The sequence below is a fragment of the Lutra lutra genome, chromosome 10, assembly GCF_902655055.1.
Source record: "Lutra lutra chromosome 10, mLutLut1.2, whole genome shotgun sequence".
NCBI classification, from domain to species: domain Eukaryota; kingdom Metazoa; phylum Chordata; class Mammalia; order Carnivora; family Mustelidae; genus Lutra; species Lutra lutra.
In genome coordinates this window covers 18,683,409-19,237,814 of record NC_062287.1, presented here as the reverse complement: position 1 = coordinate 19,237,814, position 554,406 = coordinate 18,683,409, and the positions used below count along the sequence as shown (strand labels likewise).

The window sequence follows — 554,406 nt, the reverse complement described above, 5'->3', positions numbered from 1 at the left end:
TTAGGCTGAGGCAATCAGTGAATGACTGATATGATGAGTTACCAGAAACTGTCAAAGGTAAGGACATCAAGAACATGAGGAAAAGGATAGTTACTGGCAAAAGTTTGTGTTGCATGCTGACAAATAAGAATGGATGCAGAATGGAACTTATAGCAACCAGGTGAGAAATGTCACAGTCCTTTTTGATGGATGGCCCAAAGTGAACATGAAGAAGAGACTAAGCACCTAACTTCAGGTAGAAAAATGGCCAAAGAAAAAGTATAATTTTTAATAATGTGTGCAGAATACAGCAAATGAACCAGGTCCATCAGTAAGTAATATAATGTGTAATTATATTTCCAAGGAAATTACTCATTCTTCCATTTGCCAAGTATTGTATGGTGCCTATAATGTACCAATAAGCATAAGAGACAAAACTTCTGCCCCACTGGATATAAATTACAATAGGGGGAGACATACAGTAAGAAACTGATCCAGAAAAATTATAGAAAATTTACATGGTGACAAAAATTATGGAGAAAAATAAGGCAGGGAAGGGGAATAAAAGGTTTTGGGATAGAGTTTTGATTTTAAACAAGGTGGTTAAGAAAGCCTTTTCTGAGAAGATGACCTTCGAATAGATGGAAAGGATCTGAGAGTATGAGCCATGAGGGTATCTGGAAAAACAGGATGACATTATATTAGATCAAAGACCTTAAACCATGGTAAGAGAGAGAGAAGCAAGCCCTCGTGTTCTAGCAAGTGGCCACTGAGCATGGAGACCATCTGACAACCTCTGCGGCCAAGGACCAGTGTGGGCACCAAGATGGGAACTCCAGGGGCACCTGGGTGGCTCAGTGGGTTAAGCCTCTGCCTTTGGCTCAGGTCATGATCTCAGGGTTCTAGGATCGAGCCCCACATCAGGCTCTCTGCTCGGCAGGGATCCTGCTTCCTCCTCTCTCTCTGCCTGCCTGTCTGCCTACTTGTGATCTCTATCTGTCAAATGAATAAATAAATAAATAAATAAATAAATAAATAAATCTTTAAAAAAAAAAAAAAAAAAGAAAGATGGGAACTCCATTCATCAGCCCACTGCACTGGAACTAAAAACCAAAGCAGCAGAAAGGCTATACTAATCCCATATTGCCAAGAAACTGGTACCTTAAAGCAATAAATATTGACAATATGTAAGAAAATTTATTCTTCAGGAGCACCTGGGTGGCTCAGTCGGTCAAACATCTGCCTTCAGATCAGGTCATGATCCTGGAGTCTTGCAATCGAGCCCCACATTGGGCTCCCTGCTCAGCAGGGACTCTGCTTTTCTCTCTGCCTGCTGCTCCCCCTGCTCATGCCGTCTCTCTCTCTCTCTCTCTCTCTCAAATAAATAAAATCTTTAAAAAAAAAAAAGAAAGAAAATTTATTCTTCAGCACAACCATACCTGATTTACCCATAGTGTTGTTCTGATTTCTTTTTTTTTTTAAGATTTTTATTTATTTATTTGACAGAGAGAGATCACAAGTAGACAGAGAGGCAGGCAGAGAGAGAGAGAGAGAGGGAAGCAGGCTCCCTGCTGAGCAGAGAGCCCAATGCGGGCCTTGATCCCAGGACCCTGAGATCATGACCTGAGCCGAAGGCAGTGGCTTAACCCACTGAGCCACCCTGGTGCCCGTTGTTCTGATTTCTTTTGATGGATTCCCTTCATTACAAGTTTGAAGTTAAAGACTTTTTTTTAAGATTTTATGTATTTATTTGAGAGAGAGAGCCTGAAGAGAGGGAAGGGGGGGTGGTTAAAAATTTCAAGCACCGGGGCGCCTGGGTAGCTCAGTGGGTTAAGTCTCTGCCTTCGGCTCAGGTCATGATCCCAGAGTCCTGGGATCGAGCCCCGCATCGGGATCTCTGCTCAGCAGCGAGCCTGCTTCCTCCTCTCTCCCTGCCTGTCTCTCTGCCTACTTGTGATCTCTGTCTGTCAAATAAATAAATAAAATCTTTAAAAAAAAATTTTTCAAGCACACTCTGTGCTGGACACAGAGCCCAACGCAGGGCTCCATCTCAGGACCCTGAGATCATGACCTGAGCCAAAAACCAAGAGTCCAGTCCTTAACTGACTGAGTCACCTAGGCACCCCCTAGCCTTTTTTTTTTCTTTTTTTTAAGAAACATCTTCAATAAGGACCAAATGGTTTTGTTGTTTAGGACACTGATTCTAAAAATCTGGTTCCCAAACCAGTAGCATAAGCCTCATCAGGGAACATGATAGACATGAAAATCCTCAGGCACCACCCCAGACCCACTGTATCTGAAACACTGGAGGTAAGCCCAGTGTTCTAACAAGCTTTCCAGGTGATATTGAAGTCAGCCAACATTTGCGAACCATGGGCTAAGGGAGGGCCAGGCAGGTGATCAGTTACCCAGACTCTTATTATCATTGCTATTGCTCATGAAGAGCCTTGATTAAATATTGCCAGGAAATTTGGCTTAAAATTTACTTGGTATCTAAATTTTTTCAAAAAATCATATACCACAGTAATTTTGTTTACAAATTTTTATTTAAATTCTAGTTAGTTAACATATAGTGTAATATTGGCTTCAGGAGTAGAATTTAGTGATTCAACACAGTATTACGAATATAATTACCAATATTCTCATGATAGGTAGGTACTTAATCGTATCTGCTAATTTATTGGGATTGAATGAATGACAAAAATTAAGTTTGTTTCTGTTGTGGAGAAGTATTTTCCTGGAGTACTAGAGATAACTACATAAGTACTTAGCTTTTTTTTTTTTTTTTAAGTACTTTGCTTTTAAGTCCTGGGCACCTGGCAATGAAATAAGAAGGTCTCTCTCTCTCTCTCTCTCTCAAGATTTTATTTATTTTTGCAAGACAGAGCAGGTAGCACAAGTGGGGAGAGAGGCAGAGGGAGAAGGAGAAGCAGTCTCCCTGCTGAGCAGCAAGCCAGATGCAGGACTTGATCCCAGGACCCAGGATCATGACCTGAGCCAAAAGCAGATGCTTAACTGACTGAGCCACTCAGGTGCCCCAGGGAGGACGTTCAAAACAAAGTTCCCAGCAGTTGTATCAAAGGCCAGATTTACAGGTCCTTTTCTACAGTCATTTAAATTGTCTGTGATCTCAATATCTCTGGTTTTCTCTGCCTCTAAAAAAGAAAAGAAAAGCTTTAGTTTGCTCGTAGGTTTCATTGCTGTTGTGTACATGATGATCATTTTTCCTCAGAGCTCATTCCTCAGTCAGGTGTTCATTCATACAAGATCTGTTGAGGACACATTCTGAATCAGTATAGAGCCCAGTGTCTGGATGTAGGTCTTCATTCTGACATCTGGTTCCAGTATGATTTGGGGCCAATCCCTTCATCTCTCTGTACCTCAGTTTCCATTATCTATAAAATGAATTTCATAATAGTTTTCATGCTGTAGTATTATTGTAAATAAACTTGAAAACACTTGTATCACTGAATCAATATTAGCTATCCTCTTTGGGACCCTGTATAAAATTCTATGTGAGGTGATAAAGAGAAAAAGAAACAGAACATGAGTTCTACTCCTAAGTAATTCATATTTTAATTTGACAGAAAATTACATAAAGGAAAATATTATGAATGATCCAGTCTGAAAATAAAAGAATTAATACTTCCGATTTGGGACAGGGTGGAGTAACAGAGATTTTTAACCTTTTGACTTAAACAACTAGAAAATGCAAAAGTGTGTAGAGCAATGATTTTCACACATTGAAGAAAAAACAGTGGAGGATTGTGATCACTGCAAGGTGGGGAAAAAAGTGCAGCCTGAGCGTGGTTTCTAGGCTGCAGCGTGGGGCCAGAACTCTCAGCCAGAGGCTGGCAGGGTTCCTGAATTGAGCAGACAGAGACCAGAGTTTGGGGAGATGGATGACTTGTGTTTGTAGAGAAGACAACCAGAGATAAGGGACAGACACAGAAAGACAACTCTGGAGACAGGCAGAAGGATGCCCTGGAGATTTTGGTTGAATACAAATTTAAGCATCCATCCAAAAAAAAAAAAAAAACACTTACTTGAAGGTGTGAAAGGATCCATGAGAAATAAATAAGCCAAATAAATTTTTGTGACCACCTAGGGATGGACACAGTTGTGTTCCCAGCAGCCAGAGTGAAAATTGAAAACACGTGAGACATAAGATAAAGTAATAGGGATAAATTAACCCAAAAGCAAAAGCAAACATAGCTTTTTCTTGAAAAAGGTTTAAAACAAGATTTGAAAGCATTAACCTCGACCACATGTGCCTAGGAGGACAATGTTAAAAGAATTCAACCTTAAAAGAATTCAGCCAATTCCATGACTTAACAAAGTAAAATACACAGCACCCAAAGAAAAATGTGTAGGCAAAGAAGTAGGATATTGTGATGTATAACTAGAAGGAGAATCATCAACGGAAACAGACCCAGAAATTGCAGGAATTACCAAGCAAATATTTAAGCAGCAACTGTAACTACATTCCATGTGCCTGAGAATGTAGAATGTAAAATGATTTAATGATGAAATCATTAAATGATTAAAATCAAAAATGATTAAAAACATTTATCATCTCAAATGGTGGTCACCATCATAACCATCCCCTCTCTCCTGCACTTTCCAAAATCTTTGTATCATTTTGTCATATTAACAACCATTATTCTTAGACAGAGTTGGCCATGATGATACCATGTTCTCAAGGTATTCAACGAAGAGCTTTGTAGGAAATGTTCTTTTTCCTGAAATGGAATATGCATGGCCTATAGACAAAATGCCCATAAAAAGGGTTTCCACTAGTTCTTGTAGCCTTTCTCTTGCATGCAGGATTACAGGTAGGAGTTGGGACCCAATTTCCTCTTGACCTCACCAGTCTGTGAACACAAAGCAGGTCATAATAAAATTCCGAACATCACTGGCGCTTGCCCTTCTCACCCAGACACGTGCCACAGGCTCTCACTCTCCTATGTGATGACTACCATGTGTTGCTTGGAATCCCCAAGTGATATTTCATGTGTAGTTATGAACTGTCACTTAATATGATCAGGCCCTGACTGCCCTTTGCTGATTTATACCATCTTTGAAGCGACTTGAAAGCACAACTTTCTCGTGGTCATTACAGACTACTTACTCCCTCTGAAAAAAAGTGGATCTAAGGGACAAAAAAACTTTCAATGTCTTTCAGTGATCCTAAAGTAGCAGACCACGGAGGTGTTAGATATGCTGCTCTGTGCTCTGATGTAATCTGCTATAGTTCAGGACACTAAGCCATATTCCCAACCTAAGTAAGGAGAATCCCCGTTATCCTACTTTACCACCTGGGCGCAGAGGTAAGATGGCATGTGCCCTCCCTGTACCTCAAAGAGCCCTTCACTTTCTTCCTTCAGCCCCTCTGTTTATAAGGTTTAAAAAAGAATCCACATGGCTTGGGCAGATAATCAATATCTGAATAGATGGCATGTCCGCTTCCCCACCCTGGTGCTGCCCATATGTGTCCACCATCTCTAGCGAAACCCTCATAGAAATTGACTCAGAATTTCTTTACCCACCAGTGTGTCACAAATTCTTAGCCTCCATCTGGGACCCCTGAGGCACGTAAGTCAGACAGAATTCAAACACAGTGTATTTGAGTATCAGAGATGACTTTGGGGGGTTTTTCTGGGGTTTTTGTTTTGTTTTGTTTTGTTTTTCAGTGTTCCAAAATTCATTGTTTATGTACCACACCCAGTGCTCCATGCAATACGTGCCCTCCGTAATACCCACCACCAGGCTCACCCAACCCCCCATCCTCCTCCCCTCCGAAACCCTCAGTTTGTTTCTCAGAGTCCACAGTCTCTCATGATTTGTCTTCCCCTCTGATTTCCTCCAGCTCACTTCTACTCTCCATTTCCCCAATGTCCTATGTGTTATTCCTTATGCTCCACAAGTAAGTGAAACCATATGATAATTGACTCTCTCTGCTTGACTTTATTTCACTCAGCATAATCTCTTCCAGTCCTGCCCATGTTGATACAAAAGTTGGGTATTCATCCTTTCTGATGGAGGCATAATACTCCATTGTATATATGGACCATATCTTCTTTATCCATTCGTCTGTTGAAAGGCATCTTGGTTCTTTCCACAGTTGGGCGATTGTGGCCATTGCTGCTATGAACATTGGGGTATGGATGGCCCTTCTTTTCACTATGTCTGTATCTTTGAGGTAAATACCCAGTAGTGCAATTGCAGGGTCATAGAGAAGCTCTATTTTTAATTTCTTAAGGAATTTCCACACTGTTTTTCCAAAGCGGCTGCACCAACTTGCATTCCCACCAACAGTGTAAGAGGGTTCCCCTTTCTCCACATCCTCTCCAACACTTGTTGTCTACTGTCTTGTTAATTTTGGCCATTCTAACTGGTGTAAGGTGGTATCTCTATTTGGTCTTGATTTGAATCTCCCAGATGGCTAATGATGATGAACATTTTTTCATGTGTCTATTAGCCATTTGTATGTCTTCTTTGGAGAAGTGTCTGTTCATGACTTCTGCCCATTTTTTGACATGATTATCTGTTTTGTTGACTTTGTAAGAATGCTCACATCCCTTCCAATTCATGCAACGGTCCTTTGACCAAACTGAAGAAACAACTAGAACAGTGTTGTGTGTGCATGGTATTACCCTACATGAAACAGAGACAGAGAAGAGAAAGATACTAATTCCCGGAGATGGAGTGTTCAAGAATGCCTTAGAAGTTTGAAAGTGATTAACATATATTAGAAAAACTCTCTAGATACTGTTACATTTATAAACTTAACCCCCAGTTTTTAATACAATCAAACAGAAAAAGAAAGATTCAATAATAATCTTAGTGACAACCAATAATCCATGAAAATCCATTCTCTTAACTGACTAGAATTTAAATACAGCCAAAAAAAAAAAAAGAAGAAAAAGGAAATCCATCCTCTTAATTTAGTAATTTACCAGGTATAGACCTAACTGATGGAAATTTTATGCTCTGCCTTTTAAATACCTAATCACATTTTTGTTTGTTTTTATAGTTAAATACCATAAGGAAGTTCTTGATCTTGGGGTTAAATTTGAAAATTAAGTTTCATTAGTAACACACTCCAACCACAAGGGGGAGTGCAAGTCACACATGACACCTGTCACACACAGACACACACAGACACACACACACACACACACACACACACACACACGAAACCCCCAGGCAATTTACCTTCTGTGGAAGGAGGAGTAATTAACAAGTTCACTGAATTGCACTATTCCAGGGGATCACTGCTTACATTGTACACTATGACATATTTCCAAATTCAGGATTTATTACAGCCTGAGTGTTTTGGTGCTTTAGATGTGATCAGTGAATCAGTTAAAATGTTTAAGAATCCTGGGAATCCTTTTTCGCGTATACATGGCTGAGGTATATATGTGCACGTATATATGGTGAAGTAAGACAGACCTGGGGTCTCCTACTGCTGAAGACAGGCTGCCCTTCCCCATTATAATTCCCACATTAAGCTATTATTGGTAAAGGGCAGAAGGGCATGATCTCTTCCTTAACTGAAGGCCTGTGGCTCTAGGTCTTACAGACAAATCCTTCTTTTTTCCCCTTGGTGTACTGTCCCTTGGATCCTTTCCTTGCTTCGTCTTTTCGTTCTTTAATCTTTCAATGTTTTGGAATATTTATTTTTTTAAAAGATTTTATTTATGTATTTGACAGACTGATCACAACTAGGCAGAGAGGCAGGCAGAGAGAGAGGGGGAAGCAAGCTCCCTGCCAAGCAGAGAGCCCAACATGGGGCTCAATCCCAGGACCCTGAGACCATGACCCAAGCTGAAGGCAGAGGCTTTCACCCACTGAGCCACTCAGGCGCCCCTTGGAATATTTATTTTTTGTAAACAAAGTATTTCTCTCTGAAAACTCATATCCAAAAAATAATCTAATAAAAACGTAAAATTTTATTTATTTATTTGACAGAGAGAGACACAGTAAGAGAGAGAATACAAGCAGGGGAAGTGGGAGAGGGAGAAGCAGGGTCCTCACAGAGCAAGGATCCTGATATGGGGCTAGATCCCAGGACCCTGGGATCATGACCTGACCTGAAGGCAGACACTTAACGACGGAGCCACCCAGGTGCCCCTGAAAAACCTTTAGATTTTGGTTGTGTTTTGTTCAAAATAAACCAGCAATATTCAACCAAACTTTTTTAACAAATGTAGTGCCAAACAGTTTCATGTTTTAAGGTGTTAGGAAATAGCAATTATTGAAAATGGAGCTTTCAAACATTAAGACATTGAAATGTTTACGTACTCAAGCAAGGGAAGAATTGAACAAACTATAAAATTAAAACTCCAATGGTGTACAATACTTAATTTTGAAATTCTTTTAATAGTTTAAGATAATATTAGTTTGTTTGGGGGAAACAAATGTCTATAATTAAATCTATGTAGTCTTGGAAAATAGGAACACTTTTAAAATTTAAATTGCCCTCCACAAATTTTATATTAATTTTTACTGCCAAGTACTGTTTACAGAAGCTACTTCTGACTTAAAAAGTACTCCAGAAAGAGTATACTAGGCCCTTCAAGATATAATCTCAGAAAACAAAGACAGACTGACAGATGATATTAAGTATGTTGTGATAGATTGCATTACTTTAAGAGCAATTTTATTATTATTATTATTATTATTATTATTGCAGCAAGAATAGTTCACATGAGATCTACCCTCTTAGCAAAATTTTAAATGTTCAACTCAGGATTATAATCTATAAGCACAATTTTGTACAGTGGATCTCTAACACTTATATATCTTACATAACTCAAACTTGATCTTGGAATAGCAACTACACCCAGCCCTGGAAACCACCATTCCACTCTGTTTCTATCTATTTGACTGTTTTAGATTTCTCATATAACTGAAATCATGCAGTATTTGTCCTTCTGTAAGTGGCTTATTTCAAAATGGACTTCAAGTCCACCCATGTTGTCATATATGGCGGGACTTCCTTTGTTTTCAAGGCTGACTAACATTTCATTGAAGGTATATAGCACCTTTTTTGTTATCCATTCATCGACCAATGGACTTGCAGGTTGTTTCCATGTCTTGGCTATTGTGAATGGAGCCGCAATGAAGAGGAGAGTTTAGGGGAGGAAAATGTTCTCTTCTTCTATTCCAAGTTCTTTGCCTGGTCTAATAATTAAATTGGTGTAAGACAGATTGACAGAAAAAAAAATTAACTCCAAATATACTGAAGCCACACAAAGACAGGCTCTCTGATAATCAGGCAGATGAGGTTTGTAGGCTACCCTGAGTTAGAGACGGAGTTTAGGGGTCTGCGACTTCAAAGGGAAGACAATTCACAGGAAAATGGCAAGAGCAAGTGTTTGGTAAACACACGTTTGTCGTGCCAGGGGGAGAAGTTTTCTTATGTAAAAAAAAAAAAAAAATAGAAAGTGATAGCTCTGTGTGGGCTCCCTAACACTAAATTCTTGTAGGCAATTAAAGAGAAGGTAAAAAGCTCTTCTTGGTCTATTGGACCTTGATTGTCCTCAGCTAAAACTACTCGGCATGCCAAAGTGGAACATTCTGGGGTGCTTGCTCTAAACTCCATCAGAGTGCAGCAATCCTGACTCAAGATTCTGGCTTCAAATATTTTGGATATATACCCGGAAGTGGGATCTCTGGATCATACAGTAGCTCTACTTTTAATTTTTTGAGGGACCTCCAAATTCTTTTCCAGATGGTTGCACAATTTTATATCTCATCCATGGTGTCCCCACGTCCCAGCTTCTTCACCTTCTCGCCAACACTTGCTGTCTTTTGTTTTCTTATAATACCCATTCAAACAGGGGTGAGGTTATATCTCGTTAGGGTTTTGATCTGCATTTCCCCGATGGTTAGTAATGTGAGCATCTTTTCATATACCTATTGGCCATTTTCATGCCATCTGTGGAGAAATGTTTATTCAGTTCTCTTGCCCACTTTAATCTGTTACTTGGGGAGCTTTTTTGCTACTGAAATGTAGGAGTTCCTTATATATTTTCGGATATATTCTCTTATTAGATATAGGGTTTGCAAATTTTTCTGCCATTCTGTTTACTGCCTTTTCACTCTGTTGATTTTTTTCTTCTGCTGTGCAGAAGCTTCTTGGTTTGATGTAGTTCCACTTGTTTATTTTTGTCTTTATCATCTATGCTTTTGGCGTCACGTCCAAGAAACCATTGCCAGCCCCACATCATGAGGTTTAACTCCTAGGTTTTCTACTAGCAGCTTGACAGTTTCAGGTCTTATGTTGAAATCTTTAATCCATTTTGAGCTGATTTTTGTGTGTGGCGTGAATCCAATTTCGTTCTTTTGCATGTAGATATCCAATTTTCCCAACATCGTTTGCTAAAAAGACTGTCCCTTTTTCCCCATTGTGCATTCTTGTGCTCTTTTATCAATTTTCAGTTGAGTATATATGTAGGGTCTATTTATGGGCTTCCTATTTTGTTTGTTAAAAAGAAAGACAACAGGCCCAAAATGGAGCCACTTAGGCCAAGTCACCAAAGTGGGGCTTAATATCTAACCTAGCTGGCAGTTTCAACCTCCCCCAGATACGTAGTTTTAACTGATCAGTCAGGAATTTTCTGGTCAGCACCAAAGAGGCAATCAGTGACTTGGGCCTCTCCATCCCCCAAAGGCAGATGGGGTAATCAGCATGATAAGATCTACTATTACTTCCCTTAAAGGAAAATGGTCTTGCCTAAAATAGCCCTTTCTATTCCCTCTGCTAATTATCCCACCCTGTTTCTGTCTTTAAAATCCTCCTATTTTGTACAGCTCCTTGGAATTTTTCCTGATTGCTAGATGTGATGCTGCCTGATTCATGAATCACTTGATAAAGCCAATTAAATATTCAACTTACCAGAAGTTTGTTTTTTAACATGTTCCGTGGGACTCTATGCCTGTTTTTATGCCAGTGCCATATTTGCCAGATTTGATTACTGTGGCTTTGTAGTATAGTTTAAAATCAAGAAATGTGAAGGTTCCAGATTGGTTCTTTCTGAAGATTTCTTTAGCTATCCTGGGGTCTTTTGCGGTTCCATATAAATTTTAGGATTTTTTTTCTATTTCCTTAAAAAAAAATACCATTAAGACTTTGATAGGGATTACATTGAATCTGTAGATCACTTTGGGTAGGATGGACACCAACAATAGTAAGTCTTCCAATCCATGAACATAAATGTCTTTCCATTTACTTGCGCCTTCTTTAATTTCTTTCATCAGTGATTTACTGTTTTCAGTGTACAAGTCTCTCATCTCCTGGGTTAAGTTTATCCCTGAGTATTCTATTCTTTTTCATACTATTTTAAGTGGGATTATGTATTTAATTTTCTTGATAGTTTATTGTTAATGAATAGAAATACAACTGGTTTTTGTATGTTGGCTCCTGTTTATGCTTCTTTATGCCATCAAAGTGGGATGATATCAAGGACCGATATCAGAATGTGACCCTGAGGTATGAACTGAAGCTCCTTTCAGTCATGGATCCACCTCTTCAAACAGACAGAAGTCTTGGCATAACTCACATCAAGGAAATACATTGAGATTGGGCTCCAAGGCTAGTAACAAAGAACATAGTCCTTTTCTTGGCCTTATCCTCTAGGCACGCATAGGAGAAGCTATGGCTGCTCTACACAGCTTGTCACAAAATTGAGAATATGGTATCATGGGTCCCAGCCATTTCTCTTTCTATTAATTTCTACCATAGACACAAATCTTATTTGAGAGAAATGTATTGAGCAAACATGAGAATTAAAGTTTTTATTACTTACAGATTGTATTTTGGATAACAGAAATCAACAATGAAGACTTTAGGGATACAGTTTATAGTAGTTGGCTTTTGAAAAATTTAATAACTTACGCAGCAATTTACTTCCAACTTACAGCCTAGAAGGGTCCTGGTGTTAGAGCGGAGGCAGGTTCACAGAACAGAGGACTCCAATTTAATTTAACAAAGAATAACTTCTTTTAAGATTTTATTTATTTATTTGTCAGAGAGAGAGTATGAGCCAGTTGGGGGGAGGGGCAAGGACAGAGGGAGAGAGAGAAACAGACTCCCCACTAAGCAGGGAGCATGACGTGGCACTCCATCCCAGGATCCCAGGATCATGATCTGAGCAGAAAGAAGATGCTTACTCTACTGAGCCATCCAGGTGCCCCAACAAAGAATAATTTTTTTAAGAAAGCAAGGAACAGAAGTCTCCTATATCAGGTGTGACAAGGAGGTCATGAATGAGCCAGTTCCACAAACTCATAAAAATATTCTCAGTTCCACAAATATTATTAAGGCATTAGAGACATAAACTTGCAACTGGGGCCTGGGTCACATGGCATATTGATAGAAAGCCCAAGTGCACTCTCTGTTCTTCATGCATGAGAACATACTGCAAACACACTATGCCAGAAGGCCACTGGCAGGAGGAACACACAGCTGTCTCCTACATATGGACCAACACTGGCCTGAGAAAAAAGAGCAGCTGACAGGAACAGCTGAGGCTTACGACAAACTGGCACAGATTAGAGAAGTGAAAACCTGACCAGGGGTGAACTCTGTGAAACCTGGAAATGACAGACTCCACAGTGGTTTAGAAATTACCCTTGGATGAGAATCAGATATTCTGGGTTTCAGTCGGGGTCCAGCCACAAACTAGATCAGTAGCTTCATGGAAGTCACTGAATTTCTGAGTTGCTTCAATGACAAAAGGTGTGGTTGTGGTTTGTAGGATATCAGGCCTTCGCCCAAATCTGTAACAGCGCTTCTCAAACTTTAATATGCGTACACATTACCTGAAGAACTTGTGAAAAACATAGATTCTAACTGACTAGATCTGAAGTGAGCTCAATCTTTTGCATATCCAATAAGCTCCCATGATACGCAATGCTATTTCTTTGCAAGCATGCTCTGTGTAGGAAGGCACTAGAATTTACTGGTTCAATATTCCTAGGCAGGATCAATCAATAAGGGAACACTAAGTGTCTAATTGCCCCTTTCAAATGAAGAGATGAAGAAGGAGAGTAAGTGGAAGAGAGATTAGGCCAGGAAATTTGACAAGGACCAAAGCACAATCCCAAACCATTAAGAACTGAAACCAGGGCTTACCATGCAAGTAGGTGTTCAATAGTTGTGTCAAATATCAAAAGATAGGAGGGTTGCTCAGATCTTTTGTGTCAGCATGAAACAGTGGCCCTCGGGGAATTTCATTTGTTGTGTGGGTTATGCCACTGGTGGTTAAAAAATAGTTGTAAAAGTATTCCCCCAATTGGTCGTGTGTATATTAAATTTTCCATATACACAGTGGAATATTACTCAGCCGTCAGAAAGGATGAATACCCGACTTTTGCATCAACATGGACGGGACTGGAGGAGATTATGCTGAGTGAAATAAGTCAAACAGAGAAAGTCAATATCATATGGTTTCACTTATTTGTGAAACATAAGGAATAGCGGGATGCCTGGGTGGCTCAGTTGGTTAAGCAGCTGCCTTCGGCTCAGGTCATGATTCCAGCGTCCTGGGATCGAGTCCCACATCGGGCTCCTTGCTCAGCAGGAGCCTGCTTCTCCCTCTGCCTCTGCCTGCCATTCTGTCTGCCTGTGCTTGCTCTCTCTCCCTCTCTCTCTGACAAATAAATAAAATCTTAAAAAAAAAAAAAAACAACATAAGGAATAGCATGGAGAACATTAGGAGAAGGAAGGGAAAAATGAAGGGGGAGAAATCGGAGTGGGAGATGAACCATGAGAGACTATGGACTCCAGGAAACAAACTGAGGATTTTAGAAGGAAGGGGATGGAGGATGGGTGAGCCTGGTGATGGGTATTAAGGATGGCATGGATTGCATGGAGCACTGGGTGTTCTACACAAACAATGAATCATGGAACACTACATCAAAAACTAATGATGTACTGTATGGTGACTAACATAACATAATTTTTTTTAAAAGAATGAAAAAATAAACTTCCCATTAAAAAAAAATCTTAGTTTTAAGATAACTCAAATGTATAAATTCTTTGAGTTATAATTCATGACTTTGAACTTTGAGCAAAACCAAAGCACCCACCCCAGATGACAAAGTCATTGTCCTACATCTTCTTCTTTGCAGTTTTGTTTTGTTTTATTTTAGAGAGCACAGGCAAGAGCAGGGGTGGTGGGGGAGGAGCAGAAGGAAAGGGAGAGAGAATCTTAAGCTCCACACCCAGCACAGAACCTGACTCTGGGCTCTATCTCACCACCCTGAGATCGTGACCTAAGCCAAAATGAAGAGTCAGACGCCCAACCAACTGAGCCACCCAGGCACCCCTCTTCTTTATACTTTGTTTGTTTTATTTTTTTCACATTGAGAACTTTAATCTGTCTGGAATCTTCCTTTTCATGAGATGTTTTATACAGAACAGTTTTCATTTTCTCTTTTGTTTTTTTACCTTATAAGCTTTCTCTACTAGAGATCCCCTGCCTGTCAATTCTGGGAAATGTCTCTAATTTCCCCAAATATGACCTTTCTATTTATTTGTCTTTCCTGCTGAAACTCTTCTGTATCTCTTAGCTTAAAAAAAAAGTTTTATTTTGTCCTTCTTTCCTGTTACCCTCTAGAGAGTCCTCCAATGTAAGCTTCCAACTCAGTAGTGGTTCTTCAGTTTTATCCCTGCCACAATTTATCATGTTTATTAATTATTACATTTTATGTAATAACATTTCCTATTTGGCTCTTGTTTGTGACTTCCTGTTCCTTTTTTCTTTCTCTAGTATATTCCCTTATCTCCTTGAATGTTCTTATTTTGCATATTTAAATTCCATTCTACCAGGAATGCTACTTCAGATGGTAGGTGATGTTTGTTTTGTCTTTTTTTTTGGGGGGGGGGTCCTATTGTTTGCCTGTCAACCCATGTACCTTGGGAGACGCCAACTGCTCTTTGTGGTAATGCATGTTGGTAAGGAGCCAAAGGCCATGTACTTGTCTGCATCAATCTGATTAATATAAGACAGTAATCTGCAAACTATGGCCCATGGGCCAAGTTGGACCCATTGCCCATTTTTATAAATACAGTTTATTGGAGCACAGAAACTGCCATTTGTTTACACAGCCTACGGCTGTGTGAGCACCACAGGGACAAAGTTGGGTAGTTGCAGAGAAACCATACAGCTCACAAAGCCTAAAATATATAATTTGGCACCTGACAGAAAAAGTTAGTCGACCCCTGATTTAAGAAGTGGAGAGAGTTGAGACCTACAGTGGAGAGTGACAATTACCACCAACCCCTGTCATCCGGTCCAAGGGCTGCCCTTCCCTGCGGCAACACCTCTGGTCAGGATTTCACCTGGCGGTGGCTCCTTTAGAAGGTAACACCTGGGCCTTGATGGTTTACAGGGGAGTCGTGAGGGCATGAAGGCTCATGTGTGGCTGGTCAGCTCATTTCCATCACTTCCTCACTCAGTCCAATGCTTGGTGCTGCCCTGACATTTCAAGGTTGGACTGTTGCTACTTACTTCTGTCATGACAGTGCAAGCAAGGATAGTCTAAAGGCATTGCACATGAAAAGCAATCTAGTCTCCCAATGCTTCCTCTTCCCTGCTGGGGTCTAAGTGGCCACTATCCACCCAGGGGAAAAATGATGACCTTCTGCTCCTTGGAGTTTTCTTATGCTTTGTTGTCATTTCATAGTAATTATCATTAGATTCTGGAAACCATGCTTCCCTCTTGTTTCTTCGGTTTCTCCCAGATTGGTTTGGTTTTTTTTGTTGTTTTTTTTTTTTTGGTCAGGAGGCCAACAACACATGTTGCTTCACCCTTTGACAGAAACCAGAAGTCTCTGATGTTTATATAGATTAAGACCATCTCCATGGCAACAACTTTTCCAAGCCCTTCTTCACTCATTCCTAATCCCTTCCAACACAAAACTCATACAGACATGCCTCCTGTTTCACTGTGCTTCGCTTTACTGCACCTTGCAGATACTGCATTTTTTATAAATTGAAGGTCTGTGGCCATTCTGAATCAAACAAGTCTACTGGCGCCATTTTTCCACAGCATTTGCTCCCTTCACGCCTGTGTCACATTTCAGTAATTCACAAACTATTTCAAACTATTTCATTGTTATTTATATTTGTTATGGTGATCTGTGATCAGTGATTATGACTCGCTGGTTAATTTTTTTTTAATATTTTATTTATTTGACAGACAGAGATTACAAGTAGGCAGAGAGGCAGGCAGAGGGGAGGGGGGGAAGCAGACTCTCTGCTGAGCAGAGAGCCCGACACGGGCTCGATCCCAGGACCCTGGGATCATGACCTGAGCCAAAGGCACAGGTTTTAACCCACTGAACCACCCAGGTGCCCCTCGCTGGTTAATATTTTTAATTAAGCTATGTAAGTTGTTTTTTAGACATAATGCTATTGCACACTTAACAGACTACCATGTAAACAACTTTTATATGCACTAGGAAACCAAGAAATTTATTTGACTTACTATACTGCAATATTTGTTTTACTGGGGTGACCTGGAACCAGACCTACATCTCCAAGGTACAACTGAAACCCAGAGGAAACTGGGAGCCAAGAGCTGAGGAGAAGTAAGACTTCCAGTGATTTTTCTCAAGGATTCTGATTCAGTGGTCCTTCGTTCTCATGAGTTCCACACAGCTTGTAACATACAAGTTGCTATTATGGACCCAAAATTCGTAAGTCAAAGCACTAATCCTCAGTGTGGCAATATTTAGAGATAAGACCTTTCAGGAGATAAATGAGGTTAAATGAGGTCATCAGGGAGAGACCTAATCCAGAATGACTGGTGTCCTTAGAAGAAGAGACACCAGTGATTATGCTTACAGAGAAAAGGCCCTGTAGGAAAATTATAGCAAGAAGATGCGTCTCTACAAACAGAAAGAAAGGGCCTCACCAAAGACCAAGCACCTTGACCTTGGTCTTCCAGCCTCCAGAACTATAAGAAAGTGTATTTTTGTTGTTTAAGACACATATTCTGTGGTATACCACTATGGCAACCTGAGAAGACCAACACACTTGCCAGTTAGCCCTAAAGAGTGCCCAGAAGACTCTGCGCACTTATATCCTAATAGCAAGGTTGCTGCTTATAAAATATGCCTTCTCCAATATCCAACATATATATCCAATATCATATATATATATATATATATATCGCACCCAATTTCATACATCCTACATCGCAAATGCAGAGAAGGAAATGAACCCCAGTTGTAACCATCCAACTATATCCTAAATGGATACCATAAAAATATCCTAGATGAAGAAAAATACTTTTCTTGTAGAGAAAGCTCCTACATACCATGATCCCACCTTGCCAGATAAGCAATGTCTTAAACATGGATGAAGAAATCCTGTAAATAGAAAAAGAATGATCCATCATCCAAGCACAATCTGGGAGTATCATAGAACCTCTGAGGCATTTGGGAGATATCTCCTATGCTAATCACAGACAAAGAAAGGCCAATCATTTAAAAGCCTGGAAAGAACATATAGTACCCAGAGCAATCTAGAGATTCAGAGCAATCGCTATCAAAATACCAACAGTATTTTTCACAGAACTAGAACAACAATCCTAGAATTTGTCTGGAACCACAGAAAACTCAGAATAGCCAAAGCAACCTTGAAAAAGAAGAACTAAGCTGGAGATGTCACAATTCTAGACTTCAAGCTTTAGTAATCAAAACAGGATGGTACTATCAAAAAAAAAAAAAAAAAAAAGCCAAAATCTTGCCATTTGCAATGATGTGGATGGAACTAGAGTGTATTATGCTGTGCGAAATAAGTCAGTCAGAGAAAGACAATTATCATATGATCTCTCTGATATGAGGAATTTGAGAGGCAGGGCCAGAAAGGGGGGCTTGGGGGGGTAGGGAGGGAAAAAATGATACCAAATGGGACTGGGGAAGGAGATAAACCATAAGAGACTTTTAATCTCAGGAAACAAACTAAGGGTTGCTGGGGGGTGGGAGGGGAAGGACAGGGTGGCTGGGTGATGGACATTGGGGAGGGTAGTGTTCTATGGTGAGTGCTGTGAATTGTGTGAGACTGATGAGTCACAAACCTGTACCATTGAAGCAAATAATATATGTTAATTTTTTTAAACTACAAAAAAAAAAAAAAAAAAAAAAACCAGGATGGTACTGACACAAAAATAGACACATAGATGAATGGAACAGAAAAGAAAGCCGAGAGGTAAGCCCACAATTATATGGTTAATTAATCTTCCATCAGGGAGGCAAGAATATACAATTTGAAAAAGACACTGTCTTCAGCAAACGGGTGTTGGGAAAACTGGACGCTACATGCAAAAGAATGAGACTGGCCCGTTTTCTTACACCATGCACAAAAGTAAACTCAAAATGGATTAGGGACCTGAAATTATAAAAATCCTAAAAAAAACACAGGTAGTAATTTCTCTGCATCAACTGTAACAATATTTTTCTAGATATGTCTCCTGAGGTCAGGGAAACCACAAAAATAAACTATTGGGACTACATCAAATATGTGCAGCAAAGGAAGCAATTAACAAAACTGAAAGACAACCTACTATGGGAGAAGATATTTGCAAATGACATATCTAATAAAGGGTTAGTATCCAAAATATATAAAGAATTTACACATCTCAATACCAAAAACAAAACAAACAAACAAACCAATTTTAAAATGGGCAGAAAACATGAACAGACATTTCTCCAAAGAAGACATACAGCTAGTCAACAGACACATGAAAAGATGCTCAACATCACTCATCATCAGGGAAATGGAAATTGAAATCACAATGAGATGTCACCTCACACCTCTCAGAACGGCTAAAATCAAAAACACAAGGGAGCCTAGGCGGCCCAGTCATGCAAGCATCTGCCTTTGGCTCAGGTCATGATCCCAGGACCCTTGGAGCGAGCCCCGCATCTGTCTCCTTGCTCAGGGGGGAGCCTGCTTCTCTCTCTGCCCCTTCTACCTTCGTCCTCATGCTCTCTCTTGCTCTCTCCCTCTCTCACAAAAAAAAATTAAATTAAAATACTTTTTTTAAAAAACACAAAATTTAAAAACATATATACTAAAAAAAAAAAAAAAAAACCCACAAGAAACAGCAAGTGTTGATGAGGGTATGGAGAAAAAGGGACCCTCGTGCACTGTTAGTGGAAATAGAAACTGGGGCAGTCACTCTCTTAAACAGTATGGAGGTTTTTCAGAAAATTAAAAAATAGGATTACCATATGATCCAGTAATCACACTACTGGGTATTTACCCAAAAAATATGAAAACGCTAATTCAAAGGGATATATGCACCCCTGTGTTTATTACAACATTATTTACAGGAGTCAAATCATGGAAGCAGCCCAAGTGTCCAACAACAGATGAACAGATAAAGAAGATGTGATATACATGACGGGATATTACTGGCCATAGCAAAGAAGGAGATCTTGCCACTCGCAACAACATGGATGGATCTAGGGAGCACCATGCTGAGCAAAGTCAGTCAGAGAAAGATAAATACCATATGATTTCACTCACTTGTGGAATTTCAGAAACAAAACAAATGAACAGAGGGAAAAAGAGAGAGACAAACCAAAAAAACAGACCCTTAGCTCTAGACAACAAACAGATACTTGCAGAGGGGAGGTGAGTGGGGGATGGGTGGAATAGATGAAGGGGATGAAAAGTACGCTTAACCTTGATGAGCACTGAGTAATGTATAGAATTGTTGGGTCAGGGATGCCTGGGTGGCTCAGTTGGTTAAGCTGCTGCCTTTAGCTCGGGTCATGATCCCAGGGTTCTGGGACCGAGTCCCGCATCAGGCTCCTTGCTTAGCAGGGAGCCTGCTTCTCTCTCTGCCTCTGCCTGCTTATGTGCTCTCTCTCTCTCTGACAAATAAATAAATAAATAAATAAAATCTTAAAAAAAAGAAAAAAAAGAATTGTTGAATCACCGTATGGTTCCCCTGAAGTTAATATAACACTATTATGCTAGCTATACTGAAATTAAAATTTTTAAAAAAATTTAAAAACCTTAAATACATAAATACATAAATAAAAGCCTGGAAAGATTAAAAAGATAAAGATAAAAAGATAAAGACAGGTTTACATCTTCCATTTACCTGTAGCTATCCCCTTTCCAGTCCTCTCAACATATTGCATACAGGGGAATTGCGGGGTGCTCCAGTCAGACAGGGGTGTCCCAACTGGGTGGGGGCTGCAGCACAGCGGGTAAAAGAGGTCACCAAGGCAGAACGAAAGAGGAAAAAGTTTACTGAGCACAGCGCTGGCAGCTGGCAGAACAGCAGAGACTGTGTGCGATGAGATGGTGGTGAGGGGCCACATTTACAAGGACAGAGGGAAGAAGGATGGGAACATATACAACTTTCTCTCTTTTGGTAACTGTGCCTTGTTATAAGTAGCCCATTGGTTAGACAGGGCCTACAGCTATTTCATTTAACGAGCCTGTCCACATTCGGTCCAGGAGTCACTATGAGACCTTTTGCCTTGCTCGCATTTCCATGGCTCAAGCGTGTTGCCTAAAAGTGGCCCCTATGGGGATGATCTCAAGAATCATCTTGAATTTTCTAAAATCCTTTAAATGGAGTGGATATTAGTTATTATGGGCCCCCCTAAATATAAAAGATTTAACTGCAACATAAAGAAAAAAAAATTTTTTTAATTTTATTTATTTATTTATTTATTTATCTAATTCCTGGGACTTGATACCAGGACCCTAGGATCATGACCTGAGCCAAAGGCAGATGCTTTAAAAAAAAAAAAAAAAAAAAAGGCAGATGCTTAACCACTGAACCAGCCCAGCACCCTATGACACAGAGAAAAAACTTAAAAAATATGTTTAAGCCAGACAAAATTTCCTTGTTTGGAAAATAAAAGTGGGCACACAAATTCACAACACTGTATCACACTGTACCCATTCCGCTTACAGCTTTCTGTTTACGGGACTGCTGAAATCAGAAATCCTCCTCTGACAGAGAAGTGAGATGTTAAATGGCTAGTTCCACCCGCCATGAGCTCACACTTCAGGCTAAGGCTAAAACAACAGTGCAATGCCATTGTCATGGGAAGGAGTCTCCCTTGCTTACATGTGCTCCCCATCACATCTAAAACAATTCCCTGCACATAATCTGCGCATCATAAACACTGAACAAATGAAAAAAGTAAAGACTAATTATAGCAGAAGACACAACAGCCTGACGCATATGGAAATGTCGCCATTATTACTGATAGAATTGATAGAGGAACCTGTCTTTGGTTCACCTCGACTTCATCCAAGAATCCGAGGCCACACACTCTGGTCTCGAGCTGTGCTGTGGACAGACAGGGGCCCCTCATCAGAGGAAGTACTCGTTCAAATAGGCCTACATGTGGTCAGAGAACAGACTGAAACACAGCGCACCCTCTCAGGGGAAGGCCAGGTCTGAAAAGCAGAGCTCCAAAAAGCTAAAGCAAAGTTGTTCTACTCTTTGTCCCAAACTTGCCAACGAGATGAATCAGTCCTCCTCCTTTGAATGAGTGTGGGTGTGGGTGTTCAAGGATCTTCACAAAACAACATGTTTCCAAGCATTTTTGTTCCTCATTTTCCCACACTTTTTTTTTTAAGATTTTATTTGAGAGAGACCTCTAACAGGGAAGTGGGAGGCACAGAAGGTGGTGGGAACAGAAGGAGAGGGGAAAGCAGACACCCTCCTGAGCAAGGAGCCAGACATGGGGCTCAATCCCAGGACTCTGAGATCATGACCTGAGCCTCAGGCAGCTGCTTAATCGACCAAACCATCCAGGTGATGTCAACTTCTTTTTTTTTTTTTAAGATTTTATTCATTTATTTGACAGAGAGATCATAAGTAAGAAGGCCAGTGGGGGGGGGGGAGCAGAGCAGAAAGCCCAATGTGGGGCTTGATCCCAGCCAGGACCCTGAGATCATGACCTGAGCCGAAGACAGAGGCTCAACCCACTGAGCTACCCAGGTGCCCCGATGTCAACTTCTCAAGTTGGATGTTTGCCATGATTATTTTCCGTCTTTCTCCTTTTCTTAGAAACCTTTCTAAGCATTTAAAACTATAAAATGCTTTTTATATACCGCTTTAGCTATATTGCATATATTTTGATATTTAGTATTTTCATTATCATGCAGTTTTAAGCATTTTCTAACATACATTATGATTGCTTTTTCAGTCAAGTGTTTTTAGAAGTGTGATTTTCAAATTACTAAGATAGGAGATGTCTGGTTATCTTTTTTTTTTAATTATCTGCTATATTCATCTAATTTAATTTCATCATAGTCTGAGGTGTGATCAATTATGATCATGATTTTTGAAATACTTTTTAGGACTTGATTTATGATCTATGTAAGTGTCCCATGAGTGTCTGAAAATAATATATATTCTCTAATAGGGGGGTGAAGAGTTTTACCCCCCTACTGGAGAATATATGTTCTTGAGAAAGATTATTATATTGTTTCATTCATATGCAGAATATAAGAAGCAGCCCAGAGGATCATAGGGGAACAGAGGGAAAACTGAATGGGACATAATCAGAGAGAGAGACAAACCATGAGACACTCTTAACTGTAGGAAACAAACTGAGGGTTGCTGGAGGAGAGAGGGATGGGGGAATGGAGTAACAGTGATGGTCATTAAGGAGGGCCCGTGATGTGATGAGCACTGGGTGTTATACGTAACTGATGAATTATTGAACGCTGCATCTGAAACTAACATGTACTATGTGTTGGCTAGTTGAATTTAAATAAATTTTTGAAAAAGAATATATATTCTTTTATCTATGTTCATAGCTATTCATTAGGTCAAGCACATTGTTATATAATTCCAATGTTCCATTATCTTATAATTTCTGTCTTCTTGATCTATAAATTATTTAGAGAGATGTGTTAACATTTCCCACCAAAACGATCAATTTATCAACATCTCTTTGCACTTTCTCAAGTTTTACTTATATTATTTGGAGCTATTTCATTGGGTGCATAAAAGTTTAGATTCCTGTTGTGTCTATCTTCTGATGAGTTAAATGTTTTATCACTAAAACTAATGGTGTTATTCTTTATCTACAAAAACACATTTTGTCTTAAATTTTACTTAATTTCATATAAATAAGGTTAAATGGGGTGCCTGGGTGACCCAGATGTTGAGCATCTGCCTTTAGCTCAGGTCATGATCTCCAGGTCCTGGGATCGAGCCCCGTGTGGGGCTCCCAGCCCAGTGAAGAGTCTGCTTCTGCCTCTCCTCCTGCTTGTGCTCTCTCTGTCTCTCTCTCTCTCTCTCTCTCAAATGAATGAATGAATGAATGAACGAAGGAATGAATAAGGATACATCTGATTTCCTTTGTTTTGTGTTTCCCTAGTGTATCCTTTTTGATGCTTTTGCCTTTGACTGTTTTTGTCCTTTATATTTTTGGTATGTTTCTTGGAAAAGGCCTGTAGTATGCTCCTTTTATCAAATCTGAACTGATATTCTCTTACCTGATGTGTTTAATTCATTTACATTTATTTTTGACATAGTTGGATTTATTTTTTCTTATATCTTTTTTTAAAATCTTTTCCATTTCAGTGCTTCTTTTTATTTTTCCTTCACTTTGTTGTTGTTGTTGTTAGGTAAACCACGACACCCAACAGGGGGCTCAAACTCTTGACCTCAGGATCAAGAGTCACATGCTCTGCTGACTGAACCAGTCAGGTGCCCCTATTTTTCATTCCTTACTATTTGTTCTAAATTTGTTCTAAATTAAGGTTTTAGTTTGGTTTGGTTTTTCTCCCCCATTTACTGATTTGAGAGTTATTGTACTTGTTTTATACTCTCTCAATGGGAATTCCTGAGATTTTTTTTATTATTTATTTATTTATTTATTTGATAGAGATTGCAAGTAGTCAGAGAGGCAGGCAGAGAGAGAGAGAGAGAGGGGAGGAAGCAGGCTCCCAGCTGAGCAGAGACCCCTCCCCCCTCCATGCAGGACTTGATCCCAGGACCCTGAGACCATGACCTGAGCTGAAGGCAGTGGCTTTAACCCACTGAGCCACCCAGGCACCCCGCTGAGATCTTTTTTAAAGATTTTATTTATTTATTTGAGGAGAGAGAGCACAGGGGGAGTGGCAGGCAGAGCAGGCAGAGCAGGCAGAGGTCATAATCCCAGTGTTTTGGGATTGAGCCTGGCATCAGGCTCCCTGCTCAGCAGGGAGCCTGCTTCTCCCTCTCCCACTTCCCCTGCTTGTGTTCCCTCTCTCACTGTCTTTCTGTCAAATAAATAAATTTTAAAATCTGTAAAAAAAATTTTTGTTCATCTGAAATGTTTCTTTTTTTTTTTTTTTAAGTTTGCTGCATGTGAAATTCTAGGATGGAGGGAATTTCTTCTCGTACTTGGCTACCCTTGTACTATACCATAGTCAAGAGTCTATTTCATGTTCTTTCATGGATAATGTCTTCCCTGGCTCGTTATATGGCCTCTTCTCTTTGGTGTTCTGCAATTTCACTCTGATATGTCTGTGTTTGTTGATTTCCTTTCATTTAATCCACTTGGGATCCCCTGGGATTCCTGAATCTGAGAATTGGTATCTTCATGTTTCAGTGATTAAGTGATTCATTTTCTTATTCTTGCCTTTCCTCATTATCTTGATGCTTTCATTTTTTTCCTGCAATTAACTACTTGTTAGAGCACTGGTCCAAGGGTCAGTGAACACTTGTGTCCAATGAAAGTCATATGGTTTTATAAAAATTACAACTGGAACACAGACACACCAATTTATGATTTGTCTATGGATCCTTCCAGGCTCCAACAGTGAACCTGAGTAGTTGTGACAGAAATAAGAGGCCCACGGTGCCTAAAATATTTATCATCTGAGCCTTTAAGGAGGAGAGACCCGATCCCTGCTTCCAGCCTTTGTGTCTTTTTTTCACTTTCACTTTTTAAATTTGCCAAATTTAATTGCTTTTCTATAAGCCTCGTCTATGTCTTTTTCACTTCTTGATTGTTTTTTCATTGTCTGTAGTTCTTACTCATTTTTTATTCCCTCTTTTTTTTAAACACATTAAACAAACTTTTTTCTGGATCAAATAAATAATTGTGATGTTTTAATACCAAAGTCTTTACGGGCCTCATCCTGATGGTTATTGTTTCTGCCCGTTCTTGTTAACAGTGCCTTAGACCCTCATGAGTTTTGTACTTTTTTTTTTACAATGAGGTTATATTTCTAATACCTCTATGGGGGCGCCTGGGTGGCTCAGTGGGTTAAAGCCTCTGCCTTCGGCTCAGGTCATGATCCCAGGGTCCTGGGATCGGGCTCTCTGCTCAGCAGGGAGCCTGCCTCTCCCTCTCTCTGTGCCTGCCTCTCTGCCTACTTGTGATCTCTGTCTGTCAAATAAATAAATAAAATATTTAAAAAAAAAGAAATCTAATACCTCTATGGGGAATTTTTCAGGCCTGCTTTAGGGATGCCTTCCTCTCCTGAAGATTTGCATTCCTTCCATTCTATCCACCCAGGTCTACTTTAAATTACATTTACTGTTTATAGTTTCAAAGAAGAATAATGATGTAAGGGCCATTAATTCATAAAATGACTATTTTCCCTCAATTCATATAGCCAAGGTCAAAATAGAAAAGTAGGATGGGTTTATTTTCTAGTTCACTCTATTTCTGAGAGCGTAACTCTTCCTTGGTCTGTTTTGTATTGGGAGGATGTTAATCCTGCCTCTGTCCTCTTCACAGGTGCAAGGCTTTGTTTCCCACACCTGACGGTATTTCCATCAGACTGAAGTTCAAGGCCACCTGGTGTCAGAAGGTACCACATACAATTGGCTTGGTGCCCCCCCCCACCTTGGCTTAAGATGATGCCCCCACTGTCTGGCAGGTTCACTTTTGCAATTGAAAGACTGAGGCTTTATTTTAATATTTTCAAAGGTTGGGTAGCAGGAGACTTTTAAAATATATAGTCTATAATATTGCCAGGAGTAGGTCAAGGTTAATTCCATTTAATTATTTTAAAATTAAAACTTCTGTATGACAGAAAGCTCCCATGAATTGTGACATGGGGGTGATGCTTAGACAGGGAAATAATATTTGCAACACAAGAAATAATTTGTGTACAGATTATACAAAGTATTTTCTTCAATGGTTGAACAATCTCAGAAAAAATAAGTAAATCTTACAGAACAAAAGAGGCAAAAAAATGCATGAAAAGATATTAAATTCAATAGTAATAAGGAAGGAAAAAGTGAGTATCTATGTCTTCATCCATTTGGGCTGCTGTAGGAGAATACCACAGACTTAAAAAAAAAAAATTCTTTCCGATAGTTCTGAAGGATATAAAGTCTAAGATCAAGGTGCTTTCAGATTCAGTGTCTCATGAGAGCCTACTTCCTGGTTCCTAAACAGCAGTCTTCTTGCTGTGTCCTCACAGGGCACAAGGGGTAAGGAAACTCTCTGGGGTTTCCTTTACAAGGGCACTAATCCCATCAGTGAGGACTCCACCCTTGTGACCTAATCACCTTCTAAAGGTCTCATCTCCTAATACCATCACATTGGGGGTTAGAATTTCAACATATGGATGGAGGGGCAGGAACAAACATTCAGTCTATAGCTACCTAAGATCAGACAAATTCACTCGAGAGATATATTACCTACAGAAGCACTCTGCATGGGCACCTGGGTGGCTCAGATGGTTGAGCATCTGCCTTTGGCTCAGGTCATGATCCCAGGGCTGGGATTGAGCCCCACATAGGGCTCCCTGGCAGGGAGGCTGCTTCTCCCTTTCCCTCTGCTGCTCCTGTTGGGTCCCCCCAAAAATGGGTACCCCAATAATGGATCCGTGATTAAAGGAGCGAGACCAGTACAAAGCAAAAGTCAAGCAAAGCTTTATTTCGCGTCAAGCATCAGGAATCAAACCGACCATCAAACAGAACAGTCAGGGTCACCCCTTACAGGGAGGACCACCCCTCCCTGCTTTCCAGACTAACTTTTATAGAGCAAAGGCCATGTGGTTGGGCCTGGCCACGCACAGGTGGCCAATGAAATTGTAACACACAGAGAAAGCTGCACAGTCTTTCTAGGTGACCAATTGACTTACAATTTACCCTAGTAGACATTTGAACCAGCCTATCACCTTGTTCAGAATTGGCGCCCAAAAGGTGCCCAAAGGGTGAGCCCATACTCCTTGGTAGCTAGGAGACAGTATGTGCCCCCATTGATTGAATACCTCCACCTGGCCTGACCCACCCTTGTACTTGGACTTTGTTACCTGGGACTGGTTTCTGGGACTTGTTTTTAAGTAAGTTGGGGGGGGGGGGTAGGATCAATTTAAGTTTTGCAACAAAATGGCAGTTGGACCAGGGTGGGGCTCTCTGGCTGAATAGGCCCTTACATTCCCCCCTTTTCTTTGGAGATTAGTCAAATCTTTGACTTTTCAGCCAGTTCTATGTCCCTTTTTATGGCTTCTGGACTATTATAATGACTCCAGTGTGATTTACCCAGAAACAGCATTTCTCTCTTAGGGCTATGCAGAGCCCCCACTTATTCTAGAAATAGTATGTCAAGCCTTTCTCTATTTTTCCCACCTATATTTTAACACTAGGAGCAACAATGAACTCAACAAACTCATTGTTTTTTGAGTCTTAGTTTCAGTCCACGATTGGCGGGGTCCACTGGTAGCAGCATCCATCTCTGGGGGGCGTCCTCGTCCTCAGCTCATTTGACGTGACTCACGTAAATCCAGGCCCTGATGCCATCTACTTTTATTGCCATGGGAGTGGTCAGGATGACAGTAAATGGTCCCTTCCAGCGAGGTTCCAAGTTTCCCACTTGGTGGTGGTGTATCCAAACCAAGTCCCCGGGTTGGTAAGATGTGGCTGGATTTAGCACTGCCTGAGCTGGAAGGTCACTTTTGGTTTGTTGAGGAGGAGGGCCTGATACCCTTTTCCTGCAGAGTCTGTAAGAGAGCTCTCGAACCCCGCAAGCATGACCCATAGTCCTCAGCGGCTATTTCCATTATTCCCACTAACTCAGTCAGATTCTTCCTTTCAGATCCTTCAATTTTCTGAAGTTTCCTCCTTATATCTGGGGCTGACTGACTGGCAAAAGCAAGATCATCTACACGAGTTACCGTGCAACGTCTCCGAAGTTTACCTCAAGCTGCCTAGCTTAGGTAAACAAACATTTAAAGACAACCAAATCTAGAATTTAACACCCATAAAGGTGTGTTATTAAAACTAATTTTTCTCTCTAAAATAACCCTCATTTCCAGAGATAGCCTAATCAGGACTAATTCATTTGAAAAACAAGTCCAGTTTTAACAAACTTGGCCTAATTATTTACATAAGCTCAGCAAGAACAGTGAGTGTGATCATATAGATCTTATAGAATCTGCTTTGCTGGGGCGCCTGGGTGGCTCAGTGGGTTAAGCCGCTGCCTTCGGCTCAGGTCATGATCTCAGGGTCCTGGGATCGAGTCCCGCATCGGGCTCTCTGCTCAGCGGGGAGCCTGCTTCCCTTCCTCTCTCTCTGCCTGCCTCTCTGCCTACTTGTGATCTCTGTCTGTCAAATAAATAAATAAAATCTTTAAAAAAAAAAGAGAGAAAAAAAAAGAGAAAAAAAAAGAATCTGCTTTGCTGGAACTTCTTATAAGGAATCTCTAGGTTGAACTTTTAGTAGCCTCTCCGGGCCAGAAGCCAAGCCACGTAGTTGCCATCAGACATGCCTGCAATACCTGTCAGTCTGGGTGAATTACTCTTCCTGAGGCCCTGCCCCTGCCAGGGAGTGACATCCTTTACTCACCTGGTGAGGCTGCTGGGAACTCTGTAAGCAAGGTATCAGGCCAACAGTTCCAAAGGGCTTTAAGGCTCCAGGTTTCATAAAGTCAACCTTAGTTCCTTTAAACTGTCTAGTCATGTCTGAGTCTTTTCAAATATGACATCCCAGTCAAGGCCTTGGTAAAATAACCAGTGTTTCCAATAGTGTCCTGCTACAAGAAGAACAGATTCTTATTGAACTTATGCAAATGACTGATTGCCATGAAAGAAAGAATACTTACTAAGACCTTTTGGTTTCAGAGGGTTCAGATAGAAAAGTTGAATGCCTTGATTCGTTTACAAATGAGCACTTTTACATCTCTATAAGTTACAGAAAACTTAAAAAGTTTCCCTAGTCTGGAAGAGCAAACATTACAGAACCAGTCATGTTTAATAAGACAACATATTAAGAGACACAACATTACAACTTCCTTCAGTTCATCTAGTCCCATGTTACTAATTCTGGTTTAGTCCGAATGCAGCTTTTACTTCTGGAAATTCTTACCCATTTCAGTTCCAGGATTTTATCTTTTCTTTTTTTTTTTAAAATATTTTATTTATTTGACAGAGAGAGATCACAAGTAGGCAGAGAGGGAGAGAGGGGGAGGAGGAAGCAGGCTCCCTGCCCAGCAGAGAGCCCAAAGCGGGACTCGATCCCAGAACCCTGAGATCATGACCTGAGCCGAAGGCAGAGGCTTAACCCACTGAGCCACCCAGGCAGCCCCCAGTTCCAGGATTTTAACATATCAAAGACCTGTATTTGTCCTGAAAGTCTCCCATATGAATTTCCTTTAAGGCGGAATTCATCTTACAAGAGAATTAAACAATTCTCTTAATTAATTAATTAAACAATTAATTAAACAATTAAACATTAAATAAATGACAAAAACTCAGAATAGATATGTTTAAATATCAAGTGATGACACTTATCAAAACATTAAAACTTTAGGAAATGTAGAACCTCTAGAGAAGTTACAGCATTTAACCAAATGTAACCCAAAGTTTATCATTGGTTTAGCAGTACTCCCTGAGTAACTTAGCATATCAAGGAAAAGCCTTATGAGTCAAAGGGATCTCATTTACAACTTTGGGCAGGCAAAGAGAAAACCATTTATACTTTTTTTTTTTTTTAACCAGATCAATTAACCTAAGAAAACTTTGCCCTTTTAAACAGAGAGAAAGGGGCGCCTGGGTGGCTCAGTGGGTTAAGCCGCTGCCTTCGGTTCAGGTCATGATCCCAGGTCCTGGGTTCGAGCCCCACATCGGGCTTTCTGCTCAGCAGGGAGCCTGCTTCCTCCTCTCTCTCTGCCTGCCTCTCTGCTTACTTGTGATTTCTCTCTGTCAAATAAATAAATAAAATCTTTAAAAAAAAATAAAAAAAAATAAACAGAGAGAAAACCAGCTTTTTTTATACCAGTGTATTTCCTTTTTTTTTTCAGTCTTAGTTACACTTAGCAGAATTTTGTACTCTTAGAAATACCTTAACCTCTACTCAAGACTAAATATTAACCAATTGTGAGCTGTTAAAACAGAATTCAGTTAAGCACAAAAGATGTTTACCGACAGATTTCAAAAGCACAAACCTAGTTCCAGCAACCAGCGCTCTAGCATTTTATCCCATTTGGTTTAAAGTTTCAGGTTAGAATAGACTTTGAAAGCTACTTTAACAATTACCCATTAAAACCTTGAGACAGACAATTAACCATCACTTTAGTCATCTCTTTGCTAACAGATTTCAACAGATTTTAACAGATTTTAACAAATAACACGAGTTTATTTGACTTTAAGTAAAAACTCTGAAGTCTTACATTTACTACTGATAACTCAAGACATGTTCATCCTAATTAACCCAACAAACTTAGTTAACTTAGTTCAAATACTGATTTATGTTCCACCTGGGCCCACTCCGTTTGGAATGTTTACCTGAGACACGGTGGGAAGATCCGGAGTGGGGGGTGTTAGGTCCAGGGGGCGCTCTTCTTGTTTCCTGACAGCGAAGAACAGAACAAAGGGCCACCAGAAGGCAGAGAAAGGGTTCCCAGTTCCAGGGCTCATCAGCTCCAAGAGAGGAGCAGATGCCATGCTTTCCCACCAGCAAGGGGGAGGGGCTAGGCAGTCTACATTGGGCCCGAGAAGGCATGGAATGTCCCCAAAACAAAGGTAGTTTTGGCAGCTGCTTGGGAATATTCCTTAAAGTCTCTGTCTTGAGTTAGACTAACCCCAGTTGGCTCCAGTTATAGCCCTTAACACACGAAATGAGTGAGGGAGAAGCCCCACATCTATTAGGAGGAACGGAGAGACGAAAGTCAGAGTCCCCTTACTCTCTGCTTGCCCCATTCCTTCAAACACAACAAACACCACAACAGACTACAAAGAGACAAGACAAAGACAACTGCAAACCCAGCGGCCCTTACCCAGAGCCCTCCATGGGTGGGGTTTTCTTGGCCCCCTACAGACACTCGCCAGTGGGGATTTCTCGGTCCCCTAGAGACACTCACTGAGATGAGCCACAGAACAGAACCAGACCCAGATGACCGCCTAGGGGGGACTCGGACCCCTAGACGATCTAACAGAAGAGGGATGGGGCATCCCCGCATCCACTCCAGCCCTGGGGAGCATGGCTGCATCTAGCTTCTCCCTGGTGGGCCATACCTGGACCTCCGCAACCAGACAGAGATTCAGACCCAGAAATTCTGATGCTGGCTCAGTTCTCATCGTTTAATCCCGGACGAGCCCCCATATGTTGGGTCCCCCCCAAAAATGGGTACCCCAATAATGGGTCCGTGATTAAAGGAGCGAGACCAATACAAAGCAAAAGTCAAGCAAAGCTTTATTTCATGCCAAGCATCAAGAATCAAACCGATCATCAAACAGAAGGGTCAGGGTCACCACTTACAGGGAGGACCACCCCTCCCTGCTTTCCAGACTAACTTTTATAGAGCAAAGGCCATGTGGTTGGGCCTGGCCACGCACAGGTGGCCAATGAAATTGTAACACACAGAGAAAGCTGCACAGTCATGCTAGGTGACCAATTGACTTACAATTTACCCTAGTAGACATTTGAACCAGCCTATCACCTTGTTCAGAATTGGCGCCCAAAAGGTACCCGAAGGGTGGGGCCCATACTCCTTGGTAGCTAGGAGACAGTATGCTCCCTCATTGATTGGATAGCTCCACCTGGCCTGACCCACCCTTGTACTTGGACTTTGTTACCTGGGACTGGTTTCTGGGACTTGTTTTTAAGTAAGTTCCCAGGGGTGGGGGGGGCAGGGTCAATTTAAGTTTTGCAACAAAATGGCAGTTCGACAGGGGTGGGGCTGCTCTGGCTGAATAGGCCCTCACACTCCCCCTGCTTCTGCTCTCTCACTGTCTCCGTCAAGTAAATAAATAAAATTTAAAAAAGAAACACTCTGCACAAGACATGGGCAAGAAAATGGATACAATAATTTTCATTTTAACATAAGCTATAATTCTGAAAATTGAAAACATTATCTGTTCAGCAGAAATCAAGTGAACCAACTCGTTTGTACCTACACGAAATAGTATGCAATAGTTAACAAGAATGAATTCAAAATTTTATGGGTCAACTTGGGCAAATCTAAAAAACAAATTACTGAGTAGAAAAAGGCAAGATATACAATAACAGTTATACTAAAATATCATTTATTTACATTTTAAACACACAAAAAAAGCACTGTATATTATTTATGGATACTTAAATATCTATAAAAATGTAAAATCCTGTACGGGATCATTATCCTCCAACTTTGGGGAAGTAGTTCTTCTAGCAAGAGAAGCGGGAAGAGGAAAGAGTGATGTTTTAGCATTACCTGAGATGTTCTTTTTAATACAAAAATATTGAAAGCAAATACTAAAATACTAACATCCCAAATTTGATGCTAATTATATAATACATATAATCAGCAGCATAAATATACATATATTTATTTTATGTATTATTTTTGTATTTGTGTATTATTTTCTGTGCACTTCTGAATGCCTAAACCACTTTATAATTAATTTTTTAAAGAAGAAGAAAAAAATTAAAGAGTATAAAAATTGCCAATTTTTTTTTGACAGGAACACTTACGAACAGACATTTGAAGATATAAATATATGTACTGCTATAAGAAAATAAAAGGTTAATCAGTGTTTCAGAATATAGTCTAAAAACCAGCCCAAGTATTGACAAGATTGTAAATTACATAAGAACCAAAATTTTAACTGTTTTCTTTTCCCTGATTTACCAGCACCTAAACAGAGACTAGCACATATTAACATCTTAAAAATGTAAAATTTCTGAATGCTAAAAGCAAATATAATCATAGTCAAAATACAAATGATAGAGTAGGAAAAATATTTGTAACATTCATAATAGGAAAAGGTTAATATTGCTAATATTTTGACGACATCTACAAATTAAATACATATAAAGGACAATCTAACAGGAAAAAAAATGTCCTAGATACATGAACCACCAAGTCACAAAAAGAGAAATTGAAAACTGCCAACAAACATATGAAAAGATAGGCACCTTAATTATTAATTAGGGAGATATCAATTGAAACAAAAACTTCTCTGCATATCTCATTGGCAAAAATTTCAAAAGACAGTTAACATACAGAATTAGCATTAGTACAGAGAAACTGACACATTTACAAACAGTGCATAAAAATGTAACTGCAAAGGGGGCCTGGGTGGCTTAGTAGGTTTAGCAGCTGCCTTCAGCTCAGGTCATGATCTGGGGGTCCTGGGATCCAGCCCCGAATTGGGTGGATTCCTTGCTCTGAAGGGAGCCTGCTTCTCTCTTTCCCTCTGTCTGCCTGCCTACCGCTCCCCCTGCTTGTGCTCTCTCTCTCTCTCTCACTATCTCTCTCTCTGTGTCAGATATATAAGTAAAATCTTTTTTAAAAAATGCAACTGCAATAGATAGTAAACCCATAAAATATGCATATATATTCCCCCCAAATCATTGTCTGGCTCCTAAAATGTTCAAGATGCCCAGAGAAAAGCAACACCTAGAAGGCTGAGACAAAAGAAAGGAAGCTTGGAGCTTGAATTCTATCAGTTTAGAAGAATTGGTAAACGGGGCACCTGGGTGGCTCAGTGGGTTAAGCCTCTGCCTTCAGCTTCAGTCATGATCCCAGGGTCCTGGGATTGGGCCCCACGTCGGATTCTCTGCTCAGCGGGGAGCCTGCTCCCCCCACCACCACCCTCTGCCTGCCTCTCGGCCTACTTGTGATCTCTGTCAAATAAATAAATAAAATCTTAAAAAAAAAAAAAGAAAGAAAGAAAAGGAAAAAGAAAAAGCCATGGGATGGGTTTAATGGTAGAATGGAATTATAAAATAAAGCATCAATGACCTCAAACACAGATCAGTAAAAATTATTCTGTTTCATAAGATAGAATTTTTCTAATAAAAAAAAGTACAGAATGTCAGTGACCTCTGGAATGGGTTAAGAATTATGCCAGTCCTATTTGAATTCCAATAGAAGTGGGTATTCATTATAAATATGCCAAACTATTTTGAGTTGTTAAAATTTGTCTAAATAACTGAGTTGCTAAATATGACATTTTTATTCCATAAGACCCGAAGGATCAAAAATATTTTCAAAGAGAATTTCAGTTACTCTGTAAATAATGAGAAAGTAAAAAAAGTGCATTAAAGAAATGAGACACTACCTGCAAGCCCCACTTCTTTTTCCCAGTCCCTCCTTTCTCTTAAATCCTTGGCCTTTAAATCATTCCATGACTTGCTTTGTGATTATAAAAATTAACATGAGATTTGTCTACTTCAGAATGGTAAAATGTTTTGGGCTGTGGTGGGTAGAGGATAGAGGAATTTAAGGTAATTACTCCTTAAAAGCTAATGAACATATTTGATGGCACCCTGCTATTGATGTCCTTTCCCTCCATTCCAGTCCCTCCCTCCAATTCTTTTTATTCTCCAATATATTTCCTTTGAACTTGCCTAAAATCAGTGCAAACACACAACTGCATATAAACATAAGGAACCCTTGATAAAACTATGTGTTCACTAAAATATTTATTCTGCCCATGGCCTCATATCCTATCTTCCATAGACTTCTTGGGTCCATCACCTTTCTCACAAGAGTGCTCTCAGTCTTTCCTAATAACTGCCTATTTTATCCATTGGAAGAAATGTTTATGTTTTTTTTTTTAAAGTTTTTTTTTTTTAATTTGACAGAGATCACAAGTAGACAGAGAGGCAGGCAGAGAGAGAGAGAGAGAGGGAAGCAGGCTCCCTGCTGAGCAGAGAGCCCGACGCGGGACTCGATCCCAGGACCCTGAGATCATGACCTGAGCTGAAGGCAGCGGCTTAACCCACTGAGCCACCCAGGCGCCCCGAAATGTTTATGTTTTAAGTAAAAAAATGTTCTTCCAAAATAATTGCTTGTTCAACTATATTTCCTGGGACATTCAACCTAGTCACATCTTGGATGATCTCTTAAAAGAAGACGTGAAGGGGTGCCTGGGTGGCTCAGTGGGTTAAGCCGCTGCCTTAGGCTCAGGTCATGATCTCAGGGTCCTGGGATTGAGCCCCGCATCGGGCTCTCTGCTCGGCAGGGAGCCTGCTTCCTCCTCTCTCTCTGCCTGCCTCTCTGCCTGCTTGTGATCTCTCTCTGTCAAATAAATAAATAAAATATTAAAAAAAAAAAAAAAAGAAGACGTGAAGATGTAGATTTGAAGAGATCAGGCCTCCAGAACCCCATTACTCAGAGTCTGCAATTGCAGGACAAGCTGGATAAGCTTAGCTAAGGCGGGTCTGCCTACAGCTGTTGAAGAACGATTCCTAGGAGTTTCTAGAGTTGAAGTGTCTTCCTGCCAAGTTCTCAAGATGGGACTCCTCTCCTGCCAGAACGCAAAGTCATCTCAAGTCTCTCCCACCAGTTTTCACGCCTCTCTACTTTCCCCAAACCAGCTACTCTGCCCCTCTGTGCAATTTTGTGACTCCTATCTTCCTCTTAATGGTTTTGCAAATTTTCAAAGTAAGGCTGACTCCTCCTCCCCGCGCCTTTTTTCAACTTTTTTCGAAGTGTAAATTAATGCATAGTAATCATAAACATAATTGTAAAATTCAAAAAGCACATAAAAGCAATTCACCTCTCTTACCTAAGACAACTGATTGTAATTTCTTTACTGAGTGATTCTTTTTGAGTTCAAATCCTTTGGAAAATACAATCTCAAGATGTGTGTGTGTGCGTGTGTGTGTGTGTGTGTGTGTGTGTGTGTGTGAGAATTAGACAACAACAACTTTGTATCCAGCCGTAGAGCCCTGTAGGGAGGCACTGCAGTGAAAGGTATGAGGGATAGTGTAGAGGGTATTCTAAAAAGTTCCAGAGAATCAGGGTCCTCTCCAGGTTCATCCACTAAATCACTGTGCAACAGTGTCTAAAATCACTTTATCTCCCTGAGGTCAGGTTTTTTATTTGTATAATAAAAAGGCTAGACTTGATCATTCTAGGTTTACTTCCATGTGGTGGTGTTGGTTATTTTTCTGTTGTCCCACCTCAATTTGCATTTGACTTTCCTGTGCATTTGTGTTTTGTGATTATTCGTATCTATGCTCCTCGGTTAAATTAGTAAATTAATCTCGACTGAGACAAGGTCACTCACCTTTGGCATATTACTTTGAGTTAAAGTTACCTAAGAAACAGCCAATGCAAAAAGGCCACTCTCATCGTCTTTTGTCTCCCTGAAAGCAGGAAATAAATCTCCCATGTGAACGGAACCCTCCCCGTACCAGCAGGAAGAGAGACATCCTTATCACCAAGGCAGAATTTAGGGCCAGGAAGGTTGTATAACAAACCTTGTTACTTTACTAAATTTACTCTGCCAAGATCAGACTACTTTGTCTTGTAAATTCTTCACAAATGTATTGTTTCTTTGCCTAAAATATATAAAAGCTACCTGCTTTGGACACTTATTAGTTTGGTCTCATATTTCTATGCACTTCCATACATGTGATTTAAATTTGTTTTTCTCCTGGGTTGCCTAGGTGGCTCAGTCGACTAAGTGTCCAAATCCTGATTTGGGCTCAGGTCATGATCTCAGGGTCCCAAGATTGAGCCCTGTGTTGGGCTCCAGGCTGGGCATGGAGCCTGCTTAAGATTCCCTTTGCCCCTTCCCACTCATGTACGTGCGCGCTCTCTCTCTCTCAAAAAAAAAAAAAAAAAAAATGTTTTTCTCCTGTTAATCTATTTCATGTCAATTTAATTATTAGACCAGCCAAAGAACCTAAAAAGGAAGAAAGAAAAATTTCCCACTCCCACAGTCTTCTTATCCTTTGCATCTACCCAAATACACTGGTGGAGGGGAAAAAAAAAAAAGCCCCCAAAATGAAGACTTTGCCTCAGGAGAGCAAACCAAGATTGAATTGCAGTTTTAACCTACCCCAGAAAGGTGACCCTTTCAAAGTCCTTCTGAACTTTCCTGATCAGCACTACTGAAGTAATCTGCATGATAAAAACCCTTGCTGTTTCCTTCCCCAGCAATAGAGGAGTCCTCTCCTGAAACAATCCTTTCTTTTCTTTTGCTAATAACTGTTTGCCCCACCCTCCTTCCTATAAAAAGCCTCCATTTTGTACAACTCCTCAAGGCTTCTCTCTACATTCTAGATGGGGTTCTCCTTGAATCATGAATTGCGTAATAAAGAGCTTTAAATTTCCTTGGCGGAATTTTGATTATTAACAATAGTGTATCGCATCTAATAGGTGCTCAATAAAGGTAGGAAGGATGGAAGTGAGGGTAATTTAAGACTAATGAAGATAGTTTTAGGTGAGGGAGTAGAAGGCTGGCTAAGGACAGGCAGAAGCTGACACCCCATAACCTACCCTCCGTGGGATATATGTGACATTCCTCAGGTACTCCTGGATGCCCTAAAGGAAAAACAATTCATAGAGATTACAATCCTGCAAGACAGGAGTTTCCCTCAGTTCACAAAAGTCTTAGCAATTTACAAGAACAAAGCATTTCTGTCAATGGCTTAGCTTCCAGAAGAGAGTGTGCTGCACTTAAATGTCCTTATAATCTGCAGCCCATTAACAGATAGTTGAAGTGGGCAAAGTGCAATGGTCCTCCAGGAAGCTCCCAACTATCTTTCTGTGAATGTCTCACTGGAAGGGAAAACAACCTTGACAATGGCAAGGTCTCTGTTATCTTGTAGGTCCTCTTTAGCACAGGAGAGTTCTTTTGAAACCTCCCTTTTCCCTTACCTCCCCCAATGCCCAAGTATGTAATCAGCCAGCCCTCACAGCCCTGGGGCAGCAGCCCATGGGTCCAGTCCCCGTGCTTTCATAAACCACCATTTTGCACCAAAGACATCTCAAGAATTCTTTCTTGGTTGTCAGCTTTGGACTCCACTGAACCTCACCTATAGTCTAAAACCCCATCATATGGTTCCCTGACAGGTTGAGACTTGGATTCTTGGTTTCAGCTCAGGTCATGAGCTCAGGGTCCTGGGATGGAGCCCAGCGTGGGCTCTGCTTTCAGAAGGAGGTCTGCTGGGTTCTCTCCCCCTCTGCCCTGCCATCAATCACTCTCTCTCAAATGAATGAATAAATCTTTTTTTTTTAAGATTGTATTTATTTACTTGACAGACAGAGATCACAAGCAGGCAGAGAGGCAGGCAGAGAGAGAGGGGGAAGCAGGCTCCCCGCTGAGCAGAGAGCCTGATGCGGGGCTCGATCCCAGGACCCTGGGATCATGACCTGAGCTGAAGGCAGAGGCTTTAACCCACTGAGCCACCCAGGCGCCCCTGAATAAATCTTTAAATGTGTGACTCCCCACCCCCCACTCCTGGATGGGACAGGTGTGACATTCTTCTAGAAATCTCCCAACTATCTTAATGTTAATACCTCACTGGGGAAACAACCTTAACTTGACAATGGCAAGTGTCCAGCATCTTGTAGGTATCTTGTAGGTATCATGTAACTCAGTCCTCTATAGCGTGTGAAAGTTCTTTTGAAACCTCCCTTTTCCTTATTGTCCCCAACTCCCACGTATATAATCAGCCACTGCTCCAGACCATGGTGTGTCTGCCCATGGGTCCTGTCCTGTGCTTTAATGAACCATCATTTTGCACCAAATCTGTCTCAAGATTTTTTTCTTGGCTGTCAACTCTGGACTCTACCCCACCGAACCTCACCTATGTTCCAAAATCACATCATGCCTGTGTATAAAGAATTGTTATATCCACAGAATGTCATTACATATCTTTACGGAACAGCATTGCCACCAAACCTTGCATAGGATCAAGATTATTTTTATTAGAGAGTCAGTAATTTGATTGCTCAAGGTTTCATTTGTTTTAGGAATTAGAGCCACACAGGATGACCTTGTTTGTCTTCTTGGGGGATTGGGGACTATTTATCAGCCCTGGTGGTGGTGCTAGTGGTGTCCTTCGTCTGGTAGCAGCTGCTGTCACTGACGTCGCTCTTAACCACAGAGGCACCGTACACAACCACCCCTGGGTTAACACGGAAGGCAGCGCTTTCATTCCCACAGCCCTCCGAAAGAATAAAGTAGAAAAGGCTTAAATGAGCCAGAACAAGGGTACCAGGCAGATTTTTCCTATAAAGATATAGCAAGGAAGGGTGCCTGGGCAGCTCAGTCAGTTAGGCATCTGCCTTCCCCTTAGGTCATGATCCCAGGATCCTGGGATCAAGTCCCACATGGGGCTCCCTGCTCACGGAGAACCTGCTTCTCCCTCTGCTTCTGCCTCTGTGCTCTCTCTCTCAAATAAATGAATAAAATATTTAAAAAATTTTTTTAAAAAAAGATATAGCAAGGAAGACTTTCAGGAGAGATACATTCCCCAGGTCCTTCTAACTTCTTTTTCCTTTGTTTGAAAAAAAGCTGAAAATAAGAGGCTGACAGGGAATTTTTCTATCATGTAAGTCATTTTGCTCCCAGATTCATTTGTTTAAAAATTACAGATTAAAGGGCGCCTGGGTGGCTCAGTGGGTTAAAGCCTCTGCCTTCGGCTCAGGTCACGGTCCCAGTGTCCTGGGATCGAGCCCCACATCGGGGTCTCTGCTCAGCAGGGAAACTGCTTCCTCCTCTCTCTCTCTGCCTGCCTCTCTGCCTACTTATGATCTCTATCTGTCAAATAAATAAAATCTTTTTTAAAAAATTACAGATTAAATGCCAAGATTATAATGTGAAGTATTTTTTTTTTTTTAGAAAAAGATTTTATTTATTTATTTGACACAGAGAGAGAGAGATCACAAGTAGGCAGAAGGCAGGCAGAGAGAGGGGGAAGCAGGTTCCCTGCCAAACAGAGAGCCCGATGTAGGGCTCAATCCCAGGACCCTGAGATCATGACCTGAACTGAAGGCAGAGGCTTTAACCCACTGAGCCACCCAGGCACCCCCCAATGTGAAGTAATCTGTGGAGTAATGCAAAGGGCTGTCCCTTTGGGGAGGGGAAGGACTTGGGGAGAGGAAGACTAGTCCCTGCTGTGGGAAGAATTCTCCCTCACACGTAGATACACTTCTACCTCGCCACATCCTCTGCATCCCCCCTGCATGGTCTGGCCTTTCTTTTTTTTTTTTAAAGATTTTATTTATTTATTTGACAGAGAGAGATCACAAGTAGATGGAGAGGCAGGCAGAGAGAGAGAGAGAGGGAAGCAGGCTTCCTGCTGAGCAGAGAGGCCGATGTGGGACTCGATCCCAGGACCCTGAGATCATGGCCTGAGCCGAAGGCAGCGGCTCAACCCACTGAGCCACCCAGGCGCCCCTGGCCTTTCTTTTTTTTATCTTATCTTAGTCTTTATTTATTTTCTTGGGACAACCCTGAAGGCTTAGCTTGCGCTAACTCTGCATGCCCTCTAGAAATCAAGCATGTTCTGTTATTTCTTGAGGTCTGAAAGGGGTAGTAGGGTCAGGGATTTATTTGCCTGAAAATATTTGGAAGGAATGTGAGGGGGGGCTTAAGAGGTTGTAGAGCAGATGTTTGCTGAACCAAAAAGTGGTTGTTTTTAGTGACCATTTGCATGGCCCTGGGTCTGTCCAGGATTGCAACCACACAAAACACTTGACTTAGAGGATCTTTATGCTTATTTAATAAGTCATGAGGATTAATGTACAAATGGTGTACTTGGGAAATTTGTGAGGAAAAGCGAATATTGAGTACAGCCTTTAGGTATGTAGACTTCACATCAGGATGAGGTATGGTTTGACAAAGAGGAAGGTGGACATTTCAAGCAAAGTTTATATACCGTGTACCAAAGCTAAATGATGAAGTAAAGAGAAATTTTATATGTATAGTAAAATTGATATCGACTGGGGTTAAACATTGGCTTCGAAGCTAGTAAAAGTAAAGAAATTTACCTGCTGGGCATTGGTTCTCTAGGAATTTAGGGCTGATGCCCAACATACTTGCTTTTCTAACCCCAATGTAGCATCAAACATAGTACACCACCTTTTGGATCCCTGATTCGCCTTGCACAGTCATCAACACCCCTTGCCTATTTTCCTTAGCTCACTAAACATGCTCATTGCTATATTTGCAAAGAATGACTTGAAGTATTACCCTACCCATTTGGATGTTTGAGTTTAAGGGAGACTGCAGAAGACGCAGAATAACCCAAGACCAAAATTAATTACTCGGCAATGGTGATTTTCAGTTAGATAATAGGGTAGATGATTTTGGACAGGTGAGACCACCTTTTTACTGCTAAACTTCCGTCCTGTAGTCTGACGTCCTATAAGGTAATCCCTGGGTATCTCTACAATGGAAAACAGTGGTATCCTCAACCATTATCGGTTTATGGATTCTAATTCCTACCATAAACACTGAGTCTGACCAAGACTACCTGTGCACAAGCTTATAACACATGCAAATTCAAACCACAAGAAATGATGATTCAATACAAAAGTTAAAAGATGGGTCGCCTGGGTGGCTCAGTCGGTCAAGTGTCTGCCTTCGGCTCAGGTCATGATCTCACAGTCCTGGGGTCGAGCCCCTGTCAGGCTCCCTGCTCAGCAGGGAGTCTGCCTCTCCTGCCCCTTATCCCACTCATGCTCTCTCTTACTCCCTGTCTCTCAAATAAATAAATAAAATCTTAAAAAAAAAAAGCAAAGAGATCATTTGTGCCTAATGCTTACATATCAATGAATCACAACAGATTTCTTTTATAAAAGTATTCACTTAGGGCCTTGTTTTCCTCACAAAGTTGTTATGAGATTAACTAGAATTATATAACATGGAAAAGGGGAAATTAAAAGCACAGTAAGGGGCCCCTGACTGGCTCATTTGGTGGACCATGTGACTCTTGATCTTGGGGTTGAGTTTGACCCCACACTGGGTGTGAAGGTGTGAAGATTGCTTAAAAATAATATCTTTATTATTGGGTTAAAGCCTCTGCCTTCGGCTCAGGTCATGATCCCAGGGTCCTGGGATCGAGCCCCACATCGGGCTCTCTGCTCGGTGGGGAGCCTGCTTCCTCCTCTCTCTCTGCCTGCCTGTCTGCCTACTTGTGATCTGTCGGTCAAATAAATAAATAAATATTTAAAAAAATAATAATAATATCTTTTTAAAAAAAACAAAGGCAGTGCATAAATGTTACGGATGTTTTGTCTGCTTTACATAGATCACTGTGATTCTAAGCTCTTTTACTACACATTTATCTTATTCACTTATTCTGTCAGACCCCAGGGAATATGACTGATTTGTGGTTATTTTCAGCAGAAAGGTTAGTCTGAGAAGAATGTGAAGTTCGCAATTAATGTATCTTTTGAAAGAATCACAGCTGGAATAAAATAAAATTTCAGAGGGTCCCAAGAGATGAAAATAGACCACAACACAGCGTGTGAGGCAGGTAGCGCTCAGAAGACAAGCAGGCAAGCTCACAGCAACCATGTAGATAATCAACCAGTAGGAAAGGTTCCAGCCACCAGGAAGGTGCTGAACAAGACTCCAACTCTGGGAAGGGGTCTAGGAAAAGCCCATTATTACAGATTTAACTTTGGGCTGGTGGAAGGTTGGAGAATGAAGAGAAAGTCTGGACTTCATGATCCGGGCAAAAGCTTAGTCTTCAGAGCTTACAAAGACTGAACTGAACCACTTGATCTTAGGAGCTCACCTTCTGCTGCAGGTGCGTTTTGGTCTTCGGTCATGGGAATGAAATGAAGAGGGTTATCAGGCTACAGCCAAGACACATGCAGAAGCTAGGAATCTATTTGGACCCAACATTTCCTTCTACGTCATAGCACCACTTTGTGGTTCCTTTTGTTCTTCTATAAATGCTTCCTCTTCTTCGGGAAATGCTATTGTCTCGAACTCAATCTCTAAAACCATATTTCCTGGGTTGAAACCTGTCATTTTCTACATGTGGCCATAGTCAAGTTACTTGATCATTCTGTGTCCCGGTTTCATCATCTTTAAATAGAAGTAATAATAGTCACGCTACCTCACGGGGTTGTTGTAAAGATGACAAAGACTCAAAACTGGTAAGAGCACTATGCAAATGTTTGCCTTGATTATTATTCTCTTTATTTTTTTTCTATAATTTAAAAAAATACTCATCTTTTTTTTTTTTTTTTAAAGTACACATGTGTGCACATAGGTGGGTAGGGGCAGAGGGAGAGAGAGAATCTTAAGCATGCTCTGCACCCAGCTTGGAGCCCAATGCAGGGCTCAGTCTCAGGACCCTGAGATAATGACCTGAGCCGAAATCAAGAAATGGACACTTAACTGACTGAGCCACCCAGAAGCCCCCTACATCTTTTTTACTTTGAAAATTCATATTTCCTTCTGATTTCAGTCAACCACAAATTTCGTACTTGAATTTGTAATCTCAGCTGATGCTTTCAAAAACAGAAAACTGACTCATCAGAATAATATTCTGAATCTGTAAACACGGTGATAGCCTCATATGACTTGTAAAATTTCCTAACACTCTTCTGAATTTATATACTGTTAGTCATTTTTGTACGTAGTAATTTTTTTCAAAACTCAGAAAATTCAACAGTCATTCTGAGGCACCTGAGTTTGGAAATAAAAGATGGCATTTCATGTGTTGAGAGCTAGGAAGAATCAAGGGTTTTTGTTGTTGTTGTTGTTGTTGTTTTCTGTATTGGTTTTTTTTGTTGTTGTTGTTTTGTTTTTCTTTTTAGTGATGGCTGCCCACTCAGAGAACACCCTAACATAAAGCCTTTCTCTAGTAGCTGATGGTTTAATTCTTTTAATGTTTGTGATAATAGATCCAGACTCATGGTATCTAAACATACACACTGGGGAGGCCATCTTTAAGAAAAAGAACACTAGGGGTGCCTGGGTGGCTCAGTGGGTTAAGCCTCTGCCTTCGGCTCAGGTCATGATCCCAGGAGCCTGGGATCGAGCCCCGCATCAGGCTCTCTGCTCAGTGGGGAGCTTGCTTCCTCCTCTCTCTCTGCCTGCCTCTCTGTCCACTTGTGATCTCTGTCTGTCAAATAAATACATTAAAAAAAAATCTTTAAAAAAAAAAGAACACTAAATTGAAAATACAGATTGGGTGCAAAAACTAATATATATTTTAAATGAGAGGGGAAAATAACACCAAATTGCAACAAAATACTCTAAAAATTACACAATCCAGAAAAATAACCCAGTTATTTATTTGCTAATGCAAATAAATGGAAGTTTCTGGTTTTTTAGTTTTTTAAAGTAAATATTAAACTATTTTTAGCATGTCTTTGATCATACAGTAATGATTTTATAATACCATTTTCTGTAGAGAAAATGGAAAGTTAATTTAGATGTTCTCTAACTGGATTAACTGAAGTGTTTTTAATTTATTTGTGTTAGGGAAGTCACTTTTAGCTTCACGATAATTAGGCAAATGTATACAGTTTTGTCAAATTTATAATAAACCTCGATAACGCATTTGTTCATGTATATGACAGGGTATACACCTGACAGTAGAGAATTTCAGCTTGAGTGGGTATTAATTAAACTGTCTGCTTACAGTTTCATATGACCAATAATAGGAAGAATCTTTCACAGACTCACTTCTTGTTCTGCTCACTTCTGGTTCTGAACATTTTAAATCTTGTTTCTCCTCCATTATCACTGTTGGGGATATATAATTGAAAACAAAATCTTCCAACCCAGGGGTGCCTGGGTGGCTCAGTGGGTTAAGCCTCTGCCTTCGGCTCAGGTCATGATCTCAGGGTCCTGGGATCAAGCCCCTCATTGGGCTCTCTGCTCAGCAGGGAGCCTGCTTCCCCCCTCTCTCTCTGCCTGCCTCTCTGCCTACTTGTGACCTCTCTCTCTCTAATAAAAATAAATTAAAAAAAAAATCTTCAACCCAGAAAACTTCTCCACAAAGATAGCAGAGAAAGCATACTTTTATTATTAAATAAGCATTCAACCAGAATGTGATGCATATCCCAGGCAATGCACTGAGATCTGGCAAAGACAAGAAGAAATTTCACCCTTTTACATAACCAAGCAACCACAATCCATTACATACATGCGCTCAAATAAACAATAACTAGGCCTCAAGTAAGAGGACTTGACAGCACAATTTTTAACACAGTTTATCTTAGACTCATCTGGTAATTGGAGTGGCCATCTGTGTTAGCTAATTGGCTTTATCAAGAGGAAGAATAATCTTCTTATATCTTTTTTTATTTTTATTTTTTTTTTAATTTTTTTATTTTTTTCAGCATAACAGTATTCATTATTTTTGCACCACACCCAGTGCTCCATGCAATCCGTGCCCTCTACAATACCCACCACTTGGTGCCCCCAACCTCCCACCCCCCACCCCTTCAAAATTCTCAGATCGTTTTTCAGAGTCCATAGTCTCTCATGGTTCACCTCCCCTTCCAATTTCCCTCAACTCCCTTCTCCTCTCCATCTCCCCTTGTCCTCCATGCTATTTGTTATGCTCCACAAAAAAGTGAAACCATATGATAATTGACTCTCTCTGCTTGACTTATTTCACTCAGCATAATCTCTTCCAGTCCCGTCCATGTTGCTACAAAACTTGGGGATTCATCCTTTCTTTCTTTTTTTTTTTTTTTTTTTTTTTTTTTACAGCTTTATAAACATATATTTTTATCCCCAGGGGTACAGGTCTGCGAATCGCCAGGTTTACACACTTCACAACACTCACCATAGCACATACCCTCCCCGATATCCATAACCCCACCCCCTCTCCCAACCCCCTCCCCCCATCAACCCTCAGTTTGTTTTGTGAGATTAAGAGTCACTTATGGTTTGTCTCCCTCCCAATCCCATCTTGTTTCATTTACTCTTCTCCTACCCCCTCGACCCCCCATGTTGCATCTCCTCTCCCTCATATCAGGGAGATCATATGATAGTTGTCTTTCTCCGATTGACTTATTTCGCTAAGCATGATACCCTCTAGTTCCATCCACGTCGTCGCAAATGGCAAGATTTCATTTCTTTTGATGGCTGCATAGTATTCCATTGTGTATATATACCACATCTTCTTTATCCATTCGTCTGTAGATGGACATCTAGGTTCTTTCCATAGTTTGGCTATTGTAGACATTGCTGCTATAAACATTCGGATGCACGTGCCCCTTCGGATCACTACGTTTGTATCTTTAGGGTAAATACCCAGCAGTGCAATTGCTGGGTCATAGGGTAGTTCTATTTTCAACATTTTGAGGAAACTCCATGCTGTTTTCCAGAGTGGTTGCACCAGCTTGCATTCCCACCAACAGTGTAGGAGGGTTCCCCTTTCTCCGCATCCTCGCCAGCATCTGTCATTTCCTGACTTGTTAATTTTAGCCATTCTGACTGGTGTGAGGTGATATCTCATGGTGGTTTTGATTTGTATTTCCCTGATGCCGAGTGACATGGAGCACTTTTTCATGTGTCTGTTGGCCATCTGGATGTCTTCTTGGCAGAAATGTCTGTTCATGTCCTCTGCCCATTTCTTGATTGGATTATTTGTTCTTTGGGTGTTGAGTTTGCTAAGTTCTTTATAGATTTTGGACACTAGCCCTTTATCTGATATGTCATTTGCAAATATCTTCTCCCATTCTGTCAGTTGTCTTTTGGTTTTGTTCACTGTTTCCTTTGCTGTGCAAAAGCTTTTGATCTTGATAAAATCCCAAAAGTTCATTTTTGCCCTTGCTTCCCTTGCCTTTGGTGATGTTCCTAGGAAGATGTTGCTGCGGCTGACGTCGAAGAGGTTGCTGCCTGTGTTTTCCTCGAGGATTTTGATGGATTCCTTTCTCACATTGAGATCCTTCATCCATTTTGAGTCTATTTTCGTGTGTGGTGTAAGGAAATGATCCAATTTCATTTTTCTGCATGTGGCTGTCCAATTTTCCCAACACCATTTATTGAAGAGGCTGTCTTTGTTCCATTGGACATTCTTTCCTGCTTTGTCGAAGATGAGTTGACCATAGAGTTGAGGGTCCATTTCTGGGCTCTCTATTCTGTTCCATTGATCTATGTGTCTGTTTTTGTGCCAGTACCATGCTGTCTTGATGATGACAGCTTTGTAATAGAGCTTGAAGTCCGGAATTGTGATGCCACCAACTTTGGCTTTCTTTTTCAATATTCCTTTGGCTATTCGAGGTCTTTTCTGGTTCCATATAAATTTGAGGATTATTTGTTCCATTTCTTTGAAAAAAATGGATGGTATTTTGATAGGAATTGCATTAAATGTGTAGATTGCTTTAGGTAGCATAGACATTTTCACAATATTTATTCTTCCAATCCAGGAGCATGGAACATTTTTCCATTTCTTTGTGTCTTCCTCAATTTCTTTCATGAGTACTTTATAGTTTTCTGAGTATAGATTCTTAGTCTCTTTGGTTAGGTTTATTCCTAGGTATCTTATAGTTTTGGGTGCAATTGTAAATGGGATGGACTCCTTAATTTCTCTTTCTTCTGTCTTGTTGTTGGTGTAGAGAAATGCAACTGATTTCTGTGCATTGATTTTATATCCTGACACTTTACTGAATTCCTGTACAAGTTCTAGCAGTTTTGGAGTGGAGTCTTTTGGGTTTTCCACATAGAGTATCATATCATCTGCGAAGAGTGATAGTTTGACTTCTTCTTTGCCGATTTGGATGCCTTTAATTTCCTTTTGTTGTCTGATTGCTGAGGCTAGGACTTCTAGTACTATGTTGAATAGCAGTGGTGATAACGGACATCCCTGCCGTGTTCCTGACCTTAGCGGAAAAGCTTTCAGTTTTTCTCCATTGAGAATGATATTTGCAGTGGGTTTTTCATAGATGGCTTTGATAATATTGAGGTATGTGCCGTCTATCCCTACACTTTGAAGAGTTTTGATCAGGAAGGGATGCTGTACTTTGTCAAATGCTTTTTCAGCATCTATGGAGAGTATCATATGGTTCTTGTTCTTTCTTTTATTAATGTGTTGTATCACATTGATTGATTTGCGGATGTTGAACCAGGCTTGCAGCCCTGGAATAAATCCCACTTGGTCGTGGTGAATAATCCTTTTAACGTACTGTTGAATCCTATTGGCTAGTATTTTGGCGAGAATTTTTGCATCTGTGTTCATCAAGGATATTGGTCTGTAGTTCTCTTTTTTGTTGGGATCCTTGTCTGGTTTTGGGATCAAGGTGATGCTGGCCTCATAAAATGAGTTTGGATGTTTTCCTTCTATTGCTATTTTTTGGAACAGTTTCAGGAGAATAGGAATTAGTTCTTCTTTAAATGTTTGGTAGAATTCCCCCGGGAAGCCGTCTGGCCCTGGGCTTTTGTTTGTTTGGAGATTTTTGATGACTGTTTCAATCTCCTTACTGGTTATGGGTCTGTTCAGGCTTTCTATTTCTTCCTGGTTCAGTTGTGGTAGTTTATATGTCTCTAGGAATGCATCCATTTCTTCCAGATTGTCAAATTTGTTGGCGTAGAGTTGCTCATAGTATGTTCTTATAATTGTCTGTATTTCTTTGGTGTTCGTTGTGATCTCTCCTCTTTCATTCATGATTTTATTTATTTGGGTCCTCTCTCTTTTCTTTTTGATAAGTCTGGCCAGGGGTTTATCAATCTTATTAATTCTTTCAAAGAACCAGCTCCTAGTTTCGTTGATTTGTTCTATTGTTTTTTTGGTTTCTATTTCATTGATTTCTGCTCTGATCTTTATGATTTCTCTTCTCCTGCTGGGTTTAGGGTTTCTTTCTTGTTCTTTCTCCAGCTCCTTTAGGTGTAGGGTTAGGTTGTGTACCTGAGACCTTTCTTGTTTCTTGAGAAAGGCTTGTACCGCTATATATTTTCCTCTCAGGACTGCCTTTGTTGTGTCCCACAGATTCTGAACTGTTGTGTTTTCATTATCATTTGTTTCCATAATTTTTTTCAATTCTTCTTTGATTTCCTGGTTGACCCATTCATTCTTTAGAAGGATGTTGTTTAGCTCCATGTATTTGGGTTCTTTCCAAATTTCCTCTTGTTATTGAGTTCTAGCTTTAGAGCATTGTGGTCTGAAAATATGCAGGGAATGATCCCAATCTTTTGATACCGGTTGAGACTTGATTTAGGACCAAGAATGTGATCTATTCTGGAGAACGTTCCATGTGCACTAGAGAAGAATGTGTATTCTGTTGCTTTGGGATGAAATGTTCTGAATATATCTGTGATGTCCATCTGGTCCAGTGTGTCATTTAAGGCCTTGATTTCCTTGTTGATCTTTTGCTTGGATGATCTGTCCATTTCAGTGAGGGGAGTGTTAAAATCCCCTACTATTATTGTATTCTTGTCCATGTGTTTCTTTGATTTTGTTATTAATTGGTTTATATAGTTGGCTGCTCCCACGTTAGGGGCATAGATATTTAAAATTGTTAGATCTTCTTGTTGGACAGTTCCTTTGAGTATGATATAGTGTCCTTCCTCATCTCTTATTATAATCTTTGGCTTAAAATCTAATTGATCTGATATAAGGATTGCCACTCCTGCTTTCTTCTGATGTCCATTAGCATGGTAAATTCTAATCTTCTTATATCTTTTTGACAGGAGATGGTTTTGTAACTTGGAGTCAGATATCCAAGGAAGTTAGGCTCCTACCCTCCCACAGAAACTGTGAGATAGAGTACTATTACCCTTGTTTACATTTTAAAGAGACGGTTCTCAGGTCCTTGAGAAAGACATTTCTGAGTCATAAAGCTGACAAGGGCCTTATTGAGCTTCCAAAAAAAAAAAAAATTACACACATTTCAAAGAGACAAAGAAAGAAATTATAATTTGACATTTTCTAAAGTAAATGCTGCATAAAAGGCAGAAGAGAGAAAGTCCCTTCCCTTATTTTTGACAGAGAGAATTAAGCCTCTTGTATTTTATTTTCTATTAATTCCTATACTACATATTCTGGTGCTTGCTAGAAAAATCTCTAGTCTTGTTCTTTCGGGTCATGACATCTAAGTGAGTCAGCTTGGTGGATGTTCCCAGAAACAATTCCTGTGGCCATTTATTTCTGTTGTAACAAAGTTCTTCATTTAACCCCGGTCTTCTCATTCCCAGACCAAACAAGCACCCTGGGATAGGAGAAAGATCACTGCAGACAAGCATGACTTGTCCTGTATTGGGAACATCACTGTCTCCTCTAAAATTGTCCCACTGATAAGCCAACCTGACCTAGCAGAGTTCTCACATACGATGACTCTTTTTTCCCCTCAGAGTTTATAGAGTGCTTTCTCTGTAATTACTTCATTAAGGGACCATCTCAACTTACAAATATATTTATAAATACTCCAATTTTGAACTGTTTCATATTTTAGTTTCCAAACATGAATCACATCAAGATATATGATCTAACAATCTGATTTAAATATCCAAGTATTGGGGGCGCCTGGGTGGCTCAGTGGGTTAAGCCGCTGCCTTCGGCTCAGGTCATGATCTCCGAGTCCTGCGATCGAGCCCCGCATCGGGCTCTCTGCTCAGCGGGGAGCCTGCTTCCTCCTCTCTCTGCCTGCCTCTCTGCCTGCTTGTGATCTCTCTGTCAAATAAATAAATAAAATCTTAAAAAAAAATAAAAATAAAAAAAAATAAATATCCAAGTATTGTAAGACAGATAAGAAGTTTGCTGACTCAGTGGCTTAAAACCTCTGCCTTTGGCTCATGTCATGATCTCAGGGTCCTAGAATCAAGCCCCACATCGGGCTCTCTGCTCAGCGGGGAACCTGCTTCCTCCTCTCTCTCTGCCTGCCTCTCTGCCTACTTGTGATCTCTGTCTGTCAAATAAATAAATAAATAAAATCTTTAAAAAAAAAAAAAAAAGTTTGCTGAATATTATATAACGAAAGGTTGGTGTAATCAAAACATGGATGAGTTTAGTAGGGTGTTATGTTGTTCCACACATGGACGTAAAGAATTCTCATTTAAATAAGATGTCTAGGGCGCCTGGGTGGCTCAGTGGGTTAAGCCTCTGCCTTTGGCTCAGGTCATGATCCCTGGGTCCTGGGATTGAGCCCTGAATCGGGCTTTCTGCTTGGCAGAGAGCCTGCCCGCCCCACCCCGACTGCTTCTCTGACTACTTGTGATCTCTCTGTCAAATAAATAAATAAAATCTTTAAAAAAAAAAGGAAAGAAATTTTGCAATAAAATAAGTCTAAGATAGCTAGGCAGTCAAAGTTTTGTTTTGTTTTAAAACAGAAAACTGTGCCTTCTTTTTTTTTTTTTAAGATTTTACTTATTTATTTGACACAGAGAGATCACAAGTGGTCAGAGGCAGGGAGAGAAAGAGAGGGAAGCAAGCTCCCCACTGAGCAGAAAGCCTGACACAGGGCTCAATCCCAGGACCCTGAGATCATGACCTGAGCCAAAGGCAGAGGTTTACCCCACTGAGCCACCCAGGCACCCCAAACTGTGCCTTCTTAAGGAAGAAAAAAAAAGTCTATTTGGTGAGGGGAAATAGCCAAACAAAGTAGAATTTTGGATGAAGGATACTCTGAAAGACAGCAAGAAAAGAATATCAATAATACTAACAATAAAACCAATACTACACACAAAAATAGAATATGTGATTCTTCTTTTAGCTTCTGCTAGAGAAAAATCTTCCTTCTCTAAGATCAGCATCTCTTCCCCTACTCATGCTGCCTTCCTTGTTTTCGAACTATCTCATATCTCTTCAATTATGAATAAATCATCTGTTGGGTACCACTGAACTTTCAGATTTCCATTCCATTACTTTGGAAGAATCTAATAAACAACCATGACAAAATAATCCTACTAGAACAATCTTCCAACCATAAACATAAGAAAAACTAGACAAAATATATGAAACAACTATTTTCAGGCACTGGATAAGGAGTCAAGGATGGATAACCATGAAAAAAGGGAAACAAATTAGTCAAACCCTAAAATAGCCAGGGCTCTCCACCTGGAGGTGTCTGTTAGACAACCCTAGAGGGCAAACCCAAGCTAGGCACAGCAGGTAGAGGGACAGAGTTCAGAGTTCAAGGAGACTAAAGCAACTGAGGGGCAAAATACAAAAAAGAAAAATCTCCAGAAATCTGCAAAGGAGTCTCTCATAGTTTATAGCTGAAAATAACAAGCTGTACCTGCATGCACAGCTTACTGGGGAGGTAAATGCTGAACTGCAGAACTTGCAGAGGGTTAGATATCAGAGATCCAAGCAACCAGAATGTAAGGACCTCATTGAACACACAGAACCTTAGAAATTATGTCTTAGCAGGAGAGAGAAATTAGCTCTAAAATGAAGTCTACTCCACTGTGACCCAACAAATCTTCAAAAGAAAATCTTGAAATTATCAAGTAAGTTTACAAATACATTGACAGCTTGTCAGTACCAACTACAATACTCTTTAAAGAAAGAAAAGAAGGGGCACCTGGGTGGCTTAGTGGGTTAAAACCTCTGTTTTTAGCTCAGGTCGTGATCCCATGGTCCTGGGATCAAGCCCCACATCCAGCTCTGTGCTCAGCAGGGAGCCTGCTTCCCCCCCGCCCCCCGCCTGCCTCTCTGTCTACTTGTGATCTCTGTCAAATAAATAAATAAAACCTTAAAAAAAAGAAAGAAAGAAAGAAAGAAAATAAGACCCAGAATTCAACATTTATAATATGCAACAACCAACCAAAACTTACTAGACAAAAATAAAAAGGAAATGTGATCCAAAATGAAAAGGAGTATCAATCAGTCAATAGCAACACACCCAGAAATAACAGAGATGCTAGAATTATCAGACAGATAATTTGAAATAGCTATGGTAAATATGCTGTAAGATTTTTTTTAATGTGAACATAATGAGGAAAAAATGGAAGATTAAAATACAAGTAAATGTAACTGAAGAGTATATACAGCTGAAGTGAAAATTTTCCTGGATGTATTCAATAGCTGTTTAGACTTCACAATAAAAGAATGTGAAGACAAAGTATAAAAGCTATCCAAACTACATGTCATGGGGGAATAAAACACTAAAAACAAAATATATGGAGCTTCAGTGGCATTTGGGAAACCACCCAGCAATCTAATGTATGTATAATTGGAGGACAAAAAAAGAGGGTGAGGGAAGAAAAAAATATTTGAAGAAAAAAATTCAAAGACATAATGACAAAAATTTTTGAAAATTGGATGGAAAATACAAATTTACATTTTCACAAAGTTTTACCGAGCAAGACAAACAAAACAAAACGACACCTACATATATCATAATTAAATGTCCAAAAATCAATGATAAAAATTGTTAGGACAATCAGAAATTAAAATACTCACCACACATACCCACATTACAACACATGTTATATAATATTGAAATATACATAATGCATTGCTTATGTCTCATGAGAACCATGCAAGTAAGAGGACAATAGAACATATCTTTAAACTGCTTGGGGTTGGGGGTAGAGTGTAAGAAACTCCCTAGAATTCTTTATGCAGTAAATATATCCCTCAAAATGAAGGGCATGTAAATAAATTTCACACAAACAAAAATAGAAAAAATTTTGCTACAAAACCTTCACTACAAGTAATGTTAAAAATTACCTCAAAATGGAGTATCTGGGTGGCTCAGTTGGTTAAGCATCTGCCTTCAGCTCAGGTCATGATCCCTGGGTTCTGGGATAGAGCCACAGTTCAGGCTCCCTGCTTAGCTGGGAGTCTGCTTCTCCCTCTCACTCTGCCACTCTCCCTGCTTGTGCTCTCTCTCACTCTCTCGCTCAAATAAATAAAATCTTTAAAAAAAATAATTAAAAATGGATCATACACTTTCAACATCTAAAAGAAAACAGAAAAGTTTTGCAATCTTTGTGTAGGCAAAGATTTCTTAGACAAGATGCAAAAAAATTAAATGAAATATAAGAAGGAAAAAAAATAGATTTCAAAAATTTAAAACTTTTCTATATTATCAATATATTATCAAAAAATTATTGGAGTCCCTCAGTGGTTCAGTCGGGTAAGTGTCCAACTTGATCTCAGCTCAGGTCTTGGTCTCGGAGTCATAAGTTTGAGCCCCATGTTGAGCTCCACACTGAGCATGGAGCCGACTAAAAAAAAAATTATTAGGGGGCCTGGGTGGCTAAGTCTGTTAAGTATCTGCTTTTAGCTCAGGTCATGATCCCAGGGTCCTGGAATCAAGCCCCACATCGGCCACTCTGCTCAGCAAGAGCCTGCTTCTTCTTCTTCCGCTCCCCTGCTTGTGCTCTCTCTCTCTCTGCCAAATAAATAAATAAAATCTTAAAAAAAAATCTTATTTATTAATTTGACAGACAGAGATCACAAGTAGGCAGAGAGAGAGGGGGAAGCAGGCTCCCCTCCCAAGACCCCGAGATCATGACCTGAATTGAAGGCAGAGGCTTAACCCACTGAGCCACCCAGGTGCCCCATAATCTAATTTTTAGTGAACAAAATATTTAAATTAATTCTTCACAAGAAATAAATGTATGAGGTCAATAAACATACAACAATTTGCTCAATATCACTAGTCATCACAGAAATGCAAATTAAATTAACAATGATAATATCTTACCCCTACAATAATGTCTTTTTTTTAATTGACAATAACAAATATTGGTATAATGTGGAGCAACTAGAACTCTCATATGTTGGTTGATGGGACAGCAAGATGGTGAGATCTCACCGGAGAAAAATTTGGCTCTTTCTTAAAAAATTAAATATACTTACCTTATGCTCAGAAAATTCATCAAACATTTATTCATCTAAAATAAATCAATGCATACACTCACAGAAAGATTCCTGCATGAGTGTTCACCACAGCTTGATTTGTATAATCAAAACTGAAACAACTCAAAATCCTATCAACCACTAAATGAATCAATAAGGTGTGGTATGGTCATGGAATATGGAATGTGTAGGGAAGGAAAATTTTCCCTCCTTCCCTAGTTTCTTTGGCTGGTCTAATAATTAAATTGACATAAGACAGATTAAGAGGAGAAAAATTTTTAATTTTGTATGTACAGGAGCTCGTAGGAATACAAGTCTCAAAATAGTGAAAAACAAGGCAGCTTTTATATCCTTTAGACAAAGAAACAATACATTTGTGAGGAATTGACAGGACAAGAGATGTTTGGGCTTGGGGAGGTAAATTGGCAAAGTAACAACGATTGCTTTTATAGCTTTCTTGGCCCTAAATTCTCCATCACTGGTAATAAGGATGTCTCTCTTCCTCCTGGTTCAGGCAGGGTATACCTCACATGGGAGATTTATTTCCTGCTTTCAGGGAGACAAAGTTCAGAGTGTCCTTGCACTGGTTGCTTTTTAAGAAACTTTAATTTTTTTTAAAAAGATTTTATTTATTTATTTGACAGAGAGAGAGAGGTCACAAGTAGGCAGAGAGGCAGACAGAGAGAGAGAGAGGGAAGCAGGCTCCCCACCGAGCAGAGAACCCCATGCGGGGCTCGATCCCAGGACCCCGAGACCATGATCTGAGCCGAAGGCAGAGGCTTTAATCCACTGAGCCACCCAGGCGCCCCAAGAAACTTGAATTTTAAATAACCAATATGCCAAAGGGTTATATTTGGGGGTAGCCTGCCCTGAACCTTATCAAATACTACTCAACAATCAGAAGGAATGAACTTTTTATATTTGACAATAGGGGTGAATCTCAAAAATCCTTTGCTAAGTGAAAGCATCCAGAAAAGAAAAGAGCATACAGATTATATGATTTCACTCATATGAAATCATACAGAAGTCAAGACTAATCTACAGGCATAGAAAGCAGATCAGCGGTTGTTGGGGTGAGAGGGAAGGTGTTGAGGTAGACTAACTGAAAGTGGGCACGAGGGAACTTTTAGAGTGCTGAGAACATTCAAAATCTTAACTGAGGTAGTGGTTCCATGGGTATACACACCTGTCAAAACCCACTGAACTGTATACCTAAGATGACAGCATTTTATTCTATGTAAACCATACCTCATTAAAGTTTTTTAAATTACAATTTCAACCCCATTTTCTCATTTTGCAGAGTGTCCCCCAATCAACTCTCTATTGACCCTCAAGAGTTCAAAACCCCATCTTTTCCCTTATCACCATGAGAAAGTTTACAAAAAAGTCATATAATTCTATGCCATTCACTCTTGCATTTCTGCAAAACTGGTCACTTGTCACATTCTTTTTTTTTTTTAAGATTTTATTTATTTATTAGACAGAGATCACAAGTAGGCAGACAGGCAGGCAGAGAGAGAGAGTGGAGGAAGCAGGCTCCCCACTGAGTAGAGAGCCCGATGGCTCGATCCCAGGACCCCGAGATCATGACCTGAGCCGAAGGCAGAGGCTTTAACCCACTGAGCCACCCAGGTGCTCCACTTGTCACATTCTTTTTTTTTTTTTTTAAGATTTTATTTATTCGACAGAGAGAGATCACAAGCGGGCAGAGAGGCGGGCAGAGAGGCAAGCAGAGAGAGAGAGAGAGGAGGAAGCAGGCTCCCCATAGAGCAGAGAGCCAGATGCGGGACTCGATCCCAGGACCCTGAGATCATGACCTGAGCCGAAGGCAGAGGCTTAACCACTGAGCCACCCAGGTGCCCCACTTGTCACATTCTTTTTTTTTTTTTAAAGATTATTTATTTATTTATTTATTTGACAGAGAGAAATCACAAGTAGGCAGAGAAGCAGGCAGAGAGAGAGAGGAGGAAGCAGGCTCCCTGCTGAGCAGAAAGCCCGATGTGGGGCTCGAACCCAGGACCTGGGATCATGACCTGAGCTGAAGGCAGGGGCTTAACCCACTGAGCCACCCAGGCGCCCCACTTGTCACATTCTTAAATCAAATTTCCTACACTTGATTTAACTCAGTTCAATAGAGGATCCCACTTAATTATTAAGAAACCACTGATTTTTCTTCTTGCGGAAACGGAGAAATTCAAGATTTAAAACCCATAAAATCATGGATTCTCTGATTTTGATTATCTCATGAGTGGAGGGATGATTGGTACCAATTAGAATTTAGGAAACTACCAATGCCACACCTTGACTTATGAATAAACTTTTAGCGAAACTTTGTTTTCTCCTGGGAGTCTCTGGAGCACATCCATGGAGACTGATGTCCCAGAGGAAGCTGGGAAAGTGCCCCACTAACAAACCATTATTTTGAGAGAAGAATTCTTGACCTAGTGTGAACTGATCTATTAATCACTTTCAGCACAATTGTCTTAAACGCTGAAGCAATCTTGCCATTTCTTGAAAGCTTCATGAATGGAATTCAGCAAAGCCTAACAGCACTTACCTTAAATTTTAGAAGGAGAGGTTCAAGTTCCTGGTGCAAAAAAGACGGAAATTTTCTGTTTCAATTCTGTGCCTTTATAAGAATCTCTCCTTTCCTTTCAGTCTGCTTGTGGATAAGGACACGCCTCAGGACCAGAAGTGTTTCCCTGGGAATCATTAGTGCTGTGAATATTGCTTTGCTACTGAGAAGCAAAGAGTACTATTCTGGGTAAAGTATTGCTCTTCTGTAGAATTAATAGATAGGTTTAACCTTGATGCCTTAAAGCCTTGAAATACGTTCCAATTAATGCATCTCAGTCTCATATAGAAACGTCATCATAACCATGACTGGCCTTGGACCAGCAAGCAGTCTTAATTCGCTGCGCTTTACCTGCAACCATCAATCCTTGGGATGAATTTCATACTGGCTATCTTTCTTTGCATCCCAGTTTTACGCAGCCCCCCAAGCAGTGATTCCTGATAAGCTTCCCTTTGTGGAACTCATAATAGAGTATAATCCAGGTACCTTTGCTCCTACTCCTACACCATCGGGCATCTTCAAATTTACTACATGATCCAAGTCTTGAAAAATTGAAACTGCCAGAGACAAGTTTAAAAAAAAAAAAATGGATAAGTAAATGAACAAAAGATGAGACTTGGGACATACTGCCCTTAGCCCAGATTCAGAAAAGATATATGTTAACACCTTTGTACTTTTTTTCTTCTTTTGAGACAATGAAAAGCTTAAGAAAAATGAAGGATGCTTCATCGCCACAATATAGCTCAGAAAAAAATGATTCCATTCTACCTCAAACCATTGAGTATCAAGCGGGTTGAGCAAGCTCTCTGTACTCAAGATCCGGGATAATAACCAGAACACAGTCAGAAACATGGGAAAGATGCAGCCGAAAGTTTTGCATGCAGCAAAATTTATATAAAAGCTGGAAGCAGCAGCAGACCTGGAGATAAATTATTTAGCAAACAGTCCCTGTTAGTCTCCAGCATTTGAAATATAACACTAGCGTTTTATAAACATATGCATGTATCAATCTACATAAACTCATAGGAAACTGGGGACACAGTGTCAACAAACTATCCATTTATATAATCCTTCAGAAAATCTCTCTTGAGGGCTTATTTTATGCCCCACAGATATTATTGCCTTAGATTCTGTGGAGGAATCCAAACAAACTGTAAATACAGTTTGGTAAGCAGTAGCATATGGAAATGGCGGGGAGGAGGGTGGGAGTCACACCAGAATGAGATGGGAAGTTAGACAAGGCTTCCCTGACATGGCTCCTGGGCCGGCGTCTAGAAGACAGACTGGATTTAGCCAAATCTGGGAGGGATTGGGAAAGGCATTCTAGGTCAAGGTAATAGCACGTGCACTGATGAGGGCGGGAGAGAGAGGATGGCCCCTTCAGGGAACCAAAGAAGGGGTCAGCATACTTTTGCTGTAAAGGGCAGACCTGATCATGAATATTTTAGGCTTTTCCACGTCCTATAATCTCTGCCTTAACTCCTCAACTCTGCTGCCTGTAGCACCAAAGCAGCCACAGGCAATATGTAAATGAATTATTGCGGTTCCGGGGAAATCTTATTTCCAGAGAGTGAATTTCCATATACAGATAGGAATGCTTTGCTTGGTATGGAAAGATACTCAGTCATAAAGGAAGGTGTTGGTAAGGATGTACTTTCCAGGATTCAGCCTGTTAGCGCTAGCATTTGCTAGCCTTTTAACTTTGTTAGTTTCATGTCTACGGATCTTTATTCGGTGTACAGTCATTAAGTACTTTTGTATATCAGGTCCTAATTCAGCTGGTCTTGGCATTTTGAATTAAAGCTTAGTACATTTTCCTACTTGCTTAGCAAGTGTATTCACTTCGTTTGAATGTGTTTTAGTCTCCTTTGTTAAGAGTCTGAATTAGAATTTGGAAATGGATTCTTGAGAGAAACATCTGTTCTATTATCTAAGTTGTATTTCACTGCTAATATATAACAGCAATGATTTTTAGTTGTATAAATAGACACAGAGAACCGTGGGGGGTTGTAAAATCAGCTTTCTTACACATATGTGTAATATAAATCAAGAATTTCTTTTAGAATGTAATAGGGGAGTGTGGGTCAATTTCTTAGGAGCCCCCAGCAGTGATCATTCTTATAGCCGTACGCGGTTGGGAAAGTACTTTTCCACTCACCAAGTGTACTTAATACTTTCAAAGTCCATTAAAAGCTGGTTTAGCTGGCAAAAGGACAAGCCCAATCCTGAGTAAGGAAGAAGTGCTGAAGGTGTGTATGTGCAGGGAAGTGTCCTGAAGGACCTTCAATGGAATCAGAATCCTCCTTTTTTCTTTTCTTTCTTTCTTTCTTTTTTTGGTCCAATCTGGATTTGAGCATGAGATTTGAAGGAGCTGCTTTCTTGCTTGTCTTTCTAGAGTATGAGAAATGGCACAACAATCATAGAATTCATCCTTCTAGGATTTCCTGACATCGAAGGACTGCAGGTCCCCCTTTTCATAGTCATCTTTTTCATCTACCTATTAACCCTTGCAGGCAATGGGCTCATAATTGCCATTGTCTGGGTGGAGCCCAGGCTACACATACCAATGTACTTCTTCCTCTGCAACTTGTCCTTCCTAGAGATCTGGTACACCACCACAGTCATCCCCAAACTGTTGGAAACTTTGGTGGCGGCAAGAAAGGCTATCTGCATGCCCTGCTGCCTGCTGCAGGCCTTTTTCCTGGGCACCGCCGAGTTCTTTATCCTCACTGCCATGTCTTTCGACCGTTACCTGGCCATCTGCAAGCCCCTTCGCTACCCCACCATTATGACCAGCAGCCTCTGCCTGCAACTTGCCCTCGGTTCCTGGGCGGTGGGCTTTACCATTGTCTTCTGTCAGATGCTGCTGCTTGTCCAGTTGCCCTTCTGTGGCAACAACGTCATCAATCATTTCTACTGTGATGTGGGTCCCATTTTGAAAGCAGCCTGCACAGACACAAGCATTCTGGAGCTCCTGGGTCTTTTGGCGACCGTCCTCGTGATCCCAGGGTCACTCCTCTTCACGGTGATTTCTTATATCTATATCCTGTCCACCATCCTACAGATCCCTTCAGCCACTGGCCGACGGAAGACTTTCTCTACCTGTGCCTCGCACTTGACAGTTGTGTCCCTGCTCTATGGTGCTGTTTTGTTCATGTACCTGAGACCCACAACACACTCTTCCTTTAAGATTAATAAGGTGGTGTCAGTGCTGAACACTATCCTCACACCTCTTCTGAATCCCTTCATTTACACAATTAGAAACAAGGAAGTGAAAGCAGCCCTAATGAAGGCAATGGCTTGTCCAAAGACTCCTCATCCACAGTAAAACATGCAACACATCAAAATGAACTTAAGGCAGATACAACAATTAAATGTGAAAGAGGACTGTGGAGAAGGTAAAGATGTAAAAGCAAACTATGATGGTTAAAGTATCCTATAAGAATTTGTTATGTATGGGGCACCTGGGTGGCTCAGTCGTTAAGCGTTTGCCTTCCGCTCGGGTCATGGTCCCAGGGGCCTGGGATCGAGCCCCGCATCGGGTTGCCTGCTCGGCGGGACGCCTGCTTCTCCCTCTTCCACTTACCCTGCTTGTGTTCCCTCTCTCTCTGTGTCAAGTAAATAGGTAAAATCTTTAAAAAAAAAAAAAAAAAGAGGGGCGCCTGGGTGGCTCAGTGGGTTAAGCCGCTGCCTTCGGCTCAGGTCATGATCTCGGAGTCCTGGGATCGAGCCCCGCATCGGGCTCTCTGCTCGGCGGGGAGCCTGCTTCCTCCTCTCTCTCTGCCTGCCTCTCTGCCTGCTTGTGATCTCTCTGTCAAATAAATAAATAAAATCTTTAAAAAAAAAAAGAATTTGTTATGTATGTTATGTTGTATGTATATTATGTATGTTCATGTTATATATATATTTATATATATAATGTATGTATGTATATTATGACCCAGGAGCCCTTCAAAAGAAATGAACTCATTCTCCAACAAGGAAATCCCACCTTCCGATGCATCCAGTAGAAACCACAAGACTCAAGGACAACTGTCAGTAACTTAAAAAAAAAAAATATGGGGCGCCTGGGGGGCTCAGTGGGTTAAGCCTCTGCCTTCGGCTCAGGTCATGATCTCAGGGTCCTGGGAGCAAGCCCCACATCAGTCTCTCTGCTCAGCAGGGAGCCTGCTTCCCCCTCTTTCTCTGCCTGCCTCTCTGCCTACTTGTGATTTCTGTCAAATAAATTTTAAAAAATCTTCAAAAAAATGTAAGGAATCCTATCTCCCTCTTTGTTTATAATAACTCTTCTTGCCTCATTTCCTTATCAAAGACATAAAACATCCTACATATTTTCTTAGTACTTAGTCCCTTCACAGTAGAAGTCCCTGGTAGGCTTCTAATCAATTCTAATGGGTCTTTCAGAAATGTTTTAAATAAACCAAGTTTTTGTTTGATAATGTGTTAAAAAGGGAACTTTCATTTTAATAGAATACAAATGTCTACATACACCGAAATGTGTTTATTCCCACTTAATACCAAAACTTGAGGACAGCACGTGAAAATTTCCAATTGGATTAGGCTGGTTCCTATGTTCCACTCTAAGTAGTCTAGGTGCCTATGAAACCAAAAAAAGTTTGAGAGCCAATAGAACTATGAAGGCTTTCTTGCTGGAAAACTCGGCCCAAGGTTACATTAATGACAGGGCTTGAATGTAAGGTTATCATGTAAGTTCCCTCAAGGAATGACAAACATATTCATTTAACCATGTTCTCAGGCAAGACATTTGACAGAAAAAGTTTTCTACAGAATGATGATGTAGGTGACTCACAGTTGTAATAACAAGTATTATATATGCCCCTCTCCCCACAGCAAAGAAAATCTATAATTAAAAGTCCACTAAACTGCGATTTTTTTTAAAAAAAAGGATTATTTATTGCACATCCCTTTTAATATGTTTTGCAAAAGCAAAACAAAGTGTAATGAGGTGAAAATGTTAATCTCGATTGTCCAATTGGATTTTATCTTACAGAGGAGCTGTCTTGGGGCCAGGCAGGTGGAATTGGTCATTTGAAGGCAGAGAGAGAGTCCCTAAGGTGAATATTATCAACAGCCCTTTCATCAAAAGAATGATTTAATTGCCCTGAATGAGAAAATCTGGGTAATATCTAAGTGGTCCCCAGAGAGGAAAATGGCACAGAAAGTAAAGAAAGGAGAAATGAGCAAAAAGATGACTGTAGCAGAAAAGTTTGTGAGAAGAAGTCAGTGGAAATTCTCTAAAGTTGGAGAGCCTATAGAGCATTTTTAAAATGGAGATGCCTATCTTCAGTTTGAGGTCACATTTCTACGCTGTTCAACTGTCTTCCTCTTGAACCTTCAGTAACGTTGCCTACATTACCAAATATATGTATGAACATCATGTGTATATCACATGTATTCACATATGTGTATGTTGTATGTGTAATTCAAGGAAGAACTAAGTTTCCTATCTGGAATGATGTGGTTTGAATTAAAGAAAGCCCACAGAAAAGCTTACAGCAATGGCCACAGAATATGCAGAAATTTTAGGAAGAACTTCAGACTTTTTTTGGCGTGGGCATGGTTCCAGGTTGCCTCTATCTAGGGGAATTGTGATACCTGAGTTATATTATTACTTTAAAACATTTTTAAAATCTGATTTCAAGTTTCGTAAGTATCAGTTTTCCTGGGTCTAGCTTATTGTCTTAAGAGTTACCTGTTTAATGGCAGACAGAGGTAACATAAAACACCTTGACAGATCTTATAAAGGAGAGAAGAGAGTACCACCACAGTACGACCAGACTCCAATTCATGAAAATCAAAATAGACACCATTTATTCATGCATTTTTCATATTTTATTGGTGTATTGGTATCATGTCGCAAGCAATGTGCCAGGTAACTGATTTCTGTTGAAAAAAAAACCATATTTTGGTAGTCTGCCAGAGAATGAGTTCTAGGAGTTGGAAATACCAGAGTTGGAGAGGTCTAGCCAACAAAGAAGCTCCAATACCTGAACATCAAGAATGAAATGGGTTACAGGACTTCTAGGCAGCCCTGCCTTAGATCTTCACCAACATGGTCCCTCCAAAGTCACCTCCAGGGCCTACAGAAGCCAGAGTGCTATTTTGAGGAGAAGGAGCCCTGGCCACAGAGACAACATGGCAAAGATTGACTCTCCATTGTCCTTTTTTTCCCTAGGGCTCTAGAACCCAAATATCTTCCTCAAATGTACATACCCAGCTTTCTCCAAGAGAATAAGAAATTACACAAGAACTCATCCAAACAATATCATAAACAACTTCTTCCTCAGATCCCTGGATATTAATTATTTTCCTACTACTGGAAACTCTAATGACAAAGTTGAACTCATGCATACAGCTGAGCCAAATCCTTGACAATGAGCTCTTGAGTTAATTTGTACCTGAAAGACGTACACACTTAAGTAAAGGGGTTGTTTCCGTGATAGGTTCCAAGAATACATCAGTTATTAAAAGCAGGGTTCAAAGATTCAGACTTGACATACAGAGTTAGACAAAATTAAACAGTTTTCTTCACTACTCAATTTCTCAGAATCTTTAAGACTATGTTAAAAATAAATTTCTAACTCCCAAGCTTATGCATATTAAACTGTCTGTTATATCATCTTGATTTTATTAAGAAACGTGCCCGCTATTAGTGATGTATGTAAACCAGAGCAATGACCATTTCAAAAGGTCCTCTCCTCAACCAATCAAATGGTGGCTTCATTTTCCTGCCTTATTTGGGCAAAACTTCCTTTCCTTCTCCAAGATCTAGTCCTTCCCTTGTAACTCAGAAAGATCAAAGTCACTTTTGAGAGGTACAGCTCTCCCTTACCTCTCAGGTAATAAATTCAGCTTGACTTTTCAATTCTATTAATCTTCACATACATTAGATACTTCCAAGAGGAAGATAAAGAATATGCCTTTCCCAAGCTTACCCAGCTACAGACCGCTTTTCTCAATGTGCCTTAGACTAAGACTTTCCTGCCATCTTCCTTGAGAGGCATCCAAAGTCATCTCTGTATTTATCAGGCTATTATAATTCCATGATATTTGTAAATGACCAACCAACTTAGAGATGAAATTTTTAAGCTCCCATACAAGAAAAGCTGAATGCACAAAGAACTGGACATGATTACATATCTACCAAAGCATCTAATGCCTGACCAAGTGGGTCCCCACCACTTTGAATTACATATTCTCCTTGCAAGTTTAAATGAGTCCAGTTATAAAAATGCCATTTACACATGACTCTTCCAAAACCATTCACTTTCTGTGTTCACCTGGTATTCAGCTAGTCTCAGACTGAACAACTAAAAGAGTAGAATGACATGCACTTTCAGATGAGCCCACTCCACTAATTACTCCTGCCATTTCTTTGATTTTTGGAAAATAGTCTCTCTCTTCCAAGTGCAGAAGCAACCATTTTCCTAATAATTAGGTCTTTGTTCTTCATCAAATACTGTTTAAAAAAAAATAACAACCTAAAGCCCCAATCTCCCCCCCCTACGGCTTTTGTCCAAGCACTTGACCTACAATAATAACTTTATAAATCACCTTTCCACATCCACTCTTGGACCCCTTCATTCTCCTCTGTGGCCAGAAGGAGCTTATAAAAATATATATCTAATCATGTCACTTAATTAAAATCCTTCAGTGGCTTCCCATTAGCTGTAGCAGATAATGCTTAATTTAGTCTATAAGACCTTTGGTCTATCAGATCTGATCCCTGTCCACAATACCAGGTCCATCTCATATATTTTTCTGTGGCTCTCTGGCCCTAGACACACTATCCCTTCGGTTTCTCTAATACTCTAAGCTCCTTTCCACCTCAGGACCCTTGCATATGCACTATTTCCCATTACTTCAAATATTCTTTTTTACCCCACTTCCCACTCCTACCCCCAATCTCAGCCTGCCCACTCATCCTTCAGAACTCTGTTCAAAGCTTACTACTCAAGAAAGTTTCCCATAACCATCTCTCTTTCAGCACCATCAACAGGATTAGGACCGCCAGTCATAAGCTCTCATAACATGCTGTACTTCTCCTTTGTAGAACCTACCACAGTCATAAACAATTTATACAAATATGTTTCTTTCCCCCCAAACATATATACCACAAGAAAGTTAGCTCCGGCGAGGACAGGTTGTTCTCCACTGTATTCCATATACTACCACAGTGTCCAGGAATAGTAGTTACTCGATAAATAAATCCCACTGATGAATGAAGGACCAAAAACTGGACTGACAGAAAACCAGTCACATCACAAACGGACTGTAATCTCTGTAGTTCTGTTTGTAAATATCCCATACTGTGGTTTGTGGTTATTTTTTAGATTTTATTTATTTATTTGACAGAGAGAGAAATCACAAGTAGGCAGAGAGACAGACAGAGAGCGGGGGGGGGGGGGGGGGCGGGGGAAGCAGGCTCCCTGCTGAGCAGAGAGCCCCATGCAGCACTCAATCCCAGGTCCCTGGGATCACAACCTGAGCTGAAGGCAGTGGTTTAACCCACTGAGCCACTCAGGCGCCCCCACATACTCTGTGTTTTAAAAGTATAAATGAATTACCATAAACAATATTAGATTAGAATCCCCAATTTATACCAATCACAAAAATAAATGCAAAATCTAACCATAAAAAGGAGAGCAAAAAATGTAGTAAAAAAAAATATAGGAGGAAGCCCTGATGATTTTGATGTGGAAAAAAATGTTCTGAAATAAGACATGAAAATCAAAGCCACTGAGAAAGAGAGTATCACATTTATCTGATTTGAGTTAATTAAAAAAAATTTTTATTTATCCAATTTAAACTTTATTCAATTTAAACTTCAAGACAATAAATTTATCCAATTTAAACTTTATCCAATTAAAACTTTATGCAATTTAAACTTTAAGACAATAAACAAAGTTAGAATGTAAGCTATAAAGCCGAAGAAAGTATTTGCAACATATATATTAAATGATTACTATCAAGAATATATAACATTTTTTTTTAAAGATTTTATTTATTTTTTTGACAGACAGAGATCACAAGTAGACAGAGAGGCAGGCAGAGAGAGAGAGGGAAGCAGGCTCCCTGCCGAGCAGAGAGCCCGATGCGGGACTCGATCCCAGGACCCTGAGATCATGACCTGAGCCGAAGGCAGCGGCCTAACCCACCGAGCCACCCAGGCGCCCAATAATATATAACATTTAACAATGAATAAGAAAAACATCCAACTGAGAAATGGGCAAACTCATGGGAGAACTACAAGTTACCAATAAACATATAAAGAATGTTCATTTTCATTCTTAATCCTGGAAAGGAAAGGTAAAATATGAGACACCACTTTCTTACCCATTTTACAAGTTTTTTTGAGAGAGAATGAGAGAATGAACTGGGTGGCGAGGCCTGGGGGGTGGGGCAGATGAAGAGGGAGATAGAGAATCTTAAGCAGGCTCCCTGCTCAGTGCTCAATCCCAGGACCCTGAGACCATGACCCAGGCCAAAACCAAAACTTGGATACTTAACCAGCTGAGCCACCCAGGTGCCCCTCACTTAGGAGGTTAGCAACATCAATAGTGGCATGAATATGGGGGAGGGCGCCTGGGTGGCTCAGTGGGTTAAAGCCTCTGCCTTCGTCGGCTCAGCTCATGATCTCAGGATCCTGGGATCGAGTCCTGAATCGGGCTCTCTGCTCAGCAGGGAGTCTGCTTCCTCCTCTCTCTCTGCCTGCCTCTCTGCCTACTTGTGATCTTTCTCTGTCAAATAACTAAATAAAATCTTAAAAAAAAAATTTGAATATGGGGGAGAATATTCTCATATGTGGCTTTTAAGATCATACACTGGTGCCGTCTCTGGGAGATAATTTGGTAGTATTGATTGAATGTATACAACCTATATGACCCAGCAATACTTTTTGTCCCAGAGTAACATTTGCATGTATGCATGAAAAAGATGTTTACTATAGCATTGTTTGTGTTAGTAACAATTATAAACAACACATATTATCTATAGGCAAATGGCTAGACACACTACAGAATGTTACGAATGCAAAAAGTAGGAGGAATAAGGCAGATCTGTATGTACTATGAGCAGGTCTCCAAGGCCCAGTACTAGGAGAAAATAGCGAATTGAGGAATCTAACACGAACCCACACATATATGCACATGCACACAAAATAATATTATATGATTTCTATGAATACACAAGTTTATTATATGTAAAAGTAGGGTAAAGGTCTGGAAGGTAAATACCTGAGAATGAACCTTTGGTGGGAGAGATGAGGAAGCCAGGATTAGTAAAAGATCACTAACTTTATCTGCAATGTTTGAAATGTTTAGAAAAACATTTATGTATCATTTATGAACTTACTATTTTAAAATATTGAATGAAATCTATAACCAGAACATCTGACACACAGTAGGCCTTCACGAACCGTATATTCCTGGCTCTCCATCAAAAGTGATGAATACCTCGGCTTCAAAAGCAGTAGACTGATCCCAGCAATGTGTCCCACGAAAATAAAACGTGTAAGAAAGACACAGATGGGGGGGGGGGGCGGGAGAGAAGGCCCTCCCATGGCATGTGGAAAGTGGTGACTTAGGGGGTTCAAGGGACAGGGAGAGTAAAGAGGAAAATAGCAGAGGTCACTGACCTAGACACAACTGAACAAATGAGATCAGGGAGGTCAGTCTTAACAAAACACAAAGACACGCTCCAAGGAAAACAGAAGAGAACAGGATACCCTAACTCTTCTCTTACTAAGCTTCTACTACGTTCCAAAGGGTTCACTTGCAATATATCCCTTAGCTCTCAGAGCAAGGCTTATAATTACACCCATTTTAGAAGATGAACACTGAACCTTAGAGGGGTAGAGGGGTTTGCCCGATGCCCCTCAACTGTTGGCGAATGCAAGAGCCAAACCCCAAACTACTCTCTTTGCTATCCTGATTCGCGAACAATTAAGAAAAACCAAGACTCCAAAATCAAAGCAGAGATCAAAAAACGGTGAAACGAGTCTGTGAGTAAACTGAAGGCCCGGGGCTGCAGGAGGGGCGTGCGGCCGGAAGCGGTCTGGCCCCAGGCTTTCCGCGCTGGGTCCCCGCGACCATCAGAGCTTCCAACCGCGCCGAGCAAACAGAGACCAAACCTCCCACCGCCTAGAAGGGCTCCAGCGCCGCGAGGAGGCGGGGCAAAGCCCAGTTTCCGGTTCCGGGCGCAAAGGCCCCACGTGTTCCGACCCGCCAGGCCCCGCGCGGCTCGGATCCGGCGGCGCTGCTACGGCCGGGAGTGGGTGGGGGAGAAGCCGGGGCAGGGGAGGAGCCGCCGGAGCTGTCGGAGCCGTGAGTGCTGAGGGGCTGGGCCGGGTCGGGCCGGGCCGGATCGCGTGGAGCCGGGCAGGGCAGGGCGGGGAAGAGGGGGAGAGGTCTGAGACCCCGCCCCCCCCCAGAGCCTGGGGAGATCGCACTGTGCTGGAAGAAGGGGCGGTGGCAGGGTAGTGAGGGGGCCGAGGCGTTGCGGTCCCCAGGGCTCCCGTGGCCGGAGCTCGAACCTCTGGGGACGCGGATGGCGCTCCGGGCTTCTTTCGGTGCAGCCACCGCCCTCCGCCCCCTCCTGAGGCCTGCAGAAACGCAGTTAGTTCGTACCTCCCTTTGCTTCCGCGCCAGCTGGCCCCCCCGGCACCGAGAGAGGAGTTGTCTAGGCCCCTCTATTTCCCCCAGCTTTTTCTCACCCCGTCTTGAAGATTGTTCAAGAACCATCCCCCCCACTCCATCCCCCGCAGTCTCCCGGCCCAGACCAGCCCCATCTCTTTCCACCACCAAACTCCCCCCTCGCCAACACACATACTGATACACTCACCCGTGATCTTATCACCCTTGGACACCGTCTGGCCTGTGGCTTTTCAGCTGCCACTGTGACCGACCCCGCGTTTCCCCTCAAGCTAGTAGCTTCTGTCTCCACTTGCAGCTTCCCTCCCCGCAAGCCCTCACAGCCACTTCTGAACCCCACCGTTAGCAGGAGTATACAGGCCTCTGCTTCTTGTCTGGTTTGACCAAAAGTTTGTTAGTTCGTATGCCTTGGATATTCTGTTTTCTCAGGGGTCAACCCAGTTTTTATTTTTCTGGGCATTGGAGATTCTTGTCTCCCAGGCCCTTTGATTACCCTGTCTGCCTCCGTCCCTGTACTGACCACCCCAAAGGTGACCTCCTAGGCCTAGCTGTTCTGTGACCACCTTGGTCCTAGAGAGCACTGTCACATCCAGGCTCTCACTCAGATGTTAGGGTGAGAAGTGTCGGTTATCCTCTATCCACACACTGCAGGTGACACCCAGGGCAGCCTGACTCAGGAGCCATAGAAAGCTAGTGGAGTCCCCCTTCCCTCTTCCCAGCTTCTCTTCTAAGTCACCCCACTGGGCCTTGACCCAGAAAGCCACTTTAGAAAGGTTGTGAGGAAGCCATGGGGAGAGAGGAATGTTGGTGGGAAGTATGTGACAACCAAGCAGTTAGGGTTTGTGGCCACTTGTCTTGGGTAACTTTCTGCTGATAGATTCTAGTATAAGAGGGCCGGCAGGGTTGGAGGGAGGAAGGGGATTTTTCCTCTTAGAATCAAATACCTGGGATTCATAATCTTTCCCCCTTTCTCCTCCAGCTGTACCCCTTTTGCACTCTTTTAAATACTATATTGCAGTAGACAGTCATTTCAAGGGCACAGCAAGGTTTACTACGATGTGAGGGACTCTTGGGCATTACAAACTATACAGATGAGGTAAGTTACAGGCTTAGATTTTTTTTGTGGTTAATTTGGCACAGGCATAAAACAGTCCTAGACTCTTGACTTTTGCAAATCTTCCTTTAAATTTGGGTAGCACCGGGGCACTTGGGTGGCTCAGTGGGTTAAAGCCTCTGCCTTCGGCTCAGGTCATGATCCCAGGGCCCTGGGATCGAGCCTCGCATCGGGCTCTCTGCTCAGCAGGGAGCATGCTTCCCTCCCTCTCTCTCTGCCTATTTATGATCTCTGTCTGTCAAATAAATAAATAAAATCTTAAAAAAAAAAATTGGGGCAGCACCGGAAAAGTTGGATGCTTTCTGCTGAACCTTAAGTTTACTTTCTTTAGGTACTGGCTCTCAAACTTACTGTGCATCTCAAGCACCTGAAGGGAAGGCTTGTCAAAGAGATTGCTGGGGCCGCCCCAGAGTTTCTGATAACAGGTCTGGGCCTGGGCTTGAAAATCTGCACATTTCTGACAAGTTTTTAGGTGCTTGTGCTGCTGGTTTGGGTTTCTCACACTGAGAACCACTGCCTTTGGCCAAGCTCCTTCACATAAACAGTGCAGTGGTTTGGGGAATCAAAAGACATATGTGTGTACTTCTGTTAGAAACCAGTAATATGATCTTGTGTGGATAATTTAACCACTTAGGTCTGAGTTCTTTCGTTTTTAAAACTAAGAAAGCTTACTTTAAAAAAAAAAAAAAAAAACCTCCATAATTGCTAGTGTTCTATGCCAAATAGAAGATGAAATATTGATGAGTTCTCCCCGTGATTTTTTCTTTTTTTTTTTTTTAAAGATTTTATTTATTTATTTGACAGACAGAGATCACAAGTAGGCAGAGAGGCAGGCAGAGAGAGAGAGAGAGAGAGGAGGAAGCAGGCTCCATGCTGAGCAGAGAGCCCGATGCGGGGCTCGATCCCAGGACCCTGGGATCATGACCCAAGCCGAAGGCAGAGGCTTTAACCCACTGAGCCACCCAGGCGCCGCCCCCCCCCCCCCCGTGATTTTTCTTAATTCTCTTGATAGGAGCTTCCATTTTGACCATATTACTTATATCCTTTTTTAGGTTTTTTGCTACAAATTGCTAGTATCCTAAAGTCCCTGCTGTTTCGTAACTACTTACTAAATTCTTTAAGGTTAGAGCCAGTGCTTTTTTCATCTTTCTCCGTCTGGCGGTTTGGATTGTGTGGGACACACAATTGATGGTCTGTAGGTATTTGTAGAATGAATAACCTTATCCCCATATCCCCTATCTTTTCCCTTTGAAGAAGTTTTTCTTCCCTAGTTCTGCATCGTAAAGCGGTATATGGCTATGCCACTTGATTCCCCCAGGCCATTGGGATAAATGCTGGTGCCAAATTCCTATAACTGTCCCTGTGAGTGATTTATTACCAAGGTCTTGGCACCCACTGATTCTAAATTTTAGTGCATCCGTATCCAAGTTGGAGTAGGATAGATAGCTTAATAAAATTCAACACGTTTTACTGAGCACCTTTTCTACCAAGCATTCAACAAAGCATTAGGCACTTGGAATATAAAAATGAATATAGAGGTCCTTGCCATCCTGGGATGCCTTCTACTCTTTGCACCATGATTTTATCTGCAGTGGAAGCCTGCTGCTCCTCTGATTCCTCTGGTCGGCAGGCATGGGTCCCATCTTTTATCATCTCCTCATAAGTGAGGGAGCCTCGGGCAATGCCGGAAGGAAGTCCTCTAGATACAAAGCAAAGAGTATTTTGACAATATCAGTTACAAAACTAAAACCATAATACATGACCCTTGAATTCACTGTTCCAAATTACCCATATTTACTTCTCGGGTCAGGGTCTAGTTATAAAATATATTACCCTGTTGTTTTTCATTAAATGATGTTTCCTGCATCCCTGTGATTGGCCTTGGCCATGTTTATTGTAGTAATGAATTGGGTACAGTTACTTTAACTCTGGCTGTCATATGAGCACTGCCTCCCTCATTAGGATGGGTGTTCGGTTTGGTGAGCGCCCTTTTCCCACTTCAGACCACTTTGTGACGTTCTACTTTAAACTGAGCCCTAAGGGGCGCCTGGGTGGCTCAGTGGGTTAAAGCCTCTACCTTCAGCTCAGGTCATGATCCCAGGGTCCTGGAATCGAGCCCCACATCGGGTTCTCTCCTCAGCAGGGAGCCTGCTTCTCTCCCCGTCTCTCTGCGTGCCTCTCTGCCTACTTGTGATCTCTGTCTGTCAAATAAATAAATAAAATCTTTTAAACTGAGCCCTATAATTGACCTGCTTTGTTTAAGCCATTGACCACCTCTAGGTAACCGTTAAGGTTAGGAAGCCTAGCTTCCCATTGGACATTAACCAGTATTGTCAGGACTGCCAGATACTCCGTTCTGGACTCTTAAAATCTGTTTTTGGCTTCTACCCATCTAAACTCTTTGAACTTCTTAGGCTAGTACACCATGGCCCAGGTATTTAGTAAAGAAGCCTTATATCCTTGTTCCACTCAAAGCCCTTCTGTTACCATTAAAAAGCAAGATGGTTTTTCAAAGGATGATCCAGCTTTCTGTCTTTACATGGAAAATCATTCCCATTTCCCAGATAACACATCTTGAGGAGGTAGAACCCAGATCCCCTACATGCAAGGGCAGAAGTACCAGCAGTCCTGCACGGCCTCCTGGGCCTGTGGTACACACCTAGAGAAAACATTTTAATTCAAAATAAAGTGAATTGGTATGTTTCTTATAGTTTATTTCACATTCTTTTTTTTTTTTTAAGATTTTATTTATTTATCTGACAGAGATCACAAGTAGGCAGAGGCAGGCAGAGAGAGAAGAAGAGAAGCAGGCTCCCTGCTGAGCAGAGAGCCTGATGTGGGACTTGATCCCAGGATCCTGAGATCATGACCTGAGCTGAAGGCAGAGGCTGTAACCCACTGAGCCACCTAGGCACCCCAACACTTTACTTTTGATATAACAGTAGACAGACCAAGATTTTTCCTGTGCATTTAAATTTTTTTTTGGAATGACAGTGAAATAAAGGGCCGTTTTCTTGTTCATTGTTTAAATCTTGTGTTCTTCCCAAAAGGATTTAAAGTAATTGGAAGGGAAGAGAACAAAATAAATTGAGCATCTGCTCTCTACCGGGCTCTATGCTGTAGTGATTCTGTATGTAACTTCATTTACTCCTTAAAGCAACCGTGGGAGTTAGGTAGGATAGCCACATTTTGAGAATGAGAGCCAAGACATAGTGTCACGTGGCCAGTAAATGAGGAGAGGGATCCAAACCCAAGGCTCCAAAGCCCCAAACCATTATGTGAAAAGCATGGATACACACTTGTATACAGGACAGTTACCCATAAAAGATAATCTTCGCAGTAGAGGGATCATACCAGATAATCTTTAGTTTTAAACAAGAATACAGCGGGGCCCCTGGGGGTGTCTCAGTTGGTTAAGTGTCCAGCTCTTGATTTTGTCTCAGATCATAGTCTCAGGGTCGTGAGCCCCTGCGTGGGGCTCTGTGCCAAGTACAGAGTCTGCTTGAGTCTTTCCCTCACCCTTTACCCCTTCCCATCCTTTCTCCCTCTCCTTCCCTCTCTAAGAAAGAAAACTATAGCGTTAGAACAGGGCAGTTAACAATTTAGTTGATTCCTATTCTAGAATGATGATAGGAGCAGGCGGAAGGTCTGGTTAGCCCCAGAGAATAGACATACCCAGATTTCCAGGTTATGGGCCAGCATTAGGGTAAAAAATAAAATTGGAGGCAGAAAGACTAAATACAGTCATTTGAACCCTGATGCCCACTGAAGATGATTTGCTACTGAATAGATCACTATCTCTCTATTGCTGTATGACCACAAACCTTGTCATTCAGGGTCCAGAAAGCCCTCCCGAAGCAGTCAGATTTGCAGGTAGGGAACCAGATATCCTTTTATTGCCTGCAGTTTTTGTTCTTGTCCATAGAATGCAGTTACGGCCTTCGCTGGAATGTGACACATTTTAGATAAGGGGCAGAGGTAGCTGGACCAAAGGCCGGAGAAAGCTCTTGCCTTTTCCACAACTCCCCAGTCCTGCTCCATACACCCTAGAAACACTCAAAAGATGAGGTCATGGAGCATGCCCAGCCCTAGGCTTGTGAAGCTTTTCTGTAGACATAGTTTCAGAGCCTTCTAGAACCAAGTCTTTTGCTCTTCCTGGCCTGGCTTCAGTCTCTATAGAGTCTTCAGTTTTTATCTGTCACTGTGGAACCCTTCCAAGGGCAGACACGGAGGGAAGGTATTAGAAGAGCATGGACAACAAGTACAGGGCTGGTTGCAGCGTAGCATATCCCAAGAACCTAGAATGAAACAATGTCCATTTTCGTTCATAAGCTCACAGAGCTCAGCTAATCCTGTGAGTTAGAGTAGTTATCTGCAGAGGACTCTTGTATCATCTCATGGTTCCCTTAGAGCTGCTCCAGTTACTTGAAGTGGGGCTGGGACGTGCTTAACCCAGTGTTCTTTCCACGCACTGCCTGCCTCCTGTTCCTTCCCATTTCTTGTCCCATCAGAGGCTCCTCTTCTGCCCATCATCCTGCCATTGCTGATCTGTTTGTCTTTGTCTCTTCCTAAGCTGCCAAAGTAAATCCAAAACAAACAGTGGAAACTTCAGTTCATAATTTCTGAGAGGATTTAGAAATGGCAGGTTTTAATGTCGACCTTGTACGTTCCTTTGTCTTTGGAGAGCAGAGCCCTCTGAGAGCAGGAATGCTTCTGTCAATGCAGACTTCATAGTCTCTGCAGTAGACGATCTCTAGTAGCCAGTGCTATGTGGAAACGAGGAGCACTTCTAGTCCGCCTCCCTGGGCACGGGTCCTCAGACTTCAAAGATGATTGCGATCCCTTCATTAAGCCAAAAGACTATCAATTCATTATTATCTCAGAACTCCCAAAGAAAACAGCCTCACTGAAGATGGGCATAAAATTTTAAAAGCTACAAACAGCATAATAAACAGACCACCATGGGGTAGAGACAGCAGATCTGGTAGGTAAGACAATGACCACATAAAGATCTAGAAATGAGGGAACTCTATAAAGCAGGGTATGAAAGTAAGTAATGTATGTTTGAGGCTACCAGAAGAGAAATAAGAGCATGAATGAATGAAAAGCCATTTGAGATAACAGATAATAAAAATAAACAACAGGGTCATTGAAATTAAACTCTGTTTTATGGGCAGCATGACATTAGACCCAACTCTTTTTTTTTTTTAAGATTTTATTTATTTATTTGACAGATCACAAGTAGGCAGAGAGGTAGGCAGAGAGAGAGAGAGGGAAGCAGGCTTCCTGCCGAGCAGAGAGCCCGATGCGGGACTAGATCCCAGGATGATCCCTGAGATCATGACCTGAGCCAAAGGCAGTGGCTTAACCCTCTGAGCCACCCAGGTGCCCTAGACCCAGCTCTTAAGAGCGGATTGTTAACCTTGAAGGTAGATCTGAGACTGAGGTAATGAAGCCCCCAAAGACTGAAAAATGAAGAATGCCTCACATTGCATGTGGAGAGGGGTCTGCAGGGGGCAGGACCGGGAAGACTAGGGGTGAAATTTAAACAAAGTCGTTCATTCAACATACAAGCATCTGTTACATGCCAGGGTGGTGTAGGAGATGGTCATGTTTTTAAAAGTTCCTCTTAATGCCTTTCAATGGCTCAACCAGGGGAATGGCAGTGGAGATGAGATGGATTTGAGAGACCCTTAGAAGGAAGGATTAACAAGATCGGTGAATTAAAAAGTATAGAAACAGTGGAGGGAAAGATGGGTTCTTCCTGATAAAAATGGGAAGAAAACTTTATTCATTTAAATTCACTTCATGTGCACTTTATCATACATGTTGGGAACGTCAAGGAGGTTCATAGGAAGCATAGCCGGGGACTGGGTGTGCTATCCCGGGATCCATACCACGGGCGTGGTGATGGCGTTGTGCCCAGGTTGCTGCATAGGCACAGTGATGTCCAGCCATTTTAAGGATGGGGGAGTGGGGTCAAGGAAGACATCTCAGAAGACATGGAATCGAAGCTGCCTTAGAAGTAAAGTTTCACCTAATGAAGGGTGAAGACTCGGAAGGAACGTGTTCTAAAGTCAGAGAGCATGGGGCTTGTGTGTGCTTCACATGCATACTGTGTGTGTGTGTGTGTGTGTGTGTGTGTGTGTGTGTGTGTGTTGGAAAGGATTGAAGAGGAGGATGAAAGGAAGGTCTGCCTAATTTAAAAAACTTAGGAGTTTGTTTTTCACTTACAAGACGGGGGAATGGTTGAGGATCTTATAGGGAAGGGACATGATCACATTTGCCAAGAGTGCTCATCACTCTTGTGATACTGTCCTTGGTAACTTGAAGGTAACAAACTTGCAGGCGGGGAGCTCCAGGTTGGAGGCAGTTGGGAGTAATCCAGACAAGAACTGATCAGGAGCTGCGGTGCAAATCGTAGGAATGCAGAAGAGGGAACATGCCAAGAAAGGGAACACACCATGCGGCATTGGAGCTGGGGGGTGGGGAGGTTGCATTTAGAAGGAACAGCCTTCCTATGAGCATGGTGTCCTGAAGAGACACCCGCTTTCCGTTGGAAGATCAGCAGTTCGCGATAGCTTAGTGATAACACAGCAAAGGGGAGGGTATGAGGCTTGACAAAGCAGTCGAGGGCTGATGGGGAAGAGCTTCGTGTGCCATTGCCGAGGACATTATAGCTGATCTTACTAACAGAAGTATTTTAAAAAAGTGTTGAGTGGTGCACTTGGGACTCTAATTTAGAAAGATAGTCAACATTGGGTTGCCATTGCCCTTCTAGGCACTTGACAGTGATATGTTTAATCCTCAAAGTCACCCTGGTCGATGGATACCATCCTTACCTCCACGCCATAAATGGGGAAACAGGCACAGGGAGCATAACTGTGGCCTCACACCTACCAAATGGTACAGCCCCAGTTTAACGCCTGGCAGTCTGACAGCAGGACTCTCGTCCTTCCCTTACACACCCTTGGTGTTTCTCCATCACCACACGCATCAGGACCACGTGTAGCATTTCTAAAGACACAGTTACCTCCATTGACTAAAGCCCAAGTGTCCAGAAGAGTGTTGAGCAGTACTTATTTTGCAAAAGCTCCACCATGATTATGCTGCCCTCTGTTCCTGGTCGGGTGCTGCCGATATCCCAGGTAGGCAGTCGGGTCAGTAGTCCAGGCGAGAACCGAGGGCCCAAGCTCAAGCGGTCTGTGGCAAAGAGGAGGAGGAAACGGATTGAGAGGCTTACAAGGTAGAACTGGTTTAAGGGGCTGTAAGCAGTGGGGAAGAATCAGAATTGAGTCTAAAGATGACAAAGTGGAGTGTTTACTTAGCTAGTGATCTCAGCCAAGATAGGATCTCAGGAAGTGGGGTGGATTTGAGAGTCAGCGTAACTGTCAGTCAGTCAGTTTTGAACACTTGGGTTTGAGGGTCTGGAGGTCTTCCCAGCAGAATATTGCTCTGGGGGTGCCTGTGTGCCCACCGCTGTGTAAGGGGCTTTCCTCACTGTTACCTCACACAGTTTGCCCCTCAGATCTCTGGGAGGCCCCCTTTTACGGAGGAGTTCCTATGGAGTGTGGTCGAGTTTGAAATGAGCCTTCCTAAAGGCTTCCCCGTCTGTTTCAGCCTGGCAGATGGGTCTCTCTTGGTGTGTATGTAAACGTGTGTGTGTGACACAGATGGTGGTCAGTACGATGGGTTCCAGCCGGCGATGAGCAGCGCCCTTTGTCCTCGCCATTTTCCTTGCAGTTTCAAAGGGTTCGTGAAGTAGAGATGCAGTGTTTTTCTGTTTTCTCTGTGGGGTGTGAACCTGGCGGAGGGTGAGGCGTAAGAGAACAAACTTGAGGCATAGATCATCCGATTTCAACCAAATCTATTTATAGCTGATGGTGGTGGAGATGAGCGGCAGGGTTTTAATAGTGTGAGAAAGTGTTAGGTGTGCCAGGTTTTGAGTGAACTCAGAACTGTTATCCCTGTGTATCAGCTCATGCTTACGCTGTTGTTTGTCTCTGCTTCTCTGCCCCAGGTCCCTTGGGAGAAACTCCTTGAGGTGCCCAGGCTGAGACTGGGGGGTAATGACGGTGTGAGCTCTAGATGGTATGAGACCCCTCCCCACAAGAGCCAAACAATGGCTACAGCCTTGGAACCAGAGGACCAGGATCTTTGGGAAGAAGAGGGAATTCTGATGGTGAAATTGGAAGATGATTTTACCTGTAGGCCAGAGTCTGTCTTACAGAGAGATGACCCTGTGCTTGAGACCTCACACCAGAACTTCCGGCGCTTTCGCTACCAGGAAGCTGCAAGCCCTCGAGAAGCTCTCATTCGACTGCGTGAACTTTGTCATCAGTGGCTGAGGCCAGAAAGGCGGACAAAGGAGCAGATCCTAGAGCTGCTTGTGCTGGAACAATTCCTTACTGTCCTACCTGGAGAACTGCAGAGCTGGGTGCGGGGCCAACGGCCAGAGAGTGGCGAGGAGGCGGTGACGCTGGTGGAGGGTTTGCAGAAACAACCCAGGAGACCAAGGCGGTGGGTGAGGAGGGGGAGTCCTGATCTGTGTGATGTGGAGGGGCCTATTTCCTGGAAGGATGGATTTGGGGCATAGGGCATACAGGGAGGGCCCTCATCATTTACCCTTTAAAACTAATTGACTCTGCTCTTGGGTTGTGCCTAGATCCATAAGGGGCAGGGGTGGGTGTGTGTGTGTGTGTGTGTGTGTGTGTGTGTGTGTGTTTGCGTGTTTGCGTGTGTTTGTGTGTGTGAGTGAGTGAGTGGGACTTCTCTGGTTTTTGAAATCCCTGCTTAGGAACCATCTTAGGGACCTCAGCACTCAAGGGTCAGATGGCTTTGATTTTCCTTACTTTGGCTGTCGAACCTCCGGTTCTTGAGGAAGCCAGTTTTGTGACTTTCTCAAAGGTCCTCTTAGACTCTCAGTCACAGATCCCCCTCCTGGGACCATAAGACAGGGAAGCAAACAACGAGGAGAGCCACAGGTGGGAGCAGTGGAGATGAAAAGAATGGGTATCTCAGAACCCCAAGTGACAAGGGCAGGGGTGGGGGAGTGAGGAAGCTGTGCGGCAGTGTCCGAATGTCCCCACCTTGTCCTGGGGAGGATAACCTTCAACAACTTTTGTGCCCCAGTGGCACCAGAGACTCCCCTCCTTATCTGGGACCCTCTGGGAGTGTTTCTTTTGGCAGCATCTCCTAAAATAAGCCCTGATGTCAACCGAGACTTTCCTCTTGACTCCATGCTGACTGGAAATTGGAATTATTCCCAGGTGACTGTCCATGTTCATGGCCAGGAGGTCCTATCAGAGGAGACGGTGCATCTGGGAGCAGAGCCCGAGTCACCTAGTGAGCTGCAGAACCCTGTGCAGATCTCAACTCCTGAGGCGTCCTGTGAGGAAACCGTACAGAGCCCGGATCTGGGGCCACTGGAAGAGCAGAGCCTGCTCCATGAATTGGAGTTCCAGCCCCTGCAGGAGAGCGGTGGGAAGCCTCAGCAGAAGGGGGGATTGTGGCGGGCAGAGTGTGGGAAGGGGGCTAGTTCCCCTCTATGGAGGAGGCTAGGTGTGGAGCATAGTGGGAATAAATCACAGAATCCAGGGTATTGAGAGAAGACATTCCTAGCTAGCGTCCCCCAGAAACCCGGCCGAGCTGAAATAGTCAACCCATCCTTGCTTGTCCTCTTGGCATGTCAGTAGTTTTCCACATGGTGGCAGTGGGGGGACTTGAGCTGCCCTTGGGCCGGTTTCTGGATTCCTGCCAAAGAGCAGGAGAGACGGTCAGCTGTTTGCCGTTTACAGGGCACGTTGCTCATCTTCGCCTTCTTTTCTTCATAGAGGTTCCGGTGTCCCAGGACCCATACCTTCCCGAAGAGAGGAACACTGGAAACCCAGAGATGGTTGCCCTTCTTACTGCCCTTTCACAGGTGTGCTCTGGTTTCCCCTCTGTGCCTCAGAGAATTTGAAGAACCACCAGGCATTAGCTGAACAGGTCGGACAGGGCACAAATGTCCACTCTCCTTTGCCAACTTAAGTTCTCAGTTCTAGACGTGTCTGCAGCAGGAGGAGTTGCATGGAATGGGATGAATGACCGTAGTCTCATTTGGATCTGCAGCCTCCCGAGCCTTATTTGCCACTGCCCAGAGAGAGGGACTAACAAAATGGGATTATTTCATAACTCTCTGGTACAACCTGGAAGTGGCTGAATGAGAGCTTATTTTTGGTTTTTAGAAGTCAGCTTGATAGTCATTTGTAAGAATGGCTGACTGCTGCAGAAATGCTTTCTGGAATTGTATGGTATCCTCTCGCAGGGGCTGCCCTCAGACCACAGCACATAGGAAGCCCTTCCCGTGGTCAGGGCCTCGAAACTAGGCTGTGATGCTGGAGAGGAAAGGAAAAGGCTGCATCTGTGGTTTCACATTGCAGTCCAGGTGCCATCGAAGGGCCTGTGTGTGCTGTGCTGACCCTGTAGGTGATAGGGGTACCTGGAGAAGGTCAGGGAAAGCTTTCCAGAAAAGGTGAATTTTTACAGAAATATAGGTGGCATTAAGGCATCAGATAGGGTGTTAATGAGGACCTTTAAGACTCTTCTTGTACGGGGACGCCTGGGTGGCTCAGTTGGTTAAGCAGCTGCCTTCGGCTCAGGTCATGATCCCAGCGTCCTGGGATCGAGTCCCACATCGGGCTCCTTGCTTGGCGGGGAGCCTGCTTCTCCCTCTGCCTCTGCCTGCCATTCTGTCTGCCTGTGCTCGCTCGCTCTCCTCTCTCTCTCTGACAAATAAATAAAATCTTTAAAAAAAAAAAAAAAAAGACTCTTCTTGTACGTTAACCAGTGTGCTCTGGAAGAAGAGCAGAGGCTGGCCCTGAGAGAAAGCAGTGGGACTGGGAGGCCCAGAGGAGGAAATAAGAAAGTGCAGAAGTAGGAAGTCGGGGAACAGCAGCCCAGAGTGCTGCAGATTTCCCGAAGGGAGCCCAGAGTCTTATGTGCATGCCTTTTGTCTCCGGCCATAATCTTCATCCCATGAACAAAATAGGCACCTCTGGGAGCATCCCGTTTTTTTGTTTTTTGTTTTTAATTTTAATTTTATTTATTTATTTTTAAATTTTTATTTATTTTTTATTTTTTTAATTTTGTTTTGTTTTTTTTTGTTTTTGTTTTTGTTTTTAGGTTTTTTGGTGGGGAGCATCCTGTTTTAACCAAAGCCTGTGTCTTTTCAGGGATTGGTAACTTTCAAGGACGTGGCTGTGTGCTTCTCCCAGGACCAGTGGAGCGACCTGGATCCAGCACAGAAAGAGTTCTATGGAGAATATGTCTTGGAAGAAGATTGTGGAATTGTGGTCTCTTTGTGTAAGAAATTTCAAGTGTTTCTAGGGTGTTCTGAGCACAGAGGTCTTTCTCCTCTTGGAAGTTGTGGGGGTCTTAGACCTTAGAACTGTATGCACCACGCTTCTCTTAGCCTACCCCACCGGCGAGACAAAGGACGAGCTAAAAGCAAGACAGTATCATTCCAAGCTAAAGGGAAGAGGAAATGCTTAGAAAGTGGTTGGAAACCTCTAATAAGAAAATAAAATTATAATATATAGCTTTAGTATATTTGAGGCGGTGTGTGAGTTTTGAAGCAAGCAATAGAAGTTGAAGCTGATCTGCTTACTTGAGTTTGGGGAAAGAGGGAGCGTTAACAGTCCTAGACTATCAAGTTGCAGACGAAGGGCATGAAATGTGTAGGGTTTGGTGAGAAGTGCTCAAGCTAAAAAGACCAGATTGGAGCCACTGACCGGGCCGTCCGTTTGTTCTTCAATCGACCCAACAGCAAAGATCTGCTCTTAACACAGGGAATTGCTGAACCAATCGTAATGTCCCACTTTCCCTCTCTTGAGCAGCATTTCCAATCCCCAGACTAGATGAGATCTCCCACGTTAGAGAGGAAGAGCCTTTGGTCCCAGATATCCCAGAGCCTCAAGAGCCTCAAGAGCCAGAAATCCTGAGTTTTACCTACACAGGTGAGGAACGACAAAAGGCATCTTCCCCCGCAGGGCTGGCACTTCCCCTCTCCCTCTGGGGTGCCCCTCTCATTGGTTCTTCTAACCTGTTGGCCATTACCCCTGTCTCTCTCTGAATGCCAAATTCTTCTGTCTTCATCCTCCTCTTTCCCCTCCCGTCATTCATGTGAGGGGTATGTAATGCAAGGTGGTGAAAGAAAAAAAAAATGGGAACTTGGGAACGCAGCTGTAGTCCTTTACTAAGCAGGTCACTTAAACTCTCCGTCCTCAGTGTCCACATTTGTGAAATGAGGATGATAATTTTTGTCTACACCAAGGCTTGTTGACAGTATGAGATAATGTATAAGAAAGTGCCTGGCACATGACAGAAATTAGTTGACTGGTTATTTCCTTCTCTCCCAGCCTCTGCAGTTATGAAATATGGGCTTCTCTCTGTGGTCTTGCCTTCCCAAGACTGTTTAAAAATCCCAGCGTTGTGTGGAAGGCATTGTCCCCTCTATAATTTCCCTTGTTCTCCTCTCACCCTCTCTACAGGAGATAGGAGTGAGGATGAAGAAGATTATCTCGAGCAAGAAGATCTGAGTTTGGAGGATCTACACAGATCGATTTTGGGAGATCCAGAAATCCACCAGACTCCAGACTGGGAAATAGTCTTTGAGGATGATCCAAATAGACTTAACGAAAGAAGATTTGGTACAAATATTTCTCAAGTTAATAGTTTATCGAATCTTCGGGAAACCGTGCCTCTCCACCCCTTGTTAGGGAGACACCATGACTGTCCTGTATGTGGGAAAAGTTTCACTTGTAACTCCCACCTTGTTAGACACCTAAGAACTCACACAGGAGAGAAGCCCTATAAATGTGTGGAATGTGGAAAAAGTTACACGCGGAGCTCGCATCTTGCCAGGCACCAGAAGGTCCACAAAATGGGCACGTCGTATAAATTTCCCCTAAACCGTAAGAATTTGGATGAGACCTCCCCTCTGGTCCAGGCTGAGAGAACTCCACATGTTGAGAAACCCTATAGATGTGACGATTGTGGAAAACACTTCCGCTGGACCTCAGACCTTGTCCGGCATCAGAGGACACACACAGGTGAAAAACCCTTCTTCTGTACTATTTGCGGCAAAAGCTTCAGCCAGAAGTCTGTGCTGACAACACACCAAAGAATCCACCTTGGAGGCAAACCCTACCTGTGTGGAGAGTGTGGAGAGGACTTCAGTGACCACAGGCGGTATCTGGCACACCGGAAGACACACGCAGCCGAGGAGCTGTATCTCTGCAGCGAGTGTGGGCGCTGCTTCAACCACAGCGCCGCGTTTGCCAAACACCTGCGAGGACACGCCTCAGTGAGGCCTTGCCGGTGCAACGAATGTGGGAAAAGCTTCAGTCGGAGGGACCACCTCGTCAGGCATCAAAGAACCCATACTGGCGAAAAGCCGTTCACGTGCCCTACCTGTGGGAAAAGCTTCAGCAGGGGCTATCACTTAATCAGGCATCAGAGGACCCACTCAGAAAAGACCTCCTAGCTAGGTTCCCATGTGAGGAGGTCTGGATTCAGCCCTCACCTGGGGATGGGCTAGGAGACACCCTCTTGTCAGCCTGAGAAGACCTTTTCTGGGGAGTCTCCCTGACGTGCCCAGATCTACATCACCTCTTCCCACAGCTAACTAAAGTCCCCCAGGCAGAACCTCTCAACCTTCTTCTACACCTTGAGGAGGTTTTTTGCCCAAAATACAACCTGGGTGGAGGCTTCTCCTTGACTGGAGTGTTCCTGCCTCTACCTCCTGGGTGTGAAGTAGGAGATGCAGAAGACTTAACAATATCATGGTTATTATACTTTCCCCTAAATAGGCTGTTACATATCCTAAAGACTGCTTCACAGCCTCAAGTCTAAAGTTGCCCAGGACAGCCCTTTAGGTTGGGTGAGGGACCGGCCTCTAGGATTCTGTCCTTACTGGGCTCAAATCTTAAAGCACACAACCCTGAACTCAAGGCAGGAGATTTGCATCCTCATGGCTCTGCCACACATTCACGTGATAACTACAGATCTCTCACTGGTTCACTTCTTCACCATGCACTTTCCTTTGATACCTGGGGAGAGATGGGAGAAGTGTCTGATGGGGGAAAACCTCGAGGCTGTTTCACATGGACCTTGTCAGGCTGCTCCCTTACCTGTTGCCAAAATACCAGGGGCCAGACCCTGCTAGAAAGGAGGGTCTAGTCAGAAACCTCTTTCACTGGGGGTGTTTTCCTGTTGGAATACTCATGCCCACCCTCCTTAGTGTTCTACCAGCCTCTTGGTTTTCCCCCTAGCACTTCTGCAAAAGGGAGATGCAACAGCTGGGTGCCAGGGGAGTCAGTAAAGCGTAATTACATCACAGTGAAATCATTTACATTCCCACATGCATACAGGCCCACCCACCCTGCCTTCTTTGCATGGGTTTGCAAAGGGATTTTGGAACCATGTCGGCTAACATAGGTACGATAATAATTACAGAATCACGATTGACTGGGTCACTTCATTTATATGAAGAACACAAGACCTGAGACCAAATTTTGAAGAAAATTTTGTAAAAGCTGTTGCTGCTGGCTAAGGCCATCAAGACTATACTGACACCCAGCCCCTATCCCTGCCTTGGTTCTCTGATATCAGGGAAAATTATGAACCCCAGCACCTGGGACCCTGAAGAATTTACCAGGAGTAAATGGCTTTCATGTATTTGCGTTGTTTGCTTCTTCTTATGTGATCTCATTTTTATGTAATTAAGAACTAAATAGTAGTATCTCATGGCTGATAGTAGGATCTCTGTTGCCTGATTAAGGATCCTTGGAGATGGGGAGGAATAATTACAAGTCTCCCCTGCTCTGCTTGTGGGAGCGGCAAGGACTGGATGAGTGTCCTCCATAAATGGAGCATAGGGTATGGGATTAAAGCATGAGAAGGGAGATTGTCTTCTGTGCCTGGTTTCTTCAGCTGTTTCTCAATCCATTATGTGCCACTGTGTACAGAGAGAATGGGTAGGATAACAAGGTTTCAGACCTAACAGCTCAACAAGATAATTCACATTTTGGCCGGTACTGATAACTCCAGTTGCCCAGTCTGGCTTTAATACCAGTCAGCCATTGTCCTGGAAATACACACGTATGGAATAAATAAAAGTAACACAGGCAGCCCCGTCCCCTGGTGTCTGGAACTTTCCATTGTATTAGCTTCCCAAGGCTTCAGGTTCCAGAGAGTTCGGGATGTCATACATCCAAAGACATCAAGGAGTACACAGTAGTTTTCAATGAGGCAGGTCATGGTTGGCAGAGCCGAAGTTGGATTAGATGGCATACTGAGGGAAGGTTCACGCCTGTGGTTTGCACAAGACACTCCTCATGGGCAAACATTTCTGAACCCTAGATCTAAGGTCTAAGCAAATTTGTGTTGGGTGAAATACAGCCTCAAGAGATCATTTTCCGTAGCTTACACCAGTTATGGGAGCTGATAAAATTCTGGAGGTAGCCGAACAAATTTGTTCTAACGGAACAGTGGTTTTGTTCACTGATTTACCTGCATTACTGCATAAGTGAGAAACTGTCAAGAGAATTCTACATGAGGAAAAGCGAGAGACTGGTCTAGTTCGTTGGCACATCAAATAGTTCTTTTATTCCCAACTCCCCCAGCGAAGTCACATATGCAGACACTAAGTCTCTGCTTGCTTGTGAAACACTATTTTCTGAGGCTCATGGAGGGGCGTGCCATCTCCTAAACCCGAGCATGAGCAGAGCTGCAGTTTGCAGCAGAAGGGCCTCTGCTAGAACCTGTGGGGAGCAAGAGACTACACCTGAACTGGGGAAGAGGCTGGGCCGTGGCTACCCTCAAAGGGGGGTCCCCACAGAATTTTGTAAACAGTTGAATACTGGTGTTCTTGAATACCGTACTAAATTGAAGTTTCTGGAGAATAAAGAGGATTTTAAAGATAATATTTGGAGGAAGCTATAAAGTACTCGAATCAACAACTCAAGAAAATCAGTAGATGGTTGGAAATGATGTCACATGCTAATAAAGTTATGAAATTAAAATGTTTGTGCTTTTGGCCATTAGTTTAGGATTAACCAAGGAATATTGAGCCTCTTCTCCATCCCACTTACTGAAGAGAAATAAATGGAAAGAGATCAAGGCAGAATATATTTTTATTATCTGGAACTTAGGCCTCAGAGTCTAGACCAGAATCTAGTGAACTCTCCGACGAACCCCATGGAGGACACTGAAGTGCTAGAACCAAAGCAAGCTAAAAAACAAAACAAAACAAAAAAAACTTTCTCTAGGGCCCAGCTCAACCAGAAGATCTAATAGAAAAAGCATTCTTTTCACTGAGCACTAAAGTGGTGAACACCCCACTGAGTTCTGCAAAGTTGGCAGAAACCATTCGCTCCAAGCCTCACAAGTCAGAGCAACAATCTCCAGATTGCCCCTTGCATGAGGAAAGTGGCAAGTTAGTGTGCACCCCCTCCTAGGCCATTTTGATTCACCAAGCTCCCAGGAAGGACAGCAACCCAAGTGAGAGTTAATCTGACCCTGTGGGGGTTTTGGAGAACAAAAGCTGTGCTGAGAAATAGTGAATTATTATATCCCACGCACCTGAATAATTTGCTAGTCTTCCACACAGATATTTTTTAATTTTACCTCTAACATCTCCTTCAGCTAACCAAAGTATTTCTTCGAGCCACAATAAATTTCTCTAAGAGAAATATACATAAATTTTTTTCTTCTGTCTCCTTAAATTTCTAGTGATATTGGCCAACTGACCCATTAATCTGATTTGGGGGTGAGTAACAGACTACAAGCCAAAAAATGGGTGCCCTCCCCATGTACTCACTAATCCTTGTTTTGGCAGATTCAATGTTCTCAAACTTGAGCACATCTCCTTGTAGGTGGCATAACTTGATTCCTCCTTGGAGAAGCCCCAAGAAGCAGGCAAGGACAGGTTTTGATCTCTCTTTAAAGATTTTATTTTATTTATTTGACAGAGATCACAAGCAGGCAGAGAGGAGGAAGCAGGCTCCCCGCTGACCAGATAGCCCAATGCAGGGCTCGATCCCAGGACCCTGGGATCATGACCCGAGCCGAAGGCAGAGGCTTTAACCCACTGAGCCACCCAGGCACCCCTTGATCTCACTTTAGATACCGGTCACTGTAAATTATCCTTAATAACAAGAAGAAACAACTCTTGTCAACGCGACAAAAGTAAGGATATCCTATAATGAACAGTTCTTGTTCTTACTGTATGTGTATGCTCATGGAAATTTCAGGTAAAAAGGGACAAGAGGGAATGCAATTTGATTTTTTAAAAGATTTTATTTATTTATTTGACAGAGAGAGAAAAAGAGAGAGATCACAAGTAGGCAGAGAGACAGGCAGAGAGAGAGGAGGAAGCAGGCTCCCTGCCGAGCAGAGAGCCCTATGCTGGGCTCGATCCCAGGACCCTGAGATCATGACCTGAGCTGAAGGCAGAGGCTTTAACCCACTGAGCCACCCAGGCGCCCCCAGTTTGATTTTTTTTTTTTTTAAAAGAGATTAGATTATTTGGTAATCTGGAAAGACAGGAGCTCTTCAGTGGAAACTGGGGACTTAAGAGCAGAACTTATATAAAGACTTCCAGAAGCAGAAGTAGTAGGTAGCTGGAGCAAAAAGACCCAGTCCTCTGCAAAGGTGCATGAAAAATAACAATCTTCACTTAAATAGAGTATAAATCTTAGTAATGATCCATGCAGAATATGACAAGGCTTCAAAAGGCCATTTGCACAGGAAGATAATTGAAACTGTAAATTCCCAGGATTTTCTGTAAGACTGCTGCTCTGGGCTCATTTCACTTCACCTGTAGTTCCTCCATTAGTTGTACATCTTACGATCTCTTAGAAGAGTCCAAGAGACTACTTATCAAGGGACACTCTCAGGAAGAGGACTACAGCAACCGTTTCGACCTTTGGTTCATTTACTGAATCTCTGCAAAAGCTCTATCAAGAAGCAGTTCAAGGTTGAAGAGCTGGGAGCGGTTGGAAGAAAGGACCCAAAGAGGGATGAGTTAACCACGAGCCAGGAAACATCAACACAAAAGCAGAAAACTGGATCCAGAGACAAAGATCTCTGCTCCCTCCTTTAACTCTGAGGAGCTATTCTGAAAGGCCCTCTTCTACAGCGAAACTCTATTTTGGATAAACTACTAGAGAACAGGGACACCTGGGTGGCTCAGTCAGTTAAATGTCTGCCTTCCGCTCAGGTCATGGTCCCAGGGTCCTGGGATCGAGCCCAGCATCGGGTTCTCTGCTCAGCCAGAAGTCAGCTTCCCCTTCTCTAACTCCCCCTGCTTGTATTTCCTCTCTTGCTGTCTCCCCCTCTGTCAAATAAATAAACAAAATCTTTTAAAAAAATTACTAGAGAGGGGCGCCTGGGTGGCTCAGTGGGTTAAAGCCTCTGCCTTCGGCTCAGGTCATGATCCCGGGGTCCTGGGATCGAGCCCCGTGTCGGGCTCTCTGCTTGGCGGGGAGCCTGCTTCCTCCTCTCTCTCTGCCTGCCTCTCTGCCTACTTGTGATCTCTGTCTGTCAAATAAATAAATAAACAAAATCTTTAAAAAAATAAAATAAAATAAAATAAAAAATTACTAGAGAACAGAAATAGCATGTAAATTGGGGGAGGGCGCTCAGAAATTGAGTGTGTTAGCATTCATGAATTGTTCAGGACAAAAGCTATAATATGTTGGTTAGCTCTGGATATTAAGTATGCACTATTAAATTATTACATTAAATTATTAAGTATGCACCATGCAATATCAGGGATACTCATTACAGGAAATAGAATAAATATTCTAAACAGTGGAGGGAAAATTAGAAATAATTTAAAAACAAAGGCAGGGAAGTAACTCATATTGTCCAAAGAAAGGCAAAAAATAAGCATCTAAAGATGGGACAAATAGAACTAAAGGTTGCAGAAAGCCCAAATATGTGAAGAAAACAGACAAAATATTGGTTAAGTAAAAGAGATTATTTAGGTGGGCTCAACAGTTGATTAGAGCAATAGGTTATATATCAGAGATACAGAAAAATATAGGAACAATGAACAATTCAAAGAATGAAAAGGATACACCAGGAGAATACTAACCTGAAGAAGCTAAGGGAATTATTTTAATTTTTTATTTTAATATTGACAGAATTTTTTTATACAAAAAGCATAATGAGAAATTAAAAGTTTAATCCACCAGGAAAGTATAACAGGTCTAAATTTCCATGTGCTTAACGAAGTCGCCTCAGATTATATGCCCCAAATTGGTAGAATTAAATAGGAGAATTGATAAAACCATCCCCTTAGTGATCCACTTAAATATACTTCCCTAGTTATTGATAGATTGAGCCAATGGAAAAATCAGTAAGGATACGTATTTGTACAACACAATTTAATAATTATGGGGAGTAAAAATCCATGCCTTACAATTATAGAATATCTGTTCTCAAACAGATATAAGACACTTAAAATAATTGCTACTGTAGAGTGCAGTAAAGTAATTCTCAACAATTAGCAAGTGAGTATTACATAGATGATGTTCTCTCACCACAATATATTTTATTTGAAAACCTGCAAAAACAAGAATTGTAAGTTACTATGTTTGGAGACTTCAAAATCCCCACATAAAAAACTCTTGCATTAAATAACTCTTGTATTAAGGAGGAGATCACATACAAATTTACTAATACTAAGAACTAAAATGAAATGTAAATAATGTTAATCAGTACATGTGGAATGCAGTGAAAATGGTATTTAGAGGGTTACAAGAGAGGAAAAGCTGGAAGATTAATGAACTAAATTATTAACTTAAGAATTAAAAAAGGTTTTGGAGCACCTGGGTGGCTCAGTGGGTTAAAGCCTCTGCCTTCGGCTCGGGTCGTGTCAGGCTCTCTGCTGGGCAGGGAGCCTGCTTCCCCCTCTCTCTCTGCTTGCCTCTCTGCCTCTCTCCCTTGTGATCTCTGTCTGTTAAATAAATAAATTTTTTTTAAAAAAGGTTTTAAAAATTATTTATTTAAAGTAGGCTCCACACTCAATGTGGGGCTTGAACTCATGACCCTGGTATCAACGGTCACACATGCCACCACAGAGCCAGTCAGGTGCTTCTCCACTTAAGAATTTTTTTTTTAAGATTTCATTTATTTATTTGACACAGAGAGGGAGAGAGAGGATGAGCAGACCTTGGAGCAGGATGCAGAGGGAGAGAAGCAAGCTCCCTGCTGAGCAGAGAGCCTGAGATCACGACCTGAGCCGAAGGCAGATGCGTAACCACGGAGCCATCCAGCTGCCCCATGGAAATTTTTTAAGTAAAAGAATAAAATAACCTAGAAAGGAGACAACTACAGAAAGTAATGACCAAAAAAGTACATTAGCAAAGTAAAGAAGCTGGTTCTATGAAAAGATGACTAAAACCTCTGGCAATATTGAGTAAGAGATGGAAATACAGAAATACAGATATAATAAACTACAGAAAGGTAAACATGTAGATAAATAGAAATCATACCGATATGAAAACAATGTCTTATGAGTATTAAAATACTTGTAATAATGCACAAGATGAAGAGAGTGAATGTAGTCAAAATGTTCTAAGGTTCTAGCATTATTGGGAAAATGGTGAAATACTATGTTTTTAATAATCTATGATCTCTGGGGTAAGCACTAAAAGAATAGTAAAGGAATGTGTAACTGACAAGTTAATAGAGGGAAAATAATGAACTTGCAAAAGATTAATGCAAATGAAGGCAACAAGAGAATATAAAAAGGTAGATCAAGGGGCACCTGGGTGGCTCAGTCAGTTGAGCATCTGCCTTCGGCTCAGGTCCTGATCCCGGAGTCCTGAGATCGAGCCCTGCATCAGGCTCTCTGCTCAGCGGGGAGCCTGCTTCTCCCTCTCCCACTCCCCCTGCTTGTGTTGCCTCTCTTGCTATGTCTCTCTCTGTCAAATAAATAAATAAAATCTCTCTTAAAAAAAAAAAAAGGTAGATCAAGAAGCTAAAAAGCTAGATATATAAATACTATATTCAATATAAATGGATTAAATGCCCCCACTGAAAGACCAGGTTAACATTATATACACACAAACACGACCTTAAAGATGATCGGAATGCTGAACATAAAAAAGCGCTCTTTACAATGACTTGTCCCTGGAGAGTGGGTATGGTCAGGAAGGGAATGAGAGTAACCATCTCAGTACTGAGTCGGAAAGAACACACACCACGAGTGGTCCATTTTGAGCCTAAGGAGAAGAGCGTGTTTGAGAGAGAAAGGAAGAGGATAGGAGAGGGAAGGGATGGGGAAAAGAATGAACAGTCACCTGTTCTCTCTGTAATCCCTTCCAGTCAGTTACCACTCATTTGCTGAGTATAACCTGATCGTTGTATGCTGGATGCTTAACACAAGTTACTCATGAAAACATGTTACAGGTATTTTTATTCTTATTTCACAGGTTTAAACCAAGTCTGAAAGGAGCCAAGTTGCTTATTCAGTTTATAGTCATTAGTGGGATGGGTTCAAAATCAGGACGGTGATCCCAAAGCCAGTCGTTTTTTTACATGAGCACGCTGTCTAGAACAGAGCAGAGGAGAAGGGAGGCACAATTCAAAAGAAGGAAGAAGAAAGCCACTAAAAATAGATGTTGGTATTTATATCAGGCAACTACTGCCCCATGATAATACAAAACTTGGGTGGCTTTCAACCATAAACACATATCTTCTGTATCCGCAGATAGTCTAGACTTCCAGAAGCAGATCTTCTCTGGGTTTGCGGGCGTGGCTTTGCTTCTGCCTGGTGATGTGTGGGGCAGCTGGGGCTCTGCGGGTTTCATTCTTCTCCTGGACCCCCGTGGTGCAAGCCTTGATATAGGACTCCTGTAGTGATTACCCAGGTGCGACAAGGGAAACCCAGCCTCCAGGTGCGTGCCAACGCCTATGTCTCAAGTCGGCTAACATACACTGGTGAAAGCAAATCACATGGCAGAGCCCAAAGTGAAAGGGAGGAGACTTTTACTATGTCTTCAGTGGGAGACTGCTTCCTTATATGGAAAAGGGTTTGGATATAAAAAGGGGAGATGAGAGTCAATAATGTACTCTACCATTTTCCAAGCAAGAATCACAGTGTAGTTTTTTACTTGACATCCATGCTGTTTTGGAAAATGCCTATTTTTATTTACGTCTTCCAAGACTAGCCCTTCTCTCGACACAAAAAAACTTGAAGTATTTTCACCTATCACTTTCCATGCAAGCTGATAATGGGGAATGGGATCAGACAGTTTTTATCAATCATCAACAAGGTGATCAAAATGCTTTATGTAACCTTTATAGAAAAATCAAGAGCAAACTTGGGGGGCAGGGGATTCAAAGATGAATAAAATACAACATGCACAGAAGAGCTGTGGGGATCTAGGTGACATCATCACGTTAGAAACACGGGAAAAGGCAAATGCACCAGAGAAGATACTCGGCTCAGTTTTTTATTGTGTTGAGTGTGAGACAACTCTAGGCTCTCCACAAAGCAGAAACAGATCTGTTGTGAGAGAAGAAGTCTGGAAAGGAGCTGGGGAGTGATCTGCAAACTGGGGAGTGATCTGCAAACAGGAATAAATTCAGGGCACGTGCTTGGATGAGAAAGAAAGAAGGTGTATACGGAAAAAAAGAAGAACTTGCTAAGGAGAAATCTGGGCTTCAGGAGCAATGGGTGAAGGCAGTAAGCTACCTACCAAAAAATAGTGGGAAAGAACAGCGGAAGGGGAGAATCAGAAGAGAAGTGTTGAAAAAAATCCCAAGAGAAGAAAATTATAAACAGAAGATGTGGTCTGTGCTCTCAGATGCCACAGAGGAGCCGAGCTGGATGAAAACTAAAGGAAAGCGTTTGATTTCATGATTGGGTCAATGTGAGCCAAGGGGTGAAAATTAGGTAAACCAATAGGGATGGAGGAAGAGACAAGCTATGGAACTTTGAAGGAAAATGCTTGAGGCGGAAAGAAACAGTGTGGCAGTTTGGGGAGACACAGTGTCAAGAAAAGATGTCAGTGTTTTCTGGGTGTAAGGGAGACCGGCAGCAGTGGAGGAAGGAAACTAACTCGCATCAACCACCTGCTGTTTGCCAGACCTGAGCTAGACGTGCTAATACATAGTGTCAAGTTGAACACGATGTGGGGAAGGAATAAGGGCAGCCAGAAATATTAAAAATACAAAAGGTGGGGGCGCCTAGGTGGCTCAATGGGTTGAGCCGCTGCCTTCGGCTCAGGTCATGATCTCAGGGTCCTGGGATCGAGTCCCGCATCGGGCTCTCTGCTCAGCGGGGAGCCTGCTTCCCTCTCTCTCTCTCTGCCTGCCTCTCTGTCTACTTGTGATCTCTCTCTGTCAAATAAATAAATAAAATCTTTAAAAAAAAAAAATACAAAAGGTGGGAGAAAGGAGGAAGCAAATCTTTAAGAGGCTAGGATCAAAAGTGCAGGTGGACAGACGGACGTTAGAAAATAGCACATTCTGAGATGAAAAGCACAATATGTTTCGGTGACGACTGAACCTGATAGGTTATATACAGGGGGGAAAAAATCCACAAGGAAGGTTTCTGTCTTCTGCAATCAGTGCTGTGTTCATGATCTGAGAATGGGGAGTGTACACGTAGAGAAATGGGCTCAGAAAGAGTAGGAAAGGGTGATGCTTCTGATGGAGAAGACTGTTGGATGAACAGAGAATATAACAGCACGTAAGTGTTCATTGTAGAAAGTTTTGTTACTAAGCTGACCAAGAGAAAGCTACTCTATGTAAATAATTCTTGACCTATATAAATAATTGTTATGATGAATTTTCTTAGTGGACATCGGCTTGTAGTTGAGTAGGAGGCGTGTCAATTAGAAAGCCACACAATCACGGGGATCACGGAGTGGGAAATGTGTACAGAGCACACCCACCCAATAGCTCAGAACATACACTTCCTGAACTACGCAGTGAGTTTCTTCACCTTTTCTTTCATACACCCAGAAATCATGTAATAAATACTTATCATGGGGGCACCTGGGTGGTTCAGTTGGATAAGCATACACTCTTGATTTTGGCTCAGGTCATGATCTCAGGGTCTTGAGATCAAGCCCTGTATTGGGCTCTGTGCTGAACATGGAACCTGATTAAGATTCTCTCTCTCCCACTCCCTCTGTCCCTACCCTTCTTACCCTCCCCTCCTGGTCACACACGCGCATTCTCTCTCTTTCTAAAAAAAGGAAAAAAAAGTTTATCATTTAACAGACTTTGTTCTAGATATTTGGGAAATGGCAGTGAACAAGAGACAAAGATCCCTATCTTCATGGAGCTTATATTGTGGTGAGGGAAGACAAAGAGTGAACAAAATAAATTATTGTTTTTTTTTAAAGATTTTATTTATTTGAGAGAGAGAGAGGGTGAGATCACAAGCAGGTGGGAACGGTAGAGAGAGAAGACTCCACACCTAGCAGGGAGCCGGATACGAGACTTGATCCTAGAACCCTGGGATCACCACCTGTGGCAAAGGCAGACACTTAACCGACTGAGCCACCCAGGTGCCCTAAATGACTGTTATATAGCATACCAGAACGTAACAAATGCCAAGAAGAAGAATTAGTCAGTCAAAGCGTAGTGCACACACTCCAGGCATAGCACAGGGAGTAAGCAAGGAAGGCTCGCAGAGGAGGAGATTGAATAAAGACTTCCAAGAGCTTAAGGGAGTGAATCATGCATATTAAAGAGAAGAGGCATTCTAGAGTGAATAGCGAGTGCAAAGACCCTGAGAAAGCTTGTGCTTGGCATACCTGAGAAGCAGCAAGTAGACCTATGAGCTGGGAGCATAGGGAACGAGGGAGAGGGCTATAGGAGATACGATTAGGGGGATGTTAGTAGGCAAAGCATGGAACTCCTTATAAGCCACTGGAATGATTTGAGCTTTTGTCCTGAATACAGTGGGGATCCACTAGAGTTTATCATTCAACAAACCGTACTATGATCTCACCACGATTATAGAAACACGCCGATAGTGAGAATGGATTGTAGGGGAAAAAAGATGGAAGGAGGGGAACCACTGGGCAGGTGGATACAGTTCTCCGCATGAAAGATGGGCATGGTTTGGATGAGAACAGTAGCAGCGGAACTGATGAGAAGGGGCAGGGCTCAAATCATATACTTAAAGTACAATTGCCAGGAATTACGGGTAGATGTGAGATTACAGAAATAGACTAGTCAAAGAACGCTCTAAGGGTTTGGCCTGAGTAAAGGGGAGAAAGACACCATTGACTAGGATGGGAATACTGTTAGGATGAAAAGCACATCTTGCCAGGAACATGAGGAGTACGGTTTGGACACGGTAAGTTTGAGGTATCTACTAGACAGACTAATGGAGGTGTTGCGTAAGTCGCCAGATGGAAGAACCTGGAGAATAGAACAATAATATCCACCCGTTCATTAGACATTCATTGGGTGTCTGCTCTGTGCCCAGCATTGTGTCAGGTGCAGTGATTAATTACTGAGAGCTTTGCATCCAAGGAACTCATGAACTGGTCGGAAAGACTGATCTCTAACCTGATATAAGAGGTGGGCTAAGTAGATAGATAGCATAGAAAGTGGGGGGTCAACTTTGCTGGGGGAGATGATTCAACTAAGACAGGAGCAGAACAGAGCAGTGGTTAAGAGCACAGACTCTGGATTAATGGACCTAGATAAGGACCTAGATTTGAGTCCCACTTGCATCATTTATTAGCTCTGTGACCTGGGCATGTAAGTTACTTAACAGCTCTAAGGTTTCTCCTGTGTTAGCTGGGGATATTAATAGGTCCCTTAGAAGCCAATATTTTCATTAGTTGTCATATTAACCCAAATTGCTTCATGAGTGGACCTGTGGCCAGCCAGGCTGCTACAGACCCTGTGTGAGACAACGTCTGTGTATCAGCAAAGCCCTGGCCATGTTTTCACAGTGACCTCACTGATTCTTTCCACCATTCCTAGAGTCAATGAGAAAAGCACTTTGGCTCCTCAAGACTGTTATGAATATCTATGTCTTTTACAATTCCAGGAGCCGCTGAGGGTGAAGATGTTGCTTCAAATCCATTTTCCCTATAGCACAAAATATACTGAGAAAAAAAATATATGTATATATGTCTTGACTCTGATTCCTTCAGTGTATCCATCCAAACCTGCCCAAAAGAGGGATATAATGGGAACCAAATGACAGCCCTATAACAACCAGTAGTATTACCTTAAAGTATCTTGAAATTTGAAGCCTTTCTATAAAATGTAATAATATGAACTCTTTCCGTTTTCAAGTAAACCCTCTTTTGCCGCAGGTAAATTGCATCCCCCCCCAAATAATCTTAATTTTATCTTTTTCCACAAGGAAAACCAAATATCCCAACTATGTGTTGAGTCTTTCCATTCTAGTTCCCTGCATGGTGCCCAGTTATCTTCTCCACCCATGGGTCAGAAGCTGCCTGCTGTTTAGGACCCAAAGTGACTCTGAACTATGTCACTCATTCGTCCGACTCTTCCAGGAACCCAGAGTTAAAAGGACATAAACGTTTGTCCTGGCCCCAGCACCACACCCAGAAAGTTTAGAAAACTCAAGGATATCTCGGAACCCATGTGAAATCTACAATACTGTCAATGCCATCATGCAACATGTCTCCCAACAAAAACTATGTTCTTAGATCCATATTGTCTTCTACATCCACATTGCTATTTCCAGCAATTTCCTAGCTATTTCTACTGCTGTGTCCAGATGCAAATAAGGGCAGATTGAAGTAATTAAAAGGAAGGAAAAAAAAAAGTGATAAAGAAAAAGACTATGGGTTCAGCTTCTATGGAGTACCAATCACCCTGAATCCATCATTTATACTGAGAGAGAAATCTTCCCTTAAGAAGCTTCCCATCTCCAGGGCACCTGGGTGGCTCAGTGGGTTAAGCCTCTGTCTTTGGCTCGGTGAAATCTCGGGGTCCTGGGATCGAGTCCCGAATCGGGCTCTCTGCTCAGCAGGGAGCCTGCTTCCCCACCCACTCTCTCACTTGCTTCTCTGCCTATTTGTGATCTCTCTCTGTCAAATAAATAAATAAAATCTTAAAACAAAAAAAAAAAAAGTTTCCTATCTCCTAAGGGAAAATCCATCTGTCATGCAAACCATTTCCTCTCTCATAGAATGCTTTTTGAAACCCTCTTCTCATGTGATTTGGAAATTTCTGGCCAGTTTGTGGGTTTTCTCTAAGTAATCCTTTCATTTTGACTCCACACTATGTTTTTCTAGTTTCTTAATTTCCCTTCCTAATTCCCATTTAATTCCTGCATATCTGGCTTCCCACTGGGGAATTCTTTGGAGTGAAAGGTAGTGAGGACCTCTACATTGATTGACAGCTTCCCCTTCCCTGTATTCCTGACACGCCAAGTTCATAGGCTTGTATCCTGCCCAACCAAATCCCAATCTCCTGCTCTTATCTCCGTATTTTTCCAATGTCAGCAAAATCCTAAATCCTTCCTAAATGCTGCTGGTGGTTCTTTCCAAAGAAAAACAATAGGTTGGAAACTTGCTTATCAGCTGATTGGGATCAGTAGCTTTTTTTGAAAGGGGATCAGTAACTTGTAAATTAATCTACAAAGCTGACAAATCATTTTAAAAAGATACATCCATGCTATACATTTCATTCTAATTTCAAACGTGTAAACCTGTGTTTATTCCCCATTTTTTAATTGCATAGTGATTAGTCCAAGTTTAAATCTAGACTCATTATTTGCCACTTATGTGACTCTGGACTAATGAGAGCAAATACTTACATAGCTCTTATTATATGCCAGTCAATTTCCTAAGTGCTTTACAATGTTCACTAATTTACTTATAAGAACCCTGTGGTGTTAGTTTTCTACAGATGCCTTAACAATTAACATAAACTGAGTGGTTTAGAATAACATAAATGTATTCTCCCATGTCCTAGGGGCTAGAAGTCCAAAATCAAGGTGTCAGCAGAACCAGGCTCCCTCTGAAGGGAAGAATTCTTTCCTGCTTCTCCCTAGATTTTGGTGGTTGCTGGCAATCCTAGGCATTTTTTGGCTTATAGCTGCATTGCTCCAATGTCTGCCTTCAGCTTCACATGGCCATCTTCCCTCTGTGTGTGTCTGCATGTCTGAGACACTCTCTCTCTTTATCGGGACACCAGTAATTGATTTAGGACCCACCCTATTCCAGTAGGAGCTCAACCTGACCACATCTGCAAAGGCCCTGTTTCCAAATAAGGTCACTTTCATAGGTACCAGGGAACAGGAAATCAACGAATTTGGGGGGGGGATTCGAATCATACACCTGAGAAGAAAGAATGCCTGATTATCTAATTTGACCAATAAGGAAGTTGAGGTACAAAGAAGTTCAATAACTTGCTTATGTGCACACAGCTAGAGATTAATAGAAGCGACATTTAAATCCAGGCTCTGGTTTGGCTCGCAATTCTTCTTCGCCAGTATGTAAGACCCCTTCTAGACAGAAGAAGGAACCTGAGGGTAATGCGTGCTGTGCTTGGCACTACCCAACCAAAGCCTGAACTCTGAGCTGCCCTGAGGCCAGCAACGGAATCCAAATCCGAGGATCTTCAAGGTCAGGCTCTGCTCCCTCCCAGAATGGCAGGTGCACTTGCAGTTCAATAAGTGACCACTAGAGGCTGACACCCAATGCTGGAGGCTTGCTTCCTCCATAGAGACTCCAGATCCGCAAAGCTTAGTGTTATTAGGTGGAAAGAAATAGGAATATGTCTGGGAGCTCAAATTTTTGAAAGCTCCCTACTGATGCCTGAAATTTTAAAGAGATATCTATACAAGAACTGGGGTGCCTGTGACCGTCTAGGTCTTTGTACCTCAAGCCCTCCTGTGCCGTCAAGCTAAGAGGCAATATGTTCATTTGCCTTCTGGCATTCTGACCTGAAAAATCTAAACAGGTGAGTGAAAGTGACCAGGGTGCCTAAGGAATTCAGTACAAAAGTACATCACGATGTTCACGGACCTTTTTCCTTATTATACCCAAAATGGTCAGTTCTCTCTAGAAACAAAAAGAAGGGGGGGCGGTAAGGAGTGGGGAGGTTTGTGAGTAAAGAATCTATTATTCTTCTTGAAAGGAACCGGCCACCATCTACCAGGCAGAAACCTGTGATTTGTCCCAGACTCTCTCCTCTCCCTCTCTGTATCCCATTAGTGACGCTAATTCTATTTTTTTAAATTTAAATTCAGTTAGCCAACATATAGTACATCATTAGTTTTTGGTATAATGTTCAATGATACATTATTTGTATCATTTGTGTATGACACCCACTACTCCTCACATCACGTGCCCTCCTTAACGCCCACCACCCAGTTACCCCAGGCCCCCCCACCCAGTGATGCTAATTCTAAATTATCTTTACCGACTGCATCTGTGCCTTCCTCTCATTTCCCCTCTCCCCTCTCCCCTGCGGCAATGGTCCTGGCCTCATCATGCGAGTTATCACGATGGCCTTCTAACAGACTCCCCTGCTCCCCACGTTTCCCCTCCTCAACCCATCCTCTGCGTAATTGCCAGCAAATTTCCTAAATATCAAATTGCATCCTATTACTTCTATCCTATCCTGTTGCCCAGTGGCTCCAAAGCACGATCAAAGTGCAACACAAACACCTTAGCTCTGCAGGCAGGTCATTTACTGCTGCGGCGTCTTCTGTGCATCCCCTTCCCCCCACTCTGTCCATGGCTCCCTTTTACCTACTCTTTCCTGCTAATTCCATTTGGGAAACTCGACTCATGGTTCACATCCTCCAAGAAGCGTGCTCTTATTTTCCCTTCAAATGCTTCTTACATGGCCCTTTGAACATTGCCGCGTGGTCCTCTGTTAAATTGTCTCTTGGTGTTGTCTGCCCAACACTGAGCCCAGTTCCTGATACGTAATAGCAGAACCGGGAATTTCACCACTTCCCCTCCACCTCAGTACCTTTCATGGAAAAGCATTTTTTTTTTTTAAACCTAGGACCACCTTGTTTGTGTGTAATCTTGTTAAAGACTGGAGTCTCAAATGGACCACTGTCTGTAGGGATTTACAATGGAAGGACACACATACGTAAATCCAGAATCCTTGAAAAATAATAGGACAATTTAACTATAAGTTTTCATACAGCAGTCGGTTTTTGGACCACACACTTTTGGGTGGTTTGTACCTAAACGGTGCCCAGTGCCTGGTAAGTGCTCAATAAATGTCTGCTAAAGAATGAATGAATGAATGAATGAACGAATAGACAAATACCTATTTTAGGCATTTATTACAGTACTTCACTCTGGTTTCTTATGTTTCTCCTTTACTTAACTATAAGCTCCCAGATCTCTCAAATATACTTCAGAGTTTGTGGTGGCACCAACCGCAGGGCTAGAATAGAGTAAACCCTGATCATTGTAGCTATAAATATCACACTCAGCTTTTGGAAATGTAATCACTCCAAGATAAAAGTTCCCCAAATCCAAACTCTAAATATTAGACTTGAAAAAATGCAAGTACATATGGCAAATCAAAAAGAACTAGTACGCAGAGGCAATGCAAAAAATAATTTTAAAAAATCATATATAAGGGAAAGTTCAAATAGCATGCCTCAAGAACGATCTGGGAGCTTTGCATCCCTCCCTGTCTCGTTCACGCCTTTTGACACCAGATGGCGACATTTTATCATGATTGACTGAATCTTGGCTGTTTGCTAATTTAGTCAGCAAATGTATGTATGCTTGGAGGCTTAGGTTAGGCACCAAGAATTCATAAATGAATATCATATAGACTTTGATATCAAAAAGTATACTGGGAGAGTGGATAGCTATACAGATCATTTAAAAGTTCAACAGTGGGGCTCCTGGTGGGCTCAGTCCCTGAAGCATTTCCCTCGATTTCCGCTCAGGCCATGATCTTGGCTGGAATCAAGTGCACATTGGACTCCGTGCTCTGTGCAGAGTCTGCTTGGGATTCTCTCTCTCTCCTTCCCTCTACCCCTTGCCTGCTGTGTGAGCTCTCTAAATAAATAAAATCTTTTTTAAAAGGACAATAGTGATGATACAAAATAATAACTAACGTACTTTAAGGGACATAAGAACTAAAAAGACACATCATAAGCAAGGATTTCCAAATGGACAAAAAGCACACAGAAGTGGTCAACATTATTAGTCATCAGGAAAAGGCCAGTTACAAAGCTCTGTGAGATGCTACTCTGTCCCACCCCCCCCCCCCCCTTACAATGACTAAAATGAAAAGGACTCAGAAAACCAAGGGATGATGAGGCTGTGGAACAGCTGGAAATCCTACACATTGCAGTGGGGAATGGAAACCGGCATTCAACAACTTGTGGAGAACTGCTGGGTATATCTACCAAGGCTAAGCTTACAGCCTAGCCATTCGGGTATATACCAACAGAAATGAGTGCTTCTGTACAACAGAGACATGAATATATATATTCATAGCAGATTACTGATAATAGCAAGAAATGGAAACACTCAATGTTGATCTATAGTACAGCATATAATTATGGTGTATGCATAATATAGTCAGTAAATGGAATATTATAGAGCAATGAAGAACAACATACTGCTTATGGCCACATGGCTGAATAACACTAAATATAATGTTAACTGAAAGAAGCCAGACCCTAAAGAACTATATGACTATATTTATGTGAAGTTCAAGAACAGGAAAAAAAATTTTTTAAAGATTTATTTATTTGAGAGAGAGAGAGAAGGGGAGGGGGGAAAGGTCAGAGAGAGAAGGAGAGAGAGAATCTCAAGTGGACTCCCACTGAGCACAGAAGCCTACATGGGGCTTGATCTCAAGACCCTGAGATCATGACTTGCGCTGAAATTAGGAGTCAGACGCTTAACTGATTGAGCCACTCAGGCCCAACCCCCTCTCTTTTTTAAATAGGTTCCATGCCCAGTGCAGAGCCCAGCATGGGGCCTGAACTTGCGACCCTGAGATCAAGACCTGACCTGAGATCAAGAGTCAGTTGATCAACGAACTGAGCCTCCCAGGCGCCTCCAAGAACAGGAAAAACTAATGTGTGATAATAAAGGTTAGACTGTGGGTTACTTGGGAGAGCAGGTTGTTATTGATGGGAAGGGGACAAAAGTGAACCTTCTATTGTACTATAAGTTTTCCATATCTTGATGTAGGGGCTGCCACACAGGGATAGACAGATGTAAAAATTTACAGAGCTATATAGGATTTGTGCACTTCACCATATGTAAGTCAGTTCTCAATAAACTGGTAAATAAAAAGGAAGCAACAGCTAACATCATTGAATGTTTATTAGGTGCAAGACATTTTGTTGATACATGTACAATCTCACTCAGTCATCATCCTAATTCTTTTCCACCCAGCTCTATTGAGATATAATCAACATACCACATTGTGTGATTTAAGGCATACAAGGTCATACTTTGATGCATGTATATGTTGCAAAATGATTACCGTAACATTAGTTAACTCATCCATCATCTCACAGTTACTGTGTGTGTCTGTGTGTGCACGCGTGCGTTTGTGATGACAGCATTTAGAGCTACTCTTTTGGCACTTTTTTTAAATGGTTTTATTTATTTGAGAGAGGGACAGCACAAGTGGAGGGCAGAGGGAAAGGGAGAAGCAGACCCCCCACTGAGCAGGCAGCCAGACATGGGACTAGATCCCAGGACCCCAAGAACACAACCTGAGCCAAAAGCAGACACTTAACCACCTGAGCCAGCCAGGTGCCCCGTATTTTTTTAATTTTAAAATTTTTTTTAGTTTTTAAAATATTTTATTTATTTATTTGAGAGGAAGAGAAAGAGAAGGAGTACAAGCAGGGGGAGTGGCAGAGGGAAAGGGAGAAGCAGATTCCCCACTGAGCAGGGAGCCTGATGTAGGGCTTGATCCCAAGACCCTGGGATCATGACCCGAGCCAAAGGCAGGCGCTTAACTGACTGAGCCACCCAGGCACCCCCAATCCTTTTTTTTTTTAAGATTGATTTTATTCATTATTTTAGAGAGGTGGGAGGGGCAGAAGGAGAGGGACAAAGAGAATCTCAAGCAAACTTCGCACTGAGCACGGAGCCTGATGCCGGGCTCAATCTCATGACCCTGAGATCATGACCTGAGCTGAAACGAAGTGTCAGCCACGCGGGCGTCCCTGGAAGTTTATACACTTTGACCACCTTCACCCATCTTCCCCATCTTCCCCCTTCATCCCTGCCCTAGGCAACCACCAATCTACTCCTGTCAGTGCAGTAGGAAGACTGGAGTGGGTGGTCAGTGGGAGGGGAGGAGGGGGGGCCGGTGGAGGGAGACCGGCATGCTTGCCTTGTCAAACTGGGCCAAATCCGAATGCAAACAAATGGGACAGGTAATGGAGACTTGCTGGCCAAACTCAGCTTCCAACAGAAAGAAAGCAGCATGGGGAAACCACCTGATCCAAACCAAGGGATCGTTTCAAGACTTTGAATTTAGACCAGGTGGAAGATTTAAAAAAAAAAAAAAAAGGAAGAAAAGCTCACTTTCAGAAAAGTTCAATTAAGGCATATAAAAAAAAAATCCAGTTTGGATCGAATTGGTGGGTCTGTCTCGGCCCAGGGTACGATGCTTATCTGACCAAGGCAGCTCAGCCCGGAGTCAACCATTTACCTGTCCCTCCCTCTCTCTCTGCTCTGTCTGTGTCCCCTCTTCCCCAGCTGGAGGTCCTCCAGTTTTTTCCTGGGACTTCCACCGTGCGCCCCGCATATCAGCGGTCTAGGAGCCGAGGGTCTTTGTCTTGGCACAACTGGTTTTGTTGAGCCTTTTCTGCATTATGTCCGAGGACTATGGGGGCTGTGACAAATACCACAGACTTGGGGGCTTAAGACAACAACAATTTATTCTGTCCTAGTTCTATAGACCCCAAAGTCCAACGCCAGTGTCACTGGGCCGAAATCACCCCGCTAGCGCAGTGGCACTCCATCTGGGGGCACTCGGGGAGAATCTGTAGCTGGCCTCTTCCTCCCACAGGTGAAACCCCCCCCCCCCCCCAGTGTGGCGTCCCCAGACTTGTGGCGGCTTCACTCCAGTGTCTGCCCCGGTTCACAAGACCTACCCTGCGTGCGTCATCCTCCTTGGCCCCTCTCTCACACAGACCCACCCGGAATAACCTCCTCGTTACGAGACCCTTCATTTAATCACATCTATGACCACAGAAAATTGTATTCACTCTTTTTCCAAAGAAGGGAATATTTGCACTTTCCGGGGGCTAGGACATCCTCTCCTTGGGGAGACCCTTATTCAGCCTAGAGTTTTCAAGCTGCAGAAGTACAGATAAATAGATTTTTACAAATAAAGAAAACTTCTCTAATGACCGACTAAAAATACTGCCATTAAGGACAAGTCCTCTCTTAATTCTGTTCAGTCTGGCTTTGTTTCCTCACCATCCTCTGGAAATACCTTTGACAAAGCTGCCAGATCCCACCGTCATTTCTCAGCTCTTATCCTGTTCTCATAGCACCTAACAGAGGAGAGCTCTTCCTCCTAGAAATGACCCTCTTCCCCTACCAGCTACCTCTTCTCAGTCTTCTCCCCTGGATCATCATCCTCATACAAGTTCTAAGCATCAGTATGCCTGTAGCTCAGCCCTTGGACTGCTTTCTGTCCTAACCTGTTCTTATCCCCTGATAAGATAAGCAGTATAACCCAGCCCCCCCACAATGAAGTCACAAAACACAGATGATCCCAAATTGGATCCCCATCCCAGTCTCTCCTGGAAGCACCCAACTATTTTTTTTTTTAGTTTCTTTCTTTCAGTATTCTCTACACCCAACGTGGGGCTCGAACTCACAACCCCGAGATCAAGAGTCACATGCTCTACCGACTGAGCCTGCCAGGCGCCCCCTTAACATCCGACTTTATTTTTTTAATTTTCATTTTTTTAAAGATTTTTATTTATTTATTTGACAGAGATCACAAGCAGGCAGAGAGGCAGGCAGAGAGAGAGGGGAAAGCAGGCTCCCCACCGAGCAGAGAGCCCGATGTGGGGCTCGATTCCAGGACCCTGAGATCATGACCCAAGACGAAGGCAGAAGCTCAACCCACTGAGCCACCCAGGCACCCCAACATCCAACTTTAATAAGAATAGTTTGTTTGAGGGGCGCCTGGGTGGCTCAGTGGGTTAAGCCGCTGCCTTCGGCTCAGGTCATAATCCCAGCTCCTGGGTTCAAGCCCCACATCGGGCTTTCTGCTCAGCAGGGAGCCTGCTTCCTCTTCTCTCTCTCTCTGCCTGCCTTTCTGCCTACTTGTGATTTCTCTCTGTCAAATAAATAAATAAAATCTTTAAAAAAAAAAAAAAGAATAGTTTGTTTGAAATCTCCTTCTGGATGTCCAACAGGGATCTTAATCCTGACACGTCCCAAACCGAACTCCTTATTCCATTCCCGTCCCCAAAACTGCTCTTTCCTGAGGGTCCCCCATCTCAGCAGAAGATTCTATTTGCCTCGTCACTCAGCCCCCAAATCCTGGGGTCCTCTTTGGTGTCTCTTTTTTACCTACGAGCCCCTCTAGCAGCAAGAGTTTTTAGTTCCATCTTGTAAAAATTTCCAACTCCTACTACAGCCTTCCACCTTGACCACTGCCTCCTTGTCTAAGCCACCATGACTTCGTGCCCAGATTGGGCACAACAGCCTCCTAACTGCTCTCCCCGCTCTCCCTCCCACCTCCTTACAATCTGTGGAACCAAGGAAAGTATTTTAAACACACACCCCATCATGTATTGCTCTTCTCAAAATGTTCCAGTAGCTTCCCATTATATTTAAGACACAATCCAAAGTCCTTCCCATGGTCCTTGAAGCTTCTCCACCTTCCTTCCTTATTGCTTCTTTACTTTGCCCCTTGTACTCCGGGCTCCTTGGTTCTTAATGTTCTTCAGACTGACCGTTCTCACTCCTACCTCAGGACCTTGCACTCTCTGTTCCCTCTCCTAGACCATTTTTCCTGGATATTTGCCCATCGTGCTCCTTGACTGCCTCCAAGCCTCTGCTCAGTTGTCATTCATTCCCTCAGGGAGACCTCTCCTGACCCCTCACCTAATAATAGCGTTTCCGTTACTTCCTAGCCCCGTACCATAACTGATTCTCTTTAAGACATCTGTCACTACCTCACATTATAGTATGTATTTATTTGGATAATTGATTAATTTCTACCTCCTCCACGAAAATATTGGTTTTCTGAGAACAGGCATTGTGTCTACTTTTGCTTTTCTCAAGATCTCTAGTGCCTAGAACAGTGCCTGACACAGAACAGGAACATGTTAGATATTTCTTGAACAGATGAATGAATGAATAAATGAATGAATAAGGATTTTAGAGGTTGGCTGGCTGGCTGGGACATAACAGGTAAACTCTTGGAAGGGACCTCCCTCCACTGCCTCCCAGCACTCCTGCAGACTCTGATCCCCGTAGCTATGATCCTACCCCACCCCCACAGCTTGAATAGCCTGCCAGCTCCTGCTGAACATCAGCTCTGCAAAGGGAGCCCAGGCCCTCTAGCCCCACCTCCGCTTCCCCACCAGCCTCCCAGGGGAAGTGGGCAGGCAGGTCACGAGGCAGAGAACCTTGCCTAGGAGAGCACAGCTAATAATGGACTTCTTGTGCTGTAGCAACTGCTATGACGTGCAAATGCTATGGGTCTCAAAAAAAACACCGCAAACCCCCCAAAAAAACAACAACAAAAAAAACAAGAGCAACCTGGTGGGATTCTTTGTAAGTTCTCAGCAGCAAAAGCTTCCTTTGATGTGCCAGTTGGGGCAGCAGTTAAAAAAGATGGCAACCACTTGTGAGTGTTGTCCCCATCCTGGGTGGGGTGGGGGCTGGCAGGCTCCGTGGGCCACAGGCCCAAACAGAATGCCACCTTCCACATCAGACGCTGCTCCCTCCTCCACCCCACCCCCAGGGAAAGTCGGCATTGGCCTGCTGGCCAGGAGAAACCCACATAAAGTGCAGAAGCCCTGTAACACAGTGAACAAGTGGAATTTTAGATGCAAGCCTCAGTTTGAATCCCCCGTGCATACTTTTAGCTCTGCATTCTTGGGTAAGTGACGTACTGAAAGCCTCAGTTCCCTCATCTGTAACATCAAAATCACTCCTGTCTCTAGGGGCCTTTGTGAGGGTGGAATGGTCTGGGCCAGCGCTAGGTCCCCATGACTGGCAGTCGGCGGGTAGGAAGGCATGGAAGGTAAGGGGGGTGGAATGGCTAGGACGCCGAGGTCCCCTGACACCATTGGCCCTGGGGTGTGGCCAGCCTGCTCTGTGGAAGCGGAGAATCACAGAAGGATGCGGTTACAGGAGATTTTGCAGTTATTAAAACAAATAAGCGACAAAACCTTGCATTTTACAAAAAGGGAAATGGGCCCACGGAGATGAATGGTTTTGCCCAGAGTCACACAGCCAGTTAGTTCATAACAAAGCCAGAGCAGGCACCCAGATCTCAGCCGTTGGTCTCAGGGTCTTACCAAAGCTTCTGGGTGTTCTCAACAGCTTGGATGATTCGTGAGCCTTCCTGCCCCCAACTCCCGGGCCTCAAACCCCACAGCAGGCCAGTGTTCTCTGCCCAGCCCACCAGGCCTGCAGCATTCTCTACCCCTTGTCCCTGCCCCCATTCTCTAATCTTTCTTCCTTCTGACACCTCCCTCCCAGCCAGGGGGCCCACTGGCCTGTTACAGAGGAGGACATTTCCTGGACATGAGGGGAGGAGAACCAGAACGTCACTCTGAGGATCCCTGGGCTTCTGTGGCAACTAAAGCCCTTCAGGGGACATGCGTCCCAGGCCAGGCCTTGGTAGAGCCTCTCACTCCTTTCCTCCTATCCCCGCAGCCCTTCTGTAGGCTCGTTGGTGATGCCATATTGCCAAAGTTTCCGTAAGTTAAAAATGAAGGCAAAATCCCCAGTTCTCTTAGATCAAAGGCCACATGGCTGTCTACCCCCTTCACTTCTCTTGGAAATATCATCTCTTCTGCCGAGCCCTTAAAGGGACGCATCATTCTGAGCCAGAGCTCAAGTCTTTAGCTGTCCCTCACGAGTTTCCTCATGACTCTGTGACTCAGTTTCCTTATTTATCAGGCAGAGCTAATAGGATTAGCTGTCTCCTAGGGTGATTGTGAGATTGTTAATTGATACCTGTAACGCACTTCTAGAAATGCCTGGAACAAAGTAAACCCTCAATAAATCTTGTCTGTGATTTTTTTTTAAAAGATTTTATTTACTTATTTGACAGACAGAGATCACAAGTAGGCAGAGACGCAGGCAGAGAGAGAGGGGGAAGCAGGCTCCACGCTGAGCAGAGAGCCCAATTTGGGGCTCCATCCCAAGACTCTGGGATCATGACCTGAGCCGAAGGCAGAGGCTTTAACCCACTGAGCCACTCAGGTGCACCTTGTCTGTGATTATTATTATTACAAGAAAGTCATCCTCTCCCATTTCAAACAGGAATTTACCTGGGACTCCAACGGCCCAATTATATGTATTTCTCCCTCTTTCTGTCCGTAACTGCGTATGTGTTGGTGCTGTTCCTGACACGATCCTCGTCCCTGTCAGTTGTCTTAAGTGACCAGTGTCTGATTAGGGAGAAGCTCCCATAGAGCTGGGAGCAGGACTGGTTAACCCTCTTCTGCCAAATGGATCGAACCCCAGGTGGCTTGTACTGCTGTTAACCGAAAAAGCGTCATCGAGTCAACAGTAGGTAACACCGTCACCCTTATTCCTGATGACCTGTCCGTCTAACCTGATTTATATACGTTTACTATAAGAAATCATCCAATTTTCTAAGTAAAAAACAGTTAAATATCAGCACTTTCGTATGGTTCAGTCTTGTAAGAGTACAACAATTATAACAAAAAATAGCACCCAATGTTTATTGCTACTATCTGCCAAGTACCATCCTTTTCATTTCATGTGGACCTTTGCCATGTCATATCCACGGCTCTGTGGGGTGTGCACCATCACCGTCACCAAACGTCAGAAGAGGAGACTGAGGCACCGAGGAGTTTAGTAAATGTCCTCAGCTAACACAGCTAGTGACGGGATGCAAACCTGGGGATTTATTTCTGAGCTCACACCCCCAGCAAATACTCTCGTGCTAGGCTTTCTGAATCCAGGACTCTGCCTTGTTCTTATAAATTCATCCTTCAAGGCTCAAGGATTGGGACTCTAACTTTGAACCCAGCTGGTGGATAGGCTCCTGTCCCCTGATGAGAAAACCCCCTGCTTATGCCTGGTGTCTGCTCGAGTCCCTGAATATGCCTTCCTCCTAGCTTTTCTACAACCATGTTCTGTTTGTCTGTCTGTCCAAGGAACCCTCACCCATTATTTGTGTTGGATCTTCCCAGTGAGAAGGGCTTTATTCAGTGGTTCTCATCACTTATGCCGTCCCGCTAGTCACGTGCTGGGCTCCACATACTGCTCAGCACCTGCTCCTTCGCCTCTAGCCGGTTCCTCCTCCTGAGTCCCTCCCCCATTCCTAGGAGTGGTCCAGTGTCATTCCCATGCCCACTCCGTCCGTCATTCCAGCAGTCTTGGGCATTCGTACCTCGCCCTGCTCAGGCCTATGACACTGCAGGGCAGAATCCCCAGGGAGCCCAGTGCATGAACCTGGTCTCTGCGTGCAAAGATCCTTGCAATCTCATTGGCAGACAGAATATAGGAAAAGAAATGCAGGGTAGTGCGTCCCGAGTGACGATTGAATGGCCCGAACATTTATTATGCACTCAAGGCCTCACATTAGGAAGAGAGTGAAGAACCAGGATCAGGATACAGTCCAAACAGTGCCTGCCCGAGATCTGCCCCAAGCCCAGTTCCCAGTTTCCCAGTGTTAAAAGGCACCCAGCAGGGGCCCCGAGGGAGCTTACCTAAAAGGCCAGGGTGGCAGAGCGACTCTGCGGAGTGTCCCTTCTCCTCCAGCCCTCTCCGTGTAATGGCAATAGTGGAATCTCATTTCTGCGCCTCGCTGGACATATCCTAAGCCTTTCATCCACAAATCAGAAGTCCAGTAACCATAATTTAAATTCTCCCCAGTGCCTCGCCTGGGCCACAGTAAATTGCAGCCTAAAAGCCGCATTTGTTTTTTGTCGAGACCCACACAAACCATGCACTTTCTGGCGATTTTTTTTTTTTCCCCAGCCTCCCTTCTGCTAGCAGAACAAGCCTCATTTATCTGCAGCCATTAAGTCTGTCCACAGGCAGGTATCAGGCATGACCAAGAAATCAATATGAGCCAGTGAGACAAGATATTTCCTCCCCGTTTTGCTCGTCTAAATGAGGAAAGCTTCCAGCAGTGATCAGGGAGCCGCCAGCCGGCCACGCAGTGCCCTTTTCGTTCTCCCCATGCCGGGCAGACACAGGAATTCTTTTCTGCTGGGAATATGGGCCATTGTGAAATTCAAGGACTTTCATAGTATGATGAAGCCAGTCTAAAATACCCTTCCCATCTTGGAAGGTATCACAGAATCTGTTCTGGCAAGGAGTAGGAAAGAGGGACCAGGGAGCCATCAGGTCTGGAGATGTATAAGGGGACCAGGCGCTCTGTTTCCAGACAGCAGCACTCACATCCACCTCCACAATTCTCAGAAACCTTTATTTCCAAACCCCATCCTAAAGACTGTATCTGTATACAGTAGGACTTGTTTACTCCATCCAGCTTTTATTCGTGTAAGATAATTTATTATTGATGACAACCTTTTTTTCGGAGCCTCTGTTGTTCAATAAGATTTTGGAACTCAGCGGCTTTGTTACTGAAGAGCAGGCTCCATTCTCCATCAACTGGTAGAGGTAGACGCTGGGGGAGTTTTAGGAGGAGAGCAGTAGATAAAGGACTCTTCTCAGTCTGTTCCAGTAGTCATAACCACATAACATGCACTGGGTGGCTTAAACCACAAACATCTATTTTCTCACAGTGCCGGAGCCTAGACATACAAGATCAAGATGCCAGGTTGATTTCTGGTGAGAGATCTTACCTGGGGTTACAGATGGCCACCTTCTCATGGCGTGCTTGCCTGACCTCTTCATTGCAAGGGAGAGAGAGCCTGTACGCAAGTTAAGCGCCTGTGTCTCTTTTATAAGGACACTAATCTCATCATGAGAGCCTCACCTTCCTGACTTCATCTAATCCTATTCCCTCCCAACAGGCTGCCATCCCTAAACCCCTCACCACAGGAGGGCCTCAACACTTTAGGACTTCAAATGCAGAATGGAGGGGCGGGGCGGGGCCACAATTCAGTGCGTAGTAACATTGTACCACAGATGCTCTCTGTTGCTGTATGATCTCTCTTGATGAGGAACTGAAGGGTTCATCAGATGCACACCCACAGGTTTCTGTGATGGCTTCTCCTGTGTTTTCTCAGGTAGCTGTGGTTGGTGTAATGTGATATATTATCTGTGTTGTGGTAGGAGCTGCACTGGACTTGTAGTTAAAAGACAAAGTTTCAATCGCCTCACTCCCATTTGGACAGCTATTATCAAAAATACAGAAGATAGGGACGCTGGAACGACTCACTCCGTTAAGTGGACAATTCTTGATTTCAGCTCAGGTCATGATCTCAGGGTTGTTGAGATTAAGCCCCACGGTGGGCTCCCCACTCAGTGCGGAGTCTGCTTGGGATTCTTTCTCTCTCTCTCTCCCTCTGCCCCTCCCTCTACTCTCTCTCTCTAAAATAAATAAATAAATCTTTTTTTTTTTTTAAAGATTTTACTTATTTATTTGACAGAGAGAGATCACAAGCAGGCAGAGAGGCAGGCAGAGAGAGAGGAGGAAGCAGGCTCCCTGCTGAGCAGAGAGCCCGATGCGGGACTCGATCCCAGGACTCCGAGACCACGACCCGAGCCGAAGGCAGCGGCTTAACCCACTGAGCCACCCAGGCGCCCAATAAATAAATCTTTTTGAAAATACTAAGTGTTGCTAAGGATGCAGAGGAATTGAAATAGTCATGCACTCTTAGTGGGATTGTTCAATGGTGCAACTACTATAAAAAACAATATGGCGGTTTCTCAAAGTATTAAAAATAGAACTACCAGCAATTCCACATCTGGGTATAAATACATACAAAAGAATTGAAAGCAGGATCTTGAAGAGACATTTGAAACACATGTTCATAGCAGCATTATTCAGAATAGTCTAGAGGTAGCAATGGATGAACGATGGAGTAACAAAATGTCTGTTTCTATACATACAATGAGGTATTATTCACCCTTAGAAGGAAATCTTGTCACATGCTGTAAAATGGATGAACCTGGAGGACACGGAGGACATTAGGATAAGTGAAACAAACCAGTCACAAAAAGTGAATGATTCCACTACCTGAAGGGTCAAATTCGTAGAAGCAGAAAGTAGAGTGGTGGTTGCCAGGAGATGTGGGGAGGAGAATATGGGGGGTTTCTGTTTAGTGGATACAGAGTGTAGAGTTCCTGTTTCGCAAGATGAAAAAGTTTTGGAGATGGTTGTACGACAGTGTGAATATTCTTTTTTTAAAAAAATATTTTATTTATTTATTTGACAGACAGAGATCACAAGTAGGCAGAGAGGCAGGCAGAGAGAGAGGAGGAAGCAGACTCTCTGGGGAGCAGAGAGCCCAATGCGGGGCTCGATACCAGTACCCTGGGACCATGACCTGAGCCAAAGGCAGAGGCTTTAACCCACTGAGCCACGCAGGCGCCCCAACAGTGTGAATTTTCTTAACACTATTGAACTGAACACTTATAAAATTAAGATAGTGAATTTTATATTACGTGTTTTTTTTACCACAATCACACACACATGTTGTAAGTCCAATCAAACAGGTGCTAGCAATGAGAGAGTCATTTAAACTTTCTAAGTTTCCGTTCTTTCATATGTAAAATGGGGATAAAGTGTCCATCTCTGAGTTATGGTGAAATCAAAGATATTAGGGCAAGCGCATTAGGATAAAGGTAGACGGGACGGTTGTGGACAACTACGTGCAATACTGAAGTTGTACACAGGTACTGATGTCGCTAGAAATTGCTCTGCCACAATTTAAATTATATTAAATGCATTAGTTGCCTAGAAGAGTTTTAATTCTGGCCATATGCATGGCCATGTTCTTAATTAAGAACCATATGCGGGTCGCCTGGGTGGCTCAGTGGGTTAAGCCTCTGCCTTCGGCTCAGGTCATGATCCCAGGGTCCTGGGATCGAGCCCCGCGTCGGGCTCTCTGCTCAGCGGGGAGCCTGCTTCCTCCTCTCTCTCTGCCTGCCTCTCTGCCTGCTTGTGATCTCAGTCTGTCAAATAAATAAATAAAATCTTAAAAAAAAAAAAAAGAACCATATGCAATGTAGGCAGAGGAACTGCCCACCCTATCAATTCCCAGGTTTGGAGAATAGTGTGAGTTTTAAATGAAATTTTAAGACTGGCAATATATTTCCCAGGCAGCAGAAAACACAATAAATTACTTAGGTCTAAAAGCGTTCAACTAGGACTTGTAAATGGTAACCTGGACTCATTAATGATTCCTATTTGTTGGAGGATGGTCAAGAGGACTGGTTCTGTGTGATTCATACTCCCACTGCTACTCAGGAAAGGGTAAGCCAGTAAAATCCATTTGTGGGCTGTGAAACACTTAATGTTCCTTTGTACTGATGTCTTATCATCCAGGAATAAAGAGATCGTTTATAAAGAGGACAGCAGGAATTAGGAAGTAGCACATAGTCATACTAACCTGCCTGTCCATCTTCAAGAAGCTCTGCTCCCAGGGTCCTGGGTTTGGGATCAAAGATGGGGACTGAGGGGCGCCTGGGTGGCTCAGTGGGTTAAGACTCTGCCTTCCGCTCGGGTCATGATCCCAGGGTCCTGGGATCAAATCCCACGTCGGGCTCTCTGCTCAGCAGGGAACCTGCTTCCCGCCCTGCTCCCCCCCACCGCCTGCCTCTCTGCCTACTTGTGATCTCTGTCTGTCAAATGAATAAATAAAAAATATCTTAAAAAAAAAGGTGGGGACCAAATATCAGCTCCCTGCTACCCTCACAGACTAGAGAGCCAAGGTCCTTTTTCCTTGATTCTCCTACTAGCAGAACTCAGTTCTCCTTTGGGCATCTTCAAAAGAGGCTAGAAAAATACTCTAAGAGAGACTTTTCGTGTTCCTTCATTCCCAGACTGTTCCCAGAGGGAGTTGTCACAACCCCAGAAGATGTCTGTTCAGACTATCCTGCTGACCACTGGGGTCTCTGAGGAGGACCAGCACTGGGGTGGGTTCTAGAGGGTCAGTGACAGGAGATAATTTGTCTGCAGTGCACTTAACTCTCACCGATCTTGACAACACAAGGGAGGCATGAACAGTGATGGGGCCGACCCCAATGAGCATGTAATATTTTTTAGAAGCTGACTGTGGTTTTTAAGTTGCTAGTTCTTCAAGAAAGTTGATTGGGTGGATGTAACTTAAGAGAGCTTTTCTCTCTTTGTTTAGGACTCTATGACTCGGTGTCCGAGAGGCCCAATCAAAAGTATTTTTGCTGTTTCCCCAAGAGAGTATTGTATTTCCATTCTAGTTCGTATCCTGGCACTCTGCCTGTTAGGTCAAGAATCCTAAAGCAGGGGAGCCTGGGTGTTTCAGTCAGTTAAGCCTCTGCCTTTGGCTCACGTCATGATCCCATGGTGGGATCGAGCCCTGCATCGGGCTCTCTGCTCAAGGGGGAACCTGCTTCCCCCCAGCCTCTGCCTGCCTCTCTGCCTACTTGTGATCCCTGCCTGTCAAATAAATAAATAAAATCTTAAAAAAAAAAAAAGAAAGAAAAATAGAAAAAGATTCCTGAAGCCAATGGACAAGTGAGGTGCCTCCGAAAATACCGTCATAAACACATACAAACCACACCCCCAGTCCTCAGGAGAAGGTAAGGTCAGTGAGGAAAGGGATTTTTTTTGTGTTTGGTTTGCTGCTTTATCCCCAGCACTTGGAAGAGTTCTGAGCATGGAGTGGTGCTCAATAACTATTTTTCAAATGAACAGGTGGTTACTTGCTGCTTACCCACTCACACACAAACTCACAGAATTGGTAGGAACAGAGCAACCAGCATTTCATGCCGGGGAAACATCAGCATGTCTTATATGACTGAAGATGGCCAGTTTCTCCAATATGATGGTGAGGTCTAACACATCTACATTGGAAGGAAAATATGTCATGACACTGGGCTTAAATCCAAACACCACGTCCAGAACAAGTAAGAATGTACTTAGTTCAGGGACTCTTAAAATTTGAGAAAACAGCATGTAAGTAATGGGAACTATAAAAGCAATGGATGTGGTCCTTTGAGCCGCCAAAGGATGTCAAAATCTTAAAAAATTAATCATCTCATGATTATGGACATCAGGTCTCAGGAGCTAATTACTGCTTTATTATTTTCTTTCTTTGACTTAATTTACAAAGATTTTTATCTGACTGGACTATTAATTTGTGTCCTTAATAGGAGTCCTTGCAAAATGACACACTTCAGATTTTCAAAACACAGTTTCTAGCACCTTCCACTTTTCAAAGAATCTTTACATGCATTATCTAATTTCAAACATCTATGCAGAGCATGAGGAAGACCAAATCTCTGGAGTCCAGAAAGCCTGAGAGAGCATCCAGTTTATAGTTTTCCTTTTCCTCTGCAACTTGCCTTTACCTAACTAATTCCGACTCTCCGTGGCTTCCCTTTAGCACAGACTAAGGTAAATGGAGGGGAGGTAGAATTCAGACTTACTAGCCCCTAGGTAATTGAAATTGGAGCTCTGGATGTGTGTGCCCCCATGTGCTCGTGCAGTCTGTGATGGTTCAGAACATACAAGAAAGTGAAAATCAAGGTAGGTAGCGACAGCTCCAAATACTTCATCCCCCTTTGCATGGAAGGCCAATGAGAAAGTGGGGGGGGGGGCTTGCACACATGCACGTGTATATCCATGTATATTTTGCAGTAGGCATCAGACTTTGGAGTCAAATGTTCAGAGCTCAAATATTGCCACCCCAGCACCAACATCTCCCCCCACATCTCCCTGCCACACTGCTGATTCTCAACCCTGGCTACACACAGAAAAATGTATTATTTATTGCATGTGCCCATTTCAGAGATTCTCATTAGTTTGATTTGGGCAGGGTCCAGGCATCAGCATTTTTCGGAGCTTCCCAGGATACAGCTGGAGTTGAAAACTACTGGGTCGTGCAGTGCAGCAGGTTAGACTGAAGTTGGAATTTGTCATTGAGGAAGTTGTTTGATCTTGAACCTGTGAAGTTTATAAATATCATTTTGGGGGCTTTAGAAAAGGAAAAAAAAAGGCTTTGAGTTCTATATAGTGAACTAAACATGAGTTTATCTACATTCCCTCCTGAGTTTTCGCTGAAATGAGAGTATGTGTTATAAACCCACAGGACATGTAGAACAGAGAGGAGAACGCCAGAGACAAGAGACATCAACAAAGTTTGGGGAAACGGAATGCAAATTGAAGAAGAGAAACTGACTTCATGGACCTAGAAAAAGCTAAAGCCTAAGTACTTACAGAGGGGAGGTTGAGGAGAGTTGAGTTGATTCGTGTTCAAGAATCCTTGAAAGGCTCAGAAATTGGAGGCCCCAGCTACAAAGATGGGAAGGTGGGGGTAAGACTGAAAACAGGAGGGCCAGGTCCCTTGAAAGTCTGTATAATGGGCAGCAATCCTCCCAGCTCTTCCCAACATGAGATGCCAGGTCCTCCATTGTAGAAGGAGCTAGGTTATTCGCTGGAAAAGCCAAGTCCAGAGTCTTCAGACAGGATAGGAAGGAGGCATGGTACTGGAAAGAGGAGAGCAAGGGAAGCTCCGTAATCACCTTCGGACATCCATCCCCTTCCAGCCTTGTGGTCTCAAGAATGCTGACTGCCAAACAAACACTCCCAGGCAAAGAACTGGAGAATCTTTCTTTGGAAAAAATGAAAAGCCCGGGGCACCTGGGTGGCTCAGTGGGTTAAAGCCTCTGCCTTTGGCTCAGGTCATGATCTCAGGGTCCTGGGATCGAGCCCCACTTTGGGCTCTCTGCTCAGCGGGGAGCCTGCTTCCTCCTCTCTCTCTCTCTGCCTGCCTCTCTGCCTACTTGTGATCTCTGACTGTCAAATAAATAAATAAAATCTTAAAAATAAATAAATAAAAAGAAAATGAAAAGCCCTGAGGAAGAAAACCTCTGAAAAATGATGTTTAAAATACCCACAGTAAGAATGACTTCATGTCTCTACAGAGTGAAGCCACAGGCCACACCCAAGTATTCCTGAGAGTCCAGTCAGCTCTCTGGAGCCTCATCTGAAGGGATGATGAGGGATCTCCAGATCCTTGAAGAAAGCTTCTGTCTGGTGGGGGGAGGGGTGGGGAAGAGAGAAGAAATGGAAGTCAATGCAAAGAGAGACAAAAAAGGTATTAAATTGATAGTTGATATTCTCAGAAAGAAGAGAGGATACTTCAGCCAGGAGACAAGAAGAGAAGGCTATTAAAACAAACAAACAAACAAACAAAAAAAACAAGACAAAAAACCCCACCAAAACCCCTCAAGAACAAAGAGTTCTCAAGAAATAAAAATCTGGTAGATTTGCTAGCTAGTCTCCAAAGATGGATCCCAAGGAGCCCTGCTTCCCAGTATTCCCAGCCTTGCATAATCCCCTCCCACATGGAATCCATTTGGCTTTGTGACACTCGAAGCAATAAAATGGGACAAAGGTGTTGTGCTTTTGGAAGTCCTGAGCCATCCTGTAAGAAGTCTGGGTACCCCACTGGAGAGACCCCAGGGAGAGCTCATGAGGAAAGAGAAAGTTCCTGAGACTACATGAAGAATGAGAGGCTCTGCCCTCCTGGGGTCTTGGCTGAGTCTCGTCCTATCATCCGGCCAAAGCAGGTGCAGGAATGAAGCTGTTGGAGATTCCAGCCCCAACAGCCACGTGAGAGGGAGACCACATGAGAGAGGCCAGCTACCACAGACGAGCCCCAGTCAACCCAGAGAATCATGAAAAATAATAAAATGGCTGTTGTTTTAAGTTACAGATGGTAGGTTATGCAACCAGTGATATCTAGAATAATTGCCAAAATACAATGATGACTCTGAATGGCATCAGACTTCTTCTTTTTTTAAATATTTTATTTATTTATTCGACAGACAGAGATCACAAGTAGGCAGAGAGAGAGGAGGAAGCAGGTTCCCCGCTGAGCAGAGAGCCCGATGTGGGGCTCGATCCCAAGACCCTGGGACCATGACCTGAGCCGAAGGCAGAGGCTTTAACCCGCTGAGCCACCCAGGCGCCCAGCATCAGACTTCTTAACAACAACCCCGAAAGCTGGAAGACAGTGGAGTAACAGCTTAATAAGCCAGGGGAGGGGGGAGGATGGGAGGGGAATGGGGGAGGGATGCCTTATTTAAATCTACAGTTCTACATTTAGTAAAATTAGCAATCAAACATAGGGTTGGATTAAAGAAGATTTTTTGCAAGGCCTCCAAAAATTTACAACTTATGCAACCCTTCTCAAGAAGCTATTGTCAGATGTGAGTCAGTAGAATGAAGGATTAAACCAGAAGTTCTGAACTGGGGCGGGGGGGGGGGGTGGTATTCGGGGCTCCAGGGACATTTAGCAGTGTCGGGAGACAGGTCATGGAAGGCATGGTGTTGCTGGCATCGAGGAGGTTGAGGTCAGGGATGTTGCTAAATAGGCTGTAATAGCAGGACAGCCCTCCACAACAAGGAATTATCTGTCCCCAAATGTCAGTAGTGTACAGGCTGAGAAACCCTGGATTAAACCAAGAGAGAAAACACGATATCAGGGAATAAGATTTTCAGCACAGAAGATCTGCAGAGGGAAGTGCCAAGACCATGGCTGTCTTACAGGCTTAGGCAACAGCCAGTCCCAACTGGAAAGGGATCATAGAGGATTCCAGTAGGAATACAGAGCTATATCCAGGAGCAAAAAAAGGGAAGGATGGACCTGGAATAATACCTGATTATTTGACTATCTGAGCAGAGTATTGGGTGGAGAATTTACAGTTCTTTTTTTTTTTTTTAAAGATTTTATTTATTTATTTGACAGAGAGAGATCACAAGCAGGCAGAGAGGCAGGCAGAGAGAGAGGAGGAAGCAGGCTCCCTGCCGAGCAGAGAGCCCGACGCGGGGCTCGATCCCAGGACCCTGAGATCATGACCTGAGCCTAAGGCAGCGGCTTAACCCACTGAGCCACCCAGGCGCCCCGAATTTACAGTTCTTTTGAAGAGTGGGAAGATTTAGTGATAGGGTCATGAAAAAATGAAAAATGTAAAAATGCGGCAATGACTAACTTTACAAGAAATGAAAAATTGTACAGGAAAGGAGATACAATTATATTCTCTCTGCTCAGCAAGTTGGTCATATGTGGCAGTAATAAGGTAATCATAAATTAATGATGATAGCAGGCACCTATATGGCCTATCATAGCACCGTTCTTTCTGCTTGACCTGTATTTACTCATTGAACCCTCACAAAACTTTTGCAAGGTGGCTGCTATGATATTCCCAGCAAAGGCATGAAATAAGCAATTTGCTTGAGACTGCACAGTTATACGTAGTAGAAGCAGGATTTTGAACCTAGGAAGTCTAGTTCCAGAATTTTAACATTTTTCTACTATCCTAGCTGTTTACTTATTTACAAAAGATTTTTAGGGGCACCTGGGTGGCTCAGTGGGTTAAAGCCTCTGCCTTCGGCTCAGGTCATGATCTCAGGGTCCTGGATCGAGCCCCGCATCGGGCTCTCTGCTCAGCGGGGAGCCTGCTTCCCCCTTTCTCTCTGCCTGCCTCTCTGCCTACTTGTGATCTCTGTCTGTCAAATGAATAAATAAAATCTTTAAAAAAAAAGATTTTTACCATTTTTTTAAAAGATTTTATTTATTTATTTGACAGAGAGAGATCACAAGTAGGCGGAGAGGCAGGCAGAGAGAGAGGAAGGGAAGCAGGCTCCCTGCTGAGCAGAAAGCCTGATGTGGAACTCGATCCCAGGACCCTGGGATCATGACCTGAGCCGAAGGCAGAGGCTTTAACCCACTGAGCCACCCAGGTGCCCCTAAAAAAGATTTTTAAAATGTGACATTCATCTTATAAGCACGAGTGTAATTGGCCAACAGGCAACTGTTCTATTCTCCAGCAGTTACTCAATATCTGGAATATTGCTCCTAGAGCCAGAGTAGAAGGACAGAGAGGGGCAATCAGAGTGTGAATGTGCTAAACCCTCATCCGCTGTAATAGGATTACTGAGATATATATATATACAGTCTAAAATTCAGAATTAAAGATACAGCAGCTCGAGCATGCTGTTTGATATATGGAAGAAAATGTCAGAAGAACAGCTGAGAGATTAAAGTGGTTGCCCTGAGGGGATGGGCCTTAGGAACAGAGAGGAAAAAGGAGGGGAGAGCTTTTATTATTATAAGCCTTGTAGTACTATTTGGCTTTAAAATTATGTATGTTTATTACTCTGATAAAAAATAAAATTCATTTAGAAATTAAACTGTCATTGGTTGAAGATTGTTGAGACTTATCCTGCCTGTAAACAGAGACATAATCCAATGATTCTTAAAATGGCCTTCTGGGCTCAGGACCATGGAAATAGGACTATGTCGTCTCAGGGAATGGCCTAAATTGCTTTTTCATAAATAGGACAGGAAGATCATTCAGCGTAGAGGCTCTTGTCTTGAGCCACATAAGACTCTCCATGATCCATGGGTGGCAGCTCTATGACAGTCTCCTTTCTGGAGAGGAACATGGGGCATCTCCGATGGGAAAGGGTTCTTGCTGGGGGAAGAGGATGGTTGATAACCTCCATCCGTGGGTACAAAAGATGAAGGTAAATTGTACCAAAGGAAGACTGTGTGAGAAAGTCACTTAACATTTTGAATGGAGGCTAAGGATAAACCTTAGGAGACTGAGATTTCTTGAAGCATACCCAACTATGACTTTTTTTTTTTTAACTATGACTTATTTTTAAACCCTTCTCTCTTGCTTTGCAATGGCCCCAGACTCCCCTTATGCTCTACTGAATAGTCTCACCGTCTCGGAGGCCTTGGACCACCTGGTCCAATCCTACTCGTTGTCACAACCAGTTGGCCTAGACTGAGCAACTCTGTGTGGGGACATTTCGACAGCATCTTGCCTCACACCTGAGCTGTGCCACTTTGCTCTTCTCCATGAGACTCCTGTCTACAGGGAGGTGAGAAACAGACCGGTTGGGCACTTGCATGTGAGCTACTCAGAAGCACAGGGGAAATTCATCCCAACTGGCCAATGATGATGGACACCAGTGGATAAGTCTCTCTTCCTGAAACTGTCCTGAAAAACAATCGTGTGTAACTTGGAAGATCCTGTGATATCAAGCATTCCTTCCTCCTTCATGTTAAATGGTGATGAACCCTTGTATTACTTCTCCCTGCCCCGCCCCCCACCCTTTCCCTCATTCCCAGTTCCTGGGATCTGACACTCTAACCAAGTAACAGCCCACATGCCATGTCTCAAGATCTGCTTTCTGGGAAGCCCAGATTTCAGACTTCAAAAAATGTTAAAAGTCTCACCTAATATAAAATAGATTGCCTGAACAGTCCTATAACTATTGAAGAGATTGAGTCTGTAATTTGAAAGCTTCCAAAGTGGAACTCTTCAGGCTCAGATGCCTTGCTGGAAAATTCTACCAAACATTTAAACAAAAGAATTAGCCATCAGTTCTATGCAATCTCTTCCAGAAACTAGAAGAGGGGAAAGTACTTCTCACCTCACTTTATGAGACTATTATTACTCTAATATCAGTATCAAACAAATAGAGTAAAAAACAAAAACAAAACTTCAGGCTTATATTTCTCATTAACTTAGATGCAAAAATACTTTTTAGAAATGCGAGCATACTGAACGCAGTAATATATAAAAAAAAATTATATACCACAACCAAATGGGGCAAGGGCTGGAATTATGAGCTAGACTGCCTCAGTATTTGAAAATCAGTCAACTGATGCAGAAAAGAAATTTGACAAAACTTAATTTGTGATAAAAACTTTTAGAAAATTAGGGATAGAGGGTAACTTCCTTAAATTAATAAAAGCACCTATAAAAATTAGCAGTTAACTTCATACTTAATAGTGATAACCTGAGGGGCCCCTGGGTGGACCAGTGGGTTAAGCCTCTGCCTTCAGCTCAGGTCATGATCTCAGCGTCCTGGGATCGAGCCCCGCATCGGGCTCTCTGCTCAGCAAGGAACCTGCTTCCCCCTCTCTCTCTGCCTGCTGCTCTGCCTACTTGTGATCTCTTTCCCTCTGTCAAATAAATAAATAAAATATTTTTTAAAATTAATGATAACCTGAATGCTTTCCTTCTAAGATTGAGAATAAAGCAAGGATGTCCACTCTCACCACTCCTATTCCACATAGTAGTAGAAATTCTAGCCAGAGCAATAAGCTAAGAAAAAGAAATAAAAGGCATACCAGTTGGAAAGGAAGGAAAAAAAGTGTCCAAATTTGCAGGTGACATGGTGAGAAAAATCCCAAGGAATCAACAAGAAAAATCGCAGAACTAATGAGTGAACTCAGCAAGTTTGCAGGATACGATAAATAGCAAAAACCATTATATTCCTATATATTAGCAACAAACATGTGGAAAATAAAACAGAAAAGCCAATACCATTTATAGTTACCCCTTAATTATCCCTCAAAATTAAATCCTTAGGTATAAATCTAATAAAACACATATACATCTATATGCAAAAAAAAAAAAAAAACAAACAAACAAAAAACAATAAAAACCCACAAAATGCTAGGGCACCTGCTTGGTTCAGTTGGAAGAGCGTGCCACTCTTGATCTCAGGGTTATGAGACAAGAGTAGACAAGAGTAGAGACTACTAAAAATTAAAATTAAAAACAAACAAACAACAACACAGAATGTTAATGAAAGAAATCAAAGAAGATGTAAATAAATGGAGAGGCATACCCTATTCAAAGATCAGAAGGCTCAATGCAGTGAAGATGTCAATTATTCCTAAATTGACCTATAGATTTAATGTAATTCCTATCAAAATCCAAGCAGGAGTTTTTGTAGATCTAGACAAGCTTGTTATAAAAATTTATATGAAAAGGCAAAGGAATAGAATAGTTTAAATAATTTTGGAAAAGAAAAAAAAAGTAGGAGGAAATACTGTCCTTGGTGCTAAGACATTCTGTAGTGACAATAATCAAGATAGGGTGGTATTGGTCGGGGAGTAGACGTGTAGATCAATAGACAGAATAGAGAACCTAGAAATAGGCCAACACAAAAATGCCCAATTGATTACTACAAGACGCAAAAGCAATTCAATGGAAGAAGGATAGTCTTTTCAACAAATGGTGATGGGACAATTATAATTAGACATCTGCAGGCAAAAATAAATCTTGACACAAACCTCCCACCATATACAAAAATTAATTCAAAACGCATCACAGATTTGAATGTAGTGTGGATCTATAAAACTTTTAGAAGAAAATACCAAAGAAAATATTCAGGCTAGGAAGAGGCTTACTAGACCTGACACCAACAGCACAATACACAAAAAGAAAATGTGATAACTTGGACCTCATCAGAATTAAAACTTTTGCCCCACGAATAACCTCATTAGAAGGATTAAAATAAAATCTACCACCAGGAGAAAATATTTGTAAACCATATATCTGACAAAAGCTCCTATCTACACTATAGAAAGAGCTCTTGAAAATCAATATTAAAACAAATAAAACAATTATAAAACATGCATAAGACAGAAGCAGACATTTCACCTAAAAGGAGCTAGGGATGGCAAATAAACACATGAAAAGTTGTTCCACACCCTAGCCATTAGCAAACAAAATCACAATGAGGTATCAGTACACATCTGCTAGAACAGCTAAAATGAAAACGAGCAGCAACACTACAGCTGGCAAGAGTGGAGAGAATCTGGATCACTCATAGCGTCGTGGTGGGAGTGAAAATGTTACAACCACTCCAGAAAACAGTTTGGCAGTTTCTTATAAAACCGAACATGCCATTACCATATGACCAAGCAATTTTCCTCTTGGCATTTATCCCAGAGAAATGAAAACTTCACACAAAAACCTATACATGAATGTTCATAGCAGCTTTCTTCCTAATATAAGAATACTGGTTACAACCTAAAAGTCTTCTTTGAGAGAATGGTTGAACCATCTCTGGTATATCCATATGACTGCATACCACTGGTCAATAAAAAGAAATGGACTGTTAATACATGCAAAAGCCTGGACAGACTTCAAGGGGATTAAGTTTACTGAAAAAAATCAAGCTCAAAAAATTATATGTATGATGCCCTCAGTAGAACAGAACATTCTAGAAACGGCAAAAACAACAACAACAAAAAATCTCAAAAATTGTATGTATGATGCCATTAGTAGAACAGAACATTCTAGAAATGGCAAACAAATAAACAAACAAAACAGAGCTAGCAAACAGATTAACAGTTGATAGGGGACAGGGTGGGATGGTGGGAGTAGAGTTGGGGGGGATAGGTCTTCGTACAAAGATGTAGCATAAGAATGGTATTTTGTGGTGATGGAATAGTTCTGAATCTTAATTGTAGGGATGGTTATACAAATCTATCCATGGAGCTAGCTGGCTTGGAACTACACACACACAACACATAAATGAATGCTAGTTTTATAAGTGGTGAAAACTGAGTAAGATTGATAGTCTAATAAACACTAATGGACCAATGTCAACTTTCTGGCTTTGATATTGTACTATAGCTACGTAAGAGGTCACCACAGGAAGCTGCCTGAAGGGAACACGGGACTATTTGTCCTGTTTCTGCAACTTCTTGGGGGTCTATAACTCTTTCAAAACAAAGTGTTAGAAAAAGGGGGGGGGACTTAAAAAAATGAAAAATAAAAATATATTTTTTAAAAATGTACTATCTTCTTAACATCTTATTTTATTTTATTTTATAGGTTTTATGTATTTATTTGACAGAGGGAGACAGCGAGAGAGGGAACACAAGCAGGGGAGGAGCTTCCCACGGTGAGCCCAATGCAGGGCTCTATCCCAGGACCCTGAGATCAGGACCTGAGCCTAAGACAGACGCCCAAGCCATCCAGATGCATTATAAAGGCTTTGTTGGTCTGTTAAAGCTGACTAAAATAACTATAGGAGAGCCTTTTCCTTCTGCTGAAGACAGATGTGGTCATGGAAAGAAAGCCCAACAGGGAAGCAATAAACAAAGCGAACAGAGGCAAATAGTCCCAATATCTAGAACCTACGGGAGAATAATAGTACGCCTTGAGCCAAGAAGTGAGCTACAGCGTTTAAATCAGAAGGATGCTGTGTGTTCGCTGACACCCAAGCATGAAGGCAATAGCAGTAACAGACGGGCTGAAGCAAATCTGGGTTTGAAGCGCTGGAGGGGGAGGAGAGCATCTCTGCGAGGGCGGATGGATGATTAACACGGAGTGTATGCTTTGGGTGCCGCAGGGATGAACGTCCAGCCTGGTGAGCGCCACTGTCTGAGACCCAACTCATTCCTTGTTGAGGCGACCTGCCGCCCCTGCCTGCCTGCACAGCGGGAGACCTGCCTGCCGCCTCCATTTTTCCCTAAACCTAAACCCAAGGCATATAAATAATAGTCCTCATCACAACCTACATTTGCATAGAACCTTTCCATTTTTGCAAAAACATTCCATATCTTTGACCTCATTTGAGCCTCACCATTCATTGGTAAGATAGCAGGGAAGGTGTTTAGGGTAAGGTAAGACAAGTAAGAGAAACAGAGGTTTCACGGACTCCTGTGGATATAGTACTATGTTTTGGGTCTCTGGGGTCTGACAATCAGCTCTGAAATCTAAATTGTGGCCACTCTTTTCCTGCCAGGCCAAGTCAACTCCTGGAACACGAACTCTTTGCCAGGATGCTGTGCAGGGAATGAGAAATTCAGACAGAAAAGCTACCAGCAAAATTCAGCCTCATAGAAAGACCTCTGCTTTTCAAGGAGACATAATAATAATAATAATTAAAAAAAACAACAAACCATCAGTTCATTAGTTCATGGGGCTTGTTTTTCTTAAGAAAAGAAAGGAAAGTATGCAAATTTCACCCTGACTGGTTTTATGTTTTCAGGTGATTCCTGAGTCTTAGTCATACATGGGTCTTGGATTAATCAGAATTTATTTTTATCTTCCAACCTTCCGGCTGAAGCTGAGTGCTGTTCTTTGCTTGCTGGGTGAGGTTGCCATAGAAACACTTTCAGGGGAAGCAGTGTCTCTCTTCACAATGTTGTGACTGCAAGTACCGACTAAAGCAGACCAGCCACTCCCCAGCGAAGGAGAGCACCCTGGGGCCCCCAAAGTGCTCCATCTCCTCTACTCCAAGATCCGTGTGCCCTGAGGTGAAGTTGTTTCCCCATCAGCATCCAACCCATAGAAATATCATTTGCACCATGAAGCCTCCTCTCCATTAGCCCCTCCTTGGAGAATGGCTGCCGATCCCCGATAAGAAGCAGGAGCCCTAGTTGGAAGGACTGTCACGCCGGAGCTAGCTCGCACTGGTTCACGAGACCGATCTGTGCATTCCTCCCTGGTTCTACGTTCTCGAATGTCCCATCAGCAGCTTGAAAATTAACCCCAGGTGGGAATATTTATGCCTCAGAACTTGGTCAGTCACACAGATCAGGGCTTTTTACTTTGTCATCAGCTCACTACTGAGAACCTTTCTCAGAAACCCTAAGAAGCTTTAATATCTGATTCTGAATACTTTGTCTTCCAAATGTTTGTCAGTTATAGGCACCTCTGAGTCCAAATGAGATAAAAGTAACTCAGATCTCCATAGGAGACAAGAACTCAAGTCTCTTGAACTTGTCCCACCCTTGTAACTTGCGTGTGCCTGTTATCACACTGTGAGGTTTTATTTCAAATATGTCAGCTTCATTCGACTATATCTCCTTAAGGGCAACAACTCTTTCTTATACATCTTTATATTCCCTAGTGCCTAGTATAGGGCTGGGTATGCAGCAAGGGCTAGATGGGGATTTGGTGCCTGAGTTATTGAATGAGTAAGCGAGTGTTAGAGCTGGAAGGGCCAAGAACTAATCAAACAGTCATTATACTGGTAAGAAATGCCTCCCAGGAAAGTAATAGTAAATTGCCCAAGGATACAATCCTGTTAATGGTAGAGGAGAGAGAGGAACTTAGCTGATAACATCTAAAATGGTGCCACGTTGTCCCTGGTTCCAAACATCCAGTCCTTGTGACAAATACCACATTTGATTCGTAGCCTCAACCTTTTCCTCTGAACATCGCTTCTTATAATCTTGTTACACGAGGAGCCCCTGCACTGGAATTTCTCCATCCTTCTCTGGATGCTTCCACCATCCCTAAGTAAGGCAGGATTGTTCCTGCTCCAGTAAGCTATGGCTATAAGGGAAGGAGCTCCAGGACATTTCCATCAGACCACAGTGCCCTACTCTCTTCCTCCCTTCCCTTCCTTTTCTCTCTCCTTTTCTCTCTCTCTCCTTTCCTTCCCACCCCTAGTCTTGGATAGGCTTCTTTACTTGAAGATTCATAAGTCATATTTTGAGTTCTTTCCCCACAAGTCCTTAATGTAAATTCTGAATCTCATCAATGCTCTGGACAGATAGGAAGACATCACATACAAGGAACAGTGAAAAAGAAAATCACATCAATAGATTTGGTTTTGTTGGTTTGTTTGTTTGTTTCAAAGATTTTTATTTATTTATTTGACAGACAGAAATCACAAGTAGGCAGAGAGGCAGGCAGAGAGGCAGGCACAGAGAGAGGGGGAAGCAGGCTCCCAATAGATTTGTTTTAATGTCATTTTTGCGAATGTCCATATTCCTAATATGGTGTCTCACAGGTGTTTCTCCTCTCCCCTTCTTCCTTCCCTATGACCTTGACTTAAAGCTCTTCTTTCTCTCTTCCTCCTCTTTCTTGCTCTCCTCTTCCTCCTCTTCCACCTCCTTCATCTTCTTCATAAAATAAAATGTAAATGTTTAAAGTATGAAATAATGTGCTGACTGCCCAATGGGGTATTAGTTTATCAAAATCCTAATATGTTTGGGGTAGTTTTTACTAACAGGTACTAAAAGGGGGGGGTTGGTGATCTATAGCTGCATACTAGGTCCTTAATGATATATTCATTTGCTCCGGTAAAGATACCACGATCAAAACAGCAGCTGCCTCTGGGGTCACCACCTGATGGAGTGTCCAGGAATCCACCATCAGTCTTCAAGATTCAGCTGTCTTGCATGCCCGTGACAAAGTCAGCCATCAAAGTAAGCTGTGGGAGTTATTCCCCATCATTCAAGCTAAAACACCGACTACAGAATCTCTGGTCAGTGGACCCATATCAATAAATCCACACTGATCCAGCCATTCTCAGACATACCCCCTCAGATTGTTTTTCAATGGAAATTGTCAAAATCTTGCAATTTAGATATGCATGGTATCTTCTCATTGGTCATGCTTGTACCCCGTGGTCTGACAGAATTTGTGTTTAGATCTCTAAACAGAGATGTAGAAGAACCAAGATTGGGAAAGATGAGTCTTGAGAAGGATCAGTGCTCCCAGTGCTCCTGGGGACTTCGAAAGAAACCATGTAGCATCACAGTACTCTACTTATACTTATTTTTTCTATGGCAACAACTTCTCAATCATTCAGAGCCTTTCCTTTTATAAACACTTCACTGTAGGAAACAGCAGGTGATAACCGACTAATTACTTTGCCATTGTAGGTCCTTGACTACTAGTTACCAGTGATGATGCAGTCATTGATGGCTTTAAATTAGTTTATATTTGGTTCCAATACGGTAAGTCAGAGAAAGAGAACTATGGTGAGTATTATGGATATATGAGAGATTTATTGTAAGAACTGGATCTCTTTTAGACCCTAGACTTTATTATAGGAATTAGATGCAAAAGTGAAGGAGTTAAGGAAGCAAAGTTCTGGAAGGAGGAGCAGGGGAACAACAACAAAAGGAGTCACTCAGCAGGTCTTCCTGAAGCACGGATACCGGTGGACAAGTTGGGGCTTGCAGGGAATTCTGGGAAGCAATTATATGGAGCTGCTCAAGTGGGACACAAAGGGCAGACTTCTGGAGAGGTCTCTGGGAAGCCATTTCCCTTAGCCCCTGCTTCAGGGGGTACATGGCTAAGCCTGGGGCTGCTGTCTGGAAGACAAGCTACATACAGAGCAGAGGAGAGAAAGAAGGCACCTCTGTGTCCCCAAGGTGCCTTTGTGTCCATCTGTGACGTACTTTGGAGAGTAATGGCTGTTGCTTCGCTTTGGCTTTCCAAATCTCATGCACGTTCTGTTTTTGGCCAACTCAAAACTAGAACCATCCATGGTAGGGGCTTCTGAGAAATATAGCTTCCAGTTTGACCAGGTTGACATAGCACAACCTAACACCACCTTCCAGGAGTGTGCAGGTGGCAGCAAGTGACAGTAAGTGTGAACCCAGAGCAGAGAGTACAAAACATAAACAGCCACCTATAGCCTGCTGAGACAAACAGTTGTGCAATGGCAACTGCACTGTGGTCAAGTTTATCTGCCAGGCTGACACTGAGAGGTGTTAAAAGCTGGGAATTGAAAAGAAGAGAATTACCATTTTGCTCCCTTTTTACCCTGACAGACTATTAAGTTAAATGTTTCCCTCCTCTATATTTTAAATATTTACTAATCCAAAAGCAAGGATGATGGAAAGTTACAACTCAGCTAATTCTCCAAAGAATCTACTCTCAGGGGACAGATTCACTAAACTTGTCATTCTCATCCTGTTGTCTATTAAAATCCATGGCTTTTTTCACTGAAAAAGAAAATTGAGTATTAAGAAATTTTCTTCATTTAATTTATTCAAGCCTCGTCCTAGAGCTTCATTTTGGGGTCGATTTTAGTAAATCTTCACAGAATCGAGATAGGTGGATAAACTAAATTATTTGTCATGGTCCCTTCTACTTCTTGTCGTATAATTTTGCTAATGACATGGAACTCCTTCATTGCTATTTCTTTTTTTTTTCCAGATTTTATTTATTTATCTGACAGAGAGACAGAGAGATCACAAGTTGGCAGAGAGGCAGGCAGAGAAAGAGGGGGAGAAGCAGGCTCCCTGCTGAGCAGAGGGCCCAATGCAAGGCTCGATCCCAGAACCCTGAGATCATGGCCTGAGCCGAAGACAGAGGCTTAAATCTCTGAGCCACCCAGGCACCCCCTTCATTGCTCTTTCTTAACATGCACAGGCAGAGTGATTTTAAGTGATACCTGGAAAAGTAGAACACAGTCCTAACAATTCGTGCCAATAAGGAATTTTGAAATTGACAAGGCACTTTAAAATGCTGTCACATTTGAGTCTCAAGACAATCCAGTGAAGTGAGCTAGGCAGACGTCCTATCACCGCAGTGATAGGGAAACTCGGTCTCTGTGTTTTTAAACCATTTGCTGTTGCTGGAGCTCTCCCAGTTCATCATGCGTGAGCCAACAGAACTTATGCAACTGATTACGGTTATTTTTCTTTTTCCCCGGGGAGTGATGATGGATCGCTCTGCTTCATCCAGACCTTATCACCTGGTCGTTTGTACGATCAACACTCACCGAAAAGAAAATGTGCTTTGGTAAGAGAAAAACCTGGATTTGAAAAAGGCTTCCATCCCTAGTTTTGTGGCTGTGGACAAGCTACTTAATCTCTCTGAGCTTCAGTTTTTCCATTTTAAAAATGGAAATCATTTTTTACAAGGTTGTGAAGATGACACACGCTGTCAGGAGGCCTGACACCACTCCAGGCACATCGCAGGGGCATGGCAAAGGCCATTTTTCATCTATAAATCCTTCTTCCTCAAGGCTGAGGACAGTTCCACACAAAGCCCTCCCCTAATTAACCTCTCTCTCATTTTCCCAATTTCACGGTACCCAAACCACTCAGAGCCCAACTTATTTGTTCTCAGATTGTTTCATAGTTGATCTGCTCTTTTTCATTCATTGGACAAATATGTAGTGAGTGCCAACTATTTTCGGACACTGCTATATAAATATATAAGAGTGGATATAAAATAGTGAAGAAGGGCGCCTGGGTGGCTCAGTTGGTTAGGCGACTGCTTTGGCTCGGGTTATGATGCTGGAGTCCCGGGATGGAGTCCCGCATTGGGCTCCCTGCTTGACAGGGAGTCTGCTGCTCCCTCTGACCCTCCCTCTTTTCATGTTCTCTCTCTCTCTCTTTCTCTCATTCTCCTTCTCTCTCTCAAATTAAAAAAAAAAAATCTAAAATAGTGAAGAAAACAGATGTGTTCCTGCTCTCAAGGAGCTCACAATCAAGCAGGAAGCAGAGCTCATACCAGTAAACACACCAGTAGATGTATCATAACAAAGGATGATAAATGTTGTAAATGGAAAGACCAAGCTGCAGTGTGGAAGACCAAGTTCAGCTTGGGTGACGACAGACGTTTTCCTTGGAGTGACATTTAAGCAGAAACATGAGGGGTTAGGAAAAAACCAAACACGTAAAGTTAAAAATCTAGCATTTCCTAGGCAGAGAAGAGCATATATGGACACCCTGAACGGGGGGAGGAAAACTAGAAAATCAGCATGGCTGGAGTACAGGGGATACAAGGGGTGTGGCCTGAAACCAGGTCAGGAAGCAGGAAGGGGCCAGACTGCATGGAGCCTTTGACCTCAGTTGGCCTCTCCTAGATTTTGAGTACCCACAGTTTATTTAGGAGGTTGGGGAACAGGAAGTGAGAGAGGGAGACAAGGAACGCAATAAAGATGCATTATTGAACAGATCACCACTGGGGGATCCTGGGTCTCCACCCTCTGAGAAACTCCAAGACCCAGTATATATATGGGATACCTACCCAGGATACCAGGAAGTTGGGCTCTTTATCCATCAGATTCCTATGCTCCTGATGGCATCCACTCTCTGGCACTCCCAGCTTGCCAAGTGCAGGCTTACTACACTCATGGCCAGGGAAATGCAGCCCAGGAACAGAAAGTTATAGATGTGTACTGAAGCAGCCTTCAGTGTGTATGCATGAGTGAGTAGTTGGGGTAGAAGATGAAGGAGGCCATCCTGGACACATCATTTTCATTATAATAGAGAACTATGGGAGGATTTTCATAGTTTAATACGATAGAGTTTAGGGTATTTGTTTTGTTTGTCTGGGTGCCTTGTAAGATCCTTGAGAACAAAGAACATTCTTCATATTCCTTCAGCACTAGCCACAGTGATGACACAATGCTGTTCACATAGCAAGTCCTAAATAAATATGTTTGATGGGAAAAAAAATATGTTTGATGGACTGTCCAGGGGTAAAAGTTTTGATGAATCCAAGGTAACTGGACCACAAAGGACCCGCTGAAAAGTTTTTCCATCACTATGTTTGGCATCAGGTTTTATTTTTTTTTTAAAGATTTTATTTATTTATTTGACAGAGAGAGATCACAAGCAGGCAGAGAGGCAGGCAGAGAGAGAGAGGAGGAAGCAGGCTCCCCGCTGAGCAGAGAGCCCGATGTGGGGCTCGATCCCAGGACCCTGGAATCATGACCTGAGCAGAAGGCAGAGGCTTTAACCCACTGAGCCACCCAGGCGCCCCTTGGCATCAGGTTTTATAAAGTCTTTTTTAAGTGACCAAATGGCACATGGGCCACCTCGGTATCCAGGAAGTCAACTCTAATTTGGGCTATTCATAGGAAAATTTTTCAGAGAGAATTCAACCCCGTTTTTAACCCTCAGAAGGGCAGAGTAGTGCAGTGGTTGAAAGTACTGATTTTGGAATTCCATCCAGATCGCACAGGGCTTGGACCATAACCCTTATCAGCTTTGGGCCCTTGAACAAATTACTTAACCTCATTGGCTCTCAGCCTCTTCATCCATAAAATGGACATAATATGAATTACGTTACCTCACAGGGTTAATGTAAAGGCAAGATAATATAATACTCTCTGCCCAGTATGTAAATAACATTCAATAAATGTTATCATGACTGATATTTTGACTTTCCTTAGAGTTATTCGGCTTCTCAAGTCCATGTCATGAAACCATGTCATGAACAAGGGTAAACTGTACTTTCGGGTGTAGGCCAGAGACAGGAGGAGCCTCTGGTCTGTTTGCACTTCAAGCCTATACTTTAGAGGGGGAAACATCCCCAAAAGCTGATTTCTAGTGGATACTTCTTCCCAGAAACAGACTCTCCCTCCAGGAATCAAGGGACGTATTTGTAGAATGAACTGAAGCACGTTGGAGGCTGAGTGTGGACTCACAGTCTCCCTGACCGACCCTTTCATCTGCCCGCCCCCTCTGTGCTGCCCCCTCCCTCCCCTTCCTGGAGAACTCAGACAGAGATGCATGGAACTGTGAAGTATCTTTATGTAAAAGATCCCCCTAGCAGGGACTGCACTGGCCTGCACCTTTGTATTCATCTTTTCGCATTTGCATTTTTTTCTGATTTCAAAGAGATCTATTCTCCTCCTAGAAATCCTGGAAAACGTATAAAACCATAAAACAGTAGGAAAATAAAGCTCTTTAAGCCTTCTCTAGGATGTGATTGTATTCACCCATGACATGCTAGCTGAGTTTTTGCTAACAACCTTAGAGTCACAGGCTTTAAATTGTGCCTGACCTGAAAGTCTTTTATAGCTACCTTCCCTTTCTTCTTGCTCTGGTCTCTATGAAAACAAACCCTTCTGAGTCACCGTTCTCTGTCTCTGAGTGTGGGCATTTGTCCACTTTGGGGCCTCCACTTCCTGGAAGAGCATGGGCTGCCAAGGCCAGATCTGGGTCCAAAGAACATTCGCGCAGGGGGCAGAATGCAGGGGACAAACCCAGAGCGGGGTAGCAACCACCAGCCAGGGGTGCTGAGCTCAGGTAAGGTGTCCTCACTCTGCTGGATCTTCTATCATGGTCTTCCCACCGCAGTCGCGAACCCAGCCCAAGAAAGCAGCTCCAGCTCTGGCCTCGTCTAGCTGGAACAGATACTCGTCCAAATGGAGAGCAGGAGGGGACTTTTTAAGGGAAGTCTAAATATGGCTCTCCGCTCAGAGAACTCGACAACTGTTCAGAGCACTTGTCTTACCTCAGGAGATGGGAATGACTTTTATGCCGCTGGCACTGGAACTTCAGGAAAGTGTTGCTCATTCCACTGGGGATGTCGGGTCAGCGGGGTCTGGCGGGTGAGGAGTGGAAGTTGGGGCTTCTCAAGTCCATGTCATGAAACCAAATAGGTTACCTCAGCTGGGAGCTGTTGTTCTGTCTCCGTCCTGCTAGCCAAGGAAGAGAAAGAAAAAGGAAAAGAAAAAGAGAGAAAGAGGAAAAAAAAAAGAATAAGGGGGAGGGGAAATACTTAAATTTCATCCAGGGAGATGCCTCCCTCCTTGATTCCCACAGTCTGTTAAGCACTCAGGAAGTTCTTCCTTAACTCAAACCCACGTTTGTCTTATTGCCACGCAACCTCATGTTGGGTATCCTTCCTCTGCGAGAGGAAGCTTCTTCGTACCAAGAAAGGTGGTATAGGTGGTACTGGGGGTCAGATAATCGTGAATCTGAGCGCCATGTTCTCCATCTGTGAGCTGTGTGACTTTGTGGACTTGCTGCATTTTGGTCTCCTTATGCGTAAAATGGGCAGAATTATAACACGTGCCTATTAAGGTTGTTGTAAGGATTACGTGAGATAACATATGTAATGCTCGCTCCACAATAACAAACTCAATAAACATCAGTTATAAATAGAATATTAACAGCAGACCCTCCCATGGCATTCGCAATGTCTTTGGTACCATGATCCAACTTTTACGCTGAGGATGAATTAGATCCTTTAGTTCTCTTTTTCTTCCTGTTTTTTTTTTTTAAACTATCTTTCGTTTTTTATATCACTCAGATTTTTTTTTTTAGCCACTTCCTGATAATTCAAAGTAGAATCACTTTAACATAGAATTCCTTTAATTTACTTTAAAGCTGAAAGCACCATCCTCTGCTTGGGAAGTCTCAGGAAAGTGCTGGAATTCTCCTCTCTCTTTTCTTTTTTTAAAGATTTATTTATTTATTTGACAGACAGAAATCACAAGGAGTCAGAGAGGCCAGCAGAGAGAGAGAGGAGGAAGCAGGCTCCCTGCTGAGCAAAGAGCCTGATTCGGGGCTCGATCCCAGGACCCTGGGATCATGACCTGAGCCAAAGGCAGAGGCTTTAACCCACTGAACCACCCAGGCGCCCCTCCTCTCTCTTTTCATTGTGGTCCTGAAGACGAAGAGACAGAAGCAGTAGACCCTTCCTGAGGAGACTTTAAAAAGAAGCAGCTTCTTTACCCCTAGTTCCTGCCTCAGCTGCATGAAGGAAGAAGTCAAGGTCATGTCTCCTTCCTGCTTCCTAAAAACAAGAGGCATCTTCTCTTCCCTCTGAGGACTTCAAGGCCCTCAGGGACTGCCAGCAACACACAGTTGCTTACTTATTGGGGTTATATTTATGCATCCTACATGCCAGGTGCAGAGGAACGATGGTGTTACAAAGAACTCAGCCTTATCCTTTTATGAACAAATATTCCCCAAATTCGACTTTCAGGTTCTTCACTTCTATTAACGGAGTCTTTTCTTTCCTCCTTCCCCAGCCATCAACAATACCGAGTCTCTTATAATTCTTTCAAAAGAGGCCCTATGCCCAATGCACTTCTACTCCCCGGCAAGAGACTCATTCATTATCTCTGCTTCCCATTGCCACATCCAGGTGGTTCAACTCTTCCTTCACGGAATTCACAGAAGTCACGCCGTCACTCTTGTACCCTCCTCAAAGGTCTCCGCCTACTTCCCTATACTTCACCCATCTTACTCACGGGTTTCTTCATCGAAAGAATGGTGGTTCGCTCTTTTCTTTTTCACCATCACCTTCAAGAATGCCAACAATCCATGCTGATAATGTTCCTTGTACTCTGGCCTCACATACTCTTTTATCTTTTCAATTCCAGAGACAGGCAAACATTCATCAATTTTTATTCCAGTCCAGCTGAACGGTTAGTGAATTCAGTAAAGAATTGTGGACTTACTGGCCTGGATCTGAGCCTGAAATTTCCTCCCCCTGCTTTAGTCCTTTGAATGCCATAAGTTTGTTTTGATTTTATTGTTTTAAAAAATTGTGGGAGCAAGATTTGCTTGTTGAAAAAAATAACTCCAATTTTTGCAGAAGCATATAAATTGTAAAACTATGTATTTCCTGATCTCCTCAACTCCAATGTCTTCCTTCTGCAATGTACTCGGTCACTTTGCAGGGACCTCCACAATACAGACTTGCTTATCGTTTAATGTGGCTCCACGCTGGAGAGGTCAATCCCCCCAAGTCCCCTCTGATAACGATCTCTTGCTCTTCCTTCTCTCTCAACTACTTGCAGTCCCAAAATTGCTTCTTAGGTACTCCCTGATTCCATTTATTTACTTATTTATTTATCTCTCTTCTTTACAGAGAGAGTGTGAGTACACATGCATGTGAGGGGAGGGGCAGATGGAGAGGGAGAGAGGGATTCTCAAGCAGACTCCCTGTTGAGTGCAGAGCTCAACTCAGGGCTCTATCTCATAACCCTGAATCATCACCTGAGTGAAATCAAGAGTCAGGTGCTTAATTGACTGAGCCACTCAGGCACTCTGCTCTCTGATTCTCTATTCTTTTCTTTCACCTCTTTTGGCATTCGGTTAACTATTTCATAAACATACTTTATTCCACTCCAGGATATCTAAATGCCTTGAACTTCTATTCCACCTCTCCAGCCTTCAGGAATGGTTGGCAATGTTACTGGAGAAAGCCTTGAAGCCATTTGGAATGGATCCATTGCAATCCATTCTTTGTTGGGTCTACTGATAAATCACATCTGCTTTCATTCATTTTTTATTAATTAATCATCCCACTTCCTAGAGACTTTTCGATCTCTCTCTCTCATTCTCCTCAAGTCCCCAGTTCTGTCCAGCTCCTACTTAGAGCAAATAATTTTATTGCCTGTTTTACTGACATATAATCTCTCTCATCTGAGCAACTTCGAAGTCTTTTCTTGCTGCCTCCACATGGCTGTGTAACCTCCCTCTTTCTCCTTGTCCCCCTCCCCTGAAGCTGAGGTTAACTCCAGCCAGTACTCTGGGTTCAAGCCTCTCCTCCTTGTTATGGAGCTTGTGCATCAATGATTGCCCTTTTCCTACAAATTTTGTCTCTCCCTCTGAGTTGACTTCTAAGCATTTGCCGATATGACTTTCCCAGAAAAATCCTTACCTATCCTAAAGTTTCTTATCAACACTTTCCTATCCCTACCAACACCTTTACTTCCACTATCAAATGTTTTGAAAATATAATAAAACAAATTGCATCCATTAGTTTTGCACCAACACTTCTTGCTCAACTTCTTCCATAGTATGGCCTCCTCTTGGCCCTCAGCTGAAACTTCTCATAAGGTCATCAGTGATTTCCTGATTACCAAGTCTCCCAAACAATTTTTATCCCACTTAAGTCTCCGTCACGGCACTCACTGTCAGTATGGAACATTCCCCTCCTTTTGTCCCTGACACAGCACTGTTTTGATCTCCTATCACTTTGATCACTCTGTTTCCATCTCTGTTACAGATCTCCTAGCACTTTATAGTCTCTCCTTCAAATACCAGCCATTTCCATTACTTCAGTTATTACTCTATAAGAATGACTCTCCTATCTTGATCACTAAATCCATGATCTCTTCTGAGGCCCAGATTTAAATTTCTGGGCAATCTATCAGAATCTGGAACACAAAATATAACAAACAAGATCCAAGATCCATCAGTTTTTCGCCTAAATCACCAATACTGCTATCTTTTCTATAACTTTGGAGGCATCAAAATCGTCTCCTCTTCCATGACTAGGGTGAACTTTCTTCCCTGTCCCACACTTGGTCATTTGCAAGATGCAATGTATTATACCTCCACATTTTCTTCTGAATCCGGTATCTCCCACTCACACTGCCTTACATGAGTTCCTTTTTCCTTCTTACTACAGCTGCAGCAATTATTTTTCCTATTTTTCCCATTTCATGAGTCTTATTCTACCAGATAAACTTTCCTAAACACCATTTTTAAATTAATTTATTTTTTAAGTAACATATATTATTTGCTTCAGGGGTACATGTCTGTGACTCATCAGTCTTACACAATTCACAGCACTCACCATGGCACATACCTATCCCAATGTCCATAACTCAGCCACCCTATCCCTTCCTCCTGCCCACCAGCCACTCTCAGTTTGTTTCCTGAGATTAAGAGTCTCTTATGGGGGAACCTGGGTAGCTCAGTGGGTTAGGCCTCTGCCTTTAGCTTGGGTCATGATCTCAGGGTCCTCAGATTGAGCCCCACATCGGGTTCTCTGCTCAGTTGGAAGCCTGCTGCCCCTTCTCTCTCTGCCTGCCTGTCTGCCTACTTGTGATCTCTCTCTCTCTGTCAAATAAATGGATGAAATCTTTAAAAAAAAGAGTCTTTTATGATTTGTCTCCCTCTCCAGTTTCATCTTGTTTCATTTTTCTCCCTCCCTACCCTCTATGACCCACCCACACTGCCTCTCAAATTCCTCATATGAGTGAGATCATATGATAATTGTCTTTCTCTGGTTGATTAATTTTGCTTAACATAATACCCTCTAGTTCCATCCACATCATTGCAAATGGCAAGATTTCATTTTTGATGGCTGCATAATATTCCATTGTATATATACACCACATCTTCTTTATCCATTCATCTGTTGATAGACAGCTAGGTTCTTTCCATAGTTTGGCTATTGTGGACATTGCTGCTACAAACATTCAGGTGCACATGCCCCTTCAGATCACTACATTTGTGTCTTTAGGGTAAATACCCAGTAGTGCGGTCACAGGGTCGTAATATTTTAAACTTTTTGAGGAACCTCTATACTGTTTTCCAGAGTGGCTGCACCAGCTTGCATTCCTACCAACAGTGTAAGAGGGTTGCCCTTTCTCTGCATCCTGGTCAGCATCTGTTGTTTCCTGACTTGTTAATTTTAGCCATTCTGACTGGTGTGAGGAGGTATCTCACTGTGGTTTTGATTTGTATTTCTCTAATGCTGAGGGATATTGAGCACTTTTTCATGTGTCTTTTGGCCATTTGGAAGTCTTCTTTGCAGAAATGCCTGTTCATGTCTTCTGCCCATTTCTTGATTGGATTATTTGTTCTTTGGGTGTTAAGTTTGATAAGTTCTTTATAGATTTTGGATACTAGCCCTTTATCTGATATGTCATTTGCAAATATCTTCTCCCATTCTTTCAGTTGTCTTTTGGTTTTGTTGACTGTTTCCTTTGCTGTGCAAAAGCTTTTGATCTTGATGAAGTCCCAATAGTTCATTTTTGCCTTTGCTTCCCTTGCTTTTGGCGCTATTTCTAGGAAGATGTTGCTGTGGCTGAGGTTGAAAAGATTGCTGCCTGTGTTCTTGTTAAGGATTTTGATGGATTCCTTTCTCACATTGAGGTCTTTCATCCATTTAGAGTCTATTTTTGTGTGTGGTGTAAGGAAATGGTCCAGTTTCATTTTTCTGCATGTGGCTGTCCAATTTTCCCAACACCATTTGTTGAAGAGGCTGTCTTTGTTCCATTGGAGATTCTTTCCTGCTTTGTCGAAGATGAGTTGACCATAGAGTTGAGGGTCTATTTCTGGGCTCTCTATTCTGTTCCATTAATCTATGTGTCTGTTTTTGTGCTAGTACCATACTGTCTTGATTATTACTGCTTTAAAATAGAGCTTGAAGTCTGGAATTGTGATGGTGCCAACTTTGGTTTTCTTTTTCAACATTCCTCTGGCTATTCAGGGTCTTTTCTGGTTCCATACAAGTTTTAGAATTATTTGTTCCATTTCTTTGAAAAAAGTTGATGGTATTTTGATAGGGGCTGCATTAAATGTGTAGATTGCTCTAGGCAGCATAGACATTTTCACAATATTTGTTCTTCCAATCTATAAGCATGGAACATTTTTCCATTTCTTTGTGTTTTCCTTAATTTCTTTCATGAGTACTTATAGTTTTCTGAGTATAGATTCTTTGCCTCTTTGGTTAGGTTTATTCCTAGGTATCCTATGGTTTTGGGTGCAATCATAAATGGGATCAACTCCTTAATTTCTCTTTCCTCCGTCTTGCTGTTCATGATTCCTGTGTATTGATTTTATATCCTGACACTTTATTGAATTCCTGTACAAGTTCTAGCAATTTTGGAGTGGAGTCTTTTGGGTTTTCCACATAAAGTATCATATCATCTGCAAATAGTGAGAGTTTGACTTCTTTGCTGATTTGGATGCCTTTTATTTCTTTTTGTTGTCTGATTGCTGAGGCTAGGACTTCTAGTACTATGTTGAATAACAGTGGTGATAGTGGACAGCCTGCCATGTCCCTGACCTTAGGGTAAAAGCTCTCAGTATTTCCCCATTGAGAATGATATTCCCTGTGGGTTTTTCATAGATGACTTTTATGATATTGAGGTATGTACCCTCTATCCCTACACTGTGAAGAGTTTTGATCAAGAATGGATGCTGTACTTTGTCAAATGATTTTTCAGCATCTATTGAGAATATCATATGGTTCTTGTTCTTTCTTTTATTAATGTATTGTATCACATTGATTGATTTGTGGATGTTGAACCAATCTTGCAGTCCAGAAATAAATCCCACTTGGTCATGATGAATAATCCTTTTAATGTACTATTGAATCCTGTTGACTAGTATTTTGGTGAGAATTTTTGCATCTGTGTTCATCAAGGATATTGGTCTGTAATTCTCCTTTTTGATGGGGTCTTTGTCTGGTTTTGGGATCAAGGTGATGCTGGTCTCATAAAATGAGTTGGGAAGTTTTCCTTCCATTTTTATTTTTTGGAACAGTTTCAGGAGAATAGGTATTAATTCTTCTTTAAATATTTGGTAGAATTCCCCTGGGAAGCTGTCTGGCCCTGGGCTCTTTTTTCTTGGGAGATTTTTGATGACTGCTTCAATCTCCTTACTGGTTATGGGTCTGTTCAGGTTTTCTATTTCTTCCTGGTTCAGTTGTGGTAGTTTATATGTCTCTAGGAATGTATCCATTTCTTCCAGATTGTCAAATTTGCTGGTGTATAGTTGCTCATAATATGTTCTTATAATTCTTTGTATTTCTTTGGTGTTGGTTGTGATCTCTCTTCTTTCATTCATGATTTTATTAATTTGGGTCCTTTCTCTTTTCTTTTTGATAAGTCTGGCCAGGGGCTTACCAATCTTAATTCTTTCAAAGAGCCAGCTCTTAGTTTCACTGATTGTTCTACTGTTCTTTTGGTTTTTATTTCATTGATTTTTGTTCTGATCTTTATTATTTCTCTTCTCCTGCTGGGTTTAGGCTTTCTTTGCTGTTCTTTCTGCAGCTCCTTTAGGTGTAGGGTTAAGTTGTGTATTTGAGACCTTCCCTATTTCTTGAGAAAGGCTTGTATTGCTATATGCTTTCTTTTCAGGACCACCTTCACTGTGTCCCAAAGATTTTGAACAGTTGTGTTTTCATTTTCATTTGTTTCCATGAACTTTCTTTAGAAGGATGCTCTTTAGCCTCCATGTATTTGAGTTCTTTCCAACTTTTCTCTTGTGGTTGAGTTCTAGTTTCAAAGCACTGGGGTCTGAAAATATGTAGGGAATGATCCCAGTTGCTTGGTACCGGTTGAAACCTGATTTGTGACCCAAAATGTGATCTATTCTGGGGAATGTTCCATGTGCAGTCGAGAAGAAGGTGTATTCAGTTGCTTTGAAATGGGACGCTCTGAATATATCTGTGATGTCCATCTGGACCAGTGTGTCATTTAAAGCCTTTATTTCCTTGTTGATCTTTTGCTTAGATGATCTGTCCATTTCAGTGAGGGGGGTGTTAAAAATCTCCTACTATTATGTATTATTATTGTAGATGTGTTTCTTTGATTTTGTTCTTAATTGCTTTATATAATTGGCTGCTCCCATGTTAGGGGCATAGATACTTAAAATTGTTAGATCTTCTTGCTGGATATACCCATTAAGTATGATATAGTGTCCTTCCTCGTTTCTTATTATAGTCTTTGGCTTAAAATCTAATTTATCTGATATAAGGATTGCCACTCCAGCTTTCTTTTGATGTCCTTAGCATGATAAATTGTTTTCCACCCCCTCACTTTAAATCTGGGGGTGTCTTTGAGTCTAAAATGAGTTTCTTGTGGACAGCATATTGATGGGTATTGGTTTTTTATCCATTCTGATACACTGTGTCTTTTGATTGGGGCATTTAGCCCATTTAAATTCACAGTAACCAAACTAAATAAATAAATAAATAAATAAATAAATTCACAGTAACTATTGAAAGATATGAATTTAGTGCCATTGTATTGCCTGTAAGATGACTATTACTGTATATTGTCTCTGTTCCTTTTTGGTCTGTTACTTTTAGGCTCTCTCTTTGCTTAGAAAACCCCTTTCAATATTTCCTGTAGGCTGGTTTGGTGTTTGCATATTCTTTTTTTAAGTTTCTATTTATTTATTTGACAGAGATCACAATAGGCAGAGAGGCAGGCAGAGAGAGAGGAGGGGAAGCAGACTGAGTGCTGAGCAGAGAGCCTGATGCGGGGCTTGATCCCAGGACCCTGGGATCATGACCTGAGCCAAAGGCAGAGGTTTTAACCCACTGAGCCACCCAGGCAGCCTGGCGTTTACATATTCTTTTCATTTTTGTTTGTCCTGGAAGATTTTTATCTCTCCTTCTATTTTCTTTTTTTTTTTTTAAAGATTTTATTTATTTATTTGACAGAGAGAGATCACAAGTAGACAGAGAGGCAGGCAGAGAGAGAGAGAGAGAGAGAGAGGGAAGCAGGCTCCCTGCTGAGCAGAGAGCCCGACGCGGGACTCGATCCCAGGACCCTGAGATCATGACTCGAGCCGAAGGCAGTGGCTTAACCCACTGAGCCACCCAGGTGCCCCATCTCCTTCTATTTTCAATGACAGTATAGCTGGATATAGTATTTTGGGGTGCATATTTTTCACATTTAGTGCTCTGAATATATCATGCCAATCCTTTCTGGCCTGCCAGGTCTCTGGGTATAGGTCTGTTGCCAATCTAATATTTCTACTGTGTATGTTACAGACCTCTTGTCCCAAGCTGCTTTTAGGATTTTCTCTTTGTCACTGAGACTTGTAAGTTTTACTATTAGATGACATAGAGTTGACTATTTTTATTGACTTCGAGGGGGGTTCTTTGTGCCTCCTAGATTTTGATGCTTGTTCCTTTTGCCAAATTTGGGAAATTCTCTGCTATTTATATTACTGTATTACTGGTATAATATGCTCCAATATACCTTCTGCCCCTCTCTTTCTTTCTTCTTCTTCTGGGATTCCAATTATTCTAGTATTGTTTTGTCTTATGGTATCACTTATCTCTCGAATTATCCCCTTGTGGTGCAGTAGTTGTTTATCTCTCTTTTTCTCAGCTTCTTTATTCTCCATCATTTGGGCTTCTGTATCACTGATTCTCTCTTCTGCCTCATTTATCCTAGCAGAAAGAGCCTCCATTTTTTTATTGCACCTCATTAATAGCTTTTATTATTTCAATGTCATTAAATTTTAGTTCTTTTATTTCTCCAGAAAGAGATCCTCTAGTATCTTCCATGCTTTTTCCAAGCCCACCTAGCACCTTGATAATCATCATTCTGAACTCTAGTTCTGACATATTACTAATGTCCATTATTGATTATGTCCCTAGCCATCAATACTGCCTCTTGGGGGTGCCTGGGTGGCTCAGGGGGTTAAAGCCTCTGCCTTTGGCTCAGGTCATGATCTCAGGGTCCTGGGATCGAGACCTGCAAATAAATGGCTCTCTGCTCAGCAAGGAGCCTGCTTCCCCCTCTCTCTTGCCTGCCTCTCTGCCTACTTGTGATCTCTGCCTGTCAAATAAATAAATAAAATCTTTTTAAAAAATACTGCCTCTTTTTTTTTTTTTTGAGATGAGTTTTTCTGCCTTGTAACTTTATCCAGATAAGAATAAATGAATGAGGGGCGCCTGGGTGGCTCAGTGGGTTAAGCCACTGCCTTCGGCTCAGGTCATGATCTCAGGGTCCTGGGATCGAGTCCCACATCGGGCTCTCTGCTCAGCAAGAAGCCTGCTTCCCTCTCTCTCTCTCTCTCTCTCTCTGCCTTCCTCTCCATCTAAAAAAAAAAAAAAAAAAAAAAAAAAAAGAATAAATGAATGAGATAACAAAATACTAAAAAGATAGCAATGACCCCAGAGAAATATACAGTAACTTAATTGGAAGACACCCTAAATGGGGAGAAGAAAGGAGGAAAAAATATATATATGTGTATTAGACTGGTGAATAGAAGAGAGCCACACACTTGATTTTGGGTGTATTTTGGTCTGTTAGAAGAAACTGCCTCCTAAAATTTTAAAGAAAGAAGAATACACACACACACACACACACACACACACATATATATATATGTAAATATGATGAAGGGATGGAATATTTTAAAAGATTCTAAAAAAGGAATTGATAAGGTAAGAAGTTGCTTAAAAAAAAAAGAAAAAAAAAGGGGAAAGAATGTGATCAGGCTGGAGACTAGAACAAAGACATGTGCTAGATTTGGGATGTATTTTGATCTGTTAGAAGAAACTGTATCCCAAAATTTTAAAGAAAGAAAAACCTATATGTATATAGAAAATAAGGTTAAATGCAATGAAGATATAGAATATGACTACAACAATGAAAATTTTATAAGATTTTTAAAAAGATATTGATAAGTTAAATTAGTTAAAAACATTAAAATAGGAAAGAGGAAAAATTTAAAAAATAGAATAAGAAAAAAATAAAATTAAAAAAAATTTAACTTTGAAAGACTAAAGAATCATGGGGAAAAAGCCACGAATTCTATGTGCTGTATTCCCGTAGCTCTGAAGTTTTGCAGTTCTCATTGATCAGTGAACTTGGTCTTGGCTGGATGTTCTTGTTGATCTTCTGGGAGAGGGGCCTGTTGCAGTGATTTTCAAATGTCTTTGCCAGAGGAAGAATTGCACTGCCCTTGCCAGGGGCCTGGCTAAGCAATCTACTTGGGTTTGGGTTCGCTCTCGGGAGCTTTAGTTCCCTGAACACTTTCCGTAGAGCTTTGGAGGAGGAGAATGAAAATGGCGGCCTCCCAGTCTCCCGCCCCAGAGGAGCCAAGAGCTTGGGCCCCATTCCTCAGTGCACCCTCAGAGAAAAGCAGTCAATTCTTCCCATCTCCCTGGTCTCCAGCTGCACTCCAAGCTAACTCAGCTTGTGACCGAATGTTTCTATCTCTGGGGCACAGCCCCATTTGGAGTCTCCAAACCCAGCAGATGCCTGCCCAGTGCTCCTGTGCCACTCCTCCTGGAAGAGGAAGGTGAGTCTCCTTAGATCTGCCACTTGTGGTGTCCCTGCTTGAAGAGCAGTGGCCCACCTGTGACTTGGATCATGGGTTAAGGTAACCCCGAGCTGAGAGCTCACTCCTCTGCTCCGTCTCTGCTGCCAGCTTCCCCACTCCGATACCTGGGAGCTCTGCCACACTCAGGCACCCCTGATCCTTCTGTGGCCCCATGGGACCTGAGGCCACACTGTCCCCATGAAAACTCCACTCCCGCTTAGCCCCTGGAGCAATGTCCCTAAGTGGAACCAACTTCTAAAATTCCCGATTTTGTGCTCTGCTGCTCCACCACTTTCTGGGCACCTGCCCTCCCACTGCGGTCTATCTTCCTGTTGCTTCCAATTCACTTCTCCACACGTCCTACCTTCCAGAAAGTGGTCACTTTTCTGCTCCTAGAATTGCTGCACTTCTTCTCTTTGATCTCCTGTTGAGATTGTAGGTGTTGGGAATGGTTTGATAACTAGCTAGCTCAACTCCTGGGACCTGATGACATTTAGGTTTCCTCCTCCAGCTGCTTCTATGCTTTGGTCATGTTGGTTTACCTATAAAGAATGCCATGCTTTTCAAACACATCCTGTTGAAATTGTACCTTTGCCTCAGGAATGTTTTCAATGTACCTTTTTTTTGTGGACCTTTTACAGTTTGAGGTGTAGCCAGCCTTTTTCTGGTCCTCTATATCTTACTCCTACTCTGTTTTATAACATAACCATTTGTAGACGTGCTATCTTCTCACCCCTGATGTCTGATCCTCACTATAGATTGTGTCTTTAATACTATTACCAAGAACTTTGCTAATTCCTGCAGGTTCAAAGATGAATTAAAATTTTTATCATTTCCCTGGGAAATTCAAAATTTCCTTACCCAAAGGAAGCTTGTATTTATGCGTCTTTTTAAAAAGATTTTTATTTATTTATTTGACAGACAAAGATCAAAAGTAGGCAGAGAGACAGGCAGAGAGAGAGGGGGAAGCAGGCTCCCCATCAAGCAGGGAGCCCAATGCGGGGCTTGATCCCAGGACACTGGGATCATGACCTGAGCCAAAGGCAGAGGCTTTAACCCACTGAACCACCCAGGCACCCCATGTTTTTCATCTTCATTCCCCAGTGAAGGTTTCTCATTTATGTGAAAAGTGACTGCGTTCCTATTTTCACTCCTTTAAGGGTGGAGAACATAGAGAAGGGGGCCCATCTTTACCACCATGACCGGGGAAAGTGTGTTCTCCAATCTCCACATTGGAATTCAGAAGGCAAATCGTTGCACTAGAGGGGAGAACACAGACTAGTGATAGAAAAAGACCCCAGTTGGGGCGCCTGGGTGGCTCAGTGGATTAAGCCGCTGCCTTCAGCTCAGGTCATGATCCCAGGGTCCTGGGATCGAGCCCCGCATCGGCTCTCTGCTCTGCGGGGAGCCTGCTTCCTCCTCTCTCTCTGCCTGCCTCTCGCTGACTTGTGATCTCTGTCTGTCAAATAATTAAATAAAATAAATCTTTAAAAAAAAGAAAAAGAAAAAGGCCCCAGTACACCCAGTTACAAGGTTGTTTGATAAACACTATGGGTGAAGTGTGTGCTGTGGGCATCATCTCCATCATGGTGTGGGAGAATGAAAGAAGAAATCTGAGGGCAGGATGAAAGACCTCAGCAGCCATTCAGCTCAATCAGGTTTTCTCATTGTGACTTCATTTATCATTCTGAAACACAAAATGCAGCACTGTGCCTTTTCTAAACACTCAGCATAGTCACATTCTCTTAAAAGTACTTACAGAAATGGCAATATTTTTTTAAATTATGTTATTGTTTCATATGGTCTGAATATGGAGGCTCTTCTCTCTCCTCCTCCAAGTCCTGGAGTTGTTATGTTGGTCTCCTCCAAGCAACACACAGCTGCTTGTGGAAATCTGAGTCCCACCATTAGTGGGAGTGGTACGTGAGGGACATCAAAGAGTAGAAAACAGAATTGTATGTCAGAGCACATACAAGTTGAATGGCCAAGTCACTGAACTTCATTTGAATTTAGTTTGCTAAAAAAAAGAAAAATAATAACAATAATGCTTACTCCTTATTTATGAATTTATGAAGAAGGTGGGAAATAGTACTCATTAAGTTTATGCTAAGAGGTGTCTGGCTGGCACAGTTGATAGAGTATGTGACTCTTGATCTCAGGGTTGTGAGTTCAAGCCCCAAACTGGGCATAGAGCTTACTTTAAAAAAAAAAAAAGAAAAGAAAAAAGTTTATGCTAAGGGCCAGATGTTGCTCCAGGTGATTTATATGTTTAATTCATTTAATCTTCATAAATAGATACAAGGTAGGTAGTATTATTATTGTTTTCATTTTCACAGAAGAAAATAAGGTTCAGAAGAATTAAGTAACTTGCCCAAGGTACAGAAGTACCAAGCAGAGTATCCAGGATAAACCTGTCCCAAATAAATAATTCTTTTTCATTGCTGCTTTCAGCCACTCCCAATCATGGCCTTACTTAAAAATGGTGGGGTTATTCAGTGATACATATCCCAAATTAAGAATCAGGAGTGTGTTACTTGCATCATTAAGGTGAGCTTCTCAGGACACTCTTTATCCCCCAAGCTCCCATTTCCTTTCTTTGGGAAATTTTACTCATCCACTCAAATATTAAACCTTTTTCAAAACTTTCCCAGCTCTCTCTCTGCTCCCCAGGCTCAAATTATAATAGGTGAGCCCATCTTCCAGGCTACCTATATGCAATAACCACACAATTTCATTTATTGTTTTAAAGCCACAGACTAATGTGATACCTAGCACAGAGTAAGTGCTCAGTAGAAGTTTTATAAGTGAATGAATAAGTGAAGTTTAACAGTATATAAGTAATTTAATATCTCCAGATATCAATTTTCTCCATCTTTAAAATAGATGGCTAGTCTCTCATATGCCACAGGCATATCATGAGAATTCAATGAAACATGTTGTGTTCATAAAAATAAAACTGTAAGATGAGGTCAAGCAGTTGTTCCCTTTGCAAAGAGAAAAAGACTCCCCCCACACAGAAAACAGACCAATAATGAGGAGTTTTTCATTCATATTAATCCATGGGAGCTCTCTAAGTGATGTGATTGCAAGATCACTCCACTCTGGAAGAAAGAAAGAGAAAAGAAGATGAAAGGGGGAGGGGAAGGAAGGAAAGGAAGGGAGAGAGAAAACACAAATTATACTGGTTTTTTTCTTATTTACTTACTTAGGGGTCATACCTACTTTTTCTTACATATAAACACACACACACACACAGGCACACACACACACACACACACAGAGAAACATTCATCTTAGGACTTCACATAAGGAGTCATTAACTTTCTGATTGATTTGCACATCAAAGTGTCTTTTGATGGTGAAGATCTTATAAGAAGAAATTAAGTCTTTAAGACTTTGAAGACAAAGAGCCTTGGGTTTGAGTCATAGTTCTGCCATATACAAGTTGAATGAGCAAGTCATTTAACTTTTCTTGTAGTTATTTCCTCAAAAACAAAAGAGAGAGAGAGAGAGAATAGTGTCTACTCCTTAAATTCTTTGTGAGGATTAGGGGCGCCTGGGTGGCTCAGTGGGTTAAAGCCTCTGCCTTCGGCTCTGGTTATGATCTCAAGGTCCTGGGATGGAGTCCCGCATCGGGCTTTCTGCTCAGCAGGGAGCCTGCTTCCTCCTCTCTCTCTCTGCCTGCCTCTCTTGCCTACTTGTGATCTGTCTGTCAAATAAATAAATAAATAAAAATCTTTATTAAAAAAATCTTTGTGAGGATTAAATGAGTTAATCCATACAAAGTGCATAGAATTGTTCTGGGGCCAAAGCATCTCAAATATTATGATCATGATAAAGACAATGATGTTGGTGATGAAAAGGATAACAAAGATGTTGACAAATCATGAAAAGTTGATTATCTCTCATCATGCTGAAGTCAACAGCTGGGTACAACTCTGTAAGGACTAAAGAAATAATCTAAACAGGAGCCTAATACGTTGATTTTATAAGACTTTACAAAATTCAAAACACATCCACGCATTAGTTCATTTGTGCTTCCAGTAACTCTGAGAGGCAGACAGAGAGAGAAAATTGGTTCAGAGTGGTCAAGTGAAAATGTCAGTACTATCTGCGAGCCTAAAGAGGCCTGAGACAGACATCCTGTCCCCAACCTGGGGGTCATTTTGTGGTTTCTTTTTCTCCTTCTTCAATATTATTTCTGACGAGCATCAAGTCATCAGGGCTTAGGTGCTGGTTCTGCACCAAACTTCAGAATAACCAGAGTATTAGTTTAGTAGCAAAGGCAATAATGACACTTATTTCTCCAAAAGTCTTTTTACTTTGGTCTAGCCTAAGAACACCAGCCAGAAATGCATAAGAAATTATGCCAGATGAACAGCAATACTTGAAATATAACATTTCTTCTGAGAAGCTTGAAGTACCTTATCACCAATTATATTTTCTTTTTCCCCATTCAAATGTCTGGATGATTATAACTACCTATTGACAGCTTTCTCATAGACGTGTACCATGGGTTTCCTGAAGATTGGTGAAGATCGGTGACACCGACTTCTCTTGCACACAGGTTATGTTATGAGGGCTTGTGGGTCTCTCCTGGATGTTAGGAGTGTTCTAGCTTCCCTGATCATTCAGACGAAATTCAGTTCAACTCAACAAACCTGCCAGGTTCTCTGTCATGTGCAGATCCAGGAAGGGATTGCATACTTTGGTCATAATGTCACCATTTCCTGTCCTAATCCCAAACTTCCCTTGGCTGGTAACAGTAACCACACAGCTGGCAGTCTGATGAGGGAGCAATTTGGGGGAGCCTGATATCTCCCAGTCCCACATGTGCTCCTCAGCCACAATTTAAAATAAACTTTTTTTTTTTTTACCCTCCTTGTCTCATGGGCTATGCACTATTTTTCAAAATCCATTTAGGATAGCAAAAGCAGGTCACTTGACTTGCTTACATTGGGCTCTGATTTCTACATCTTGACTCTTAGTTTGGGTATGTGTTGATCTTGAAATGCATCAAGAAGGGGCCCACAGCATCTCTCCCACCTGTAGCTCCCCAGTTCCTCTCCACCCTCTACTCTTCAGGAGACAATTTTGCCTCCTTCACTAAGATCCATACGTGTATCCTAAGGTCTCTCTCTTTACTCAGTGTCACTGCCTCTATGGCTGTTTCTAATTTCTCCCCATAATTGTAGTGAAATGGATTTCTTTCCTTAGGAAGAGTAACATTTCCATGAATATCTCAGATGCCATTCCTCTTTCCTTGTAAGAGTCATTCTTTCTGCTCTACTTCAAAATCTTTAAATACCTCAGGCCCCATACACTTCTCTCCTCTTTTGCAATCTCTGAGCACAATTGGCTGGAGTATTTGTGAGGAGGAGTGTCCTCCCATTTCTCTGATTATTTTTTAAAATATTTTATTTATTTATTTGATAGCGAGAGACACAGAGAGAGACGGAATACAAGCAGGGGGAGTGGGAGAGGGAGAAGCAGTCTCCCTGCTGAGGAGGGAGCCTGATGCAAGGCTTGATCCCAGGAATCTGGGATCATGCCCTGAGCTGAAAGCAGACACGTAATGACTGAGCCACCCAGGCTCCCCTCTCTGATTAATTTTTTTTCTGTTCCCTCTATTGATTATGGCCTGGGCTCCTCACCCTTTCCATACTATTCTCACTTGTTCATTCATCCATTTATTCATTCATTCAGGATTCATAGAGGATCTAATAATCTGCCTGGTACCAACCTGAGCATAGGAGTACAGCAGTAAGCAGAGCAAACACGGTTGCTTTCATGAAGCTTATATCCTGATAGGAGAAACCAGAAAATAAGCAAGTGCATTAAATTTCAAATAAAATAATTTTGGATAGTAAGAGAAGATATAAAGAACAAGAAGCAGGATAATGACATAGAGAGTAGCTTCAGGTGGGGAAACTGAACAGGAGCATGACCGGGAGTGCCACTCTAAGGAGAGGTCATCTGAGGCAAGACCCTAATGATAAGAAACCAGACAGAGGATAAAGAACGTTCTGGGAAGAGGGGACATCTGGCACAAAGGCTCTGTGATGGGAAAAAGCTTAATAACTTTGTGTAATGGAACATTGTGAACAAGACAGGGAATGGTAGACACAAGTGTGAAGATCTAGCCAGGCCTCCGGGCAGGTGAGGAGTCTAGATTTTATTAAGTGCAATGAAATGCCATTGAAGGGCTTTAAGCAAGGAAGGTACATGATCTTATAAAATACAAAATATAAAAAATCCTCTGGCTGCTGTTTGTAGACTAGAATGGATGGTTTCATCATCATCTGTAAGGGGAAGATGATCTTCAGATTGGGAAAGGTTAAACACAAAACAGTAAAAAAAGCATTGAAGCCAAAATGGCAGAAAGGAAGAAGGCATAACTTAAACAATTAAAATGAATTAAAAACTCTTAGAATAAAGCAGAAGTTACTTCAGGGAACTTAAGTTACTTGCCAAGTGACAGAAAGCCACTGCCAAAAAATCAAAGGAAATGTCAGAAAACTGAAAAGACCAAATGCTCCTATTTTCAATAGAAGAGAGAATTTCACATGCAGACTAGAGGCAAGCACACTGTTCCTAAAAATCTCATGTAAAATCCTCAAAGTGACTGAAATGGGACTGGTAAACATTTAGAAAAGAACATTGTGATTATTTTTTAATAGCACAAATGGATGTAAGAAAGATTATGTAAAATTAAACCAGTTCCCACAGCGGTAGTGGTGATGTATGTGGGGGTGGTGGTTGACAGATTTATCAGACTGAAAATATCTCAGTTACTCTATGTATTTGGATGGGACTTTCAATAAAATCATAGAATCTCAAAGGTTCTTGGAACTTCATCAGTAATTTATTCCAAATGTCTAACCTATAGAAGATTTTTTTCCCCCTGCACCATCCCAGTAATTTTTTAGAGAACAACTTCTTGAACATAACAAAAGATAATTCCTTCCACTTTGGAATTGTTTGAAATATATTGCTGAAAATCTATTTCCATGTAAATGTAAACCATCGATCCTACCTCTTTTCTCTGGACCATTATCAATGTAATTTTTCTCCCATGTGTCCTTTGTGTTAAGTTTTCAGGATGTGTCATGCTGTAAGTATGGAAAATAGAGAGAGATACCTTTAGTATTTATTTGTGATTGAACAACCATACCAAAAAGTCTAATTAGGAGCTCACTGTCACGCTAGAGTGAGGTCTCTAGAATCATGTTGAAGGACTCTTCTTTGTTTTTTTCCCCCCCATTAAAAAAAAAAAAACACCCTATATTTGGATCAGGTGATTGTCAAGCCTAGAGGTAAAACAAAGCTGAAGAAGAGAGATATGTTGGATGATTGAATTTGGATTCTATAAGAGTATTAACAGGAGGTGACAGTTAGTTGAAGCTGATAAATTTTAACAACAATAAAGTAGTTCCATAATCATTTTTCCAAAATTCCCCGTATAATTAAAAATGACTCTGCAACAATTCAAGTGAAAAATACTTAGGAATTTTAATTGGCGACAAGCTCATTTTGAGTGACATACGGCAGCAAATGTATTTGAATCGACATACCTTCTGAAGCAGGTGTGGCCATAATTCCCCTGGATTTATGCTGGCCAGACCACACGGGGAACATCATTTCCTATTCTAAATGTCACTTTGAGAATCATGCTGACAAACTAAAAATCCTCCTGAGAAAGTGACAAGAACAGTTTGAGGACCACTTCATGGAGTGTGGGGAGGGAAGAGGAATGTACAGAATTTGACTGAATGTAAAGAAAAACTTCTTTAAACAGTAGAAGGGACAGGTACCTGGGTAGGCTCACTTAGCTAAGCATCTGCCTTCAGCTCAGGTCTTGATCCCAGGGTGCTGGAATTCACTCCGACATAGTCCCTGCTCAGTGGGGAGTCTACCTCTCCCTCTGCCCCTTCCCCCTGCTCATGCTCTCTCTTGCTCTCTCCTTCAAATAAAAAAATAAAATCTTCTTTTTAAAAGATTTTTTTTTTTAATTTGACAGAGAGAGAGAGAGTGAGAGGGGCAGAGGGAGAAGCAGACTCCCCGGCCAAGCAGGGAGACTCTGGGATCATGACCTGAGCTGAAAGCAGATGCGTAACCAACTGAGCCACCCAAGCGCCCCCCAAAATAAAATCTTTTCTTAAAAATCAGAAGGGACTAACTTGGGAAGTAGTAAGCTCTTACCCCTAAAAAGGGTCGAGCCTATTCATCAGGAATGTTCTTGGGGAATTCATGAATTGAACAAGTTGAATTAAGTCAACTTTAATTTCTCTTCCAAGCTTAATACATTGTGCTTTAAGGGCTGGCCTTCAAAACAACATAGAGTTTATGGCCTGGTGGCTCCCTGCCCAGGAAGAAGATCCGATCTTGGCGACCTTCTGCTATTCTGTCATATGTTAGGAAAGAGAATTTCCTGCCTATGGTTCGTTTACAGTCAGCTGTTACTCTCCCGTTCTTTTTTGGAATATCGGTGTCAAGCTTCCCCTTTTGGAAAGGGAGCAGGAGGGAATAAGAGGGGGGAGGGGGAGATTTTTGTATTAATCTTTCATTTCCGTTCCAGGCATTCCTAATCGAGTGGTTATAACAAATCTGAGTTTGAATTTAAAATTTCAGGTTTCCCTTCCAGAGATGGGGCGGGGACGCTGAAACAGCTGTTAGGACTAGGGAGTGGCTAATAGTTGGAAGAAGCCAAACCACAGTCTGTCTCCTTTTAAACTAAAAAAAGAAAAGAAAAAAAGGGATTAGAGCAAGAGGGAGCTGCCCCCACCCACAGCACCACTCTTGGGCTAACCTTTGGGTCACCTCCCTGGACGAGGAGGTGAACATGGGAACAGGTGCACCTCACTCCTCTCCACTCCTCCTAAGCAGGGATTATCTTGCTGTGTTCATAGTGTCCGGAACTAACTAATCAAGGCTAGACAAAGAATAGATTGGAAGAACAGAAGGGGCTGGGGTCGGGGGAGAGAATCCCAGAGCTTCTCCTGTACAGTGTATATTACAGATGACATCATTGCCTGAAAAAGATTCGGCCCTCCCCTTCCCGGAGCTGGAGGCAAGCATGCGTGTGCGGGAGCAGGAGTGGGGTTGCCTGGAGGGTGTGAATTGGTGCGAGGGGGTGTGCCCGTGCTGGGAAGAGCTGCCGGGATGTGAAAGGGAGACCTGGAGACAGCCGGCTAGCAGAGAAACCGCGAGGTCTGGAGGTGTTTGCGCCGCTCTAAGCTCCGCCCCTCGCTCCGCCGCCGTGTTCTGCCCTGGGAGGGGCACGCCTGTTTGGGGGTGGGGAGTGTGTGCACGAGGGGTGGGTCCGGGTAGCGGTGGGGGTGGACAGCCGCCTGCGCATGTCAAGGTTGACTGAACATACGCGGTCAAAGGGGACCTGGAGAAGGGCAGTAGGTCACCCGCCTCCCAGGGTCTAGGACCGGGCACGATCCCGGGGCGAGCTCCGGAGAAGGGGCCCACCCTCCCTGTCCCCTCCCCCTGAGATCGGCAGCGCGACAGGAGCTTCCGCCTCCTTCCCCGCCCCTCCGGACCTTCCCGAGGAGCGGAGGGCGGGTGTGGACGGTACCGAGGTGGAACGAATTTTGGAGCTCAGACGGGTGGCCCGGGTGGCTTCGGGTGTCGGGGGGCACGCCCAGCTTGGAGAGCCGGTGCAGGCGGATGAAGCCGAAGCTCCTGGGTCTTGGCGGATCCTGGTCTGAGCATAGCTATTCCCAGGGGAGGTGAGAGGTGGATCAACATGGACCCCTTCGACAGCCCAGCCGCCTAGAGCCCTCCGTGCTGCTCTCTTCGGAGCTGAGCTGTCACCTAGGCGCAAACAGAAGCTTCTGAGCGCCTGGAATTTGTGAAGTTCCGGGGTGGGCGGGGAAGGCACTGTCCGTGGTGCTGAGCCGGATCCCAGCAACGGGCTCCGGGGAGAGCGCGCGAAGCTGCTCATCGGCTCCCTCGAATTGGGGCGGTGCGCTAGGGTAGCTTGGAGCTGAACCCACCCCCCCGGCTCGGAAAGCCCCCGGAAAGCCTCCCCAGTCGCCGGCGCTTGACCCTTATTTCAGTCAGAAAGTCGCCCCCTTGGGGTAGTTCGTCCCAAAGGGTTTCCTCGAAAGTATCTGAGAGGGCGAGTTGTTGACCAAGGGAATCTCTCTGTTTAGCCTCGGAAGCCACCCGCCGGAAAAAAGATGCCTGCCTTCAACAGATTGTTTTCCCTGGCTTCCCTCGTGCTCGTCTTGTGCGGTAAGTACCGGCACCCTGCTGTGCGAAATGCAGATAACAGTAATAATGCCAACAATAATAACACTTAATTCATGTCGTTTGTGACAGAAAGGAGCCCTGGCTGGCTTCCCTCTATGCTTGTCTGCCAGACACGGAGCTCCATAGGGGTTCCATGAGAGCTGGGATTTTGAGATTGGAAAAACACGTCCTCAATTCTGCTGCTTTATTCCTGAACCACCCTTGGTGGTTTTTCCACCCCTCTTCCTGTTTCCTGTTAATTCCAAAGTATTTTTCCCCCTTTCCTTTGCTGAAAGGGAATGCAGCTACGTTCATTATGAAAAATCTCAGTTGCATTTACATTTCATTTTTCAATGAGGAATCAGTCGGTCTTCAGATTAATTCCCATGTCTTTTTTTAAAAAGCTGGATGCACGCATTTTGAGAATGAAAACACTTTAGCTGTCGGCCCATTTTTAAAATTCTAACAAGGAAAATAGGCTTCAGCCATTTGCAGCTATGTCTTTGATAAATGGGCACCTGGGCATTGCATCTTTATTCTTTTTCATGAGCATCTGAAGCTAAGGTGCTTTGGTGTTTGGGGACCAATTTTTTTTTGCTTTCAGAAATAAATAGGTTCTTGTTTGTTGTGAGGAAATAAGGTGACCTTCTCCTTCCAAATACGGAAGACCTTCACTTGCAACAGTAGGGCTAAGCAGAGTAGTGTCCAGGTAGGGTGCCTGCATGTGTGTAGAGAGAGTTAAGGAGTCTATGTGATAACATCTGAATATGTGATTGAGAGAATGCTTTACTCAGTGTATGTATATGCTTGTGTTTAAATGTGTGAGCATGTTAGAATGGGCATCCGAATAGACTGGTGAAGATGTGTGCGCTTGTGTGTGTGTGTGTGTGTGTGTGTTGGTTGTGTAGTTCTGGGCATCTCTGTCTTGATGACTCTGATTAGATCCTCAGGTCAAATATAGGTGCTCTTCAGTTAACAGATTGCTTCACATAATCTTCTACATTCCCACTTTTTCCGTGTTTTTACCTTTCTGTATGCTAAAAATCAATAACCAGTATAATTAGAAGTGATTGTGCCCACCGGCTTTATTGGAACTGGGCATGTGGGATTATCCTCCTATGCTTGGTGTGAAACTCATTCTGTCTGTGCAGTGGCAAATATGCTGATGGGAATTGCCTCTTTGCCTTAGTATCACTTTATTAAGCCTCCAGGACTTACTGGCTGCCAGCATTATCTGGATTTTGCATGTGACCAAAAGCAAAGCCAAGCTTCCTGTTGAACAAAATGCCTGATGAGATAGTCCAGGAAGGACAAAAAGGAAGAGTAATGCCAGTCCTAAGGGCAGACTCACCGCCATCCATCCCCAATAGAGTAGACTAGACCTGAAGATGAAGCCGACATAATAGGTTGCCAATGATCTCACCTGCCTTGAAGATTTAAGGCTGGAATTTCCTCAGGGGAGGCTAAGACTAGGGACATGAGGCTTAAGAGAAGTTGGTCTGGCTGGGTAAGAAAGAGTGTGAGTAAAACAATGGGAGATGAAGTTGGTGAGAACCTTGTAAAGCCCTTGTAAAAGGCTCTACAGAATCTTTCTTCCCAAACCTTAATTTAAATTTTTAGCTCCCTGCCTGAATTCCAGCAAAGGGGGTGAGCATGCCTTCTCCCAAGCACCTCTTTGGACTTACAAAGCCTGGCTTGGAGTCTTAGCTCTGCCATTGGCTTGCTATGTAACAATCTTAGAGTATCTGGTTCCTCATATGTAAAGTTTGGAAGTTGGGGCAGATAATATTTAAGACTGAATAGTAAGGAAGTATTTACAGAATATTGCTAAACTTGGCAGTGTCCATGCCTCTCCTCACCCCACTCCCCACCCCAGCCCAACATAGAACCTTTGGGAGAAGTGTGCACATCACACCCATCCTTGGTAATTCTCAGCTTCTTCATAACTGGAACATTGTTTCACAAAACTTAAAAGCTGCAGAAGGAAAGAGGGATGGTTTGGGAAACTTGGCCATCAAATGTAAGAGAAAGGGCCTCGTTTCACAAATGCAATTTCATTTTATTTGAATGTAATTCTAGTATTGGAAACCACTCCTCCCCAAGCTGATTTTTCACATGATGCAAATAGGAATGGAAAGTATTTTTTTCCATTATATTATTGTCTGCATCTCTTGAAAAAACTTCCCTTATTTCCTTTAGTAAAGTATATAATGATAATTAAAAGAAAACTCTATACTTGCCTGGTGCTTTATAGTTTACAAAGCATTTTTCAATCCATTACCTCTTTTTGGTCACCGTATCGATCCTTGAGGGTAATCAGGGGAAAATAGTATTACTTCCAATTTAGAGGTGAAAGAATGAGCTCAGGGAAAGGGAAGGACTTGCTGGAGAACTCTTTTCTCCTGATTTCAGTCTCCTACTACTTGTTCTAGCACTTCTTATGGACACATGTCCTGCTCTGCAGGATTGCAAGATAGGTATCGTCCTCTCATCCCTTTTCTGAGCCATCACCTTTTCTCCCCTCTGCCAAACCATTGCCTTTCCTAAGGGCCTCCTGAGCCTCTAGGCCCAGGTCTATTCTTCCAGATGTCTGCTGTGTTGGGTGGGGAATATTTTCCTCTCTTCCCCCAGCAGCCCATCTTGCTGGATCCCATTCTTTCAAGGCTCTGCTAAGTGACTGGCTAATTTGATAGACAAGTCACTTCAAGGTGTTAATATCTACAGATAACTTCATTTATTACCCTCCTTCAGAAAGTATTTACATTCTAATCAAAGCCTTTATTATCTTAGCACAAGGAAAAGAATTCTAGAGCAAGGTCAGGAATGCCCAAAGAAGAAAAAGATTAGAGGAGTTGGTTTAATACACATTACTCTCTACCTTATAATAGATTGATATTATTCCTTAATTAAATATAATCATTAGTAATAACATCATATTCTACCTTCTTAGAAGTTTCTTCATTTTTTTAAAATTTTATTTATGTGTTTGAGAGAGAGAGAGCACAAGCAGGGGGAGCAGCAGAGGGAGAGGGAGAAGCAGGCTCCCTGCTGAGCAGAAAGCCTGATATGGGGCTCAATCCCAGCACCCTGAGATTATGAACTGAGCCGAAGTCAGATGCTTAATGAACTGAGCCACCCAGGTGCCCCAAGTTTCTTCATTATTACTATGGAAACTGAAGAAGAGACCAAAAGTGAAGTGATCTGGCCAAGACTATTGTAGTTTATTCTTTACAGTCAGCAATGTGGACTGAATACCTACCATGTGTACAACCATTCTTGGACAGCTAGAGGATTTCAGAGAGGGGCAGTCTCCATGGGCTGGAGAAACAGATTTCACCTCTTGATGGATGGAGCAGCAAGTCATATTGCAAAGGGCAAGCAAAGAGGGATGAGAGAATTTTGTGGCCATTTTGCAATGTACTATCCAGGACCTCACGAGCAGAATTCTATGAGAAGGGAATTAGTAGCATTCGTTCTCTGGTGCAGTTTTCCTGACTGCATATATTCTGTCCTCCCTCCTTTAACTGTAAATGAACTAACTGTACCCCTATTTAAGACCAGTTCATCTACATCACCTGTGACCTGTGGAAGGATGTGTGGTCCGGCAAATTATTCCTTTTCAAACCCCAGCAGCTCTACTACACCTTCATCCAAGCAAAACCATTGAGCCATCTCTCAGTCTCATCAGTGTGCCAGCCTCTTAACTACTCTCTTTGCTTCCGCACTTGCCTTTCCTCACCTCTTCCGTTTATTCGCAACAACATAGCAGTCAGGTCATGTAATTTTGTATAAATCATATCTTTCTTCCACTCAGAATACTCCAGTGTTCTCCAAGTCACTCTGAGCAAAAGTCAAGGGTAAGGTTCTAACGGTGGTCTGCAAGACCAGCCATGATCGGCCCTGGTTTCTGTCTCTTTCTCACTCTGTTCCCTGTGCTTTATTGGGCTTTTTGCTTTGGACAGACACTCCCCCCTCCCCAGGACCCCTGAAATGATATTTCCTCTATTTGGCATACTTCCACACTGATATTTGTATAACTCATTTCTTCTCATTTTTTTCCTTCCGAGCCTGCTCATTGTCACCCTCTCAATGAGGCTGTCTCCAATGTGTCTGTGCTCCTCTACTCTGTTTTACTTCTTCTCATAGCACTTATTATAATGTAATGTATCTTGTTTTTCTCACCCTCCCCTGGAATGTAGACTATATGAGAGCGGGGATGGTTTCTGTTTTGTTCCCTGTTGTATTGTCAGTGCCTAGAACAGTGCCTGGCACACAATAAGCACACAGCATATTTGTTGAGTAGGTGAACAAAGAGATGAAGGGTAAAATATCTTAACAAGGGATAGTGTACAAAGCACATTCATATAAATAATTCCATAGAATTTCCATGATGACTCCGTTAGAGAGATGTTATTTCCAACATTCTGTTGATGAATGAACCGAGTCTTTGGGGTTAAAGAGTAGATAAACCCAGGCCTTCCGTTGCCAAATACATCTTCATCTTGCCTCTGAATTTGTAACCGTGCATTCCTTGGTACATTTTTAACCATGCTGCTTTGGAGTCATCATCATTGAACTAACTTATTTTCACCATGTCTCATTAAATATGAATGTGCCCCAAGGCTCCCTCCTACACAGAGTTCTCAAGGCACATGCTCTGCATCTCTGTTCATTCCCAAGCTTTTGCAAAGACCACACCTTCTTCTCTTCAAACACATCACATTCTGAAAGTGTTTCTGGTCAGTTCTCTCCAGATAGGGACCCTTTCCCCAAAAAGGGATGGTCCATATGCAGAAGCAGGAGACCCTCTTTTTTTTTTTTTTTAAAGCAGGAGACCCTCTGGCAGATTGCCCAATAAGACGAGCCCCAACTTGTTTGAGAGTTTTAAAACCAATTAACTTTATTTTACATTGATGTTTTAAACTTCATCATAGTGCCACTTTGTTTGTTTGTTTGTTTGTTTGTTTGTTTGTTTGTTTGTTTTTAAAGAAAGGCAGACTATCCAGTGCCTCATTTGGAGGTGTCTGGAGTCTTGGAAGATAGACTCCCCTATGTTCTTTTCCAAATGGACCTTGAGAGCTTGTTTGGAGGTTCACAGCCACTCATATACCCTTGAGCAGAGAACAGTCCTCCTCTGTAAGGTCGTCCCCTCTCACTGAAGTGCACAGCTTTGGGAGGGATGCACGTGGAGCGGTGAGGGAGGAAGGCGACCTGCCTAAGCAGACAGATGAATCAGATCAACCCTGGTTATCAGTGGGGTGACAGATCCTAGGGCTACTTGCTTTTTAAATTCTGTGTTTAATAGTGACATTTTTTGCCTTTGAAGCCAGTCGAATGTAATTTATTTTTTGACTCAATTAGTTGGTCAATCTCATTTTAAGCTCTAAATAAAGCTTTCCTCTGTTTTTAGAATGAACGGCCTGCCAATACAGAGACAAACTCACCATTTATAGTGTACTAGCCTCTAAATAGCAATGTGTATTGTTTCATTTTTTAAGGGGTTCTGTTTTTGTTATTAATTCATCAGATGGGGCCTTATAAGTCCTGATGTAAGAATCCTTTGTGGTCATCCCACTTTTTAATCTTCTATACAATGAAGTGTAAACTCTTACCAAGTAGGTTTGGTTTTTTTTGTTTTTTGGTTTTTTGCATTTGTAAACAGCTTCAGCACCAGAAAATTATTTTTTTTTAATAAGTTAAACTTACTTTCTTGTAACTTTTGGAACTGGACAGAAGTTCCTTTCTCTTCTATAGGCCAGCCTTCAACTATTGGAAGACAGATAAGTTCTGTGTCCAAGCCAGGCACCCCTCATCCTTCCATCTGTTTCTCCCCAGATTTTGTCCCCAGACCCTGCTCCATATTGCTCCCCTCTGGGCATGCACTCATTGAACAACTTCCTTTTGCAAACTGTGACACCCTGAATGGATCATAATGGTCCAGATTTGTTCTGAACAGTACGGAGGCCCTGTTGCTCCCTCGTTCTGCACATTGTACATCTGTTAATGCAGCCCACATTTGCACTTGCTTTGCTGGCAGCCACATCCCACTTTTGACTCATTCTGAAAGTACAGTCTGATGTACTCACCCTTTTTTAATGGGTTATGAGTTTCTAGAGAACAGGGACTGGAGGTCCAGACCTCCATGTGGCATACAAGGTGTCCCCCTGATTCTGACCTCTCTCCAGATTTTTAACTTTGTTTCTCTCCACTCCTCTGCGAAAAGCATACTCTGGCCGAGGGTCTGTTCCCTTGTCTTCCTCACTGCTGCTCCATCCCCCACCAGGCATCAGAATTACCTACATTTTTTTTTTCATAAAGTTCAGATATAATTACATCTCTCCATGGCTTGCAGACATCTGACCCCTCATGTTGTGAAGACCATAGAAAGGTCTTCACAGTGTGGTCCTAGCTCCCCTTCTACACCCCAGCCTCATCTTCTTCTTCTTCCTCTCTCCCCAGTCCAACCAGGAATAATTGGCACTCCTCTGGGAACAGAGCCCATCGCTAGCACAGCACTCATCATGGCCCCATTTCATGATATTTCAGAGTATGCGTTCCCTGCTAGATCCTAGATGCCTTTAGGGTGTGGTTAGCGTTCCGTTCATCGTTGCATCTCGGCCTAGCATCAGGCCTGGCCTGGGGTAGATTTCAGTGAATGGTGGTTGAATGCAGGGGTGCATGGTGGTCAGTGGATGGGTGTGTGTGTGTGCCCTGTTTCCCACCTAGACTCTAAGTCTTTGAGGGCAGGAGTCAGGGCTGTGCCACACCCTAACTGCATCCTGGGAGGCTTGCAGTGACCTCCAGGTCATTCATGGCTCCTCTAGCCCACTCCCCGCCCGCTCCGCGCGTGCACCCTTGGGGAGCACAGGTGTCAATGTACGGACACATACATGCGATTTTCAAGTTTGTCTCATGACTCTTTCTTCTCTGTCTCTCCTCCCTCCCTCTTGTTCTCCAACGCCACTCTCCCGGTGCTGGCTTCCCCCACACCTCCTGTTCCTTCCCTGTCACTGGCCTCTCTGCAGTCAGCGTCTGCTTCCCTGTGTGTGTGGAAGTGCCCTCGGAGACGGAGGCCGTTCAGGGCAACCCCATGAAGCTGCGCTGCATCTCCTGCATGAAGAGGGAGGAGGTGGAGGCCACCACGGTGGTGGAGTGGTTCTACAGGCCCGAGGGCGGTAAAGATTTCCTTGTATGTCTGGCTGCGGATGCTGGCCTTTCTTTTGCTTGCCTCTGCTATTACAGGCCTGGATCCTGAGAGTCTGGGAATGCGAAGATCTGACAGACCCTGGCTCTTTCTTTTCAAAGCACTGACAGCTCCCCTGCAGATACCTGACAGCCCAGCCTCTGTGAAAGGAAGGGCGCCTGGCCAGCTGCAAGCATTCCTGCTTACAAGCAGGGGAAGGGGGAGAAGAGAGAAATAGCGTTTAGCGCCTACTGTTCGCTAGTCACCGGATAAGGCACCTCGTAGGTGTTTTTAATTTTCTGCACTGTCCTAGGGGATGGATTAAATTAGCAGGAGCACTGAAACGACACTCAGCATCATTATATGGAATAGTGTAGGCTAGCTCATTGAAATCTCACAGTCCCAGTGAAATAAGACTTGCAGGGATGACCAAGCTGCTTTTCTTCTCCTCCTCCTCTCTCTCCTCCCCCTCCTCCTCTTCGTCCTCCTCCTTCTTTTTATTTAAATTCAATTATCCAACTTAGAGTACATCATCTGTTTCAGATGTAGCATTCAATAATTTATCAGTTGGGTACAACACCCAGTGCTCCTCACACCACGTGCCCTCCTTAATGCCCACCACCCAGTGACCCCATCCCCCACCCACCTGCCCCAAGCCGCTTTTCAGCTGGTATACCCAGTACAGCCGCATCCGTGAGTAAAATATTTAACTAGTTCTGTGGTGGGTATTTAGCTATGCCTAACCTCCCAAGTGGCCTCACCACCACGGGTCCCACTAGGAACCTCCGGACGTCCCCATGTTCTAGAGACTGAGGGATCACCCTGACAGAGCAGGGAGCCTCCAAGCCCCGCCCCGTGCTGTGGCTAATTTCAGTTCTGATTGGTTGGCGCCACTGCCAATATGGTTGTTACACGCTTTGAATACCCACTCGGGGATGCCCATTACTCACACTTTCGCTGACCGCGGGACCTCGCTGCCTGCCTCGGTTTGAGTCTCGATTCCACAACTTCTGGGTTATGTGCCCTGGTACAATTTGCTTCGCCCCTCTGTGCCTCAGCATCCTCATCTCTAAAATGGGGGTGCGAACCACAGCTACCTCAGAGAATTGTTACCTTCCGAGTTGTTAGCTTTAACTTTTAAGGCTATTTAGAATAGCCCTGGGATATAGGAAGCACGATTTAAGTGTTTGCTAGAGAAGAGGTATACGTCCATAAGTGAGGCGCCTGGGGCCCGGAGAAGTTAAGTTAATAAGAGAGCTTAGATTCGAACCAGGGACACAAGGCACTTCTTACTGCCCTATCCCACCTTCCTGCAGACAAGTTTCTTTTCTACAAAGACTTCATGGCGACAATAATAGGGGGAAGTTGAGTGTTTGCTTCAATTGGGAGCCAACAACGGAACCAGTAGATGTCCCCCAAATCTTAGTTTTTCGCCCAGAGTTGACTGTGACTGACACTAGTCCCCAGGTTACAGGAACCTGGATGTCTGGCTGGATGCGAAGGCTCCCACTGACCTCAGGCCTGTTTCTATGCCAACCCCCAGTTCGGCCTCCATGGCTGCCCAAAATGAGTAGAAGTTGACTCAGAAGGAAGAAAAGAAACTTTAAAAAGTTGTAGTGGACATACAGAGCAACGCTGTCTCCTAGAAATGTTTGCGACAATGGGAATGCTCTATCTGTGCTGTCCAGTACAGTAGCCACTGGCTACAGGTGGTCACTGAGCACTTGAAATGTGTCTAGCGCAGTGGAGGGATTGAATTTTACATTTTATTTCATTTCTAGTTATTTAATTTTTATTGTAGAGAGCCACGCGTGCCAAGTGGAGACTAGAATGGACAGCACGCCTGTAGAGAATAAAGAGCTGGAGAGAGTGAGGAGGAGGGGGTGTCTGAGAAAACCAGTTTTGAGACCACATTTCACTTATAATTCAGCCTAAAATGAAAGACCTGAGGTGTGCATATCAGTTGGCAGCTCTGTTTATCTGTGACACCTTTTGCGTCCTCGGTCCCCTTCCTGTGACCTGACCCAGGCCGACCACATCCTCTCAGTGAGAACCAGATCAGAGAGGCAAGTTTTGAGGCCAAGACTTTCAGATGTCTTCGTGACGCAGGAAGCCGCCTTTCTAGGTCTCTCTGCTCTGTCTCCTCACCGGCTGCCCCCGTGACACATCTCACTCTCTCTTGCTCTCTGTCTCCTTCCAGTTCTTTCTTTCTCCCAACTTCCCCCCTCCCGGTCTCCTGTATGCTTCACTCACCTTTAAAAAAAAATTTTTTTTTAAATATTTTATTTATTTGAGAGAGAGAGAGTATGAACAGGGGGAGTGGAAGGGGCAGGGAGCCCAACGCAGGGCTCGATCCCGGAACCCTGGGATCATGATCTGAGCCAAAGGCAGACACCTAACTGACTGAGCCACCTAGGAATCCCCTTCACTCACCTTCTTTCGTGTTCTTCCTTTGCACCTCTTTTTTCCTGCCAGCCTTCTTCCTGCCTCCTCCTTTCTGCCTCTTGCTTTTCTTTGTCCAGATGCCCGGATACCTGTTTACCTTTGCTCATCTTTCCCTGCCTTTCTCTCCTCCCTGCCCTTCTCTGAGCCTCATCCCACTCCTATTCTTGGGATCTCCTTGTAACCATGTCCCCTTTCTTCCCTGTCCCTGCACCATTCTCCTTTGCCCTGCCCTGTCCCCATCCCAGCTCTCCGACCCAATTTTCTCTCCCGACCCTGCTCTCTTTTGCTTCTCTACCTGCAGATCTACGAGTATCGGAACGGCCAGCAGGAGGTGGAGAGTCCCTTCCAGGGACGTCTGCAATGGAATGGGAGCAAAGACTTACAGGACGTGTCCATCACTGTGCTTAACGTCACTCTGAATGACTCTGGCCTCTACACCTGCAACGTGTCCCGGGAGTTTGCTTTTGAGGCGCATCGGCCCTTTGTGAAAACTACACGGCTGATCCCCCTCCGAGTCACCGAGGAGGGTGAGGCTGGGGCGCAGGGTCTCCAGGGTGCCCTGCTCTTGGGGGAGGGAGGACAGTGGGCTTCCACCCAAATGACACCCTTGCAGAGTGCAAAACCCATATATCGAGAGTGGCGATACCTAAAACTGTCAGCATTGACTTGTCTTCCTGTAGCGCCCAGTTTCCTGCAAACTGCCTGATAGCTTGCCTCTCTGTGCCTTTCTTCAGAGCAGAAAGGCTCAGGGATGACAGGAGAATGACCTCTTCCTTCATCCCCTAACTCTCGTCCTTAGAGAAGGAGGACAGCCTCCATAAAGCCCAAAGCTGCCAAATCAGCTGCACCTGCTTCTCTGGCTTGTGTTGAATCCCTGACTCGCTGGGCACAGGGAATGCTCATGAGGTCATCTAGAGGTCCTCAAACCCTCCTGTATGTAAGCCATATACATCCCTGAACCAGCGGTGCTCAAACTTCAGCAAGCCTCAAAATCCCCTGCAGGACTTTTAAAAATGCAGACTTTCTGATTCTGTAGATAGAGCTTGGGAATTTGCACGTCTAACAAATTGCCAGGAGATGCCCCAGCTGCCGAGGACCGCACTTTGAGAACCACTCCTCTAACCAAAGTTGGACAGGCTTTTGTCTTCTGTTCCCCTCCCCCCAATTAATCACCCAAGCAATCTCCTCCTTCCCCATCCCCAGCATCTCTTATTACATAACCTCATTCTCAACTGGGAGAACAAACTTTCTAGTCTTTAGTTTAAAATCTTCAGATTTCCCACAGCTAGTTTCTTGTTGGGGTGGGAGGTGTGGGGAAGCCCTTTCATCAACCGAACTCAAAAGTTTCTCTTTTAATCCAGTCCAGAATCCAGGGCGAAGTTTGAGTGTTCTCATGCACAGTCCTTGTGCTTCCTTCCTTCCTTTTTTTTTTTTTTTTAAAGATTTTATTTATTTCTTTGGCAGAGATCACAAGTAGGCAGAGGCAGGCAGAGAGAGAGAGAGGGAGGAAGCAGGTTCCCTGCTAAGCAGAGAGCCCGACGTGGGCTCATCCAGGTTCAATGATGGTTCCATTTCTCTTAGCCTGTTCTCAGGCAGTCTGTTTCCAGCATCTTCTTAGCTTTATCGCTGCCTCAAGATGCCGGGTGGTGAGAAGGCAAAAGGTGTGGGACATGAAAGAAGAGGTCAAAGTCAAGATAGGGCATTCTTAGGATTTCCAAGAATCTCAACTTCCAAACCACAAGTGTATGTTTTTCTCATGTTATTGTGATAGAATTCATAATGCAAACTTGAGAGCGAATGGCAGGTCAAGAGGGGTCATGATTTTGTCCTGATGTGGGCACTATGACTCAAACGGAAGATAGGTCAGTTCTGAACGTGCAGAAGCACTCTCAGACCACTGGCGTTTAGACCTGATGAGCCATTTTCCCCCTCTGGGCCAGTCTCCTCTTGTGTACAATGAGTGTGTTGGCCTGGAAGCTCTCTAAGGTATTTTTCTGTTCAGAAGTTCCATTAGCCTCTCTGTTTACACACCTCTTCTCCCCGGGGAGCAGGGGCTGGCGCCCTCTGCTGCTCACCATGGGGAACTGCTGGCTGCTGACAGCCGGGCACTAGGAAGGTGCCTGTCTGCACCCACTGCGCTCCCAGGCTTTTGCCTCCAGAGACCCTCACGCAGCCAGTGGAAGGTGTGCCAAAGCTGAACCAGTCTGCCTGCTGGGCGCCAGAGCCAGGCTTGGGTAAGAATAGAAGGAAAACAAGTTTGTTGTTGGAACCACAGATCCTCTTGGGATGCTAGGACTGGAAGGACGTTTGGCTCTCATTTCATGCAGGGGTTCTGAGCAAAGAGCAGGTGTCGGAATTGCCCGGGGGGCTTGTCTTCCGTGTGGACATCTCAGTACCGCTCTTGTGGGTATGAGTTCGGAGGGTCAGAGGGAGGTCTGGCGTGTGTCAGTAGAAATGACTCCCTCGGTGATTGCCTGGAGGATGCAGCCCTGGTGTCCCTCATTTTGTGGTGGGGAGATCAGTGAGGGGGCTTGCCTAGAGATGTGAAGCAAATTAGCACCAGACGCAGGACTCCAAGCCAGATCTTTTGCCCACCAGGCTAGCTCTATGTCCATGGCATCTTCTCCTTCTACCACTGTCACACTCCCTGCTACTCTTTCTTCTCCTTTTCGTAACTTTTTCCCTCTTCCCATCCCCCACCCCTTCTCTTCCCCTCCCTTCCTTTTCCCTTCCCCTTCTCTTCCCTCTTCCTTTCCCCGTCCCTTCTCTTTTCCTTCCCCTTCCTCTCCCACTCCCCTTTCCCCATCCTTTCCCTTCCCTTCCCTTCCCTCCTCTTCCTCTCTTTCTCTTCCTCAGTGAGCCCCTGGCAGCCTCCGAGAATACCTCCCCCCCAGATACTACTGGTCTCATAAGGCTCAGAGTCACATGTCCCATCATGACATGCCCCACTGTATGTCCTCCATTCCTATAGTCTCCCAGAATCTCTCTGGTTTTCTTTGTTCAAGCTGAAATTATCCTACCCTAAGCTCTGGCCTCCTGGCTCTAAGACAAAAATCTGAAGTCTTTTTACCTAGAAGTGAGTAAAAATAGTGAGCCTAGATACCTTCTTGTGTTACTACTTCTGGGCTATTGCACTAATACAATGCGTGCTTTAAGATGAATATGTCCTAAATCAGGTAGTGTCAAGGCCACAAAAAGACATTTGATGTGTATGGTGTTCTGGGCTTCAGGCTGCATCTCTGACCTCCAGCTCCAGGAGGTCCGGCATCCAGGAAACCTGGATGATCGTGGAGCCTTTAGACTGCTTCTCTGAGCTGAGGGTCTTGGCAACGGCTATTCTGTGCTTTCAGTGAGCTAATGAGTGAGGCCTTATGGATGACTGGGGCTGTGAATAACCAGGGACCATGAATCTAATATATGGGTAGGAGCTAGCAATGGGAGATGTAGCTAAAACCTTCCTTCCCACTAGAAAGGAGGATCTGTCAGGACACTCGCCATGGAGCTTGTTTTAATTGTCATTTTGGTTGGCCGTGAAACAAAGATCAATATTTATTTATATTCATTCATTCAACAAATACGGAGTACTTCAACTATTCTGGCATTAGACAACAGGCTGATAATTCAGAAATAAGTAAAATATGTTCTTAATAAGCCCACCATCAGTAGGGAAGACAGAGAAACCCATGGCAGTACAACCTGAGGAGTGTCACGATGGATGAGGAGGACAAGTGCGCAGAGAAGGACACCCTCTGCATGAGAGGCTGAGGAAAGCTTCTCAGCCCGGGCCTTTGGTGGCATCTGGGAGAATGGTCGGGGGACTGAAAAGCAGGAGGGGATGTTGAGACAGAGGTAGCAGAGTGAGGGGCAGTCCCATCGAGGAAGAGGAAAGGGTTTGGATAGATGTCCGCGGATCCCAAAAGACCACAGTGTATATGGGAGCGGAAGTTTTGCCCGTGCGTCGGATGGCGATGAGGAGAACAGGGCCGGGAGATGAATGGTCTCACGTGCCACGTTCAGAGTTCAGTCTTTCTCCTGAGGGCGGCAGGGAGCACAAAAGGTTCTAAGCATAACAAAGGCAGGATCAGTTTTGTGTTTCAGAAAGCCCAGTTAGTACACGCAATGCTCCAATTCTCATTTCTGTTTGGGTTTGGGATGACGTGGAAGGAAGACAGTGGGAAGGACCCTGTTTCCAGTCTGGTCTTGTAGAGAACATGCCCAGCTCATGGGGCTGGCTGACAGCTCTGGCCCCCGCTCTCTCCCTCTGCCACTCTAATGTCAAAGGACAAGGTGGCTGAACTAGACACATTCCCCACCTCTGTGTAGACCATCACATCTCACCCAGACAGACGTTCTGGAACATAGTGTCACAGTGGGAACGGTTACCCTGGCCTTACCTTTTAGGGAGATGAATCTCCCCAATAAGGGAAATGACTCTTCACATAAAACCCAGTTCTTATCTCTCACTCGGTTCCCAGATTCTTTCCTTGGCTCTGTGATTTCTTCCACTCCCCATTCCTCTACATCCCCCACTCCAGAAGGAAGTCGGTGAGCGAGCGAGCAGAGAGGAGCGTTGGACGGTATTAAATCTCTCTGACATCTTCTCGAGTTCCTTAGCCCCAGGGCTTATTTAAGTGACACTTAAAAATAGGTCTCATATATCTTGGAGCCAGTGACAGCTCTGGCTTTGCTGGGCATGCATATTCTGAACGCTTTGTCCCCCTTGCAGCTGGAGAAGACTTCACCTCTGTGGTCTCGGAGATCATGATGTACATCCTCCTAGTCTTCCTCACCTTGTGGCTGCTCATCGAGATGATATATTGCTACAGGAAGGTCTCAAAGGCCGAAGAGGCAGCCCAAGAAAACGCGTAAGTTCAAAGATGCCAAAAATAAGGCTAGCGGGCACCTTCAGAGCGCTTGCCCTCACAGTCGAGGTGCTAAGCAATTGACATGGTCCTCCGCTCTCCTCACTATGATCTTCAAGGTAGGCAGCATCGATACACCCATTTAAGAGCTGAGAAAACTGAGCCTGGGAGAGTTTGCCCAAGATCATTATAAGAGGCAAAGCAAAGTTTTGATTCGTGCCTGCTAACTCTTGACAGGGACACTTAATCTTTGATGTAAAATGAGACCCATAAGCTACCATCTCAGTCCTACGAAATTCGCATTATTATGATCATCTTACAGAGGCTGAAGCGGGCTCATAGAGGTTAAGTGGCTTGCGGAGGCCACACAGATAATGAGAGGAGAGGCTGGGTTTTAGGCCTCTTGATTCCAAACATTTGTGCTCTTTCTGTCACACTCAGCCATTTGCTGTACACTTCGGAGCTCATCACGCCATCTGGGCACCACCTTTTCTTGGCTAAGGAGCTTGGGGCCACACGATCTTTGCCCTGGAGCTCAGCAGCAATTGAATACCCAGAGTAGGGCCTCTCATTCTCCAAGGTCCAGACCGTACCGTGGCCATGTTCATCAAGGCCCTAGTCACTCGGGAGTGAGCACATCTGAGAAATGATGGGGTCTGAGGGTCTAAGAGGCCGCTCTGGCCTGTTAATTTGGGGAGAGGAAAGCACAGAACAGTCATAGATTTACAACGCTAGCCACAATGCAGAGGTGATATCCTAAAAACTGGAGGCAGATAAGATCACCTAAAAATGTTTGGTAAAGAAAGTATATTAGAGGGGCGCCTGGGTGGCTCAGTGGGTTAAGCCGCTGCCTTCGGCTCAGGTCATGATCTCAGGGTCCTGGGATCGAGTCCCACATCGGGCTCTCTGCTCAGCAAGAAGCCTGCTTCCCTCTCTCTCTCTCTCTGCCTGCCTCTCCGTCTACTTGTGATCTCTCTCTGTCAAATAAATAAATAAATAATCTTAAAAAAAAAAAAACTTAAAAAAAAAAAGAAAGTATATTAGATGATGCTATGATCTCAGGAAAGTAAAAATTACAACTGATATAAGGATAGAAAGTAATGATATGCTGGGGAAGATTGTCATTCCTGGTGAAACCTAGGTTCTCAGGTTTTAATGCTTGGACAGAAAGGGCCTACAACTGGGCCCGCACAAAAAACAGTTGGAACCGAGGCCCCCAGCAGAGCCAGGATCCTCCAAAGGCTACAACACATGTCAAGGACAGATGAGAAAATCAGTCTGCCAGCCTGTGGAAAAACCCAAGGAAACTTACCTGTCTTGGCCTGACTCCCAAAGAGAAACAAAAGATTCTTGAGAATTAGTAACCACAAGCCTGCAGTCACCACGTTTGGGATTTAAATTTATACTACCTGCATGATCCAGGAACCTCTAAGCTGAGAAATTCAATTAAAAAATTAGTCCCCAGGGGCGCCTGGGTGGCTCAGTGGGTTAAGCCGCTGCCTTCGGCTCAGGTCATGATCTCAGGGTCCTGGGATCGAGCCCCGCATCGGGTTCTCTGCTCAGCAGGGAGCCTGCTTCCTCCTCTCTCTCTACCTGCCTCTCTGCCTGCTTGTGATCTCTCTCTGTCAAATAAATAAATAAAAATCTTTAATAAAAAAAAAATTAGTCCCCAGACAGTGATAACCATATAGGAGCAAATGGAAAACCATTCTGAAGGGACCCTCTCTCAGCTGAGGCTTACCAGGATTCCCCGCGTAAAGCACGGCTGGATCTGATTTCACAGTCTGATCCAAAGCTAAAAGCCAGCACAGGCAAGACAAAGAACAAATGGCAGGATTAAATCCCAGGAACTTCAGACACAGGACCTGGTAGAATTTTGAAAATAAGTTCATTTGAGAGAGTTAAGGCAATAAAATAAAAGCATAAGAATAGAGTCAGTTGCTAAGAAAAACAAACAGGCAGATTTCATTTTAATTTTTAAAGACTTTATTTATTTGACAGAGAGACATCACTAGTAGGCAGAGAGGCAGGCAGAGAGAGAGGGGGAAGTAGGCTCCCTGCTGAGCAGAGAGCCCGATGCGGGGCTCGGTCCCAGGATCCTGAGATCATGACGTGAACCAAAGGGAGATGTTTAACCGACTGAGCCACCCACGCACCCCACACACAGGCAGATTTTAAATAATTTAAGAAATCTGGAAATGAAAAGTAGAATCAATAAAATTTTAAAATGTGATGGAGGGGTTCACCAGAAGATTAGATACGGACGAGCAGGGCATCAACATAATTAAGCAGTACAGAGCGAAGCCCAGAGATCTAAAAAGATGGGCTATCACAATGAAACATGAAGGAAGAAAATGAGAATACCCATTAGAACAGAACAGGCAAAACGGAGGAGAAATGATATTCAGGGATACAGTGGCTGAGGAAAGATTCCTCAGATCCAGGAAGCACGACGTGTCCTGCGCAGCATAAATACTAAACCGAAACACCAGTCATCCCTAAACCAAAGAAGGGCGGCTACTCAGGTTACCTCCAGCAAATACCAGCGGGGTTAGAACTGCCTATGATATGAGAAACATGTCTGCTGGCTTCTGTTCAATATTAACTTGCAGATCCTAGGGAGTGTACTAAGTAAATACAGAGGAAAAAAAAGAGTAAAAATTGTAAGGGACGACACCATATCATGATTCATACCCAATATAATTATCTATTGTTGGCTGGCAACCCCCTCTGGAGCTTCCCCGGTGTGATGGGAGGGCAGGGAGAGATGGAAGGAAGAGGCAGGCCTATCCAGATGGAATTAAACCAGGGAAATTACTTACACGACTTTTCCTGGGCAGCCACAGGACAAGCCTGCCAGAATCTTAAAGGCTTTTGTAGACAGAGGCCTTAACTGGGTTCAGACGGGTATATACTGTCCAGATAGTCTCAACACCACATCACTGTCTTCAGACAGTGTCCCTGGGACAGCTTCTGGGAGTGGGGAAGGTAGGCAGAATGCACACTCCAAGAAAAGACGGCAGGGGGTGGGGGGGTTGGGGGGTGGGCAGCTTGAGTGCTGGAGTCCAGCTCACGGGTCACCCAACAGCCACGTCCTGCCCATAACTTCCCCCACCACCTACATAGAAAATCCAAGGGAAGCCTTGGACAAACCATTAGAGCCCGTGAGCACATTCCACAGGAGGGTAGATACAAATCAAAACACAAAAGTATAAAAACCACCTGTAGTCCAACCACAGACATTTAGAAAAACATTGAAATAGAACATTTGAAAAAAAAATTCCATCACAGTGGCAACAGACACTGTCCGGCACCTGGGAATACATTTGATGAAAATGTGTGAGAACTTTCAGAAAATTGCAAAACTTTACTGGAAGACTTCAGACCTAAGTAAATGGGAGAATCAGACCTCACTGATGCAAACATGGCAATTCTCTCTGAACTTAATCTGTAAATTCAATGACATTTCCACCAAAACCCCTGTTGGATTGTTCAAGGAACTCAGTTAGTGGATCTTAAAAGTCATATGGAAGACCGAAGGGCCAAAACTAGTCCAAACCAAGCGATGCCCAGATTGTGACTCTTTTCTCCACCCGATCTCTGTTGTGTATTATTCTTTGGTTTTGCTTCTTGGTGGGCAACCCTTCTGATCATTCTCAGCTCATGAGCCATCGTTTGCCTATTTCAAAGAAAGAGCACTATTTAGTGAAGGTGGCTGGTAGGACTTTCCCTATCTGACATGAAGATTTCTTATAGAGCTATTAGAGAGAAGAGTTTATCCGTACTGACCTAGGCATGCAGCACGAAGAGAGCAAAGCCGAGAGCCCCCCTCCAAATGGGTCACGATAAAAAGATTCCCCCTTCTGTTTACTAAACAGAAGTAAATTGTGAGTGGATTTAAAGACAAGGTAAAATATACAACTTAAAAAGCCTATCACGGGAAAATAGAAGACACTGTCTTCATTACCTTAGGAAAGAGGATTTCTTAAAATGCAAAAGGCACGGAGAGGAAAGAAGGGTAATTTTCATGACACTATCTATGAAAATCAGTTTAGAGACCACAGACCCAGAGAAGATATTTTCAAGACACAAAGCCAGCAAAGAAAAATCCAGGGGTGGGTGAGGGCTCAGTCAGTTAAGCAGCTGACTCTATTTTGGCTCCGGTCATGATCTCAGGGTCCTGGGACTGAGTTCCATGCTCAGTAGGGAGATTGCTTCAGGATTGATTCTCTCTCTCTCCTGGTGCCCCTCCCCCTAAAAGAAAGAAACAAAACCAAGAGAAAAAGAAAAGAAAAGAGAAAGGGAAAGGAAAAGGGAAAGAAAAGGAAAAATCCATGAGAAAAAGACAGGAAAACTGGGAAAGCACATGAATGAATTACAGAAGCAGAAACCCGAATCACTTAAAAACCTACAGCATTAGCAGTAATCAGAGAAATGGACATTAAAGCAACTATAAAATATAATTTCACACCCCACAGTGTGGTCAACATTTTAGCCTGAGACCCATGTGGATCAATGAGAAGATTCATGCATTGCTAGGGGAAGGGGAAAAAAATAGACAATGTCTAGTATTCTAGTCCCCGCTGAATGGGGCATTCTAGTTTTCTCTGGGAAACAGAGGCAGAAGGAAATGCGGAGCTGTTCTGGAGACATCCTTGTTCCTGTGCCCGGCTCCTTCCCCTTTCTTGGGTTCCCACCCCTGGGTAGGAAAGTACTGATTCTCTCCTCCCTTCTGCCCTCCTCCAGGTCTGACTACCTTGCCATCCCGTCCGAGAACAAAGAGAGTTCAGCTGTACCTGTGGAGGAATAGAGGCATGCGCCTGGGGTGACGTACAGGGAACGGCCAGGGACAGTGCATCCGGACGGCAGCTGGTGCAAGTGACTGTGTCCATCCACACCCAAGTGACTTTACATCTGACCCCTTAGATTTCTACCCTATCCAGAGTCCCCGCCCTCAGGGTACTACCTGAAGTCAATGATACCCAGGTCACAAAGCTCTACATCAAGCCCTTCAGAAGGTGAATTGCTTTGGCCTGAGTGTTGGAGCAACTTGAACGTCTTTCCCACCGTGACAAAAACTCCCCCACTCCCTCCTTTGTAAGGATTGTGGATTTGGTCAGAGTCTTCGGCTGGGCTGGACTGGGCCAGGCTGGAAATTCTCAGTGAGTTGTTTTATCGTTGGTAGGTGGCCTGGACCCCGAGGGACGGGATATTCCAGATTCAATGATATCAACGGCATCAGAAGGGTGCCCCAGGGGCCACATCGCTTGTCTCCTGCATCCATCCTTCTAGTCACTCATATCTGCTCACGTCTGAACTTTCACCTCTGACTTCCTAACTCCATCAGACCTCTGCACACCCTAAGACTTTGCCAGAACCGAGGAGCCAACATTTCTATGTGGACTCAAACTCACCCTGTTCTAGCTTTCAAGCGAGGAGCTCCCATGCCAACCAGACTTCCTCCCTGGGCTCCAAATGACTCTGTACAAATGCTGGAGATGGCACATCCCTCTGTCCCTAACTGGCTGGAACTGGCTCGTCCTTCATTGCTGCAAGTGAATGGATGTCTTCATGGAAGGAAGCAGGAATGATTAATTCGGGTTAAAGCAAGAGTGTCATGAAGTGGGATTCCTTGAAGCCAGTTTTTTTCAAGTCCCTGGCCCACCTGACTAGAGCATCAGAGCAAAGCATGCCTTTCTAGGTTCTTCAGTGATAGAAAGTTTACTAAGCCTGGACCAAAATGTGCTCAGAACTTGGTACTCTAGGGCTCGATCCCGATAGGTCTCTAAGGCCTAAGCGGGGCTCAGTCCTTCAAGAAGCCAAAGACAGAAGTGGCTCTTAAAAGTCATGCAACAGGTTCATAACCCTATTGGGGTAGCACGGGTGCACCCTCCAAGGGGAGCACCCACCTGAGATCGCTGGGAAGCACTATTTCCCTGTGGGCATTGGAACAGAAATTCCTAAATTCTTCCTCTCAAAATTCCTGTAGATCAGTATTATTCCTCATTTCACAGGAGACAACTGGGACTCCAGACTGGGCTCAAATGAGTAAGAGACTTCAGAGGCTAACCTGGGGCATAATAAGCCTTAGATGCTCTCCAGTCGGGACTTTCAGAGACGGGATGATTTTGTTTTTAAAAAGACCTTGGAACTGAGCTTGGCTGTGGCCATGCCTCATCCCCAAGCACGGGGGTGGGCTGGGGGGTGGGCTTGGATTGCCTGGCTAAGGTTAACTCTGATAGCATCAGGTAACTGGAATCCGGCTGAAAGGCCCAGAGTAGGACATGGGGTGGACTGGAAGAATTTCCTCAGTGAACATGAAGAATCTTCCAGAAGGACATTGCCTCTGGGAATACTTAAACTAAGAAATGTGCTTTTTAGTCTTAGATGGATGACACGTGAATGAGTGAAGAGACGGGCAGGGCTCATTGACTTCCAAATATTCCACCCACGAATCCATGATGTCTCTCGCTGTTGGGTATTTTTCTGGATTTTGGGATAGCAGAGGAACACTGAAAAAATTTGAGTCAGTGTCTCATTTCATTTCAACTGACTGGTCCAAGTGTGATGTCCTTCGGCATCTAGTGAGGAGGAAGGGGAAGGCTGCTTTATGGGATATGAAAGCATGGCGGCAGCAGGGCCCAGGCAGTGAGATGTCCCTCAGATCCGGGGGAAATGTGTGAGGGAAAGAGCACACTCCACTGGCTCTGGGGCTCACCCAACAAATCTTTCAACTCTTCCATCCTTGGGAGGATCTGCTTGAAACAAGTCCTTGTTCACATCTTCAAGAGTCCAATTTTATTGAAGAAAATACTTTCAGTAAACTCAAGCAAGACCTTTCTCATTGGTAAATTCCCACACAATTCCTCTGAAATAGGCGGCAGAATATAGACCATTTTTTGTACTTTGTAATGAGGAAGTTCCTCATTACAAAAAAAAAAAAATTCCTGTGAGTTCCAGTCCCGTGGCTGGTGGATGGCCAAGTTTACAGCAGAAGCAAGCTACTTCCGACCAGCCGACCCTCCTCTTGCTTCCAGGAGACCATGCATCTGACTCCTAATCAAGTAGTACACATGATGGCTGCCTTTGTCCTTTTTCAAAAGCCCAACTCAAGTATTTCCTGAGTGGTTTGTTCTTTTTTTTTAAGATTGTATTTATTTATTTGACAGACAGAGATCACAAGTAGGCAGAGAGGCAGGCAGAAGGGGGGTAGGGGGAAACAGGCTCCCTGCCAAGCAGAGAGCCCGATGCGGGGCTCCATCCCAGGACCCTGAGGTCATGACCCAAGACGAAGGCAGAGGCTCAACGCACTGAGCCACCCAGGCACCCCTCCTGAGTGGTTTTTAAGGAACTCAATGGCACCTATCATTTTCTCCTCTTCTTTATCTTTTACAAGGAAGCCTCTCAATTCTTTTCTCTTTTCTAACCTCTCCACCCCTCTCATCCTTAATTCTGCCGTGAGAGCAACATGGCTTACACAGCACTTTCATTTCCAATACTTTAGTTCTCTTCCACAGCTAGTCCTGTGAGGCGGGTATTACCGTGGGTATTACCATACCCAGGTATCTACCGAGCACACTGAGGCTGTCTGAGGCCAAGCAGCTTTACCACATCCTGCCTTCATACACCTGGGAAGTGCGGAGCTGCGGTCGGGTCTTCTCTGGACTCCTGGCCCCGCTCCTTTTCCACCCGGACCGCCGCTGCTTTCTTTCACGGCTGAATTTGGTCTCCTCTCCGCCTCTCTTGCAGGGGTTGGACAGCTCTCACCCTACCCTCGACTGCTCCTCTGCCGCTTTGCATCTTAGCAGTGCTCGCATGATGCTTTGAGAATCTGTCTTGATTCGGTTTTCCTTCTCTGGCTGGTTTGCACATCACTCTTTCTCCTGAATGGCAACTCAGCTCCTTCCCGGGAGGCTTGATCAGGACTACAAACCCCGTGATCCCCAGCCTGCTTCAGATCCTCCCCATATTCCTAGAGGAGCCAGAACCAGTGTGCATTGCTCTGGAAGCTTCGTCTGGCATGTTGTTCTTATTAAAGGGCTTAGAAATGTTCTCAAGGGCTATTACCACTTGAGGAACCCCACCTGTTGTCTTGGTGCTGCGTATTTCCCACGACAGATCCCTCAATAACACAATTCGCTGAAGGCCAGGCCAGGCTGGCTCTGGTTTTTCTTTTCCTACTGCTAGAACAGCCAAGAACTTGATTGCTCAACTCGGCTGGCGCTGTAGACACCCTGCCCTACTGACCTTTACTGCCAGCTCGGTCTTCTTGCACAGCCCCAGCTCCTGCGTGTTAATACTGTGACAGTCCCTCCCCCAGCCTTTACTTTCCATCTGTTTAAAAGCATTCTCCTTTACTTCCTCCATCCCCCAACATCCACACACCCAGATTGCCGATTCTCTGAGTTTTTCTCTTTTGATGCCCAACTAGACAGGTTAGTAGGAAGGGAATTTCTCAAAGCAGGAATGTGCTGGAGAAACGAGGATGGCAGTGGATGGCTGAGGGGCAGGAGGAGGTCCTTCCCCTCCCCCACAAAACTACTAGATCAAAAAGTAAAAGACCTCTAACCCCGGATCTGTGAACCTACCTGACGCCAGGGGGCAGAGGCTGTGTGACTGGCATCCCTGTGGGAAGATGCAAGCCCAGACCCATTTCAGAACAGACCTTGGTTCCCAAGTTCACACAGAAAGGGAAAAATAAAACACCAACAAAAAGCCTTCCCCTCCCCTCCTTTTGTAAATGAAAGGTCCCTACGCCAGTGAGTTCGCCTCGTCCCTGCGAGTGTATCTGAGTCGTACTGGTGTGTTCAGCCTCCGATCGCCCATCTCGCCTGCGTTTCCGCACGCACTGTCTCAAGCACCAGGCTTTTAAGCCTCTGGGTGCCCCGCCGCCTTAGGTCGGAAAAATACCATCAGCCAAGCTCTTCCTCATCTCTGAAAGTCCGGCATGGTAGATAACTCATGTTGAGCTCGCTTGCTTTGAGTTTAGAGTAGGACCCAGTAGATAAGCACATGAATCAAGTCTGAATTGTGGTAGATCAGACTCCACCCCTCTCCTAGGCCAGCTAAGCCTCAAAGCTGGTAACAGCCTTCTCCCCGCTGCATCCGCTGGGCAGGGGCGCTGCGGGAGCCCGAGCGCTCGTCCATTTGGGAACAGCATCGAACACAATCCACCAACTCCTGCAGTCCCACAACTGACGCATCTCTTTGCCACATCATCCTCTTCGTTATTGCTTTTTGATTTTCCACAGCCAAGCTTTTTCCAAACCCTAGAAACGTCGTTCCTGATCGCCCTGATCGCCCACGCTCTCCGCAGCCTAACGCCAGTAGGTAGTGTTTTTCAGGAAATACCCTGTTTGTGTCAATAAAGTGTCTCTAAACGCACTTGCTCTGGTTTGGCTGTGTGTATCCGCTGTCTGTACTATGGCTCCTACCTCCCTCCCCAGCCCGCGCCAACTCCATTAACTCCCCATCGGTGGTATCTTCCCGCAGAGCAAAAAATGCATTTAGCAGTCTAGAACTAAACGGTATAAATGTGTGATGCAGCCCTCCTTCCCTCTCCAAGCCAAAGGAATGCAAGAGTTGCCAGTCTTCCCTCCCGCCGGACACCCAGTAAGTTTCCCATCACGTGGTGAGGGTGTAACTCCCAGACAGACAGGCCTAATGAGGGGAGGGGCCAGACTCCTCAACCAGTCTAGGCTAACAAGGAAGGCAAAGCAGTCTCCCGATGTCCACCTTCCTGGAAGGGCCAAGGCACAAAAGGGAAAAGTTGAGTAAGATGTTGTCCCTGGGAGTCACAGCATGTGATAATAGGCTCCTACAGTAATGGTACTGCTGGGCGCTCCTGGGGTGGGGGGGCAGTCGGTTGAACATCCTACTCTTGGTTTTGGCTCAAGTTGTGATCTCAGGGTCATGAGACTGAACCCCACTTTGATTCTCTCCCTCTCCTTCTGCCTCTCCCACTAATAAATCTTTCAAAGAAAAGTACAGTTAATAAGGAAAAAAAGTTTTCTTAGTATAGTACTTGCCACTCTATGAAGAAACACACAGACACTGGGGCACCTGGGTGGCTCAGTGAGTTAAAGCCTCTGCCTTTGGCTCAGGTCATGATCGCAGGGTCCTGGGATAGAGCCCCTCATCGGGCTCTCTGCTCAGTGGGGAGCCTGCTTCCTCCTCTCTCTCTGCCTGCCTCTCTGCCTACTTGTGATCTCTTAAATAAAATCTTTAAAAAAATGAATAAAATAAATAAAGTAAATAAAATCTTAAAAAAAAAAGACACACACATATTTTATATTATCTCTAAAAAACTGAGGCTTAGAATAATGGATGGGGACCAAGGTCACACAGCTGGAAAGTAGTGTTGCTGCAATCCATACTCTGGTCTGATTCGAAGACTTCTTATCCATCTGACTTATCACGCTGCCTGCCTTCCCAGGAAAGGGCATCCTAGACGTTGAGCATGTGTATGAGCGCACGCACACACACGCGCACACACACCTCTACATGCATGCACGCCCTCATCACATCTGGGAGGACCAAAACCTTTTGGGGTGATGAGCACTAATGAATCGAGCAATAAACACACACACCATTTATTATTTGTAGTTCAATACTTTTTTCTTTTAATTCATACTGTACTTCCATGGCTCTAGCTACTTTACATGAAGATCTGGCTGGGAAGCCGTGTATGGTTCTAGGTAATAGCAGGTAAGTTTTCAGACCTTGCGCACAGCGCCAGGCAAAGTACAGTTCTAGATCCAAATACAGAGGCCAGACAACTCAACTGCAGTCGACCGGTGTTCTTTCCCATATATGGCCCCATGCAGGTGCTGGGGGCTGCTCCCTCTGCCTCACCCACTCCACCCATTGTCAGGATTATCCAGGGGCCCCTGGGGCCTCTGACTCATCTCTCCCCACCTTGGAGTCTAGGTTGAGTGGGGATCGGGGGAAAAGCACCATGGGTTTGGGAAAATGACCTGGTCCATGCAGAGAGTGGTCTGGCCCTAGAGTGCAGGACAAGGAAATGTGGGGAGCCACACTACTGTTGGCAAAAATGGTTGCTTTCATTATGCAATCTCAGCACGTGGCACCCGAGCCCAGGGCCAACTCCCCAGACAGAGCCAGTTGTCTCGCCTGGAGCGGAGGCCGCCATCTTGTTTCTGCAGCGTCTCACTGTGTTGTGAGAAGCAAGGAGGCCACGGGGCACAGATGACAGTATTCTTTACTCTTTCACATGCTGGGTACATCGTCTGGCATCGGCTCCTCTTGGCCGGCAAGGTGCTTCCCGCCAGTGGCCAAGGTTCCAGTCCAGGCTCCCAGGCCTGCTGAGGACCTCAAGTCACAACAGAGAACAATGCCCATGACCCCTGAGCTGTCGCACCCAACACCGAGCCAGGGAGCTGGCTGGGCCCGTCACAGCCATGGCTGGAGCAGGAGTGAGGTAACAAGGCTGGGCAGAGAGGTGGGAAGGGGTGCTCTCTACACCTTGTGCAAATTCCTGCTCCATATCAGGGAAGCAGGGGGTGTTAAGAGACGACCTTCCAGAAAAACGCTCCACTCGGACCCAAAAACGCATCTTCTGGAAGAAAACATAGAGGTGGAGGGAGGGGGGCCAGCCTGCTGGAGATTGGGGGATGAGGGTCAAGGATGTCAAGTGGTGGATGGGATGATTGTCCCACAGCCTAGAGACAAGGGGTGGGGGGAGGAGAGAGTCAGGAAGACAGGTTCTCAAGTTTCCTACTGGAGTGGGCAGGTGAGGTCCAGGGGGTGTGGGGAGGGAGATCACAGCCCTGCCACCTGGGGGCCCTAGGGAGGAAGGGGCTCGCTCTGGCTGTTCTGCAGAGCTAAAGCAGCAGCATAGTATGGCACAGAGAACAGCCTTCTGAGACCACAGTCCAGAAAGATTCTTCTCCCTGGTCCTTTCTCCAAGACTTCACCCTAGAGATGCTGCCCAGAAATGATTTTAGACATGGTCCAAGCTCGTGTCAGGACAGGGACAGGGAGAGAAGCCATTTCTAGCAAAGCATTCTTCTTGAGGTTTCTTGATCCCTCTCCCCCTTCCTGTAATCCCAGGTTCTTAGGGTCAGTGCTCTATGACAACCCCAGGATTTTAGCCAAAGCTTCACAATTAATCAAAACCCCAACAAGGTTTGAACTGAGTCAAAAGAGAAGTACTAGGACCAGGAATGACTTCTCTCCAGTGTTTCTTCTAGTGAGGAGGAGGAAGGATGGATAGATGAAAGGCTTCACAGCCTAGAGACAAAAGATGAGCTTATATTAATCCAAGATGGTGCCCTTCTTTCCATTATCCTCCTCCTCCTAGCTTAGAGAAAGTCCCTTCCCAAACTAAGACTAGGGCGACAAAGGAAGACACACCCTCCTAGATTAATACTGGGAAATACAACACACCTGATCTCCTTCTCCCTACCTCACTAGGCCTCCTTAGTCCTGCTGGCTCATAAAGAAGAAAGTTTAACTATCCTGGATTTCCCAGGAACCCTGACACTGCCCTACTACTCTACATACCAGGAAGCTCTAGCCCAGAAGGCTTGTTCTCTCCAAGTTTGAGAAAGCCCTACCTTGCCAGTCTCCAACACAGCCTAATAAAGACAATGCCCACACTAGAACCTATCTTAGAGATGGTCCAGCTCAACCCCCCTCCCGTTACAAAGGAGGATACAGCAACTCAGGTAAGGGAAGTGACTTGTCCATGAGCAGAGCCAGGACTTGGGCCCAGGTCTCCTAACTTAGCCCAGTGCTCTAACAGAGAGCTTCTAAAGCTGCCGATCCTGCTGCCCTTGTCCCAGGGAGGTGAAGGGGAGAAGCGAGGCGTTGCAGATGTAAGTGGGTTCTCCAAGGCCATAATTCCTTCAAGGGAGCTGGAATGGAAGGACAGACCCTGTAGCTCACTGCCACCTGGTCAGAGACGCTGCAGCATCTTTTGAATGCAAGCTCTCAAACGTGACCCCAGGAATCCTCGAGGAAAGATTCCCACATGACCAGGGTCCTTACGTAAACAAAAACAAAGCACAGGCTGGAAGAAATTACATAAAGGATGTGGTTCTCATGCTCCCAGGAACAGCTATGAGCCAAGCTGCTGGGCTCGAGCTGCCATGTTACTGATCAGTTTCACTCCCAGACTTAATCTGCAAAGGTGCGCTTCCTTGGACAGGTTACTGAGTGTGGGGAGAAGGTTTTGTTCAGGAGTGAATAAAGGTGTTGGGTCTTCTGCTTTGAAAGTTAAACACAGTATTAGAACAGAGTGCCCACAAGAGATCCATGATTCTTAGGAATGAGGTAGGCCGAGGGACCTTCCCCATGTGTACACAGTGTGTCCCGGGTTCAAACCCCCAGGGTTCCTCGGATATACTAAGCATCTCCCTTCCTGTCACCTCCTCCTCCCTGGGATGGCCGAAGAGGTAAAGCAAAAGCGAACAGCTCTGTGCAGCCAAGCCCCCTTACATCACTTTCCTCCCAGCAGAGAAACCACTGGAAGTCACCCCAAAGGTCCCACCACGGGACCATCAACAACTGGATGATTTAAATAAGTATTAAATTATGAATGGAATAAAGGAGAGAATTTATCACTTTTGCTTTCAAAAGTTTCTGAGAATAATGTTGGCCTCTGGATCCTGCGGCAGGAAAATTTCTAGCAGTCTGCACTGTTCCTCCTCCTTTGGCCCGGGGCCCACAAGCCCTGACCATCACTGGAGTGTCTCCTGATCCAAGTCCTGGACAAGGATGAGGAGTGACCCCCCCGTGACCTGTGGGCACATGCACCTTGCACAGGCATGATTCCAGCCCTGGAATCTCCTTTCCTAGAGAAGGGATATCCATTCTAGCTGATTCTCAGCCCACTCCCCTGAGGCAAGTATCCTTTGTCTTCCCATCCTGCCCTTAGGCAGGGTATTTCTCAGACTGAGAAGTCAAAAGCTGTCTTTGATTGTCAAAGGGGGATGCTCAGGCCATTCCAACAGAAGAATATGACTTGCTTTTCTTTGCGGCTAGATCAGCGATAAAATCCTCCTTTCCTTTGACCTCCTATGTCAAGAGACCCCTAGGAGAACAAGCAATCTGGAAGAGTCTTCCCGGCCAAACTAGTATGATCCTTTCCCAACCGAGGATCCGAGGGGCTGGCAGGATTCCTCTGATCATTACACAGAGGAATAGCAGTTAAATGAATGAAAAATGCTAATCGTGCACAGAAGGCCCCTGCAAGGTCAGATAAATGCCCGCGTCTGAGGGAGCCAACTCCCAACTGGCCCTGGGTGACTCACTCTCCTAACCAAAGGTCTTCTTTCTCCTCCTGAGTGGTCTTGTACCTCTCTGGGTCCAGAGGCTGGAGAAGGCTTTGCCTCCTCTGCCACAGCTCCCACTCCCAAGTCTGAGGAACGGGATTTGGAATGGCCTCCACGTGGCACAGAGGCTCACTCTGGCCTTTTCCTGCACAAATGTAATGCACTTTTGCCAAATGCATTCCTTCCAAAAGCCTAGGTCTCCTACCCTGTGCGGAGTATCTTCATTGTCTCCCTTAATCAAAGTCAGTCCTTCCCTTATAAGGAAAGGATGTTGGCAGCCAAGTGAGCGCTTGGAGATCGGTGCTCACTACTCCTACGGCGTTCTCTGTGAACCTATGATCTGATTGTACAGTGCTAGGGCACTCCCTCCCTCCAACCCCGGACGCCCCTAGGACACCCTGACTTGTCCCGGAAATCAAACTATCAGCTCAAAGTGAAGAAATTAGAGCCACAGGTCTGGCGGCTCATAACCACTCGGAAAGGGGTTTAACGAGATCCAAAATGCTCCATCCTGGCTAATAAACGATGTGCTCTTAGGGCACAGAGAAAAAATAGGGCTTTAGGCACTAAAAAGTGACACTTCACCCAGATCCAGCCTGGGAGAAGACCAGAGAGAAGGGGGAAGGGGGTGGGAAAGTAAGAAATTCCCAGCCCTTATTGGGTCCACACCCTACAGGGGTCAGGGGAAGGTGCAGGGGTGAGGGAGGAGGACACCATCCTGCACACGTGTCCTCGGGAGCCTGCAGCTCAAGGCCCAGTCCCACAGGGGCAGCCTTCCCAGCTTTCCAGCCCTCCGCCTCGCTGGGGGCGCGTGGTCCATAGACAGCGGGGTGGGAGGGAGGGGGCGGGGCTTGGGTGGCAGAGTTTAGACTGGGCTCTTGCCCTTGATGCTTCCTGTTCACAAGAGAACACCTGGGGAAGCCTGGGGTAGGGAAGAAAAGATTCTCTTTTATTTTGGAAACAAATCAAGAGGGGATTTGGGAATGAAGCACCTTAAGCCCCTTGAGACTTCGAGACCCCAGGGTCTTCACAGGCATGACTTTGGCTCAACAACATTTCCCTTCTCAGAGCCTGGAAGGGCCAGGAGGGGAAGGGCGGGGACAGGGGTGGGGGGAGGATCAGGGGAGGTCGGTGCTGAGAGGTGGTCCCTGCCCTCCTCGGCCCCTCCGCCGACCAGCACAGGAGGCGGGCCCGCTCCTTCTCCCTGGTACATAGGCATTATCTCTTTTTAAAATCTGTATATAATATATATATATTTATATTCTGTATATATATATTTATATATATCTATTTATACGGTCTATGTACACGTATTGCACGGGCCTCTCGCAGCCCCCCCTGCTCCTGCCTTGTCAGTGATAGCGGTTCCTCTTCTCTTCACTTTCTGACGTGTAGTCTCGGGACCTGATGCCGTTCTGGAGATTGATGAGCGAGTCCTTCATCTGGAAGACAGGGAAGCCCACCCAGCCCCGGGTTGGTGCCCTCAGTGGGCTTCTCCACCACGCCCACCAAGGGCAGGTCCCCTAGCGCAACATCGAGTTCCAGGAAGCTAGACCCCTAAGACAAGGGGGATTCTCCTAGGATGCTGCCTCCAGCAGAAAGGCGACAGCCGATCTAGCACTGGGAACCCTTGGGGTGAGGTTCCCTGTGTCTTAATGATTTGTGGCCCCTGTGTTGCTCAATTAAGAATTCTCTCTGTCTCTCTCAGGGCGCCTGGGTGGCTCAGTTGTTAAGCGTCTGCCTTTGGCTCAGGTCATGATCCCAAGGTCCTGGGATCCAGGACCCACATCCAGCTCCCTGCTGAGCGGGAAGCCTGCTCCCTCACCCTCTGCTGCTCCCCCTGCTTGTGTTCCTTGTCTCTCTCTCTGTTAAATAAATGAATAAAATTTTTAGGGAAAAAAAAAAAAGAATTCTCTCTCTCTCTCTCTCAGGGTGCCTGGGTGGCTCAGGGGGTTAAGAGTCTGCCTTCAGCTCAGGTCATGATCCCAGGGTCTTGGAATCGAGTCCCACATAGGGGTCCCTGCTCAGTGGGAAGTCTGCTTCTCCCTCTACCCTTCCCCCCTGCTTGTGATCTCTCTCTCTCACTCAATAAAATCTTGGGGAAAAAAAATTCTCTCTTTCAAAAAAGAAAAAATTTCTCAAAGCATTCCACTGCTATAAGGAGCCCCACGAGGCTGTCTTCTACTCATTCCAGGTGGTTTGCCCATCAAGCCTGAAGACCATATACTCCCATCTTGTGCATTTTGCCACCTTATTTTCCCAGCCCAGGGCTCTTGTCTTCTTGCCTATTCCAATCTCACCCATCGTAAGGCCCAGAACAAGTCCAAACGTTCTCTAGCTCACCATCCGCTTCCTTTTTCCTTGGCCGCTCGTAAACCACTTGTTGGGACTCCACACTAGGGTCATCTGTAATCATTTTGTTTCATGTGTGGTGGATAGCAACAGACACTTTGGGTGCCAAGCAGAGACCCGACAACTGAGCAGGCTTCTAGCTGTACCCACATCATGAATTAACCTTAACTGAATGTCTTAACCTCCACGAAGGAAGAGGCACACTAACACTGTCAGGTCATGGCCAGGAGTCTAAATGGGGCAGAGTCCCAGCAGCAGAATCCTAATGGGTCTGTCATACCACAACACGTTTACATACCACCTTGACCTAAGCTGCCCTGGGACAACTGGCTAACATTTCATGGGCACATGGCTATGGATTTTGAAATCCTCTGTCCCTCTGCCTAATCTAGTTTTCTTCTTTCTCTCTGGTTCTTCTATATACCCTTTGCTCTGTAGGGATGCTCCATAGGGGTCTGTTATTAATCTTCCTGAAGTTACTTTTAAAGGGAATGAAACGGGCACCTGGGGGGTGTCAGTCTGTTAAGCGTCAGCCTTCGGCTCAGGGCACGAGCTCAGGGTCCTGGGATCAAGTCCTACAGCGGGGATCGAGTCCCCGCTGAGCAGGGAGCCTGCTTCTCCCTCTCCTGCTCCCCCTCCTTGAGCTCACTCTATTGCTCTAATAAATAAATAAGAATCTTTAAAAAAGTAAAATAAAATAAATAAAGGGAATGAAACAAAACATCTATCCTAACGCTCTTAGAGTTGAGTCCTCCACCCTATACATCTGACCGCCCCATGCTCCAATGTAAGGGACCCCATCCTGACACCGGATTCTGGAGTTGTAAGAGAACCTGGTCGTTCAGTCCAACTGCCTCCTACTTCATTCATAAGTTTCTTATCTGATACCACCTGGTCAACCCTTGGGCACTTCCAGTGATAGAATCTCGAGCCTTCAAAATAGCCCATTCCACTCCTGACTAGCTTGTCAGTGGTCTGTTTTTATTTGATTACTTGAAGCTCCCTTTCCCTGTAACTTCTAGCCCCTGGGGCCCCACAAGCATTCAATCTATCCTTCTACCTGTTGGACCTTGAGGTCTGAAGCCTATCCTGTTTTCCTCGCCCCATCCTTCCTTCTCCTAAGCGTATCTTTAATTTGATCAACTTTTCTTGGTATCACAGAGCTCCTAAGCCCCCTGCAATGCCATTTACCCCTTTTGTTAAAAAAACAAAAAAAAAAATCCATGGCTCCAAAGCTAAACATGATATTCTAGAACACATTAAATTGGATCCTGATAGCTACATTAAAATGCTCTCTCCTCGATCTACAGCTAAGACCACACTATGAAGGGGAATAAGATTTAATATTAATGAGGGCCTCCCCCGTGCCCTCAAATCCTGACAGCAATTCCACAAAGTCACAATTGTAATTCCCATTTTATAAAGGAAGAAACTGTGAAGTCACTAATATTAAATCCCTTGCTCCAGGTCACAAAACCAGTCCGTGGCAAGGTTGGGATTCCCTCTCAAGTCTGGCCGACCACCAAACATAAAGAACTCCTTAGGAACAGAAATTTTAATGGACAAATTTTTCGTCTATGTTCTTAATTCTCTTGGAGGGCAAAGTTAGCCTCTTGCTGTCTTGGCAACTACAAAGGAGTTCTAAGATGTTAACTTCTTCTGGGGGAAGGAAGAGAAGCTCCCTCCTTTGATGAAATTAAACTTGTTGATTTTGCACTGGAAGGATTTTCTTAAAGGATGAACAAATGCAGTGTTTGGAAGGAACACAGGCACCTACACTAGAAGATGTCACAAAGAGATGACGCAGTACTAACACCATCTTCCCAGACTACCTGTGCACCTGACGGAGAGTGACGTGTTGGGGGTTGTGTGCTGGTGTGTGTGTGTTGAGGGTGGGGGGCGGGGGGGCATACAGCAAAAGGAACTAGAAACATCTGCCCTCTGGGAAGACAAATCTCTGTGAAAGGAGGTTCTCCCCTTTAAATGCCTGTCAGATGGCCACGAGTGACCAAGGGGGGAACAAATAAAGGAGTTCTTCAGTCTAACCTACCGCTTTCTTGCTGCAAATTTCATTGTTATCGCTTGGGGAGAACACCTGTGTTTCCAACAACCCATTCCAGGATGACTTTAAAATCAGAACAATGGATGGCCCAGGGGAAGAATGAACAGGAGGGTGAGGTCCAGTGGGTGGGGGTGAGGATGGGGACGGGACGGGGAGATCTCCCAGGGCACAGGGAAGCAGCTCATCTTCGGAAGATGAGGGCAAGGAGACAAAGTGGGGACATCTCACCTGGTCAAGAAGCATTACCGAGGATTTGATGATCTCTCTCCATTTTTGGAGCTCTGTATCGTGGTACTTTTGTTGGGACTCCAAGAGCTGGGCCCATTCTGTCTGAGACTGGGGTAACCTGTGGGGCAGAAGAAGGGGTACCCCGGCAGCTGGAGTTATGCTCAGTGGACTGTCCTGTGCTCCCAGACCCCTAAAGGACAGAGAGTCATATCAGACTGCTTTGTCCTCTGCTCAATGCCCCCGGCTCCCCTGTGCCCCAGGTCAGAAGCAGACTAAAGCTACATGGACAGTTTTCAGAGCATACTTATGGGCTCATCCCAAAGGGTTACCCACTGGATAAGGGCAGCGGAGCCATCCCACGGAGACTGGGTGGCAGGAGCGGGGGCACGGTACCAGGTGGGTGGAAGTGGTGGCCCAGGGAAGAGGCAAGGATTACCTTTCTTGGAGCCTCAGACCCTGCCAGGCGGTGAGGGTCTGGGTGGTGTATTCCAACATCCAGAGTTTGTAGAAGAGCATTATGTTAAGGACAACCAGCAGCACCAGACTGGGAAGGAGACAAAGGGGACAAAGGCGATAGGCATGAGAGGTCATCTGAGAATGCATGCAACCTTTAAAAGCCTGGGATCACCCCCCACCCCTCCAGAGGCAGCTGCTGTCCTTGACCATTGGTCACCTGAAGCATGGCAGTAAGGGAGGGAGGAGGAAGGATGCAGCGAAGGGGAGAGGGAGAGAGAGCAGTGCTCTCATCTGGAGGGGCCAGGACACAGCAGGAGCGCCATGGAGAGGCACGTGGGTGAAGGCATTGGGAAAGAGACACACATAGGAGCCCCCTAGACCCAGGGTGCCTGGGGGGAAGAGGTAAGATGGAGAGGAAAAGAGATGAAGGGTAAACGAAGCAATCAGAGAGCCAGTACCTGAAACAGATCCTAATGGGAGCAAGGAGGAAAAATGGGGAGGAGGCAGAGGTTAGAACAGGCCAGTGCTGAGATGGGGAGGGCTGCACTGTAACCAAGCCAGGGAGCAAGTGAGTCTGGGGGGAAGAAACACTGGAAGTGAGGACACGAGGACGAGGAGACCCAGCAAGCAAGGAGCAAGAGACAGCAACTGCAAACAGATCTTAGTAGGTCAAGGGTGACACGCAGAGGCAAGTCCTCCTACCCAGCGAACCGGACACACGACAGAAGGGCGAGGCTGTGGACTATCGGCCTGATCTGCCCAACAGGGGTTAGCACGATGTCCTACAGCACGTCTCGTCCTCATGCCTGCCCGGACCCGTGGGGGTCACGAGGTTGCCTGGGCTGGGCTAGCATTGCTGAGAGCCAGGAGATGTAAGGACGACCCTGGGGGCACAGAGGGCCACCAAGAGATGGGGGAGCCTCAGGGGCTGCCGAAAGATCATTTTAGGTTCATGGCAGAGAGATGATTTGCAGAGCAAGGGGATCTAGAGACACATAGAACTGGGTACAGTACTGGTACAATGTTTCAGGGTTCTGAAATTCCGATGAAGTTCCCTAGCTTCTCTGAACACCCTTAACTACCCCGCTGGGGCTGCACTGTGCATGGGCTGAAAAGCGTGGACGGAAAGCTCCCTGCACACAGGAGCCCCCCGTGACAGCCGGTTTTATCATGAAAGGGGTATGAGGACATTTAGGGACACACACAAGAAAAGGGAGACAGAATGATGGAAAAGGACCAACAAAGAACATCTTATGCTGTGCCTTCGACCTTTCGGGGATGTGTGTGTGTGTGTGTGTGTGTGTGAGAGAGAGAGAGAGAGAGAGAGAGAAAGAGAGAGAGAGAGAAAGAGAAGAGAGCAAGACTGCGCTCTTCTCTGTGCCTCCACCACTATACAGCGGATACTCCTGGAGCTGGCAGCTTCCAATCCCTGACCCCATCCAGGGCTCTGTGCCTTCTCCAGAACAATCTAAATTTCACGCTGACTTGCAATGACGCTGCCTCTAACTGTATCCACATGCACCAGAGGACCTGAACGCCCTCCTCTTTGGCGTGGGCTGCGTATATCCTACCTCCTGCATTTAGGTCTATGTGTACAATCCTGCCTGTGCTCCGTGGAGGTCCACGGACACCCCTGCAAGCGGTCTGAGGAAAGAGCCTGGTCCACACAGGGGAGGGCGGGCAGAGCCGCTTCGGGGCTCGCCGGACACAGGGCGGCCCCTTCCACCCACACTGTCCGCAAATTTGCAGCCCGGACCCCCTAAGTGTTGAATGATGAAGGCTATGATCTTAACCTAACAGAGTCCCACAGTCAGCTAACGCCATGCAATCGCACTGACTCAGGAGAGCAGGCCTCCTTCAGTAAGCGTGCATGCAAGAAAAGCTCAGACAGAATCCACCTGAGGTTCGAGTTTTCGATCTACCAGACCCAACAGGAGAGACTTGGCAGTACGAATCCCCTCAAATGGATGTTGTTGAACAGGAGTCTTACTGGTTTCACAGCTGTCTTTGTATGCATGTGTGTATATCTTTGTATTTGTATGCGACTTTGTAAGAGACCGTGGCTCCCCAGGCCATGGGCAGAAGAAATCTCCACCTACGTTTCTATTACACGCGCAGTCAGGTGAGAAGAGAGCCCGCCTCATGTTCCTCACGCGCCCGCCCCATGGTGCCCACGCCTTGTCTGTGGCCCCGATTTCTTCTCACACCCGGCGCTGTCCTCGGATGGTCTCATTCTCACCCAGGGCTCTCATGCTACTGCTAACTAAATCAGCATCCATGAGCCATATGCCTCTCCGCCTCGCCCAGGTCTACATCAGCAAGTGCTGTCCCCTCCCCGTGGATTCCCTACTGCAACGTGGGACACAGCTGGAGCCCAGAGCGTCTTCTCGGACAGATCTGCCACCCGACCCGGATTTCTGTGAACGACACAACCATCTCCAGGCGCCCACCGCAGTCCTCCCTCTTCTTCAGCTACCCAACCAGATGGCTAACGGGTCCTCCGTCCCCTCCTTGAGGGACAGTCACGCTCCCCTACGCCGCTGCCCCTTACTTGGACCAGCCTGCCTGCCTCCAGCCCTTTCTTCTCTAGGCCTCCCGCTACAGGCCGGCAGAGGGACTTAAAACAACACAACCACCTGATCTTAGCCAAAAGGCCCTGAAGCGATAAAACAGCAACACAGAAAGCCAATCCTGTCACATTCCAGGGCTTCCTGACGGGTTTGTCTGTGCCTCTGGTTCTGCCTCTCTGAAAACGAGTTATGGGGGCCTGACCGAGTCGGGAGAGGGTGTCATAGAAGAAAGACCCAGAGACAGGCCAATCCCCAGTGCAGAGCAGGCAGGACCCCCATCTGGGCATCTCCCATGTCACACCTGCCTGTGCCTCCCGCAAGCTCACAGCATACCCCCATCTCCAAGGGAAGGCGGTGGGGCGGGGGTGGCCCGGCAGCGGGCAGAACCAAGCAGAACAGCAATCTGCACTCAGCCGCCCGTGCCAAGAACTCGCTACTCCCAGAGGTTCAGGGACGACCCCAGCGTCCTGGGCTCCCCCGTGGACAGCTGGGCCCTCCCACGCTACCTGTGCATTTCTTCCCACTTCGTCTCTCCCTGCCCAGGGTCCTCCTGGGAACATTACTGCGTCTACTGTTCTATAACGTGATGGCAACCTTGTAAATTATTTACAATAATATAAGCATATATTTCGGGAAAGTCGTCATCGATTTTGTCTGGCTTTCCTGCCAAAGTGTGGGCCCAGGAGTGCCCGATCCTGGCCCCCGGACCAGAGCAGTCTCAGGACCTCCCTCACACGTGAACGAACGGGCTTCTCAGACGCTGTGCGGCGTCTCCGTGTTAGCGTTTCTCCAACAGTGTAGTAATTCTGAATTTCCTGTCTGTCTTACCCACTTGAAACTGAGTTGCCAAGGGCATGGATGCTGTATACAGTGTTCTGTTCCCCCTCCTGAGGGCCTAGCTTACAGCAGATGCTAAACTGAACAGAGAAAAAGAAACAAAGCAGCAAGGAGTGACGGACAGAGCTAGTGATCTGAAGAGAGGAGGCTAGAGGACAAAGAAAGGCCAGGGCCACGGGAAGGGGTGCCAGCGGGCAGGGAGGGAAGGTGCTGGGGCAGGGGCGGGGAGGAGATCCCTTACACACAGCTGATAACCAGCAGCAGCTTGGACACACTCTGCAGATGGAAACCGTTAGGGGTGTCCTCTGGGATATGCCGTGTCTGCGTGGAACCTGTGGGGAGAGTAAAGAGGCCATCACCACGGTGGCTCACGAGCCCTCTGGCTGCTGTGACAGGGGTCACGCACAAGCTTCGGCAAATGACGGAGAGTTGTCCATGATGTTTTCCCAACAATGAGAGAACAGATACGCCCAGCCCTCCAAAAGGGTAAGGGAAGCCCCCAAGGGCAAGGTCATGGGCTGGATCAGGCGAAGTGGACATTCAAGTCACCAAACAAACAAGAGACTCAATAGCCTTATGCAGCTAGGACATGCGGAGCGGGGACAAAGGAGCCGTGGCACAGATAACCGCACCGGGCTGGGACCAGAGCCGGCTTTCTGCTCAGGCTGTGTCTGTAGCTAGTGCCAGGACGCTGAACAAGTCTCAGCTCCCCTCGGAGAGTCAGTGCATTCACACGTGTCACATTAGAAATCCGCTACCTAATAGCATGGAGGACAAGGGGAGATGGAGAGGAGAAGGGAGTTGAGGGAAATTGGAAGGGGAGGTGAACCATGAGAGACTATGGACTCTGAAAAACGATCTGAGAATTTTGAAGGGGTGGGGGGTGGGAGGTTGGGGGCACCAGGTGGTGGGTATTGTAGAGGGCACGGATTGCATGGAGCACTGGGTGTGGTGCAAAAATAATGAATACTGTTATGCTGAAAAAATAAAAAATTAAAAAAAAAAAAAAAAAAAAAAAAAAGAAATCCGCTACCTAAGGGAGGGGGACACAGAAGGCGGGCACCGTCCTCCTTTCCTGCTCCCATCCTGAGGCACACCCCGGGGTGTGCAAAGCATGGTCTGAAAGACTCTGGACTGGTGGTATCTATGGCCACATGTCACCAGGCCACATGTCGCCATGAAGACATGAGGTTGTGCGTAGCTGGATGCAAAGAGGGAAACAGGTCAAGGCAGGGGGTGGGGCAGGTGCGGGGGCTGCCTCAGACATCTGTGTCAGGAGGGCACCTCTGGCCTGAGCTGCGGCTTCTCCCCAGTGCATTTGCCCAAAACCTGGAAGCTGCTCGTTTGAGTCCATCGAGGCAGACATGGGAGTTCAGGGAACTTCTGTTCAGCAGACCCCACGTGTGGGTTCAGCAGGGACCGTGGAACATAAAGGGCAAAGGGAAACAGGTAGTGGATCCAGAGGCTGAATGATGAGTCAGTGGCAAATTACATATGATCTGTACCCATGGACGCAAAAGGAGCACGTGTGTATAGGCCCCGGCACTCGGCACAGGCAAGCTGCTCAGGGCCCCAAGCCCCACCCCCACCGCCAGTGGGCGCGCACCTGCCACGTGTTTGATCCTGTGGCCCACGTCTTCATCGGTGGGTGTGGTGACGGGGCTCATCACCTCTTCCAGGTGAGGCACCCGCAGGTGGGCATGGGGACGCTTCCTCCTCCGAACGGCCGGGGCCTTGCTGGTCTTCTCTTTGGGAGACTGTCTGTGCATCTCAGCCAGGTACGTGCTCTCCGTCTTGGTCAGCTCACTCTCTGTCCGAGACAGAAGGCCGCCTGCCTCCACCTGCAGCTCGACCCACTGGCCTCCAGAGACAATGCTGCCTCCGCCCAGCCGAGCCCACTCTCCAAGAACCCTTTTCCCACGCTGCACGCAGGGACGCTGAGTGGCAGGGCAGGGGTCCCTTGGGGGCAGCGACGAGCCTCAGGAAGTTCCACTGGGACGTACCCCCAGCCAGATCCCCCACTCTGGGTTCTGCTCAACACTGTGCAGAAATGTAGGTTCCCGACATCCACGCCCCCATGCAGACAGCTGGGGGCACGTCCCAGGTCCTCACGGACGCATTCCCAGGCTCACCCTTCCTCTCAGTACCAAATTACCCCCGGTGTGATGAGAGGTGGTGGTCACATGCCGGGGGTGGGGAGGGCTGGCCACAGACCCCTCCGAAGTTACTGGCACAGCCTCTCGGAAACGCACATGTGCCCACGTGTGGCCCCCACCTCCGTGCTTCCCACGCCCAACCAGTGGCAGCTGTGTAGCGGAGTCCGTGTTGGCCCTGCTGCGCCAGTGCCGACGGCTGCAGCCCTGCTCACCAAGGTGGCGGAAGTAGTCCTCCAGCCCACTCCAGAAGTTCTTCTCGATGAACGTCTTCACCAAGCCCCAGGGCTGTTTGCGGTAGCGCAGCTCTGTGGAGACCCTGAGGAATAAGCCAGGAGCGAGATCAGCTGTTTCGCAGGATCCCTGCTCTACCCAGACAGGCCCTTCGCACCACACCCACGGTGTCATCTCAGCTCCCTGACCACTTCCGGAGGTCCGTGGAATGGGCAGATGGACCCTCCCTTTACAGGTGAGAAAATGGGAGTTCTAGAATAGTCCGGCAGACCAAAGGCTAACATAGCAGGGCTCCTGACAGTGGGCCCACAGGTCTTTCATGAGGCCACACCACCTCCTTCAGATGGGACCAGGCAGCCGGCCAGCCGCGGGGGTCCTTGTCTTCTTCTGTAGACACCTGCTAGTCCAGATTAGGCTCTGGGGTTCCGGCACTCCCACCACTAGGGGAGTCATCTGCCACCGGCCCTGGCTCCCGCCTCTCCACTCCCCAAGAGCATGCCACCTCTTGCATTTTTCCAAGTATTCTCTCTCCCAGTCACGGGTCTCTCTGCTGCCCAAGCTGTCTGCACACCAGCCCCTTCCCCTCCTCCCCTCCATGGCCGTGTCACCACAGCTCCCAGTTAACACTCCTGTTTTTTAAGGATGCCTGGCCCCCTTCCCTGCTGTCCTTGGGGACACTGCAGCCTAATGCGAGCCAACCGATGCTTGCAAGTCACCCCACCATCCCCTTCCGCCCTGCCACCCAGCACGGGGTTACAGGGGAGGGGCACGTTTCTGGCGGGGGGGGGGTACATCAGTAACAAGCTGCCTCTGGGTGGCCTGGACAGAAAGGACGTGTCATCAAGAGCCACTTCAAGAAAGCTGGAAGAGAGAAGCCTAGACATGGTGTGGGGCGGGATGGCAGGGGCAGGAGGGAGGAGAGACGATGGAGGCGCACAGGCACCAACAAAAAAGTATTTTCAAAGAAGAGGATGAGAATGATGCGGGCCCTTTCTGAGATGTGGGGCTCGGAACGTCTTGACTCCTGAGAGGGCTCCCTGGGGCCCTTCACCAAAGCCCCGTCTTACGGCGACTGCATGATCGAGGTCACGCATGCACGTGGGGCACCTCCCAGAACCCACGGGGCGCTCTAGCCGCCCACCTGAGCCGACTCTTGTTCCGAGCCACGCGGGTGAGTGTGTAGCGGTTGATGGTGTAGAAGTAGTCGTGGTAGGGCACGTCGTGCGTGAGGACCTCGGCGTCGATCACGTAACATTCGCTCTCCTGGCTCGCCTTGTACATGGTCTGTGGGGACGGGGGACGAAACTGAGGAGACGTGGTGGGAAGAGCGCCGCCCTCCCTTCTCTCCCTGCACCCACCCCTGACTTCTGGGCGGAGACGGGGCACCCCGAACCTGTGGAAATGGCAGCCCAGCATGTGTCCCCGCCTTGGGGCACAACGACACAGGCACCCAGATTCCTCTTCACACCGTCTACCCTCAATCCTTCAGACGGGGCAGAGGCTCTTCCCACTGCTCCTCTGCGCCCCCGCCCGCGGCTCACCTGCGTCTCCCTGACAGTGGCAGTTTTCGGAGCCAGAGGGTTGGTGAGGGTGATGGTGTACAGGATCACTCGGCTCTGGTTTCCATTCTCTTCCTTCTTCCACGGATGGAAGATGATATCTGAGGGTGGAGAAGAGCCCCAGAATGAGGGCGGGAGGGAGGCAGGCCCGCGCCATCTCTGAATTTCCCCTCCCAGCGAACCCTTGACTGTACTGGCGGCCGGCTGGCCCCCAATGGGAAGCCAATGGGAGCCCGAAGGCCCCGGGAGGAGGGTGGGAGGAGGGGAGTCAAAACAGAAAGAGGCCCATTGTAGCGCTGCCGAAACTCTACACAGGGCTCCAGAGTGCTAATTGTTCCTGGGGCCGGGACAGGCCGTCCGGGGGCCACCTGCGGGGGTGCTGGCAACACTGGAGTCACTGTGACGAGGGCCTGGGATCTTTGGGAACAAGTCCTCTCCTCTAAGGCATGGCCTCTGGGTGCCCTCCGTCTGCCCTCCCCTCCTGGCAGAGGGTGACGCTGATGCCCAGATGTTCCTTCATGGCCAGAGCCGCAGCCCCTGCGGTAGGGCAGAACAGGGGCAGGGGGACGAGATGGGAGCAAAGCAGGAAGGCGCAACGTCCTGGATGTGAATCCTGGCTCACGCCCGACTGGGTGACATGGCCCCTGGGCAACGTGAGGACAGCTGGAGCTCGGGGTTCCTCACCAGTAACCCCAGGGATCGCAATGCTCGCAACACGCAGCAGGCCCAAGGGTTACACGAGATGGTGTCACGTGCTTGGCATACCAGGGGGTGCCTGGCAGTAAGGGCTCGAGGCGGTTCTCTGCGAGACCATGAACCCTGAGCAGTCTTGCTCACTGGTGGGCCTTTGGGGCCTTGCACACGGTGGGCTGAGGCAAGGAGGAACACACAGGGCCCTGGGGTGGGAAGGCGGGGGCCCCGTGACCTCAGGGAGCCTGGGGAAGGAGGAAACTTGGGAAGAAGAGGGCGATGAGTGTCCTGAGAGGAACTGACCGGAGAAGCGCCGCTGCTCCATGAAGTCCCGCTGGAAGGGCGAGTCCGTGAACAGCAGGTCATAGAGCTTGTCCACGCTGAAGTTGAAGACCTCATTCACGTACTGCCGGCCACTCAGGTCCTCGTAGAAGGCCTGGACCTCCCCTGCACAGAAGAAGAGGAGAAGTAGGGAATGAGGGCTGAGGGGCAGCGGCCCCAGGGACAACCGCCAGGGTACTTCGGGGTCACGGGCCCCTGAGGAAGGGCAGCCCTCGTGGGTAGCGGCTCATGACCTCGCATCTGTCCACCTCCTCCTTCGCCAGCACGCACACAGCTCACTTGAACCAGTAGCCTTCCTTGACAAAGACGATGGGAATGTTCTTGTTTTTCCATTTTCGAGCCTTGCTAAGGAAGCTGATCTCAGATGAAGATTTAAATGAAGGAGGATTTCCTGAACCTAAAAGCTATCAGTTATCCAGAGTCTGTAAGTTAAGCATGACGGAGGACACACGGGCCTGCAACTATGGCACAGAGGCATTAAAGGGACATGGGTTCATCTGCAATGTCAGCTGGGCTGGACTGCAGGGCGACCCTCTCTAACTACATGGAGCTGGCTCCTCTTCCATAAGGCGGCCGGCCTCCCCCAGGATTTCGATGCCTGTCACTTTTCTCAGGTTTCTATCTGCTCCGGGAGAATGTGCCTGGGAGTAGAGGTGTGTTGCTAAAGTCCCGGCACCCCAAGCCCTCGGCACCCCAGAGTCCCTAATCACTGCACCTACAGAGGCTGCCGTGTGGTCTCAAGCAAGAAGCTGACATTCCTGGTACCGCTGCAGCTCAGAATCATACAGAGCCGGTGCCCATGACCGGACAGGATAAGCACAGTCGGCGGGGGGGAACGGTCACGTCTGAGTTGATGTGCGTGTTGTGCAGTACCCGACCTGTGCAATTACTGGCACTGGCCTTGCATCCTGGATGGGACTGGGGGAGCTGGCCGACAGTGAGGACACCACTCCAGGGGACCATGGGAGAGACCGTCCACAGGTGTTTAAATGAGCACTGTCTACGTACATGTGCTAGTCCTAGCCTACCCCCAAGTCCGTGGATCAACCCATTTCATCGATACTGACAATCAGGCCCCTGGGCCCCGGAATGCCAGAGGCAATGCACACCAGAACCAGGTCCTAGAACCTGACCCAATGCAGGCAGGAGTGACGTTAAGAAGTACTATCTAGAAATACTAGAGAGAAGGTCAGGTTCCAGAGTCTGAGTGACCCGGCAACACCTTTTCTCGCAGCCTGGTCTAAAAAGCCAATGCTGGTGTCACTAGAGCAAGCTTCTAGTGAGATCGCATTGTTCCAGGAAGCGGCTGACTGGCACTTTCCCGTGGCACGTAAACACTGCCTTGCCTTGCATCTCTATGAGAACAGAGGTGCCAGGCAATCTGGTCAACAAGGGGGACCTTAGTGGCAAGACCAGACTGCAGGACAACACATGACCCATTCAGTACGGACAGACAAATACGGAATGAGAAGGATCCTGCAATGGCTATCCAGAAAATGTCCGTATGCTAATGACACATGAACCCACCCTTCTACCAGAAACCCAGAGACCAACGGACTCCAGCCTCCACACAGGGACATCCTGTTAGCCTCCAAACAGAGAGAGAAAGGGCTGCTCTGCACACCCACTTTTGAACGCCCACCTTCATCGTGGGTGTCAGAAGAGTCACTGAGCTCAGTGGGGATGTCCTCGTTGTCATTGAAGTCCAGCGAAGGGGAGGTCACAGGCGCGATGATCTCAATCTTCTCCCCGATGATGTTGTCAATGGCAAGCTCCTTCTCTAGGGACCCCTCGCCCTCCAGCACCTCCTCCTCCAGGGGCAGGCCATCGAACTGGGGTGAAGACAGAGGAGTCACCCAAATAGGGCAAACTACTCCGGGTCTCCTCTCCAAAGGGAGATTAGGGACCTGGCCCAGGGAGCTCTCACGTTCACAACACAGCCCCTCAGGGGCTGGGCTGGAGTCCCGCTCTAGGGGTTTTCCCCAGCTCTGCCATGGAAGGCAGGAGAACCAAGTAGAAGGTTCTGACCTTGTATTACCATCACACAGTGCCCCAGCCCTAGAATCCAGCAGAGTCAGCTCCCGGAGCCACATCTCCCCCCTGCTACAACAGGTCGGCCTGCCTCTCACGAGCGCTCGTCTGCTAAGAGGCTCCAAATCTTCCTAAGCACTTTTTAATGTATTCTCCCCTTAGCCCTAGAAGGGAACAGAGCCAAACCTTTTTATTTTTAGGACAACCTTAGAGATAGAAAATGGAGATTAGGCACAGATGAATGACGTTTTCATTCTAAGGTCTGACCCCTGAGCCAATGGAGTATGCGTCTCCCTTCTCTGGGAATCCTTTCCAAGAATCCCCGCCCATTCTTCACCCGCCAGTGCACACCCAACACTTCCTCAGTCAAGCTCCCATCCCTTCTGGAGCCAAGTCTCAGAGAACAAAGGCCTTTCTTAATGTATTTTTATCTCTTTCGCAAAGTCTAGCACTGTGGAAAAATAAATCGGGAGCGTATACACCAGGAACTCAAAAACTAATTGTCGAATGACTGAACAGATAACAGATTACAGCCCTAGATTCACATGCAATTTTGACCTTGTATCAAGACAGTTAAAAAAAAAAAAAAAAAAAAAAGACCTGGGATAGTTCTCCATAGAGGGGCCGACCTGGAGCTGTCACACCATGAACTTGGAATGGTTTTCGTATGCTCAGAAGCCAAACAAAACCTTGTATCCAAGGCGCGGGACTACAGCATCAGAACAAGAGACCCATCGGCTCCTGGAGGCCTCCTGAATCACCTGCCACAGGGTAAGCAACCTCCCTTCTCCCCGTGTGCCCCAAGCCGGGGTGCTGGGGAGTACACTGGGCTGGGAAACACCGCCTACGGGAGGAGGGGCAGAAGAAAGGTCCTATTGCCCATACCGAGACAGGGGCCTCGCTGCTCCCTGTGGACGTCAGTGTGCTGTTGGTGATGGACTTCTTGGGGAGCTGAGGACTGGCATCCGGCTTGGTCTCGATGCTGCTTTTGGATGAGCTGTCGTTCACTTCATTCTCTTCCACGGGGATCTCCTCACAGTAGCTGAGAGAAGACAGCACAAATCCCTGTCACCTCGGCAGTCGAGACCGCTGACTATTCTAAGAACCTCACATCTGTCTACCCGTCCCCAACTATGGGCTTTCTTGCTTCTTTGCTTTAGCCAGGATCTTCCTCTAAACACCACCTCCCTGCTACACAACATTCCCGAAACCTCCTCCCCACCTTGCACTCCCCTCCCCATGTATGATTTCTGGCTCCAAAGTCACCTATTCTCTGCATACTCTCCTTAGATTTAACCCTATCCTATGACCCCAACCTATGACCATTACGTGTCTTAAACAATCTTTCTTCCATGGCATCCCATCCCATCCCAATCTCACCACTGACAGAAACACCTGGGACATTCTGAGAATACATTTTATTTCCCACACAGTGATGAGGACTGGACCCTCCACAAGTGTCCTTTGGTGATAACACCCAGATTCTGGATCCTAACTAGTGAGCTTCTTTGCCCTGGACACCGGAAGGGGAACCCTCCCTGAGAGAAGGGTGAGTGCCTATCTAGGGACACTTCAGCCTCTCCCAAGGGAGAAATCAGCCCTGTCATCAACTTCTGACTCACACTTTGCCTATCACCCCACCTGGATGCAAGACAACTCTGAGTAACCCATGACACGTCTGCTCAAGACAGGCAGATGTTCACCGAGATTAAGTGGTACCACTACTGAGGGTCACTACTCCACGCGCTTTCCCTGCTTTCCACGGCTCTGTGCTTCGCATGCCACCACCGAGCCTCCATCTACCTCCCCACCTCGAGCAAGGCTAGTACGGCTTCGAGGCCCCATCCTTCTCAACACATCAAGCATGGGATACAGCGATGCTCCCTTCTCTTAAAGCTTCCTTCCCTTGGCTCCGAGCATGCGAGCTCTCCTAGCGCTCCTCCTACCTGGCTAGATGTTCCTTCAGGATTTCTTTTGCTGCTGATTCCTCCTGCTGAGTGCTCCCAGGCCCAGTCCTCGAACTTCCTATGTTCATCCAACCATTTGTGGTTGCAGCTAATCTCCTAGCTAGCCGCTCCTAATTCCCAGTTTTAGGCACTTTGCCCACACTTCCCTGGTAAACTCCACACTCACATCCACAAATGTCTATGTGACATTTCCATTTGGCCGGCTGTCATCTCAAACCCAACTTGCCTGATCTTCCCCCAAAGTCTGGTCTGTAGCGCTGTCCATCTCGGTTTGGAACAGCCCTAGGCTTCCGGCTGATAAATCCAAGGAAACCTTAAAGCCATCTTTGGTTCCTTTCTAATCTGTCAGCAAATCCTTCAAAACAGACCTGATTCCACTTTCAAAATATATTCAGCAACGAACCACTGCCTGCCATTTCTATTGCTGTCCTCCCGGCCCAAACAACCTTCACCTCTCCTCTCAATTATTCAACAGCCTCTCAGCCTCTCAGCCCATCGCCCTTGTTCCTCCCTGGTCTATTTCCAATGCAGGAGCCAGAGCGCTCCTGTTAAAACGTTAACTCAGATCTTATCAATTACCAACTCAAAGCCTTCCTATGGCTTCCCAGCCCATTTGGAGTAAAATCCAATCGTTGCACTGGCCAAAAGGCCTTCAGGATCTGGCCCCGGCCTCTCCTCCTCCTGCTGGCCCTTTGTTCATTCTGTCCAGTCACCCACTGGCTACTCCCACTCACTCAGGCATCGCTCCCTAGGGAGGCTGCCACCACCATCCCAGGCCCTCTTGGAGGAGCTCCCTGGGCAGCTGCCCTCTGCCTTGCTCACCCCATCGTGTTGAAGTCGTCATCAGGGGGCACGTAGTCCTCATCGTCACTGGTAAGGCCCAGTTCATTCCCATAGCACTGGTGAACGAAGTGCCAGAGCTCCTTGGGGCAGAGGGGCTGCAGGGACAACAGAGGGACTCTGACCTTTCCTTCCTCGGGACCCCACGCTACACAGAGGCACTGAGCTGGACTCCCCTGGGGGTAGGAGAAGTGGACCTCCATTCTGGACTAAGTGGAGAGCAACGCCTCTTCTACTTCCCTGTACCTCCTCCCAGGGTCACATCAAGACACCAATCTTTTGCCTAAAGATACAGCTTCCAGCCAAGCCAGGAACCTGGCCCTGTTCCCACAACTCAGGTTTGCATAATGGGATCAACTGCCCCCTTAAGGATGGTAACTACCCATTTTTTGCTTCTATGGACGAGGTCAAGCACTAAGCGTGATAAATCAATGTGAATCCTGGAGCCAAAGGGATCACAGAGCTTCTGATGTGGACCTGGTCCCTGGAGGCAGTCTCCCCAAGACACAGAAACCTCCTCATACTAACGGTGACCACGCAAGCAGGCCCCACTGCTTCACAGAACGAGGTGTGACCTCGAAGGTGGCCATTCCGTCGTCGGACAGTTCCCGTGGTAGAAAGAAGCCTATGTTCTCATAATTTAAGGGGCCTCAGATGGGATGGGAGCACATCCAACCCTCTCCTGGCTACCTCAACACCTCCTTCTTTCTTCTCCACCAGAATGAGTCCGCCTACAGTTCTGGGTGCTGCTAGGCCCACGTCCTCATTTCACCACGGGCCTACGTGCCCTCCTCAAAAGCTCTGTCCTGAGAAAAGTGAGCTCCCATGGGGTTCGGATTTGTGGGAAAAGAGGCAACAGAATGTGGAAAAAACAACGACTGGATGGACATGGAGGAGTCCTCAGTTGGAAGCGAGGCAGAAGGTGGCAGGGTCAGGATGTGAGAAAGAGGGCCAGAGACTTAAGGAAAAACAGAAGGAGTCAAAACACAAAGAAATGTTATATCAAACTTAAAAAGCGGTTCCCATCAACAGATCTGATTAAGAACCTGAGAATTCTCGGAGATCAGCCTTTCCTGGTGTGGTTTAGGAAGCAGGCCGTGCTTCTGGCCTCCCAGCTGAGGAGAACTGTTCAGAATGGCACAGCCCAGGGCTCCCTCTGAGCCGAGAGGTGCTGGCCCTCACCAAGCCAGAGGGAGGCATCTCCTCCTCCTTTCTCTGGGCCCCCGCCTCCTATCTCTGGCCCTGACATAGATCATTCACCCCACTTGAGACACATTTGCCTCGCTGCCTAACCATGTCCTCCCCTTTGTCACAACTCCCCTTCTCCGTGCACTCCTCTCTGATCCATCCACCAGGCTCGGCCTGCCGGACCACAAGCAGGACGAGGACAGTCGGCGGACATCTGCTGTGTCAGAGCTTCTGTCTTATTCACAAAGGACAGTGTCTGTGAACTGAATGAAAAATCCCAACCTGCCAGTGGAGGTTCAAATACACAGTCATTTTACTATTACTGATGGCTACTAAAGGCAGAAGATCGCAGCACAGATAAGCTACCTGGATTCGGGCCAGGGCTACAGGCCTTCAGGTCAGAAGAAATTCTAAATAATAAATCTGCCCAGTTTACTTTAGATTGCTTAAGAGTCAAGGTGGATAAATATGTGTCATGTATACAATTATAACCATGTAACTTCTCTACTGTGTCTCTTGCCCTGGCTTGGGATTTCTTTCCCAACACCCACCCCGACTGGCCCAGGCATCTGAGTGGGAGTTCTTGAAGGAATGTGGCCATATCATCGCCAATATCCGTGTCCCCTCAGAGTCCCTCAGACACTCGAGTCAAATGTGGCCATATCATCAATATCCGTGTCCCCTCAGAGTCCCTCAGACACTCGAGTCAAATGTGGCCATATCATCGCCAATATCCGTGTCCCCTCAGAGTCCCTCAGACACTCGAGTTGTCAGATTAGGGGGCTTATTAACTCTATTTTTCCGTTTTCTGGATTTCTGATGCTCTGGCATCCAAGGCCTAGCTGACTGGTAAGGGAATGTCCATCCCAGGGTTAGCTAATCCCTGTTGACAGAAAACAACTCTCCGAGAAGTTCACCTTTTGTATGTCACTGGCCAATCCAAAGCCTAGACCCTCAACCCCCTTCTTTCCTAGCTCATTACAGTTGGGGCCCATGTTACCTGGCCTTAGGTACCCCAGTGACAGGCAACTAGAGACAGTCTCCATGTCCCAAGGCCTGATGGAATTATTCAAACTAGCCAATTCTAAACCTGGTTGGCCCTTACCCGGCCTCACCCAGTCCTTCCTGCAAAAGCCACAACGAAAGTTCTTATCCATGCTTTTCCCTTATGCTCTCTACCTCCTAATGGACCGTGGTCTCCTTCCCTTCCCCATGGGATCTGCAAGGTGTGACAGGCCTCTGCCTCTAGGAACCTGTGAGTATAGAAACCGATTCCTCCCTGATAGTCCTTTCCACCTCTGCAGGTCTCACAAACCCCGGCACGTTTCAGACGGTGGAACGGAAGTGCCTGAAGTCAGTGAGGGCCTCGCTCCAGGCAGCAACCAGGCGGCTCACAGAACACCACCAGGAGGAGAAGAGAGAACTCACCCAAGTCTGGGGGACTTCCAGAACCTTGATGACACACGGGCTGCTCTGGAGCCAGCCCACGTCACAGAAGCCCACTCTTGCCACGGAGCCCTCACCCCAGGGGAATGAACATTCCAGGTGGATGCGCATCCTGAGGCCGAAGGACGGAAGCAGCTGGGCAGTACTCACCTTTTCCAGGAGTGCATTCTGCCAGAGCCGGAACATCATCATGTATGTCCTGTCCCGGGCCCCAAATGACGTGAAAAAGTGCTAGATGGGAACAGAAGACAGCAAGAAGAATCCTTTAAGACTCACAATATAATGGAGGGAGACAGGGTGCTTCATCCTTTTAAGGAAAGCTGCTGACTTCCTCCCCAAATACTACAGACTCAGTTATCCACGACCATGACACCAACGTACTCTAGTGAGAGGGACCAGCCCATGGGGCCCAGGCACTTGGGACCTTCAAGTCCACGGTGGCCCTAAGTCCTTCGGTATTCACCCCTGCTTTCCAAGGCGCTTCTCCCTCTGCTGGAGGTTGTCATCTCCATAAAACAACTTTCCTCACCCACCGACTGGACCCGGGTTAAGTGGTGAGCCGTGAGCCAGACTTTGGGAAGGAGAAGACAAACCCTCTGACCCTCTCATTCGCTAATTCAACAAATATTTGAATACAGTACGTGCTGGGTATGATTTTACCTATTCGGGGTACAGTGACAATCAAAACAGAAAGGCCGGCTCTTACTGTGCTTACATGTTAGTGGGGACCCCACAGAACACGTGGGAAGGAAATGGTGGGGAACCAGATGTCCTGAACATGATCTAAATGCTGCTTCACCTCAACCACACAAAAGCTTGGAAGAGAAACTAACCGCCAATGCCTAATAAAGAGAAAGAAGCTGGTGGGATTAGGGGTCTTATGTCATCACAAGGCTGATTCATGTCGGAAACAGAATTCAAACCAAAGACCACCTGACCCAAAATCTCAAGGTTGCTGCCACTGAACTCCCCAAGTCCAAGGGCTCTGCAGTCCTGTGTTTGGCTCAGGCCTAGTCCACCCCCAGCCCTGAAGCTCTCAGTCTCCAGGTGCTGGTTAAAGGTCAAAGATCCCAATGTTTCCTCAGCCCCATATGTTACCTCCCCCATGCTGACAATCCACTTCCCACTGGACTCTGCCGATGTATAATAACAACTCATATTTGCAAAGAGCTTTACAATTCAGTGTTTTCAAATCCGTGACGTCATTTCAAGCCTTTGTCATGGGAACGACTGGCACGACGTTACGCATGAGAAAACTTAAGTGGAGAGAGGTTACATGCCACTCCCACGGTTACGGGACTCAAATTCAAGTGGTCTGGCTCTAAGTCCAGTGGACTGACCTTCCGTCCTCACCCCTGCTCAGACTCCAAACACCCCAATCCAATGGAGGTGGTCCCCACCATCTCTGTCACCTTCCCATCCCCCACCCCCATCCTCCTGGCCTCCATATTCATGCAGTTGAAGGACAGAAATACAGAAGCGGGGTGGGGGGGCTGGGGACTGGGGTGCCAGGGAGTAGAAGGTCCAAGATTAGTCTCACTTACCTTTTCAGAGTCAGTGCAAACTTGAATGGCATTGGGAATGAGGCGAGCTGTTTTCTCTTTAGTCATGGAGCAGATGTCTTTCAAACGGACCGTCAGCTGGCACCCCACAGGGACGGAGAACAGATAATAAGCAAGAAGAGACATTCACTGAGTCGGCCACGCGTGTTTACATGGCGCCCAATCAGAGGGAGGAAATCACATCTCAGTTTACTTATCTCTAAACCTGGAAGGGACCCCGTTAGACATCACCTGGTTTAGCTCCCCATTTCCCAGAAGCCATGCAGCAAGGTGGTGGCTGAGCCTTGCCTTGAGCCCAGTGTTGTCTCAGCTACTGGTCCAGGTAGCCTGCCTTCTCCCGTCTACACAGTCTGATCAATGTGCACAGCCCTATTGCTGCTTGGCACTTACATAGACAATGACGCTGGATGGAACCATAAGTCACCAGCTTATCTCTTCCTGCTTTATTTTATAAGATGAGGAGGCAGAGGAAGAATAAAGGACTAGCCTCCTGAGAAACAGCTCACTAGGTGGAAAACCTAGACAACGTTCAACCCGGCCCTGAGTGCCAAGGCCAACGCTCCTTGGACTCAACTACTCTACCTCCTGCGATGGCTTTTGCCAAATGCTTACCCCCACTTGCCAAAAGCAAATGCTTTCATGCTCTCTTCCGCACCCAAGAGGGAGGGAGGGGAAGACATGGCAGAGGAGATGTTGCCCTGAAGACTCAGGCATGTCCTTTTATGCAAAGGCGTGGGTAGAGCAGGAAGTCAACCAAAGGGGGAGGGTGGGGGCAACTTGCTCAATGCTAGCCAAGGGGACAGCCCAGGGAGAAAGCCCCAGGTCTTTACCAGAGTTTCCCAGCGGAAGATGTTGCTGTAGAAGCAGATCCAATTTTCAGAGAGGTAGAGTCGGCCCTGAAGAAGAATGTCTCTTTGGAGTGCACATGAGTAATCTGCGGTAGGATGGGGGACAGAGGAAGCATCTTCAGCGAAACACTACCAATGAGGCCCGCCATCCCTCCCACCAGCACTGCGGGAGCTCCGCTGCCTACCACTCACTAGGTGGGTGAGACACTTGAACTAGTGGCCAAGAGGGTCCCTAGCAGCTGACGTGACATTAAACACGCCATTGCTGCCTGGAGGCAGAGGGATGGAGGAGGCGGCAGAGAGGACGAGAAAATCAGAGGGAGTAGAAGCCGATAAAAGTCAACTGACACCCCTCCCCCATCCACGTTACCCCAACCCTTTACTGCTGGGCCACCTGCAGAGGGAAGAGTGGCAGTGACTCATCCTGGGCTGGGCTCTCTGCCGGGGCCATCACACACACGGTGCGCAGCCCAGATTTCCTTCCCGCTCCCACCCCCTGCTCTCGGGGTCCCCTGGCTCACCAACAATGAGACGCTCCGTGTCTGGAAGTTGCTTAAAGAGCTTTCGGAAGTCTTCATTTCTCTGCTTGTAAGTTGGGCTTAACACCTGCGCGACAATGACTGAGGTTAGCAGGTCGTCCCCAGGTTCTGTGGGGATGGGGAGGAAGACACAGCAAGAGCACCCGCTTGCAGGTTTAAAGGGCGAAGATGAGGCTCGTTATTCCACAGACCCTACGTGGCCCGGTGAGACCTAGGGGGCTTCAGCATGTATGGATAAACACCCCAGGGAGAATCAGACACTCCGAAAGGGTTTGTATCCAGTGTCCATCAATGAGAAAATATCAAACATGCTAAGCAGGGCCCTACTGGATACCAAGAAGAGAAAGGAAGGAGGGACCCCTCCAGGGAGCTCTTCCCGGGAACCCACCACGAGAGCTACTGCTGCCCTGCCTTCTGCCAGCAGGAAGTCCCACCTTGACAGCAAAACGGGGGCCTGAAAGGGCTCCCCCAGCCCCCTAGCAGGACCCACAATACGACGGTACTCAGTGCATCTCTTAGAAGCAGTGGTTATCGTCACTGACCCAGTAAGTACCTGGCTGGGTACGACATTCGCAACTGGAAAAGAAAAATCTTACAATGGAAGACTATTACGATGGGACTTGTCGATTATATCTCAGTGAAACGGGGTGGGGGAGAACTGTACTTTACCAAGACTAGATTAAACAACAACAACAACAACAACAACATCATAAAACCAGTACTAGAATAAGCACAGGAGCAGAGAATTTAAAAGCGTGTCTGGCAAGTTGGAGGCACCCCACCTTGAGGCCCTCCCCACCTTTTACAAGCCCATCTAACCCAATCCTTCCATTAGCGATGAGGAAACGAAGGCCTGAGAAGAGACCCCTGCCCAGGAGCCCCTGGGCTGGTCAGTGACAGATTTCTGCATCCCAGGTCCTCGGCTCCCCCTGAGCCACCACCAGAGCCTGTGCCCACTCAGCTTTTTGGGTGCAGACCTATCCCCACAAACTGTCTTAGCAAATCCTCCTTGGAAATTCCCTCAGTCAGCTGAACAGACAGGAAACCTGATCTAAGCTTACAATCTTAAAAAAAAAAAAAAAAAAAAAAAAAAGGGCAGCATATCCTGTGGCTGAAAGGCACCCAAGGATGACACATGAAGACGAGGGCACAACCCAGGAAGAGCCACGCATCACGACAGAGAGACACCTGTCCTCCAGCCAGGCGAGTCACTGACCGGCCTATTCATGCCAGGAGCATCCCAGACTGTCCTGATGGTGGGGACAGGTAGGTCTTGGCCATTTACACTTTGCACCCACTTCCTTGGCAATGCACCGGTATACAGCTGTGGCAGCAACACGACGTGCTTTAGTCGGTGACTTCTGGCTTCCTGCAAAGCTGAGTGGCCCGGGAGCAAGCTCGGGCTGTGGTCTGACCGCGTTCAGGGCACCCACTTGGCTAGCTGAGCTCAAAGTGGCCTGTTGGCTTTTGTGCTAGAGGCAAGGGGAATATTTCAGGAAGCTGGAGGAGAAAGGAATGGCAGGACTTCAGTTTGGGGGAGGATTTCCAGGACAGAGAGAGAAGACAGTGCTTTCAGCTATGCTGTCTATAGTTAATTTGGCTTTGAAACTTCTGTCTTGGCTGGTTTATAAAATGAGCCATCCTGGTAGTAGTCAATGCACAGCTACCTTCCCCGAAGGCACGCTGTGCTGTAGAACCCCAAAGTCACCTGCTGTATGTCTGAGCCAAGCATCAGGGCCACTGGGAGTGAATATCTAGAAGTCAACCTATCCTCTGACTTTTATGGCTATTAAAAAAAAAACCTCCAAATACCACACTTCTCTGGCCCATAGGTTGATTCCAAACTGATACCAAGATAGCCAATCCAGCCAGCACCCTGGCCTTGCAGAACACAGCCCACACAATGAAAACCCTTGCTCACCCACCTGATCGTCGCTAAGTTCCTAATTATGCCTAATCGACCCTGTACAGCTACAGCTGAGCGAACGTGAAATGAGTCATTACCACGCACCCTGCGTTACCATTAGCCCTTCACATGCATCATTTAACCGGACCACAGGCTGTTTCCCTTATCCCATTTTATACACTAGGAAGTTGAGGCACAGAAAGGTTAAGCAACTTGTCTAAAGTATGTGATTCCGAAGTGGGAGAGGAGAGCACAAACTGAAGCAGCCTGCCCCAGGGTCCCTGGTCTGAGCCACTGTTCTGTGATGGTGCCTCATGGTCTCGGTCCCAAGAGGGCAACAAGGATGCCCCAGCAGAGCACACCCTCCGAGGCGATGAGATACTCACATCCTTGGGGGCACCCACTCGTCTCTCATGCCCACGAGTGGTCTCCTCCCCGCCCCAGGGGGTGGTAATAAAGCTTCAGTGTTTCTAGATGAAAAAATTTTGGAAACGGTGCAGAACAATGTGAATGCACTTAACGCTACAGAACTGAGAAATCCTTACAAATACTTCAGATGGTTAAGTTTTAGGTTCTTTACAATTAAATTTCTTTAAAAAATAAAAAAAAAATTCTCCAGCAGGCGAGTCTTCCTATTTTTACCACGTTCCGCCATCAGTCCGAGGAGCAGCCTAGCAGATAGCCCCAGGCCCCCTCAGGTGTTAACCAGGCATCAGGCAACCAATTATCCAAGACTGGAAGTCCTCCTGTTCTCACGTGCTCTCCACATAGCTGCCTAGCCCCTGCCTCTCTCTCGCCTCCACAGAGAACTCAGGCATTGACAGAGGTGGAGGTAGGTGCCTGGCGTCTGGCCATCATCTCCCAACCAGACTGGTGGCAAACGGAGGGAGCCGCTCCTCTCCTCTCCTCCCCTCCGAACAAAGCTGTGGCCGAGGGAGAGGGAGGGCAATGCCAGCTAATCTCTCAACTCAGCCAGTTCTATCAAAACTGGCTTGGGTGCAGGAACTCCTTAACGCAGCCTTGGAGATCAGTGCCCTGATTCTCCCAGGCTGCCAGTATGGATGGCAGGCAGGCCTCTGCCTCCCAGACTCTAGAGACACGTCAGGTCGACCCCCCCCCCACCCCCATATATCCTTTTGACGCAAAAGACCTCGACCCTCTATCTCCCACCCCTGTGGTCCTAGAGCAATTTCCTCGGAAAGTGAGGCGTGGCTCACCTACTTTAATTTAAAATGGTCAGAGGATTTTGGTTCAAGGATGGTCAGGTGGGGGGGCCCTCAGGCAGCAGGAGTGAGTAGGGAATTACAGGGGTGCGGCAGAATGGTCACACGGGCCCAGAGAAGTTGGGATGCACACTCACGGCTGGGATCTCCTCAGATTCATGCCAGCAGCAGAGTTCTGCACCAACAGGTGGATCCGGAAACTTCTTCAGGTACCACTGCAAAGGCTGGCTGTCCTGCTCCAGCAGGAGGCTCAAGAGGACCCCCGACTCAGTCAAAGATTCCATCGCTACCCACGGCTCCTCCTCCCCAGGGACCCCAGCTCCTGGAGCTCTGGTTCCTGACTGTGCCCTCAGGATGAAAACAATCAGCCTCGTAACGCAGATAGGCAAACCGCTGGCTTCTCGGCAGAGGGTCTGTGTGACACTGATTGGCCTCCTTCTGTCTCCCAGAGCTCCGTTCCTAGCACGAAACCTCACAAGTGGGAGGGTGTGGTCAGCATGGCTCTTGGGACAGGCTGGCCGGCCAGTGTCCCATGGCCAGGTTCTGCTGCTTCACCCCACTTTGGCTCCCACAAGGTGGCTGGTCTTTGGGCTGAGGGTGACCCAGAGAGGATGCGGTGGGACCCCTCCTCCTGGTCAGTGTGGACAGCCACTGCGAGAGGCCAGCTGAGGCCAGAAGAGGCAGACGACACGGCAGGTGCGCAGGGCCAGCAGGAGGGCTCCGGACAGCAGGCCCCTGACGGACACGCCGCACAGGAAGAGGATGACCCCACAGCCTGGTCCAGGGGTGCACCCCGCCAATTCCTCACACCCCACTCACAGTTGGTCAGAAACTCCAGGGAGAGAATGAACTCCCGGCTTCCCAGCGCTGTCTGGCCCGTCCCAATAAGGCAATCTCTCCGCTGGGCGGGCACTGGTCCCTATGACTCATAGCCCTCTCCCAGGCAGAGCGGCCACCACTGGCTGTGGCAACAAGGCCTGTTCTCACCCCCACCCCTACACACACACCCCTTTCCTTCCCCACAACGTGCTCTCCTGAGCTGACCAGCAAACAACTTCTTTGTTAGAGCGGCCCATGGCAGTGGGGAGGCAGGGTGGGTGGGTGGGCAGGGCCAGAGTCCTACACATGCCTCAAGTTACAGGATCTGGGTGATGGTACTGGCCAACGTCCTCCAGTAACCCCTCGGCCTAGTCTGGCCTCCCCAGCAGATGTTTCCTGCAATGGAAAGTAACTGGCCAGGGCTCTGGGGGGAGGGGAGGAGGGGAAGGGAGGGGGAGGTGCCGGGGGCACGGCTGCTATGATGAAATCTGAAATTGGAGACGCTAATAGCCAGGGACTTCTCGAGCACACTCCTGTCACTGCCTCACTGGTCCACGGACCTCCCTGTGCATCGCACCAGCAGGGGGACTGGAGTTTGACTCCTCTCTCCCCAGATATACTGGTGGGGAGAAGTTGGGCAGATCACCTGGAGAAGTTGAGGTCATCAGTTCCGGGGACCCTCCCCTGCCTCCAGCACTAGCAGGAGGGGGAATCCAGGCCAAGAGGATTCCTAGGCTGCTCCTCAGACCCTGAGGGCCAACTAGCAATGCTAAGACCAGAAACTTTGGCCCCAGCGGGGGTTAAAAGGAAACAGCGCGAACTTAGGGAAGCAGAGGAATGAGAGTCAGGCCAGTGGGGCCAGGAAGGGATCTAGACAGAGAAACCGGGGCAGCAAATGCATAGCATTGGGACTGGGAAGACATGGGTCCCCAGGAAAAGTTAGACCTTTGAAACAAATGGGGCACCTGCCTCGCCCTCCACAGCGATGCTCTCCGTGTAGCGAGGGTCCCAAGCCCGAGCGTGATGAGGACTGGTGCCTCTTAGGAGACTCTGAGGTCTGAGCCAGCAGGACTCCAACATGAGCGGACTCTAAACAGAGCTAACAAATGCACTGAAAATGGAAATCCTGGGGGTGCCTGAGTGGCTCGGGGGCGAAGCATCTGACTCTTGGTTTCAGCTCAGGTCGTGATCTTGGGGTCACAAGACGGAGCCCATGTCAGGCTCTGCACTCCACAGGGAGTCTGCTTGAGATTCGCCCTCCTTCTCCCTCTGCCCCTCCCCTTCTCTCTCTCTCTAAAAATAAAGCTTAAAAAAATGGAGATTCTTGACTCCCCGAAGATTCTGACTCTGAAGAACCCAGAGTCTCCTGGTTAAATGGTGTTAGGAAGTAGACAAGGAGTCTGAATCCTTCCCCAAACTTCTCTCTCAACATCTGCACCCTGGACCCAGCCTCTCGGCCTCCACTGTTACCCATGCACAGGGTTCCTCCATCAGGTTATCATCCTCGCCAGGAGGGATCTACGCCTCAAACAGCTCTGTCTTCTACAGCAGAGCATGACCTGATGCTCAGAAACCCTTTACCAAATGTACACGTTCCTTATATCCCGCTGCTGTTCCTCTGTATACCGCGTCTGACGTGTGCACAGCCACCCAGATCCCAAGTATGCACTTCTTGGTGCTCGATCCCTGCCAACACTCCAGACCATACACTCAAGCTTCTCTGCTCCGCGTACGGCAGCCCTATCCTTTGCAGTGTGGGATGGGAACCCTGGCAGTTCCATTTTCCGGGGTGACCAGAATGCTTCTCTTCTTGGTCCATACCAGACCCCAAGATCTAGGCAGGGTATAGACCACGAAAGCTGAATTCTTCAAGTAATTCTGGAAACATTTCCATATCCCTATGGGCCTGACAGCTACAGGTACTGGGTGAGACGGAGTTAGGACACACCCAAGAGAGATAACCCCAGGGAGACAAGTCTCAGCGCTCAGCCTTTGTCTCCTACAACCCCCACAAGGGAATGGGCTGGGCAGGGCAGGGTGGCAGGCAGCTCCCGGCCTGAGGAGAGGGCATTGACCCTGAGATAAACATTAACTGGATGGCAAACACTGGGAGCTGGGACCAAATGGTACCCCCTCCCTGGGTACAACACCGGAGGGGTGGGGTCTAGGAACCCAAGAGAAAAACAGAGGGATTTTGGTGGAGTACTATACTCACCTGGGAAGAAATCAATTAAGACCTTCAAATCCTGGCCCTCCAACCGAAACCAGGTAGGGAGGAGCCAGATGTGGGGCTTGGGGCGGGGAGGGTGGCAATGATCAAAGAAAGGAGAGAGATGCAGGTGGGACAGCCTCATGCAGAAAGGTAAAGAGGGGAGTGAGATTGAGAGAATGACCTCATCATGGGAGTGGGGACCATTCTGGAGAAGGTGAAGGATGGGAGTCCGGGGAGCAGAAGTCAAGAGACTCTTCCAAGACACTGGGTAGGTAACAGTGGGGAGATGGGCAGAGCTGACGGAAGCACACGGAGCTATAGGCAGCAAGTCCTGTCTCTGAACTTCTACTTTCTATGCTGTCCCCCTAATGTCCCCATTTCATGCCCACAAGGCTTTGTTCTCTTGCTCTCAATCTCATGCCGGCAGACCTACTTGGCCATCCCACAGGACCGGCGCTATCCCTTCCTCCCCATCAAAAAAGCCAGCACCCCCATCCCGGGGCATGGAGGGGAGCTTGGGCTCCAAGTCTCTCCCAGCCTCCAGGGCCTAGGCTCCTAACTTAGGACCGCAGACAGGTTGCTTCTCTGGGCTGCCATGACGACTGACCCCCCAGGAAGGGGTGAAGCCGCTGAGGACATTTACCTGTGTCCACACAAGGCGAGGCACCAAGCGGAAGACTCCTGACCCCTTCACCCAAGATGCAAGCCTACTGCACCCAACAGGGGCCATTTCTGGGGGGCAGAATACACCCCTGCCACCCCCAACCTTGCCCTCGGCTTTCTACTGAAACTAAAGCCCTGTTTGTGCTTATCCCACCACTTCATGTCTACTGGGGCTGCGCCTCTCAAACTGGGAGGAGCCTTGATGAATAAAGCTGGGATCATCGGGTGCCTGGGTGGCTCAGTGGGTTAAGCCACTGCCTTTAGCTCAGGTCATGATCTCAGGGTGCTGGGATCGAGTCCCGCATCGGGCTCTCTGATCAGCGGGGAGCCTGCTTCCTCCTCTCTCTCTCTGCCTGCCTCTCTGCCTACTTGTGATCTCTGTCAAATAAATAAAATCTTTAAAAAAAAGGTAAAAATAAATAAATTAGTGAATATTTATCACAAATACCACCTTTGAAAGTAGAATAGTGGAATCTTGCCCCAGGAAATTACAGAAGTCTGCTCATTATCCCTATGCTTTGTGTTATTCAGGCAAGAAAAATAAACACAAGTATCAGAGGGGGGAAAAAAAAGTAAAATGTAGAAGAGAGGAAGGTAAAGGAAGGGGCTGGGGAAATGCTGGGTGAGCCTCCTTCCTAGCAGACCCAAGCTACTCAACAACCCCAGATGTTCTCTCAATGGTCAGCAGCTCCACGAGGACGCCCAGTCCGGAAGCTGACCAGGGCACGTGTGACTGTCCCGGAGCTGGGATGACAAAGCCTTTGCCTATCCACATAAGGATGGCCCCCTAGGCAGCAACCCAGCTACAGTGCTCCCCTGAGTGTCAAAGAGGGCTGTTGGCAGCGCAGAGACGGGGAGATGGGGCAACACAAAGGCCAAGTTAAGTGCCTTCTGGAAAACCGTGGATGTATTATTGGAAGGCAGTGTTAGGGAGCATGAGGCTTCTGCTCACAAGAGCACAGACACATACGGCGCACAGCACGGGGGTGTCAGCCCCCCAAGGGTGCAAGCGCTGGGAAGATTGCGGGTACCCCACACCATGGGCCCCGAGTCACGTGGCCCTGGGGAAACCCCCAGGTGGTAGCTTCCTGATCAGGGCAGGACAACGGTGCCTAGGGGAACGACCACACTCCGTCCCGTGCTGTAGACAGGCCCGCTGACAACATCCAAGCGGGCAGAGATGGGGTGACACTAGCTGTGTGGGGCAGGTAGCACCTTGCTTCCTCCGCAGACACCCAGAAGCCGGCAGTCCAGAGCCAGGGTATCGTCTCGGTCTCAGGGGGAAAGCAGGGTTTTTACAGGAGCAGCAGCCTGGGGCTACCTGAAGCCAGCTCTTCTAGGGCTCTCCCTGACACAGCAGCTGCTCCTTTCCCTCCTGCAGCTTCGGTTGGCTGGAGGTCCCCCCTGTCCCCTCTCGGCCTCCCAGAGTCTCCCTACCATTTCCCTGCCCCTCCTCCACATCACTCCGTTCTGCAACCCATCCCTGCCCGCCCCAGGCTTCCACCGAGGAAGCAGAGCAGGACCCGGGCGCATGGAAGGAGCCACATCTGCCTGCAACGTGGAAACAGCCAAGGAAAAGGGAGCCACAAGAAGACATTTCTGGATGGGCCGCCTGGAGTCTGCAAGACGCCCCAAAGCGAGAGCACGCGTCCCAGAGAGGGGGCGGCTAGGGACAGCGTTTAGTCCCTTGTGCACTTGGCCTCTATGAGTTAATGATTTGTGCCAAGTGGGGAGTCTGTCATGCTTCTGTAATTTATTTGGGGCGAGGGACGGAAGGCTGGAGGAGACACTGACCATCTGTGAGTCCCAGGAAGGCCTGGGAGACGACCTTGCATGGGGGCCCATTGCGCAATCAGGGAGGGTCTCCAGCTGCAGGGCTCAGGCAGGAAGCGGGTCTGGCCACTCTCAGCTCCTCTGCCGTCTCCCCCTTATGTGTCGCCAGAGCCCCTGAGTTCTGGGCCCTTGCGGTGACTGGCATCCATTCCTATCCCTCACTCTGCAAGGGCTCAGGGGCCCGCTGGGCCTGCGGGGGCGGAGGGAGGCCCTGAGGTGACAGAATGGGGAAGCCACGGAGGGTAAGGAAAACCTGCTGGCTGGTAGCAGAGAGGGAGGGGGAGCCAGCCCCGGAATGGAAATCAGAGAAAGGAGAGGAGGAGCCAGAGACAAAGGGCGTGGAGTCAAGGAAAGGGAAAGTGAGCTGGAACAGAAGAGCCTGACTGAGAGAAAGTGAGTGACAAGGGGGTGGGGGGACCTTCATGTCCAAATTTGGCTGTTTCAATGGTCTAACATGTCTGCAGCCACCTGTTTCCTGTTCCCTCTGGGGCATTAATTTTGCAATGCCACTCAGAGTGGTGGAGGCTTTGTCAGGCAAAGGATGCTGGAGGCCCCACATGGCTCCCAAGAAAGTGGCCCCCCCCCACTCCTCCCTCGCAGAAGCAGCTTCTGTTGCCTCCAGGATTTGAGCTCTAAGCAGCGCGGGGGCTGAAGACCACGGCAGGTCCAAAGGGAAGGGCTGGGGAACGAGGGGGCGTCGTCTGGCTTCTCCCGGACACAGGCCACCTCAGCCCACAGCTCAACCCCGTCAGGGCAGCCCTCCAGCCTCCACCTCGGGGGCGCCAGGCTCGGTGGGCAGAGCTCCCCAGGGACAGGCAGGGCCGCTGAGCAGCAAGAGGTCAGAAGCCACAGGGCTGACCAGGCATCCCTGAGCCGTGTGTGAAAATATCCCCCTACCCCACCCCACCCCACCCTAGGATCAGAAACAAGCCCTACATGAAATGCAAGCCTCCCCTCCCCCCCCCACGTGCACAGCCCCCCTGGCTCCCAGCCACCTTCTCCCCCACCCCCTCCACATGGCCATGAGGCCCCCTGGGGTACAGCCCGGCCAGGGGCAGCGGGCAGTGGTGCCTGCATAATCAAACAGACCGAGTGTGGGGGGCGCCAGGCCCCGGGCGGAACGACGACGGCAGCCTGAGGCCAGGCCCTCTGCGGCCCAGACCCAGAGGGCAGAGTGCAGTGTGGCCGGATGGCTGAGACCTCAGTCAGCTGCTCTCTGGGTGGGGGTGGGGGTGGGGGGTTCAAAAAGCTGCCCCCCCGTCTGTGCGGTGGGGGCTGTGGTCCTGGATGGGACGGCTTCATCCACAACACAAGTTCTGGCTACGGAGCGGCTGGGTGAGCCGCCACCATGGACAATCCCAGGCTACAGCTGCACGACAGACCCAAGAGCAGTGGTTGTCTTCTAGAAGGCACACGCCTCTTGGGCTAGCTGAGCTGGGCCTTGGGGCAGAGGTCAAATTCCGTCACATGGAACGGCCTCTCTACTATCAGAGAAAAGTCTGGCTGCATTTTCTCCAAAATGTCTCTACCAAGGGAAGGAAACCTGGGTCCTAAGTTTAGGCCCTGGAGCTGTCCCCATCCCAGAATTCCGTGTAGTCTTTGGATGCCTCCCCCGCCTGGTCCCCTCCACTGGGGCTGGAGGAGCCCTGTCCACAAGTGTAAGGGAGGATAAGGAGGGCCATCCCTCCTTGGTCTGTCCTGAATCAAAGCCTCCTTCACCAGCAGTCCTGTCCTGCTGCAGAGAGGATAACCAGCATGTTTGGTCTTTAGGGGCAGGGGCCAGCCAGGGGCCCATGAGCTGGCTCAAGCCCCTGGGGCAGCCCAACTGCACTCCGCCCCTCTCCATTCGGACCACTTCCACCCTCCCCCCACACCCCCACTTCCCATGCACCCGACCAGAAGAGAAACAGGGATACTTACATTATACCAACTCTGGCTTTTCTGAAAGGACAAAATAAGAGAAGGTACCATTAGTCAGGGAAGAGATAGCGGGAATGGCCAGGGTAGGCCCGGCCTCCTGAGGGAAGGTTACACAGACAGCAGAGGGCGGGCAGGGAAGAGGAACCCCAATGCAACTGAATGCTTCCCAGGTGGCTGCTCAAGAGGGGTCCTCCTTTCTCAAGACAGATCCAGAAAGGAGGCCCAGGGCAGGTCCATGCTGGAAGCCTCACCAAGGTCGGGGCGGCAGGCAGCGGCAGCACCAGCCAGAGCTCAGCTGGAAGGGAGTCGGAGCCCCATCACGAGCTTCTCTGATGGGGGGAAAGGATGCGCGGCAGGCATCCGAGACCCAGTCCCCAGATGGGCACTGACCAGAAGCAAAGTGCAGACGGAGACCAACCCAGCCTTCCGCCCCAAGTCAGCCCCTCTGCGCAAGGCAGGAGGGGACCCTTTGGGGAATGGAAGAGAAGGGGCTGCCTGGAAACCTCTTCCAGCTACATTCTCGGGGAGCAAAGGAGGCCATTTCTCCTTCCACTCCACAACTGGCCGATGAGGTGAGAGAGGCTGGGGAGTACCAGGGGTACGAAACTCATCACTGCTAATGGTGCCTCCCAGCTTCGAGGTGCTGTCATTCTGTTACCCACAAAATCAAGACTCCGGGCCAGCTCCAGAATCCAGGTGCTCTCAGCTCCCGGCCCTGGGCAAAGGTGACTCGTTTTCATGGCAACTGAGAGGCGTGGCTGACACTGTGCTCTGTCTACCTCCAATCTCTATGGCCAGGAGTCCTTTATGCACACCCCACTTGGAAGACAGACAGGCAGATAGGAGCGCGCGTGTGCATGCACGCACGCACACACACACACACAAACACACACACACACAGAGCTGCTGGGCCCCAACCCTTGAGGTGCTGATCCAACAGTTTTAGACTGGAGATGGAGTATTTTCGGTACTAAGAAGCTTGCCAAAGGCATTAACTGCAGCGAGAATCACTAGGTCGGGGAAACCGTGCCTGCATGTCAACCACTACACACAGAGGTGGGGATTCTGGGCCCAACTGCAACCTTCATCCCCCCTCACCTTGTCTAACAGGTCCAGACTTGTAAGGGAAAGAAAGGGCAGTCACGGGCTCAGAATGTCTACTGGGAGTGTCTCTGGTGGGGGTGGAGGGCGGGTGACTAAAGCGTGGTCGTGAGACCTCCCCCTTCGCCAGCTCTCTCTCTCTCCACTGGAAGAACTCTCTAGATGCTCTCCCCATAGTTGCTTCCCAACAAAGGCTGTCACTACGGCCCATCTGCAAGCCACATGCTCAAACCACGGCCTTACCCTCTCCTCTAATCCAGAGGTCTTAGCGGGGAAAGGGGCCCCATCTGACTACTTACAACCAACTGTTGCCCTGCTGAGGGAGCTACAGTCACAGTCTTCGCCTGCAAACATCTGGCAAAGGCCACCCGTACCTGGAGGAGAGGGATGGGGCACAGGCTGTGTCTGCCCTGACCTGCACCTTGGGAGGTCTTCACTCCTGGGGCCCGCCCTGAGATCACGTGGCACGAGGCTGTGCAGGCATTCCCTGAGCCCCATCCCCCAGCAGTGGAGAGGTGCCGTCAGCCTCCATGGCCCCTCAGGTCCCAGCACTTCATCAACCCGAAGCCAGGCCCTCAGACACCTGCTTCACAGCTGAGAAAATGCTCTGTCACCTGCCCCCTGGCTCCTTACCCCACTGTCCTGGCTTTCACGGAAGACCCCAGGAGGGAAGGGGGAACAGGAATGAACTTGGGCTGGGTGTGGGGACCCAAGAACCTTTACGATTATTCCTAGGTGGTGTTCTCGCTCCTGCCTAAGGTACACAGAAGTAGATTTTTTTTCTTCCTGTACTGCCACACAGCTGTGAGTGCTTTCTCAATCTGCTTCGAACAAAGGGCTTCAGAATGACAAAGAGCCGAGCCTTGACCATGGAACCCGTGTCTCATCTCTGTGTGACACCTTTGTGTGTGATATTTGCTCTTCTGGAAAGGGGTGGGAGAAGAAGAATTTGTGCTCCCAAGTACTGAAATGTGAAATGTACCATCAAAAGCGAGGACTTCTGTCTTCTCCCTCAGCATGAGACTCTACCTCAACCAGCCATCTCCAGGCACACTGGGAGTACCTCTGGGGAAAATGCCCCCCCCCCAACCTGATCCGTAGTAGCTCCTGAGAACACCCACTGTGGGCACGGGTCTCTGAACTCTGACCATCCTCCTGGAGGCAAATTCCACCCTCATGGCTTTGCTCTCCCAGGGCTGAGTGCCCAGCTCAGGGGGGGCAGGGAAACCAGAGGGAGCTTCCAGGCCCCGGTGCAGCAAGAACAGAGGTGTCCCCTGGCATGAGTTAGGCTGTCTGCCCTTGCAGGTTCCCTGAAATGCCTCTCCTCTGCAGAGAAGTTCAGAAGCATGGGGAAAAAGAGAACTAGGCATGGGGTTGAAGGCTTTTCCGACAGGTCATAAATGGATTTGGCTAGAAAGGGGAGGGCGTCAGGGAAAGTACTCAAAGACAGAGTGGAACACATTTCTATCACCTCCCAGAAGGGGTCTCAAGAACAAGCACTAAAGGAATGCAAGGCCCCTAGAGACAGACCCACGTTCCCTAAAAACATCTCCCCAGTGCAAAGGCTCCTGGAGTTGGGAAGATGGGGACAGGGGGACCAGAGGAGGGGGAGAGAGGAGCTCTACTTAGAGGAGGTCAGAAATAAGAGAGACTTCTTACTTTGATCAGGTTAAGTCTGTCATACTGGAAAGAAAACCACAGAAATTAGAATTGAAAGACAAGTCAAAAGTCAAGGGGAGAGGAGCAGCAAAGCCACTGAGCCGGGATGACACAGCTCAACCAGCCTGGGACCTGGGTTCTGGGGGGACCTCTGCAAGGGCCAACCTAGAGCAGGAGCTCCTGGCCGCACGTAGCGGCCGCCAGCTCCCCCTAGTGGCCTCAAGCCAGCACTACAGAGCAGAAGGTGGGTGGTGGCAGGAACTCAAGGGGTTTCAGGGAAGAGGAAAGAAGCCATGACCATCTTCCAGCCCGCTGCTCTGGGCAGGGCTGCTGCACCCCGGAAGGATCAGCCTCCGCAGTCTAGTTACATATTCACAGGTGTGGGGCCTTACTGAGCCCCTACAGATTAACACGAGGAAATGGGAGGCCCTGGGGAGGGGAGGCAGATACAGCAGGACACCTTGGCTCTAGGGACAAGGGGGAACCCTCTCCTGCTTGCCTGGAAAACAGATGAGGTCTCCTCCTCTGTGAGGTGAATGGGAGGCACTGAGGGAGGTGGCCTGGCGGGGTAGCAACGGCCGCTCTGGCTACCACATCCCTTGCCATGGACAGGTTTGGTCAACCTGAGACAAGCATCTACCCAGAGGGTGGTGGGAGGGGTATCCCCACCTCATCTCTGTAGCTCTCCAAACTGGGGGACTCCCAGACTATGTGTCTGCCTCCCCTGAGCTCTTCAAAGGGAAAATAAAACCCAGCCCCCCTCACCTTCTCCCCCTGCCCCATCACCTCCTTATGAAAGGGGGGGCCACGATTCACTTGGAATTCACCCTCAGCTCGTGGTCTCTTCTTTATGCCTCATTTTGCCTCTCAGGGTCCCAGCCTGGCTTCTAACAGCCAGGTTTGGTTTGTGGACAACCTAGGCATGTGTCTTCTCTCCCCTCCTAGACTGTGCGCTGTCTTTACACTTGCTTCCCAGAGAAGAGCTGCCATTCAGCAGGACAGGTTTAAAAATTCTCCTTACCGAGTGCTCGCCTCCACCCAGCACCTGGCTAAAGAGGCACCGGCCCCCCGTGGGTGGGGACTGCTGGCCATCAGTAAGGTTTGCCTCGGCCACTGAGTGCCTTGCTAGGCATGGGGGTAAGAGGGCAAGAATCCTGTAGCTTCACCTTGGGATGGAAAAGTGTGCAAAGTCCATAGGCACGACCAGAGAGATGGAACAACCTGATGCGTGTGTCTGGCTCACACGGGTACTCTCCCCAGCCAGAGGGCTGAGGGGCCGGGGGTGTGTGCGTGCTGGCTGCACAGAGAACTCCCTCACACCGGGCAGAGCTCCTCTCCCCCTCCCTAGAGCAAGCAGCCACCGTCTCAAGTCCTCGGAGGCAAGCTTTTAGCCTGAAGGTCACAGACTCTAGGATTAGCCCTGAAGTCTCTTGTTCTTCTCTCGGGAAAGAGAACAGCTGTTCGCCCTCCTCCTCCTCCCTAAAACACTTAGAGAGGCTCAAGACTATTATTAAGTCATTCCTTTGCTTTTTCTTTTCCGGGCGACATCCCACCTCCTTTCCCCCGTGGGGATTATTTCCTGAGCCTTGCTGTTCTAAAATACCTATTGCTCTCGCTGTACTCCCTGTGAGTTCTGCTCGGACCTCTGAGATCCCAGGGGACGGGGTTCAGGCGGCGGGGAGGCTGGGCAGACTCCAGCACTGACTCCTTGACCTGGCTGCATTGCTGCGAGGCCTGGAAGGGGCCACCATCCACGTCCACCAACTGCCAGACGTTAGCACCATGCCCTTCTGGGAGAACAGTTCCGCTCTAATCACAATTCGGGGTCCTGAGAACACCAGAGGCCATAGGGCTGGGCAGTGGGCAGGTAGAGGGAAGGAGGGTGCCAGGTGCAGCTCCTGAGGTCACTCTACCGCACCGGGGAACTCCCTATGGGCATCTGTCGCCCTCAGTCATCTCATCTGGGGAATCAGGACTCACCCAGTAAAGCAGGTATAAGGGGCCCTCAGGACCTGAAGCCTCTCTAGATGGGGCCTCCCTTCCCCAAAGCAACGAAGGAAGCCCCGGCAGGACTCTGCTTCTAGATGGCTCCATGTAAGGAGGGAAGAGATTCCCAACCCAAGGCAGTGTTCGGGGAGCAGGCAGAGACTGGGGAGGATGGGGGACGGGTCTGTTCTCCGACTCTGGGCGCAAGAGGAATGGTCCCTCGGTAACGTCAAGCCAGCCTGCCACGGGGCAGTAGGGCCGGCCCTTCTGGGAAAGGGACCAAGCGAGACATGGGCCAGAGTGGGCGGGGGTGGAGGGAGGGGGTGCAGAGCACTACAGACAATTCAACACCGGAGGGGAGACCAAAGACAGAGACAAAAGATGGCTTACTTTTGAGAGGCGCTTGTGAGACTAAGACCATGCATGCAAAGGAGGTATTTGGGAAATGGTGGGGAAGAAGAGGAAGAACAAGAAATCAAAAGACAAATCAGATGGGAAGCCAGCTCCCGTGCCTCCCAGGGGCCCCTTCCCCTCCCCAGGGCCTGGGAGCCCAGCAGTAAACAGAAGCTTTTTGAAGGAGCATCTAGGCAAAGAATATCTCCTGCTTCCCAAAGGACTGAGGAGGGGATAAGAAAATCTCTGGGGACCCAGGCACCCCCCCTGGGGCTTATGTTATGCCTATTCTCAGGCAAAGGCCCAGGTCCTCAGGCAACAGCATCTTGGGAGGGACAGAGAGGCCTGGTCACCGCCCTCCCGGCCAAAGGACTACCAAGTGGGTTATTACCAAAGGTAAGGCAGAGAGACAGCCAGGGTGGACGTTAAAGACATCCCCCTTCCCGAGGACTCTCTTCCTGGCCCTGTTGTTGTCCCAAATCATGTTCCCTTCTACCCCAAATTTGAAAAAGGAAGCGGGACTAAACAGATGGTCCCTCCTGGTCCCCAGAGCACCCTTTCTCCAAATCTCAAGGTCCAGGAGGCTCCCTCACCCCAAGAGAGAGAACAGTCAGTGTGGAATCCTGTAACGAGTTCCCTGGGGGCACTCCGAGGGCTGAGCTGAGAAGAGAACACTGAGCTAGGGTCAACCCTGCCTGTCCCACCCTTGCCTCACTGACACAAGGGTCCTCGGGGAAAGGGCTCCCGCCTTGCCGCCCCCCACCACCCGCCCCCGCACTGGCTTCCCTGCAGCCAGCTAAGGAGGAAGTGGAGAGGCCCCGGAGGGGTCCAGCTCACCTTGGAATTTTTGCCACCACTCCGGCCAGACTGTGAGGAGCAGCTGCGCTGCACACCCTGCTCCGGCGTGGACGGGGACTTGTCCGAGGAGTGATCGGAGCCCTTCTCCACCATGGCGTCTCCGTCCGGGCTCTGCGGGGTTGGTGAGCGAGACCGTTTGCGGAGGATGGGGGAGCAGGCCGGCGTGCTGCGGTTTGAGTTACTGGCAGTGCTGCAGGGGCAGATGGAGAGAGGGAGTGGGGTGGGAAGGGAGGAGGAAAGACAGGCAGTCAGTGGTTGAAGGCCAAAGCCGGGTCCCAAGGAGCCAGCTCAGGGAGCCAGGGCTGGGGCTGGGGAGAAACAGGGAGAGAAGGGCCCGGCTACGGGCTCACGGCACCGTAATACTGCTGCTGGCCAGGAGGGGGCGGTGGTGTCAACGGGAAATGGAAATGGGACTAGAAGGGGTAAGTAGGGCAATTAGACGTTTAGCTATTCATCCATCCATCCGACCATCTGTCTGTCCATCCATCCAAATATTGTCAGAGTCCCTATCACATGCCAAGAGCCGTCTCCAAAACAGAATTTAGGAGCTGAAAGACGCATGAGAGATCATCTAATACTGTAGATCCGGTTTCGACATTGTTTTACACGTATGTGCCTGTAAAAATGGTCAAGAATAATCCTACTTTTCAAAGCAGTCACATGCACTCTATTTTGCTAGCTTCTTAAAACAATCCTCCACGGAGGTAGTAATGACAAGTGCCATAATCCCTATTTTTAAAAATGAAGCCCGTGCACCCCAGAGAGGAGCTCAAGTGTCCTCTGATCGCAGAGGCATTCGAAACAAAACCTGGGATCTCCTGACTTGCAACTCACGCATGCCGGAGTACTTCCTTGTAAGCCATACTGCTCTCCGCATCCCCTGCCCAGGGCGAAGACGAACACAGCAGAATTCTCACCTTCCAGAGTCCCCGCCACCCAACCGTGTTTCCAACAAGTATCTTATATGCCCCACGGTCCTGAACCCCTGCACACCAAGGCTTATAAGCTGTGTATTTACTGCTGGATACTGAGCTTCAGCTCTTGATGGAAAAGAAGGATAGAAGACAGAAGAGGGGAGGAAAACTGAATACTGTGACGTTCTAACAAGTGTTTGCTTTGGTCTGAGAGGACAGAGCAAGAGAAGTCAGGGCCAAGGACAAGGCTAAGTGGGAAAGAGGAGAAAAGGGAAGGAAAGCAAGGATGAGACTGCAAAGCCAAAGAAAGCATAAGGGCAGGGGGCAGATGAGAAGCCCAGGGTCTCTCTCACCCACTCAGTGGTCAGAGAGCAGGGCCAGGCTTCTGGAACAGCCCAGATCCAAGGCTGTGAGGGCCCCTTCATCCCAGCCTTCCCTAAGGGAGTGCCATGCAGGGTGGGGAACACAGTCATTTGCATGAAGATCAAGCTGTGACCTCAGATGTCCCATGGGACCCATTTGCAATGAAAACCATGTACGTATGGAGAAGTGAAAGACCTAAGGCTTTGCTTCACCCTAAAACAGATCGAAGTTTTAGATCTCACTCAAAATACTAACAATACCCTTGATTTAGAAAAAAGAAGCTAGGGGCGCCTGGGTGGCTCAGTGGGTTGAGGCCTCTACCTTTGGCTCGGGTCATGGTCCCGGGGTCCTGGGATCGGGCCCCGTGTCGGGCTCTCTGCTCCGCGGGGAGCCTGCTTCCCTCTCTCTCTCTGCCTGCCTCTCTGCCTACTTGTGATCTCTGTCTGTCTGTCGTGAAATCTTAAAAAAAAAAAAAAAAAAAAAGAAAAAGAAAAAAGAAGCTCTTTGAGTTCTCATCCCGTCACCATCTTTATCCTCTGACCCCGCCCCAACTCATTCACGATGCAAACCCTGGAAAGAGGAAATTATGTTCCTTTTCTTGGGTTGGAAAAGGAGAGCCTTGGAATGGTGGCAAAGGGACGGTGGGATACGGCCGCCTCCGGAAGGAGGACTCAGGTGGTCACTGTAAGGACCTATTTAGAAACTGTCCCTGCTCCCCTTCCCCCAGGGGATTTACTTGGAGACAAGTCCCAGAAACCAGCTTCAGGTAACGAAGCCCAGATACAAGGGTGGGTCAGGCCAGGTGGAGGCATCCGATCGGTGGGGGGGATGCATACCGTCTCCCTGGTTACCGAGGAGTATGGGCCCCGCCCTTTGGGAGCCTTTTGGGCGCCAATCCCAACCAAGGTGTGATAGGCTAAATCAAATGTCTACTAGGGTAAATTGTAACTCAATTGGTCACCTAGCATCACTGTGGAGTTTCCTGTGTTACAATCTCATTGGCCACCTGTTTGTGGCCAGGCCCGACCGCATGGCCTTTGCCCTTAAAAGCTAGTCTGTGAAACAGAGAAGGGTCACCTTCTTTTGCAAGAGGTGCGTCCCCGAACGTTTTCGGTTAGATTCTTGATGCTTGGCGCGAAATAAAGCTTTGCTTGACCTTCGCTTTATATCAGTCTCACTCCTTTAATCACGGACCCATTATTGGGGCATAACAGTCACCAGTATTCCAAGGATTAAACTGTCTTCTAGCATTACTTAGCTAGAAGCACAGCCAGGAACTCTACCCCTCACCTCAACGAGTTTGCTCACGGACACACCAGGGTGTGGATGACTCCTAGCACTGCCCATCTCAGACCCAACATGCCCACAGCTCAGCTCCAGTTTTTCCCTTCCGTAATGGGACCTCGTAACACATGGTGATTCCAGGTGCAGCAATGAAAGGAGATCTCCTTATCCTCCAAACTCTCCAACACCACTGAGAGCAGGCTGTCTGTCGAGGAGGGATTCAGTAAGGCGTGGGTAAAAAAATTCTAACCTGCAGGAAACTCACTCCAACTTGCCCCAAACCACATGAATCTCACACTCAATGATCAAAATGTCCCTGAGATTCCCTCAACACCTAGTGGCCTCCTCTTAGCTGACCCACCATAAGCTATCCAAGGAGACCTAACTTTTGGCCTTCCATACACCCGTCAAAACATCAGTCAATAAACTTGTACTGTCCTTTGTCACTTTATTCTCTGTGCTTTTATGGCTACTGATCATCTATCTGAGCTATTCCCAAAGATTTCGCCTCCCCTTCCAGATGCCACACACCTCTTCCTACCTCAGACGCTGGCTTCTCTTTGCTAACTCTAGCTGAAGTGTGTTCCTTCCCCGAAGGTGAGTCCTTCCCTGCCCACACCATCTCCCGCTTCACAGGACTTCACCTGTGCATTGCAGCAGAAGACTCCCTCCCCGCCTGCTTCCAGCTCTCATCACTTGCTCACTTCAGCCCAGCAATCTGCAGCCGAGGGGACACTCCCTCCAAACCCACGTCTCACAAGCCCCTCAGACGGAAAGCCAAGCCTGCCGTTCGTCCTGAACCTCTTCCCGCTACGGCCGCTTCTCCACAGCATTCTCATTCCCCGTCTCTGAGGCTGCAGAGCCACACCTTCCATCTCACCCCGCAAAGAGTCAGTCTCTGGATCCCATCAATTCTATTTGCTGAAAGCTCTTTGTCCACCCTTCCTTCCCCTCCCTCCAGGGCCCCTTACCCTTCCAGATGGTCTTCTAGGCAGTCTCTTTCTCTCCCTTTCCTCTCTTGGGCTCATTCACACCTCTGGCATTCAATCTTTCTGAATAAGAACCTGATAGCATCTTTCTAACCCCCTCCCAGCATTCACATTAAAGTCTCCAATCCTTAGAATGGAATTAAAAGTTCTTGAGGGAAAATCTTTTGACACTTAACTGTATTCTGGTACTTTGTGTCTCCTTACACAATCTTTGAGAGCTCTAGTGTATAGTCCTATATAACCTCCTCCGGTTTTCTTCCCACTCTCCTCCTCCTGCCTCCTGACTTCCACACCTATCACTACTTGAGTGTGAGGGGTCCCTCCCCCAACTACCCCCTCCCCCATATCTACCTACCAGAGTCCTACCCAGCCTTTAAGACCCATCTCAAACCCCACCTTCTCTGAAAAGCTTTTCAAAGCCTCCACCACTGAACTGGCTAGAGCATCTAACATATTCTGCCCGGGGCACGCTCTTGGAAGCACCCACCTGTGCCTCCCACTCCCACAACGCCCAGTGGGAGGCTCTCTAAGTGGTAGGTGCTCAGTACACTCGTCCGCTGGATCGAATAGCATTACAGCCAAGTTGTAACAATCCTCATGGCTTTCCCAGTCCCCAGTATCACGACAACTCCCAACCAAGTCTGTGCCTTCAACCTGCTAACAAAAATAGCTATACAGGTTTCTGAATGTTTATATGAGTTCCTGGCCTGGTGCCAAGTGTTTATGATGCGATAGCCTGTTGAAATCCCCAGCCAATCTGTGAAGTGTTAGTGGGTATTATTATTTGTCCCATTTTTCAGATGATAAAGTGAATTACTGACAGATTCAGTAACTCCCCCAGGGTCACCCAGCCAGGTTAAGTGGCAAGACTGGGTTTGAAATGCAGGCCTGATGACAGAGCATGTTCTCAGAACCAACACTGAGTAATCCTTCTTGGCTGGGTGAACAGATACAGAAGTATGGATGGGGTGGTTGGTAGATGGAAAGAAAAGAAGGAATCAGCTTCTTGCCTCCAGTTTTCAATCCAGTATCTATTTTGCTATCAAAATGAACTTTCTAAAAAGGGATTTTGCCATTCTAACCATCCCCTCCCCTGGTTCAAAGCTCTCTATGGTTTCTTATCCCCTTAGAAGAAAGCCTGATCTCCAAACTATGGCACAGAAGTTCCTCGAAGGTCTTGAGGATCACCCTTGGCTACTCCTCCCAGCGGACCCCCTCCCCGCCTCAGCCATCCACGACTAATGACAGATCCTGGTGCCATGTTGTCTTCCTTCCACATTTCTCAGTGTCTCTCATTCTGAAAATACCATTTCCCCCTCCAAGCACCCTTCCAACATTTACTGTTCAAGACTAAACCCAACTACTCCCCCCATCACCCTCCCCCCATGGTCTGATCCCTCACTATACAAGAAGAAACCTTCGAAGCTATAGTTCTAACTCGGCAAAATCACTGCTAGATGTGCTACGTAGCTAATACTCTTTTAAGAGGTGCTCCATGATCCAGTCAGTTAAGTGTCCAACTCTCGATTTCACCTCAGGTCATGATCTCAGGGTCGTGGAGTGGAGCCTCCTCAGGATTCTCTCCCTCTGCCTTTCCCCCTATATTCATGCTCTCTTTAAAAATAATAATAATGATAATAATAAATAGGTAAATAAAAGGTACTCCATTATCCTATAGACTAAATAAGTAAATAAAAGGTACCCATTATCCTACAGACTTTAGACGTCCTCCTGAGCAAACAAAACTAATTCCCATGTAGCTCATAACCCTACACTATTGTGTCTTTCGAGCAAACTTCATGGTGTGCCATTAGTCTGATTCTGCCACTATTATTAATAATAGTATTACATTGGGTTTCAAAATCTTAGGAATTTATTTTTTTTGAGGTTGGGGGGAAGCAGGCTCCCCACTGAGGAGAGAGCCCGATGTGGGGCTTGATCCCAGGATCGTCGGATCATGACCTGAGCCGAAGGCAGAGGCTTTAACCCACTGAGCCACCCAGGTGCCCCAAAATCTTGGGAATTTAAAACAAAAAAGGACCTTAGATTTTCTACAGAAAGGGCAGGAAGACTGGCATTGGAGGAGCTACTAGACTATGACCCCCTTTCAGAATTTAGAATACAACAAGCTTGTCACTTGACATATAAGAAACCTAAGAAAGAGGGAGGTTAATAAATGCCTGGTTAAAAATTAACAAGACAGGAACCAACGTGTGTTGGAGGGGATGTGGAGAAAGGGGAACCCTCTTACTCTGTTGGTGGGGAATGCAAGTCGGTGCAGCCACTTTGAAAAACAGTGTGGAGATTCCTGAAGAAATTAAAAATAGAGCTTCCTTATGACCCGGCAACTGGGGTATTTACCCCAAAGACAGTGAAAAGAAGGGCCATCTGTACCCCAAGGTTCTTAACAGCAATGGCCACAATCACCAAACTGTAGAAAGAGCCAAGATGCCCTTCAAGAAACGAATGGATAAAGAAGATGTGGTCCATATAATACAATGGAGTATTACATCTCCATCAGAAAGGATGAATACCCAACTTTGGTATCAACATGGACAGGACTGGAGGAGATTATGCTGAGTGAAATAAGTCAAGCAGAGAGAGTCAATTATCATATGGTTTCACTTACCTCTGGAGCATAAGGAATAACACGAAGGACATTAGGGGAAGGAAAGGAAAAGTGAATTGGGGGAAATCAGAGAGGGAGATGAACCAAGAGAGACTGGGAAGCAAACTGAGGCTTCGGGGTGGGGGGGTGGGAGGTTAGGTGAGCCTGGTGGTGGGTACTAAGGAGGGCACGTATTGCATGGGAGCACTGGGTGCGGTACATAAACAATCTTGGAACACTGAAAAAATAAAATCAAATAAAAAAAAATGCCTGGCCAAGGTGATATGCCTTCATACCCAGATCTCCTGAGCCACAAACACTTACTAGGCATCTGGCATCATCCTAGGCATTCAAGTCCATAAGAGTGAGTAAGAAAGGACCCTTGTCCCTGGGACATTATAATCAGGAAGAGCCAGACATGCATTTTTTTCCTTCTAACATAAGCCAAAGTGCGAGACAGGGAAGAGTCAGGGAATCTTCTCTAGACTTGAGGGATCAAGAAAGGCTTCTTTGGCACAAGAAAGGATATGGCACTTGAGACTAGAGTGGGGATCTAAATAATGTTTTAAGAGTTAGCCAGGTACAGGGCACGGTCATAGGAGGGAAGAGAATGTTCCCAAGCAAAACAAAACAAAACAAACAAAAAGCCAGTATAAACAAAGGTGTGAAGGCCTAAAACAGCACAGAATACACAAGAGCATTACAAGAAACTGTGTCACTGAAGCGTAACACACTTAAGCCTGTGCTTCTAAGATTGCTGTAACTGTCACGTCTCCCCAGTAACAGGTGCACTGAGACCGCCACCAGCCACTTTTAAGCCACTTACTGCAGAGGGGCCCAGGAGCCGTTCACTCATCTCCCCTCTCTCCTATCTTTAAGACTTCCAACAAAGACTTTTTCATTCCTCTCCTGGTTACCTTGCTAACAAACAGTGCTTCCATAAGTCTAACCATTAATCTTACCTCCTACGCTCAGGTCTGGGTGAAGTCCTTGAGAAATGGATACGAAAAAGAGGATGAAGGCTCTTTGGGCTCTCCGTGGCATCTCTCACCCTCACCTGACACGTGGGAGCCCTCATCCTATGCTTTCTTTTCCCACCCTGACAGCTGGGTGGGTGGTCCTGCGGGCACCAGCAACCTTTGTCCACAAGCCAGCTCCCTGAGCAGCCATCCGTACGTTCTTCAGAACTCGGAGCAGAGCAGAATAGTTAGGCGGTGTCCCAGTGTTCCTCATTCAAGTTCACTTGTGTGTCTTCAGTGTAACCATTCCTGCCACAGAGATTGCAAGGCCCATGCCTGTCACTCTGCACCTGAATCTCCACCTGCCGGAATGACAGCCGCTCCTTTCCCGCTCTCCAGCAAGTTCCACTGGCCTGGCTCATTCCCAATCAGATTCCCACTCGCCCTCCCCACACCTGGACACATCACATCCACTTTATCTTCTCCCCTAAGCCCAGCCCTGCCATGACCTGTCTCATCCAATGTTTGGCTGGAATCGTTTCAATGCCAGGGCACTGGTTAATTTTTTTTTTTTTTTTATTGGACTGCCTGATACATTCCAGGGCACCTCAAACTAAAAGAAAAAAGCATTTAATTAGAAATTTAGAAAGCCAGTTTCAAACAAAACATTTGTTTGCTGGGGGCCTGCTTGGGCCATATGTCAGGATGAGCTGCCAGTCTGTGGGGTCCTGTCACCAGGCTCGAGTTTGAGTCTCAGCTCTGCCACCTGCCATGTGACACTGACCTCTGGATCTCATTTTTCCATCTGGACAAATGAGAGATACCACTATCTCACCATAGGACTGTGAACCCCAAATGAAGTAAGCTCCGTAAAATATTTAGTGCAGCTCCTGACACATCAGAAATGCTGTGTATTTAAGGCGGCTTCTGTTCCTCTCTGCAAAATGTGGGATAAAATCCTTGCCCACTCTCCTCAGAGGATTATGTGGACAAACTTCAAGCGCTCCTGTGCCTTACTTCTCATCGTAGGGACCACATCTACCTGGGCTGTTCCCCTGAAGGGTGGACTCCCACTCCTCCCCCGCTGTATAAGTGATCATTTCCAGGGACGGTCTTAGCAATCTTCATCCTAAACAAGCTCCAGGGCAGATGTGATACTCTCAAACTTGAGAGGACTCCCAAGGACGAATCTTGAAAATATCCAGGGGTAATTGACGCATCTGTCCCAGATGACAGAAACCTGCTTACAGCTCTTCGAGGGAATCAGCTTTTCAGGGTCTACTAGGTTGGTGAGCTCGTTGCCACAGAAAACATGGGTTGAGTTTGTCACAGAAACCGGCAACGGAGAAGAATCTAGAGCCGATGAGGAGTGGGCACAGAGATGTAGGTCTCAAGGTAGGGCCACGACACTCAGCATCCGAAGGAGAGGGTCACCTTCTTTTGGTGTGGGGAGCCCAACCATTATCATCAGAGCCCACACCCACCACGTGACAGGCACCCTCCCTGGCTTTAAGCAGCATCGAGATAAAGCTGACTCTGATCTCTAGTGGTCCCCAATTCCCAGCAGACCACCATTCCGTGAGCCAGCTCTGCGCCTGCCATCCCCACGCCCATTCTGAGCTCTCGTCAGTAATCCTCCTTGGTTCTTTATATGAGCACTGCAAATATCCAGGAGAATTAGCCAGCTCCACTTGGAATTTTCCCACAGCACATGCTCAAGTGCCTGAGACAGAGAGCCCACGGGTGTATTTGCCTAACACGGACATGAATTTACATGCTGCCTGCAAACGCCTCCGGTAAGTCCGTCCACCTAAACTGGATCCCAGTTCAGGGTACGAGGACTCCTTGAAGCTGGCTGTTTGCCAGTTCCTCTCTGTACTCTTGGCTTGTCACTTAACCGTGTCTCTGAACCCTCATAAAACCACAGCATGGTGAGCGGGAAGGGCATACCCAAGGGGAGCTTCGTAGAGGGGGAATGTGGCCCAAATTGCCAATCCCAGCAGAGCCCCAGATGCCTCTTGGATCCGTCTCCTTAGGGAGCAAAATGCCATGTTAGAAAAAAAGTAGATCTTCCCAATCCTGCTTCACTCCTTGTTATAACTTCCTGGAGCTCCTGATCTTACCCCCTGCCCCGACCCCAACCCTTACCTAGGATGATAAACCCAGGCTCGGGTCCCCAAGGAACGACTGTGTGGACAAAGATGGGGAGGGGCTCATCCTGTCCAACCCTCTCCCTGGTGGGGGAAGCAAGGGTCCAGAAAGAGGACAGAATTGTCCACCAGGGGGTTAACAGGCAGCGGACACCCCAACGCCCAAGCACAGAGGGCTTAACAGTGCAAGGTCAGAGACTCCCCCTCCACTCCGCTACTTTTTAGGACACTGGATGGGGAGGAAGTTCAAAAGACTGAGAGAAGTACTTCTGTTTCTCCTAAGAGGAGCTCCTCGTGACCATGTAGGGAACCCACCCTCTGTGGACCTATGGCATGGAATCTAAACCTGGGGACAACTGTGCCACTCGTCTGGTTCCTTCCTTTGTGGACCCAATGGGCCTTTGGTGGCAAACTGTGATTATATGGTTGAAGAATGAGGCAGGCCAGGCGGCGACTAGGACACAGATGCTTTTTTGTTGGTGCTGTTTTCGTTTTGTTTGGTTTTGAATGGCGCAGACCTTCTCTTCCCAACTTAGGCTATGGCAGAGTCTCTGCCGGGTCCCAGCCCGGAATGCTTTGGCCTGGAATAGCAACCTGCCGCATTTCAGCAAAGGGCAGCAAAGGACAGGGCTCCCGGAGCGCTGCCTTTCTCCCCCTAACACAGTTCACAACAACGGCAGTGGCGGAGCCCGACACAGAAGGGGCCTCCCTCACCTGCTGCGAGGGCAAGATTTTGATGGAGATGAACATCTCGTTCCCTCTCCTCTGTTTGGGGAACTTGCTGAGATCCCCTGGGGGCTTTCCAATTGGGCCTTTAGGTGAAGGATACAGGGTGTTTGCAAACAGGTTCTGTCTGCAATCTGGAACCAAGAATGCAGAACTAGATGGTTGCCAGGTCAGACCGCTGGCAGAGAAAACTCGCAAAGGTAAGCCTGACCATTCTCCACCCTTGCTAACTACCCACGGGTCATCCACACCCTGACCCACACACAGGGTCCACCCTGGCCCAGGCCTTGCCCTCTCTCTGCACTCTGTGCCTCATGAGTCCTCATCTCCATAGATCTTGTACAGATAGGATTCAGGTCACTTCCTAGGACCAACAGGCTCCACTTACCCCTTCCTCCTTCCCTATCTTATTCAAGTAACTATGGAAAGTTTTTTTTTTTTAATTTGCTTACAAGGGAAATGAAAGGTAGCAGAGCCCATCCAAACACATCTGCAGAACATTTAATACCTGGAGACATTCTTTTTTTTTTTTTTTTTTTTTGACAGAGAGATCACAAGCAGGCAGAGAGGCAGGCAGAGAGAGAGGAGGAAGCAGGCTCCCCGAGAGAGCAGAGAGCCCGATGCGGGGCTCGATCCCAGGACTCCGAGATCATGACCTAAGCTGAAGGCAGCGGCTTAACCCACTGAGCCACCCAGGCGCCCCACCTGGAGACATTCTTGATAGAAATCTACTTAAGCCTGGAAGGAATGACTTGGGTGATGGTGGGGGGAGTCCTAGCAGGGAACTCCAATTGTTAATTTATTAATTGAGCAGCTAATATAAGGGCGAGGCCCATGGAAAGTCTTTGGCCAAAGAGAGAAAAAGCAGACCTTCAATTACCCTTCTACTGGTATTCTTGGTCCAGGGAGGTGATGGGTGGAGAGAGCGCCAGGGATTGGGTAAAACCTGTTTGCCTTGGCTACTCAAGCCAGAGAGAAGAAATCCTCGTCACATGGGCTGGAGCCTCCATCCATCCTACTCCCCCGCTCCCTGGCTTTCCTGCAGCTTCTGTTCAGCCCAGAGTTTGGAATTCAATCCAGGAACAGGCATGACAAACACTATTTTTCATTTCCATGGAGACCAAGGCCTGCAACAGAACCAAGACTCCATGCCCGAAATGCCAAAACAGCCTGACCCACTTTTCCCCCTTCCTGCAAAAACAAAATAAGTTTGTTTGGGTCCTGCAAGGGCTCTGGGAGAAGCCAGAGCTCCTGTTATCTCTTTGGATATGCTGAAGAGGAATGAATTAGAATCACCTTTGGAAACCCAGATGATGCTACAGAAACGGTCAGGCATGAACTGCTTTACCCTAAAAGCTCTCAGACTGCCTGCAATCCACCCCGCATCCTCGTCCTAACCTTCTGGAGGGAGAGGTTTGCATCCCCTGAGATGTACTTAATGGCCAGCGATGCTACTCCTAGGATCTGAACTCAAGGGACTGTCTTCTCCAACTTCCTCTTACACCACTTCCCCCCACCCTCCCCAACCATCTTCTGGCTTCCTAGGGCCTTTCTGTTCCTGAGACAAATCAAGTCTACCCCTGCTCTAGGACATTTGCACTTGCTGGTCCCTTCTGCCTGGAACTCTTTTAGAACTGAAGTTTTGGATTCTGGTTCTTTTTTAATCTTCAGAGTTCAAATGTCACCTCCCTAGAGCCGTCTGTCTTGGAAGGACCACTCGGCTGGGTCTAAGGTGGAGTCCCTGTCCCCAGGCAATCATTATCAGAGCCTGTCTTTCCCCCTTCCAGGCATTTAGGAGAAGCTGAAATTGTCTGCTCTTAGTTTGTTGACTTTTTTTTTTTTTTTTTTAATTAAAGTGAACACTGTTGGGCAGGTAGGGTGCCTGGGTCGCTGGGGCCTCCAGCACCATGACTGGCACCTGGGACCACAGACTCACTGCACGAATAAAGGAATGAGCTCTTTTTAAAGCCATTCGATCCACTGTTCAGCCACTCTGTTAGACTCTCAAGCCTGCCCCGAGTCTGCCTTCTTATAACACCGGCCCACTGGTTCTTATTCCGACTTCTGGATCCAGGCAAACTGAAATCTGACATCACTTCCAGGTTCTCTGCTGGCCTGGCCCCTTTCCCACAACATCAGGATATGTGTCTGAGTTTAAATTCTGAGCTGTTCTGTGCTTTTGAGAAAAATGGCTTATCTTCCTGTGAGTCTGGGTGTCCCATCTCCCGAATGATCACAACTTACATCACTAGGGTGAGGGGAGGGATCTTAAAAAGCGAATAAACAAAGCTAATTAAACAGTGCCTCCCCGAAGGAAAGGTCTTCCTATAATTGCTCATTGAGTGAAAAAAAAAAAAAAAAGAGAGAGAGAGAGAGAAGCAGGAAGTGAATTTCCCAGTGAAGAAACCAAATCCTGTTTCTAAATTCCGTCCTCTCCTCATGGCACAGACAGGGTGAGAATATCAGCCGTTGCATGCACACCTTCAACTAGTTCCTCCTTGCATGGGGCTGGAAAGCGAAGCATTCAGGACGGAGCACAAGATGCTGAAATTCATCGCAGCAGCTTACTGGTGTGGAACCATTTCCCTTCCCCGAGATTATTCACTACATGACAAACACCTACACTGGGAGACAGTCCTGCTGGGTTCGTGGGCAGCGCTGGCTGAACGGATCTGCAGTGACAGTCTGTCTTTTGGAAGGGACCATAGTGGTCTCGTAATCCAATCCGCCCTCCCCCTCCCGGACCAAATTCAGGAATTCCCTCCATGAGGCCCTGCTGACAGCCACCTAGCCAGGGCTGGCTTCGGATCTCCAGTGAGAAAGCACTCACTGGCTGGCTTGCACAGCTCCAGAGGGACTTTTAGTACCATGGTCCTTATCTCTCCACGATTCGTGGTCACCAGGATCCATCCAGCTGTCCCTGAACATCAGCCTTTGGAAAGTGAGCTAACCGTGCTGACTGGATGTCTGCGAACAAGCATTTCCTCAACACCTACTATGCGCCTCCAACCCTGAGAAACCTATTTATTCATCCCAAGGGCCCCAAAGCGCAGTGACTATGTCAGGGCTCTATGCAGACACACAAAGATTAAACACACATATCAAACATGGTGATGGGCACACGGTAGGGACTTAACACTTTTAAATTTGACTCACTATCAGTCTCAGCCAAATCTAAGTACAATCCCACCCAAAGTATTCCAGAAGCCTCAGCGCTCGGAAGAACGAACGGGACCTTGTGAAAGCAGAAAGGTGCTAAGCCTATCCCAGGAGGCCCCCTTCCTTGAAAGAGATTTCCAGTCCACTGGGAGGCCATAAACCACTAGAACAAGGCAGGGAGGGGGTTCATCTGAATAGAACTTCCTTTGCCTGTCAAGGGCCCCTCCCCCATCCTCTGCAAGAGAAATGTTGTGGCTAAGCCTGAAAGGAACTTGAACATGATCCATGTATCCGTCATCCATCCCCCATCCATCCATCCATCCATCCAACAAACAGCTGAGGAGACCACACTCCATGCCAGGTAACGTTCTAAGCATTAGGGATACAGGCTCTCCCTCTAAGGAACACACAATTGGGTGGGAGAGAGACATGTAATGAACTAACACTATTACATGTCCGTCTCTCCCACCCAACCCCACGTGATAAGAGCTACTTGGATTCAGTCAAAACTGCTCCCCTCACTACCTGCCAAGGGAGCCAGCCAGCCCTGATGGCAAACGCTCCTCTCGGGGCTTCAGCTTGAATTATGCGAGGCGTGTGGAGGCCACCTAATCCCCGCAGAGACATGACAGGGGGAAGGCAACAAAGAATGTCTCGAGGCCACACTGTGAACTCCCGAGAGCAGCAGCTTCTCCACCTAGAGGGACTCTGCTCTCCATTCAGCGGAGGATGCAGAAATAAGACCTGGGCACTTGGGGGTCCTTGAGAATGCAGCTTCCCCAGCCTTCCCTCTTCCCAGAGGCTGCTGCCATGCTGGCCGAAGAAAGCTCTGAGCTTGGCGGTCTAGCAGACGAGGGGTGTGTAGGGTGCAGGGGACTGAGGGTGAAGCAGCAGCATTTAGACAACCCTTCCCAACCACCCCCCTCCCCACTCCTCCCTACCTGCACTGTCAAAGCCAAGTGCGGGAAACCTTTCCAGACCCCTGTGGATTCAAGTCCCGTTGGGATTTACTTTTCTGCTGGAGAGCAAACGGAAACAGGCTGAAGAACAACCATTAGGTTAAAATCACAGAAATTTTAGAACAAAGACGACTATAAGAGGTCAGCCAATAGGCCTGGCTGGAAGCAGACAGACCTAAATCACTCAAGGGAGGCTTCGTCCTACTTGAAAATGTATTCCGGGTACAAAAGTCCAGGGCCCCCCTTTGGGATCCTTCTCACTGGCCTCCGCTACCATCAGGAAGTTCCCAATGATTAAAACAAAAGCCTGTTATCATGCATTTAATGCCACTTTCTCCATTTCAGCTTTCCAGGACTCAAGGTCAGTTCATTAGCTAGAACCCTTCCTGTGTTCCTATCCTCCTTTCTTTGGGCGGAATGATTCCAGTTCCTCAAACCTACTTTCAGAAGTTAAAAATCATTTGTCCTATGATCTCTCCACCAAATCTCTGTTTAGATTATGCCTCAAGCGGCAGAAGATACTTAATCGATGATGTGGTTCAGTTCGCCTTTGGACAACTCTTTTTATTTTAAGCTCAAACTATTTCCTGCGGCTTTCTACCAAAGGTCCTATTTTCTACTTCCCTGGCAGACAAAGAATAATCTAATTCCTTTTAAAATAATTAATTAATTTATGAATTTATGAAAGAGAGAGGGAGAAGGTATGCTAGCAGGTGGGTGCATGTGAGGGGAGGAGGGGTAGAGGGAGAGAGAGAGAATCTCAAGCAGACTCCCTACTGAGAGCAGAGCTTGATCCTATGACCTTGACATCAGGATCTGAGCCAAAATCAAGAGTCAGACGCTTAACTGACGGAGCCACCCAGGTCCCCATAATTCTTATATGTGCAATTTATACAGTTTGCATGATCCCTCAGCGTTTTCTCCTCCAGATCTGCCAGTCCCTCCGGCATTGCTCACACAGCCTGGCTATGGACCCCACGGCCACAGGGCTCACTCTCCTCTGAATTAATCCCAGTTCATCCTAATCCCCCTCATATTCTCAAACCCAGAAATGTAATCCCACAGAGAAGTGCTCTGATGAGCTCAGAATAGAGCAGAACCACCACCCCGTGTGCTTTTGGAAATCAGAATGCAAACATATTTTTGGAATCATCTCCTGAATCAGGAGATTCTGGAATTAGTCACTGTTCTCTTAGGAGTCTGGCTACAGCCTATAGGCTAAGGAGAATGTATGCATGTGCACCGTACGTATGCACAGCCCTACAAGGAACACCCCACCCCCATCCCTTCTCCTAAGCGGACAAACCTGAGTTCGGTGAGATGATGAAAAATCCATCCAGTTCTCATCCCGACTCAGGTTATATCACAATCCTGAATGTTTATGTATTTCCAGGCCAGATGCAAAACCACAGACATCACAGAGATTTCTCTTATCTGGAGATGTCAAGTCCTCAACAAATGTTTTCCCTCCTCCTGGTCCACAAACATTGGTTCCTTGGACCCTCATAGCTTGCCTCACAGAGAAGCTGAGGTTTTGCCAAACTGGCCGAGAGCAGTTCTAAGGTCATTAGGAAAACTGAGTCCAGCCCTGTCTGGTCCATTACCAGGAACCGAAGGGTGCGTGTGTACAAACACACATGTAGTGAGGGCTGCCTGCTCCCTTCAGACCTAAAGAGGTCTCAGGTGATCATCAGGACCTTCCAGCAGACTGTCTAGTTTAGGGCCAGCAAACTATGACCTAGATAGGCCAAATCCAGCCCACCATCAGTTTTTTTTATGCCCCACAAGCTAAGAACAGTTTTTACATGTTTAAATGGTTGGGGGAGAAAAGAAGAGTATCTTGTGACATGTGAAAATTATATGCAATGGAATTTTCAGAGTCCCTAAATAAAGTTTTGTTGAGAACTCAGCCACGTGCACTCTTTCACAGACTATGTCTGCGGCTGCTTCTGTTGGACAAAGCAGACTTGAGTAGCTTCAACAGAGAACAGCATGGGCCACAGGGCTGAAAATATTACTACTTGGCTCTTTCCAAAAACAGTTGGCCAACCTTTGGCCTGACCATGTATGACCTTGAAAAAGGTCTTTCCTGTGAGCCTGCTTCTCTTCCGTCAAGTTGGGAAAGGGGGTGTCTGTGTCCCACAAAGAACCTGTGCTTGATGACTTCACAAGTGGAGGGAAAAGGTCTCAGGTGTGCTCCCACCTGCAGAAGAGAAGCAAAGACCAGGAAAGAGAGGAGGTTTCTTCTAGGTAGTATACAAAAGCTCCCTTTCCTTCATTCTTTCCCAGTGGGGTACTACTTTCCATGGCCTTGACACTGACACGCTTCTGCCATGGGCAGCTCCCCTTTCAAAACATCCCATTCTCCTTTCCCTTCTTTCAAGGTCAGCTTTTTCCAGCGTGGTCCTAAACTTCTCTAACCCGTGGAGTGCCACTCAAGACTAGCTGGGGAGAGAGGGAAGGCGGGAAGCAGAGGAGGAAGAGGGTGTCCACGGAAGCGGAGTCTGCTAGCAAGTGTCAGAGAAGGTAAAGAGACAAAGTTCCCTCTCCCAGCTCTGGGTGAGAGCTTGGCTGAGTCCCAGGGAGACAGAGAGCTTCAAGTCTCCCCCCACCCTTCCACTTGTCTAAATCAAGCAAATAACTAACAATGCAAGGAGGTGTGGGGGAGTAAGGACCAGCCACTGGGTATCTATTTTCTGAAAACACATGGCAAATCTCTGAGCCAAATGCAGGCTAAGCCAAAGAATAAACAAATCCCTTTATTTCCCTGAGACAGGAGCTATCAACTTCCCCTCTGGTCCTCTCCTTCCGCCAGCCAGATCCAGCTGAGAGGAGGTCCTCTCCCTGGGGGAAAAGCAGCATCTGTTCCTATCTGAGAGGATGGCCTGCCTTATAATCCCCCTGCCTGCCTCCTTTCCCTTGCTAACCACTGCTCTGGTCACGGAGCCCCCACCAGGGGCACCTCGGAGCTAAGTTGGTGGGTGGAGAACAGGAGCACATGGCCAGTCCAGACCTCCCCCAGAGGATCAGGCCAGGTCTCCATGACGCACCGCTAATTCAGTCCACCGGCCTCTGTTCTCCAAGTTATGGGACCCTGAATAAGTCCTGCTGGCCAAGGGGACCCCTGCGTCCAGCCCACCCCCTCCCTCCAGCCGACCAGGGCCCACCCTTCAGTGCTCCAAAGGTCTGCTGAAGCAGGGCTACTGTGAAGGAGGGCAGGAAGGGGGGAGAAAAGAAAAAAGCCAGGGAGGGAAAGAACATCTCCGCAGCATGATGTCACACCGGCTGCTTTCGGATCCCCCAACACAGAACAGAGGCAAACAACATGGACTCCGGATTTTACTGTCGTGGAAGGTTTGTGTTCTCAGCAGCTCTGAGCAGCCTGCGCCAGCTGGAAAAAGCACACGGCCAGACAGACAGGTCCTCCTCCTTACAGCCCCCAGGGCCTCAACCCGACCCCCCCCAACCAGAGGTAGGGGGAGAGTCACCCCTCCAAAAAAAAAAAAAAATGCCCGGAGGAAACAAAGATAGACTGACACATACACACACAAGCGTCAGTGAGCACTAACCTGGAAGCCATTAGGAACTGTAGTAGAGTGCAGTGCGGAGGAACTCATTCATTCATGCATTGGGCAGTGGGGGGGCGGGGGCGGGGAGCGGGGGCCCTGAGGACGGCGGAGGGCACTCACCTCCATGCCCACCCCACAGCCCTGGTTCTAGCGGGGAAGGGAGTGGGGGCGGGGTGCTCATAAGCTCTGGGAGCTGCCTTGCTCTGCTGTTTCGCACGGCTCTGGAACTGTCAGCATGACCCCCCTTAGTTCCTGCCCCTCCCCCCGCGGCTGTTACTTGGTGTGGTCGCGCAGCCTACAGAAGTCCCCCTCTCCCTCGCCCTGGCTCCCTTTCTCTCTCTCTCTTTCTCTCACAGACAGCTGTTCTCTGGTCCCTGCACGCGCGCGCGCACACTCAGCCACGCACCCCTGTGCGCGCGCGCGCGCGCGCGCACACACACACACACACACACACACACACACACCCTGCCGCCTGCCACTTTACATAACGGAACTCTCTGGTGCAGTCAGCTTGCCAGCTCTCCATTATTCATGCCGGGCAGGAGGACAGAGCCGCCTGGGCCGCGAGCATGATTTCCTCTTCATCCTCCCCATCCTACAGAACACAAGATGATGCTCCCAGGAGATTCTGCGCCCTTGGCCGCCACCAATTATTTCCCAGGTGTTGCCTATTAGGTCAACCTGTATCAAGGAGGGGACGCTCAGTCAAAACACGGGCGCCTGGCTCAAAATAGAGCCTTGCCTCTCTCAAAGGATGAGAGTTGCGCTCCCTGCCTGAGCCCTAGGAACAGAGGAGGGGAGGAAGGCAGTGCTGGAGACCACAATCCATTCGAGAAAATGGCTGAGGACCTCTTCAAGGTAGCCTCTCCCAGAATTCCACGATGGAGGGCTGACGCTTGCAGCCATGGAAAATAACACTCACCCTCGTGACAAAGGAGGCTCCTCTGAGTTTTCAAAGTCCTAAGCTGCGCCTTAAGAAGGTTTCTTCCTCCTGCCCATTCACCGAAATGCAGTGATTTCAGGGCTACTGAAACAGCCCCTAGCAAGTGTTTTTTTTCAGACCAGAGGCAGTCTCTTCAACAAGGGTATCAGTGAATACTGTGAAAGTCATCCATGGCTCAAAAAGCACTTTCCCCCTCAAATCAAACTCATCTGATTTCCACAACACTCCTCTATACAGGCCTCACTACTACCACATCTAACATAAGGATGCTGAGCAGCCCTGGAAAGTCAAGGGTCCCACAGTAAGAAAGGCTGAGCTGGGAATCCAGACCACTGGGCTGGAAATCCCATGAAAATCAACTAGCCAATGCCTCAAGCATGCCTATGAGCCTCTGCAGTTACCACTGTTGTCTTCTGATGGGAGTAGCAGGGGAAGCCCAACCGTGAGTCCAAACAAACAACAAAAAGAATGATGATGGTCAGCTCAGTGTTTCACCAACTTTAGTCCCCCTAGGATGTTGTTAAACCACAGGTTCTTAAGTGGGAGGTCTCAGGGAAGGCCCAACGGTTGGCCTTTCTCCGAGACCCCCATGGGATGCCCATGTTGCCATTCCAAGGGCCACACTTTGAGGAACAAAGGGTTGGTTTATGCATTCTCACCCTTAGGATGTTCCTGAAGGACAAAGTCTTGTCTGTCTGCACAGGATAACGAGCTGAAGGTGAATACTAATTATAATCCATTGATGTCACCTTTGTCCTGGTCACCAGACCCACTCTGGGAGCTAATACTTCTCAGTCATCTGTTGGCAAAACATCTCACTCTGGGATTGCCAAGCCTTATAGGCTCAGCATTAAAGGTCTTTCCAGGATTGTTTCTGTCTGCAGCATGTTGATAAAAGAACAGCCTCTTGGTATCCAGGAAACACAGAGGTTGAGTGTCGGGACTCCACTGACCATGAACCTAAAGAAGTTCAGCTCCAAAGAACGGTGTGCTGGAGATGTCCTGGGACACGCGCTCTGCCGACTCCACCCACCCCTACCTGCCTGGCTCGCGTCCTACCTCTTCTGAAATACCTTCCTCCCTTTGGACTGCCCCACTCCTTCCCCTCTCTGTTACTCCACAGAAAGAGCCTGCACTTTGGGGTTGAACTGGCATGCAAAGCTAAGTTTTGCTGCTTTCTGGCTTTATGACCCTGTGTAAGTTCATGTACCCCTATCTCAGACTCGACTTCTTCATCCGAAAAAGCCAACAGTTTCTCTTTCCTCTTGTACACCATTGAAAACAAACAACAACAACAACAACAAAAAACAACGATGCAATAAAATAAACGCATGGAAAAGCACCCAAGAAAAGCTAGTACTTCCCCCACCCCTGCCATTATAAACGACCGTACACAATCTGAAACTGAACTGGAGGTTCTGTTGTTCGCTCTGTTGGCTTTCTCTAAGAATATTCTAGGCTACTTCTTTCATGTCCCTCCAACACGTAGGAGTACCGGGTACAGCCCAGGTGTTCAGTAAATGTCCTTGTACCGATTGTCCCGTCCTCTATTAAGACAAAGGCAAAAAGGTTGGTGGAGTCAACCAGCCAGCGCTCTCGTCTTGGTTCCCCCACTCACCTACTACGTGACTTTGGACAAATCGTACTCACTTTTCAGGGGCTTTCCTACTTCGAGTACAAAATGCACAAACTCATCTTTCTTCTGAAACACTTCTACGTCCCTCTATTGTGTTAGGAGCTTCAAGGTTGAGATTAATCAATGTGGTTAAAAGGGCAGGCTAACAGGTGGAACAATCCTGACTTCACATGTGGCTTCTCTCAGTGACTGATTCTGTGACCTTTAGAAAGTCGGTGTCACTAAGCTTCAGGCTTCCTCGTCTTGAGTCAAAAAGTAAAAGAATCTTCCTGGACTGTGGGAGGATTAAGTGAGGTGAATACATGTGACAAGCTTTTCACTGTATCTGACACAACACCAGTATGATAAATAAAAATATTATTACCAATATTGGTTAGAAACAATAGCTATTAAAAAAAAATATATGGGGCGCCTGGGTGGCTCAGTGGGTTAAAGCCTCTGCCTTTGGCTCAGGTCATGATCCCAGGGTCGGGGGATCGAGCCTCGCATCGGGCTCTCTGCTCGGCAGGGAGCCTGCTTCCTCTCTCTCTGCCTGCCTCTCTGCCTACTTGTGATCTCTGTCTGTGAAATAAATGAATAAAATCTTTAAAACAAACAAACAAACAAACAATGAAAAGATCTACTTCTGAAATCTTCAACTAAGTCTGGACCTAAGAAAAATCTCAGTGTCTGGGGCACCAGGGTGGCTTGGCTGGTTGTGAGTCTGCCTTCAGCTCAGGTCATGATCCCTGGGTCCTAAGATCAAGCTCCATGTCAGGCTCTCTGCTTAGTAGAGAGTCTACTTCTCCTTCTCTCTCTGCCCTCCCATGCTCGGCTCTCTCTCTCTCTCTCACTCAAATAAATGAATAAATAAATAAAATCTTAAAAAAAAAAAAGGAAAAAGAAATATCTCGGTTCCTTAAGCTGCATGTGTATATACACATTATTTCCCACCCTCACCACCCCCATCATGAAAATCTTCTCTGCCAGCCTCCTCCCCAGTTGGACCTCCTTAAATAATAGGTTAGTTATAGAGCAGGCAAATCAGAGAATCTGGACTATGTCTACTCCAAATCATAAGCCTTTCTTTAACGATTAGAAGCTCCTCACTTGGGGTGCCTGGGTGGCTCAGTCGGTTAAGCATCTGCCTTCAGCTCAGGTCATGATCCCAGAGTCTTGGGTTCAAGCCCCACATCAGGCTCTGCGGTCAGCAGGGAACCTGTTTCCCCTCTCCCTGCCGCTCCCCCGGCTTGTACTCTCTCTCTGTGTCAAATAAATAAGGAAAATCTTCAACAACAACAACAACAACAAAAGAAGAAGAAGAAGAAGAAGAAGAAGAAGCAGCAGCTCCTCACTTGAGCTACTTAAAACCAAAATGATCCTGATAAAAAAACAGAAACAGTATCTTCTATGTGTGATATAACTTGCTACTGATGTGAATGACCTCTTTAATTCCTGCCGACAATGTTATAAAACAGGTGCTTATCATCCCCATTTTTTCTGATGGGTTAACTAAGAGGTAGGGGGCTGGCTAACTTTCCAGTAGTATTTGATTTATAAGGAGCAGAATGCGTATCCAAAACGCTGGCTGCCTTCCCCAAGTCCCACTCTTAACCACTGCATCACCCGTGAAGAACAAAGGTGCTACTGACGTCATCAGGAGGCCAGGGGCCTTCTAGTGCTAACCATGTTTAACAGATTTGCACTGCTCCCTCAGACTCCCTGGAAGTCCCCGCACAAACTCTGCCCAGGCTCCTGAGTCTAGGAGATCCAAGACCTGTGACCCCAACGGAGCAAACTACATTTCTGCAGATTCAACGTACCCACCCCTCCCCTTGGTCCCACTGCCCACCCCTCCCCGCCTCCCACCCCCCGGCCCCAACTCAATACCGGCCTTTTCACAGCTGAGCTATTTGTCACCTAAATTCCCAAACTGCTTTTCTGTAAATGAATTTAGGAAATGGAGGTAAAAGTAGCTATCTTTTTCTGAATTAAACCTTTCCCTTAGAGATATGGAAAACTAACATTAGTTTCTATTTTTGAAAGGAAAAGAGGTTTTCTGAGTCCTGTGCAATATCAAAAGCACTTTCTAAAGAGTGCCCTGGAGGAATTGGGGGTGGGGGGGAGAAGAAGTTAAGGTACACCTGCAAATCCAATCCGGTCCCACTCAACCCACTCCTGTCTGATCACATTCTATAAAAAGAAGGTTGGTGTCCACAGAGCATCTTGCTCGCCTCAGGTATTTAGTAACTGCTGGGGACAATAATGGGGACAAAGGATAAGGTCTTATTATAGCTTTGAATCCTATTCCCATCCCAATGAGAGAGCAAAAAGCTTTTTTTTACATACTACATCCTTTCAAACATTTTAACTAAATCTGAATTTCTTGAATGACAGGCAAAAGTGAACCTGACGGGGTGCCAGGTGGCTCAGTGGGTTAAGCCTCTCTCTGCCTTCGGCTCAGGTCATGATCCCAGGGTCCTGAGATCGAGCCCTGCATCCGGCTCTCTGCTCAGTGGGGAGCCTGCTTCCCCCCCACCCCGCTCTCTGCCTGCCTCTTTGCCTACTTGCGGTCTCTCTCTCTGTCAGATAAATACATAAAATCTTTTTTTACAAAAGTGAACCTGACTGTATTACTATTATCATCCAAAACACAGATGCTTTTATGCAGCATAAACATCTAGGAGATTCCTGAAGTGTTTGGTAAGTCAAGGAAGGAAAAGGAACAGAGATCTAGTATTTACTGAGACTCAACCACATGTTAGCCACATATTTTATTTCCTTATAAAATTCTTCCTTAATCTGGTGAGAAAACTAAGTATAGAAGCCAATCCTTACCTAAGAGCACACAAGTATTTCTAAAAATCTACATTTTGGGGTATCTGGATGGTTCAGTTGATTAGGCGTCTGCCTTCAGCTCAGGTCATGATCCCTGGGTCATGGGATCGAGCCCCGTATCCGGCTCCTTGCTCAACAGGGAGTCTGCTTCTCCCTCTGCCTCTGCCGGTCCCCCTGCTTGAGCTCACACTCTCTCTCTGTCAAATAACTAAAATCTTTATAAAATAAAAATAAATAAAATAAAATAAAATCTACATTCTCACTATACCATGCTACTTCCATAAATAAACACCTATGAGGTAAAGGCACTTCAGAAAGTTCTTGTATTTAACCATTACCAGTCATAATCATAATTTTGCATTTAATCCTTGAAACGACACTGCAAGGTAAAGTCCCACTGTTCCTGCTCAGGCCAGTGATCGATCCATTTATGGCTGCTCAGGTCCAAATCCAGCCTTCTCTGCCCTGCCTCACAATGCTGCCTCACAAATGTACCCTGTCGACTTCCACCAGCCCCCTAAGAAGCCTCACTGCCCCCCACCCTTCCAGGGAGAATTTCCAGCTTACCCGCCCCCGCCTGCAGCACCTCGGGAAGCTTCTGGGCCACACACGGGGCCACAACCACACCCTCTCCAAAGAACTCTGCATCTGGGCCTTGGGTGGCGACCACCCCGTGTTCCTCTGCTGGAAGCTCTGCCCTAATCTAAAGATGGAGGCTGGTCCCTACGTGTTATTCCCGTATGCTTTAGAGCCCTCTGTTACTTGTTACTTGTTAGTGATTCTTAACATTAAATCCTCCCTGTCCACTCACTGACATGCTTCTGTCTCCTGACTGGACACTCACTCATGGACTGCACAGCACTGAGCGAACAGCAGCAGCATCCCCAACCCTCAAGGCACACGGTAATAACAAAATGGCTAGAAGCATCCGGAGCATTCTACGAGCTAGACGAGACTTACTGGATTTCATACATATCCCTTCCTTCGATCCTCACGTCAATGCTGCTTTACGGATGAGGAAGATGAGATACCTCAGAATCGCAACGATTTCCTCAGGTCACAGAGATGACAGACAGGAGTGAGGATTCGTCTCCCAGCCCTCGGACACCCAGCCCGCCCCTGCCATGCTGAAATGCTGCCTCCGTCAACTGGGGGCAGCCAAAGAGTGACAAAGGGCCAAGGAAGTGTGAGTGGAGCGCACACACACACAGGAGTTGTTCACGTTTGCAAGAGAAAAACGGAGTTAAATTGTTAGCCAGAGAGGTCCACATATATCCAAAGAAATCAAAATACAAGAAGGGGCCATCATTAAAGGTCTTTCAAGGGAGCCTCTGTAGTGCATAGGAGTTGGGGTACCCTGGTCATGAGGTGCTCTGGAGACCGCATGAAACAACTCTTTCCAGACCTAAATGCTCAGGGTATTGCCCATGTTGTATGAACGCTTCACGCGAGACAACTGATAATCTGCACACTTCCACCAGGCCCTGAGTTCCCCAACCCAGACTGTGATCCTCGGAAGCTGGGCGGGGGGTGTCCGAAAGGGTATATGGGTTGTCTCTGACCCAGCTGCAACCCAAGACATGTCATGAATACTGCGTCTGTCACATGAGGAGCCGTGATGTCTACGTGATTAAAAGCTGAAGCGAGAGCTGGGGAGAGGGGAGTGAGGGCGCAGCTGACTCTCACACAGTTTCACTCTGTGGTGACCCAGCGCCCGCTCCTGAGCAGCTACTATAAGAGCCAACTAGTCTCGAGGCAGCAGGACACAGAGACCCAGCCCCTAGCCCACTGGGAACATATTATAATATATATGCTATATATATACACACACACATATATATTTAACATACATATTATATATATAAAATATGTACTTATTATATATATGCACATATACACATATACATATATATACATATATAACATATAATAATACATATTAGGCCAAACCCCTTGTACCATGCATGACAACCCCCTTCTCCCAATTTCCTCATTATCCTACATGAAGAAAATAATTAGTCTCTGCGTATCACCTTTTTCTAAACATCCACTCTAGATTTTCACTCAGGATCAACTATAAATCTTCTCAATGGGTCTATGCTGGTGGCTCCCCAACTTGGCTGCCCTTTAGAATCACCTATGAGCTTTTATACACATTCCCAGTGCCCTGTCACCCCCTACCACTACCAATTAAATCAGAGTGACTGACGGTGACGATCAGGCATCGTGGTTTTTTGAGCTCTCCAGGTGACTGCAAAGGGCTGCCGAAGTTGAACCCACCGCTGGTGTGTATGACAGTAACCTTAATTCTCTAGAAATGTAATAGAGAAATTACTTCTGAAAGTATAGTCTAATAATCTGTATTTCCCAGAAGTCACATTTTTTAATCTAAGACACTTTTCATCTCTTCTCATGATTTCCCAAATAATAATCAGAACTAACATTCCTTCAGAACTACGTGCCAGGTCTCGTTCTAGGCACTTCAGGAAGGTTACATTGGGTTATACTGCAGTTATTATCCCAATTTCACAGAAGAGAAACGGAGCCACAAGATTACGAGCACATCTGCACATTTACTCCGTACCCCCAAGTTGTCACCCACCAAGGACTAGAAACGGGAGCAAATCTAGGAAGGTCAAATCCTCCCATGTTCTTTTCTCTGATCCTTGGGTTTTAATTCCACCCAGTGACATCTGCTCTATTCTTCTGGTCTTGAAAATTGCTCTTTTTTAAAAGAGAGGACAAGCTTGGGTAAGTGTGGTGGTGTTCTTCAGTGTGGTGAAACTTTCTCCCTCTCCCAGCTCTCCAGAATTCAAGCAGGTGCTCAGTGGCCATGGTGAGAATCTACAGAAGGTGGCAGGCACTAAAAGTGTTTTTCCCCAGAGAGAAAGGGCAAATCCCCACATGGGATCAGAACATTACATCTTAGGGGCACCTGGGTGGCTCAGAAGGGTGGGTGTCTGTTTTTGGCTCAGGTCATAGTCCCAGGGTCCTAGGATGGAGCTCCGTCTCAGGCTCCCTGCTCAGTCGGGAGTCTGCTGTCCCTCTCCCTCTGCCTGTTGTTCCCTCTGATTGTGCTCTCTCGATTTCTGCCAAATCAATGAATAAGATTAAAAAAAAAAAAAAAGGAACATTACATCTTGTATGTGGAAAAGTATAGGCAAGCAACTGGAGTTGATTTCATGGGATTTGGGAAAATGAGGATAAATCAGCCTGTGATCATGACTCTGTGGGAAGCAGGTGGCAGCAGGATTCTATCTGGAGCCCAGAAGCCACAGAAGGGCACAGAGACACCGAAGTGTAAAAAGTGAAGAGGGTAACCCCAGGGCCAACCTGAGAACATCACTGAACAGAAAAAGGCAAGTGGTCCTCCTTCTGGGCAATTCTAACTGTCCAAGCAAGAATGCCTTAAACCAAGGGACTACCAGGAAGGTGGCTACACATGGGCCGGGGACCTTTAAAACATGAGCACAGAACTAATCTAATTACTTCATTATGCAAATTAAGCAGTTTAACTGGGCCCATATCCCAGAGCTAACACAGGTTAACATGCAAGAGGATTAAATAATAACACAAACCACTCAGTCTGTCATTCTTTCCACCACCCGAAGAGTCACCACGTCCTGGACTGCCACCAGCTACCCTCAGCCCCTCTGCATGTGACTCTCTTGGTCAAAGGCAGTTAACACCTGTTCTATAAAAGGGTGAGTGTGAGGAAGAGAAGACGTAAGGTCAAGTGCAAGTCCGCGGGCTGCCTGAGTTAACATCCCGCAATGGTTACCTCCAGAACTCCCCTCCATGCTCCCCTCCAGAAACAGGCACTCACTTCCCTAGCTCTCTGGACTAAAAGCTGCTGGTGGGTCACAATCAAGCTCCTCTTTGGGAGGTGCCCTTCGCCAAAGAGAACAGCCTCGCCCAAAGGATAATGTCCCCTCTGTGAAGACAGACCACACCTACTGGACAGTCCCTCTGCGAGAGGACGCGAAAACCTGCCCCTTTGCCTTCATTTGGGATAACTGCAAGGCCATTCTAGAACCAGAGCTTCTCCTGGAACTGGCCAACGCCTCCTGCAAGTTCATCAAAGTTTAGCTTCCTCCTCTGCCCAGGCCTGATTCTCTCACTCACTTACAGGTTTGTTCCCAGGCGCTTTCTGGTAAAGCTCCTGCAAGGCAAATCTGCCCCTGCATCTTTTCCAGGATTCTTTGCAACCTAAGACTTAGCCCAAAGGAATGCGTGCGCATAGGGAAGCACTGAGGCACACGGAGCCAAAGTGTAAGGAAAAGGCCAAGTCTCAGACTCAGGAATTTGGTACAAGCCCGGGACTTCCAGAACGTTCTAGACCCCTGGGACAGGCAGATAACCGTGCTAGGCCTTCTACCTCTGTCTGCTACAGGATATTAAGAGAGACTAAGCCCTCTCCAAATCACCTCTCCGCAGAGGTAACTGACCTCTCCTTAATCCTGGCTTAAGGTCTTAAACGGGAGAAGCCTGCTTGCTGGTGCCCCAGTTAAGATGTTGACACGTACTTAAGAAGAGATCTTGAGTCCCTCCTGCCACAGGCTGGAGACTGCGGCCACATGACCATCCCCTCCACCCTCTTCCGTTAGCCCTAAAGAACCAGGTGGCTTTGGTAGCTAAGGGGGCACACATCATGGCAATCCCGCTGCTAGGTCCCTGTGCAACCCTGGATGCTGGTGAGAAGGACGGAAAGAGTGTTGTGATAGGGTGGAAGAGGTAGGGGGATCGTGGAGTGAAGGAGAAATCCTAGTCCAGGCAACGGCTGTCTCCAGTTGGGGGTCTTTGGGGGCATGCTAGAGAGGCTGCCGTGGCCTCCTAACCACCCCACGTGTCCACATGTCTCAGAAGTTGGGCTGGCCATGGGGCCAGGCAAGATGGAAAACCCGGGTGGAAAGCAAAGCACCAGAGCCCATTCTTCAAACATCCTGACCCAGCTCCTCCCCAAATCAGTGCTGACTCTCCAGGAAGTAACGAACAGAGCTCTTACACGGGCACTGAGAGAACTTCCATGATCTCTCTTGTCTTAGAGTGGCACAGAAGAATGGCCTTCTGGAAGTGCTGTCTAGCGCCTGGCTTTCGGCAGAGGTACCCACGCTGCATGGTGAGGCTGCAGACCCTGGCTGGGCTTAGCCCTAACAGAGATTGTCCATACCTATGGACATCTTTTCTCTGTACCCATTTTCCCCAGATGTGTCCAGGAATGGCACTTAGCCCCCTTGATCACCTTCTTCAAAGGGTCCTGCGGGGCTGCTAATGCTACTGCTCCCAAGACTGGCCTCCTCGAAGACAGGGACCCGACATACACTCGACTCTAGACGAGAACAACACAGGCTCACAGAGGGGTGACTGACGTGCCACAATCCAAAACACACTTTAAAAGAGTGTTCACCTTGGGGCGCCTGGGTGGCTCAGTGGGTTAAAGCCTCTGCTTTCGGTTCAGGTCATGATCCCAGGGTCCTGGGATCCAGCCCCACATCAGGCTCTCTGCGAGGTGGGGAGCCTGTTTCCCTTCCTCTCTCTCTGCCTGCCTCTCTGCCTACTTGTGATCTCTGTCAAATAAATAATAAAATCTTAAAAAAAAAAAAAAGTGTCCACCTTCATGCAGTATGGGGCACCTAGTAACACAGGTGTGTGACCCTGAGTGGGTCCTACCCTTTCTCTGGGCCGCAGTTTGCCCATCCAAGAAGGGGTTGGTCTAGATGACCCCCACCCCCCAGTTATTTCCTGCTCTGAAGTCCCTGACCACTGTTTACCACCCACACCTCCAAATGCTAGTAAGTAGCAAAAAGATGAGCTCTGTGACCAGAGAGAAGAGAGAGAGACTCAGGAAGAGAGGGTACCGCTGACCACAGCAGACAGTGCCAGCGACCCAGGCCACGAGCTCCAGCGCTCTGGTCTCTTTCTACCTTCTCTCTTCTAACCACATCATAAGCTTGAACTAATTGCTTCTCCTCCTCCAACCTCTGCAATCACCAGAGCTCAAATGCTCTCTGAGGGGCTATGCTGGGCAGCTGGAAGGTACCTCTCTTTCTGAACTCAAAGCCAATCCTCATTGAAGAATTCTGGCACTGCCTGACTCTTCCGGTCAAAAGCTAAAAGGCTCTGGGATAGGTAGGGGCAGAAGTGATCAGAGTAAGGAGATTAAGTAGCTGGCTGGCAAGCTGGGGACAATGACTTGCCACATACACAGGCTAGGACATCCTGGCCACACCACACCCTCCAGCTGAATCAAAGCTCACCCAAATCCAACTCCCTTCTCACAGTCCACACACTGGGGATCATTCAGCCACACACCCCAGACCCTGGAGCCTGCCTGATGCAAGGGGGACTGCAGAATGAGCCCCTGACCTTCTGGCAAGGACCTTCTTTCTACAAAGCTCCATGGAGTGCCAAAGTCTAGTCACCACTGGGCAAAGACCAAAGCTCGGCACGGACCAAAACTGCAATATACCTGTGAGAAGCATTAAAATGAACTTGCCCTCATCAACAGAAGCAAGGGAAAGAGGTAACGAACTTGCCACAGGTCACACTGGCAGGAGCATACTTAGAAACAGGACCAGGCTTTACAAGGGCTACTGTACAGATAAGGAAGACAGTGTGGGTCTGGAAATCCTGCCCTACGCAAAACGATAAGGTAATTAATTAGATGTTTAGACTAAAGGACAGTTGCCTCAGAGTAAGCAGGGTATCAAGTATTTGAGAAGAGGAAGAGAAGAAAGAAAGCTGAAGGAGGAGGCGCCTGGGTTCGGGGGGTGGGTGGAGGAGGGGGACTCTGGTGGACGGGCGTCTGCCTTCAACTCAAGTCACAGTCCTGGAGTCCTGGGATGGAGCCTGTGTCAGGCCCCTGCTCAGCAGAGGTCTGCTTTTCTCACCGTGCTCTCATTCTCACTCTCTTACAAATGAATCAATATAAAAATCTTTAAGAAAAAAAAAAGAAAGAAAGCCAAAGGAGTAAAGAAGCCTATTTCTTGTTTCTCCGAAGGGAGGTTATCGGATGGCATAACTGGGCCTGAAATATCGGGGAATAATAAGAGTTTTGGCAGGCCAGCGTTGGAAGAGGCTGGCTCACAGAGGGCGGGTGCCTAGTCAAGAGGCTGGCTTCCCATCCCCATCTCCAGAAGGGTGCAGAGGACCGTCCCAAACCTCCCCACTTGAGACATCATCTGTGGCACAGAGGGCCCTGGTCCTGGATGACAGGGAGGCCCCAGCGTGGGAATGAGTGCAGGGCCTTCTGATTCTCGCACCGAAAACCCACTTAGGGATCTACATCTGTTTCTATTCTGTACATCTCCTCTTCCCCAAATCGAGAGGCAAGGTCTTCCCTCTACTGTTGGGGCCAGAAACCCGTGCACAGAATCCACCCATCTTCAAAGCAGAAAGGCCTTTTGATCTCATTCAGCCCAGATTCCCACCCAAAGCAGGGATGTTCCCTGCAGCTTCTCTGAGGAGAAGAAAAAGAAACCAATGGACTCTTCCATTAGCCTCCAAAATGATGAATCAATATTCTTAAGTAACAGGGCAGAGAGCCAACTCCTCCTCCCCAGGGAAGTGGACAAAACGAGCGTCTCGATCCACCAAGGTCCTGTCCCTCCGCTATCACTGTGGGTTTCTGAACCACCAAAGGTACCAAAACCCCCACCAAGAACAGCAGTGGTCCTGTGAGGCTTCCTGGAAATCTCGTAAAATATGCCCAAGTGGGAGTGAGTGGACGCTAGGAAAAGTCTGCCCACTGCTGCGTTCCCTGTATGCTGACATTTGTCATCAAGATGGAAAATATCCACGAGACATGCCCTGGAGGACTAACTTGTTTTCTTCTAAATAATCCAGCATTTGACTCACCAAAAACCCTTGTTATCAGGATCTATAAAATACCACAGCCTGGGGGTATGGCATCAGAATCCCCCGTTTACCCCCAGGCCCTTTGCCCGGCCGCCAGCACACCCCGGGGTGGGGTGGGGGGCAGGGAGAAGCAGCTCAGTAGCCCCCCCTCCGCCCCGGCCAGGCGGGGTGTCTCCCTCCCAACCTCCTCAACCACATGCCATGTCTGTGAGCAGCTGGAGGAGTCTGATTCCCGACTGCAAAGAGAAACGACAGAGCACGGGAGGAGAACGCAGCCCCAAGACGAGTACTAAACGTGGAAACCTCGAGTCCTACAGGATCGTTTTCAGAAAAGTAGTGGTTGAGCAAAACCAAAAAGTTATAATAAAAACTTGTTTGCATGCTAACCCCTAGTGCCCACTTTGGCTCAGGGGTGCTCCTGAGGGGAACGCCTCCTGCATACCCCTGGTTACACACCGCCACCCCGCCCCGCCCCTGCCGGGCCACTGCAGACGCTTCTGTCCGTTCTTCTTCCTTGAGGCCAGGAAGGCTGGACAGAAGGTTCAATTTAAGTCAGGGGACGGAGCTGGGTGTGGACGGTAATTATTATAATACCTTGTATTTATGTCTAGCTATTTCTGGTCTGCAGTTTGTTTTCTCTTCTGATTCTCGCTGGAGAGGTCAGTCTGCCTTATAGATGTGGCTCCTGGCCTCCCTCTGACAGCATTCCAGGGCTCAGCAACGGCACCTCCCCTAGAGGTGGAATGGAAGCCAGGCAGGGATTTCTCTCCTCAGCCTACAGGCCAAGAGATGGACAGGGCACATGGGAGCGCCGCCTTCTCAGAGCAAGTCGGTGTGACGTGCAGCTGAGAGTCGCTGGTCACTGACTGGAACACACTGACCAGCCTAGCCAGGGCACCTTGCCTCTAAAAGGCTGCTCGACAGGGGGCGCCTGGGTGGCTCAGTGGGTTAAAGCCTCTGCTCAGGTCATGATCTCAGGGTCCTGGGATCGAGCCCCGCATCGGGCTCTCTGCTCAGCAGGGAGCCTGCTTCCTCCTCTCTCTCTGCCTGCTTCTCTGCCTATTTGTGATCTCTGTCTGTTAGATGAATGGATGAAATCTTTAAAAAATAAAATAAATAAATAAAATTAATTAATTAATTAAAAGGCTGCTCGATAATCATGATCTCCAACCTGGGTGATCAGTTTACCAAAACATAAAAATTAAAGAAAGGGGCCCCTGGGTGGCCCCGTCGGTTAAGTGTCTCACTCTTGGTTTTGGCTCAGGTCGTGATCTCAGGGTCTTGAGACTGAGCTGTATTGGGCTTCGCACTCGGTAGACCTCTCTCTCCCTCTCCCCTTCCCCCTCCCACACTCACTCTGTCTCCTCATCTAATAGATAATTCTTTAAAAACACAAAAATTTCACCAAAAACGTATATAGCACGACCGATGTGTGAAGTCTATTGTGAGAACTTCATAAACAGCAACTCTGTTCATTCTCAAAACCACCCTCTACAGCAGGTACGAAATTATCCCCATCTTACAGGTAAGAAAACTGAGGCACAGAGAGGTTGAGAAACTTACCCAAGATCATAGAGATAGTAGCTGGTAGGGCCAGGCTTCAAACCCAGTGGACCAGCTCCAGGGAACCTGCTCTTAACCCCTAATGAGAGGCCCCCTTGCTCAAATCCGTGCGTCCCAGGCAGACAACGTGATTCTGTCTGCCCCCACATGATTCTGATGGCCAGTCAGTTCTGGCAATTACTGAGTGGCTCTCAAAACTAGGGTGTGCTTGTTGAGACTCAGGTTCCTAGGCCCCAGATGTTCTGGAATTGGAATCTAGAATGCACAATTCTAACGAACCCCTAAGGCAGTGCCATGGCAGGCAGTTTCCAAAAGGCACTGGGAGAAAACCAGTCCTATCCCTTGACCCCACTCACCTGGGACAAGTAAACAACTCACTGGGGCACCTCCCCTGCTGCAGCCTGCAGAGACCATTCCTTCTCTGCTGGGGCGGGTGCCTGGGGGAGGGGGAGCCACCGGCTGTGTGAGGGCTATTCTGTTCTTTAGCCTTGGTGACAAGACTGCCTTCTGACAGTGGAGCAGGAGGGCAGGGTGGGAGCCCGAAGAGAGCGCACCGTCCCTCCACCCTTGACAGGCTTCACATCACAGGGGGACACGCGGCTGGTAACGGGAAAAGGAAAAAAAAAAAAAAAAAAAGACTGGGCGGCCTGGGCCCCCATCTCCCATTGCCAGAACAATGGCCTCTTCAAATGCCTGGCATCTGAACTGGCAGTCGGCCACCAGGAAAGAAAAGAGCTCACTGTCCCTTTAAGGACGCCCTCTCTCCACAAAGGTCAGAAATGCCAGCTCAGCCTGCCCAGCGGCTGCCGTTTTGCCACTTTGGTGCCCCGGGGCCCAGGGCCATGCTCTCCCTTCCAGCTGGTTCTCCAAGCACCTGCTGTCTTCCGAAAAAGGCAGAGCACCTGGGGGACAGCTGTCGCTCCAAATGAGGTTCCATCCAACCAGCAGGAGCCGCTGATGTGGAGGAAACCCAAGACCTCGTTTGCATCTCCTAATCTTTCCCCCAGGGGAGTTGGTCCCAAGAAAGTGGGGCTTGGGAGCCAAGGTCAGAAGCATGACTGGAGGAGGAGGGATGTGGTCAGAAAGAAAACTGACAGAGAAACAGACGCTCCAAAAGAAACATGGTATTTCACCCACAAGTGCAAAGGCTGATGGATGAAGGATCCAGAAATCACAATAAGCCGGGGGTAGGGAGTTGAGGTTGGGGGGGGGAAGGGGTGCTGCGGCAGGAAACACAAGCTAGTGGAAGGGCGAGGGCCTTCCTCCTGCAGATTGGGTTCGAATGCTGCCGCTTTAGGTAACCCGGGCACCTTCCCTAACTTCCCTGACCCTGATTTATTTACTGAACAGTACATATAGAAACTAATAATGTCTGTGATTAGAGTACTTGCCATGCCGTGGGGGTCTCACAGGCAGCTCAGAACGTGCTCAAGAAGCCTGAATCCTGGACCACACCACCGCTTCTAAGAAGCCAACTTGCAAACAGATGCCATGAGGAAAAGGGGCATTCACAGAGCAAACTGCATGTTGGTGCAAACCATGATTCTCCTGGAAAAACAATTCCACCTATTCATAATATAAAGCAGGGGTTGGCAAACGTTTTCTGGAAAGGGCCAGATATGTTACATTATAATATTACAATACATTGGGCCTTCCACTCACCGTGTGTGGAGCCCAGTGTGGAACTTGACCTCACAACCCTGAGATCATGACCTGAGCTGAAACCAATAGCTGGACGCTTAACCGACTGAGCCACCCAGGCACCCCTGTAAATAAAGTTTTATTGGGACACAACCACGTTCTTTTGTTTACACCTCCACGGCTGCTTTAATCCTACAGAAATAAAGAGTTCAACAGTTATGGCAGACCCAGTGGTGTGCAAAGCCCAATGTTTTTTTGTGTTATATCCCTCACCCTCTGCTCCTCCCCCTGCTCACAGTCTCTCTCTCTCAAGTAAGTAAGTGAATAAAATCTTTAAAAAACATAACACAAAAAACTCCTTTATTTTCAAAAAGAGATGGCAGCTGACAGGTAGAATTAGTGGAGGAAATGGTGCAAACCTCATGGGAGATTGGAATAAAAGATATAGAGGCAGAAACCTATTTCTTGGGAGCCTGGGTGGCTCAGTTGGTTAAGCAATTGCCTTCGGCTCAGGTCATGATCCCGGAGTCCTGGGATTGAGTCCCGCATCGGGCTCCCAGCTCCACAGGAGTCTGCTTCTCCCTCTGACCCTCTCCCCTCTCATGCTCTCTCTTACTTGCTCTCTCTCTCTCTCTCTCTCTCAAATAAATAAGTGAAATCTTATTAAAAAAAAAAAAACTATTTCTTGTTCTTCTATGCTGGGACTGTGACTATTGTCCCCATTGACTTGATCTCCAAGAAAGTTTCTGGCTAACCCCAGCCCACTGCAATGGCTCCTGCTGGTTTCTTCAGCGGTCATGTCCAGAGTCTGCTCACATCTCTTATTCTTCTGCACTTCTTCTCTTCTTTGAGACTGGGAGCTTAGAAGGGGCAGGGTCTCATTCCTCAGCAAAGTCAGCAGGGCACTGACCCAATGACTACCCCTCGAAGTGTCCTCCTCAGCACGCCTCATGGTAAACGTGTCCTCCCCCAACCCAGCTTCCCAGGCCACAGCAGGCTGGGGTCCTTCAAATAGCTTCCCAAATAGCTCTGTCTGTCAGGGAAGCCATGCACACTGTTCAGTCATTCACGGATCCATTTAAATAGGGGAGCGCCTACTGTGTGTGGGTAAACCTTAGAAAACAACTTCACCTCCGCCTTGAGTGGCGCTGGGGAGAGTCTGCTGTGATGCGTCCTCTCAGAAGGCCGCCCTCGTGTTCACTTCCTGCTCCCTGCTGTCTTCCTACCCCAGAGCCCAAGCACTTCAAAAATAACTTTCTCGGCTCTGCTAACAACTTTTATCATGACAATTTCTAACTGGCACTAAGAGCAGAGAGGATGAGAAAAGCTGAGAATAAGAAAACAGATCAAAAGCAAAGGAGGTGGAAAGAAAAGCCAAAAAAAAAAAAAATCACTATTTCAAATTAAAAAAAAAAAAAAATACTGCCCACTCACATCATTCTATCTGCATAAAACAACCTCGTTCTACAAATCCCTCCTAATAGGGTCCTAGCTTTCCTTCAGAGCTCTGCCCCCCATGCACCTTCCCCAGGGAAACTTCCCTAATAAACTCTCCCAAATCTTGAGGACACTCAAGATCCAGTTCTAGACCCTAGAGTTCTCCATTATGGCTCACTCTTGCTTATGTACCTAATGTGTGGTGTATTACAGCCTATGGGCTCTGTCCTAACCCTTAAAATGCCATCTGCTCAAAACCTACAGGATATGTTTTCCTTCTTCCACATTCCCTATGGCACACTTTCCTTGGCTGGTGCTCTCCCAACATGATTGCTTGGCCAACATTCTGCTTGGATGGAAGGGCTGCTGCTGTATTACAATATCCTCAGTGACCTGTCATCACTGTTCACACCACCATTCATTCATTCATTCATTCACTCACTCACTCCTCCATCCAACCAAACATCACTGTGCAGTCCATTCAACCAAACGCCATTGTGCCGTCGACTGTCCTGCATCTCATGGGCAAATCCATTTAATCATCAGGCCAGCTTGGTATTAACATGTAACTGGCACAGGACAGCAGAGGTGATTTCAGAAGGGATTATGGCGAAGTGGGTGATGGATGGGAAGGGGCAGACTATCACATTCTGGAAGAGAGGCACTCATCTACCTGGCACTCTAATGTTGGCAAAATGGCGGGACCGACCACATTCCCCTTGAGGTCCATGACTTATGACTTAGTCCACACCAAGGTTTTATAGAAGTAGATACAATTTTATATCAAAACGGACTGAGGTATTAAATTTAAAAACCAAATCACAGGACTCAAAGGAAGCAGAGGCGAACGCATATATGGTTATGGTTTGGGAGGAATTTTCTTTGAATAATGCCAAACACAGAAACCATGGAGGGCAAAAGTGATTGACTGGATCACATTGAAACAAACACACTTCTGTGTGCTGAAGACAGCCTGAAGTTAAAATACTTCTGACATGCATGACTAAGGGTTAATAACCTTATTATATTCGAGTCCTGAACAATGAAAAAGGCAAACACCTCAACAGGAAGGGGGGCAGAGAACAACAAAGGCACTTCACAGGAGAAGTATAAATGGGTAATAAGGAAATTAAAAGCATGTCACCAATGATCAAAGAGATGCAAATGAATGATACCACTCGGGGAGTATCAGATTGGCAAAGACTAAAGAGAATGGTAATGCCAAGGCAGGCAAGGACAAGGGGAAGAAACAAACACTCGTAACTCGCTGGTGGGTGTGTAAACTGGAACAACCTTTCCAAAGGGCAACTTGGCACAAGGCATTAAAAGCCATTGACCTAGAAATCTGGCTTCTAAGTATTTATCTGCAGACTCTTAGCACATTATTTTTAATCTTAAAGAATTGCAAAGACTCTAAGTGTCCAATAGGAGAAGGGACAAATACTTACATCTCTGCAATACTACCCCTTAAACATAATTACAGAAATCTGTATTTATTATGATAGAGAGATCAGGTGCTATTAATTAAAGGATTTCAGAACAATGTACAGAGTGAATTGTAAGTTTCATCTATCTTTACCTTTCTATGTAAAGTATATACAGGAAAAAAAAACAGCTCGGAGGATATAGTGATTATCACTGAGGGATGATATTATGACTGACTTTTTTACTTTATATTTTCTGATTTTTCTACAATACTCAGAGACAATGGGTGTTGCCAAAACAACAACAGAAAACCCCACATATTCAAACAAGTTTAAACTACTGACAATTTTTTTCTCAAAAATGTTTCTTTTTTTGTTAATTTCTGATTTTCAGAAGACAAGTAGTATGCAAAAAAACTATGAAAAGCAAAAAGGACTATACAAATCTAAGAGGGCGATCAATTATCCAGCATATTTTTTTCTGAGTACCTACTATGTGTAAATCCTTGTAGAAAGTACCAGAAAATAAAACAAAAATTGGAATGCCTCTCTATTCACAGAAAAGATTTAATATGTCATAAAAGATAGAATGACATTTAATCCAAGACCGGAATTATGGGGATCCACGTAAAGTGCACAGAGAATGGAAAGGGACTAATTAATTCCTATCTGGGGATGAGATAAATCTGGGATTGACTTCTTTGAGAAGGTGAGAGTAAAGATAATTCTGAAGGATAAATGGATTTCCATAACCACAGACAGGAGAAGCAGAGGCAAAGGGGCAGCATAACCAAAGACTGCAGGGACATGAAAAGGTATGTGTGTGACATGCTCTACAAAGGGAAAGTGTGTCGAGACGGTGGGGACAGAAGAACCTGTGGAAATCTGGAGTGATGATGAGGCTGGACTCTCACGACGGAACCAGGGAAGGCTTTCAGTGTCATAGCCAGGTGTCACCTGTATATTGTAGGTTACTAGGAGCCAAGTTCAGTTTTGAAGAAGGGTTAGAAATCTGATCTGTAGCTCGCCTGAATGATCAATGGACCCAAACGTTCCAAGAAGAGATGAGATTATTCAGTCATAATAAAGGAATGAAGCACAGATACGTGCTATGGCTTAAATGAATCCTGAAAACATTATACTAAATGAAAGAAGCCAGTCACAAGAAAGTCCACATACATCTATGATTCCATTCATGAAAGTCCTTACAGGGGACTCACAGAAACAGAAAGTAGATTAGTAGTTGCCTAGGGCCGGGCTGGAGAGGGGGAAGGTCTTGTCTTGGCTAAAAGGCACAGATGGGGTTTCCTTCTGAGATGATGAAGATGTTCTCAAATTGCGGTGATGGTTGCACATATTGTGAATATACTAAAACCCACTGAGTTGTACACTTGAAATGAGTTGTGTGGCACGTAAATTATATTTTAAGAAAGTTTAAAAAAGAAAAAGAAGAAGAGGAGGAGACCAGCCAGGTGGCTACTGCAACAGACCAAGCAAGACATGGCAGGTTATGAATTCAGACAGTGGCAGTAAGCCACAAGGGAAAGGGCAGAGGACAAATCAGAGACACTGCAAAGAGAGAACGCACCATGTGGACAATGACAAGAGCAAGGGGAAAACAAACAAAAAAAGCTCCAAAGCTTCCAACGTGAATGACTAGGACAGGAGGATGGGAAGAGAAGGCTGTTGGCAGACTATCACAGATATGCTTTCTGTGCCATGAGTTCAAGGAGCTGAGCCCCTTCAGGCAGTGAGGAAACTCAGAGAGGGGCAGACCTGGAGTGAACAGTCCTTCTCCCTGCACCGGTGTGGAGAGGTCTTTTGTGACTGGGGACAATTACTCATTCTGTTTAGCGCAAACAGCTGACATCAAGGTGGTCCTGATGCCTAGAAATACACTTCGGAGAATTTAGCCAGAGAAAGAAGGGAAGACTGCCTTAAACAAGAAAAACCAGGGCACCTGAGTGGCTCAGTCTGTGAAGCGGCCGACTCTTGGTTTCAGCTCAGGCTGTGATCTCAGGGTCATGAGACGGAGCCCTACACCTGGCTCCACGCTCAGCAGAGTCCCCTTGAGAGTCATTCTCTCCCTCTCCCGCGGCCCCTCCCCCACTCCAAAATAAATAAATAAATCTTAAAAAGCAAAACAAAACAAAACAAACAAAAAAACACAAGAAAACCAATTTTATATCTGTACCTACAACAGTCTCAGCCTTTAACAGAATGGAGTCCTGCTCTAGGTCCAGACTCCGTAAAAGGAGCCCCATCACGGCGGCTGTTAAAGGTCACGGTTCCTGCAAAGACCACTCAACAGCAGAATGGCAGAGGCTGGCACCTCTTACCAGTGCACCTCCCAAGAGTACAGGTTGACTCTGTTTGTTTACATCATAGAATGCAAGAACGTGAAGGAGAAACACTTGGCTCATGCAATCAGAGGGTTAAAAAGTCATTCAAACAAGCCAGAGTCAACAGAGGCTAAATACATAAATATATTTTTTAAAAGGTACACTTTAGACCAAAAAGATGGGCTAAAAAAACAAACAATAATAATGTGCAGAGCCCAGCAGGGCAGATCACCTTCGAAAAGCCCAAAGGTCAAGAGTTCCCCAAATTTGCATCCTGAGGTCTGTCAAGTTGAGCCTCTGGAAAACAAAGGGATTTTGCATGTCACGTCCTAATGCCACTGGGATACCAACTACCGGCCACCCAGTAAGGCATAAAAAGTTGAGGTCGCTGCAGGGAAGCTATTATGAAACAGCAAGGCTCCCAGTCTCGGGAGAATGGGTCCAAAAAAAGCTCTTAACTGGAAGATAAATCTATTTGCACTACAGCAGAAGAGGTATGCGAGTCCCTCTGTGGAATTTTCCTGTAACAGGCGGTGCTGGTGAGACCCTACAGAGAAGGGCGTCCAGGTCTGGCTCCCCCACTCCTGGGGCCAACCCCCACCCCCACCCCAAGGCCAGGACCAGTTCCTATCACCAGCTGAGTGTGTGCTCCAGAAGGGGACAGAAAGAATCCAGTGGGAACTTGTGGAGAATACAGAAGGGTCCGACACTCCAGAGATCTCCAGCCTGAAGTTCATGGGGGTTTAGAAAGAGAAAAGTATCTGCTGCTCTAATCTCAGCTGTCATCTCAAAGATGAGGACACTGGTGCCTTGCCGAAGGTCACACACTCAGTTGGAGGTAGAACATGTTCCAGGCTCCAGCTAAGTGACCGAGTGACCATACCCATGGGGGGACAGAAGACAGGAGAGTTCCAGCAATGAGACTAAAACCTATCTGGGAGGCTATTAAGCTGAAAGTAGTAAAACTGAGTGATTGTGGACTAAGACTATCCTTCCTGGCTACTCTAAGGAAGATAAGGGTCAGAGTTCTCTGTATCTATCCAGGGCATGAGTAACAACTGCGGATTTTCAGTATGTGGAGAGCAAGGCTATGACCACCCTCTCTTTCAACATCAGACACAAGACAATGAAAATGTTAATAGCGACGTAACATCTATAAGGTGGTTACAAACGTGCCCGGCCTCCTCCTCAGTACCTTCCCAGGATTTATCTCCATTAATCCTCCCAATCCCTACAAGAGCCCTCCAAGGCAGGCATGATTAGCCCCATTTTATAGATGAGAAAATCAAGGCTTGGCAGAATAGGTAACTCACCTAGCATCCCACAACTAGAAAGGAGCAAAACCACTCGCACCTGTCCCTTAGGGTCCCCCACATAGCTAAAAGGAAGGAGCCCCCCTCCCCGGTGATGGAGCAGCCATTCGTGTCAGCATTAGAACAAGGAGATGCTGCCTGAGAAGCATGACCTGCCCACTCCGTGGGGAAGGGGCATGGGGCCCAGACTCCAGAGCCCCATCAGTGCTCAGTTCCCAAGATCTGCATTTTCTGGGACCTGTCCTCCCAGCCGTTGAATGTTTTCATAAATCTTACAAAACAAACAGACAAACTGAAGGGCTTTCAAATATTTAGGTATGGTTAAAATGCTTAATTGGATGGTGAACAATGTTTCACTCTCCTTTATTTATTTCTTCATTCTCCTTTAAGCTGTACGGATATATTATATGCTTTCTTTTCGAGGTAGGGTCCATTTCACAATTTTTTTTACAAGTTTTTTTTGTCTCTTAGTTTGTTTTTTAAATAAGCCCTGACCCAGCCCCAAAGTGAAGCCACCAGATCAGCGATGACCAGGGACAGGGCTCAGCACAGGGGTGAGTCCGCAGCAGAACTAGTCTCCCACACATCACCTGACCCAGAGAGCACCACTCCCCAGAAGACTGCCTCACCTCCATGCCAAACCCTTTCTGAATGGCTAAGTTTACAGCTCCAAACTCCCACCAAATAAACACCCCTTTCCTCATGCAGTCAAAGACTCCGGTAGTGTAGAGGTTAAGGGCACAGGCTTTAGAGGCAGACATTTCAATTTCACCCCAGTTTTACCATTAACCATGATGTCTTGAGCCTGTTACCTAAACCTCTTTGAGACTCAGTTTCCTTATCTATAAGATGGGATAAATACGACCTTTCCCGTTTCATGAGATAAGGAAGGCAGGCTCGCTGGCTCACAGAAACACAGTTATAATTTGTAACCCTATTCTTGTGTGCTTCCAAAAGCCAGGCACTTGTGCTCCAGTTCTCCCCCCTCCCCACCCAAACATCTTGCCCACCAAGCTGGGAAACACATCTCCCTCTCTGGACATTCTGAGCCCAAGGGCTTCACACAGCTGAGTCCAGCAACCCCACTCACCCTGCCTTACCCGTGAGGCTGTCTGTATGTGAAACCTGTCTTACACCACGTGAACTCTGCACATGCACACCCCTCTGTTCTGACCAGAACACGTAGCTCTCTCTCCTCCCATCAGTGCCTCGCTCTGGTTTCTGTGGTCTAGCTCTTGCTTCTTCCCTGCCTCAGAGACCCCTCTAAACTCTCTTGAAATCTCAGTGGCTTCCATCCTCAAGGACCTAGTCACGTCCCACCTCCTCCCTTCAAGCCCTTTTCCATTTATGTTGCTCTCGTCCTCTCTGTTCTTGCCCACCTTTGTAGTTATAATTTGTATTCATTAAATGCCTCCATAAATTACCTTGACCAATCCTCTAACTTTTCATGGGTATTTGTCTTCTCTCTTCTCATGGGCAAAGACCTGTCTTCCAATTGCTTTACACCTGCAGTGGTTAAGAGTGTGAACTCTGGAGTCAGACTGCCAGCTTGAACACTTTGGGGCTGTGTGACCTGAGGCTGATTACTTAATCTCTCTGTGCTTCAGATTACCACTTGGTAAAATCCACACCATAATAATATATAGCTCAAAAGACTGCTAGGAGTTAATCTACAGAAAACATTTAAGATATATGTGATATAGTAAACTGTCATGTTAAGTTTTAGCTACCACTACTGATGTCCATATCATCAGGATCGCTATTACAGTGCTTAGAAGGAGACAAAGCATGGAGCAAAAACATCAATTTGTTGCATTCGAGAGGCATCTTTATCTGTCTAAGTAAACTTTGTCTAGGGCTAGATAATAAATAATAAATATTTTATCTTTGTGGGCCACAGGTCTCTGTCACAACTGCTCAGCTCTGACCCTGGATCATGAAAGCAGTCACAGACAATGGCATCCACAAATGAGTGTGACTGTGTACCAATGAAACTTTACTTACGGACACTGACACCTTAATTTTGTACAATGTTCACATGTCATGAAATATGACCCTTCTTTTTTCACAGCCACTTAAAAATGTAAAAACCAAAAACCACAAAACATACATAGCTTGCAAGCTGTACTAAAGCAGGCAGGGAGCTGAACTTGAGTCCCCCAACCCTGGCTGTTGCTTGCTGACCCCTGGCCTAAGGTTACACAACGTCTTCCGTGACAGTTCAAATCCAGACCTTTATTCCACAGGCAGTAAGAAAATTGCCATCGGGTTTTAAGAAGGGGAGTGGACCCAGGGCCCCGCTTCCAGAAAAGCAGCTGTAGTCCCCATAACTGGTGCTGAACGAGACTCCTGGTTCTCCTCTCCTCTGCCCTTCAGAAGCCTCCTGGTTCCCAGACTCCCTGTGGTCAGGGAGGGCCATGTGATAGTGCTGAAGGGCAATGACAGCGTGCCTGCTTCCAAGGAGAAGCCCTGAGGGGCCAGGCTCTCCTGACCTCTATGGTGACTATGGAGGAGGGGCCAGGAGATTCTTAAAACCTGGATCACGGAGCCACCTGCCATGCCCCGTGCCTCACAGAGGATCACCTCCCTGGAAGTCTTGGCGGGGGCGGGGGGGGGGGGGGGGCGGGGGGGTGGCCATGCTCAAGAGCTAACTTACTGTGAGTTGAGCGACTGAGTCTGCGCAGGGGGAGGGGAGGATGTGTGACAGCAGCTGCTATCATAGCATAACCAAGCCTATCCAGTTTAATTCAACATCTTTATGCAAACATAAACCAAAGAAGGACGTTAAAGGTAAGTACACATAAAAACATCTAGCAATATCTAGTTAACCTATCCTTTCGCCTTAACTCATTTAGGAAACATATGACCAGACTTCTGGACAAGGGATTAGAAGCATTCCTCTCCACGTTTTCTCATGAGAAACCCTAAATCATCTCTTCCAGCAATAAAATTCAATGGCAGTAAGTCTTATAACGGCCGGGAGGAAGGGTTTCTAGCCAGAACAGAGACCCTCAGGCGCAGGGGTACCCCTTATGCATGGGGGACCCATTCAAAGACCCCCGGTGGCCACCCACAACCACAGGTACTACCAAACCCTATACATATACACACTATCCCTTCTCCTGTACATACACACCTATGATAAAGTTTAATTAATAAATTAGGCACAGTAAGAGTTTCACAACAATAATAAGAAAACACTCACACTGTCATAAATCTACGTGACTATGGTCTCTCTCGGTCACAATAGCTCGTTTCACTGTACTCGCCCTTCTTCTCTTTTTTTTTAAAGATTTATTTATTTATTTATTTGACAGAGCAAGAGAGGGAGAGAGAGAGAGAGATCACAAATAGGCAGAGGGCAGGGGTGGGGGGGAAGCAGACTCCCCGCGGAGCAGAGAGCCCAATGCGGAGCTCAATTCCAGGACCCTGAGATCATGACCTGAGCCGAAGGCAGAGGCTTAACCCACTGAGCCACCCAGGGGCCCCTGTACTCACCCTTCTTCTGGTGAGGTGAGATGATAAAATGTCTACGTGGTGAGATGAAATGAAGTGAATGCTGGAGGCGGGATGGCGTAGCGCTGGGCTACTACGGACCCTCTGAGGATCTAGCAGGAGGGGCACCTGCCTCCACACCACAGTTGGCCATGGGTAGCTGAAACCTCAGAAGGCAAACCCACAGAGAAGCAGGGGGCAATACGAGACAGGGATAGGGAGGGACGGGGCGGCGGCGGGGCGGTGGACTGCCATACCCGTAATCTGATTTGTTCTGACACAGTCTCTGCCAACCATCTCACATTCTAATACAGTAAATTTCTTTCTTCTTCAAATAATAATGATGGTGACTAGAACCATAAAAAATCATGGTGACAGCCGCTTATCTCAAGCTAGGGGCAGCTCCCAAAGTACAGAGCTGGATATGAGGTAGGACTTGTTTTTTTTTTTTTTTTTCTTTTTTGGTAATCTGTAAAGTCAGAAGATTCAGTCACTGCCCAGAGCCATCCTGACCACTCATGGGATTTCAATGCTTAGGTGACCAGCACTCAGTGCCCTGGATTTAACAGACCATGGGGAAACTCCCAATTCCCATCCCACCGAATCATAAAGTTAATCTTGCACTGTTAGCCAGAGAGGGTGTCTGCTGGGGGATGTCTGTGAATGAGTATTTAATATTTTCTTTTTTAAAAATATTTTATTTATTTATTTGACAGAGAGAGAGAGATCACAAGTAGGCAGAGAGGCAGGCAGACAGAGAGAGAGGGGGAAGCAGGCTCCCTGCTGAGCAGAGAGCCCGATGCAGGGCTCCATCTCAGGACCCTGGGATCATGACCTGAGCCGAAGGCAGAGCCTTAACCCACTGAGCGCCCCGAGTATTTAATATTTTCAAGTGAAGGTTCAGTGTTTCCTGCTGGCTAAAGAAGCATACCAAGCCCCCACATCACAAGCCACCGCTCTCTGCGGGCGACAGCCTTTCTCTAAACCATTCGTGGAAAGAAAGCAGAGAGCCCAGCTCATCTGCCCAGTGCTGTCATTTAATCCCACTTTCAAAACAGCTACTCCTCAAGGCAAACAGAAGTCGCCTACCAAGGCCACCAGCAGGTAATGAGTTGGTGACAAGGTTCAGATTCCCAAGGTGGCCCTCCAGAATCTGGAGCTACTGAGGGACCCCAACCCTCACTGCAGCTCACCTCCTGGTAAACGTCTGAGTCACTGGGAAGCCTGGCTCTCAAGGAGGCCATGCTTCCTCCGCCTCTAGAGAAAATTTCTCACGAAAGAACCTCCCAACATAGACGATCTGACCTGATCTTGACGCTCCAGAGGGAGAAATTCCAAACTTTCTCCTTATGTCTAATTTAAATTCTCTCTTGGAACCTCACCCATTTCTTCTTTCATGAAAGTGTTTCATGCATTAACAGATCTGAAGAGGGGGAGAAAAGCACAGGAGACGACGGACTTCTGGTAGCTGATGAAACATGGCTGACCACGAGTCTCCAGGAGCCATGGAGGAATGCAAAAATGAATTTCTGTCCCAGCTACTGGTGAGGACATAAGCGAGCAGGTTCCTTTACACAGCACTCATAGTCTTAAATAAACAGTGTGAAAGTACCACGAATCCTCACTCACCCACTCAAACACAAAGAGAAGCTCAAAATTCCTCTCCTCTGGGGACCACAGCCTGGCCACAGAAATGCCTCCCCCTTCTAGGTGTCAAGAACCCAGGCCTCTTTACTGTTTTCCCGGAACCGGATTCCTGCAACACACTGACTTTCCTGAAGGTCTGCCCGAGCCTCCAGCACCCACCAACCCCAACAGATGTGAAGCCCAGGAGCACAAGGACGGAGAAGCAAGACAGATGTCACTACACTCTGCAGAGTCCTGTGGGGGCCAAAATAATCTGTCCACGGCGCAGCCCCACGAAACTGGAGATCTTGGCGTTCGAGGTTCTGAAGCCCTAGGAATTCGGGGTATCTTTGCATCGCACACCCGCCCCAAAATAAAGAAAGAAATGATAACCATGGAGACGCTAAGGAGGACTGAGTTGTTCTTTGACTTTTTTTTAATTCTTTATTTTTTAAAGGTTTTATTTATTTGTCGGAGAGAGCGAGAGAGAGGCAGCACAAGCAGGGGGAGCATCAGGCAGAGGGACAAGCGGGCTCCCCGCCGAGCAGAGAGCCCGATGCAGGACTCGGTCCCAGGACTGAGCCGAAGGCAGACGCTTAACCGACGGAGCCACCCAGGCGTCCCTGAATTATTCTTTTAAAACATCTTATGGCCTCCAAATTGCATGTGTTCCAGAGTCACGATGACTCTTTCGCAGTCCTATGTGTTTGCATGGACCGCCTCCTCTCTCTCTCTCTCTCTCTCTGTCCTCTGCCCTTACCTTGTGCACCAAATTCCCGGGAGACAGAACCACAGGATCTTTTGAGAAGGGAGGCTGAACAGTGGGAAGATTTCCCCCTCGCCATCCCGCCACTTGTCAATCACAGACATGTACCTTGACCCGCATCATCCAAAAGCATCCCCTGTGATAACCCCCAACACCCTGAGGGGGGTGTTAGCGCCGTACAAAGGATGGGCTCTACTTACCTAACGCTGGCCAGCCTTCATGCCCCCACTCAAGTCCCAATGATTCCAGGAAGTTTCTTTGCTACCCCAGATGCAACGAATTCCAGCCTCCTCTGAATTTCTAGAGAACATGCTGCTAATAACATGAATCTGTCCCTTAGCATTTACTGACTGGCTTTGGGCGGGGAAGGGGTGTGTGTGTGTGTGTGTGTGTGTGTGTGTAAAGGGGTTGGGTCTCATTCTCTCAGTGAAACTACCAATCCCCTAGAAGTCAGAGGCAGTACCCTTTACATTTTTTTAACCCCACGATGCCTAAGCACAGGACTGTGAAAATTACCATGACTTTGTCCACATGCGCAGATCAAAAGGATGGAGGCAGAGCGGACATGCGGACCTTGCCCCTGTCCTCTGGGAAGGCTGGTCTAATGCAGACACCTCTGTTGTTGTGAACTGAAGTAGGAGTCAAGTAAGAAGAGCGCAGCCTACTGCCTTCTTCACTAACTGTCTGCAGGAATTTAGCCAAAACCTTTTAGCACTCTGTACCTCAGTTTCCCCTGCTCTCAAATGCAGATGCCAGCTGCATCATGGGCCTGTAGTAAGGATCGACTAAGATGCTACCCTTCCTTACACTTTTAAAAGTCTAACGAACAAAATAAATACAAGGCAAAGAGACCGCAAGGCAGGGGGGCAGCAGGGGGAGAAAAGCCAGTCTATGATGTCGTTACCTGCTGAGAAAAGTGCACCACAGAAGAGCAACCAAGCACAGGTGAATCCCAAGGGAAAATGACCCACAAATCCAACGCCTGACTGTACACCGGCCCCGCGTCTCAGATGGCTCACGGCTCACTCTGTAAAATGAGGGCCTGAAGCACAACGCCGTGAGCTCTGCGGGACTCAACACCTATAAAGTGCCTCGTGTGGTCCTTGACATGTCGTGAGCACTCAGTGAATGTCAGCTGCCGTTACTACTGTGATTATCAGCGTTATCATCATTTATATCTGTGTGTGTGTGTGTGTGTGTGTGTGTGTGTGTGTGTGTGTGTAGCCCAAGGTAGGGCTTGAACTCACGACCATGAGATCAAGACCTGAGCCGAGATCAAGAGTCAGGCACCTAACCAACTGAGCCACCCAGGCGCCCCAGCATCATCATCATCATTTTTTACACCACCAACACATAGCTGGTGTTCCAGAAATGTTTCTAGAAATGACGCAAACACTAGGAAGTTAGTTAATTCCATCCTCTTCCATATGCAGATAACGTCCCCCAGAACAAGGTAGCCAAGCTGTTTGGTCACCTTGTTCCTACCAGGTCTCCCTGTGGACAGAGGAAGAGTGCTCCCAGGCATGGGGAACCACCAAAGGGAGCTGCACGCAAGCCCAAACACTCACAACACACACGTGAGCCTGGCCCCTGGGCCAACACGGACCAGTATATTTACACCTAAGGAAATAGTGACTCACAGGGCCTAACACTGTCCAGGCATCAATGGCCAAACCTCCCCATCCTTGTAGTATTTTATTTGGCTGGAAGGGACAAGGTTATCCCAGTTCCAGTTCCCAGCATCACCCTGGTCTACTGAAACATATCAAGGGTTACTCGAGGCAGATTTTTAAAGACCCTGATCTCTACATGTCCCTGAAGGACCAACCCAGGCTGAGCAGAGAAGCATTCTGTACCAAAGTGATGTCTCCTCAGCAGAGACGACCAAGCACTCCTCAGTCCCAACTCGGCCATGCGGAGAGCAGGAGCAGGGAAGGATGTGGAGTGGTTTCTGATGGTGAGCCCAGTGTCCCCACTCACCCAGCAGGACCCGGGCCTTTCCCGGAGGCCTCACCCAAGTTACAGGCCCAGCTTGGCTCTGCTGAGGAATAAAGTGGCGCCTCTAAATGGTGCTGACTGGGCCTGGAATTCTCAGTGACTAAGATTCTGCCGATCCCTTCCAACCAACCCTGAAGGAATAAGGAACCTGGCCCCAAGAAAGCCATGAGGCCACTGCAGTACCTCTCCCTCATTTCCTCCACCTCGGAGGGGGGTTTCCAGCACAAGAGTTAAATATAAGAGGGAGTGACAGCAGATCCTGAAGAGAAGAAGTTACAGGCTGGTGGTGCGGGCGGGGGGGGGGGGGGTCCCTGATGGTGACCATTCCTCAGGACCTCAGTTTTTAAGAGTTAAGCTCACAAGAACGAGCTCCTTGCTTAACCTTCTTGCCTAAAGGAGGAGGACTGGACTAGAGTAATTCTGTCAGACCTTAACCTAGGGTCACAGCAGGGGTTTCTGGAAAGCCTGATGTAATCCAGATCCGGGTTAGGACCCCATGTACTAAACTGCCCGATTCCTACCCTGACTCTTAAAATCAACCTCCCAACCCAGAGAGATCACCTCCCACGGTCCCACCGCAGACGGACTGCGGGTGGACGGCTCCCAGCGGCAAGGAAGGCAGGGTGCATCCCTGCAGGGAACTCTCCCAAACTCTCCTCCTCTGGGCCTCCACTGTCCTCAAGGAGAGAAAGCACCTGCCCACCCCGCTCCCCGCCAGCCCTAAGAGCCTTCCTCCTCTGAACTGCACGCGTCACCCTGCAGGGAGTACCATGACAAAGTTTTCCAGGCAAAAGCTCCAGTTTCTCAAGCAGATAAAAAGCCAATTTACCCACCCACCCGATTCAAAGGAGAAAAGGGAGAGGTGAGGGTTTTATTTTTAAAATGGAAGGTAAAAATACTCTGACTACGTCTGCGGCCACCAGACAGCAACCTCACACATGTCAGGCACGAAGAGGCTTTAATATGCCAACATCAGGCTCCGGAAGAGGCACCAACAGAGCATGTGTGTGTGCGCGCGCGCACCCCATGGCGGGCAGGTGGTGGTGGGCACGGTGGTAGGGGCCACCCCTTCTCCTTCAGATGCCAGAGGAGGCAACCTGGCCCTCATGACAGTCTCCTCAAAGACAAGCCTCCAGGCAATCAGAGCCTGCCTCCCAGAATGAGGGTACCCTAAGGAACAGGGTGAGCACAGCCCCTGGTGATGTCTGTTGGGCTGGGAGGGGTATCACCGCACCCACCTCCAGCCTGAGACGACCCCCCCCCCCGGCCCTCATGCAAGGGTCCCTTCTCTACCAAGTTCCCTCTGTACAAGGTCCCTCAAAGTTGGAGACTCTTTGCAGCTGTACTTTCTCTCCACGGCCCCCACCCCCCAACTTCCACCAGACCCCTCCCCCAAGAAGATGCTGGCAGAAAACACTGCAGCAGCGCAGTGGATAAGCAAGGATAAGCCAGAGAGGGTGACCCAACTTTGCAGAGTGCGCCCGCCCCCACCCCGGACCCCTCGAGGGCTGTCTGTGTGAAGGAGACCTCCTAAGGATACAGAGGTGCTGGCGGGGGTGGGGCGGACATGGACAAGGACCTGGTTGAAGAACGATGACGATGACGAAGAGGAAGGTGCTGTATCCCTCCTCTACTTACCAGGAGAGCTTGAATCCTTTCATTAGTACGGGCACGAGAATCCACTGACCGTGTCCTTAGCATCCCCGTGACAGCTCCGGAGGTCCCAGGACATATTTGAAAAGATGACGAAGTCCCCAAAGAACAGAATCCCATGTAATGTGACTTGAACACAGAGAGAGAAAGAAGACAGGGAAAGAGGGAAAGCAAGCGCCAGCCAGAAGGACCCCTGCGTGCTGGGCTCGGAGGCCAAGGGCAGCTTCTGCAAATCCAGCCTGGGGCTGGAGCCGCCCGCCCAAGCTGTGGCTGCCGCTGCCAGCTCCTGATGGGGACGGGCCACGCTGGCCAGGCTGCAAAACAAGCCCGGAGGGGCTGTCAACAGGCAGGCCGGCTGGCCACCCACCCACCCTCGCCTCCCGCCGGCTCAGGGCAGCCTCGGGGCAAGGACCCGAGGAGAGCCCGGCAGGAGAGCGAGAAGCAAGCGGAACCTGCACCTCTCTTCCCGCAGGCGGCAGCTCCCGCAGCTCCATATAATCTCCTCATCAATGCAGTACCCAAGCAAAGCACTGCCAGCCACTTCCGCCCATTTAAAGACACAGCACATGTTTTGTCCCGGCATGGGACAGAAAGTCAGGGAGAGGGTGGGTGAGTGAGCTAGCAACGTGACTCCCGTGACTCCCGGGAAGGAAGAGGAGAGGGGCAGGAACAGCGGAAGGCGGGCACTTCCCCAGCATCCATCGAAGGGTTAAAATGCCACACCCGGTGGGGGGCGGGTGGGGACGAGAGCTGACCCCAGGCCCTCTGCTAACCTCAGGAACCCAAAGCCCTGCAGACCTGAAGGCTGGGGAGAGGGTTAGTGCCCGGGTGTCCAAAGGTGAGCTGCTCAAGGCCACCTTAAGTGGAATCCTCTCACCCTCTGCCCTGCAAGGCGGGGCAAGCTCCGGGGTGAGATCCTGAGAGCCGAGAGCCAGGGAGCGCGCTCACCGCACACACAACAGTTCCTTCCCCTGCTGGGGAAAGTGCTTCACCACCACTTCTGGGGCTCGGTGAGGCAGCAGCTTCGCCCCGTCACCTGGGGCCCCAGCATCCTTTTAAGGTGGCTGCAAGGCCCAGTGTTGAATCTAGGCAATGTTTTATCACCAATACGGGGCTCTAAGACGACTCAGAACCGGCAGAGCATCAAAGGGAGGAGGCACGGAGACGGTCAACCCCAACGAGAACATAGAATTCACTCTTAAAATCCTCCAGTCTGGGCCCACTGTGTTCCAGCCCCAGCAACCTCCCTGGCTGTGTAATTTTTTTTCTTTTTGTCCTCCCCTAGGTTACAGACTATCTGGGTCAATAATGCGGATGGGTGAGAACAAACAAAGAGGAGATTAATTATGAAATAGCAACCTTCAACTGAACCATATTAAGCCTTTTCCCCGAAACCTGCCTCGAAGCAGTCATCTGCAGACATCCGTACGTGCTGTACGTACACCATCTACACCTGGCCCTCCATGGTGACGGTCAAGAAAAACTGGAATGAAAGAGCCCCACCGGTGATACTCACTGTACCTGCAATTACGCGTTTATTACCTGCCTTCCTTTTTTTAGATGGCACACTCTGTGGAGGCAGGCACTGTGCATCGTGCTCAGGTCCACTGACTTAGGAGGGACTGTATGCAGTAGGCACTATTCGCAAGTGGTTAACTGAAGTGGCCTTATTCGAACCAAACTAAAATACTGCAGCCTCCCTCCAGTGTCCAGATGGTCCAGCAGAAGCACTCTTTATGGGGTCCAAAGCTTTTAGAGACGTCCTCCCAAAGCAGTTTGGGGCTATGGACTTTCCCTCCTCCATCCACAGCCCCTAGGCTAGACAACACTGAAATGCTTTCGAGACTTCTGAACACATCTTTAGTTATATGCCGGCACCAAAAGACACTGCAGGGAAGCTGAAGTTCTCCTTTACAACCCAGATAATTCATTCAAAGGGCCTCCCAAGACCAGTGACACCAGCTCCTGGACAAATGTCACTTAGAGTACTCTAGGTAGATGAGACTGTTCTCATACTGCCCCACGGACTGCTCTGATCACAGATAGCACATAAAACCTGCATCAAAGTTTCCAATATTCCATGCAAAGCAAATCACTATTTTAAAATTCTTTTGGCTTTAACTCTTTACCTATTTTTTTTTAAACTCCTTGCAACTATTAATAAGAATGCATTGGAAGCATACACTGTCAGGTGTCATGCTAAACCTTTAGTTGCATTATCTCATTTAACTCCCATATCCATATTACAAAGTGGTGATGATCATCATTTTTCAGGCAGTGCCGTTGAAAGCAAGTATAGCACCTAAGATCTGCCTAACGCTAAACGGCCCACAAGCTGTAAGCTTGAAACTTGAACTCAGGCATGTTCAACCTCAAAACCCAGTCTCTTAATCATGATCTACGCTTATTAAAAAAAAAAAAAATCTATCAGACAAGTTGATGGATAAGGGCTCACACGCTCCCAAGGCAAAAAGAACCCAGGCAACAGGTGAAAAAGGATGCTGAGTCAAGTTAGCTCCTTCTTTCCACTACTAGTGCTGATGAGTTAGCTTGCTTACGTTATCAGTGTATGAATGTGATGTGAGTAACGAGACAAGGAGAGCCTTGTGGGCTGGGAGGCAATCACCTGCCTCAAATTCCCCTTGGCTGTTTCCGGTTTCTGAAACCAGAGCTTTTCAGAGAGCTCTAGAGCCTGACTCCATTGTCGTGGTCCATAAGAAAATCTTAAAAAATGATAGAAATAGGGTTTTAAAGAGCCATGGGATTTCTATCTTTCCTTGAAATAAAGAATAAAACCAAGCAAGATGAAAGACATTCTTCACTCAGTGTTATTTCCCTCCTGGGTCTTCTCACAGAGGGCAGACCATTTTGTACGGTTTGGAAAGGTTCCTGACTGGCAAGCTGTCAGCACTGACATAATTCTAGATTACTCTGGGGGGGTGAATGCGTGGATTAATGGTCAGGAAGGTGCTTTCGATTCTCCTGCTTCTGCCTGACTCTGAAATCTGGCTGCTCCTTGATGTCTGTATTTCAGGAAGGGCAAGAATTTATTCTTAAGATTTTATTTATTCATTTATTTGAGAGAGAGAGAGAGAGAGAGCGAGAGCGAGCTTGTCAGGGGAGGAGTAGAAGAAGAGGGACAAGTAGACTCTGCACTGGGCACAGAGCCTGACACAGGGCTCGACCTCACCATCCCAAGATCACAACCTGAGCTGAAACCAAAAGTCAGATGCTCAACTGACTGAGCCACCCAGGCCCTCCATGGAAGGGAAAGAATTTTTTTAAGAAAAAACGAAAGTCCAAAGACTTCTATTTCTGGCAATATAGCAGACTAGATATGCTGATGGACCTTCCTGCTAAAAACAACTAAAAATGCTGGATAAAATAAAACATCTAGAAAGGAAGAAAAAAAAAGGAAATTCTTTTAAAATGCTTGATGAGCTATCAAAACAGTGAGACATACTTAGAGGCCACAAATTTAGGGAGGGCAGAAACCCAGAAAATTAAAGAAGGCCTTATGGGTATGTTTTCTAGAGAAGGCACTTGTAGAACCTTCGAAATGGGGACTTGGGGCTTTCTGGACCTCACAGAACATGGTGGACAGAGACAACACCAGAGGCCCACAAATGTGAGAAGGGAAAGGAGATCACCTCATCAAGTAGGCCCTGCCAGCTTACCCTCACCCTAAGAATTAGCTTAAAAGAAACTCCCACATGCTGCTGAGCAACTAAAGGACAGCCCTGTTTTTGACCTTGGCAGAGACTAAAGGAGGAAAAACCATCTCCCCTCATCAGTAATAATTACCAACTGATCCTCACACAGATGGCGGCCTGAGGGTTTCCTCAACAACTCACACACACACACAAAAAAACAACGTCCAGAATGGAGAAGGCTGAGGAAACTCAACCACAGTAAACCTGTGAACACCTGGTCATCAAAACTGATCATAAAGAGGGAGAAAAAAGGGGCACATGGGTGGCTCAGTGGGTTAAACCTCTGCCTTCGGCTCAGGTCATGATCTCAGGATCCTGGGATTGAACCCCGAGCCCCACATGGGGCTTTCTGCTCAGCAGGGAGCCTGCTCTGCCCCCTCTTTGCCTGCCTCTCTGCCTACTTGTGATCTCTCTCTGTCAAATAAATAAATAAAATCTAAAAATTAAAAAAATTAAGAAGGAGAAAAGACAAGTCTTCTCTGGGAGAAGCTTTTTGCAGCAAATATAATAAAAAAAGGAACTGTTCACAGAATTTATTGAAAAAAAAACACACACTCTACAAATCAATAAGAAAAAGAAAAACAATTAGAAAAATAGACAAGGGATTTGAATAAGCACTTTCAGGAGAGGAAATGATCAATAAATATATAAAAAGGTGCTCCACCTCATTAGTGCTCAGGAAAACGCAAGTCTAAAATGCCAATGAGATGTCCTTTCATACCCATCTAATTGGCTAAAGTTAAAAAGTCTGGTCATAAAAATGACGGAAAGGAGCTTGTAGACATGTATCATGGTTCAACTACCGAAGCAAACCATCTGGTATTACGTGGGCAAGTTGAAGGAACGCATCCCCTAACAGCTAGCGGTTCCATTTCAGCCACCGTAGAAGCTTCCAGTAAGAGAGGTGCAGGGGAAACGTCAGACGGCACGCTATGTAGCAATACGGTCTGCAGAAACAAACCCCCACGCCAGGAGATGGAGGTCTACCAACAGCAGAAAGGACAAATAACTGGGATTTTCTTACAGTGCCCATCGCATATAACTTCCAGAAAATTTATAAATCACCATCCCAAGCAAAGGTGGGAATCTCGGGAAACGATGCTGAAGAGAGGAAGGCCAATCAGGGAAGAATGCAGAGTGTGATCCCATGCACATGCAGCTAGAGAACAAAGAGGGAACAAGACAGCTCAAATTCATATACGGATAAGGTGCTCGGCCTCATCAGCACTCAGAGTGTGCAGGCATTCTGGATCTGTACAGCTAGACAGCCTGTGTCCATTAAAATTAAAAAAAAAAATCAAGCACATGACAATGTCGACATTCACCTTTAAAGCGTGGGGCAGACGGTGGAATCAGCAGGACAGGCAAGAAGTATACTGTGCTTATTGCTTTTTCTTTTTGTATGCTTTATACATAATGCTTTTTTTTTTTAAGATTTTATTTATTTGAAAGAAAGAGAGTGCAAGCACATGCGCACAAGCTGGGAGGAGGGACAGAGGGAGAAGGAGAAGCAGAGTCCCTGCCGAGCTGGGGAGCTTGATGAAAGGCTTAATCCCAGGACCCTGGAACCATGACCAGAGCCGAGGGCAGACACTTTAACCCACTGAGCCACCCAGGCGCCCTCATATTTAATGCTTTATAAATAATCTTTATAATTATTCAGTATTTAGCAAAAACAAAGTAACTAGAAAATACCTGACACCAGTATTCTCCTTTGGGTCTTTGTGAACAGAATGGACAAGGCAGCAGGACGGTGGTGGGAAGGGGCTGACAGTGACAATTTGTGTTACCTGCATTTTCAAAGACCTAAGTTCAAAAACTGAGCCTTCCCAGGCTCATGGATATTCCCAAATTTGTTGTGTTTATAGGTCTGGTTAACTTAAGGTTGAGGTGTATCCTCCTAACCTCTCGCTATAATACAGTGGTTTCTTCCAAATTTTACTGGGTTTAGAATGCAAGTTGGAAGAAGTTCCTTTTTTTTTTTTTTTAAAGATTTTATTTATTTATTTGGCAGAGAGAGATCACAAGTAGGCAGAGAGGCAGGCAGAGAGGGGGGTGGGAAGCAGGCTCCCTGCCCGAGCAGAGAGCCCGATGTGGTCCCAGGACCCTGGGATCATGACCGGAGCCGAAAGCAGAGGCTTTAACCCACTGAGCCACCCAGGCTCCCCAGAAATTCCTTTTTGATTTTAGCTGCTCTGACTTTCTTTTGGCCTCCTACAAGCCTGAAGGTCTCAGCACCCCAGTACTGTTCCTTTCCCAGGCCAACAAAATCAGGGTTGGTGCTTCTTGCCTCATCTCTAAGGAAAGACTGGTTGGTGGGAGGTCTCTGAACCAGGGCATAGAGCTACCCAGACACCCAAGGCCTCAGCCACAGGAAACCTGGCAGCTGTGAGCCTAGAACTCACCAGAGAGTTCGGCCCCCTGCCTCCCACCGTCAGAGGCTCTTTCCACCACCGGAAGCTCACACCTCTTCATGACCTTGGGAAGTTACTGGGAGCCTATCTGGAGCAGAAAATAGACCGTGGACATGATCCCCGAGGCTCCCCCTCTACGTTGAGCTTCTGGACCCTGCGCACGCCTCCAGAGGAGAGGAGAGCCGCAGGACCAGGGCAGAGCTGCGGGCCTCCAGGAGCTGGCAGAACTGGGGCAAAGCAGTGCTGCAGTCACACGTTGGGGAATCAAAGCTCCGAGCTCAGGCAGGGGAGTCGTCAGGCGCTGGGAGTGTTATATTTAAGGAGCATTTTGGAGGTCAGGAAGCTGGTGAGAGGAGCAGCGGGGGAGGAGCAGCCTCGGAAACACTCCATTTCAACAAGCCTCCTCGTCCTCCAGCCAGAATCCTCTTCCAAATCCCAAACCGCAGTCAATAGGGCCTGTGTGAGGGGAGGACGGCAGATGGCCAGAGCAGCACCCACTTAGGTGCTCCCCACTTCCCTGTCCCCTCCTCCCCCATCCCCCAGTCTCCTCTCCCCACCCTCTGCCACTATTAGTCACTGGCTCTGGGGTGACAGTGTGGGCTGCAGGCATTGGCCTCGCCTTCTGGTCTGTTCATCTGTGTCAGCTCCCAGCTGGGAGCCTCCCCAGCCTGCCCCTCCCCTCCGGTGCTGGGACCCGTGTGCACACCCCTGCCCTCCAGCCCCACCAGTCCACTGTAGGGAGGACAGGGGCAGGGAGAGGAGAGGAGGGGTGGCACGGGCCACAGAGCAGCAGAGGTCCCGAGGTTTGTGTGGAAAGCCAGCAGGGCTCAGTTCATTTCGAGTCGGCTTCCTTCTGCCTCTGGGACCCCAAGGAATCACTCAGGGCACTGGAGTTAAACAAAAAGTAAAGATAAAAAATGGAGAGACGTACCACTCCCCCCCACCCCGGCCCCATCCTTCTCTGCCCCTCCTTCACAATCTGCTAATCCAGAATGTTCCTTCAGGCCTCCAACAGGATGGGCAAGGGCAAAGCCAGGCTCCAGCCAGCTTCATCCCACCCCCAGCGGCTTCACCACCCCAGCTGACTGGAGAGGAACACAGGATGGAAGCAGGGGGGCCACTCTAGAGCGTCAAATAGTCTCCCCTACATTACATCCTGTGAGTCTCACAATGCCCAGGGAGGTATTACTAAGCCACATTTCAGGGAGGAAGAGACTGAGGCTCCGGGGTGGGGGTGGGGGGGGTCCAGTTCTCTTCCTACCGCTGGTGGCTGTCCCTAGCCCCAAGGTAAGGGAGTACTGTGGTTGGTGAAAAGAGGAAAAGCGGAAAGGTGAGGCCCGTGCTGAGTCCCATGAACCCCCTCCTCTCACGCTAGCCTCAGAGCCTCTCCTCAGCCAGGCCAGGACCAAATCTCCTCTCTTGCTGGCCTCAGAGGCGGAGCCTAGCGTGACCTCTGTCAAGGCAGCTCTGGACATCCCTTCTCCCTGGAGACTTCCTGGCCTCCTCGGCTCTGCTCTGTCTGGTTATGGAAATCCCAAAGAGGACCCCCTCTCTCTCTAGCCTACATCCCTCTCCCCTTCATCTCCTGAGATCTCTCACAGCTGCCTGGAAACCTGCCTGCCCGCCTGAGTGCTGGCTCATTTGTCCGTCTCCTTCATTAGTGTGTTCCAGATCACAGCTCTTTCTGCTGCTGGACAGAAGGGTGACCTGCAGGTGGTACAGCCCTCCTGTCAGGAAAGAGACACACACCTTAGAGAAACCCCACTAGCCAGGAGAGGGGACCTCACCTGATTTCACTCATCCTAATCACAAGCATAACAAAAGAAAACATCTCTCCTGCCAGATGGGAGAAACAAGGCAGATTTCTAATTACCCACCCTGATCCTCCCGGTTTATCCTCAGGAGAAATTCAGGGTGACTGATGGTATCGGGGACCCAGAAGGGAGCTTATAAACTCAGGTTTTCTCGGGGGAGGGAGCGCCCATCCGCCCAAAGCCAGCTGCTCCTGCTCTCCTCCCACCAAATGGAAACTTCTCCCTTCTCATCTAAGTCACACGTGAGGAGGACCCCTTCACAAACTGATGAATGGAGCGAGCGTCCACTCATCTTAACAGTGAAGGACTCCTGGCCAAGGACACAAGAATTTACTGTTGGCCGAGAGCTGGCTGGGTGAGAGGACAAGCCTAGAAAAATCACATTCGTAACTGATTGGAGCCTGACACCTGTCCCGGAGGTGTGTGTGCTGTGATTTCACACGGGGATTCTGGAATTAGACCTGAGTTCAGATCCCTGCGTAATAGCTATGGGACCCTGAGCAAGTCAACCACATTTCTCGATGCCTCTGCTCCATCTACACAAAGGTGATGGCAACAACCCATACGGTGGCTAGGTTGTCAATGACCTAACCCGTGACCTACTATCAGGTGCCCAGCACACTTTAACCACGATTACGATGATTCCCCACAAACTACGACTACCTATTGCAAGAACCAGACCCCGTTCTCCATGCCTCATCTACTTTCTCTTCTTTACCTAAACAAAAGCTTCTGATTTTTCCCTATTCTGCGTGGGATATTTTTATATTTTTGTTTTGCGGTATTTCTGCAACATCTGCCAACCATTTATTTATTCGACAATTACTCTACTTACTGAGTGCCTACTACATTCAGCACTCAGGCTAATCGGCATGGTATTTCAGCAATAAATCCAAGATCCTCCTTGTTCTCCAGAAGCTTATCATCTAATAAGGAAGTTAAGACATGGGCATGAAGTAGTTACATTAAGTAGTTTTAACATAAAGTTTAAAGTAGTAAGTCATGTAAGAGAAGCAGGGATACTCAGGACACAGTACTTCTGTTTCCCTGAGTGAACATAGGTCTGTAATCATTATGCCAATTTTTCAATCAATTAACAAGTAATGGCAGACATACTCAGCTAACCAATACAGAGTCTGTCTGTGACAATTATTTCCTGATTAGTCTGGTCTTAACACAAAAAGAGTCAGCCAGAGAAAGGATCCAATATTTGTCATCATCCTTTATGGAGGCAAGAACTTATTAACGTGACAGGTGTCCAGAAATAGTGCCTTCGGAACATACTGCTGTTCTCACTGCCAGTAAACACAGGTTTATTTGGACAGAGCAGACTGTGTCTAATGGGCTGGAATTTGAAGTTTCATTTCCTACCATTAGGACATTTTCTCATGAGAGCCTTAAGACTGGGGGGGAGGCGGGAATGTTCAAAGATGTTTCAGGCCCCTATAGCTACTAGTTTCTCTAAACATCACGATCGACTGAGAATGGCATCCTCATGAGCTCAGGTTCCACGTGCCTTATGATCACAGCCACTCAGTAAGTACACCTGCGTCCTTCCATAAATATATTTTTAGTTTTCGATAACATGCCCCTTTAAATTTGTGTTAAAATGTTCTTTAAAAATGTTCTTTAAGGGGCGCCTGGGTGGCTCAGTGGGTTAAGCCGCTGCTTTCGGCTCAGGTCATGATCTCAGGGTCCTGGGATCGAGCCCCGCATCGGGCTCTCTGCTCAGCAGGGAGCCTGCTTCCTCCTCTCTCTCTGCCTGCCTCTGTCTGCTTGTGATCTCTCTCTGTCAAATAAATAAATAAAATCTTTAAAAAAAAAAAAAGTTCTTTAATATAAAAAAAGAAACATTTTACAAAGCTTCACATTTCTTTTACAATAACACAGCCCTGTCTAAATTTTACCCAATGTAAACAATTTTCCCCAATCATTGTTATAATGACATGGTATATTAAAGTGGCATAATATTTTGACAATATGACCTATTTTTTGTGCCTACCACTTTTATGGTCGCTGGATCACTTCTAAAAGACCGTTATCCAAAAACATTGAATAAAACATTCTCCATGTTGAAAAAAAAAAATGTTCTTTAAATAGAAACAGTGGTTGTGGGCATTTTAGATGGTAGTTTTGTCGCCTTCTGTAAGTAAAACAACTGTGTGGCAATTCTGTGTCAGTCCACCAGTTTCTTTCAACGTCTCTGCTACGTCCCCAAATTCGGACTTCCCTATGAGGAAGGGCTCCCGGGTTCTGGGCGCTCACATTCCGCTGTGAGGAGGGGCTCTGCCTCTTAACTGCTGGGAAGAGGGATCTGAAAGCCTTCTCCAGTCAACTCCCTTGTCTTTAAGCGGTCATCTGGGTCACAGAGGTTCCTAACCCAGGGGATTTTATTGACATGTAATTGGCATATAACATTATATTAGTTTCAGGTGCAAAACACAATGAATCATTATTCGTGTACGTTGTGAAATGATCGCAACAAGCCTGGTTAACATCGTCACCACACATAGTTGTACTTAGTTGTCTTTTTTCTCATGATGACCAAATCTACTCTTGAATGCTTTGACAATGCCTTGGAGTATGGCTGAGCCTCTCAAATCCACTCAGCTCCTGCCCCTCCCCTAACCTCAGATACAAATTCTCAGTTGTTCCTGAACACCTTTCCCTGGATGTCCCACCGGCACCTCAAAGCCTGCCGGAATAAACAAAGCTTCTCACTGCCTCTGGCACCTCCTTCTGACTCCGACCTCCTGGTGCCTGCTTCAGTTGATGGCACCATGACCTACCAAGTCACCTGGTCAGACACTTGGCACTCACCCCATGCTCCTCTTCCACCTCCCACTGAACCAGATACAAAGGCATGTCAATTCTAGCTCCCGGAGGGACTCGAGTTTGTGTCTTGCTTTCACTTTTATACCTGCTTTTCCATTCTCATTATTAGGTCTGCAGGGGTACCTTCTCTCGAATTTGTGTGTTCACTTACCAAATCTTTATTGAGTATCTATTATATACCAAGTAATATGCTAGATGCTGGAGGGTGTGGGGGGGTGCTTGTGGGTTAAAAAGCGGAAACACACTTAGCACTCTGCCCTTAAAAAGCTTATAGTCTGGGGGCGCCTGGGTGGCTCAGTGGGTTAAGCCTCTGCCTTCAGCTCATGTCATGGTTTCAGGGTCCTGGGATCGAGCCCCGCATCAGGCTCTCTACTCAGCCAGGAGTCTGCTTCCCCTTCTCACTATTTGCCTGCCTCTCTGCCTGCTTGTGATCTCTGTCTGTTAGATAAATAAAATCTTTAAAAAAAAAATTTTTTTTTTTAAGTTTATAGTCGAGTTAGGGAAGATAGATTTATGTTAAAAGCAAAAAACAAACAACAACAACAAAAAAGTCTTGGAGATGGCACCAAATAAGGAAATGATCAATTATCTGTCTACCCCGTAGCCAGAGAGTACACTTTCAAAAGCAAATCCAGGGGCACCTGGGTGGCTCAGTGGGTTAAAGCCTCTGCCTTCGGCTCAGGTCATGATCCCGGGGTCCTGGGATCGAGCCCCGCATCTGGCTGTCTGCTCCGCAGGGAGCCTGCTTCCTCCTCTCTCTCTCTGCCTACCTGCGATCTCTCTCTGTCAAATAAATAAATAAAATCTTAAAAAAAAAAAAAAACCCAAAACAAAAACCAAAAAACAAAAGAAAATCCAATGATATCCTAAAATTTTTCGATTGTTCCCAATATCAACATAATCTCAGGACTGTGTAAGGCTGTTGTGGGTTGTCAATTCCTGCGTCTCCGTTTCATCCTCTGTTCCTAAGGCCTGATCATGCCGAAGTGCTTACAGTGACCTGGGCTTTGCCACATTCATGCTGTCTCCTCCCCTCGCCTCGCTCCTATTCGGGGAACAGCCACAGCGTGCCAGGCGTGATCTCATTTAATCCTCACTACAACCCTGCAGGGTCCGTACTACCGCCCTCACTTACAAATAAGGATGCAGAGATGAGAGACCAAGAAAATCCACTCAAGGTCACAGAAGCAGAGGGCAGCGGTGTCAGCACTGGAAGGCACATCTGTCTGACGCAGGTTCGTAACATCTCCTCCCTTCTCCTGTCCACCTGAGAAGCCCCCACCGAAGCCTCGGGTCTCAGAGCAAATGTGGCTTCCTTTAGAAAGCCCTCCTGCCTGCCCAGGGAACATCAAAGAGTTCTTCAGCGCTTCCCTGCTGACCTCAACTTCTGTTACAACCCCGATTACCTTGTACCATCATAATATGTTTACTCATCTGTCTCCCCCAACAACCCGTGAACAAGCGCTCACGGTGCTCGCACACACACCATCGAACGGAAACCTCCACCCTGAGCCTTCTGCTGACATATTCCTGGCACTTCACACTCATCGAGTGTGTGGACCGAAGAATGCCCACCAACTGTTCTCGGGGCTGAAACAGAAACTCTCAGGGCACAATTTACCATCCAAATATCTTAACCCAGTCATGTCAGGACATCAGACGACCCCATTCTGAAACCACAACCTTAAAAAAAACAGCGGCGGAGGGGTTGGGAAGGTGGTACTGTGGCAATGCAGTAACAGAGCCTCAAAATCCAGACTCTGGGAGATGAAGTCATGCCCCCAACAGCCCTCCTCCAGGAGCCCAGCGCAGTCTGAACAGGTAGTGTTGTCATCAGGAGTGACCGTGCTTCCAAACCGAAAGCTATTTCATCCTGGGGTACCTGAACCCAACATAGGCGGGGCTAAGAGAAACCCTGAGAACAGAACCTCAGAACTAAAAGGGGAAAGGATAAGGTAAGAGAGGTGCATTTACATGAATTTAGAAATATATCTATGTACGATGACGTATTAAAGAAGAGGCATCCAAGCCATATGTAAACGAGGTACCAATGAGTCATAACATGAATTTGTACTCAACACTGGCACTGCACTGATATGAGATCAGAGATTTGGTACATCGGCCATCATCCATAAGCTCTCTCGGCACCTGAGCTACAAAACGCAAAAGCTTCTTAAACATTTCTGAGTTTTAAACCTTCTAGAGATCTGGTAAGAGCCATGGGTACTCTTCCCAGAAAAATGCAGAGAGATACAAAATTCCACCTACAAATAAATGAGGCTCGAGGACCCTCTCCTAAGGAACTTCCTGGTTCATGGACCCAGACGGAAAGCACCTGAACTCAACTCCCTCCAAAGCGTTTGGAGGACAGAAGGTTAAAGAAAAAGCCATCACTGTCCTGGGGTTAAATGGTATCAGTGTCCAATGATCAATCAGATTCACTCTTCAAGGTCCTGAAAGCAAAGGCTAGCCTCAGGAACGGTCCAGCTCCAAAGACGGCTCGCCCGCCTGAGTAGACAGTCTGCAATCTGGACTAGCGGATGGTCGGGGCCTCTGCAAAATGGAACCATCTCCTTTCTTCAAAGAAAAAGTATTTGATGAGTCTAAGCTGGTTAAAACAACAGCTGTGTGTAATTTTCACCACTGTGCAGACTAGAAGACTTAATCCCTACAGGTTAAGTAATCTGGGTCAGATCACACCCCATGTGGGAGTTAGGAGAAAGGGGCCGGGAACCCACATCGGCAATTCGCAGTAACCTATCTTAACCTCTAGAACGCATTAATGCCCACGGTACCCTTGCTGCCTGGGCCTCCAACCTTATCCTCTCCTCCATATACACTTGGGGTGCCCAACTGCTTCAGAAGTCTAGCTTTGTCCAGTCTCGCATCTCCGAGACAAAGAAGACCCTGCCATCTGACCAAAAAGGCAAGCCCCAGCCCAACCAAGGGCTGAGAAATTCTTAGGACTACAGGTCTCCCCCTACACATAGGGGCCGGGGTTGAGGCTAAGACCCCTCCTTAGATCCCCTATCCACTCCCAAGGGTTCAAGTTCCTTGTTGGGGAAAATGCACAGAAAAACAAATTCCAAACTGCAAGCAGGATTCAGGAGGGATTCGAAATCTGTCTCAGGAACGCCCTCTAGTGAGCCAGCAGGGTCCACGCGACAAAGCCACGGGCACCACTCCCTAGAGGGGCCCAGACCCACACTTTCATTGGGGCATCAGATGAGTGGTGGGCGGAGACAGCAGCAGCATCTGCCACTCAGGGCCCAACTCCTCGCCAATCCCAAGGCCATCATCTTCTGCAGGATGAGAGGCAGTCTCTGCTGTCAAGACCGACCGGCCCACACCCACCCCACCCGTTCCTTATACAACAGGCGGAGGGAAGAGAGAAGCAAACAGAAGGTGGGCAGGAAGGATAGGGACGGCACAGATGGGTGGAGAGAGCACTGTGGTGTGAGGTAGAGGCAGAAAAGAGAGACAGGATAGGGATAAATGAAAAAAGGAGGCAGAGTTAACACGACAGACACAGAAGTCAGCCCAGACAGAGCTAGAGTCCCCGCCCCCTACCCCGGCTCAGACTCCAGGGCATGTGAAAGTGAGGGGTGTGCTCTGCAGGACCTAGCCCTTCCTCCCATCTCCTGAGGGCATCCTGCTCAGGTGGGTTCCCTCCGCTCTGACACAGCCCCTGGACGCTGAGGACTGGTGGGCTGAGGGACAGGAAGGGAGAGAAAAGTGAACCAAAGGCAGAACTCGCCAAGCGAAGCCACTTACGCACAGTGCGGCCGGCAGCATTTCCATCCTACCTTTGCTGTCGCCATATCAGCCGGCTCCATGATCTCTGCTTGGCCTAAGGAGCAGCGGCACCATCCAGAGAGAAAAGGCAGAGTCACAAACGTCCACCCAGAGAGAACAAACCACCCCTGTGGAAGGTCAGGGAAAACAAGACCCGGACTGCTGTCTATGGCCCTTCAGGTTGTCCTCTCCTGGTTGCGGGGGGGGACGCATGAGGGGACAGGAAAGAGGCTTGGGGTCCCCGGCAAGTCAGGGGGCTGCCTGGCTTCCCACAGGTGCTCACATCAGGCTGAGTCAGGGGGCATCTCCCCTCGCCTGGGACTTCTTCCCTGGAGGCAAGTGTGGGTCTCCCGGGGCTCCCCCTGCTGGGGGAGAGCGCACAGAGATGGGAGGGCCTGGCCTCCCATCACCGGGCCAACTGGTACCCACAGGTCAGGAAGAGGGGAGAGTGTGGGCAGCGGCCAGCTGGCGGGTGCTGAGCAAGTGCTGGGGGCAGCAGGTAGGGAGGAGGCTGGGGGCCGGTGGGGGCGGGCGTGACAACCTCCAGAAGAGGGTACAGGCACGCAGATGGAAGCGGGAGGCGCGGAGCCCCGCACGGCTAGGTGGGGAGCGCGGAGGGAGAGGACGTGCCGGGCGGAGCCACTCACCTTGTAATAACATTCAGACTGACTGAGGCCTACACAGAAGCCAGGAGCGGGCGGTTCACACCCCCCACTCCACTCCCAGAGACTCACAGCCTCTGTCTAATGGTACATGAGAGCAGCCGGCAGCCCAGCTGGATCTGCAGAGGCCCCTGGCTCGCGGCGAGCAGCCTGATTGGAGGAGCAGGATGACTTCATCCGGCCCCATTCATCACTGTAGGTTTCCTGCCCGGCAGGGACAGGCCGCTCTGCGAGCTGAGACTACAGCTTCCTCTCTGGCCCATTTCACTCTGGCAACCTGGGATAGGCTGTGTCAGCCAGAGGCTGCCAGGGGAAAGGGAGCGGAGCACCCCAGGCCCTAGAACACGGAGGCTGCTCCCGTTTCAGGGAGAGTGCAAAGCCTCTGCTCCAACAGAACACGGCAAGGCGTGCGTATTCACGGTATGTGCCCGGGCGGAAACACAAAGGGGCAACACTCCACAACACCGGCAGGAGAGGGGCTCGTGTGCTCTCCTAAACCCCTGACCTTCCTGCCTAACCTTTAGAGATAGTCTCCCAATCAAAGAGAATAACCGAGGGCGCCTGGGTGGCTCAGTGGGTTAAAGCCTCTGCCTTCCGCTCAGGTCACGATACCAGGATCCTGGGATGGAAACCCGCATCAGGATCTCTGCTCAGTGGGGAGCCTACTTCCCTTCCTCTGTCTCTCTGCCTGCCTCTCTGCCTACTTGTGATCTCTGTCTAATAAATAAATAAAAATCTTAAAAAAAAAAAAAAAAAAAAAGGAGAATAACCAAGGCAAAAGCAGACCAGGATCTCCAGGCTTCCTTCCCCGTGAGCTCCAGCTCTACCAGCTCCTCCCAAAGTGTTATCCTGGCCTTGCTGTTAAGATCCTCCGAGTCCCTGATTCTTATGGTTTCGGACCCATGAAATGTTAAGCTGGAAGGGACCTTAAAGCTTTGGCTCCATTTTACAAATGGGAAAATGAACACCCAGAAAAGAGTGAAAGGGTTGGGGCACCGGGGTGGCTCAGTCAGTGAAGCATCAGCCTTCGGCTTGGGTCGTGGTCCTGGGATAGAGCCCCGCATCGGGTTCCCTGCTCAGCGGGGAGTCTGCTTCTCCTTCTCCCTCTGCCCCTGACCCTGCTTGTGTTTTCTCGCTCTCTCTCTCTCTCTCAAATAAATAAAATCTTTAAAAAAAAAAAGTGAAAGGGCAAGGAAAGGACTGCCAACACTCCTTTCCCAATTCCAGATGGACTTACCCTCAAAAAAGGGGAGACCCTGAAAGAAATAACACCCTTCATTTACCCATCCCCCAGTCCAGCTTCCAGAGCAGAGGAAAAATCCAGCATAGCAAGGGTTCAACAGAGAGCTTAAAATATAAGAGAATTTTAAAAAAGAAGGGAATTAGGGCACCTGGGTGGCTCAGTGGGTTAAAGCCTCTGCTTTCGGCACAGGTCATGATCTCAGGGTCCTGGGATCGAGCCCCGCATTGGGCTCTCTGCTCAGCAGGAAGCCTGCTTCCCCCTCTCTCTCTGCCTGTCTCTCTGCCTACTTGTGATCTCTGTCTGTCAAATAAATAAAATCTTAAAAAAAAAAAAAAGCGGGGCGCCTGGGTGGCTCAGTGGGTTAGGCCCCTGCCTTCGGCTCGGGTGGTGATCCTGGGGTCCTGGGATCGAGCCCCGCATCGGGCTATCTGCACAGCAGGGAGCCTGCTTCCCTTCCTCTCTCTGTCTGCCTCTCTGCCTACTTGTGATCTCTGTCTGTCAAATAAATAAATAAAATCTTTGAAAAGAAAAAAAAAAAGGAAGAAGAAGGCAATGAACCTGTGATCACTCGGTTGGGTCCGTTCTGGCCATCTCCTCCCCTCATTCTTCTCTCTGACCCTGCTTCTGTTCAAGCCTGACTTCACAACCGAAGTGCACATTCAGGTAGACCAACAACAGAGCAGGAAAGGGTTTCCCAAAAGAATGACACCACCAGGATTCGACCAGTTTCCACAGCCTTTGTGCATCTGGCTTAATGACAGAACAGTAAGAATTACAACTCCCATTTGCCTGAGGCTCTGGGGCATTTTCAAATCTGCTGCCTCATCTGATACTCACAAGAACCCTGCGAGGTAAGCTGTTCTCCCTTCCCAAGAGAACCGAACTGAGATTCAGAGACTTTCAGGGACTTACCCGAGGTCACACAGCACAGCAGAGCTGGGATTCAAGCCTGTGTTCATGGACACCAAACCCCTTGCTACCTCTCCCACCACTTCACTTTCCCCCCTTCAATCGGTCCCCAACTCCTGCTTCCATTATCACAGACACTGAGAATATAAAACCTCAATTTAATATTTCTCCTTGGGGACCCCCACTTTTTTGGTGAAAGATGCCAAACAGTAAGAAAATGCATTATCAAGACATAGGGGGAAAAATCCTGGGTATATTCAGAGGTTGGTGTATACATTAGCAAATCTCCTGTGTCCAATGGAAACTGTTTTTAAAAAGAATCATCAGGGGGCGCCTGGGTGGCTCAGCTGGTTGAGCAACTGCTTTCGGCTTAGGTCATGATCCTGGAGTCCCAGGATCCAGTCCTGCATCAGGCTCCCTGCTTGACAGGGAGTCTGCTTCTCCCTCTGACCTCTCCCCTCTCATGCTCTCTCCCTCTCTTCCTCTCTTTCTCTCTCTCTCTTAAATAAATAAAATCTTTAAAAAAAAGAATCATCAGGGACTCCTAGGTAGAGCAGTCAGTTAAGCCTCTGATGCTTGGTTTCAGCTCTGGTCATGATCTCAGGGGCCTGGGATCGAGCCCTGCATCAGGTTCCATGCTCACTGTGCAGTCTGCCTGAGAGTCTCTCTCCCTCTCCTTTTGCCCCTCCCACTCATGCTCACGCTAATTAATAAATCTTAAAAAAAAAAAAAAGAATCAAAGGTTCACTCATGTTCACTTTATTTAGGCAGCACAGTAGACCAAAACGTCTCACCAAAGTGATCAACTATCAGGATTAAAATGAAGAGGGGAAAAGATGCGTTCCTGGTTCCAGCCACCAGAAGCACTGAGTGGGTCACGTCTCCCTAACCTATCTCATCTTATCCTATTAGCCAAGAGGCACGAAATTTCCATAAAACCAAAGGAAAAAGGACAAGAACAGAAGTAGTAGACTATACCATTTAGGCCATTGGACTGATTTTCTTCAACTCGCTGCCCCATGGTCATAGACACAGTCAACCTGGAAAGGGTCCGCGGCACTGCCAGAACGGCACTAGAGGTATTCCACTGTAAAAAGCTGTGTGCGGGCTCTGCCAGTTCCACACATGCCATCTCTGCTCAGAGGCCTGCAGTGTTCCTCCTGGCTATCGCTCTGGCCTGCGGTCCTCTCTCCCCCTGGGCTGACAGTCAAATGCACAAACAGATGGAGAGCAGAAGGCTGGTAGCCACGAGGGAGGATGTTCTGTTTCAGCAAAATCATGCAGAGATCGGACCCATGTCCACAGGACTGCACCCAGTCTCCCAAACGACCAAATACCTCAGTCCTTAACAGCATCCGACAGTCACACAGCCCTGGGTGGCGAGCACAGCACACAGCGTTCAGGTGAGCCGCTCAGCTAGAATCATCTGTGTGTACTTTATAAGGCAATTTAAACACCCTGAACTCCAAGCGGCAGGGAGAGAGCTGTCAGCTACAGAACGGACAAGGCAGAAGACATGGCAGGGCAGGAGGGAGGGGGCAATGCTTGGTTTCAATGAGAAAGGAGGGAAAGAGTAAGTCCCAGAGGCCAATGAAAATTCCAGGAAGAAAGACAGAAGAGAGAACAACACTGAAAGGGAAAAAGGAAAGAAAACCTGACGCAGACAATCTCATTAAGAAGTCACTGTACCCACACTTCTGCTAACCGGAAAGGAATCTACCTAAATAATGGACTAAGTAACTCCTCTAGTCCACGCCATCTGCTCTTTGAATTAAAGGCCAGAAGCTTCTTCTACAACTCCGTGTCGTTCCATTCTGCCTAGTATTTAGTGAAAAGACAACGATGGAGAGACAGATGGATACATGGGATGGTATCATTTATCATTACATCATTTTCTCTCCAGGGGAATTATTCGTACTAATTACTTTACCCTAGGTATTATATTCTAACTCCTTAATCACTGTACTTATGTAATAGGTTTAAAACCCAGATACCTGGGGGTGCCTGGGTGGCTCAGTGGGTTAAGCCGCTGCCTTCAGCTCAGGTCATGATCTCAGGGTCCTGGGATCGAGCCCCGCATCGGGCTCTCTGCTCAGCAGGGAGCCTGCTTCCTCCTCTCTCTCTGACTGCCTCTCTGCCTGCTTGTGATCTCTCTCTGTCAAATAAATAAATAAAATCTTTAAAAAAAAATAAATAAAATTTAAAAAATAATAAATAGATAAATAAATAAATAAAACCCAGATACCTGAAGAGAGGCTAGGGTGAGTTTGGGCAGAGGACGGGGAGGGTGTGGTGGGAAGTACAGGACCCGGTTCCCTAAGGACAGCTCAGAGGCTGGACACACTTTCAGGAAGGGCCTCCTCCCAAGCAGCTGCCTCCTGGTGGGAGGCACTGCTAGGAAGCCAAGGGGAGCGGCTTCCAAGCCCGGCCAGATCAGCATCCCCCCCGGGGCACCATGGGATATGTAGTTCTTGGCGCAAAGTGCAGTGGTGCAGCCGTATCTGCATTGCTGATCAAATGTGCAGCCTGATCACTCTGCCCATCCGGAGACCGCCAACTCCTTGCTGGCACCTTTGCCAGAAAGGTACCATTCCTTCTCTCCGGAGTCTTGACTTTAAACAGAAGAGATGGTGATGAAGCAGGGAGGGGTGCGCACAAACTACAGGCGTCCGGAAACATGAAGACCTTGAGAGGTCACTTAACGTCTTCGCTCCGTGGATACAGAAAGAGAGGCAGATGAAGGGGGAAAGGGGTGGGTGTGTGTGTGTGTGTTTTCTCACCACCGTGCATGTCTGATTCCAGGGCTGGAAGGTGACTTCTCCTCATCTCTTTCGCTCACTAACCATCAACCCTAGAGAGAGGCAGTCAGGCACGTGGACGAGCATATCTCTCCAGCCATTTTGCTCAAGTCTGAATTCTGACTCAAATGCCCGCCATCTGTGTGACCTCAGGCAAGTTACTTAGCCTCTCTGTGCCCCCATTCCTCATCTGTAAGCCACAGATGTTACTCAACTCATATGCTACATGAAGGTAGCACACATAAAAGGTTTAAAACTGTGTCTTAAGAGTATGGGTTGTTTTTTTTCCTTATTATTAATCAGTGGCTCGCCACTTGTCTTCTCCTAATTCAGCTGACCCCTCTCCCCCAGAACATGAAATTTTAAGTCCCCTGCAGAGCTGAAGATGGCAGAGGTGGAATGGACTGAAAACAAACCCACCTGCTTTTTCAGATGAATAAAGACATGAAAATGGGGGGGGGGGGGGGGCAAAACGGTCATCAGAATATGAAAAAGGGCAGAAAAGGAACAAAGACGGGAACTACGAGTGGACATTAAGGGGGACTTGTAGGGGAGTTTGTGGAGTAAAAAGCCATCAAAGAACAATAAAAGAGTCCAAACGGAAATAAAGAAGGGGAGAAAAGATTCACAAAGAGAATCAGGGACGTTGATCAGGCTGGAGGGGGCAGAAAGGAGACTGAGCAAAGTGGCAAGTTCCACGAGAGAACCTGACTAAAGCACCTGGGAGGAGATCTGGGAGGACAGAAACTGCTCAGCACGAGGAAAACTGGAGAGATGGCAGCTAACCCTGCAGAGTTCAAGTCTGGAACCATCTTGTGAAGCGGGCCTATGCCCTGGAGATCCCGGGTGCTGCAGCGGGGCTGGGCTGGAGGGGCTTCTCAAGCGGTCAGGACAGGAGGGGGTGAGAGGGGTGGTAAGAATTAAGGTTCAGGTTCAAGGAGGAAAGAAAGTAGCCTTTAGTCAGCTACAAGACAGCACCCGCAGCTCTGAAGTCAAGAGGAGAAAGGCAGGCCTCTTTGAGCGCAGGCAGCCATAGGGTAGACAGAAGGGACAGTGCCAGCCCCTCAGCCATTGCTTAGGGAAGCTCAGATCTCAGGCAAGACTCTTGAGGGTCTTTGCTGGTATCAGATCAGGCCCTTCTGCATCTAAGTTCCTCAGGGTAAAACAACAAGTCAGGCAGGGGGGAGGCCTGCCCCCCTTAGCCACTAGCAATTCCTGGGACCTCACAAGCAACTGGAGTATCAATGATACCCCTTCAACATCAGCCCTTAGAGCTGGACAGGGAGGTGCTGCAGAGTGGTTAGGACCTAGAGTCAAGGCGCCTGGATTCACATTCTAGACCATCACATTAGAGCTGTATATGCTCTTATGCAAGTTATAAAACCTCTCTCACGGCCTCAGTTTTTTGATCTATAAGTAACAGTTATACCAGTTATACTATTTCATAGCAAAATGCTGATATTTAAATGAGAGCCCAGTGCCTGACACATACCAAAAATAGTCACTAAAGGTTCACTAAGACAATGCTGTCTTCTAACCACTATCTTTAGGGCAGTCAGGGGTTGGGAACAATAGATATTTCACGAGTTCCCCTAACCCCCCCAACCCAGCACTGCTCAGGTTACACAAGCCCTTCCTCTCCCTACCCTCTCCAGCCAGCAGCTGGTCCCGTCCTGTACTTCCAGATGACAGATTTGTGCCAGTACTTTTAAAATGAAAAGGGTCACCGATGCAGAGGGCAGATTCATTCAGGGTGAGATTTTTTTTAAGATTTTATTTATTTATTTGACAGAGATCACAGGTAGGCAGAGAGGCAGGCAGAGAGAGAGGGGGGAAGCAGGGGAAGGGGGAAGCTCCCTGCTGAGCGGAGAGCTCCATGCGGGGGGCTCCATCCCAGGACCCTGAGATCATGACCTAAACTGAAGGCAGAGGCTTATCCCACTGAGCCACCCAGGCACCCCTCAGGGTGAGATTTCACATGGCCATTCAGGGTGAGGACATCTAGGAAGCCACAGGATTAATTGAGTAGGGGGTCCACAGGGAGGGGGAAGGGGGCAAAGGGCAATGCTGAGCTTTTTGGGGTACATGGTAAATGGGCGCCATGCACGCTGTCCTGCGTGCTCCAGAGGCAGATAATGGGAGAAGCCTTAGGACGGAAGGTGTGAGGCTGTCCGAATGCCCTGGGGGCATCACTGGACGCAGGCTGCTGGAGAGGCCCGCTAGGGACCACTGCTGAAGCGAGGGAGAGAGCAGACGGGACACCAGACCATGGTCAGTGACCTGACCGCTGGACAGCGCAGCAAGCTTCAGCAGGCTCGGGGACTCCCGTGGAGAGCGGCTGCATCCCCCATTCTGGGCAGCTGCCAGGATGGACCAAAGGTGAGCGGGCGACCGAGGGATGGTCTCCAAGTCAGGAGCGTTCTGCTCTCAGGTTTCTTCTAGGGAACTGGGACCGAGGTTGAAGGACGCAGCTACAGATCTTGGCCAAGTCCTGGGCCAGGGGCTAGGCAAGAGAGGCAAAGCCAGCACACTCAAAGGGAAATGTGGAGGGGAATGCTTCCAGGGACGACCACCCTCTCCAGACCGCTGCTTGGTCCCTACCACCCTCCAAGAATACAGGACCCACCAGGGAGGGCTGTTGCAATTGCATCAGAAAATGAAAACAGTCCACAAAGCTACAGAAGCTGGGCGGGATGGGGAAGAAAAGAAGGACGGGGTGGGGGTGGGGGGGAGTAATATATATCCAAAGAAGAACTCACTGGCCCCAGAAGAATCTGAGTGAAGGGTCTAAGACGAACATACAAACCCAATTGCTCAGCTCATCTGGCCATCAAGTCTGCAGTTCCCCCCTCCTACTGTCCTGGTCCTATGAGGTGGGGGTGTAGGGCCAGGTGGAAAGTCCTGCCCTCCATAGTAGGAGGGGAATCCAGGCCACGCCCCCTGCCTCCTGCCTGCTGAATAACACCCATCTCACTACTTGAGGGGATCTGGTGGCCACTCTCTCTTCTCCAGCAAAGCCACTGCCAGCAGGGGGTGCTGGCGAGCCCAGCAGACAAAGAGCAAGGGAAGGTAAAGAACTTTTGTTGCTCAGGCCAACACCTAGAGGACCTTCACCTGATACCAACAGAGAAATCAGAGCGACCACAGTTCTGTTCTGTGGTTTAGACATAATACTGAACCGAAAGAAAGCATCAGAAATGTATTAGAACTTTCCTATAAGTAACCTGTTAAAAACCTACGGCACTTCTCAAAAATCAACAAGGCATATGAAACACACTCAAAACAAAAAAACAAAAACAAAACACAAAACCCTATTTGGCTCTCAGGCATATTTAACTGAATCATTCAGAGTCACTGGGGTCTATTCCCTCCTTGTCAATTTGTCTTCTGTTCCGTCTGGCTTGAAGCTTTGCCACAAATCATCTTCATTAACGGACTCACAAACTCCTCATCTGGAGCTTCAAGTCCAGGAGACAGGGGAAGAAAGATCCATCCAACATAAGGAAAAGCAGAAGGTTCAGCACTGGGCGCCCCAAGTGTCCCAACGGCCACATGGATGCTCTCTCAAGGGGAAGTCATAAAAGGCAGCTCTGGAGTTGAATCTCAGTTCTGTCACTTATAAGGAATGACAGTGGACAACCTAAGTTCTTACAGGCCTGTTAGCATAGTTAAGTAAGAAAGGACATGGAAAGCACACTGCTGAACACATAACAGACTCTCAAAACATTATTATTATTATATTATTATATTAATATATTATATATAATTATTACATTATTATAATTATATTATTATTATTATTATTATCGAAATATGATTATTATTAGTCATAACAGATAATACCTCGGAACTTTTATGGTGCCCACAGACTAAGTTCACGGACATTCTGTGTTCTCTTAGATTTGCTCACCACATTTGTACCGTTTCTGTAGTTTCCCCTAACTCGAAGTTTCTTTACTGAAAGAAACCCCAATTAATTTCCTTCGATTTCCCACTATGGAAGTTATTCACAAAGAGGCAGATGATCACTTGATGTGGGGACTGAAGAAGAAATTCACAACTGAGGAAGGAGCAGAGAGGATCAGCTTCCTTAAATCCCTTCTTCAGGCCACCTCTGCAGATCTAGGTCCCACCCCCCATTTATAAGGACATCGGCCAGATGCCAAGTCCACCCATTCATTGAGAGGCCAAGAAAAGGAAACCCCGGTGTTTCACTTCTAGAGGGAAAGGAGTTCAACAGAGACAACCGTTCACTCCGTGGATCCCCCTAATGAGTCTGTCCTGGGGCCACACGAATCAACTCAGTGTTTCAAGCCTAGCCCTGGTCCTCCCAAGGGACTCCCCCAACCAGCTCATACCAGAGACACAAGGGAGTGTCTGTGTTAGTGTCTGGGGGCCAGGAGCGGAGGTCCCCAGGAGCCGTCCACAGCCTCAGCCCCTCTTCCAATCCCAGAACAATCTGCCCCCGGGTTATGACGGGTTTCTCGCATCTGGACAGAGACTTTAACCTTCAGACTAGGGAATGGCGAAGAGGGAGGGGGCCCAGCAGGGAGCTGCTTGCTGCTCACCCGTCAGAGGATAAGAAGAAAAGCAGCATTGAGCAACCTGCAAAGTTGGTGACAGATAAGATGAAATGATTAATTTAATTACATATCCCCACCCTGCCCACCTCTCCCCCTGCTGCAGAACCAGGATTCTTGGGCCATGCAGCCAACAGCTGCGGGAGAACAGAAGCGATGCACTGATACCAGGGCCCCTGAGGGCTAGGCATTAAAAAGGCGCCATGGGTCTGCCAGAGGCTCCCTAGGACGCTGGGCTCTCCCTGTCCCATGACCATTCACTATTAAATTGCGTACTTGATGTTCACTAGAGCAGAGTTAACAGGAGGCTTCTGACCACGGGTCACGTTTCTCCGAGCGTGGTTCAAGACCCCCAGAGTCAGAATCGCTCGGGATGCGTGGTAACTATGCAAGTTCCTAGGCCCACCGCAGTCCACAGGGCTCAGAACTGGAGAGAGGGGCCCAGGAATCTGCACACTGGATAAGCCCCGCATGGGATCGTGACACCCCGTATGGCCCCTCTGGTCTCCGGAGGACACTGCTCATGATCAAGGGGTAATGAGCACTCACGGGGACAATGCAGGAAGGGAAGTATTAGAACTTGCATAGATCTCTATTTCTTTTTATCTCATCCTTTTAAAACGTCTGCTTAATTACATAATGAGCAAAATATTCAGTACAGCAGTGCATGTATATAATTTATATAAATGCATTCACACATGCATATATATGTATGCATATATGTACGTGTGTGTATATGCGTGTATATACACACATGTGTGTGTTTGTGTATATTGGTGGAAATATGTATATATATTGGTGGAAACAGCTCAAAAATGTTTCACTGACTCAGGTTTGCAACCAAGTTAGAGTATCAACTTCTGGTACAATGACTTATTATTCATCGCCTCAAAGGGAAAGCAGGGCGTGGTCTCCGCAAACAGGTGCTCTGAGCTCCCATTATTCGTCAGTAACATGCTCGAAGGAGAACTCTGGGATTCTGGCCTCCAACTGCACCTCAAGACTGGATAAGAGGGAGACAAAGGAGGCAGCAGGGCAGGGCAAGCTGGAGGTGGAGTCTCGGCCCGAGCCCCCGGGGTACTGCCACCCACTCACATTCCTTCTCCACTCCCACTGGTAGGAGGATGGGATTTCTCCCCAGCAGGAGGTGGGGAAGCTGGGGAACGAGGTTTACCATCTGCCTGCCTGCCGGTTGTTCAAATCCAGATCCCAACTCCGGCATCGGCCAAGATAGCACAGTTTGCTGAGCTATAATTAACAGCCCCCTTTCTCAGGCAGGAAAGGAGAAATGCTGGAGTAGGAGGAACACGGAGCAGGTGACGGTTACACCTGCAGACAGTTCTGCTGACGGCCACAGACCCAGCCAGGCCTGCCAAAGAGAAGCTACGAACTGGGAACTCGGGGAGGGAGGGGAAGACAGGAGCGCCCACTCGCTTCTCTGCCCAGACCTAAAATAAGGTGTTTCTCTCTCCTGTTCCAACACCATGTGTGCGGTCTGTCCAAGACCACGCCGTCACCTAACCAGAGGTGTATGTGGATCCAAAGAAGAATATAGGAGGGGCAGTCACAAGCCACTGACCGCGACCATGAAAATGTCACAAAGATTAACAGATACAGAAGGGCTAGTCAGTGGCCCTCAGTTTGGGGCACAGCTACACAATCCTGTGATCACAGAATGTGAGAGCTGGCAAAAAGCCTTAGACAGTGGCGCGCCTGGGTGGCTCAGTTGGTCAAGTGTCTGCCTTTGGCTCAGGTTATGATCTTGGGGGTCTGGGGACAGAGCCCCACACCGGGCTCCCTGCTCAGCGGGGAGTCTGCTTCTCCCTCTGCCTGCTGCTCCCCTGCTTGTGCTCTCTCTCTACGACAAATAAAATCCTTAAGAAAAAAAAAAAGCAAAAAGCCTTAGACAGTTACTCAGGTGCTCATTTACTCATTAACCAATCTTCACTGAGCACCTAGCGTGTGTCGGGCACTGCACTGCGTGTCAGATACACACTAGTGAGTGAACCAGACTGTCCCCCTGCTCTCGTGAGATTTGGGCCCTAGTGGGGGAGACGTGACCACCAGGCCAACAGATACATACAGTGACAACATGATCAGTGTTCAGACGGAAATCAGCTGGGAAAGTGAGGACCCAGGTTTATGCGACTGGCCTCCCCTGCCTTAGCCTAACCAAGTCCTCCCACGGACAGACAGCTTTCAGGAGCTCAAAACTCCCCTTCCACTTACTCACAGGCTTGGCTCCAGGCTACCATTTGCCAACAAAAAGGACATATCATATCATTTACTGTATCCAGACACAGGGCTAGGACCTTCTCCCATTTTATCTCATTTTGAACCCCCCAGTCTCCACAAAGTAGATACAATTGTCTCTGTTCTTTTTTTTTTAAGATTTTATTTATTTACTAGAGAGAGAGCACAAGCAGGGGGAGCGGCAGGCAGAGGGAAAAGCAGGCTCCCCGCTGAGCAGGGAGCCCGATGCGGGACTCGATCCCAGGACCCCGAGATCATGACCCAAGCCAAAGGCAGACACCTAACTGACTGAGCCATCCAGGCACACCCCCGCCCCCGTGTTTCCATTCTTAAGGAAGGAAACGTTCAAAGAGGCCAGAATGATTTTGTGAGAGCTCCATAGCCAGTAAGTGCTAGAGCCAGGGAGCCACCGAAGGTCATGGAGTCTCCAACAGGCTCCTGAGTTCCACAGGACCCCAGAGGGAAGCCGGCCTCTGTCACCAGCAGTGACAGGGCATCTCAGGGGGAATCCCTCATTCAGCCATCGCGTGTCGGATGTCTGCTGTGTGCAGGTAACCTGGGCGGTCGGCACCTGAGAAGTCACCTCGTAAGAGTAAGGACTCAGTCTCTGTTCACTGTCCTCCAAAATTCTGCCATATGAGAACACCCCAGGGGAGACAACTCTTATCAAAAGACGGCTAAGCACTCATGGGCAACCACGCCTATGGGTGTTTGCACACGGGCCTGTGTGAGAGAGAATCAGATCAAGTCATCTACAACACCTCCAGCCCCAATTGACCTCTGAAATCTATTCAGTCTCTCACCACCCTCCCTCCACTTGTCCATCTTTCCTTCCCCTTACTGCTATATTCCTCTTCACAAAAACACACCCAGAAACCTGCCCATAAGCTTACATGCCCCCCCTCTCCAAGAGCTGTCAGCCTCTGAGTTTCCCCTCTGGCCTTGGGGGCTGGAGCGTCTTTCTCCTCTAGGACACCTCCTCTCCTCTTCTTGCTGCAGAGACCAAGGGGGCATGGCCACCACGGAGCCCCTGCCCACGGTTCTGCCAGCGAGGGGGGCGCCACACTGGGAGAGAGCACCCCCCACCCCGCTTATCCTCTGACCTCCCCGGCTGCCTACTCGAGCAGCTCTGGGGTCGGGGCAGAGGCCCCAGTGACTACCTCTAAGAAGTGAACCCGTGACGTCCACACCTCCGAATGCCTCCCTCACAGGTTCCCTGTCACTGGAAGGAAATGATCAGCACCCCAGAGACGCCAGTTAGAATACATCACCCTCCACAGCACCTCTCTCTTGCGACCTCCAAGTTCTTTACCACCTGAAGTAATTTAACACACAAGAGACAATCCTCCCTGGCCGGTTATGAAAAACCAGGAGAGCCACTAACCCCCTGGGCAGACACCTAGTAAGGCCCCGTCAAGCATTCCATCCATTCCGATGAAGGGCCACCCAGCCTCAGCTGGCGGCACCCTTCTATCCTTTGCCTTCGGCCTCTTGCAACAGATCACTCCTCCCCCGTCTTGAGGACCCGTCCCCCCTGGCAAAGAACTACCAGAGCCCCAAACACGAGAGCCAACCCCGAAAGCTGCCTCTGTGAAGAGCCCCCAGTCATCCCCAACCAGCCCAAGGGCCAACTGGTCACACTCTCACCCTCGGGGGCGGGGGGGGGTCCCCTGCCACCTACTTGGCTCGCAGAAAGGACAGCTTTTTCCTCAGGGAGGAGACGTGGTAGTGACAGGCTTGCTTGACAGCCGCGCTGCAGGAAACAGCCTCGGAGTGCAGATTCTGTACCATGCTGAGCTCAGGGGAGGGCCCACCACATGGCAGCCGGGACCTTAAGGGCTGGGGGCTCACTCCAGAGCCACCTGGACGGGACTCGGCCTCTGCAGCTCTGACAGCTGTCGGCCGGACCACCTGCCCACAAGCCCTCCCAGCCCTGCTGGGCGATCCAAGACCCGGGCAGGCACAGGGCCCGGGGCAGGAGAGCCCGAGGCTCCGTGTCACCAGGATCCCCTCTGGCGTTGGCCCAAGCCACAGGTCCAAACAGGGCCCTCCTCCATCTTCCCACATCTGGCAGTGCTCTGGGCACTTGGTGAGTTTCCTCCTCCTCTTTGTCCTCAGACAGGGAGGCTGGAGCTTTACCTGCCTGTGATGTCAGCTGGAGGGGGAGGGCCGGCGGGCCCTGCTCCCAGAAGGTTTGGACTGGGCTCCTTCCTCGTGCTGAGGGAGCCAACTGCAGAGGTCACCTGAGCGGCTGCCGGGCCGCAGGGAACTTGGGGGCCGGGCACGCAGATGGAGCTCGAGCACTCTGGAAGTAGGCTGTCTGGGGACAATTTCTGGGCTAGAAGAAGCAGAACTGAAAGTATCCTTCCTTCTACCAGGAGGCTCTCCATTCTGGTGGCTAGACCAGAGCTGAAATCAGTTGAGCCTGCAATTCCGGAGGCCTGGCCTTTGGCCTCAAATTCCATTACTTTGGTTTCTCCATCTGTTCACTCGTGAATTCCACAAGCATCTGTGGAGCGCTTCCTCTGTGCCAGACAGAAGAGATACGGTCTCTGTCCTCCGGGGTCTCGTGGGCCGGCGGGGGGGAGACAGAGAAGTGAACCGGACAGCGCAAACCACGAGGCAAGTGCTGGACAAACGAACCACAGCCCAGCACTCCACCTGTAAAACGGGTCCCATAACACGTGCCCTCCCTAGCGCACCTGGAAGAAACGAGGTGAGTTCCGGGGAGACAGGTAAGACGGGAACACCTTTCCTGTGAGTGAGAGAAAAGGTGATGCAAGAAATCCCCAAACTGGGGCATCTGGGTGGCTCAGTGGGTTAGGACTCTGCCTTCAGCTCAGGTCATGATCTCAGGGTCCTGGGATCCAGCCCCCGCATTGGGCTCTCTGCTCAGCAGGGAGCCTGCTTCCCCTTCTCTCTCTGCCTGCCTCTCTGCCTACTTGTGATATCCCTCTCTCTCTCTCTCTGTCAAATAAATAAATAAATAAATAAAATCTTCTAAAAAATAAAAAAATAATAATAATAAAGAAATCCCCAAATTAACCATACCCAAAGCTCACACAATTCTCATTCCCCCTCCTTTGATCTTAGGAGATCATCTCATTCCCACGATGCGGAGAAGACAGGTCCCGCCGCTATTCACCCCCTCACCTTCCTGCCACGTGGCGTGGGAACTCACTTACATCCACCTCCATTAGGATCTGGTCCAGGCCAATCCTTCCACCTGTGATCGAGATCTTTCCTTGCCTCCTCTGAAACCTTGCTTCCTTATCTCCCATAGGGGCCACGAGCCCGCTGACCACATCGGAATCCTGGAACTAACTCCCAAGACCTCCCTTCTCACACCCTAAATCCAATCCATCACAAAGTCCTGGACATTTGAATCCCCTTAAAATGTATCCTGAATTCATCTACTTCTTATCTTTCTTTTCTTTCTTTTTTTTTTTTTTTTCCCTCCACAACTACCATCTTGCCAAGTCCAAGCCACCAATATCCTTTAAATGGACTCTACAGCAATGGCCTCTGGGCTGCCCCAGGTGCTCGCTCCCTCTGCAGCCACCTTTCCTCCACACTGCAATCTTCAGAATGCAAATCGGATGCTGTCAGCTCCCTTCTTAAAGACTCGTAGTAGCTTGGGGCACCTGGGTGGCTCAGTGGGTTAAAGCCTCTGCCTTCGGCTCAGGTCATGATCTCAGGGTCCTGGGATTGAGCCCCGCGTTGGGCTCTCTGCTCAGTGGGGAACCTGCTTCCCTTCCTCTCTATCTGCCTGCCTGCCTACCTGTGATCTGTCAAATAAATAAATAAAATCTTTAAAGAACAAAAAAAAAAAAAAAAAAAAAAGACTTGCAGTGGCTTCTGGGTGCTCTCCACATAAAGACTCAAGCCCTTGTCATGCCCCCCAACCCCACCCGTGTCATCTGCCTCCTGCTCACCTCAAAGTCCTCCTCCCTTCCAGTCTTAGCTCAACCCCTCCATCCTCACCCTGCCCCCTCCATCCTCTGTCCAGTCCATGGACACATGCAAGCTCCTGGAACCCTTCCTTCAATGCCCACATCCAGGTTTGTACTTTCTAAGTCATACCCTCAGTCCTGTTCATCCTGTCTCTTCAACGAGACTGGGAACTCAGTGAGTGGCTAACGCACAATGGCTAAGTGTTTACTGAGCACAAGAATGAACCACATCCTCTGTTTAAATTCACACCACTGACCTACCAGTTTCCACTTCAGATTTAAAAAGGGTTGTGTCGGGGTGCCTGGGTGGCTCAGTGGGTTAAAGCCTCTGCCTTCAGCTCAGGTCATGATCTCAGGGTCCTGGGATTGAGCCCCGCGTTGGGCTCTCTGCTCAGTGGGGAACCTGCTTCCCTTCCTCTCTCTCTGCCTGCCTCTCTGCCGACTTGTGATCTCTGTCTCTTTTCAAATAAATAAAATCTTAAAAAATAAAGTAAATAAAATAAAAAGGGCTGTGTCTCCATTAAAACAATTTCTCCCCAGTCACCCCTGCCTTCTCCTCTAGGTATCATCTCTTCCTCCCGGAAAAACTCCTAGAATAAACTCTCCTTGCTCCCTCTCTTCTTCCTCCCTTCACCTACACCCTTCTAAAACTGCTCTGTGGTTACCAGGGACCTCTGAACGGTCACTGCAGAAGATCCCATTTCGTGGGGCACCCCTGGGGACACAGTCAGCTGAGCATCCAATGCTTGGTTCTGGCTCAGGCCATGGTCTTGCGGTTGTGGGATCGAGCCCCACGTTGAGCTCTGAGCGTGGAGTCTGCTTCAGATTCTCTCCCTCCCCCTCTCATTCATGTTCTCTCAAATAAATAAATAAAATCTTTAAAAAGAAAAAAAAAAAAGATGGTGCTTACCTTACCTGCCTCTTTCCTCTTTGATCCTGCCTTGAGTCTGTTCTTTCTTTTTTTTTTTTTTTTAAGATTTTATTTATTTATTTGACAGACAGAGATCACAAGTAGGCAGAGAGGCAGGCAGGGAGAGAGAGGGGGAAGCAGGCTCCCTGCTGAGCAGAGAGCCCAATGCGGGGCTTGATCCCAGCACCCTGAGATCATGACCTGAGCTGAAGGCAGAGGCTTTAACCCGATGAGCCACCTAGGTGCTCCGAGTCTGTTATTTCTGTCTCCTACTTTTCCCAGCTGCAGTGGGCAACATTTTGCAGATTCCTTCTTTCTTTGCCTTCTGCTTACACTCTGCTGACCCTAAGACTCTTGCCTTGACTACATTTTCATTTCCAAACAAGTAATATTAGTTCTCTCGGGATGCCTGGGTGGCTCAGTCGGTTAAGTGTCTGCCTTCAGCTCAGGTCATGATCCCAGGGTCCTGGGATCGAGTTCCTCATTGGGCTCCCTACTCATCAGGGAGCCTACTTCTCCCTCTACCTGCTGTTCCCCCTGTAGGTGTGCTCTCTCTGTGACATATAAATAAATAAAATCTTTTTTAAAAAAAATATTAGCTCTGTGGGGCGCCTGGGTGGCTCAGTGGTTTGGGCCGCTGCCTTCGGTTCAGGTCATGATCTCAGGGTCCTGGGATCGAGTCCCACATCGGGCTCTCTGCTCAGCAGGGAGCCTGCTTCCTACCTCTCTCTGCCTGCCTCTCTGTATACTTGTGATCTCTCTCTGTCAAATAAATAAAATCTTAAAAAAAAAAAAATATTAGCTCTGGGAGTGCCTGGGTGGCTCTGTAGGTTAAAGCCTCTGCCTTCAGCTCAGGTCATGGTCTCAGGGTCCTGGCATCGAGCCCCGCATCGGGCTCTCTGCTCAGCAGGGAGCCTGTTCCCCACCCCCACCCCTATCTCTCTGCTTGCCTCTCTGCCTACTTGTGATCTCTGTCTATCAAATAAATAAATAAAATCTTAAAAAAATATATCAGCTCTGTCTCCTGAGCTTTAAACAGGTATAGCCAACTGGCTGGTTTCTCTCCCCACCTACACACTCGACGTGTCTAAGTTAAACTCACCACCACCCTTGCTCTTCAAATTCTTCCCACTTTACTCAACGTTTTAATAATGATAAATATAATATTAATAACAATAGCGGGGCGCCTGGGTGGCTCAGTGGGTTAAGCCACTGCCTTCGGCTCAGGTCATGATCCCAGGTCCTGGGCTCAAGCCCCGCATCGGGCTTTCTGCTCAGCAGGGAGCCTGCTTCCTCCTCTCTCTCTGCCTGCCTCTCTGCCTACTTGTGATTTCTCTCTGTCAAATAAATAAATAAAAATCTTAAAAAAAAAAAATAACAATAGCAAGCACATATATAATACGAGCCATGTGCCAGGCACTGTGCTATGCTAATTATCATAGACACAAACACACAAGCTCCTCCCAGTAACTCATGAGGTATGAATCATTACCATACCCATTTTATAGATAAGGAGACTGAGGCACAGTGGTGGAGTGGTTTGCCCAGGATGACACATCATGCACTTGGAAGCACCATCAGAGCCCAGGCAGGAATTTAACCTCTGGCCTGTGCTGCCTTTTATTTGTTGCCCCTGCTAGAGAGCTTAGGTTCACACCAGGTGCCCTCCTCAACCCAGCTATAGGCAAGCTTTGTCAAACCTACTTAACACATTTCTTCTTCAACCAGTTCCTCCTTTTCTGTCCTCGCTAGTCTAATTCAGAAACGCCTTCATCTGATCTTGGCTTAAATGTCACCAGGTCAGTAAGCTGTCCCTTCCCACCCACCTTAGTGTTACCCCAAAAAGCTCTGGTCCACTGTACCACCCTTTACCATTTTCTTTATAACCACTGCTACTGCTGGATGCTGTCTTATTCACTTATTTGTTGATACCTATTTCCACCCAGTACAACATAAGCACCATGAGAGGGGAGACAACACTTAGCCTAACACTTAGCCTGTTCATGGCTGCAGCCCCCAACGCCTGTAAGAGTAGCTAGCATATAGTATGTGCTCACTAAATGTGTTAAATAGGGACCGGATGGGTAAATAATTGCCAATCTGCCTTCAACATGAGCCCCCTAAATCCATCTCTCCCAGTAGGACCAAAATGACTTTTCTCCCCAAGAGTCTCTGTAAGGTGACCTAGGAACCCCCGTGCTCAGAATCTCTCCCTCATTTCTCCTCCTCTATAAAGAAGCCCACTCTGTCATGGCAGGCTGCGGCATGGTGAGGCATGTACCTGCCTATCTGGGCAAAGATGAGGACTAGCCACTCACCAGCTCCCCACCATCGGCCATGATCGGCAGTGACGCTCAAGTATTTGAAGTCCCTGAACACGCCTTTCTCCCACCTCCGTGCTTATGTACGTCTTGTTCCCTCGCCTGGGAATGCTGCCCATGGACAGACTCCTACTCAGCCTGCAGCTCTCAGTGGAGCACAACTCCTTCCGTGGAGCCTTTCTGGGTTCCCCGGCCCCCTCTTCCCTCTCCCCTGCCCTCACCCCAAGTACAGTGGCTGTGCTATTTTGCAACAAATCTGGGGCCTCCACTGAGCCTCCATTCCCTACACTCTAACATAAAGATAGTAACAGCCCCTATGTGACAGGGTTGTTGAGAGGATTACATTTCAAAGCGTATGCAAGATTCATACCAGTTAGGCACTTTAGCGTCCAAATTCTTTAGTTTTACTACTTTATACGAAATCCCGTGTCTGTTATCACATTCTATTATATTTGCGTACTTATAGGAACGTCTCACCAGGAGACAAGAAAATGCTCAAGGGGAAATCCCATGCCTTCATCTCTTTATCCTTGGTGTCCACATCTGACATTTTAAGGGCGATCAATATTCTAGAAGTCCCCTGTCTCTGCTTCTTCAAGGACAGCAGAGCACAGATCATTAGGAAGTGAAATCTCATGCCATCCTCGTCATAGCAGGTATCTCTTACTAAGCACCTACTATGAACGGGGTGGCACTTTACACGTTATCTCATTTATTCCTCTCAAGGAAAGACTTTTACAAACGAGTAAACTGAGGCTGAGCAAAGGTGAGTAAGTTGCTTCTAAAGATGTGGGTAATAAGGAAGAAGGGAGTCAATCCTAAATCCGTTTTGACTTCAGGGATTTCACTCTTTCTAGAACACCATGATGCCCACCAGCAGTGAGCCTCTAGACATCTTTTTTTTTTTTTTTAAGATTTATTTATTTGTGGGACGCCTGGGTGGCTCAGTTGGTTGGGCGGCTGCCTTCGGCTCGGGTCATGATCCCGGCGTCCTGGGATCGAGTCCCACGTCGGGCTCCTTGCTCGGCGGGGAGCCTGCTTCTCCCTCTGCCTCTGCCTGCCACTCTGTCTGCCTGTGCTCATGCTCTCTCTCTCTCTGACAAATAAATAAATAAAATCTTTAAAAAAAAAAAAAAAGATTTATTTATTTGTTTTAAAGAAAGAGAGAGAGGCACACACGTGCACAGGAGCTGGCGGGGGTGGGGAGCAGACTCCCCAATGAGCATGGAGCCCAACACAGGGTTTGATCTCATGACCCTGAGATTATGACCTGTCCTGAAACCAAGAATCAGACGCTCAATGGACTGAGCCACCCAGGCGCCCTGAGCCGCTACACATTATGCAGCCTGGACTCCAGCAGGCTCCCCAGCATCCTGCAGACACTTAGCGAAGGTTTGGGGCACACACACTGCACGCAGGGACTGATACATGAACCCGGGCAGCCCAGCCTCGGTGCTCGGTTACATCCCAGCCCTGCCCAGGGCTCCAACCTCCTACGCGGAAAGGCTTCCTGGTCAACCAGGACCGAGTTCTGTTGAAACTAACATTGTGAATATAAACCGTCCTCAGTGAAACAGCTCCTTTTTCTACAGCTCTGGCTTTGACAGTTCGTACCATCACGTGAACGTGCGAAATAAAGATCTGGCAATGTGAGAAACCCTGACAGTTGGTCCGGTTTGGGCTGAACCTGGGAGCTAGTGTTTTTTAAGGGTATCCCTGGCTTCACCTAGAAGCATGAATACAGATTTACTATCCCACATTTGATTTTACACACACACACACACACGCACACACACACACACACACACACACACACACAGACGTTGGAGAAGGTAGGTCTATTCTTTCTACTGGAAACCTGAGTTCCTGTCTCTGAGACAGTCCTCATTTCTGAATTTCTTCCTGAAATCAACTCTTCTTGATGCACACCTGCCCAGGAAATGATTGCTTCCCTGCACCCTCCCACCGACCTGCCCCTATTACAGACCCAAAGGCTTTCTCCTTCAGGAATCAACACTGATGTGAATGAGGAGGAAAACTCTCAGAAAGCCCTTGGGTTTGAATGCGCTACTGTGGCATCTCCTCCTTTGCCATCAGGTGGACATTTGTTAAACTACCAGATGGGCCCTAGTTTGTCTCTAAATATCCCATCTATTCTGAACCTTGTACAAGAAAAAGAAAAATCGGTGTCTTACTTAACAGCTGAAAGTGTACATCATACTGAAGGATTAGAATTTTTATCTTTAAGACAGAAGTAATCGATGTTCTTTTTTTTTTTTTCCTTTTTTGCCTGTTCTGTGAAACTGTCCCTCATCCTGGAACTGACCACATGGTATGGAGAATTAGGGGCAACCACAGAAAAGGGTCTAGGCTACCTGCCTCCTACCTGACCATTTTCTAAGATTTTTTTTTAAATTTTATTTATTTGACAGGGAGAGAGAGAGAGATCACAAGTAGGCAGAGAGGCAGGCAGAGAGAGAGGGGGAAGCAGGCTCCCTGCTGAGCAGAGAGCCCGATGTGGGGGCTCAATCCCAGGACCCTGAGATCATGACCTGAGCTGAAGGCAGAGGCTTTAACCCACTGAGCCACCCAGGTGTCCCCTACCTGACCATTTTCGATCCGTAATACCTGCTCAGCAGCCTCCCAGGGGAGTCACGAGAATACAGGAGGTCACACAAAGGCCTCGCCTCTGTGGGAAATGCCACCACAACCAGCAGGGCGCACCATCCCTCAGATGGGGGCCTGGAGCAAGGAGCCAGACCCTCACCACTGCTGACAATCTCCCCGGGGTTTGGATCTCATGCTTGACCCAGGCCAGGAGAACACGGGCCAGCATCCGAAACGCCCCAAAGAGTCTCTTAATTGGGTAAAAACATATTAGAGGAAGGGTTAGGGGCAGAGTGTTGAGGGTTTGCTGTGAACCGAGGCTGGTGATTAATTAGCACTCCAAGGACCTGTTCTCTCCAGGAGAACCAACTGGATGCGAAGAGAAAAAAGACTTCATTCAGAATGGCCATGGTGAACACATTCCAGTCTTGAGCTTCTGAGGCAAGGGTCTGCAGGGACCACCATGGGAACCATACTTCTGATCGGATTTTGTTTCCCGTACTGTCCAAGGTAAGCTGATGCAAAATTATATCCACTGTCCACCATGAAAGAGTTAGGGAGCCATCAGGGGGCCAGGAGTGGGAAGGAGCAGGGAAGACATCTAGAGGACTTTTCTGGGCAGAGGTTCGGACTGGAGACCTGCTGTAACATTGCATTTGGTTGAGGAAGAGGGCAGAGAAGGAGCTAGAACAGAATTTATGGCAATATACAATCCCAAAGAGCAAACAAAAGGCAGGGCTCTCTCTAGCTGGCAAGCAGTCATGTCCTAGAGGAAGAGCTGAAGTTGCCTTGGGAAAAAATGTAGAGTCTACAACTCACCACCTGTTCCCTCCCTCTGAGGAAGGCCCCCAAGCAGCCGAGATAAAAGGAGTCGAGGAGCTACCAGTCAGAATGCTGCTGTACAAGGACCAACTGGACCAACTGAAGACACTATGACCAGAAATGGACAGGACACTTCAGGAGATGTTTGACGCCCAAGCACAGGGAAGGGAGCTGGGCCAAGGGAACTCATGGGGCCCTGCTAATTTTGTGAGTATGGTGGATGAATTCCAAAAAAGCAATGGAAAGGGAGGGTAGGCCACTCAAGAGACAGACTGAACTGCCATGGGATCGTCATTGATTAATCATCTTGACAAGAATGATTAGTCTTTGCCCCTGGTGGCCCTTTGCCTTCTGTCTGCTCTGTTTGAGTTGATAAGCTGGACTGATACTTGAGAACTGGGGTAGAACTACACAACTTTTTAAAAAGATTTTATTTATTTATTTGATAGAGAGAGAGAGACAGCGAGAGAGGGAACACAACAGAGGGAGTGGGAGAGGGAGAATCAGGCTCCCCGTGGAGCAGGGAGCCCAATGTGGGGTTCGATCCCAGGACCCCGGGATCATGACCTGAGCCGAAGGCAGATGCTTAACAACTAAGCCACCCAGGCACCCCAAGAACTACACAACTTTATAATGTAAAGAGATAAGTACAAGGATTCCCCAAGCCCCACACTCTTGGCCAGAGGGGCTCCCCTTATGACACACTATGCAGCTTTTGCTGGAACCCAAGGGATACACTGTCATCACAGCGTTCGTCCTTATCCTGAGATGGAATCCTTCTCACTAGGATCTCTCCGCCTCTCGCTCTATGTCTTAAGATTTTCAGGTACTGGGACGCCTGGGTGGCTCTCTCTCCCAATCTCTCTGACCAAAAAAAAAAAAAAAAAAAGAAGATTTTCAGGTACTTTAAGAGCGGTGTTCTACTCATCGTGAACTTTCTGCTTTCCAGGCTAAGCCACTCTCCCTTCTACCGGTCCTTATAATACATTATCATCCCGACCATTCCTTCTGGACTCTTCATTTATCAGTATCTACTTCCAAAGAACTGGACATGATACACCAGTTATAATCCAAGTAGTACAGACCAGTGAGGTCTTTTTCTCTTTTTAATGAGCAAATCTGGACTTTCAAAGATAATCCTAAATCCTACGTTTAAGAAACTATTCTAGGGGGCACCTGGGTGAGCTCAGTGGGTGAAGCCTCTGCCTTCAGCTCAGGTCATGATCTCAGGGTCCTGGGATCGAGCCCCGCATCAGACTCGCTGCTCAGAGTGGGGAGCCTGCTTCTCCTTGTCCCGCTCCCCCTGCCTGTGCTCTATCAAATAAACAAATAAAATTTAAAAAAGAAACTATTCTAATATAGATTTTTAAGTACTAAATATATTAGCACCCTTCCTTTAAAAAAAAAAATTGTCGTCTGCACCCATTGTTCCATCTGAAATACTCAATCCTGAGTCGGTCGGCCTCAGTCTTCTCTCTCGATCCCCGCTCAGTATCTGCCCTAAGTCTGATAAAGGATGTAGAGGTACGTTCTCCTTCCTCATCCAGTGCATTGACAAAAGCAGTAGACAGAGCACGACCAAATGCAGAGCCCTGTGGCGTCCCGACGAAGACCTCTTTCTGGTTAGTTAACATCAGGCCAGTCACCTTTCACGGGCACCGAAGCCTCGCCTGCCACAACAGACCCCTCCGTCCACCGCGCAGGCCCTCCACGGAGCAGAGTCTGGTCCTCACATCCTGAGCGTTTAACTTCGTTGCATCACGAACCCTCCAGCCAGCACTTCAGGGCCTCATGCTCACTGCCCCTCGCCTGTCCACCCTCCTTGACCTCTAACGCCCACAGTCCACCTCCATCCTGCTATTCCACTGTCACCCGCTGTCACACATCGGACCTGTCCACACTGCACGCAGCCACTAATACACGCCTCAAGCCAAGCCCGCTGGCGCGTCTTCCCAGGATCTGGGGTTCGCCACAGGCTGACCTTGCTCCCAGCTGAACAGCAGAAGCCTTTAGAAGCCGTCGGTCTGCGCGGCCCCCTCTCACTTCCTGGGTGAACATCCCGTCTCTCTGCCCGATCTGAGCACAGAGGTCTGGCAGCTTCCTCCCTCTTCCCTCCTCCCCTTGCCCACGGTTCTCCCCCAGTGCCTGGAGGGTGACTGTACTCCCACGTTTCAGCCCATTCCCTCTCTCCTCCCTTGGCCTTACCTTTCCTCCCGCACTCTGGGACTCAGGAACCTGCTGGAATCATCGTCGTGGCTGCTCTGCTGGCTGCTCTGTTGGCTGCTGAAGACAGACACAGGATAGGAACCGTTACCTTCTTTCTCAACACTGGGGGAGGTCATCTAGACAAAGAAACCACGTTACAAAATTTCAAAGATACAAGTTCCCCCATGTTACTTTAAGCAAGATGTACTGACAGGCCAGAGGTGGGTGGAATGACACAATTTGGTACTAACCCCACCCATCACATCTGAGGCCTAAGAGGAAGATCCTGCTGTTCCCTGGTTCTTCCTTGTCTACACAGTCTTGGGGAGCAAATGCCTCCAGCATTTTCTACACTTGGGCCTCTTTATCTGTAGAGCAGGGTAACAAGCCCATTTTTCTTCAACGTCCCTGGAGATTCCAGAGGCAGGTACAGACTGGGATGGGGGGGAAACTGCAGCAGGGAGAAACACTTGGTGGGGGCAGAGGTCAGCAGGCAGCTTCTCTGCCTCCTGGGAAGGCAGAGCAAGGTTGAGGATAAAGGAGGGATTACAGGGTAAGTCCCTCCACTCCTGAACACCCACCCTGCAGGGGAGATGATTCTAGCTAGGCCTTCAATGTGCAGAGCTCTGCTCTTTAAAACACTTTCATGGGAGTTATGTGGAATTCGCCCCTCTTTCATCCTACTTGAGAGGAAAAAAAAGCTGTCCAGGCACCTTATGACTACTAACTAAACACACGATTTTTATTGTTATTCATTAACTAATCCAAGCATCTGATCAGAAGTCAATAAACTCTAGCCCTCCAGGCCAAACCCGAAGCTGCCCATTGTTTCTTTCTACTGCCCTTTGAGAATGATGTTTGTTTTTTTAAATGGTTAGCGGGAAAAGTCAAAACAAGAATAACATCTCACAGGGGCGCCTGGGTGGCTCAGTGGGTTAAGCCTCTGCCTTTGGCTCAGGTCATGATCCCAGGGTTCTGGGATGGAGCCCTGCATCAGGGCTCTCCGCTCAGCGGGAAGCCTGCTTCCTCCCTTCCTCCTCTCTCTCTGCCTGCCTCTCTGCCTACTTGTGATCTCTGTCAAATAAATAAATAAAATCTTAAAAAAAAAAAAAAAAAGAACATCTCACAGACATGAGAATTGTTAGGAAATTCAAACTTCAGAGTCATGAATAAAGTTTTATTGGAACATGGCCACACCCAGCATTTACATATCCTCTGGGGCTGCCCTGTCAAGGAAGAGCTAAGGCAGAGCTGAATAAGCAAGTCGTGAGTTCATTAGACTTGCAGTATCAACTATTTATTATCTGGACCCTTACAGAAAAAGCTAGCAAACCCCCTGCTTTGCAGAGAGTCTATTAATAAATTGCTATTACCATAAATGTCACTATAACCCAGGCTCCAGGTGAACCCAATTGTTTCCTCGTTCTGATGGACGGCTCAGCACAAAAGAAATCCCTCATCTCCAGGGACTGTATTCTTCAGATGAGACCCCCAGGTCGGTTGAAACTCTGCAGTCTGGCAGGGTGAGAGCTTGCTCCCATCCCTGTGCGCTCTCCCCCAAAGTGGGACGTGATTTTTTGTGGTCACACTTATCACTACGCTCTTAGACTCTGTTCTTTCAGCAAGAAGTAAACGAACTTAGAAGCAACCTGTACCAAATTTTCAAGCACATACATACACCGGAAATCAGAAGAGCACCAAACACAGACAGCCTCCAACTGCCTGGCAGAACCCAAGTGTGTACACAAATCCTTTCTCTTTTATTTACTTTACACGGACCACTTTTGTTCCTACTTGTTCCCCGTGGATTGGTTCCTCCTCCTTTTTCCTCCCCTTCGTGAGGTCTCAAAGACTCGCCCATTAAAAACTCCTCCTCAGGCGTGCCCGGATGGCTCAGTGGGTTAGGCTTCTGCCTTCGGCTCGGGTCATGATCTCGGGGTCCTGGGATCGAGCCCCACATCTGGTTCTCTGCTTAGCAGAGAGCCTGCATTCCCCTCTCTCTGACTACCTCTCTGCCTACTTATGATCTCTCTGTCAAATAAATAAATAATATCTTAAAACAAAACAAAACTGCTCCTCACAAAATTGTGCCACAGTGTTGTTGACCCATGGGATTTCTTACACTGGGACTAACTTGTTATAATGCATCGGGCACGGAGTCTCCTAGAGAACCTGGGATACGTGTGGCACTAGGGTAAGGCCACCCACAGCTGACTGGAACTCAAATTCCAAAGCAGACCGGGCAAGCATTACGAGAGGAAAGCCGGTCTACACCACCAGCAGCGCGTGTGAGGCGGAATGGAACAGCCAACGGCAGTCAACCAACCCAGAGGCCCAAGATCAGCATTACAGCCTCTTCAAAGAAGAGACTTGGTTTAACTCCATTCCTCCTGGTTCCTCCCTTCTCACCCTACCCTCTCTCAGACAATCAAAACTTTAAGCTAATCAAGGGACTCCCAGAATTAAATGACGATGTACCAGGGTTTCAGAAAAATTCTGAGTGGCTGTTCACAAGCTGTCCCACTAGGTGGCACTGCTGACTTCCAAACCAGAACCGAAGCCATCCCTCACTTCCAAAACCCAAACTAGAAGCAACCTTCTGGTGCCCCCTTTTGGCCTGCCCCTTGCTCAGGAAGCAGTTCAGATGGTGGAGATGAAAACGCCAATGGATCTCCTCCAGACGGTTTATTGGTTCTAAATCACCAAGAAACATTAACCTGCATGCACTTGACAAATATTTATGTAATGCGGTCCGTGGGCACATGTGCCAGCGGGAGGCGGCATCAGGCAACGGTTTTAGGTCTAGGCTCCAGAACACACTGCCTGGGACTGAAGCCAGGCTCCTCTGCGCCCGCATGACCTGACCCCAAGCAAATGATTTAATGCCATTTTCCTTACCTACAAAATGGAAGGTCCATGTTAGTGGTGATAGTTCTGACCTTACAGAGCTGTTGCAAAGATTAAAGAATGAACATATGGGAAGCATGGAGAACAGTGTGTGCCGCCCATGAACTGCTGTGTGTGTGTTACTGTCATTCTTGCTCTTATTCGGTGTAAGGCATCATTTTGTGGGTCCTGGACCATAAAGACATGAGTCAGGGAAGGATCCTGTGCTCACAGTGTTTACAGTCTGGAAAGGAAGAGGCAATATATTTTACATTTAAGAGTAGGAAATCAGGGGCGCCCCAGGTAGGGGTGCTCAGCCAGTTAAACGGCTGCCTTCGGCACAGGTCAAGATCCTAAGGTCCTTGGATTGAGTTCCACATCGAGTCCCACATCGGGATCCTTGCTCAGCGGGGAGCCTGCTTCTCCCTCTACCTGCTACATGCTCCCCAACCCCCGGATTAAGAAAAATAAACAAAAAGGTAGAAAATCCTAACTCTTAGAAGGAAATACTAAATGTTCCAGAAACATAAAATACCAGGCCGGTAAGAGAAAGAAGAAAGACTGTCCTGACAACAAGGCTTTTAGTGTGGACACTTGAAATTCAGAGAGATTCAGGACAGACAGAACTGAGAAGAGAAGGCATTCTAGGAGTGCCTGCGTGGCTCAGTCAGTTAAGCGTCTGCCTTTGGCTCAGGTCATGATCCTGGGATCGAGCCTCACATTGGGCTCTCAGCTCAGCAGAGCCTGCTTCTCCCTCTGCCCCTGCTCATGTACTTGCTCACACTCTCCCCTCTCTCTCTCTCGCTCACTCTGTATCTCAAATAATATCTTTAAAAAAAAAAAAAAAAAAAAGACATTCTCTTTTAGCTCTGTTTACTAAACACTTATGTACCAGACACTGTGCTAGGAGACGGGGACATAAAGGAGGCCCAGAGAAGGTGCGAGTATTGGCCACACAAGGCGAAGCCGCAACACTAGAAGACAGACGAGGTGCAGGGGGGCAGACACTCCTATTGGGGGCGAGCAGGGAACACGCCAGAAAGGTGACACCAGAAAAAAAGGCAGGAATCCCTGGTGGCAAGAGCCCTAGGGTACACAGAACCCCTCCCTTACAGCTCCCGGGAAGGGGCTGGTCCCCTGTCCTCCCATGTTCGGAACTTGCTTTTCAACAGTCTTAAAGAGTGAGATGGCCACCCACGCACTCCTCCACTCCATCCCCGTGAGATAATGTTGTTGAGCACAATTTCCAGAGATTCAGGGGCTGGCTCACCCTCTCACATCAACTCTTTTAACTCTTCTCTTAATGAGCTTTTTCCTCCCTTTTTTTTTTTTTAAAGATTTTATTTACTTATTTGACAGAGAGGGACACAGAGAGGGAACACAAGCAGGGGGAGCAGGAGAGGGAGAAGCAGGTTTCCCGCTGAGCAGGCAGCCTGACATGGGGGGCTTGATCCCAGGATCATGACCTGAGCCAAAGGCAGATGCTTAAGGACTGAGCCACTCGGGCACCCTTAAATGAGCCTTTTTAAATGATGCAGGCCTCCCGGGAAGCTCGTTCTGCTCCCTAAATGCATCTACCCATCTTCTGAGGTCATGAAAAAAGCAACACCAGACTAGGGTGTTCATGGATATGGAATGCCAGAAGGTCAAGGGCCACCTCCCAACCACTCCGTTTTCATGAAGACCTCGGACGGCCTGGGTGTCCATTCTGGGCTCTCCAGCTTCAAGTCAAGAAGAATTTGGAAGAAGTCCAGCAGAGGGCACTAACAGATAATAATGTCTGTTAGAAAAACCTTTTGGAAAAAAAAACAACTCTGAGCAAGGATTTGGATCTGGGCACTAGATAACAGAAAGTCTGCTGAAAGCCTCAAGGAAGGGGCTTTGTACAGGCAATTGTTCGCTGTCCCCCCAAGACGGCTAAAGAAGTAAACCCCTCCTCCTGTAAATGCAAAAGCTTCACATAAAAATCACTGTATGAATTAAATTTTGAAACACTAGAGTGTGTTACTAAATAAGGTAGGGAAGCAATGTCTTTCAATTCTGGAATATTCCGAAGGAAAACCAGCTGAAGCAAATCAGATCCGTAATCCTGGTTTTCTTCTCCACCAGCAAACGAGTACTGGGAGCTTATTCTCGAAGGTCATATTAAACCAGTAACACTGGCACAAGCTGGGAAAAAAACTTTGTAATCGGAGCCAAAGCACACCTCGAAAGACAGAAAATCATAGACTATGACCAGGAAGCTCCAGGCTGGTAATTCCCATAATTCCCCTGATCGCCCTTCCTCCCCCCGCCCCCAACAACCTGGGACACTTTCAGAAAGTACAGGCTGAACCCACAAGCCACCAGAAAGGTGTCCTTTTGTCCTCTGGAAAGTACAGCTTCCCTGCTAGGGAGACTGCATTTGGTACATTTCCTGAGGGGGTGCTTCGTACGTAGAAATAGCTCTTTCTCCCCCAGACAACACTAAAGGGGTCACAGCCTCCTAACCTCCATATGGGGGTTGGGGGGAGGGGGTGTTGAGTGATTCAGAGGATTCCAAGAAGGTATGGGGATGGGCAAGCTGTTATTTCTAGAACCTAATGGAAACCGTCCATTTACCCACACTATGGCTGTACAGACTGACTGAATTTCTTTGCTTTTGGTGGTCACCAGAGCAATCTAGAGTGTTGACTTATAATAACTGGAAGCTTCAAAAGGCTCAGAGTGGCTTTGATTGATACAGATCTTTGATTAATAAAAATGGGGAAAGAAATTAGCGTGGGCCATGGACGCAGTAGAAACGGCACAACACAGACCAACATGGTTGTGGCCTGACTTTGTTTCTTATCTACTCTCTACTTTGGCCAAATCCCTTCCCCTCTTTTAGCCTATGCCCCACCCCCCACCTCCAAATTCTAGAGCGGTGCTGAGGATTACATTGCGAGTAATCGCATCACAGTATATGAACTCAGGATTTAGAGTCAGAACCCCACAAGTCCTAGTCCAGACTCTGCCACTTAGCAGGATGATACGGGGTAAACTAACTTTTCTCATTGTCAGGCATGGGTATACCTCATACCTTAAATGACAGCAGTGAGCACTAGAAACAGCAGAGATCATCACAGAACGTGTCCCGGCCAGTAGCTTTGGTGGGTCTACCATTCGTGGCGGACATCGATTGGATCCAACCATCAGTGAATTTGGCAGACAGAGATTTTGAAATGTCCAGTGCATGGGAGGAAGAGGAGAGACACTTGCGGGAGTTCTGACAGCTGCTGACCTGAAAAAGCAGGGTCATGGACGGAAGAGAAGGCGGCTGCGTGTTCATGCTGGATTACAGCCACCTGTGAAATGGCTTTGGCATTTACCGTTTCAGTGTAAGGAGGAAAGGTGTACGGGGGAAGAGAGGCAGGTGGCAAAGCAGCTGAGGACGCAGAATAGTCTGTCATCTGGCAAACGAGTACGGGAAAGTCTAATAATAGAAAGTAAGTCAACAGATGTGATTTGGGGCATGGCCAACGGCAGCCAGCTTCGTAACCCGACGTACCTGAGTAGTCTCAGATACTACCTAGAAAACAACACTGTCCGGGTGAAGCCGGATCATTTGTCTACAAAGTTAGCAGGACGGCACCCGGGGAACGGCTCCCACGGAACCCTGCAGCAGGGTGGGGAGCAGGACAAAGACTGAGGGATTCAGAACTGAGCTAAACATCCTTTAACTTGGTACCAACACGCGAATCCTACCCTACTGAGTTCTTTTGGCCTCTAAACATGCCCCTGGCTGTCTTCACACGTACAAAAAAAATAAGGCTCTCCCTCAACCCCTTTAAGTTTCCTTCCTTTCCTCCAGGGCCATATTTTACTAAAAGACCACTTGACTCAGTGCACGCCAAACTTTCATCAAAGCCACATCAGCACGAGCTGGGAGCTTCGTTATGCTAATTCCTTGGCCCTTTCCCCAAACTTGCCATGTCAGAGCCTGAACCTGTCCCGGAATGTGTATTTTGTATTTTTTAAGTTTACTTTTATTTATTTATTTAAGTAATCTCTACACCCAACGTGGGGCTCGAACTCATGACCCTGAGATCATGAGTTGCCTGCTCTTCCGACTGAGCCAGCCAGGCCGCCCCCAGGAATGTGGACTTCCCAGGGATGCTGGTGGGCAACCAGGATTGAGACCCACTGGATCCACACTCACTGACTCGTGAATTAGTCCACTGCCATGGGAACGCCATCCCCACCCCTCTTTGCTTTCATCCACCAGGACCTCCATTCCTGAGAGGTCGAGGACAGCTGTCCTGCTCTCCTCTCATTTGACCATCCAGGCAGGTCTGACATTGATGATTCCTTCCATTCTCCAAACCTCACCCTTCCTGCCTTCCATGGCACCAACTTCTCCTGGTTCTTGGGTTTTGTGCTGCCTTTTTCTCTTCTCTTTGAAGAAGCTTCGTGGACTCTTCTGTTTCAGCCACCCATTTAATAAATTACCAAGTACCCACTATGTACCAGGCAACGGGCATCTCGATACCAAGTACAGAGTAGTAAACAAAGCAGACGAGATTTCCTTTCTCAAGTTTCCATTCTGTTGGGTTCCTTCCTCTTCCAGCCTCATGCCAGGGGAACCTGAGTTTCGTGAACGTCTACTTACCAAAATACTGCGCAAGAATAGTATATATTCATAGGAGATGACTTATAAACTCTCCCCAGAATCTCAGATAGGCCTGTGACCCACAGAAGAATCCACTGCAATACGTCTCTGGGGAATCTTAGCCATACGCAAGCCTTCAGTTACGACAGATAGAGTGATGGCTCCCAAAGACAGCAGGGCAGGGGACTGGGCTGTCACTAGTCACGGGTGGCTATTTAAGTCAATTAAAAATTCAGTTCCTTAGTCATCTAGCTATATTTCAAGTACTCAATAACTACCTGTGGCCATTTGCTTCCATATTAGATAATGTAGATACAAAACATCCCCATCATTACAGAAAGCTGTACTGGACAGCACGGAGGTTTCCAGACCAAACTCATCTGAGTCATCCAGAGCAGCCTATTTCCCTCTGTCTATCCTCCCGTCACCTCACCTGTTAAGTTGTTTAATTCCAGACAACTGTTTCGAGGATGGAGCAAGTTTATTAATATAAAGCACTTAAAAGGGGTGCCTGGGTGGCTCAGTGGTTTAAAGCCTCTGCCTGCAGCTTGGATCATGATCTCAAGGTCCTGGGATCAAGCCCCGCATAGGGGCCTGCTTCCCGGTCTATCTCTGCCTGCCTCTCTGCCTACTTGTGATCTCTATCTGTCAAATAAATAAATAAAGTCTCTAAAAAAATAAATAAAGAAATAAAAATAAAACACTTAACAGAAGGCTGGGCAAATAACAGGACCCCAAGAAATGTTAAAAATACTGTCATACGTTTGCATTGGTAAGAACTCTCTGGAGTCCAACAGGAATCTCACACTGAACACAGCCAATCCTAAATTCACCAAATTTTTTTTTTCCCCTCTCCTGGTACCCAAAAAGTAAGGATTCATTCAAGCTTAGTGTTAAAAAGGAAAAAACACAAAAAACAAAACACAGGTCCAAAACGGCATCACTTAAACCACGTTCCAACCTCCCCTGGAAATGGGAATCCCAGCGGCTCTGTCAGGAATTCTCCCAGTGGCACCAATGAGGGAATGGGTCACCGGGACCAATCCAGCCCCCAAATCTGCATAAGACACCCCTCCCTCTTCCCCTCAGGGAAGGGGACCAGACCTCAAACAATCCTCTTTTCTTTTGCTAATGATTTCTCACCTCTCCTTCCTTCCAAGGAAACCTCGCATTTTGTACAGATCCCCAGGGCTCCACTCTACTAGGTCGGTAGAATGCCGCGGATTCAGGACTGGGGTCATAAAGCCAATGAGATGGGCAGGTTTCCGCTGCCCTTGTTCAGTACATGTGCCACACAAGGGAGCACTGGGTCGGTGTTTAACACCTGAGAGGAACCCCCACAGCGACCTCACAGCACGTGCTAGAGATTCTCCCTAGAGATTCTCCCGCCTGATACCCCCCCCCCCCCCCCCCCGCAGTCCATCCTGCTCTCCATTCATCACTCCTCCGGCCACTGCTGAAGGTCAGGCTCTCATCACTCCTCGTGGGGATTACCCTAACAGGCTCCTAACTGCTTTTCCTGTTGCCAATCTGGCCCGAGCTCCAGGCCATCCTGGACATGGATGGTCCTCCTGAAATGCAAACTAGATCCTTGCTCTTCCTTAGGCTTTAATGTCCTGCAGACTTCCCATCCTTTCAGAACCAAGTTCAAACTCCTTTGTTTGTGTGGGAAAAAAAAAAAAAAGAAAGAAAAAGAAAAGCCCTTACGAAGCTACCTGCTCATGGCCCACGCCCACTCTAGCTATCCCACCTGCCCTCCTTAGCCCCCAAGCTCTGACGGGCGCCTCTCTGGGCCTGGTTAATATCCTTTCCTGCGCTCCCTTCTTTGTTTCACTCATCCCATCCGCAATGAGGCCTGAGGACCGGAGTTTTAGACTGCCAGCATTCCAATCTTAACTGCTCTACATACTCAGTTTCGACCTCTATAAAATGAGGATGACAAGGGTACCTTCTTCATTGGGGCAATGTGAAAATTAACACTCAGAGAGGGATCTGGCCTTGGGCTACTCACTATTATAGCTATTACCAACCCTGGAAAGCAGCACCTTCTTAGGGAACTCTTCCTTGGCGACCACGAACTCCGCCCACAAGGGTCCTATATCACCCTACCCTTTATCACAAAAATTAGCATACTCCCTGGGATCGAGTGATTAAGGCTTCAGTTCCCTGGATCCTCCGTCACACCCTCACTTATTTAAGACTGAAGATCCTATCTTATGTTTCATTTCCACTGGACACTCCCGCCACTCCAGAAAGATCTTCCGCTGGGCAAGTACTCTCAAATCCGCACAGATGCCACTCTCTCCGCAGACTGCCACCCAGTTCCAGATGTTCACCAGCATGGTCTAAATGCCCGTGTCGAAAGTACCCTAGGCCCTGTTCAGCACAGAAAGCACGGTCTGTGACCTCAAGGAGTTTCCACTTTTAGTCCGTCAGATACCAAGTTGAATTAAACAGACGTGAACCTTCCAAAGAAAGCAGCTACTGTGAAGAAAGCTTTCCTGTTGCCAGCCCTCCTCGGCCCCACACCCCCCCACCCTGCCTGTTAGGCTCCAATTCCCAGTGACCCAACCTGAGGAAGATATACTTCATGCTTGAAACAGCCTCTCCATCTAAGGGGGGGTGGGGCAGGAAAGCATGTAGCTCTCCAGTTAGACAGTAGGAGTACAGAGTCAACAGAAAAAGGTTCGGAAGCCCAAGGCTACAAATTTTTTTGTTGCTTTCTGAATTGCCTATGTGTTTTGATGAAATGTTCACGCCCGTCCTTGGCTCTCGTGAATACAGATGATCAAGCGTTGGCTGGGGGAAAAAAAATATTTTCTCTAATGCCCTGTTCTGTGATATTTTCCACAAAGAATAAAGGTTCCCTGATCTACAATAAAATTCCAGCCCTCTCACTGCACACAGTTAAAATAATTACACTTACCACATTATATTCCTCAAAAGGCTTCTGAAGAAAGGGGGCAAGAGAACTTGTGCTGGTTTAAAGGTCTTTGGTCTTAAGGAACACTTTTCAACTTTGGTTCTTAAAGGAACACTGCACTTTTCTCTAGTTCCCACACCCTTCTACTTCCTTGGCCTCAAGCACTACTTTGCTTCACAAGCAAAAATCTTGGGCCCTCTAAAGAGAATACAAACAAATTAACCAGGTCACTTAGTGGTAAACCTCAAATCAGTAGTAATGTGACCAACCAAAATGCTTCCCAGAACTTCTGACAGTTGTCAAGACCCTGGGCCAGGGAGTCTCCCAAGCCCGCCTTCCCCACCCTCTCAGTAACCTGTGCCACCTCCCTGCCTTTAGGACATCCTTTGCTTCCTAATCCAGGGCCTTCATACTGGGGAACGAAGTAGGAACAGGCATAGATTTCTCAACCCAACGCAAGCCAGAACCCATTCTGTCCACAGATAACCCCAAAACCTTATTTTAAAACAATTTTAGTAGGTCACCTGAGTGGCTCAGTCAGTTAAGCATCTGCCTTCAGCTCAGGTCTTGGGGGTCCTGGTATGGAGTCCTGCATTGGGCTCCCTGCTCAGCAGGGAAACTGCTTCTCACTCTGCCCCTTCCCTGCTTGTGCCTGCTCTCTCTCTCTCACATAAATAAATAGAGTAATTAATTAATTTTAGTAGTTTCTACACTCAATGTGGAGCTCCAACTCAACGGACCCTGAGATCAAGAGTCACCTGCTCTCCTGACTGAGCCAGTCATAGCCAGGCAAAACCCCCAAAACCTTCTTTTTGACAGTCATCTTGATCCTTCGTCTAAACTGTTCCAAATGAGGAGTTAAAATCCCTTCTTCCCTGATTTCCTCTCACAGGGGCACATGGAGAGACATTCCCAGACACGCAGAGAGCCCCACACCAAGAACCTTTAAACCAAATCCACAACTATCATATTTTGGAAGGTATCTTTCTGATGTCTAACTAAACAGCGGTCTCCCAATTAATTTGTGTATCTTTTTTTTTCTTTTTCTTTTTTTTAGAGAGAGAGTGAAAGCATGGATGTGCAAGTGGGAGGTGGAAAGGGAGGGAGAGAGAGACTCCCAAGTTGGCTCCACGCTGAGCACAGAGCCCGACATGGGGCGCGTTCTCATGACCCTGATATCATGATCTGAGTCGAAATCAAGAGTCCGGCACCTAACAGACTGAACAGCCCAGATATCCCTGTGTGTGTGTGTGTGTGTGTGTGTGTGTGTGTGTGTGTGTGTGTGTGTTTTAATCAAAGGTACATAACTACCATTCAGAACCTCAGGTCAGCATCTAATAACATGCCTCAAACTCTCTTCAGTCACTCTTAACCTAAAACACTCTAAACGTTTTAGGTTACTGCAAAAGCATGCTATGTGGTTTCTACCAGACTTTCGGAAATGCTGGAAACACCTAGAGGAACCCCCTCCCTCCAAGAAACCACGGACTTCAGGAATCAATACACAAAGTGCTGTTTGCTTGACCTCTTCTTGGTCTCCCTTCTACCATTATCTGAAGAGTTGTTGCTAGAGTTCTGCCCACCTTCTCCTCTCTACACATTCTTCCCCAACAATATCGTCCAAATCCTTGCCTTCAACAATCCACATGTTGTCCCAAACCTGACTGTTCTGCCGAGCACTAGGTTCCCGGATTCCAAATACATAGAAGACATCACCAAAACCCTGCATCCCTAGGGGCTTCCCAGACAGCATTATGCAAAACCAGCTCTGCTCTCCTCCCCACTCTCCTCTCTCCCACCAAGTCACGCTTACCTGCCTTCCTTAGCTGCCTACCTGCATCTCCATCCATCCACCTAGTTGTCTGAACAAGGAAACACACAAGAAGCTTGGGCAGTTCCCTCTCCTCCACTCCCTACATCTAATCAGCCACTGAGTTCTGCAGCTCCTACCTCAGACACATCTTTTGTACGAACCACTCCCCTTTCTCCACTGTCCTGGCCTTGGACCAACCACCAGTGCCAGACTGACTGTGTAAGAATCACCAGGCAACTTTTTTAAAGCTAGGCTCCCACCCATCACTTTCCTTGGATTCTGATGCCGAGGGTCCAGGCGGGGGCCTGAAGGATTTTCACACATGTCCAGGTATGCAAATTACCGAAGTCCCTACCCTAATGAAATGGCCTCTAGAGGTGCCTGGGTGGCTCCCTGGGTTAAGTGTCCAACTCTTGATTTCAGCTCAGGTGATGATCTCAGGGTCGTGAGATCAAGCCCAGCATCTGACTCGGTGCTGGGCATGGAGCCCGCTTACGATTCTCTCTCCCTCTCCCTCTGCCCCAATCTACCCCCCACCACACACACAGTCTCTTTCTTAAAATAAATACATAAGTAAACATTTGAAACAGCCCTTGACTGAGCTGATAGTGTTTAACTATCTGATGAGCTTCACTGGCGGGTTTCTGCTGTGTGGATCCTCCCAGCACGGTCAGTTTCAAGCTAACATCACAGCCGGGGAACCATGCGCGTGATCGGCTGATGCGAGCTGGACCCAGCACGTGAAAATGTTCAGACTATCCAGTGTTCTCTTCTAAAAATAGGTCTAAACGTGCCTTTTCCCAGGTTAAAATCCTTTGGAGTCTTCCTCTGATGCCCCCTAATACAGTCCAAGGTGCTTTGCCTCCCACATGGGCCTTATACCATGAAAGCAGTTTCCTCTTCTCAACTTCCCCTACACAAAGCTCCGCCTAAGCACATGAGCTCCCCTCATGTCTGGCTCACGTAGATTTGCTTGTGCTCCCCCCAAAGAAGCCATGCACACTCATTCCTCCAAACTTTATTCACCTTGTCCCTCTGTTCCTCTATATGACCTCACGTCTCAATAACGGCATTGCCCACTGAGCTCCCATAGTCCACAGAAGCCTGGCTGCCTCTTCCCTCTGACATATAGTCAAGGCCTAACTCATTCATTTTTTCCCTCCTGCACCCAGAGCTCAATGGCCTTTGAGCCACGGAGCTCCGATGATCTAAGCCTGAACACGGTGCCTTGGGGACAACCTGTTGGCTGCCTGAGAAAAAAATCTCTTTTAGGGCAAACACTGGCTACTTTTTTCAGTGTATTCAAGAGACTGCATTCTAATAGGTCATATTTAATACGAACAGTAAACAGTGCTTTCCTATCTACAAAGTGCTTCCCTGCACACTCTTCCATCTGATCTTTCCAATCTCATAAAGCAGGTAAGAATAATCTCGGATTCCTGTTTTTTAAAGATGAAGAAAATAAGGGTTTACAGGGTCAAAGAGCAAAGCAGTGGAAAGCTAAGGAAAACAGGGTTTCAGTACAGGGGTTCTGTCCCTGAATTCCCCATGCTATGACCTTGAGTACAGGACAACGCTGGCCGTGGCATTCACCTAAAGCTGGGAAGGGGTGAGTAGCAGGAACCACCGACCTCAGAAATGAGAGTGGGGGAGATCTGAAGTTCGGGGTGGGGAAGGGAGCCTGGGAGGAGTGGAAATGTTCATCATGCTACAACTGCCAACTGTCTCGGCCACAAGACAAGAGCATCTGGGAAGTCTGTGTGACAAAAGAGAAGGGACAAGAGTATGATGTGCAGGGTTATGGAACTACGGCATACACATGAAACTGAATGTAACATTGTGTGCCGACCAAATTTTTAAAAAATAATTTAATTAAAAAATTAATTTAAAAAAGAAAAAGAGACATGACGAGAGTTGCTCTGACCAATCAACAGGGGCTGATGTGAGACGGGACAGTTCGCCAGGTAATGGCACCTGCCATGAGGTCACGAGGCCACAAGTGAAACCACAGAAATAAACAAGTTCTCGAACAACTTCTGCAGAAGAGCAGAGCTGTCTCGAGGACAATCAGTGGCTGAAAGCCAAGTGAGACAGAGCAGTGTGTCCGGGGTAGGAGAGGACTTCCTCGAGCTAGAGCCAGGCCTGGGAAGGGCTGGCCTGAAGTCCACAGGATGCGTCTGGGAACCAGAGAGGTGAGTGCCATCCCCTGGAGGCGTGAGGGCAGGACTGGGGAGGGGTGGGCAGGCCACAGGGCAAGAATGCCAGCGTCCTGAGTGCCTTGGCACAGAAGTAAGTGTGGGGAGCCATGCTGGTGGCCGGTCTACCACCCGCGGAAGCAGAAGCAGCCCAATGGAGGGCTTGGAATAGCTCAGAATAGCTCGGGGCACCTGGTTCCCCAGAAACGGCTGGCGAGCTCCCGCAAGAGCCATTTTCAAAGCCCAAGAAAAAGTGGCAGGAGTCTGTGTTACTTCTTTAAAGCCCAAGCCCAATGAAGAATAAATATGTTTTCAAGATGTTTTAGGACTACAGCTGCCCAACTGGTAGCCAATTTTGTCACCACCTGTTTCCCTCTAGTTAACCAGAATCAAACCCCTTCAGCTGAAAGTGTGGGAGTGCTGGAGGTAACAAAGCAATGAGGATATAGAAAGCCTTGTGTTGGGGTGCCTGGTGGGGTGCTCAGTTAAGTGGTTGCCTTGGGCACAGGTCATGATCCCGGGGTCTTGTGCATCGGGGCTCTGCGCTCAGTGGTGAGTCTGCTTCTCCCTCTCCCTCTGCTCCCCCCCCGCCCCCCCCCGCTCATGAGGGCTCTCTCTCTGTCTCAAATAAAATCTTTTCTTTTCTTTTAAAGATTTTACTCATTTGTTTGACAGAGAGAGAGACTGAGAGAGTGCACAAGTGACGAAGGATAATTGGAAGAAAGACAGGAGGGGACAAAGATGCCCCCCAAGAGGAAACCACCCTTGAAAGGATGTTACACCCACCCTGGAAGGAGCTCTGCACCCTTTTCGACATGACAAGCAGATGACAAAAGCCTGATTGGATGACAGGTGCAGGGAACAGCACCAAGAAGCAGGCTTAGAAACACCAGAGGCAACCCCCTGGGGTCCCTCCCTCCTGGAGAGTTTTGTACTATCCCTTGGCCATCTCTCTTAAGCCTCTCTTTGCTGTCCACCGCTTTGTCTGGTCTACATCTTCATTCTTCAAAGCACTGTGACCAAGAACCTGGGCACCGTCAGAGAAAAAAATCCTACAGCACAAGTAGGCAGAAAGGAGAGACTGAGGGAGAGGGAGAAGCAGGCTTCCCACTGAGCAGAGAGCCCAATGATTGGGTGGCTCTCGGGACCCTGGTTCTCAACCTGGGTGCAAGGCAAACGTTTAACCAACTGAGCCATCCAGGTGTCCTTCAAATAAAATTTAAAAAAAAAAAAAAAAGAATAGCCTTCTATCCTGCCCCAAAAAGCCAAGGGGAGAGAAGGGGCCGATGCATCTGGAAAGCAGGAGGAATTCTTGTATCCTAAAAGGCAAAGGACACACGGCGGGGGAAGGGTACTGACCCAGAAACTCTATCACAGACAAACTGCCAGATACATGGAGGGCTTGTGCAGATCAAAGACGGACTGCAGACTGTGTTGTGTTCCAGAAAGAGTCCCTTCAGCTTCCCTACCTCCCCCTTCCCTGCCTCACACCTAGCCCCATCCCCCATGCAACTTCATTTGCCCTTGGCCTCTGGAAAAACTGGTTTATGGTAAAACCATTATCTTGGTTTTTTTTTCCAGTTAGAAGAAATAACAAACAGTCCTACCAGAGAACTCTGTCATTTAGCGCTCACAGAGAGCCCCTGAGGGGCCACGGGAAGAAATAGCACTGAATGGACCTGGAGTCAGGACACGTGAGTTAACAGCTCGACACCATATCTTCCGGGCCAAGCACTTGGCAATGTTCTGATAAAGTACAGACTCATGGGCACATTTCATTAGCAAGAAGGCAACAGATACGTGTAATTTAGCTTATGGAACAAAAGGAAACAGAAGTTGAATAATCCACAAATCTTTTATTTTTGTTTTGAGAATGTTAATGAAACACACATGGACACACACACATAGTCCTGCCCTATATCCATTTTGCCCCTTCAAGTTCAAATGCAGGATCCACCTACATGGAAAAGGGCACAAAAAAAGATTTTCATGATCCACAAAGTAGATGATCCACTCACTCAAGACTCATTCAAAGAACACTTCGAACGGCAACGTGCCAACAGAGAAAAGATGAGAAAGCAAGCTTTAGGTGCCCCAAGTTCCGTGCTAGAAGGCAGTAGAGGCAAAGTACCCTAAGACCTAGCCCTACCCTCAAGAATCTTAAAGTATGGGGCACCTGGGTGGCTCAGTGGGTTAAGCCTCTGCCTTCAGCTTAGGTCATGATCTCAGGGTCCTAGGATCAAGCCCCGAATAGGGCTCTCTGCTCAGCATGGAGCCTGCTTCCTCCTCTCTCTCTCTCTCTGCTTGCCTCTCTGCCTACTTGTGATCTCTCTCTCTGTCAAATAAATAAATATTAAAAAAAAAAAAAAAAGGAATCTTAAAGTATTTTTAGAAATGAAGCCTGAAGTATAAAGGTAAGTATGAATCACCAAAACGCTGTATCACAGAGGAAGGGCAACAGACATGTACTGAACACCTACAATAACCCTTTTTCACATATGATCTCACTTAAAAGTCAGTATTCGAGGAAAATAACATGCCTCTTTTTTATCCCAATTCCATTCTGTCTGTTCTTGATTTCTCAATTTCTTTACATGGAGAATAACAGTGTGCCATTTTCTGTCACCAAATACCCCACTTGCCCTGACTTCAAGAGCTAATCGCTATAACTATAACCCTTCTACCATGTGGGGTTCTTTCTGGCCTATACAGCGCCCCGTACCGCAACTTCCCATATGTGCTTTTCCAAGCCCATGACCAGGCAGGCAATTGGGCTGTGATGCCTAAAAGCCCGCAAGTGTGCTGAGTCCTCTGTGCAAATCTGCTGGGCTGAGAGCATGAGGTGGTTATTTCCATGCCTCACGGACTAAGGAGAACCGACTCGGGGCTGGGGGAAGAGAGGAGCCAGCTCCACTCCCATTCTGTGACGGCCCATCTGCGGAGCTGATACTTAGAGGATCCCACGAATACAGACCTGCCCCACGTGTTCTCATCACTCAGTGTGCTGCTGTCCTCTGTCTTTTCTGCTCTTTACTCACATTCCATAGTACAGTGGGGGTGGGGTGCACTACAAGGAGCAGGGAAAACCCCTGGCCTCTCAATGCTCCCTTGCCTGGGAGGCCATTCAACCTAGAGAATCAAGAAACGGATCTGCTTCAAGCTCTTCTTTATGTCCATTGGCTTCTCAGGGTGATGTGAGGGACACAGAACGCAATCGGCAGCCTCCATTCCGCTGCTCGGCTGGCAGGCAGCCCCATTTGGAGGTGGTAAGTTGGAACTGATGATGCCCTGTTGCCCCAAGAGGGCAAACAGTCACCCAACGTGGGCTCAGATCACTTTTGGTTTCATCATACTCTTTTGAGTGTTGAAGTTACCCACCTCGTCCGCTTTCTTCTCATTTCCCCACTCCTCAGACTGGTGCTGTCCACTAGCTCCATCCATACCCCTCCGCTCACTTCCTCACTCAAGCTCCCATCTCCAGTGCTTTACGCAAACTATCCTATTATCAAATATCACGGACGATGGCCCAGGGGTCTCTTCCCTACCTCAATTCTTTTTGACATGTCTACAGCATTTGAAATGATTCCTCCTTCTTGGGGGGGGGGGGGAATAACAGTACTCTATCCTTGACCTAAGTTTAATATTACTTAGTGAGATCACATCTCTCATTCAACAAGCATTTCGAGCACCTACTAAGTGCCAGGCTCCATTTGAGGAAAAAGAAAATACATTCCATCCTGAAGGATTTCACTCTCCAATGGAGAGTCTTTCCACTGAGTAAAGAGATTACACACAATAAGCGAACCTCTTCATGGAGGGTGGAATGGGAAAAGTTGTCTCTACAAAGCACACTACCCACGCACAAGACAGAACACCTGGGGTTCCATGGGACTCTGGACAGAGCTTCACGGAGGAGGAAGCAGCTGAGACGGCATATTCTAAGTGGAGAAATCGGCAAACGCTCTCGATGACTTGGCGGAGAGTTGTTTGCCGCTCAGTCAAGGAAGCAAACTGGCTCACCCTGCTGGGGGCGAAGACTAGGCCCTTTATGGCAAGAGAAGAACATAGGCAAGAAAGCAAAATCTGCATGAAAAAGGGCCCGTGGGTCCCAGGAGTGGGATTAAATTTCATCCTGTAGATGATCAGGGAGGTACCGAAGATTCCGGAAACAGCATTGTTTGGTTGTTCATTTATCCAAAGAAAGCGGAGGATTAAGAGGGAGGCCTCTAGAAGGAAGCAGAGGCCGAGAGGCAAAGGCTCAAACAAAGGGAGTGGAACCCCTGAGGGAGAGATTTGAGGAGGTGCCTGATTACAGGCGGTGGGAGAAGGCCAGGGAGAAATCTAGAATCCCCTACTGCCTCTGCTTGCTCACACCTGAAGACAGGTCTGTCTTCATCCCTGGTATCCCTACCTGCTCCACTCCAAGCATAGTGCAAAACACATGCGAGGCAAGGTATAAATCTGTGCTGACTTGTCCCATACTCCCACCTTGCTCACCCAGTGGTAAGGTAAGTCTACAGCGGGACTCTTCCGCAGGCCTTGCACCCAGAGTGAGAGCGGGAGGCCGCTACGGTGGGCTACGGGAAGATCTCAGGGCACCCCCAGCTGGGTTCTATGTACCATCCGTATGCTCTGCTCCTGGAGTCATGCACACAGTCACACTCCCATGTATTAAAAATAAAAACAGGGAAAACAGAGCACAAGCTCAGTAGCACTGGGGCCAGGTTCAGAAGTCCGGGGCCAGGTTTAGAAGTCCAGGTCCAGCTCTGGTTCCGCCACTGACGGGACAGGACACAGAGCAAGGAGCCTCACCATTCTGGACCTCAGTGTGCCTCTGGGTAGAACAAATGGAGCGAGCCTGACCACCACAAAGGCCCCTCTTGGCCTTTTCAACGGGCAATGAAGCTCAGTAAGATTTTAAGGACCATTTCTAGTAAAATTGGTTTGAAAGCTAAGCAACTGGCAGAGAAGGGTGCTGTGTGGTCTGAACTAGAAGGGTGAGGTGGCCCCATCTGGGCAGTGGGGGGCAAGAAAGAACAGCATCCTGCAGCTTAGGTCCCCAGAAAGGCAATTCACAGGCGCAGAGACACATGGGACTTCCTGGCTCGCTTCCTACGCTCTCGATGCTAGATTCCTGCTTCCATTTATTGTGACTGTTCCCAGCTTATCGCCTTGATCAGAATCTGTATTTCTTGTAATAAAATCGTGGACCAACCCATATATAAGAAGGGGCCTAAAAGATGATCTTGTCTCACTCTTCCCCTTCCAGAACAGGAAACTAAAGAAAGAAAAGACATGTAGAAAGCCACAAGGGTATTTGAGAGCACTGCAAAAAATAAAACTCGAGTTGGCCCTACCCTGAGAGCAAGAGTTCTGCCCCACAACCCCAGGCTGCCCTTCAGCTACAGGAACCTTCCTTCCTTTCTCTGACCTTCGGTGCCACCGCTCATGACAAGGAGAACGACGACTAGCTGTTCATTCCAGCGAATGTCTATATCATGGGCTGTTGGTGAGGGTTTACCAGATACCACCTCTGTTCTGACCACTGGAGACATGGTACAGGCCGGGCCCCAGCGCTTAAGAACCTCAAATTCTGTGCTTGCTTCGGCAGCACATGTTCTTAAAAAAAAAAACACCTCAGATTCTTGTGGTTTTGCAACAGGGATGCAGAGGGAAGAGACCCGTCATCAACACAGACGAAAACGAAAACAAAACGAAAACCCACTGTAAGTTAAAAGTATTACAAAGGTGGGGCACCTGGATGGCTCAGTTGGTTGAGTGTCTGCCTTCCGCTCAGGTCATGATCCCAGCATCCTGGGATCGAGCCCCCCCGCATCGGGCTCCCTGCTCCGTGGAAGCCTGCTTCTCCCTCTCCCACTCCCCCTGCTTGTGTTCCCTCTCATGCTGTGTCTCTGTCAAATAAATAATAAAGGCTTAAAAAAAAGTATGATCAAGGTAATAAAATCAGGAACTGAGGAGTCTCAAGGAAGCAAAAAAAAATAAAGATACTAAAGTTCACATTGATAAAAAGGGGCAGAATTTGGACTCACCGCACAGCACACGACTTCCCCAACGGGGTCAGACCGAGTGGCTCGGGCAGCAGTCTGCGTGACAAGGGCCCGCAGGACCAATGACCGACTGAAGGGGAATACATATAATCAGGAGGGTCTCTCGGGCATTTTTAACTTGAAGTATTTTTAATTTGGAAGGGAATTCAGAAGAAGAGTCTAGGGAATTTTGTTTTGATTTTCTTGCACCCTCATGAGTCTCTAGTTTGTCCTAATGGAAACATAGATTATTGTTTAATCAAATATTTCTCCTTTCATTCTATATCTGTGTACTGTGACAACCCAGACGTCAAGATCTGCTTTCCTACTTCCCTGACCAGTAAAGAGAGCTCCTCCACAGTACATACTGAAAACCACATTTATCGCTGATGTCGCCGGGGATATAACCTATCACAATCCTCTTACTAATATAAGGCTAAGTCCTCATAAAACACGCAGATAAAGCAAGTTAAAACAGTCTCTAAATACAAGAATGGCATGTAGCCACTTCCACAGTCAGAGTCACACGAAAGATGGACTCAGCATTGCCCAGTACACACAAAACCACCCGAATCTCACAAATGCCTCACATCTCAAAGGCAGTCTTTCCATCTTACCTTGGCTCTTTTCTATAAGATCTTCTCATTTTCCTAAAAGTTCTCCCTCGGCATCTTCTCCCCAGCACCAACAGCATCTTCTCTCCTAATTACGCCTCATATCAAAGAACATCGCTCCTTTCAAACCCCGGAGACAATCCATTCATGTAGAGCTCTCCGCCAGGCCTTATGAAATACTGATCTAGCTGAAATCAAAGATTCATGAAGCCACATCGGGGAAGCCCAGCTCAAGGCAATAGAGGCGCAACATCCCCCCGGTGGCTTCCATGTCCCCGTCCCTCTCCCATGAGAAGGGGGACCGGGGTCCAGAAGAGCACCAGGAAATGCGAAGCAGACGCCACAGGCTGCCTTCCCTGATCACACACAGCCCTAACCGCCCTCTGGACCACTAATTTTTTCCAGGTCTGCCAACCCCAAGTGACTCAGCAAAGGTACTGCAATGACAGACAACCACAAGCCGCACGGCCTGCCCTTCGCATCAGATACGCTCGGCACCGATCGGAAAATGACACCGATGTGGAAACACTTCTTTCCCTTAAATGTAAAGGCATGAGAGAGAAGTCATGAGAAAGAGAGCGCCGATCACGCATCAGGCACTTGGAGAGATGCCTCACCCTTTATTCCAACGCCACGCCAACCTACAAGGTCGGTATTAGCACGGTGCCCAATTTCCGCAGCAGGAAACTGATGATGCAAAGTGGCCAGAGGGGAGAAAGTTCGCTCCAGGCTGGAATTTTACTATATAGAAGCAGGCTGGAAATTGCTACCAGAATAAAAATCAAACTCAGCCGCTGGGGAGCCCTCTCCACTGGTGAGGAACGGTGTCAGCCTGGGCGTTATCAACGGTATTCAACAAGGATGAAGAGCCTTGGAAGGGGTGGAAACACATTCTATGTCTCAACTGTCCCCATCCCTCTCAAATTCACCATCAGTAGGCACCTGTGATTCCGGATGCCCCATCCCTCAACTCCGGCTGGGCTTAGCCTGGACTCATCTAGAACGGGGCAGGCCAAGTCTCTCGGTACCCCCAAGGGGTGGATGGATCTAACCCACCAGCGAACATCAAGACAAGTATCCTATTCAATCAGCAAATTAAAATTTTTTGCTGATGGGGGCGCCTGGATGGCTCAGTGGGTTAAAGCCTCTGCCTTCAGCTCAGGTCATGATCCCAGGGTCCTGGGATTGAGCCCCACACTGGACTCTCTGCTCAGCAGGGAGCCTGCTTCCCCTCTCTCTCTGCCTGCCTCTCTTCCTACTTGTGATCTCTCTCTTGTCAAATAAATAAATAAAATCTTAAAAAAAAAATTTTTTTTGGCTGATGGCCCAAGACCACCTCACCTGCCCTAGGGATATCCAGAGTTAAAAAATACATAATACACACACACACACACACACACACACACAGATACTTATATAATATATTCACATTAGATCCACAATATATTTATTTTTGTTTCTTTTTAAGATTTTACTTATTTGCCAGAGAAAGAGGCGGTGGGGAGCGCACACACACAAGCAGGGGGAGCAGCAGGCAGAAGGAAAACCAGGCTCGCCGCTGAACAAGGAGCCTGATGCGGGACTCGATCTTAGGACCCTGGGATCATGACCTAAGCCAAAGGCAGATGCTTAAACGACTGAGTCACCCAGGAGTCCCTCACATTTTTTTTTTAAAGATTTTATTTATTTATTTGACAGAGAGAGATCACAAGCAGGCAGAGAGGCAGGCAGAGAGAGAGGAGGAAGCAGGCTCCCTGCTGAGCAGAGAGCCCGACGTGGGGCTCGATCCCAGGACCCTGAGATCATGACCTGAGCCGAAGGCAGTGGCTTAACCCACTGAGCCACCCAGGCGCCCCACAAGACATGTTTTTAAAGGTCTATTTACTTATTACTTCATTCATTCTCTGATACCCATCCACTGAACCTGGACAAGCATGTTTGGGTTTATCTGCACGTGTTCAACTGTTTCTTACTAACCCTCCCAGGACACCACTGAGCTGAGTAAGACAGTGAAAGTGAATTATTTCCAAACAGCACCTGTCACTCAGAGGGGCCCTAAGCTGGTAGGCAACTGGGGACAGATGCTCTAGGACTCTAGACTTCATGGCTATGAGGATGAAGGTCAGAAACAGGCACAGATAATAATTCAAAAGTGCCCCACTTTGGAATCGTTTGCATCAAAGGAATAAGAAACAAAACAGAACTTTTATTTCCCCTGCCCATCCTCTGCTAGAGAAAGCCAAAGGGAAGTTCGGCGGTCCTGTGTCCCGAAGAAAAGAGAGAAGTGAAGTGGGCCGGGTTACCCCAGGCCCATAGCTGGGGATCCCCATTCAGCAAAGCACAAGCCATCTTCATCTACTCTGTGAAATGAATGAGCCAGCCAGGCCCTAGAATGAAATGAGTGACGGTAACTTGCTTCTGTTCTCCTAAGACAACGTGTCCATCCAGCTCCATTTACAAAGGACAGTCTCCTGCTAGAGAGGATGTCCTTCACAGTAAGATGTGGCCAGCTACCAGGATGACCAAATGCGGCCGTCTCTGCTGCCCTCTCCTTGGAGGAATCTGCCACATTTCCAGGTTTTACATTTATTTGCAGGATTTGCACTGACCGCCTGAAAGATGCTCAATAAAAGCTTGCAGGCGAATAAATGAACGAATGGACAATAAATAAACTAGACTAAATCCTTCCAGAGCAGAGGCCAGCCGGAGCCCAGTGGCTGGCGCAGAGCAGCCAAAGCCCTACAGGCGGGTGGAATTCGAATGTTCCTCACTGGGGCAGCCTGAATGCTTCGTGTGTCCCGCAGGGGAGGTAAAAATGCAGCCAGAGCTTTCCTCCAGGGCGGCTGCTTTAACAGAGCAGAGACCCGCTGAAAGAGTGTCTTACAGTGTTTGGTCTCTATTTTCCATTTCCTATGGATTTTCACCACCTACATGGTCAGCACACGCACATAAACCTCGCTACGGCGTTACACGGGCCGATGTGTTCTTTACAAAGTATCAAACAAGGCCTGAATTAAAAGAGCCAGGAACCCCTCTTCTGGAGTCAGATTCCATCGTTATTGAGTTGTACGGATGAGGGCTCGGTGCAGAGTTTCCGTTTCCTTAAGGACGGAGCGGACACAGACGTTCCACCTGCCCCACAGGCTGCCGGAGCGAATGAAGCAATGGACGGCCAAGCCCTGAGCATGTGCCTGGAGGCTCGGTGTGTGCCGGAAGCATGTTAAGTGCTGGAGCAAATGCAAAGGGTCATTGCCCTCTGCACCGCCTTCCTGGAGCCGGTGGCCTGGGAAGTCACTCTGAAAAGGATAAAGTGCGGCGCAGATTCAGATTAACTGCTGTCCATGCAGGCACCATTCTCTGCTGCTCTGACCGGAAGCTTCCGTGGCAAGGGTCAGTGTCTGTGTCTCCTCTTTCCTCCGTAACCTGCACCCCCCCGCCTGCCTCCCACCACCTTGGGCTCCCAGTTCAAGAGTTCAGACCCCACATCCTGTGATGCCCCAGTCCCCGGCCTTCAAGGCCTGTCTTCAGGCTGTCACTACGGTGCATGAAGAAGGCCCATTTCTCCTGCACGCCCTTCGGCTCCCGGCTTCCGCTAGAGCCGAGAGGACAACGCCAGGAGAACAAATGCCCTGACATCCGACAGCTGCAGAGAGACAACCGGCTTTGCACTGCCGTCTCCCGAGGTCTTGGAAAACGTCAGAGCAGCAGACACGTCTGCATTCCGAGATGCCCACACCCGAACCAATGAAGTCCTCCTGCCAGTGGGAGGGAGTCCGCCCCCACGGTCAGTCCTCGGCGGTAGCCCCCTTGCCCTCCCTCCGCAGAGCAGAGCGGAAGACCTTGCTTTCACAATCCCCGAGTTCTAAGTGTTAGAACATAGACGAATTCTCTTTGGGGGATGTGCCCAAGTAACTCGTTTTTTAAATAAACAGGGATCACGGTGGCGTCACTCATTTACTCACTCTCTCTCTCCCCTCTCTAGGACGCAAGCTCTCCTAGAGCAGAAACTATGTCATTCACTGTAGTTTCTGGCGTCTAGAACAGCACCTGCCCCGTCACATGTGGTCAATAAATATTTTGTGGATTAACTGGGGAGGGGGGAGGGTAGAATGGAAGGCTACATGTATTCCCCAATCCTTCTCTCCTCTCAAGAGGACCAACTGTTGCCCTGACCTGGAATGGGAAGGCCAGAAAAAAGTATGGTTGCCATGGCAACCACAGCTCCAAAATTCAAAACATTCTTCAAAACTGCCACAGGTCTTCAGTGGGAAAAGGGTTAGTTACTCCTCTCTGCAGACCGTACCTGGGCTCTGGGTCGACCACTGGCCAAAATATTGCTTCCGACCTGTTCTTGCTTTCTGGAGCCTTGTTTTAGGAAACATCAACCACTCTCCACCTGGGGATGCCACGTTAAACTCCCTGAATAGAGACCACCCTTAGAAGAACAGCAGTCTCTGTTCTCTGGGCATCTAGAGTCCGATGGAAGACGCAGATGGCACAACAAAATAAAAACACAAAAGAAACCAACAGGCTCAAAGCAAACGCCCTTATGTAATCATCCAGATTTACATAAATGGGATATTGGCAGGGAGGGGGGAGGATTATTCAGCTTCAAGAGGACTTCTTGCTTTGCAAAATGATTTACACTAGAATTCCATGAAAATCAAGTTTCTGTGCAGTCCTTCATTCATTTGATTATTTACTCCTTCCCCAAATACCTATTTACTGGAGCTCCTATGATGTTCCAAGCAAAGGGCTCAGCAGGCACTGAATAATTCAAACACTGAATAAAATAAACTCTGCCCTCACAGCTTATGATCCAGTAAAGGATGCACTGTGACCAAATAAACACAATTGAGGAACATAGTCACAAATTAGGACACGTAATAAACACCAGAGTCTGGGGATGCCTGAGGGGCTCAGTCAGTTAAGCATCTGCCTTCGGCTCAGGTCATGATCCCAGGGTCCTGGGGTTGAGCCCCATGTCAGGCTCCCTGCTCAGTGCGGAGCCCGCTTCCCCCTCTCCCTCTTCCTGCTGCTCCCCCTGCTTGTGCTCTCTCCCTGACAAACCAACAAAATCTAAAATAAAATTAAAATAAAATCAAGTAAAAAAACACCAGAGTCTGGAAATACTTCCTGGAGGAAAGATCCAAAGGAGAAGAAAAGAAGGGCAGGGTGGCAAGGTGGGGCAGTGTTACCAGTGGGGAATTCCGGCTGAAGGAACAGTGTCTGTGAAGACACGGAAAGAAGACAAAGCACCCCACTCAAGGTGCGAGGGGGTTAATCTGGCTGGAGGCACAGGACCAGGAGCAGCAGCGAGGGCATGAAGACCCCTCTGGCGGCAGCCCTTCCCGTGGCCCTCGCGGACGCAGGGAGATGAGCGAGGAGGGCACTTGAGGAACACACGAGGGAGAGATGGTGGCCTGGAGAGGAGCAACGGTGGTAGAGTTGGGAAGATGGGCTTGAAGAACACCCTCCCAGGGGAGGGAAGCCTCATGAAGCTGACCAATTCCCATCCCCAATGAAAGGAACCAAGGGAGAGGAACTGGGCTGGAGGGAAGGAGGGCCGGTTCAAGGACACTGACACGGAGTTTTGAAGAGCATCTCCATGAAACGTCCATTAGTCACTCGTAGGTGTGAACCTAGGGCTCAGGAAAGAGAGGAGGTCTGAAGTATGGGAGTGTCATCATCATACAGAAGTACTGAAAGGCACTCAAGTGGATGAAACAGCCCTAGGATAGTGTGTAGATCTAAGAGAAGGAGGTGAAGGGAAAAAGAGAGGAAGAAATAAGAAACCCGGGGTCAGAACCTTAAGCAGATGGACACCGAAGAGACAGACGGACAAGAGCAGCCCATGAATTGTAAGAGCTCATTGTCAGCACCCATAAGTAGATCCCAAAAGCGACATCTCGTAATTAATCAAAGAAGTAATAAACCACCGTTCCAGCTTGCGCTAACCCAAGGAGCAAACTCAGAGGCCTTGCAGACCACCAAAAAAGTCACTTTTACTAACAATCACATTAGCATAAGTCTCCAGACTCGTCTCCTTAAACTGTCTTACAGGAAGAAGAAATGGATATTCTCTACTTGACAGAGGAGAAAGACACCAAGACCCGGAGAGATGGGAGTCACCCGTGCAGGACCACACAGCGAGAAAATAAGCTCAACCCCAGACAACAGCTCCTGCTGCCTCAGATGGTCCTCTGGACTGGCGCTAGGGCCTTGGTCCTTGGAAAGACCATCCACAGACAAGGCCTGCGTGAGCTTCCTGAGTTCACTGATGAAGACAGGGCTCCATCCCACACAGAATGGGCTCCCCACACACGGGGTGGGCTGAATGCCAAGCTGACCGCAGGGTACCTGTACTCCGGATCCCCCTATGCCGCTGACCAACTCCACAACCTTGGACTTCTGTCTGTTCCAAGTTGAAATGACCCCACAAATCCCATCCACCATAAAGACTAGATCCTCCGGGAGAGATGCAGAGCTGGAATGTCGGGACTATCAGGTGGCAGCTGAGTACAGAGAAGGAAGACAACGTAATGGTGTCATTTAGGTCCTAGGACCCTCCTCCCCTTTCCCTTCCAGCTGAGTTTTTCCTCAGACCTTTTTTTTTTTTTTAATGCTGTAGTGTGATGTGCATATTCTCCTGAAATGATCTTTTTCACGTTGCTCTCCATACAGGCCGGAAGGTCCTCAATGGAAGGACTGTTGATGTCCAGCCCTGTAGCACAAGCACCCAGCACAGCCCAGTACGTGTCCGATAAATGTTTCAACTGTGAAAATCAGCTCTCCTGAGTTCCCTTGATTTTTCAGCCGAATGTAAGTACAAACAAAAAGCATGTCAACTCACAGAGAAGCAACCCAAGCATGGAGACTAGGCATTTGAGAAAAAGGACTCTTTCAGGGTCCCTCGGAACTTTCCGAATTGGTGGGCCACTTTCTACTCTGGTCTTCTGACACAGGTGGGCCACCAATCCCCCCAGTAAGTCCGCAGGGCCCCAGGACACCCATGAGGTCCAAGTAATGACTAGCAGAAACCTAGGGCTTCCCTTAGGATCCGCAAACCAAAGCATATGTTACTAGTAAGAAGAAGTCTCTGAAGGAATGTTCTCAAAGGATAATGACCCGTCTCTCATCCTCACTGAAGACGCAACTAGAGAAAATGTGTTTGAACCTTACCAGGGGGGATTTCAGTCAGATCTGAGGAAGAACTTGCTCGGTAGTGGGCCTTGAAACACAGAAAGAGGTAACCAACAGAGGTGGTGCAACCCTCTTTCTGAAGTCTTTTTTAAAATTTTTTATGAAGTCTTCACCCGTCAGGAAGATGTGGTTCCATCACAGACAAAGATAGAGAAAACACATGTTGTCACCCATGCTAAGGGCAAACTGTTCCCTGGGAAGGCTCCACCCTGTTCAGAGTAACCTTTATTACTGCCATTCCATCCAACCCTGAGAGGCAAGTAAAAGGTCAGGAAGAGCTCCGGAGTGTAATGGCCCAGCCAAAAGGCAAACACTTGCCAGATCAACGCAGATGGCTTTGTGGAGTCAGACTGGCCTGAACCCTTAAGCTTGGTTATGGGAACCACAAGGACGAGGCTAAGTGGCATCTCTGATGAGCGGGCTTGTCCCCCCACTTTGGAGAAGCATCTCATCCTGATGGCTCCTCCAAAAACAGTGCCACAGAAATTCTTTTTTGTCCCCCTTTATTTCACAGACTCACCTGTCCTCAACCTAGGGACAGATCTCCTACCCTACCTTCGACAGAGACAAGGTAACAGAAGAGCCAATGAATCAAAATGTCTATCACTTAAAAAGGAAACGTGAATGATGGATGGCTCAGTCGGTTGGGCGTCTGCCTTCGGGTCATGTCACGGTTTCGGGTTCCTGGGATCGAGCCCTGTGTCGGGCTCCCAGTCCATCGGGAAAGCCTGCTTCTCCGTCTCCCCCTGCTTGTGTGTGCTCTGTATGTCAAATAAATGAGTAAATAATATTTTTAAAATAAATAAGAAATAAACAGGAAACCTGAATGAGAAAACATAGTGGGTGATAATACACCAAAGATACTGCCAATGGCATCGCAAAATGACGAGCTCTATCTTCCTTTCCCCTACAAATTTTACGGTGACTAGCTATTTTATTACACATACAATAGCCACTGGTTTTTAGGACGCAAAAACTTCTGTTAAGAAGCTGGAAGATCCTTGCCGAGCCTCAAAAAGATGTCACTAAACCAACGGTCCACTATGTTTTTCTTTATTTTCCTAATTGTTGAGTCAAATCATGCAAGGGTTACCATACCCTCCTTTCCCCCACTGGGCCTCCAAGGCAAATTCTTTTTCCATAGTTGTGGAAGAAGGGGGAAAAACCAAGTGGGTTGGTTGGGGTTTTCTAAAATTTTTTTTTTTTTTTAATTTCCCTCACTCAGCCCCCTCACTTCCTGACTAAATTTGCCAACCAAAAAGCAGCAAGACTAAAACCCTCTGTGGTCAGACCAAGTAGGTACGAGGCAGCAGGCGGGGAAGAGGCATGATGGCAGCATTGTGCTGACACGGGGAGACCTCACGAAGCCCCAGGAAGCTCCAGAGAAGAGACTTGAGGTCAGAGGCCTGAGTTCTGGGCCATAACCCAGATCTGCCACCGAGACGTGCCTGTGGCCTTATTTCTTTATCTCATCAACAAATCAGAGTTGAACAACCAGAATCTCAACACGAGTGTGTATGAAGGAGGCAGAACCAAGGGCTTCATACCGTCGGACCCAAAATGACGTATGGGGGGCTCCAGTGGGAGAACCCCAGATTTCCTTACTCCTCCCCTCCTCCACCCACTGATCTTAGCTGAGCCACAGCCCACCACTGGCTGATGATTCTGAACTATTTGAATTAAAAATCCAGACACACAGTGTCTGGGAAACAGAGGAGAAGATTTGACACCAGGACTATTTTTAGAAGGTGGCACGTGGCTGCTCAGAGTTGCAGGGGGGAGGGGGAGTGCCGGAACCAGCCACCACCTGACATCTCTTTATCACAGCTGCAAACATCTCCGACCTACCCACATTTGATTTTCAGTTTTGCATCCTGGATGAAAGCTTTGCCATCTCCCCTGAGAGCAGGAAGATGGCTCAGGGGCCGACGTCCCAGGACAAGAGCTGGCAGACCGCCCTCCCCACCCCCAGGAGATGTGTAAAAGCTGTATCTTCCTTCACACCAGACACGACAGCCCTCTGGCCCATCACCACACTGATGTGGGCCACGGAGGCAAGAACCCAAGAGGACAAAAGCTCCAGAAAGAGCCCTCAGGCTGCAGAAAGCTCTTGTACACACCGCAACCCAGCAACCGTCCCCGGGCTCTCAGGCCAGCTTGGTTCGGTGTCTGAACACTTGCTCCGGCTCCGGGGCCCAGTGGCTCGTGCACGGAGGTCAGGCAAGAAATTCCCCACCAGCAGCTTAGCCATTCAGACGCCTTAATGGAAAATAGCGTTACCCTAGAAGCAATTATCAGTGACCAGCCTAGCAACTGGTGGATGGAGAGGACCCAGGAGAAACTAACCGCACAGGGCAGAATCGTCACCTGCTAATCTGCCCCGGGATCATGCCGGGCTCCTGCCTGACACGGAATGGGCGCCCCCTGAGTGCATAACCACCATGGAAACTCTTAAAATACCAACGCCCACAGAGGAGCCTGGCCAGTGCATATCAGCCCATGGGACTCCATCTCGACCTCCACAGTTTGCACATATTGTTCAAATCTAGAAACCACATCTCCAGCCAAAGGCTGGCTGCTTCTCACGGAGCAGTCTGCCCAGGCCGGTCAGCATGGGTCCCCCCTGCCTACGGCAGTGCTTGCCCCCAAGCCCTACAGCTCGCTTCCCGGAGCCCTTCCCATCCTGCTGACCTCATTCCTACCTTCTCTCACACCCTTCCCCTCCACGTGTATGCTTTCTCAAACATGCATGAGAGCAACGATTTCCAGAGCCTGGAACGATGGTACAGTGTCCCGGTGGAGAGCTCAGGCTCTGCAACGGTTCAAATCTCCCCCTTGCTTCTGTGGGACCAGGAGCGAGTTAATCTCTAACTTCTGTTTCTCAGCCGTAAAACCCGCCGGGGGGTGTTTCTTGGGAGGATTAAATGGGATTGTATATTAAAGGCGCTTGGCAAGAAACTTGGCACATAGTGAGATGCTGTCCCCGCCCTCAAGGATTTAGGGGTCGGGTCCACTAAAGGCTTTCTCTAGTTTCACCTTACCCAGCACCAGTTACTTACTTAATTCTGTGGACAGATCACAGGTCTCCTCTGCATTTGTTTTTGTTGTTTTGTGTTAAGAAAGAATGACAGTTTTCTCAGGCGCCCGGGGGCTCGGTAGGTAAGCGGTTAAGCGTCTGCCTTTGGCTCAGGCGACAATCCCCGGGTCCTGGAATCGAGTCCCGCATCGGGCTCATTGCTCATGGGCTGTCTGCTTCCCCCTCTCCCTCTGCCACTCTGTTTCTGAGCGCTCTCTCTCTCAAATAAATAAAATCTTTAAAAAGGAAAAAAAAAGAAAGAATGACATTTCTCTCTCCCAGCCTCCCTGTGCCTCTCATACATGGCAGGGTGTGCACAGAGGTGATGCATGGGGCATCTGGAGGCACAGCTCACCCTGCTCCCTTGGAAATGGAGCTGAATCCGGAAATGAGACTCTCTCCAAAGGCTGAAGAATCAAGACAAATGCACCACTGATACTGTAACCTGCCAACCCGCTGGCACTCCCAGCTGGAGAGCCTGGCCCAACCAGGCTGGGCAGAATCAGTGAGAGGCCTGAGGTCAGATGTGGGCCGCAGAGCAGAAACCCCGAGACTCCAAACCGATAGGACTCTAAGCAGCTTGAGGATATCACACAGACGAGGGGACAGAACCGCCAGGGGGTCATGGTGGTACAAGTAACGACAATACTGGGGATTCCTGGAAGGTAGAGAAGCAGAGACGCGCTATGTCCCCTGGAAAGACAGCCTACAGGGAGCCATCCACATCTGCTCACTGGGCCCGTCAGCTTTCCGCTCTCCCTCCAAGGAACGAGGACAGGATGCAATCCTGCCAAACATGGTGCTGTCCAATTTCTGACTTTTCACCAGATTCCGGCAGGTCAGAGAGTTCTGAACAATCACCATAACCAGTTATGGCCAAGGAATTTAGGGAGGCGTGCAGGTACTAATTCCAAAAGCTTGACCCATCAACTTCAGACTCTGCTTTTTAGGGAACTCAGAGGGCAACATGGCCAGCAGGAAAAAGAAAAGTGCCATCTTACGTTAAATGATGGTTAAGACACCAATTCCCAGACCAACCACAGGAAGAACAGTGGAAGGCTCGAGAATTAGCTGCCTCAAATACCACTCTGCACGTCTCTCCCAGGTTCTAGAACCTATAGCGGCTCCCCAGTGACCTGAGTCCCCTCTGTATACAGAGCACACTGTCTTGGGGATCTCAGTGCATCTTTGTTGACTGATAAAGTGAAGTTCCAACTCTTCAACAGAAATCAGAAGTCAGCCCATCCGTTCACCTCCCTATTTTCCACATCCCTCATTGAGGCAACTCGTGGTCATCCATTCCCGTCTTCAAGCCAATCCCCCCAAACTGCTTCCACCACCAAGAACCTGGTCTCCGTTCTAAACCCTGCTCTCAGGGTGCCTGGGTGGCTCAGTCGGTTGAATGGCCGACCCCTGATTTAGGCTCGGGTCATGGTCTCAGGGTCCTGGGATTAAGCCCTGCTTCGGGCTCCTCCATGCTCAGTGGGAAGTCTACATGGGATTCTCTGTCTCCCTCTGCCCAACCCCATGCTCTTTCTCTCTCTCAAATGAATACATAAACCTTTAAAACAAAACAAAGCAAAGCAAACCCTCTGCTCTCCACAGTAAGTAGATGCATGGCTGCCTCGGGCCGGAGAAGAGGGATAGGACCACTGAGGGTGATATATATAAAGGGCACGGGTTTCCTTCTGGGGTCAGACAATGCTCTAAAATGGACTGTGCTGAGGGTTGTGCATATTGGGAAAATGCTAAAAACCACTGAGCTGTAGACTAAAAATGAGGGAATGGTACGGTACATAAATTAGATCTCAATAAAGCTGTCACGGGGAAAAAAAAAACTCAGCTCTGAACCCATCTCCTCCAGGAAATTCTCCCTAACTTATGAATAAAGATCATTCCCTTCCGAACAGTAGAGAAAAAAAAGAACCCTTCTTTCTCTTCTTTTTAATTTATTCGCCAACAAACATGTATTGATCACCATAAAAGCCCAAGTGCAGTGCTAGACATTGAGGAAACGAAGATGAACCAGACCAAACTGGGCGTGGGTTACTGCACTACTGTACCCCAAGGTCCTGGGCTCCCCAAACCACACTGACTTTACCATCTTCTCCACTTCTTTCTTCCTAAGGTTAAAGGAGGGGGGAACAAAGGCGGGGGGGGGTGGTCTCCCAATCCTCTTCCTCTTTCTCTGTTTAACTTGTGCAGTTAAAACCCACAGCCTCTTGCCTTCTGCTGCATCAGACTTCAGGGCAGCCTGCAAGGTGCTATTCTGGCCCAAGGAGAGGTAGATTCTGGAGGGAGAATGGGAAGAGGATGTCACGCTGGGCCTGGTATGCTAATCCCCCCTGGCTGAACCAGGCCAGAGCAGAGCAATTTTCCAATCCTGGAACGGATGAGGGGTCCCAGGTGCTGCTCCGGGACACTTGAGTGTGGAAGCTTATACCCTCAAGCAAATCCAAGCCACGAAAAACACTCACAGAATAATCCACAAAACACTCACAGACAATAATCCTTCACCGTGACGCGGCATTTTCACATGTGGAAAACGTTTTCACGCGTATGACTCCCAAGACGCGTCTCCCCTTCCATGGATGGAGAAGGGGAGACGCACAGAGCAGTGAATGAAGTGGGGTATCCGAGGTCCCACAGAACTGGAATTTAAACTGAAATCTCCTGAAGATGCCTGGGTGGCTCAGTTAGTTAAAGGTTTACCTTCAGTTCAGATCATGATCCCAGGGTCCTGGGATTGAGCTCTGCATCAGGCTCCCCGCTCAGCGCAGAGCCTGCTTCTCCCTCTCCCAGACCACCTCCCCCACTCATGCTGTCTCTCAAATAAATAGATAAAATCTTTAAAAATAAAAAAAATTTAAAAACAAACAAGCAAACAAACAAAACCCTGAAATCCTCTGGCTTCCAGTCCAATATTCTTTCTGCTCTACCGCCCTCAAATGCCAGCTCCTTTTCTCCAGGAATCTTGCTGGGCATCTATCTACAAGTTTCTACTCATTCGATTGCTTCTTTTCTCTCCAAGAAGCCTTCCATTTTTAAGACCTACACATAATGGGGTTTTGTGTTTACCAAGATCCAGAGAGATGCCAACACGAGGCAGTGTACAGTGGTTAAGAGTAGAGATCTGAGTCCGACTGATTTGGGTTCGAATCCAGAGTTTGCCTTTATTCTACACATTCACGCGTGCTCTTTTAATCCGGCAGGCCGTTACTTAAAAGACCTGCCTTCATCTACACCTAAAAGGTGAAAATAATTCCTGATTTTAGGAATACTGAAGATTCCACGGCACCCTTAGACAACTCTAAAAACAAGAAGACCTTCCTTAATTCCAACCAAATCCACTTCCATCCTCACGGTGGCCAGCAATGCAAGCCTCTTTCCCCCTTATTGTGTCCTCAAGAGGTGTGGCAAATCCCAAAATCAAAACGGGGTCTCTATTAGGGTCTCTCACATCCAAGGGGAAAGCTGACAAACTGTGATGAACTATTTTCATTCAAGATTAGCTCCTGGTTGGCTCGGTTGGTAGAGCGGGGTTGTGACTTCAAGCCCCACACTGGGCATAGAGATTACTTTAAAAAAAAAAGGAGAAGAAGAAGAAAATGGAAGAAGAGAAGAAAAAATATAAAAAAGATTAGCTCCCTCCAAGCTTGGCCTCCTCCCCTCTACTCTGTGGAAAGGGCGGCATGATGAGGTACCAGACAGAATTGTTATCCTCAGATCCACAAAAAGCTCTACAAGGATAACCACTTTCAGTCACCAGAAAAGAGATCCTGGAAAGCTTGGCATAACCCCACTGATTCTTCAGTGTCCCTCAAAGACACAAGGCTCATCCTACTTCTTTCTTCTTCTAATGTTTTTTATTATTATTACTATTATTTTACTTTTTGTAAGTTCTGCACCCAACATGGTGCTCGATCCCATGACCCGAAGAGATCAAGAGTGGCAGACTCTTCCAGCTGAGCCAGCCTGGTGCCACCGCCCTGTTTTTGCCTTTGTCCATGTTGTTCTCCTTTCCTGATCTCATGTCCCTGACCTCACACTTTTCCTGTTTTTCTACCACCCATCTGTGTTTGCCACAGTTTGAGACTCCCCCTTCCAGAAATCATTATGTCTTCCAATGGTTCTATCTCCTCCACAAGAGTGAAACTCACAGGTCTTAATCTTAATTACTTATACAAGTCTCTGCCCACTCTCCTTCTCAAAGCTGGTATTCCCTTTTCTCCCTTCCATCTCTCCTTCCAGGATCCCATTGACATCAGCTGGTACCAGACCATGTTCAGAAGAACATTCAATAAATACTTGCTGAATTGAAGTGAGTGAAACTGAACAGGCTGGGAGGAGGAGTCCTGGGGAAGGTGGCCAATCCTCCAGCTCCCCCACAGGAGACAACCCTAGAGACAGGACCCTAGAGTCTGGAAGTAAATGGGCAGAGTCCATGCTACAAAGAGCCAGTGAGGATCCCTCACACCCCCAAACCAGGCAGTGGGCTTGCCTCCAACACACTCCTAGCCAAGGTCCAACCAAGCTGCCCTATGGTTTTCTACACGAACTTCTCCCACTTCTCCCAGGACAAACCGAACTTCTCCCACTACTCTGATGCCACATTATCCCAGGCAAAAAAGTAGCAGGCACAAACCAGAGTAGCACAGAAGCAGCTCTACAGGTCAGAAGACTCTCTGTAACAGAAAATGAAAACTCAAGCACATCCGCTACACGTGTGGGCCAGGACAGGCAAGCTGGTGTGGCCAAAATACATCATAAAAATTGAAATGGGAGTTCAGCAATAGGAGTCTAAGGGGAGGCGCCCCTTAACCTCTCGCACCTTCTGTTACCTCCACGTCTTAAATGGCAATGACAGTAGTACCTAACACAGAGTTTTCGTGATACAATGTGCTCACCTTCGTGACCTGCACGTGATAAGGGCTCAATAGATATTAGCTGCCATGGATTTACCATTCACTTTGCTATGAGGATGGAATGAGATGGAATGTGGCGGGAACCCCCCCCCCCACCCCCCAGGTGTATGGCACAGGAGGAAGTCGCAGGCCCCAGGCCCCGGCTTGGGGCGACACGCGTGGAAGCCGCAGTACTCCCGGCCCTCGAGCGGGGAGCAGCGGTGCCCGAAGCCCACTCTGGCCAGCCCCTCCTCCCCGCTTTCCTCCGCGAGGTGTCGGCCAGGACGCCCCCCGGGGAGGGCAGGGGAGGGAAAGGGGAAGCAGGCGGGGGCGGCGCAGGGACGTACCTGCTTTCACTGCACTCCTTTCGCTCCCTCACCCTGAGCCACTTGCGGAGGAGGAAGCGCTTTCGGCGCGGAGAAGCGCTGGGTGTGGAGCAGTTGGACCAGGGGGTGTCCTCGTCGCTGGAGGGCGTGATCTCGATGGACGGCAGCTGCAGGAACTCCTTGCCCGGGGCCAGGACGCCGGGCAGGTCCCGGGTCAGCCCGGCCTCCAGGCTCTGCTCCTGCACGTTCTTCATGCGGCGCATCTTGAAGCGCCGGCGGCGGAGCGTGGGGGTCGACGAGCTGGACCAGAGCGGGCTGCCCTCGGGCGCGCCCTGGGGCTCGGGCACCTGCAGGGCGGGCGGCTGCAGGTTCTCCAGCATGTTGGCCGCCGGCATGGGGGCCCGAGGCGGCCGCGCTCCCTCGGCGCCCCCCGCCAGCCGCCTCGCTCCCCACCCCTGGCCGCGGCGCGCTGGGCCCGCTCTCGTTGGGAAACGCTCGCCGCTCGAGCCGCGCGGAGAGGGCAAGTTCGTCTCCCGGCGCGCCGCCAGGCAGGCGCGCGCCGCCGCCGGGGCCGAACTTTCCGGTGCGCGCTCCCCCAGGCTGTCGGCGCCCGCCCGCCCCGTCCGCCGCCCGCCGCCCGCCGCCGCCCGGCCGCCCTCCTGGGGCTTCCGCGGCGCGCCCGCTTGTTTTTCTTCCGCGCTCTCCCCGGCCTGCTTGCGTCTTCGCCTTAGCGGGACTCGGCGGCGCGGGGCCCCAGGGGGCGGCTCGGCAAACTCTCAGCGGCTGGCGATCGGCCGACCAGGCTGGGGAGCCGGCGTGGCGCTGTAGGCAGGCAGAGAGCAGGAGGGAGATGGGGAGAGAAAGAGAGAGAGAGAAGAAGCGAGACACTGGATGAAAACAAGAAAAGGAGGAGGGGGAAGCTAAGAGGGAAGGGAGGGGAGGTCATTTCTGTCCAGAAAGGGCATGCACAGGCAGCGACAGCTAGGGTAACTGTAGGCAAAATCCCTTGGGGAGGGACTCTACCTCCGAGTAAAGGCTGCTCCAATCAGCCTAATGAAACAGGATCACAAACCAAACTTTCTCAAAGCAGCGATTGGCCAGGCAGCTCTCATTAGTCTAATGCCCAGCTTTTTCTTCGGGGCAAGCAGGGGAGGGAGAAAGGAGAACGGAGCAATCAGGAATTCAGTTCTCATTCCCCAAGGCCACCCAAGACAGGGTTGGGGGGAAACTAGGGGGCTTTTCAGCAGGATGTTTTCTAAGAAAAGTGCTTTCTTTAAATTATGTGGGAGTGCGGGTAGGGGCACAGAAAGGCTGGGCATAGTCAGAGGATGACAGCAAGGTTCCGGGAGGCTGCTTCCAAAATGACAAGTTGAGAAGAGAGAACAGTTCTCCTGTGGAATCAGCTGAGGACAGCCGACAGGACATACCAAGGAAAGACAGACAACAGGACCCGAGAGACACAGGACACACAGGACCAGTAAGGAAAAAGGACTGATCCCTCTCCATCTTGAGCGACCCGGTCAATACCACAGCCCCATCCCAAAGCACAAAATGAAGGTACTGGAGGGTTGAGCCCCCAGAAGGCAAAGCATCCAGCAAAGCCTTCCTGGGAGTTACGTTCCTGGGGGACGATTCAATTCTGCTTCTACCTGCAAGGGGTATGGACTGGGTCCCAAAAAAATCTTCTAGGTCATGGAACCTAGAAAGTGAAGCAGCCCGGGCAGTGTCTGAAGGTAGGCTGACCCACTACCTCCCTAGACCCACGTACCTACAGCCCTAAGAGCCTGGCCGGAGACCTGATCCACTTCAGTGAGGCAACTGCTATCAGGACTGAGCATAAACCAGCCCAGCTTGTAGTGCAGAGGCTGTACGTTCCATTTTCCTCCCTTCCAGCCCAGCACAAATGCCTCTCCACTATTTGCTTCTCCACAAAGTAAGGACAGCTGGTTTCAAACAGACCAGGAGGAGCACAGAAGAATGCACCATTAAATCCACAATCCAACTCACCTGTTCTTCTCTGCCCCTCTCTAGGGGTCCAATTCCCAGTTAAGAGCTGATGCCCCAGCTTCCCTACCAGGATGAAGGACACAGTGTCCCGAAGCTGCAAGAACTCACAGGAAGAAAATCTGTCCCTACAGGTCAGCAAAACATCAAGCATGACAACTGGCCATGGGTCCATCATGCCCCAGAATGACCCATGGAGGGGAGCTCAAGGTATCAATGTCCAAGAGGCCAGGCAACTGAGGGAAGTCAGTTTTGCACTGGGACAGAGATAGTGTGGCCAAAAGGCCAAGGCCAGGCCCACCTGTAAATGACTGCCCAAATCATCAGCTGGTCTTATTTCTGACTCTACACATCCGGCCACTGGCTCGCTCAAAGGTGGTTTTGGTATCACTCTATTTTAACTCCCGGACATGACACAGAAAGGAGAAACCCCTTCAGGTGTCAGGCCTGGCAAGGAGCAGAACAGTTCTTCCGGCCCCAGGAATGCGGAGGGCCTGGGACAGGCAACTCCAGACTTCTGGATACGGAGTAAAGTCAAGGTACCAGAGTTGCTCATTGCCTTGGACTTCCCCAAGGATGCTCACTGCCTTGGACTTCCTCCAAGGACAAGGGCTTTGCAGGGGATCAGATAACTTCCCATTGCAAGGAACCTGCCTTTTGAGGGGCCTGCTGAAGTACGAAGCGTGAGGATTCACAACACAGGACTAACCCACTTGATGGGTACTGGGGTGGGGGAAAGAGAGATTCAGGAGGGTAGCAGGCCCTTGAAGTTGATCACCAGCACTCTGAATTTTAAAGGATGCGTCTTTAAAGGAATAAAAGTCACCAAGCTCCCTCTTCCGACAAACTGCAGCCGCTTTTCCCACCCACAATAGGATTCTGGACCTAAAATCGAAAATCCTAGGAGATTTAATTTAAGCCTTGGGCACTGCAGAAGTTGAGAACGATCATTTACATTTCACCTGGCCTGAGGGAAAACCTCCTCCAAACGAAATCTGAAATGGTTTCACTTGGCTGAGAAGCAGATATCCAGAGGACATCAAGGCCCCCAGCACCGTCTTTTCTTACTTCCATGGCAGTCCCTTCTCCCCTTCTACTAAACCCTGTTCAAAATACACCCTCCCATCCTCCTGCAGCTGTTTCTGTTTTATTATTATTTTATTTATTTATTTGTTTGTTTATTTATTTAATTTTTTACCACGGCACCATCGAGTGAGATGATGAAGGGGGACTGCTTTGAGAAAGGAAAGCCCCTTCGACGGCGAGCCATCATTACTATTGAGACCACAAGCCTGTAGAGGGAAGAACCAAGTCTCTCCTCCCTTAGATTCTCTTTAGTATCCTGCGTGTTTTTGTTGTATAGTAACCTTTACACTTTTGTAAAGGACTTTCACACAAAACATTTTATCTTCCCAGCGACCCAGGGGTGAAGTAGAACTTTATCCAAGGTCATAGATTTAAAAAAAAAAAAAAAAGTCAAAGGCAAAACCAGAACTTGAACCCAGGTCTTCTGAGGCCCGTTGGAGGCCCCCAGAATCTCACCAGGTGTATCAGCTCAGGAAAACAGCAGGTCCCCGGAAGCACCCGAATTCTACCAGCCCTCACCTCGGCTGGGGATATCACGAAGCTATATGCAGCTATTCGATCCCATTAGTCATTTTACAAGTGGGAAAATGGAAGCAGGAAATCTTTAAAAAAAAAAAAAAAAAAGCAATTTCCCAAAGCAGCTGGTGGCAGGGGTTCAGGACTAGGGTTTCCACTGGGTACTTCAGAATCTCAGTCCCTGCATTCCTCTCCCCGCCTTCCCCTCCCCACCTCAGTCCCACATTTGGCCCCAGCAGACCCTGTGTTCCCTGGGGAGCTGACCTCACCTCTGGCCTCCCAGACAGGTGGAAAGCTGGAACAACCTGGCCTCCCCTCCCCCACCCGTAGCCAGGCCTCTGACTTTAAATGAAAGGAGCTCCTATTACCAAGCAACTGTTGTTTATGCTCAGCTGTTCAGGCTCCTTTTTCCTGCAGACACAAGACACCCAGCACCTGTCTATTACTTCTGCAGACCCACTAACTACAGTCTGGTTTGCAGCCAGACTTTGGGAGGGAGCCTGACTGAATGATACGGGAATGTACCGAGAAGCTACATCTCTCCTGGGCGCACATCCAAGTGAGTGTGAGCTACAAGGGGCAGGTCCCCCACGACCGCCCATCCCACCTGCCCCAGGGTTGCCCAGGACAGGCAACTCCCAAGAGCCAAGGCAGGACTGCCCCCTCCAACACAGCTGCCACACACGCCAGAAAGTCCTCGCCCTCCAGCTTGGGATGTGGGGTCTGTCTCCTGCACAACATGAGAACAAGCAAAGCCCAGAGGTCGCCCACGCAGAAAGGGAAGCAAGCAGCAGGCCTCCACAGAATGGACCTTGTTACTGCGGGAGAAGCTGGAAATCTGACAGAAGTGTGAAGGGTGCTGCCGCACAGGGTTATTACCTGTCTTCAAATACAAAGCGAAGGGTGGCAGACCTCACTCTCTAGCTCTCCTTCTGCGGCTAAGCAAGAGGAGGGGAGTGTAGAGCTCCGTGCGGGGGATTCAGGTTGGAAGATAAGCATCTACTGAGGCTAAATCCAGTTAGGGACTGAGATGTATGACCCAGGATGGATAGCCTGGCTTTCTCTGAACATCTCAGGTAACTGGAGCTCAGTGGGAGGCAGCAGTAGGAAAGCGATGACGTCTTAAAGGCCCAGTCCCCACCCCATCACCAGAGGTCTGTGAGGCCCCAGATTCTCTCTCTTTTTTTAAAAAAAAGCATAAAACAAAGTCCATCTGAACAGATGCACATCTGGCCCCAGGCATCTTGATGACTGGATACTAAACACCTCCCTGAAACCTACAAACCGCTTTTGTATCTTGCATGGTGAAACAGAAAATCAGGGAGTAATCAGTAGGGTGGGAATGGGACCAGGAGCTGGGAGTGGGCAGACAGGAGCAAGAGAAAGGACTAGAAAGAACAGGCGTCAACCCCTCCTGGTATCTCAGTTCTGTTCCTTTTACTAATCCCTACCTCATTTCCCCGTGAAGGTGCGAGCTACTGAAGAAGTCAGAGGAAACCGCATGGGATCTGTGTGGTCAGGGGAGGGCAGAGCGTGCTGGCTGAACGGACAGTCTCACTAAAACCACAGTTGGCCAGCCACCTCGTCCAGCATCTCCTGAGGAAAGGAAGAAAATGCCGTAAGACTTGTATGGAGTCTAGTTGCCAAGGGCAGAGCGCTGGCGAGGCCTCCCAGCCACAGGGAATGCACACAGTGCTTCCGCTAGCCTTCGGCAGGGGCCAGGGTGAACAATGACGTCACCTCGCGAGAAGGACTGTCACCAGATAAGCCTCCCTGGTTTAATTGCTCATCAAAAGGCTTAGGAGTCAAAGAAGAATATTTTGCACAACAACATTTGGCTGCCCCGTGTTCTTGACACCAGGATACCAAGGCAAAGACATCATCTCTTGTCCTCTAAGCCTTACAAGGACAGTCTGTGTGCAAACCAAGGCCGGAAGAAACTTCCTGACATCACCCTGTCTCCTTGCTGTCCTTGCAGGTGGTATGATCTGGGGATTCCACTACTTTCCTTGGAGGCACCAAAAACTATTGGCAATATAACGTAGTGATTAAGTGCACAGGCCCAAGGCTTGTGATCTCAGCTTTAGACCCCACTTCCTCACTGACTAGCTCTTTGATTCGGGGGTAGGTTACTTAGTTTCTCTGTCTCGGCTTCCTCACCTGCAAAATCAAGGTAATTGATAGCCTCTCCCTCCTGGGTTGTGAGCACTGGAACAGTCTAGGACACTCAGAACAGTGCTTGGCCCACGGGAAGCGGTCTATAAATGTTAGTCTTTGTTATGCTGAATTAAGTTCCCTTATAAAACCCATGTGAGGCAGCGTGTTGACTTTCAACTCAGTTTAATGGTACAAGTACTTGTTAAGCTAGAGCACTATGTGAGGTCCCTTACTTAGTGCCAGGAATACAGCAAGACAAGTAAGACATGGCTTGTGCAGAGCAAGGCCGAGTTAACGTCGTGCAAAATCAAGTGCAAACAAGGTAGGAGTGGGAGGATTGATAAATTGTAACTAGAGGGAAAGAGGTGGTCCAGGCAGGCTCTGTGGAGGTATTGGTACTTGAGGCGAAGTATGAATTCCAATAGGAAAGAAGAGTAGGACATTCTGGGATAAAGAAACAGTTGTAGTAGGGGCACCTGGGTGGCTCAGTGGATTAAAGCCTCTGCCTTCAGCTCAGGTCATGATCCCAGGGTCCTGGGATGGAGCCCCACGTCGGGCTCTCTGCTCAGCAGGGAGCCTGCTTCCTTCTCTCTCCTCTCTCTCTGCCTGTCTCTCTGCCTACTTGTGATCTCTGTCTGTCAAATAAATAAATTAAATCTTTAAAAAAAAAAAAAAAAGAAACAGTTGTAGTGAAGGCACTGAGGAGTCAAAACTCATGAAGGGTTTTTGATGATAGGGAGAGATAAGTCAAGGCATATGGAAGGACATAGAGGAGATGAGGACAAATAAGAACCAGGTTGGTAAGTGTTCAACGTGTAGATTTTATTCTTTAAATAAAGAAATGCTCTTCAAGTTTTTTTTGTGGGGGGAGTGCTATTATCTACCTGTATTTGAGGCACATCCATTCTAGTGACTAGGACATACATACTGGAGGAACAAAATATGGTTACACAGAGGCCATCGGGAGATTATGGTCAACATTCCACATTTTCAGAATATCAACTATAGGCACAGCAAATAATTCAGGTAAAAGATGGGGGGAAATCGGAAATAGGACAGGAAGAAAATGTGGAATAAGAAGAGGGGACAAGGAAAAGAAAAGCCCTATGAAGATCTATTCAGAGACACAGATGGGAAGAAAACCAAGAATGAGGGATGATTCGGAAGTCCGGAAAGGAGCCAACGTTTACTGAATGCCTACTGTGAACCAGGTACTGGGCTAAGTGTTCACACACAAAATCCCATCTAACCATCCCAGCCACGCTGAGAAACAGATATCAAAACACTAGTTTTAGGATGATGAAAGATTTTATTTTTTTAAAGATTTTATTTTTTTGAGAGAGAAACAGTGAGAGAGAACATGGGAGGGGAGAAGGTCAGAGGGAGAAGCAGACTCCCCATGGAGCTGGGAGCCCCATGCGGGACTTGATCCTGGGACTCTGGCATCATGACCTGAGCCAAAGGCAGTTGCTCAACCAACTGAGCCACTGAGGCACCCAGGATGATGAGAGATTTTTAAAAAAGGTCACTTGCCCACGTTCACACCGCTAGCAAGGGGAAGATGGGCACATATTTCACTAGGTTCTCTTCACTTTAAATCTCATGCTTTTTCAATTACATCACATTTAAGAAAGATAAATGATGCCAAACACCATAATGAAGTCAGGCAGGAGGAAGATGGAGATAATTCCGTTAGATTTTGTAATTGGGTCACTGGCGCCCTCCAAGAGAACTGCAGTGGAGGGGCAAGAGAGGAAAGGCTACGGTCAGAAGTTCAAGAGCAAGTGGAGAAGGAATCCATGCAGGCGGCAAGGTTACACCACGTCTTCCAGGAATTAGGCAGTTTAAAGAGTGAGTGACATCTGTTTTTTTTTGTTTTTTTTTTAAGATTTTATTTACTCATTTGTCAGAGAGAGGGAGCAGAGCAGGGGGGAGAAGCAGGATCCCCACTGAGCGGGGAGCCCAACGAGGGACTCCATCCCAGCACCCTGAGATCATGACCTGAGCCGAAGGCAGACACATAACCAGCTGAGCCACCCAGACATCCCTCTATTTTTTTTAATGACTTTTTAATTTTTTTTTTTAATTTTTTTAGAGAGCAAGGTCAAGAAGAGAGAGGGGCAGAGTAAGAGAGGAGAGATAAACTCAAGCTCTCCATGCTGACCGTGGAGCCCGATGCAAGGCTCGATCTCACACCCTGAGATCACGACCTGAGCCAAAATCAAGAGTCGGACACTTGTCTAACTGACTGAGTCACCTAGGTGCCCTGAAATCTATTCATTTTTAAGTAGTCATTGAGCATCTACTGTATTAAACACTCCTCTAGGACCTACAGCTGGGCTGTGAAAAGCAGTGCGTGTGTTTGTGAGAGGGACAGAGGTGGAGTGGGGGACATGTAGGGCGTAGGGATAGCAAGTTTTTTTCCTTTTAATTTGTATTTGTGTTTTCTTGTTGGTAGATGTTACGTTTAGAGGAACAAAACGTGACCATGATTATGCCATTTAAAACGGAGTTCTGCCTGTATCTGCGAAGAAAACTGAAGCTTGGTGGTGTACCTGGTAATCTAGCAAATCAATCAAAAAGTATTTAATATGCTCAAACTCTAAGCATACCATAATACTAGGTACGGTGAAAGGCTTCTTTAAAGTTTCTGCGAAACTATTCATTTATTCCTAAAATAATTGTGAATGCCTATCAAAGATGACCCTGGCCTCTGTTGCTTCAAACCTTGGAAGGGGAGGGGAGAACAGAAAACCAATCCAAGAACTACAATTTGGTAAGAAATTATACTTGAGTGGAGGCATGTGTCTAATGCTGTGTGAGCCCAGAGGAGAGAGATTTGATCCAGAAAGATCTTCATGGAGGAGACAGTGCCTACCCAAGGTTGAAGGTCAGCAGAGGACTTTTCCACATAGAGGAAGGAAGTATGCTTCCAGACAGATGGGCCACACATGCAAAGGCACTGAGGTATAAAAGAGAGTATGGTATATATATCTTTTAAAATTTATTTATTTATTTATCTATTTGTGTGTGTGTGTGTGTGTGTGAGAGAGAGAGAGAGAGAGAGAGAGAGACTGAGAATGACAAACAGACTCTGTGCTGAGTGCGAGCCTGACACAGGGCTCAATCCCATGATCCCGAGACCAGGACCTGAGCTGAAATCAACTGTGGGACGCATAAGCAACCGAGCTACCCAGGCACCCCGAGAGCATAGTATATTCTTGAAATTACAAAAAAACAGTTTGGGTCCTAATGTTCGCTTGGGTGAGGGATGAGAGCAAGAGAGTGTATCTACTATAAATCTTCCTTCATTCACCCATTCTAAAGTGTTTATTGAGCACACAATGTTCTAGGTGCTGGAAAACAGGGGCGCATGAAAGGAAGTCTGTGCCCTGAAGGAGCTTATGTCCTGGGGAATCACAAAATTCCGGAATGACGGAACGGAGACTTCCAAGAACTAATCCATCCCTGTATCTCCACTGTTTATTCTGATCTAGATATTTGGAAAAGCACAAGGAGGTTACAGGTTTTTACTGAAATTGCACACCAGAAAGGCAAAACTACACAGATAATAAATGGCTTTGCAAACAGAGACCCAGACTCAGAAGAGCTAGAAGCTTAACTCACTCAAAAAGAAGGGCTCCAAGGCTCTAGGAAATAGTGCCTTTCTAGTGCTAAAGCCACCACAGAAGGCTTTTATTTCTGACAGAACTCTGGCCAGTCCACCTGCTCTAAATCAGAAAATAGCCCCCTTTTACAGACCAGCAAACTAAGATCCAGAGAGCTAGGAATGTTTGAGCCTTGCGCTCCGCATGGCTTCCAGGGTTGAACAGAACTGTGAGAACTAATTACCTTGAGATACAAATGACGAAATTGTAAAAATTGCTTAGCTCTGATGGGAAACAACAGCGTTTGCCCAACATCAGGAGGATGCTAGCCTTTACATAGCATTTCACACAAAAAGTTAGAATCGTTTCGTTATGACTCAGAAAAGGAGCTGCAGAAGGCTCGGCACACTGGAGGGTTTTCAGTGGCAGCCCCTGTAATCTGGTTTTGGACAACCATTCCCACTGGGCCCCGAGTTTATCTTTCTGCAAAGAATGCATCTGGAGGGAGTAACTGTAAATAATTAATTCCTGTAAAATTCTGCGTTTACTGTGAGCTCTGGCCTTTAATGAAAGTCACACTGTCAGATGTCCCCACTTTTCAGGAATAGTCCCTTGGCTTCCCTGGCTGTTCCTAGGGACAGGCGTCCCCTGGGCTTGCATTCCCCCCTTACCCTCCTTCTAACTTGCTGATACTCTGCACCACTGCCCTCATGATTTGCCTCAATTCAGTGACTGCACAGTATTTTAAATGCCCCGAAATTGGGATTCGGGGATTGGTTACGCTGGATGTAACCAGACTGGTTACGTCTAGTGTAGCTTCCCGAGTCTATGAACTAGAAAGCTCTACTTGGCTTTAAGCAATCCTAGTGTATGAAAACACAGATCTTTAAAATGTACACGTCAAAATGATCATTCATGTCATACAAATCATTTGCCTTGCAAAAGGAATCCACTAAAATGGATTGTTCTTTTTTTATAGATTGTTTCTTTATGTGTATGAACATTTTTATTCAATTAATAAACAAATAAGGCACACTCTATGAGGAAGCCTCCTGCTGAGTAACTTAAGTGTCCAAATAAACATAAAACATGTCACTTAATGTTGAGTGACCGATTCTCCCTATTTCCAGGAAAAGAACGAGCCCCATTTCCCATATCCTCAACCACTCCCTTGAAGTAATCTGGTACTTTTGGAAGACATGTACTAACTCCATCTGACAGCTGGAAAATGTATGAGCAATAAAGCTTTCTGAGGTGACAGAATTCTAGGCATACAATAAACATGAGGTATTTAGTCCAATTTCATTAGATATGTGGTCCGTCCCCGTCCTCCAAACCATCCCACCCAGGTTCCCAGATAAGAAACTGAGGCTCTGACAAGATAAATCTTGGACAAGGTCACAAGGCTGGAATTAAAACTGCTTTTTGCAAATCAAACATCTTTCGGTCAGATTCTACCTTTATTACTTCTGGTGTAGATTTTGGAGTTAGCCTTTTTACCTCTAAGAAAAATTAAAAAACAAGTCGCACTCAGAAGCCCAAATACTCATCCTGTTTTTCCCTCCACACATTCTGTGTGCGATTTAATTCCCTCAGAAGCCCGCCCACGGCAAGAAGTTAACAAAATACCTTGATAGAACTAATCCCAACATGTGCACATGCAGATCTGCACAAAAGATGTAATAAAACAGTTACTTGCTTTTGGGAAGGCCTCTTAGCTTTACCCAAATAGAATTCCTTTAGGTGGGGAGTTCCCTGATTGCACTTTATTATTTTTTTTTAAAGATCTTATTTATTTATTTGACTGAAAGAGATCACAAGTAGGCAGAGAGGCAGGTAGAGAAAGGGGCGGGGGGGAGCAGGCTCCCTGCGGAGCCTGAGATCATGAGCTGAGCCAAAGGCAGAGGCTTAACCCACTGAGCCACCCAGGCACCCCTCTGATTGCACTTTATTTTTTTTTTTTTAAGATTTTTTTTATTTATTTGTCAGAGAGAGAGTGAGAGAGAGCGAGCACAGGCAGACAGAATGGCAGGCAGAGGCAGAGGGAGAAGCAGGCTCCCCGCCGAGCAAGGAGCCCGATGTGGGACTCGATCCCAGGACGCTGGGATCATGACCTGAGCCGAAGGCAGCTGCTTAACCAACTGAGCCACCCAGGCGTCCCTGATTGCACTTTAAATATCACTTGATTTATACGCAACTTTGCAACACCACCACGTAATAAAAGTATATTTGTAAAATATCAATCAATAGATTCATACCCTTTTGGTTCAAAGCAAACATATGATAACAAGGACTTGAACCAAATATGGAATCAGTCAGGCATAGGTTACAAGTGTTTCACTGTCCTAAACATTTTCTGATTCACCTAGGATTTCTTGAGCCAGGCACGGTCTTTTCTCACTTAGGTCTCCTAAAAATCCAATGAGTTGATTGCACTTTTTTCTATGTTAGCAATAAAGACACTGAGGCCCGGAGAGATTAAGAACTTGAAGTGTCAAGATGTGATTCAAACTCAGGTATTCTGAATCCAAAACCAGTGTTTTTTCCACTCTACCGTATTACTCCATTTGGACTTTTTTTTTTTTTTTTAAGAATTGTTTCATTTTATTTTTTAGATATTTATTTATTTATTTGACAGAGAGAGAGCATGCTCAAGCACAAGTGGTGGGGCGGGGGCGGGGGGCGTGGCAGAGGAAGAGGGAAAAGCAGGCTCCCTTCTGAGCAGGGAGCCCCATGCTAGGCTCTATTCCAGAACCCTGGGATCATGACCTGAGTGGAAAGCAGATGCTTAACCAACTGAGCCGCCCAGGCGCCCCACCATTTCGACTTCTTGTAAAATATATTTTTCTAGCCACCATTCAAACTGGTTCTGTCATTTTTTAATGAAGCCTTTAATTTGATTTGCAATTTGGTCAACAAATTAATATTTGGGAATGCCATTCTGCTGTTTCCTTGTTTAATCCAGTCAGTTTCTATTTGTTCCCTAGCTAAAACACACCACCAAGTCAATACCAGTTTCCTTGGGAGTTCCTGTTAAATTCTAAGTATTTTTAAAAGAAATATTATCCCAAATATCAAGTGGAACTCACTTTCTAGAAATACATGTAGTTTAAAGTTTATTTAGTAATCTCTGTACCCAACGTGGGACTCAAATTCACAACCCTGAAATCAAGAGTCGCAAACTCTTCAGACTGAGCCAGACAGGCAAGAAATATTTTTTATGGCATGTTCAGGCCGCAAAAGCAGTTTCTCATTTGCAACTCATAACATCAGCATACTGCCCCTTCCTCGTTTGTACCCAAATGTCTCTAATGCCTCTTACCTGTTAAGAAGTCTACCTGTAGATCTGAGGCGAGTCGACAGAGTTCTCCAAGTGCTGGTGCCTATAGGTTCTACAACAGAGGATTGTCTCCACAATGCTCCTATCTCCTCCAGGCACACAGAGGAGACCACGGGTCTCTTATGACACGAACGGGGCAGCCCCAGCCTCCATTAAATTGGTTTGCTTACTAAAACACCTTTACAAGTCGCTTCTCTGGGGTCCTCAGGTTCTAATTTAGCTTCCAGAGGTAAATCTAACTTGTTGTCAGGGTGCAGTAAGGCACTGGCTTAAATCCTGCCAGGCAGAGCAAAGTCTCCGTTCTTGAAGGCTTGCTCACGTGATCTCCTTCTGCGCAAGTTCACCCTTGCATCCTTGGACCGTGGCACCAGGACATTGAGCTCTATCTTCAGCATAATAATATCTCCCCAGCTTAACTCAAGAAACAGCCAGTCAGCACTTGTTGGTCCCACTGTCCTTCAGGCAGAGACCCGCTGGGATACCAAAATTTGGTTAGTAACCCACTTCTTTCTCCCTCCTGTCCCTCCCCACCACCACCAACCTACCCACCCCCAACACACACCCCATTCTTTTTTTTTTTTTTTAAGATTTTATTTATTTTACAAAGAGAGAGAGATGACAAGTAGGCAGAGAGGCAGGCAGAGAGAGAGGAGGAAGCAGGCTCCCCGCCGAGCAGAGAGCCAGATGCGGGGCTCGATCCCAGAACCCTGAGATCAGGACCTGAGCCGAAGGCAGAGGCTTAACCCACTGAGCCACCCAGGCGCCCCGCACACACCCCATTCTTAAAGATTCCTCTACTTCCTTCAGTGACCAGACACTGTTAATCCAAAACTAAATGGTGGGTACCCCATCTGTGGAGTTGTTCAAGCAGAGACCGAACCTGCCGGGGACAATCTCACATTGAGGTAGAGACCTGATGACCTTACAGGGCATTTCCAGCTCTCAAGTTCAACCAGGTTCCTAGGTCTTATAGCAAGTGTTTCCAGACTCCTGCTCTCCCTATTCTCCTTTCATGGGGTCTTCTCTTTGTTATCTCCTTTGACAATGTCCTCCATATTCATTTAAAAATCAACACTTACTAGTCATTGAAAAACCTTGCAGGGTGCCTGGGTGGCGCAGTGCGTTAAGTGACCAACTCCTGGTTTTGGCTCACGTTGTGATCTGAGGGTCATGATCTCTCGGGGTTGTAGGATGGACCCTGCACGGGAGGGGGGGATCTTCTCTCTCCCTCTCTCCTCCCCCTGCCCTTTCCCCTTTCTATCGCTCTCTCAAAAATAAATAAATTTTTAAGAAAAACAAAAAAAAAGTTGGAGCAGTTTACCCACACTGCCTTTCAACACATCATTATCGTCTTGTATCATAATTATTGATGTGCATTTTCCACCTCCCCTCAGACTGTAGCTGCCATCTGGGCAAGATTTATGTCCCATTTATCTCTGTCAGCCTGTTACAGAGCTTACCGCCTCACACAGGGTACAGGCTCCGTAAACAAGTGTGAATGAATAAATGATGGGGGGAGGGGTGTGAGCTCGGAGGGCAGAACAGGAGGTTTGAAGAAACCCAGGGCAATTCGTTTCCCAGCTTCCAACTCTCTGGAGATTTTCCCTCCATGGCAAAAACCTCCTGGAGAGGCGAAGGCTGAAGAACCCTGTCGGCCTTAGCCCCGCAGGACCCCTAGGGACACAGCTCTGAATATGGTCATAATTTCCCTTAGATTATCATGTCACACTCACTACATCATAGAGGAGCCCTTGGGAGAAGTCACCTGGAACTACATTGCTCTTTGCCCAGAATATTCATTCCTGATGAACTAAAAGCTCAGGTTTCTTAGGTAAGAGTGTTTGGACTATGGATCTTTGGGGAGCAATGAAAGAACAGAACAGGAATGCATTTGGAAACGGCTGCTTATCTATCCACTCTTAACTCCCTGCATTGGAGCTTAATCAATCCTCTTTCTCTCGTTGGTGATGGCCTCAGTTTAACCGTTCCTGAGAGAAGGGAATTCGTCCTACACTCTTTTGAAGATCTCCTAACTTCCCTCAGAAAACCCAGCCTGGGGGTGCCTGGGTTGCTCAGTGGGTTAAGCCTTTGCTTTCGGCTCAGGTCATGATCTCAGGGTCCTGGGATCGAGCCCTGCATCGGGCTCTCTGCTCAGCGGGGAGCCTGCTTCCCTCTCTCTCTCTGCCTGCCTCTCTGCCTACTTGTGATCTCTGTCTGTCAAATAAATAAAATCTTTAAAAAAAAAAAAAAGAAAAGAAAACCCAGGCTGACTTAAGTTCAGGTGCTCCCCACACCCAAGAACAGAACCATCCCCTTCCATCGTTCCCTGCCCAGAGGACGCCTGCCAATCCTGATTATAAGGCTGACATGAAGCCATAATTTATTCTTCCCCAAATGTCTGTTTATTTCATTTGAGTTCCAAAGCAGACAAATGCCTTAGAGGAAGCCAAGCCCCACATTTCGAAAGGAAGACACTAGGTTCAAGGGCCTACCCTGGGACTGCCTTTGTTTGCTTGTTTGCTAAGCTACAAAAGATGAAGTCAGTCCATTAATTTCAGGAGAGCTGAGTGCAGAAACACATTGCCACGGCTTTTGAAAAAAAAAAAAAGAAAAGAAAAGAACTTTATTTTAAGAATAGTTTTAGATTTGCAGAAGTCATCACACAGACTTCTAAAAGCTAAACTATTTCATCCTTCCTGTTATTCTTTTACTAACAGCACCCTCTTATGTCTTACTTGAGGACTAGAGCACATTGTCAAAATATTTTGTTTTCCATTTTGTTGGCACTCCGTACTTTCTACGGGTAAGTGGCTGGCCCAGGTGCCAGAAACAATTTGCTTGTTTTCTGAGGGGAAATGATATAAAGAACAACTTACAAACCCCAGTTCTACACTGAAGGTGGGAAGAAAATTTGATTTAAATTAGATCAATGGCCGAGTACAATCATGGTAAGACTAGTTAATATTTACTGCACACTTACTAAGAATCAGGCACCATCCCTTGGATCCTCCAATCGACCCAATGAATTAGCTGTTATCCTCGGTTCCAAGTGAGAAAAAAAATGAGGCATGAAGAGGTCATTCAAAGACACTCAGCTAGGGATGCCTGAGTGGCTCAGTGGGTTAAGCCACTGCCTTTGGCTCAGGTCACGGTCCCAGGGTCCTGGGATGGAGTCTCGCATCACACTCCTTGCTCAGGAGGGAGCCTGCTTCTCTGCCTCTGCCTGCCTCTCTGCCTGCTTGTGCATGCTCTCTCTCTCTTTCTGACAAATAGATAAATAAAATCTTTTAAAACACACACACACACAGCTAGGGGCACCTGGCTGGCTCAGTGGGTGGAGTACCTGACTCTTGATCTCGGAGTCATGAGTTTGAGGCTCCGTGTTGGGTGTAGAGATTACTTTAAAAAATACATAAATAAATTTCTTCAAAAAAAAAAAAAAGAAAAAGAAAAAGGCACACAGCTATCAGCAGCTGGGCTGGAGTTCAAACTAGACGATCTGATGTCAGAGTTTATACCCTCCCATCATTCACTTGGTCCCCTCTGTGGTATGAAAGGGTCTCAGTCTTGAAAGTCAGCATCATGGTCCTAAGTTGGTATATGACTTGATAACTCATTCATACACCTAGACTACCCAGTGACCATATGTATCTTGTACAAAATACCACACAAATTCTGAATACCATCCCATGATTGGTTTGAAATAAATAAAAGTTCAGTATGTGCAGATACAAATCTTGGACATAGGAATTCCCAAAGCTGGCAGACATACTGGCATATCCTTGACATTGACAACAGATTTTTCAATTACTACCGAGCATGTAATACTCATTTATTTCCTCAATTATGTGACACAGTATAACCTAGCAATTAAGTGCAAATAAGTAGAAGGGTTCTGGAACTAGAATGTCTGTGTTCAAATCCTGGATGCACCGTGTACTAACAAGTTAATCTATCCGTGCCTCAGTGAACCCATGTGCAGAATCAGACGGAGTACTATCTCAAGGGCTTGTTAGAGAGATAAAATGATACACATAAAGCACTTAACGCAGTCCCTAGCACGTAGTAAATGCTAAGTGAAATCCATGATGGTATTATTTTTATGCCTGTAGTCACGCATATCAGCATTGCACATTCATCACTGACGTAGTAATGGACATCAGGCAACAAGGGATTGGTTGCACACGCACATCAAACACACACCACCGGGAACTATGAAAACCCACTGTATCTACAGAGCACTACTCGCACTGCGTGTATGAGATCCACTGATCATTTCAGCAGCTTCTCACTCACACACAAAGAGTGGTAAAGACTAAGGTCACCTGGAGAGCTTAAAATACAGGGTTATTTTAAGGCCCCAGGTGAAGGGGCGAGGTGGAAAAGAGGAACGACTGGTACTGCTCTGGTCACTATTGTTACCGTGACTACCGATATGAAGAGAACGCGGCTTCCGGGATCTCCCATGTCTGGACTTGCCGTTTCTAAAGGGACCAGAGAATGCTCCATTGCTTCCTGACAACGGGAGTGGTTTTGCCATTCAATTATCATCTGCATCGCACTCAACGGAAGCTAAAAGCTAACATCTGGGTCTACCATTCAAGCAGGGGACCTCTGTATCCCTTTCATTATGGGAGAAGCAACCGGGAAAGCTGATGCGGTGTGTTGTAACTAATGCCTCGGAGATGCCCAAAGCACAACATCCCTAATCCACTTTGAAGACTAACTGTATTCGGAATGCTCGGTTTTATATTAAGCTATATGTTATAGCAAAATCAGCTGCAGGGGAAAATCCTCTTTGAAACAGAGCTAAACCATTTTTATTTATTTCAAAATCTTGCAAGAGCCTGGTGCCAGAGGGGGGAAAAACCAACAAAAGTCAATAATAAGATACCAATTTAACCCTTGGCGGAGCTAGGGCAATGGCCGCTATGTGAGTTTTGCACCAAGGCGATGGGGTATGCATGACGTCTAGAACCCTCGATGGCATCTGGAGGCCAAGAAATAAGAGGCTATTCTAATAAGGAACACTGGGTGCTGGCTGGCTCAATTAGTTGAGCATGCAACCCTGATCTTGGGGTTGTGAGTTCAAGCCCCAGGTTGGGTATAGAGATTACTTTTAAAAAGTCTTAATGAGAAACACTAGAAGCTAGCCACAAAGTCACTGTTTTACCAATGAAGCATATGACAAAGGTCAGTGGTTAAACGGTGACTAAGAAGAAAAGAGGGAAACTCCACATTTTCTCTCAGACCCCTTCCCAGGTGCTTAATGGAACACTGAATTTGCTCTGAATTTCTGAAGAAAAGAACAGGATATGCAAATAGTCCCTGAGTTCTTGTGGAAGTTTCCAATGTCCCCGAGCCCATAATTACGTTTCCTGATGTTTGTTCATCCGCTCTCTATTCAAGACATGTTACCCCAGTACTGCCATTAATGCAATGAGGGAAAAGCAGAAAGATCAAAGTAGAGTGCCCCGTAGCTCTCATTTTGACAGAATATGCTTTGCTATATTTCTCAGAGGGATGGCGGGAATAAAAAGGAGTAATAATAAATAAGGAAATGCCATTTTTCTCCTTTGCTGGTTTGAGTGGCAGGAAACAATGTGTGCCCCACCTTCCAGTAGGGTTGAGAGCCCAGGTCTAGGTGAACCCAGGGCAGACAGTGAAGTACTCCATGCTCCAATCTAGAAGGTAATATGCAAGCTCTGGATGGATCCAATCTAGAGGCCCCTGGTTGAGCACCTGACTCTGGATTTTGGCTCAGGTCACAATCTCAGGGTCATAAGATTGAGCCCCACATCGGGCTCAGCAGGGAGTCTGCTTAAGATTCCCCCTCTCCTTCTGTCTCTTGCTCTGCTATGCTCATGCTTATGCACACACACTCTCTCTGCTTCAAATAAATAAATCCTTTTTAAAAAGAAGGATTCTATCTAAAAACCCTACTTATAAGGGAAAAAAGAGAGTGGATGTGGATCTTTGAGTTTCTTAGCTTACAAAACATACCAAAGGTATGGGGAAAACAGCATCTTCAGGGAGCAGGGCTTTCTACAAAAGCAAAGAGCTATTGGAAAGCAACATGTTTAAATGTAGTGAGAGTTCTATGTTAGAAACCTTCTAACCGTATAATCCTACGACTTTTGGGTTTTGGAGGAGGAAGGCTTTTGATTGCTGAGCAGATTTGAGTACAAATCTTAGCTCTGTTGTCACCGCTGTATGACTTAGCCAAGCTACTTACTTCTCTAGGGTTCCATTTCTTTCTGTACAAAGAGGAAAAACACTACACACTTCATAGGTTGTGAAAATTAAGTGATACGTTACAAGTAAAACGCAGGGCTAGTAACGGGTACTCAACACACTGCTTAGGTTTGTTTCTTTTCTTAAAAAGTAGTAATTATTTCTTATACAAGAGAGATTATTTAACAGTGAAAAGTTAGCAAGACTAAGGAAATCATGGTATTTTTCACTCAAAGGAGAAAAGCAACTATTTAAAAATATAAACATACATCTACTATATATTTAAATTTTTATTTATTTTTAAAGATTTCATTTGTTTATTTGATAGGTAAAGAGCACAAGTCGGCAGAGGGAAAGGGAGAAACAGACCCCTTGCCGAGCAGGGAGCCCGATGTAGGGCTCCATCCCAGGACCCAGAGATCATGATCTGAGCAGAAGGCAGCTGTCCAACTCACTGAGCCACCAAGGTGCCCTTGTTTTTTTCAAGTAATCTCTACACCCAACATAGGGCTTGAACTTATGACCCTGAGATCAAGAATCACATGCTCTACTGACTGAGCCAGCCACCCACTTCTGTACACATTTGTGTACATTTGCTGGTAATGGAATGATTTTACACATACAGCAAAATTACAACACGTCTGTGTGTGTATCTGTGTGTGTGTGTTTGTGGGTAACTTCCTGTGTTGTACTAAGTAGCATTAGGATAGATGTTATTTGCTCATAATAACTGCTTTTAAGAGATTAGATTTTTAATCAAAAAAAAGTAGAGGGGCGCCTGGGTGGCTCAGTGGGTTAAGTCTCTGCCTTCAGCTCAGGTCATGGTCTCAGGGTCCTGGGATCGGGCCCCACATCGGGCTCTCTGCTCCGCAGGGAGCTTGCTTCCTCCTCTCTCTCTGCCTGCCTCTCTGCCTACTTATGATCTCTGTCTGTCAAATAAGTAAATAAAATCTTTTTTAAAAAGTAGAAATTAAATTCATTCCTTAATTTAAAATGAAAAAGAAAAACCTATAGAGATGTGTAAATGGTCCCTTTTGAGCCTCTGGGGAAATGGAAGGCAAGCCAGCAACACCGAACCCCTCCCACTTCCCCTCCCCACCAGCCACATCCAGCCTAAAGAGTAGCAGATGGTTTGAGCGCTGATGTTACTACTTCTAGAGAGACCTGCTTCCGGGGATCGCTGAAGGAGAACCACCATCTTCCTTGTTTATTTGATTATGAAATCCGTGGCGGATACTTGTTACAGCTGCTACCTGCTGGAGGCCAGCCTACGTGAGAAGTCTGTAAGGATCCTGCCCTGGACGAGCACACAACCTACTAAAAGAAGATAATGTGACTCTTGATCTCAGAGTCGTGAGTTCAAGTCCCACGCTGTGGAGAGAGTTTACTTAAAAAATAAATAAATAAAATAAAACTTTAGAAGAAGACAAGCTGTTTGTCTATCTCCACAAAAGGTAGTGGGACACGCGATAGAAGGTACACAAGTCACTTCAGGGACCACCTCCGTATATCAGCAAACCACAGGGAGGTTTGAGAATGGAGACGAGTCTCGTAGGTAAAAAACTTAGACCTTGCTTGGGGGCCACTCAGCAGAGAAGTGGCAGACCAGGGACACCTGGAAATGCCCTCTGAGGACATCTTCTCTGATTTCTTCCCTCCATCACTGCCTCCCTACACAAAGTGATCTGGAAGTTTTGTTGGCCAGCATCTTCTTTCTGCGTCTTCCTTGTCCCTCCTCAAACCCTGAGTAAGCATGTGAGGTCCCAGCTGGCAAGGCAAGGAGATGGCTGGGACGCCTGGGTGGGCTCAGTCAGTTAAGCATCTTCCTTGAGCTTAGGTCATGATCCTTGGGTCCTGAGATCGAGTCCTGCATCTGGCTCCCTGCTCAGTAGGGAACCTGCTCCTCCCTCTGCCTGCCCCACTCCCTGCTTGTGTGCTTTCTCTCTCTCTCTCTCTTTGACAAATAAGTAAATAAAACCTTAAAAAAAATTAAAAAGAAGAGGAGGAGGAGGAGACGGTTACACTGCTTGTCACAGGGGTGGGTACAGTGGCCTCTGCCCTCAGAACTGGGGTCGGCAGCTTGGGGCGCCTGTGTCAGCAGATTGCTGGGGACCCAGAGGCTTGAATCCCCAGCAGCCTGAGAGCCGCATAGGCAGCAGCTAAGGGACATTTGGGCACAGCTGATTTCCTCTGAAATACCTGTTTCTGCTCAGTCTCAGTAGGAGGCTGGAGTGGAAAGGTCTTACACCCTGTCCTCCTCCCTCTGCCGTACTCTGACTTGTTCACTCCTTTTTCCTCCCCCACTTCTTTCTTTCCTCTTTTTCTAAGATTCTCCCCATTAATCTTTTCCCACATTTCTTTTTTTTTTAAGATTTTTTTTTTTTAAAGTCATCTCTATACCCAGCATGGGGCTCAAACCCACAACCCTAAGATCAAGAGTCGCGTGCTCCACCAACAGAGCCCTCCAGGCACCCCACCCACCCATTTCTTCTTCTGCTTCTTTAAACCCCTTTTTCTTGTCCCTGAAGCATCTGTCCTGTGAGTCCTGAGGGCCTGGTTCAAGACGTCCTAACCACAGCCCTCCACCTCTGCCTGCCCGCTGGCCTTCTGGGGTTTATTAGAATCAGAGCTGTCCAGGAGGGGGTCATGAGGGAAAGGTAGGGATGAGAACCCATCTCTAAAATCTCATCTTCTGACTCCGTAATTCTAGCCCCCCAGTTCGAAACAAACCGGAACTTAGTGAGGGTAAGTCAGGTATCTGTTCTTGATCACTATAGGGAGGTGAAGAGGACGCCCCCTACCTTTGGAAGAAGGCGGCTGTAAATTGTTCTGAAGCCTCTCGCTTTCGCTCTTTGTTGTGGGTTTTGTTGTGGGTGTTAGTTTGTTCTTGGTGAACTAGATTTTCAGGCCCCAACTCTGAGAGCGGAAACAAGGCCTCCTTCTTACAGGTCCGTGTTTCTGGGAAGCCACGTCCGCTGCAGGCAAATGTTGGTGACTTTCAAGTCGGCAGGTTTCCTACGTCTGCCGGGTGATTAGGCGGTGTTAATGTAACTCAGCACCAAGAGGCCTGGACAATGGGCATATTTTTATAACCGAAGGCAAGTGAGGGACAGGAGTCACCCCATTCTCAGAATCTCCTAAGTGTCAGGGCAGGGAAGGCAGGCAAGACAGATAAGCCCAGTAGTGGCCCCAGCTGAGAAATGCAAGTGCTCAGCAGTGTCTAGTGGGGGACAGTGGGGGGATTTCTGAGATCAGATGAGATGACAGAGGCACGGCTGCTCAAATAAAACCCTGCATCAGCAGAGCCCTTGCCTTTCAAACACTCCCCCGAGTATGCATGGTATGATTATTACAGCGCTTCCATAAGGAGAGTAGGATGCGTATACTAGTACTTTATCGAGGACAGAGTACAGTCAGAGAAGTTATACGACTTGCACGGGTCCCAGAGGAAGAAGCAAAGGCAGGATTTTCAGCCAGGTGTGCCCTTTCCAAATTACCGTAATTACTGAAAGTGCCTGCCTGGTAGTTACATGGTAAGACAGTGGCAGAGCAGGGGTCTATGTCTTTTTAACTCCAGTCCTAAGGTCGTTCCACCATGAAAAGTCCCTCCATAACCCAATCATGTAATCGAATTTCTTTTTCTCTGGCTCTTGGTAAAGACGACTCTAATCAGTGCGGCCTCTGGGCAAATACTAGATAAAATTAAAAAGAGGACAAATGTTATAGACTCCCTAGGTACTTATCATGCTATTTCTAGTCTTCTGAAACAATAAATACCGTAATTTAACTGCAGGTTATGGAGGCACCGGTCAACTTTCAGCTGCAGTGGTCTTTTGAGCAGAAAGTACTTCTCGTCTTCCACGTCAGAGCACAAGAAACTAAAAACTGACGGTCTGGGCCAGCACTAGCGTCAGGAGGCAAGTTATATGCATGGATTCACGCTCAACAATTAAGAGACAGTTCAAGTCATTCTAGCAGATTCCCTGTATGTCCCAGTTATTCCAATGAGTTAACAATCCCCACTACTCCCCAGTGCCTTAGGGCACAGGTCATCCAGCCAAAATTGTCAGATTTGCCCTCTGGACAAACACCCCTGGGTCTGAGGTTGTGGAGTGGGAAGGGCTGGTCCCAGAATCCTTCCCTCATTCCACACTATCTTCTTAGCAAGCAGTGAGCTGTACCATGTCATCCATTGACAAGCTCCATTCATTCCAGCCGTTGTGAAAAACAAACTTTGATCCCTCAGTCGGAAAATTATTCCCATCTGGGTTCCAGGACTAGTTTTAACATAACCTAGACTCTGTGTCTGCATAAAAAAATAAGAGAGGGGTTCGGGTTGCTGGTCGCCGTGCGAACACACACCTAGCTGTGAAGACATAAAGAAGGAGCTAGAAAAATCCCAGCTGGGTTTCCACCCTGGTGTGAGGCCCCACAATATTATTCTCTTCAATTTCACTTAGCTTTCTACTGGTAACAGTCTTAGCATCCTGGCCTTTTCTGAGAGCAGCTGGGAAAACACCAGTCCAGAAAGACTGAACTTCCCTGCAAATTTACATAGCAAAACAGTGACTCCTGGTTTAGGACTCACCATGAAGCTCTATCATCAGCTCTACGTTGGTGTCCTAAAATTTAGCCAAAGTTTATACCAAAGGCATCCAAAGGCCAGCCTCCTAAGATCTATATTCTCTCCTTTGAAATCAACATTATGATCTTAGTACGTACAGACTTCACTTGCACTGTAAGGAAACAGCCTGATGTTTTCTTGGATTTAGGACAATGTGGAACCACCCTGAGGCAACAAGCCGTTTGCTCCTTGTCTCCGGAAAATGTAGATCAGGAGCCCGTGGAGAGCAGAAGCTTTGCCTCGGTGAAGGTTGGACTCCAGAGTCTAGCTCCAGGCTTGGTAGAGAAACTGCAGTCTGTAGATGAGAGACCTGTTGATTCACTGGATGTGGCTGCAGGTTTAATTTTGGGAGATGAGAGAGACAAGCATCCGCTTATCTCTCCCAATTGCTTGTAGCATTAGCATTCAGGAGCTGGGACTCGGTTCTACTTGCCTAGGAAAGGTCATTTTACCAGCCCTGTTTAAAACAGGCTAGAGCTAGACAGAAATGGGAAATCGGTAGGTGACAACAGGTTCTTAATGCCCTCTGGTGGCCGAGATGATTTCGGATTCCAAAGTCCCAAAGCTTTTGAATCGAAGCATCCCGGTAGCCAAGAGCGTGCAGGTTTCATGGACCCATCCCCCCCCTCCCCCCCAGACAAGGGGCTCCATGGCCTCTGGGCCAGAAAGATGCCACCCTGTTCCCAATGTCCTCCAGGGAGGCCTCTCATCTCTGTACCGAGAGCAGAAAAATATGTCAAGAAGCTAACACTGAAGTTTTTGAAATGAACTGCCTTTCAGTGAACGCACTGTGCTCTCAAGAGCTCCTAGAAGGGAAGACCATTCAAGGAAAATAATAATGTCCAGCCTGGAACATTCAGATTTCCATTGTGGGGTTATTGGGTTAGGTTACCCTTCTGAACATTAAAAAAAAAAAAAAAAAAAAAAAGCCCTTTCAAACCTTACATTGCCCCTATGTCATGATTCCTTTTCTGCTTACAGAAAGACAGACTGAGGATCCAAACCAATGACTAAAAAAAATGGTAACTATCTTCAGAAGCCTACAGAAGGTTTTCAATCTTGTTTTCTTTTGTTTTAAATGTATGGCAAATGGAAAAAAGAGCCTGTAAACTTCTGCAGAGATTTCTAAGGTAAGTACCACAGGGTCAGGGACTTTTGTGTTTCATCCCACTGTTGACCCTCCAGCTCCTGGAACAGCATCTGACCCATGAATACATACTTCGTGAATGAATGAATGAACTAAGCCTAGAGAGAAAGAGGTGCTTTTTAGTGGAAACCGTTGCACATTGGAGAGGATGTCATCTCCTCCCTTGAATTCCTTTGAGATCATCGGTCTGACCTCCTCTTTTGGTTTCATCTATTCACTTCATAGATGAGGAAAATGAAGGTCAGAGAGGTTAAGCAATTCACCATAGGTCACACAGCAATTTCACAGCAAAGCCTACAGCGAATCCAAACCTTCACTCCTGACACTAAAAGAGCAATGATATTCAATGTTTTGAGTTGTGACTTACAGTGAGCCAGCACACACCCATATGCGCACGCGCGCGCGCACACACACACACCCCACTAGGGTTTCTAGGGTCTATTTCATTTTTTATTAAATACTGATCACGATTCTCCAAATTAATTTCACAACTTAAAGTTTTAAAAACATTCCACAATAGCATCTTGGCTACTGTCCCCTCTGCTCTGTAGAAAGCTGAAGTCCTCCAGAATCTTCTGCCAAGGAAGAGAACTAGAGTGATCAGCTTCTTGGGACTCCTTGGCCCAAAGATCCCCCATTTCATAATATTCCAGGCGTATCTCCCACTGTCAAGTTTCATTTTGCTTCCAAGAGTGCGGTTCAAGCAACTCTCCTTTCCAACCAGGCTAACCACAACACTGTGCTTCAGAACACAGACCAGGGCCATTGGCAGCGGCCGTGTCCTTGTCCTTGCCTGACTCCCTATGCACAAGTTAGCAAGGATTTCCATCCTTACATAAAGGAGCACGTTCTTATCTCTCACTAACCTCTCTTAGCCTTCCCCCAGCTTGGAGGGAAGAAGCCAGGGGAGGCGGCAGCAGGAAGAAGAGAAGCAGGGAAGTAGGGAGAGTAGGACAAGTAGGTGGGTCTGAGAAGGTCATCAGCTATGTAAGTAGGTGTGAACAGATGGACTGCTGAATAGACTTTAGGAGGTAGGCAATCTTTCCACCCCCTCACTCACTCACACACATAGTTGCAAAATACTTTCCTTTCTCCTCACCCCCTTTGATCCTTTTCTACATCATCCCATCCCCCCCCCCCCCGACACCCCCCCCCCCCCCCCCCCCGCCTCCGCATCCTCTACGTGAACACAGTGGGGAGATGGCTTCTCCACAACTTCCCTCTTAACAGACAGGTTGGGACTTTCTCCTCTGACTTCCCATTTTCCTGCTGAGAATCAGCAAGACCTGATTTGGCTGTGGGGGTGGGGGGTGCGCCTCACAGTGGCAGCCCAGGCTGAAAACTTCTCTATATCAACCTGGGCACATTCCCACGGCTCCCTGACACCCGGCAGGATCGCCAGGGTTGGCAATTCTCCCCACTCAGAAACAGTTCTAAAACTGCAGGCTGCCCCCTCCCTTGCCAATGAGCCCAACCAGGCTGCAGGGCATAGTAGTTAAAGGCAAGAAGCCAGGAGGCAGGTCAGACGATGCTTCAAGTGCTTACAGGCCATTTCGGATAGTCTCAGAGATGGCTTTTGAGCCTAGGGTTCCACTTCTACAATCCTATGCCCGAAAGGGGAAGGTAACAATGCCCTCACTCCCTCACCCTAGCTCTGCCACCCACGGGCTGTGTGATGTTCGGTCAGTTACTTAACCTCTCTGGCTCTCAGTTACCTCATTTCAAAAATGAGGCCAGAGATTTAAAATTGGACAAAATTTTGATTTTTACTTTTTAAAAAAAATTTATTTAGAGAGAGTGAGTACAAACAAGGAGGGGGTTATCCCAGACAAGGATTCTGCACCCAGAGCAGAGCCCAATGTGGGGCTCAAGCTCACGACCCTGAGATCAGGACCTGAGCCAAAATCAGGGGTAGGATAATTAACTGACCGAGCCACCCAGGTGCCCCGAACAAAAATTAATTGTTCATCCTCAATGGTTCCTTCAACTTTTCAGGGAATTAAATCATTTGTCTTGAAAACTGGCAAATAAAGAAAATAAAGAAAAAGTCCTTTTTCTCCTATATCAGCTACACCACCAAATAATCAAAGAGTTGCCAAAGGGAAGCGCCTCTTTCGAAAAGTATTCAAAGAAATAAATGAAAGAGAAATGAAGGGATATCACCATTCTGTAACATCCAAGGAACTGATGAATTGAGACTCTGAGCACCAACATTTCACAAGAAGAGAGACAATCCGACAACATGTGCTTCCTGAGGGGAGAACACGACACCATCCACCATCTTGCCAGAGAGATCTATTCAAATCGGTCCTGTTCAGAGCAAACTTCTGGGTCCAGCAACCAACCTGCAGGAGCTAAAGAGTTCATGGGACCTGGAGACCTGCATTATGAGCGGGCAAGCAGCACAATCCAGCCCACGAGAAACTATAGGTCACATGTCTTGAGCTCTTCAAAAAATCAAGTTTGAGGAAAAGAAACTGATGAAGGGTGAATATGGAGAAGAACAGAGACTTGTAAGACATGTTGATTTTTTAAAAATATTTTATTTATTTGACAGAGAGAAATCACAAGTAGGCAGAGAGGCAGGCAGAGAGAGAGATGGGGAAGCAGGCTCCCTGCCGAGCAGAGAGCCCGACTTGGGGCTCGACCCCAGGACCCTGGGATCATGACCTGAGCCAAAGGCAGAGGCTTTAACTCACTGAGCCACCCAGGCGTCCCGACATGTTGATTTTTTTAAGCACAAAAGACCACACTAGATGTCGGGAGAGCTGCAGCTAGATGATAAATGACAAGGAGACGAAAGGCAGCACTCACAACATGAGCTAGAGCTAGGGGAGTGATTCCTTTGGGGAGGGGAGAGTCTGTGAGGGGATCAGGGTACAGAGAGTCTGGAACAACCAGCAGAGTCTCATTGCTTCTTTGTCATTCCCTGTACCTGTATTTTATTTTATAATAAGGTGTGTTTTTTGGTTTTTGGTTTTTTTAAGAGAAGAGAAAAACCGTGTTAAATTCCTTACAGACCTAGAACATTTGGTTCTGGGATTCTAAATCTGGAAAGCTACAGGGATTGTCATGGTGAGGTTGGTTGGTTGATCGTGAGACCACTCTGTGGCTGGAGGGGGGAGGGCAGAAAGTCTAAGACCGTTCTGGCTGCTTGGCCTTGAGTCCTGACTGCCACTTACTAAGACATTGGAGAATTCCGTTAACCTCTCTCATCCCGCTGTCCCCATCTACTAAGCAGAGATCATAGCTCCTGCCTTGTTCTGTGACGATTAAGTAAAATAACTCGTCAGAGCTCTCAGCATACTATCTAGCCCACAGTAAGTACTCACCACAAGTTGCTTAATAATAGTAATTATTATTATATTTTGATATTGATAATTTTATGCTTTTACATTTCATATTTATTGAATTTATTATAATCTGAATAACAACAGTAATGATTATCTATAATTACTATTATTAGGACATAATGTGGACAGAAGTAAACCAGAAGGCAGATGTCTCCTTCAAAAAAGGAACATGAGAACGTGGACCCTTTGGGACACACGTGACTGGGGTGCTTGTAGAAGGCGTAGTTTCAGAAGTCTTCTGACTGGCTCTCCCCTGTGTGTGAGACCTGGTGGACATGTGCCTTCTCCATTCACTCTTCTTCCTCCTCATTAAGCACTAAACCAGGTTTCCACCTTAAGCCGTTCTCATCAAAGACCATCCTCATCCAGTTAGTCTGGTGTATGTCTTTGGTTCTGGTCTCCAGATGGAGGGAACCTCAGGATGCCACTAACTGTTTCCACTGGTCACTGGAGCCACTCTGTGAGGAAGCCACCAAGATGAGGAAATGCCCAGGAGAGCCCAGTGGCTAAGAACATGAACTCTGCACAGGGTTGATGACCAACACCTGCCCCGTGGTGACCACAAGGTTGAGGTTCTGAATGGACACAAACAGCCTTTGGAACCTGCAAAGGACCACACCCATGCCAGGAGTCACTGGGATGTCTCTAGCAAAATGGTCATATGTTCATTGCTTTTGTTTACTTTAACTTCTTGGGAGGACAGGGGAAGTCGAGGAATCCTGTGACATTTGGGGCCACAGCTTAGCGTCAGTCTTCCTTCAGGTTCTTTTTTTTTTTTTTTAAGATTTTATTTATTTGTCAGAGAGAGAGGGAGAGAGAGCGAGCACAGACAGACAGAATGGCAGGCAGAGGCAGAGGGAGAAGCAGGCTCCCTGCTGAGCAAGGAGCCCGATGCGGGACTCCATCCCAGGACGCTGGGATCATGACCTGAGCCGAAGGCAGCTGCTTAACCAACTGAGCCACCCAGGCGTCCCTCCCTTCAGGTTCTTATTCAAATAGTTTCATCGTATCTATGTGACTTTGGGCAACTCACTTAACTTCACTGTGCCCTCATTCCTTCATCTACAAAATGATGATAAGAGAATCTACTTCATATGGTTGTCATGGAGATTAAATGACTTAAAAAATACAAATTGTTTTCAACGATGCCTGGCAAGTTGTCTGTTTCTAAAAAAGCTGTGTCTTCAGACCTTCTGGGTTCAAACACTAGCTCCTTCCCATTTATTAGTTCAGCAGCCCTGGAGAAGTGTCTTTGCCTCCCAACATTACTGCCTCTTCCTCTATAAAATGGGGATAATAAGAGTACCCTCGTTGGATTGGCAGGGATATGAAACAGGGTAAGGCAAGTAAAGATCCTGGCTCAAACAAAATATTTAACACACACTGGCTATTATTACCCCCAAAGCACCAGATAAGGTGTAAAGTTGTGTTTCCTTCCCCTCCATCCAAAGGAGAGGAAAATGCACAGAATATTCTAGCAGGATACCGGGTCAACATCCTCTGAAGCACAGTCCTTGTCTCCAGGCACTGAGACACTCTGTGAAGCAGACCATTTTTGTAGACCCCACCCCTGGGGTCAAGGACAGGCAGCTTTCTCCAAATCCATCACATCTTGGGGGGCAGCAGAGCAGTGGAGTGTGTGGCATGGCACTTTTAAGTCACAGGAAATCAAGATGAATAAAAAAAGGAGAATAAAGAAAGAGAAAACGAAGGAGCAGCAAAGAGGAGAAAAGCTTTCTTCTCCACCGTAACTAGGTCTATTCATCAAGCCAGCCTCACTTTTCCAAAGAATGACCAAGCCATTAGAACTGAGGAAGAGCAGGGGCGCCTGGGTGGCTCAGTGGGTTAAGCTGCTGCCTTTGGCTCGGGTCATGATCTCAGGGTCCTGGGATCAAGCCCCGCATCGGGCTCTCTGCTCAGCAGGGAGCCTGCTTCCTCCTCTCTCTCTGCCTGCTTGTGATCTCTCTCTGTCAAATAAATAAATAAAATCTTAAAAAAAAAAAAAAAAAACTGAGGAAGAGCAGCCCAGAGCCCACTGCGTAACAGGATTCCCAGAGGTTTTGCTTCTGGTTGTCCTTTCTCTCTGACACTTCATTTGATGCTCTCAACATTTCAGCAGGATACAAACATTTTGGATGAGAAGCCCTATTTCACAGAGGGACTTCAGCTCTTGGCCTTACCCAAGGTCATGAGTAACTTGGGTCGACTTAGGTCTCTTCACCACCCAACCAGGGCTCTTTGGTCGAGCACAGGGTTTCTCACCCTTGGCTACTTATTGGAATCACTCGAGCACACTTAACAAGCACTAACGCCTGGATTCACCCACAGAGACTCTGATTCATTTGGTTTAAGGTGTAGCGTGGACATTGGGATTTCCAAACAATCTTTATTTGGCTCTACTCTGCAGCCAAGGTTGAAAATCACTCCTTGAACATATTTGACTTCTTGAATAATAAGTAAAACACACATTTCACCTAGGGAAACTCTGATATTTCCCTTGTCCTTCTGAGTAAAGCACATAAATAAGGGAAAGAAAAAGTGTAAAGACCAACACTTTCCTTGAGAAAACAGTCCAGATGTCATTTGGCTTTTTGCCGGAGCAGGGGGGTTGGGGGGAGATATATCTGAAGAATCCAAAGGGAGAAGGGTCCACTGTTTCCTCCATACACTTCCAAAATTTTATTGTTTAATCTTGTTGTGTTTTAGCTGAGAAGGAAAACCACTTTGAATATAAAAATTCTTCTTTAGTATGAACATCAAGATTATCTTTCCAAAAAGTTTCTTCTCATGAACTTGTTTGATTTCATTAAACTAAAATTTATTAAGGACCTACAATACTCAGTGGTTCATGCAACGTTTATTGAGATTTTGCTAAATAAGTGTAACATAGCCCTATACTCAGGGGATTATAAACTTGTAGAGGGGATAGGAAAGGTACACAAATACCAATAAGAAAAAAATTATGCTAAGTACTTGGAACTACTTTGAACAGTTCTTAGCACACAGAAGGCACTCAATAATTACACGGGGAAAGAAGACGACAAGAAGAGAGGTAGGAAGAAAAAAAGAGAAGGATGGAAAAGGTAAACAAGAATTATGGGGAAGGGTTTGAGATGAAAGATCCAATGTGCTGGGAGGGGGTTGCAATTGTAGCCTTGAAGAGCAACTCGGAAGTGGAAAGGCAATTCCACTTGGAGGGAACAGTATACACAGAGGAATGTATGAAATCCTGACTATGTCTGGGAAACATGAAATGGTATCATTGGACAGAGCAGAAGGAATAACAATGTTGATAATAAAAGAGAAATGAGGGGCGCCTGGGTGGCTCAGTGAGTTAAAGCCTCTGCTTTCAGCTCAGGTCATGATCCCAGGGTCCTGGTATCGAGCCCCGAATCAGGCTCTCCGCTCAGTGGGGGGAGCCTGCTTCCTCCTCTCTCTCTGCCTGCCTCTCTGCCTAATTGTAATCTCTGTCTGTCAAATAAATAAATAAAATCTTTTAAAAAAATAAAAGAGAAATGATAAAAGAGAATATTGTTGCCGGTATAAGAAAAGGGACAGAATAATATCTTAATTCTTAATTGGTAGGCACTTGGATGACCAAAATTTCGGTTTTTCTCATGACAGTATTAATTTACATCTTTGGTTCATGCATAATTGTTAAGAACATGCTTTTTCACTCTCAAAGGTGCTACAGTTTGGATAATAAATTATATGATAATCTTAGTAGCAAGAAACATTTAAACTCTTCTTAAAAATCAGAGGAGGGGGAAACAAAATAAGGATGACATTACCAGAGTTGCCTTTTACCAAGACTCATCAGGCAGTTCTATGGGACCTGCCCCCATAGGGAAAGAAATCAGAGATGGGAGGATCTTTCAGATGCCATAGCCCTGCTCTGGGAAAAAGTGAAAAAGAGCCAACATTGAGGTGCTAACCAGAGGTGGTAGGCAGCCTGTGAGCCAAGCCTGTGTTCCCCATCCCGCAGTATTGAACCCTGTGTAGTCCCCTCCCACACTGAAGAGGGTGACCTATGTGCACTCAGTAAGATATTACAGAAAAGGGAGGGTGTGACTTCTGAGGCCAGCTCATAAAAGATGCTGTGGCTTCCTCCTTCCTCTTTTTTTGGATCACTTGGTCTGGGAGAAGCCAGCTGATATGTTTTAAGGAGCTTCAAACAGCCTCAAGGAAAGATGGATGTGGTAAGGAACTGAGACCTATCACCTCCAACACAAATATGCCAGCCCTATGAGTGTGCCATCTTGGAACTGAGTCCTCCAGTCCCAGTCAACGTTTTAGATGTCGGCAGCCCCAGCTGCCATCTGACCACAATCTCATGAGAGATCTTAAGCCAGAACCATCCACGAAGCTTTTCATGAATCCATGACCCACAGACACTGTGGGAGATAAAAGTGTTTATTATTGTTTTTAACTGCTAGGTTTTGGGTAATTTTTTACACAGCAACAAATAGTAGGCCATAGAAATAAAAAGGAAAAGATAAAAATGAATTGCATATGGAAATCAGAGTAACTGGCGTGTGGGTCCTCCTCCCAGTTCCTCCCCTAATTAACTGTGTAATATTGGTGAAATTACTTAATGTAGGAGTCTTGGTTTCCTCATCTGCAAAATACACAGGCCTGGCTAATGATCTTCGATGTCCCCTGTAGCACCTGAATTAAATGATTCCATTTTCTAAAAGCACACTTATTAGTCATAAAGCAGGGTTTAGAAAGTATCACATTATCTGGTGGGCTCTCTGCATTTCTGGCCTCATCCTGTTCAGTGATCTTATCAATGACTGACTTGAAGATACAAAAAGCATTCTTGTCAAAACTGAAGAGGATGTAGAACTTACAGGGAAAGCAATCACAGTGGCTGAAGCAAAATGCTTAAAAATCTGGAAATTCTGGAACAATGAGCCAAGTTTAACAGGACAAAATATAATAGACTCAGAGCCTGTGAAGGTCTAAAAATTTATCTCTAGGAGCATAAGCGTGTATGGTAGAATTTTCATGATTGTTCAGTAATGGGAAATGGTTGTCAAGGAATGAATTCTGCCTTTCTTAAACTGGTTTCATGGGGTGCCTGGGTGGCTCAGTGGGTTGAGGTCTCTGCGTTCGGCTCAGGTCATGATCTCAGGGTCCTGGGATCGAGCCCCGCATCGGGCTCTCTGCTCAGCAGGGAGCCTGCTTCCTTCTCTCTCTCTGCCTGCCTCTCTGCCTACTTGTGATCTCTGTCTGTCAAATAAATAAAATCTTTAAAAACAAAACAAAACTGGATTCATGAATTCAATCAGCGACCACCCAGGCACTGTACTAGGACAGTGCTAGGCGTTAGAGCCAAAGCAATGACCAAGATACAGACCAAGGGGGTGCCTGGGTGGCTCAGTGGGTTAAGACTCTGCCTGCAGCTCAGGTCATGATCTCAGGGTCCTGGGATCGAACCCCGCATCGGGCTCTCTACTCAGCAGGGAGCCTACTTCCTCCTCTCTCTCCGCCTGCCTCTCTGCCTACTTGCGATCTCTCTGTCAAATAAATAAATAAAATCTAAAAAAAAAAAAAAGATTCAGGCCAAGGCTAGCTACATTTCTAAAATTATAGAACCTAAAACTAAAGGAGAGAGAATCCCATTTGCATCCTTGCTCGGTCAGATCATCTATGGCTACTGCACACAATTCCACTGATACATAGACAAACCAGAGTGAGGTCTGAGATGAGTTAGCAGAATGGATATGGATCTCAAAGTAATCTGAATTAACTAAACTTTATTAAGTGGCTGCTCTGTGTCCTGACCGCAGACAGTATGTCCAGAGAGAAGAAAAGATGCCTTAGGATAGGATCTTGCTGAATACCAATACCTAAAGGACAGACAGAAGAAGAGGATCCACAAAGAGGCAGAGTAGGAGTTGCAAGAGAAGCAGGAGAAAAATCTGGAAGCTGAAACAAAAAAGCATCTCAAAGATCTGGTGCTTGCCTCCTCTCCTCCCAGTCTTCCCTTTCACCCTTTTAATTTGCTCACTCTGACCCAAAAACATGGGTTTTCTGGTCGTTCTTCAGACCCCACTTGTTCCTAACTTTGGGTCATTCATGTTTGTGTTTGCACTGGTTGGCGGGCTCTTCCCTGAGGTCCAAGAACAACCCGGTCCCTCCCTTCTTTCAGATCTCACCTCAGATGCCATCTCCCCAGAGAGGACTTCTCAGACCACCCCAGCTAAAATAACCCTGTGCCTTCCCCTGATCCATTTCTCTTCTCAGCATGTATCACTCACCCCCTAATATGTTATACATTCACCTGCTCCTTTAATGATTATCTCCTCCTCCCCCAACTCACTGGCCCCATACACACTCACTGACTTCACCTGCCTTTTACTGGTGAATCCACGCCACACAGTAGAGTGAACTGCAGGTGCTTTGTAAATATCTGAGAAAAGCATTAATTAAATACAATCAAGATGCCAAGGAGGACTTCAGTAATCTTCACAGAGCAATTCCAGTGAGGGAGCAGAGAGATACAGAAAGAACAACCGACTAAACCAGGTCTGAGAAAGCAGGAGGGGATGAGATCCGAAACACCGATGGTGGAATTGGCCTTGAACAAGAGACAGGAACCTGAAGAGGGGAAGGGGGGAGGAGGAGCGAGAAGTAGTGCTATCGGTGAGCTCCCAGCTAGGAGGTTAAGAAGTTGAAGGATTTCTCATCTAATGACTTCTGTGTTATTTTTAAGCAGGGCTAAGGATTCATCAGCTGAAATGAGGTAGGGAAGGTGGGAGCACTATGGATTTCAGGAAAATAGAGTGAAAGAGATTTGAAATAACCACTGTGAGAAAAGCCAGGTTGCAGGGTGAGAGCTAGGGTATTGGGAGCAAAGTGGCTGGAATAGAGGCTCCTAGAATGAAGGGGGATAGAGAAGAAAGCCAAGAGGGAGCTTATGGATGGGGTCACAGTGGGCAGTCACGAGACTGGCCTATACGGAGTCTAAGAACAATGGCACGCCACCTTGCCAACAACAACCAGTTAGAGGGACAGGGAACCCTATCCTACACAAGAAATGGGTCATGGAGATCAGGGAGAGAAAAAAGTATCTGTCTTCAAAAAATCACCATAGAAGAACTGTATTGGACATGTATTCTGTATTAGACTAAAGCCAATAGGCAGAAATTATGAATGCTTTAACCCCCCCTCCAAAATGCTAAGACTCACAGCAGTCATAAAAGATAAAAGTTGTCTTTAGGGAAGAGATTACCCATCTCTTTTTTTTTTTTTTTTAAGAGTTTGTTTATTTGACAGAGAGAGACACAGCAAGAGAGGGAACACAAGCAGGGGGAGTGGGAGAGGGAGAAGCAGGCCTCCCGCCGAGCAGGGAGCCCGATGCAGGGCTCAATTCAGGGCTCGATCCCGGGCCCCTGGGATCAGGACCTGAGCCGAAGGCAGACGCATAACGACTGAGCCACCCAGGCGCCCTGAGATTACCCATTTCTAACAGTGTTGGAGGACAGACCAGGATATTACAGGGATGGGAGGATCCAAGGAGAGCAGGTGGTACCTCCAGGAGGCTGGGCACTCCTTGGCATTCCAGTATTGCCCCGGAGACAGGCGGGAGGTGAGGAAGGGGCCGAACAGATGAAGCCTGGGAGCTCTTTCCACCTCATCCAGAGCAAATCTGCATTTACTTGTATGTGATTGGACTTCTGCTTAACATTTTGTTTACAGTGTTTCTGCATAAAGAAATAAATATTAAAAACCATTAGACTAGGTGGTTCTTAAGGTTCCTTCCAAGCTGGAGGGCTTATTTTTTTTAATGAGTTGATTTGAACACAGCTATTTTTATTTTACTTACTTATTTATTCATTTATTTATTTTAGAGAGGGAGAGAGTGAGAGGTGGGGGGTGGGGAGGAAGCTGAGGGAGAGGGAAAGAATCCTAAGCAGGCTTCATCCCATGACCCCGAGATCATGACCTGAGCCAAAATCAAGAGTCAGACACTTAACTGACTGAGCTACCCAGGCGCCCCAAAAATAGCTATTCTTAAAATAAACTTTTAAAGATAGTACACAGAGTTCTTATAAGCATTATACATACATATATACATATCTATATACACATCATATATATTCATATCTTATACCCACTTTCCCCTATTAACCTTGTACATCTATATGGTATATCTGTCATAATTATTGAACCAAGATTAATACCTTTTGATTAACTAAAATCCATCTTTAATTTTCCTTAATTTTTATCTAATAGCCTTTTCCTATTACAGGACAAGCTACCATTTTACATTTATTCATTATGTCTCCCTAGGTTCTTAGATGTTCCGTGACTGATAGTTTCTTAGACACTCCTTATTTTTGATGACCTTGACAGTAAGAGTCTTGGTCAGGTATCTTATAGAATGTCTCTCAACTGGGATCTTTTTCTGAGATTTTTCTCATGATTAGACTGGTTGTTATGGGTTTGAAGGAGGAAGACCACAGAGGAAGTACCATTCTCAACACATCCTAGCAAGAATACATACCACCAGCATGACTTATCACTGTTGATGCTAACCCTGATCACTGGCCAATGGAGTAGGTGTCAGATATCTCCATTGTAAAGTTACCATTTTTCCCCTTTCCATACTAACTATAGACTTTGTTTTTGTTCCATGTATAGTTTCCATTTCTGGGGCTGATATTTCAAAGAAAAAAGGTTACACACTGCCAACTTGACTGAACTAATGGGGCCCAAATAGCTGGTCAAACATATTTCTGGGTGTGAGGCTGCTTCTGGAAGAAGTCAGCATTGCAATCGGTAGACCAAGTTAAAATCACCCTCTCCGATGTGGGTGGGCACGTTCCAATCCACTGATGGCTTGAAGAGAACAAAAAGGCATACACAATAAGGGGGAATTCACTCTCCACCTGAACTGAAGCATCCACCTTCAACTGCCCTTGGACTTTGGCATACCTGGTTGTCAGGCCTTTGAACTTGGACTGGGACTTATGCCACTGGCCCCCTGGTTTTGATGCTTTCAGACTAGGACTGAATTACACCAAAGGCTTTCCTGGTTCTCCAGCTTGTAGATGGCAGAACTATCTGCAGACCAAGCCTGAGTCTTTTCTTCCTCTGTCAAATCAGTATAGGGAACTCTGCAGGGTTATAGATGCAGGCTAGGAGAGAAAAGAGAGCAACGGGGACCACAGGCATTCGGGTCACTTCTTCATGTAACTTGCTTGTGTCTTAGGGCCATTTGGGCCCGATCCCATATATACCACTTGATGGATACCATATATCCATTTGATGACAAATGCTGCTGGCACATCCAACTTTAAGGCTTGGTGGTTCAGATAACACCCAGTCCGTACTGTGCAGCTCAGACCTCACAGAACCTTGGTGGCCCATGGTTAAGTGTTTAGTTTTACTAAGGTCCAGCAGCAGGCCAAGGGCTGTTCTCAAAAGGAGAGCAGTTATCTGTAGAGGATGGCCGGGCCTTGCTCCGAAGTTCTAGGAGGGCTGTGCTCCACTTGACCTCTAGATGCCTGCCAGGGTCTCCAGACATGGTCCCAGTCTGCCACTGTCACCTTGTGTACCACTGGATGGGCTGATCGGACGGCCCCGGGGCAGAGCAGCTGGCCCAGAAGCCTGGAACTGCCGCAGGGCCTTTCTTTTGTTCGGCCCCAGTCAAAACTAGCAGATTTTCAGGTCACTCGGTAAATGGGCCAAAGTAGCCCAGCCAAATGAGGGATATCTACAAAATCCAAAGAAGCCCATGAGACACGTGCCTCTTTCTTGTAGCAGGAGCCTGAACCAAACAACCTACCCTTCACCTTCAAAGAGAGGTCTCAACATGCGCTGTCCTGGTAATAATTTGTCTTAATTTGTTTAGGCTGCCCTCACCAAACTACCATACACTGGGTAGCTTATAAACAACAAAAATTTATTTCTCATAATTCTGGAGGCTGGGAAGTCCAAGACGAAGTCACCTGTAGATTCAGTGTCTAGGGAGGGCCCACTTGCCGGTTCGCAGATGGCTGGCTCTCTTCTCCCTGCGTCCTCCCGTGTTGGAAAGAGTAAGGGAGCTCTCTGAGGCTCTTTTAATACCATTCATGAAGGCTTTGCTTTCATGATCCACCTTCCTCCGTAAGATCCCACCTCCATTACCCCGGAGATTCGGTTTCAATCTCTGAGTTTGGGGAGGACACAAATAGTCTATGGCACCAGGTCACACAGGGTACGTGGCGAGCAGGAGCAAGCTGATCCTTGTTTATAACCACACTGGGGCCAGAACACCAAAACTCTGAGGCCTCTGGGGATGCCAGTGTCTAAATCCGAGAAGTCCAGGAATCCGTTACCTCCCTTGTTTTGTGGAACTGTGAGTGGAAGTCAGAAAGTGGACTGGGTGGTATGTCTTTGAGAAGGCTTCAAAACCTGTCCCTTAACACAAGAGCCCCCGCTTCCAAGATTCTTTCATTGCTACGCAAAGAATGCTAATTCAGTGACTTTGGGGAGTTCTTGTTCTTCCTTTCCTTCTAAATACAGTCTGTCTGTGATGACAAACAGTAGGTCTCACGTATATGTGTGTAGGCCTGTGTGTCAGAAAACACGCTGCCTTTCTGGAATGTGTGACAATCCACTGTGAGCCATGACTCCACCAGAAGACTGTGCCAAATTAGTCCTTTTCTAAAAAATCTTCCTGGGGATACTTTATATCCAGAGCCATTACTCATAAAACCAGATGATGCTTCTTAAAATGCCAGTACCTTGGAACTCAACAGCTTTGCATACCCCAACTAGGGTGGTCTGTAATTCTCGGGAGGCTCAGAGACTATCTCTGGCCACTGCAAACTTTCTTACTCCACTTGCTTCCCAAAAGGAACCCAAACACTAAACACCCCGACCAAAAGACCCTTCAACCATTCAACCAATGGTTACAATCTTGGTCCAATAGGAACTCAACAGTGCGTGGTGCACTCATTCAATGTACGCACAGGAGACCAGGCAGTCTTTCCTATTTCTCCCACACAAACTCAAGACGGGCTGATGTGATCACCCTCTTGCTGAGCCAAGGGGTTCAGATCTGCTGATTATCAACCAACGAAAGGTTTTGTCTAGTGAACAGGCTCTGGCTAGCTGCTCCTATCTCCCAACCACTGAGGCCAGCAGAAACTGGGCAGCTTTCTATTTCAGAAACAGAAACAGAAGTACATTGTGAGTCACATTAAAAGTAAAATCCTAAGAATCTGGAGTTGGAAGAAATTGAGTGCCTGAAAACGCAAAGAGTGGGATTTCCTTTGGGATAGGAAGCCCCTCGATTCCAACTGGGGATCTCCTATATAGAGTGCTGGAAGTCATCCCTACAAACAAGTCAGAAAAATCTTTGGGAATAATGGAGAAACTGTGACAGAAGGAAGGCAGATAAGGAAGGAAAAATATGTATATTAAACTTAATTTCATCCTTATAACAACCTTACAAAGTTGGTATTAGGATCTCACACAACAGATGGGAAAACTTAGATATAGAGGGGTTTAATAACTTGCTTAAGGTCAACAACTAGGTCAAAAACTAGAATTCCAACCCAGATCTGTCAAATTTCAAAGCCAATATAGTTTTCTGATATTCCAGGATATCCCTGACAGAATCAGATAAAGACACTGAGATAATATGTTCCCAGACCCACTCTGGCCACTCTACAAAGCATAATGGTGAAGACCAGGAAGAAATGAAAAAAGGCAGATGCTGGAAGAAGTGTACTATAATTGCACATGTACATACATGTACAGTGATATAGCCAAGGACCTATGATCTCTACCATCCAATGAGACTCATCCCACAACCCCAAGTAAGGGGTTTTTTTTGGCTAAAGATGTACTTAAATTCAATGGTGCAAGGCTTAAAATTAAATTTGACTCTATGAGGATGAAGATGTCAAGGCCCTTGCCTTCCAGAAACTTGCAATCTAAGGAGGGAAAGAGAGGTATAAACGACCAAGCAACCACACTAGCAGGCAGAATGGGAGTAGAGCAGGATACCTGATTCACCCAGGCTTGGGAGGCTGGGGAGGGCCTCCAGGTAGATAGATATGGGTCCTGAAGCATAAAGTTTTCCTTGGGCAGTGGAGGAAGGAAGGCTTCTCCAGGAAGAAGGAACAGAAGAACAAAGGTATGAAGGGATGAGTGGGAGCCAAGAAGAGGGTGAAGAAGCCGGAAACCATGATGAAGAATTTAAACTGCGTTTGGTAGGCAACAGAAAACCAAGAAAGGTGTGAGGGGGGGTGTGAGTTGAGCGGCCCAGGTGAAGAATAAGAGGGATCAGTGAGGAGGAGGCAAACACAGTGATCAAGATAAAGGAAATGAGAGCTTGAGCTACAGCAGCAACTGAGTGAAAATCATTGCAGAAATGAAACTGTCAAAATTTGGTCACCGACATGAACAGACATTTTTGCAAAGAAGACATCCAGATGGCCAACAGAAACGAAAAAGTGCTCCACATCACTTGGCCTCAGGAAAATACCAATCAAAACCACAGTAAGATACCAACTCACACCAGTCAGAATGGCTAAAATTAACAAGTCAGGAAAGGACAGATGCTGGCGAGGATGCGGAGAAAGGGGAACCCTCCTACACTGTTGGTGGGAATGCAAGCTGGTGCAACCACACTGGAAAACAGCATGGAGTTTCTTCAAAAAGTTGAAAATAGAGCTACCCTATGACCCAGCAATTGCACTACTGGGTATTTACCCTAAAGATACAAATGTAGTGATCTGAAGGGACATGTGCACCCAAATGTTTATAGCAGCAATGTCCACAATAGCCAAACTATGGAAAGAACCCAGATGTCCATCAACAGATGAATGGATAAAGAAGATGTGGTATACAACACACACACACACACACACACACACACACACACACACACACAATGGAATACTATACAGCCATCAAAAGAAATGAAATCTTGCCATTTGCAATGACGTGGATGGAACTAGAGGGTATTATGCTTAGCGAAATAAGTCAACTGAAGAAAGACAACTATCATATGATCTCCCTGATATGAGGAAGTGGAGATGCAATGTGGGGGGTTTGGGGGGTAAGAAAGATGAAATGAAACAAGATGGGATCGGGAGGGAGACAAACCATAAGAGACTCTTAATCTCACAAAACAAACTGAGGGTTGCTGGGAGGGGGAGAGGGGTAGGGAGAGCGTGGTTGGGCTATGGACATTGGTGAGTGCTGTGAAGTGTGTAAACCTGGCGATTCACAGACTTGTACTCCTGGGGCTAATAATGCCTTATGTGTTAATTTAAAAAAATTGGGGGGTGCCTGGGTGGTTCAGTGGGTTAAAGCCTCTGCCTTCGGCTCAGGTCATGATCCCAGGGTCCTGGGATTGAGTCCCACATTGAGCTCTCTGCTCCGCGGAGAGCCTGCTTCCTCCTCTCTCTCTGCCTGCCTCTCTGCCTACTTGTGATCTCTGTCTGTTAAATAAATAAATAAAATCTTTAAAAATAAATAAATAAAAAATAAAAAAAATTGGTCACTGAATGGATGCGGGGAAGGAAAGGTAAAGTAAAGGTAAAGATGAAGCTAACTCAGGTTTCTTTTCTGGACGACTGGAACAGAGAGATAATATAAACTGAGCTAAAAATCACAGCAAATGAAGAAGCTTTTGGAGAATGAAGAAAGAAGATAATCATTTCAGGTCAAACTGAATCTGAGGTGCCATTAAGTCAACCACATGACAATATGCACCAACTGGAAACATGAGCCAATAAAGCGGTCTGCAAATTATGACCCGGAGCAGCATGTTTTTATAAATAAAGTTTTATTGGGACAGAGCTACCTCTGTAAGTTTATTGTCTATGGCTGCTTTCGCTCTGGAATGGCAGAGTCGAGTCCTTGTAACGAGACCACATAGGCTGAAAGCCTAGAATAGTTGCTATCGAGTTCTTTTTTATTTTTTAATGTTTTTTACTATCAAGCTCTTTAAGAAAAAATTTGCTGGGCCTTGATCTACAGTCTGAAAACAGCAGTCAGAAATGTTTATCTGGTGAATAGACAGTTGAGAAGAAAGCTAAAAAAATAACACTGGGGGAATATTATAATCTATTCTGCATTCAACTAGTATTTGTTCACCACTCACGCTACATCAAGCACTGGAACACTAAGTTCTTTGGTGGGAATAACACAGCAAATAAGAGAGACAAGGTCCCCACCCTCCTGAACTTCACAAGAGAAGCACAGGAGGAAACAGTCAGATAACAACCAATTACCAGCAATATCTGTATTTTGAGAGTGAGAAAGCAAGGAGAAGAGAAGGGCAGGGGGAAATCCTGGGCAGGAATACTGAGCTAGGCCAACAGAAAACCAAGAAAGAGCACCCTAGCCCAGAAACCGAAGGTGAAGTACAGGAACCCAGTGCGGAAACCAAGACAGACACAACTGGGAATGTCAAACGCCGTGAAGTAGGGTGAGATGTAGAAAGAAGCCGCTGGCATTTGGGAGTCAGAGACTTTGGAGATAATTTTTGGCATAATGGTGAAAAATAAACTAGTTTGCAGGAGTTCAGAAATCAAGGGGCAGTGAACAACTTAGGAAAATGATTGTACACTGATTTTTATAGAAAATCAGAACAATAGGGGAACAACAGCCAAGATGTGGCAGATCAGAGGGCTATTAAGGTTGAGAGAGAGATTTCTTTTTTAACATCAGCAAGATGTAAGTATCCTCATAAGGAGGAAAGAACCACTAGTGAGCAAGAGATGGAAAATTTAGGAGAGAGGAAGTAATTCATTACCCAGAGGTAGAGAGAGGATTTATTCGGCACTGAGCAGGAGCCAACCCTCTACTGGGAGATACAGGACTTCTATAGACAGATAGAGACAAGGAATCTTTCATTCTCATATCAGCCATGAACATTTAATACAACCTACCTTTTAGAACTTGGGAGTTTACTAACTTGTCCAAGTCCCACATTTGATAAGTAGCATGGCTAGGAGTTCAAACTAATATTATTTAGTTCCAGAGCCCATGTACTTTCCACTTAATCAAGACATCACAACTTGGAAGGTTCCTCCTTGCTGAAGAGGGAAAGAAAAAGAATGTTGGGGAAAAAAAGAGAGATGCTGAAGTAGAAAGCATTGTTAAGGGCAAATCCAGGTGAGCCTGAGCTAATCCCTGAGCATTCTGAGAAAACAATCTTACCTTACCTGCAGTTACACACTCAAATGTGGCCACCTGCTGGGTATTTTCCATTTGCCCACCACATCTGCTCTCCATTCTCTGGATCTTGCTTATAAGGCTGACGCTCATGAACAATGTAACTGGCTCATTTGCCCTCTGGCCTCTGGCTGGGTCCTGCTGAGGGAGGCAGTGGCTGCAGATGGGAGGGCAAAAGGAGAATGGGGGCACAGATTGATGGCGGGGGGTCTCCTGGCAACATGGAGGTAGACTGATTACACCCTTGCACCAAAAGCCACAGCTCCAGTCAGGCAGCCCTTTACTACAATGTTGCCAACATGTTTTCTGGTTTCCCCTATCTCACCCACACCGCCATTAAACTCCCTCCTGCTACCCTGTCTGAGTGCACCATCTGTGTCCTGCCCAAGCTCCAACAGGCTACATGGTCCCATATGTTCCGGGATTGTTTTTCACAATACATTAACATAGTCATTCACACATGCATGCGTTTTCCCACAAAATTAAACAGCACGTTCACTTATGTGCATCGACAACTGCGAGGTCTTCAGAATGAAAAAAATCGAGGCATTTTTCACAACATGAGAGAGTTCTAAGCTGAACCTTGAAGTTCAGTATCAATTTAATCCTCAAACCCAAAATAACTTAAGAATCAATGATGCTTAATCATGAACCTCAATATTCTCGACTCTTCTAAAAATGCCCTAATGAAACAAATCCTGGATTTGACTGACCCAGGTTCAGAAGTGGAGAGAAACGCACCGCAACTGAAGCTACAATTCAGTTCAAGTTCAAAGCTCTTTCCAGTTCTGGTCTTGGAAGAGAAGATAAGCCAAGCTTTCTGTTCTGATTCACACTCTGTGATAAAAACTTAATTTAAAATATTAATTGGCTTTTCCAAAGGGTGGTGAAAAAAATGCGTGCCCTCAGAATTGCTGCTTCCCTGTCTTCTCATTCCTTCACCTTAGTCTTTCATCGGTATCATTCACTTACTCTGGGAAGGTGAAACCTCCTAAGTTTTCATGTTAATATATAGCTTCTTCCTCGGGCTCTGAGGTAGCACTGCTAGGCATTGGTCAGACTCCTTTGCCCTGGGGATGGCACCTTCTGCATCATGGGTAAGCAGAGCAGGGAGTGCAGAATCCTGACACTAATAGTCCACCTACTGGAAATCGCCCACCCTCCCTTAAGACCCCAAGCCAGTCACCACCTCAGTCTTTCTTTCTACCTGGGCTCCTGTTCACTGAGTTTGTAAGATAATGGGTTGGAAATAGAGCAATAGTTTGCAATTTTTTTCAGCTACGGGGGTTGCATTAAAGAAACAGTGTAGTCCCGAGGGTTGGTGGCTATGTTTATATAAATCCAGTCCACAGGGAGTGTTCAGTGTACACATGGCTTCTTGGAGGCTTTGCAGTAACTCCATAGCCCCCTGGGAATATTTACTACATGTTTAAGACACATTAACCAAGTGTTAGCCCCTCGGGACTCTGATATCCCCTTGAGTTCCAGGATGTTGGTTGTTGTGCGAATGCGGAAGACCTTGTATTCATATAAAGACCTGGCATGTGAGAATCTCAACATCTTCCCACCCTGGAGTTGGCCCAGACCTGAACTCTCAGAGGTGTAAATACTTATCTAGAACCAAGACCTAATCTACTCAAGAACCAGGGGTCAGGTTTTCCCACTTCGGACCTCAGATCTAACCAAAGCTCAGATTTGAATCCCAAGGCAGAGTTTCTAGAGGGGAGCCCTAAAGAGGCTCTGTAGGCAAGGTTTACCTGGTATCAAAGAAGAAGTCCCATCACAGCTCACAGTTCACACATCCACCCCCAGATTTGCCCTAGATCTCTGGGAGGTCAGCAGATACTAAGATCTACCTAAACAGCTCTCACTTAAAATACCTCACTTTAAAAAAATCCCTATTTTATGGGACTAGATTTTTTTTTTTTTTGGTAGGGGGACTAGATTCTTAATCACAGTTCAAGGTATGGTCCATCCAGATGTCTAAAAGCCTGAAATCTTCTTTGGGATTTCCAGAATAGCTTTGTCGACCAAAAGGAAAGACACCTAGGTCAGTTAGCTTAAGTGTTAAACACAGTGCCATCCAGAGGCACAGGGACGGCTGCGATCACCTCCAGAAGCCCTTCCATCTCTGTCCAATACGACGAGCACGAGGGTGGTGATCTGGAACCCTACTCTCCTAGCCAGGACTTGCCTCAAGACACACGCGAAACACACCAGACTCAAGTTTTCTCTGAAGCTGCCAGACAACCACCCAGCAGCACCCTCCCCCCAACCCTGAACTATAACTCTCAGGGCCACTGTCACCACCATCTGTTCAGTCCTAAGACACAGACTCTGGGGCTCCAAAAACATCTTACGAAAACAGATCCAACAGTTGTCCAGGGAAGGGCTGGGAGGGAGTGGGGAGAGACAGACACTCCCAGAGCCCCACAGAAATGAGCAAAGCTTGATCATCTCACCCCTGTTCAAAAGTCCCCTACCTCTGGCCAAGAGTTTCCATGGAAACCTCATAAGTTCTATCTATAGGAAGAGAAAAAAATTAAAAAGAAGCATCCTGAGGTATGTATGAATTAGCTCCAAGGAAGGCAGGCAGAGGAGGAGGGAGTGGGGGGTCTCATGTGGGAAGAAACAGAGCCGATCATTACTCTGATACATAGAAAAGGCTTGTTGAAAACCCAGCTGCCTTCAGCCACAGAATCAGGACAGAGGTGGGGTGGACTGGCAGGTATGAGATATGAGGGGCTCTGAGGTGGTCATGCATTAGCACATGGAAGTGACTATAAGGGAAAGGGGGGCCTCGAGTCAACTCATGAAAGGATTTCAGGCCAAAGATCCTTTCACCTCGGGCTACCTGCAAAGAGTCAGTCAGCCTGTCACTCATACTGCTATGTCTGAGCCCCTCAAAAATCAAGTCTTCAGATAATAATAAAGTCTCTAGAGAGATCTAGTACATCCTTGTCTTATAAAGCTGCACCGCTTTGGGTCCTCTGTAAGGAAAGGCTCTGTTAAACTCTTTTTCTCCTAATCTTGATTTCAAGACGAAGTTTGAGTCAGGAGGGAGTTTCTGAGTCTTAAATGTCATGCAATTTGGTTTTTAAAAATAGACCATGAGGATCAGAGAACTAAATGTAAGAGCTAAAGCTATAAAACACAGACATAAATCTTTGTGTCCTTGGATTAAACAATGGCTTCTTAGACATGACACCGAAAGCACAAGCGATAAAAGACAAATAAATTGGACATCATCAAAATTAAAGACTTCTGTGCTTTAAAAGACAACCCAGAGAACCGGAGGAAATTGTATGTCTGGAACTTATATTTAGAATATATAAAGAGCTTCCACAACCCAATAATGTAGATGCCGCTTTTAGGCAACAGACTAGGGCAATGGAAACTTGATCATGGCAATAGGGCACAGAGTGACTGTGACCCCTGCCTGAATACAAAGAGGCCGAGTAAGCAGCCCACCTCTAAATACCGGCAGGCCCTAACTAACCAATGCACCACTTACAATCAGGCACAGCTGCAAAAAAAAAAAAAAAAAAACAACAAAAAAACCCAAAAAACAAAAAAGAAAAAAGAAAAAAGAAAAAGAAAGGGAAATTCCATCTATTCCCATACCTCCTTACCTTACCCCTTTAAATATGGCCCCACCCATTGCTCATCGAGGACAATCTCTGCTCTGCCATCCTGCCTGCTGCTGTACTCAACAAACTTCTATCTCCTTTGTTCTGCCTCAGGCAAATCCTTTCACTGCCCAAGTCGGGGTTTCCACTCAACAGGGACACTCCACATTTGGCCACATTTGGTGATCCCCATCCGATGGGGGGAGACACCACAAATAATAACAAGACAAAAGAAATGAGAGATGGATCTGAATAGACATTTCTCCAAAAACGACATACAAGTGGCCAGCAAGTACATTAAAAATTAACATCATTACCAATCAGAGAAATATAAGTCAACACACAATGAGACACCACTTCACACCCAGGAGAATGTAAGAGTGAAAAATGATGATAGCAAGTATCAGTAAGGGTGTGGAGGAACTGGAACGCTTCTACAGTGCCAGTGGGAATACGGAAAGGCATAGCCACCTTGGAGAAGAGTCTAGCATTTCCTCTAGAACTTGTATAAAGTACCCATAGGATCCAGCAATTCCACTCCCAGTGATACAGCCATGAGAAATGAAAACATGCATCCACACAGACACTTGCCCTCAGAGCCACACTACTCACGATGGCCAAAAAGTAGGAACAACCCAAATGTTCATCAACTGATGATGACACAAACGAAATGTGGCATAAGCACACAATGGAAGATCATCCAGCCATAAAAAGGAATAAAGTACAGACACGCTATAGCACGTGCAAACCTTGAAAACACTGTGAAAAATGAAAGAAAGAAGCTAGTCACAAAAGGCAACATATCGTGTGATTCCACCAATAAGAAAAGTCCAGAATAAGCATATCCATAGAGAAGGGAAGAAAATTAGTGGTTGTGTAGGGTTGGGAAGATTGGCGGGAATCAGGAAATGACTGTTAATGGGTACAGGGCTTCTTTCTGGGGTAATAAAATGGTCTAAAACGGAGTGGGATGCTGGCTGCACAACTCAGGGATATGTTAAAAAAAAAAAAAAACACCAGATTCTGTACTTTAAATGGGTTAACTGGGAAGCCTGCTTCTCCCTCTGTCCCCCTCCTCTACTCATGCTTTCTTGCATGTGTACTCTCTCTCTGTCAAATAAATAAATAAAATCTTGAGAAAGAGAAAGGGTGTGAGAGAGAACAAGCAGTGGAGAAGGAGAATCACGCTGCCCATTGAGCAGGGAGCCCAATGTGGGGCTCGATCCGAGGCCCCCAGGATCATGACCTGAGCTGAAGGCAGTTGCTTAATCAACTGAGCCACCCAGGCATCCCAAATAAAATTTTTTTTTAAGATTTTATTTTTATTTATTTGACAGACAGAGATCACAAGTAGGCAGAGAGGCAGGAAGAGAAAGAGAGAGAAGGAAGCAGGCTTGCCACTGAGCAGAGAGCCTGATGTGGGGCTCGATCCCAGGACCCTGGGATCATGACCCGACCCGAAGGCAGAGGCTTCAACCCACTGAGCCACCCAGGTGCCCCCCAAATAAAATTTTTTTTTTAAAAAAGCCTAGGGGCGCCTGGGTGGCTCAGTGGGTTAAAGCCCCTGCCTTCATGAAGCTCAGATCATGATCTCAGGGTCCTGGGATCAAACCCTGCATCAGGCTCTCTGCTCAGCGGGGAGCCTGCTTCCTTATCTCTCTCTCTCTCTCTCTCTGCCTGCCTCGGGCTTCCTGCTCAGCAGGGAGTCTGCTTCTCCCTCTCTTTCTCTCTCTCCCTCTGCCCATCACTCATTCTCTCTCATAAATAGATAAAAATATTTTTTAAGAATGAAATAAAATAAAGTCTATAACATACTAATCCTGCCTTTATTCAAAATCTTGATATTTTGTTCACTGTGGACTTTTTCACATTGCTACTATTTCAAAAATATATATTGCATTAATATATTATCTACCTTCCTTACGGAGTTATGGGCCACCTCCTGAGATTTTGTGCCTGAGGCAAGTGCTTCAGGGAACTTACCCTAGGGAGGGTCCTGATGGTGGGCTTGGTAACAAAGAAGTCCTCATTGAAAGGAGAGAAGAGGGGCGCCTGGGTGGCTCAGTGAGTTAAGCCGCTGTCTTCGGCTCAGGTCATGATCCCAGGTCCTGGGATCGAGTCCCGCATCGGGCTTTCTGCTCAGCAGGGAGCCTGCTTCCTCCTCTCTCTCTGCCTGCCTCTCTGCCTGCTTGTGATTTCTCTCTGTCAAATAAATAAATAAAATCTTTAAAAAAAAAAAAAAGAAAGGAGAGAAGAAGGGAGTTGGGGGAAATCAGAGGGGGAGACGGACCATGAGACACTGTGGACTCTGAGAAACAAGCTGAGGGTTTTGGAGGGAAGGGGGGCGGGAGACTGGGTGAGCGTGGTGGTGGGTATTAAGGAGGGCATGGATTGCATGGAGCGCTGGGTGTGGTGCATAAACAATGACTCTTGGAACACTGAAAAAATAAAATTAAATTAAAAAAATAAAAATATAAAAAAATAATAATAAATAATAAAAATAAAATAAAGAGCCTTAAGTGATTCTCCCCTCCCCCAGCATCCTCCCACGTTCCTCAGTTCCCTCCTCCTCTCTAGCCAACCTGAGCTGTTAGCTGCACGCTTCATGAACTCTCTGATGCTGTTCTCCTGCTCCTTCGCACACACTTCCTCCCACTGGCTTCACGTGTGCGGGCGTGCGTGTGTGGGAGACCACATGTGTACGCGTGTGTAATTATGAATAAAAAAGACGATGTAAAACTAACAGTGAGCAACTATTCCAATTTTCAAACGAATGAGAAGGAAAGAAAGCATATTCTACAAATGACAGTCCGGTGAACACAAATGGATCTCTAGTGGAATTACAGAACTTTATTACTTCACAAGATGATTTTGTGAACATTCGGGAAGCAAAGCGGTTACCAGCAGCCGCCAGCAAAGTTTCACTAGAACCAAGGAATGTCAAATGAATTTCACCGCCTTTTTGGGGTGGTTCTTAGACTATGTTAAAGATAAGAGAATTGCTAAACACGGTGAACATCTTGAGTATAGCAATGCATCCAGCGTTATCTTTCTATTATTGTGAACAGGATAAAGAAATGTAGGCACAATGATGGCATATTAGGAAAAGCTGTATTCTCTGGTGATACACAAATTTAGTTTGCTATAAGCTCAATATTATCAACAGAGTAAAGCAGCTGTAAAAAAAAATCTAGAATGATCTTGGGCTACAACCAAATTCACATGTCTGAAAAGAGGGCTGGACTACTTTTTTTTTTTTTTTTAAGATTTTATTCATTTATTTGACAGAGAGAGACCACAAGCAGGCAGAGAGGCAGGCAGAGAGAGAGGGGAAGCAGGCTCCCCGCTGAGCAGAGAGCCCGAGGCGGGGCTCGATCCCAGGACCCCGAGATCATGACCTGAGCCAAAGGCAGCTGCTCAACCCACTGAGCCACCCAGGCGCCCCAGGCTGGACTACTTTTTAACTGACTGTAGTTCTGGGGCTTTCCCTTTCCAAGGGGACTCTAACCCGCTGAAGTACTTACAGAGAACCGTGTGGCTGGAAGAGAGAATCAAAAGATGACAAGATTATGAAAAAGTCGAGATTGGAAATTTAACATACAGTGGTAAAAGCATAAGGGAAACACGATGGACATGATGACCACTTTGAAATACTGGAAGGAAGGAAGGCAATTAAGAAACCAAGAGAAGAGAAAGAGGAAAAACTTAGCAACTTAATGTAACCCAGAAGGACAGAATTAAAGCCAGTCAATAGAAGTTATTACCAAAAAGAAAAAAAAATCAGCTTAATGAAAGGCCCCTTCTACGGCTGTCCCACAGTCAAGGGGGCTGCCTTGTGTTAAATAATCAGATGCGGTTGGAGTTGTTGGCTTATGGGTCCCTTCCAAAGTAGACATAACTGTGAATGTGTGGTCCTTCTCTTTTCTCCAGCCTAATATTTTATCCCCTTTCTGTGGTGAGTACTTGGAAGATGTGCTAAACTCTCAACAATAAGCCTCAACAATAATCCACTGTTTCACCTTATTCTGTCCCTCCTCTAACCCTGCTCCCCAGCCTTCCTTCCTCCAGCCCTTCTTCCCTGTCGCCACCTTCCCTTGTTCCTCTGTAGGCTGACACGGTACACCGCTTTATGCTCTTCCCACAATCTCCACCACAACTGGGTTATGTGAGAGAAAAGAGTAGCAGGAAAAAAGAAGGGAGTAATAGGAAAGAAGACTGAACTCGGGAAGCATGTCGTGTCTGTTACGTTCTGATGTTCAAGTCCCATTGCCTGCTTGTTCTGGGACACAGGCACGTTCACTGAACGGACTGAACTCAGTTCACGTGAATTAGCCTCAGAAGCGTCTACGTGTACTGCATGACACTCAGTGCTTACAACATATGCAGGGTCCCTTTTCCCTGCTCTACCTGTAAGTTCCAAAGGCCAGACCATGACAGCCTGGTCTCTGCTGTACCCCCACAGGGGCACTCAAGAGACAGTAATGAATGAACAGTAATTAAATGAATAACAATTTCCCATATGCTTCCCCCATATATCCCAGACTGATGAAGATTCTGCAGATAAAATGCTTAAGACCAAGCACTAGACAATGCACAATAGAGAGGTCAGAAAACACCGAGCCTAACCCCTCTACTAGGCAGATGAGTAAACTGAGGCCCAGAGTAATGAAATATTCAGTTAGGAAGCAACAGATCTGGGAATCAAAACCAGCTCTCCCAGTTTCTTGGGAGACAGAACGTCACAGGAATAAAAAAACACACAAAACAAAAACAAAAAAAACCTCAAAGATTTTGGAGTCAGATGAAACCAGGTTCTAATGCCAAGTCTTCCTCTTACTAACTCCATGATCTGGGGCAAGTTAATCAGTGTCTCCAAGCCTTAGTGTCTTCAGAAGTAAATGGGAAAGATCGTATCTTCAACCACATCACTAGCACAGAGGACATGCTCACTAAGTGGTAGTTTTGAGAATTACTGCCAAGACCAGTGCTCTGTCCACTACAACACATGGGTCCTTGGCTCTGTGTGTCTGTAGGAAAAGAAACGTATCCACACTAATGGGGGGGGGGATGTGGAACAACCAAACACTGAGGGTCTGCCCGCCATGTGCTAAGCACTTTTCCCACACTCAGTCTAGAACCCACAGGACCCACATGCAAAGGGACAGAACAACTGTCATTCGTGCAGATGCCCCCTTTCTGCTGAGAGGACATGACCACAGAAGGCAGTCCACTTCATTGGACTTGAATATCTTTTGTGAGTCTTTTCTTTGGAGATCTAGAAACTTTCTCGGGTTCCTGCTTTGGGGCCTTCCAGCTGGAGAACACCAGAGAGCCCCTGGCACTTCTAAGTGTATTATTATCTCTCAGCTCTCCTGGATGGTGCTTGAGGGCAGAGGGCAAGGGAGCATGTCCAGTTCCGAGGCTGGTCACTGTGGGAGCTTCGCAGAAGCCAGGAGCGAATGAACAGAGCATGGTGACCATTCACCCCTTCCCAAGGAAGAGTTTGCTTCCTTTTCTCCTCGTCTGCTGCCTTACATGGTCCCCAGATCTGGCTCCAGCTTCCTTGCAAGCACAGTCCCCCTCGCCTCTTTCTTGATGGCATTACTTCTGAGATGTCACACATGAGACTTGCCTTGACTCAGTTCCTTTCTTCATGGGAAACGTCCCTTTTTCCCATGCCAGGCACAGACTCTGCCCTCTTAAGTCTAAAGTTTTGTGGGCCCAGAACATCTCATCAGAGCTGGAGGTTGCTCATTCCATAGCACAAGGGAGAGAAATTCTGGAATTAATTTGGCTGCCAATGTTTTGAGGCATTTATCTTTGGATTTTTATAACAGCTATCATCCTGGTGCGAGGTGTACAGACAAGACAGAGGCGATGCTTCCCAGGATAAATAAGCCTAAAGGAAATGAATGCAATAATCTTGTCTTACTGGATCTATTTATTGGACTGTCAGAGGACTTCGGGAGCTGAGGAGGAACTGTTGAAGGGGGGTAGAATTTGTTTGTCAAAGCAGGCAAAACTGTTCTTTTAGAGCAGTTCTTGGAAATAATTTAAGAAGGTAGGACTGGATGAAAAGGTAACGCTGATGAATGTAAATGAATCCCTTGTAAACTCTGTGGTTTAATTAAGACTTGCAGAACTGAACCAGAAGAACCATGAACTACAATTCAACATGTGTTCTTTAGTTAACTAGCTATTACTGAGTTTCCAAAATTCCATGGTAGTTCTAAAACATGGCAACCACTTGGGATCTGAGAGTGAGTAGGGATGGCAACCTGGACATAATCCCTGTGAGAGGAAGGAATTCAGATTCCAAGGACTTGGTCCAAGTACCCCCCTCCCCCACTCCCTTAACCAAGAAAGTTCCCGTTCCTTGAACAGCCTCCAGATAAAAGGGCAAGGTTTGGATAAAAAGAGAATTGTCTCCGTGGTCATGAACAAGAGAGATGGTCTTTTCACTTCAGATGCTTCCTGCGGGGGAAGAATGGGACTACAATGATCCTTATCTCACTACTGCCCACCAGAATTCCAATTCTTCTTGAGGCTTCTGATTCCATGCTAAGAATTTTCCTATTGTCTATATCAGGACTCAAAGGTCACACCATAAAAATGGGACTTTGGAAAACCTCCAGGGCCCCCATCTCTATTCAAATAGAGAAAGGGGAAAACAATATATAGGAACAGCAATGGGAAAAAGGTGGTACATCTTGTTCTTGTGAGGACTACTCATCAATATTCATTTACTCAACACATTTTTATGAGCTCTAACTCTGTAAATAAAGCAGAATGCAAAATTATACACACTCCCTGATTCCAAGCATGCAAAAGAAAGCACTATTTCCATGCTAAAACTGCAAGAGATTATACCCTGGTTCTATTAGGGAGGTAGGATTGTAGGTGATTGTCCATTTTTCTCTAAACCTTTTTGTAATGCCGCCATAGTGCTTTGTTACTTTTTCAAATTTAGAAATAAAGCAGTCAGACGGATATGGCAGAGCTGTTCTCGTTCCTTCTGACATGCTGGCTAGAAGAGAGGGGCTGGAGATGGATAGAACATACTCCAGCAAGAGTGTATGCACCTGTGAAGGCATGTGGTGGGGGGGTGTGTGTGGGGGGGAGTAGGGGTTGGCTGTAGGCCAAACACGGATTCCTGACATGTATGCATGAGGCAGACCAGCCAGACAACTCTGCAAAACACTGCTGAGAGAGGCAGAGTGGCGACAACTGACCTTGAATTTGTAAAACCCAATCTAAAGGAGCCTTGTGGCCCAGGCCTGGGTTGTTGACACTTTACACCAAGCTAGAAGCATGTGCACCTGTCTTACCTTATACTGTTGTAACCTGTTCTGTGTAGAGAACATAAGCTACTTGAGGAATGACATGGTTCTTATTCTTCTACTGTCCCCTCCTAAACTCCATCCTGGATATCCCCCAACAGTGGGCTAGCATAATTCCAGCACTGGAATAAATCATAATGGATTGATTGGTTGATTATGAGACCTGTAAAGAGGTAAGGTAAAAGAGAAGTCATGGCAGAAGCCATGGCAGAAAGGTGGATCTTGTCAATTTTCACCAACCAATCTGGGGATGAGCCGGACATCTACTGGTTCAGCAGGGAGAAGGCCCCTATGATACCCAGGCAACAAACAATGCCAATGGCACCCAAGCCCCCGTGCTCTTCCTCCTCTGGCCTTTTCTCTTCTAAAAGCTACAACACGTGTTGACTGTTCTGCTTTGAGCTGTACTTTGCCTCTTTCTCTGCCTGGCATAGGATGTTATTTACCAGAAGGCAGTCCAATCCCTACAACTGCTAGAGATAAATGAGTGACATATACGATTGGTTGGCTAACTCAACGCTCAGTTCGCATGCCCTTTTCCCCTTTGCCCTTCCTTATTATGGAAGCTCGAAAGAACACATATTTTGTTCTAGCCTCCTTTGCAGCCAGTGATGACTCCTTCTACGTCTTGCCCATGAGCTCTGAAGGAATGCATACTGGAAAGCTTCTGTTCTTTCTTGAAAGGGGGCAGACACTGTTGGTACCACCACATTCCACTTCTGTCCACCTTGAACATGATAATGATATTTGAGCAGTAATAGCCTTCTCATGACCACGAAGTAACAGCATGAGGATCAAAAGTGAAAATGGTGAGGATGGTACAGGAGAATGAGCCTGGGTCCTTGACTGTATGGTCAAGTATCTAAACCAATGCCAGATACAGCTTTCTCTGATCTCCTTCTTGCATGAAAAATGTCATCACATATTTAAGCTGCTATTAGTTTGGTTTCTGCCAAATTGAAGCCAAAAACATTTTTAATGGAATCACTCTCTTGAATCAATCATTTGCAACCGTACTGGAGCTGCACATAAATATGATTATACATTACTCTGCTTAAACCCCTCACAGCTTCCACTGCCCTTGGAACAAAGTATAAGGGTCTTAGCACGGCAGGTAAGGTCCCTGATACCCTCCCCTAGGGCTCCTACCCAGGCACATGTCCTTCAAATCATCCCTCTTACTTTATACTCTGGAAACTGTGAAATAACTTAATGTTTTCTATAAAAACCATACTTTCTTTGGCCGTGACTTTGTGCAGGCTTTCTCTGCCTGCTCTCAGTTACCCATCACATATAATTGCTTAAGCATCACCTCCTCCAGGAAACTTTTCTCCACATTCCCAGGCAGGGCTGAGTGCCCCTCTTTTATTACAATAGCACCTGGCCATACTTCTATCTTTGCCCTAATCATGTGAGACATAAGGTGTCCATTTGCTGATCGGACTTCTTCCCCCAAAAGTGAACATCTCTGACAGCAAGGCGACGAACTTCACTCTTCTCTGCAACCCTAACACTTAACAAAGTCTCTGGCACACGGTAGCTGCTCTGTAGGTAAATGTTGAAATACACTGTGTTTTGATCTGTCTATATAGCAGCTCTTCCTGCCCATGGATCCTGTCCTCCACACACTTGCTCCAAAGGGCAAAGTCTCTCCCTTTGCCCCTCCCCCCCAATTCCCATTCTCTCTCTCTCTCTCTCCTCAAATAAATAAAATTTTAAAAAATAAATTAAAATAAAATTCAATATACGTATACACACACGCGCGCGCGCGCACGCACGTTCCTGGGTGGATGAATCTTTGTGTCAAAATTTCCTTCCTTCATTCACTCATCCATTCATTCATTCGTACAAAACAGAAAAGCTTCAATAGTCCAAAAGTCCTATATCACAAGGATGGAAAACAAAAGAGAAACAGCCAAATAGACAGAAATGTAAGGGACTGTAAACACACTCAACCAGAAACCCATCTGTTTGAGAAAAGAGATGGCTCCGACAGTATATTGACAATCACGGACGCCTAGTCATCATCCAGTAGCAGATAGGTATAAGGATGATAAAGACTTATGGTTTAAGGATAGAGAACTCAGTGGCGGGGTATGAAAAGGGCATAATAACTGTGCCAATACAACCATCCAGTGTTTGAAAATTCTACCCATCCAGTTACCGTTAGAACACCATGCTACCAAAAAAATCCCAGAGGACAGGAAGAGTTCCCTCTGTTACATCCTTCATTTCCAATTTCTTCAGTCTCTTCCTCTGTCCATATCCTAGAGCTTCAAATATGGTTTTGCCCATTTTGAGGGGAAAAAAAAATCCCCAACTTTGATCAATTCTGTGGCCCTGCTGTCATTATCTTCGTCTTCTTCTCCTTTGGCTACTGAACTTGTAAAATGAGCATTCTCTACTGCTGTGATGATCACCTCTCCTTTTACTTAGTAATCTCCTGCAATAAGGTTATTGTCCCCAGCACACCACTGAAATGTGCTCTCCACCATCACCGACAGACCAGTCATCAAATTTAATCACCACATTCAAAGCATCCAATCTCTCCTGGTCTGTAATCTCATCTTCTCTTTAACACCCGTGACCCCTTTCCCTATGTACTTTCTTCAAACTCTCCTTCTGAGCATCGGTGACATGACAGGGGTCTAATTTCCCAGTCTGTCCTTCTTTGACTTTCCTTCTTCCCCTGTGCTCTAAACATGGGCATCCTCCATACAGATAGATAGATGTCTTCATCAGAGGAGTGCCCACCATCCAATGTGAAGTCCAGAAAAACCAGGGGGAAGGGGACAGGACAGAGATAACTAGTTTGGAACTTTTTCAGAGAACGGTTTAAAATCTACCTATAGCTCCCAAACTAGTGATTGTGTCTACAAGACAAAGTCCCAGCTCCTGAACTTGGTTATCAATAAGGCTCTACTCTACCTTTTCAACCTCCTCTCTCATTCTTCCCCTAGGGAATACCTCCATGTAGTAGGCATATTCAACAAGTATCTGTCAACCAAACAGATGAGTACACAAATACCTCCTCCTGGATAACTCGACCCATCCCCATTGCCCTTCACCCTTCAACAATAAAACATGCCTTGTACTTGCTCAGTTTTAGGGTTTGTTCACATCAACTCCCTTGTGTAAAACGCTTTTCCTCTTGATTTTCCATCTATGTAAATCTTGTCCACTGTTCAAGGCCCAGTGTGAATCTCACCTTCTTCAAGACTTCTTCCTTATTAATATATTGCTTATTGTGTTCCACATATTGAGAATTTAGTGTAGTGTTAATTATTTTTAAAATGACTTCTTGCCCAACAGCATTTGAAGCCACGAAGGAATGGGAGGTACCTTATGCGTCTTTGTATCCTCATCCCCCTAAACCTAGTAGAGTACCTTACATAAGGAGATGCCTGGTGAATAGTTTCTGACAGCTTGGTTTCACATGACATAGCTGTATTGGAAGATCAGGCTTGAAATCAGAGCTCTTAACCCTAGTAAGATAACATTGGAAGGTCACTGTTTCCTAAGTCTTGGTTTTCTTATCTGTAAAATTGAGAAATGACTAGTACTGACTCACTGTGGTATGAGCTAAGTAAGACCATGAATGTACTATGCTTAGCCCAGCATTCGGCACATAGTAGAAGTTTCAATAAACGAGAGCAGATAACAACAATGAAGAGGATGATTCTTCAGATATGGATTAGGCCTGAATCAATGCCAAGGTGAATGACTATCTATTACTGGAATCCTATGACTAATCCGGAGGAAGCTCACTCATGGAAAGATACCTTCCTGTTCTAAAGAACATTGAGGAAGACAGACGCCATCACCCCCTACCTGAGTTATAGCCACCCAGCAACAGAACCTTAAATTATGTTTTAATATAGGTCATTCTTAGAATTGCTTCTTCCACATCTGTCATCTCATGATCTGAGCAGTGAGCACAGAGTGAGCCCATTAGCTCTACGCTGGGGTGATCTGGAAATAAGAGCAGAGGGTCACTGTCTGTTGTTTCACAGTAATTTAACCAAATGGCGGATAAGTGCACAGGAGGCTAGTAGCAAAACAAAACAGGAAGGTTGTAATGCCTGTAGGGTCAGTGATCTGAAGAATGCCAAGACTGTTTTGAACTTGCCCTTCCTGCATTAGACGTGAGCTAGGCTGCTCTCCAGCTTTTATACCAAAGATAGTAAATCTGCGGTAAGAAATCTCTGGACCTTAATGATACCCATGTTTGAGAAATGGCTCCTTGAAACTCTGGACTGTGGTTTCATTTAAAAGTTCAACAGAGACAGTGGTTGATTGTGGGAGAGGAAGGTGGCTGTAAGTAGTATGTTTATTTTGCATACCATTTCTTATCTCCAAGACTCAACAACAAAATGGCCTACCTTGGAAGATGTGGTTTGGCAGGGGAGAATCGGACAGACAAAACACAGAATTACTGAATGATAATTTAAGAACAGACAGAAACAATACCACAGATAACATAGGGACAAGCCAAATGACAACACAGTTCAACATTTTGGAAGCAGCTATAACATTTGAACAGACCAGGAAAATAGTCTTAGCATAGGGACCCCTGACACAGCGAGACACCTACAGATCCCCCACTTCTCTTTGTGGCTTGCACGGCTGAGCACACCCTCAGTAAAGCTATTAACATGGAGGACTACATGGCTGTTAACTGGTATTTTGTCCAGATGGGATTCTCCCTGGGGAAAGCAAAATCAGAGAGCAAAATAACCAGCAAATAATCTCCACAATGACTGTGAATTCTGTACAGCTCAACTCTCAGGGACCTCAAGCTCTGGCAAAAAGAGCCCGTGTGACTTCTGTCTGGGCTCTGCAATATAATTTATTAACTCATGTTTCACAGAGGCAGAGACAGGAAACTTTCTCAGAGGACTGCCATAATTTTCTTTTCTTTATTTTATTTTATTTATTTATTTGAGAGAGAGAGAGAGAGAGAGAGAGCAAGTGGGGTGGGGGGAAGGGCAGAGGGAGAGGGACAAGCAGACTTCACACTCAGCATGGAGCCCGACATGGGGCTCAATTTCATGACTCTGAGATCATGACTTGCATCGAAATCAAGAGTCGGATTCTTCACCAACTGAGCCACCCAGGCACACCAACTTCTGTAATATTCTTATGAGCAAGTTTCATTGGTTCCCAGTCATTTTCTTGTGGATGGTCAAATGACCTCCCACCTACACAGATAAGAGGTGGAGATTCCCTTGTTCCTAAGCATGTTTTTTTTTTTTTTTAACCCTTTTCTAATATGCCTGTCCTGTCTAGTGTCCCCAAGTTAGGGACACTTGCTTAGTACCAGCTTCTGTAATCCTAGGCATCTAATCCACCAAACTGACCAACAAGGCCCAGAGCAGTGACCTGGGAACACCTCCACTTCTTCTAAAAGGACAAATACTGACCTGGGTTTCCCCACTAGGGCAGGTCATACACAGAGTTGGTGCCATACCTTTGCAGGCCAGAAGGCAGGTGACCAGTGACTGGCAGTCAAGGAAATCCATGCCCACCTTATGGCAAATTCATCCACACCATCAAACTTTCTACCTGTAAGACCAAGTAAATCCTAACTTTTGCACTTACATGGTTCTATCCTCTCAGATGTATAAGAGACCAGTATTGTTTCAGAAAGGGTCAGTTCCCAGTATCAACACAAAATCTTTGCCTATTAGGGGCACCTGGTGGCTCAGACAGTTAACAGTCCAAATCTTAGTTTCAGCTCAGGTCATGATCTTGGGGTTATAAGATCAAGACCCAGGTCAGGCTCCACACTCAGTGCAGAGTCTGCTTGGTATTCTGTCCCTCTGTTCCTCCCCACTCACGTGCGCACATGTGCTCTCTCTCTTTCTCTAAAATAAAAATAAAATCTTAAAAAAATATATTTGCCTGTTAACAGAGGATGACATGTTATGAACAACCAGAAGATCAGTTTCTATTTGCTAGTCTTACACACAAATTTTAAATGTGTGATGGTAAAACAACGTTTACACATTCAAATTATTCTCCTTCACACACACACCCTCCTTACAAGAAGGGAAAGGGGCAACAGATTCAGCCCCCTCGTTCACTCATTGGGTGCAGGATGAAAACCTCACAGGGTAATCCATATATAGGACAAACTGAGGTCCATAAAACTTTATGTGCTGCCCCGACAAGCTGTCACCCAAGTAGAACACCCTTCTCCTCAAAATATTACCTCAAAATATCCTCCTCCAGCAACTGGAGATTAAATTGCTAACACTAAATTCTATGTCAAGAAATGAGGGTACCAGTCCCAGATCTGCCACCAACCAAACTGATGATTGATTTTTCTCTGGGCTTCCTTTTCCTCATCCATAAAAAGTTAAATGAGATCATTCTAGGCCCCTTAATGGCCAAGAATCCATAGAAGTGAAGCTACAGAAGGCAACCGACAACTTAATTCTTACTTTCTTATCCAGAGCTCATCACAGAGCTAAGTAATGATTGAGTCATTAGAAGGACACATGGACAGATCACTGCCTAGGGAACTGTGTCTGCTGTCTACACTGAAGCCCTGCCTTCAACCCGCCACTGTAACAGCCTTGGAAGAAACCAGAACTGGCTGTAAGGAAGCATAGCAGACTGACCTAGAAAGGATGTTTTAGAACCTTGCTCCAGTGCTCTGAAATTGAGGTGAACAAACAAACAGGCAGATAAAACACGGCTGAAACATTTTTTCCTGACTTCTAAAGCTTTTTTGGGGAAGGAGGAGGGAAGGTTGACATCAATTGTCCACAGATACCTACAGATTGTGTTCTTTTGGTTTTTGTGTGCAGAACAGAGACGTACAGCTGCACCAAATTATGGAGGTTGTGATGATCCAGACAACAACATCTAGAAACAGGGAGCCCGAGGCTGAGTCTGGGGGCGGGAGGTGGAGGCCAGGGGAGATGGAGCATCCAGGTAGACAAACCATAAATGCTAACAGAACAAGTCAGAAAGGGCCACACAGACAGGCTCATCGCCTGCTGTAATTGTTCTCTCAATGACAAAAAGATCCTTTGTTGGCCTCAGCAGGCCCATCATAGGCTCAGTTTCTGGTGACAATACTGGTAGGAAGCATGTGGCCCAGTGGTGAGTCAATCCCTCTGATATGCCAGGTTGGATGAAAATGGAAGCCATTATGTTACCTGGCGGGAATGGTGTGTGGGGAATGGCCCAGAAAATTCACTTTTTGAACCCAAAAGTTCATGAATTGAGAAACAGAAAATGTTTTCTGGAAGGGACACGTTTATTTTAAGCCACTAATGACATAAAATAAGAGAAAATAATAAATCCCATTAAAAACAAAACAGAAGTGTGGCTTGGACACAAGTGGAAAAAGCCTGCAGTCACATGTTTTAGATATTCCTCAAAATACCTGTTCATTGGGCTCTGCACCTGGTGGGCAGCAAACACAAGGAGTCATCTAGCACACCACTCTGTTCCCAGAGAAGCCACACCTACCTCACCCCAGCAGATGGATGGGGACCAAACAATGTGGAATTTCACAGCCCTTCTTGGTCACCCATCCAGAAATAAACAACTCCATCGTTTGATCAATACAAATAAGACAATGCCAATTTAAGGTAGGGGGTCACTGACAAGCATCCTGCTTGAAACAACTTTTTATCCAGATGTCAACCCCAGAATCTCAAAGTATCTCTAAGATCTTCACAGTCTCAACCTCCAGTCCTCTAGATTTCTTATTCCATTACTCCTTTAGATCCCTTCTCTGTCTTCTCAAAGGTTCTCTGCATCGTTCTGGCTTTACTTTCCTCGAAGTCCCCTTCCTCAATAGTTTCAACATCACTCTCAATGACTTGTGGTTTTGCCAAACCTATGGGACGCATCTGCTCCCCAGGAGAATTCCAACCAGTGGCTCGCTCTGCCCAGCTCCCAGGGAGGGGGAGGATGGAGACAATGGTGCCATCACAGGGTATGTTTTCCAGCTCCAACAGGTGTCAACTCTATATGGAAATCTTTCTGCTTGTCCGAAGTCAATAATTTTGACACTGAAAATTTTCCATTCTTCTTTACCTCACTTTCTGCTCTACTCTCAGAAGCTATTAACATGGATGAATACATGGCTGTTAACGGATATTGTGTCCGGATGGGACAATCTCAGAAGATGATTTCACCTCTTCTTCACAGAGGAAGTAGAAGTTATTACTTGAAGCTACTCTCGATGGCTCTTCACAGCTGCATTTCTGAAAGTAACACCTTTTGCTGTTTTCCCACCTCCTCTAAAGAAAGGGGCATTCCTTTTCTCTCCTTGTACAGTTTTAATGAAAATGGAATAAATCAATAACCATAAAATACCTAGCACAATGCTTGGCATGCCATAAATACTGGTACACTTCCAGTCCTCCCTGTACAAATTTAACCCCTGTCCTTGTTTTTTGCTAGATTCTGTTACCTTCTGAATTCCTTTATTTATTTTTTTTAACACCTTCTGAGTTCTTAAGAACTCTGCTCTCTTAGCTGTCTCTTCTCTTTCCTGTTCTCTTCAATCCCTCCCTTTCTATCCAGGGGTTTCCTTTTTATTGAAAAGTATATTCAAGAGATTCCCCTCTTTTTTTTTTTTTTAAAGATTTTACTTATTCATTTGACAGACAAAGATCACAAGCTGACAGATAGGCAGAGAGAGAAGGGGAAGCAGGGTCCCACCAAGCAAAGAGCCCAATGCGGGGCTCGATCCCAGGACCCTGAGATCATGACCTGAGCCGAAGGCAGAGGCTCAGAGATTCCCCTCTTTTTAAAGACCTTCTCATTCTCACTTCTAGGTTGTCATGTCCTCCTCCTCAAATATTGAGAGTAGTGTTCCAGAACTCTCTGTTGCCTTCAATTCCAAAGCTTTGGGCAATGTCACTGGCTTGCTCCCATCCCATCTTCCTTCACAACTTCATTGAACCTGTTTTTGCTAACCTTACAAAGGACTCATTACATCTCTACTCCAGTAGCTTCTTTTCAATCCTCATTCTGCCCAAATTTTCCTTTACCTTCTCTTTCAACTATGCTTCTTTTCTGGTACTTCACATCTCCGTCTATGGCTAATGGCCCAGTTCAGACAACATGGAGTGAGAATGTTACCGTAATGTATGTCTCCTCCTCTTCCTTCCCTCAGCCTCCATCATCCACTTGCTACTCCGTCTCGAGGATTCCTTTTTAAACTAATTCTCAAAGCTGGATATTCCCTTCCAAACTTTCCCGCCCGATTTCAGACTCCCCATCAAATCTCACCTGGACTACTCAGCAGCCCCTTAATGGCAACCTGGTCTTTGGACTCTCCCTGTTTCTGTTTACCCTCCACATGGCTGCTGCCTACTTTCGTAAAAAAATGAATCTGTTCTTGTCCTCCTGCTGAAGAATGTCTTGGCTGCCCGTCGCCTTTAAATACAAGCTATATAAGTGGACCTTCACGATCGGACTCCAGCATGCTGCTCCAAGCTCACTGCCTCACCTTCTAGAAGGTTCTGTCCTTCTCCATCTGGAACATGCCTACTTGCCCGTTAAAACCCAGCTCAAATACAACCTTATATAAGCCTCTGAACAGGCTTTCTCAGTTTGACCTGGGCTGCTCTGCTCACTGCTCTGGACTTGGTGTTCCCACACCACCTTATTCTTACCTCTTTAGAGCCGTTAACAAGTTGTCTTTGCCTCTTCTACTTTGTCCTCTTTATTAGAAACCATGAGCTCTTTGAAGAGAGAATCATCTTATTCTAACTCTGCATCCCCAATACTCATCTGGTTTCTTGTTTTTTTTTTTTTTAAAGATTTTATTTATTCATTTTACAGACAGAGATCACAAGTAGGCAGAGAGGCAGGCAGAGAGAGAGAGGAGGAAGCAGGCTCCCTGCTGAGCAGAGAGCCCAACGTGGGGCTCGATCCCAGGACCCTGGGACCATGACCCGAGCCAAAGGCAGAGGCTTTAACCCACTGAGCCACCCAGGCGCCCCTGGTTTCTTGTTTAACAGGCATTTGTTGCAAGAATATGAAGAGAGGATGTGGTTAAAAAGAAAATGACAGAAATAAGAACAGAATAAAATAGAGGTAAGGATATGTTACATCCTGTCCACAGCTGGTAGAGATGCCGTAGCAAAGACCAAGAGATGAGGACATTTCACCAGTGCTCTGGAAAACTTGGATTCTGACCCATCAACTCATTTCTCTCCACTGCTCACAAAGGAATAAACACCACAAAAAGTGCAAATGTCTGGATTCCTTACTCTCCTATTTTGGTCTTGTTGTTACTGCTTTTAATCCTGTCCCAAAATCAGTTCTCAAAAGTTGATCGCAGCACCATGATTTTATTGCTGGTACACAAGACAGCCCCAACACTCCATCCCTAAATTAAATTTGGCTGTTGCTAAGAGAGATCAGGCTTCAGTTAGATGAGTTGAAACCTAGCACTAGCATTGAACTCCCGTTCCTGTGGCATCTAGATGTGTTAAGAATGATCATATTTTAGGAGAAAATAAAAAGGAGTAGATGAAATTAATTTTTAAACCTGGCGTTATAAATCCTCTCGTCTTATCCATGGTTGGGCAAACACTCTAAGAACCCAGACCGGCCGTCCCTGCTAACTTGCTCCTGCTTCTTGACAAGCCAAAATATATCCTTCAGCTGGGGTTGGTTCAACTGCTAAATAAAGCCCTCAGTGCAGTCTTATTTACCTGGGTTCGTGCTTTTTCAGACCAATAGCAGGAAGCTCGTGCATGCAAAACACCAGCCAGGACCAGCAATTAACACTCTCTATTGATTGTTGCCAACTGAGTTCAAATGGAGGGAATGGCCTCAGCCAAATTAAAAAAAGAAAGACCTTGGGATGCCAGGGTGGCTCAGTGGGTTAAGCCGCTGCCTTTGGCTCAGGTCATGATCCTAGGGTCCTGGGATCGAGTCCCATATCGGGCTCCTTGCTCAGCAGGGAGCCTGCCTCTCTCTCCGTCTCTGCCTGCTTGTGTGCTTTCTCTCTCTCTCTTTCTGACAAATAAATAAATAAAATCTTAAAAAAAAAAAAAAGAAAGAAAGACCTCAAAAGGCGGACTGACAGAGATTTGAATCCTAAGGGACTTGCTCTCTTTTGGAAGTGGCAGTTTCCCTCAATTCTGCTATACTTTCTTTGCCTTACGGAAATTTATTCAGCCACTGGTTCCACTTCAACAGGCTAGGGGGCAAGACTCTTCCTTCACAGTAATCTACAAGAGAAGGAGGGATATCGCAGTTACAAGGAGTAGATATAATGCCAACTTTCATTCAGCATTTTCCTTGACTTAAATGTCAAGAAAATTTGGCAGAGATTAACAGACCAAAACATGAAAGGAAGGCAGGAAGTGCCAAAGAAAGTAATATTCCACCTCTTTGTTCTAAAGTCCTTTAATTAGGTCTGCATAGGTATGTATATTTTAAGAAATCCCTTTGTGTCCCAGCTACAAGGAGATGCTTGTATACCCCTAACCTGCAGAGAAAAAGAACTAATGACAGCTCATGGGAGAGGATATGAAAAAAGAAAAAAAAAAAAAAAAAAGAGGAGGAGCCTGGATGGTTCAGTGGGTTAAGCCTCTGCCTTCGGCTTAGGTCATGATCTCAGGGTCCTGGGATCACGCCCTGCATCGGGCTCTCTGCTCAGCAAGGAGCCTGCTTCCCCCTCTCTCTCTGCCTGCCTCTCTGCCTACTTGTGATCTTGTGATCTCATTCTCTCTGTCAAATAAATAAATAAAATCTTTAAAGGAAAAAAAAAAGAGGACACTGAAAATTTAGAGTGGAATCCACAAGAGAGAGAATGGTATCACAGTATTCAAGAACAGTATTTAAGAACAGATCACAGTATTTAAAAATAGAACATTGGTTTAGGTCCTAACTCTACCACTTCCTGCCTATGTGATCTTGGGCATTGTGTCTGTACACTGCAACTCTAAAAGGCAGTTAATAATGATTCTGCATAACAAAGAGCTCTATGCTCGGTAACATGGAATACCAATAGTATTTCAGCAGTAATAAAATAATAATAATGAAGGGTTCAAGATGATTTTCTTTAACTGTCCATACTATTATGAGATGGCTATGTCATCCTCACCAGGAAAGGGGAAACTTTTGGATAAGACTCTGTGTAAGCTTTCGACTTCCAAACAAGTTGAGAAGCTGATTCTGGGGATTTATTCATTCATTCATTTGTTTTTTGTTTTTGTTTTTTTTTTTTTAAGATTTTACTTATTTATTTGACAGAGAGAGAGACAGCAAGAGAGGGAACATAAGCAGGGGGAGTGGGAGAGGGAGAAGCAGGCTCCCTCAAGTGCAGAGAGCCCAATGCAGGGCTGGATCCCAGGACCCTACCACCCAGACGCCAGCACCTGGGGATTCATTTAAATAAAGACTCGAGCACGAAGAGACTCAGAGTCCAAGTACAGAAGTCTGGGGACAACGTATGGCCAAGAAATGATGGAGACATTCGTTTCTGCTCTGGTGGCTGTAGGATGGACACTGCAATCGTGCACCATTGGGCTTAGTGATGGACAAAGGCTTTACACCTAGGAGGCCATCCTTTGAACTTGACAGTGGTAAAGGTAAGTTCTGACTTGGGTTTATCTTTTTTCCCTTTTTCTCCAAGATACAGAAGAAGTTTCCTTGGCTAAAAAGGCATGCCAGACAAACTGCCTGAACCAGATAGCCAGGAAGAAAGAGCAGAGAGAAAACACACACGGGTGCTCAACTGGAGGGAAGGGAAGGAAATCGGCTTCTGTTTCTGTCTTAATGGACTGTCAATCCTTCATTTCCTTGGGCCTTTGAACATACACCCATATGGCTTGTGTCAATGCTTTCCATCGCTCCCTGCGTCAGAGACGGAGACACCTTTTTATAGTCACTGCTGGGAATACTCTAGTAATAGACTAGTAAGCCTGTTTGGTTCTGGAGAGAAAGATCAGCCTCTGCAAGGCTAGCCAGCAGAAAGAAGATCTCCTTCTGAGTCACTCTGTCCGATCCATTGCTCTTTTTGAGGTCAGGACTGATTGAACAGCAGTCTTGCTATCCAGCCTCTGCTGCTGGATTTGTCAGAACACCACTTTAGAGGTTAACAGGTGGGGAAGCAGATAAACATTAAATGTTAATGGCAAAAGAGCCCACAGATCTCCTATTAAACCCCTATACGCGCATAAGAGTGGCAAGCCTTTTGAAGAGTCCTGCATTTTTACATCTACCCAACCAACCCTGTCTTATTAATTGGTCCCCTTAACAGGCATTGTTGTTTTTCTTTCCTCCAAAAGAATGGTTATGTGTCAGGGGCATGCATTTAATTGCTACTAAATCTCCTGGGACTTAGGAACTAAGTCCACGTCTAAACCAGCAAAACATTATCTGCGCTGAGTTCTAACCAAGTACAAGTTGTGCAGCATCCTTATTCTTGCTGTCTAAGCACAGTAACACCAGCACTACACATGAACCTCCCTGGGCAGGCCAACAAAGAGGGCGAGTGCCCAGATTCTAAGCAGGCTTCCACTCGGGGCAAGTTCAGCCAAAGTGAACACTTTCTTTTGCATTTAGTGAGATCTCCAAGGAGAAATGGACCAAGAAGGTTCACAAAGGCTGGAATCAAATCCAGTGCCAAAAAAAAGTATGGGAGGGGAAATGCTAAGCTCCTCCAGAATGCAGTTCACTGGAACTCTTCCCGCTAACAAGCCCAACCAAGCCAGAGAACAAGGTTCCTTTCTGGCTTCTGCCCACCCTCATCAAAGCAGCTCTTCATAGGCTATTATCAAAGCCCCAGCTTCTCTGGAGGATGCCTTCTTATCTGATTAAGTGGAATATTATGCTAAATATTCAGCCACCCCGGCACTGGCTGTGTGGGTGCGCTGGATAAAATCTTCATGAACACGCCATCACAGGGTCATTTGTTTAATTTCAATTCTGCAAAATGTAAAAATAGAAGGAGCTGCTGTGTAGGGTTGAGGCTTGACAGCTTCAATGAGAGGACTCCAGGAGCCCAAAAACCATGCTGCTCGGCTGGATAGGCTGGCTTTCTCCCCCCGGCCAGAGGAAAAGGGGAAGAGAATGAACCTGCAAGCCAGGTACTGCCTTCTCTTATCCTCTCTCTCCCCATCTTTCACCTTTTCTTGCACTTAGTGTCTGCATCCCCCTTCTAGTCCACTGGCTTCCTCTCTCGGCTGCTCCGCCTTCCCCTCCTGCATCATTTTTATTCTTTTTCTCCTTCCCACGGACCCTGTTTGTACCAACAGCCTCACCTGGGCTGTGCTCAACTTCTGGAACTGCTAGATTCCAGGTCTCACAAACTTTTCCCGAAACTGCTCTTCTGACCCATTCCCATTTCTATCCCCTACCCCTTCCCCAGGTCCCAGACCCTGAGAATGTGACAATGGGATTCCTGAGATGTGTTAGGTTAAATGGGAGAGGAGCTGTAGAGGCTGCCTTTCTTCATGCCCCTTCATCTAGCCGATATACATTTATTATTCATTGAGCTCTACAACTCCTGGTGGGGGTCAGGGTGGGCAGGCAGGTGGTACCTCCCCGGTTTTGTGTTTTGGATAAATCAATATTTAATTTCTTGAAATTTAAAAAAAAAATAAATGCTCAAGTTGCACTCTCCATGTCTGATCTTTGAAGCCCTCAGCCACCTCCTCTTTGGGCTTACTAAAATTCAGGCTCAGAAAGGGAAAATTCCTTTCACCAGAGGTTCCAGAGCTGTGCCAAAAGCCCACGTGGGTGCTGAGGGTGGGGAAATGCTTCCTGCTTCATGCCTGTCGGGGTCTCAGAAAGGTCCCACTATTTGACCTAGTTTCAAACCAAAGCATTCAGGTTGTTTCTATTAAGATTGGTCATTAATATGCTGATGGAAGGACCCATTCATTCACTGCGCCTACAATGGGCTCCTGGCCTGTGGTGTCCGTCAACGAAAGGAGCTGTCCTTCTCCCCTACTGTGGATCACCCGTGACTTTCTCTGAAGACAGAGCTTCACCGGCTGGCTTGAGGAAAGCCTAACGGGAAAGGTGGTTAGCAGACTACTAACTCACAGATTCATCAACGTCAATCCACTCTAGACAAGAACTTACATTCCTATTATCATTCCTATCTTACAGACCTATACCTGAGTCCACTGCAAGCATTCCCCTCTCCAAAGAACTCGACTGCCACCCACACCAAATAGGGTTTCAGTCAATGAAGGTGGCCCTCCTAACAGCATAAGCCTACTCAGAATCCCATTTCCTAAAACACACACACACACCCCTTTGCTATCACACTGTTTCCACCCTCCTGCCTCTTATTGGCAACGTCCACTCCTTGTGCAGATGGGCAATGTGTACCCACCAGGTACAAAGCACAGTGGAGACGGAAACATCTCTTAGAAGCCAGAGCCCTGTATGCACGGAACCCCGGCACCTAAAAGATGTATACAGTGTTTCTGCTTTGAGCGCATTAGGGTTTTGGATCAAATCAAGGAAATGATGATTTTAGCACAATTTGAAGAATAATCATGCCTAGACAGAAAATGAAATGTACCAATCCACAGATGGAAAAGGGGGAAAGGAGAGGGAGAAAGAAAAGATCCTGATCAAGCTGAAAGAACAAAGAAAATCAAAGCAGTATCAGCTGTAACAGGCACCCCAAGAGATAGCAAGCCCTTGGCAGGGTGAGTGCAACAGGTGATTATTCATCGCAGAATATTAAATAACAGCCCAAAGAGCCCCGCGCCACCTGTGCACAAGCAGCACGCTGTGGGAGCAGAGCCGTGACAACCCCTCCCGAGTGCACCTGCAGCCCGGGGCTGGCGGCTCAGGTACAAGTGTACAGACTACAGACGCGTCTGGTGGGGATGCCCTGACAGCGAACCAATAGTGAGCTCATCCGCAAAGACATCAAAGGACTGCTAAGGTCCCAAAGCAAAGGCTGGAATAAGGTGGTGGCAGGAACCAGCTTTATAGCACAATTGCCTCATAAAGGTGTGATTTCTTCTTATTTTTTTTTTTTAAAGATTTATTTGAGAGAGAGAGAGAGAGTACACAGAGGAAAAGGGAGAAGCAGACTCCCCGCTAAGCAGAAACCACGGCATGGGGCTCATTCCCTGGACCTTGGGATCATGACCTGAGCCAAAGACAGACACTCAACCGACTGAACCACCCAGGCGCCCTAGAGATCTGATTTCATTCAAGGCCTGTGACCCTTGAATACATCTAGACAAGAAACCGAGCAAGGCACTCACATTTGGTGACACCATCAAATTGGGGTGCGACAATAATACCCCAGTTTGGCTCCATATGGATCGGTTGCTCATACCAGTTTCTTTCCAACACTAACACCAAAGTGCAGCCCCAAATCTCCACACCTAAAAGCCGTTGAGTGTGAACCAGGGAAACCAGAGCTTCCACGTGCCCCTTGGGGACCAGGTCTCCCAAATGCCAATGATGAGGACGCTCAGTGGAGCTCTTGGCCCAAGTTGCAAGTTGAGGACAAGATCTTCTGAGCAAGTTATGAAGTCAGTGGGCCAAGGGATGGGGGTGGGAGGGCTTCAGGCACACACAGGTGACCTCTCTAGCAGCCTCACTGCACACCATCAAAGGCAGGCAGTTTGTTTTGAGCAGCAGGGAAGGGGACATGACTAGGGACACCAGGTATAAGCAAGAGAGATGAGATCTGCAAGGAAGGAACAAAGGCAGAGGCACTGCAAATAGAGGTAATGATGGAGGGAACAAATGCTAACCTCACTCAGAGCATAAGACTGAAGGGCTCACACAGGAGACATATGTTTATAGGTTGCCCTCTGACCTCCTAAATGCTGTTGAATGAAAAAGGTCAGGTCACACCAGACCAGCAGCCTGGGTGCGTCTCTCTGGTGTGCCTGCTCTATGGTGAGCCTCAAGTTCAGACCAGAAGCAAAGGGGGACTTTTGGGTGGGAGACAGAAAGGCAGTATTTCCCACCTGTTTCCCATATCGGCTACCTGAGCTCCAAGAGAGAGCCCCAGTTGAAATACGCCCCTCTTGGAAAGCCCCCCAGGCAGAGAGCTCCTCCCCCAGAAATCATTCTTTATATCTGCGAGAGGTAATGTGCCCACATAAGCACTGGCAGAGGAGACAGCTCAGCCCCCTCCACAAATTTCTTTATCGTCTCCCAGAATGGTGGGAGTTTTACATCTGCTACTGTCATGAAAACATTTTATTATTTTTTTACAAGTCTTTGCTTTTTTCTTTTTTTTTTTTAACTTCCTTGGATAAAGCTAGGGATCTTCCAAGTGGATGTGATGTGCACAATCTTTACTCCCCTCTCAGTGCTGCTCACCCCCCACCACTGCTCCAGGCCCACCAGACCTCAGCCTGGGAGCCTGCTATCAGGCGTCTGTTCATACGTGGCCTTGGAGCAATGTGGCCTGCTAAGGGACTCCAGGAGGAATGAAGTTTCTCCAGGCAGGAGGTCGGCTGACAGCTGCAAACAAGTTGTTTGGGCTCTAACAACTTCATTCTAATGGCCATTTCTCATCTCCTGGAAATGGAGTAAAGCCATTTCTTCTGGAATGGGACTCCATGCACCCCTAGGCCCAAAGCAGGAGTTTCTCCAGTTACTAGACCTTCCATCTCCACTCTAGGAGGAAATTAGGAAAAGCAGAACCTCTCCCTAGTCTCACTAGGAAGACATCTTCAGATAAACCTCATGATGTCCACTTTGTCATTCTCCCAAATCTCGGACTTCTACAGCATAAGAGAAATAGGCATAAAATTGATGGGGGTAGCCCGGTAGGGGGAGGGGAGCACCACCCTGAGCAGGGAAAGCCAGTGTCCCCAGTATCAACTTTTGCCAGAAAGCTGGAGAGAAGGAGACTTGATCTCCCTACCCACAGCCCTGCCCTCACCACTCGCCTGAGCACATCTCCAGAACTGAAGGCAGAAAGAAGCCAGCTTAGCCTCTGGAAATTCCTGAGAGAGACGGTCTATCCCAGTGGTTTCCTGGGGACACCAGCTCTCAGGAGGGGACACCACAGCCAGGCCACAATCCATGTTAATAGCTTTCAAGTGCCCTCTGGTAACTTGGAAGCTGCACTCAAGATTCAGAACCAACAGCACCCTTACGGCCACCCCAATGCTTCCACAGCCTCCGGGTTCCCCGGGGCTTCCCCATCCTCGCCCCGGCACCCAGATGTGTTCCTCTCAGGGCTGAGGAAGGTCGAGAGAAGTTCTTACCTGGGTCTTCTGGGAGAGGCACTCATGGGGCCCGCCGGTCGGGGCGCCCTGGCTGCTGGCTGCTGCTCACCGCATCTCCCAGGGAGCCCGGTTTTGCAAAGAGAAGAGCCAGTCCCATCTGGAGCAGGGAGGAGGAGTGGAGCCCGAGGACGCGAGGAGCGGAGGAGCCGAGCCCCGGTGGGGGTCGCGGCGCAGCTCCCCAAGGGTCTCGGGGCTCTGGCACCGTGGGCGGGGACCCGGACGGCGGTCTCTACCCTGGAGGGGCGGGGTGGGAGGTACGGGGGCGGGGGTTGGGGGGGGAGGCGGATGCCTCGCAGGGCTCCAAGGCTCCCGCTGGCTCCGCGCCTGCTATCACCGCAGCGTGTCCCCACGGTCTATATATGCATTGCCCCCTCCCTGTCGCTGTTCTCCTCCCCGCGTCGTCCGGACTGTACCTCTGTGGTTTCCGCTCGCGGCTCAGTCCCCTCTCCCTCGCGTCCCCCCCTCCCCCCCTCCTCCCCTCCCCCTCCCTCTCCGGGTGCAGCCTGCTGCCAGGATTCTCCCGGTGTTGCCTCGCTCAGATTTTTTAGCACTGAGGTGCAACTCGGGGACACACAACCAGCCAGGTCCTTTAAAACCAACCGCTCCTTTACAATCAGACCCTCAAGTTTAGTGCGGAAACCAGCGCGAGAAAGGCGGCTGCCTGGCGGCTAGGAGAGGATGTTGGCCCATCTGGAAACCAGATCTCCCCATTTCAGCAGAGCTGTGAAAAGGGATGCCAGGAAGGCGAATGGCATAGATCAGCCCACAGGTGACCTGCTGGGTCTTCAGGCTGGGGTGGAATCCTGCGTTGGGAGTGTCCAAATCCCAGCATTTACAAAGCAGCGTAGAACCTGAGGAGTCATTTGGTTTAAAGTGCTCATTTTGCAGAGAAAACTGGTGCTCAGAGAGGTGCATTGACTGGTCCAGCGTCACACAGCTAGCTGGGAAGGAGACCTGAGTTATCCAGTTGTCAGGACACCCAAGTGTCCAAGCCTAGAGAAGAGCACTCTACACGGAGTGGCCCCAGAGACAGCCCGTCAGTTTTCATTCATTCACTCTCCCCTCCCGCACCCGTGTTCCTGGGAGGTCACCCGAGCCCACCGAGGAAAAATAACCAGCCAGTTTACAAGTTGACCAGTCTACTCTACCCAGAACCGCTTCTTAAGCTCTCCCTGCTTCCAGGAAGGCTGTGAAGAATGGAAAACTCCAAAGGCACAGCAATGCTGAGGCCAACCAAAGGGGAAGGCACAAATCCTTGCTTATTGCTATGTTCCAGAAATCCAGCTAACAGGACGTGCTTTACAAAATTCCCATTTTCCACTCCTCATACTCCTCTTTCCTCTCTGTCCTTCCCAGCATTCTGACCACTCACTCTCTGAGACATATTTTCATGGTACCCGCAAAAGAGAACACATCTTCCCCCACGTGCTTCTTACATTGCAACTAAAATCCTACCTGGTAATATCAACCTATATCAAAAGGGCTTTCTCACCAGAAGACCTTGGGGGCTGGGGAGGAGGGGGCAGGATTGTCTTAGCAATCCTGCCCAGAAGATGTTATTATCACTGGCAGAATCTTCTCATTCACAAGTGTCTGGCTTTGTGCATTTCATTTCTTCTTAAGGCTTTTATTTCTTTATTTTCATGAAAGAGAGAGAGAGAGAGAGGGAAAGCACGAGTGAAGGGGAGGGGCAAAGGGAGAAGGAGGCTTTCCACTGAGCAGGGAGCTGATGCGGGAATGGATCCCAAGAACCTGAGATCATGACCTGAGCCAAAGGCAGATGCTTAACTGTCTGAGCCACCCAGGCGCCCCAGAGCATTTCATGACCCTAATGACAGAGCTCACTGCAAACTGCTCCTCAGGACAATGGTATCAAGGACCCCTTCCTGCTGGGGGGGGTTCCAACATTTTGCACTCATATACTCTCTTTAGGGAAGTTATGATCCCTACTTCACACCATGTGCTTGAAGTGACAGAGACTGATGAGACCTACCCTGGAGTTACACTGTAAGTCCGGAACAGTTCCTTTGTCCAATGTGGCCATGGAAAAGCAGGTAACAGAGTAGGAGTTTGAACCCTGAAGTAGGCACCCCATCCCCACCCTTCACCAGCTCTGTCAACTTGAACACGGTATTCAACCTTTCTAACCTTTAGTTTCCCTGAATGAAAAATGGAGAAAGTAATCGGCTCTGCCTGGGTATCAGTGAGATCCAAAGGCAGACTGCTTGGAACGTGGAACCCAAAACATTTTAGCTGTTATTCACACTGTCCACACTGCTCTCTGGGCCAGGGCGCCCTCTTAGAGACCTCATACTTACACTTACTGGCTGGCTAACCCTGGCCAAGTTGCTTAATCCCTCCCCTCTTCTCTCATAATCCAACCTACCTTAATCTCGAAAATGGGGATCATAATATGTCCTTCATAGGACTGTTGAGAGGATGAACTAAAATAATACATGTGAAACAGCTAGCTTGGTTCCCAATACAAAATGAACCAACAAAATATGTTAGTCCCAACTTCGCCTCCAGTTACCGGATGTGTGAGCAAGTTAACGTATCTCTTCTGAGCCCCACAGGGTTGCAAAGATTAACATAACATCTGTAAATTATCTGGCACACAGTGAAAGTGAATATATACTAATTACCTTCCATCCCTTTCGAAACTGCTCAAAATTTATTTTTACCTGAAAGTGTTCCCACCATATCTCAATCACTCATGATCTCATTCATCCTTTACTTAAGATCCTGTAATACCAGTCTGTTCCATTTGCATGTATTTACATCTTTTTCCCATTCCTTCATTCATTTAGCAAGAATATATTACTTATTATGTGCTGTCAGGCACTGTGCTGCTCTATTCTGACATGAATGTATTTCTTTTATATTGATGTTCCATTCCCAGAAGCTAGGAATATGGGGTGTGTGTGTAAGTAGGCTCCATGCCCAACGTTGAATTCAAACTCACAACCCTGGGATCAAAAGTTGCATGCTCTATCAACAGAGGCAGCCACGCACCCCTGGTTGTCCGTGTGGAGGCAGCCACGCACCCCTGGTTGTCCATGTGTTTTAACTTTTCACCTCTTCCTATAAACGAAGGCATAGCCACAGGTTCACTGAGCTGGAAGGAGGCCCAGACATTCTATCAGACAATGTTTCATTTTACAGCCCAGAGAGGAAAATCGACTTGCACTCATTGCTTAAGCTAAAATGGTGGTGATTTCTTGCGTCCTTATCCATTGTTCTTTGAACTACGCAAACGTTTCTTGCCACCTGTTCCATGGAACACTAGTTTCTTGGAATGTTCCCAGGTGGCACTCCAACAAAGGGTTCTACGGCTAAGTGTGTTTGATAAATAATGGGTTAAGCAAAGTAAAGCACATTTGATTTTAGTTTTTGTTTTTGTGTTTTGTTTTTACTGCAAGGCTTTCCAGAGCCTTTCTTATGTTTATGAACACTGTGAAGTTACAAGAGGGATACAGCACACCTCACCTTTTAAATGCATTCAATCAGGAAACCTTTTCTCATAGAATGTTTGGGAACCTACTGATCTAAGACACAGATTTAGGGAACAATGGTGCTACACCCTGGAAATGCAAGCAAGTAATGTGCCTACTCTGTTTGTAGGACCTCTGGAAAGGTCATAACTCATGACAGGCATTCAGTGAGTCCCCTTAAAGCTATAATAGTGGCAGGGTAGTGATAGCACTTAGTTGCCGATGGATAGCTTTGGTGATAGAGCAGAGTTTGGTTGAATGCACAAGTCCCATCCTTCCTTCCTCTCTCCTCATGCAGTGTTAAGTCTGTGACAGTCATCCCCACCACTGCTCTGCTCCCTCAGAGCTGGGAGGAAACGAATAGTAAATACTCTTTAAGCAATCTCAGAAGGGAGCAAAAAGAGGATATTTCATTAGTATTAAAAAAAACTTTTAATTGAGGGGCGCCTGGGTGGCTCAGTGGGTTAAAGCCTCTGCCTTTGGCTCAGGTCATGGTCTCAGGGTCCTGGGATCGAGCCCCGCAGGCTCTCTGCTTAGCAGGAAGCCTGCTTCCCACCCCCCCCACCCCACCCCCCCGCCGCCTGCCTTTCTGCCTACTTGTGATCTCTGTCTGTCAAATGAGTAAATAAAATCTTCTAAAAAAAAAAAATAGGGGCGCCTGGGTGGCTCAGTGGGTTAAGCCGCTGCCTTCAGCTCAGGTCATGATCTCAGGTCCCTGGGATCGAGTCCCGCATCGGGCTCTCTGCTCAGCAGGGAGCCTGCTTCTCTCTCTCTCTCTCTCTGCCTGCCTCTCCGTCTACTTGTGATCTCTCTCTGTCAAATCAATAAATAAAATCTTAAAAAAAAAAAAATAAATAAAATTTTAAAAAAATTTTAAAAACTTTAATTGAGCAGCTGCTAACTGCTGAGCACTGTGCTAGGTGATATATGTTTATGTTTATACTCATTATCTATCTATATTCTGTCCGTATCCTTATAACCACTTAAAGAGGAAAATAGCCACCCCTCCATTTTGAAAATAAAAAAGCTAAGGCTCAAAAAGTTTATGGGGCAAGAGGCCAAATTAATTCAATGACAAAATGACAACTTCTAGTTTCACTATAGTCATTTCAGTCCTAGGGGAGCATAGGCAGATTGTGTACTAGAACACACTTTATAGGACAAGTTCTCTCTTTCACTGGAGAGGCAATTATAGAACAAATGTTGATTAGTACCCAATTAAGTAAGAAATGGAGACAAGAAAATTCCTTTCTCAGTTGTCTCCCCCAGGGGTCCACACACTGGACTCTGCCCATCAGTTAGAGTATGTGAAGGATACAGGACTCATGTTAGCGCTTGAAAGGAGCCATGTTTATTGTGGTGATCATTTCACAGTATATGAAGTCAAGTCATTATGCTATAACCCTTAAATTTATACAGTGCTAGATATCGATTATATATCAGTAAAACTAGAAAAATAAACGAAAGGAGCTATGGTATCAATTGATCAGAGAGGACACTTCGTGTACACAGTAAAATAAAGACATAATTTTCTCCCCAGCTCTAGTAGGAACTCAGGCATGTGGAACCAGGACAGTGATTTAATTATTTTTCTCCCTCTCATCCAAAATATCTGAAAATTAATAAAGGGATACTTCACGGATGTCAATTACAAGAACTGTCAATTACAAACCCCAGCAGAAGAAAGGTCAACAGAAAAGAATCACCAGTTACAAGCCCCAAGAAGGGAAGATGTACGTTACATCTTCCACAAGAGATCCAGTATCCATGCAACTCAGCTAGTTAGAAACCATCATCTCCTGGACCTCTTGCTTTTCTTCAGTGAACTTTCCTTCAGAACAACCCCTCCCAGCTTCCTCCTTCTCTTCCATAAAATAATGTTCCTCTCTTTTGCTGGACTTGCCTATGGTTTTTGTAGTAGCTTGCTTGTTATGAATTGCAATGATCTGTTATTCCTGAATGAACACATTTTGCTTGTAAAATAACTGGCAATTTTATTTTTAAGGATAACATAACCTTTTGGATTCCACACTCAGCCCACCATTCATCCCCAGCAAGAAAGCCACACCTGGGGCCAACTTCCAAACTAAACTTTCCCAATAACTATAGTTCACTCAGGGGCAAGTCAAACCATCAGACACCCTTTGGTAGCAGCCACAGATGAGGAAAGGTCTGACTTGTCCCCTTCAAGAAGTCAGAACCCTAAAGGCAGCCATGGCCACCTGTACCTCCCGGCCAGAAACACAGTGAGGCTCTTTCCCCTCTCCCCCTAAGGGGATCTGGAATGAAACCAAGCGATTAAGAGTAAAGGCAAGAGGAAAGGAGAGCAAAGCTTTGTTATTTCCCCCAGGCAAAATATACCAAGAAGCTTCTGTGATACAAATTATATTTGTAGAACTGATACTGGAGAAGAGAGAAGGTGGACATTTGGGTGGTTTTGTTATCAGAGGATTCTACTGTGTTTGTCCTCAGAAACAACTACACTGTGACTGTGCAGGTCCGCAGCTGTGTATGTATTAAGGGGCTGAGGTGGGGGTGTTGGGTAAAACATCAGTATTGTAGAACAACTATTACAATGTGTCAGATATCGTAGAGAGTGCTAGCAATTCAAGATTTCCTGTAATTCGCACACTAACCTGATGAAGTTAGATTCAGTCACACACACACACACCCCACTTTATAGAAGAGAAACCTAAGTTTTTGTTTTTGTTTCTTGAGAGAGATTGCGTGCAAGTGGGGAGAGGGTCAGTGGAAGAGGAAGAGAATCTTTTTTTTTTTTTTTTTTTAGATTTTATTTACTTATTTGGAAGAGAGAGAGCTAGAGAGAGAGGAGGAGCAGGGATAGGGGCAGAGGGAGAAGCAGACTCCCCACTGAGCAGGAGCCCAACACATTGATGTGGCACTCAATCCCAGGACCCCAAGATCATGACCTGAGAGATCATGACCTGAGCTGGAGGCAGATGCTTAACTAACTGAGCCACCCAGGCGCTTGAGATAGCTAAGTCTGTCTTTATTTATTTATTTATTTATTTATTTGACAGAGAGAGATCACAAGTAGGCAGAGAGGCAGGCAGAGAGAGAGAGAAAGAGGGAAGGAGGTACCCCGCTGAGCAGAGAGCCCAATGAGGTACTCAATCCCAGGACCCCGATATCATGACCTGAGCCAAAGGCAGAGGCTTAACCCACTGAGCCACCCAGGCACCCGAGATAGCTAAGTCTTAACAAAGCTTCAGTAACTTGTCCAAAGCGACACAGTTAAATATTTAATGTGGGAACCTGATCTTTTATCTGTGACAAATACTAATCCCAATGGTCTCACAACTGAATGTAACATTTCAAGCATATTCTTTTTGGACTGCAAACAGTTCTGTGAGAGATAAAACATTTCTCCCAATTTGCACAAGAAACTAAGGCTCAGAGGTAACCCTATTCCAAATAGGTAGAAAAGGACAGGTCTAGAATCAAAGCCTTACTCTACCAATCAGTGACTCTAGCAAGATAGGCACTTTCCAAATTTTGAAATCCTGATGCTTTCAAGAGTCAGAAAACCTACCACTCCTTTAAAAATGACCCTGAAAAATTCCCATGACCAAACCAGTCCCTGTAAAGGGCAAAGGCTGGGGGAAAACAAAAAAAAAAAAAAAAAAAACACACAAAAACCCACAGAAAGGCCAGAAGAGTCCCTGGGGCTGCTGGTCATTGTGCAGGGGTTCCAGGAGCTGGAGTCCCTCTGCCTCTCCCTGATAGATTTCTAGCCAAATGTTTAGTTTTTCCTGTGTAGAAAACCTATTAAAGTTTAATGTTGATAATAATAAAAGCAGATCCTCACAGGCACACCTCCCAGGCAGCCTCCGCTTCAGACCACTGCAGTAAAGCAAAAATTGCAATCAAGTGAGTCAAATGAATTTTCCAGTTTCCCAGAGCATATAAAAGTTGTACTTACACTACGCAATAGTCTATTCAGTATGCAATAGCATTGTATCTTTAAAGAAATAATAATAATGCCCATACCTTAATTTAAAAACACTTCATTGCTTAAAAAATACTGACCAAAAATAAAAAAAAAAAAAATTACTGACCATCATCCAAGCTTCTAGGGAGCCATAACCACGGATCCCGGATCGCCATAACAAGTACAATACTACAAAAAAGTTTGAAATATTGAGAGAATTACCGAAATGTGACACAGAGACGTAAGTGCGCAAATACCTCTGGAAAATGGCATGCACAGGTTTGCTTGGCGAAACGTGGCCACAAACCTTCAATTTCTAAAAAAGCATCATAAAAGGAGATTTGCTGTAGTTAATGGTTACAGGTTCCAGGCACCGTTAGAAGTGTGACAAGGGACCATGTGAACAAGCTCCAAGTGAAAAACATCACACACCTGGCGCGCTTACCGGTGGCTACCATTGCTAAGCAGCTCTCCTTACAGAACAGAACCAGGTGGCGGTCAGGATGAGCCGCTCTAAAAGCGGGACTTAAAACGGAGGACCCTGGTTCCAAAAAGCGCCAATGAGAGCCTGTGTTGAGCGCCAATATGGACCAATCAGGATGAAGCCAATTCAAACCAATCAGAATGAGGCCCTTTCAGCCAATCAGGATGAAGCACTCCCCTCCTTAGCACTTTGGGCCAGAGTGGGAACCTGAGCTGGAACTCCGTCCCATCAGGGACTCCCGTCAGTTCAAGTCCAACCTTTGGCGGTGCCGGGTCGCTCTTAGTTCAGGTTGTATCCGTGCCTTTGGCTTTTGGGTTCCACCTATTCTCTTTGGCTGGCCTAGGAACTGATCGCTGGTAACAGACATAGTTTCTTTTTATTTACTCACTTAATTAGGAGTCATGCAGTGAGATAGGTACCATTATCTCCTTTGGTAGATAAGGAGAACGAGGTGCCAAGAGGTGAAGTAACGTGCCCAAGAGGACCTAGCTAGTAAGGGCAGAGCAAGGAGTTAAACCCAGAGACACTGCGGCCAGAGTCCAAGTGCGAGCGAGCTTGTGGCTTAGCCAGGGTATGGTTGCCTGCCCTGGCAAGGTCTGTGGGCACCAGCTTACTGAATAGTGAGACCCCAGGGTATGCGCTTGCATCTGAGGGAAAGGTGTTCTGGGACCGTCTTTTCCCCTCCCCCAATTTGGCCTTTGCCCACAGGCCCTTAGCTCATTTCCCTCCTTATCTCCCTGCCAGCGTCACCAGCTGCCCCTTGTCAGCCCAGCACAAAGAGAAGACAGATTGGCTGGGGGAGGGTTGCCAAGCAGGGGACTCACCCCCCCCACCCCCCCGCGCCTCCTCCTGGGAACACCCATCTGGTCTCTATGACCTACTGATTCGTGCTCAGAGAAGCCTGCTTTCAGGTGAGGGCAGTGGGGATTCAGTCCCTGGAACCACGCCCGTTAATCCAGTAGGGACTTTTCCCCTGACTGGCGGCATCACCCAACCCTGCAGGTCTATTACTGGCATTGAAACAGGGCTCTCCCAGGAGTCCAGACAGAGCTTCCAGGCCTTTCTTTCAGAGACCACATTTGACCTCAGGGATTAGAATGACTTCCTCTACCCTTTCGCCGCTGGGTGTTGTGACACGTTGTTGTGAAATAGCAGCAAAAAGGTATGGATGGGATGTGGGTGAGTAGCAGCCTGAGGTGGTAGATGGGTACAAGCCTAGACCTCAGGAAGCCCAGACTCAAGTCCAAAGTTCACTGGAAATAAGCTATTTGAACTTGGGTTCATTATTTCCCTTCTTTAGGCCTCCCTTTCCTCATCTATAAAATGAGAGCGTTGGATTAGATGGACCCTAGGCGATTTCTTCCATATTGCTTGAAATGGAAAGACTCCTCCAAGAGATGTTTTTTCCAAGGAGAGAATAGGGGAAGAGCCCAGAGTGACTCCCTATGCCCTATATTCCTTCCCTGGAATACCTCCTCATGTCTCTAAAGTATAGAAATCCCATTCTCCAGGACTCCACCCTTTGGGGTAACACACTGGGCCACTTGTGCAGGCTGCTGGGCCAAAGTCTCTGACCCTGGAGAGGTGACTCCTGAGCTCCCCTTTGGCTCAGAGCAAGTATTCAAAGTCTGGGTTCTAAGAAGTATCCTGTCCTGGGCACACATCTTCTCTCAGCTGCCACTGACTGCCAATCTTGGGATTAGCTCTTTATTTGCTTCTGACTCTGCTTTCCTCTTTTAATTAATACAAAGGGAAAAAAAAACCTTAATGAACCTGCATGGGGTGCCAGGCAATTAGCTAATCAGAAATATGGTTAATAAGCTTTAGAACATGAAGTGTCTCACAGAGAAAATCTATCTAACTTTTCAACCATGTCAGGCTCTATTCCTGACAGGCAGTGGCTACCAAGAACACAGCAGGTTAGAGACTTTATTTTTAAAAGGCTTTCCCTGGCTCTAATTTTCCCTAGTGTGAAAGAAATAAGACAAGACCAAAAAAGAAACCAGGTCGGAACACGTGAGGGAAAGCGGAATTAGGAGGCCAACTTGGGATCTTGGGTTGTACTATAAATCTGAGAAGTGGGTGCTGAGTCTTGATTAGATGGCTTTGAACAGCACTGAGTACAGCACACACACACACACGCACGAGCAATCACTGAAGCCGTTCAGCGGTGACGACTGACGTGGAAATGCCTTGTCCTTTGTCACAGTCCCCTGCCAGCAGTCACTCCACCTAGATTTAGGGACTAGCAGAATTGGTTTGGTTGCAGGACACTCCAACAAAGCCTAGGACCTGAAGGTTAAATCTTCTGCCAGGAATGGGGGCCTGTGCATGGGGAGAGGCACATGATGAGAAAAGCCCATCCAGGCAGATGGCACATGGCATGTGGAGAGGACAGTGACAGGCACTAGGCAGCGATCCAAGCGGGGAGGTCCCCAAACAGGAGACGAAAGGTGGAGTATGATGATAGAGGCAACGTGGCGGTGTGCAGTCAGCGACAGGGAGGTCTGTGGGGGTGCCCAGCTTCTGGATCCCACTCCCGCATGGACTGGTGAGAACAAAGAGGGGTCCTGTCCCTACGGAGCTGGGTACTGAGCAGGTTGCAAGGTCAGGACCATTTATCAATGAGAAAACCCAAGATCAAGTTTACATCACCAGCATGTGGCATAGCTGGGATGCGGACTCAGGTAGCCAGGCTCCAGGTTTTTTGTTTTGTTTTGTTTTTAAGATTTTATTTATTTATTTTGAGAGTGCACATGAGGAAGGATGAATGGGGAAGAGGCAGAGGGAGAAGGAGACGCAGGCTCCCCACTGAGCAGGGAGCTCAATGCAAGGTTTGATCTCAGCACCTAGGGATCATGACCTGAGCCAAAGGCAGGTGCTTAACCGATTGAGCCACCCAGGTACCCCAGGATCCAGATCTCAATGTGAGTTTCCTCCCAGCGCTAGGCTCCATCTGCCTGTTCAGGCAGGAAAGAGGCCTGGCAGGAACCCCGGAGGTCATTGCAGAGTCAGTCCTGGAAATTGCTTACCGACTGACTAGAAACCACCACGGGAAGGGCCTCTCCTGTGGGTCCTACAGACTTGGGAGGCACAGGAGAAGAACCAGGAAGAGAAACCCCAGTTCAGTGAAGAGGCTCTAGGGAGAACCTGCAGTCACCCTTCTGCAGGTCACATGTCCAGGCTCAGACAGAGCCATCCCAGAGTGTGGCAATAAATGCCAGAAGCTATCTCAGACCCACAGTGGTAATTCTGGGAAATCGTGGGAGAGCGAAAGACCAAAGTCCTGAACTCCACTGTAGTTTCCAGAAAGGCAGAGACTGGGGAATCTCTAACTGAGCATTAGGAGAGACAATTAAATACATAACTGAACGCTACCAAAGCAGAGTCCTACTGGAGTCCCTAAGAACCAGTTGTGCCCACATGAACTTACCGTTTGGATAGGCTTACCACGGACATCAAAGTACACTTAAATCCTTGTGTACATCATTCATTCAACAAATTCTGAGAGTCTGACACCTGGGATAACAGCCAACAAGACAATTAAATATCTTCCCTCTCAGGGGAGCCTGGGGGGCTCAGTTGGTGAAGCCTCTGCCTTCGGCTCAGGTCATGATTCCAGGGTCCTGGGATGGAGCCCCACATTGGGCTCCCTGCTCAGCGGGGAGCCTGTTTCTCCCTCTCCCTCCGTCCTTCCCCTACCCTCCACTCATGCTCTCTCTTATGTGTGCGTACACTCTCTCGTAAACTAATAAACATCTCTTTCACAGTCTACTGGGAAGAATCTGAAAATTATCATTAAACAATTTCAGGTGAGGACAAGTGTTAAGAAGAAAATAAAGCATAGCCGTGAACTTGCCAGAAGGACGGGGAAAGCTCCTCTCAAGGCGTCTGACCGGAGCTGGTAGGAGGGGCCAGCCTGTGGGGATCCAGGGGAAGTTGTTTGAGGAAGAGAAAATGCAAGTGCAAAGTTGAAGAGCTTGAGGGGTTTGGCCAGTTTCAGAAACCAAAAGGAGGCTGCAGTGTCCGGCTTACAGCAGGGAGGGAAGGGAGAGTCAGGGGATGGAGCTGGGGAAGCGGGCAGCTTTGCAGAGCCTCGTAGACTGGGGGCAGGAGTTCGGATTTCAGATATCGTCTCCAGTGAAATGGAAGCAGTTGAAGAATTTGAGCAGCAGAACGTCAGGATTCCAGTTACTTCTTAGGAAGATGGCCTCGGCCTCTGTGTGGAGAGCAGTTAGGGAGTGGAGGAGTTGACAAGGGAAAATCAATTAGAGACCCAGCACTCATGTGTTGAGGGGAGCAAACATAGTGGCTCCTGCAAGGGTGGCCCCAGGAGAGAAGGTTCCATGCATCAGATTCACGATCCATTTTGGAGAGACCGGTGATACCTTCAGTTTTCAAGCAAATATAATTTATTTTTAATTTTTATATTTATAAAAAAAAACACACACACACACTGGAGCACCCTGGGACCAAATTCCAAAGGAGCCCTGCTAGACCTCTGGCCTTGGCCTTCTCCTATTTGTTGATACCATATGCCTCTCTTTAGGGTATGACTTAAGACAATCCCTTCTGATTTAGTATCTCCATAATAGCCTTCCCTCTAAGATCTCATTTGGCTCCCATTGTTGTGAGCTGCCTTCTCAGGCACCTCTGATGGGATGCAGCCCACATCCTTTGTAGCCAGTCTCCAACCACCTCTGGCCAGGGTGATGGGGGCTCAGGAGGCCCAGTATATAAGGACTGTGTGTGAGGGAACTCTAGCACCAAGATTTAGGTCTCTGGCCTACTAGACCATGCTTATGGTCTAACTCACCATCTTTGGTTGGCCCACTCCTTTCTAGGCCATGTACCATTTACATATGGTGTTTCTCTTTTTCTCTGCACTACCCACAAAGCAGCAGGAATGCATGTGACTCGTTAACTGAGCACAGAAAATGTGCCAATCACTAGGCCCACACAGAGTGGAGCCAGTTGCTGCAATGAGTAGAAGGGCTTCCAGAAGATTCTAAGGGGATCCTTTTTCTTTGAATATGCCTGTGAAAGAGAGAAAAGAGAGTTTCTACAGGGAGGAAGAAAGAACTTTGAATTCCAAAGATTATTGAAATGGCCTGGCTTCTGCCAAGAGACTGGCTTCTAATTTTATTGGAGCTCCAGTCCCTAACTCCATGCTAGAAACTGATTTCTCTTGCTGAGGATCTAGCATATTTTACACCCTCCAAAGGAGCAGTTTACTCTGGAGACATAGAGTCATGTAGGATGATAATCCCAGCAGACAAATGGGAGAAGACAGTAATAATAAATATCACTGCTAAAAGAACAGAAAGGAAGTAAAAGCTTGGGGCATCTCAGAAGCACCAGCTGCTTAATAATAAAAGAAACGATAACATGATTCCTTGGCTGAGCTGCAAAAATATCTTTTAGTTACAGGTGTCAAAGCCCGAGTGTCTGGCCCTTGCTTTATTACTGCCATTTAGTATGCTGTTGGAGTCTGCGCCCAGTGCAAGCATTTTTTCCTGACACCAGAAACACAAAGCTTGCTCTCTCTGAATTCCCAAAGTCCCCCATTCCTTATACCCATTTCCTCCTCTGTTCTCTCCTAACCCAAGATTGTCTGGTCTTTTTGCTATAAAGAGAAACGGAACGTTCTTTCCAGGAAGGCTTAAATAATTGCATCTATGTTCATTGAACTATTAAGCCCTCTCCTGTCTGAGGACTGGGGTGGGGAATACAATTATAAAAAATGATGATGTTAAGAATACGGTTTTCTTTTTAATTCAATTCTCTTTTCCATTCATAAGCCTCGAGAATGACAAGATGTCAGACAGCTCCCTGAAGGGATTTGCGATCTAGTAAGAAGGGCGAGATGAACACAGGATTATAGGGCAAGTATGAAATAAATGGAATGAAAACAAGGGATCCATGGGCAGTGAACAAACCCATCCAGCTTGGAGAGAAGAGAAAGGTCAGGGGAGTCTTCCTGAAGTCGATGGCATTTGAGGTGAGCCTTAGGAGATCATTTGAGTCAGGGAGCAGTAGCAGAAGGCTGGGTGAATGAACGGACCCCAGATGGGACTGGAGAAATTATCCTAGCTATAGAGCCTGAGCTGTTTAAGGACACCTGGTATCTACAGATCAAAAAAACTTAGCTGTAATTCAGAAAAAAGTACTTGCACCAGGAAAGTATTCTTTTGCCTTGACACAGAAGTGTGAAATTCTAGGCCACTGCAAAGAATGTTGGGGGAAAAGTAAGCTGCCTTATGATTCTAAGAGATCTGTTCATTTCCAGAAAATAATCAGGGTTATAGGAATTAGAATCCCATCTGTGGGGGGAGAGAGTTGGGAAGAGCTGAGCATGGTAAGAGTCCCTGTCTGGTTGGCAGGGTTGGGGCCCAGCATTCTAATCCTGAAGCGGTCCTGGGAATGATGTAGGCCACTAGACCAGCCTCAGAACTGGGGGTGGGTCCAAAGCTAGAGCCACATTCTGGGGCCTGAAACAAAGTGGGGAATCCAAAAAGCTATTACTCAGAAAAGCCAGCATCCGAACCCAGCCTGCTCACATCAGATACTCATTTCTGTGTAGTAAAATAGCTCGGTGCCAAGCCTCACCAGATGGTAAGAGTGAGCTTCTGACTTTTTTTCTGCCCTGAGCAAGCACTAGGCCTTTTGTATCTGCAGGCAGTACACTGTGTCAGGGATGAGGAAAGCAGGGGGAAAGGGGACAAGGCAGACTTCATCCTTTGCTGACAGTATCTGACCGTGTGCTCCCAGGGTCACCTGCTACAAAGCAGCAAAGCCTGGTAGGATATGTTGAGACATTATCAGTCTCACCAGAGGAAAGACATAAGCAAAAAGAGGGAGAGCATGAACAAGAAAGAGAGAGGTCAATCCAGATCGATCGGAGGGTGGGTAGTGCTGTGGCCTGGATGCTGAGTTTTGGGCCACCCTTAGGGGGAGGAAAGGAAGTCTGGGGCTTCCCCATGAATTGAAGCCCTCAAGGGAGAGCAAGGAAAGTACAGGAGGTGGGGCAAGTTCACTGACATAGTCCCAGATCAGATGCCCCCTCTAGTCACTGTCAAAAGCAAAAGCAAATCTCTGCAAGGAAATGTCTCCATCCCCAATTTAAGCTCCCCGATGCTCCACCTATTATGACAATGAGCTCACAAACATTACTAAACATAAAATGCAAGCCTCTGAAAGTTGGCAGATATAACGTACAATGAATTTAGAATCCTTTGGATTAAGATATGAGATCTGTCAGATATAGAATATAGAGCAGTTATGCAAATACGAGGATTATCTACATACGCAATGTCTTCTGTGAATAAAGACCGTTTTAGTTCTTCCTTTTTGATCTAGATGTTTCTTTCTTTTTTTGTGTGTGTGCTTCAAGAAACGTTTGGTTCCTCCTAATTGTACCGGTGCATCCGAATTCTAGAGAGGTAATATTTCAAGTTTCTCTTTTTTTAAGTCCTTATTTATTTATCTGACAGAGACAGACAGACAGCATAAGCAGGGGAGTGGCAGGCAGAGGGAGAGGCAGAAGCAGGCTTTCCGTGGATGTGGGGCTTGATTCTAGGACTCCAGGACCATGACCTGAGCTCAAGGCAGATGGCCAACCAACTGAGCCAACCAGGCAACCCTCAAGTCTTTTTTTTTTTAGCACCTGAAAAACCCAAACTGAGAGTCTAAGAAAGCTGACAGAACCTACCTGAGGTAGCACTTTTAGGCTAGTATATCAATTATCTACTGTTTTAATAATAGTCTGTGGGAAAAAAATCTCAAAATCTCAGCAGCATATGACAACAAACACGTAGCTCATGAGTCTGTAAGGTTTACCTAATCTAGGCTGGGTTCATTGACGTGTCAACAGCAGGCTGGCGTGGTCACCGTTCTTATCTTGGCTGGGCACCCTCTTCTGCATGGTGTTGGCTGGCTGATGGCTGATCTAGGGTTCCGTTGACATGACTTGGGTGAATAAACTCTGTTCTACGTGTCTCTTTACCCTCTACCAAGCTAGCCAGGTCATAATCTTCTCATGGTAATGACAGAAGGCAAGAGTAATAAATGGAAATGCACAAGCACCTTTCAAGCCTTTGAAAAGTTTGCTCATATCACATTGGTCAAAGCCATGCCAGACCCAGAGTCAGGGGGCAGGACTCTATGGAGTCCCATGAGGAAGGACACAGATACAGGGAGGCCTGAAGAATTGGAACCATTAATACAGTCATTAATGGTTAGAGCCAAGGGGTTAGTACACGAGAGCAAGGCAATACCACATGTCTTGGCCCTGAAGCAGTTAACATTTGTATTTTACCTCCTCTGATAGAGTGACCAGTAAACCCTACTGGTAATCCATTCCCAAATTGCTGTGCAAGATCTGAGAAGTTCTTAAGAGTAGAGCATGAAGAGTAGGCACTGTGTGGACAGTTAGATCTAATTTTTGAGAAATCTTCAAAGGCAGAGGAGACCAGGCAATCCTGAGGGATTCATTAAGTAAATCAACTCCAGTGTCCAGAATATCCTATATTAATTGGAGTCTCCCTGGTTGCAGATGACAGAAATCCAAGCAAAACTGGTTTAAACAGAAAAGAAACTTTATAGCTTCCATAAGAGGAACTCTGGGAATATGTCAGATTTCAGACACAGCAGGAGCCAAATCCTCAAATAATGACATTGTGACTCAGTCTCTATCTCTGGGCTCCGATGATCTCTGTTTTCATTCTCAGGCAAGTTCTCTCCGTGTGATGGCTGCCGGCAGCTCGAAGCTTACGGCCCCCACTGTAACAACAACATGTGAAAAGGGCTCCATTTCCCTTCTAATTCCAATAAAGCTCTACAATTGACCTCATTATTCTGACTCGTATTACCTCCCCAACCCTGAATCTATTACCTAATGCCAGGGAATGGAAAATGGGTGTTGCCCAAGAACACTCTGTCACGTGGGAACAGTTTTCACGCTGTCACTGCACAACCCATAAACCTAAACATCCATTCCTGTGACTAACTCCAGTCGGGCACAAGGATATTTTCTCATGTATCTTAACCTGTGTCCTTAAAAGAAGAACCTCGTTAAGAATGCTAAGTCTGGGGGGCACCTGTGTGGCTCAGTCAATTGGGCGTCTGACTTCAGCCCAGGTCATGATCTCAGGGTCCTGGGATTGAAGCTGCATGGTGGGGGGGCGGGGTCCCTGCTCGGTGGGGAACGTGCTTCTCCCTCTGCCTGCACTTCTCCCTGCCCTACTTGTGCCCTCTCTCTCTCTCACTCTGTCAAATGAGTAAATAAAATCTTTAAAAAATATAAAAAATTAAAAGAATGCTAAGTTTTGTAGTTTATGCTGCCCCTGACACTGGAGATAGTTAATACTGTGGAGTGAGCAGAGGATTTCCGTGGTAAAATTACCTAGGTAATAGGACAAGCACTTAGGTAATTCCATGTTTTATTATTTTATGAATCGTGATGTTCTTCCTCTTATATAGTATGAATTCTGAGATATTTTTCCCACTAGCACTAATTACCCACTTTCTTATTTCTCTTGTTCTTTCTTTTTATGGTTCCATAGATAACTCACAAACGAGCTTCACAACCACATGCCTGTGGCTGAACATTTTATAATACGAAGTGATTCATACTACTCTTAATATTTATATAGCCTTGGATAGAGATATAAATATAAATGCAGCACGCATAAAGCATGATATTAAATCTTTACATAGACAGCTGCATGGTCATTGAACACTAGAGTTGTGGGTATTTTTATTTCTTGTAAGAAATCCTAGTATGATGTATGTAAGATCACCCCCCCCCAAGTTAAAATTTCAGCTTTGTTTAAACAATTTTTACTTAAAATTAGAATCTATGTTTGGTCTTTTAATTTTTTTTTTAAGATTTTATTTATTTGAGAGAGTGAAAGAGAACGTGAGGGGAGCGGGGGTGAGGGGATGCACAGAGGGAGAGGGAGAAGCAGACTCCCTGCTTGGGCTCCATCCCAGGACCCTGAGATTATGACCTGAGACAAAAGCAGACACTTAACTGACTGAACCACCCAGGCACCCCTGGTCTTTTCATTTTAAGATAATTTTGTTATTGTTGTTATTTTTTATTTTAATTTTGTTTATTTATTTTTATTTTGTTTATTGTGTTATGTTAGTCCCATACAGTACATCATTAGTTTTTGAGGTAGTGTTCCATGATTTTGATTATTTTATAGATTTTTTTTTAAGGTTTTTCTTGTTTATTTGGCAGAGAGACAGCAAGAGAGGGAACACAAGCAGGGGGAGTGGAAGAGGGAGAAGCAGAATTCCCACAGAGCAGGGAGCCCATCCTGGCTCGATCCCAGGATTTTGACCTGAGCTAAAGGCAGACACTCAATAACTGAACCACCTGGGTGCCCCAATTTTGATGATTTTAGAAGAAAAACTAACATTTGTGGAAAAAAATAATTTTATCTTGTTATATATTTTATTTATAGTTTCTGGATAGACATTCAAATTTTATACATTTTTACTCAAATCCTATTTTATTTTTGATTCCTTTAGAACAAGGGTTGACGAGCTACAAGACTACTGCCTGGCTATGTTTGTATATAAAGTTTTATTGGCACACATCCATGCTCATTAATTTATGCGTTGTCTAGAGTTGTGTTCACTTTACAATAGCAGAGTACAGTTATTAAGACAGAGACAACATATAAGGCTAAAATATTTACTGTCTTGCCCTTTAAGAAAAACTTTGCTGATCTCTGCTTTAGATTATTGTCAATGGGACACAAATTATATGAAAACATTAATTATGTTAACATAATTAGTGATTGTGCTAGGACGAAAACAGGACAAATATATTTTGTGGAATAAACATGTAATAATTTAGGAAATATGTAATTTACTGTGCATCTGGACATTGCCAGTCCTTCAACATCACACCCAGACATGCGTAAATATAATTAAATTTGATTGCATTTCATATTTTTGCTGACTTTTAGTCTTTTATAAACCACAGTTTTGGGTGCACCGGGGTGGCTCAGTCGTTAGGCATGGGACTCTGGGTTTCAGCTCAGGTGGTGATCTCAGGGTTGAGAGATCGAGCCCTCCCACCCACTCCCCATCAGGTTTCAGTAGCAGCATGGAATCTATTTAAGACTCTCTCTCCTTCGGAACCCTCCTACACTGTTGGTGGGAATGCAAGCTGGTGCAACCACTCTGGAAAACAGCATGGAGGTTTCTCAAAATGTTGAAAATAGAGCTACCCTATGACCTAGCAATTGCACTACTGGGTATTTACCCTAAAGATACAAACGTAGTGATCCGAAGGGACACGTGCACCCGAATGTTTATAGCAGCAATGTCTACAATAGCCAAACTATGGAAAGAACCTAGATGTCCATCTACAGACGAATGGATAAAGAAGATGTGGTATATATACACAATGGAATACTATGCAGCCATCAAAAGAAATGAAATCTTGCCATTTGCGACGATGTGGATGGAACTAGAGGGTATCATGCTTAGCAAAATAAGTCAATCGGAGAAAGACAACTATCATATGATCTCCCTGATATGAGGGAGAGGAGATACAACATGGGGGGTTAAGGGGGTAGGAGAAGAGTAAATGAAACAAGATGGGATCGGGAGGGAGACAAACCATAAATGACTCTTAATCTCACAAAACAAACTGAGGGTTGCTGGGGGGATGGGGGGTTGGGAGAGGGGGGTGGGGTTATGGACATTGGGGAGGGTATGTGCTCTGGTGAGTGCTGTGAAGTGTGTAAACCTGGTGATTCACAGACCTGTGCCCCTGGGGATAAAAATATATGTTTATAAAAAATTTAAAAAAAAAGACTCTTTCTCCTTCGTCTACTGCCCCTCCCCCCACCGAAGAATAAATAAAAATAAATCTTTTTTTTAATAACCCACAATTTTACACAAAATTAAGAATTGGGACATTCTAAAAAGTAAAACCATAGAGCATATTTTATGTAACAATTTGCTCAACTTACAGCTTCATAATACTTAGGTATATGGGACAGGCTACCTCCGTTTTAACTCTTGTTCCTGGGTCTGCAAAAGCTTGAAACAGGAGAGGGAGAAGTTATGGGTTCCATAAAGGAGAACCAAGATGTTCTAAATAGGAGGAGTGGGGGAGAAAAACCAGACAGATTACAAACAACAGATGTCACTGAGAGCTGACAGTTTGCCAACAGGAGGAGTTCTATCAAATGTTACTGTTCTCTGAGTCCAGAACAGGGATTCATGGGGGCAGGGAGGGAAATATTAGAATAATATTAGAAACAGTAGATATTTACTAAATAGTATGTATTTATATCAGATTCGATAAAATGTCGGAAAATATTAGAATAAGCAAGCTATCTCATGACGATTCTGGTCAGTCAAGTATTTGATCTAAAGCTTGATGGCCATGTCAAGGATCCGGCGGAAGGGTTCCTGCATTAAAAAGAAGACTAGACTAGGTTAGTTTAGTTAACAAACATTTGTTGGCGGTCGTTGTGTCCCAGGCTCTGCCCTAGGCCCCAAGGTTTGTAGGATTCTAATAACCAGCCAAAAAGGCTGGAGAGAGACAGACGAGTTCCCACTGCTGCAAATGCACACAGTGCAGAAATATCTTAGCAGGCAGTCTAGCTCTGCTATTAAGAAAGCTCCGGGTCTATTTTTACATCAGAGACACACACACTCAGAAGCCATCACTGCAGGAGGCAATCTGGGAAGTTACCCGAGGACAGTCTATGGCCTTGACAGTTCAACTTCAGAAGGAAGAATTAAGCAATCTTTGCAACATAGGTCCCCCGATTTAATTTTATTTCATCTAATCAGTCCACCAAAGGCAAAAGGTGAATTTCTAACAAATTAAATTAAAATGCAGTCTCAGCCGCTCTAAAAAGCAGAGTTCAAAACCAATTTTTCTCTGATTTCCTCTTTGAACCTGGAAGTTGAGAGGTCTGTGGAGGGAAAAGGATGCATCCTCCTTGATCTAAGTTATCAAATCAATTTATTCTGTTTCTAAAGGAATTAGAAGAGACAACGGCGTTTTATCTCACTGGATAGGGAGAGAATGGGGCTTCATTTTCATTTCTCAAGAAATCTCTGGAGCCAGACCCAGGCAAATGACAATGGCCAGCATAGTCTGTAGGATGAGAATGCCCTGTTTCTCTCCTTCCCTGCCATCGCTTCCTTTCCATAAAATTGCACCTTGATTTCCATCTGTCTTACAGCTGGGGAACACTACTGACATATATGTAGTTCTCTAAGCCAATCATACTCAGCTACCTGCTAACTAAAGATTTCAATCATTCATTCATTCATTTTTAGAAAGAAAGTGAGTGTGCCCAAGGGAGTGGGGATGGGCAGAGAGAGAGGAAGAGAGAGAATTTTCAGCTGACTGCATGTTCAACGCAGAGCCGAAGGGGGAGCTCAATCTCACAACCGGAGATGGTGACCTGAGGCGAAATCAAGAGTCAGAGGCTTAACCGACTGAGCTCCACAGGCTCCCCAACTAACTAAATATTTTTAAAACCAGAAGGAGACTTAGAGATCATCTTGAAACTTCTTCAGTGCCCAGAAAAGTTACATAAATGGGCCCCGAACAGGAAAAAAGTGTACAACCCCGATCTCTCACTCAAGAGTGTTTCATCTAAACACTCTTTCAGCTGTGCCATTCAGTGTGGTACTCTGGTAGTATAAGGGGTTGGAGAAGTATTCTTGGTAAGCCCCAATACATAAAGTCCACGTTGGACTCCATTGTCTCTCAAACTCTGGCTTGGTCCCCGAACGATCCACAGAATTCTTTTGGGAAATGTTGGCTTTGTGTTCTGACTCTGACGCTTTTCAGTTGGCGATCAAGGTCTGACCCCTCACCCTTTCAGACCTCAATTTAAATCATTTCTAACATAGAGATAACCACAAAAGCACCTTGTAGCATTGGTTAAGGATTTTATTGTTTAAGATAGAGTACATAAAGTGCTTCACAAACTGGGAGGAAATACACAAAGGTCAGGGGTCATTACCACTGGTGCTGCTGTAAGGCACAGTGTTTCTCCAAGATATGCCCTGGGTGGGTTTTCCACATGCAGTAATCTGAGCTCTTTCTTCTCATTCCTTCAACATATCAGGCACCATTCTTCGTCATGGAGCTTCAGAAATGACTGAGATGAATGAGATTCCAGCCATCCAGAGCTCCACGGACTAGTAACACGTACATAAATCGTCGCGGTCAATATGGGAGCACAGAGGGTGAACATGTGCTGAGATCCTTGGGAAGGCTGCATAGTGCGCATGCCATTTGGGTAGTTTTGAGTCAAAAGTAGAAGTTCTCCAGACAGGAGAAGGAAAAGAGTGGAAATGGGGGGCATCCCAGGTAGTTGCAATGGATTTGCATGTTCACACAAAGGCGAGTAGCCTAGAAATGCCGCTATATAAGCTTGAACAACAACATTAACAACTAGAGCTATTTTTTTGAATGACCCCTAAATGCTACATTTTTTAACCTGCACTTATAACCGGCACGGTGGCCCTTCGAGGACATAGCATTGCCTGAAGATGACAGGTGAGAAAATAAAGGCTCAGAGAGGTTAAGTAATTTGCCTAAGATCACAGAGCTGGTAAACGGGGAAGTCAGGTTGTGAACTTAGGTCCCAGTGCTTTGATTTCATGTATCACACTGCTTTTCCTGAACTGGGGGTTTTTAAGAGATGACTGGAAATGTAGGTGAGGGACAGAATTTGCAGAACATTGAGTACCAAAGCCAGGGAGCGTGGATTTTATTCTATAAGTTGTGGGAATTTCTGAAAGATGGTTAAGGAGGTGTTTAAAGAAAAAAAAAAAAAAAAGTCAGTCTGGGGCACCTGGATGACTAAATCGGTTAAGCGTCTGACTCTTGATTTCGGCTTAGGCCATGATCTCAGGGTTGTGAGATTGAGTCCCTCATTGGGCTTGGAGTCTGCTTAAGATTCTCTCTTTTTCTCCCTCTCCCTTTGCCCTTCTTCTATCCCACACTTGCACTCCTTCTGTCTCTCTCCTGAAAAAAAAAAAAAGAAAAAAAGAAAGAAATCACTCTGATGGCAGTGTATAGGATGGATGGGACAAGAAAGAGAAGATCAACAGGAAAATCAGTTTTAAAAAAAAGTATTACAAAGATCCAGACAAGAGAAAATAAAGACCAGCTGAAACTAGGTGTTCATCTGTTCACTCATGCCTATGTGGGACAGATCACTGTTTTATTAAATATGGACTTTTACTATCTCACATAACAGAAAGTCCAGAGGTCCGGCAGGCCCCAGGTTCATCCGAAGCCCTGGCCTCTTTCCTTCTCTCTACTCCAGTAATAGTTATTCTACTATGGGTTCCCCTCATAGACCCAAAATGACTACCAGCGGCAGTTTGAGGTCTACATGCTTCCTTGCTCACATCCTACCAGAGAGAGGCATCTCTCCTCCCAGACCTCCAGTCTGACTGGGGTCAACTCGGATAGCAGGAGTGAGTAACCGCTGCTGGGGGAACCATGTGTTGACTGGGTTAAGAGGAGTCAGGATTCTCCTCTGGATCTGGGCAGGATATGTTCCCCTGTGCCGGTGGGACAGGGGTAGCTACTGGAACCAAATTATAGCTTTTTTAGCAAGGGGAAGGAGGAGCTGATACCAAATGGGCAACAAGTAGCGACCATTGCTGCCATCCAGCTTTGGGCATGGATTCCATACATATCCGTCCCAAACCAGTCTGCCTGAGGACGTGCCCATAGTCAGAGAAGGCATTAGACTAGTCCCTCTCCAACTCCCTTTTCTCAAAGGCTCTTCTTCACTTTATGAGAAAGCCATACTCCCACCTGTTTCAAATATTCCCATAGTGCTTTGCCTCAGGAAAAATTTTCTAGGGTGCCAAAAAAAGAGGAGTTTTTAAAATATTGCAGATGATTATAAGGATGAGGTAACAAGTACTGCCACATGTCAAGTGGTTTCCAGTTTTTTGAAATTCAGAGGAGACCCACCAGGATTATTACCTGTTAGATCACTAAATATACTTTTTAAAAAGGATAGGTTGCAGTGCTATTTTTGATATATAAATTGGAACAGTAAGATAGGAGTGGAATTGGTGCCAAACCCCATTTTATTCTAATAATATGATATATTGAAACATAGATACATGAACTGATTGAGGAAAACAATAAAAGTCCCATCTTTCTCATTAAGTGATGCATTTCTAATAAAATAATGTACTTGTTATGTTTAATTTAAAAGGTCAATATACTTACATTTTTGTTGATTATGGTAATAAGCATTCTCATAACAACTGTTTTTCAACACTTAAATATTTATAGCATCAGAATAAACATTTTTTTCAATTTGAATTTATATTTTTGATTTAGAGAAGTATGAAAGGTGAACAGTAGAAGATTTCCAAGCATTAATCTGGAGAAAGTTAAATGGGCATCATAAGGTCAAGGAGAAAATATATAACATTTTTAACCATTAAAAAAGTGTTGGGGGAGCTACTTGGAGAAATTTCCAGTGAGATAAATAAGTCACAGTACAAAATGACTACAGCTAACCCACCTGTAAGATATATAGGAAAGGTTTTTTTTTAATTTTTAATTTTTAAAATTTCTTTTCAATGTAACAGAATTCATTGTTTATGTACCACACCCAGTGCTCCATGCAGTACGTGCCCTCCACAATACCCACCACCAGGCTGGCCCAACTTCCCACCCCCCGCCCCTTCAAAACCCTCAGATTGTTTTTCAGAGTCCATAGTCTCTCATGGTTCATCTCCCCCTCCAATTTTCCTCAACTCTCTTCTCCTCTCCATCTCCCCATGTCCTCTGTGTTATGATAATTGAAACCATATGATAATTAACTCTCTCTGCTTGACTTATTTCACTCAGCATAATCTCTTCCAGTCCTGTCCATGTTGACAAAAAAGTTGGGTATTTATCCTTTCTGATGGAGGCATAATACTCCATAGTGTATATGGACCACATCTTCCTTATCCATTCGTCCGTTGAAGGGCATCTTGGTTCTTTCTACAGTTTGGCAACCGTGACCCTTGCTGCTATGAACATTGGGGTACAGATGGCCCTTCTTTTCACTACATCAGTATCTTTGGGATAAATACCCAGTAGTGCAATTGCAGGGTCATAGGGAAGCTCTATTTTTAATTTCTTTTTTTTATTCATTTATTTGACAGATCACAAGTAGGCAGAAAGGCAGGCAGAGAGAGAGAGGAGAAAGCAGGCTCCCTGCTGAGCCCAACGTGGGGCCCAACGTGGGGCCTGATCCCAGGACCCCGAGATCATGACCCAAGCCGAAGGCAGAGGCTTTAAGCCACTGAGCCACCCAGGTGCCCCTATTTTTAATTTCTTAAGGAATCTCCACACTGTTCTCCAAATTGGCTGCACCAACTTGCATTCCCACCAACAGTGTAAGAGGGTTCCCCTTTCTCCACATCCTCTCCAACACACGTTGTCTTGTTAATTTTGGCCATTCTAACTGGTGTAAGGTGGTATCTCAATGTGGTTTTAATTTGAATCTCCCTGATGGCTAGTGATGATGAACATTTTTTTATGTGTCTGTTAGCCGTTTGTATGTCTTCATTGGAGAAGTGTCTGTTCATGTCTTCTGCCCATTTTTTGACATGATTATCTGTTTTGTGTGTGTTGAGTTTGAGGAGTTCTTTATAGATCCTGGATATCAGCCTTTTGTCTGTACTGTCATTTGCAAATATCTTCTCCCATTCTGTGGGTTGCCTCTTTGTTTTGTTGACTGTTTCCTTCCAAAAGCTGTGCAGAAGCTTTTGATCTTGATGAAGTCCCAAAAGTTCATTTTTGCTTTTGTTTCCTTTGCCTTTGGAGACATGTTTTGAAAGAAGTTGCTGTGGCTGATATCGAAGAGTTTACTGCCTATGTTCTCCTCTAGGATTCTGATGGGTTCCTGTCTCACGTTGAGATCTTTTATCCATTTTGAGTTTATCTTTATGTACGGTGTAAGAGAATGGTCGAGTTTCATTCTTCTACATATAGCTGTCTCATTTTCCCAGCACTGTTTATTGAAGAGGCTGTCTTTTTTCCACTGTATATTTTTTCCTGCTTTGTCGAAGATTATTTGACCATAGAGTTGAGGGTCCATATCTCTACTCTGTGCCACTGGTCTATGTGTCTGTTTTTATGCCAGTACCATGCTGTCTTGGTGATCACAGCTTTGTAGTAAAGCTTGAAATCAGGCAACATGATGCCGCCAGTTTTGTTTTTCTGTTTTGTTTTTCTTTTTCAACATTTCCTTAGCAATTCGGGGTCTCTTCTGATTCCATACAAGTTTTAGGATTATTTGTTCCAGCTCTTTGAAAAATACCGGTGGAATTTTGATTGGAACGGCATTAAAAGTATAGATTGCTCTAGGGCAGTATAGGCATTTTAACAATGTTTATTCTTCTGATCCAAGAGCATGGAATGGTCTTCCATTTTTTGTGTGTGTCTTCTTAGATTTCTTTCATGAGTGTTCTGTAGTTCCTCAAGTACAGATCCTTTACCTCTTTGGTTAGGTTTATTCCTAGGTATCTTATGGTTCTTGGTGCTATACTAAATGAAATCGATTCTCTAATTTCCCTTTCTGTGTTTTCATTGTTAGTGTATAAGAAAGCAACTGATTTCTGTACATTGACTTTGTATCCTGCCACATTACTGAATTGCTGTATGAGTTCTAGTAGTTTGGAGGTGGAGTCTTTTGGGTTTTCCATATAAAGTATCATGTCATCTGTGAAGAGAGAGAGTTTGACTTCTTCATCCTTGTCGTGTTCCTGATCTCAACGGGAAGGCTGTGAGCTTTTTCCCATTGAGGATGATATTTGCTGTGGGTTTTTCATAAATAGATTTTATGAAGTTGAGGAATGTTCCCTCTATCCCTATACTTTGAAGCGTTTTAATCAATATAGGAAAGTTTTTGAGAGTAAATCCTTTACACAGAAAATCTTTTGTTTAAGTCGCTAAGTTTGTGGTAGAGCCGGTGGGAGGTGGGACCCCCTGAGGAGGTGGGCTCACCCTTTATTGGTAAATTCAAAACATAAGAGCAGGAATTAAAATGGGAAAGGAAAGGCAGGGTCACTCAAAATTTCAATTACCTAAACCACTCAGGATGAAGTAAAAAGAGAGAGTTAATTCTGAGTTCTCAATACAAGGAGAAACATTTTTCTTCTTCTTTTCTCTTTTCCTTTGTTTTTATTATATCTCTGTGAGAAGATGGTTGTTAGCTGCGCCTGCTGTGGTAACCATTTTACAATATACAGTGTATTTACAATACAGGTAAATCAAACCATCATGCTGTATGCCTTTAATTTTTACAGTGAAGCATGTCAACTATTTCTCAATAAAACCAGAAAAAGTTCATTCATGTATTTTCGAATGAATGATTATGAGTATCAAATTGGTAATTGAGATTCCACTGGGTAAGTTTTTTAAATGCTGTAATACCTTCATTTTTAAATGTTGATCCTTACACTATATTAAAAACTGTATCCCTTGGAATATATAAACTTATAAAAAAATTCTAGATGTCAATTTAAAGTATGAAGGAGGGCATGTAGTATTTCTAAATTATTTTAGAGATACAAATCCAAAATGCTAATCACCACTTGTTTAAAGGAGACAACCAAATTGGGTTTAAGAGCAGTAGGCTTGTCTCAGTGCTGGGCAGGTCACTCATACGGATCCATGTTTGTTGTGCTGGTTTTGATGTTCCTATAAACATCCAAGACGTGATGACTTTTAGGCAATTGGAATTCAGCAGAGGAATCTGGACTACATATATATTGCTTGGGGATTATACAGGTACAGAGCCTGGTCAAATCAAAAGCGTAGTTGCCAATATCAAGAGAAAGTATGACAATCGAGAAAAACACCAGAATCATGTTTTGGGAACTAGCACCGGCAAAGGAAACAGAGGAAAGATCAGAGAGGTAGGCAGTGAGTAAGAGAGAAAGACTTTTATAAGGAAGTAATGGACAATAGTCCTAAAAGAGGTCAAATAAGATAAAAGCTCTGAAGTATCCATTGGACTTGGAATTAGGAAGCCAACAGCGACCTTAGTGATGTCAGTGGCCAGTGGGTGGTAGAACAGAGGACTCGTGAAACTGGCTGGGGATGGGGTATCTAGCAAGACCACGATGAATCCGAGACTCTGAATATGAATGAAAGAAATAAAGTCAGAAAAGGGAGCCAAGTGATTTTTCTCCCGGCTGGGAGGTAATGACAACAGCGCGGCTTTCTGACAGTTGAACTTACTAAAACATGTTTAATTTGGATTTAGCAATTTGGGGGTTGAGAAGATCCAAGTTTAAGTGAGAAATGGATCTAAAATAAAAAGAACTTACTGCCCCATCTGTGAGCACAATTTGTTGTCTTTTGACTCCTGTAGGTAATGAGATGTGCATTAGGATATGAAGTCACCAGAGGTAAATTAGATGCTCTTTACTTCCCGGAATCATCTACACATGCATGATGGCTCGAGATGTACATAATGACTGGGGTCTAAAATGGATAAGAGATCGCAGGAGCACCTGGGAGTTCTGGCTTCATGATGCACTAGAGAAGGGGAGTGGTCAGAGGAATAGAAAGAAATCAGAAGAGCAAAGCAGCTCAAAAGCCGGAGAAACACGAGCGGTCAAGGTGTGGAGTAGAACGCCGCAGAGAGCAGTAGAATTGAGAGCAAAGGAAATCTCACGGGATGTCGTAATTAGAGAGTAACTGACGACCTTTGAGAGTGAAATTACATCCGGCTACAGAGGGTCCAGAAACAAGCAGATGGAGAAAAAGTGGGAGATGTCGGTGTACTCACTCAGAGAAACTTCCTGGGGACTTTTCTATCCCAAAGACTCATTTGGGGGCACTTGTGTTATGCTTGGTGAATGAATGGCAGTGTAGAGATATTGCACATTTAGTAAATTAAGCTCCCAAGGCTTTAATGTCTTGGAAAATGAGATGTGCTTGGCAAGTCACAGTCATATTACAGTTATGGACTCGGTAACGGTGTGAATTTCCCGATAATAATAGTACTTCTCTCACCACTTAACGCAAAGGGGATACTTTTTAGCTCAGAGACATTTTCTAATCATTAGTTAAGTAAGTCTCCTTTCTTGTGTGCACCTTCCTAAATGATCGGATTAAGCTTTTATTCTTCTCCCTCGAGAGCTAATCAAATGTGTGGTAAAGCCACTTAGAATCACATTGTAAATTTATTTTCTTCATTCCTTCTCCCTCTTTGGCTATAAAAATGTGGTACTCATACAGAACAAAACAAAACAAAAAGGATAAAAAAGGCTACCACAGTTCACCGCAAGAAGAAGGGCTCTATTTTCATTATGAAGTCATTAACCCTACACTCAGAGCACCTAGCACATGGGGGGAGCCTGGTACCCTGTATTTTGGTGGCCGGTGGTAGGAGGAAGTAAAGTCTGCCTTCTAGATGCCCACAGTTTGAGTGTTGGTGGGGGCCCCTGAATAAGGGCATATTTTTATGAAATGGTAATGACCAGAACCCAGTGTGGTTCTTCTTACTGTAGATATTGAGGATTTGCAGTTGAGTTGAAGAGCATAGACTCTCATGCTTGAAGAACTTTCAAATTATAGTTCCTCTAACTCCCTGTCCAGTATATGTATCCACCCCCCCGCCCCCGCCAACATTTCTGCCAAGTGACATTTCTGCTAGTGAATTCATTAGCTCCTGAGGACAGCGCTGACTCTTAGTAAGTTCTTCCTTATAAAGAGTAAAGTAAGGGGGCGCCTGGGTGGCTCAGTGGGTTAATAAGCCTCTGCCTTCGGCTCAGGTCATGATCTCAGGGTCCTGGGATCGAGTCCCGCATCGGGCTCTCTGCTCGGCAGGGAGCCTGCTTTCTCCTCTCTCTCTCTCTGCCTGCCTCTCTGCCTACTTGTGATCTCTCTGTCAAATAAATAAATAAAATATTAAAAAAAAAAAGAGTAAAGTAAGGATAATACTCCTGTATTTTTTTTAAAGATTTTATTTATTTATTTGACACACAAAGAAAGAGACAGTGAGAGAGGGAACACAAGCAGGGGTAGTGGGAGAGGGAGAAGCAGACTCCCCATTAAAGCAGGGAGTCTGATGCAAGACTTGATGGCAGGACCCTGGGATCAAAACCTGAGCCGAAGGCAGACGCTTAACAACTGAGCCACCCAGGCGCCCCTGCTCCTGTATTGTTTTGGTCCCAGTTCTGCCAAGTCTGTCCACTCAGAGCAAATGTTGTCCCAAATATTTGGAGGTAGTTTCATTGAGTCTTCTCTTTTCCTTCAGCTTCTACTCATGAGTTTGGCCCTAAACCCTCCACGACCCCAGTTGTTCTGTCTGAATGCACTGTTTTCTATTCTCCTAAACTGTTCCCCTGATACAGAATACATTTCCCATTCCTGGGCTGTCCTGGGAAGGGCATGGAAGAAGCTGTTGGCTTTCCCCATGTGTGAGGTTCAACAGCTCTGTGCCGCTCCAGAGAACATTCATCTTTTTATTTTATTTTTTAAAGATTTTATTTATTTGACAGACAGAGGTCACAAGTAGGCAGAGAGGCAGGCAGAGAGAGAGAGAGGAGGAAGCAGGCTCCCCGCTGAGCAGAGAGCCTGATGTGGGGCTCCATCCTAGGACCCTGGGATCATGACCTGAGTCGAAGGCAGAGGCCCAACCCACTGAGCCACCCAGATGCCCCAACATTCATTTAATTTACACATGACATTCGTGCTCTTCATTCATTCCTACCTCCCCAGCCTTCAATGTCTTCCTCTTTGTTATGGAATACATCTGTTTCCCTGCTTGGTTTTAAAGGCTTTTTCTCATCTTTTCCTATTGGATTCATTCGGGGTTATTTTACACTCTAACAGACATCCATCCCTTGGGTCCGTCTGGTCTTATTAATATATCCCAAGCATCTCCTGCCTGTTCACTTCCAGCTCTGCACATTCTCGTGCTGTTCCCTATCTGAAATGCTGTTCCCTATCTGAAATGCTCTTCCCCTTGCCCATTTAAATTCCCTCTATCTTTCAAGACCCAACTCAAATACTACCTCCTGGATGCAGCCCTCCTATGTTATGTCCACTTGGATTATCTCCTACTTTGCTGAGTGTTTTTATCCCTCAGACACTGATAGGGCAGGACCCATCTTACATCTCATGCATACTAAACTTCTTGGTCATTTGTCTTGTATTATTCACTATAAACTATATGCATAAGTATTATACTCAGAGCAAAACATGGACACATTTTAAAATTCACTTTGTTTTATCCACTGGTTGTTAAGGACTGAATGTTTGTGTGTCTCCCCCCGCCCCCGCCAAATTTGTATGTTGAAACCCTAACTCCTAATATGGTGGTATCAGGAGGGGGGCCTTTAGGGAGGGGATTAGGTTATGAGGGTGAGGTCCCTATGATTGGGATTAGTGCCTTCCAAAAGCAACCCCAGAGAGCTCTTTCAGTCTCTTCCCACCATGTGAGGCTATAATGAGAGGGCAGCCAGGTGGGTTCTCACCCAAACACACCTATCTGGCTTGCTGACCTTGGACTTTCAGCCTCCAGGACTATGAGAAGTCCATGGCTGTTGTTTAAGCCACTCAGTACAGAGTCCTTTGTCATAGCAGCCTGAGCAGACTAAAACACTGGTGTAGGGCCAACACCTGGAACAGTGTCTGGCACATCATAGGCACTTAATAACTATTTGCTGAATGAATGAATGAATGAATACATGAAAAATGCTTAAATGCTCACTGATTGATTGGGCATCCGGGACTGGACAGATGATTAACCAGAGCAGAGACTAAATGGCAGAGGACAGGAATATCATTCTTAACAATCAAACAGCGCTCCACATCCATGGGTCTGATCCCGATTTGTGGAAGGAGGAGGAAGAGGTGGGCCATCAGCAGAGAAAGTCACCAAGTTCTCAGGGGAATAAGATGATGTAGGGAGTTCTGACTCATCTCGGGAAATCATCAGCAACGTTTCAACACTCCCTAAAACCTGCGGCCCCCGGATAAGCTTTGAGGCAGTTTTGGCTCCTCTGGTCTTTGTCCCATTGATATGAGGGAGCTTGTCTTGGAGACTGAAAGTGCTGTGGTTATTTGGCATTCAGGATATGACAGGTGCACGCCCTGTGTCCGGTCACCGTCACCTTCACTTTTCTTTGGAGCCTAGGAAACTATTGGAGGCAGGAGAAAGGGACACAAGGCCAAAAAAAAAAAAAGTTTCAAGGAGGGATATAAACTCTGACGTACCACCTGAATTACTCTCTTCACCTACCTCGTCTGCTCCCCAGATACCTGGGTTTTGACACATAATATATTTTACATATAATAAGGCATACTATTATATACATGTATATATATATATACATATATATATGTGTATATATACATGTATAAGGCATAATAGAAATATATGCATATATGTATGTGTACATATTATACATATGTATAATACATGTATATATATGTGTATATATACATATTGTAAGGCATAATAAAAAGAAGCACCTCAAAACATAATGGCTAAACACAAGACCAACCACTTTTTTGGCTCATGATTCTGCAATTTGGGCAAGTCTCAGCAGGGACACCTCGTTTCTGCTACACCCAGTGTTACTTGGGACAGCTTGACTGGGACCAGAAGCTGGATTGGCCGCTGGCTGGTGGAGCCTCTTTCTCAAGCGGAGTGCTTGGACTTCTTTCCATAGCAGCTGGCTTCAAGGAGAGAAGAGAAGTCTTGCAGCCTCTTAAGGTTTAGAACCAGAAGTCGCACAATGTCACTTCTGCCATGATCTATTGATCAAAGCAAGTCCCCAGACTAGGGTAGAGGGCAGGAGAAGTGAAAAGCTCTGCCCCCTCGGAGGAGGGTGTCAAAGTCACATTCCAAAGGACATGTGGAACGCACAAGATTTTTCTGCTCATCTTAGATACAGTTTACCACAGTCATTTGTATATCCTCTGTGCTCCAATAGAGTACTTCCCTAAGGTTAAGTCCTTATTTGTATTCATTTGATGGCTCTCCCCGTGCCCACTCCCCCAGAATCTCTTATCAGTCTGGGCACTGTGGTTCCCTCAGAATCATCTCTTCCTTGGAGCACTCCCTGATCCTCCAATTGGAAATGAATTTTGCATCCCCTGAATGGGAATTTTCCTTTGGTTTCTTCCCTTACATTCTGAAAATTATAGGTCATACAACGCTGGAGCTGCTAGGAAGTGAAATCATCTGGTCCCATACCCTTCATTTATAAATACGAGGAAATTCAGGCCAGATGGACAAAGCAACTTGACCTAGGACTCATAGCTAGCGTTGGACCCCAAGACTTCCTCATCTTGCAGTAATATCGTGTTTTGTACTCCAAGCGGGTTACCACGCGAGCACGAAGTAAGCCCGTTCCAGCGTGGAGAAGGGATGATGGAGGAGTAAGATAGGCGACGGTGTCAAATTCTCAGAAGGAACCTTGAATCAGAGGACACCAACTGCGGAGAATGGGTAGGCTTAAGCTCACAGACAGAATGCAGCTGAAGTAAGTTTTGCGTGGTTCACATGGTATCTGTTAAAAACATTTGAAGAAGTTGCCAATATTTAAGAAAAAAGTTCATGTCAAAATCCAGATTATCCACTTCTTTGGGAAACCAGCGGGACCATCTAGCCACTGGGCCTGCCTGCGAGCCTGGCAACCATCCGCTGGAGCCACATGGTGGCTGTCTTGTTAAATGTGGCCATGGTCTCCCAGGTCCCTGGGTTCAGGAAAGTTCAGCCTGCTCTCCTCTCCTGTGTTAGTGGCACAGCTACTGGTGGACGATGAGTGCGTGGCTCCTGCCTTAGATGAAGGCACTGGAAAAATCACACAAACATCTTCTTCTATATGGCAAGGATTTGCCTGCATGTTCGATCTCCCTACAAATTATAAGCTCCCTAAGGGAACTTACCATGTCTTAGAACACTTCGGTAGAAATAATATTTGTTTAGCACTGTGTACCCCCGTAGTACTCTGTACTTAGTACATACGTAGTACTCGGGACTTCGTGATGTAGGGCTTACTATATTTGTTTACCTTCTTCTAAATTTTTCTATCAGGTGAGGAGACAGAATCAGAGAGGTTGATCCCGAGATCAGCCAGCCATTAAATGTGGAGCTGGGGATGGAGGACATCTGGTGTTCATTTTCCTTCGGGAAAATTTCCCTTTCCCCCACACCCCTGTGGTTTGGATGAGGCTGATCCCATGGGAATTCAGTTCTGGTCTGTCCAATAAGAGTTCGGATTACCCCTAACCTCAGTGATTGGTTTGCATGAATATGTGACCCACGCTGGGCCAATCAGAGCTGATGAGTACCAGTCCCATGACTTTTTCTGAAACTCTTCGTGCATTAAGTTGATCACTTTGAGGTTAGACCAGCCTCCCTGTTCTATAGTCTTCCAGAGGCAAGGGACAAGAGTGTCCTAGAAGCCCCAGCTCTGCAAAAGATCACCCCACCCCTAGCTTCCAAAGCATCAATGACAGGAGTAAAACAGGCTGTAAACTCTGTGTGCGCCTGAAAAAGCCTCTCACCTCCCTGTCTTCCAGCCATCACTGACCGACCACCAAGCTGCCTTGAGGGCACCAAGACCTACCAATATGTGCATTATCTGGAGACAACTTAAGTCTCCACTAGAGTACGGGGCTCCCAGATCATCCCACATTCCCAGGATGCTAATCCTCATACTTCATGAGCACTGGGGCACGGGCACCGCCCTCATAGTCCTTATCCCCTTTTCCTGCTACTTCTGTTTTCCATAGAATTTGTGTTCTGAATGTATACAGTTGCTTTTTTCTTGCTCCCCCCGACTCCCACCTTATTAAGATATCATTGACATGTCACACTGTATAAGCTTAAGGTGTACCAAGTGTTTATTTGATGCACTTCTGGATTGCAGAATGATCACCACGTAGCTTCGCTGACACCTGCGTCATGTCACGTAATTACCATTTCTTTGTTGGGATGAGAACGTTTGAAGTTTACTGTCTTAGCCAAGTTCCTTATTTCTTTCACATCTGTCTCTCCCTGTTAGAACGTAAGCCTTGTGAGGGAAGGGACCTTTCCCGTTTGACTCACTTAGGCTTAGAACAGTGACTTCTAAGGATTGAGAACTGTGTCTGAGACCAAGAAGGAGTTCGGTGCACACTGTGTTGACAAACGAATGTTATCCAGTGGGGATAACTGCCCACACCCAGGAAGAAAAACCATAAAGAAAGCAAATGTAGGAGGGAGGAAAGAAAAATATTTCTGCTACATTTGTCTGAACCCTGTGTTTTAGTTTGTGAGGGCTGCCATGACAAAATATTATTGCTTAAACAGCAAAAATTTATTTTCTCACAGTTCTGGAGGTTGGAAGTCTAAGATCAAAGCGCCAGCATGGCTGAGCTCTCGTGAGAGCTCTCCCCCTGGCCTGCAGACAGCCATCTTGTCCCAGAATCCTCATACAGCCTTTGCTCGGTGCATGGGCCTGTGTGTGTGGAGAGCTCTCTGCCTCTCTTCCTTTTCTCATTAAGCTACCAATCCTGTCAGATTAGGACTCCACCTCTCTGACCTCATGCAAGCTTAATTACCTCCCTAAAAGCCCTATTTCCAAAAAAGTTGCTTTGGGTATGAGGACTTCGTCATATGAATTTTGGGGAGAATACAATTCCGTCTAACACTTTGACCCTGGATGTGCCTTAAACTCTTCAGTTATTTACAAAGCAATACATTCTTCTGTTTATGTCATACCTTAAGCCAGGTTGACTTCAGTTTCTGAAGTTGTATTTAAAAGAAGCCTAACCATGGAGCACCTGGTGGGCTCAGTTAGTGGAACACATGACTCTTGATCTAGGGGCTGTAAGTTCGAGCCCCATTTTGGGTGTAGAAATTACTTAAAAATAAAATCTTTATGGCTCAGTCGGTTAAGCAGTTGTCTTTTTTTTTTTAAGATTTTTATTTATTTATTTGGCAGACAGAGATCACAAGTAGGCAGAGAGGCAGGCAGAAAGAGAGGAAGGGAAGCTGGCTCCCCGCTGAGGAGAGAGCCCGATGTGGGGCTTGATCCCAGGACCCTGGGACCATGACCTGAGCAGAAGGCAGAGGCCTCAACCCACTGAGCCACCCAGGTGCCCTGGTTAAGCAGTTGTCTTCAGCTCAGGTCATGAACTTAGGGTCCTGGGATCCAGCCCCTCATAGGGCTCCCTGCTCAGTGGAGAGCCTGCTTCTGTCTCCCTCTGCCGCTCCCTCTGCTTGTGCTCTTTGGCTCTCTCTCTCTCTGTCAAATAAATAAAATCTTTAAAAAAAAATCTTAAAAAGTAAAATAAATAAAAGAAGCCTAACCACTCCACAACAAAAACCAAGCAGCCCAATTAAGAAATGGGGAAAGGACTGAAATAAACATTTCTCTAAAAAGATAGACAAACGGTCAGTAAGCACACAAGAAGATGCTTAACACCACTAGTCATTAGGGAAATGCAAGTCAGACTACAGTGAGATACTACTTCACACCCACTGGGATGGCTGTTATGAAGAAACAAACAGAAAACAGGCTATTATTGGAATAATGATGTAATGTTGACGAGGTTGTGGAGAAATTGGAACACTTGCACATGGCTGGTAGGAATATAAAATGGTGCAGCTGCTGTGGAAAATGGTATGATGATTCCTCAAAAAGATAAAAACAATTACCACATGATCCTGTCGTTCTGCTTCTGGATATGTATCCAAAAGGAATGAAAGTGGGACCTCAAGTAGATCCTGGAACACCCTGTTCATAGCAGCATTATTCACAATAGCCAAAATGTGGGAGCCACCCAAGTGTCCATTAACAGAGGAATGGACAGGGGCGCCTGGGTGGCTTGGTCAGTTAAGCATCTGACTCTTGATTTCAGCTCCGGTCAGGATTTCATCAGGGTGGTAAGATTGAGCCCTGTGTTGGGCTCCGTGCTGAGCGTGGATCTTGCTTAAGGTGCTCTCCTGGTCCCTCTACACCTCCCCCTACTCCCCCTCCCCCCTCAAACGCTCTCTAAAAAAAGCAAAAAACAAACCAAAAAATCCAGATGTTTGGATACATAAAATGTGCACAGGCTACAGCATGGGTAAACCATGAAGACATGCCAGTGAAATAAACTAGTCACGAAATTACAAGTACTCTGTGATTCTTCTTACATGAGACTCCTGGGGTCATAAAATCCATAAAGGCAGAAGGTAGAATGGGGGTTGCCAAGGATTGGGAGGGAGGGGGAAATGGGCAGTTGGCATTTAATGAGTACAGGGTTTGGGAAAATGGGAAAGTTCTGCAAATGGATGGTGGTGATGGTTGCACAACACTTTGGCTATTCCATTGAACTGCATACCTAAGAATAAGTTCAAAATGGTAGATACTATATTATGCATATATTGCCATAACAGAAAGAAAACTAACCAATGAACTGGGTCTCAAACCAAAATCATTAGGCTCCAGATCTCTTTTTAACCCTACATCCCTAGGTCTCCTTCCATCACTTATGCTATCCAACTCAAATCATTTGTGCTTAATACAAATCAGATGAATAAGTGAATTAATATATAAGTGAATGAAAGCACTAACATTTATTTGTTTGTATAGAGAGAGAGGGAGAGAGCATGTACGCACATAATGAGAGCAGAGGGGGAGGGTCAGAGAGAGAATCCTAAGCAGGCTCCACGCTCAGCATGGAGCTGGACATGGGGCTCAATCTCACGACCCTGAGATCATGACCCAAGCCAAAATCAAGAGTCAGATGCTTAGGCGACTAAGCCGCCCGGATGCCCCACTAACATTTATTTTTAATTAACATGACATCGCCATGACATAACATAATCATCTCCTGGCAAAAAGCCAGCATTTTATTTTTTTTTTTAAGATTTTATTTATTCATCTGACAGACAGAGATCACAAGTAGGCAGAGAGGAAGGCAGAGAGAGAGGGGGAAGCAGGCTCCTTGCCAAGCAGAGAGCCCGATGTGGGGCTCGATCCCAGGACCCTGGGATCATGACCTGAGCTGAAGGCAGAGGCTTTAACCCACTGAGCCACCCAGGTGCCCCAAAAGCCAGCATTTTAATTGAGGGTCCTTAACAGCTTGGAAAGTATCATGAAAGTTCAACACAACCTCTTACTTCAGGAAGCCTGGAGGTTGTCCCTACCCATTCACACTTCCCCATTCGGCACAGGAGAGTTTGTTTTCTCTGCGGATGTATGTTTCAAGTTGAACCCTGAGGAGATACAGCTTCAAGGCAGAGGCACTTTACTTGTACCATTGACAGTTGCTCATTCAGAGAACTTATATGCCCAGCTGCTCCCCGAGAGCTTCAGGATGGAGTTGGGGAAAGTAGACCTGACTTTCACTCCTTCACCAAGCCCTGGTGAGGTTTACATTCTAAACCTCTTCAACCTTCTCCATCCTCATTGCCACCACCCTGAGGATAGCCATTGCCATCTGTCCTCTGACTGTCCTCCCACTACTTGCAGGAGTCTGCTAACTGCTATCCTTATTTCCTGCATCGCCCCCCACATCTGGGGCCATCCCCCACAGAGCAGCCAGGCTATTTTCCAGATCATCAATCTACCCTGGTTTCAACCTTGAATGACTTCCTACTGTGGAAGGATAAAGAGAAAACCTCCTAATTTGTCCTCCTTGGCCCTCTTACATTCTGGCACCTGTGTAACTATTCAAGCCTCATAGGGAACCACCTCCTGCATCTTCCCTGGGCTCCAGCCAGATGCGCCCGCTCTTCTCTTCCTGAGCCACACCGATCTTTCCACCATAGAATCTTTGTGCACCTTGGCACTCCTTCCCACCATCACACCCTTTCCTGTTCAACTCTTATTTCTCCTTCATCTCTCGATAAATTGTGTTTTCCTGCATAAAATCCTCCCGGATCTCCCACACTCCAGCCAGGCTATGTCAGTGTCCTTTGTGTAAGCTGTCATGGTTCAGTGTTCTTTTCCTTCAGGATGCTACCCCCCGCTAGGAATCGCGCATTCCTTCAAAGCTCTGTTTGACCAACAACTAGCTCCTGCACTGCCCAGATTCTCAGCTTCTTAAAAACAAAGATGATTACTTTTGCCCATCACTGATTCACCATCATCTAGCTCCACACCTGATGTATAGTAGTTGCTCAATAAACGTGTGGGGAAAGGAGAAAGGAAGGAGGGAAAGAAGTAAAACAACAGGTTCTCCCTCTGGAACGTCGGGACACCACACAACGGCTTATGTGCACAGCACTGGTACCCGTTTGACATAAGAGCTGGAGCTCAGCAGAGTTCCAGGGTTCATCTTGGTTTTGTGGGGGCTTGGTCCAATTGCTGAAAGTCTCTAACTTTGGGTTGCTTCCATTTATTTCAGCAGACAGAGGTAGAATTCTTACTAAGTGCAAGGTGTTATTAGAAAACTGCTTCTCAGAGTGCCTGGCTGGCTCAGCTGGTAGAGCATGCGACTCTGATCTCGGGGTCATGGGTTCAAGTCCCACGTTGGGCCTAGAGCTTAGGGAAAAAAGGAAAAAGTGCTTCTCACCTGGAATGGGCATCTTCTGTAGAGGGCGGTAGCAGAATTTTAAGGGGGAATCTTGCTCAGAGTACAAAGAAAACCCCAGCTAAGGTGATGGGGCACATGTTGGGTGTGTGAGTCAGTGAGCAGGCAGAAAGTGCTAGAGAGATGAACCAGACAGTTCGTGACATCAAAACACTTACTCTCAAATGTGGGAAAGACGTGGGACTCGAACTGTACTATGAGGCCGTTGGCTAGAATAGAGACAAGAGGCGCATACAGAGCACAGAGGAGGAGTGATTAATTCCATCTTGGGGAAGAGGGGAGAGGGTTTATTGGTAACTTTGGAGCTCAGCCTGGAAGGATAGACAGGACCTCATGGATAGACCTGAGGAACAGTCGCTTGGCCCTCTTTCCAAGAAAGATGGCCACTGCTAACTAGCTGAGGTACAGGCGGCTTTCTGAAACCTTTCACCAGAGGCTCCATGAGCACCAAGTATAGCAGACCCTTGAACGTCACAAGTTTGTACCGTGTGGGTCCACTTACATGTGGATTTTTCATACTTCAATACTCAATGTATTTTCTCTTCCTCATATTTTAAGAACATTTTCTTATCTCTAGCTTCCTTTATTTTAAGAATATAGTGTATAGTACCTACAGCCTACAAAGTACATTAGTTGACTCTTTATGTTGTCAGTAAGGCTTCTCTGGTCTGTGGTAGACTGTGGGTAATTAAGTTTTGGGGGAGTCAAGTTTCATGTGGACTTTTTTTTAAGATTTTATATTTATTTGAGAGAGAGAGAGCAAGAGAGAGCACAAGTAGGGGGAAGGGCAGAGGGAGAAACAGGCTCCCAGAGGAGCAGGGAGCCCGATGTGGGACTTGATCCCAGGACTTGGGATCAGAGCCTGAGCCAGACACAGATGCTTAACTGACTGAGCCCCCCCAGGGGCCCCCATATGAATTTTTGATTACACAATCGGTCAGCAGTCCTAACTGCCCATGTTGTTCAAGGGTCAATTGTCCTGTCTCTTGACAGCAGATAATTTTAATATATTCAACGACACAGCGGCTGTGCTCCGCTGACCAATGATATTACTCCTGTGAACGGAATGAACATAAGCTTTTCCCTTCACTTCATAAAAAGGTCTTGACTGACCAGCATAATCAATTTGTGGGAGAAAATATTGCAGCAGCCAACAGGGGATTAGCTTGGGAGAGGTTGACTCCTATCTAAAACTAACCGATGATTTCGGTCCTATTTCTGTTCTGACGGAGCCAGCCAAGTGCCTGGCGTTCTCATTACTTTATCAATTCAGACGGACCCCTCGAGAAACACATAAACAAGGGCACGTCTTTCTAGAACAAGATATGGGAAATAGCAAACAGAGGTGGTGTTAGACAAACATGGGACGTCTGGTCTCTCTGGCTGGAGCAGAACACACTGCAAATGACACTTAGCTCTTACTGGATTCTGGGTGCCAGACTGAATACTTTGTAGGTATTGCGTCATTGGCTGATGCAATGTGATGTAGACAGTCATTGCCATTCACATTTGGTAGAGGACAAAGCTGAAGCACAGAGGGGCTACATAATTTGTCCAAGGTCACACTTGGTGGAATTTGAACTCATGGCCCATGCTCTTAACCACCATATTCGACTGCCTCTCACGTGTACAGCTGAAAGCAAGGACATTGGAGCCAGGCAAACCTGGCCATACCAACATTTCTGTCACTTTCTTGCTGTGTGATCTTGGGCCTGTTAGCTAACGTTTCAGGGACAATCGCATTGGAATAAGCCCCAAAGCCTTAAACTTGGGAAATGACTCTCATTGGAAACAATGTGCCATCTCAACCTGCTAGTCGGCTGCCTTCCCCATGTCCCCAGGCCTCGCCCCCAGCTGAGCCGCCAAGCTCACCTCCCGTATGCTTGACCAGTTCTGAGTTAGGGTGTGTCTCTTTCAGTAGGCTGAGCTGTGCCAAATAGAGGCCAAGTCTTGGAATCCTCAGACCTTTGTTCTAATCCAGTTTCCAGAGCTCTAATGGGGTCCCCCTGAGCACCTGCGTAGCTATCCCATTTTTTTCCCCTCATGTGGTTCTTCTATTCTATCCTGCTAATGGAGTACTGGCCCTCACCTTCTTTTTTTTTTTTTTTTTTTAAGATTTTATTTATTTATTTGACAGACAGATCAGAAGTAGGCAGAGAGGCAGGCAGAGAGAGAGGAAGCAGGCTCCCTGCTGAGCAGAGAGCCCGATGTGGGTCTCAATCCCAGGACCCCGGGGTCATGACCTGAGCTGAAGGCAGAGGCTTTAACCCACGGAGCCACCCAGGCGCCCCTGGCCCTCGCCTTCTTGATCCAGATTCGCCCACGCACTTCGATTTACGTGGTTAGGCTTCTGTTCTGACACCTTCCAAGTTCTGGTATATGGGCTGGGCCCCGCCTCGCACTTGCTAGTCCCTCTTCCCAGCTCAAAAGAGGAGCATTGCTCCTTAGATGACCCTAGGAGCTGGCCCTGTGCCACCTTGAACCGGCCTTTTGATTAGATGCTTTCCTGACCACTCGCCACACCTGCGTCTTTCTAGATGCACTCATGTGGTATAAAATTCACCATTTTCATCACTTAGCGTGTATAGCTCAAGGGCTTTGTGTACATCCAGAAGGTTGTGCAACCACCACCACTATCTAATTCCAGAATATTTTAGTCCCCTTATAAAGAAGCTCCAGAGGACATCAAACCTGAAGAGCCTGGAAGGGTTGGGGCTGGAAGGGACGGGGCTCAGCGTGGCATGGCCGGTTATGTGCGGCGTCATACGTGAGCAACGAGAGGCCAGCCCGACGTCCTACCCCCAATGACAGCACCTTGGCATACTGAATATCAGGCTGGGGAGTTTTCTGACAGGAGGGATTTTCTGACTTTCTTCGGAAGCAGAGGGTAAGATCCTCCTGTAAGAGGCTCCTTTTTTGTCCTCAGAAGAAAGAGCATCCCTGCCTCTGAAGAGGACAGACAGACACTGAAAGGAATCCGAGTGAGCAGGCTTCGCTGTCTTCCCCAGTTTACTGCCTTAGCTCAGAGTCCTTTTTGTATGTTCATATTTTCCCACGACTCTCCAGTCTTCACCAAACCTACCACAAATGCTTAGGCTTAACCACCCAAAGAACAAAAGCCAAAAAAACAACCCCACACTCCTCACGGGTCATTCTGCATCTCCCTCCCTCCACCCCCCGCAACCACTACCCTATGCCAAATCCCACTTCTATCACCACGGATTTGCCCATTCTGGATACTTTGTATAAATGCAATCATATACCATTTGTCCTTTCTTTGTCTGTGTACTGTCTTCTCTCTGTTTCTGGCCTTGTGAAAGGCCATCCCCATTGTAACATGAGTCAGTACATTGTTCCTGTTTACAGCTGCCTAATAGTCCGTCGTGTAAATAAACATTTTGTTCATACGTTCACCAGTTGGATGTCTGGGTTGCTTCTACTTCTTGGCTATTATGCATAATAGTTCTACGGACATCTGTGTACAAGTTTTCCTGTACACACTTTCAGTTCTGCCAAGGAGTGGGGTTGCTGGATGGTATGGTAACTCTGTGTTTAACTTTTTGAGGAATTTCTCAGCTGTCTTCCAAAATGATATTTTATATTCTCACCAGTGACGTATGGGAGTTCCAGTTTTCCACATCCTTGTCCATGCTTGTTATTGTCCTGCTCAGTATTTCTTGGTTCCCCTGGGGGGTCGTGGGGGGCGGTTTCCTGAAGTGGGTGATTCCTTGAAGAAAATAGTTAAGCATTTGGCTTTGATGCTAGAGCCCTAAGTCTGGGTCTGTTCTGCCATGCAGGGTACTAAGGCAGGTATGTTTCTTGAACAAGTTTTTCTTTTTTTTTTTTTTATCTTAACCCTCAGTTTCCTCGTCTGTTAAATGGGAATAATAGGGTCATTGGACTAATTAAATGGGACAAACCATGTCAAATCTTTAGGATAATGCCTGTAAAGTTCTGTCCTGATAAATGAAAGCTGTCATTATTACCTTCCACCTTCCTTTGCCTACACATCTAGACTTGTCATCAATGGGTCATTACGGTGGTCATTGGGCCAGATAACAAATATGTATGGAGAGTCTGTCAGGTGCCAGGCACTGTTTGAAGGAGCTAGGATTAGAGTGCCGTACAAGTAAGAGACCCACGAGTGGGAAACTAATATTCTACTAGAGCAAGGGCCATGATAAGTATATAAATTTAAAAATAAGGAAGATAATCATAGGAACTAGAAGAACCTTGATACAATAGAAGAGGGTAATGTAATAGTGAGCGGGGTGGGGGGTCAGCAGGTGTGGCCGGGGAGGAGGGACACCACAGTGCAGAGCCAACTAGAGAGGGGGAGGCAGCCACACATGGGTCTGGGGAAGAGAGTTCACACCGACAGACCCTCACAGAGAATCCCTGTGACAGGAATGGCGTGGAGGGGCTGAGGGACTCAGAGAAGTGAGGGGAGGGGGCAGCGGTGGCTCCCAGAAAGCCTGGGACCCTGGAGAAGAGCCAGCAGGAGCTGAAGAGCTGCCCAGACCCTGTGCTGGTGACAGCTCCATGCTGACGGTGGGGCCCCAGAGAAGGACGTCAGGGAAACTGGGCCAGACCCCGAGTGTGATAGTTGGCAGGAGTTCCGGATACTAAATGTTCTCCGTAGTTGGCAGGAGTCAAAGAAGTCTCACTGGAGAGCTTCAGCCTGGCATGCCTCCTCCCCGAACACCACTGTCACTCACTCCTGGGAAGTCCTGTCCTCGTTTGGATTTCTTTGTATCTGACACCGAGCCCTTGATCACACGTCTGCCACCGGCGTACCTATAATAGGACAACCTCTGTGTCGATGTACATGCTTGCACTTGGGAAAGTTGAGACAAGAAAGCCTGGACCCTCTCTGCCTCTCGGGGAACATTCTGGATGAGGCTGGTGGGGTTGAAAACTCGTCCTGTGAAGCCACAATGCCCAGACTCAAGGACCGAGGGGGCATCTCTGGAAGCCCATTTTGCCTCACACGTGCTGGCCTGAGTGCTACCTGCAACTGCTCCGTGGCCAACCACGTGGCAATGGGGGACTCCAGGAGCATTGGTTGTGCAGCTAAGGGCAAGGATTTCAGACGTGTGTGTATTTGTGCTCTGGGCTCTCCCACTTCCTAGCTATCTGGCCATGGGCAAGTTTCTTCAACACTCTAAGCTTTGGCTTCCCCATTCGTGAGACAGACACAAAACCTATGTCAAAGCGGCAGCAAGTACATGGCTCCTGACCGTGGAGTCAGCCCTCAATTACTATCACTTATCATCATTAATTATCACTAGTTTTGCTCCTACTGTGCTATGACGATTTTAAGAGCCTCCATCTAGGAAGGGTCACCACGTTTCGAAAAGCCAGTGCCGAGGTTGACGGGTGTCCCAAGAAGGGCAGTGATTATAATGATAAGACTTTGACGATTTGAAGGAAAGGTTGGCATGGGAAGGTTGAATCAAAGAGTGTTGTTAAACAGTTTTCAAGTATGAAAATTGAAGAGCTACGAAATGAGAACTAATATTTTCTCTGCATAACCTACCCTATGCCAAATCCCAGACTGGGGTCTTTACATTTATTATTACATTAATTATTACATTTAATCTCCATTGCGACCCTCTGAGATTGTTGTTATTCCCATTTTACAGATAAGGAAACTGAACCTGAGAGACCAAAGGCGAACATTGAGTGGGGTGCTGGTGTCTGTCTAACTTTGATACCAGTGGTCCTTTCTCTATACTACAAACCAGTAAAGCCCTAGCTAACCCTATCTGGTTATTCTAGAGATCATGAGCTCCACAGACCCAAGAATATTTCCCCACATGTTAGAGCTCTGCAGTGGAGTAACTAATCCAGCCCAGGAGACATACGTGTGTATGTAAGCCGAACATTAGAATGAAAAAGTCTGTGTAGCAAGAACATGCTTCTGGAAGAAGGCAGAGGAGGAGGGTTCCTTCTCCTGAGGCTGAGAAGGTCCTCAGGGAGGAGAAAAGTAAGTAGGAGGCCTTTTCCAGAAGTAGAGTTTCAGACGAGCCTCCTTGGGGTCGTCTGCTAGAAAGGCATGGAAAGGGCATCCTTTTCAGCTAGGGCTAAGGAAGCCATGGCTTGGAGGTGGAAAGGCACATGCTTCTTTCAGGAAAAGACTTGGACCACCTGGACTAAAGGGGCAGAGGATCTGGAGAAGGAGAGCGACACCTGAAGGCGGGATGCTTTGCATGACAAGCTATGGATTTTAGATTCTGTCCTGTAAGCAGTGGGGAGACATAAAGGCTTTTCAGTAGGTGACATTTGTGTTTTAGGACATTACCTCTGGCGGCTGAGTAAACAATGCAGCAGGCAAAGGGTGAAGCCATAAAGCCAGATTCTTCTAATTTACTCTGTAGTGCGCCTGCCTTTGGGACCCACGGGGGGCCCTTTTAGTAGGCAAGGAAAGGGGCATTTCAAGGACACCACTGAATCCAGTCCTTCAAAAAGCTCCCACTCCATGACATCCATCCTGATCTTCTCAGGTCCCTGACCAGGCAGTCCGCTGGCAGCACCATCAACCTTCCGTTTCCACTGCACTGAAAGGCAAGGGAGGATTTCTGAACAAATCCTTTACTTTTGAAAGTGTCTCTAGCTGAGATACCACCATTTCCAGGGCAGACAGAAGTGGTTGTCTCCAACAGTTGAGAAGTCTCCAGAATAGGACAACAGTCCGGGGCCTTCCCCCAGGAAAGGCAGGATGAGCAGCATGATCTGGACAGTGGATGAAGCCTCAGGCTCAGGCCCCTGCCCATCCATTCAGCCAAGCATTCATTCACAATTGCTCATTGAATGCCTGCTTGCGGCAGGCCACGGGACGCATACTGGGTGTGCCAAGGAGAAAAAGGTAAGGTTCCTACCTTCAGTAAGGTCACAGCCTAGTGTGGAAGTGACCATGATTTGGAGTGGAGAGGTGGACCTTGAGCCAGGCACTAAGGTCTTCTGTGAAGCAGGCAGATGAAAGTTAACACAAAACTATGACAAAATGGGAAAAGCATAATAATGGAGATTCTTCAGGATCACTTAGGAGCAACTAGCTCAAACACTCAGGGAGGTAGAATAAATATCAGGGACCTTTTTGTCAAGATCTTATTGAGCATGTAATAAAGTGCCAGGTTCTGGGCTGGGTATCAGCTGTGTCAGGAAGAATGAGTAGTCATATAACGAGGAGGTTAAGTGGAAGGGAACGTGCAACAGAGCGACAGTGTGACCCATCATGGAACCTACAAGTAGTCAATAATGCTTAGGACAGAATGAAAGAGATAACATTTAGGATAGAAGAGAAAGGGGGGAGCTAGAGGGATGACAAGTGTGTAATTACAACGGGTCTTCTATGGGATGCTAGAGAGTGCAAACAGCCAGTAAGAAGGAGATCTTGGGACAGAGCACTCTGACTACAGTGATATGGTCAGAGATTACATGACAGGATACAGAGATAAGATCATAGCATGGTTCCAAGAGCTCTTGAATTTCAGTGCTGAAACTGTAGGCAGAAAGAACTAAGTGGAATTAACATAGGGGAAACTATCGAGTCCCTGAACTAAGGCAAGGGTGGTGGGGATGGTGGGGAGGGGACCAATGGGGAGATACTTGGGAAGGAACAAGAACTTGCAGAGGAAAATCAGGAGTGAGGCTCATGATGCTGGCCCACAGCCAGGTATGCAGAAGAAGGCAATAGATGGCTGGATTGGTCCAGAGACTAGGATTTCATTGAGAAGAGCGAAATGACAAAGGAGAGGAAGCAAGGATCATTGCAAGATGTTTATGAAGCAATATATCATGTTTTCTAGACTGGCTGAAGGAGGAAATGGAGAAAGAGGATTGATCAATGGCTGAAAATGGAGACAAAGGGCCAGTAAGGTCAGACACTAGGTGCAGAAGGAGTAAAGGAGTTCGAGAAATGGAAGGATAGGAAACTGTTGTGGGTTTGAGGGTATTGGAGTAAAGGTTGGAGATGAAACCTTTCCAGGGTGTGGCCATCTGTGAGAGCAGCTCCAGTGGAATGGACTGGACTACTGTTCTACCGGACTGCTGGTCCTCCTTGTAGACAGAGAAGTCAGGATGATGTCAGGCTTTGGAGTGGAGAGGGTGGACTTTGAGCGAGGGACTAAGGTCTTCTGTGGAGCAGGCAGATGAAAGCTACAAAAGTGGGTAGAGGGAAGGGTGTGGACTTCTAAGGAGCAATGTTTGTAGGAGGTTTGAGAAAGTATGGTTTGGAAGCAGAACTGGGAAATGCAAGTTTGCTTATCGGTGTGGGCCCTGGGCTTCTTCCAAAGGAGGCAAGTGTTGGTGAAGCCGAGCCCTCATGCAAGGGTCACTTTCAGCTCAAACCAGGATGAGCAGAGTTTACATACTGGGCTGTAGAGTTCAGAAATCCTAGAGTAGGAAGAGAAGGAATCACAGGAGAGGAGGCCTGAGTGGTATGAGAGCTGTTTGGGTCTATGACTGGTGCTGCCATCTTCACAGTCATCCTGGTCCCTCCCCCTCACCCCTGCAGCCAACTAACTGGTAACCACAGCCTGCTGATTCAGATTCCTAAGGAGATCTTGGGTCCCTCCCTGTCCTTCCTTTTCCACTGCCCAAGCCCTAAACAGGCTCTCGTGGACCACAGCACTGGCCTCCATTTTGGCCCTTTCCCCACCATGTCCCACTCTCCACCCCCTCCATCCTCCACATAGCTGACAGAATGTTCTTTTTTATCCACAATTCTGATCCCATTATCCCAGCACTCGACATTCATCAGTGGTCCCTCAGTTGTTAACAAGACACAACCTGTCCCAATTGTTTGGCTTCCAGAGTCATTCATAATTGGTCTCCTGCTGATCAGTCCCATGTCATTTCTACTGTTCCCTATCACTCCCCCCGGAACTGTATGCTCTAGTAATACTCAATTATTTATAGCTCTCAGAACATGTTACTATATTCGCTCATGTTTCCAGATTCTGCACATTCCATTTCATCCGCCTACACATTATTCCCACTTGCCACACCTTGCCCTTGACAGAGCCCACTCCAAATCCACTTCCACACATAGCTCTTCCTCTATAAGTTTGTCCTTCACTCCTCTGGAGAGCCGAGGAGACCCTTTCCTGAAACTCCCCCTAAACTTTGCACAACACACCACAAAAGCAAGTATGCAATTATACTGTACTGAGCATCTCTGACTATTCACCTTACTACTTGACAATAAGCTCTTTAGAGGAAAACATTGTCGTTTTTAAAAAAAAAAAAAATATATATATATATATATATATATATATTTTTTTTTTTTTTTTTTAACAGCAGTTTTAGGTTCATGGCAAAACAGAGGGGAAGGTGCAGGGGTTTCCCATATATCCCCTTGCCCCAGACATGCAGAGTCTCCTCCATTATCAACATCCTGCCCCAGAGTGGGACATCGTTAAAACCGTGAAACTACATTGACATCATAACCACCCAAAGTCTGTAGCTTCCATTAGAGATCACTCTTGGTGTTGTAAAATCTATGGCCTTGAACAAGTGTGTGATGACATACATCCTCCATGATAGTATCATACAAACTGCCCAGAAAATCCTTTGTGCTGTGCCTGTCCATCCCTCCCTCCCCACAAACCCCTGTCAACCACTGATCTTTTTACTGTTTCCATAGTTTTGCCTTTTCTAGAAGGTCATACCATATGCCGTCTCTGCAGAGACGTTGTCTTTTAATGCTCACATCCAGTGCCTGTCACATTGCTTCGCCCAGAGTAGGTGCAGACTATTTACAGAATCAATGGTGGATTTGGTTGATGTGTGTTTAGGGAAGGGACCCTCCCTGATCTGAGGTGAGCTGTATATAATTAGACTCCAGACCTCAGAAGAAGCTCGGCTCTGGGCTGTCCTGAAGCTCATAGACTCTGTCTGATTCCATTCATTTCCAGACCTTGTCCCCAGGGCTGGCATGGATTTTTTTTTTATATCATGGGGACTCAACAGCTGTGGAAGGAGGACATAGTCCCTGACCTCAAGAAGTATACAGTAGACCAAATAAGTAGACCAAGTTTCTGTGGCCATGTTGCTCCGTCCTCCCTTTTCTTCAGTTGTCCACTAGCAAGGCCTAAAGGCCACAATCACTCGTTCTTCCATTCATTTATTCAACAAAGCTGTCACAGGTCAAGCGCTATGTTCTGCTTATTCACTGGAGACTTCTGGAAGGGCAAGGATCTGGCTGGATGGCTGGTGCTCTAGGCCACAGGCTGAGAGACCCTTCCCCTCAAAGCATCCCATGCCTAAACCTTGTGGCTCCAGGGAGTTCTCCGTGCCCCTGCCTGGCTGACTGTTCCAGCTCCCTAGGCCTTCTCCAGGGCAAGTCCTGCTGTACTCCAGTCAGAACCAGACGGTTTGGCATTAATTGCTTTCTAATTGTTTCAAGTGTGCTATTTTTATCTCCCGAGTACTTTGCACTCTCCTTGCAAACCGCCTGGTCTTTGAGTTTCTCATTGCCACTGTGCCCCCAGCGCCCAGTAAAAGCTTGCTGATTGATCTTCTATGAGCTGTAATTATTTCCAAGGCTGCCCTGGGACAAGGATCTCTCCTGAAACCGTAGCTGCTTCTACCCCCTGCGATCCCCTCCCCACTCCCAGCACCTTCCACCGACTGCCACTTCCATGGGTGTCCCTAGAACCTCTGTTTCTCCTTCTCTCTGTCTCCGCCACCAAGGTTCTCTTTTTTTGCCAGACCTCTTTTTGCATAAAGGCTCTCTTGGCTAGAAACGTTATTCTTATCGGTTGCCTCATGATCTATTTTTATCTCTCGGCGCAACGTATTAAACACTTCTGGGACATGCCGGGTGAATGAAGCTTCCACTTTGAATTTCTGTGTTTTCAGTTTTCTTTTCTCAAGACACAGTTGAAGGAAAGGAATCTTGGGTGGGGGATGGAGCTGAGGTGAGGTTAAGTGGGAAGAGAGGCTTCTTTCTAGAAGGGTAAGCTGTGATCGCTGACAGGAGAGGGTGGGGACAGGCAATCACCAGTCACCGAGGCTCCCGGCTCCTTGTTAGTCTCAGAAAGAAGACAGTAAGGCGTAGGGACAGCGCAGAGTTTTGCTGCAAACGTGCTTCTCAGACAGAATTCAGAGAACCTCCGAAGGCTTTCTGAGAATTGCCAGTATTGCTCTCCAGACTGTCCAAACCTGCCTCGCCGACCCCCAAAGGAGACGGAACCGTGGAATGTCTGAGGTCTCTTGCGGCTTTAGGGAGGGCTTTGTCCGACCTGTCTCCAGGTGAGAGCTCTTGGGAAGACTGTGAGCCATTCAGATCTACCAGGGAACCCTTAGATGTACGAGGCCACAAATTCTATCGAGGACAGGGGTCGTGGTGATAACTATTTTAATTTATTTATTATATATTTTATATATAATATGTAATTTATATATAATATAATATAAATTATAGAATATGTAATTTATTTTATATATAATATATAATTTATATTTTATCTATTTTTACATATTATTATATATAATATATATTATAAATAATTATTTTTCACGTGGATCCAGTAAGATTGATTTGCTGCCTCGAATGCTGAGGGCAGAGCATGAGGGTGAAGAGGCTGGGCTTGGTGTCACGTTAACCTGAGTCTGAATCACGCTGTAGCATTTCCTGTGGGAGTTCAGGCAGACGACTCGCACTCTCCAAACCTCAGGTTTTATCATACAAGCGCACAATCCTACCACGTCCTGGGTTATTATGAGGGTTGTTGAGACAGGGAAGGCACTGTCTACGATGCCTGGTACACAGTAAGTCCTCCACTGATAGCTCATAATATTATTATCCTAAGGGCAACAGCTACCTTCTTCCTAACCAGACTCTGACCCAGTGCTGATCCAAATCCTTTGGGAACCTTGAGCTAAGTCATCTAAATAGTGAGACAGTTAAGGGACCATGAGAGCAAGCCCCAGTGAAAAACTTTGCACAACTGGGGCGGTTTCTGGTGGCTGTTACTGTGACACCGCTTCTCCTAACAGAGCAGAAGCAACACGCGGCCTCTCTTTGAGCTTGAACTGAAACAGAAGACCCCGGTTCCAAAGAGCACCAGTGAGCCGCCTGCCCACATCGACCAGTCAGGTCGAGGCCCTTCTGACCAATCAGGACGAAGCGCCTTTTTCCCCTTCTCCTTATTAGCATATTGGACCAAGTGGGAACAGGTGAGGCCACCTGGTGTCTATAAGCGAGGCCTCCCTTCTCGCGGAGGTCGACCCAACTGCTCTCTGTTGGTGCTCTGTCTCCGTTCTGCTCACGCTGTAGGTCTGATAAAATTCTCGTCTGTGCCTTTGACTCTTGGTCCAGCTCGGTTTGCGGAGGGGGAGGGGGGACGTTAAGATCTTATTTATCTGTCAGAGAGAGAACAGCACAAGCAGGGGGGAGGGGCGAAGGGGGAAGCAAGCTCCTCACTGAGCAAGGAGCCCCATGCCAGACTCAATCCCAGGGCTCCGGGATCATGACCCAAGCCAAAGGCAGACGCCTAACCGAATAAGCCACCCAGGCGGCCCCTGCTCTGTTTCTATTCTTGCTGCTTTCAAGAACCCGACTCCACCAACAGCAACCAATCTTGTGGGCTTTTGCTGTGTATTCCATTGGTTAGGGGCATTTAGGAAGAAAACAGGATGACTAGAGACCCTTGCAGAGCTGTTTTCAGTGGTGGGAGTTCACTCGGCTTTTTCTGTGACTCTAGTCCCTCTCTATTGAACAAAGTCTCTCTACCATACAATACATCCTCCCCCACCCTTGCCAAGCAACGTGGTGGTCCAGGTCACTTATCACTTGTTTGGAGACATGATGTGGTACAGGTGTAAAAATCAAATCTGGGGCACCTGGTTAAGCTTGGGACTCGATCTGAGATGGAGCAGGGGTCATGCCCCATGGGGAGTCTAAGATTCTCACTCTGCCTCTGTCTCTCTCAAAGTGGGGGGTGTTGGTGGCGCAAATGATCTGAAAATGGAAATCCTTGAATTCAAATGACGCCTCTATTATTTACCAGTAGGCTGCTTATTAGCATTGCTAAGAGCGCTTTGGTTTCCTGCAAGACGGGGTACTAAGATTAACACACCGTGCATGAGAAACCACATAGTTCCTAGCCCGTAGTAATTGGGCAATAGATGATGGCGGTAACTGAGGAGTCTGCTTCCTTACTGGGGCACCTGCTACATTTTGCTCCTTCTTTGAAAATGTCTGGAGCTCTTCTTCACACCCGGCACTTAAGCTCCATTCATGCCAGCCTAGACTTGAACCCACATTCGTCTGCAAAGGATGTCCTCCGAGCACTTCAGGTTACTGTCTCTTCGTCAGCTAAGCTGGGCCCAGAAACACTCAAGAACCTGGCAAAAGTCCTTCTGGCTGACTTGGCACCACAGGGAAAAAAAAAAAAAAAGCCGTGTCAAGCGCTTTTTCCCGGCGCAGACACTGCCTTTCACAGCGCAGAGCAGACAACAGGCTCCTAGACAAGTTCCTAATTAATGACACATCATCACTGTCTTTCAAATGTGCATGTTATTCTCTGCCCAACTAATTAATTGCACTAAACATTCCATCGTTTAAGGGGGAGCCTGGTTTATCAGAAAAGCCCATTAGAACCAAACCAGATTCAGAGCTCCGAAGATGCAAAAGTTCCCATCCAGGTTCCACTGAGCTCCTGGAAGCTACACATCCCCTCCCCCTCTCTAAGCATCTCTGTAAGTAGGGCCTGGGAGACTCTCTACCTCTTAAGGCGATCTATTACAGCTGAGCCACCATAGGGCACCCGGCTGGCTCAGCTCGTTAAGCAACTGCCCTCGGCCCAGGTCATGAGCTCCAAGTCCTGAGATCAAGCCCCCAGTCTGGCCCCTGCTCAGCAGGGAGTCCGTTTCTCCCTCTCCCTTTGCCCTGCCCACCCCAACTCGTGTTCTTTCCCTCTCTTGCTCTCAAATCTTAAACAACAACAAAAACTGAGACCGTCATGATCCTCTCTGGGCAAGTAGAGACCTACACCAAGGCTTTAACTGTCACCTTGTTTTGTAAGCAGGAAGGGTGGTTTGCCTTGCACAAAAGTGATGTGTGTGTGTGTGTGTCTTCTAAGGTGTGGGCTTTACACACACAATCTTATGTGATCCCCATAACCATTCCTACCCATGAGGAAAATAAAGCTTCTTCAAGGAGGGGCACCTGGGTGGCTCGGTGGGTTCAACCTCTGCCTTCGGCTCAGGTTATGATCTCAGGGTCCTGGGATCAAGCCCCGAGTCGGGCTCTCTGATCAGCAGGGAGCCTGCTTCCCCCCTCTCTCTGTCAGCCTCTCTGCCTACTTGTGATCTCTCTCTCCATCAAATAAATAAATAAAATCTTTAAAAGAAAAGTTTCTTTAAGGAGCTCCCAAGAGAGCTGGGCCACAGTATGAACCCAGGTTGATCCAATTTAAAACACCCAGAATTCATCCTCCTTGTGTTCTCACAAAAAATATCATCCCCCTTGTATAGTCTTCCTTTCAGCCTGTCTTTTCTGGTTCCCTCTCCTCCCTCCTCCCGGCCCTGTACCTCACCACCCTGCCCCCCTGTTAAAATACACTCTCCTCTGTCACATCCTCTGAGAACCTGGGGGAGGCTTCCCTTCATCAGTGAGGTCTCTTTAACCTAATGGAATATTCCTTGCCAGTTTGTCAGCTTAAGGCTGCCATTCTCCTCACCCATCCCCACCCCCAGCAATTTAATTATTCTAATAAGAGCCTTCTGGAAAGACTGTGATCCTCTCCCATCACACCGGGGATTACACACTGCTTACCCCACCTCCCCTGGGGGTCGCCCTGAGCAACCACGCTGATGGAAGTTGCATGATCATGGGAGCAAAGCCAGAAGGCTCACTGGGCGCCCGATGTATCGAGATTAATACAGCACAGGGTTCTAGGGTGAGGACGGGCACCAGAGATGGGGAGAAAACCATGACGAAATACATGTATCATGTGTTCGAGCGGGAGGGCTGGCTCTGCTTGGACAGAACGGAGGGACCAGGGGAAAAGAGATGTCCCTCCTCTCGGAAAGCCTGTGTTCCCTCCTTTCCCTCACTCTCCAAAGCCTTTCCGGTCACAGAGGCAGCTCCAGTGGCAACGAGTTGCATGCAGGTGGCCGCTAAGCTGTCATTTTTTATTTCCCACCAGGTCGCAGGCAGGGAAGGGCTAGCCAACAGGCCTCGTCTGAATCCGTGGCAAGAGGATGCTTATTGCACATCCGTACATTCAGGGTTCCTCTTCCAAGACTGCGTAGCGATCGCGGCTGGGGAGCACTGTGTTGGAGCACAGGGAGGGTGCCCATCGACCAGGCTGCCTCTCACTTGCCTTCTCTATGGCTCCCTCCCACACGTTCACGCTTGACTACAGAAATTGGGAGCAGGTGGACAGTACTTCATTGTTAGACCCCCGAGAGAGACAGAGAGAGAAAGGTCTGGAAAAAGTGATACTACGTTTTCTAAATTTGGCAAGACACGGTTGTTGCCACTTTCTGCCTGTCTCCCATAGCCGTGGCTCTGTCCCTCTCTGCCCCCGTCCCGTTCACACCCGAGGTCTTCGGGGGGTCCTTCTAGAGATGGCTGCTTTCTGATGCTCTCTGCCCCGGGCAGCATGAGTCTGGGGAAACGTTCCCAACAGTTGCCTGGATATTCAAGACCCTCCCACTTAACTGAGGTGGCTATTAACTTGAAGATTTAATTAAAATTGGGTCACCATCTCTGTTCCCTGTGTGGCAGAAAAGCCAGCGTCCCTGCGACGTCCGTGGAGACTCAGCCCCTGGCTCCTGCTTCTGCTGAGTTTTCCTCTCTTCTCTGCTCCCTCCTGAGTTTGCTGTCCTCCTAACAAATCACCCCCGCTGGACACCCCCAGGTCTTGCTGTCTCGTCACTCTCGAATGGCCATCATATCCAGGTGCTCTGCTGAGCACACATTTCTAGAACTGGAGCAAAGGAAAAGTAATGCTACAGATAGCACCGTAACTGGCATAAGCCTGCGTGTTAGGTATTCCTGTTTTTATAATTCCCTTGAGCCATTTCTGTCTCTAGAGGAGCATTACTGATCACCTGTCTCATTTTCTTAGTCACCAACGTCTTGCATTGCTGCTGGACCTCTTCCGCTCTGAGAGCTCTTTCGTTCTTCCTTCCTTCCAAATCCCTGGACCTTTTTAGGCAGAATAATTTAACTACCTCTTACCCCCTCCCTCGGCCATGTGCCAAGTCTTAAGGGATGTCTTTTCACAACCCAAAATGACCCAGCAAGGTGTTCTGCTAAACCTATTCTAATTTTTCATTTTGATGAATTAAAATTCAGTTTAGTCCTTTAGTGGCTCTAGCCGCCTTTCCAAGGTTTTCATAGCCACAGGTGGCTGGTAGCTACGGTGTTGGGCAGTGTAGACAGCAATAAGTTCCACTGGGCCGCCCTGCAGTGGAGCCAAGACCAACCCCCGCTTCTCCTCAGGAGACAGTGTCACTGGCTATTGGACTAATCCTTTTCCCCGCCGAGCTCATTAATGTGTACTGAGTCCTTTCACTGTGTGAGGTACTTTTTGTGTGTTTTGTGTATTCCTTATAACAGTTCTCTAAAGTGGGTAGCGTTTTTCTCGTTGCACACAGGAGGAGCCTGAATTTCCCACAGCCAGTGCAGCTGGTCCCTGTTCTCTCCTCTAAGCCAAATGCTCAGGGGGGCAGGGGGTGATGGAAAGATAACACTGAGAAGGTAACCAGGGGACAGACCGGTAGAGAAAAATGAGGAAGGGCTTTGTCAACCCTTTTGCATTTTTTTCCCTTAAGATTTTATTTATTCTCTTAGAGCATAAGCAGGGGCAGAGGCAGAGGGAAAGGGAGAAGCAGACTTTCCGCAGAGTAGGGAGCCGGACACGGGGCTCGATCCCAGGACCCCAGGATCATGACCCGAGCTGAAGGCAGGTGTGTGACCATCTGAGCCACCCAGGCACCTCCACTGCATATTTTCAATTAAATCTTAAGAAGAATTTTCTTACTCTTAAGGATTCAGTCCCAAAATGGGGTTACTGGAAAGGAAGCTCCATGGGATGGAATTTTTACTTTGCTTTGAGGGATGCCGTTGCTTGTGGCAGCTGGCCAGGCAGAAAACTGTTTGGAGGGGGAGATCAGATCCCTCCTTTGAGGGAAACCAACAGTGGCGGGAAACAGGAGGTTACAGAGCTGGTGGTTCCTCCCCCACACCAGCTGCTCCCAGTGCCTCCTTCTGCTCTTTGCTGGGTGGAGCCGCCTTCCAGGTCAGAACCACCCCCTGTGCCGGGGAAAACCTGTTTCTGTAGGTTGAGCCCAGAGCTGACCCAGTTCCATCAGCTCCCAGGGGAGGCCTGGGTTCGATCATGGCGCCATCTGCTGGCCCTTTCTCATGCTGCAGCCCCTACTGGCTTCCTTCTTGCCTTCTTGAAGTTAATGCAGTGGTTCTCAAAGTTGGGTCCCCGGAATCGCCTGTATCACCTGGTATAGTGTTAGAGTGTTAGAGCTGCAAATCCTCGGGCTCTGCTTACTGGTCTAAAAAGTAGATTGAGCCCCAGCTGCTCGTGTTTTAACAAGCCCCTCACATAATCCTGATGCACCCTAGAGCTCGGGGGTCACTGGTTTAGGAGATCCAACTCTACCGTTTATTCATTTCTCAAGTCAACAATTATTCATGAGCCTCTTCTAGGGAAACATGACCCCCCCCCCCCAATAGAGGTAGGATTGCTTGCTGTGCCCTCACATCTGTGTGTAATAGGGAAAGGAAGCATTATGACTACCCTGTTTTCCAGATGAGAAGTGAGAACAGGAGACTGGCCCAGGACCGCACACCTAGTAAACAGCAAAGTTGGGTTCCATGCTCAGGTCTTTGCCTGTCAAAGCCTGAATTGGTCACTAAACCACACCTCCCTAACTTTTCCATGAGCTGGGAGGTGGAGGTGGTGGGAAGGAAGAAACCTCCCCACATCATATACCACTAAAACTCGTCACACTGTGTAAGGTTGCCGGCAACATTCACAGAGGGTCATTTTAGAAGGCTAGCACTCCTGATTGCCACACTGCTCTCACCGGCGGCCACCTGGCCGGACCCTGCCCACCTCTTCCGTGGACCGTACAGAGCATTACTGGGTAGGTCGTGGTGGGAGGGAGAAGGGTGCAGGGGAAGACTTACATGTATGTACTGCCTGGGTCCTGCCAAGCTTCAGGGCTTCCTAGGAAGGCACGAGTTTAACTTGACTGCTTAACTGGGGATTTACGGGAGAGACAGTGGGACCAAACAGAAAAGGGAAAAAAATGCTGGAAAGAAGAGATAAGAACAGAAAGCAAACCCTGGTTCCTCTTTTTACCATTTAACAAACTCTGCAGCAATCTTTCGTGCCCAGGACAGGCTGTCCATTGACAGCAAACCGTTGTGGAGCACCTGCTACGAGCGTGGCCCCCCACGCTCACAGCCCCCTGACCACAAAGGACACGCTTATTGTTCAGGGAGGAGACACATGACTTAAACAGGTTTAGACACTCCAGGTTTAAAATTCCCTTGGCAGTAGAAAACATGTTCATAAATAGCAGTATTTTTTTTTTTTTTGTATTAGTAACATTTATTGAGGCACTTAACTAAATGCTAGGCAGCGCTCCGGGCCTGAAATGAAACCCTGAGTGAGGTAACTGAGCGAGTTACCACCATCTTGAAAAGTCCCACTTCTGGTCCTTAGCTCTGCAGGCCTGGGAATTGGATTTTATGGGCTTCCTCTCTGTTTATCTGGCTCATAGCTCTCAGATTCACAGGGAAATACATTTACCAGAATGGCAAATTCGTCCAACTACAGTCGTGACTATGAACTGACATTCGTGAGTCCATCTTCTTTCCTTATGAAAATCTGTAGGCATGTCACTTGTGAGCGTCAAAGCAATGGGCAGTGGGTGAAGGGATTGGGGCATGTCAGAGAGCGAGAGCCTGATGCTCTCATCTTTGGCACTGGAAACACACCTGGATGGCTCAGAACACTGGCCTCGAGGCTCATGTGAGCGGCTCAGGGCACCCTCTTCCTGGATCAAGGCTGGAGACACACCAGCTTGGTACAGCTATCCATCCTCTTCTCTGCTTCTTTGCAGGATTTTAGCCAGGTTGCAATGCCTGTCATCTCAGCTTTAGTCTCCAGTCTGGTCCCCTTGAGTGGTGTTGTCTTGCCACACTCCTAAGATCATATTCACAACTGTCTCTCGAGGTAGTTTTGTCAGTAGATAAACTCAGTTTCATGTACTCTGTGCTGACTTTTAAGTTGTTCTATTGGGAAGATGGCCTTTTCCTAATCACAATCGCCAATGCCAAGGCTGCCCTTGGAGCTGGCTGGCCCACAAGACAGCCCAGGCATCTGCTCTCCACCCCTTCTTCTCGACTCTTGTGTTCTCCCTGTCTTTACCTTCAGCACACACACACAGGGACCAGGAGATCCAGAACCAAACACAGGGGGAGTCTTGGAACCACCTACTTCTTTGTTTCTTCCAAGAGCTGTTTCTTCCTTATTTATCTTTGTGTGCCCAGAAGCTAGAAGCTAGAAGAGAAGCTAGAAGAGTTGCTAATACTGGTTACGAATTAATAAATCAATAGATGAATAGAAAGAGTCCTGCTCTGTGATCAATACATCTAGAGTCTAAAATTGTTTCAACACCATCACTAACACACTTTGGAATCTGTGACTAATCACTTGAGTGCTTTGTTGTCTGTTTTCCCGGACATAAAGCGGGAGAATCCTCCCTCCTCCCTTCCTGCTTCAAAAGGACATTGGGCAGGTGTACGTGATCCCTGCCACAGATTGAACTTCTGCCAAGTGATAGAAGTTATCCATCACTTTTTCCATCCTAAGAAAGGCAACAAGGCATAAAAGCTTCTGGGTATTAAATATACGCTTTCCATTTCCATCAGGTCAGCCTTCTGGTGTTTCAAAACAAAGGAAGACCCAGCTTGTCCCACCAAGCTCTCAGGAATAATAAGATGATGTCTTTAAAGTATTTGGTGGCTCCTGAAGTTGCTGTTGGTGAATTTGCACCACTGTTTCGGTTAGCAATTGATTCCATGTGTCTGGTTTCCATACTCAGAAAAGCATTTTCAAAACACAGTGATTAGGACTGAAAAAGAGATGTGGAATGATACGGTTGTTTCTAGAATTTAGTGATTCATGGCTTTGAGTCAAGGAAGCCCCGGTGCTTGCTGAGATCATGGGTTCTTCACTGAAGATCAAGGCAAACCTCATGATGCCAGGCCCCTGGGCAAAGGTGTGAGGGCCTTGGGCCCCTGCTCCTTCTTGCCACATGGATAAGCACCCCCAGCCCCAGGGTGGTTGTCCTTCCGGGCGACCGGGGGACCGGTCAGTCCTCCTGTATGACACAGGTGATCCTGGCTCCTGTTCGCCCTCTGGCCAGGCAAGCAGGCACTTCATTTGACACTGGGAATCTCAGCTCTGAGGAACTCGGAAAGTATAATCAGCTGCTCAGATTCTCAATAGGCAAAAATCCATTTCGAAGCCGGGGGCTCAAGTGAAAGAGGTAATAAAGTGAGGACAATTTATAATCACTAAACCTCTCCTTGAAGCATTTCTTGGGGATCTCTCTTGATGATCTCCCTTTCACCTCTGGCCCCTGTGTCCATTTTCCCAGCCCCCTCCACCTTCCCTGACTAAAATACATAAATGTTTTTCTTATTTAATGAGGTTTTTTGGATAAAGTGGCATAATGTGCTTTCTTAATTTTGAAAGCAGGAGAGCTGAAGATTTTGCATTGCCTAAAGAAACACCAAGTCGCTTTCCACTTTTGTTTGGGGCGGGGAGGGAGTGTAGACGGAGGGAGAGAATTGATTGGGTAGGGAAATGATACTCTAGCCTTGATAGGAGTCTAAACGTTTCTCCTTGACTTTCAAAAGTTTTCCTAATTTCGGTGCCACCCTATGTAAGCAACTGTCTTTCCATCCAAGGATCCTGGTTCCTAGCCAGAAGGTCTCCCTAGGGACCTTGACTTTCTGCACCAGTGGCCTCCTGAAGGACAGGCTTGGACTCCAGTACCTCAGGCTGGGCCACTTACCAAATCGTTCAATCTCTTTGAGCTTCAGTTTCCTGATCTGTAGCTCAACGCCTGACCGGCCCAACTCACAGGCAGTGAGAGGATACGATTATAAAATAAAGCTGTGGATATGCAGACATGTTGGGGAAGGGGGGGATGTAAAGTGCTGTGTAAACGGACAATGCTTTATTGCCTGACTTCCAGAACGAGTGCTTCCAATGTCCCCATCAACCAGGTGCCATTGATTCTTCAGTAATCACTCTCGATCCCTACTTTTATTTTTCTTTTTATTAAAGAAAAAATTAAATGCATACAAAAGCGGAGAGAAAAGCATAATGAACTCCCAGGTACCCATCCCCCCCAGCTTCCAAGATTGCATCTTACGGACAATCTTGTTTCACTCCTACTCTTGTCAGCCCCGTGATTATTTTGGGGAAAAAAAACCCACTCAGATAAAAAATATATATGTTTCTAGGGGCGCCTGGGTGGCTCAGTGGGTAAAGCCTCTGCTTTTGGCTCCGGTCATGATCTCAGGGTCCTGGGATCGAGCCCCACATCGGGCTCTCTGCTCAGCGGGGAGCCTGCTTCCCCCTCTCTGCCTGCCTCTCTGCCTACTTGTGATCTCTGTCAAATAAAGTCTTTAAAATATATATATATATATTTCTGAAAATATGTATCTAAACTTGGTTTATTTGAATCAAGATTCAGACAAGTTTCACCCGCTGTTTTCGGCTGATGTGTCTCACTTGTCTCCTTTTTCTGAGTCACCTCTGTCCTCCTTGTTTTCCTTGTAGTCTATTTGCTGAAGAAGCTGGACATGAACCCCAGCGACCCCACCACATTCTGGGTTTGATGGACTGCATCTCTGTGCTGTTTAATCATTTCCTGCTTTCCCTACATTTCCTATAAACTGGTCATTGGATCCTGAGGCTACACCAGACTCGATGTGGTTTTTTTGGTAAGGATGTCGGTGGCGGGGTCCAGTACTTCCCACCGCATCACAGCAGTGATGTGTAGATGTTCTTATTGGGGGTTGTTCACCAACGTTCACCAGTGGGGTCCCGATGCGCTGCCCGTTGAATCTGTTACGTGATGAAGCCCCCTAGCTGCTTCTCACCGATTGGATTTAGCTGCCACTGATGATTGTGGTGGTTTTGGAATGTGTCTCCCATGCACCAGCATGGCCGGCAGGGACTAGTTTTCCTGTATGTTCCTGGTGAAGATGGGATGCGAGGGAGATTGTTGTGGGGAGGGGGGAGTGGGTGTGAACGGAAGCAGGACCCATTATCTCACACCCACATGTCATGTCCCTGAGCTCCCCTCATTGCCAGGAGAGAGCAGCCTGCAGCGCCACCCCCCCACCCCGTACTCTCAGCCTCTCCACCGCCTGGGCGTGTGTGTGTGTGTGTGTGTGTGTGTGTGTGTGCGTGCATGCATGCGTGTCCCACGACAGAGGCCCTGGCTTCGGTGGGACACCCTTACCGTCAACATCAGAGTCCAGAATTGCTGTAGCTTTAGGGCCCTCTTCCTGCTGCAACTGACATCCGTCCTCCCTTCCCAACTGCCTGCCCCGTGGACTTCCAGCTTGGGTCCCAGATCGGACCCACATTTCATGAGCAGTTGCAAAATGGTCAGATGCTGGTTGTAGCATTTCTTTTGCTGAAATTCCTGAGCTGTAGCCTCAACAGAGCAGAAGACTTATTTGTGTGCCTCCCGTTTTCTCCTTCACCAGTTTTCAAAATAACCAGTTGGTTTCTAAGCATCTTCCCAAAGTAATCACATTTTTTTTTAGTATCCTCTTGAACTCACAGATTTTAATACATTTGATATGGTATTGTACTATCATTGCTATAATGTTCACATTATCTCCTCTTTGGCCAGTGGGACTCATTCAAGTGGGTTCTTAGATCTTTTTGATGCAAGGCCTGCGGTCTCTGACAACTTGTTTGCCTGCCTGACCCACAGAATGTCCCAGGCTGCCCTTTGATATTTCCCGTCCCAGCCTTGAAATCCGCATTTATCCAAGAAGACGTGGTTCCTTTTAGTTGGAAATCCAATTTAGAGAACACAGTCTGGGTGTCGGGATGCTCATTATTTTGAGGTTAGTCATGGTTTCCAGACCTTTGCAGTAAACAGAGCAAAGAAATAATATTGTTGTTGTTTTTAAAGAAAATGTATCCTACATACTCTTCAAATCAAATTTAAGATTATGGAATTTTCCATTTGATTCATTCACTTCTATATTTATATCTCTCCCCTTATGCTAAATAGCTCAGATCCTAAATATATTAACATAATTATTTAATGTATCCTGGTATATACTCACACTTAATAGTCTCAGAATAATACTAACATAGCAGATATAGTACATACAGTGTATAAAAAGAATACATGTTCTTAAATATATATGTGTATGTACTTCAGTTTCAGAATATAGATACTGATATAATTAAAACAACATAAGATTTCTTTATTCTTTTTATCCTTTGGATAGATTCTTTCAGGATTGTAGGACTTATTCTGTTCTAAAATACTTGAAATAATTACTATCTATCTCTGTTTATTATTTTTTTCTTCTAAGTAAGCTCCATGCCCAACATGGGGCTTAAACTCACAACCCTAAGACCAAGAGTCACATGCTCCACCGACTGAGCCAGTCAGGTGCCCCTATCTATCTCTGTGTTTAAACCCTCAACTTGGTGTACATTCATTTCTTTCATTTTGCTCTCAATGTTTAGGGATTGTATTTATGTTTTTCAATTTCCCTTTATAATTATAGAAGACATTAATATGGTTCCAAATTCAAATGTTTAAAATTAGATACTGTATTGATTTAAAATATGCCCACAAATGCTTTAACACACCCTTTAAAAACGTCCCAGCCACACTTCCCTTGAGTATCAGTATCTTGCTTCTAACGAACAAAGTAAGGTATAAATGGCAGTGTGTGACTTCAAAGACTCGCTCGTAAGAGGGGCGCCTGGGTGGCTCAGTGGGTTAAGCCTCTGCCTTCAGCTCAGGTCATAATCTCAGGGTCCTGGGATCAAGCCTTGCATCGGGCTCTCTGCTCAGCAGGGAGCCTGTTTCCCCCCTCTCTCTCTGCCTACTTGTGACCTCTCTCTCTCTGTCAAATAAATAAATAAAATCTTAAAAAAACACACACACAAAAGACTAGCTCATAAGAGACATTACAGTTTCTCTGTTCTTTCTGGATAACTGGCGTTAGAGGACACTGGCTTCCCCATGATGAGGAGATTCAAGCAACCCTATGCAGAGATGAGGTCCAGGTGGTGAGAAATTGAAGCCTCCCTCCTGCCAACAACCACGTGAGGGAACCATTGTGTGGTGGAGCCTCTAACCCAGTCAGACCTTTTGATGAAACTCAGACCAACATCTTGATTGTTGTCTCTTAAGATACCATGAACCACAACCACCCAAGCTGCTCTGAGTCCCCAACTCTCAAAATGTATGTGACAGAATAAAAATGTATTCTTATTTTAAACCACTAAGCTTCTGGAATAATCTGTGATGCAATAATTGACAACTAATACAGGTACATTCAGAGAAGTCTAGTTTCCATTCCTGTCTTTCATCTCCCTAAAGTTAACCAGTTTTTTCCTTGCTAGTGTGTCCTTCCACTGGTTTTTATTTTATAAATATAAGCCAAAAGGTACATATTTGTATTATCTACCTTTCTTAGATAAAACGTAGTATATTACACATTCTTCTGAACCTTGCAGGGTTTTAAAAAAGATTTTACTTATTTGAGAGAGAGTGCGCGAGAGTGAGAGCAAGCACGAGCAGGGAGTGGGGGAGCAGAGAGCTGGAGAAGCAGGTTCCCCACGGAGCAGGGAGCTGGACATAGAACTTGATCCCAGGATCCTGGGAGGACAACCTGAGCTGAAGGCAGATGCTTAACCAACTGAGCCATCCAGGCTCCCCTGAACCTTGCAGTTTTCAATGAACAATGTTTAGTGGAAATTATTCTAAAGCTGAATAGAGAAAGAGTTTCTCCTTCTGTTTAACAGTTGATTAGTATTCCATTCTGTAGATGAACCACAGATCAGCCAACCTACTGGAGCTGTGGTGTCTCCAGTCTTTAGCATTGCCAACGGTGCATATGAAAGAGGATGGGTGTGTGTTTTCACAGTTTTGCTGGTTTATCTTTGGAATCCTTTCTTAAGTGCGCTCTTCTTGGAATTTTGTTTCCTGTGACTTCAGTTCCCCCCTTGTTCCCCATCCTACTTCAGAGTTTATTCCATAAAAGTTAGCATGTATCTGTGCCTTTATATTGTAATTCTGAGCTTCCCATGTGGATCTTAGCTCGCAGCTAGCAGGCTGTGCTATGGGAACGCACGTAAGGCAGTCACAATGCCGCTCTACGGCTGTCAGGAGATTGGGTTTAAAGCTGAATTTGTGGGGATTAAAGAGGTGACCTAGAAAGGGAGTCGGAGGGCGGTGATGAGGATCTGAGGATGCCAAAATGAGAACTTTTTCAGTAGGTATTTCAAACAGAAAGCAACTCTTCTTGAAAGAGAGGAAAATGTTCCGTCCCACTCCTATCATGATGACAAGTGAGGTAATGAAGATTACCTTGAAGATTAATGTGGAAGATTATTAAGATCTAAGATATGAAATAAAGAGATTAGAGAGAGAATCCTTTCTGTGCAAACCAGCAAAGCGGGCAGCAAATATCTCCCCAAGCCCAGTGGCTGGACGTAAAGCCTCTGCAGAGACATTATATTTAAAATGAACAAAAGTATAGTTGGTTAAGCATCTGCCTTTGGCTCAGGTCATGATCTCCGGGTCCTGGGATGGAGCCCCACATCAGGCTCCCCGCTCTGCACAGAGTCTGCTTGTCCCTCTCCCTCTGCCCTTCCCCCCACTCATTCTCTATCTGTGAGTGTCTCTCAAATAAAAAAATGAAACCTTGAAAAAATGAACATATAGAATTGGGGGAACAAAGATGAAGAGCCTGTAACCGGACAGCGATTCTCTAAGGGAAGCTCATCCTGAATGTCTCAGAACAGAGGTGTGGGGTGTTGTGTGGGGTGATGCAGGACAAAAGGGAACCAGATCAGCTTGATCAGCCCTTGACCTTGATCAAACACAGGTTCAGTCACCCGATCAGATCCCCTCTGCAGCCAGGAGTGAGAACTTACCAGTTAGGGCTTGAAAAAACATCAGCCCCAACATGAATAGGAAGGGCACAAATCACAGAACCTTGAGAGAACTTAAACAAAACAAAACAAAACAAGAAAGAGGCCAAACAAATCAAGCTAAATGCTGTCTGGACCCCAGTGAGTCTCACCATGTCCGCAGGGTGGAGGGACTAGAAATTCCTGTCGCAGCCTCCCTGTCCAGTCTCAAATCTACAAGTGTTTCTACTTGTGCCTCACTTTGCTATCTAGAAAGCTGCATCGAGTTCTCACTCAGGGTGCGGGCTGAGTCCTTCCTTGTTTTTCTTTGGTCCTTAAATATTGTGATTTATCTAATTTATCTATTGCAATTTATCTAATGAAGGTGGAGTCTATTTTAGACCAGATTCTGTTACTCACTGGGGACAAATCAAGGAGGCAGTCAGTGTCCCTTTGCAGTGTGGCTGGGAGGAGGTCACTACCTAGTACACTTTTGCCGAAGAATACTGACAAGCATATGCTGCACAGCAGATTTTCAATGAGCCCCGGGTACCCTGATCAGATCCTTAGTTCGAATTTTCATCACAATTTTATTCTTATCGTTGCCTTTCTCCCCTGCCTTCATGTGACTTAAATGTCAGTGCACATAAACCTTTATTTAGGCAATAGAGGAGCTCCTTCCAAAGTTGTGTGTGAATCTAGTTTTTATTAAAATATTTTTATACACAATGTGCAAGTCACTGATGATGCAAATGCATGCCTGTGATAGACCTAGTTCCTGCATTTTAGAAATTGACTGTTTACTCGGGGAGACTGCGTACACATGCGAAGATAAAGACAGTCCTCGCTAAATGATTACAGTAGCTCCGGAGTTCACTTAGGGTGTTGCCTGCTGGAAACACCACTCAGGGGCTAGAGAGCCAGCTGAATGTTGAAGGGCTTGATGACAGATAAATGGAAAGGAGAGAGGAGGGTTTTTGGCAGGAAGGACTGTGTGAGCTAAATCAAGAAACTGGTAAGGTGCCATGTTGATAATATTAGCTAGCTGTGGTGAGATGGACGCGGATAGCACATCCCATCAGAAGGAAGGGTTTTGCAGCAGGAGGGGAGGAGGAAGACGAACAGGGCAGCGGTGTGTAGGATGGAGTGGAAGGAGAGGGGACTGGAGGCAGGCGGGCTGATTCAAAGTCTGAAAATAGAATCATCGTCTTCACACTAAGACTGGGAGCCCAAAGACAACTGATCATCTCAAAGAAGCTTCATCTTCGTTTCCGATTAAATTTGAATACGGCTTTAACCTCAAGTGTCCATCCGCATTTGACCTCGGGGTCTGCATATCAGTACTGGTGTGGAGCGGGGCTTTCTATTCTCGGGTATCCCTTAGAAGGGGGAGGAAATGTTTAAGAGCTAACTGACGGCTAGTTCATTGGTGTCTGGCAGATTTCAGGCTTGTGTGCTGGGACTGCTCAGAGTGGGTGCACGCCCGCACACCCCACCTGTGTACCCAGGATAGCCTGGCCTTGTCCTGGGTTGCTTTTTTGATGTGTTTCAGGAACACGGGAGGCACGCAGAGTAAAAGAGATTGAGTGCCTTGTAAGAGCGAGGTTTTTCACATGCACCATCGCACTCCATTATCCCAGCCATCCCGTCCGTGGTATCAGTCCCAGTTTACAGATCAGAAAACTGAGACCTAAGAAGCAAAAAGACCTGCTTAGAATTACAACCTAATAAATGGGGAGACCAATGTACAGACCCAGTTTGGGCTGACTCGAAGGCTGAAATTCTTTCCTCAACACCCCACTGTCGCACTCGAAGGAAAATTTTGGTAGATTTGGAAGTAGGAGGAGGGGTGCAGTGTTTGAAGCGAGAGGGAGAAATAAATACCCGTTACTTACTGTTAAAGGGGAGAATTATAAAATAGTGCAGCTCTAGCTCAGCTCTTCCTTGCCCTTAAGCTACAAAAACTGTCTGTTGCTGGGAGATAGGGTTTACCTCCATAGGGTTATTTGTTGTAAAGAAATTTTTAAAATTCTTAATGTCACTGAATCACAATGACTGCTCATGCTATTAAGATTTTATGCCTGGGGGACTGCCTGGTTCAATCAGTTAAGCATCTGCCTTGGGCTTTGGTCATGATCCCAGGGTCCTGGGATGGAGACCCACGAGAGCTCCGTGCTCAGCAGGGTGTCTGCTTCTCCTTCTCCCTCTGTCCCTTCCCCCTGCTTGTTCTCTCTCTCTCTCTCTCTCTCCCTTCTCAGGTAATAAAATCTTAAAAAAAAAAAAAAAAAAAAAAAAAAGGAGATTTTCACCAGGGCAGAAAACCAGAATGAACATTTCTCCAAAGAAGACAACTAGATGGCCAAGAGACACATGAAAAAATGCTCAACGTCATTCATCATCGGGGAAATGCAAATGGAAAGCACAATGAGGTATCCCCTCACACCTGCCAGAAGGACTAGAATCAGGAAGACGAGAAACAAGTGTTGGTGAGGACATGGAGAAAAAAATCCTTGTGCACTGGTGGTGGGAATGCAAACTGGGGCAGCCACTGTGAAAAACCGTATGGAGGCTCCTCAACAAATAATAAATAAAACTGTCATGCAATCCAGTAATTTCACTACCAGGTATCTACCCCAAAACCGCTACCAAAAACGCTAATTGGAAAAGCTATGTGCCCCCCTGTGTTTATTATAGCGTTATTTACAAGAGCCAAGGTAAGGAAGCAACCTAGCTGTCCATCCATACATGAGTGGATACAGAAGAGGTATCCGTACGCCATGGAATATTTCTCAGCCATGAAAAAGCATGAGATCTTGCCATCTGCAACAGAGGGTACAAATGCTAAGTGAGAGAAGTCGACGGAGAAAGACAAATGCCTTAAGATTTCAGTTATGTGTGGAATTTAAGAAACAATCCAAATGAACACACAAAAAAAGGAGCCAAACAAAAAACCAGACTCTTAAATATAGAGAACAAACGGGTGGTCACCCATCAGAGGAGAGGCGGGGTAGGGGGAGAACGGGTAAATAGATAAAGGGATTGATGAGCACTGAGAAATGTGTAGAATTGCTGAATCATTGCACTATACACCAGAAACAAGTGTAACTCTGTACGTTCATTACACTTTAGTAACATTTTTTAATTAAAGAAAAAAGGACTTTCTACCTGAAACGCCCCCATATCCTTAACTCATTCTTCAAAATGAGTTTGGTTCAACAAGCTGCCCCCACCCCACCTCTGAATCCTGTCTCAGTGCCTTTCACATCCAGGAACTCCTTGTTCTGTCTGCAGCACCTGGACAGGGACTCAGTGTTACCAGTTCTAAAAATACAACAATCTTCCTGCCACCTCTCCCAAGCCACATGTGGTCCAGGACCTCTTGATAAAGTTTTCCTGGTTTTCCCCATCAGTTTACTTCTTTTTTTTTTTAACTATTTTTTTTTAAGATTTTATTTATTTATTTGTCAGAGAGAGAGAGAGAGAGAGCACAGGCAGACAGAGTGGCAGGCAGAGGCAGAGGGAGAAGCAGGCTCCCCACAGAACAAGGAGCCCGATGTGGGACTCGATCCCAGGACGCTGGGATCATGACCTGAGCCGAAGGCAGCTGCTTAACCAACTGAGCCACCCAGGCGTCCCCCCATCAGTTTACTTCTAGATAAACTGAGTAGAGGGACTGTAGATCAATTCCTGTTAATCTCTTTCCTCTCCTCCCCGGACAATCTTCTCCATTTTGGCTGTCCCTCTGTCCTCTCTTCCAGGGCCCTGACTCCATCATGGAACCCGAAAGGGAAGATTATGCCCCTGGCTGCTCTAGGGCACACTGGAGGGGTGGCAGTAGGCTTCTGTGCCTACTCTTGGGGCGCCGTCCCCTAGAATAGGGCCCACAACAAAATAAGCTGAATAATAGACTTGTAAAAATTACTCAGGCCATTTGATTCTCCCAGGTGGAAATACAGTGGCTTTGTAAGGATTTTTTTTTTTTTCAGTTATTTCTGTTGTTGATAATATTTCTAACCTCTTAGCATAACTTTGACATGTAGTATAGTGGACATGTATAGTTTTCCTGAACCAAGCTAGAGCAATGGGAATATTACATCCCCTGGCCACCATCTGGGACATACATAGACCCCCTCAAGGTCAATGGGTGTGACACACTTGTGACTCTGTGTGACCTGTTGGTAACGCAATGTTGTTCTCCACCAGATGGTTCTAAGCTGGTTGGATATAAACCCAGAGTAGCCTGTGGCCATCCTGTCATTCTGTGGGACTAACTGAGAAAGTTCATAAAGAGAAAGGCAGAGAAAGAGATGTAGAGAGTGTCTCTTTTGCTTGAGATTTAGTGTCAACCATGCCTGAAGCTAGGTGGTGCCTAGACTTGCCAGTTTGGAGAGCAACACATCTCCTTTGTTTCTTAAGCTAGTTGAAGGTGGGTTCTTATCACCGGTAACAAGAAGTTGCTACAGAGCAGTTATTAAGCTCCGGAAGTCCTTATCTCTCCAATCAAAGTCGTCCCCCCCGCCCCCCTGCTCACGAGAGAGGAAAGACGGAAGCACAGAAACGGTGGATGGGAGCTCAAAACCCAGTTCTGGGCAATCACACGGTAACAATTTATCTACGTGCCTGTAAGATGATGAGCACCTCGCCAGCCTGCATCCCCAGAGTCGAGCACAGTGTGTAAACAGAATTAAAACCCAGAAAGTATTTATTGGTTGAATGCCCTTGGTTTATCCATAGTTTCTAAGCTTTGGAGTCAACTCAACCTGTTCAAATCCTCACTGTTATTTACTCACCATGTGATTTTGGCCAAGTGACTTCACCTTTCCAATTTTGATTTCCTTATCTGTCAGATGAACACACGAATAACAGTACTGACTTCATGTGTTGTTGGGAGGAGGGGAAAAGATCAGGCTCGGAACATATCACGTGGTAAAAGATGCAGTGATAGGCACCAGTTCTTGGTATTATCAAACAAACAAGGATTGGGATGGAGACTTTCGTATATTAAAATTTCTATACAATGCTATTTGCTGTAGGGGCACCTGGGTGGCTCAGTGGGTTAAGCCTCTGCCTTCAGCTCAGGTCATGATCTCAGGGGCCTGGGATGGAGCCCCACGTCGGGCTCTCTGCTCAGCGGGGAGCCTGCTTCCTCCTCTCTCTCTGCCTGCCTGTCTGCCTATTTGTGATCTCTCTCTGTCAAATAAATAAAATCTTAAAAAATAAATGCTATTTGCTATAATGACCTTTAATGTTTCTTGGTTTATTATATAATTTATGTACTAGATAACCCTTAGCAATGTGAGGGTTAGGGCAACTGACCCCTTGTGCAGTTGAAAATTCCTGTATAACATTTTTTTAAAAAGAGTTTATTTATTTGAGAGAGACAGAATGTGCAAGATTAAGAGAGAGGGGGAGAGGAAGGGGGAGAAGCAGACTCCCTGCTGAGCAGGGAGCTGGATTCGAGGTTCGATCCCAGGACCCTGAGATCATGACCTGAGCTGAAAGCAGAGGCTTAACCCACTGAGCCACCCAAGCGCCCCCTGTATAATTTTTGCCTCCCCCAAAACTTGACTAGCAATAGCCTGCTGTTGATGCGGAAGCATTACCAATAACATGAACAGTCAGTCGGTACATATTTTGTATATTGTATGCATTATATAGTATTCTTAAAGTAAGCTACAGAAAGAAAATACAGTTATCAAAAAAAAAAAATACTCGGAGCGCCTGGGTTGCTCAGTGGGTTAAGCCTCTGCCTTGGGCTCAGGTCGTGATCTCAGGGTCGTGGGATCAAGCCCCACATCGGGCTCTCTGCTCAATGGGGAGCCTGCCTCCCCCTCTCTCTGCCTGCCTCTCTGCCAACTTGTGATCTCTCTCTCTATATCTCTGTCAAATAAAACCTTAAAAAAGGGAACTGTACTCACGAAAAAAATCCACACAGAAGTGGACCCATGCAGTTCAAACATGTCGTATAAGGGTCTACTGTCTAGCTGTGTGATCTTAGGCAAGTTACTTAACTTCTCCGAGCCCAGTTTACTTCAGCTGAGCCCAGGTCTACTACTGCACACATTCGTGTTTACATTAAATACCATAGGGCGTATCAAAATGCCTCGCTGGGAGGTGGCAGTCGGAGCAGGCAGGCTGTGGGCTGAGTATCAGGCATTCGTGCCCTGCCTTAGTTCTTTGTCTTCACAGACATTTCTGCGAGCCGACGTCCTCCGTTCCTTGTGCCCTGCTCTGCTTGCTCTCACATTCTAACCTTGGCTCCAGTCCTTGCTCGCCCATACTTTAGAGAGCCTAGCAGCCCTTTTTATGCTCTGCCTTTCATAAAGGCTTTTCTGATCCTTCCCTCCTCTCCCCCCACCGCCAACACCGGCTTCTCTTCCTCTATACTTCACAGCAAGTATTTATACCTTCCTTGGGCCTTCTATATTTGTACATTGTATCCTATCAATTGTATCCTGTCTCTGCTCCTAGAAGGCTCCAACTGCAGATCTGAATTGTTAAAGTCCAATCATCTTTGCAGCCTCTTCTGTGCCAGCACACAATGACGTGAACAATCATGGGTGCTCAGTAAGAACCAGTTAAGTAAATGATGCTGTGAGAAAGCGTATGAATGAATGGAGGATCATGAAAATAATTTATGTTCCTACTTCCTCCTTCTTGAATGATGACCTTTCCCATTGCCTTCAGTATACCCGCCTTAAGTCCTATTTCCAGGATTCCAGCATTCGTTAGTGAATTCCTGAGCAACTGCCCTCAAGGAAAATTCCAAATCAGCAAAAAGGAGCATTTCTATCCTATTAGAAGTATAGCATTATGACAATTATAATGTGAAAGCATTTTACAAATTGTGTTAGTTACGCAGCCAGCCAGCCAGTTAGTCAGTCAATCATTTATCCAAAAAAATGTGTTTTGTCAATGTTGTTGAAGATGTGGAGAAAGGGGAACCCTCTTTCACTGTTGGTGGGAATGCAAACTGGTGTAGCAACTCTCAAACTAACTCTCAAAGTTAAAAATAGAACTACCCTGTGACCTAGCAGTTGTACTACTAGATATTTATCCAAAGGATACAAACAACGATTTGAAGGGGCACGTGTACCCCAATGTTTATAGCCGCAATGTCCACAACAGCCAAAATATGGAAAGAGCCCAAATGTCCATCGACAGGTGAATGGATAAAGAAGATGTGGGGTGTGTGTGTGTGTGTGTGTGTGTGTGTGTAATGGAATAGTACTCAGCCATCAAAAAGAATGAAATCTTGCCATTTGCAATGACGTGGATGGAACTAGAGGGTATTATGCTGAGCGAAATAAGTCAGAGAAAGACAAATGCCATATTATTTCACTCGTGTGTGAAATTTAAGAAACAAAACAGATGAACATAGGGGAAGGGAAGGAAAACTAAAATAAGATGAAAACAGGGAGGCAAATCATAAGAGACTCTTAATTATAGGGAACAAACAGGGTTGCTAGAGGGAGTTGGGTGGGGGATGGGGTAACTGGGTGATGAACATTAAGGGGGCACATGATGTCATGTGCTCAGGGTGTTATATGCAACTCATGAATCACTGAACTCTACCTCTGAAACCAATAATACATTATATGTTAATTAAATTGAATTAAAAATTTTTTTTTTTAGGGGCGCCTGGGTGGCTCAGTGGGTTAAGCCGCTGCCTTTGGCTCAGGTCATGATCTCAGGGTCCTGGGATCGAGCCCCGCATCGGGCTCTCTGCTCAGCAGGGAGCCTGCTTCCTCCTCTCTCTCTGCCTGCCTCTCTGCCTGCTTGTGATCTCTCTCTGTCAAATAAATAAATAAAATCTTTAAAAAAAAAAAATTTTTTTTTTACAAATGTTTGTCAGCTGAAGAGAGCACCATGGAGGGGGGAGAATAAACACGAATGTGTGATTCCTGCCTTCACAGTCCATCTGGAAAAAACCACAAACTAGTGACAAGTTCACTAAGGCAAGGTGTTGGAGGACAGATCCCTGCAGAGACAGGAGTCCAGGAAGCCTTGGCCCCCTTCAGGCAGTATTGGCCAACACATTTCAAGCGAACGTACAGACAAAGGAATTGAAATGCACTATGATTTGAAGGTTGAAAATAATTTCAGGTGCTGCCCCTGAATTCAGCGTTCATTTGCAATTTTCTGCATTTGACAAAAGCCTTCTCTAGCCTAGTAGGAGATGGAGAATAATTAAAATGTCAGTAGAACTGCTTTTGAATTTCCATGAAATTAATACCTGTGGTTCTGTATTTTCCTTGCCAACCTGCGCGATAAATCTGAGAAACCATCCCAAAACTATGCATGCCCCAATAACGCAGGTGTTACCAGGTACCAAACACATGGGCGTTATGGTGCCAGGGTCGGGTTTCCACGAGGGAAACAAAACCCTGGGATCCATCTCTCACCCTGATTCTGGAGCTGACTGGTCCATTCTACCCCCTCCATTTCTCACTTGTCCACAAGTTTCCACCCCAGGCTAGAAAGAGACTGGAAATCCCGTCAGGTCACGTGCCACAACGTGGATGAACCTTGAGGACATTAAGTTGATGAAAATAAGGCAGTTGCAAACATACAATTACTGTATGATTCCAGCTATATGAGGTACCTCGAGTTGTCAAACGCACAGAGACGGAAAGTAGGCGAGTGGCGGCCAGGCGCCGGGGAGGAAGGAATAGGAAGTTGTTATTTAATGGGCTCCCAACTTCTGTTTTGCAAGATGAAAACGTTCTGGAGAGCTGTTGTACAACAATGTAAATGTGCTCACTACCCAAATCGTACACTGAAAAATGGATAAAATGGTTCAGTTTTCCATTATGTGTGTTTTACCACAATTAGAAGAAAATCATTTCAACACCTCCTCTGCCTTCAAACTGGACAAAACTTTAATGTGCCCCAACAGATGGGAATTTCCTGGGTACAGAAAGATCTGGAGAAAATACTCCACCGTCTACTTCCAGCAAGCCTGCATGCTGGGCTCTGGGTCCTCCTTTATGAGGAGTTTTATATTTAAATACACCAGAGTCCCTTTGGAGCAGACTGAGCCTTTTTCCAAACGTCTTCCAAAACCCCCAAGAAACAAAAAGCCCCAAACCTAAATTCACAACTTGGGGCACATTAGAAGGCAACTTTGGAAATCATTGTATGAAATCATTGTTCTGTTTCCTTTCTCTCTTCCTTTCTGCCAGGCGGAAGCGGGAATGGGATATTGGCTATTGGGGTGGGACCAGGTCAGACAACCAATAAAAAAAGAGGGAGTCATGAATGACAGTTAGGACTTACAGTCAGGCACATTTGTGAGTGCTTTTGCCCATATTAACTCATTTAGTCCTTGTAACAATAATGCAAGGCAAGTATTCTTACTGCCACTCCTATTTTGTTGATGAAAAGATCTGGCAGAGAGACGTTAGGTAAATTACCCATCATCATACTCCAGAAAGAGGAGGAACCGGGATGGAACTCCCTGAAGTCCAGTCTTGATGACGATGCTCTGGAACCCTGGCCAGCGCAGCTGGGACACCCATCAGGTAGGGCTCCCAAGCTGTGTCCTATGCTCTGGGGAACACCCACCCCACCGGGGTGCACCTCTTCTTCAGAGAGAGGCCCCTCTATGGGCCAAGAAGCTATGACCACCTGAACCCCATATCAGGTGCCCTTACCCCAGTGTCCTCTTCCCAATCATTCCCAGACCCTCCCCAGGGCCCTGCACTACCTTCTTTCTTAGGTCACCCTTTGGGGGTGCACACACTTCTGGAACCAAGTGGTGCCCAAAGAGTGACTGTCTGTGAGGAATACGGGCAGATCCCAGATGTGTGGGCAGGTACCCCATTACATAGATCAGAACCAGCAGTGAAAATAGAAGGGAGGAGTGCCTGGGTGGCTCAGTCTGTTGAGTGTCTCCCTTTGGCTCCAGCCATGGTCTTGGGGTCCTAGGATCGAGTCCTGCTTCGGGTTCCCTGCTCGGTGGGAGTCTACTTCTCCCTCTCCCTCTGCCACTTGCCCTGCTTGTTCTCCCTTCTCTCAAATAAATAAATAAAATCTTTAAAAAGAAGAAAAGGCAGAAGGCCACAGGCTGGGGTTGGCATCGGCCAGAACATCTCCGGCCCACCACGTTCTGGCGCAGAACTCCAGGAAGTCTGAGAGCTCTGAACGTGTGCTAGGCCCTCAGGTCACCGCTGCAAAGATCTGTTAGGGTAAGAGAACAGGACATACTTTATTTAACAGTTCATTAGCTTGCTCCAAACTTCCAGTGTTCGGAGACAAGTGCTTCTTTGCTGCCTGCCTTGCCCGGGGGCCCCCAGAAGGTAGGGGTGGGCCTGTTCCCAGTTAATTGGCTCCCAGAGCGGGGCGGTACTGGCCCCTCTGGAGCACTTCCTGTGTTCCCCGGGCTGTGTGGTGAGCACTTGACGTAGCTTCCCATTGGGTCCTCATAACAACACCCCTCCACGTGCCGGTGTGAGAAGCCACGTTACCGTGGCGTCAGCTTCGCCTCCCTTGACCCCAGGACGAAGTGGACCTACAAGACAAATCCACCAGTCGCTCTCCTGTGGGGACTCTAAAATCCTTTAAAAGCACCAATGAGGGAAAATGGTAGGCCTGTTTCGATGACTTTCAGATCATGCACTGCATTCTTTTCCTCTCCCGACAAATTAAGCACCATCCGGGGCCAATTTTAAGCCATGCTGATGGACAGTACCGACCTAGACGGCCCTCCTTGAGAAGGACGTATAAAGTCTATTCCCCTCTGGTAGGTGTAATTCTGGGACCCCGCTGCCTGGACACTCAGGTGTGTCCTGAGTTTTCTGGAAGAGCGTCACTGCCCACATGATCTCATGTTAACCTCATGGTATCCTGTGATCGAGGAAAAAAAAAAAAAGAAAAAAGAAAAAGGAAATTTGAATCTGTCACTAGAAAAACCAGGCCTGGGTTCGAGGTTAGTCTCTTATTCCCAAATTACCACCCTCACTTCTGAAGAAAATGTTAGGATGATAGATGTTCATTTTGCTTCTTGGGATGCCTTCCCCTTCCAAATACGCAGAGTTGAAAAGTTACCCTTTTCCACAGGCACATGTTAAAAAGGTAGTTACCAGGGGTTCCTGGCGGACTCAGTCAGTTAAGCATCTGCCTTGGCTCAGGTCATGATCCCGGGGTCCTGGGATGGAGCCCGTCACCACCATCATCGTCACCACCACCACCGTCCCCACCATCCCCACCATCCCCACCATCACCACCACCACCACCACCACCACCAGCTCCCTGCCCAGCTTGTGCTCTCTCTCACTATCTCTGTCCCAAAAAAAAGGTAGTTACCAAACCTATCAGCACCTCGATGCTAATGTGGGGCCCGGCTGGGGGATTAGGAATCACAATGGGTCTGCAAATCTAGGATTCCCCTTCCACCAAGACGTGTGGGCTGTCCAGAGGCACCCAGCTGAGAGGACCTGACTACTACGGGATTATTAGCATCCCTGTTTCCTTCTGCCCATAACCGTCACGAAGCATAATAACCTTCTCTAAGGAGAGACACGTCTTCCCCTACGAGGGACTCTCCATTTTCTCTCTGGTGCCCCAGGCGTGGTCATTATGGAGATGAAGAGAGCCAGAGCCGCCACTCACTGTGTTCCAGCTCTCATTTAATTGGCTTTTTTTTTTTTTTTAGATACAAAGCCGGCCCAGGAGGGAGGGTGGATGGGTGGTCTTTTCACAGACCCATTATCAATAACCACGTGCCAAGGCTGGCCTGCTTTGTTTTCTTACTTAAAAATAGGAAGAGGAGGAGAGTTGGGGAGTGGGGGTGGGCAAGGGATATCTTGCTTTTTTTTTTTTTCCCCTTAAGCTTGAATCTGAGCATTTGCCTCGGGCTTTCTCTCTCCAACCAAGCAAAAAAATCATAAAAGTGAAGCGAAAAGACAGCCTAATGACAGTAGTTAAATATTTCCAATTTGAAAATTTTGCAAAGGCTGGGAAGGGACATAAGATTATAATTGGAGCAAAAATATTTGGGGTTTTGCTTGGGGCTCACAGTTTCTTGCGCTTGGCCAGACAGCCTGGAGCCTGCATCCACCTGGTCCTACCCCTGACCATCCCCCCACCCCATCACATCTCATATTTGCTTCTTCATGCTTTCTAATTTACACAGTAATTTGGTTAGCATCTTAGGTCAGGTTCCCCAGGAAACAGACTCTCAGAGGGAGGTTAACTGGGGTTGCTTTCAGAAACAGCACCTGTAAGGGAAGCAGGAGGGGGTAGAGGGAAATGCGGAGCCACCACACCATAGCTCTATGGGCCTCAGGCAGCTCCAGAACTGGGATGGCCCTTTACAGTTATCCTCAACTGGGATTCCGGGGCGAGGGCAGGGCTCAGTTTCTGTACTCCATACAGACCTGACACTGGTGGGTGGCCTATGGTCCAGGAGACTGAACTTTGGGCCAGCAGTTCCCTGCAGCCAAGGGCAATTTCCACAGAAGGAAAGAGGTACTAGAAAGTGGGGGGAATGAGGACCTTGGTCCCTTGCATCCCCAGTGCCCACAGCAGCAGCTGGCGCATAATAAGGGCTCAATGGACGGTGGTCAAATATAGAATGAGTTAACGCTCTTTATTCTACAGACTTCTTTATTGCTTGAAACAAGGATACTAATATATTCATGCAACACATTTTCCTAGAAATATTTACACACATATCTCCTAAGGCCTAAGGACATTCTCCTAGGTAACCATATTAAAATTATCCATTTAAGAAATTTACATTGACAGAAAGCGATGATCTGATACATAGTCTATGTTCAGTTTTTCAATTATCCTCATAATATACTTTCAGCTTTTTTCTCTCTCTCTCTGTCAGTCCAGTCTAGAATTGCACCTTGCATTTAGTGATACTGTCTCTTTAGCATCTCTTAATCTAGAAAATTCCTCAGCTTCTTTTTGTCTTTTGTGACATTGACATTGTTGAAGTACTCAGTCTAGTTGTTTTATGCCATGTCTCTCAGTACGGTTTTGTTTGTTACCTCGTGATGCATGCAGATTAAACCTTTTTTTTTTTTTAAGATTTTATTTATTTGTCAGAGAAAGAGAGCACAAGCAGGGGAGCTGCAGACAGAAGGAGAAGCAGGCTACCTGCTGAGCAAGGAGCCCAATGTGGGACTCGATCCCAGGACCCTGAGATCATGACCTGAGCCAAAAGCAGATGCTTAATCAACTGCACCACCTAGGTGTCCCCAAGTCAAATATTTTTTTTTAAAAGATTTTATTTATTTATTTCACAGAGAGAGATCACAAGTAGGCAGAGAGGCAGGCAGAGAGAGAGATAGAGGAGGAAGCAGGTTCTCTGCTGAGCAGAGAGCCCGATGCGGGACTCGATCCCAGGACCCTGAGATCATGACCTGAGCCGAAGGCAGAGGCTTAACCCACTGAGCCACCCAGGCGCCCCAACCCAAGTCAAATATTTTTTATAGGAATGCTATATATGTGATGCTGTGTTCTCAGATCACGCTGGGACCAGATGAAGCTCTTTTTCCCATTACTGGTCATGTTAAATTGGATCTTTTGGTTAAGGCAATGTCTGCCAGACTTTTCTGTATTAAAACTATCCTTCTCTCTTTGTATTTAACGATTATGATGTGACACTCTGGGACTATCTGAGTATCCTGTTTCACCAAAGTTGTTCTGTCAAGGACTTTAGCCTCCAAGTGTTAACATGATGCTCACAAAGTAATAATACACTTTTGGAAATAAAAATATCTCACCTGATTGGCAAACAGTAACTGTGAAATCTCTGTAGTTAGAAATTCTCATGTTATATACAACCAACACATCAAGTGATATGTAAGTAAACATATGAAGACAGGTTGCTTTCTTAATGAAATTTTTCATTTAATTACATTTGAAATTAATTTATGCCTTTTAAATGATATTTTTAAGGTTTTTTTTTAAGATTTCATTTAAAAAAAAAAAGATTTCATTTATTTGATGGAGAGAAAGAGAGCACAAGCAAGCAGAGCGGCAAGCAGAGGGAGAGAGAGAAACAGGCTTCCCACTGAGCAAGGCACCTGTTACGGGACTCAATCCCAGGACCCTGGGATCATGACCTGAGCCAAAGGCAGCTTCTCAACCAACTGAGCCACCCAAGCACCCCTTTATTTTTAAGTTTTTAAGCAAACATGTATAGCTTGAAAAGTCAAATTGTTCTACAAGGCTTGTAAGGGAAACAACTCCCTGCCCCACTTCCCCCCAACTCCCCATTCCCACTTCCCAAGGCCATTCACTTTAGGCTCTCTTAGCTGCTTGTTTCCATGTTTCTAGATAACTTACCTGTCCTGTTTCTTGATTTTTCGGTTGTGGATATTTTCCATTGACTTCCCGCTGAGAACAGGACTGTCTGGTTATCTGGCACTCTTCCCTAACCCCCCACATGGAGGCATATATGCACACATAGCTCCTTCCTCTTTGTTCTACAGCCAAACAAAACACACTTACAATCTTGATTAGATTACAGTGTACTGTTCACTCTGTGATGACCATGAAATCATTGTTCACAGAGCTGTGCAGGGCTCTGGGCTTGTACTTAGCTATTTTCTGTATAATTTCAGTTTTGCTTGAATATCAATAATATTCTCACTTCTTCCTCTGCATAGTTTTCTAACTTCCTGGCATTAATTCACTCCCAGACTCTCAGCCAGCAGTATGACTCTCTTCTTCTTGTACTCATTTATATCAGGTAATGCCTCGGTTTCCTGTTCCTTCTGGTGTCCTATCTTCGGGCTCCTCTATCCTTCCTCTCTATATTGTATCATCCATTTACTAGGTTCCATGTCTGTCTCTTTGTTGGTTTCTTCCCTTGTTTTGATGGAGAACATCCTCTAGCAGCTTTCTGTGAGAGGTGCACATGCTATAAATATTTGGAGATCAGGTACAACTAAAACTTGCATGACCTTATTCCCTGATAGTTTTCCTGAATATAGAAGTATAGATCAGAAGGAATTTTGCTTTTGTGATTTTTTTTTATGTTTTATTTATTTGACACAGAGAGAGAGACGTCACAAGCAAGCAGAGAGAGAGGGGAAACAGGCTCCCTGCTGAGCAGAGAGCCCGCTGTGAGGCTCGATCCCAGGACCCTGAGATCATGACCTGAGCTGAAGGCAGAGGCTCGACCCACTGAGCCACCTAGGCACCCCTGCTTTTGTGATTTTTAAAGCATTGAGTGAATGTTTTCTTCCCAACTTACTATTGAGAATTCTAGTGGTGTTCTGATGGCTTATCTTTTACATGTGAGCACCTTTCCCATCAAGGAGCTTTTGCAATGCTCTCTTCACCTCCAGTGTTCTGAAATTATACTCTGTTGTATCCTGCTAGGGAGCTGCTTTCACTCATTACACCACACATTCAGAGTGGAAACTCATGAACCGCAATTCTGGGGGATTTTCTAAAAGTATTCCTTTGATCGTTTCCCTCCATTTTCTCTTTCTCCAATGCCTGTTATTTGGATATTATACCTCTAGAACTAATTTTTTTTTAAAGATTTTATTTATTTGACAGAGAGAGATCACAAGTAGACGGAGAGGAAGGCAGAGAGAGAGAGGGGGAAGCAGGCTTCTTGCTGAGCAGAGAGCCCGATGTGGGACTCGATCCCAGGACCCTGAGATCATGACCTGAGCCGAAGGCAGCGGCTTAACCCACTGAGCCACCCAGGCGCCCCTAGAACTAATTTTTTTAATTTCCCCCCTTTTCTCTGCTGTTTGCTGCCTTTTGTTTTGTTTTAGCTGTTGTTGTATTTTCCGAGGCTGTTCTTCAAGTTTATCGTTTAACCCTTCTACTCACCTGCTCCTAAATTTTTCACATTTTCTCCTGCTCCTGCCTTGTTCTGTTTTCTCCAAGTTCTTCTTGTTTGTATCAGTTGGCTAGGGGCACAAGAGTGCCACATAACGGGCATCCCCAGCTCACTGGGTTATACGATAGCACTCATTTCTCACTCGTGGGTCCTCCTATGGCAGGCCTGTGGGTCAGCTGTTGTGTCTCTGGTGTATGTTTCTCACTCCTCTGGGACCAACCAGCTATCGAGGATACGTTCTCATGTGGATGTTAAAGGCTTAAGAAGGCAAATGTCAGCATAAAAACTCATTTCAATCCTTTGCTTACAACCCATCCACAAACACCTCATTGATCAAAGCAGATTATGTAACCAAATCTAACACATCGGAATTTGGTCGTACATTTTTCCATGCTGGAAGGGAGAAGGGGTAAATATTTGCAGAATGATAAACCAAGATTTCACATTATTCTTCCGCATATTGGTTTGGGTTTCTGTCTTTCCTGTTAGAAGCTTTCCTAAAATGTTTGGTGAGCTTTGCCAGTTCTGCCCATTCGAAAATAAGGCACAGAGGGAGCCACTGACCAGCTTTATGGGGACAAGCTGGACTTGCTGGCTGGTGAGCTGTGTAGGATAATCTGGCTGGGTGGTATCACAGGGGATGACCCCGGTAAGGACCAGGGGATCTTGTTCTTTGAGCAGCTCAGTTTCTAAAGAGAAAAATCTTCCAACATTCTACATAGATGTGTAACCCTGGCTTTCAGCAATCTGGGCATCAAGTGGGAGAAGGGGGCCAGGAATCTTACTATTTTAGTAACAATCCCGATTAGCAGTGTGGTTCTCCTGCCTCAGTGAAGCCTGGTATCCCCAATCCCAGAATGTCTCTGGTTCAACCTCTTCAGAAAGCAGACCTTGAGGCTTCTGCTGGCTGGTAGAGGGGAAGTCACCAGCACAGTGGAGTTGAGGTAGGAATCCGGTGTCTATCTGCTTCTTAGGTAGACTTTCAATTTCTAGAGCACCCTGGACACCTCCCCACCTCCAATAGAGGGAACTTGTGCTGGCCACTTTGGAACATTCTGGAGCTCCATAACATGCATGCCCTTATTCCTGGGCTTCTCCCACTATATGAGTAAGATTTCGCTTTACCTGGCACATGACATCAGCCATCAACTGTCCAGTTTCCAAACTTTTATTCTGTCCTTTCCTTTTCTATTCTTTTTCATATCGTGGTTTTGTGCATTTTCATACTCTCACTGTTACTTCAGTTCTGGACAGAGGGACACTAGCACGAGTGCTTAATCTATCACATTTTACCAGAAGTTTCTCAACATATTAGTATTCTCTCACTAACCTATGTATCTAGAATATCTTTCCACAGCAAGTGTGGAGATGACTTTTTGCTTAATTTTATTGTTGTATGTAACTCAGTTAATCAATCTTCTATTTATGGTCATTTGGATCATTTCCTGACGTTTGTTATTAAAATAATGCCAGGTGGGGTGCTTGGTGGCTCACTTCGTTCAGTGTCTGCCCTCAGCTCACGTCATGATCTCAGGGTTCAGGGATTAAGCCCGTCATGATCTCAGGGTTCAGGGATTAAGCCCCTCGTTGTGGGGAAATCCTTGCTCAGCAGGGAGTCTGCCTCTCCCTCTCTCCCTCCCCCCAGCTTGTGTACTTTTTCTCTCTTTCTTCTCTCAAATGAATAAATAAAATCTTTACAGAAAATAAAATAATAGGGACACATGGGAGGTTCAGTCCGTTAAGCATCTGCCTTTGGCTCAGGTCATGATCCCAGGGTTCTGGGCTCCTTGCTCAGCGGGGAGTCTGCTTCTCCCTCTACCTGCAGCTCCCCCTGTTTGTGTTCTCTCTTTCTCTAAAAAATAAAATCTTTAAAAAGAGAGAAAAGAAAAAAAATAATAAAATAATGTGAGGTGAACATCTCTGGAAATATTGATGGATTTTTTTTTTCCACTGGTGGGTATTTTTGAACAAAGGTTCCAAGCAGTGTAATTGCTGGATGGGAGTCTTAAGCGTCCCAGCTTCTGGAAACCGTGCAGGGAGCAGCAGGTATCTGGGCTCCTCTGGGTTCTGCCTATAGGGATCTGGTGTCCTAGGGACTTGTCCAGCCTGTTCTCAGGAAACCTGATGCTGGGAAGCAGCGGTCTCTTGTTCATGGTGCAGACGGAGCCCCTGGTCAGGTTTAGAGCAGGGAATCGATCCCACGATCATGCACAAAGCAGTCAGTGATGTACACAGCTGAAGATGAGGCCAACTCTATATTTCAGGAGTTTAAAATCTTTTGTGGTGATGAGAGAAACAGAGACACAAGACGAGCCAGTGGCATTTTTTTTTCCCCTGAAGCTGGGCGTGAACAGGACGATCACCAGACAGCTAATGTTTGCTCGGACTGTCTTGATAGGCACCTCCAAACATGCTTCTTATGGAATAAATGGAAGAGAAATGGTGTAATAATCAGCTACCAAAGCCCTGATGAAGTCATGACTCCCTAAGTCCCAGGTTCGGTGACAACCCCCAGCGGGTCGCTCGGAAATGACTGCCAGTCTCTCCTCCTCCTTTGCCCAGTATTACAAAGCTCGCATGTCAGTAATCTAGTTTGGGAGCAATCCCCACCCGGCTTGTGCCCTCCCCCTGTCCACTTTGCAGCTGTCTGGCTGATCCCCGATGCATCTACCATTCGGGAAGGAAAGCAGATGAGATTAACTTGTTTAAATCTGTGCTCCAAACAGCAGGGGCAGGAAAGAAGCAAAAAATCCTAGCTACGGCATTGGGTAAGAGTTTCTTGTTTGGGTACTTATTGCTTTGGTTTCACACCCAGGTTTGGTCCCCTGTCATTTGGGTTAAAATGCAAGGATCAAGCGGAAGCAAAGCCACAAAGACAAAACAGAGAACCCAACACCTCACGTTTTCTTCTCACCATTTTGTTGAATCCTGCTTAGGTCTATTTCATTCCTTAAAAGGCTGATGACTTATTGCTTGTGCCTATTTTAACATATTGAGGCAATATATATCGATAATATATTTAAAAGAGAAAGTGTTCCTAGTAATAGCCACTCCTTACTGAGAGTGTTCACAGGAGCTAAAAGTTTTACATGCATGATCTCATTTGGATGCCTGTAACTCCTTGTGATAGGTATTTTTAGGACACCCATCCCCCCCCCTCATTTTATAGACAAGGAAATGAGCTAAGAGAAGTTGCAGACATTACCCACGGTCACGGGCTAGTACATCACAGGATTGACCCTGTGCCTGTGCTGTTTCCTATAGTACTTCCTCTCATTTCTTCAGATTACCTCCCAGTCTTACTGATGCATGATTAAATGCACATATTTGTGTTTATAAAGTGTACAAAATGTTTTGTACTCTGCTCTCTCTACTCCCACTTATTGTATCAAACATGTTTCCATGTCTCCCCCACCGGTATAATTGTAATTTACATTTTAATAGGCTTACAATAGTTCACTGAGTCCTCATAGCATCATTTACCAAGCAATTTCCTTCTGTAGGAGTTTTATGTTTTCACTATTTTTGGTTAGCAGAGACAACACCGTAATGGACTTCCGGGGGCTTTTTGCTTTAAAAATGTACATCTCCTTAGGATAGATTCCTGGCACTGGGATTTGCAACATATTATCATATTGCTTTCCAGAGTGTTATACTAACTTACAGTACTGCCAGGAGTGAGTTAGTAGCCCAATTCCAAAGAGGAATATGTAAAATATGGAGGGCTATTATGATTATTGTCACAATGAAAATTATTACCAGCAATCAAATTGTCTTTGATCCACTACCCCTCATTTCTCTGTGGTTCCCTTCCCTGTCGCTTTGATATCCTCATCTGAAGTCATGGTGATGAGTTTGGCTCCATTACAGGACACCGGCAACATGGATAGGAACCAAAAAAAGCAACCCATTATTCAGATACCAGCAGCTGGTGCTAAAAATTGCTCCTTCTCCCGCCTTCACAATTTCCATATTCCTCTCACTTGCATTAACAACAACAACAAAAAAAAATTGGAAACATTTTGGCCCCTACCCCTCATTCCTTCCTCAGTTTCCTGAAGTTAAATGGTCTCCCCTCAATGTTGACCCATCCTCTCCGTTCGGAAAGCCAAGAGACCACTTCTGATCCTAGTCATCACTTGCCTGCACACACGTTTTATTTTTTTATTTAAAAAAATTTTTTTAAAGATTTTATTTAAGAGACAGTGAGAGAGAGAACAGGAAAGCTGGGAGGGTGAGAGGGGAAGCAGACTCCCCGCTGAGCAGAGAGCTCGATGTGGGGCTCCATCCCAGGATCCTGAGATCATGACTTGAGCTGAAGGCAGAGGCTTAACCCACTGAACCACCCAGGCACTCCACAAGTTTTATTTTTTTTAAAGATTTTTTAAAATTATTTATTTGAGAGAGAGCAAGCATGAGCAGTGGGGAGGGGCAGTGAGAGAGGGAGAAGCAGACACCTTACTGAGCAGGGTGCCTGACGCGGGGCTCGATCCCCAAACCCTGAGATCACGGACCGAGCCAAAGGCAGATCCTGAACTGCTTGAGCCACCCAAGTAACCCTGTGCTCACGTTTTATAACAGGACTCCCTTCTTCCCTAACCCTCCCCACACGCAGCTCCCCATTAACCATCCTGAGGCACAGTCCCAGCTCCCTGTGCCTCCAAATTGGCACTAGTTTTCAGGAGATTCAGGAATGGCGTCCAAGCTGGGTGATGTGGTGCCCCCCTCCATGGTGTACACCCTCCTCCTCCCCAGCCTTGCTGGCTTCCACTTTCTCCATTTGCTCCCTGCGTGCCCATCAGTGTTTGGGACCTGATCTTTCCGGGTCTACCAGCTGCCTCACTGGACAGGAGCTGCAGGCAGAAGCCGGGCCACCATTCTCCCACCCATGCTGATTTGGGTGACCTGCTCTGAATCACTCTTGGGCTGGGGGAACCTGAGAAAGTCTCTCCCGCACCTTTAAAGCCACCATGAGCTTGATGGCCCAGGCCTCCAGCAGCTTTTCTGCCTGCAGTCTTGCCGGCTCCTTTTCCCCCCCATCTAGCCTGTGCACAGCTGCTCGAATGAGTTATCTCATTGCAGGCGGGGCCATGTCCCTGCCCAAGCTTCCCACTGTCTCTGCAAGGTGGCATCACATGCCCTTGAGGAGCTGTTCCCTCTCTAGCCCTGAGTCTTCATCGGCCCAGGGCTCCGTCCTACTCACCCTGCCTCCTGGAAACTTCTCAGTTGTCCACCTTCCTGGGGATGACTTCTATTTCTTTCTTTCTTTTTTTTTTTTTAAGATTGTATTAATTAGAGCACAAGCAAGAGGAGCAGCAGTAGGAGAGGCAGAGGGAGAAGCAAGCTCCTCATTGAGCAGAGAGCCCGATGCGGGACTCCAACCCAGGACTCTGGGATCATGACCGGAGCCGAAGGCAGATGCCTAACTGACTGAGCCACGATTTCATGGCTCAAGCCAAATGCCACCTCCTCGGAAAAGTCTCCAAAGACCTTCACAGATGGAGCTGGGCGTCAGTGAGTCCACGACACCAGTGACTTCTGTTTTATACTCACATTATGTTACCCTGATTGGTTGCTGTCTCTCTCCACTAGACAGAAACTCCTCTAGGGAAGGGATCATGTTTGATTCATTTTGGCTTTCCTGATGCCTGGCTTCATCTCTAGTACAGGGAGTTGCTTTTGGACGAAAAGTAGAGCCGGGCCTTATCTGAGAAGGGAATGGGTCAAATCCCCAGACTGACAATCTCATGAAGAGCCTGACTAGGTACAATGGGAAGATGACCTTGAGCCCTGAATCTGCTCCCCAACCCCCACCCCACTGCCTGCTTTAGGGAAAGGACTGGGTCTTTCTCCAGGAACCTCTTGCTTGTGGCTAGAAGAGAGGAAGCAGGGGTTGCCACGTCACTGTGGAAGGAGAGGCTCGAGGGTTTCCTCCATCCCTCCAGGTCCACACGTCTCCAAACTCAGGGTTAATGGGAGAAATCAGTGAGCGGGCAGGAAATGATCAAAACTGGGAGTTACTAACTCATCGTCTGTTTCAATGGGCTGCTTTTCGGTTTTGAAAACAAAGGCTTGCAGACCTGGAGAAAAGCATGCATGTGGTGCCTACATTTTCCCAAAGAATTTAGCCACCTTATACCTGAACAAAACTATGTTTCTGTGACTCCCAAAGAAGGACGTCTGCTGGTTACCAGCTGTTGTTCAGTTCCAAGCCCACAGCACACTCTCTTCTGTGTGTTGCTGTACCCCAGACCCTGTAGCTTCACCTCTCCTTTGCCAGAGGATCCCTATGAATTATGGCCAACAGGGTCACTCAAGGGAGACTGGAAAGAAAGAGGAGGGAGGCAGAGACAGCTTCCATCCTTGTTTGCTTGCTGTTTTGACCAACATCACTGAGACAATGCTTCTTTACCCACAGCAGCGCTGGCTTCAGGAGCAGCTGGTTCCAGTTTCCAGAATCTTTCACTCTCCCAGAACTAGCCCTGGGGTGCCCACTCAGGTGTGCCCGCGCCAGTCTGCCAGGAGTTGGGGGTCGTGGCTTTTTCAGTCTTCCAATCCCTGCAACCCATTTCTCATGTTAAATTATCTCTGTTAAAATAATGGTATGGTTTCTCTTGACCAGTCCAGGGAGAACAGCTGTTGGGAAGCTTCCGCTAATGTGCGGCTCAATTACAATTTCAGAGTCAACTCTAATCATGGTGAATTATAATAATGATGATTACCACGTACTAATATCTGTGTAAGTCATACACCATGTGACAAGATTTGAATGTATGACAGACGACTGAATATACAGAAGGACAGTGGCTACACCATATCTGACGGTAGATCTCTGACCCGCCAGGACTCAGGTGCTGACTGCCAGCTTCCCTGATTTTTGTTCCTCTTCCAACTCAGGACCAATCAGAGAAAAACCAAAGATGTTCCCCAAACCAATCACAGAAGACACCCCACCTCTAGTTAGCCTGCTCCGACTCCCCATGGCAACAGCCTCCAATCAGAGCCCCCCTGAAGCCTTTCCCTCTCTCCCTTCCCCTGCCTGCTTATGAGTCCCTACAAAGGGAGTGATGGTGGCCAGCTCCCTTGCTATGGCAAGTTCTGTTTGTTATTTGGGTAATGTTCATTGATTTCCATAGTAATGTTATTTCTTATTGGCATCCAGCAAGGCAGGCATAATTATGTCCATTTTACAGACGAAGAAACTGGCGCTCACAAATGCCCAAGTGTATAACAGTTAGAGGACAGACCCAGGATTCAAACCCGGGGAAGTCTGACTCCCAGTCTTGAACTGGCCCTACTCTATCTCTATCATGGCTCTCCCCACCTAACGTTTCCTGCTTCCCGCTGTCATTGTATCTTCGAGAGGCTGTCTCCCTGACACCCTGAAACTTTCTCCAAGTTAGGTGTAACTCACAAATGTCCTATTCTCGGCCCTTACTCAAGGCGGGACACACGGTCCCTGCCCCTCAGTGTGATGCAGTAATAATGCTGAGGAAATGTCTCTGCTCAACCTTCCCCAGGCTGAACCTTTTGAGGACAAAATAAAATCAGCTGAGTGAATGGTCTAGGATGTACTGAACTCTCGTTTTTCTTCCTGGGCTGTGGTGTAGACTGTGGACATGAGTATGGAAGAAGGTAGCACCATCTGGGCATCAGTGGGGCTCGTGAGCAGGGACCAGTGGGACCCGGGATCTCAAAGAAGCAGGAGGAGAGGCATGCTTGCGCTGCACCAGCATGAGGTCAAAACTGACAAAGTTGCCCACGCACAAAATCCGTCATCACCAGGAGTCAGATGTTTGCAGTAGTTAGGGGAGGAAGGTGGTTGTCTCCTTCGTCTCCCCCCACACAAGGATCTTGTGAACTGTTGTCAAAACACCTGTCTGAGCAAATATCCTATGATCTCACTCATATGTGGACTTCAAGAAACAAAACAGAGGATCCTAGGGGAAGAGAAAGAAAATAAGATGAAAACAGAGAGGGAGGCAAACCATAAGAGACCCTTAACTCTAGGAAACAAACTGAGGGTTGCTGGAGGGGAAGAGGGTGGGCGGGATGGGGTGGCGGTGACGGACACTGAGGAGGGTATGTGCTATGGGAGGCTGTGAATTATGTAAGATTGCTGATTCACGGACCTGAACCCTTGAAACAAGAAATACATTTTATGTTAATAAAAATAAGTAAATATATGGAGAAGGCCGACCAAAACCCCACCCCACCCCACCACCAAATGGGAAATGCCAGGAAGACCCGCAGATACCAGGGCCGGCCACCAGGTGGCACTAGTGCTGAGCTAATGGGCTCTGGCCTCCTGCCCACCCCTCCCTAGAGAAGCCACATTGAACAGAGGCCAGTGACAGCAGGTAAAGTAAAAACTGGAGCTGGAAATAGGGCTGCTCTTATAATCCCACAGCGAGCCTCTTATGTGATTGTGACTTTTATCATTAATAGGGCATTTGTTCTCCAGCAGAGGCCTGAATTAGCAGTGGTTTAAGAACTGAATCCAGCCTAATGTTTGGACTACACTAAGCAAGGTCACGAGGGCTTTCAGAGAAATGACCTGAACAATCCCCCAGGAAGATGAATGTAAATAAGGTTTTCTTTGATTAGCATCATCCTGCTGCCCGGGGCTTTCAAAATTAGAGGATTTCTGAGGCTCACAGTTTAATTGCATAATTGTACAAAAATAATACTTAATAAAGAACCAAGCAAATAAAAATGACAGCAGCACTTTCTCCAGCTATTATCAGCTACTGGAGGCTGCCTGACATGGGCGAAAGAATGGGTGTTGGAATTGAACTTGGGTTCAAATCGTAGCTCCGCCTCTTCCCAACTGCACGCTCACAGAGCCTGTCTATCAAATTAGTATGGTTAAGGTGGACATCCTAGATGAGTGCAGCATCTGGAACTGTCTGGTATGATGCAGGGCACGTAGTAGGTGTGGGATAAACCTAAGCCCCTTTCCCCTGTTCCCCAAATGGCGGGGGGTTGCTTCAATAATTAAAGTGGCTGTGCTGCCTTTTTGTAGTCTCTATGCTCAGGATTTTATTCCTTTGAAAGCATTTCTCATCTACCATCCCATTTTGGCTCACAGGTTTTGGAACACAGCTATAGAGGGCAGATAGCTGTGGGGGATGGAGGGGTTTTGTTTAAAATGCAGATTAAAGGGGCAACTGGGTGGTTCAGGCATTAATTGTCTGCCTTTGGCTCAGGTAATGATCCCAGGGTCCTGGGATCCAGCCCCCCATTGGGCTCCCTGCTCCGCCAGAAGCCTGCTTCTCCCTCTCCCACTCCTCCTGCTTGTGTTCCCTCTCTTGCTGTCTCTGTCAAGTAAATAAATAAAAATTTTAAAAGATTTTATTTATTTATTTGACAGAGATCACAAGTAGGCAGAGAGGCAGGCAGAGAGAGAGAGAGAGAGAGAGAGAAGCAGGTTCCCTGCGGAGTAGAGAGCCTGATGCAGCGCTGGATCCCAGAACCCTGGGATCACGACCTGAGCCGAAGGCAGAGGCTTTAACCCACTGAGCCACCCAGGCACCCCAAATAAAAATCTTCTAAAAAAAAAAATAAAATGCAGATTAAGTATAAATGGGGATCTCCCTGATCATTACGCTACCAAGCCTCCTCCTAGGCAGCTGGTTTTCCACATCCCTCCACTGTCCTGAAGGTAGAGATTCTGCTGAGGCAGGAGAGGGTGCCAGCACCCTTCCTACCTCAGCTCCGTCCCCTCAGAAATGTGGAAACTGGATTGTGGGTTTGGTCTGGCTTCAGGGGGAGCAAACTGGAAGGGCAAGGTATGGTTTTGAAGTATCAGAGGCCTCTGTCCAGATCTTCAGGAGGTGGGACTACCTCACAATTTCTCACCCTCTCCTAAACGCAAGGGCAGAACGCCAGGTGGGAGCTGGAGCTGAGGGTCTGGGATGGAGGCGCACAGGGCAGGGGAGCCCTGGACCGGGATACAGCAGACGCGGGGTCAACACCCAGCTCTGCTCCTCTTGTGTCGTAAAAAATTGTCTGGTCATGGGGCACCTGGGTGGCTCAGTGGCTTAAGCCTCTGCCTTCGGCTCAGGTCATGATCTCAGGGTCCTGGGATCGAGCCCTGCATTGGGCTCTCTGCTCATCAGGGAGTCTGCTTCTTCCTCTCTCTCTGCCTGCCTCTCTGCCTACTTGTGATCCCTCTCTCTGTGTCAAATAAATAAATAAAATCTTTAAAAAAAAGGAAAGAAAAAAATACATATTCCATGGTACTTTCAAAAATCAAAATTGTTTTTTTTTTCCTAATTTCTGAACGCATTATATAAAAACAGCTGAATTAATTTTTACTGAATTTTGACTGTTTGGGATAGTCAGAGTTAAAAAGTGGACCACAAGGTAATAAAGAAATTCACCGGAGAAAGCCCCAGAGACACCTCAAGAGCTAGACAGTCATCCTCCTGAGGAACAGAAACTAAAGGACAAAGATGATTTAGAGATGGTTTAGTGACTACCAGACACAGGGTCCCTAAGACGTGGAAATGCCACATCAGGAGAAACCAACCAGAGATTTTTTTTTTTTTTAAGATTTACTTATTTATTTATTTGAGAGAGAGAGAGAGAACATGAGAGAGGTCAGTCGGAGAAGCAGGGAGCCCAATGCAGGACTAGATCCCGGGACTCCAGGACCATGACCTGAGTCAAAGGCAGTCGCTTAACCAACAGAGCCACCCAGGCGCCCCAACCAGGGATTTTTGACAGGAGCCCTAAGAGGGGTAGACATTTTAAAATTATGAGTGTTGATTTGCAGTGGATTTCCTTTTTGCATGGCAATTAATGATTCTTTCCAGTAACTCCAGGCACGTTAGCTAGTAGATAGATATGAATCTAATACAGTGATAGATTCAGATTATCAAAATCGAAATGGGAGATGTTTCAAAATTATGAGGCTCATGAATAAAGCCCTTTCCCTTCTCGTTTCAAGTTGGTTCCTCTAATCAGCTAGGATGGGGGTGGCAGGGAGGTGCCTCTCTTCTGCTCAGGAAAAAGCAGAATTGAAACAGCCTACATTGTGCCTAAATCTTGTGCTGGGACCTCAGTCTGTGCTAAGGGGAAATCCTCCCTATCCCCCACCAACCTGTTCTTCTCCTGTGGGAATACAGGTAAGTTCCTGGTCAAAGTGGGATCTTTTTTTTTTAAAGATTTTATTTATTTGTCAGAGAGATAGAGAGAGTACAGGCAGGCAGAGTGGCAGGTAGAGGCAGAGGGAGAAGCAGGCTCCCTGCAGAGCAAGGAGCCCAATGTGGGACTCGATCCCAGGACCCTGAGATCATGACCTGAGCCGAAGGCAGCCGCCTAACCGACTGAGCCACCCAGGCATCCCCTAAAGTGGGATCTTAATGGAGACCACTGCCCATTGCCCTCATGAGAAACCTGGGGTTCACTCTCTTCTCTGCCCCCTACTTCCAATCTGTTAACAATCTGTTCATTCTACCTCATAAAATTATTTTTCAAATCCATTTCTCTTCCCCCAACCCTCAGCTCCAACCCTTGTTCAAGCCCAGATGGGTCTGAGTCTGTGCATGAATTTTCAGCTGGACCCAGATTTGTTCAGGAAATTGGAAAACTAAGACCGCCATCTTGGGGAAGTAGGCATCAGTGACCTTAGCTTGAAAAGGTGAAGAAAGAAAAGCTACCAGTGTCCCTGTCTCTTTACCAAACATGTCTTAGGAAAATAAGACTACCGTGAATTCTTAGGAGAGCCATATATTTTGTACCATTCCTATCCAGAGCAGTATAACCTTTGCTTTATACCCAATTATCCCCAACTCCACTTCAGAGAATTACTACTCCTGGAGTTTCAGTCTGAGGCCATTAAAGAGCAGATCAGCGGAGGAGACAGGGGAGGGAGTCCTAGAGCCCAAGAACTGCCGCCGTTGCCATGACAATGGTGGGACCTCAGGCTCCCCCCCATGTGAAGTCTCTTGCAAGACAGTCAGTTTAAGGGTTGAACCTAACATCTTTGCAATTATGGTGATTATCTGAGCAACTGGCTAGAGAGTCAAAATGGGGTCTCAGAAGAGCTCGGGTCTGAGGTATATTCTCAAAAAAGGCATTCCTCCCATGAACGCTAGAGAGAGGAAATAGAAATAGACGGTGAAGGGAAGAGTCTTCGGAATGTACCAGAAGACAAATGACACAATGAGTACAAAAGAACAAGAACACAAAGATGCTGCTCATGGGACCACAATCCACCCTGTCCCAACCAGGAGGACATCCATTTGTGCCCTCAAGTGGTCCACAAACCTGGCTTGAGCATCTAGTAGGTGCCTCACCCTGAGCTAGACACTGGTGACCCAGAACAGAATAATCTCTGTCCTTAAAGTGCTGCTTGGAGAACAAGAGATATATGAAAAGGGATTGAGACCCTAGACAGGAGAGACAGGAGCCATAAATAAAGTTCCCATATTTGGGAGCAACACCACAACTCAGTACTTTTCCTACGTGGTTACTTACTACTCATAAGATCTAGTGAAAGAGCTATGACACCCCCATTTTACAGGTGAAACAACCCACCATAAGAGGTTAAGTTTCTTGCCTGTGCCCACCACCACCACCACCACCACAGCATGACAGAGCTAGGTTTCAAATAAGGCTCCCCATTTCTAAAACCTTTCCCTCCAACATATTGAAAATCCCCGCTCGGTTTAATTCCCTCTGTGAAGAGGATCTGCCCAGGGAGACAGACCAAAGATCTTCTCCAGGTTAAAAAACAAAACCAAACAAAAAATTCCCTCCACAAAGGTGTAGAATGGGGAAGAGATCCCCAAGATAGTAGAAGAATAAATAGCATTCTCCGATGGCGGGCAAGCCCTCCATTCTGAAAGAAAACATGCCCAGATGAGCAAAGAGGAAAGGAAAAAAAAAAAAAAAAAAGGAGAGAGAGAGAGAGACACAAACCAAGAGACAGACTTTTAACTATAGAGAACAAACTGGTGGTTCCCACAGGGTGGGGTAGGGGATGGGTGAAACAGGTGAAGGTAATTAAAGAACACACTTACCTTCAATCACTAGATTGTACACTTGAAATCAATGTAACACTGTACGTTAGCTACACTGAAATTAAAATTGAAAACTTAATACAAAAAGAAAGGGGGTGCCTGGGGGGCTCAGTTAAGCATCTGACTCTCAGTTTCGGGTCAGGTCGTGATCTCAGAGTCCTGAGACTGAGCCCCAAGTTGGTGCCTGGTGCTCAGCAGGGCGTCAGCTTGAGATTCTCTCTCTCCCTCTGTCCCTCTCCCCCCAGATAAATCCTTCAAAAAAGAGAGAAAGTTGATCACATCTGCCCTCTGTTTGTGAAGCCTGAGCTCCTTGCCATTAACGAAACAGACGTCTTCCTGAAAACGGACTGAGCCATCCATCAATTCCTGGGATCAGACGCATTTCTTTCTAAAAACCCGGAATGTGCCCAAACACAAAATATTTTATACAAGTCAAAATACTGTTCTACTTCTTGTCCTCTGCTTTGAAGATAGGAGGACTCCAGCAAAGGGGGTTGTTCCAGTGATGAGATGGAATAGTAACTATTTGCTATAAATACATACATTTTTTTAAAAACCTAGTACTTAGGAAGACTCTTCCCCCACGCCCCAAAAAAGCTATAAATGACATTGAAAGGCAAATATCTCTGAGTCCTCTTTTGTGGTCTAAATCCAGGTCAGCTGTGAGCCCTACAGGCTCTTCCTCTACAACACGTCCAAAGCTCACCCACTCCTTGCCACCCAACCCCTGGCAACTCTATCTGGGGTATGGTCCCATCTTCTGTGGACTCCCACACAATCCTCCCTGGTCTGCCTGCCCTGCCCCCTCATCCTCCCTTACAGACCCTTTGCCAGAAAGCAGCCAGAAGGACCTTTTAATAATGTAACCGAGATCATGCTACACCCATAAAATCCTTTAATAGTCACATCTAAAATAAGAATGAAATTTGCCACGGCCTCGCTATCTCTCTGTCCCTCTTGTTCTCTCCGCTACAACCTCAACAGCCTTCTTTAGATCGTCAGGAGCCGCAAGCCTCCTCAGCCGGCAGAGTATACAGCCTCGCCATTCCTTCTGCCCACAAAGATTTTTCCCAGCTCACACGTTTCTGACTTTCTTAGCATCAGTTTCTGGATTAAATGTCACGTACTCAGAGCAGCCTCTCCCTACAACCCTACGAATGCAACAACCTCCTCTATCACTTACCAAAATCGAAAACTAGTAATTTGCTTTCATGTTTCTCTTCCCTCCATGAAAGCAGAGACCCCGACCATCCTTTGGAAATCACTGAGTCCCCAGAATCTAGAACAGCCCCTGACTCATTATAAGTGTGCTGAATGTTTGTTGAGTGAATGAATGGACAAAATACTGTAACTCTGATGGCAGACCTAGGGTTATGGACTCAAATATGTAAGAGCCTTTATTAATAAGCTAGAAAAAAAGCCTGCAGCAGCTCCCAGCCAGGATCTAAAACATTTTCAGTCCGGACGATAATACTTAGATACTGTCTTTTTCTTGATCTGCCGTTAAAAATCAAGAAGGATGTTAAGCCAGAAGGAAAGGGTATTTGAATCTGCAGATGGGACTGATGATAAAGAAGAGGTCCTGGACACCTGGGAGGCTCAGCGGGTTAAGTGTCTGCCTTCCACTCAGGTCATGATCCCAGGGTTCTGGGACTGAGCCCCCGTCAGGCTCCCTGCTCCGTGGTTAGCCTGCTTCTCTCCCTCTGCCTGCTGCTCCCCCTGCTTGTGCTCTCTCTTTCATAAATAAATAAAATCCTTTTTTAAATAAAAGTATATAAAAAATAATAATTTATATATTAAAAAAAAGAAACAATCAGGTCATGAAGCTAGCCCGATGCACTGAGGGCATCCCACCAGTTGTGCCAAATACCGTTTTGAACACCTGATTCCCCACAGCTGCAGTTGCGTCCCTCCTGCTGATAACATTTGTATCGCCCCAAATCAGCATGGGGTTGATGAAAATGCAAATAGCCTTGGAAGCTCAAGGCAGGAGAAGGAGGAAGTGGAGAACGGCAAGCCCTAGCATTTCGCCAAATGGCCCTGCGGAGGTTTGAGCCAATGAAGCAAATCCCAGGCTCCCCGCGTCCGGCAGGGTGCAGTGAGACGGGTTGCCCACAAGGGGGCAGAAGCCCACCGGTTGCGAGCTCGGCCCCGCTGTGGGGGACCGAGTGCCGCTGTAAGGGAGACGGTCATTGATTAGTTTCCGTGTCTGTTTTGCTATCCTTTTGACCCCAGATACGGAAAGGTTAGAACAGGGTGCCCGTTTCCAGAAATAGCGCCTCAGTTGAGGCTAAAAGCATCTGGTGTCAAGTCTTTGATGACCTCCCTGCCCACGGCACACAAAACTCAGGCTTGCGGCTGAGCCACAGGGAGTGGAAAGATGACCTAGATTTAAAAATCCTCTGAATAGAAGGGTGGCTTCCCGTCCTAGTGACATCTAGCCCCTCCACCCGGCTCCGAAAGGAAGAAAGCCATCCCCCTCCCCCCCAAAGACAAAGAAGCCCATCTGGAGGCACCAGAACAATGATATTTGAAGCCATATTTGGGACCTCCTCAAAGCCTCAGATCTCAACAGACCACACTACTCACTCCTAAATCCTTGTCCCCGAGGCTCGGCTTGACAAAGACAGAGAACAAATAATGTGATCAGACATTGAAGACCAAGTCTAAATAATTTATCTATTCTCCAATTTTACCTCCACGGCTTATTTCCTTTAGCTCTATTTGTGATCTTGATAAAGATGAACACTCCACCACACCACCAGCAACACACACACACACACACACACACACACACACACACACACACATCCCTTTTCCCTGGCAGTAAACCCGCAGACACACCACGCTGGCTTTTACCTAGAAGCATTGGCTCCCAGACCTGTGTGCATCAGAATCAGCAGGAAGCAGCCTGCTGCCTCTGCTCCCTTGAGTTCTGATGCAGTAAAACCCGGGTGCATGTTGATCCCGCTGGTTGGGGAACCATCCTTTGAGAACCACTGTCCTCATTACACAAAACAGAGGGATTGGTGTCTCTCTCTCTTTTTCTTTTTTTTAAGATTTTATTTATTTATTTGACAGAGAGAGAGAGATCACAAGTAGGCAGAGAGGCAGGCAGAGAGAGAGAGAGGGAAGCAGGCTCCCCGCTGAGCAGAGAGCCCAATGTGGGCTCGATCCCAGGACCCTGAGACCATGACCTGAGCCAAAGGCAGAGGCTTTAATCCACTGAGCCACCCAGGCGCCTCTCTCTCTCTCTTCATTGCATTATCCTCAAGCACTTGGAGGTTCAGAAACAAATACTTCCCAAATAAGGAAAAGAAACTAATGTTCACGGAGACTACTGTATGCTGGGTACTTTGCAGTCATTATCCTATTTTATTTAATTCCTGGAAAGTAGGTATTATTATCCGCACTCTCAAATGAGAAAAACAAAGGTTCCAAGAGCTTATTTGACTGCAATCATCTCTCTAGCAAGGGTTACCTCCTGGATTTGATCTGGCTTCCCGAGGTCATGCTGAATATTCTATCTCCCATGGGAAAAGTGGATGCACTGAAATGAATAAAAGTATAACAATAAGCAGTTTGGGGGGGGGGTGCGCCTTGGTGGCTCCATCAGTTAAACATCTGACCTCAGTTCAGGTCATGGTCTCGCGGGTCCTGTGATGGAGTCCCACATCTGGCTCTGCTGGTTTGCTTCTCCCTCTTCTCCTTCCCCAACCTCTCATGCTTTCTCTCTCAAATACATAGAGTCTTTTAAAAAGATAAGAAGTTGTTGTTTTTTTAAATTATTTTTTTTTAAGATTTTATTTATTTATTTGACAGAGAGAAATCATAAGTAGGCAGAGAGGCAGGCAGAGAGAGAGGAGGAAGCAGGCTCCCCGCTGAGCAGAAAGCCCGATGTGGGGCTCGAACCCAGGACCTGGGATCATGACCTGAGCCGAAGGCAGCGGCCCAACCCACTGAGCCACCCAGGCGCCCCAAGAAGTTGTTGTTTTAAGGTGAATAAGCAAGCAGTGTAAGAAAGCTTTGCAGACACCGTTAGTATCAGAGGTGGCTCCCAGATTGCCCCAGTGTGGGCAGGGGTAGGGGGGGACTGACAGCTCTCTGAACGAAGGGCGGGACTAAGTGAGGAGCTCCCCCGTTGTTTCGAACAAGATTGCTGCCGTACTAACTGCCTCATAGAACAGAACACCATACCTTATGCAGAATAGAAAGTAGTTTCTATTTTTGCATTCGAAGAAGTGGTATTTGTATAAAAGGGTGTTGGGGATGTTTGTTAAAAAGCTTTCTACAGGGGCGCCTGTGTGGCTCGGTGGGTTAAAGCCTCTGCCTTCGGCTCAGGTCATGATCCCAGAGTCCTGGGATCGAGCCCCGCATCGGGCTCTCTGCTCAGCGGGGAGCCTGTATCCTCCTCTCTCTGCCTGCCTCTCTGCCTACTTGTCATCTCTGTCTGTCAAATAAATAAATAAAATCTTAAAAAAAAAAAAAAAGCTTTCTACAGATCAGAAATCCCCAAGCTGGAGGTCTGATGAATTTCAAAAGTGGAAAAACAAAATGGAAGGCAATGTTTCAATGCCTGAGACACTGACTGACACCCCTCACCGTTTTTAGGTTTTTGCCTCAAAATGGAAGTGTTTGCTTCCTGAAAGCACTCCTTCTCGGCTTTTTTAGGCAAACATTAGCATGTTGATTCTGGTGCGGGGTTGTGGGGGAGTTTGGGGGGTGGAGGGGAGAATTTCTACTGAAAGTAATCCAATGCCAGGAAATCTACCTTCTGCATAAAATAATGTTGATATCCAAAACAGACTCCTAGTTGGTATGTCTTGGAGAAGAGTTAAACAGATTTTCATTAATAATAATCAGTGTGGGAAAAAATAGAATTTCAACATGTTAGGTGACACATAATTTAATTCAACTTTCAGAACCTCCTCTGCAGACCAGGCATTACCTTCAAGAAACTTGTGAGTTAGGCAGAGGAGTATGAGAGACATGTTAATAGTTATAGTAACTGTGATACACACTGATGCTTGTGTCCCTTGACATTCAGGAGTTGAGATCCTGACTCCCTGGGGGTGGGGTGGGGTAGTTGGAGGCGGGGCCTTTGGGAGGTGATCTGGTCCTGAGGGCGGAGCCCCAGGATGGGATTAGAGCCCTTCTAAGAAGAACCCGGAGAGCCCGTTTTTCTCTCTGCCTCATGAAGATACAGTGAGAAGACGGCCGTCTGTAAATCAGGAACGAACCCTCACCAGACACCAGAACTGTGGGTGCCTTGATCCTGGACTTCCCAGCCTCAAGGCACGAGTGCTGGTCAAGCCCCCCAGTCTTTTTAAAACCGGCCAAACTGACAAAGACAGCAACCATGATCCAGCTGAGGCGGAAATAAGCACTGGATCCTGCTTCTTTTTTCGTGGTTCCTCCCACGTGTCTCTCTAGTCCCATCGGCGCTTTGTCTCTGTCCGCTGCCACCCAAACTGTTTAGGCTCTTCTAATGGCCTTGTTGCCCCTGACCAGTTGCCTCTGGTCTACCCAACACACCGCCATGGGCTTACCCGCCGAAATTCCAGGCAGTTGGTTGTGACCACTCAGTCTTTCCGTGGATCTTAGTTCCTGCAAAGTTGAAGGGATCTGGTTATCAAAGTCCCCCAGGTTCTGCTGCAAACCACCATGACAACGTTGTCCCCTGTCAGTCCTTAACTCTGGTCAAGTCCATGCATCCTCGCTGCCTCTGAACAGAGCTTCCCATGTAAAACCCAACAGCACTGACTATAACACTGTTTAATATTTGGCATATGCTATGTCAAGATATTACCTGCTTTGGTGAGTCCATCTCATGGCTTGTCACAATTTGTTTTCTTTTTTTTTTGTTTTTTTAAAGATTTCATTCATTCATTTGACAGACAGAGACCACAAGTAGGCAGGGAGGCAGGCAGAGAGAGAGAGGAGGAAGCAGGCTCCCCGCTGAGCAGAGAGCCAGATGCGGGGCTCGATCCCAGGACTCTGGGATCATGACCTGAGCTGAAGGCAGAGGCTTTAACCCACTGAGCCACCCAGGCGCCCCTCATCACAATTTCTAAGAGTAGGAATTGTGTACTCCTTGTCCTCAAATCTTCAGTGCTCAGAGCAGGATGGGTACACAGTAGGCCTTCAATACATCCAGCTGACTTTGACAAAGGCTTTCATTAATGATACCAGGTCTTGTTAACAATCCTCCATACTTAAGCCCATCCAAGATAAACCCATCCAAGATAAGCCCGAATACACAGAGTCCAATGCGCAGAGTTGTATCAGCATCTCTTGGAGTACCATGAAATTAGAGTCAAGAGTTAGATACCTATAGACTTGTCAAGTGGATATCTGTTGCACAGCATCTCCCCAGCCACCCCCCCCACCCCAAGAGGATGACTGCCTGGCTCCTTTCAAAGTCAATGTCAAGTGTCACACAACAATATCACAGCTGGGTAAGCACCCTCTCAGTCTGCTCGTATTTACCTCTTAGGTTAGGAGGGCATGGCCCTCTACAAAGAGGGCCAAATTGGGAATCACAGATGCTTATTGGCTGTAGAATTATCTGAAAGACCTTTGACCAACTGGGTGTGAAAAGCCTTCTGACAGCTCTGCTAGATTCCTCAGACTAATTAGCAGTTTTTCATCAGGGACTTCAATTCAAATGTGCCTCCTGGTTATCAGACTATTAGTCTTACGTTGCCTCTTGATTTCCTTTTTTGGCTGCTTTTTTCTAACTTGAAAAATGGCAATGTAAGATAGTTCGTTTCCTCCGGTCTCCAAACATAGTTTTTGGTTATTATTTAGGATTGGAAGCAATAAATTAAAATAGCAGAATGTATGTAAGTTGCAAAATGCTTTTCTCACTTCTCTCCTCACCATTCTTCCATTCGCCACAGTGGTGGTTTAGCCACTCACTTCTGTTCAGGAAAATGCTTGCTGTTAATGAAGTGTTCCTCTGAGAACAACAATAGCACTGGCGACATGTATGGGGAGGTCCCCCCTTGCAAACACCACTCACCCAGAACAGCTACATGTAAATTTATTATTTACTGAAGAGCTGATGAGCCAGAGAAAGGTTTCATTGTGAATCTGTACTTTTTGCCTATAGTTGATTTCCAACTTGGCAAGATTAGAGAATCACTATCATGCCAGGTTCCTGGAATACAACGGAGTTGAATGATTCAAGAAGGAACTGCTCAGAATTATTGGCTCCGAGTCATGTTGTGGGGGTCCTCAAGGATTTTCAGTGTTTTAAATTTAGTATTTCAGATTTAGATTATTTTGGTTTTCAGAATTTTAGTATTCGGGGAGTCTCTTATTTTAGAAGTCTTGCTTTTACGTATTTCTCAAATCGTCGGAGGCAAAAACCTCACTCACATGAGTATAATGAGCAGAGTCGGAGACTCAGCCCTCTCCTGCCACCCACTACTTCCGGTGCCTCAGCCTGTGTACTTTCCAAATTAGAAACTTACAAAATCTGCTAAAGAACCATCATGGCCTCCCTCTGCATTCCCACCCACTGCTTAATGCCCAAATCCGTATCCAGACATGTAAGCCCTCCAACAGGTGACTTCACAAGGAGCCTGAGTCTCCCTCCTCCTGTCCCATCACTCCCTTATGTCCCAGTTAGTCCTATCTCCAGTTGCACTGACTTGTTTTGATCACTTTTGACAATTGCTATAAGGCTAACAAGCAATTACTGATTCTGTATTATATCAGACGCTACACCAGACACGTTCATACTTTGTCCATTTAACCGTCACGACAATGCCACAAGGTCTTTCCCAAATAAGGAATGAAATTCAGAGGCTTGTGACATCAGAGTAAGGCTTGGGTTATCCGCAGCTCCAAAACTTCTAGTCTTCTCACTGCGTACTCTCTCCTTGCTCTCAGTGTCTCTGCCCCGCTCAGTTTCTCCTCTATAATTTCTGCTCATGCTCAGGACCCGGAACTAACTCTGCCTCCTCCTGACACCTTCTCCTTACTCTCCAGAGACCTCACTCTCCTTGGAATTCATAGCACTTACTGATACTTTAGTCCTCTTCCCAGGACTGAATTCCTACATGTTTCATGCACATGTGTAGCATTTCTCCAGCTAGACCGAAAGCTCCTTAAAGCAGGAGTCACGAGTCGCTCGTGGTGTTTACTCAGGCAAGGCACAGAGTAGGTGCTGAAAAATTATCTGTTCAGGAACATGACACTACCAGATGTGTCTAATACCATTCTCGTTACAGTCTGTCTCCTGCAGTTGAACTAATTCAGGAAAACATCTAGCTAGCTTAAGAGAAAGCAGACAGATGCTTAACAAACAAACGGAGTCTTTTGGAGAGGATAAAGGGAAAGAATCAGGTTTGGGAGGTGGCTTAGAGGCTTATAATGTCTTTGATGATTATCAAAATGGATAAAAAGATAAAAGAGATCTTTGAGGATGATCATAAAGGATAAAAAGCCAAAAGAGATTCATGATTATAATCAAATGCTAAATGGAGATCGGGACAAAAGCAATATGGCCGGACGATTGGCTAAGTCCTCCCAGGAAAGCGCCCAGGATAAATGACTGTCTCCAAAAGCATCATTCTCACTTGCCTACAAACATAACACTTAGTACCTGCTCTGTACAAGATATCACGTGGCAGGCAGCAATGTGGTATTAGGGTCTGCTCGAAAAAGATCCCCAACTCAACTGGCAAAAGAGGACAAATATCTATAGAGAAGAGCAAAAACACAGGACAATGTACCAGCTCCCAAATAATGAAGCACATGGAAGGTCCATGCCAGTGAGGGTCAGGGAGGGAGAGGCTCTGTGGGGGGGTCATATCAGGAAGGACTTATGGGGAAGACAGAGCTTTTCGTACCTTAAGAGTAGAAGCAGGACGACCCAGGGAATGAGCAATGGGAAGAAAATTCCAAGCCAATGAGTGGCGGAGACTCACATTCCTCTTGAAGGCTACGGGAACATATGAAGTGGTCTGGCATAGAACGTCCATGCTCCATTGTTGGTATGGTAGCCCTGTGTAATGGCTACCTGATCCCAATGCCTTTTACACCACTGCACTGAGGCAAAATAAAAATAATGAATGAAACAAATTTAGGTTACCAGCTTGTGACAGCTGACGGGTGGGAATCAAGTCATATGTGTGTTGAGCTTGGTGTTGGGAATTGTAGATGTGACAAGACAGAGTGAGCACAAGGCCCTTGCCTTCAGAAAGCTAAATACCTACTTTGCGAGCAAGACGAACTCCTGTGGAAATGTCTAAATGGATTTTAAGATTTTATTTATTTATTTGATAGAGAGATAGAGAGAGCACAATAGAGGCAGAGCGGGAGGGAGAGGGAGAAGCAGACTCCCCACTGAGCAGGGAGCCAGATGCAGGGCTCGATCCCAGGACTCTGGGATCATGACCTGAGCCGAAGGCAGATGCTTAACCGACTGAGCCACCCGGGCGCCCCTCTAAATGGAGTTTAAAAACCTGTATAACCAGGGCTAAGTTGTATTCTTCTGACTGTATCACACAAGCTTATTTTAAAGATGAAAAATATTAGTATGGACACAAGTGTTTAGTAGAGGCAGAGTTCCAGTAAGTCCCTTGAGGTGGCCCCATCAAAATGCAACTTCAGGTTGGGCCAGGTGGGCTCCAGTATCTACTTTCACAATCTAGTTTCCACCTCACACTGGGAATCTCTTATGAGTGTTTCAGAAATGAAGACTTCATGAAGGAGAACAATTTCAAGTCCGAGCAAGAGCCATTCAACTTGGCAGCTTGCGGAGTGGGAGAAACCGATGACACCATTACCGGCTTCCATTTCTGCTGAGAGCCACCAAGTGAGAGACACCCAGCCAGCCTGCAGGATATTAAAAGCGATAGACACAGTCACCCTGTGAGGGCCGTTGCGGCTCACAGAACTGAGTCAGTATATTATTCACGAGGCATCTTCTAATTTTTTATGGCTCTAAAACCCACGAACCCAGCCCATGGCAGAAGCAGCTGTTTCAGGCTGCCATTTAAAAGTCCGTCTGAAATGTGCATGTGTCTTCTTTTAACAGTTCCCAAAATGTTACAGCAACACCGAATTCAGCTCCTGAGCCGCCTCAAAACTCCTCCCACACAATTCTCTTCATTATCCCTGCAATCTGTAGAAATCCGACAGCCCAGCCAGCGTCTCCTCCATGAGTCAGGCTGTAGGAACAGGACGCGTTGGGCTCCTTTCCCCCTGGGAGCTTAGTGTCTCCCGGGTGGCGAGTTGACTTTCTCAGCTCGGGTGACCTCAGGAGAAGGAAACGATGAGCTCTTCCAGCGACTGACAGGCAGAACCAGCCAGAGAGGCAACAGGAATTCAGCCACTGAGGAGTCAGGTGGCCTGCAATGTGTGATGTTCTCTTACTATATGAGGGGAAACGCAACAGTACGCATCTCCATGGAAGAAATGATTTAATAATGAATGAAGTCATTGCTCTCTGTAAACTAGGGGCTGGGTTGAAATGGTGGAAGAGGCTCCCCGAACAACAAAAGGTATCATTTCTGAAGAGGACTATGTGCCAGCCACTCTTTTCAGTACTTTTCCTCTATTACCTCATTTTGCCCTCGGCAACTTCCCGAGAATGTGCTATTATTATCTTATCATCCTCATGGTACAGAGAAATACGGAGATGCGCTAGCTTGCTTGACTTGACCTATAAGAGGCAGAGGTAGGATTTGAACCGACACACTCTCCCTCCATACCCCAAGCTCTTTAACTCAATGTTCTGCAGCCACATGTAGAAACCATTTAGGAACATACAGAGAAAGGAAACTACATATTCATTCATGGTCCCTGGAAGGTGGTGGTTACAAAACGGCTTGCAATCAGGGGGCCAGCCAGCGGGGAGGCCCAGGATTGGGGCAGAGTGTGCCATATATATATGATATATATATATATCATATATATAATACATTATATAGGGTATAGAATATATAATATTATATATTATATATAATATTATTTATTATACATATAATATTCTATGTATAATATATATAATAGAAGTAGGTAAGTGTTCTTTCATAAGACTAAAGCCAGTGTGGTCCAAACTATACTGTAATCCTTCCATACTTTGTTTGCTTTAGAAAATAATATAGGGTTCTTCACTTGGTCCGGGACTGGGTTTCTCAACCTGGACACTATTAATAGTTTGGGCCCCATCATTCTGGTAGGAGACTGACTGTTCTGGGCCTCACAGGATGTTGAGCAGCGTGCATGGTCTCTACCCACTAGAGGCCAGTAGTAATCCCAATCGTGACAAACAAAATGTTTCCTGGCTGCCAAATGTCCTCTAGGGGGCAAAATCACTCCCAGTTGAGAAACACTGGTCCAGAGATAGATGCAAAGAAGTTGAGTGAGCCAATACCCAAAGTCCCCCTGCAACCCAGCAGTCTTTTCTCTAGGAGAGTTCCAGGGGTAAACCCAGCTCAGACTCCTTGTGCACACAAATCCCTTCCCTGGGAAGGTGTGGTCTTGGACCGCCCGGAGCCAGGTGGGGCTCAACAGGGCAGCTTCTGGGAGCTACTCCAGCGCAGGGGAAAGCTCTCTCTGGGCACTACTGCTGGTTCAGCAAGCTGAGTGTTGTCCATACAATGACATTCAAAAGAAAAGAGAAACAAAAACACAGGCCAAGAGGCAGGAATCACAGGCCATCTTGTACAACAGACCACTTGTGTCCAAAGCTTTCTTCCAGTTTCCCTCTGACTTAAAATCTTCTTCCTAGTATATATATATATATATTTTTTTTTTTTCTAGCCTCTTGTGAAAAAGAGCAATTCATCATCACATTCCCGATACATATCTGGATATCCAGCATGAGCATTCCGATGGCGACGCTCTTCTATCGCAGGGCTAAGAAAGATGGTTAGCGGTTCTCCTATTCCAGAACTGAAGTTTAACTCAACATCTGATCATCTGATCATCAATGTCTGATCATCATTGTGCTTCCCAAGAGCTAATTCCAACTCGTGAGAAAATGCCAGATCCAGGTCTTAGAAGATTTATTTATTTATTTATTTCTCAGAGGGAAAGACAGCAGGAACAGGAAGAGTGGCAGGCAGAGGGAGAAGCAGGCTCCCTGCCCCCCACCCCGCACCCCGAGCAAGGAGCCCTGTGTGAAACTCAATCCCAGCCCTCTGGGACCATGACCTGAGCTGAAGGCAGACACTTCACCAACTGAGCCACCCAGGTGTCCTGAACTTGTTTTTTCTTTTTCTTTCTTTCTTTTTTTAAAAAAAGATTTTATTTGTTTATTTGACACAGGGAGAGAGAGATCGCAAGTAGGCAGAGAGGCAGGCAGAGAGAGAGGGGGAAGCAGGCTCCCTGCTGAGCAGAGAGTCCGATGCGGGGCTCGATCCCAAGACCCTGGGATCATCACCTGAGCCGAAGGCAAATTGCTATCTTTCCCTAGGTTTCCATTTTCCTCTAAAAATACAAAATCACCTCTTACTTTTCCTGCTGTTCTGGGAAAACTGAAAGATTCAGCACAAAATCCATGAAAAACAAAGAGAACATCCATTAAGGAAAAGAAGGACAAATCCGAGTTGAAGCTATCCTGAATTCTCTAAATCTGAGCGTCTCCCAGGCACTGCTATCGTCCTGATTTATTTACTTTCCCAGGGGAGCCATGCCTAGTCATACAGTTGAGGAGTTGTTCAGGAAAAAAAAAAAAAAAAAAAGATGAAGTCATCGATTCGTGGCTTCTCAGTGTTGGACGCAGCCAGACTCTATGGAGATGAGCTATTCCATTCCCACTCGCTGTAATTCAATTGTTATTTTTCCTGGAGGGCTTGGTGGTGATGGTCCAGCTTTGTGAACACATGAGTATATTGGGTTGCAGAAGCGGGAAGAGGGTTTGAGAGTTCAGGTGAGGGTTTCCCCTAAGGTTGTTTCTGGGAATTCGCATCCAATCTAGATGTTCGATACGACAAATGAACCATAGGTTGCAACAACTATGACTCTTTGGGCAGAGTAGAAAATGCAAATATGGTCTCCACTAGCCAATGGCAAAGGATGCTCCAGGATACACCATCAGAGGCAGCTGAGCATTATCTGCAAGGCTAAAGGGACAACCTCAAGGTGCCCTGACTGTCTGGGTCCATTTAGAATCAGCTGGTGATGTTCAAGAGCACTCGATACCCAGCTGGGCCCAAGTCCGTACAGAAGGCTATTAAACTGGGTAAGAAAAGGTAAGGCAGGGGTGCCTGGGTGGCTCGGTGGGTTAAGGCCTCTGCCTTCGGCTCAGGTCATGGTCCCAGGGTCCTGGGATCGAGCCCCAAGTCAGACTCTCCACTCATCAGGGAGCCAGCTTACCCCCCCCCTCTCTCTGCCTGCCTCTCTGCCTGCTTGTGATCTCAGTCTGTCAAATAAATAAATAAAATCTTTAAAAAAAAAAAAAAAGAAAGAAAAGGTAAGGCAAGCCAAAAGCCTGCTTCCTTGCCTCTGCAAATGTACAAATACATGGAGAAGAGAAATGACGATCTCCACCATTTATCATGTCTTATAGAAATCAGCGCCTTTTCATAAATGATCTCGGTTGAACCTCAAAGCCCTGTAACGTACATAGGAGAGAGATCATAGCCCAGATTTTTAAATGGGGAAACTAAGAATGTGGGAGGCCTATCCCTTGATCTTAGGGCAAACACAAAGAGGAATTAGAGGTGGAAGCCAGTTTTTCTGACCACAGACCTCGAGTTCTTCCATCAGGCCCCAGCAGATATGGGGCCTTCAAGAACATGGCCCCAGAGGGAAGTTTCACTGATCTCAGCTCCTTGTAGCAACACACCCCCTCCCATCCCTCTTGTCCCCAAGCCAGCCCAGAAGTACTTAGCGCCAAGGCAGCAGTCATCTCAGAAACTGAATACAAACAGGTTCTTGTTCATTTTATGAGAAGTCTTGGGTCTTCTTCGTCTGTAATACTTCACTGGGACTGATGAATGTACAGTAAATAATAGTGACAACAGTTAACAAATCTGAGGGATGAAATGTGGAAAATGATACTAATCACACAGCTCACATATCCTAACTAAAAGGTGCCAGGAGATAGATCTGCTGGCTACAGTTAGGGGTTGGGTTCTGTGGAGGGTGCCCAGCCCAGAGCACGAGTGGGAGCTGAGGTCAGCCTGTGACGCCCCTCACCCGCCTTCCCCCCTCGCACAGGGCTGTGTTCACTCGTGGGAGGGGCATCTGCTTTTCATTCCTCACCTTAATGGGCTGTGTTCCTGAAAGATGGTCTCTGCCAAGAGAGTAGGCCTTTTCCTGATTCACACCGAGGTGCCCCGGAGGCCAGTTGTCGCTTGGTGCTGTAGCTATGTTCTTGCACTTACCAGAAGGTTGTGGGGTAGATAACATTATCAGCATCACTTTACACGTGAGGCAAGCAAAGCTTTGAAGAGATTAAATGCTTTGACTGAGCTAGTAAATAGAAGAACTCCTCTGTCATATCCCGAGGGGGCTACCGTGCTCTCACGCTGCCTTCCTAGGAAAGCTGAGTTGACCTCTCCCCCTGTGGCACGTAGAGACTACCCCACACAGGTAAGAGGCCATGATGAGTAAGCTTCAGAAATTTAATTCAAGGAAGCAACCTTAAGATAATCATCAGAAAAAGTGTTTCAGTCCCTTGTGCTTACAGATCTGAGCCAAGATCCTCAGGCAACAAATTTTCATAGGTGATAGGAGTTCACACTTTATCATTCCCATTTCCAAAGAAAACCAGGGAAACGAAACCAATGTTCTTTCTCAATACCATGAGGAGTTGGGGCCAAGATTTTATTTAAAAAATAAAAATAAAAAAGGACCTGGAGAAACAGAATAAAGTCTGGTTTCCTGATCCTGCAGTATTGATATGGGCAGAACTGCCCAGCCCTGCTCCTCAGCTGGGGCTCCCCCCGCCATAATTAAATATTCTTCCTCCTCAGCTGTTGTCACAGTAACAGCGTGGGTCACATGGCCGTCACTTTACAATCTGTTTATGGAGCTGCTTGTGATCCTAACTCCAAGGCCTAGTGACAGCTCATTTAGAATCAATCAAACATTTATTAATAGAGAGAGATTCAAGGGGCACGGTCTCTTGATTGAAATTCTCTGGTCCTTGGCAAGGACAAGAGCAGGGGGGACGGAAATAACTCTCAGGTGGAGGCCAGGGGAGGCCACATCCTGTCAGGGAAGGAGTCCTCTCTTGAAGGTCGGACCCATGAAGGTTCACAGCCCGATCCTGTCTCTGTTCTAGGCAAGGAAGGAGTCTCTCCCTTTCTTTCAAGATTTTGTCGTGAGGCCCAAAGATAATGAAATGAATAAAGAAAAGGCGCCACCCCTGTGAAGGACTTAATCAGTGGCAGCCATTAGAAACGAGCAAGTGGTAAAGACAGGAAGTGGACGAAACCAAAAAGGATATTGTGATTTACCACTGACGGCTAAAGGAGTGGGTTTATTTAACCCAGCAGCTACTTTCGAGCAGAAGTCCTGTTAAGTGCAGAGAGTAACAAGCAGTAGGAGGAGAAAACGGGGAAAGGCAGAGTGGTAGAGAGAGAGGCTGTAAGGTGGGACTCCTGAGGGTGAATGAGCTCTGTGTTGTGTTTTGTTTTGTTTTGTTACCAGCAGCATAACTAGGGAAAAATCTTGCAATATCTGTTGTTCTTTCGATCAGTGTGTGATCTCATCTTAATGGCATAGGTGGTTCTGCTGGACGCCCAACCAATTACAGTCTGCCTGCTTTGCACAAAGCCCTTGTTAAATAGTTGTTGAAAAGGGGCGCCTGGGTGGTTCAGTCGCTTAAGCATCCAACTCTCGATTTTGGTTCAGGTCATAGTCTCAGGGTCCTGGGATCTAGCCCCGTGTCGAGCCCTGGATTAGCTCCATGGATGGGGGGAATCTGCTTGAGATTCTCTCCCTTTGTCCCTCCTCCCACTTGTGATCTCCCACTAAAATAAATACATTTTTAAAAAATTGTTGTTGAGGGGTGCCTGGGTGGCTCAGTGGGTTAAGCCGCTGCCTTCGGCTCAGGTCATGATCTCAGAGTCCTGGGATCGAGCCCCGCATCGGGCTCTCTGCTCAGCAGGGAGCCTGCTTCCTCCTGTCTCTCTGCCTGCCTCTCTGCCTGCTTGTGATCTCTCTGTCAAATAAATAAATAAAATCTTTAAAAAAAAAATTGTTGTTGAATAAATGAATGAATGAATGAAAAACAAATTATTTAATGGACCTAATGATCCCATCAGAACACTTGGGCTTTGTGAAAAAAGGGAGAAACTGATGCTAATACCCCATTTCTTCCCTCTATGTCCTAGTTTCTTACATCTAAATATGTTAAATATTCTTCCTGGCAAAGGCATTTGGGAAAAAAAAAATAGGCAGAAATGTCCAGATGGATCTGACATGGGTGACAATCCCCAGAAGTGAAAAAGCTCAGATTGATGAATAGACCTCCTCCCTCCAGACTGAGCCAGGGGAGTCTCATCCAACATTTTTCCATTTGATTACTTACAGCCAAAAAGATGCAGCTGACTCTACAGTCTTCCAGGCTCCCGCCTCCTCGCGGCCAGCTCAAGTGGCTGACTTGAGCCAGGGCAGGACGCCAGGCCGAGGCTATCCATGGCCCCCGGAAGCGGAACACGTCCCTATCCGTGTAACATGATAACACGACCTTACCTGCTTTCTTCCTTTCTATGTCTTCTCTCCAGCCTCTTCCCCTCTTATCTCCTTCTTTTTCCTCTTTCCCTAATCCTTTCTTTTCCTCTCTTCTCTCATCCTTCTTTTCCTGTGCTCAGGGACAGTTATCTGACATCAGTGTTACTCAGGGCTAACAAACATGCTACTTTTTCATTAAAATAAAGTGGCCTTGTCACCCCAGGTCCCTGAAGACTCCAGCTGTAAGTCCACACTCAGGATCTTACATGACTAACCCATTTAAACTCCATAGCAATGAGAACTAGAAATCCTTCCATGAATTTATCCTTCTCCAGATCTATCGCAAGTCATCTCATCTTCGCCCGCCTTACTCAAGATGACCCTGGTCTCTCTCTTCCGAGACTCATCATAGACTGGTGTCACAGAGTGCATCAGCCGTCACCCTGTGGGATCTGTATAGAAGGATTTGGTGGTATCTCTCCAAGTCCATCTCTGGAGTGTGTACCTGCTTTTCCCTGGATTATAGCTACTAGTGACTTCTTCCACGACTTGCCCGATAGAAGTGTAGTTTATTAAACCTGTCACTCTTCTGCTCAACCCCTCCGATGGCTTCCCTTTTTCCATGAGATAAAGTTCTGATGTTTTGTCTGTCACTTCAAACCCTCAACTACCTGGCCCCGATTCACCTGTCCAGTGAATTGCCTAGATGAACACGCTTGTACATTGATTGCATTTTCCTGCCTCCTTGCCTTGTCTTGCTTTTCCCATTTCCTACCTCCACCCATCCAGCTTGGGGACCCTCTTTGAAGGCCCTACTTAAACACCACCACCCCCAGGCGTCTGGCCCTGAAACATGAAATAATCCCATTTCTCTCTGCTTTCCTCATAGCTCCGCTGCAGTGCTTACCTTACACTGCCCCATGTTACAGAGAGCAGCTCACATCCGGCACCTGCCGTGAGCTTGGGGCCGCTCCAGAGAGCTCACAGAAATGATCTACTCCTCACCACCTACCCATTTTACAGATGAAGCAACAGGGATCCCACCCAAAGTCACAAAGCTGGTGCGTGATGGGGCTGGGATTTCAAACCAGGCGTGTTGGACTCCAGCCCTCTTTCCATTACATCGGACTCTCACAGAAGGATTGCAGGCAGGGCACGCTAATTCACATCCATTCTTTCAAAGAATGAGGTCCTCAAGGGCTTACGTAAGAACGAAGGCAGCAGATATCAATCACTTGTTTTCAGCAACATCTATATATCTCATCTATGAGATTATAAACTGTTTGATATATGTGTGTCCCTCAATTCCTTTTTTGTTATGTGAATAAGCTTTTTTTCTTTAAAGAAATGGACTTAAGTTATGTAGACACACCTTGAGCTTTTCAAAAGTTTACTTTCCTCGAGACCATCTAATTTTTACTAACTTTTTAAAAAAATACATAAGCTCAGGGGCACCTGGCTGGCTCAGTTGGTGAAGCACACAACCCTTTTTTTTTTCTTTTTTAAAGATTTTATTTATTTATTTGAGGGAGAGAGAGAGAGAGAGCATGAGTTGGGGGAGGGGCAGAAGACTCCCCGCTAAGTGCAGAGCCCGAGGCAGGGCTCAATATGGAGCTCAAACCCAGACCCTGAGATCATGAACTGAGCTGAAGTCAGACACTTAACCAACTGAGCGCCCCAGGTGCCTCAGCACCTGACTCTTGATCTCAGGGTTGCAACTTCGAGCCCCATATTGGATGCAGAGATTATATACATACATACATACATACATGAATGACTTAAATAAATAAATGAACTTAAAAAAATATGTAACCTTAGTTCTGGAGAGAATATGCCATCTGTCTAGAGGCACAAAACAAAATCGTGGCAGGGCCAGGATCAGAAGGCAGGTCTTGGAGCCTGGCTGGGTGATTTGCCCCTTGCTCACACTGGAGGTATAGTTACTTTAAGCATATCCCCTGAGCTCGTTGTCAACATTTAATTCTGGACTGTTTCCAGGCTGGAGTTTTCTAGTCCAGATCAGCAGAAGCCTGTGAGTTGCAGTGAGAAATTTCAAATCTGACACTTGCCAGTTCCCATCGAGCTCCGGGTGGGAAATGTCCTGGGTTTCGTCCATTTCTAATGTCACAGTCAGTCTAGCGGAAGAGATCACCTCCAGGTAAAGTCATTCAGAACAAGAGCTTGTCGTTTTAGTGCCATTCAACAGAGAGAGATCATGGGCCAGTCTGCTCCCCAGGGGTGGGCTTGGAATAAAGGACAAAAGCCAGTTTTCCCTGCCCCTCTGCCCTCTGCACCCCAGGGCGGTCAGACAAATTCCCATGATGACAAAGCCCTTGACAGAGCTTCCTGGGGCTCAGCCCCCAAGAACTCTAAACCCACGATTCTAGTCCTGGTTCTGTTGCTGTCTAGCTGTGTAACTTGGAACCACTCACCAGCCTCACGTGTCCTGCTTTCCACATCCATAAAAAGGGAATAAAGACACTACATCACAGCTCGACTTTCGAGGACTAAACGAGATCATCATGAAAGCACTTTGTAAACTATAGATAATCATAGAAACATAAACTGCCAATTTTTCAGGTTATGTGAGGCTAACACCTGATTTCCTGCAGGACACAAAATGCTAGGAAGGTGGGCGGAGGGGCGTTCCATATCTAGAAACAGAGAAAATAGCCCACTTTGTAGGTATATCTGTTTAGATACGTCTCATAGCACCCAGGAAACTTGTCATTCTTAGAACAACCTGCTTTTCTTCATCCTCCCAAAGAACAGAATGGGAGGAAATTGTCAGTTGTTCATTTATTCATTCCTTCAAGGACTACTCATTAACCACTGAAATGTAACACCCGTTACACTGAGCTAAGTGCAAGGAATACAGAAATTAATATCAAGTTCTATGTACAAATATTTAGAAAAAAGTCTGGAAGGATATCCAAAAGGTAGGTTCCTTCCTTCCCTCCGTTCTTTCTTCCCTCCCTCCCTCCCTTCTTTCCTTCCTAAGTAAAATTAATTTCACAGAACTCTAAGTCCTGGGTCAAAGTAACTCAGATGTGGTCAGTCGTGGCTCAGTGGTGTCTGCTCACTCACCCTCCGGCAGCTCCTGTAGCAAAGCCAAGACAAACACAAAATCATGACCCTGACCCACAGAGACAACCCAGCTCTGTCTTCCTATGTGACCCCTTTTATCTCGAGGAGACTTTTCCAAATAGATTGAAGAATTCCCTTCATTTCTCTTTTGTCTGAATTGGGTCACACGTCCTAAGTCACTGGTAAAGAGAATAGTCTCCCCAATTCAGATCAGCAGTTTTCAAAGTGTGCTCCAGGGACCCTGTGGGACCCCAGCCCCTGTCAGGTCTATGAGGTCCAACTATGTCTGTGATAATGCCAAGATTCTTCTGTGCCATTTTTATTCTCACTCTCTCACAAGTGTACAGAGACTACAAAAAGTTTACAGATATGAAACTATCACTTTTTTGAGTTTTGGTGTAGTATCAAATCAGAATACCAACAATTATCTAAAAAGGGAATTAAAACACTTTCCCTTTTTCCTTTTTCTAACCACCTATCTGTGAGACCACATTGTTTTCATATATTATTTAACCAAAATAACATGTCACAACAGACTGAATGCAAAAACAGATATGAAAGTCCAGCTATCTATTAATCCAGACAATAAAAAGATTTGCAAAAATGTAAAACAATGGGGGTACATGGCTGGCCCAGTTGGTAGAGCACAGGACTCTTAATCTCAGGGCCATGAGTCCAAGTCCCACGTTGGATGTGGAGTCTACTTAAAATAAAATAAACTTAAAAAAAAAAAGTAAAACAATGCCACTTTCTCACCAAATAATTTTAGTTTGGGGAAGTATATTTATTATTTTGTCACAGAAAATGTTATATGTTAACCTGTGACAGATTGATTTTTGTTATTTTTTAAGGAATTACTATTTTGAAAATTTGTTTTAACATCAAATAGTAAATATTGGTAAATAGAACCTACAAAAACTAAAGCTCTCTGGGGTTTTCAATAATCTTTGAGTATAATGGGGTCCAAAAAGTTTGAGAATCCCTACTTCACTCATTCTGGTTATGTCATTGCGTTGCATACAGGGTGAGGTAGACCCTAAGCTTTGTCCAGGACAGAAGATGTAGGAAAATGGTGGTTGGTGAAGTACGCACAATGCCTAAGGCAATTTTTCCTTAGTTCTGTGGTTATCGGCTATTGTTATTTTCTTCTTTAATTTTCCTTATATATTGTATGAACTTTTTCTTGGGTCTGAACTTTTAAATGAGAAAATTCTGCTTTTCTGAGAAGAAAAATCCATAAGCCAGTTTTTACTTCAGAATAAATAAGTAAAAACAAGGATGAGTAGGATCCCCAGTTATGAAAGCAGAGAAGCCAAGCACTGAGGAGGAACCAACTGTGAGTTGTGACTTCCTCTTCAAAGCTTGGGTGTGATGAGAAGGGGAGGGCGTGGTGAGATTGGGTCCAGGATGGGTGGGCTTCTTGTCCTTCAGAGACACAGAAGCATCAGCTAGGCTGAGGGAAGGATTCAGGGAAGGAGGAGCAGTAGACAGGGAGGAGAGGTGGAGAGAAGGGATGGCACAATATGGCGGAGGGGGCTGCAGGGGAGCAGAGGGGGAGGCATGAGCTCCGGACAAGAGGAGAACTCTCTTCCCAGATGGATAAAGAGTGCCAAATACAAATCCAATAGGCACAAAACAGCACCCATCTGTCATTCAGAAAATTGAGATAATTCCTTGATATGCCATGATGTTGATTCGTCTCAATCGCTCTTTTTTTTTTAAAGGTTTTATTTATTTATTTGACAGAGAGAGATCACAAGCAGGCAGAGAGGCAGGCAGAGAGACAGGAGGAAGCAGGCTCCCTGCTGAGCAGAGAGCCCGATGCGGGACTCGATCCCAGGACTCCGAGATCATGACCCGAGCCGAAGGCAGCGGCTTAACCCACTGAGCCACCCAGGCGCCCTCGTCTCAATCTTTTAAACTCTTACCTTTCAAGAAGCATAGGGTTTGGAGCTATTCAAACAATATTAACTCAACAAGGGAAAGAAAGCAATAACCAATGCTGGATCTTCCAGTAGAAGATAAACTAAATGTTTATGATGTATTTGAAGGAAATATAAATGCAATAGATTATTTAATTCAAGGTTCTGCAAACTCAGGTTGTGGGACAAATCCTGCCCTCCAGCTATTTTTGTTATGGCTGATAGTTAAAGATGGTTTTTATATCTTTAAACCATTGAAAAAAGTGAAATGCAGAATCAAATGGAGACTATCTCATGACATGAAAGTTGTATGAAATTCAAATTTCAGTGTCCACCCTCAAAATTTCACTGGAACATGTACACATATATATAAACAAATTCAGTAAAAATGTGTAGGTAGCAGCACACCTGGGTGGCTCTGTCGGTTAAGCATCTGCCTTCAGTTTGGGTCATGATCTCAGGGTGCTGGGATCAAGCCCCGTGTCGGGGGGGTCCCTGCTCAGCGGGGAGCCTGCTTCTCCCTCTGCTTACCACTCCCCCTGCTTGTGCTTGCTCTCTCTCTTTCTGTCAAATAAATAAACAAAATCTTTTTTTTTAATTTTTTTAATTTTTATTTTTTTTTAAAGATTTTATTTATTCATTTGAGAGAGAGACAGTGAGAGAGAGCATGAGCTAGGAGAAGGTCAGAGGGAGAAGCAGACTCCCCATGGAGCTGGGAGCCTGATGTGGGACTCGATCCCGGGACTCCGGGATCATGACCCGAGCCGAAGGCAGTCATCCAACCAACTGAGCCACCCAGGCGTCCCTAAACAAAATCTTTTTAAAAAAAGAACATCCAGGGGCGCCTGGGTGGCTCAGTGGGTTAAGCCACTGCCTTCGGCTCAGGTCATGATCTCAGGGTCCTGGGATCGAGTCCCACATCGGGCTCTCTGCTCAGCAGGGAGCCTGCTTCCCTCTCTCTCTGCCTGCCTCTCTGTCTACTTGTGATCTCTGTCTGTCAAATAAATAAATAAAATCTTTAAAAAAAAAAAAAAAGAACATCCAGGTATGATCAAAAGTAAACTACTTACAGCTTATAGAATATTTATTAATGCTCTATATTAATAAATCTACTAAGATATATTATAATATAATCTATATTAATATCCTGATCTTCCCTCTGGGAGGGCTTCCAAGAGAAAATGCTTTTCCCATATGGAAGAAGATAAGGGCAGTAGTTTGGCAGGAAATGGTAGAAGGTGAAGCCATGGCAAGGTATCTGTCTAATGCACCTGCCCACCCCCACCTCCTGTGCCAGGGACACTGGGTGCTGTAGGACAGAGTTCCCAGGGGCGGCGGGGGGGAGTGTGAAGTGGCCTGAGGTTACAGAGAGCAGAGTCCCAGACCACTTCCCCTTGGGCCACTGGTGCCCCCACAGGTACCTTCAGCTGAGGCAGTGTCCCCGCATCACCCACCATCTGAGTGTGTGTGAGTGGTCTTAAGAAGGAAGACAACTGAAAACTGGGGTCCTGGACTTTGCCTGAGGACACCAAAATCTACCCAGGGAGCTGAGATTTAGTCACTGCAAGAAAGTGAGAGAAAGTTTGGTTCAGTCTGTACAGACGGTTCCAGACTCACCAAGGTCCCACTTAGGACCTCTCGACTCTACAACGGTGCCAAAGCGATCTTCATTTGGTAGAAACCGCACTTGGCATTTTGAGTTTTGCTCCTCTCCCAGGCTGGCAACATGTGTCTAATACTGCGTTTGTGGTTCTGGGCAGCTGGAGGGGTGCAGCCCTTAGTGACCCGAGATCAGGGGGGTCAACTCTTGATACCCTGACAACACTCTGTACTCATACAACCACATTGTTTCTCACTTCCAGTACAGTGTTCAATCAGTTCCAAGAGATATGCAACACTTTATTATAAACTGGGCTTTGTGTGAGATGATTTTGCCCAGCCGCAGGCTAATGTAGGTATTCCGAGCACGTCTAGGGTGGGCCAGATGTACGGTAGGTTAAGTGTACTAAATGCATTTTCAGTATTTTCTTTTTTTTTTTTTAAGATTTTATTTATTTATTTGACAGAGAGAGATCACAAGTAGACAGAGAGGCAAGCAGAGAGAGAGAGGAGGAAGCAGGCTCCCTGCTGAGCAGAGAGCCCGATGCGGGACTCGATCCCAGGACCCTGAGATCATGACCTGAGCCGAAGGCAGCGGCTTAACCCACTGAGCCACCCAGGCGCCCGCATTTTCAGTATTTTCAACTTACAGTGGGTTTATTGGGGCATAACCCCATCCAAAGTTGAGGGCCATCTGTGTATGCAATGGCATGGGCTGGGTTCATTACAAACAATGCCTGAATGCTGTCCCAGAATGGTTTCCCAAAATGAATCAATGTGAACAGACATCTTATGTCTTGGTCCTGCTTAACATTGTTCAGAAATCCCAGCCACTATGAGGTCAAAACCCACTTTCTACAAAGGTCTCCCTCCCCGCCCCATGCTTCTGTTTTTACCTCCCTCTCTACTCAGCACTCCGTCCCAATCTGTCTCCCCTTCCTGCCGTCTTTCCCACCCCTCCTTACTCCTTCTTTTCTGGTGATTTCTCTCTTCCTATCTTCCTGTTCTGTTTTCCTTCTTTCCTCATAGCAATGAAATACGAAATGTTCAATTTGCAACAGGAGAACACCACTAAATGAAAAGACAATGCTCCCTGGCTCGAGAAGCAACTTTAATAATCTCTAATCTCTAGCTGCTTTCAATTCTATTTTATATGGGCGTAATTTTACATAGTGGCTATCATAAACTCTATCAAAGCCATGTTTGCTGAGGGCAGAAATTAGAGATGTATGCGAGCTCTTCTGAGTTTTAATAGCCCACTGTTCACTAACCCAGCGTCAGAGCTGCAATAAACTGTCAGACAACTTCATTGCAATCGGATGTTGGTGAGCTCTAAAAAGGAAAAAATAAAGCAAAAAAAAAAAAATCATCCACTTTCCAGTAATAATGCCACAGGGTAGGAGCGCTCTCAGGAGTCCCTTATCCTCCCCACACAGAACCAACTTGCCAAATTCAGAGTCCCCATAGCTGGATAAAGACCCTCCTTCCCACCTCCCCCCTCATCCAATAACATGCTAGAAAATGAACCTGTTTATTTCAAGGTATGAGCTGCTTTATATATCTATAAGCTATCATTTTATGTAAATGCCAGTTTGGGAATCTGGGATCAGCTGCTTGCAAAATCACTTAGCTCAAACTTTGATATTCTTTAGAGAAAAGTTATCTGCTTAGCCAGCCAGCCCTTTAATTGGATGCCAGCCTCTGAGGCTACAAGGTTAAGAAACAAATAAAAATCAACTGTGAGTGAACCCGGAGGCACTTTCACTTGTATCTTCCATGAAGAATCAGTCTGGGCCTGGGGATTTTCTTACGGAATTTTCACAATAACTCTGTGGTATAGGTAATACAATTACCCCATTGTACAGAGGAGGAAACTGAGGCTCAGTCTCACATCAGAGTTAGAGATCGGATCCCGGATCCTCAGTCCCATTTTATCAGTTTGTATTTCAAATCCTCATGTCATGATGCTTCCTCCGACTTTGTTGGGGGGCTACATCTTCTGGGAAACCTCTCTGACAACCAAGAGACATTAAAAGTTCCTCTTGTCTCCTCCTTGAGCATCCCGAAGAGCTTCAGTAGACCCCTCATCATAGCACCTACCACACGTCTCTCCCCTGGTCTGTGAGTTCTTCAAGTACAGAGAATATGCCATTTTTAAAAAAATTTTTTTTTAATTTTATTTATTTGACAGAGAGAGAGAGAGAGAGATCACAAGTGGGCAGAGCAGCAGGCAGAGAGAGAGGGGGAAGCAGGCTCCCTGATGAGCAGAGAGCGCGATGTGGGACTCGATCCCAGGACCCTGAAATCATGACCTGAGCTGAAGGCAGAGGGTTAAACCGCTGAGCCACCCAGGCACCCCAGAATATGCCATTTTAATGTTTGTAACCCTGACCCCCAGCTCAAGCTTCTTTCTCAGTAGATGTGGGCTGAATGGCTGGTCCATGGGACACATCCTTCATGACCATGAGGGGTCATACCATGAAGTGTGCATTCTGACTGGTGCCCACTTGTATTCTCAACCGATATCCAAAACCCATCTTTTTTTGGTCACTCCTTCTTTCCTCCCCTTCGCCAGACCTTGGCACTCTTTTTCCTAATTGCGATCTCTACATAGGTACTCATCCCCCTTCAGCCAACACATAAAATGTATGTTTTCCACCTTGGTTTAAGGTGTTTCTCTCGGAGACTGTGAGCTCTTTTCTTTCCTGTTCTATTTGTTTGTTAGAGACTGTCCATTCAAAAACAGAAGGGATTTGGTAGTAAATCTTGGCAGAGGACCTGGAACCTAGTAGGTGCTTACTAAACGAACAGACATATTTCTCCTGTAACATCTTTCTTTCCTTCTTCCTTCCTTCCTTCCTTCCATTCTTTTAAAAGATTTATTTATTTATTTGAGAGAGAGAGAGAGCAGGGGGAGGCACAGAGAGAAAGGGAGAAAGAACACTCGAGCAGAATTCCCCTTCAACGCGGAACCCAAAATGGAGCTTCATCCCAGGACCCCAAGATCATGACCAGAGCGAAAATCAAAACTTGACATTTCGGGGCACCTGGGTGGCTCAGTGGGTTGGACCGCTGCCTTCGGCTCAGGTTATGATCTCAGAGTCCTGGGATCGAGTCCCGCATTGGGCTCTCTGCTCAGCAGGGAGCCTGCTTCCCTCTCTGTCTCTGCCTGCCTCTCCATCTACTTGTGATCTCTCTCTGTCAAATAAAAAAACAAAAAACAAAAAACAACAACAAAAAAAAACTTGACATTTCACCAAGAGCCACCCAGACACCCCTGGAACATCCTTCAACTTAACACCATCTGACATTCTGTCAGGATTTGTGCACTCATTTATTCATTCATTCAGTAAATAAATAAATGGCTATTATAGTCAAAGTCACATGTTACAGACTGAGAATGCAAAGATGAAACAGAGAGGAGCTTAGCCTTCAGAAAACATAGGTCTACAAGGAGAAAGAAGGAATGTTCCACCAAAAAGAAATAAGAGAATGTGCTCTGACCATTTCCTGCTGAACAGCTAGAGATGACTTCATGGAGAAAAAGGACTTTGCACAGGCTTTGAGAATCAGTAATACTTAGAAATTTGGCAAAGAAGGAGACAGAAGGGCATTCCAGATGGAGCAAAGAATTTGAGCAAGAGCAGAAAAGTGGGAAAGCCTGGGGCATGTACTTGGAACACAGCAAAGTTTATTTGCTGGGGCATGGAGTGGAAGAAGAGGCAGGACGAGGAGCAGTGATGGAAACATTTGTGGATGCTGGATGAAAAATCAGTCCTAAGGAGGACACCACGCCCTTGGAAGAGTTCCCCTACTTTCCAGGTCTCATCGGTGCCATCTCTGTACCAACCAGTGAAGGCCTCATGGGACCTTTGACCCATGGTGTTGGCTGGTGTCTGCTGTCTTAACGTAGTCCCCTCTTAGCAGATACTTTTCCCCTTTAGGAGATTTTCACTTTTGGAAATATCACCTACATCATAATCATATTTATAAATGAACTTGGCACATAGTCAACACATTAGTAGGAGCTCCCATAGCACATTGGGAGGACACTGCCCCCAGGTCCTCTCTCCCACCGCAATCCTTCTCCACCACCCACCTCGTTACAAGACAGATCCCAGTTTTAATTGCCACTGAAATGGTCACTACCCAGGGCCTACAGTGCAGGGCACAGTGCTTGCTGCATGCATAAGTCACATTGTGAGCTCAAGTAGAGGGTTTTGCCTCCCTAGACCTCCGGTCCCTCCTCTGCAGGATGGTGGTGGAGAGGGGGATGCTGGCTATCACTTGCCTTGCCAGAATATTGGGAGGATGGACAAGGTAATATATATAAACGACTTAACACATTTTCCAGTCTGTAAGGTATTCAATAAATGGTAACTAAGTATATACTGTAGAAGTTTAAAAGGTGTGTGTATCTACTGTATGTATGTATTTACATATATGAATATCCACAGAAAGACATACAGAGACACAGGGATTTTTCATAGTATCTGAAGAGATAGGGAGGGCAATTTCCTAAAGAAATGAATCCCAGGGGCGCCTGGGTGGCTCAGTGGGTTAAGCCGCTGCCTTTGGCTCAGGTCATGATCTCAGGGTCCTGGGATCGAGTCCCGCATCGGGCTCTCTGCTCAGCAGGGAGCCTGCTTCCCTCTCTCTCTCTCTCTGCCTGCCTCTCTGTCTACTTGTGATCTCTGTCAAATAAATAAATAAAATCTTTAAAAAAAAAAAAAGAAATGAATCCCATAGGACAGTTGAGGCATTTGTTCAAGGTCAAAAATAAATCGATAGGGGAGTGCCTGGCTGGCTCAGCAGGTAGAACATGATCTTGGGATCATGACTTCAAGCCCCACCTTTGGCATAGCGATTACTCTTTTAAAAAAATTAATTAAAAAAAAAATTGATGGCTTGGGTTAGAACCCAAGGCTCCCTTTTCCTGGGAACAGATTCTTTCCAGCACAGAGAGAGGACCAAGTGCATTTCAAGAGCACCTGTGTATACCTACAAATGAGAATCAGGAAATGAGCTGAAAGCACCTTGCCAGCGGAGAAGGCCCGGGAGGGAAACTGTCAGCTCTCCTTCAGGCAGCTACTTCTGGCTGAAGTATGTCTGGTTGTTAGCACTCCGACCTAGAGGCCGCTTCATAAGCTCTCCGTCGTATTCTTCTTCCCTCTTTTGGGCTTTTTTTTTTTTTTTTTTACACATTTTATTTATTTATTTATTTGAGAGAAGAGAGAGACAGTGAGAGAGAGCATGAGCGAGGAGAAGGTCAGAGGGAGAAGCAGACTCCCCGCGGAGCTGGGAGCCGATGCGGGACTCGATCCCGGGACTCCAGGATCATGACCTGAGCTGAAGGCAGTCGCTTAACCAACTGAGCCACCCAGGCGCCCCTCTTTTGGGCTTTGAGTTCGCTCCTTCCAATAAAGGACTGACCCAGCCGAGGTCAGAGCCTCTGGGCCTTGCGGTCCTTGTGTGCCCGCACCCACACCTCCTGGGCTCTCCTCACGTACCCTCCCGGAGCCCAGAAGAGCATTGTGAATCCAATTTTAAGGGCCAAGGTCCGCAGGTCCAGTCACACAGGAATGGGCTGGAGGACAGAGGGAGCAACAAGGACAGAGGATGGGCCAGCAGGGGGCCAAGGAGAAAATGGGTCAACGGGCTGATGCCCAGGAGCAGCCAGGAAGGCGCAGAGCCCCACGCCGAGGGTGCGTCTGAGAGGCAGCAAGAGCGGGGTGCCCATGACCAAGGCCAATGGCACTGCTGAACCGACACGGCTCCAGATGGCTTTCTTCCTTCCTTAGAGTCTAACGTTTTGCTCAGGAACAGGGTAAACAGAAAGGCGTGACTTGGAGGTCTCAGAGCACGGAGGCAAATAAACCCAGAAGATCCACGGGGGCCAGAAATCCCCTGTGGGCTAGCGGAGGTGAAGGTGGTCACAGCTCCGGGAGAGGGGAGGGGCCAGGCCAGCGGGGGGCGTGGTTTCTCTGCAGCGGGCAGCTGATGGACAGGTAGCCCCCCCCTCCGCCGGCTCCTGCCCCCCTCCCCCGCAGCACTGGGGTGCAAGAAACCGTCGAGAAGAACCCCAAACTCCGTATCCAGGACCTAACAAGATTCAAGCTGGAGAAGATCTGCTCACCGACTTAAGGGAGTTTTCCTTGAGCTTTCAATCTTGGAATGTTTTTGCTTTGCTTTGCTAGACTTTTAACGGAAAGGAAGAGATGAGACAAAGTGACGGGCAAAGTTACCTTGAAACCCTGTGTTCCAGTTTTGCTCCCTGATGCTGCGACGTGAACCCCAGATTCTCAAGAGGTCTTGGGGGGGGGAACACAACAAAAAACAGGGAGGGGCACCAGCTCTTTCTGCCTACGGGTCCTGTACCCATGCTCCAATAAACCACCATTTTGCATCAAAACAAAACAAAAAAACAGGGAGTTAAACGACCCTGGTGTTTTCTCTGGCTGGTACCCACCAGAGAGAGAGGCAGCAAGGACGCTCCTCAGTCCCACGGGTACCCCCCGCCTCCACCTCCAGGGCGAGAAAAAGTCAGAGACCCAAACTGAAGTGTTATCTTGCTGGCAAAAGGAGTGTGAAGAATTGCTGTGGCCTTTTCTAGCAATCCCAGTGAGCTCATATGTTTTCATGGGGAGGTGTTAAATATTGCCAGCGAGAGGGCATTCTATGAGTATTTAGGTCAAACGCTAGAATTTCTTTTACCCCTTTAGAATTTGAGCCCAATTCCGAGGATGTCACATTGAGATCATAAAACTGGCATAGCAAACTTTCTGGAAACTTTGGAGTCATCACTAATATTGTTAGGAAAAAAACAAAAACAAAAACCACAAAACCGTCTGATCTCAGAGAGAGCTGCATTAACTCTTTCTGTCCCCCTGAAATAACCCCCGTATGAATGATCACAATAATCACATCAATAATGTGCAGTGGCCTTTGTCTCCCCATTTCTTTACACCCCACTTGCAGTTCAGTGGAGGCTGAATCCCTGACTGGGCGCGGGTTAACTGCCTTGCCTGGTCACTCCCCAGAGAATTATTATTATCTCAGAATTCTGTTTTAAGACAAAGGGAACATCATCCCTTTGGAGCTTTCTTACCCAGGCAGGTCTCCACAGGCCCTTTGGAAGCCCTCAGCCTGGCACTGGAAGATGGTTTTCAAAGAAGTCAAACTGGAAGAACTGGAGGAGGTGGGAGGGTTGCTGGGGCAGGGGGTGGGGGTGGGGGATGGGCTGGGGAATGGGGAGATGTCAACACATGGGCGTGCACGCGCGCGCGCGCACACACACACACACACACACACACACACACACTAATTTCTAAGGAGACGGAGGTGTTAACTAACCGTACTGTGGCAGTCATTTTGCAATATATACACGTAATCATCACATTGTATACCTTAAACGTAGCATTTTGTTATATGTCAATAATTTCTCAAAAAAGCTAGAATAAAGCGAACGAAGACATAAACACCAGAATTGAAACAAAGCCTAAGTGGATGACGATAACTCCTGAGGTTTCTGCCAAGACGTGCTCAGTGTAGAGAAATCACTTTATTTTCTTTTTCTTAAGATTTTATTTATTTATTTGACAGAGGGAGTGAGCACAAGCAAGGGAAACAGCGGGCAGAGGGAGAGGGAGAAGCAGACTCCCTGCTGAGCAGGAAGCTGCCCCTGAGAAATCACTTTAAATTGTAGTTAAAATACGCAAAGCAGAATGATTCAAGGGGAACCCATGGTGTCTAGTAAAATATATTACTAAGCCCAAGGGCATTTTACCTGGGAAGTGGCTGAATGCTGGAAGGTGACAGAATGTATGTGTTGTGTGTGTGTGTGTGTGTGTGTGTGTTATTAGCATGGGGGTGGTGTCGGGGGCCCACGGGGGATATTCAATATTTTAAGCATCATTAAAAAAAGAAATTGTGGGGCGCCTGGGTGGCTCAGTGGGTTAAAGCCTCTGCCTTCAGCTCAGGTCATGATCTTGGGGTCCTGGGATCGAGCCCTGCCTCCAGGCTCTCTGCTCAGCAGGAAGTCTGCTTCCCTTCCTTTTTCTCTGCCTGCCTCTCTGCCTACTTGTGATCTCTGCCCATCAAGAGAAAAAATAAAATCTTTAAAAAAAAAAAGAAAGAAATTGCCTGAGAATGAACAGATATGGCAAGAAAGTATTAACAATCTACTTCATCTCGGAAAGATCAGTGAAATCAGCCCTCTCTGTTTCTCCTTTGGTACCAACTATCACTCTGCCCTAAGAAGCCCCGGCTCCTGAGAAGGCACTTGGAGGGTCACTCAGGCACCCATCCCTTACCTCAACTCTGTGGGGCATCGGGGTTAAGGAAATTCAGTAATCCGGCTGGAGCCCATGTTATATGCAGATGTCAGTAACTTTCATACACACAAGTAACAAACAAGATATAATGAAACCAAAACAAAAACCTGTTTTAGAACAATTTTTAAAAAGCACAGCAAATAAAATCTTAAAAAAAAAAAAAAAGGGGGGTGCCTGGGTGGCTCAGAGGGTTAAAGCCTCTGCCTTCGGCTCGGTCATGATCCCAGGGTCCTGGGATCGAGCCCCACATCGGGCTCTTTCCTTGGTGGGGAGCCTGCTTCCTCCTCTCTCTCTCTGACTGCCTCTCTGCCTACTTGTGATCTCTCTCTGTCCAATAAACAAATAAAATCTTAAAAAAAAATAAATAAAAAATAAAAAAAATAAATAAAAAACACAGCAATACCTGTAAGTAAATTTAAGAATTATGCAAGATGAGTAAAACATTAAAATATCGAAACTAAACTGAATGGAAAACCTAAGTATAGAGGCTTACCATCTTTCTCTTTCTTTCTTTCTTTCTGTCTTTCTTCCTTTCTTTTTCTTGCTTAGCTTTAGTTAGTTAGCTAGTTAGTTAGCTTGTTTGGGTTACAGTTTAGTGATTCATCAGTGACCTCTAACACCCAGTGCTCATTCCACCAAGTGCCCTCTTTATGCCCATCCCCTAGTTACCCCATCCCCCTACCTACCTCCTCTCCAGCAACCCTCAGTTTGTTCCCCGGAGTTTGATGTCTCTTATGGTTTGCCTCCCTCTCTATTTTCATCTTATTTTATTTTTCCTTCCCTTCCCCTATGATCTTCTGTTTTGTTTCTTAAATTCCACACGTGAGCAAAATCTTATTTGTCTTTTTCTGGCTGACTTCTTTCGCTTAGCATAATACCCTCTAGTTCCATCCACGTCGTTGCAAAGGGCAAGATTTCATACTTTTGATGGCTGAGTAATTATGCCATTATATATCGATACCACATCTTGTTTATTCATTCATCCATCAATGGACACCTGGGCTCTTTCCATAGTTCGGCTATTGTGGATGTTGCTGCTATAAAGATTGGGGTGCCCGTGCCCCTTCAAATCACTATGTTTGTATCCTTGGGGTAAATACCCAGTAGTGCCATTGCTGGATCATAGGTAGCTCTATTTTTACCTTTCTGAGGCACCTCCATGCTGTTTTCCAGAGTGGCCGCACCAGCTTGCATTCCTACCAGCAGTGTAAGAGGGTTCCCCTTTCTCTGCATCCTCGCCAATATCTGTCGTTTCCTGAGTTGTTAATTTTAACCATTCTGACAGGTGTGAGGTGGTATCTCATTGTGGTTTTGTTTTGTATTTCCCTGATGAGGTTTACCATGTTCTCTGATAGCCAGACAGGAGAGCGCGATTAAGAAGCCAGTTTTCCACTCCCCATATCTGTAAATTTAATGCACTGTCGATGAAATACCAAGATATTTTAAAACAAACTTGAGTCTAGAGTTGATGTGGGTAAAGAAACATGCAAGAATATCCTGGAAATGTTTTTTAAAAATGAGGAAAACACAAGTCTTGGCAGATATTAAATACATTTTGAAACTCCATTAACATAAATCATGCAGTGCTCATACAATGAATAGACAGATCATAAACTACATGAGGACATAATACAAATACATGAGGCAAATTTGTGTATAAAGTTGGGATCTCTAATTAGCGGATTATCTATAGATTATTTGATAGATGGCTTAGGAACAATAAGGTAACCGTTTGCTGAAGAAATAAAGCTGGAATCATACTTTACACCTAACATCAGAATAAATTCCCAGGACTCGTGGGTGGCTCAGTCAGTGAAGCATCTGCCTCAGGTCATGATCCCAATGTCCTGGGATCGTGAGTCCCACGCTGGGCTCCCTGTTCAGCAGGGAACCTGCTTCTCCCTCTGACTGCTGCTCCCTCTGGTTGTGTCCTCTCTCTCTCTCTCTCTGATAAATAAATAAGTAAAACCTTGAAAAAAAAAAAAAGAAGTTCCCAACGAATCAAAGATTTATATGTGAAACATGGGACCATAAACTTACAGAAAGAAATCTAGGACAGTTCTCTTGTAACCTCGTTTGGGAAAGACCTTTCTAACTGTGACACAAAACTAGAAGCCATAGGAGAAAATACAAACCCAACAATATCAAATAAAAAGTCCACGTAGTGAAAATCACCATGAACAGAGTTTGAAGAAAAGACAACCTGGGGAAAACAATATTTGCAACTTATATGGTAGATTAACAAATCAATAGAAAAATTGGGCAGTCCCCCCCCAAAGAAACACATGAACAAAATGTTTCATCTCATTATTAATAAAAAAAATACAAGTGAAAATTACTATAAGATAATATGCCCCTTTGCAAAGTTCAAAAATGTCACAACACACTGCTGTAGTATTGCCCAGGGCTCTCATATATTGATGGCAGGAATAGAAACTGATACAACTTTTATGCAGAGTAAATCCTCAAAAACTTTAAAAATCATAAATTTGTATGTCCTTTGAACAACCAATTTCACTTCTGGGAATTTATAGATGTATAAAATGGTATATGGACATAGTTATTTAATGCATTGTTGCCTGTTCTTTTTTTTAAGATTTTATTTATTTATTTGACACAGAGAGAAACAGCGAGAGAGGGAACACAAGCTGGGGGAAAGGGAGAGGGAGAAGCAGGCTTCCCACTGAGCAGGTAGCCTGATGTGGGGCTGGACCCTAGGACCCCAGGATCATGACCCCGAGCCGAAGGCAGATGCTTCACCGACTAAGCCACCCAGATGCTCCAAACATTGCCTGTTCTTTTAAACAATTGGAAACAACCTAGATATCTATTAATAAGAGAATGGTAAAATAAATGATCATAAATGTATCCAGTGGAATAATATATAGCCATAAACAACAATGAGGGAGCTCTTTATGCACTAAAATTGGATAATCTTCAATATATATCATTGGATGAAAAAAAACAAGTACAGGGCATTATGTAGCACATTCTGCCACTTACTGAGAAACGGACAAAAAGAATATATAAACGTGCTTGGCAATATACATAGAAAATATCACTGGATGTTGTAGAGGTTGGGGAGGAAAAATGGGTGTCTGAGATAGCGGTAGGAGGTAAGATCTTTCCTATACACCTTTCCTATACATATTTTTCCTATACAGAACTTTATGAATTTGAACCAAGTGAATATATCATCTAATTTTTAAAAAATATTTTATTTATTTATTTGACCAGAGAGACCACAAGTAGGCAGAGAGGCAGGCAGAGAGAGAGAGAGGAGGAAGCAGTCTCCCCGCCAAGCAGAGAGCCCGATGCTGGATCCCAGGACCCTGAGATCATGACATGAGCTGAAGGCAGAGGCTTAACCCACTGAGCCACCCAGGCACCCCAATATATCATCTATTTTTTTAAAATGCCAAATACAAGTTTAAAGACTGGACGGGATAGAAGGAGCAACAAGACAGAAATTAACAGATGTGCCTAAAATGCATAAACATCAATGCACAAGAAGAACTCAGAGCGTGATCTTGGTCAGCAGACTGAGGAACAAAGAGTGACTTCGGTTGTGTGATACGATGCGAAGCGCTTGGAATATAGAGCTGTCGAAGTGTAATTTCTGAAAATACTGAAAACCATGATTCTCTTACAAAATAGAATGAACACCTGTCAATGATTTTATTTAAATGATTAGCCCACAAGGGCATCAGGGAGATGGAAGCGCTGATTCCAAAAGCAGCTGAGGAAGTGGGGTTGGTATAACCCACAGGGACAGGCACAACAAATTACGTTTTTTAAAATTAGAGACAAATCTAATTCGTGTTCCACTGGGAAAGAAAAGCCTCTTTTCTGAAGGACAGAAATCGTTTGTATCTCTATAAATAGATACGTGTTGGACCCATTATCTACAAGTTAACATGTAACGTCGAGGAGTCTGAGCCCTGCCTTAGTTGTAAATAACAAAATCAAACATCAGTTTCTTCTCCTAGACAAAGAAATAGGAGTTTATTCT

The 554,406-nt window shown here is 46.3% G+C and overlaps 4 protein-coding genes across 26 annotated transcripts; 3 read left to right on the top strand and 1 right to left on the bottom strand.

The window, feature by feature from the left end:
* The first annotated feature begins 59,867 nt into the window (after positions 1 to 59,867).
* On the top strand, positions 59,868 to 60,797 carry LOC125078345 (olfactory receptor 6X1). Its single transcript, XM_047690837.1, has one exon. It carries the CDS (start codon positions 59,868 to 59,870, stop codon positions 60,795 to 60,797), a length of 930 nt encoding a protein of 309 aa, XP_047546793.1.
* A 7,913-nt stretch (positions 60,798 to 68,710) lies between these two features.
* Positions 68,711 to 85,200, top strand: ZNF202 (zinc finger protein 202). 2 transcript variants are annotated; one of them, XM_047692640.1, is made up of 8 exons: positions 68,711 to 68,814; positions 70,121 to 70,237; positions 78,276 to 78,779; positions 79,525 to 79,735; positions 80,089 to 80,177; positions 81,469 to 81,598; positions 82,132 to 82,251; positions 82,786 to 85,200. In XM_047692640.1, the coding sequence occupies exons 3-8, from the start codon at positions 78,378 to 78,380 to the stop codon at positions 83,778 to 83,780; spliced, it is 1,947 nt and encodes a 648-aa protein (XP_047548596.1). In that variant the 5' UTR covers positions 68,711 to 68,814; positions 70,121 to 70,237; positions 78,276 to 78,377; the 3' UTR covers positions 83,781 to 85,200. The 2 variants fall into 2 exon arrangements, with proteins under 2 accessions (XP_047548596.1, XP_047548597.1); XM_047692641.1 differs by lacking the exon at positions 70,121 to 70,237.
* Positions 85,201 to 145,416: 60,216 nt separating this feature from the next.
* On the top strand, positions 145,417 to 179,784 carry SCN3B (sodium voltage-gated channel beta subunit 3). 7 transcript variants are annotated; one of them, XM_047693257.1, is made up of 6 exons: positions 145,417 to 145,649; positions 155,834 to 155,915; positions 162,938 to 163,101; positions 165,842 to 166,067; positions 170,267 to 170,405; positions 175,149 to 179,784. In XM_047693257.1, the coding sequence occupies exons 2-6, from the start codon at positions 155,861 to 155,863 to the stop codon at positions 175,210 to 175,212; spliced, it is 648 nt and encodes a 215-aa protein (XP_047549213.1). In that variant the 5' UTR covers positions 145,417 to 145,649; positions 155,834 to 155,860; the 3' UTR covers positions 175,213 to 179,784. The 7 variants fall into 7 exon arrangements, with proteins under 7 accessions (XP_047549213.1, XP_047549212.1, XP_047549211.1 ...); XM_047693256.1 differs by lacking the exon at positions 145,417 to 145,649 and adding an exon at positions 154,793 to 154,880; XM_047693255.1 differs by lacking the exon at positions 145,417 to 145,649 and adding an exon at positions 154,989 to 155,257.
* Positions 179,785 to 181,004: 1,220 nt separating this feature from the next.
* GRAMD1B (GRAM domain containing 1B) lies at positions 181,005 to 364,693 on the bottom strand. Of its 16 annotated transcripts, none has more exons than XM_047690887.1 (21): positions 351,840 to 352,630; positions 315,202 to 315,279; positions 225,156 to 225,366; positions 220,580 to 220,654; positions 219,180 to 219,200; positions 208,586 to 208,670; positions 208,047 to 208,150; positions 207,199 to 207,294; positions 205,805 to 205,885; positions 203,003 to 203,118; positions 201,099 to 201,255; positions 199,825 to 200,014; positions 198,144 to 198,287; positions 197,133 to 197,251; positions 196,733 to 196,875; positions 195,573 to 195,676; positions 194,811 to 195,014; positions 193,446 to 193,536; positions 189,778 to 189,885; positions 189,342 to 189,459; positions 181,005 to 186,141 (listed from the first exon to the last, which is right to left on the bottom strand). In XM_047690887.1, exons 1-21 carry the CDS (start codon positions 352,211 to 352,213, stop codon positions 186,052 to 186,054), a joined length of 2,709 nt encoding a protein of 902 aa, XP_047546843.1. In that variant the 5' UTR covers positions 352,214 to 352,630; the 3' UTR covers positions 181,005 to 186,051. The 16 variants fall into 16 exon arrangements, 14 of the variants coding, with proteins under 14 accessions (XP_047546843.1, XP_047546830.1, XP_047546838.1 ...); XM_047690874.1 differs by lacking the exon at positions 220,580 to 220,654 and having other exon boundaries at positions 181,005 to 182,654; positions 186,048 to 186,141; positions 351,840 to 352,629; XM_047690882.1 differs by lacking the exons at positions 220,580 to 220,654; positions 351,840 to 352,630 and adding an exon at positions 364,512 to 364,675.
* Between the last annotated feature and the right edge of the window lie 189,713 nt (positions 364,694 to 554,406).

What these genes read in the sequence shown, in the direction of transcription:
- SCN3B (XM_047693257.1), top strand. Translation starts at nt 155,861, where the DNA reads ATGCCTGCCTTCAACAGATTGTTTTCCCTGGCTTCCCTCGTGCTCGTC. An exon ending in CCTCGTGCTCGTCTTGTGCG is followed by an intron (nt 155,916 to 162,937) that starts GTAAGTACCGGC and finishes GCCTCTCTGCAG; the next exon opens with TCAGCGTCTGCTTCCCTGTG. An exon ending in CCTCCGAGTCACCGAGGAGG is followed by an intron (nt 166,068 to 170,266) that starts GTGAGGCTGGGG and finishes TCCCCCTTGCAG; the next exon opens with CTGGAGAAGACTTCACCTCT.
- LOC125078345 (XM_047690837.1), top strand. Translation starts at nt 59,868, where the DNA reads ATGAGAAATGGCACAACAATCATAGAATTCATCCTTCTAGGATTTCCT.
- ZNF202 (XM_047692641.1), top strand. Translation starts at nt 78,378, where the DNA reads ATGGCTACAGCCTTGGAACCAGAGGACCAGGATCTTTGGGAAGAAGAG. An exon ending in CCAGGAGACCAAGGCGGTGG is followed by an intron (nt 78,780 to 79,524) that starts GTGAGGAGGGGG and finishes AATTATTCCCAG; the next exon opens with GTGACTGTCCATGTTCATGG. An exon ending in TGGAATTGTGGTCTCTTTGT is followed by an intron (nt 81,599 to 82,131) that starts GTAAGAAATTTC and finishes TCTCTTGAGCAG; the next exon opens with CATTTCCAATCCCCAGACTA.
- GRAMD1B (XM_047690887.1), bottom strand. Translation starts at nt 352,213, where the DNA reads ATGCCGGCGGCCAACATGCTGGAGAACCTGCAGCCGCCCGCCCTGCAG. An exon ending in GTGGTGGCAAAAATTCCAAG is followed by an intron (nt 220,655 to 225,155) that starts GTGAGCTGGACC and finishes CCTCTCCTCCAG; the next exon opens with GTACGGGTGGCCTTTGCCAG. An exon ending in GGAGCAGCGGCGCTTCTCCG is followed by an intron (nt 197,252 to 198,143) that starts GTCAGTTCCTCT and finishes CTCCACCCTCAG; the next exon opens with ATATCATCTTCCATCCGTGG.